Source organism: Phyllostomus discolor, chromosome 2 (genome assembly GCF_004126475.2).
Source record: "Phyllostomus discolor isolate MPI-MPIP mPhyDis1 chromosome 2, mPhyDis1.pri.v3, whole genome shotgun sequence".
Classification (NCBI taxonomy): Eukaryota; Metazoa; Chordata; class Mammalia; order Chiroptera; family Phyllostomidae; genus Phyllostomus; species Phyllostomus discolor.
Window position 1 is genome coordinate 207,935,251 of NC_040904.2, and position 554,138 is coordinate 208,489,388.

At 48.4% G+C, this 554,138-nt stretch overlaps 10 protein-coding genes, 2 long non-coding RNA genes, 1 other non-coding gene and 1 pseudogene across 44 annotated transcripts; 5 read left to right on the forward strand and 9 right to left on the reverse strand.

The window, feature by feature from the left end:
* Window positions 1-368: 368 nt before the first annotated feature.
* MB (myoglobin) lies at window positions 369-9,839 on the reverse strand. Its single transcript, XM_028532761.2, has 3 exons — window positions 9,659-9,839; window positions 4,301-4,523; window positions 369-1,077 (listed from the first exon to the last, which is right to left on the reverse strand). The coding sequence occupies exons 1-3, from the start codon at window positions 9,751-9,753 to the stop codon at window positions 931-933; spliced, it is 465 nt and encodes a 154-aa protein (XP_028388562.1). The 5' UTR covers window positions 9,754-9,839; the 3' UTR covers window positions 369-930.
* Window positions 9,840-20,326: 10,487 nt separating this feature from the next.
* On the forward strand, window positions 20,327-20,429 carry LOC114514193. Its single transcript, XR_003685931.1, has one exon. It is a non-coding gene; the product is annotated as a U6 spliceosomal RNA (small nuclear RNA).
* A 13,544-nt stretch (window positions 20,430-33,973) lies between these two features.
* On the forward strand, window positions 33,974-38,347 carry APOL6 (apolipoprotein L6). The gene is made up of 4 exons (XM_036017023.1): window positions 33,974-34,183; window positions 34,530-34,593; window positions 36,676-37,485; window positions 38,308-38,347. Exons 2-4 carry the CDS (start codon window positions 34,577-34,579, stop codon window positions 38,345-38,347), a joined length of 867 nt encoding a protein of 288 aa, XP_035872916.1. The 5' UTR covers window positions 33,974-34,183; window positions 34,530-34,576.
* A 9,069-nt stretch (window positions 38,348-47,416) lies between these two features.
* On the forward strand, window positions 47,417-61,078 carry APOL5 (apolipoprotein L5). Of its 5 annotated transcripts, XM_036019540.1 has the most exons (5): window positions 47,417-47,650; window positions 47,873-48,052; window positions 52,525-52,636; window positions 56,277-56,394; window positions 59,919-61,078. In XM_036019540.1, the coding sequence occupies exons 3-5, from the start codon at window positions 52,606-52,608 to the stop codon at window positions 60,907-60,909; spliced, it is 1,140 nt and encodes a 379-aa protein (XP_035875433.1). In that variant the 5' UTR covers window positions 47,417-47,650; window positions 47,873-48,052; window positions 52,525-52,605; the 3' UTR covers window positions 60,910-61,078. The 5 variants fall into 5 exon arrangements, with proteins under 5 accessions (XP_035875433.1, XP_035875435.1, XP_035875436.1 ...); XM_036019542.1 differs by lacking the exon at window positions 47,417-47,650 and having other exon boundaries at window positions 47,812-48,052; window positions 52,528-52,636; XM_036019543.1 differs by lacking the exons at window positions 47,417-47,650; window positions 47,873-48,052 and adding an exon at window positions 49,668-49,759 and having other exon boundaries at window positions 52,528-52,636.
* Window positions 61,079-74,297: 13,219 nt separating this feature from the next.
* Window positions 74,298-332,531, reverse strand: RBFOX2 (RNA binding fox-1 homolog 2). 28 transcript variants are annotated; one of them, XM_036019554.1, is made up of 15 exons: window positions 331,939-332,527; window positions 245,388-245,438; window positions 128,664-128,888; window positions 114,034-114,180; window positions 111,317-111,370; window positions 102,148-102,240; window positions 99,259-99,319; window positions 95,647-95,700; window positions 95,430-95,522; window positions 94,213-94,357; window positions 90,513-90,552; window positions 85,534-85,565; window positions 81,793-81,881; window positions 81,343-81,421; window positions 74,298-79,691 (listed from the first exon to the last, which is right to left on the reverse strand). In XM_036019554.1, the coding sequence occupies exons 1-14, from the start codon at window positions 332,128-332,130 to the stop codon at window positions 81,345-81,347; spliced, it is 1,353 nt and encodes a 450-aa protein (XP_035875447.1). In that variant the 5' UTR covers window positions 332,131-332,527; the 3' UTR covers window positions 74,298-79,691; window positions 81,343-81,344. The 28 variants fall into 28 exon arrangements, with proteins under 28 accessions (XP_035875447.1, XP_035875439.1, XP_035875437.1 ...); XM_036019546.1 differs by having other exon boundaries at window positions 81,349-81,421; window positions 94,213-94,345; window positions 331,939-332,516; XM_036019544.1 differs by having other exon boundaries at window positions 81,349-81,421; window positions 331,939-332,514.
* LOC118499181 lies at window positions 84,614-98,770 on the forward strand. The gene is made up of 3 exons (XR_004901707.1): window positions 84,614-84,648; window positions 91,353-91,358; window positions 97,566-98,770. It is a non-coding gene; the product is annotated as an uncharacterized LOC118499181 (long non-coding RNA).
* A 7,484-nt stretch (window positions 332,532-340,015) lies between the features above and the next one.
* Window positions 340,016-340,270, reverse strand: LOC114513925 (annotated as a pseudogene).
* Window positions 340,271-392,013: 51,743 nt separating this feature from the next.
* LOC114513926 (putative uncharacterized protein MYH16) lies at window positions 392,014-402,738 on the reverse strand. Its single transcript, XM_028533255.2, has 7 exons — window positions 402,229-402,738; window positions 399,742-399,862; window positions 395,912-396,791; window positions 395,596-395,808; window positions 395,141-395,302; window positions 393,886-394,014; window positions 392,014-393,207 (listed from the first exon to the last, which is right to left on the reverse strand). The coding sequence occupies exons 1-7, from the start codon at window positions 402,257-402,259 to the stop codon at window positions 392,875-392,877; spliced, it is 1,869 nt and encodes a 622-aa protein (XP_028389056.2). The 5' UTR covers window positions 402,260-402,738; the 3' UTR covers window positions 392,014-392,874.
* Window positions 402,739-427,609: 24,871 nt separating this feature from the next.
* LOC118499182 lies at window positions 427,610-431,678 on the forward strand. The gene is made up of 3 exons (XR_004901708.1): window positions 427,610-427,619; window positions 431,222-431,224; window positions 431,561-431,678. It is a non-coding gene; the product is annotated as an uncharacterized LOC118499182 (long non-coding RNA).
* Window positions 431,679-435,147: 3,469 nt separating this feature from the next.
* On the reverse strand, window positions 435,148-438,228 carry LOC118498580 (apolipoprotein L3-like). Its single transcript, XM_036017038.1, has 3 exons — window positions 438,221-438,228; window positions 435,941-436,820; window positions 435,148-435,246 (listed from the first exon to the last, which is right to left on the reverse strand). Exons 1-3 carry the CDS (start codon window positions 438,226-438,228, stop codon window positions 435,148-435,150), a joined length of 987 nt encoding a protein of 328 aa, XP_035872931.1.
* Window positions 438,229-453,438: 15,210 nt separating this feature from the next.
* On the reverse strand, window positions 453,439-497,450 carry LOC114513927 (myosin-9-like). Its single transcript, XM_028533256.2, is given in 24 exon segments — window positions 453,439-453,493; window positions 454,364-454,397; window positions 454,400-454,520; window positions 454,617-454,725; window positions 455,282-455,493; window positions 455,729-455,852; window positions 455,926-456,014; window positions 456,853-456,938; window positions 456,941-456,995; window positions 458,083-458,246; window positions 458,527-458,574; window positions 458,577-458,742; window positions 458,864-459,076; window positions 471,773-472,018; window positions 473,137-473,265; window positions 473,553-473,657; window positions 473,903-474,088; window positions 474,751-474,879; window positions 475,621-475,791; window positions 475,913-476,843; window positions 480,029-480,149; window positions 489,069-489,129; window positions 493,416-493,568; window positions 497,445-497,450. Coding segments are annotated over 24 exon segments (3,714 nt in total).
* A 2,081-nt stretch (window positions 497,451-499,531) lies between these two features.
* Window positions 499,532-523,183, reverse strand: LOC118498581 (apolipoprotein L2-like). The gene is made up of 3 exons (XM_036017059.1): window positions 522,984-523,183; window positions 521,530-521,568; window positions 499,532-501,426 (listed from the first exon to the last, which is right to left on the reverse strand). Exons 1-3 carry the CDS (start codon window positions 523,181-523,183, stop codon window positions 500,499-500,501), a joined length of 1,167 nt encoding a protein of 388 aa, XP_035872952.1. The 3' UTR covers window positions 499,532-500,498.
* A 5,088-nt stretch (window positions 523,184-528,271) lies between these two features.
* Window positions 528,272-529,058, reverse strand: LOC118498582 (myosin-9-like). The gene is made up of 3 exons (XM_036017065.1): window positions 529,048-529,058; window positions 528,545-528,653; window positions 528,272-528,449 (listed from the first exon to the last, which is right to left on the reverse strand). The coding sequence occupies exons 1-3, from the start codon at window positions 529,056-529,058 to the stop codon at window positions 528,273-528,275; spliced, it is 297 nt and encodes a 98-aa protein (XP_035872958.1). The 3' UTR covers window position 528,272.
* A 164-nt stretch (window positions 529,059-529,222) lies between these two features.
* On the reverse strand, window positions 529,223-540,379 carry LOC114513928 (myosin-9-like). Its single transcript, XM_036017071.1, has 14 exons — window positions 540,260-540,379; window positions 539,793-539,954; window positions 539,316-539,444; window positions 538,505-538,690; window positions 538,165-538,269; window positions 537,749-537,880; window positions 536,446-536,661; window positions 532,839-533,049; window positions 532,503-532,786; window positions 532,037-532,198; window positions 530,820-530,948; window positions 529,869-529,957; window positions 529,671-529,794; window positions 529,223-529,435 (listed from the first exon to the last, which is right to left on the reverse strand). The coding sequence occupies exons 1-14, from the start codon at window positions 540,377-540,379 to the stop codon at window positions 529,223-529,225; spliced, it is 2,262 nt and encodes a 753-aa protein (XP_035872964.1).
* Between the last annotated feature and the right edge of the window lie 13,759 nt (window positions 540,380-554,138).

Here is a 554,138-nt window from a genome sequence, read left to right on the forward strand (position 1 = left end):
CCTTGGCATGTTACTTAGGTGTTTGCGACCACCCGACCATCTTCGCCTGGTTCTGTGCCCTGCTCCTGGTGCTGATCACTCCATGTGACAAAGGTCTGTTGGCCTGCCCACTTTCCCCACCAGACGAGGCTCTGTCCCCCATTCCCAGTGCCCAGCATCGTCTCTGCCACCAAGCAGTGGCCTAAGGAAGGCGGTTCCCCGACCTGTCTCCCCTCCTGCCCTCCACACCTCCTCCCTGCTTCCTCCTCTCCCCCCTCCTCCCTACAAGGCCCTTGGCGTCCTGGAGTCCATTGCCTGCCTTCCTGCCATGTCTCCCTTGACGTCCCCTTCACTTGCTCTAGGGGATGAAAAGCTCTGGGCAGAGGCTGTGAGGTTACAGAGTCTTTTATTAAAACCAAGTGAGTCACTCCATCAGCTGAGAAGGCACACTTCTGCTCCAGACACCCCACGTCTCCTTTGGGCTGGGTGTGGTGGCTCCCCGTGCCTCAGACCTCCTTCTCATCACAAACGCACGTTCTGCCATCCTCAAGGGGCAGGGAGGTGGGCCAGAGAATTACGGTGCTGGGACTTAGCTTATAGCTTGGATGTGGGGTTAGAGGTGAGGGTGCAGGTGTGGGTCCATTTGGAGGTTGGGAGGAATTGGGTGGGGATTTAGGTGAGAGGAGATTTAAGTATGACCCACATTCCGCAGGCCACAGTGAGCTGAGGGCCATGCTCCTCCCTGTTCCCAAGGTGACGACCCTCTACAGGGAGCCCCACCCCAGGCCTGTGAAGCCACCTTGACCATCCTGCTCCCCAGCCCCTCCCCTCTCCCGCCACCTCTCACACACAAAGCACTCAGAAGCAAACTCTACACAGCTATGTGAGCTTCAGTCCCCGCCCTCCTCTGCACCTGCGCCCAGGTGGGCGGGGGTGGGAGCTTTGGGGGGCTTAGCCCTGGAACCCCAGCTCCTTGTACTTGGCAGCGATGTCGTTCCGGAAAAGTTCCAAGGCCTTCTTCATGGCTCCCTGGACATCGGCGCCGAAGTCCCCGGGGTGTTTGCTCTGCAGAACCTGGATGATGGCCTCGGAGATGAACTGCAGGGAGGGGCGAGAAGGGGCAGGTCACTGGGCCAGCACCTGCCGGCGGCCTGGCGGGCATTGGCCACCGAGTGCCACCTCCTCTTTCTTCCAGAGCTGTTTATCAAGCACTCACTGTACACCAGGCACTGCTGGGTGGTCTTCATAGTTTAACTCCTCTAATCCCCGTGGCCGAGAGACAGGGACAGGTGGGGAAACTGAGGCCCAACTCGGTACAGATGAGGAAAGGTTAAGCTGCGTGCCCAAGGTCCGGCAGCCAGGCGGGCCAGCTCACCCACTGGCCTCCTCCGCTGGCGCTCAGGACAGGGGCCCTGCCGCAGCCAGGTGGGAGCTGGGGTGCCTCCGCCAGGGGTTCAGGAAGGAAGGGCAATGCTTGCCCCCATGATTTTACCCAGCATGTGCAGTCGGGAAGCCTAGACAGAAACGTGTATTTCTTCCCCTTGGGTGTATGTGATTTTTGCATTGATGGCTTAGTGAGGCCGTCGCTCTAAACAGTCTGCGGCGGTGCGGGGTGCAGGGCATCACGTTTTCTGTGCTCTGCTCCAAGCACAGCCTTGGAGCTCAAAAACATGGGTGGGAGGGAAGGAGCGAGAGGACGGGGAGAGGGACCGGGCGGCGCGGACCCCGGGACGGGAACGTGGCCCGTCGCCCTCACCACTGCCGCGTCTTTACGTCCGCACGTCGCACCCGGAAGTGCAGGTGGGAAACCTGCGGCGCGGGGCTGCTTTAGGCTGGTGGCTCTCTGGCTCTGGACGGAAAATGCTCCTGCGCTTTTTCAGCGGTTCATCAAGATTCGATGCCAGCCGCAGCGCTGGCCAGCGGGCCCAGTGGGGTCATTTGCAGAGGAGAGAGGCCCAGCGGAGGTCACGTGGCAAGGGGACGGCAGAGCCGGAGCTTGCACCCGGGGGTTGTAGGCAGCCGACTACGGAGCCAGGTCAGAGACTGGGCCGCAATGCGGTCGGGTTTTCCCATTTTCTCAGGGCCCCGGGGCTGCAAGTGACTGAAGCAGGGGGAGGGGGACTGTGGGCTGAAGGAGACCCCAAGGGGCACAACTCTCAGTAAAGACCACTCGGCTCAAAAGCCACAAACACCTACCTCCGGCCCTTGATTTGGGTTCATATGTCAAGTTCACCTTGAATGTCACAGATGGGACAAAATGAAGTGGGGGTACAGATGCCGTGGAGCAAACCCTGCCTTGGAGAACTTGGGGGACCCAAGTCCCAGGCTAAGCTCTGCCCTGGCCCACCCCCTGGGGTGTGACTTCACCTGTAAAATGGGGGGCTTCGATGACCCCATCAAGCACCCCAAGTCAGACTTTCCAGAGTCTGTGGCAGAGCCACTGGTGTCTAGAAAACTGTGGGATGGGGGAGCTGGACAAATGAGAAAAGACAGTTGCCCTTAGCCCCCGGCACCCTCGGTGGCCCCCTCACTCCCAGGTGGGAAGGAGCAATTTTGTGTGAAGAGCATGGAGGAGCACCTCAGTGAGGGGGCATGTCTGGTAGCGGGGCTCTGTCCTAACGGTCTGCAGTACATGACGTGTTTCCCTCGGCCGGGCCCTCGTCCACTCGCTGGTGGTGCTGCCCTGCCTACGTCATCGTCTGTCTCAGCCTCGGTTTCCCATTCCCAGAGAGGAGGGCGGTCACCCCAGTCGCACTGTGAGCCCACCCCACACCCCGGGGTTCAGCAGTGGGAGAGAGCTGGGCGCTGCCCTTGAGGAGCCTGGACCCAGCCAGAAGGCAGCTGGGTGAAGAAATAAATCACGGCACAGCCGGACAGACAACGTGGTGGGGTGAGGACCGAGTGCCTCTGCTGGGGGCAGGGCCGGCGGGCTGGGAGCAGCTGCCTGCCTCCTGTAGAGGGGGTGGCCTCTGGGCGGAGCCTTGGGTGGTGGACAGGGATTTGCCCAGAGATGATGGGGAGGGCAGGGGCTGCAGACAGTGCAGACCTCAGCAGCAGGACTGCCGCTCACGCCCGTGGTGCTGGGTGGGTTGGGCAGGCAGGACTGTGTGTGACTGGGTGGCGGGGGCCGGCAGGGGCTCTCAGAGGAGAGGCTGAAGAGGGTGGTGGTGCTCCTGATGGGGGACCTTGTGTCACGGGGATTAGGAGCTTGGGCTCCAGAGCACCACAGGCCAAACTGGACCTCCTGGCTTATGAGTTGCGCGGCCTCAGGCAAGCTGCTTAAGTTCGCCGAGCCCTCAGGTTCCAAATCTGTAACGTGGGGATAAAAAAGGTACCTGCCTGGGGCAGAGACTGCTGATTGCCTGCCTAGCGGCCATTTTTTCCTTCTTCCCTGGTAACAGAAGGTGATTGTACTTGGAACGGCAATAGACTACATTTCCCAGCTTCCCATGCAGATAGATGTGGTCTTATAACCACCGAACAATGCGGTGTATACAAAAGTGTGGGATGAGATTTGGCTCCTTAAACTCCTTAAAAGAGAGCCTTCCTCTCTTCCTCCTGCCCCCTCTTTGGAGTATGGGCTAGATGGCTGGAACTCTAGCAGCTGTCTTGGACTGTGAGTTGACTTTGGAAAGCAGAACAGAAGGAATCCGTATCTCTAGGGCTCCCATTCCAGGCCTGGACTCCCTACCTCTGATCTTCTTTTGTGTCAGAGGAAAAGAAGACACTGAATGCAATTCCTACCCTCTTGGGGTAATTGGGAGAATTCCATGCAGTGAGCTGGGCACATTCTACCACCATTACCCTTATCTCTTCGCTGCCCCAGCCTGCCTGCCGCTGCCTCCCACCCCCACACCTGAGCCCCAGCAGCTACACTCCGGCCACATGAGTCCCGTCTGTCTCAGACCCCCAGTGACACAGGGGCTGGGGTTCTGCAGGAATATAGACCTCATGTGAATCCCAGCTCTCTGCCATTTGCTACCTCTGTGACCCTGCACAAGCTACTCCACCTCTGTGTGCCTCAGTTTCCTCATCTGTCCAGTGGGTATGATAATAGTACCTACCTGTGGGGAGAATGCAGGTTGTGCACCCAGTACCCACTCTCCCCTCCCTCCTTGGTAATAACACACCGACTTGGGAGAGAAATCCATGTGTCATCTCAGTGACTTCAGGAGGGGACAAAGCCCCCTTCACCGGAACACAAAGAGCAGTGACATAGGTCACCCAGGAATTTAGTCACTGAGCTGGGACTTGAACCTCAACCCCCTCCCTTTGAGGCCTCCCCTTCCTCCCTCCCGCCGGCCCCCGGCCCTGCTCCCACCTCCAGGTACTTGACAGGGATCTTGTGCTTGGTGGCGTGCGAGTGGGCCAGGGGCTTCAGCTCGGCCTCGTGCTGCCCCTTCTTCTTGAGGATGCCGCCCAGGGCAGTGAGCACGGTGGCGCCATGCTTCTTCAGGTCCTCGGAGGCCTTCATCTCGTCCTCCGACTTCAGGTTCTTGAACTTGTCAAACTTCTCCAGGGTCTCGGGATGACCCTTAAAGAGACTGTGGGCACAAGGAGGGCTGTGGTCAAGCGTGGGAGCGCGCGGTGGGGTCTGGAGCTGGCCAGACTTGAGTTCGAATCCGGACTCCCTCACTCCCCCGAGCTGTGTGACCTCGGGCCGTTCTCTTCACCTCTCTGAGCCTCTGCTGTCTCGAGCGGGGGATGGGGTCCCTGGTCCCTGCCTATGGAAGTGCTGTGAGGAGTGAGGTCATACCGCTGAGTGCCACACAGTAAGTGTGGCATAAATGCTTGCTATTTTTTAATTACTGTGTTTTAAATTAAATTTATTGGGGTGACATTGGTTTGTAAGACCGGGTAGGTTTCAGGTCTCTTGCTGTTTTTATCATCGCCGTCTTCCTCACCGTTTGCGTGAGAGGCAGGAGGGGAAGGTGTCACAGTGTCGCCCCCTGGCCTCACCCAGGTTTTCTCTAAGTCGTTTGGAGAGTAGATGTCCGAGCAGCACCAAGGGAGGAGCAGAGGTGGGGGCCGGAGGACCCTGGGCTTGTCGAGCACCTGCCCCGTGCCTGGTCCCATGCTAGGCTCTGCATTTCCCTCGGGGCCGTCTTGTCCCCGTGTCACAGCGAGGGAACAGCCACTCGGAGGCGTGAGGTCCTAGTTCAGTATGACAGGGCTGGTGTGCGGAGGAGCCAGACGGGAATCGGGTCTGAGTGAGTGAAAATGCAGTCTGTGCCGGGGACCCACTCTGTGGTGTCCTGCCAAGGATCCCTGTGGGCTGCTTGGATACTCCCAGCTACGGGAGGCTCCCTACCTGCTGTGAGAGCCGTTCCACGCCAGAGCAGCTCTCAGGCTCAGAAAACTCCATGTTATTTGGAGGCCAAGCCTGACTCCCTGCACCTCCCATGCCCCTCACAGTGCAGACGGTGGGAGCCGCCAGCCAAAGGCCAGGCCCTCGCTCCTGCTGGAGCCCTGGGAGCTGGCCCCACAGGGGTTCTGCCGTGATCCCGGGCCGGCACCTCCAGCCAGGGGCCTCAGTCTCCCCTGCTGGTGTCGGTTACAGGGGTCATCGCTGGCTCTGGGTGGGGGTGAATTTCCCCTGTTTCACTCATGGGCCAACGGAAGGCCACAGTGGTGGGCAACTAGCCCAGGGTTGCATGGCCAGTCGGTGGCAGAGCCCAGACCCAAACCCAACAGCAGGCGTGTCCACTACTCTCTCTCTCCCTGGGCTGCACCCTGGATGTTTGCAGGGGCAGCCCCGTCTGTCCAGGCTTTCTCCCCTCCTGTCTGATGGCTTCAGTTCCTTGATAGGTTCCTCTTGTAGCTTCCTGGCTCTGCGACACCCTTGAACCTGACTGTGGACACACTCCAGTGTGCACCGGTATCTTCCAGCACACACCTGTACCCGCGTGCACGCACATGCGGACGTGCACGCACAGCATGCACCACATAGCACGGGCAGGGAGTACGCCTCCCCACCTCCAGGAGCTATTCTGCCCGCAGCACACCCCTGACCTCCCCTTCCCCCCGCCCCTCCCTGCTGTCTTTCCCAGAAAGCTCAGGGCTGTCCACAGCTGTGGCCAATGTCACCACCTCGCCCCGGGGCCCAGGCCAAGCCTTGTGTGTCACTGACAGCTCATCTCTGGCACCTTCACCCAAGGGTCCCTACATAGCTCCTGGCTATTATTATCTGGCGACAGTGATCCTGGAACTCCCGCCTGACAGAAGCGAGGCTGGGCACCCACAGGTGGAAGCCTGACGCCGGGGCAGTGGAAGGAGACTGTCGGGGGCAGAACGGGGCCGAGGACCTGGGGCCCAAAGGGGCCAGAGATCTCAGACATTCCGGGAGCCCCCTCAAAGTCCCGGAGAAGGAACATGGGACTGAGAGTTCTGGAGGCTGAGTTCTGGCCCCAATGCATTATGGGACTTGAAAGAAGCCGCTCAGCCTCTCTGAGTCTTGGTCGACCCACCTGTCAGCCACGGTTGGTCTCGCTGATTTCTCAGCCGGCAAACTCTAAGGCCTGAAGCCCACCTCGCCCTCTACTCTAAGCCCCAGTCGGCCACAGAGGGAGCCCGGGCTTACTTGGAACAGCTCAGGAGCGAGCATCTGACCAGGGCCCACCAGAACGTTCGGGCACCTCGCAGCTGCCTCCCTCCCTCGGCCTCAAGTCCTGCTGCTGCGGGCCCGCCCGGGGCAGACACAGCAGGCCGTGCCCAGACTTGCCTGACAGCAGCACCCCCAAAGTGAGCTGACACAGCCCGTCGCCCTGTGGAAATGGGCGGGGCCACCTTCTCGAGTGTTTCAGAAACGTCCCCTGGCCTGGTGTTTTCCTCTTCACATCCGTCCGTGGCCTGCCTTGTCCATCACAGGCCCGCAGGCAAGTCAGAGAGGAGGGAGGGCCGCTCCCAGCTGCCCGCTGAACTGACCCCGGTCGGACCCCCCCAACCCCGCCAGAAGATGGAGGTCTCTCTCGGGGCTGCAGAACTCCCACTCTGCTCCAGGGCCAAAGGGCCAGAATGGGGATGGGAACTCCTTACTAACGAACCCAGACTGGGGGGCCAGGACAGCAGAGTGGGGCGGGGGCAGACGTGCTGCAGCCACGCTGCCCGGACTGCAGTTCCGGCTGTGTGACTTCGGACAAGTTACTCAGCCTCTCTGTTAAAAACAATATATACCTCAGAAAGTTGTTGTGAGGCTTACGTGGGTCAATATGTGTGAAATACTTAACACAGGGCCCGGCAACCAGTGCGTACCGGTTGAATATTTGCTGTCCCTCCTCCTCCTCATTTCTACCCCCACCACCTCCTCCACCCTTGTCACCATCCTCCTCCTCATCATCACCACCACCACCACCTGCAGCGTCCCCAGCACCGCCTCTGGCACGGCAGCAGTATGAGTGTCAGGGTCAGGAATTTGCGGTTCCGCCCGTGGCCGCCATTGGCTCTCTCGGGCTCTCGGGCCGCGTTTGCTCCCTGCCAGGAGAACTGGGGCCACCGGCCGTGGCTCTCAAATCTTTCATGACCTCAAAATCCTCTGCTCCAGCGCAAAGAGGAACAAAGCAGTGGAAGTGTGGGCCAGAGAAGGGGAGGCAGGGCCCGGTGCCCCCTCAGCAGCCCCCCTCATCCTGAACCCCCACTCCCGGAACCAGAGTCTTCCAACGCCCTTCCAGCTTCTGCGTTCTAGAACTTTACGACCAGCCCTCAGCCCCTTACTAACAGACTCGGCTGGACCGCGGCACCCTCCTTTATGATCAGAGGCACAGGAGAAGTGACCCTTCCAGGTTCGTTGTCTGGGGCAGAACCAAGAGGCTGGGTCACACGGGGACGCTGGCAGGCCTAGGGGTAAGCCTTCTCTCCCCTCCCCCTCCCCCACCCCAAACACTGGGAGGCAGGGCCAGCTGTCATGGTCTCTGCACGTCCTGCAGCCCAAGATGTGATAGGGCATCAGGCCCTCTGGAGCCTTAAGGGGCCACCAGCCTTAGACGTGACATCTTGTCCCTGGCACCTGGCCCATGGTAGGACTCTCTGAGCCACCCTGGGACGGGGGAATGCACTCTCTCAAGTCTCCTTCAAGGCGTCCAGTCACTGCCTTGGGGCTGGCAGCCCCCAGGTCACCTTGAGGGGACTCCTGCTCTGCAGCCTAGCCTCCCACCTGACTACCCTGCCTCCCCTCCAGGAGCAGGGGGACCACGGACATGGAGAAGGCCAGGGCATGCGGGCAGGAAGGATCTCAGGGGCCACAGCGGAATCCCCTTTGCTCAACCAAAAGGGAAATAGGACCCAGGAAGGACTGGTGACTTGTCCAAGGTCACACAGCAAACTGGTGGCTGAAGGGTTGGTGTCAACTTGGCAGGGGGAGCCTTTTGTCCAGGGGGAACCTGCAGACGGGACCTGCCGCAGCCCCAGCAGCCAGACGACAGAGACAGGAGGAGAAGGACGTGAGAAATAACCCTGAGTTGTGTCGGCAGAGAACTCCCTCGCCTGTCCTTCCGCTGGCGCTCCTGGTGCGAGCTGCCAAGGGCGCCAGCTCCCGGTAGCAGAGCTTCCAGGGCTGACCGTTCTCCCCGGCATGGGAGCTGGAGATGGGGAAGCCTGGGCCGGACTGCAAGGGCCCCTGAGTAGAGAGGGGACCCTGCCCTGGCTCAGAAAGAAGGAGACGTTCACCTGTAAATTAAAGCGCAGAGGGCAATCCGTCTGCTCATGGCAACCCCATGGCCCGTTCCCCCCTGTGCAGGAATGTTGATTTACACCACATTGGGTGTTTGACCTGGGCTGTCTCGGAGCAGGGGACAAGGGGCCAGATGACAAGGAGAATGGATCACGGTTTGGAGCGGAGGGCCACAGGAAGATGAGATTCTGTGCACAGGCCACCAGCCACCCTCTGTTACAAAACTGGGCTCCCTCCCCCCTGTGGTTTATTCTGGAACCCCTCGCTGTAGAAGACAAGGTGGGTTTGGAGACCACAGCGTCCTGAGCTCTCGGAAGCAGACATGCTCCTCGTCATTGTCTTCTAATTATAACACTTTAAAGGTCCCCGGGCTGGGCCTCGTCCACAACAGTTCCTAACTTCTTCAGAGCTCTACGTGCCAGGAGCTGAGCCAGGCCCCTGACCTGCACCATCTCATTTCACTCTCCCTTGTACTCTGTCATTAGCAGATGCTAGCATCTCCCCGCCTGCGCAGGGGGAGAGATCGAGGCTCAGAGAGGTCGAGGACCTTCCCGCGGCTCACACAGCTGCTCAGTGCAAAGCCGGGTCTAGAGCTACAGTCTCATCTGGAAGGCCGGACCTTGGCTGTGACACTTTATACACTTTAATGGACTTGTGACTCTGGGGACATCTGTCCCCTCTCAGGTCCCTGCCGTCCTCATCCAATAAGTGAGGCGGCTGGATGAGATCTCTCAGGGCCCTCGTTAACTCTGACTGTCTACAGTTCCCCTTGGGGGGCCTCTAGGCATTCAGGTTTGCCCATTGAACATCTCACGGGTGTGAGAAGCACCCCCTTTCCTTTTCTGATTCTAATCCCTGGCAATTAACAAGAACAAAGGAGAACCAAATGGGCATTTTCACGAGCCCAATAAGAGAGCCAACTGGTCAACCCCAGGACCACTGTTCCGTTTTGCCGTCAAACGCCCTTGGTCTTTGGGAGGCAGGTGACAGGGCAATGGAACCGCTTCCTTTTACCTGATGAGGACCGCTTGCCCGTGGCCCGGGATGTCAGTCTCCACCTTCCCCCAGATATTCAGCACGGCCTGCCACTCCCCGTCGCTGAGCCCCATGGCGTCGTCTGAAGAAGACAGAAAGAGCAGGTGCAGGCTGACTGAGTGTCCCGGCCCTGACAGCTGGGGTCTGAGGCCGCCTGGCCCCGAAGGGCTTTTATACCTTCCCCGATCTGGACACAGATCACTTGACAGCTTGCTTACTGCCCCCCCCACCCCCGCCTTCTCGGAGGGGCCTAATCTTTTTCTTTCTCTAGCCCTTACATGGAAGCTATTTTGGGGCAGGTGCCATTGTGGGGCGGCAGGACAACTCAGGCCACTTGGGGGCGGGGGTGGTTGTGCGTGCGGACGGAGCAGGGAGGAGGCCGGGCCGCTGTCTGGACTCTCGGCAGCCAACAGAAAGGGCACCACCAAGGCCGACGCCAGCAGCCTGAAACCCAACTCTCTCTGTCGTCAGCGACCCCGAGAGGAGCCATCCTGTCTCTAAGCTCGGGCAGCAGGGGCCCGGGCCAGTCCTGGGGCAGTCCTGGCCCATACCGGCCTCCCTGTCCAAATTCTTCCCGCTTTGCCAGAGCGCCCCTCACCCAGCCAGAAGTGGTGGGAAGTGGCCTGGAGGGTTTTACTACGCTCAAGACTGGCAAACCCAGGCAAATCCAGGACCTCTTGGAGTCTGGCTTTTTCTCACTCCACCCAGAAAACTGGCTTCCTGGCCTTGCTCAAATTTTTCCCTCTGAAAAGTTTTGCTTGACGTACTCCCTCTAGGCACTCCGTGTTATCTGTCTGTGGTCCTTTCGTATTGCTCACCCCCCTGCATCGGATTTTTTCGTTTCCATTCGGGCTCCTCCGTTAGTACTCGGAGACTGTGCTGGGTACCCAGACCCTACTCCACGCACTTTACTTCCGGTGACTCGTCCTGATGGATATTGACATCATCCCCGTTTCCCTGAGGGGAAGTTAGCAAAACTTGCCACGGTCACACAGCTCGTCAGTGGAGCTGGAATTTGAACCCGGGAACAGAGCCCCTGAGCACCTTACTTTGATGTTCAAGTGAGCGAGGGCTCTGTTTTATTCATCTGTGTATGTCTTGGACCTCACACGGCGTCTCGTACCACTCTTGGATCGAAAAAGTGTTCATTGAATAAAAAGATGGGTGGCCTTGCAAGGAAGGCCAGCGAAGACGACTGGCTCCTGGGAGTATTCAGTCCATCCATCATCATCCATCATCCGTCCTTCTGTGATCCGTCCTTCCACCTACTCACCCATCCACTCATCCATCCTTCATCCCTCACCTGTCCACCGACCCATCCGTTCATTTATCCGCCCTCTATCTGCCCACCCACTCAGCGGTTACAGGGTAACAACTGTGTGTCAGAAACGGTTCCACGTGCAGAGGACAACAAAATCAAAGAAAGCACACCTCTGTGTTCAAGAAACGCCCAGTGTCCTCGGGGAGACAAGGAAGAGGCATGAAATCACGGTGCAGTTTGTCTAGTGCTACAATCAGGGCGTGCACAAGCCCTTGTGTCCATGGACACAGGCTTTCACCGTTTGCAAAGTGCACCTGTGGGCAGGGGTGCCCCGAATCTCCACCGTGGCCCTGTGAGGTAGCGAGCATCACCCCATTCCACAGCTGCAGACAACGAGGTTCAGGAAGAATGAGCAGGCATATGCCGACTGTCCCGGACCAGTGCCAGACATGTCCGTTATGACTACCCCACGTGTATAGCACTTTCTAAAAGTGACTGTCCTGCCCCAGCCCCTGCCAAGGGGCAGGCATAGCGGTCATGTTCTTCCTGCAACTTCCTGCCTGACTCAGCTGATTGGACCAGAGCTGGCACCTGGCCCGGGGCCACCAAGTCAGGGCTCTGCCCCACAGCCAAGGTCTGTTAGCTGCGTTCATCAGGTCCCCTTTTCAAAATGTGAACAGGGACACCAGGAAAGAGTTGACTGGGCAGTAGGACATGCAGCGTCAAAGAGAGGCAGTTTCGTGCCCAGCACTGAGTTAAGAACCCTGCACCTGGAGCCGCTCCCTGCAACCTTGGGTCTGGAACGCCCTCCGCGCTGGCCTGTTACCTCCACGCCGGGCCCAGTTACCACTGGAGGATTACCGTGTTGCATGACTCCTCCTCACTCCGGTGTATCCTTTCAATGAGCCATTTTGTTTATTGAGTCAGCTGGTTCCTGCGACCAGAAGAGTCAGGTGCCCGACCCTGACGGTGTGCTCAGAGGTCACGCATGAATCTTCTCCCGGGACGCCGAGCCGGGCGGCCTGCAGGAGCTCTCCAGGTTCAGCAATGGAAGTTGCAGTAGCAAAATGAGGAGCTAAAAATGCCATAGGGATTTTCCGGGGAACTATCACTCATTCAGTTGTTTGTTTGTTCATTCATTCATTCATTCATTCAAAAGCCTGGAACTCAGGGCCCGCTCTGTGCCAGGCCCAGGATCAAAAGGAAAGGCGGCTCTGAGGGGGTCTGCTCGGACCCTCCGCAGCTTCAGCCCTTGCTTCTGGTCACTGGCCGGAGCATGAGCCCAGCTGGGTGGCAGGGAAGGACAGGGCAGGGTTGATTAGTACCCCACCTGGCTGTCAGGGGGCAAGATTTGGAGGTTGGTAAGAGGCAGAGCTGAAAACCGAACTTGAATAGACAGCTTTCCTCCTGTCTCCAGCCCCTGAGCTGTCTGGGGACAGCCTGGGCATTTAAAATCTCATCAACTCATTAGCGATGCTAAAGTGTTTAATATGAAGCTGTCAGCCCTTGGCAGGCACCCGCATTAACGGGCACACGCGTGGAAACCTGTGGCTTTGAAGTGGATGAACCCTCTGAGTTTTCCCATTTAAGCTAACAGGCAGGCACCGACATCTGTTTGCACTTACACATCTCTACAACAGAACAGGCGTTGCCCCACGGTTGCCATGGCTACCTGGAGTCGCCAGCTCTGTTTGGGGGCTATAATTATCCCTCTGACAGCCTTCAAGTGGCCAGAGCAGGGAAGCTGGAGGCGGATGAAGTGGGAAAGCCGAGCTGCCTTTGCGTGCACGGCCTTCCGCAGCCTTGCACGCTCATGTCACACACGTACACACACAGGTGGGTTAGTCTGACACCCAGTGGGGCAAATGGATCCCACCAGCTCAGACCCCCCTTCTCTTATTCTGTCTCACGGCACAGACTCCTCCGAATGTGAAACTCTGAGACTGGCAGGATCATCCTCAGGCCTGCAGATTCGGGAGTCTCGAGACCCCGAGTTAGAAGTCGAGAGTGCCACAGTCTTCACCGTTCACCACTCTGGATACTTGGGTTCTAGATTCCAGAACCACAGGAAGGTGGAGCTTGAGAAGTCTGGATTTATAGAGCCACGGTGTTCTGGAGCTTACGGGGGCCTTCCACGGCATCTCGCCCAAGTTCCCACTAAGGGCAGCGTCTTCCTGTACATCGTCATCGAGCAGCGGCTGGAATGCTCCCAGGAGCCGTGAGCTCACTACCCGCAGCTTTGGAGTCTGCTTTAGGCTGAACCGAAATATGCCTTCTTGTCCTGCTCACTCCCTGGTCCCAGCTCTGCTGGCCCCTGGGGATGTGGAGGACCGGCCGGGCCCCTCTCACGAGGGAAGCTGCAGCTTCACCTAAGCCTTCCCTCGTCCAGACTCAACACCCCCGGGACTCCGGCTGAACGCCCGCCCCTGGCTCACGTCGCCAGGGGCCTGCCTGGTGGGCGAAGACCGGTTCTGCGCTCTTCAGTGTCTGGCGCCTCTCGCCACAAACACGCACACACAGAACTTCCCAGCAAGGGGCTTCCACACCTGCCACACAGGCCTGAGTCCCTGGGGGGCTGTGCACCAGGCCCCTCTCTTTCCAGGGACACAGTCCAGCCCACACGGCCTGGGAATGGCTGGCCCTCGGGCCTCCATCAGCTCCCCACAGTGGAGACGATTATGCTTTAAGATACTACTAAGGGGAACCAATGATGGAAAGAATGAGAACACTGGCTCTTCAAAGCCAGAGGTCCCCTCAACCTTGAGCACTTCCTTTCCTCCTCCTCCTCCCCGGGAGCCACCCCTTTGGAGGCAGCCCAGCTCAGCTTGCTCCTTCCTGACAGGGTCTGCCCTCCTGGACCCGTGCCAGGCCAGACTCGGAGCAGGGCTGGGCCTGGAGCCTGCAGCACCCGCCCGAGGCCCTCCGTGGGGCGGCGGGACCCCTGGCTCGCCCCAGACCCCACTGGGGCCCACCACCCACTCCTCCCAGCCCCTGGCAGGCACCATACTGACCAGGTCTCCCCTTCTCCCCAGCTGTCCTCCTGAGCCTCCAGCCGGGCAGCAGGGCTGGGGGTGGGGAGAGGTGTCTTATAGCAGCCGGGAGAGGCACAGGGAACTAAAAATACAGTTCCCCAGCAAGACTCCTCCTCTCCTTGGAGGCCCCGAGGGGCTTATTGGAGGGGGGCTGGTGGGGACACAGGATCCCAATAATATTTTGGTCAACAGGTGTAGCCTGGGGACACTGCCTCCCCCCCCCCCCCTTTTCCTCCCAGCCTTGGAATGGCTCCTCCAGCTCCACCTTGCACCTGTCACCTGGATGGGGCCCAGCCCCACCTCCACAGCGCCCCCATGTCCCCTCTCCCTCCCTTCCTGGCCCATTCCAGCTCCCCTTCCGGGAATCTGCCCCTGCCCCCCCCCCTTCCCAGCAGGTGTGCCCGCTTCCCGCTCTGGGCTCCAACACAGGTGCAATCTTCTGGCCTTTCTCTGCTTTGGGGTGCAGCTCCCCAGTGCCACCCTGTGAGCTTCCTTAGAAGCAGAAATGCAAAGGCCACAGACACCCACGGCATTCACTGCGCCCCAGGGGCACTGCCCTTCCTAGCAGCCCCTTTCGATAGACATTTTTAGAAGCCCCATGGAACACAGGAGGAGAATGAGTCACAGAGAGGGTAAGTAACTTGCCGGATGTCCCACAGCTAGGAAATGCCACGCCTGAAATTCGAACCCAGGCAGAGTTTGTGCTTCACTACTAGAAACTGGTCTAACTTAGGGATCCTTCCTCCTCTCCCTCTCATTTTTATGATCGCAGCCAGCAAAGGGCAGAGTCAGCAAGCTCTCCGAATGCTTATTCTGAACTGAGTGGCCCAGGGCCTTGGCTTCCTGGGGGTAAAGGCAAAGACAATTGGAAGGCTGACAAACGGGAGGCCGTGCTGCCATCTAGTGGAGGCAAAGAGAAACGTTTCTACCTCTGGCTCCGCCCCTTCCTCCCTCCCTCGCTCGCTGGCCCACACCCTCCCAGACAGCCAGGTAGGGGATCGTTTTCGTCTGTAGAGTCATGGTGTCGTCCAGAGACGTTTTTGCAAATTATAAAAAAGTGAACAAGCCATGGTCCTTGCTCTCAAAGGACTCAAAGTCGAGTGGGAACCGCACCCCCCCGCCAAAGCGATTGGGGACACGCCCGAGATTTGAGCCGGAGATTTGAGGACTGTGGGAGGGTGAGCCGGCAACCGAGGTCTATGGGGAGAGGACCTGTTGCAGGGGGGCAATCGGCCGGATCTAAGAGTACGGGGGAGCGTTCGCAGGGCCTTCTAAGCAGAGGTTACAAACGGTGTGTGCAATAGCCGGAAGGGTGCAGGGGACACGTGGGGACAGGGGTGCTATGGGAGGTGAGACCTCCTGGGAAGGTCCTCCTGGACCAGAACCCGTTCTAGGAGCTGTGCTGGGGCCTGGGTCACCAAGGTGAGTGCCACGCAGTCCCTGTGCTTTAGGAGCGATGGAGGGAGGGGTGTGTACGCAGATGCTGGCAGCGCTTTGTGACGGGGTTAAAGGCTCTGGAACCAGACACTGGATTAGATGCCTGGCTCCCCACGTGCTACTTTTGTGATGCAGGGAAAGTACCGCAACTTTCCAGGGCTTGGGTCTTTCTCTCTGGAAAAGGGCAGCCTGGAAAATGATTACCCGTCTATCTCAAATGTGGCGGTGAGGATTAGAAGAGGGGGTGCGTGTGCAGGACCCAGCGTGGTGCCTGGCACAGTGAGTGCTCTGCAGCTGCTCACTGCAGTACAAGGTGCAAAGGAGTCATAAAGGAAGCAGCGATTAGTTCCACCAAGGAACATGTCACCCAGCAGGCACTGCCTGAACAGGAACTTGAGAGATCAATAAGGGTTTGTCAGGAACAAAGGGAGGAAAGGATATTCCAAACACAAGGACCAAAACGTTTAAGAATGTGGAAGTTGGTGTGTTAGGACTAGTTTAGTTGTGGGTGATAGAAAAATCCAAACAACATGACTTCCACAGGAGAATATTTATTTCTCTTCCATATAGAGGTCCAGAGGTAGTGGTCCAGAGCTGGTCCGGTACCCACAAAGTCAGGGACCCAGCCTCAACCGACTTTAGTGCTCTGGCATATTACACACATGGCCTTCAACTCTTGGCCCAAGACAGCTGCTTGAGCTCCAGCCATCGTGCCATTCTTCCAACCAGCAGGAAGGCAAGAAGAGTGAAGAAGGTCGTGCCCTCTGTCTTTAGGGACACTTCGGGCAGTGGTAAGCAATACTTCCTCTCAGGGCACATCTCATGGCCACACCTCTTTCCAAGGGCGGCCGGGAAATGCAGTGTTTATTGCCACACGGCTGTATCTCCAGAGAAAAACTGGGAGTTCTAAACAAAACAGAACAAAAACAGACTCTTAGATCCAGACAGCAGATGGTGGTTACAAGAGTGGAAGAGGGTGGGAGGAGGGTGAAATGGGTAAAGGGTGTCAGTTATATGGTGACGGATGGAAACGAGACTTTTGGTGGTGAGTACGCTGTAGTGTATACAGATATCGGATTAAAATGCTACAGACCTAAAACTTATATAATGTTATTAACCAATGTGACCTTAATAAAAAATAAATTCAAAAAAATGAATTAAAACTGAAAAGAGAGGGAAGCCCCATTACTTAGAAGGAGGGGGGAAGACAGCAGATTGTGTGTAAAGCAGAAATTTCAGCCACTGGAGTTGAGAAAAGCACGATCCACGCAGCTAAAGCACCTGTAGTCCGGCGCTTCCGTGGTGGACGGAGTGGCGGAGGGAGCGGTGGGAGACGCGGCCAGAGAAGCGGGCTGTGGGCGACCACGGAGAGCGGCGGGAACCTCGGGAGGTGAGGTCCCAGGACCCGCGGAGGGGTTTCAAGCAGGGACGCCGCGGTCTGGTTGGCTGTCCTAGATCCACCACCCTAGGTGCAGAGGGGACTGCGTAATGGAGGGGACACGTCTGGAGGCGGGAGAGATCCCCGCCCGATGGTTTATTATACACATTTTCGTGCACGCGGCAATGCTGGGAGTTACGTAACGAACGCCACATACCCGCACCCCTTAAACTCTACCGCGGACATTTTGATAGCATTATCACATTCCTACCCATCCTCCATGCAACCATCGATGTTTCCGTTTCGATGTGGCATTTCACAGGACATTGTGGACTCTGACTGACCAGTTCCCCCTAAATACCTCAGCGTGCATTTTTTATTGAGGTGTCAAGTTTCCATCTGATGCAATGCGCGTACTTGGCCAATTCATGCACCTGCGTAAGCCAAACCTCCTATCAGGATACAGAACATTATCAACCCAGGAAGTTCCCATGTGCCCCTTCTGGCTCAACCCCCGCCCTCACCGCCTCTCAGAGGCAACCTCTGCCCAGGTGTTTTGTTCTGTTGGGGGAAGGGAGACCTCTAAGAGCTGCTGTGGCGCCTACATCTGGGGTGGGGTCAGGGCAGAGGGTGAAGAGGAGAAGGAAGGGGCTCTGCAAGGGGGCTGGGGAGAGGGGAGTGCGCGCTGGCTGAGGATGGTGGCGCCATGTACGAAGGCGAGAGGGGACTCGTCTCCCTTGGGACAGAAGCATCTGGAGTGTGTGCAGGACCTCTGCCTGGCAGACGCAAAGACTTGCATGTGTCCTGGAGGTTTGCACTGTCTTCTGGCAAGGTGGCCAGGGGAGTGGTGACATTTCTCCAGCTTTGACACCCTCCTCAGCCCAGCCCTAGTGCTCACAGGGCCCCTGCCACCAACAGAAGGGCCACGCCCCCGCTGTCCCACGGAAGGCCACACCCCTGCTTTCTCCAAGGTAGCTGCGTGGGTGCCTAGATGGCGCAGGGTGTGGGTACCTCTGGTGCGCAGGGCAGAGCGAAGCCCCACTCCTAGGGGGAGCAGGGAGGGCAGCGTCCACCTGGCCCCCCCGCCCCCTCCCCTCTCCTTGCATCTTCTCTTTCAGCATCTGCAGGTGCATGTCCTTCCCTGTCCCTGCACCACTGCCCCGTCCTCCCTCCCCAGGTCTTGCCTGCCAAAAGCCCCTCCAGGGAGGAGGCCAGCAACTCCTCGCTCCCTGGGAGGGGCCAGCGGGAGCAGAGACACAAGGGGAAGCAGGGACCTGCAGCCAGGTTGCAGCTGGGCTTCCTCTCATCCTCCTCCCGTCGCTGTGGCGCAGAGGAATTTCATCCTCAAAACCCATCTGGTCCACAGGAGAGGCTCCCAGTCTTTGCATTAGTGGGACTGGGAGTTATTCCTCGGAGAGGAGCGTGCTGACCCGATTCTCCCGAGAGAGCACTGGCCCACATGCAGAGTTGAGGCACAGAACACCTGGGTTTTATCTGGCGGTTGGGAGAAGCCTCCATTTACCCCGTCCGCACAGGGCCAGGGGCTGGGTTAGTGTAGAGGGAGCAGCAGAGGTCACCTGGGAGGGGACATCAAGAAGAAGAGAAAGACCCTGGAGAGTGCCCCACCCTGAGAACTGGGGAGGGGAAGAGGAGATGGAGAAGGAAACCCCCGAGGACCTGGGGAACCCCGAGACACCCTCAGGAGCACAGTGACAGTGCTGCTGGCATTTGGAGGTCGGGGGGAGGGAGCCAAGCAGAAGGTGAGGGTAAATGCTAAGGATTCCTTCCTGCGTTCCAGGCATGGGTGAGGGCTGAAGTGCAAACACATGTGTTTGTATACGAGGTAAAGCACTAGCTGCTGTGACAGACAATCCCCCAAATCTCGGGCGGCTCACTAGTCCTTACCAGTGGCTTCGCAGGTTTGGTTCCCCTGTACCTCACAGTTCAATGCAGGCCGGAGGCAGGGCCCTGCTCCGCTCAGTGATTCAGGGACCCAGCTCTGTCCCCAAGGACTTCAAAGACCTTGGGTCTCTGCGTACCCAGCAGGCACACTGAGGCAAGAGGAGAGGGAAATGAGTGTGAATGAAACGTTTTATAATCTCCTGGACAGTTGAGAAAGAGGACCTGGGAATAAAACGTTCACACGTATGATGTCTTTAGATCCCACAGAGCACCTAGTGCACACTCAGCATTGGTTGTATCTCTTCAGGTTGTCATTCCCCAGGTGAGTTCATCTGGGGGCGGGGACAGGAGATCACTCCCGTGGGCCTGGGTCTGTGATGATCAGAAAGGCATTGTCAAAAACAGGCTGTTGGAACTGGGACTTGGAAGACAGTCAGAGAGTTAGGGCCACAAGAATGTACATGGAATATTCACAAAAACCCGTGAAGAGCAGTTTGGCTGTGTCAGAGGTATGTGTGACCCACACTGGTCATGGATGAGGTTGAAACACGGATCAGGAATGGCTCTGAACTTAAGAATTTTGGCAGCTCTCCAGGAAGCCCTGAGGACTGGCTGTGGCTGTGGCTGTGGCTGTGGCCGGGGTGGGGTTGAGGGAGGGGTTTCCTGGCCATCTGGGATGGATCCGCAGGGTCAGTTAAAATTAGTCTCCACAGCCCAGCATTGAGAAGCCAAAGGAAAACAGTTGGGTCAGCTCATGCGGCCACCAGTGTTTGCTTCTCTGGAGACTCCCAGACATCCTCCTTTGGAGCCGGGGGTGGAGGGGTGGGGTGGGGGGGATCTCAGAATGGGAGCCTGGCTGTCCCAGGATTTCTGCTCCCGGCTGTGGGAGCAGCCCTCTAGGTTCTGACTTTGGCAGCTGGAATGGGGTGAGGGCAGTGTGGCCCAACTCCCCCGTCAGCCTCTCCCAGGCCACCTGGGCCTGGAGGGGTCTCCTCTCCACCTTGCCAGATCCTCCTTCATTGGGGGGAGGGGGCCTTCGTCACCAGCAAGACCAGGTCACAGACTCGCTTCATTCACCTCTGAGGCAATAGTCACCATTGTCGTTGCAAACTGAATACTCGGTGCACATTTCAAAGTTACGTGTTGTTTCTCAGTGGGCTCAGTCCAGGGCCCCACCCCCACGTCCTCTCTCCTCCCACATGTGTACCCAGGCCCCGCCTTGTGGAGGTGTCAGCTCGGGGGTATCAGGGGCAGGAAGGGGCACCTGACGTACCGAGCACTGATCAGGAAAGACTGGGATCCTGGGAACTGGCTCCTCTGAGCATCCCCCACCCCCACATAGAGCCGTGGGGATGCTTATTCACAGGGGGCAGTACGGTGGGTTTGAGCTCCGGCTTCGCGGTCAGCGCTGTGACCTCAGGCAGGCCCCCGAACCTCTCCTTTCTCGGTTTCCTCCTCCGTCGCGGGGCAGTTGTAACAGCACCTGCCAAGTAAGGTGTGGTATGTGGGGAGGTTGAAATGAGGCAGCGTACCTGACACCTCGCCTGGCTCTGATTGAGCCCTCCATGCGTGTGTGGGCTCTAGGTTTCGTTATAGCTGAGAAAGAAACCACCTGTTTAAAAAGAAACCACTTAAGTGCTCGCTTGGGCAGCACATACTAAAAGTGGAATGATACAGAGAAGATTCGCATGGCCCCTGTGCAAGGATGACACGCAAATTCGTGAAGTGTTCCATATTTTTTGAATCTCACAGGTATTCTACCACAGAAGTTCACACCGTAATCACAGGGAACCAGAACAGATCAAATTAAGAAACAGAGGCTAACAAGAAGAGTGCCACAAACAACGAGAAGACAAAGAAACAATCCCCAAATGAAGGGAAAGGAGGAAGCCTCAGAAAAAAATGCTAAATGAAATAGAGGCAACTCAACTATCAGATATTGAGTCCAAAATAATGATTATCAGGAAGCTCAATGAACTCACAATGACCTATCAGAAACTACAGGGAAGTTACAACGATCTCACTGAAAACTATATCAACATGAAAAAGGAAATAGAAACTATCAACAAGGGCCAAGAGGAAATGAAGAATGCAATTTCTGAACTGAAGAACACAGTAGAAAGGATGAAAAGCAGGATTGATGAAGCAAAAGACCGGATTAGCGAATTGGAGGACAAAGTAGAAAAGAACACTCAGAAAGAGCAAGAAAAGGAAAACAGGCTCAGAAAGAATGAAGAGGGATTAAGAGAAATGCAAGACAATATGAAATGCAATAATATCCATATAATAGGGATACCAGAAGGAGAAGAAGAAGAGCAAGGGATAGAAAACCTATTTGAAAAAGTAATGATGGAAAACTTCCCTAATTTGATGAGAGAAAAAGTCACACAAATCCAGGAAACACAGAGAGTCCCAATCAAGAGGAACCCAAAGAGGCACACCTCAAGACACATCATAATTAAAATGGCAAAATTCAAGAGAAAGAATATTAAAGGCAGCAAGGGAAAAACAGGAAGTAACATACAAGGGAGCCCCAATAAGGCTAACAGCTGACTTCTCAATGGAAACACTCCAAGCCAGAAGAGAATGGTAAGAAATATTCCAAGTAATGAGAACCAGAGGTCTGCAACCAAGGCTACTTTATCCAGCAAGGCTCTCAATCAAGATAGAAGGCCAAATAAGAAGCTTCCCAGACAAAAGAAGTCTAAAAGAACACACCTCCACCGAACCAGCTCTGCAAGAGATTCTAAAGGGACTGCTTTAAGGAAAGGAAGGAAAAGAGAGAGAGAGAGAGAGAGAGAGAGAGAGAGAGAGAGGAACACACCTACATAAAAGGCAATGAATAAGTACCTATCAATACTAACCTTAAACGCAAATGGAGTAAATGCTCCAATCGAAAGACATAGAATAGCTGAATGGATAAGAAAACATGACCCACACATATGCTACCTACAAGAGACCCACCACAGGATAAAAGACCTGCACAGGCTGAAAGTGAAGGGCTGGAAACAAATATTCCAAGCAAATGGACAGGAAAAAAAAAAAAGCTGGGGTAGCAATACTCATATCAGACAAACTAGACTTCCAAAAAAGGTCCCTAAAGAGAAACCCAGAAGGTCACTTCATAATACTCAAGGGAAGAATCCACCAAGAAGACATAAATATTGTAAATATATATGCACCCAACATAGGAGCACCCAAATACATAAAGAAAATTTTAGAGGACTTCAAGAAAGATATTGACAGCAACACAATTATAGTGGGGGATTTTAACACCCTACTATCAAAAATGGACAGACCTTCCCAACAAAATATCAACAAAGATATTGTGGCATTGAACAATACCCTAGATGAAATGGACTTTACTGATATATACAGAGCCTTCCATCCCAAAGAAGCTTATACACATTCTTTTCAAATGTACACAAAACAGTTTCAAAGATAGACCACATCATAGGACACAAAACAAGCCTCAACAATTTCAAGAAAATTGAGGTCATACCAAGCATTTTCTCGGATCACAAGGGACTGAAGCTAGGAACCAACCCCAGGGAAAAAAAACCCAAAACATTCAAAATCATGGAGATTAGATAGCATGCTATTAAACAATGAATGGGTCAAGAATGAAATTAGGGAAGAAATCAAAAGGTTTCTGGAAACAAATGAAAACAAAGTCACAACAACCCAAAACTTATGGGACACAGCCAAGGCAGTCCTGAGAGGGAAGTTCATAGTGATACAGGCCCACCTAAAAAAGTTAGAAACATTTCAAACAAACAACCTAACCCTACGTCTGCAAGAACTCGAGGGACAACAACAAAGACAGCCCAGAGCAAGCAGAAGGAAGGAAATAACCAAGATCAGAGCAGAATTAAATGACATAGATACTAAAAGCACAATTCTAAGGATCAATGAATCCAAGAGCTGATTCTTTGAAAAGATAAACATAATCAACAAGCCTTTAAGCAGACTCATCAAGGAAAAAAGAGAGAAGACCCAAATAAACACAATCAGAAATGAAAGAGGAGAGATTACAACAGATACCACAAAAATAAAAAGGATTGTAAGAAATTACTATGAAGAACTGTATGCCAAAAAATTTGATAACCTAGGTGAAATGGACAAATTTCTAGAAAAAGATAATCTTCCAAAATTCATTGAAAAAGAAGCAGAAAGCCTGAACAAACCAATAACAGCAAAAGAAATTGAAGCAGTAATCAAAAAACTCCCAACATACAAAAGCCCTGGACCAGATGGTTTCACAGGAGAATTCTACAAAGCATTTAAGGAAGAGCTAACCCCTATCCTTCCCAGACTATTCCAAAAAATCCAAAAGATGGGAGACTCCCAAATTCTTTTTATGAGGCCAACATCATCCTAATTCCAAAACCAGATAAAGACACAACAAAGAAAGAAAACTTCAGGCCAATATCACTGATGAACATTGACACTAAAATGCTCAACAAAATACTGGCAAACCGCACCCAACAATACATTAAAATGACCATACACCATGACCAAGTGGGATTCATTCCAGGGATGCAAGGATGGTACAATATTCGCAAACCAGTAAATGTAATACATCATATAAACAAAAGCAAAGACAAAAACCACTCGATCATATCAATAGATGCAGAAAAAGCATTTGATAAGGTACAGCACCCATTTATGATAAAAACACTCAGCAAAGTGGGAATAGGGGGAGCATTCCTCAACATAATAAAGGCCATATATGAGAGACCTACATCATACTCAATGGGCAAAAATTAAAATCTTTTCCACTAAGATCAGGAACAAGACAAGGCTGTTCACTTTCACCACTTCTATTCAATATAGTAGTGGAAGTTTTAGCCACAGAGATCAGACAAGAAAAAGAAATAAAAGGTATCCAACTTGGAAAGGAGGAAACAAAACTGTCACTGTTTGCAGATGACATGATAGTGTACATAGAAAATCCTATAGACTCCACCAAAAATCTGCTTGACCTAATAAATGAATTTGGCAAAACAACAAGATACAAAGTCAATATCCAGAAATCAAAGGCATTTCTGTACACCAACAATGAAACAGCAGAAACAGAAATCAAGAAAAAAATTCCATTTGAAATAGCAAAAAGAAAAATAAAATATATAGGAATAAACCTAACTGAAGAGGTAAAAGACCTATATTCAGAAAACTACATAACACTGAGGAAAGAAATCAAGGAAGACAAAAACAAATAGAAACATATACCATGTTCATAGATTGGAAGAATTAATATAATCAAAATGTCCATACTACTCAAAGCAATTTACAATTTACAATTTACAAAGCAATTGTAAATTGCAGTTTACAATTTACAATTTACAAAGCAATGCAATACCTATTAAAGTACCAATGGCTTATTTCACAGACATAGAACAAACACTTCAAAAATTTATATGGAATCATAAACGACCCTGAAGCTGCTGCAGTTTTGAGAAAGAAGAGTAAAGTAGGAGGAATCACAATACCTGACACTAAACTATACTACAAGGCCACTGTCATCAAAACAGCCTGGTACTGGCATAAAAACAGGCACACGGACCAATGGAACAGAACAGAGAGCCCAGAAATAAACCCACGTCTCTACGGTCAATTAATATTTGACAAAGGGGGCAGCAACATAAAAGAATAAAAATAGCCTCTTCAACAAATGGTGTTGGGAGGACTGGAGAGCTATGTGCAAAAAAATGAAACTCGAGCACCAACTTACACCTTATACAAAAATAAATTCAAGGTGGATAAAAGACTTAAATATAAACCGTGACACTATTAAAGTCCTAGAGGAGAATGTAGGTAGGAAAATCTCAGACATTTCACGCAGAAACTTTTTTACTGACATGTCCCCTAGAGCAAGGGATATAAAGGAAAGAATAAACAAATGGGACCTCATCACAATAAAAAGCTTTGCACAGCTAAAGAAAACAGTATCAAACTAAAAAGAGAACCAACTGTATGGGAAAACATATTTGCCAATTATACCTCAGACAAGGGTTTAATCTCCAAAATATATAAAGAGCTTACATGACTACACTCTAAGAAGACAAGCAACCCAATTAAAAAATGGGCAAAGGACTTGAACAGACACTTCTCCAAGGAGGACATACAGAAAATCCAATGACACATGAAACGATGTTCAATATTGCTAGCTATCAGAGAGATGCAAATTAAAACCACAATGAGATACCACTTCACACCAGTCAGAATGACCATCATAAACAAAGCAACAAACAACAAGTGTTGGAGAGGTTGTGGAGAAAAGGGGACCCTAGTGCCCTGTTGGTGGGACTGCAGACTGGTACAACCACTATGGAAAGCAGTATGGAACCTCCTCAGAAAACTAAAAATGGATCTGCCTTTTGACCCAGCATTCCATTGCTGGGACTCTATCCTAAGAACACTAAAACACCAATACAAAAGAACCTTTGCACCCCGATGTTCATAGCAGCACAATTTACAATAGCTAGGTGCTGGAAGCAACCTAGATGCCCATCAGTAAATGAATGGGTCAAAAAACTATGGTACATTTACACAATGGAATTCTATGCAGCAGAGAGAAAGAAGGAGCTCCTGCCCTTTGCAATAGCTTGGATGGAGCTGGAAAGCATTATGCTAAGTGAAACAAGCCAGGCAGTGAAAGACAAAGACCATATGATCTCACCTTTAACAGGAGCCTAAACAACAAAACACAGAAACAAGCAAAATATAACCAAAGACACTGAAATAGAAGACAGGCTGACAGTGACCAGAGGGGAGAGAAGAGGAAATTTCAGGGGAGAATGGGAAGGGTTTACAGGAACAAGTTTAAAGGACACATGGACAAAAGCTAGAGGGAGGGTGGTAATGGGAGGGAAGTGGGGAGGGGTGGGTGGGTGGGCTGGATTGGGAGTAAAAGGGAGAAAACTGTACTTGAACAATGGTTGAAAAAAAAAGAAACCACTTGAAAAAAAAACAACTGAGTTGAAATGGCTGGATTTGGACCCTGTCACACAATGACTGTGAAGCTGATGGACTGGGAGGCCCGGGAGAGCGGGGCCCCTGTCTGTCTTGTATTCTCATTGCCTGGGACACGGCCAAGTTCACGCTGACAATAACAGCTGCCCCAGCCCCCTCAGCGCCCCACTGGGAGCGTGCACTGCCGGGCCTGAGCTCCTGTGGTCTCCCAGGCACCTTTGAAGCAGGAGGTGCTTGGTGAATACCTGTCGAACAAGGAACCTTGTCCACTGGCTGGGACCAGGTGGATAATGGATGGAGAAGCGCTTTGGAAACTGCCAAGTGAGCAGCGTACGAGGATGCAACACACTTAGTGCTGCTTCCCGAGGGTCTAGGGTCCCCCGTTCTGTTGCTGGCTGAGCTGCAGGCCTTGGAGGAACATGCCTGGGGCTTGTGGCTGCGCCACTCCCATCTCCGCCTCCGACTTCATGTAGCTGCCGGGTCCCCCACCCCCACCCCGTGAGTCTCTGTGTCTGCTCCTCTGTCTCTACTAAGGACTCTGTCCTTGGGTTTAGGGCCACCCCAAATCCTGGATGACCTTATCTTGAGATCCTTAACGCAATGACATCAGGAAAGAGCCTATTTCCAGATAAGTTCGAGTTCACAGATGCCAGGGGGGAGGATGCGCGTGCTTTATTTTGGGGTCACCAGTCAACCCACTATGGACAGAGAAACACAGGCCCAGGGGAAGAAGGGATTTGCTCAGGACCCCACAGGGCAGCCAAGGGCCAGCCTGGTCTCCCGACACTGGGCGGGAGCTCCTTCCCAGCCCATGCTGCCCGGACCCCCAAGATTCTCTGGGAAAGTCTTCAGTGAAAAACCATCTGGACGCTGTTGGAGCTTGGGGGAGCCCACCCTTCCTGCACTGAATGGCCGAGAATGTGGTGGTGGGAGGGGATCCTTTCCCCGCTGGCTGCGTGCCTGGGGCCTTGGCTGCCTGCACTGGCTCTGGCAGAGTCCCCACGGCTCCTGCCTCGGGGTCCACACTCCCATCTCCTTCCCCCATAGAGACCAGGGGCAGCTCTGTAGACCATGGAGACCACCCTCCTGACCTTGGGGTCCCTGTTTTTCAAGGACACAACCCCTGTCCTCTTTGGAGACAGCCAGAGAACAGTGCATGGGCTTTATTTTTTATTATTTTTAAGAATTTCTGTATTTATTCCTAAAGAGAAGGGAAGGGAGGGAGGAAAACATCAGTCGGTTGCCTCTTGCACGTCCCCCACTGGGGACCTGGCCTGCAACCCAGGCATGTGCCCTGACCAGGAATCGAACAGGCAAGCCTTTGATTTCTAGGGCGACGCCCAACCAGCTGAGCCACATCGGTGAGTGCACAACGCATAGAATTTCAACAGATGAATCCAACCGTAAACCCTGGGGTCCAGAGGCTGCAGAGCATAGCGATCCAGGTTCTGGCCTCCGCACCCAGCTGCCTGGGCTCTGGCCCCAGCTCTGCCCACGGCTGTGCTGTGGCCTCGGGCGTGTCATCTGCTTCTCCCAGTCTCAGTGCTCTGGGTGCTGAAACGGGGCCACAGCAGACTGGCCTCCCGGGGTGGCTGAAGGGTCGACCTACGCACATGAAGCCCTTGTCACTGAGCCCACAGTTAGATCAGGAGAGGTGGCCCTTGTCGTTGCGCTTGGTCCCTGGGGGCCATTGACCACAGCTCAGGCTACAAATAAAGTCAAATGCCTACTGCGACCGAGTTCACATGGCTCTTAGCCCGAGCTCCTCCTTGCCAGAAGACTCCCTCTTCTTACCAGTACCGTTCAGACTCTGGTCTCCACCTTTCTGTGCAAATCACAGCCCAGGTCCCGTATGGAGCAGGAGCAGAGCGGACTTTGCGGACGCCTGTGACCACCCAACGTGGAGCCACTGTTGGCCGTGACAGGCAGCAGCGTGGCAGGACGGAGGTGATGGCGACACCTTGGCAGGGCCCCAAATGCCCCAAGCCACAAGTGTGGACACCTGGATAAGGACTCCATCTGGTCACCAACATGAGTGGGACCTGCGCCCCGTGGGGTGACAAGAACTCAGAGCTCCATTACTTGAGCTCGGCTGCACCTCGGGTCTCAATGGGGGTCCTGCTGGACCACCCCTCCACCGCAGCCACCTGGCTGAGACTGGTGCCTGCCTCTCCGCCTGTGGCTGTCCCCAGCAACCGAGACTTCACACCTGCCCTCCGCACAGCACAGGGTGAAGTGTGAGTCTGGGTGGTTCTCTGTGGAGCCAAACCCTCGCCTTCTTTCCCGGGCAATTGTAGCATCTAGAATGAGAGTCTCGAACCTCACGTGCTAGGTGGTGGGGGCCGTGCAGCAGCCCAGGGAAGCCTTCTCCTTGGGCCTCTCGGCCAGCAGGTGCTCAGAGCCGCACAGGACAATCCTGAAAGGGCCGGAGGCGGCATCCTCACTGACAAGGTGATACCTGGCAGCAATGACCAAACAGCCCCATCTCCTCCGCTCTGCCACAGCCCCACACCAGGCGTTCCTTCCCCTCCGTCCCCTCTGACCTCTGCCCAGCTCCTGCTCCCCCATCCCCAGGTACCACAAGTTTGTCCTCCAGCCTCAAAACGTGCTTCTCCCAAGGGCGGAGCCTGGTGCCCTGTTGGCCTGCTTTGCTCATGGAGAGATGGCCAGTCGGGCCTCCAGGCCCACGGCAGCCTCTCTGAGTTCTGGTGCGTCACCGTTTCTCCATCTCGCGACACCGGAACCATGTGCACTGGGAGCCGTGGGACTTAGGTCGCTTTGGAGCTGGGAGCTGATTGCCAAGGAGGGAAAAGAAGACAAAGATACAGGTGCCTCTGAGCGACGCGTGTAAAAACGGGAGAGCTCACGGTCCCTGCGGGGACCCCATCTCCCCTGAAACCAGTTTCCACACAGAAGCTCACCTCTTAGACGAGGCGGGGGGCAGGGCCACACTTGAGAGCGAACACGGTTCTGTGGGTGGCCTTCTGGGGCACCTGTGGTTGTCTGAACAAACAAGTCCATGGGGCTGGGGAGACAGCAAGGCTGGGATCGCGGCAGCCGTTAAGGGCGCAAAGTGATCCGGGCTTTTCGGTTCCTGGGATCTCCGGTTCACAGAGCCTTAGATCTAGGGATCGAGCACCGCGGGAACCTCGGAAAGGACCCCGGCTCACCGGGTGGATTCCCCTGCTTTGCAGTGTGGCCAGGGCACTGGCGGTGTCAGGGGAGGCCGCCACCTTCCACAGGCATTCCTGAGGCTGGGGCTCCTCCCACCTGAAGACGCCGCTGGGGGTGATGGGGTCGTGGTGGTGGTGGGGCCCTGGCTGGCCGGGAGAGTCCATCTGCCCACCCACCCGTGTCGGGGAGGTCCGGGCCCACAGCCACGGCAGGAAGGGAGGCTCCAGTGGCCTCTGGACTTTCCACCCTGGGCCACCAGAACCCTTCTGGGAGCCTCCCCCAGCCTTTCCTTGGATCCACAAATGAGCCTCTGTGGGGACCACACCACCCCCAGCTGAGCAAGAGGGCAGGTTCTGATGCGGAGGGCCCGACTCCCTGTGGGCAACGTGAAAACGGGCCCAAAGCCCAAGACCTGAGAGCCGGGCAGACACCCCTTAGAGGGATCTTCTGTTGGCGCAGAGGGGGCGGCCCAGCCCGGGCTCTGCAGACCCACAGGCGCCCCCGCCCTGCGCCTCAGAGGGTCAGCCGCAGGGGAAAGAAGCCACTTTGCAAAATGCTGTCCAGATGGCCCTGGGCCGAGCGGGCAGCAGCCTGCTCTCTGGCACCTGGCCCACCACAGAGGATACGTTCATGGGTCGGCCTCTATGGAATGTGCCCCACCCTTGTTACTTGGGCCTCATTTCTTCCTCCCTCCCTCCAGCCTCCTGGTTCCAGTCAGGACTTCCAGCAACAGGGCGCTGCTTTTGCCACAGGAGAGGGAATGTGGCAACCCAGGCTGAGAACCACAGTCCCCTGGCCACAGGCACCCGTGGGGCAGGGCCACAGGCTAGCCCAGAGGGGTCTTCCCAAGGAATCTTCTTCCTGGATCCAGAGGGACAAGTGTTCTTACAGGGAAAATCCAGGAGGCAGAGGATAGGAGTTGGATTGGGCCCGAGACTGTGTTCCCTCTGTTCTGGAAAAAGCTCACCTACACTGAACTGAATGAGGCTGGCACCCCGAGAATAGCACAGAGTTTGGGGGACGGGTGAGAGAGCTTGAGAGGGCCCTATGACCTATGATGGGGTCCCTAACCCCGCACACCCTGTGGATTTCCCCTTGCTCCACAAGCTAGATCAGGAGCCCCAAACATCCTGTTGACAACCTACTTCACACTGCAGTCCACACACACACACACACACACACGTGCACATGTTATGGCCATATGGGTGTAGTTTTCATGAAACTGTGCTATACCCTTATTAGTATGATGCATTGTGATACTTTCCGTTGTGTCCCTCAACACCTCCTTTCCTAAGTGCCGGGACCCACGAAGTTGATTTTATGACACAATGACCTGCAGGATGAAAACGACTGAACTGGAAACAGGTTTCAGGTCGATGTCTGTTTTCGCCCACTCTGGCTCCTGCTGGGCTTGTCACTTGTGGCCCAGCAGGGCTCCCGGTGCCTGGCCAGGCTGCCACCGGAGCGGGTTGGCTAGCTCACTCGTTCGTGCATCGTGGACGTGCACTGAGGGCTCCCGAGACGTGCTCTTGTGGCGGGAGAGCTGGGAGCTGCACAGACCGAGCTTCTAACCCGACCCCAGCACCTAGCGGGGGTGTCAGGCGCGGCCCCCCGGGGAGGTGCTCAAGCCCACGGGCCCCGGTCTTGGTGACTCTAAGCTGGCCTTGTGCTCCCCGCCTCTAGAAGGACCCAGTGGACGAGATGAGACCGTGCGGGAAACATTCCGTGATGCTGTGGTTGAGAAAAGGAAATACCTATATTTGTCCTTGAACCCTCGGACTTTCCTCAGCGGTGAGAGCAGTAAAGGCGTCTTGTGTTCATAAGAGGACTTTGGGACTGTTCCTGCCTCACCCGAGGGTGGGGGCTGGTTGCCGGGGGGGAGCCAACCAGGTGATTAGAGGCTGGATATTTCAGTCCCGCACCAGCCTCACCACCTCCGGGGAGGGGCGACGGGCTGGAGGTTTGAGTTCAGGTGCTAGGGGTCATTGACGTCATCAGCCATGCCTGTGGGAAGGACGGGGTTCGGAGAGCTTCCGGTTGGTGAACGGGGGTGGGGGGGGTGGGGGGTGGGTGCTGGGAGAACGGGGCCCCTGGAGAGGGCGTGGGGGCTCCGGGCCCCTCCCCATGCCTGGCCTGGCGCATCTCTGCCATCTACTGTTCCGAGTCACGTCCTTTATAATGAGCGGGCCACCCAGGGAGTAGGACATTTCCCGGAGTTCTGTGCGCTGTTTGAGCTACTCGAGCAAATTCACCGAACCCGAGGACGAGGTCACCGGAACCTCACAGGTGGTGACACCAGGACTTGAGACCTGTGTCTGAGGTTCGGGCATCTTGCAGGACTGAGCCCTTCGCCAGCGGTGTCTGACACCATCGCAGCGTTGAGTGAAATGGCAGGGCCCCCCATGGCGCCAGAGACTTGCTTGGTCGTGTGGGGAAAGGAACCGAACAGTGGAATCGGGCGCAGAATCGTCTGTTCCCAGACGCCCCGTGGCCCGCCCGTGGCAGTTCCCATCCCCCGACCCCACGTCACAAAAGCATTTCTTTCTAAATGCAGGCAGGAGAAGGGAGGGGAACATGCCATCAAGAGTCTCTCAAATCGCCCATGAAAGGTGCGTCTGGTGTGTATAAAAATGAGAAGGATGGCAAGAGTGGGTGACGGTCTTTACCACTAGAAGATAAGCTCATGCAGCCCCTCCAGACCACTGGGAGTGGGTGCAGTGGTGCGGCAGGGTTGTTAAGACAAAGAGCCAGGGACCCGAGACCCAGTGGCCAAGGAGCCAAGTTTAGTGCTCTCTCTCCTGTTCCACTCCGCCTGCAGAATTCCAGCTGCCAAATGCCGGGGCAGAGGGCACCTGTGTCCCATTTGGCCAGTCATGCTCTCTGGGCAGCACAGCCCTATCCCTAACTGACCTGGGCAGGGAAAAGCAAAGAGACGCCGGAATCCACAGATGTCAGGGTGTGAACATTACTCCAGGCCCCTTCTCCACCCCTCGTGACCCGAACTGCCTGAGCCCGTTTCTGCGAGGGAGCTGCCAGGGTCGCAGCACTTCCTGGCCGGCCAACTCCACCGAGAGGACAGTCTCTGTTCAGAGGGTCCCCAAGTGTGGGAGGCCCGATGCCAGGGCTGGAAAGGCCCCTGTGAATCCTAGCTCCGTGGCCCAGCCTGTCATTCCTGCTCACAGTGCGGGGCGGGGGGGGGGGGGGGGGAGGGGGGATGCCAGTCAGGCCCCGCCCTCTGTAGAGCCAAGACCGGCTGAGCAGGCCACACCTCCTGCAAAGCAGCAGCCCCCCGTGTGGCCTCAGGTTGGGCCAGAGAGAACACGGGGACTTGCAGGCCTGTAACTCTGAGTGAACCCCATGGCGTGTGGTCTCTGCTTGCACACACACAAAAGTGTCAGCCCCCGGCTGCGAGATTGGCTCTCCCCCACAGACCTGGAGTCCAGAGCTGGCTCTGCCGCTCCACAGTTGCAGGAACACCAGCAAGCCACCAACCATCCTGAGGTCTCAGATTCCTCCTCTGCAAAATGGGCACACTGGGACCACAGTGGTGTCTCTCAAATCATGGGGACCAGATGTGATGCGGACACTGGCCTGCAGTGTCCGTGGCATTATAGATGAGACGAAATTCACACACACGGACTACCGAGTCCTGTGGAACAAAAGGGGATGACACGGCTACTCTCTCAAGGGGAGAGTGCCTGGGAGTGGCCTGGCCACACTCTCAAGAGGAGAAAGCCCTGACTCTTGCCTTGACAAGCTTTTATAGGGTTCAGTGTGCACAGGAATACAGCGTGCATACGTAAAGCTCATTAATCTTTGTCAGGCAGTAAGGATCAAACAATAAATAACATACAAAGAACTACGAAGGCTTATTCTGAGTCAGGGACTGTTAGCTAAAGGGCTACAAAACTTTGGGAAAAGAACTCATTTCCTGCTCAGACCCTTATCATTTAACTGAGTGCATTCTTAGCAAAGCAGTTCTCACAGGAGTTTATGTATTCTTTCTCAGGCCTGATCACCCGGGGAACTTGCCCTTTCCAGCACAGGGCTGCACCGCCCTCTGTCATGGTTTCAGGCTTAAGTCAGGCAGGGGAAGTAAGGCAGCCAAGAGATGAGGAGACTTCTTGCACACAGAATGAGGACTCAGGCTATGTCAAAGCTGAGGGGCAAGGGTCCATCACCCCCTTTTTCTATAGCCCCTCAAGTCCTTCCCTGGGGGCCCCTGTGATCGTGCCTGTCTTAGATCGTCCCTCCCTTGAGGAATCTTACCCATCATTGGCTAACTGATCAAGCACTGGGGGACAGGCAGGGTGAAGTAAAAGGGGCAGAGGCGGCCCCCCTGCTAGGGAGATAAGCTTTGTCTCCTTAGTGGCTTATGGTCCCAAGGTCCTTTACTCAGCCTTAGCCATGTAGGGTTACAGCTTTTGAAACCAGGCAGGGCGGTTCCCAACACAGATGTGTTTTGGAGGCTCCGACTTCAGGGATTTTTGGGCTGGTGCAGACACTATACACTACGGGACATCTGAGCGGCCCTCCTTAGTCAAGCACAGTTAATATTTCTGCAGTGAAACAATGAATATTCGAATTAAGTGGGATACATCAAAATTGAAATCACACCCATTCAGGTCAAGTTTTACCACTCAATAAAGTATGAAAAAAAGTTTCTGTTTTCAGAGTGTTTTGCATTTCACAATTCAGACAAGAGGCATCTGAGCTTTAGTGTCGCCACCTGGGAGGGTAGGACAGCGGTGGGAGGACAGTCCATACAGCTGCCCACGGCGGGATTGCCGAGTGCCGTGCAGCTGGCTCTCGGCTCCTCGCCACAACTCTCTGCCACCGGAGCTGCTTTAATACCCATTTCACAGATGGGGAACCGAGGCTGAGGCTCCACATGTTGTGCTCACCCTCAGCGTCCTTGCGTGACCAGTGGCCACCTGTCCCCCAGAGCCCTCTGAGTGGTCCTGCTTTCCCACTCCCTCTGACACCTGCTAGAAAAAGAAGCAAAAAGGAAAGTAAAAGTAGAAGGCCTTTCTCGGAAAGCCCTGTTTTCCCAGAACAGGTGGTGCTGCAGGCATTGGTGTTTACGGGCCTGCATTGTGTGACCGGAACCTGGTTTCAGTCCCTCGCAGTATATATTGCTGCTCAGAGCAGAGCAGAGCTGCAGTGCTCGGGACTAGGCCCTGGCCAGCCACACCAGCTGGAGACTCCGCACTTTTCTTTGTCCTCTGCAGCCGGCTGCTCACGGTCTCCTTCCTGCCGAACCAGAGGCCCCCAGAGAGGCGAGGACAGACGACGTGGACGGGAGCCTTCCCCTAGCTCCAGACCTGAGGCTGCAGTTAGAACAGGTAGGACACAGCAGAGGAGGGGAGGCTGCTTTGGGGCCCCCAACGGATGACGTGCCCTAGAGGTCCGCTACAGAATGGGAGCTGTTGTCAGGGCTGGCCAGGGGTTCAAATCCCCATCTTGCCAGTGACTAACTTTGTGAGCCTGGGAAAGGTCTAAAGTTCACATTTTTTACTGACCCATCAGGACAAAAATCTCTGCCTCATAGGCCACTTGAAATTTAAATGAAAACCTGATTAAGAGTATGGCGTGACCCACCAAGTGGCATCTCCCCTGCCCACCATGGCCAGGGAATTTCATAAGGTTTCCTGATTCCTGCAGTGACCTTGTTTTCATGTTTCCAACCAGAAAGTCACTGGACTCCTGAGGACACGTCGGACTCCCCCACGGACAAGATGAGCAAGGGTTCAGGGTAAGAAAGCGAGGCTGGTGTTGGTTTGTAAAGGTCACTCAGAGGGTTTTCTCCCCAGAGAAGCGCTGCTTCCGCAGAAATGCTCCGGTATTATAATGATATGCAACTAATGGGTTCCGAAGTATCAGTTGCAACGCAGGCCTGTCCCCCACGTAGGAAGGCATATTCTCCTGGGGGAAAATATTCCACAAGGCAAACTAAATATTTTGGAGAGCAAGTCAAGATCTAATTAGGTACATGACATTGAGCAACGGGACCCCAAGGGTATAAATTGTTCCACTCGGTGGCGGGTGGGTGGGGGGTATCACCTCTGGGAGGCACATGAAGCAGGAATTCAGTCTTCTTGGCCCGCGAGTTGCCAAGAAAGCCCTGTGGTGTTGCTGGGTTCTTGAATGAAGCCCAGTCTCCAAGGGTCAGCAGACGTAATGTCACCAGCCTCCAGCACAATGTGCCAGTCAGGGAAAGTTCGAGGAGTGATTTAGGTGTGTGTTTGCCTTGTGGAATCCGACTGCCACCTGACACTATGTCAGAGGGCGTGGCTGCCTGATGCGGGATGGACCAGGGCCCGAGCATCTGTACTGGAGGCCTTTGCTTTAATTAAGAAACACAAGAAGCCAAGCTGGCCTTTGCTGTTGACCATGTTAAAGACAAAACCCTAGAATTCATGCAAAGTGGTGTTGTGCATATCTATAAATACGTATCAGTTGTTTTTCGGTCCCTATACACCTGGGAAAGGCTGAGGTGAGGGGGTGGGCTGGATCCACCTGCCAAGGTCCTGTTCCAAAGCAGGATCTTCCTCCTCGCCCTCATGCCCGCCTCCTTCCCCACTGCTGTCCCCAGTGACCTTCTGCTCGGTAAATCAATTTACAGCAGCTGATTAACTGATTATGGGATTATATTCATTCATTCACTCAACTAAAGGGTTTCTTGGTGGCAGATTTCGTTTTCAACCTCTTCCGCTGAGGAAGTGCAGAGAGAGGTACTAAAGGCTGTGTCTGCATGCATCTGCCCCAGCCAGGGATTCCTGAGCAGTGGACATACTCATGGTCCTGGGGCCGGCGCCCATTCAAAGCCACAACTCTGTGGGCCGTGTTCTGTGGGTGAGACCTCTCTCCCCTCTAGGTTTCCATTCTCTCCCCTGAAAATAAAAGCAGACAGCTCAGACCCCCTTCGGGGTTCATTTCGGCTCTGCCACTCCTCTCTGAGCCAGGGAGCCAGCCCCCACCCGGCCTCCTGATCTCGCCCTGAAGGGAATGTAGGAGGAAAGTGCCCGAAGGCATAGGCGTTGCTCTCTCCTGGTTACTGTTGTCCTGTGAAGGACACACTCTGCCAGGCTGGCCATGGTCCCATCATACTTCCTACAGTGACATAGTGGGGAAGAAGGGCCTGGGCCCCTCGGTCCCTGACTTCTTCCATGAAGACCAATCCCGTCTACTTGAGGGGCCAAGGAAAGCTTGCCAAGTGCCAAGGAGGGCATTCAGAACATTAGTGATCATATTTCTCTGGGCCCTCTGGGGGTACGCCTCCTGACGGAAGCAAAGACTCACCATGGGAGCCAAAGTCAAGGCCATCAAAGTGGAGGATGCACTCTGCAATACGGTGCCTCCCTCCTCTGACTCACCTGGACATACTCAGAACTCCCAACTCTGCCCAGCACCTGGGATCCTCTTTCTCCTGCGTCGTTGCCCAGACCTCTCCCTCCTTTAGTCCCAGGTCCCTGATCCCGACTAGGGTCTCAGCATTTCCCTGCTACCTCTTGTCGGTCCAGTTCCACAGTCTCCCTGAACAGCAAATGTCCATGAGGACTGCCCTCCCTTCTCCATCTCGTTGGCCAAGGCTGTGTGTGTCCCATGTGTCCCTCCGGATGCCCCTCTGATGTGCTTCTCCTCTTCATGGAAGCAGCGGCCCTCAATGACCTCTGGGACTGTTTGGGGTCAGATTGGAGGTACCGGAGGTGTTAGGGAGATGCAGGGGGGGATTCAAAGTTGGGGTGGCAAGAACATCCGGACACCACCTGAGCCTAAGAATCTGGCTTTCTCATATGGGAGATTGAAGTCAACTCCTTATTTTACTCATCTGCAGGGACAAGGATTACATTCTTCTGGGTAAAGATGTGGAGCAAGAAGGTAGAGGTCTGTCTGATGAAGAAAGACAATTTTTGAAAGAGTTTCCCATCTTTAAAGCGGAACTAGAAGCGGCCATCACTAAACTCCATGCTCTTGCGGAAGACATGGATAAAGCCCACAAAACATTCACGAAGGTCAGCATGGTGTCCAACAGTGTCTCTGTCATCTCCAACATAATGGGCATCCTGGGTTTAGTCCTCGCTCCAGCAACAGCTGGAGGGAGCCTGATGCTTTCTGTTGCTGCTACAGGCATTGGGTCGGCAGCTGGGGCCACCGGCACCATCACTGACATTTTGAAATACCTTCACAAAAAAAACATCAAAGCTCAGGCCGACATCCAAGTGCCTGACACTGAGCAACACTTGGCCAAAAATGTTGCAAAATGTGCCATTAATCTTGGAATAAACATCAGGAACATCGAGAAGAATGTCAATGCCTATCAGATAGCCAAGAACTACCCCCGCCTGGCCGCAGCTGCCGAGCGTCTCCTGGCCACTGGCCGAGTCTCGTCCCGAACGAAAAAGCAGGTGCAGATGGCCTTTGAAGGTACAGCGATGGTGATGAGCCACACTACTCGCTTGCAGAAAAGTGGGATGGCCTTCCTTGCCCTTGGCATGGACTTGCAAGCCCTCATGAGGAACATGGCGGACCTGAAGGAGGGAACAACTACAGAGTTGGCAGAAGACCTGAGGGCCAAGGCCCGGGTGATGGAGAGACAGCTGACAGAACTCACCAAGCTCTATGAGCACCTCAAGCAAAAGGTAAGGCTGTGCCTTTCCTCAACTTTGGGGGGGATGGAGGTGGGGCAGGTGGAACTGGGGTGCCTGGGCACCCCAGGAGTTCCGGGAAGGGTGTTAAGGAAGCCAATGTGTGAGTGAAGTTTGCATGGATGGTCCTGACGATGTGGGGCTCTTGGAGATGAGGGGCCGGTCCTGACAGACCTGGTCGTGCCTTCTGTTTCTCCCTGGATGCTCTCTGAGGTGCCTGGGCTGGGGAGAGGGTCTTTCCAGTTGTACAGAAGAGGACACTGAGCCACAGGGAGTGTCAGGGACTGAAATGTGTCCCCATAATATTCATATGTTGAAGCTCTTCCACCCAAGTGTGACTATTTAGAGATGACAGTTAGGGGAGGTAATTGGGGTGGAATGAGGCCATACCAGTCGGCCCTATGGGGCCGGTGTCCTTATGGGAGAAGGGAGAAGCACATGAGGGGTCTCCCTCAGCCCCTGCCGGCCCAAGCTAAAAGCCATGTGAGGCCACAGCGAAAAGGTGGACGTCTGCCAGCCGGGAAGGGAGTCCTGACCAGGAACCAAACTGGCCAGCCCCTTGGTCTGGGCCCTTCAGCCTCTGGAACCATCGGAAAATACCTTCCTGCTATTGAAGCCTCCTAGCCTGTGGTGTTCCATCACGATGTCTGGGATGACCATGACAGGGAGCTTATACGACCTGGCCCATCCCCCCAGCTAGGTGGAGTAGAGTCAGGATGACGAGACCAGGGAGCCTGACTTCAGGGCTGGGCTGGATCTGCCCACCGTGGGGCCCTGGGACCCCGAGAGCTGTCCTTGATGGGTGTTTCTGTTTCTTGCAGGAAAAATGGCGATGGTATTGGGAAGGAGTACTCCCAGTGATAGGTGAGGACAAAGCCAGGCTAAGCCCTGGGGCCTCTGTTGGAATAAAGGGGACAGGGTGGGGGTGGGCAAGGTTGGCAGAGGACAGGCCTGCAGGCTCACTAGCTGGGGAGCCTGCTGGGTCCCCAGGGCACTGTCAGCTAGGGAGTGTGGTGAAGGTCCTTCTGCCCCCTCCATTGCCACTCTGTGACTCACTGCCCATTCCTTCATGATGATGGCCGGGTGGGGCAGGGGTGCTATCTCGGGCACTCGGCTCCTTCAGTCCCCAGTCACTCAGTCCCACAGTCAGTCCGCATCACTTTTCAGTCTGGGCTCTATACTGAGTGCTGATGACAAGACAGTGGGGTCCCTGACGTGGAGGGTGTCACCCGCAAAAAAAAAGGCCTTTCGAAGTGAGAGGGAAACAATTGTCGATTGGAGATCCCTAAGAATACCTATTCTGCCATCAGGGATTCAGGCAGGGGCCCGAATGACATACTGCTCAGAGTCAAAGGCAGGGGTGTGTGTGAGAGGGGGGGCATTTCCATGCACAGAAGGACAGCTCTTCTGTGGGTGCAGATGACCCAACACGGGATGCTGAATGCTTTGAATTTTCAGGCCAGTCATCAGAGTAACTGTTTTCTCGGCATCTCTGTGAACAGTTTTGGGCACACAATTGCTGAGGCCCAGTCCGAGGGTCACTGCAACATCGCCCAGATCTGGGGCCAGAGCCGGGCTGGGCAGTCCCTCTGGGAGCTCAGCTCTGGCTCCGTTTCTGAGTGGCTCCATGGGCGGGACTGTGGTTGATAAGGTGTGGCTCCTTCTTCCACTCATGCTGTGCTTGTCTGCTCTCTTCTTCCTCGGCTGACACAAAAGATTGGTTCTGGGACCTCCTCCACCCCCGTGGACCCCAAGACCCAAGATCTGGGAACTCCTTCGGACGTCGGATCTTAGAAATAGGTGGTTTTTTGGTTTTTGCCTTGCTTTTGTTTAAAGGTTTTAATTATTTTCTATATAATGCGTTTTATTTCCTTTGTTTTGCTTTGTTTTGTGTTGTTGTTTATGTTTTAGCTGCTTCCTTGTCATAATGCACTGATATGAAATACAATTTTTTGAAATTCTGGAAAGGAAATAAAAGAGTGGAAGTCACGCACCTTCTAAGGGAGACAGCAGTTTGTCTTTGGCATCGGATTTCCTTCCTGTGCTTCCCGTGAACACACTGACAGGCGCTACGGGGCTGTGATTGGCTGCCCCTGGGCGCCCCCCGTGGGTCCGCAGCCCCTGGGCTCCCCCACACTCTCTCACTCTCCTTTGTCTGCAGACCCGCTACTTCCCCGCACACTGTGTTCACGCGGAACACCCGCTACCACTCACTGTGCCTCAGGCTGTAAAATATTCTCTTGACTGTACACACAGTCTCTTGACTGTACACATGCATTAGGCCTCCATTCGTCACCGCAATATCAAAATCAAGTCAACCGGCCTATGTAGAAAGAGCGATTTATTGCCTCCTGTGACTAAAAACCTAAGGGGTACATCCGCGCTTCAGCTGTGTCTGGAACCGGAGGGTAAAAATGACGTCACCAGGCCCCTGTCTCTGCATTTCCCAGACAGCATCCCCGCAGGTGCAGGTTGATGGCCCCAGCACTCCCAGGTGTGCCCCTCCCATCTGGAAAGGGGCGGGGCAAAACCCCAGACTCACTCTGATTGGTTAGGGCTGGGTCACGTGCCTTTGTGTGCCCTGGTTGCTGGGATCCCTGTGGTCTGTGGGCTGAGCGCGAAGCTGGAAGTTGAACCCGGACAGAGGGTGCACTGCACGTCCCTCCCCTGCAGGAACTCTTCGGTCGTTGAAAATTTCTCATCGTCCATGGGAGTAAAACGAGTATCTGTGCACCCAAAGCGTGTTGCATTTCCCCCAGAATGCTTCCCTAAAAACGGAGTCCCTGAACTGGGATACCTAAAATAAAAAAAATGACCTCATGAAGGAAAAGGAGGGCTCTCCCCCATCCTTCCACATTCATTTGTTACATGCATTATAGGGAATTTGGGGAAGATTTTAAAAGCGCAGGAAAGAGCCCCACTCTCATCGTCACGGGGCACAGCCAGCCGGTCTTCCTCCGGCCCAGAGCTTGCGGAGGCCACTGATCCCACGCGCAGGCCGTCGGTCGTGTTTTCCGCTTCCGTCGCTCTCACGTCTTTGTTGGAATTGGTCACGAATGCCACTCGCTGTAAGGAAAGAGCTCCCTGCACTTGTCACAGCGTTCTCTCCGTGTCTGCGAGTGCTCGGAGTCCCGGATAAGCATCACCAGTAAAAATCCACGGCTCGAACCAGAGAGTCGGCAAGCTTGAGTCGTGTTTCTTTTGTGGCATGTCCGGGAGGGAACCACAGGGAAGAATGAGCTAGGGAATGGAGATCTGAGACTCATCTCTGACGCTTCTGTGCCTGGTGCTATTTCCGAGCTCTGGTTTGTTCAGCCATGAGGTCAGCGTAAATGGAACGTAGCCCGCAGCTCCACCCGGGTGCGGACGAGCGGCGCCCCACTCAGAGTAATGGGGGTCTGGCAGGAAATCCCCTTGCCAGAAATGCAAGAAATGCAAGTCTTTAGCAAAGCGTGGAACCCCAATCAGAGGAGGCGGGGGAGTTCATTGTCCCTGCTTCTCCCCTTCTCAGACTCTCCCCCATGGGGGCAGCAGCTCTTGAACTAACTGCTCCTCCCCCAGCTCTGGCCCCTCGGCCTTCCTGACTCCCTGCCCAGGCAGCGCCTCTGCCAGCTCCCTCCCTGCCAGCCTCCAAGCCCACGCTGCTCCCTGTGCCAGGGCCTCCTTCTCCGAAGCATCATCTCCGACAGCACCTGCAATTCTGGTGGACCGATGCCCTCCCCTCGTCATACCTCCCCACTACGATAATCTACTCCCAGCCAGGGGAAGCCCAGGAACTCTCCAAGCTACTCAGGGTGCCGGAACCCCTGGCTCTGTTCTCCTCTCCCTCTGGGTGCAGCGGGGTTCTTCCTGGGTGCCCCTGAGGGGTGCAGACCCCCTCCACCACGGTCCGTCGGAAGAGAGTTCTGGGAAAACAATCCCTTCTCCCAGACGTCACGTATACCTCACCGAGATGAGGGAGATGCACGTATTCCAATGAAAACGGCCCCATCTATTCCCCGATGCCCCTCGATGCCACAAGCACCACAGAGTGAGGTTTTTCCAGAGTGTTAGACTTTCCAAAGTGGCCAGCGAGTTTGTCCTGCCCATGAGGACTCCTGTGACCTCAGGCAGTCAACAGTCCTGCCCATGACCTGCCCCCGCCCCACACTAAAAGCTAACTAGGGATCCCCGTCACCACGCTGCACACCCGAGTGGCTGGCGAAGGGGGGTGGGCCCCGATGGAGGTTGAGAAACCTGGCTATCAGGTTCATTAGCACCTGAGGAGCTGGGGTGTCTCAGGGGACCTCCATGTGTCATTCTGCTGTGTCCCGGTCCACCCCCGCCAACCATGAGCTTCGAGTGGCCCTGAATTGGTGATGAAATGCACATTGTTTTCACCTGGAAGTCACACTCCCTTGGGTCTAAAATCTTGCTTTCAACTGAATGGAAAAGGCTGCTGTGTTCCCACCAGTGCTTAGTGCTACATTCCAAGAACAGGCGTTGCAAAGCCGCCTGCGTCCTTTCTCGGTCTCCCAACAAAATAAAACATGAGTACGTTAGTGTGATGGGCAGGAAGGCAGAGATATTCTTAATTCGTGGTTACGATCCAGCTGCACAAAATCACAGACAAAACAAGGCTTCCTCTCTCTGATGGCCAAGGTCACATAGAGCAGGGCTGTTCAGTATGCTGGCCAGTAGGCAAGTGGCCACAGAGAATTCGAAATGTGGCAAGTCCAGTTTAAGATGTGGGGTAAGTATAAAGGATCCACTAGACTATAAAGGCTTAGTATGAAAACATACATAAAGTGCCTCACTAATAATTTTTATAATCATTTATTTTTTAATATATTTTATTGATTATGCTATTAGTTATCCCATCCCCCTCTTTAGTCCCCTCTGCCCTGCACACCCCCTCCCACCCACATTCCCCCCCTTTAGTTCATGTCCATGGGTCATACGTATAAATTAGTTGGCTTCTACATTTTCTATACTATTCTTACCCTCCCTCTATTTTCTACCTACCATTTATGCTTCTTATTCTCTGTACCTTTTTCCCCTTTCTCCTCCTCCCACTCCCCCCGCTGATAACCTTCAGCCCACCCTGCCTGGTCTCAGGAAGCTGTAACCCCCCGTGACTTAGGTTGAGTGAGAGACCTCTGAACCAGGAGCCACTAAGGAGACAAAACTTATTTCCCTGGCATGAATGCTGCCTGTTCTGTGCCTGGCCTCCTAGGCTTGATCAGTTAGCCAATGATGGGTAAGATTTCCCATGGGGTGGGGGAATCGCCTAAGACAGGCATGATCACGAGGAGGCCTCTGGGAGGAGACTCAGGACTGTGGAAATAAAGAGGTGATGGACATCAACCCCTGCCCCTTCGGCTTTGTCAAAGCCTGAGTCCTTGCTCTTAGTTGTGAGAATTCCAAATCTCCTGGCTGCCTTTGTCTCCTCTGTTGACTCAGGCCTGCGGAAATAACAGGGGTGGTGCAGCCCAGACCAGAGCTGGCGGACCCCCGGGGTAATCAGGCCTGGGACATAGAATGTGTAAGATCTTGTGAGATCTGCTTGCTGGAGGATGCTATTGAATTAGAATTTGAAGGCACAAGCAGGAAACGAGACTAGCCTTTTAGGTCCTGTAGTGATAAAACCCCAAACTTTGCCCAGAATCCCAGTGGGAGTTCTGTCAGACCCTTTGAAAATTACCTATTCCTTTTGATCTCCCCTGCCAGACTGTTAATCCACAAACTGTGTCTGTATTCTTAATAAAAACCTGCTTGGGCAGGAAAATGGGGTGCTCTCCACTTGAGAGAGTGGCCATTTCAGCCTTATTTCCCCACAGGACTCGGTTGTCTCTGTGTATGTTTTTCTCGTGTTTCAACGAGCATCTGCAGCAGGGATGGATACTGCTGGCCAGTATCCGCCACACTCCATGTGATCTCCACTTCTGTGATACTGTTCCTGTTCTAGTTGTTTGTTTAGTTTGTTTTTGTTTTTAGGTTTAGTCATTGATAGTTGTGAGTTTGCTGTCATTTTACTATACATGTTCTTTACCTTCTTTCTTAGATAAGTCCCTTTAACATTTCATATAATAAGGGCTTGGTGATGATGAACTCCTTTAACTTGACCTTATCTGGAAGCACTTTATCTGCCCTTCCGTTCTAAATGAAAGCTCTGATGGATAGAGCAGTCTTGGATGTAGGTCCTTGCCTTTCATGACTTGGAATACTTCTTCCCAGCCCCTTCTTGCCTGAAAGGTGTCTTCTGAGAAATCAGCTGGAAGTCTTATAGGCACTCCTTTGTAGGTAATGCTCTTGTCTTCTCTTGCTGCTTTTAGGATTCTCTCCTTATCTTTAATCTTGGCTAATGTCATTATGATGTAATTATGTGTTCCTCCTTGGTTCCAACTTCTTTGGGACTCTCTGAGCTTCCTGGACTTCCTGGAAGTCTATTTCCTTTGCCAGATTGGGGAAGTTCTCCTTCATTATTTCTTCAATAAGTTTTATTTTTTGCTCATCTTCTCCTTCTGGCACCCCTATGATTTGGATGTTGGAATGTTTAAAGATGTCCTGGAGGTTCCTAAGCCTCTCCTCATTTTTTTTTGTATTCTCATTTCTTCATTCTGTTCTGATTGAATATCTATTTCTTCCTTGTGGTGCACACCGTTGATTTGAGTCCCAGTTTCCTTCCCGTCACTGTTGGTTCCCTGTACATTCTTCTTTATTTTACTTAGCACAGCTTTCATTTTTCCTCTATTTTGCAACTGTATTCAACCAGTTCTGTGAGCATCCTGATTACCAGTGTTTTGAACTATGCATCTGACAGGTTGGCTATCTCTTCGTCACTTAGTTGTATTTTTTCTGGAGCTTTGATCTGTTCTTTCATTTCAGCCATTTTTTTTTTTACTCACTACACCTGTTATGTAGTAAGGGGTGGAGTCTTATGTACTCACCAAGGCAGGGTAACCCATGTGGCTGTGCTGTGATGCTGTATGTGGGGGAGGGGTCTGAGAGGGAACAATGGTGCTTGCTCTACTCTCTGCTGGATTTCAGTCACTTCCCCTGCTTCCCACAAGCAAATTAGGTTCTTCTGGTACTGATTCCCAGGTGGGTGGTCTTGTGCACATTCTAGGACCCTGTGGGTCTCTCCAACGAACTCTCCTGTGAGGCTGGGAGTCTCTCCTGGCACCTCAACTCCCACAGGTGTTTTCAGTCAGAAGCTTTGAGGCTTTATTTCCCTGCACTTTATTTCCCTGGAACCCAGGGTTGTGCAGTCTGTCTTGCTCCCCAGTTGTTCCTCCAGGTTTATCTGCATGTGAATGTAGAATCAACCAGTCCACAAGCCGCTGCCTTGCCGAGAGTCCTCTCTGCCCAGCTGCCCATCTCTGCTCTTCCTACAGGTCTGGATAAATGTTTCTTCTTTAACTCCTTGGTTGTCCGACTCCCATACAGTTCAATTTTCTGTCAATTCTGTTTTTTAATTTAATTTGTTGTTGTCCTTCTTTGGGTAGTGTGAGGAGGCACAGTGTGTCTACCTACACCTCCATCTTGGCTGATGATTTTCACAATCATTTAAATCCTAAGTTGAAATGATGACATACTGCTTTAAGTAAAATATAATGTGACTACAGAAAATGTATCCAATGTATACTTACACATGTGGCTTGCATTATGATGCTATTGGACAGCACTAATGTGGACAAGAGAATTCAGAAGAGGAAGATAATTTGAATGGTGCGTTGGGGTGTGGGGGGCTAATAAGGAGCACATCTTGCTCTCCCATCCAGGTTTAGAACCAGTGAAGAAGGAGGTCAGGAGGCAGGCAGGCGGAGATCAGAGCGCCAGCCCGAGTAGAGGTGTGGAAGGAAGTAGCTTCGGGCGGGCTGAGCGGGTCGGCTGGCTAATACCCCCTCCTGAATTAGATGGTCCTAGCTGCAGGGCACGTGTGCTTTGGACGGTGTCAGCCAGGCCTGCCCAGCTTAGGACCACAGCGTGCTATGTGCTCTCAGGCCAGCGGACCCCAAATCAGTGTCAGCTCCCTCCGGCCAACTTCCCACCATGGAACCCACTCATGCTTCCTTGGAGTTGGTGAGCGAGAGAAGGGGAGAGGCTGGGAGTGTTGCTTGGATGGAATTCTTCCACATGGACACAGGAGTGGGGAGTAAGTATCCTTCCAATCCTTCCCAGCCTTCGTTTGATGATGCATTGAACTTACCCGTTACGCCTGCGGTCTGCAGGTGGCCATCAGCCATCCTGCAGAGCATCCCTGCTCTCTGCTTCACCCAGCTGCTCGTGGGTGCCGGGCACTTCTGCTGTGTGAATCGTGCTGGGTCGGCTGCTGGCCAGTGTAAAGTGTGCCACCAAGAGCTTTCAAGATGGGTCAGATCGGAACATGAACGAGCCCCAAGGTCTCTCTTCTCCCATCTCCCATCCCAGATGCTGTCAAGCCACATCCAGCAGAGCTCTTCAGAGGCTTTGCAATGAGATTGAGGTTTAGCATAAACATGTAAACATGTCAACATAGTCCAATGGTAAAGGGCCAATGAGAAGGAAGCCCGCATTGCACATGAACTCCTTTCCATTGCACACGGCCCAGGGAGAAATACTGAAAGTCAATTTTCTTGCAAATTAAAGTTTAAGGAAATCAGTCAGAAATCAGATTGTCCTTGTGAGTCTAAAGTTCAAAGAAATCAAATTGTTTTCAAGTCCAAAAGCATCAAAGTCCAAAATCGATTGCTCTTTTAGAATCCAATGCAAATCATAATGTAAAAAAAAAATCTTTTTCTCCAAAGTCTTATTTTGTCCAGTTTCAGTGAAGTTCTTAAACTTAGGAGTAATTCCAAACACAGAGAAGAGTTCGGGAATGGTACCACAAACTCCCTGACTCACGGCTGTGAGGACCCTGTCCCCACACCAAGTGTCCACTCACCGCGCCTCCTCGGCCTCAAACCCACCCTCGAGTGCAGGGCGCCCTGAGCGCAGGGCATGTGGCCTTGGAGCTGGATGGGCCTCCCTGACTTTTCCTTTGCCCCTGGCTCCAGGTTGAGCTTCCTCATCAGAGGACACACTGCAGAAGGAGGAGGTTCCGATGTGAACTCCCTCCCTCTTCCTCAGAGTGCTCAGCCCTGGGGTGCAACAGCATGGAGCGTCACCTCTGGGGAGTTCAACGTCACCCCCAGAGGCAATTTCCTGGTGAGTGCCTTGTGAACTCTGAACTCTGTGGAACCTTCCAGATGAGGCTTTCCCAGAAGGTGGCTTCTGTCCACTGGGCCCCTGGGGAAGTCACCAGCAGCTCCCTCCACTTTGTAAGTTTTGCTGGCCCCGCCACAGGGGACAGGTTCCTTCGACAGTGTTGGTCTGCAGCAGCTCAGCAAAACACTGTGACTCCATTCCCTTTTTAAAAAAAAGTATTATTTATAACATCTACCGCCGTCATCTGGGCGAAGAGGCCACAGTGTGGGCATCTGAATTCTCAAATCCGGGAGAGCTCATGGGCTGAGCTCAGGGAAGCAAGCCTTAGAACCCCTGGACAGGCCTGAGGATCCAGACTTGTGCCCTCTCTTGGTCCAGAAGGTAGAGCAAAATAACATTTTAAGAAAGAGGAACAGAATTTGGGGCAGCATAGGCTGAATGACCACAGCCTATGCATGTATGGCACAAGCAATGTTTTTAAAATTGGGTAAATGCAATTCTCCTTCTCTTTTTAAAGACTGCTGCAAAATATACATGACATAAAATTTACCATTTGAACCACGTCTGAGCATCACAGCTCAGTGATTGACAGTCCATTCGTCCTTGTGCAGCCCTCCCCTACGTCCATTGCAGCACCTTCCTGTCTTGCAAAACTGACACTGCACTCACTAAACACATGGTGGTGGCAGTAGTGCTGCAGGTCAGGGGTCATCCAGCAAGGCAAACAGAGGCCAAGGCTGGACATGGTCTGGGGTCAAGTCACGAGGGCCACAAAGCCACAGTGAAAGTCTGGACTGGAACTTGGGAGCCGGGGAAGGGTTTCTTGCCTAAGAACTACTCCAAGTTTGGTCTGGGACTGGCAGGCAGCGTGAGCGCTTCCCGGGAGCATAGTTAGAAATGCAGAATTTCAGGCCTTTTCCAAGACCTATGAAGCCAAATCAGCAATCTGACAAGATCCCTGGGCACTTGTGGACCCAGAAAATGTGAGAGGTGCTGGTACGTGAGGAGCCTCAAGGTCATGGTTGTGCCTCATAAATATCACCATGATTGCAAAGGAGGAAGGAAGGGGTGGGAGGTCCCCAGTCAAGGTTCTGTCCCAAAGGTCTATGCTCTACATTCTGAGCCTAATTGGGATGGGATGGCCAAAACGTTTATGTGCCCTCACCTACCCGGTGATTAGTGGTTACTTACTTAGCAAGCTCTTTGTCCTCTGTCCAGGTGGCGCAGAAGACAGTGGTCTGGAAGCCCTACTCAAAGCTGCCTCATCTCATCTGCCTGAAATTCTGAACTTAGAGAGCTGTGCCTTTAATTTGGGGACACCCAGTGCGGAAGCGAAAAGAGGACCAACTAAGGAGTGGTTCCCCATGTCCGCATACCATGAGCACAGGGAGAAACTGAGTACGCACTTGGCCTGGACAAACTGTATTTTGCTTGGCTGTACAACGCAAGAGACACATACGCACTCACCTTACAAGGTTGTTTGGACCAATGTGGGTGTGAAGTCCTTTATTAAATAATACCCCCGTCAAAATAGTAGTCTGCACGGTGATTATCCCAGGTAGTGGGGTCAAAGGGACTTGTGTCTGCTTCCTAAGTGTGCATCCGTTAGCATGAACGTACAAAAGCTATGTAGTTTTGAATAAAAAGCCAAAAGGTAGAAGCGTTATCAATTTCTAGATACAGTCTGAAAAGTATACCCAAGTTATTATGAATCAAAACGCCTCTTTATCCCAAGGTCCCAAGATGTTCTGGGGCGTGAACGTGACAGAACTGCCGTATGCGCATGCGCACGCTCACGGACCCTCTGCGGTCAATGCTCCCGCCGCTGTCATGGGTGCTGCTCCAGTATCTGTGCTGCCGCGCCGTATCCTTCGGGTTCCTTCTGCAGGCACCCAGCCGGCGTGCGTTGGAGCCTCGGTGCTGTGCATGCCTGCCGGACCTTTTTAGTATTTTGCTTTCACTTCATTTTGCTCCATTTCTTCCTCTCTGCCTTTAGCGTTGCTTTGTTTTGTTTTTCATAGGGTCTCTCTTCCCTTGTGTGGATTCCAGTAAGCGTTTGCTCTTTGATGGCTTTATTTTTCCTGCGTCTTCCTTCCTACGCTTCCCCCGTGTCTGTTCCATTCTCCCAGTTGTCTGGCCACGTCTTCCTGGCGCCCGCGGAGCTGCTGGGCCTCCCTGCAGTGTCCAGGAAACCGCCTCCCAGACGGACGAAAAAGGATTCCTGGCCAAGTGAGTGCTCGCAATTTTCTTGTTTTCGTTTTGATTTTTGAAAAGAATATTTTTTCTTCCTGCTGCTCTGCTTGGGTGTCTTTTCTACCTTGTCTTCCAAGTTGCTAATCTGACCCTCTGCTTCATTCATCACACTTACTATTACTCCTTCCAGTGTATTATTTATTCCACATATTGCATTCCTTGTTTCTGCCTGGGCCCTTTGCACGCTTTCTGTGTCTGTTTTCATGCTGTTGAGTGTCCTTCTAATCACAGCTCCAAACTATACATGATGAATTACTTGCCTCCATTTCATCTGGTTCTTCCGAGGAGGTCTCTTGTTCTTTCATTTGGGCCTGTTCCCTTGTCTCCCCCCCATTACTGCCTCTTTGTGTTTGTTTCCCTGTATTAGACAAATCCCCAAAGATTCTGCTGCAGAAGTCAGACTTGGCCTGCGAGTGGCCCTAGGCAATTAGTTTGGAGCTCTCAGGGATCCGCAGCTCCCGGCTCCGCTGACGGGCCCTCGTGCGTGCAGAGAGAACCAGGCTGCACACCAAGGGCGGCTTTATCAGCACCCAGCTGGGCGGGGGTCAGCTAAAGCCTCCAAGCACCCAGCTACCCTTTTGGCCTGCAGGCTTCCTGTTAGTGCTCATCAGTGAAATTGTTTCCAGCTCTGCTCCCCGGGAGCTGGAGGGACTCCTGTGGGTGGGGCTATTGCTTCCTCCCAGGCCGAAGCCCCATGGAGGGGAGGGCCCTGCCCAAGAAAGATGGCTTCGGCTGTGTGGGCAATGACTCAGCTCAGGGATCCTGGTCACTGATCGTCCAGCACTCTCCCCAGAGCCACCCAACCAGACGGGTGGCTCTAGTCTGCTCTGCCCTCCCTCTGCTGGAGCCCAGGTAAGTGGCTGCAAATGAAATTTTAAGCGTGGGCCCTTTAAGAGGCCCTCTGCATCTGGAGCCTTCGCTTCCTGGCAGACAGACACTCTGCTTGCTGCTTCTCATCCGCTCTGGTGCTGTCAGCTGGGGAGTCCAGCTTGGGGTTTAGACCCCACATTGTTCAGGGGGTACCGCCCTGCCCTGCCCCCCCCCAGCCACGGAAATAACCCTCCAGAACCTCAGGGGCTGCCCCTTGGAGCCCCGCCAGCCCCCTGGCGCCTCCCTGGGGTTGCCTATCACTTCCGTTGTGGTGAAGCGGTTTCTTCCGTCTGCCTTGATTTTCAGGCTTCTCCCCAGCTGAAGCTCCGTCGGTCACTCAGGATGAGTTTCCTGTAGTTCGGTTGTCGTTCCAGTTTGGTCCTGGGAGGAGGTGAGCGTCGCTCCCATGCTTGGCGCCACCACCTCGGGGATCAGTGTCCCCAACTCCCGCGGGGCTGTTGCCTGTGACTCTCAGGTGAGTGTTCTCGGCTGCCCTTTCCCGAATTCTGCCGTGGTTACTGTCTTCGTCTGTGTTTGGTAGGATGTACGAACAGAACCGACCTCTTCAGCTGTTTCTGAGTGTGCAGTTCAGTGGCTGTGGGCAAATTCGTACTGTTGGGCAAGCACCCCTGCCACTGTTCTCCAGAACCTTCCATCTTCCCACACTGGTTCTGTGCCCATCCAACACTGACTGCCTGGGCCCCTCAGCTCCTGGTGCCTACCACCCTCCTACTTCCTGTCTCGGTGAATTCGACTTTTCTAGGTGCCTCATAGAAATGAAACCATACTCTATGTGTCCTTCGTGACCGGCTTAGCTCACTTAGTTATTATGTTAAAAGAACTTTTTAGGCCCAAGACAGAGCTGCTCCTGACTGGGGTGCTGTGTCAGCAAAGCTCATAGCGTTTGTCTCCCTTGTAAATGCTGCACTTGACCAGGAATGCAGCGTATCTCGTCAGCTGGTCCCCCCAAAGGGAAAGCCAACCCTGGGCCTTTTCAGGCCAGACAACCTCGGCTCTGTGGGTCCACCAACCAGGTCTTCTCTCTCTCTCTCTCTTTTCATCTCTGTAAAAACTGCCTGCCTGCCCCCTCATTTGGCGTTCCTACAAATGGGGAGCACCTGCTTCATGAAATGCTATCCCTATTTCTTTGTATCACCTAAATTCTTTACTCTTTCAAAAACACAGTTGGCATAGTGTCTGCAAAGTTCACCCAGGCTGCACTGTAGCATTAGCAGGATTCCATTCCTTCCAAAGGCGGAACAGTGCTCGGTGGCACGGACGGATCCCATTTACCTAGCCGCTCATCCATTCACGGACATTCAGCTGTTGTGGATGATGCTCACTGACATGGACGCACATGCATCTGCTCTGGACCCTGCTTTCGACCCCTGAGGGTGTGTAGCCAGAAATGAGACCTCGGGGTCGTAGGGCGATGCTGCCTTTCGTTTTTATTCGTAACCGCCCACTATCGGCAGTCCCACAAGCAGTGAACAAGGGTTTCCATTTCCCCACAACCTGGCCAACCCTTGGTACTGACCGTGTTTTTTCTGTTCTGGCAACAGCCCCCCTAACAGGCGTGAGGGGTAGCCCACTGTGGTTTTGATGCCTATCACCCTCCATGATGAGTGATGTTGAGCCTCTTTCGTGCACTTTCTTTGGAGAAGTATCCGCTCCAGTCCTTTGCCCACTTTTTCAGCTGGGTGGTTTGTTTTTTGCAGTTGTTACCATTTTTTTGAGTGGGCCTTGCGTTGGCCGCCTTTTCGCTTGGGCCAGCTGTTTGTGGGCGATGGAAATAAGGAAGAACCCTGGGCGGCTGCCTTCTAGGCTAGCGGCACCGTTCTTTCGGATGCAGGGCCTTCTGCTTGAGCCGTCGGTCCATATCTCCCCCCAGGCAAGGAACCGGTCAGCGTGCAGACGGGTCACCGTGCAGGGTCTCGTCTCCCGTTGGTCTCAAGGACAGACTGCGTCCCACAGATACGGCTGTTCTCACGCTGCTCCTCACTCAGTCCTGCACCCCTGTGTCTTGGAGCCAATCCAGATTTAGCGCCAACCCGCACAGCTTATTCGTCTCAGTTTAAAAAGGGATTTTAGTTTTGCACTTTTCGAAAGTCCCTTCCTGTGAAGAGGGGCTTCCCCACTGCAATCAGTAGTCATGGTCCACTGTTTCCGAAAAGGGCCGTTGTCCGCACTCCTGACCCCTTTCCTCCCAAAGCCTGGCCCGTTCCCATCGCATTTGGCCTCCTGTTCAACTAGGTCCTAATTATTTTATTTTAATTTCTTTTTAGCTTCTAGTAGAAGGTGCTTGTATCATTTTGTGTTACTTTTGGGTAATTGCTTGAAGAAGAGAAACAGAAAATTTGCTGCACTCGCCGTCCCCCCGAGGGTTCATACAACGCGATCTGGGCGTCGCCACGTTCTCACACGGACAGGAGTGAGAGGAGTGAGACGTGACGTGAGAAGAAATGGGCTTTGGTTTCCTCCCTCCACCTCCCCTGCATTTCAGACAGCTCCCCCTGGCAGTCTTTAAAGGCTGCCTTTTATTCCTCGTCTCTCGTTCCCTATTCACTGGTACCAAAATCCGGCATTTCCCAGGGTTCCCTTGTCAGCTCCCTGTCTCCCTGTCCCCCTGCGCTGGCCGCCTTCCATGGACTTGACCTCCTGATGAATTCCCAGGTCTGAGTCCCCAGGTGTCAGCTCTCTAGGAAACCACTGCTCTCTGGATGACTGTGGGGTCTTCTCTTCTTGAGCAGGTGAAGCTCCATCCCTTTGGGCCCAGAACCCACTGTCACCGGTACAGAGAGAAGCACCAAGGAGCCCCGAGAGGCACCATGGCCAAGGCAGCAGCTGGACACTACTCAGGTGACCCTCCCCTTTCCTCGGCAAAGTGTTTTGACCCCGGTTCACTGTCTTGGCGTATAACAGATGACACTGGAGATTCGGAAGTGATTCGAGACCCCGCATGTGGGTGACCCCCATTCCTGCAGGGAAGGTGGCATCTAGGTCCCTATTTCCCACAAGACGCTCTCACACTGCCCCTACAATTAGAGGCGTAAGCTGGGGCTCCCTTAGTAACAGAGACTGTATTTTAGGAGCCCCAGATCAGTATTTCTTCATGTCAGATACAGCATCTGCCTTGCCCTCCTGGCCCCTGGGACTCTCAAGCGGCAGGCTTTTGTGGTCAGTTTGGAGGTCAGCATCTGTTTGTGCAGCCAGGGCCCCCAGAACTCCCGGAACTTGGTTTTGGTCCAGCCAAACCCCCTCACTCAGTGTCCTTGACAGAGACCATGGCAGTGGGAAGACAGGACAGCTTATGTGGTTCAATCCAGAGAGCCTCTTCCTCCCTCTACACCCAAACCCACAGCTCGGGAGACTAGCCTTTCAGTTCTGAGAGGGCCCAAGTGAGAGGTGGGTGTGGGTGAGGGGGGACAGTGGCAGGGTGGACAAGATGGGGCCCGCTCATCCCTCCTCGTGGGAGCAGAGCAGACAAAGGAGAGAGGGCTGTGAGCATCCCTCTGCAGTCCCGGACAGAGGAGGACCAGCCTGTACCAGATGCACCCCTTGGTAGCAGGGAGTCTCGACCAATCAGAGAGGGATGATGCTGTCTGTGGGAGGAGCCAGGCAAGAAGAGGCCAGAAGGAAGCCTTCTTCCAGATAGTGGGGTATTCTGCCCTTTCCCAGCAGAAGACACACTTTTAACTATGGAAATGTGATGCGATATGAAACATGACGATTTGTGAAACCAGCCAGAAAGCCATGAAACACAAGCCAGGGTTCTGTTTCCCCCGTGATCCTAGGTATAAATATCTCAAAGGCTCAGAGAACCTTTACTAAACCTGGAAGGAAACCGTGACTTCCTGTCCGGGAGACCCAGCCCCAGCACGTGTGGGATGGGCCGCCCATGCCCGCCGCGATTTCACTCTGCTTCCCAGAGCTTGGACCGCGCTCACTCTCCCTCCCCGCCTCCCCAGGGCAGAGAGTGACTCCGGGCCAGGACAGGGAGGGCAGTCGGCTACAGTGTGAGGCTTAGTGTCATGAACTCTAGAGTCATGCCTTTGTTCTAACGTGTCACCAGGCTCCGTGCCGACAAGAAAGCGTCCCAAGGAGATGCAGCAAACAGAGAGAAGTCTGCAAGTCCTTTTAAACGTTCGGAAAATCGGCATTTTTTTGTCATAGAAGTTGTTCCAAAAACAGAAATGGGTTATTACCTATACTCAGTGAAGCAAATATAATCCTACTAATAAATCTTGATTATAAGGAAATAAAACTATAGCTCAATATCCTTTATGACTCTAAGATGAACATACTAAGTATAATACTAGAACATATAAATCTGTAACATACTGATACAAAAAGCTGTAATGATCAAGTGTGGCTTTCACAGAATATAAGTATAATTCAATATATGGAAATTTATGAACATAATACTCTATACCCGTGGGATAAATTTTAAAAAAGGAAAACTATGATAATTTCATTAGAGTCTGAAAATTCAGTGTCTGACCCTAATAAAAATATGTCAATATGGGAATAAAACACACTGCCTTATGAGAAAGAGTGGTTTGTGTAGACCAAATGCCAACAGTGAAATACTGGAGTCAATTTCATAAAATTAAGTCATTTAAGCATTCAGGCGAACCTAGTAAGGCACGGAGCCCCAAGGAGAGAAATAAGCATCGAAAGACCAGGGAGGGAAACAAGCATTATGTATTTATGAGTTATTCATTCAATCACTATTGCGATTAGTAAAAATTCAGTGAAGCACAGAGGAGTATTAAAAATGAACACTATTTTTGTAGAATAAACAACAAACTGGAGAACACAATATTAAAAGATAGCAGGAAACGATGTGAGCGTGAACTCTGGAGAAGCAACAAATCTTACTTAAAAGGAAAAGGACACACGGAGTCCCTGAGACGCCCGGTCGCACGGCCAGGCGGGAATACCGCAGACCCGGCACTCAGCCAGGCTGTGTCCTGAGACCCGCACTCGTCCACACTGGAACGGCGAAGAAGGTCCTCCTTCCGGCGCGACGAGGCACCTACGCTGTTCCCAGGTCTTGCCTGCAGAGCCACGAGCAGCCAGTCGCTGGCCACGGCGGAGACAGCACCCAGGGCAGGGTCAGTCTGTTCCAGGAAGGACTCACGTGGGGGGCGCAGACGTGAGGACCCCAGTGTGTCACAGGAAGGGAGTGTTTCTGCAGATGTGAAGGCAGGTCCCCTCTGCCGGAACAGCAGTCGTCAGAAAGGACCCTATGACGACTGCGTAGCAACAAGGAAAAGACTTGCCCTGTAATGTCACATTTTAAAACCAGCAGACACGGGGAGAGTACGTGATAGAAGCCACGAGGAAGAGAACATGCATTTGACAAGGACACTGAAGTAAAGGAGTAAAATCAACAGTGCTGGGGGTGATCTTGTCGAATTGTATTGAAAAGATGTTTAAAGTGATTTTTGAGCAACAAGAGAGTCTCTAAGCGTGGGTAGCTGCGCAGCAGTATCTGTGTAGGGGAGAAAAAATAATTTTCCCTCTAGCCTTCTGAGTTCTTATCTGAGACCCAGCGATAGAAGACAGATGAACTGGAGAGAAAGAAAGGTTCATGCACCCATGTTCCTCACGTACAACTGGGAGAGATCCAGGGAAAAACTCGGAACTGCCCGAGGTGGCTTAGAATTCTGCCTTCAACACCATTTCATAGAAGAAGGGGAGGGGATGTAGTAGGACTCTGAAGGGGGAGTAGATATTTTTATTTTTTTAGGAGATAGGAGTGGACCCTTGGAAGAATAGAGGGGAGGTATGATAACGTGTGACAGAGTCTGCCCGGGTGTGATGTCCACTTCTAGTCTCCTCTCCTGGGCCGAGAGCCAGTCTCCCCTGTTGACGAGACCCCGGGGAGGGGCCGTGTGGCCCCTGAGTTCCTTCCGGGGGCTCAGGTGTCCGCAGGCGGAGGAGGGCTGTTCAAACAGGGCCGGCCTCCGCGCGTTGCTGTTTTTCAAGGGCCCACAGCCCCAAGGGATCCACATACCAGAGTGACATCTTTGTGGTGGCATAGCCCACCGCCTGTCTCCTACCTGGTTGAACAAACACCTGACCGGCCCACGGACTCCTCGTCTCCAGGAAGGCTTGCGCAGAGACGGGCAACCCTGTCGGGAGTGCAGGTTGTAGCAGGCTGCACAGCATGAGCGCTCACCTGCTTTCGAGCTTGCAGTATTCTCAGTGAAGCGGCCCTGATCGTCTCTGTGTCTGTCGTTGGGCTATTGGACCATTACCAGAAGATTCTTGCGACTGTAACATCAAAATTTCCGAAGCCCTTCACCAGCCTGCTTTGCTATCAGAAACCGAAGAGATGACCAGTTTGGCTATACAGCAGCATTAGCACTGGGTACTGGTGATCACAGCTTGTTTGATTACAACCATTAGGCAGAAACGTGCCATTTTTGAAACGTTACGATTTTTCACGTACCCTAACCTAGTCTGTGTTATTCCCCAATATCACGATTAGGTGACCTGCACCAGAGCATCATCCAACGTCTGGCCGAGCTGACCACGGAGGACATACGCTGGCTCCTCTATAACCCGTGGACTTTGGACACGGTGGTGGAGAGACTCGGGCTGGAAAGGTAATCCCGAGCAGGGAGGTTCGGGGGGGAGTCAGCAGGATGCGAGTTCTGGGAGCCAGGGATTTGGGCTGATGTGCTGCTCGTCGCCCCGAGTCCGGCGTCCAGAGCCGGCGCCTGGCACAGACCTGGTGCTCCGTGTTGGAATGAAGGAAGGAGACCTGACTGTTGATGTTCAGACTGGGTTCTGGGCCGGCACTATCTGCACAGTAGGAGACCTGTGTGTTCCCACGGAGGTGGCCAGAGTCGGCCGTGCTGTCTCGGGTACCTGCACTGGCAACTGGAGATGTGCAGAAGAAACTAAGAGGATGTACACATCTTAGCAAAGGAAATTAAAAACCTCCAGTAAGCACTTTCAGAGGTGCCCAGACACCCGGCCCGCTGGGTGATGGATTCTTAGCAGCAGAACTTGCTCCCTTTTGCCCAGTCCGGGAGCACTGCTTCCCCGGCCTTTCTCTGCCCGCGCCCTTGAGACCCAAATGCCTGGGCTTTGACTTCCCACAGCCTGCCCCTGGCCACCCCGGCTCTCCGGCAGAGCTCAGCCAGAGTGTTCTTCCCAGAACAGATTCCGCTGCCTGACCTAGGTCGTACTTCCTCTTGCTGAAGTATCTAGAAGTTTTGTAAAATGAGGTGCAGTGCTAGCCCAAGCTCTTAAATGATAAAACCTGCTTTAGTGACGCAGACCAGAGTTCCCTGCCCTTTTAGGACTGGAAATAAGCCATTCTACGGAGCCAGATCCTTAGCCCAGCCTCCCTCCACTATTACCGGGCCCTCTTCCACCCTTCATATCCCTCCGCATAGCTCCCGTTAACCCCCGAGACAACGCACAGCAACATCCATGCCTTCCACCGCTGGCTGACCAATTGACTTGGATCAAGTCAGGAGGCTTCCAGCAAGCCTATGCACACGCCTCTCTTCCCTCCTCTGCTGAAGGCAGGGAGGTGGTGTTTCCTTTCTCAGCAGTGGTGGGGCAGACTAGAGGGTTCTGGAAAGGTGAAGTCCTAGGTTCTGTCAATCAATGGCTGTGGGCGCCAATGCAGCACCAACAGGAATCCCCAATTTGAGGTGCAGTGAAGAAGGGAACTTCATTGCCTTTGAAACAGCTCAACTGTGGTACCTGCTCCTGGGAGGTGGACCCGGGGCAGGCCCCTCTCTGGCTAGACAGCTCTGCTCTGCGCAGGTCTGTTCTGCTCTGTAGCAAGATCAGTGTTTCAGCTACGAAAGTGGTGCAAAGGGAAAAGTGCACGCTCAGAGCCAGAGGAGAGCTGACCCACATAAACAGAAGTCCCCTCCCCTGATCTCTGATTGGTATGTTCCCATGCAAATGAGATCACATCTGTGTAGTTTGATTGGACCAAAACACACTGTCTTGATTGGTCAGAGTAGATCTGCTCTGACTGGTCAGAGCTGTGCAGATCCAATTGGGTGGGGAGAGCCTCAGTACTATTGGCTGAAACAGGATCCCAGGACCTCCTTTATAAGGGCTGGCTCAGCCTGCAGAAACACAGTGCAGGCCTTCCCCTGCGGTGCAGTTTGCCGGGGTGGGGGCGGGGCATGTAGAAATGGCTGCTAGGCTCTTGTTTTTTGTTTGTTTGAGTCCAGTTGGCCACCAGGAACCCACTCATCTTAGTAAGTACCTTCTTCCTTAGGATCCGCATCCTGTCCGTAATTCCACCACTAACTGGACTGTATGTGAATCACTGTTCTTGGGGCCAGCTCTGTCCTCTGTGAAAAGGGGGTTGGGCCTCACTCGTGGTGGAAACGTGGCAGATGGCTGTTCTCCGTGGTGCCGGGAAGCAGCACAGCCCGAACCTAGTATTCTTTCCCCAAGAGCCTCACAATCCTTCTCGGCTCAGTGATCTCGACCCCTTTCTACCAACATGGCAGGGGGGGTTTGCACCTCTTCCCACCTGTGTAGCAGATGGTCGTGGTGAGCCTCTGGGTCTAATGTCCCACAGCTCCGTCTAAGGTTTGGATTGGCGGGGGGCTGCACTCCTGTGTGTACAAAGACCCCCGAAGACAACTCTGGCTAAGTTTTTCTTTTTATAAGTGACTTGATGGGGACGAATGTCAGTTGGCTGGTCTACCTGAGGCTGCGGATGGCCTTGCCCGGTGTGCAGAGGGCTCTAGAGCCATTGTCCACAGTTCCTTCGGCACCTTGGGGCCGCGTGGGCTCGGTTGGGTGGCCCCATGAGCCCGCCTCCTTTCCCGCAGACACGCCCTCCCGTAGCCTTAAGCCCAGGCCCCGCCCATCGCGGATGCTCCGTTCGAAGGGAGACAGGAATGGACCCGAGGGACCCGTCACTCCAGTCAGACTCTCGAGGGTCACAGGAAGTGGACGGCAGCATCCTGCACAGTCCAGTGGTGTCCATTTGGGGAGCCCCAGACCCTCCCAGACAGATTTACTTAGAACGGTGATCCTCAAAGACGCTGCGGAACTGCTGTTCCAGGAGCTGGACCAACCTAGTTCCACAGGAAGATTAAACGATGGCGGCCTTCTCTCCAGAAAGACGGGGGAAATGTCAGTTAAATGGAGAGAATTTTCTCAGCCGTGCGTTTCTTCTTCGTCGTCACTTTTTCTTAAAAGACAAGGCGCTTCTCCTACTGGCCTGGTAACGCGTGAAGAGAGCGGAACCTGCGGTGTCCGAGCACAGCCACCCCTCTGTGAGGTCCTCTTTGGGTCCCCAAAGTGCACAGCGGTGGCAGGTGCATAGCAAACCAGGAGCTCTCCGGGTGGGAGAGGTGATAGTTGGGTGTCTCCTCAACGTCCCCCCGCCTTTTCCTTTAGAAGTGTTGGTTGTTGTACTAACTTGTTTGGAGCAAGTCGACTATGTGCACAAGATACAACACTTAAAAGGAACAAAAGGAGGGACGGTAAAGAGTAAAGTCCCTCAAGGCTTTGTCCCCAGCTCCCCGGCTCCCCTCCCTGGAAGCAACCACCATATCCAGGTAGATCTCCTTTAAACATTTTTTAAAAAACAGACTCTATAGGCTCTTAGCACTCTACTTCCCAGGACGGAAGTGCTCACGCTGTTACAGATGTATACATTATGTACGTGTGCACACAGGAGTATTTATTAAGAAAAGGCTGGGTGTCACACAAGAAAGAAAAAGGACTCACGGGCACAGACAGCGGTGTGGGTACTTGGGCCGGGGTGGGGGTGCATGTGGGGGTGGAAGAGGGCAGAAGGGGGATAGACAATAATGGAAAAAACACAGTAAAAAATCAGAGACAAAGGTTTGGTGACAAAAGTCAGCCATGCTTTTCCGTCATGTTCCACTCATCACATCAGTGACCACCTGGTGAGCCAGTCTCGACGCGCAGTGGGGGTGGCACGAACCGTGCTCTTCTGAGAAAACTCGGCCCCCGGGGGGAGGGGGCCTGGCCGGGAGAGTGCTGTCCCCGCATTCCCGGGCCCTGCTCCCTGAAGGTGTTCGAGGGCGCAGGTGGCCCAGGGGTCTTTAGTCCCCCTGGGGAGCCCGTCCCAGGGCTGGGAAAGTAACCGTGCGATGTGGCCTCCCCGCAGCGACGAAGCCGGCATGCTGCACTACATCCTGGGACAGGAGCTGACGCGCCGTGAGGAAGGGGACGGGCCGTGGGGACATCTGCCGCGGGAGGAAAGAATGTTTCTCTGGGCTTTCCCCTGGCGGAAGCACAAGCTGGAAAAGACCATCAGGGAACTGAGAGCCATCGCAGACGAAGCTGACTCGGCCCATAAGACACTCACCCAGACCAACCTGGTAGCCAGCTCTGCAGGTGCCGTGTCCGCGGCCACGACCATCCTGGGTGTGGCCCTGTCGCCCGTGACAGCAGGGGGCAGTCTGTTACTCTCAGTGGCTGGGCAGGGCCTGGGGGCAGCAGCTTTTGTCGCCAACGTTGTGACAAACGTCTTAGAAGACAGGAGCAAGTCGTCAGCAAGAGCCAGAGCCAGCAGACTGGTGACTTTTCCACCGCCACCAGAGCCTGAGGCTGGTGGAGGAGTGAGTCTTTCTCCTGTCGAGACTACAAGGGAGGCTGCTCGGAGGTGTTGTGAAATCCTCGGGAGCGTCAGGAAACTTCGCGCCTACTGGGAGGCCCCGGCCAACCCTGGCTTCATGGCGAGGGTCAGGAATTTTGTGACCACACGCCGTGTGCCCTTCTGGAGGGCAACAGGGGTGCAGAGACCCGCAAGCGGGGGCTCCGCGCTCGCCGTGACCCGCGGTGCGAGGATGCTGAGCGCAGCTGGGGCCGGCATCTCACTCGTGCAGGATGTGAAGAGCGTCCTGCGGGACTGGCAGCACCTGAGGGAGGGGGCGAGGACGGAGGTGGCTGAGAACCTGAGGACACAGGCCGAGGAGCTGGAGTGCGAGCTGAGCCAGCTGTCCAGGCGCTACCGGCAGATCATTCTGAGGCAGAGCAGGAGCCTGGAGGCAGGAGGTAGGAACAGAACCGGGAGGTGGGAAGGAGAGCAAGGCTGCTGGGGTTGTGGGGACGGAGGGGGGGCGGTTTGCCAAACAGGCTGGCACACAGATATGTAATCACATCTGCCCTTTCTCAGGGAGGGCCTTCCCACACCCCTCACGTCAGTTAGGTCCGGGTGTTCTTCCCTCCCAGAGCACCGAGCAGACGTTTCTGAAATCAGGGGGTGTCGGCTGGGTGCTCGCTGTCTGTCCTCATACAGAGAGCGCCCCCTCCAGGCAGGTGGGCGGGCGGGTGTGCCCAGATGGATACCGAACTTCCCCATCGAGGCGATCATTTCGAATGAGTTAGGAAAGGGCTTTTATTTGAAAATGAGTTTGTATTTCTAGGCTCTCTTACTCAGAGACATTAACTACATCTATTTGTTAAAAAAAAAAAAAAAAAAGAAAACTCCCACCAGGAAAATGAAGCAGAATGTCAAAATTCCTCTTTAAATCCACAGAGAGGGCAGAACGGGACTGGGTAGCAAGGCCACTGCCTGCGACGCCCGGAAGTGGCACAGAAGACTGGGGCTCACGGATCCATTCACCCGTCTACTCATCAGACAGATTTTAATTAGCGGGGCCAGAGGCGGGGCCGAGGATCAAGGAAGTGGACCCAACCTGGTCTGCACGCCGCAGTCGCCTGGGAAACCTCAGAGCACACTGGCGAGCGGGCGGGCCCCACGCCAGGAGCGGCCGACTGGTCTGCGGTAAGGCCCGGGCTCTGGAAGTTCTAAAGCGTCTCCCAGTAAGTCTGCTGGGGGTGGAGCCTGGGAGCCCCTGCTTCAGGGTGTGAGTGCTTGCTTCCCTTTCTCATCAGTATCCGTTCACCCCGAGGGCTCCCTTTCTGACTGCAGAGTACCCAGGGGCAGGTTTGGGGGGGAAGTGTGAGACACTCGGGCTCCTGTGCTGAAGGGTCTGGCCCGCCTCTTCCTTGCCTGTCTTGGAGCAGCAGCTTAGCCTGGGTGCGGGCGGGGCCCCGAGGGCCTCCTGAGGAAACACAGTCTCTGCCCTGATGGTACTTGGGACAGACCCCAGAGACGCCATTAATGAGGAGGAAGGGTAGGTGGTGTGAGGGAGACGGGGCACTGGGGGAGCCTCTAACAGGTGCTCTTACACCTGAGGTGGGGGGCTGCGTGGGGAGGGAAGCTGGTGTCTTCCATCTCTGCTCTGTGGACATTCATTCTGGGCTGGTGTCCTCGCTGGTCACCTCACCGGTCCTTCTGCACGCTGACCGTGTGCCTTTCCAGCCGGAGGGGCCATCCATTCAGCTCTTCAGAGCACAAGTGTAGCGGCACTGAGCACAGCGGCACCGGGCAGCCCACCAGGTCCTGCCGTGGGCCGGCCCGGCAGGTGGGAGGGTCACCTCGCTCCGCCCCGCCCTGCCCCACGGGAGCTGGGAACCTGCCGCCGGCCGACAGCTCTGCTGTGGAAGCGACTGCCTCCTTGTCCTTCTCACCCCCGTTGGTGGGGTTGTCTCCATGGACCCTGGTTCAGCAGAGGCAAACTGACACCTTCAGCTACAAAAACCCCAGGTGGGATTGCTTCTGCTTGTCACCAGGCACCGAGCCAGGGGGCCAGGAGACCCGCCGCCGTTTGTCACCACCCCCGGGGACTCCAGAGGTGCCAGGGACCCGGCCGGATGTGCAAGAGATCAGGTTCTCTGTGTGGGCACATAGGGTTAGATTCCAAGACCTAAATATTGGTGTAAATTTCCACTGGGGCTGAGAGACATGGAGAATGTGTGTATTTTCCAACTTGTATATAATTACATAGTACAATGATAAGTAAGTGGGAAAACCCCCTTTATTTCATGACACATGATGCTCCACGCCCCCCCCCACTCCCCTTCTCACCTGGCCCCCACCCCATCCGTCGTGGCGGTCACACCGTGCACGGGGTCGTTGTCATGGAGTCTGCCGCCCGAGCCTGGACCCGGTCTATGTCCCCAGTGCGCAGTGCTGGGAAATGGCAGCGATGTGAGAAAACGTGTCCCTCCCTGAGAGAAAGCAGTCCCCTTTATCGCAGGAGAACGTGAACCTGAAGAACGGGACACTGGGAAAACGCCGCAGCACCAGGAGACTGGTTAAACACACTGTTCACCTGCTTAAGAGACTGTTAGGTAGCTATCTAAATGACGCTCGCAGAGTCCATAGCTGGATTAACATGCAAAATGCTGTTTTGTCCCGTTAAACGAGAAGAACAGGATGAAACTTGTATATACACTTTCTTACCTTTTACCTGACAAGGGGAAGTGAAACCTGTGTGTGGTAGAGACACACACACACACACACACACACACACACAGAGGACCCCCCCCCGCTAGGAAACAGCAGCAGGGCCGCCCAGCGGCTGCCTTTACTTAGAGGGAATTTTGGTTACTTCCTTCTTTCTGCCTTTCTGTATTTTTCAAGTTTTCTAGTATGTGAATTACTGTTTTATAAAATGGAAAGAATACATAATAAATGTTTACATCGAAATTAAAGAATTTTTACCCTGGCTGGTGTGGCTCAGTGGATTAAGTGCCAGCCTGCGAACCAAAAGGTTGCCAGTTTGATTCCTGGTTAGGGCACATGCCTGGGTGGTGGGGCAGGTCCCCAGTAGGAGGCTCTCAAGAGGCAACCACACATCGATGTTTCTCTCCCTCTTTTTCTCCCTTCCTAAAAGAAATTTTAAGGCTTTAAAAATAAACAAAAGAATTTTTTCCATTCTAAAGAGGACCAACTTGCCCTTGCTGGTATGGCTTGAGTGTTGTCCCGTAACTGAAAGGCTGCAGGTTCGATCCCTGGTCAGGTGCATACAGAAGGCAGCCAATCAGTGCTTCTCTCTCTCCCGTCCTCTGTCCTTTCCCCTGCTTCTAAAAGCAATGAAAAAATGTCCTTGGGTGAGAATGAAAAATAATAAATAAGTAGATAGATAAATACCAACTTATAGTCTGCTGGTGTTCATTTACTTCTTTAAAATTTTTTTGATTGGTTCTAGAGAGAGGAGAAGGGAGGGAAAAACAGAGGGAGAGAAACATCCGTCAGTTGCCTCTGCACACACTCCAACTGGGGACCAAACCTGCAACTCAGGCCTGTGCCCTGACCAGGGATCGAACTGCGAGACCCTTGGTTTTGTGGGACAACACCCAGCCCATGGGGCCACGCCGGCCAGGGCCTGGTTCACTTCTTAGATCACTGGGATGAACAATCTCCTTACCACCGCATGAAGCCACAGGGAGAGAAGAACGGGTGTTCTCCTTGAAGACCATTCCCGTGACGTGAGCAACAGCTGACGGCCAGGGGAGCCTAGTCTTCTGGGTTCCTGCACTCAGCCCTTACGTGTGTGTTTGAGTGCATGCTGCGCGTGTTTGCATGTGAACGCGCATGTGCGTGTGCAGGAGTCCCACACCAACAAGCTGCCTGAGAACCCAATCCAGCGCAGGCACTATCTACCCAGAAACCCCCAGGCTCCGGGCTCCGTCCCACGAGGCCACGCCCACTTCCGGCACCGTCGCCATCAGGGTTTTCACCTGTGCTTCTGACCCGCTGGCTACAAACACAAAACAGCTGACTTCAATACACTCCTTCAATTGAACTGATCTGCCAGAACGGCTCACAGAACTCAGGAAAGCCATTCACTCACCACATTGCCGCCTGGTCACAAAGGGTACTGAAGGACACCAATCGCCAGAAGAAGAGATGCATGGGGGGAGGGAGGTCCTGAGCAAAGGGGCTTGGTCCTCGTGGAGCTGGGGTCTGACAGGGCTGCACACGCCCGCGTTCTGGGTCCCAACGCGGAAGCTCTCTGAACCCCTTCCTTCTGAGGTTTGACAGAGGCCTTGTTACACAGGTGTGGCTGATGAACTCATTGGCCACCGGCAGTTGATCCAACCCCTAGCCCCTCCTCCCTTCCTGGAGGTAAGGAGGTAAACCCTAATCACGTGGTTAGTACTCCTGGCAAGTACCCCCAACACCTCAGGTGGTTTGAAAAGTCACCTCATTAACATCAACCACCATCCATCCACCCACCCATCCAGACACTTGAACACCTACCATGTGAAAGGCACAGTTCTAGGCATCGAGGGTAACGCAGTAAACAAACTAATCCCTGCCTTCGTGGGGTCTATGCTCTCATGGTGATGGTGGGAGACACAGACAAGAAACATCATCATTAAACGAGGAAACATAATTGGATTATGCTTACTAATTAGAAACACACATTAGTAAATTAGAAACATAGTAAGTAAATTATACAATAGAACACAGGTGGCAAACATAAGGCCTGAGGGTGGAATCCGGCCCTCCACCTGTTTGTACCCGGCAGCAGCGCTGAGCTCCTTGCCCCTAGTTAAGGAGGAGTTACATTTATCCAGTCCTCCAATTACACTCTGCCCTTAGGAGGCAACCCCGAGGCTGCTGTGGCCCCCGGTGAAAATGAGTCTGACACCCCTGCAATAGAATGTAAACTGATGGGTGTTAGGGAGAAAAATACATCTGGGAAGGAAAATACTAAGCATCAGGTGGGCAAGAACGCAATTTAAAATAGGACCGTCAGGGGCCCTGGCCGGCTGATGTGGCTCAACTGGAGCGCTGTCCCGTACACCAAAAGGTTGTGGGTTCGATTCCAGAGCAGGGCACATACCTGGATCAGAGAATCCATCCCCCAGTAGGGGCGTGTATGAGAAGCAATCAATCGATGTTTCTCTCTCACATTGATGTTTCTCTCTCTCCCCCCTCTCTAAAAACAATGAAAAAATGTCCTCATGTGAGGACTAATTAAAAACAAAACAAAACACGACCACCAGGAAAACCTAGGTGAGAGGCTCATATCTGAACAAAGGCCTGGAGGCGGGGAGGGAGCCAGCCAGGTACCCGGGAGAAGAGCACTCTGGGCTTGGTGAGCTTGGGGGCTGCCGCGAGGCCGGCACACGGGGAGCAGAGCGAGGGCTCCGGCAGCACAGAGGGAGGGTGGGAGACGAGGCCGGGCAATGGGAGGCCCAGAGGGGCGGGATCTCACAGGCCTCGGGAGGATCTGGGCTTTCACTCTGTGTGAGACGGGAAAGCGTGGGGAGATTTCTAGCAGAGGAGTGACGTCATCCAACGCACATGCTGACAGCTTCACTCCAGCGGCTGGGCTGAGGAGAGACTACAGGGAGGAAGCCATCACGGGGCTACCAGCTGGCGGGCCACTGAAATCACCGCTGGAGAGAGGGTGGGGGCTTGCACCAGTGTGGTGTGACAGTAGAGGGGGTGCGAAGTGGCCAGATTCTGGACAGGGTCTGGAGGCAGAGCCGACAGGACTCGCTCCTGCACTGGACGAGGGGTGCGGCCCCGAGAGAGGGGCCAGGATGACTCCGGGGTTCTCTGTCCCCTGCTGTGCCCCCAGGATGGCTCTTGTCTGGCCCGCCCACGGCCTCCACGCTGCCGAGTCAGACCAGTGCTCAAACCCCATTGTCCTGGACCTCACATCCTTGCGGCCTCCTCCACCGGGCTCCCATCAAGGGGCCAGTGCTGAACCGGGCAGGTGTGAGGTGCGTGTGTTGGTGGGTGGGGGCTGTAGGGCGAGGTCAAGCTCAGTTTGGAGGTGAAGTTTGAGAGGCCCACTAGACGGGCGTGCAGAGACGCCGAGGGGATGATGAAATAGGAATCTACATTCAAGATGTGGGGTCTCCAACCACAAACTGGTCAGAGGTGCAAATTTGTAAATAAGTGATATTTGAAATTATGAGCGTGACCAGGATCCTCAAAGCAGTGAACTTGGGTTCCAAAGGGGAAATGCATGAGGTCGGTGGGTGCCCTGGGGCACCCCAGCTTGAAGAGGATGGGGGTGTCGAGGGACCCTCCAAGGAGACCAGAGGGATCAGCCCCTGAGGTCAGAGGGGAGCAGCAGCGGGGGTTCCAGAAGCCCAGTGGAGGAGGCCTCCAGGATGTGGGGTTCAGGACAACGGGGCTGGAGCCCTGGTCGGACTCAGCAACAGTGAGGCCGTGGGCGGCTGACAGGAGTGGACATGGTGGGACAGTAGAGGAGGAAGAGCTTGACTAGAGAGAGGAAAGACACTGGAGACTTGGGACAGACACAGCTTTTAAGGAGTTTTGCTGAAGAGTCTTCCAGAAAATAGGTGACAGCTGGGTGAGGCAGAAAGTGAGGCCCCGGAAGGGGGGGGACGGTAGGATGAAGGTGCACCAACCTGTGACGAGGAAGAGGTGGCGGCGGCAATGCCCAGGCCTGCCCCCCACTCCTCCAGCCCCTGGTGCCCACGTTGGGCTGCAAGCTGGACTGGGCCCCTCCCGTCTCTGGATTTCACCCACCTGCCTGTGCCTCTGGGCCGGCACCAGCCCCTTTCCCCACACCCCTGGCAACGTGGGTTTTAGAAATACCTATCACCTTAGCAACCAAATCTGATGTATGACGTTCTATAGGTAAGTTCTCACTTTTCGCACGCATATTTGAAGAGAGTCTGGTACTGGGGAACCTTCTGTACGCTATTCCCTATCAACGATAAGGTTCCTGCCAACCTTCCCAGCGCGAGGTATCCTTGTCCACATCCAGCAACTCCTCGACCCCTGTTCCCACCTCCAAAGAAGGGAAGGAACAGTCACCGACGGTGGCTGTGCACTAGCAGCTCTGCTGAATGCGTCACTGATTTTATTGAATAATAATGGCACGTAGTCATTAAATGCTCAGCACTTTCTAGACACTCTGCAAAGTTCTCTATGTCTATCGTCCAATGTGATCCTTGCAACTCGCCATGATTCTGCTTTATAGGTGAGGTGTCTGAGGCACCAAGACATTAATTGTTCAGGGTCAACCAGTTAGCAGATGGACAGGGACTGAACTCAGACCCCTCCACCTCTTGATTCCTTGCTCTTAAACACCGCCCAACTGCCCACCCAATCAGGAAGGGCGGGCTCTGAGGGGCTGAGTACCTTCCTCCAGGTCACACAGTCCAGGAGAGGTAGGCCTGGAATTTGTGTGTGTCCCTGTTTGTACGCCTAAGGCAGACATCAAGTTTGTATAAGTGAGCCAATTCTGGCCTCGCTTACTTTGAAAACTTATTTGGAGATTTAGTATTTTTCACATGCGCACAGGCACACCAAAATTGGTAGTCACGTTTGGTCTGTATCTGATGGCAGATTTTTTTTTTTTCCCCACAAGCATCGATCTAAACTCTTCCAGAGATTTCTGGAACCTTGTGATTTGTCTCAGGCAGGAATCAGCAAATCACAGCCCACAGGCCAAATCTGGCCCGCCACCTGTGTTTGCAAATAAAGTTTTACTGGAACACAGCCACGCCCATTTATCTACTATCCCCTCTGGTTGCTTTTCTGCGACAATGGCAGAGAGTTGCGGCCGAAACTGTGTGGCCTGCAAACCTTAAAGTATTCACCCTCTGGCACTTGACAAAGTTTGCCGAGTCCTGGTGTTAACTGTTTCAAGAGAAGTGACTTTTGAGTACCTAGAATTCTGGCTTTCAAAAGGAGACGTTGCCATCCGTGAACCAGGAAACCAATTTCAGAAACCAGGCGGGGCTAAAGGGGCCGTGGTGACCCGGACAGCGCTTCTCACCTCTGCCCCCTTCTGGCTGCAGGGCCAGACAGCACCCCCTCCTGGGAGCTCACGGGAGGGCCAGGTGGGTGTGCAGCTGCGCCTGGAGCAGCCTCTCCCCGCCCTCCCTCTCAGAGCTCTCCACCCCATCTCGGTCCCTGGGCGCCTCCCCCTCCTGGGCACCAGCCCACTCTGCGTCACTCCTCCGTGGATCCGGGCTCCACGTGATGCTCAGCCTCCTCTGCCACTTTCCACCTGGGCGCGCGGTGCACCAGGCTGGCATCGCTGCCTCTCCGTGTTCTCTCTGCCGTGGAGATTGTAATGAGTGCTCAAGGACATGGTGGAAATTAAGTACGATCTCGTGCGAGAAGACGCCTGCCACCATCCCCGGGATGTGACACACACTCAGGGGGCGCGCTGCTCGCAGAAGATGCAGCAGGACACTCAGGAAGCAGTTACTGAATGTCCCCGTGAGTGGCGCCCGGCATCAGGACCTGAGAGCTGGCACCAGCAACAACAAAGCCCAAGTCCCCGGCTTTGGAGAACTTACCGTCCCTCTGGAAAGGCCATTTCGTGCTTCTGGTTTTTGCATCTAGCAAAGACATGCGAACACCAGCAAGGCAGCACCTGGACAAGAGAGACTCCTCGGGTCAGGAACTGCCTGTATCGGGCTGTGTGGTCCTGTCCTTAGCCTCGCTGGGCCCGTGTTCTCATTGGTGAAACGGAAGGCGGGACTACTGGATCTCAAGGCACATGCACAACTCTACAACTCGATGACTTTGACTCTGAGGACAGATGTAGGGAAAGCCCTGGGGACAAAGGCCGATGGCTCCCCCACGGCCACCGGGTGCCCGGCTCTGTGTGAGGCCTGGGGGCGCGGCGTGAGCAAAGCCGACAGGGAAGAAAGGAATTGATCAGTTACTATTGAGTGGTCAAGAGCATGTCAAGAATTCAAGACCCCACACCCAGGTCACGGCCCTGTCGGCAGAGCCCGGGAGGACTGTCCCCAGTTCTGGACTCTTCCCAGTGGATGGGTGGATGGCACTGTTCATAACAACAGCTGCTATAAAAATGATAAAACATAAATTGAGCAAATACTATCTACCCTATATTTCTAAGCACTTGATATACATTAACTTTTAAAATCCGTACCTCAACTCTATGAAATAGGGACTGTTAACATCCCCATTTTACAACTGAAAATACTGAGGCATGCTAAGCAATTTGCCCCAGGAAATGGTGGGCCAGATTTCAAACCCAGAGAAGTTTTTTTGGCTCTAGAGCCCAGGCTCTTAAATACTTCCAGGAAGACCGCTGCTTCTCAGGGCAGAGGTGGGGCCCCATGGAAGGGGGTGGACTCTCAGGCACAGCCCTCCCCTGTCTCTGGGCGCAGGAGCGCCATCTTCTGTAGAACAAGCAGCGCTACACTCAGGTCAGTGTGCTGGGAGAACCCCACAGGGCTCCGCGGGCAGGAACGTCAGTCCTCCGCCAGTGCAACGTCAGTCCTACGCCAGTCTACGCCAGCCCGACGTCAGTGCAATGTCAGTGCAACGTCAGTCCTACGTCAGTCCTGTGCTGGCGCTGGGCCTGGAGGCGCCCGCGGACCCCAAGGGGTGCGGGCAACTTCAGGCAGGGCTGTGTCTGGTCTGCAGGGAGAGCCGCACAAAGCACAGTCCCGGCCCCGCGGAAGCCACAGTGCTGTAGCCCAGAGCTGAGGACGGTGGGAATCAAGGGCCAGAGTGCTCCCCGGTGACAGATGGCAGGGCTGAAGCACGCTGAACATGTCCACAGAGAAATGGCCTTGAGGGGAAACGGGGAGTGGGGGCGGCATGAAAAGGGGGGAGGGTGTGAAACGACAGGGGAGGAGGTGAGGGGATCGTGTGCACCTACCTTGAGTCAGACCCCGTTCTGGGCCCCTGATCTCGGGGATCTCAGTCATGTTCTAGGTCACAGTGGTGGACAAGACGAAATCCCTGCCCCTGGCGGAGCTTGCAGTCCAGCAGGGATGACCTGTTTGGGCTTCTTGTTACTGATTCTAAGCCTGGAGCGATGGTTTGAGGCCAGAACTGTCTGGTGCCTTCAGTGCCTGGCTAGGAGTTTAGAATTTTGCTCAGTGACGAGAGGAAGTTTCCATGGAGATTGAGCAGGAGATACTGAACGTGTCAGGAAGTGCGATCTGGCCGAGCTGCACGGAACCATGGCCCTTGAATGCAGCCTGTCACCAACCCGGCAATAGCCAGGCTGTCCCCTCCCCTGCGTTTTCTTGTAAGTCTTCATTTTACAGCAGCTTTAAGGCAACGTGGGGCGGGAAGCACAGAGTCCCCCCATGCTCGCCACCCCTCAACCCACACCGGTGAGCCAGCGCTGAGACAGCAGCACCACTCTCTTCCAATGAGCACTTCCGTCCTCTCGGGGGCCCTCTGGGAGCTCCTGGCCTTTGAGAAGAGAGCAGGACCCAGGACAGGGAGTGTGGCGGCTTCCACATGCCCGGCCTCACCAGGCCAGCCGCGTGGAACCTCTGGGCCTGCAGCCAGGCTTTGTGAACGGTGGCCTGGATTCGTCCTTTGGGTGAGCATCTCCAACGTGTGGCCGAGACCCAGAACAGGCAGTTTCCAAACGGATGCGTCCTTTTCTTGGGTGGCGTCAGCCTCCAGCACCACTGGGTCCACGCGTTGGCCTCACCACCCGCCGGGGCTTCTCCCAGGTGCAGAGGCCTTGTATTCACAGTGAAGGAGAAGGAGCTTTGCTCCAAGGGGCAGGCGGGCACTCGGGCGGGGATGTGTGGCCAGGCTGTCCCCATTGCCGGGCGGAGCGTTCGTCTGGGCCTCGTTTTCAGCCGGAGATAAGTTCCTCCTCCGCCAACAACATGGGGTCAGCACTTCCGCACGGGGAGGGCCCCACAGACTGGCCGCTCTGAGCGCCCTCCATCCGGGGAAGCTGGGGGGCGGGCAGGCAGGCAGAGACCTCACCAAGAGCACAGTTAGCCAGGGCTCGGCAGCAGAAGCCAGTGCGGTTCCTCTCACCATCCAGGGCCCCCTCATCAGAACGAGAGGCATGTCGGGGGCCGCCATGCAGCAGCTTGGGAGCATGGACACTGCGGGCACAGGCCAGGCACCCTCGGTGGAGCTGACCTTCTGACTGCCTCCAAGTCATCCCGTTTTACATAGAATTGGGGGGGGGGGGGCAGTTAAGTGTGGCTCCACCCTCAGCACAGCTCTGTCCTGTGGCCCCTCCAGCCTGGAGGACCCGATCGGCACTGTGGCAGGGGCCGCGGCGGAGTGTTAGGATGCGGGTCATGGTTAATGGGGTCCTTTGACCTCCGGAAGCTCAGCTGGGTGTGTGTGTGTGTGTGTGTGTGTGTGTGTGTAGGTGCGGCGGGGGGGCAGGTCTGCCTCCCCTCACAGAAACGCCGGCTGCTCCAGGTCCCGCTGCTGAGTGGTGCCGAGTGGTGCCGACACACGGCCACCGGCCAGCGTTCGGGGAGGAAGGGACGCTGCAGGTCTGGGCTGAGCCCGGTTCAAGGACAAGACTCAGGGACAGCCTGTTGAACAGGAAGTGTTTTGTGAGTGGAAGGAGTTCAAGCCAACCAAATAAAACGTATAAAGAGCATACTGTGTGCTGAAGACAGCGGACTTGGGATGCCTTCAGGCTGCTGATGGTGGAGCTGGGCTTGGCAGGAGCCCTGGTGGTGTGGAAGCTGAGCAGCAGGGGTGGGAGGTGCAGGCGACACCTGAGTGGAGCCTGAAGGGTGAGGGCGACTTCACAGGGCGGGGCGGGGGGAGGTTGTAGGAGCAAAGACAAGGGGTGAGGAGGCACGGCTCGTCTGGGGGGACAGGCTCCGGCGACAGGGCAGAGGCCACACAGAAACTGGGGGCTGAGGTGGCTGGAGACCATCGTGTGGAGGTCTTCAGTGCCGTCCTAAGGAATTTGTAAGTTGAATGCAGAAAAATGGGAATTTCGCAAGGATTCTGAGAGGGATGATACGGGCATATTTATGTTAGGAGAATCCAGATGAAAGTGCAGAAGGTGGACTGACTAGAGGAAGAGTCTGGAAGTAGAGGTCAGGCTGTCCTCCGTCAGCGATCCTGAGCGCTTCCGACACATTAGGGCTCACGTTACTGTTGCGTGGATTCCGGCAGAAGACACAGGACTGGGTCAGGGACGAAGGGCTGGATTGCTCGTGGCAGGGGGGGACAGCGCGGGTGTTGGCATGGGTGACAGTGTGCCCAGGTACCCAGCCCCAAGGGGTGCGGGGAAGGTGACACGGGCCCGGTGGGGGGGGTGGGGGGGAGGTGCCGGCATGCAGCTCAGTTACAGCACAAGATCCACCTTTCTTAGCAGGTACAACAGTGAACAAGCTCATGCTCCGTGCCAGAGGGATGGGCACCTCATCCCTCGAGGTTACCTGCTGTAGACATGAGCCCTGAAAAGGCTGGGAAGGAGCAGCCAGGGCCTCGATGGCGGCATGCACGCCTAGCGAGGGGATTCGCCCCACGCCGTGCCTCAGGGCTGCGGGGACAGCTGGGTGGGGGGGAGTGGGAAGGGGCCTCAGCAGTGCTCCGGAAGAGCCAGGACGACCAGGGGTGCCAATACGGAGGAAAGCAGTAGGCCGGAAACTGTGTCGCTTTAAAAAATTGAAAAAAGTAATTCAACTAACGTTTATGGAATGCTTACACGTGCTAGGCGCTGGAGACAGCAGTGACCAGAACGAAGCCACTGACCCCCAGGGCCTTCCGTCCTGGTGCAGGCAGCAGGCAAGCCAGTGGGGAGCACGCCGCCTGGGGCCTTGCCGACCCCACTAAGCTCCTGGGGCTGATGGGGTGTGTTCCGTGCAGAAGCACAGCATGATCGAGAGTTTACGCTATCCAAACAGTGCTGTTTGGAGACCCGACGGAGGAGGAGGGTGCCGCTGGCGAAACCAGTGAAGGAGACAAGGCCAGCCGGGCCGGCTCGTCTCAGGCAGCAGCGGGGGGGGCACTCACGCTCCTCGGCCTGCCGCGGCCCAGCACGCCAGTGGAAGGTCCCGGAACACTGGGCAGTGCTGAAGGCCACCGGCCACGGAAGCGCACTGGCTGTCATCCCACGGGCTGCTCGGGGTCTGGAGGGAGAAGCCGGACGGCAGCAGGGGGAGAGCAAGCGCACTCAGTGAGTGGCAGACTCGCTGCGGAAGTGTGCCCTGGAGGAGAGGGCTTGGGACCTTGCAACAGTACTTGTTCAAACGCGCTAGGAGTTAAGCCTGTTCAAATGCCACAGGGACTAGAAGGAAGGGGTTAGCCATGCAGGGGATGGCGAAGCAAGGTCCCGAGAGGGTGGGGAAGGCGGGTGAGCAGTGAGAGTGCCTCTCTCAGGAGGAGAGAAGGCTAAGAACTGCAGTAGGCATGTGGATCTACTGGCCACAACATCTCCCCAGGGGCTCGGGAGGGGTGGCCCCCATCTTCTCCTTGAAACGGGAAGATGATCCGAGAGAGTGATGTTAGGAACTGACGATTCATGGAGGTGGTCAGAGATTTGGGAATTTCTGGCAGGGAGGATGGCTGGGAAAGCACAGGTGGGGAAGAAAAGGGTCAGGTGGGACCTTCGGAGGAATGGTCCCCACCACAGGTAAGGAGAAGGCTCAGGAGCCTGGTGGTGGCCGGCAGCTGGGGGGGCGAGGGGGGGGAGCGGTGACAGAGGCGGTGAGGCAGAAAGGTGCCAAGGCTCAGAAGGTCAAGTGGGTGGGCCGGGCCCCAGGAGGTCCTGGGGAGGCCGGAGGCCGGGCAGAGAGGTGGAAAGCAGCCCGCGGAAACAGCACAGGAACGGCCAAGCCTGAGGCTCCCGAGGGGGCGGGAGCCAGAGGGCTTCGCACTCAGGAAGAGCTACCACTTGCCGTCGCCTTTTTTCATCTTAAGTCAAACGTGGAGCCACCGGGGGGACGGATCAACACACACAGGCCAAGGGACGGTGTTTCTCTCTTTTATTTAAAAACAGTGCTTCATTACCATTGGCAAAGGCAGAGGCGGAGCCCTCCCTTTGCTTAGAGTTTATAAAAGCCAGCAACATGATCAATAATTTATACACATGGATAGTAATACAAAAAAATAAGGAATAAAAGCTAAAGATCTAACTACTCCGACCTTCACAATTCCAGCTACTTGATAATAATAGGAGTAACCCAATGAATACTGTACGGTCTGAAAGCTACTATACAATATGATTCTTAACGAGGGGGTGGGGTGGGGACCGGAGACTGTTGCAAAGCCCTGGGGTGCTTCTCTGGAGCTGGCAGGGAAACAGGACCCTGGGCAAGCAGCTCGGGGGTCCTAGAAAGTGGTTCCGGGGAGCGGGGAGGGAGAGAAGGCGAGGCGGTCAATTATACAAGCATCCCATGTGATGCCCCCACGCCCCGAAGGTACCTGTGTCTGCCATGGCAATGGGAGGGGCCGGAGAGACTGCCTGCTGCATGTAGGGGTGGTTCAGTCCCTGCCATGTGGGGGGAGGTGGCGGGGTGGGGGGGAAGGAGGAGAAGTTCTGTGGCGTTTTCAGCCTTGCAAAGGTTTGGGCCGAAGGGCCCGAGACGCAGGCGGGGGGGCCTGTCGGGGGCAGTGTGCGCCCCGGCTCTTGCGCTCCCCAGGCCTCGCTCCCGTGGGCCGGCCCCAGGCTTGCTCCAGCCTTTCACAAGCAGAATCATAACACAAGAAAAACAACTCATATCCCTTAGGGGGAAAAGTGGATCAATTCATCACTCGATATATAATACAGCCAAAACGAGCTGCCAAAACAAGCACACACACACACACAAATACTGTGAACAGAAAAATACAAGGAAACAACCGCGCTCAGGGTCTTGGTGGGGTCTAGGCAGTGCTTAAAGCACGCAGGCCCCGGGGAAAACCAAACCAAAAAACAGCTTAAAAAAACCCAGAAACTCATGGCCCCCTGGGAGTCTGGTGTCGGTAACGGGGGCACGGGTGGGGAGAGGAAAGAGAACCGGCGTTCCCCTTCCTGCCTGCCGGCGTGAGCGGAGCCCTTCCTGCCACACCGGCACGCACGCACGTGGCCGCCAGCCGGAGGCCCGCGCCCCTCGCTGGCGGTCTCCTTAAAGGCAAGGTGTGAGTGTTGGCTGATGAGCAGTCCTCTCCGTTACCAATCCCTGCCAACCAGCACTACCATGGCTGAAGTGATCGACCGTTTTCCTGAGTAAACTGTAACTGGCTACAGTGCCGGCAACGTGGACGAGAACTCAGCCGCTACAGCCAACCGCCACACTCCAGGACTGCCCCCCGCCCCGGCTCCTCGTGCGGTTCAGGGATTTGGGGACCCGCTGCAGTCAGGCCCCAGGGACTCCACCACACTCACTGGGCCAGAGGGCGTGCGCCGGCTCGGGACACCCAGAGCCGACCGGCGGGGGCCCTGCTTCGTGCTCTAGCTCTTGGATGGCTATTGCCTGGTTGATCAGTGAAGCAAGTATGAAGGAAGTACAGAGGAGAGGGCGAAGGGAGGGAAGAGGCTTTTAGATAGTAACATTTAAAAAAACGTGTTTTATGCAACAGAGAATCAGGTCTCACGGGTGGGTATGCACTACGGATGGTCAGACATGTTCAAGAGCATGACAAAGCAAAAACACAAATTCACGCTTGATGGTCGCCTTGCCCACTATATTCTTCCTACCTTAAAACAGTGCAAACAGGTGACGTATGCCTTTAAAACCCCACTAACCCTTGCCCACCCCCCGAAGTCCCTTTCCTCCTGGTACCTGGGGTGGGGGTGGGGGGTCTGCCATTCTGCACATGCTGCTGTGCCGGAGGGTTGCAAGCAGCAGAGAAGCGGCTGGACTTGGGAAAGGGGAGGGTCTGGTGTCGTTTCCCTCCTCACACATCTAGTGCCTTCCAGACTGCCGCTCCCTCGCCCCGTTCTCCTGCCGGAGGGAAGAGGGAGGGATGGAGCTCTTCCCCTGCAGACCCTTGGAGATGCTTCCGTCCCAAGCCTCCACCTCCCTCCCGTCTGGAAGCTACGTGCCTAGTCTCAGGGTGATGGCGATTCACGGACTCATCTGCTGTATCTCTAGGAAAGTGTAACCTAAACTAAGAGCAGTTTCAGCCCCTGAGGAGTTGCACTTTTGAGCAAAAGCTAGCGCTATCACTCATTTCTAAGAAAGAGATCTCCACTAGCTCCCCTCAGACTAAGAGTTCAGCCCCAGCCCCCTTCTTTTTCAAGGAAAAGTGAGAGCAGCCCGATTCTGATCGTGGCTGTGGACGGGTCGTGGCGAGGGCGGGTCCTGTACAACCCGAGTGCCTGAAGAACCAGGGGTCACCGTGGCCGCACTGTGTAACACCAGGGATTCTGGGAGAGACCTAAGGGCAGCTGTCTGGACTGAAAGAGGCAAATTCGGATACAGGTTCCCTCCCACTCCAGCCTCCTTGAAGGAGCCCAGCTTCTATCTACGAGTGAGGTTCTCAGTACAGAGAGTTCGCACGAGGAGCTACAGGAGCTGCTGGAATCACCCCTGCGCTGCGGTTGGCCACCGGTAGGTGTTTCGGAATTCTCGCCCAGCGCCCTCTGACAAACTCACGAGATGCCCGACTCTCTCCTGACCGTGGCTTAGTCCAGTGGGACCCCGAGTCCGGAACCCACGAGCACTGACGCTCTGAGGAACCTGCCCCTGACGGAGCCTCAACGCTCAAGGTAGAGGGGAGGTCGACACCGTCAATCCAGGGCCTTCCGAGAGCCCCGGTTCTCAGTGCCGACACGGGAAACCGAAGGCCCTTCAGGGAGACGTGGAACTCTGTTTCGTCCTTCCCGGGAAAGGGGGCCGGAGGACGCAGTCCTCCCAGCACCCGCCAGTGCAGCCGAAGCCCACCGGGACGCACGGCGTTTGCCCCCGGACCCTCGGCCAGAACCAGCTGAATGGAAATGCACAAGAGATACCTCAAGCTCAAGCTTCTGCCTCCTCGAAAGGGGTGTGGAAGCCGCCTTCTCCCCCTTCCCATCACCCTCGTCGCTTCCTGCAGAGAAGAAGGGAAGGCTCGAACTCACCGCCTCGCTCTCCTCCCCACTGCGGGCACGACGGTCTAGAACAGGGCCCTGTCCCCACCCAGGAGTGCCTTGCCATTTGGTGAGAATGGCCCCTCTTTGAACACGACACAAAATTTCCATCAGTTTTTTTAGTCAGTGAAAGCTCTCCCTCAAAACAAAAACAAAAACAAAAGAAAAAAAAATTCTTCCCTGCCCCCATTCTGAACTGTGAAAGCCCCACTCCCCCACCCCCAACTAAAATATTTATATACATACAACAAAAATTGTCTTAACAGCAACAAACCAAACTTTGGCTTGGGGAGGGGAACCCTTAAAACGTGGCCAGTGGGCTGGGCAGTGGGGTGCCCTCGTCTTACGCATTCCTCTCCACAATCAGTGAGAACTGCACCGCGGCCTCCAGCGCCCTCCCGTTCCCAGCCTCAGGGCCGGCACCTCCCGTTACTAGCAGAGGCAGCGCTGTGCTGACAAAGAGAGCTCGGTGCTGCCGCACGCCAGCCGCCTGAACTCAGAGACATGCATGCATCAGGAGCCCGTCGAGAACGTGCGGAGGCAGGAGTGGAAAAACAGACCCAGACCAAACCCACGGCACAGCCAAAGATCCGTGTCTCTCAACTGCTCCCTTGACCAGCTCTCCCTTGGGTGAAAGGTCACCCGAGTGCCAGTGTGAACAGACCAGGGAGCCAAACAGACCGTGCTTTTCCTATTTCCTAACGCCCTCACTTTGGAACTGCTACAGGACCCTGGCCTTTATCATCAACAGCCAAGAGCTGGGAGAGAAACGCCTCCTCCCCTACCTTGGTCACACACGCAAAGCTGAAGCCAGGGAGCAAGAGCAGTGACTCGCTGCCCCGGCTGCCTCCGCCCCTCCGCACTTCACGCACTTCATGTCCTGCAGTGTTCGTGCGCACCAAGCGGTCCAGGAGCTCAGCGGGGTGTCTTTGGAGGAGATGAGAAGCTGGGTGGGGTGGCCACGAGGGCTCAAGACCGGAGAGAGAAGTGACTCACAAAGGCTCGGGGGGGGGGGGGGGGGGGACGACGATGAGAATTCCTATGGCTTTGGAGCTGGTACAAAGTGCCTCTGCCTGCCCTCGCACGCCCGGGCGACCGCGCGGCCAGGGACAGCTGCCCAGGACTCGGCGCTTTATCTTGTGCCAAGAGTCTTTATTAATATGTCTTACGCTTTGTACTGACTTTCTGGTGAGAGAGAGAGAGAGCGGGGAGATCAGAGTGCCTAACAGCCTTTTTCTTTCCTTTACCCTCTGCGCTGGCTCTCGACAATTTGTCCTTCATCCTCAAGCCACGCGCGGGAGGACATCTGTCTGGCCACTGGCTCTGTGGCTATTCTTCTGTCCCTGGGCCCTAAATTCCTGAATCTTGAGGACATGGGAGCAGGGTGTCAATAAAATGATAGATGGGCTAAGCTGTGGTTCAATTAGAAGGGAAGAAGCCCGGCAGGAATGCTAGGATGGCAAGAAAGAAAAGAATCTTTTTCATACTCCAGAGTTCATTCTGAGACTGGTTTCCTAACGAGGTGTTTATTATCCAGTCTGAGAGCACGTTTGGAAATATGAGTACTATAATTCCAAAAACTACGCCAACTCTCTCAGGCTGTGCGTTTTAAGATGATTGTAAAAAGAATGGAGAAGACAGGAGGGAAGAGGAGAGGAAAGTGTCTTTTTAATTCTCCTGCTTTGCAAGCACACATTCCTATCACCTTGTCGGCGTGTGGATTCCAGCCACAGCCGATCAGAACTGCCTGCCAAAGACCGGAAACTCAGAAGACTAGAAGAACATCCCGTCGCAGAAAGATCTCTTCCACTTCTGCCCGTGCCCCCGCCGTGCAGCGCCAGACGCACTTTGGTAATTCTGTCTGCTGATTTCTGATCAGATGCGCTCCTCAGCTCCTACCGTCTCTCCTCCGTCATTAACTGCCTCTTCCGTGATTGACAGAATAAGCTAAGCACGGACATACAGACATGGAAATGCATTTTTTTTTACCACAGTTAAAAAAAAAAAAGAAAAAAAAAAAGAAAAAATGCACAATCTTTGGAACAAAAGAATTAAAGGCAGAAATTTAAAGGAAAAATACATATTCAAAGAACATAGTGAGGTATAAAAAAGTATTCTCTCTTTTTTTGTTTTTTTTTTTTGTTTTGTTTTGTTTGTTTGTTTTTCCTCTTCATCTTGCTATAGAGTTCCTCTACTAGTAAATATTGCAATAGCCAGGCCTCATGAACTGGGGGCTGTCCCATTTGCAGGGGTCTCACGTCACTTCAGTAGGGGGCAAATCGGCTGTAGCCACCTCGGTATAAACTCGCCTGCAGTGATTAAAGACAAAAACAATTAAACGGTCGATGAGAGAAGCATTGAGAATGAAGAAAAATGTCCTGGGAAGGGGTTCGGCACAGCAGCCTCCTTAGAAGCTTCAGAGCATCTGGCCGGAGGCCGCCCGGGGCAGTGAGGGCAGGACGCCCAGTTTTTGCTTCTGAGATGCTCAGACTACAGCCCCGGACATTCTTGCTAACCTGATCCTCTCAAGGGGAGGGTACGCTGCTGGTTCATACCACTGTTACGTGAATTACCGCAGAAGGGGAAGTCGATACAGTTCGAAATTAGGCCTGTGAATACTCTGATTTTTAAAACCACGGGTCTTTTCACCTTGATTGCATCAGTGCAGTCGCGACCCACTTACACATTACTGCCGACAGAGAACATGTTACTTCTGACGGCTCTCTCTGTCGTACCCCACGTCTGAGAGCGCTGGACTTAAACCTGAATCCATCTTTCAACTAAGAAAGCCTCTCTCCTCTATAATCTATAAGATACACCAATAAGTTGTTTCTTGACATACCCCATACCTGTGTTTATATGTACATGTAACTGGGGCCTTCACTGGGCTTTACTCCTGCCTTTTACCCTTACCTAACAGCTTCTCTTTTTCATAAAATATGAAACTAGGAACACAGTGCTCTTTGGTTTATTCTTTTTAGTACAAGACTTGAATCATGTTGGCCCTAAATAATACCCTAGGAACTTCATCACTTTCTTTATATTGTATGTTTCTACCTCAATTCTGAACACACCCCCCTCCCCCCTCCACGCAGGACCTGTCACTTCCTGCCACAAATCCTCGCCAGTGGAAACCGGGTGTGAGGCAACGACAGGCTCTCTCCTGCTCTTTAAGTCTTACATCTGACCCATCACTCCGCCTCCCCCTCAAAAGCCTCTGCCCATGTGCCCAGGCAGCGCCCAGCTGCCTTTCGGACTGCAGCGTCTTTCTGGCAATAAAACGTGTCACTGCAGAAAGGCCTGGTCTTCGCTGGAGCCAGTGAGCCGGGTCGCTGGACCCAGAGTGTCCAGGCCGACACGGAAACACTGTGTTGGGGACTGGGGTTCAGTTTGTGGGGGCGGGGGGCCTTCGGGAAGAGCTCTGTATGTCTACGAAAAGACCCTGCTTTCCCACAGGCGCCCCTAATAAAACGTCTCTGTGAGCCGGTTGATCGCTAGGTGGTCTGTAGGACTATCCACCAGAAGACTTAAGAACAGCAGGGTCGACCTTTGGCACCTGCATTTCAAAGTCATACAAAACCAGTTTCTCCAAAGACTATCTGTGAAAACTGCAGAGCCTCATGCCTTTGCTAACATCTATCAATAGAACTATGCCACAGGGACGCACCCAACATTCGAGCCAATGGGAAACATCAACCTGCCCCTGCTTTCTCTCCCAAACAATGCTGTGACTCAGGGCAGACTGTCACTACACAGCCCTTTCCGCCGTCCTTGACTGGCATGTGTGGCTCGCACTAGGGAACCCAGGGAACGAAGGTGATATGAACTTTCCAGACAGTCCTATGTGGTTTCATACTGTGGCAATGGGAGAAGGGCTAAAGGTACTACCTCCCTAGATCTTTTTTAGTCTGCAGGTAAAAGTTAGAAGGAGTAAAATGTTTTTACAGAAATTGTACATATACTCACCACAGCGCCAACTCCATAGCTAGCGGCAGGGGCCAGGGCATGATAGGGGTCAGCTGTGTACACCCTGCCATAACTGGAAAGAAGAGGTACAGTCAGGGAGGGGAGGGAGAGGCAGTGACCCCCCGAAACCAAAGGGCTCACTGTACTAATAAGGGCTTGTGAGTGACTCGGTCTCGAGTGTTATCAGGAAACTGGCAGAATGGAAAAAACCTTTCGATTTCTACTTCTAAATGCAGTTCTCTGAGATTCTGAAGTACTTCTCAGAAATGGAGAAGATGGGAGCTGGAGGTGACAAGGAGGGGGACTGGGGTCAAAGGAGCCAGGGCCACACGCTTTTGGCGTGACAGAGGCCACGAGGGGAAGGCCGGGTCTTCGGGCAGCCCCAGGCGCCGGTCGCAGTTTTCAAGGGGGGAAGGGCGGTGACACTCCGGGCGGCGTACGTACCCGTCGCTGTAGGCGGCGGCGGCGGCCGCAGCAGCGGTGGCTGCGGTTGCAGTGGCAGGCTGTGCATACCTGTAGGCTGCGTATCCGCCCTACAGGAGAGAAGAGAACTGACTTTACAGCTACCTCTCCCCCGCAGCACAGGTGAACACACACCCACCCACACGCAGACAGACAGACGCAGGGGGCACGAACACAGACACACACGTGGGGAGAGGGTGTTTCAAACTGCATCCGTCTGCATGTTATTCCTCCGGTGCGAGAGCGTGAGCCCCGCGCAGCGCAGGGCCTGGCTGTCCAATTTGTGACGGTGACAGAAATAAGCCGTCTTGGTAGTACCTGTTCTCCAATTTGAGAGATGAAGACATGGGTTTCTGTCTGTCTTCAGTCTCTGCTGGGGCTTTCCACAGGGAAAATATTTACGGGAAGTTGGGAGAACTTTGACTGACTGACAGGAAGCATGAACTGCAGAATGAGAATATATTAGGCTTGTATGTGTTACCTGCAGCCTCCCCGATGCGCACTCAGATCGCCTCACTGCTGAGACTATGGCAGGTGACACAGGCCCCGCCCAGAGCTGTGCTGCATCAACCTTGCGTGTCTGTCAAGGGGCCAAGATAGCCAGTGTTTAGAAGGGAAAACCAGGCTAGACCAGGGGCTGGCAAACTTCCGCCTGCGAGCCCATGTAACTCGGCGCCTGTTTCTGAGACTGTATGGCCTACAGAACTGAAAATATTTACTGCTCGGCCCTCAATGAGCCAAACGCTGCCCAGGTTCTCCCTGCTGGCGGACCACGGGTCCTCCAGAAAGCAGTGCACAGGAGAACCACCACACAGATGCCACGAGACAGGCTGCTGCCAAGTGGCAAGCCCTACCTTTTGTTTCTTCTTCACCCTTCTAGAATTCATCTGTTCTATCCAAACGTGATTCGGGTGTGAATCACTGCTGTTCCCCATCAGACAAGGCTACGCTCAGCTGGCCCGCCCGACAGTGTTCCCCACTGTCTCCCCTGGCCTAGTGTGTCCACTGCTGCGGACACCTGCAGCTTCCTGCCCCGCGCTCGCCACTTTCTAGCCCTTCCAACGCTCAAGTCTGGCTAAATTTACGCGAGGAATTCCACCTTTCCTTCCGTATGTCTTAGGAACAGTAACAAGCCTTTTCTGGTGGGACCCTTGCTCTTCCTAGCCATCTGATGTGGCAGCTTCCAGCCTGTTGCTTTTATTTCTGAAATCTTACTTTGGAAATACCTGTAATCTCTTGCTGGCTTCTAAAGCTTTTTGCTTCCTTCTTATATAATTTATGCTTTCTCTAACCAAAGAAACTGCACTGTGGAAGGAAATTTACTCTCGCTTTTTAAATGCATCCGCCTAAAGTCATCGACAGTAGCCTCACGTGAGCATTAAAAAATCCCTGGTTAGCTTTCAGTGGTTATATGTTATTCCTTCGTTGTTCTTCAAGGGAAAGGCTTGGAAAAGTAAACATATACTTCTCAACCACCAGTTCTTTTGTGGGCACTCATGTGAGCAGGGCCACTCTCACTCGTAGCACCACACTCGCGGTGATGGGGTAACGACAGGGCCGTGGCAGCCAGCGCCGCGGGAACGGGCAGGCCGCACCGACCTGGGCAAAGCCGCGTGTACATCCCGGCTGCAGCACGTGCACATACGTGTTACGTAGGGTTCTCTTTATTTCTTTTTTGAATGTTGAAAGAGGAAATAAAGCAATAAAAGCATTTGTTAAAGCAACAAGCTAATAATTGTAGTTGGAATTTTAAGCTTTAAGCGAACCATAAAGGCTCCGTTTTTCATTGTAACAAGAGATGGCTCCATAAATCTCGAGTTACAGTTTGCTACCTTGAAGTCTACAGCAGGGTGATCTTTAGTAAACCGTCTCCTTTGTAAACCAGGAGAGCGTGGTAAACCAGCCTCACGTGGTTTGTCGCTCACATTCCCTCAAACAGCAAGATGATCTTTAAAAATGTAAAAAGTTGAGGTAATAAAAGCAATTGAAGCCCGACTTCTGTTTTCTTGAGGAAGACACTCACGGACCGAAGATCTGGGCCGTGGGGCTCACAGGCGCGGTTGGCCTCCCTGCCATGGAGACCCTGGGGGGCGCGGCACCCCAGCGCGGCCCCAAGCTGCACTGCACCATCTCTGGGAAAAAGCTTCTGAGTGAGGCCCCCACAGACCACTGCCCCTCAGGCTGTGGGAAAGAAGCTTCTTCCCAAGCCAGAAGGAAGCGGACGGAATCTGTCTACAGAGTCTCCCTCGATTATACGTGAACTCTGAACTTGGGGGTTGGATTTGATGGCATTCTCTGCTGTTCGATTTCAGGAAAACAGAGCAGGGGCACAGATATTTTACAGACGAGAAAAGGCTCATGAAGAACATCAGCTTTGAGAAAAACCACATTAATGTTTTTTTTTTTTTAAAAAAAGTAGTATTTCAACATGAGTGCTTTCCTAATTACTTTATGATAACGGTGTTACTGAGAGGCCTTTCAAAAGGGGGTCTCTGTGTGTGGGATGGGCAGGTCATAATCCTAATAAATGAATTTGGTAACTCAATGATGGTTAACCCTAAGTTAGGAAAACTAAGTTGTATGTCACGGATTTACTTTTCTTAGTAGTCTTACTGCAAAGTATTTCTGCTCCTGCTTTTTAAAAAAAGATTTTATTTATTTATTTTTAGATAAGAGAAGGGAGGGAGAAAGAGAGAAATATCAATGTGTGGCTGCCCCTCATGTGCCCCCTACTGGGGACCTGGCCCACAACCCAGGCATGTGCTCTGACTGGGAATCGAACCAGCGACCCTTTGGTTTGCAGGCCGGCACTCAATCCACTGAGCCACACCAGCCAGGGTTCTGCTTCTGCTTTAAACTGGTTATTCAATAAACTGCATCACATAATATAACAAAGAAAATTCAGATGTACTTATTTCTATTCCGAATTAGGAGTGACTAAAGATTCCAGGCTGAGACACTTTTCTCAATTTCACTTCTGGCAAATCTGAAGTCTTTTTGTAGAACATGAGAACAAAGTGCAGTTTGAAACACCACGGTTTTCATTACTGTTTCTTAAGTTTTTCAAAAAGAACAAGGGTGGGGAAGGGGCTAGGAGAGACAGGGTTCAGGCGTGGGGAGGGGACATGGCGCCACATTTATTAATCACATTAAAAACTAAGCATGCCAACATCTGGAGCTAAAACAACCAGCAAAACCACCACGTTCAGACTCGTACTGGCTAACTCTATCTATCCCAGCATTCTCTTGGGACAGCGGTTCGCCCTAGGCTCTACCACAAGCTCGGTGAAGTACACAGCCTCGATTACTAGAGCGTGCAGCCACAACGACCTGGCATTACGGAGACAGTCAGTCACCACTGGAGTTAACATTCCATACCCTAACGACGGGCCCCTCCCCAGCCCGGAGAAATAGGAAATCTTGCCCACCCGAGCCCTGGCCCACACCACAATGTTAATAATTATAACAAGCAGTAACCCATCTGTTATATCAGAGAAGGGAACAGAGACTCCACTGAGAGATTTAGAGTGAGATGTTAACATTTCTTCAGCTGACTGCACAAACAAACAAACAAAAAAAAAAAGAGGAGAAATAATTCATCGGGAGATATGAAGTCATGAAGTAGCCGATGTGTACTGCTTTGAACCATGCACCGATGCAGAACTGAAGCAACCATTAATAATAAAAAGTAAAAAGGACATATGTATTTACACACAATCAGACCTGTTGGATCTGAAGCAGTTTGCAGATTCTATCTGTGTGTGATTTGAAATAAGACAAAAAATGGGGATTAGCATGGCCACAGCACACCCTAATGTAGGAGGGCACACGCGGACAGCTTTCTGGGACCCCGACTGCCGGGTGAATTTGGCGTGGCTAAGCCTGATCCAAACATACACGTGCCCCTTTAAAAATAATTACTTTCTCGTTCCTTTGAACTCCTTCTGAAGGACTCCTCATCCCCCACGCTACGCTGCTCCCTGGCTCCACCTGCTGGACCCTGCCGGGACTCAGTCCCGCGGCCCCTGTACACTGGCCTCCTGTGAGGCCACAGGCGCCTGTCAACACCCTACGTTCTGCGCACAACGCTCTTCTCAAATGTTTCCTGTTGGAGCATTGTGTCTTTTCACACAGCCACAGCCTATCTCTGCCTTCAAACTCCAGGTTTTTCAGAGGAGAACGCTGTCACCTTTAAGATCCTTTCATTGTTGTTAAAGTCTCTGTTTTCCATGGCTCAGTGTCACCTCCCACGGACTTTCTACCACCCTCGGCCCCACCTGCCATCTGACTGGCTCGGCAGCGCTGCCACGCTGCCCAAGGGCTGTTGGGCCCAGGTCTGCAGCTGTGTCTCACGCGAGAACAAGTGGAGGGGCTCCACAGACTGCCCCTCCTGCACCTGACCTGTGCCTGCCACTCTATTAGCTTAACGTCACACTGGCAGACTTCCCCTTGTCTTGATTTTAGCCTAGCCGCTAATGTTCTATTTTTGTTTCTGGTTTACATTAAAATGGGACTTCGGTGAGCATGTGATGTCAAGACACCTCCATTCTACCCGGGAGACAACGACATCACGTGACGTTGAGGAGCAGCGTGGACTTGATGAGCAGCAGACAAAGTGAGAGCTCCCCCCCGCCCCCCGTGGTGCAGACTACAGAGCCGGAGGAGGGGGGCGGGTGTGTGGGGGCACGGCAGGTGCGGCGCTGGGCGTCGCTGCGGCAGAGAGCCTGCCAGCGGCCGTGGACTGCACGTGGGGCCTCTGCAGCTCACGCGCTCGTCCCGACCCGGTCCCAACCCCTCCGCTCCCTCGCCTCCTCCCCACCCCGCTGAGGAGCGCTGCTCTCCATTGTTCTCCTGTGAGCGGCTCCTGAGGAGAGTTCTTGCATGGCAACATGGCACCTTGGCTTCAAGGTGAGTAAGGCAGATGCACAAAAACTTATGAGAGTAGTACTTATGAAGCAAATTAAATTTAAAGTACTTAAATTTTCTCTTATTACTATTTAAAATTGGGGTTAAGAGAAGAAATTGCTACAATCAAAATGTTCTCTCTCACTCATTACTTCTAAGATGGAAGAGAGATCATCGTTAATGAGCTGGACCTCTCCGACACTCCACTCTTCCACGCTTCCCCATGGCCCTTCATTTCCAGAGTCTCTCTGGATAGCTACATAAACAAACGAACTGAATTATGGAAAGCTGTCCCGGCATCCAGCTATCCGCAGCAGCAAACCTTCTAGTAGTGCATTATTACCCAAATGAACTCACTGATCCTGTTCAAGGTCAAAGGAAAGTGGAAGGGAAAGACGTGTTTCCATTTGGAGTCCCAGCATGTCTAGGTTTTGAAGGCAACTTCAACCTACGTAGCAGCACAGTCCAATTACTACTGGGATCCCGCTCCAGGGCCCGGTCTGGGATCCAGGAGTCCTCTTTGGACAGGGCCTACTTCCTCCCTTTTCTCACTCCTTTCACAGTAAGAGAACGCCCCCACCTGCGAAGGTCTCCAAATATAAAAGACCAGTTTACACCCCATTGTTCAACGTAATTGACAGACTAGAAGAGGTGGCAGTGATGGGACAGTACATTAACACGCCCGGTGCGGGTATGTGGCAATGGGACGGGGGCACTCAGTTTTGGAGGCAGTGCCATCATGTGTGAACTTGACTGTGTGCACTGCTTAGGCAGCAGGGCTTAGATCACACGCTCACAAGCCTTGATTGTCCAAAAAGCCTCTGTTCCCATCTCTAACGTGGAGCTGGAATGGTTAGTATAATTCAATTTTTTTCACTGCAATCCACAATCTGATTGATTGGCAGGTCACACTGGCACTCCTACCTGAGGTATTTTAGCGCTAATGATTGGTTCCTGTAAGACTATTCTATAACAGAACACAGGAAGAGCAGTTCAAAAACACAGCTGTGGAAGGAAAACAATCATACAAAAGCCCACTAAGGGGCCCACCAGCCTTTTCTTTCCTTTGGATGCAAGCATGCTTTTCAAGGATGAGCATTAGGAGCAGTTTGTTACCCACTGGAAAAAAAAATGAGGGGAGGGTGGACGCACGCTCTACCTGCTATGCTCCCAACCCTTCTGGGGGGGGGGGGTCACTTTACAAAGTCCAGGCACAACTGCTAGATCAGTTCTGCAGAGGAGAACGCGCCACAGAAGAGACAGACAGGGGGAAAATGGCAGCAGGGGTTATGGCCTAAGAACAGACAGGGAAAAGAAATTTTAAAAACCTCCACAATGGCCTACATTAGTACAACAAAACCAAACCAGCAACTCAAACCCTTTCCCTTCACATCCTCTGTCAGGTTCAGCAGGTGTTCTATCCTAGATAAACCTCCACCGTCTCCACGGCTAACCTGCCCTTCTGAGAACACAGGAGCTAGACGTACCTCTGTGGGGTTCTGTGGATGGGAACATGGACACAGAGAAGCAGAACAAACTCAAGGTAAAACAACAGTCTCCGTGTGTGTGTGTTTTCAAGACACATCTTTGCTCCCTCACATGTGGAAGAGGGCGTATGAAGTTCTGAGAGATACAGCCATGTCAGGCCTCACCCAACAGTCACCTCCCAATGTATTCTCACTTTTCATTAGTGGGTACGGAGATTATCGCGGCCCTAGTGGCCAACATTTTCCTGCAAGTAACTGCTTTAAGATGGGAACTAAAAGAATAACAACATTATTATTAATTCTTTTCATCAACAAGGGGCCATGGGTCAAAAATATATTTTGGTAAGGTCACTGAATTACTGTTGTTTAGTTTGGTATTGTAATCCAGTAAGTAGATAAAAAACAAAATTCAAGAGTATTTTCTCAGCAAGTACAGAAAAGTCATCTCTCTTAATGAAACCACATACTGTGAACTAAGGAAATGAGAGAACTGTCAACAAATATTTGGTTGGTTGACTTATTGACTTAACAAGGTATAAGTAGGCCAACCCTATGAGGCAGAAGTAAGCCATACTTAAAAAATCCCCAAATATGGAACATATGAGAGAGAGAGAAAAAAAAAACTTGATATAAGAAATAATTCACCTGGGAAAGTGTGCTCTAACAGACCAGATTCCAAGACAACAGCTTTAATAACATGAAGATGAGTTTCATGAGCATATGGATACTAATGTATGTGGGAGAATGTACATGCTAAGATCATATGTAAATATGTACATTTAGAGAAGTGTAATCTAGTGTAAGACTAGGATGTATTTATCTCCCTAGTCCTCAAGTTCCACTGTGAGCGTGCAAAAGAACACACTTTGAAAATCATCTGAGGAAAGATGTGAATTTTAATTCAATGCTAAGAGCGGTAATGGATTGTGGATTGGCTGGGTCCTGTGCTTGGCTACACAGCTAACTGACGTAACCCAGGGTAAGTCACAATCCCTCTAAGAAACGTATCTGTGGAGCGACAGGGCTGGGGCCAAGCCACGGCTCAGGTTCCTTGCAGCATGCGCTAAACTGAAGGACACTTGGAGGTCCGTCCGCTCTGGAGGGGCAGGTGTGTACTGCTGCTTACCTCAGGGTCACTGCATCCTCTCTCTCCCTGCGGCCACACAGCCTCTGCGTGCACGCAGGGAGTGCACAGACGTTTCTGACTGCCAGGGCGCTTCGGGCAGAGTGCGAAAAATGGTTCACTAACAACGTGCCCTTACTGATTTGGGGAGGTAAGGGTGGAGAAAGCATTTCTAGAAAACTGTAGCCGAGGCCCAAGAAGTAATTTCATGGTGAAGAACTTATCTCACAAATTGTTGCTTAATGACTGGTGAGCAGACCAGCCTTGCATTCAGGTAAAAGATCACTTGGAGAGGCCCCAATAAAAGACTTCAAAACTCACGAACTTTAACTCTGCTGTTAGATCACTTGTCCATATTTTAAATAATGCGGGACAAACTAATCACAGAAGCTGAGCTACGGCTAGACAGGTTAAGTCACGGACTACACGTCAGGGTGGCTGGGAGAACCAACAGACCGTGTCCGACAGCCCACTCACTGTCTGTAAGGAAAGTCTAGCTTGGCGGCTGTGCCACTCACTCCCCTCTGGATGGCTCTTAGAAAGGAGGCACGCCCGCTGCGAACCTTCTGATGGAGGCCTCAGGCAACGAGGGTCTGGTGTCCTCTCCTGACTACCCCTCCGCCCTGGCGTCAGGTCCTGCTCTCCCTCGCACGGGCTAGTGCGCTCTCACAGCACGTCAGGGAGGAAGACATGGCCCACAAAGCTTACTGCCCTCTACGTCAGTCCAAGCTGTGATGACCTGAAGAGGGATGTGAAATGAGAAGAAAAGCAGAAAAGGGAAGAGCTGGCGTAGGGCTGAGCTGTCCTATCATTTGTGTACGCACACTGCACGGCAGTGATGGAAGCCTTGAAACCCTCTGATCATCTCGCAGATGGATCAGCGACCCACAGGCTGTCTGCCTGCGGGGAGAGGGAAGGGAAAAGAATATGTCCAGTAGACTGACTCTAGCAGTGGTCAGGAAACCCGAAGGCTTAGTTGTTGCACCCAGGGGCAAGCGCAGTGGCAGAGAAGCATGCTTGCATTCTTAAATATATAAATATATATATATATATCCACAAGGAAAAAGAAAACAAAAATTAAATAAATTATATTTATAAAAAAAAACCAAACCAAACCAAAGAAACAGAAAAAAAAAGGCTGGCTTGTCAGGGGGTGGGGTCGAGAAGGCCCCAGTGTGTGTACTTACATAGAGGTCAGCACCGTAAAATCCGTCCTGGTAAACCACACTGCAGAAAATTCACACAAAAACAAAAACAAAAAAACAAAAGAACAGAAACACATTCCGGTTATTGAGGACGGCAGCATGCACATGCGCTCTACACGGGCAGGTGATGTATGAATACGCGCCCTGGGCTCGGGGCGTGGCCGGCGGTGAGGACAGGGGAGGGGCGTGCACGCTGAGCTCGCTCAGCTCCAGGAGGAGCGAGGAGGGAAAGGAACGCACACCTGGAATGAACCAACTGCAGGTCGGGTCGTTCAAGTGAGAAGGAGCCAACAAAGAGCCTTCCCAGAGGGCCTAAGGCAGGGACTGAAAATCTGCTGGGCTGGAAGCATCAACTTTTCATATCTGGACCATTGTTAAAATGAAGCTTGCCCTAGGAGGAAGGTTCTCTTTAAAGAGTCTGAAAAGGTATGTGTATGGTGGGTGGGGGCGTGGGGGCATGAGGGCTGAATGGAACCCAAAGAACTCCATTAAGGCAGGATCCAGTAAAAGTATACTGTATTCAAAATTATGTTTAGTGTTTTACTTTTCACAGTAATATGTGAATTTTTTCTGATATCCATACATCACCTGCTTTTTACCCTGCACATTAGACATGCGATAAGATTTGGCTGATCACACAAGCATGCAAAGTATTATTATTCAGCATTTTAAGAACCAATGCAACACCTCAGAAAACAAGTCAATCAATTCTGACCAAAGTAAACAGAGAAATGTAATTAAAAAAAAAAAAAAAAGAAAAAACACAACCAAAAATACCCACAATGCATTGCTTTCACAAGCAGAGATAATGAGCTAATAAAGGTTAAGGTGATTGGTCCAAGGTCCAAGAATTGAAAGGTGCAGTGGGGATCCCAGATAGTAACAATATAATCCAGAGTGGGAAGGAGTAACTAGATGATTTTAAGGGTTCTTTTTTGACCATAAGAATATTCATGGAATTCTGAAAAATACAATTGTTAACTGAGGTTCTGGGCATGACCTGTTCTATTTAAAAGAATAAAATGGAAAAGGTGGCTGGTTAGAAGTAGAAGGGTTTATTTTCCTGTTTAGAAAATTAATTTGTATCAAACAAACAAAGTACATGACTTTTTGTTTTAATCCTTAGCAACACTGAACTATTAAAATATAGATTTCGAACGTTTTAAGGTATTTTGTGCACTTCTGCATGTAACTTCCCCAAAACATTACTTTGGGACCAAGAGACACAGAACAGTGGCAGAGATAAAAGATAAGACTTTCTTCTTCCTATTTGTTAAATCAAAATTTGGTTATTTTAAATGAGAAGATCTGTTTATTATTTATTCAACTAAACAAATGGTAAAATTTCACCACTACCTTCTGTTACGATAAAAAAGCTAGCAAGCGGAATCATCAAATCTGTATTTAACCTGAACATGAAATCATTTCCTTCTTATAGGTAGCGGGAAAGTCTCTGAATTGTACTTCCAATGACATTTTGCTGTGTTTGCAGGACAGCAGGGTCACATTCTGCATTGCCTCGAATATGCTGTGTCTGAATTACACAGCAGGCAAACTAAACTCATCTGTGATGTTCATTTAGCTAAGAAGTTCTATCCATTTTCAGGGTCTGCAGTCACAGTTAAAGAATGGTATTAGGGAGTAATCTGCCTCTCAACCGCATTTTTGTAAAAAAAGAGACTTGTTTACGATGAGAAGGCTGATAAAATGCAAAGCACTGATGCCACGTGGTGGTTAGTTCGCCTTTGACTAGTTCAGTACGGGGACAGAGGCAAAGATTAAAAACATGTTTCTTCTACAGAGAAAAGTGGTGGCATTACAAACACGAGTAAATGTCACACTAAGCTGTGTCACTTACTGGGAATATCCACCTAAGGTCTAAAAGAATTCCCATTAGCCCTGTATCAAACGCCACAGGAGGCTAGAACACAATGAGTAATGATGGAATTAGTGTACTCAGCCGAGAAGCAATTTTAGGCCATTCCCCATAAAATACTGGACTTATTCCTTGCCATCTTCCATGTAAACAGGCAGTTTAGTTAATAAAAAAGAAAAACATGGGCAATTAGTGTTCAATGTAATGCGCAGAAATTGATGTGATTAGACACAGATAAAATATCTTTGAGCAAATATATACCTGACACAGACTTGGTAGTGAATGGGTTTTCAAGTTTGCCCAATATACTGAAATGACCTGCATTTAACAGGAACGAATTCAACCCCTTCACACGGTAACTCAGGAATATTACAGACAGAGAAGTCCCACGTTCCTGGTGAGCAGCATCTCTTTGCAAATGGGATGGTAAACTCTTGGATCGAAATGGAAGACACTTCATGAATAATTTTCCTAATGTAGCAAAAGGTTTGTTTTTATGTTTTACTTGAGTATTTCTTGAGGAAACTATGCTGCATCTTTAGTAACTTCTTTAAAAAGAGATGTCAGAGGTTGAAGGTCAAAGGTCAGGTTAAGAAGAAGAAAAAGGATAAATTAAAAGTAATGGCGGAAGATGGAGATGATGGAATGCATGGGATTTAAACATCTATACACTGCAAATGGAAGTTTATCTCTAAAGCAGTTCCCTTCCAGTGGCTTTTAGAGCCTGCCCACTTCAACATGCATCCTTGCCTTATATAATAAAAATGCTTTAACTCTGTGTAATGGGGGGCCCCTAATGGCATGTCCATTCGGTCTATGAACGAATGCTAAATTAGCACACCTGAAAGCCAATTTTGCTGCCAGAAAAGGACCTACAAAGGAGGCTCTTTCCTCTGCCACTATGTTTATTCCTCCGTAAGAACATGGAAAAAAAACCTGTCGTAGGCAGAGAAAAGATGAAGAACACAAATGTCACATTTTTGAGGAAGGAAAGTCCTTGACACAGCTAATTTATAAAAAGTCCACTACAAAAATATACATTTTAGGCTGACACTGAGAAACAAGTGAAAACAAACCCTGCCTCCTTCACTCCTTCTCCCCGTTCAATAACCAAGGATTCATTTGTTGCTATGGAATCATTCCACTGCGTGAGACACCCTCCACACAAAAATCAAAGGGTGAAGGATGCTCGGCCGCGTTACTTGTTTTACCATCATTCAGAAGCCAACTGCAGTTTAATTCTTCCTACTGCTCCCTTTCTCCCTTGATTCAATTGGACTTGGGTCATCTTTGAATTAACCTCTTTTAATCCGTTTCCTACAAAGAAAGCAAATCCATTGTGGGTAACCGGCTCTGCTGCTCACCACCCGGGCAGTGAAGCCAAGAGGGAGGGCGCAGGTGGCCGCCTCAGCCCCGGTCCAGGGTGGTGACGGGGGCGGGCCCAGCAGAGGCCGTCTGGCACTACAGTCTCGAGCTCTGCTCTCGGTTCCCTGCAGCAGTGTTAATCCACGTCCGTGCGGTGCCGAGTGAGCTCCATGCCAACGCATCGCTAGTCAACACAAGGCAGCTCTGGCTATTGCCTTAAGCCGCTCCCGGGAGGGCTTAAGGTGGCCGAAATGAAGATTTATATAATGAATTTATATTTGTTATATTCTGACAATGGTATATTTTGGTTCTTGCCATCTAATCTGTTAATTTGCAAATATTCACAGAATCTTTACTATGTGGCACAGCAACGTCCCCGAAGTTCTAAGAGGGCCATGGTATTTCCTCGTCCAGGTGCTTATTTTGGAATCTAACACTTACCCTGGATAGGCGGGAATGGCTGTTGGAGGTACCGCTCGGACTGCACCATACACCGTCCGCCCCCTGCCCCTCAGGTGGGCTCCTCTGAAAGCGGCCGCCGTGGTGGCTGCAGTTGGGTAAGGAAAGCCAGGAACTAAAGGGAGACCCAAAATAGGACGGAAATGTCAACCTGCATTCAACAGTAGGCGTACAGTCACAACGTGCTTTGAACCAGTTACAGGAAGGATGGAAAAGTATGCACGGCACATCTCTTCTGGGAAAGAATGGCAAGAGACCCAACAGGCAAAAGCTAAGGGTGCCATGCCTCACTGGTCCCAAATCCTGAGTGAGTTTCCTCCGCTCCTGCCCGATTCTGCCATCACAGTGCACGCTGGTGAGGAGCAGCTCAAGGAGCTCTAAGAACTACTGTCACAGTAAGGAAGGGGACTTAATTTCTGGGTGCAGTTTAAATGGATTGATATAAACTCCTTAACTGGCCAAGTATTCATCTTGTTTGTAAACATTATTATGTACATATCAAACTTACTCATCACAGAAATATTATTTTGTGGTTTTACAAGGTGCAAAACTTTAAGGCACACAATAAATAGTCTTCAGACATTTCATCTCATTAGCCAGCTTTAGTCTTTTATCTAAAATGTTGCACTCCAGAAACGTTAAGGGGAGAGGAAACCACCTCTCCCCTGTGTCCCTGTGTCCTGTGAAGAGGCAGGCATTGTCTAGGGTCTGTTCTAAGTGTGCTCTCGGGAAGCCGTGCAGAGACGCTGGTTCCAGTCCCCAGGACTCTGTTTAATGATACATTTTTCTCGAGCAAAATGGCTCAGGTCAACAGAGCTGGGAATGCTCAATAATCCTGGAGGTGCTTTTAAGTGACACTCAACCAGAGGGCCCCAGACTGACTTAGAACATGTGTAATATATTCCACAAATACTTAACTTCTTTTGCATTATTATCAAAAACATACTAAAATGTTCTTTACATGCCCTCACCCCCCTCTGCCTTTTCCAACTATCTGTGCTTTGTGGCAATCTTCCTATCTGGTCAGAAAGACCTTGGGCACAGGCTAAAAGCAGGACAGGGCACAGCGGCAGCACTCTCTCTCCCGACAATGCCTCCTTTCCAGTTAGGCGTTATCACGCTTGGGGGAAGGGAAGACCTCTCGCCCATCATCGCTTCCAACAGTCAAATTCCATGCCAGGCCAACATAGGCTACTTACTGATTAAGGGAATGTAAGTGTTAATGCCCCCTCTTCCCGACAGGGGCACCGCTGCATCATTGCCTAGGGACACATCTGCTTGGAAGCTGGATGCTGATCGCATTTAAAAAAAAAAAATTAAAAAATGCAAAAAGATTACAAAGGAATAGTTAATTGCAAAACAACAGATGTTGTTACAATTACGCAGCACACGTGGAAAAATCAACTTAAATGCTACCTGCATATAACTCGGGCCCATAAACAGCTCCAACTACTGGGCTCAATTTCCAACCTGCAAAACAAGAGAGGGCAGTGAACGGTTAAGATGACCTGAGGGATTCAGGGCAGAGGAGCGATGTACGAGCTGGCCACAGACATCTATCTCTGGGCTCATTTTTGTCCATTCCCATCTTTTCTTTAGAGTGTGGCTGGGGTTGATGAGAAGGCGACGACACTTCCAGACCCAATTATCTTTAAGCAGGTCCAGCACAGTGAAGGGACACTGAGGGGCGGGGCAGAGGGGGGAAGGGGCGGAGAGAAAAACATTTGAGAGGGAGATAGGAAAATGGAAAGGGAATGAGAAGAGGAAAAAGAAGAATCTTGGGGTTTGGTAGAGTCTCTCACAGAACTGCCTAATGACTCACTCTTTGTTTAGGAAAAGGAAAAACGCGGACTACAGTACATGAGGGGAAAACCCCCAAACCCTGGAATTTATTTATTAAAAACTGTGCTTTTATTCTTAAATGTTTAAACTTCAGTTACCTTCAGAGTACTCTCCATTTGATGCAATACACCTATCAAAACATTTTTCCACTGTTCAAAAAAGTTTTTAAACTTACTGATTTTGATGCCTTTTAATGCTTCTGCTATTTTTTGGTTTCACCTCTTCCACATCCATGAAATGTTTACCTTTGAGGACTTTTTTCATTGGGGAAAACAAAAAAAAAGTCACTCGGGGCAAGATCAGGTGAATAGGGAAGGTGGGGCACGGGGGTCTTTGGTCAAAAATGGCTAAATATTCAGGTGCAGCATGGGTAGGTGCACTCCTAAACCACCCGTCATGAAATGGGCAAAAGTGTGGAAAGAGCTTAAAAAAAAAAAAAATCAAACTCAGTGAAGCCGAATGCATCCCCTCACAACACCACCAGCTGGTACACTGCTACAGGTGGGTTCCTACAACACTCACCTAGCGGGGAAAGAATGTACTACAAGGGGCCTGCCCTCCAGAAGATAATTCCAGTTTTTTGGGGGGGTCCTCCCTCGTATGTCATTCTATACCACACTGTGATAAACTTTCTTATAAGCTCATCTTAACACTATTTACTACTCTCGTTGTTTTATATAGCTATCCTTTCACTAAACTCAAATTTGACCCGGATCTTAGAACTCCATGTTTGATTACACCATTCTGATGGTATTCTGGGTAAATGGAAACCTCCTTTCATTGAGATTTCATTGTCAACCAGAAGAAACATGCAATAATAAAATGCAGGCTACATTTCCAACTTCAGTGCATGTCCTCTGAGATTTTAATTTGTAATGAACACATCTGAGTTAATCAGACCTTTTAGCTGAAGGATATTAGACTACAGTTGAACATTTACTTAAACATTTATAAATTTTAATTATTTCCAAACATTAGGTTTGGTGTCAAGAGTATTTCATCATTTCCTTTTTATATTCATAGGAATATACCAAGTGTTAAAAAATGTACTACTGCCCACTGTTAATGATTAGAATTACATGTAAAAATTTTAATCAATAGATATTTATTACATATTGTACATAAATAAGCAAGCATGCCCATTATGTTTCTGAAAGACTGTCTCTTTGGCTTATTTCTTTTATATTAGCTTAAGGGCCTAACGTTGCATCACTGCTACTCTATAAAATTATAAATGGAAAGAAGAAAAGGTCAATCATCAGGTTTTAATGGCTACATTATTCAAGAGAAAACCCATTCATTCTGAACCAATCCAAACCCCATTCATTATTTTATGTGCTCACAGGCATGCCTCCTCATTATTCTACCAAAAAATCTGGGTTCAAATCCTACTGGAGTTGTAAGAGCCCAAATGTTCTGCAAGATCAGACAAATCAAGGGATTCCAACTAACATAAAGTAAGTGCTCAGGACTCACCAAGGGTGGGCATCTAGCGCACTCTCGTCAGAACCTTTGATACCGCAGATGCGGTTTCCTAAAATGTGGCTCCCTTAGACTTAGAGATTGATTTAGGATAATATTCACGATGACCCTTTTCTTTCCCACCAAGGGCACTATGACTTAAGCACTTCCTGTGGAGGCATGCAGTGGATGCACACTATAATAATGGTATGCAATGGTGTGCTGTCTATCATATGTTTAACATGTTCAGTTGTGTACAATTTACAATGTATTTTCAGATGTTTGTGCTGTTTTGACCTTCACAGAACCCAAGACAGGGACCACTGCTGGGACAAGGAGTACTATACTTCCGCCGGCCCCTTTCCTAAAGAGCAGTCAGCGAGGAGGGCTAGGCTCTGGCGGCGTCTAAAGAGTGGTCTGTCTGACGCCCCGACTCTGTGACTGCCACCTCACAGACACGAAAACAGTCCGACAGGCCAGGGAACCTGCTCCCTGCCCCGGAGTGGAGCGGAGAGTCAAATCTGGAAGGAGGATGCCTGTCTTCTGGACTCCAGCGGCTCTTTCTGCCACACCCTTCTCCCTGGATCTAAAGGGAATCTGATGTTCTTTGCCTCTCCCTCCTTCTATTTTCTTTATGGTCTACGTTGGTTTTTTGTCAAAATTGCAGAGACTTCCATTTTTGTGGTAGCAGTGAAGAGAAAACAAGAGGTGGGGTGGGAGGTGGTGATATCACATGACATATCACTGATGAAATATGTAGGGAAAATGCAAATTGTGCTGATTTGTATCTTTGGAAAAGCTGGGTCACACGCAATACTAACACATTTCTGTTTAAGACATTACCCAGCACACAGTGCCACTCAGCAGTTAGATTCAAACTTTCACAAAACGCTAAGAAGGGAGAAACTCCCTCTTTTATTCTAGGTAAGCGTTGTAGAACTCTAAAATACACAACAGGGAATGGGCTGCTCAGGCCAAAGCAGAGCCGGAGGCCTCGGGACCCAATCCATTCAATTCCCTTTTCCCACAAGACGGTCTCGTAGAACACAACCTGCAACATCGCTACTGCGCAGCAGATTGAAACGACATCCCCTCTCATTTAGAGAGCACGAGTCTAGATTAAATTGGACAAATGACGTAACATTTTGTCTCTGTTACACAGAATAGTGAACACAAAATTTTCTTCTCGATGAAAAATATTTAAAACACTCACATGTAATCATGGAACAGAAAATAGAAGACAGACAGAGACAGAGACACACACACACACACACACACACCCCATGGCTGTTACCTCTACAAAAAAGCAGGGCCAGGGGCCAACAGCTATCCCACTCATGCTCAGATGGACAGGAGTCCGCAGGAGCGGGACGAGCTGGTGGGCACCGGGGGTACGAAGGGCAAGTCTGATGATGCGTTACAAAGAACTACGGCAGCCCCGAGGGGGCCCTGACGGGGTCAGTGGTAGGTACCCTCACATGGCTCGTGCACACTGTGTATCGGATGAGCTTTACTGACACCATAACTACTAAAAAATGAGCTTAATTCTAAGAAAAAAGTTCATTTCTAAAAATAAAGCACCCTCCTCGGTTAAGAAAATACTTCCATGTAAATGAGACAAACTGTCATGAGACTAAAATCAAGAGAGATTCTTTGATGTTTACGGAAAGCTCATACACATACACAAGAATAAATGGCATCATTCTGAAGATGACTTGTAGTTACCATTTGCATACGGTGTGACCATCTTCTTGTTGGTCATTACACGTGCTGTAGCATTATTCACCTGAAAACAGAAAGAGGGGTGGGGGGAAGTAGACCACATTAAGGAACATGGAGGTGCTCACCCAATTACATACTCAATTTAAAATGCAAATTTCAGAGCACTGATTTAAATAATTAATATAGCGATATAAAATATTAATATATAGTATTTTAATTAAAGCGTTTATTAAATGAGGCCAACAAGAGTAAAATGTAGTTTCTTACTCTCCAAATGGAAAACTAGGGCCACTTTACCACCCAGTCCTCCAAAGACAAACGGCATTTGCAAACTCTTTGGAGATCTTAAACAGAGAAGTCTCTGTGTTAAGGAAAAGATGAGAGAACAGTAAATTAGAAACAACTCTGTTTTCCCATGAACTCTGAAGTTCATTAGTAAAATAGACGCTTGCCACATGGGTGGGAAAACAGATTTACAGGAAGGTAAGAAAATAAATCTGTGGATTCCACCTATTCTGATGGCCAGCATTTTGATATACTTGTCTCGGATTTTCCTGTTTGAAGTTAGACGACCAACACAGGAACTTAGACTTCCACACTGACAGTCTTGAGAAGCACTGTGGATTTTCTAGACTACGCGGTCTATCCGTTTATAAAGGAAGTTTTCAGGAGGCCTTTCAATTAGGCACTTAAAAGAACTGAAGACAGAACTGTTTCACGGTGCTGTGCACCCTCAGCAGAGAACAGCACCGTGTACCGCATTCTCCGTGTGAGGGGGAGGGGGTGCACAGGCAGTGCTGGGGAAGGAAAGGGGGAGCGGCCTGAGGTCAGGGCACGGCCGCCCAGCGCCCAGCGGCAGAACCAGCCTCGGCGCTCTGGCGGGACGGGGCGCCTCACCAGAGTCTTATTACACACGGTGCTGTCAGGTCATAAAACTGGTCAGTTTTGGAAAAAAAAAATGATCAAACACACAAAATATAAATGTCTTACTTTGCCTCTGGAAAACTGACATTATTTTAAATTTGTATAACAACGATAAATTTATGTTACAAAAAGACCAATTTTTAGGTAAAACTGGAACTAAAAATGCTTTAGTATGTCTTTCAGGATTTGTAGAGTAGCCGTATGCCCATGTGAGGAAAAGAGCTTGAAACTCCATTTACTCTAGTTTGACCCACCGAATACCATAAACATTTCACATTTAAAAAGAAAGAATGAGATACAACAATGATGAGACTGAGAGCATGCTGTTAAAAAACACACACACACAAATAAAAAAAAGGAAAAAACAATCACTTCTGGAAAGAAGGGAGAAGTGAAGAGCGAGGCTCTCAGGGACAGGAGTGAAAATGGGGCAAGAGCTTACAGTAGCCGCTAGAGCAGAATGCACCCAAGCACTTAAAAGAAAAAATGGCCAGAACCAATCAGAGGCCATCAGTCAGCAAAAGAGACCAATAGCTGCATGTAACAGAGAAAGGGCGGGAAAGGAATAGGGGGAGGGACGGCAGCAGAACTCGGGTGGACTGACAAAAAGGCAGGGAAAAGAGGAAGTGGAGGAGGGTGTCACGGGCAGGAAGGAGAGTCATCAAGGGCAAAGAAGGAACAGTCGCAGCTCTAAATGGAGGTTTTGGAAAGAGGAAAAGTAGGAAAGGAAGCAGGGGCAGGAAATGCATTAATAAAACCAGCCAAATTGGAGTTCAGTAACTCTGAGTAAGATGTGCAAGGGGAAAAAATCACCATGACGTCAGTATCAAACAGCTCAGAAGGCTACAGAACAATGTACATACAAAGTCCAGGCGGCATTACTCAACAGCATTGAAAATAAAAGGGGGGAAGGGAAAGGAAGAGGAGCAACAAGTCAAATCACATTTTGTCGTGTTAATGTGAGATGGCAGATGGACTTTTTCTTTCTTATTTAATTGTTTTGTAATTACGTTTTATAAAGCTTCTTCTCTAGTGCTTTGGTTTCACTTACCGCCAACGGGCACCATCGCCAGCATTGTGTATAGTTACCATGGAAAGAGTGAGTCAAGTGGAGGGCCCTAAATGCTAAACCATTGGAAAGGGAGGGGGGAAGAAAAGCAAAATATGCAGACATCTTACTCAAAATGGTGGCTTTCATATTTCATACTTTTCAAAACTGGGAGAGGGGAAAGGAGCCAGTTAACCTTCACTGCCTTTTTAAGAAGGGCTGGTGAGCGCCAGGTGGCCAACACAGTTACATCGAGAGTACGCTCACCAGGCAACCATCAAACCCTCTGTTTGAGGATTTCTTGACATTAAATATATTTGATGAGCTTTGGATTCTTTCCTTCCTCCCCACAACCTCTATGATCTTCTATTCCTTGCTTATCACACACATGGAGGCGAACTGGCCTCCCGAGAGAGAAAGAGAGAGAAAGAGAGAGATAGAGAGAGAGACAGGGAGAGAGGGAGAGAGAGGGAGAGAGAGGGCATTGGCTGGCCCCTTGATTTATTACAGGATACAATGTTATAAATTGGAGAGTGATAGACATTTTTAAAGTTTGTTTTATTTTGGCCTGATCACAGGAATTTGGAGTCTCGCAAACTGAAGCAAAGGAAAAAAATCAAGAGAGCAGAAAGACGAGCACTTCGGAAGAAAAAGGTAAATGAAAAGTGCACACACACACACGCACACAAGGAAACCAAGACTTAAAACCCCCAAATAACAAAAAAGGCAGGGGAGGGGGGTAGAAGTGTTACTTTTATACATTTTAGTGCAAGGAGGTGAAGGACACAGAGACACAAACACAGATACATGTGCCACACACACACACGACAGACAGGGTTCCAAATGTGAAATCAGTGAGGCAATACACAAAAAGAGAAACAAAAATATAAACCAGAAATTGAATTATTGAAGACATGCACCTCGATTTTACGGCCCTCTACCACGGTGCCGTGTAATTTCTCCCTGGCCCTGTCTGCATCAGCACTATTCTCGAAAGTTACGAACCCGAATCCCTGCATGCAGCGGGAGAAGGGGGGGAAAACATGCACATCGTTATATTGAAATACTGATCTCTTGGTAAACAGAGAAAAAATATCATAGTATGAAACTGACATCAGCAACAACTCAGCAATATGCTCCTGAAGTCACGTTTGTGGACCATGCATATTTTGTAAAGGGAAATTAAATCCACTAAAAGAATAAAGAACTGTAGTGGTAGTAATAATAATAATGTAATTAACAACAACAATAATAATAACAATAATAAAAAATAAAACATAAAGCATGTGAGGCCAGACCAAAATTAAGGTATAGAGTTACTCGGGTCAAATTATTCATCCAAAAATTTGAGTATTTTTTAAAAAACATTCTACCTTTCTCTCCCAACTCATGCTGTTAATATTTGTGTCCTTTTATGTAATATTAAAAACTACTTAATTAAATCAATTATTCCCTAGTAACTGCTACATGAAACCTGATATTTAAGTATAATCATTATATAATGGAGATTTTTTGGGGAGGTCTAATCATTTTAGCCCCACTTTGCCTCTTGCTCATACCCCTATTAATTACTTTGGGAATAAGATAATTTAAGACAAAATCTTAATATACAGTTCTGTAGGTGCCACATGCGGTGAAGGAAAGCACGCATGTTCATCCAAGCAAATGTAACTATCGCCAAGCAAGGGTCAGTCACATAAGACCTTCTTCAGTGCCAACTGCAAATGACCAGACTGGCACAGAGTGAAAATGCAGGGGTAGGCAAAAGTAGGCTTAAGGTTCTGAGTGCACAGACTACTTATTAATTATTGTATTATTTTCCATACAAACAACTCTGAGCCTACCTTTGCCCACCCCTGTAGGTTCAGCTGAATTTCAAAACATTGCTTGTCCAAATTTACGGAAGTTGCACGTTTGTTGACATCTGCATCTATTACTAAAAGTATCAGCAATTTTCCACACGTAGAGAAAAAAGGAAGTCAAAAAGGCAGTGGAAATGAGATCTACATTAGTGGCATCAGTTGCACACTATTCGACAGGAAAAGAACACCATAGAACAGCAATACAGTTGCTACTCGAGTTAGGACTAGTTAATTTGTATACTGTAGATACTGCCAAAAACCAAACAAAACAGAAAACCCCCACGTGGCTTTAGTTCATTACAGGGACAAAGCAGGAGACCAGGGAGTTAACCCACTTTATTGCTCACATTATATTCGAAAAGACTGTCTGGGTTACAGTACTACTGGTTAACTTCAACATCAGCGGGACTTACTGTATTCTTTTTTTTTTAAAAAAGGATTTACTATATTCTTATACAACTATTTCACAAAGCATTATATCAGTTTCATTTTAGGTGCTTTGTCCTTATCTTTCCACTTTGCAACTAAAATTTTCTCAAGCTATTTACATCTGTAGAGTGGTTAATTCTTAGGGTTTTCTGGGAAACGCCTCATTTCTCAATAGCTTCATTGTCCCTCTAGCATTCTTTGAACATTTTGTTGCAGGATAAGGATAATCTGGATTCCTTATGTTTACTCATACACAAAACCTGTTCTTCACTGAGATGGTAAACTGTGCCTTGCTTAGTCAAGTTTTATAACAGCAACTCCATGATTTTGAAGGACCTGGCTACACAGAATTCGGAACGCTTATATGATTGGGAGGAGAACCATGGAGGATTCCAGTGGATTGTCTCTACCACCGTAAATACTCTAGAACGTGCAATGCTAAAATTTTAAACGTATGTTGCTTGGGATAGAACATCACGGGTAACTTTAGTTAATATCTCCCTTAAAAATGGAAATGTGTTGAAAATTTCAATGGGAACACATTTGGAAAGTTAAATTTTGATGTCGGCACTTTGACAACTCCAGGTATACAAGGGCAAGTTACTAATTACGCCATTTGTTGTTTACACTGGATCTGCTGAAGACAGGGAACCAGGTCTCAAATTCTGGCGAATCCTCCAAAAAGTGAAACCTTTTAGGAGAGGTCACAGATAGCGATGAATTTTTATATCACATTTTAGGAGTATTATTAGCTCTAATCCAACTGACTGTCATGGCCTCACACATTGTATGCCTTGGGTTAAGTTACTAACACATTAGTACCTGTATAACGGATTATGTGCAGACTAAAGCTAGATTTTTAAGTAGAGCATGATGACTACATCTACGTACATACATATACACATATATACATGTTTGTCTTTTAAATACAACCATGGGGCAGAAAGGATACACCTGCTGGGTCCACTTAGAAGGTAAAGAAATGGAGTCAGACCGAGGTTAAGTACTCAGTCGCCAACAAGGCTCCAAGCATCAACGAGGCCTTCTTCCTTCCCTGTGGCTTCCTCCTGCAGCTAATGGTGGGGAAACTGGACAGAAGTTCAGCTTGAAATCCAAGTATTCTATTTACTAAACTACATCAGTCCCAAAGTCCTTACAATTTTCTTGCTCAAATCGCATCGCTGACTGTGCTCTATGACCTTCCTTGCTGGAGTGCGGGCAGGACACCTGTGGCACACAGACTGCACGCCCTGCACGGTGTCGGTGTCACAAACACCGGCAATGGTGGGTCGGCAATGGCCAAGTTTAACATTCAAGTTTGCTTGTGTAAGATTTTTGCCAATAATGACCTTAATATTCTGGAAAAGGAAAGGTGCTTATCCGTCCAAGGAAATGCTAATCAAGACACCAAAGAGAGGAGAATAAAGCCATCTCTACAGGCATCTTCACCCGGGGAAGAGGAGGAAGGACTGGCTGGCTGACACTTTGGGAGACCTGAGGGGAAACAGAGGTAAGAGGATTTCTTCTTTCCTTTGAAGATACTCGGACCCTGTGGCAGGCAGAAGAACGACCCCCACCCATGTCCTAGTCCCCGGAACCTGTGACTATGTTGCCTTCCGTGGCAAAAGGGATTGTGCAGGTGTGATTAAATCAGTGATCTCTAGATAGGGAGGTCACCCTGGATTACCCAGGAGAGCCCAGTGAGATCACCAGGGCACCCAGCTGTGAAAGAGGGAAGCAGGAGAGTCAGCGTTGGAGTGTGGCGGCCTGAGCAAGTCTGGCTGGCCTCCTGGCCATTGCTGATGGATTTGGAAAGGGGCTGAGGCCAAGGAACAGGGCTGCAAAAAGCGAGGAAGTGGATGACCCCTGAAAACCCAGTGTCCAGGGACACTTGGACCGTAGCCCAGAGAGACCCATTTTGGACGCTTGTCCTCCAGAGACGCACGGTAATGAACCCGGGCGGCACTAAGCCGCCACATCTGCGTAAGTTGTTCAGAGGCAACAGGCCATTATATATACCTCACAGAACTCCAGTCTGATCAGGACGGTGAGAAGCACAAGCAGCATTTTAAACATAGCGGTCTTAAAATACTCTTTTCTCACGCTGAAACTTCAAACAGGTCGTTTTCTACCAACCCAACTAATACTTCCTTATCTGTCACATTCACAGTTTGGTTTCATGAATATGAATTCAAATAAAGCCTGAAAACTTGTTTTAATGGACGGTGTTCTTCAATAAAATTTCACATTTTTGAAAAGGTGCCAGAAACTCAGTTAAGGATATTCACAGATTACCCAGGCTTAAAAAGTTACTAATAGGAAAATATGCTTACATAAAATTATGTTTTAATATCCCTTCATTCTCAAAAATCTAATTCATATTATGTTTGGCCATTAACATCTCTTGCTTTAAAAAAATTAATAAAATTATGTCTAATCCTAACACATTTTCCCACGAAGAGCTTCAAAATGAGCATTCAGTGTGTCAAATGGGAACTAATAACCAGTCTGAATAGCTTCAAAGTCAAACGAAGATTTAATCTCAAACTCTTAACAAGGGTAAATATATCATGTATATATATAGATAAAAAGATAAAAAACAGCTAAAAAGTGAACTTTCATTTTTAATTAAAAAATGATGTAAGCAGTGTCCGCCAACACCAGCAGCTATCAGACAGAAATGTAACACGATCCACACACGGAATTTAAAATTTTCTCCTGGCCACATTAAAAAAATAAAACTAGGTGACATTAACTTCAAGAACTTACTTTACTTAACCCAACATATACAACATATTATCATTTCAAACGGGCATCAACACACAACCATTACTAGTGAGATATCTGACATTCTTTGTTGAATCGGTGTGCGCTTCACACCAAAAGCACACCTCAGTTCAGATTCACCACCTCTCACGGGCCCGACACGGCCCCTGGATGGACAGTGCAGGCCTGATGCTCTACACTTTCACCTGAGGTTCCCAGTCCCCAAAGTCCTTCTGTGGTGACAACGGAAACACACCAGTATCACATCAGTGGTTACCAGCTCCCTAAGCTGTCTTTTGTGAAATCGAGGAATGGTGTGTTTATTGGTTGTGGTTAAAGCTTCTTGTGAGCGACAAAAATTTCATCACCTGACTTGACATCATCAAGGGCACACAGGAACCGAATAACTGTCACCTTTTTAGTCTGGCCTCAGACTGCAATAAATAACAAGCAATAGGATGAGCAATGTAAAAGTATTTTTTAATTGGTATAATCTTTGAATTTTTCCATCTCAGAAGAATGAGAAAGAAAATTTACCATGTAACTTTTTAGGGAGAAATCAAAAGCAGACGGTTCTCCTGGGTATGGCCAGAACACAGAAATTAAAAAATAAATAAAAGAAAAATAAAACTAAAACCCATAAAATGGTAACAAAAGAAAATAAACTAAGCCCTTTGGAAATACATGCATTGTTAATTCAGTTTTAAGTACGATAAAAAACATTTCACTTCAGCATTATCTATCAAATTTTACTGAGAATCACAAAAGTCGATTTAGTGCAATTTCAAAGACAGTCTTTTGACCATATTTTGAAAGAAATAAATACTCTTCTTTTCATGAAATTGAAAGCCAGGGAAACAGGCAAGAAGTTGGAGTACATCCCTTGTGTCTGAGGAGCGGAAGTGGAGGTTCTGTCTTCTCTAACTTGTAGCTTAAACTTAAGTCCAGCCCCAAACCACATCTCCATCATCCCAGAAATCCACCCGAGAGGAGGAAGAACATAGTGACTAAAATTTGCTAGAAATCTCGATAATTGTTGCTGTGCTCTACTTTGTAGTCTTTTAGTCAACTTAGTAATTGGCACTGTCTGAAGAAGTAAAGAGCTTCTGTCTGAAGAAGTAAAGATACTCCACAGTCAGTATTTATAATACATACACACCCCTTCAAGTGACAACACCAGAAGTATACTGAAAAAACTTTGTGGAAAATATGATTAGAATACGTGTATTTCTTAATTTAATAAGCGTGATAATTATCGTGAATTGTTATGGAGCTGGGTGATGATGAACAGGATGGTGGAAAATCTGAATTTCAACAATGGAATAAACTTTGAAAAACAACAAGTTCTTGGGCACTAAAAGTGTCCAGCAGAGAATTCAAGGTCAAGAGCACTGGGTCAAACTAGGTGACCCTTACTCAGAGTTCTGTTTAAGAGTCTATGTGAGAAAAGACTGGGAGGAAATACATGAGAATATTCGTGAATATTCTCTTTAATGAGCTATGTATGCTTTCTTTATTCATTCCACTTCACTAAATACCATGTTTTCCTTTTATAATCATTTTTAAAAGGGCGCTTTTAAAAAAGCTGTTCCTCAAAGAATCTATATAAAGAGCGACAATATAATTTACTGTCCAAACATGCACTTTAAGGGGGAAAAGGTACATCATTAATAATTACGCTAAGATGATAGGTATAAACTGGGACTATCCTTGATAAACCAGGACATACGGCTGTTCCACCTGTACCTCCTTGTTTACTCTATCATGACTGGTGAAATGTGGAGAATCGACAAAGCTACACATGTCCGAATAATTCTTTTCTAGAATTCCGTTTGAGTACAATTAATTAGTTTTTTGGCAGGGGTACCATTTTTTCATCCTATATCCTTACTGCACATTTTCAAAAGCATAATCTATCTCTGTTTCAGTTAATCACAGAAAATTAAATACAGCTGACTTCATGTTTATACAAAGGAATAGGGAATAAAAGGATTTTTTAAAAATGACAGGAAACAATTTATAGTGTGCATGTGTATGCATGTAAATGATATATATTCATTCCATAGTCTAGGTAAACCAAATCCAGAATATGAAGGTCAAAGAAGAAAAAAGGAAAATAGCAACAAAGAAACAATTACTTCCTGAAAGCACAGAAATTCTACTCTGCAGGCAGGCTGTAGAGGTAGGAGACGGGCAGGCAGGGAGGGGCATGGAAGCGTAACAATGTCCACTTATAATTTTAAGTGGGTATATTCTAAACCCCTGGGCTGAAAGTCTCATTATTAAAACAAAACAAAACAAAACAAAAGACATGGTAAAGAGTTGTTGTTGTTTTTTTGTTTTGGAGCCGTTCAGTTAAATACTGCCTTACATGTAAGTACAACTTATCTAAAAATTAATTTGTGACTAGTTTTTCCATTACTGCTCCAAAAAAATTCAATAAAGGTAATTTCTATACAGAAAAGCACTCTTAAAAGACTGAACAACTCTTTTCTTTTTAAAACAAGACTCTATTTATTTTTTTAGAGAGAAGGGGTGAGAGGGAGATAAATGTCAATGTGTGGTTGCCTCTTGTGTGCCCCCAACTGGGGATCTGTCCCGCAGTCCAGGCCTGTGCCCTGACTGGGAATTGAACCTGTGACCCTTTGGTTCGCAGGCCTACACTGAATCCACTGAGCCACACCAGCCAAGGCTGACTGAACAACTCAACAAAAGGACCACATAAGTTTTCTTTTCTCGGGCTCCTTTTAAGACATGTTGTGATTTTATAGTCAACCCCAAACATATTAGACGTGAGAAATGAAACTTAATTTACAAAAAGAAAAGCACTGGTTCATTTTATCTAAGGTGGATTCCAGAAGAGGAATCGAGGCATTTATGTTGGCTTAACTCCAACATAAATCTCTATTACCAAGCCTCAAAGCAGCCCCAGAGGAGCCCACTCCAGCAAAGAACTCTGGGTGACAACAGTTAAGAAGTACGAGGATGAAGACAGGTTTTGTGCCAGTCCTTGAAGGCAGACTGAAGACAATCCGAATTCCGTGCTTCGTTTTAAAACGTGTACCAATCAGTAACGGTCTGTCTGTCCTTCAGCGGCCCAAAGAAAAAGGGGCAGTGAGGCCACAGCACCTGGCTGAGAGAGGCAGCATGTGCTTCTAGATTCCCCAAACAGAAAAGGAAGGCTTGTGTCATTTAAAAATGAAAGTTACAAGGGAGAAGCAATCGAATCGGGTAAATTTAAAAATCCTTGAAGTCAATGAAAGAACCCTCCAGAAAGATCAATTTCCTTTGCTTCAAAGAATTCAATCAAATTACTTTGTTGGTGAGGAGCAAGTCCTCAATGCCTGATGAAATTATACTGGGCTTTTCAGTTGTTCGAGTCTCGTTAAGGACATTGTAAGTGCATATACTTAAAAACCGAAAACATTTAAATCGCTACTTTAGATAAACAGTGTAGTCAACAATCTTCACATATTCATTTTATATTCATGTGCTTCTCATCTCTAAACCAGTCATTTTTTTCACTTTGTATCTAAAAAGGTCACAAAAACAAAAGCAAACTATATGACAAAGAAACAGATATCCACTGTGAGTAAATCACAAGCATACATAGTTTTACTGGTTACAGTCTGAATCTATTTCACTTTAAAAATACTTACCAAGTAAGTGCTGGAGAAAGTTCTGTATAGGCATAGTAATCGTTTTTTGTTTTAACTGAAAACTGGAAGCTTAGAGTATAATTACCTCTTTAATATTAAAGAATAGTTATTATGGTCAGAATTAAACACTTTTAGTGTTGATGGAGTCTATAAAGGAAGGGAATAATGATCAGGAGCATGAGAATAGTACATACATTTGTATCAGTGCAGACGGGGGCAGCCAGCATATATAACTCTGTAGATACGTGTTATTAATTACCAAAGATTGGTGAATTTGGAATAAGAAATTAGATAGCAATAAACACTACATTAAATAAAGCAAATAATTGAGATTTAATCATAGCCAAGGGCTATCTTTAAAGTTCAGTAGGGCCGATCAAATGAAAATTAATTAAAAAACTGGTTTTACCTAAAAATGCAAGTGGAACTGAACAAGCAAGGTAAAAATTTCTGAGCTTGGCCACAGCTGACTGTGTCTGAGGGGTGTATTTAATTTGTTGAGGAGGAAGAAAACTTTCAAATAAAACCTTCCAAAATTGATTTCATCAAATCTTTTCTTATAATGCCATTATAAAACTTTACCATTTGCTCATTCCTAAAAACACCACTGCTTATAAAAAATTCTAAATCATACAGATTGTGAAATTAACAGTAAATTATTAAGGAAAAATAAGTTTTAATCAAAAATTCCAGTTCTTATGTAGAACACATTTAGGAGAGAATACACATATCAAACGGCACACTGTTACTTCTTTCATTTTTATGCAACCCCCCCCCCAACAACAACAAAACAACCAACAAAAAACCACCCACTGTCCTCGTGATTGAAGTGACTACAAGGCTGCAGCTTGCCTACCTGGGAGTCACTTAAAGGAGGAAATCAGTTCACAGCGAAGTCCTGAGTCACTATATCCCCTGTATTTAAGCCGTGTTAAAATTCATTCAAAAGAGAGAGCGAGTCAACTGAAGGACTGGAGCAGTCAAGTTGCTCCTAAGCACGTCATTTCAAAGTTCAGTTCTTAAAAGCTGAACTGAATTTCACTTTCTCCAGTCTTCTCTCTTCTCCGTTCGTGCAAGAAGCTTAGGGCAGGAAGTCCAGTGAAGGACGGGCGTCTCCCGGGCCCTGTCTTCCTGATGGCCACACCGGCCCCTCAAACCTCTCTGTGTCTTCCCCATCACTCTCCCCGTTTAAGTATTAAGATAAGGTTTGGCCATGTGGCAGCTTATTTTTAGAGATCATCTAATCCATGCTGATAGCTGGGAATACTTTCTGCAGGCTTGAAAAACAGCTTAAGTTTTCTGGTTACTTACTGTTTAAAATACAACAAAACTAAAAAGAAACCAAGCACACTTAATACTGAAATGGAGCTTACCTTAGAGCCGCGTTCATTAAAGATTATTTCTACATCTAGGATTTTGCCAAACTGCTGCAGAGACAAAAACGAAATATTTGTCTATCGTCAGCTTTTTATCCGCATACTTTACTGTCTTCTGAAAGAGAGACAGGGGCTCTCTCCCTGCTTTAAATGGCCCATTCAATGCCCACGTTTCTATTCGCTGGTCGGGTCCCAGTGCCAGTGTCTGAGTTCTCCTTACCACTGAGCGGATCATTTCCCCGCTTCCACTCCTTCCCCACCTCACTTGCTCCTGCGCTGCCCACCTCTTTGCGGTGGGAGCTGTCTTCAGGACACATGCAGACAGTCGCCCTACTGTGTGCTTCTTCACAGAACCAGGGATGTTCCCCACTATGTCTCTACTATTTTAAATGTGTCAGTTTTAAGAAGTAAATCCTAAATGGAAAGATTTGAATGCTGTACTGCTTCCCCTTTTTTCCTTTAATTTATGAAAGTAGGTCGTGTTCACTGTACAATTAGAAAATACGGATAAATAAAAAGGCAGGGGGAAGCAGAAAGCGAGTACCACCTGCAATCCCACCACCTCAGTTCTGGTCCACGGCCTTCCGGGCTTCCCCTCAGGCATGTATTGGTACGGAATATTTCCACATATCACCCTTATTTTTTTAACTCAATATACTATGAACAACTTTCCAAGTCAATAAATACTTGTCTATTATTTCTATAGGTTACATGTTATTTTCCATTATACTTAAACACTCATGGACATTATGTATCATCCCATTTATCTGCCACTTTAATTTTTCTGCAGTGAACATCATCAAGAATATCTTAAATAGAAACTTTGTTTTGTAATTAGTTAAATATTTTCACATTTGGAAAAATCAAACAACGCTAAAACCACAACCTATAAGTAACTCTACAGTTGGGTAGCTGGCAGCTGATGGGAGGGGCCCACACAAAACCATGACCATGTGGAGAAGGTGTGTACATGTGACAAGGCTGTCTCAGTGGACACTTGACAGACTGCGCTGAAGGGGTGCGTGGTAACTCTCCCGATACTGTCTAGCTCACACTTCTCCCTGAGTACCACACTCATACACGCTGTACCCAGGTATTCGTTTCGCTTGGATTTCAAAGCAGACTTTGGGGAATGTGCAGAAACTGAAAAATGAGAAGAGCAAAACAGAAACTGTGCTCTCTCTCTGGGCTGAAACATCACTATCTTTATTAAACACATGTATTAAGAGCCCAAGTTTTCTAGAATAAGGCTTCTGGGCTTGCTTCCTGTTTCATCCCTTAATGGAAAATAGTAAAAGTCAAGGAAAGAGGAAAATGTCTTATTTTAGGTAGAAGGCCATTTTATTTTTTTCCTATACCTTTCCTATAAAATTATGATTTGTATGGTATTCTAGAGTGTGTATCCTTTTATGTTTTCTAGTGCCTCCTTCTAGAGTACAGACTGCTTTCCTTCTATGGTTAAAATAATTGTGGCTGAAAGAAGCTACTCATCATTTACGGAGCTAAGAAATCGAGTGCGGGATCCCTGCTCTTTACTCATGCAGCTGTCCTTCTCAGGAACAGGGACCAATCACACGGAAGAAGAAAGAGCAACCAGGAGCCCCTTGCAAGGAGATTTAATTTCTTGTAGTCACTGCCTTATGGGAAGGTATAATAACACTCCACGAGATTGCTGGTAAGTGGCCCAGGCCGGGTTTCAGTGGACAGCACACTTCTGACCTGAGAACGCACTGCATTTTCATAGCGCTCCAGAGACTGAGATGCCGTATTATCTCTGGTAACTCAGTAAAGAACCTAATAACTCCTACTTCCAGGAAGCTGCTTCTTAAATGTGACCTAAATTCTCTATGCCACTCTTTGTATCTTCTGTTGCTCTCTTTTCTGGAGAGAGGAGACCAGCTGGTTGCCATTTTCTGTGTAAAAGCTCTCTTCAAGTTCTTCAAGAATATCCCAAATCCCCACCCTGGCCTTGCCTTCAGCGTGCAGCACACACCCAGGCAACAGCTGAGTGACAGCTTTGCTCCAGGGTTTTGTCACCAGGAAGTGGCCAACCAAGACTTAAGGAACGGGATTTGCTTTTCTGATGAAGCATCAGGCTGTGATATGAATAAAATTTGTTAAAAGCCCAATTATCTCTTTGTCCTAGTTCCAGGTAAGAGCTTGCTCAAATTGTAACAGGCAACAACACACGGCCCAGGAGAAAATTAGGTTCTTGGCCGTCACTCCCTTTCCAACAACGGAAATCTCTGCTGTTGCACTTTGTCTTTCACAGCAGCGACTCCAGGAAGAACTACACGGCTGGAAGAGCACAGCAGAGGCCACACACCGACCCCCTGTACCCAATTGCAGATACTGGTCTTGACATTGTTGCATTGTAAGCAAGGAGGCAAAAACAAAACACAGGTACTATCTGCTGTCACAGATATTTCCTTTAATGTGTAGCACTCTGAAAGGCAGGGGTTACTCCTCACCCTGATTTTAGCACTGAACGTCTCACGTTCCAAGCAAACGGTCACCTTATTTATAGAGAATCTGCAAGGCTGGTGGCTAGTAGACAGGTGGCAGGAAAAGTTTCCAGTAAAAATATTGCTTTACCCCAGGATCTTTCTCAATGTATTTGTAGTTTTGTCCTAAAGTACCAATGACTAATAATGCTCCTGGTGGACTAAATTATACTTTAGTTGTAAAGTTACAAAAGGACTTCAGAGACTCACCCCAAACATCTGCCGGAGGTCGGGGTCCCGGAAGCGGAAAGGAATATTGGAGACGTGCAGCCGTTTGGGGGTGGATTTACTCTCTGAATTTTCACTACTTTGCGTCTGTGACTGCTGGCCATCTGTCTGTGCTCCTCCTTCCGTCTGCTAAGAAAAGAAATAAACAGTAGACAAAAAATAAATACAATTACTTCACAAGAATTAATGTAAAATGAAGTCCTACCCACTCCAATGGTTCTCAAATAGTGTTTTTAAGCAAAATTACAGTTGTCCCTTCTCTGAGGGGGAAAAAAAAGATGCTGTGTTCAAAATGCTATAGTTTGAAAATAAAACTTAGGTCTTTTGAGTATCCACAGTACACTAGTAAAATGGGAGAAACTCTAAATGACTCGCCCGAGATCACGTGGGGATACATCAGTATCACTGAAGAGACAAAACCAGCACCATCACTCTTACATTCCTAGCAGACCTTTCTATTTCTGAGATGTTCCCATTTTGAAAATGAAGAGTCTGTTGTATCAGTTATGAAGATCAATGCAATCTTGGTCTACCATTTCAGGAAATAGGGGAATATTTTTATATTTTATTCCCTCTATTAGTTCCAGAGTTTATGATTACTGGGTTCCCAAAGTATTATGATTTAGGAAGAGGAGACACTTGGTGACAATGGCCACTTTACTTACAAACCGAGGCGGCTTCTTACTCGGAAAGCAGCCTGCACTCGCCTCCCAAACTCACACAAGCCCAGGTACCGCGAGCACCGGGGCCGACCTTCCGCAGCCCCGAGCACAGCTTCGTTGAGAAAATCTGCAAAGGCTTTTACGGGGGCCCGACTAACCCACTTCTCATATAAACGACAGGTCTGTGTACGTCTACAGTGAAAGTGTGAGAGTGGGCGCGCACTTTTAACCGTAAATCTCTTTTGCAGCATCCCAGGCTTGCGTTCATCCATTCTCTTTCCCAATAAATCCTCAACAAAGTTGCTGTGTTGAGAAAAACTTTTGACAAATAACTTACAGGTATGGCACATTCTAAGCATTCAAAAATCATTTATTTTGAAGCATTTGCCTGACAATTTCAGAACCTTATGTTTGTGTTATTTATTGTAGTGTGCCTGCCAAACCCGATGGCTTGCTGAGCTAATTAAAACCAACCACCTTTTAAAACGGGAGTGGAACCTGCTGTTCTTATTATCTCAGTCGGCTTGGAACTGAGTCCCCGACAGTCTTCCTGGTGACACAGAACAAACCCCCTCCTGGTGACCCAATGTGCAACTAAAGGAAACTGCGAATCAGAGATACTTTTGGTTCTGAAGATATTAACAATCATCATAAAGTCTGAGACTTTAAAATACAGAGGATAATCAGGAATAAACTCCGAACGTGCACCAGCTTTTCAAATGTCAAGCCGAGTGACAGCAGCTTTTCTGTCATTCCATTCAGGCCCTGCAGGTGGCTTCAATGTGCGATGATTCATGTGACTCAAAAATAGCAGAACAGACAAGAGCCATGAAACCATGTTCTGCGAAAGTGTAAGGCTTTCTATCATCCATCTGGGCACAGTGCAGACTAAACAAAACAATTCCACCCAAAGAAGAAACTCACTAAGTTACTGAAACAGCATAGAGACACCAAAGCAATGATAAACATGAGCACTAGTTGTGGTGAATGCCTATCAGTCACTGGCCCACGGGCCTCTGACACCTCACAGCCGGGTCGCCTAAACCTTGCCTCACTCAGACTTGAAAAGCAGCAGCTCAGGTCTGCAGGAGGCCAGGGTATCACTGTAGAGGAGTTAAAAAGGCTGATTCTAGCGCCAAGCCAGTTTCATATATTATTTATAATGGGTGAGCAAAAGGAGGCGTACAGTTGTTAAGGGAGGATAATAACACAAGAGTTAATAAATAATAATTCAAGAATAAACTGTTTTGCGAACTCACAACTGTCAACCCTCGTTTGCCCACCCTGTATCTAGTCCCTGCAGCCTGCACTGTACGTGAAAAGGCAGGATGAATGAAAGCCAATGATCACTGTGAAGTAGGTTGCCCAAGCTCCTTATTTGTTGCTACTGAGCGATTTTTTACAATCCTGATGACACAATTTAAGAAAAGGTTAGACACTAGACTGGTTAATTTTCCGGCACTGTAGTGAACACCTACATTTTTAAAAAGTAGGAAATCTTCAGTTCTAGGAAGACTGGCAAGTGGAAAAAATGAACTATCATTTCCAAAATTCTCAAGCTTTCTGATTTAGTAAATTTTTTTCAATTGAAGTTTAACATACATAATGGATACAAACGCACAAATCATAAGCATACAGATGAATGAATTTTCACAAAGAAAGTACATCCACATAACCATCAAATTAGACCAAGCGACGCTACCCCAGAAGCACCTTTGAGCTCTACTCCAGTCACCAAGCCCTGCCAAAGGGTCACCACTATCCCGACTCCTGACTCCATAAATGAGTGTTGCCACTTCTGAACTTAGAAAAGGGGGGAGGGACCCATACCACATGTACCCTTTTCTGTCTGCCTTCTTGTATACATTATATTTGTTTAATATACATGCATTGTTATAGCTCATCTATTCTTTTTCCATTTTATAAACCTACAGAATTTACACAACTGCTTCCAGATCTGGCTTTGAAGTTCTTTGTTACATGTCTTTGGGTGCACATAAGCACACAGTTTGCTGGGTGTGCATGGGTCTAGGAGTGGATTATGTGTAAGTTCAGCCTTAATAGACACTGTCAGTTTTTCAAAGTGGCTGTACTAACTTATACTCAACTGTGTATGCGAGTTCTAGTTGCTCTTAGTATTACCATTTTCATTTTTTACAAAAGATTTACTTATTTATTCTTAGAGAAAGGTGAAGACAGGGAGAGAGGGGGGGTGAAAGAAAGACCGATTGGTTGCCCCTTGTATGTGCCCGTCCAGGGACCAGACCCGCAGCCCAGCCTGTGCCCTGACTGGGAACTGAAATGCTGACCTTCTGCTTTGTGGGGCACCGCCCAAGCACCTGAGCCACACAGGTCAGGGCACCGTCTCCATTTTAACTATTCTGGTGGAAGGTTGTGGCATCGTATTGTGGCTTTAACATGCTTTCTTCTCTTTAAAACTATGATTCTTTCTTCTTTCCACTTACCGAATTTTGTTGAAAAATGGGAATTCTCGGTAAAATAGTAACTATTTCTTGAGTATACACTATAGGACACACCCTTATCTAAGCCTTTTAATAACATTAATATTTAAATAGAGTTTACTATTTGCAGACAATGGCCTACATTTTATATATTTTAATTAATGTAATTCTTTCAGCAGCCCTAACAGTAGGTCCTTTTTTTTTAAACTTGAGAACATAGTAGGTACTATTTTTTACCCTACTTTTCAGATGAGGAGTCTGAGGAATAGAAAAACTGCCTAAGTGGTTACAGGAGCAGGCATTCGAACACAGGCAGCCTGGCCCCAGAGCACATGTACTTAACCACTACATCATACTGCACTTTAAATGTATTCCAGTTTGAAACTCTCACGATTCCCTACGAGGCAGGTACTATTATTATCCCCAGATGACAGAGGCACAGAGAAGTTAAGTCAGTTGCCCACCCAAGGTCACCTGTGAAGTGGCAGAGCAGGAATTCTGAACCAGGCGGCCCAGCGTCACGTGCTAACCCACCTCCTTCTCACACGTTCTCGGGACACTCACCAGGAGGGACAAGACCTCTCCCCGGTGGAGCAGGCATGGGAGCAGGGGACAAGAAAAGCTCCCCAAGAGAAGACATGTACTCTATACCTCGAGAGAAGAGGAGCAGGCCAGGCCACAAAGGGGAGGAAAAGCGAGAGGCGGGACAGCCCGCCAGGCACGCGATGCCAGAGGGCTGCGGAACACGCATCAGGATGAAACGCAGATTTCTGTGCTGAGTGCGCTCAGGAACAGGAAATACACACTGAATACTGAATGGGATTAAATGACATGTTTCCCATTTGACATTCTCAGCTTTAACTTTACCTTAATATGGACTAATTACTGAAACAGACAAATCACCAAGAAAAATAAAAAGGTTTTAGGCTCTGTATTTGTGAAAAGCGGAGAGGTAAGCTGTTCTGAGAAAAATCTCACTCAGCACAGTGTTGGTTTGCTTTGTTTTCTATTGTCAGCGGCTGAGCAACTTGACCGACTGTATAAACCACCTCTGAAGGTTCTGTTCTTCCCTTCTGTGGTCATTTTCCGACCCAGTTTATCCTCTGGGCAGGGGATGAGACAGAAGAGGCTGGAGTCTGTGGACTGAGCGTTTACGGTGAGGCCTGGCAGCCGCAATGCAGGACGCAGCCCGGTGACTGGAGTCCGCACGTCCACGCTTCCAACAGCGCAGCCTCCCCAGCGAGGCGCAGCTCGCTGCCAGCACCGCGGAGCGGCCCAGGGCTTTTCACACTGCACAGCACAGCCGAGTTTTCAGGCTCAGCACCTCGCCCTAGAAATGAGGGCTACACATGTTCTGTTTGGATAAACTCAAACTTTAAAAACCCTTATAACTGGGAAATGGATAAATTTTTTCTGACTTTTCTACAAAACATAAAAATATTTTAACTATTTGTGCACTGTGAATAAATGTCCCGTTATGGACTAAAAGAGAACTCTGGGCAATACAAGTGAGGTACCGCTTTCCAAGTCGCTGTCATAAAACCTCACGCATAATCTGAGATACTAAGGGATATCCTGGCTAATTCAGAAACAATGTTTTGACTCATGAATGATCCATTTTCTTCAATGTTTAATTTTCCTGTTTTCTGGGATGCTGTCATTCCTTATTTTCACCTCTGTCAGGCTAAAGGGAAAAAGAGGAAATTTAACTTAGCACAGTAAATTTCTAGAGGATCTGATTTGTGCCTGAAACATCTACTGACCCAACCCATTTTAATGAGAGTTTGGGTATAGAATCTAGGTTTAAACAGTTCCTCTAGAATTCCGAAGGCAGCTTCCACCGGTTGCCCAGCCCCCGGCACTGCTCTTGAGAAGCCCAGAGGCACTGCCGGGACTTCCGTCTTCTTGTGTGACTCCCCATCCTCTCCGGTGCAGACTACCCAGACCCGCCCAGTGGGAGAAAATTCCAGTGATATGCCTCACTGTGGGTTTCTTCCACTCTGATCTATTTTGCTGGGAATTCTGTGGTCTCATAAATTGGAAATTAACGTCTTTTAGTCCAGGGAAGTTTTCTTCAATGATTTCACTGATGATTCATTCCCACCCTATATATTTTGTTGTTCTCTCTTTTTGGAACTTGTATTATTAAATGTTGGGTATTTTGGAATGGTCCTCTAATTTTCTTACTTCTTTTTTCCTGTTTTTCCATCTCTCTGCCCTTTGGCTCTATTTTCTGGGATACTTTATCTGAAAACTTTAGGGGCCAAATGTGTATCAGAGTTCAGAATGTTTAGGATTTGGAAGGCAATGTGGTGTATACCGTATTTTGCTGTGTACAATGCACACATTTTCACCCAATTTTGGAGGGAAAAATAAGGATGCACATTATACATGGGTAGTGCCTGAAATACCTTGTATCTGTGGTGTTTTGTAATTATTTGTCATGTAAAATTTCTTGTACTGTAATATGTTTAAAAATAAATGGTAAAATTCCTTTCTAATACAACAAATAAGTATCTAGATATAAATAAATAATTGAATTAAAAAATTAAAACAAAAGATTTTTTTTCCTGAAAGTTTTGGCCAAAAACATGGGTGTGCACTATACACGGGAGCACAGTATGCATGGCGAAACACGGCATCTATAATGTAAAGCCCCCAGTGAGACCAGTGGGACAGTGATGGGCCTTTAGCAAAATGTATGAATCTTCACACATATAGGATAAAGGCTATATATAGGTTGTGGGTTTTTGCTGTGAACTTAGGAAAAATCATTTTATTTTCAGAACTTTTGGGTTTTAGAATTGTGTATAAGGGACTGTAGACTGCTGGTTGGATTAAATTTCTTTTAGATGGAGGTTGGTCTTTGTTTTTCAAACATTATTTTTTAAAATATTTTATTCATTTTTAGAAAGAGGGAAAGGGAGGGAGAAAGAGAGGGAGAGAAACACTGATGTGCGAGAGAAACACCGATCAGCTGCCCCTCGCACACCCCCAACCAGGCACCCAGCCCACAATCCAGGCACATGCCCAGACGGGGAATCAAACTGGCAGCCTTTTGATTTGCAGGATGATGCCCAGCCCACTGAGCCACACCAGTGAGGGCTGCATGGGTGTTGGTCTTTAGTCAAGGGTTAAGTGATTCCTCCTCATCAGAGGAATGAGATATTTCCAGTGTTACAAAGTCAGTCACATAGAGTATAAGGGAGACAGTTCCGAAAATTGCCAGATTCAAGACTAAACTAACCAGAGGAGAGAAGATATTTCTATTAACTGCTAAGGGTAGAGCTGCCTGAGTTGTCATACAACTCATAAGCTTTGAAATCAGGCAATTATTAACAGAAGTTTCATTTAGAAGATTCACATCAGTTCTGTGAATCACTGGTTAAATGAACCAGATTGGGCTCAAAATGGAGTCACCCATGCTAAAGGCCACTTCTACAAATCAAAACCTAACCCAGTTTCTATTCTTGGCCCTCTCAGAAAAGGCAGGCCTCAGTCAACCAACCAGCACTTGCCTGCTGGGCACAAGTTACCGGACCCAGCCCCAAGGTTTCCCTTTAAGGAAGGTAGCCCTACTCTGACCACCAGCAAACACCCAGAACAACTTCCTTGATCCCTCTCCCTTCTGCCTATTGAATCTCCTGCTTTGTACAGCTCTCCAGAGCTCCTTTCTCTCTGCTAGACTGGATGCTACTCAGTTCATGAATTAATGAATAAAGCCAAGATCTGTAGAATTCTCTTAGAGGAATTTTGTTCTTTAATAGTTAGTTTAAAAGTTAGACAAAAGTAAAATTTCATTAGTTTTACTCAATCACACCATTTCAATTCTGAACACTTCAGATGTGCATACAATAAGACTGATGCATTTTATACCCAAGAAAAGCCAAGGGAAAGTTCACTGCTCAAAGCTGCTTTAAGTGTGCCTGCGGGATATGTGTTGGTGTGCATCTCTCACGGAGCGGCCGTTTCCTGAAGGGCGGACTGCCAGCTCTGCAGGCTGCTAGCTGGTATTCTGCAGAAAGTGAGTTTCATGGTCAAGTAGGTTTGGGAAATAAAATACTGGACTAAACAAAGTTAATAGTGGTCTTGTGAATTATGAAGAGGGAAAACTCACTTTCTCCCCAAACATGCATTACATAGATCCTTCCTTCCTTCCTTCCTTTTTGTAGAGCAGGATATAAAATTCACTTTAAAAAATACTGCTGTTATCAGAACAAGCTCTTAGGGCGCTAGCTCCCCAAAGGCATGAGGAAAGAAAATGGCAAGAGAGAAAAGTGATATAATTCAGTGGCCTGATATATAAAATTTGTATCATTTTATACATCAAGACCTGGCTGTAACACTTTCTTTAAAATAAATTACTGTATACTAGTAAGTGTCATACCTAATATTTATTGAACATCCACTGTGTGCCAGGTATTACATACTAAGTATTTACTAATTCATTTTCCTCATTTAAACCTAAAAACAACCCTATGAGGTAGAAACTATTATCACCATTCTGTAGGTGAGGGAAATGAGCATTAGAGTTATAATTCTCACGTTTAGCAAATGGAAAGAGCCGGGGGCTAAACCCAACTCAATCTGATTTCTAGCGCTCAACCTCCCTAACCACATATTATATAATAAAGGTATGTATTTTTTCAAAAGCAATTTCCCCCTCCAATTCAGTTTTTCCTGGTATTTTAGAAAGTGGATTGGGGTACTTTTCCTTAAGTCACTTTACAGTTAAAACTTGGTGGAATTAAACCAAATAAACTCCTTCTTAAAGAGTAAAAATGTCCTAACATTACAGAATATTTTTTAAAAAGTAAAATCTTGGCCCATATGTTTATTTTCTGAAAATAAGGGTATTTACATTTCATGGTACTAAAATAATATACTAATAAAGACACCTGTGATATATTAAATATAAAATTACTTTACCAAACAATTTTGGACATAGAAAATTGAATTTATACCTATATAGAGCAATTCCCTATTGGGGAAAATTATCTTTAGATACAATTATTTTGAAGAGAAATGCCTAATCATTTCTTCTGTATATCTGAATACTGCTATGATAGCCAAATTCTGAGAATCTCGCCCTATTTGGGCATTTAAATATAAACTAACAGTTTTTTCAATAAACTAGCAATTTAATTTTCTTTAGAAAATGCCTAGTATCATTTTGTCATTGGGTCAAAGTGCTACAAAAAAGAATGATAAAAGGCACCATTTGTATATGCAATATCATATACGGATTATCAGCATTGTACTATGAAACAAAAGCCAACATCACATGTTAAAAAAAATCATAGCAAGTCACTTATTTTTTTAAACCAGGAGTAAAAATTATAAAAATTATAAAACATACATAGAAGGTCACCTCAAATTTTAAGAACTTTATACCTAAATGAATGATTCTTTAATATTTTAATGTACATTTTAAGTTCAGAATGAAAGAAATCAGTATGTTCTAGCTGTAGTTCTTGGGTTTAAAGTTGAAGAATAAATAGAAGCTAAGAATCTAAGACTTACAGATATCTTTCATTTTTTATAATTTGCAGGAGGAAGCTGAAAAAGACCTTGACTGAGAGCAAATTCCCCAGTCCCAGTCCTCTTCTGAGCGGACCTCTGCTCGGGAGAAGGAAGGCAGAAGGTGATCTCTGAAAGCCATTTTAGTTTTCAAGCCCAGTGGTTCTAACCAGGGTTTTCTGACTTCAAAGGACAGGCCGCAGCGCACAACTCCTGGGGACAGGCCGTGCCCCCATCAGCCAGGACCTTTCGCTCAGGCTCGCCCCAGTGCCGCAGGGCAGCACCACTGTGCCGGGCACTTCTCCGTCTGGCGTCTCCCGGCGAGGGTGAGGGAGCAAGCGAAGGCAAGCAGAGGAGGAGAAGCGATCGTCACCAAGCTAACAGTATTAACGATGTGCTGTAAGGGAGTTTTGAGTCTTATGGGAACCCAAGGGCAAGCTTCTCTACTCAAAACTGCCCATGCCCAGCTCTGAGTGGTGTTTCCCGTAGGAACCGCTGCATTTTCAGACCAGGATATAGTTTCCTCGGGGATCCAGCTTTGAAACTGCCACGCTACTTATAGGCATCAAAATTGCAGGGCTGGAAGGTACAAGCAATTATTTTTTAGGGTGAACTGATAATGACTGTAGACAGTGTGAGTAGAATCAAGTCCTCTACTTTTACTACTTTGGGGGAAAAGGAGGGTCTCTCTTGGAAAAGCAGATGGCAGATGACGGAATTCCCTACAGTCCCAGACCTCTAACTCTAGCCTGAAGGAGAACGTGCTGACGATAATCCCTATGTCACAGGCTGAAGGTAATTACAGCCCAATAATACATAATGTCATCAAAATATTTGGGCCCCACTTTTACTACTACGTTCCAGAGTCTTCATTTGTGCAAACGGGCCCACGGTTAAGGGGTATAACTTCTTGGCTATGTTTTAATAGGTCACCAAACCACAAGGGAGTCCGTGGGTAATTCCAAGGGAGCATGATTAAATGGATCTTCTGACAGTAGAGGAATGTAGGAAAATCTGGCTTCAATTCCAAGTTAGGGGTGTAGCCAAGAAACTGAGGCTGGTGTACAACATGGGGTCTGAGCTGGCTTCCGTCAGCGGTGTACTCAAACGGCCAAGAACAAACACCCATTACACGCCAATGGGAGAACTGAGGAGAGGGCGGTGGTCCCTGCCCTCATGGAATGGATAATCTAGTGAGTGGCAGAGTGTACAAATATAAACCTCACGTCAGAAAATTATTCACCAAAGCTTGTTGACTTCAAACACTTTGGTTATTTATGCCTGCTGGTGCTTGGAAAGACATCTACACACAGATGAACTGATGTCCTTTCTTCTCCGCAGGCAGGCTCAGCGATAATCAAGGCCCTGCGGACCCAGGGGGGGGCCCCTAGCTGCTCTCCCTTGCTAACGCACAGTGTGAGGCCAAATGACTATCAAAACAAGCTCTCATCTTAGAGCACAATGCTAAAATCAATGTCTAAAACACATTTCAGGAATGAAATGCCAGATTTCATTGCTTACATTCTGTAGGAGAAGCCCTTCCGTTGTTCTCCCCGTCAACAAGATGGGACTACCCAACAAAAACGAGATCTGCATCAAAATGCCGCTGTAGCTCACACTGATAAAAAGCACACACAAGCGCCATCAATCTGGACAACTGATTTTTAAAAGATGGTTCAAAGCAATTACCGTAAAGAACTATTTACACAGGCAATTTCCAAAGCATTCACAATTTATTCTCACTACAATCCTGTCAGATAGGCATCCACTTCATTTGATGAGGAAACTGAAATTTCAGAGGTAAAATAATTTGCTCAAGATACAGTTATTGTCTGAGGATCATACAATCTTGTGGTCTTAAGTCATTCAATCAATTGGCTGTACACTCCTGTGTACTCTGTCATCATGATGTCTCTTTAATTAAGCCCTCCTCTGCATAACCAACCACTGTAGCCCCTAGCCCGGAACCACCAGCCTTCCGGATTTTCTACTCGTCTTGTGTACACGAGCGATGGATACCCTGGGAGCGAGGCTCTGCTCACTTCCACCTCCTGGCTCAGAAACCTTCACTGAAGCCGTTTCTCAGCCAGGTGTCCAAACACCCTTCCCAGACTGTATTCCAGCAGCCTCCCCGCCCCCGCAGCTTGGTTCCCATTAGCACGCACTGATGCCCAAAGCTTTGAGACAAACGAAAAGCCAGGCTTTTAGTCAAAGACATTTGAACAATGTCTTTACCGTCACTCCAGCTTTGCTTTGGGAAGTGAGTTTCCTGTTCGCCTCACCACCATCTGTCCGTGCTCGCATCCTGGTCACTTAGCACAAGGCCCAGGTCTGTGCCACCCCCACCAAGAAGCCCCGCTTCTCTCTCCTCAGGCAGCCCCTGGCTCTCCTCTCATTTCTTCCCTCAAGAAATAGGTGCCGAGTAACTGTGAAGTGTCGGGCACCGTTATAAGTCAGGAAATGCAAAGGTGAACAAAAGGAACTTTTTCTCTAAAAGCTTACAGTTTAGTTAGGGAGCCAAAAGTACTAAATGATAACACCTTTTATGTTCCACAGAGAGTGGTCGACTTAGGACTCTCCCTGAGCCTGAGCGGAGGACACACGGACCTGGCTGGCTTCACGTGGGTGCACGGGGACAGGCTTCCAGCAGAGCTGCCGCTGGGACCGAGCAGGAGAGGCGGCTCGGGGCCGAGGCAGAGCTGCCTTTGGTCGTGGGGCTGGGGCTTTGGGGTCAGAGTTTGGGAGAGGAAAGGAAGAACTCTGAATTCCTTAACTGTGAAAACCCTGACATGCCACACGGGGCTATCTGATGACCCACAATAAAATACTGTTTTAAACTGAACTAAAAAGTGTTACACAAATTCAAGGTATCATTTGTTTATAAATAACAATGCTTCCTAGCCATCTTTTGAATTTAACTGGCTATGAAAAACAGACAATCAGATAGGAAAAGTTTACCAGAGTAACCTGCGATGTTGTCAAATCTCGATTTTATGAGACAATGCTCAACCTCTCTGCGTACACACATATCCCAAGGAAACATACATACACGGCTTCCCAAGGTAAACTCACACTCACGTTTAAAATGAACACTTAAAAATATAAGCAGCATTTTCAACAGACTCCCTAATAATTTACCATTTTATTGTTAGCAACTTCCTAAAAGTGTACAACCTGTGCTGTCTCCGTTTGCAGAAACAACTCCAAGGGGACTTTCCACTTTCTCCTCAGCACCAGTAAGTTCACAAGCTGTACACACGTGGATTCCTAATATCACTGCAGTATTTCTCTAGGAACTCAAACTGCTCGGCATTACGCCAAACTGTAGAGTAAATGGCTGTCTTAACTGTACAGATTTGTACTAAGGAACAGAGCTCGCCCTAATACTGTCGTTAGAAACATACAATTTGGGAGCCGGGATCAAGGGGAACGGCAGCAATGAGGAGGGAGAGAGGGAGAAATGGGCAACGGCGAGGAGGTGCAGCGGTTAATCCCAAACCACCACGAACAACAGTCTGGAGAGGGGGCTTCTGGCTGCGGTGATGGGAGCGGGTCACTGAGTCCTCTCCTCAGCACAAGACAACAAAAAGGAAACTGGACAAAACTGTCCAACGGCCATTTCAGGGTCCTAGAAACCAATGAAAGGCAAATAATGAACACAAAAAAATTCCTGAAAATCTGCTAGAGCTTGGGGTAGGACCAAGAGGAGGCTACAAACTTGCTGCCTGGGCTCTTCAGACCCACTAACCCCACCCCGGACCCTTCCACTGTGCTGGAGAGAACTTGGTTTTACCAGCACAAGGCTGGGGCCACGAAAACCAGTGGACTCCACCTGGGGCCTCTGGAGGAGCCAGACAGTAGGAAACCCACAGCTCTGTCAGCTGAAAGTGGCAAACTTAATAAAACCTACTGGGAAGCACAGCCTGTTCTAGCTTGAGGCTGTGGTGTAATTGGGGTGAGTGGAGGGCCAGCCAGAAATCTGAAGGGGAGACCCTGGAAACAAGACAGTCACAGAAGAGCTAGGCCCGCTCTCCTCACTTCCCTTACGGACTACAAGTCTACATGGATGAAGGGGGACATGTGAGGGCCCCAGGGAAAGAAAAACCCAAGGGAAACCCGAGCGCTGGCTGAACTCCGAATGTGCTTCCCAACCCTCAAACAGATGGTGGAAGCTTCCCAAACTCGAGACGCGTCAGCACAACCTCTGCCCAAATGACTGGTGGGCCACTGAGCTATGGAGACACAGGGGTGACTTCTGGCTGGGCTTCCAAGTAAAAATGAGAGTGCAAATCACTAAGCAAAAACATCAGTGGTTGCACACCATAGAGTAGCTTAAGGAAAATTGCTTAAGCCCATTCTACAGGTTAAATCCAAGCAAATTACTTAAAACACATATATTCAAATCTTATCATATGGCTTAAAGGCTGGATACAGCTCTTCTGATAATCTGACAGAGGAAAGGCAAAAAGAATCTAAAAACTAGAGAGATCTTTCTCTGTGGAGTACAGAACATTCTTACCTTTGGGAATATACTACACAGTCTCACAGACAATATGATTTCCTATAGGATAATACATGTGTGATTCACACCTATGGCTAATTTAAGACGTTTCCTTTACTTTAGCACGTTAGCGGTCAGCAGTGAAGTCAGAGGGGTTTGGGTTAGGGAACAGTACAGGTACAGAGACGGATTTCATTCTGAGCATGCTGAGGACCTACTAGAGTGAAGCGGGAACATGGCATTATTGGCACTAAAAAGCCCCAGTCTTGGCTGCTGTGTGGAGAATGGCAGCAGCCACACAGGAAATAAATCATGAGGTCTGAACTGGAGGACTGATGATGACGATAAGCACCTGACATGAATCCAGCTCCTCTGCATCTCCTAACAGCTCCTTGAGGTAGGTGCTGCCGTTTTCATTTTAAAGTGAGCAAGCCAAGGCAGAGGGAGAGTAAATAACTGGCCCAAGGTCATACTGCTGAGTAGGGGCCACATCAGGACCCACACCCAAGAAATCTGGCAGAAGAGCTGAGCTCTTAGTCATGTACACTATTCGGCTGTATTCTTAAGAAGAGGCTGAAGTAAGAAAACATTTTAAAGTTACAGTTGCCAAAACCCTGGCCAGGTAGCTCAGCTGGTTAGAGTGTTGTTCCAATACACCAAGGTTACAGGTTTGATTCCCTGTCGGGGCACTTATAAAAACCAACCCATGAGTGCATAAATAAGTGGAAAAACAAAATTGATGTTTCTCTCTCACTCTCCCATCCCTTCCTTTCTCTATAAAAATCAATAAATATAATTTTTCAAAAAGTTATGGTTGCTAAGACTTGCTAATGGAAGAAATGTAGAGGTGAAGGCAATAAAGAATGACCCACAGGTTCTGCTTGAGCAACTAGATATAGTTAGTAGTATAATTATATAGAGAGAGGATGTAAAATAAGAAAAGGGGTCCTAGAACCTAGGCCCAAAGGAATGCAATATCTGAAAGCTGAACAGAGAAAGAGGAACCGGCAAAAGAGACTAACAAAGAACTCCAGGTGCTGAGGAGGAAAACCAGCGGTGTCCCAAAAGCCCAGAGACTAGAATTCGAGGAGGAGGAGGCAGGCAGTGTGTGCGGTGCTGCTGAGGGATGCTGTATGAGAACACAGGAGGGGTCGGGAGACTTTGTAGAGGGAAGCTGAGGAGGGCCACGCCCCCCTGAGTCTGGTCTCGCCAGTGCACTCACCGTGTGAAACTGCCTGCTCCCCCCTCCAGACGGTAAGCTCCTGGGCAGGGACTGTGAATTCGCATGCTAAACCCTTATCTTCTAATTACAATGTTTGGAGTAGAATTGAAATGACACAAATGCTATGTAGTGTGACGTAAATGCTAAGTTAATTCAAAGGGTTTATGGTATGGCGATTAAGGTGCCGATTTCAAAGATGACACACGCCCTCCGCTGTGCCCCTCGCCACGCATGCAAGCATGTACCGTGAGAGATCCGTTCTGTGTGCTGGGCGAGTTGCTGCTCTGCTCCCCGTGGGCCTGCGTGCTTCCGTAGAGGGTCAGGTTATGCTCACTGGTCTGGCCGGCGTAGTCCTGAGTGTGTGGCACGCCGTACTCTGCGGGAATTCCGTTCTGCGGGGGCGGTGGGAACGGGATGGTGGTGAAAGGCTGGACCATTGCGTCAGGAGTTGTTGTTGGCTCCTGGTTACCCTGTAAGAAACGGTCAGAGAGAAGATAAGGAGAAAGGGTGACTTTAAGTTCTCATTATGTAATTGTTTTTCAAGGTGAGTATATAAAATTCTCTGCATGCTCCCTCACTGCTCAGGTAAAATACAACGCTGATTCCCTCAGGATGGGGGAAAATACTGCCACACACACACACACACACACACACACACACACATATACACACACACTTGTACACCTACAGATGGAGGTAGACACACAAACACCAGCCTAACTTCGGTTAATTCGTGGTAATCAGACAAGTCTACGACCATATTACAGTTGACTAGTTACCAAAGGGTCAAAAATTTTCCTTCAAGTTTTAAAAAACACCAGCAAAGTTCTCACACAAAGTAAGTTACACGAGTTGAAATTAATTGACGCCACTAGTGTTTTCTTCAGGGCACTCTCTATTCCTTTAGTGATTCTTAGGGGGAAACAAATCAAATTCATTAAATCACCACTCACAGCAGTAAGTAGAATGACATTATTAAATTAAAGTCTCAAAACCAGACAACAGAGACCTCCCAATTTTGAGAGCATGGACTATAGGAGAAAGTAAATTATTAAAAAAATCTTTGAATTTGAAAGCATGGAGTTAAGTCTTGTTTACTAGATTAATGTTAATACTAATACTAAAACCCTTTCCTTAAATTAGAAAACAAACAAACAAACACCCAGACAAAAAGAGTGAAGACTCTTCCGTCACCACTGCCAGCACGGTCAGGGTAACGGCACGGCAGGACTCTGCCGCACACGGAACCCATCTCCGGGCACCTGCCTGAGATCCAGCGTGATGTTTGAGTGCCAATAAAGAACATGCGGTAACTACCGAAAATTAGACGCCATTTTGGTTTCATAGTCCTTCTCTTACTTGTTTTTTAAGTTCACACACGAAAGACAAGTTTAATGCTCGTGTAACAGATTTGGCAAAGCCTTCTCTCCTCAACAGCTCACCTCCCGACTCCCCATCTTATCCTATATATAAAGCAAAGCCACTGTTTTGCTGAGGATACGCAAGTCTGCCTGCCGTCGGCAGCCACCGTCCTTCCTGGAGGTGGCTGGCAGAGATGGCTTCAGAACGCCAGCACTCGGATCAACGCCCCCCGCCCCGCATTTTACACATCAAGTCACTGGGTTCGTGTCACTTGGCTTTCTCCTACTCATAAGCGTCACGTCCTTCAGCCAAGATAGTGTCCCCTTCTCTCTCAGTACCAATTATCCTTCCTCCCCCTCAATTCAAGGAACTCTCTAGCCACCGAGAGCTGCAGGAAATGAAACTTTCAGCGGCATTTTCTAAACTTCACGCCAGGCTTTCAATATTAACTTAATAGCTATTAAAACTCGTACTACCCAAAAACAAAATGCATTCAAAGCTACAGAAAGATCTCACACTATTTTTAAAGAAGAGTCAACCATCATTACCACAATCAGTTATTCTCCATAAAATAAAACAGAAAAATCTACAAAGGCTATTATTATAAATGGAGAAATATGTGATCAGGGATTGGAAACCTTGATATTCTTAAGATGACTATGCACCTAAAACTCCACAAACCCAGTCAAACCCTCAGCATGTATTTTTGCAGAAACTGACAAGCCATTAGATAACTTTATATAAAAATACAAAGGGCCTAGGATAGCCAAGATCATTTTGGGCATCAGGATGATGCTCTAACCAACTCAACTACCCGGCCAGGGAGCCAGAACAATTTTGAAGAATAACAAATATTGGAGGACTTACACCACCTGATTTCAAGACCTACTGTAAAGCTACGGCAACCGAAACAGTGTGGTGCCGGCTTACAGACAGACAGATCACCCAGACAGAAAACAAACCAGAGACGGACACGTGCACATGCAGTTATTAAAGCACTGGGTCAGTTCATGGGGGAAACAAGAACTTTTTTTGAAAAAATGAAAAACTGAATACTCAATGGAAATAAAATAAACCTCAACTCTTACCCCATCTATGCAAAAGTAATATAAGAGCTGAAACTATAAACCTTATAGGGAAAAAAAGGAAAACTGCCGCAACTTCATAATAAAGAATCCTTGGGACATAAACAAAACTATTAAAGAAAAAGTTAATAAACTGGGCTTCATAAAAATTAAACAACTGCTCCCTGAAAGATACCACCACAACAACAGACAAGACAGAGACTGGGAGATGTATGTATTCATAATACATACATCTGACAAAGGACACACATCCAGAACCTATAAAGAACTGGTACAAATCACAATAAAGACAAAATATTTTTTTAAAAAAGATTTCATTTATTTTTCTTTAGAAAGAGGGGCAGAGAGGGAGAAAGAGAGGAAGAGAAACACTGATGTGCGGGAGATTCATTGATCAGTTGCCTTTCCCACACCCCCATCTGGGGACCTGGCCCGCAACCCAGGCATGTGCCCTGACTGGGAATCGAACTGGTGACCTTCCAGCATTCAATCCACTGAGCCACATCAGTCAGGGCAAAATATTTCTTTAAAAACGGGCTAACGACTTTTTAAAAATGGGCAATAACTCCAACTTGTAGTCATTTAATCAACAAAAAATGTAAAACTTTTATTGAGGTGTAATTGGCACACAACAAACTGCATCTATTCGTAGAGTACAATTTGGTCAGACTGACAAATTATGTACACATATGAAATCATCACCATAATCAAAATAGCAAACACCTCTACCCCAAACCCCCAAGTTCCCTTGTGCTCCAAATAATATGCATATATTACTTTTGAAATAAAGCCTACAATGTATTTTTACGATGCATAAGAGAATGAAAAAATAATCAATAAGAGGAAGTCAGTATGCTAAAGCACTGAACTGCTGTGCTATTCTTAAGGAAGTGACCATGACATTGCCTACGGATAAATAGTCAACCCCCCTTTCATTTCAGAGTTACACAGCATCAAATTCAGCTGTCTCCCATGTCCAAGGGTCATTTCCACATGGGACTAAGGTCTGCTTTACATTAAAATATTCCTTTTGTTTAGTTCTTAGAAATTATACTATGAAAACCTTAAATTTTTACCCATAATTCTTTAGGGAAAGTCTATCTTTGTCACTCATCCCTGTATTCATTCTTTTCATTATCTTAAGGTTGGGGTCGGGGTGTCCAATCTTTTGGCATCTCTGGGCCACAATGGAAGAAGAGCTGTCTTGGGCCACACATTAAAATACCTTGTGACATGTAATCACAAATAAACCTCACAAAGTTTTAAGTAAATTTATGACTTTGTGTTGGGCTGCATCCACAGCCATCCTGGGCCGCAGGTTGGACACTCTTGTATGTGTCTTGTATGTAGATGAGTTCTCTGTAGCTGTTCTGGGCACCCTAAGAGGAAAACAAAATAGTTCTCTCCCTCTCCTTCAAACTGTTCGGTGCTTTCTCTCTATTGATCTCCCCACCCACCTAGTACCCACCTACCCGCCTGCCTCCTACAGGAAGCAGGGTGCTTCAGAAGCCCTCGCAGGATTTACTGGCCTGAGAACAAAGATGAAAGAAAACTTTCAAATTCACGTGGATGGACTGGTGAATGAAAGAAAGTGGGAGTACCATAGGTCTCCACAGTCCTACGCTTCCACTCCAGGCAAAAACATCATCTCACAGGACACGAGGAGTGTCCACTAAACAACCGGTAAAGGCCAGAAGACGCCCCTTCCCAGTTACGAACGCCATGGCCAAGGGGACTGGGAACGCTCCGCCCGGGCTCCTCTCAGTCCCGCTAGCCTCCCTCCACTCCCGCCCGGGCCTGCTGGGATCACCGCTCTGGCACGCCGGCACACAGTATTCGGGCTCCCACAGGGGCAGTCCTGACAGAGCTGGCTCAGCCAACTGAATAAACATGGCAATCAGCAGTGGGAGATGAGGGAAGAGAGGTAAAAACATTCTGTAGGATCCACTTGTAGCCTCAGCACCATGTTTCAAAGAGACGCAAGACAGAAAAGAAGGGAGGTCAAGAAGCAATGCTTGGTGGGTAATTCTGTTATTTACAGGAACGCGTTTTTATTTTTGCTGAACAAAACCACCACTGCACTTACACGCCGAGGGAATGAAACTGGGAAAGGAGTGACTTCGTATCTTATCTCATACACTCCGCAATGCCTGAAAACTTCCCCAAGTATTTATTTATTTATTATTCTAAAAACGTTAAGTAGCTGCTGATTTCTATTAAATTCCAGGTCATATTTCAGAGTTGTCAGTTCAGAAGAGAAGTACTAGAGTCCCTAGCAAACTATGAGATAGCAGTTCACATGATTATTTCTAGGCAAAAATTTACCTCTGGATTTATATGAAAGTGTTTTTAATACTAAAGGCCAATAATAAGCAGCTTAAGTGTCCCTTATCTGAGAAAATGAATTATTAACTGAATACCTCCTATGCGGCTACAGCCGCGGTAGGCACTGAAGACACCGTAACGAGAGTTAGAAATATGGTTCTCAGGGAGCTAAGGGTCACATCAGGGAGATTTTCCAAATATGCAAAACTTCAATACAAATCAGAGCAGTAGGTGTGAGGACTGAACTGGTGACACAGAGGCCCACTGCTCCCTACGAAACACATTCTGAACCCCTCTAGGCCCTCCCTCGCCTGGATGAGCAGCTTACTTGTAATGAATGCTTACCAGTATCCAGCAATACACTAAGCACTTTATATATCCCTTAACTCACTAAATTCTCACAACCCTATAAAGTAGCATTCCCATTATTCTCCTTTTACAGATAAGGAAACTGACATTTTAAAAGGTTAAGTATCTTTAAAAAACCACTCACTCAGCCAGTAACTGGCATGAGCAGACTCAAATCTAAATCCAAGCCAGTTCTGAAGCCAGTGGTCCTGTGGCATCTCCGGTGGGGTCTTGAACCAATCTCCCCCAGTCCCACCATACATAACCGCTAACTAATTCTGTGTTGCGATGAATCCAGACCATTCGATACTCCCAAAGACGGTGCTTTCCCAAACACAGCTGGACTGCTCCAGCAGGGACTGTGCGGCAGGCACCCTCTGTCAAGCATATTCATGGATAATGAAAAACTTAGCTGGCCACGGAGGACCGACTCAGACAATCCCTTCTCCCCAAGACTGGTCCTGGCAAGGAAGGGCAGTAGAAAGCGGGAGTCGGCATTTCTTCTGTAAGGGCCGGAGAGCACATCTTAGGCCTTGTGGGCTGTGGTCTCTGCTGCAACTACTCAGCTCTGCGGTTACAACACAAAGGCAGCCACAGATGTCTTTTTCCTTTAAATCACACGTAGTAACCAGCCACGGTGGCACACGACCACACATACAGTCTTTCGGTGCACAATGTGAAACACGCTAGCTGTTTTAATCCTGCATTCAGATACCCTACTGCAGCACAGAACTGCCATCTGACAGGAAAAGCGCATAACCAAGGACCAGCCTCAACCCCTTTATGGGTCTACTCCCTCAGCCACAGCAGCCTCAGAACTTCAACCATGGGTGACTTCCACGTAGTTCTGGGGTCTAACTACGTCCTTCCTCCCAAGGTTTCACAGGAGCTACAGCACAAGGACGAAAGGGCACGAGCCTGAAACACACGCCCGAGTTCAAACCCTAGACACATGTCTTCCCAGACATGGACGTGCTGCTCACTTAACCCCTTTCAGCCCGTTTCTCCACCTGCAAAGTGGGCTGTTTACTTCGGAGAGGACTGCCGTGAGGACCGAGTGAGAGCAGGTGACACTCACCAACACGGCACACGCCATCCTGAGTAATCAGGTGTCCCCCCTTGCTTCCAGTTCCTCCAGGTGCTCATTCCCAGCTCAGACTGGATCCTTCCACCCTCGGTGCCCCACTAACATTACAAACTCTGCTATGTCCACAAAGTAAATGTATTACCTTCTTACTGCTGCTGATTGAACCAACCACTTTTCCCAGTCGACTAAGACTTACCTGAAACCTCTCCCTTTCCTTTATGATATTTTACTCTATGTACTGCTTGCCGTAAATGAGTCTGCTTTGTTATTGTTTCTTAAGTACAGTCTCTGTACTTAATTATTCTGAGTGTAAGTAATAGTTAAAGTGATTATTGGCTGACATTTAAGCATCTACAACTAGTTGTAGGAGAGACGGGGAGACCCAGGGGCAACAAAATAAGGCTTTGCTTTTGTGAGGCCAAGTTTAAAAGGTGAGAAATGCATGCAAACTAGTAATTACATCAATGTTACTTAGTAAAGCTAAGCATGAAGTGCCATAGGACATAGAAAGAATGGCCCAAAATTAACTGTCTTTCTTCTTCTATAGTACTTAAAAAGTCTATGTAACTTGGAGAGATGGGCATTTTTGTTTATGTCTTCCCATTTCTTTTTCAACTTCATTCTAACACTTTTAGTTTGATGACCCTGCACCCCACCTATGTGTCGGATCAGCTCTTGTGCTGCTTCCCAGTAACAGGCCCCAGTCCCATCTTAAGAGAAAAGTTTCCCAACTCCCGTATCACATCTGATCAGAATGGATCATCAGCAGAAATAAATAGTAATTTATTCACGCTGTCATAAAAAGAATCACTCTGTTATTTAGGGAGAGCACCTTCTCACCAGTTCACCGCCACTGCCAATGTCACTAACCATTAACCGTTTCCTACAGCTGTAGATAAATGGAAATTAATTCTCTAAGTTTGTAACAGGGAAGAAAAGTTTTTGCCTTTAAGAATTTTATAAATTATATCATTTTTATCCGTTAGGATTTGCTTAGATAGGCTCAGATTTCAAATTCCACCTGCCTGTTTAAAAGTCTACAAGCCGCTCTAGGTGGACAGCACCTCAGGAAGAGCCCATCTCTCTCAGCTCTCGTACTAAAAGCAGTGAAGCCCATCACTCTTCTCAATTCTTGTACTCACAGCAGCGACTTCCGCCCAGCTTATCTGTGCGCAAAGGGAACAAAGAGCTATATAACTGTTACCGCGGAGAGGTGAGAACAAAACGCTGGATTTAAGATGGTCTAGAATCAATTAATTTTTAAAAACTACATAGAAGACCCAGAGAAATAAAGTGGGTGAACAGACACGGGCAAAGACAAAACAATCCCCCAACCAGACACAAAGTGAAATTCATTCCAGAGTTTTAGTTTGCCTACATACTTAAATTTAACAGCAGCAAAAGTCAGTCAGATAAATAAATACACTTTCTCTCTCACGGTGAATATCAATTACCCCCACGAGATGTTGGACAATCTGTAGGTCACTTAGAAACTGGGAGAAAAGCCTCTGCATGAATTTTCCCATAGTCTCTAATTTGTCTGTTCAGGTCGAATTCCTACAGTTTTCTCATTTTGTTGTCTGTAATTTAGTGGTTCACTGGGATCTCAAGGAAGCTCACAAAAATAGATCTAATGATTATAGTAATAAAAACCCACCCCCGCACTGAACTGTTAACTTTAAGGGAAAGCACTGTCTGACTCCGGGAAGAGGCCAGAGCCACGTCTATTCCCGCTGCAGTGTGAACGATGAGACCACTAACGGCACGCAGTGAGGACCGACTTCCAGATGTCCACTCCCCCAACTCCTCTTTCACCTGGTTCTCTGAGCGCAGAGATTCCTACGATTTATATTATGCATGTATATATTTATATATACACACATTCCCAGAGTGCTTGTTATGAATATACGTAAATATATATATATATATATATATATATATATATGTATATATACATTTAAATCAAGGTCCTTTCTCCATTGATTATGACTCGGTGAGTGGGAGTAGGGTCCCGGTCCTCTAGATACAGGTGGTGTGGGTACCACAGGTGAGAAAGACTGCTTTTAGGCTTTTGGCAGGGCAGAAGGGGAGAGAATTAGGGTGGAGGCAGGTGCCTCTGGAAAACGGCCCGAGGCATCTGCACTTCTAGAAGGACGACAGAGATAGGGGAGGAACAGGTTATGAGAGGAAGGTAACAGTGGCGATAAATGTAAATTACCTGAGAGAAGGGAACAGCCTTCTTCCATGGAACACACAGATGAAATGCGAGCCTAACAATGGGCCCTTCTTTTAGCGTGGGTGGGACCGAAAAACTAGGACCCAAGCAGGAGTGTGCTACAGCCTCGTGAAGGGGAGAGGCAGTGCAGGAGAGAACTAAGTGCAGTCTTGAGCTCTTTCAAGCAGATAATAAATACAAATAAACAAGGAAATACGATATACTTTGAATAAAAATAACCACAGGATCTGATACAAGCAAGTCTAAGGACGGGCCTAGGCTCGGTCAACAATACCACAGACTTGCCAGCAATCATTTGTGTTACACGCACACACGTGTGCGCGCACACCCCCCCCCCCCCCCCCCGACCTCTTTCATACTGTTCAGAGAAAAGCCAGCCTGATCTCTCCCCTGGGGCTGAGTTTTGTCATCTCAAAGCAATGAATATTTAAACAGAAAAATAAATATTTCAGAACAAAGTCATTCAGACCAATAGTCTAGTAGGTTAAAAATGATGAACCCTATAATAGTTTTAATGTCTCCAACCTCTTAAAAGCTTTCATCCATATCTCCTTAAAGCAGTCTTTAGAGCCGCAAACACCCATGAATCCTGCCTTCCACTGGCAATAGGAGACAAGAGATACTCTGGGTCGGCTACCTGCTTCCTCCAAAACAAAAGACCCTGCACACAAGTAACGACTGGTTGTCTAATCTGTTCAGTTTAATTGTTGATTTATACAATGCAGAAATGATTATCCTTTTCTTCAACCAAACTTTTTACTACAATTTCATTTATTCTTTATTTTGCCTTCATGAACAATTAAGTTTGCATTTTCTCTATGTTAAACTGAGATATCCTTGAACATAGCCAATGCTCAGAATAAAACATTCGCAAGATTTTTATAGTGCCTCCTGAATCATAAAATAATTTAATTATGCTTCACAGAATTTTACACTGGGTGTCCTATTATAGTCCACTTCTTTAAAATGAGTGATTCAGACTGTTCCCTGACAGGGGCCTGGCCCTGAGTGGGTCTGCCCTGCGTCAGCTGTAGTGCGTGGATTCGTGACTTCGTGCAGGAAATACTCCACAACACGAGTCCAGGGGACTATGAGGACACGTTTATTAAAGCTGGGGACAGTGACACAAAGAAGGGTTTAAGCACAGAAGCAGCAACAGGAGAGCCGGGGCCGGGCTGCTTTAGCTCAGTGGGAAGTCAGAGAAAAGGGGGCTTTGGGGACATGTTCAGGGACGAGCTGCCAGCTGCCCACTGCCTTGAGTTTAGGAGACAAGTGCCTGTGAAGAAAGAGGTGGGAGAGGAAGAAGAGAATGGCCTGGGCTGCTCCCTCTGGGTCTGGGTCCTTAGTCTTAAGGCTTTCATCTTTCTCTTGCAGGCGGGGACTCTAGGGGAGGTCTCAGGAGAGGGTTTCAGTAGAACATTCATCAGTTCTCCAGGTTCATGGTCTCCTCTGATGGGTCAGTGACAGGATCTTTAGTCCCTGCAGTTGGTTCTGGCCACCGCCCACCTAGTTTTGTTCCTTTCCTCGGCTTGGAGATGAAATGCAACTGAAGCCTGAGGCCCAGCTGCAGGGAGGAAAAGCCAGGGGAGAAGAGGTTACCATGGGGACAAGGTCCTTATTTTCCCAGTTTGCCCCACCAGACACTCTGGGGCCTTCTACTCTGGCGACCATCTGGGCCTGGCTGTAAATTGCTTGGCCATTGTGTTCTGCTGCCTCAGTTTACCCACTCCACAAAACTCTTCCCTGTACATGCCCCAGAACACAACTGCATTTTGTCTGAACTACAGTTACATGATGACTGATTTCACAAGTAAAGCCCCAGGGTCTGAATCGTGTACTTCCGTACCAAATGATATGACGTCACAGCTGCTCTTTAGAAAACTGAATTAACCAGGCAGTAGAATATCTGCTGCTGAAGTGGAAAATCTGTAAAAAGACAGAAACCTTTCTGAACTCAACAGTTTTAGGAACTCTGCAGAAAGTCTACCACAATATAATCATTCACAGATCTTTACCACAGAAAATGAGTTATTACAGTTCTATTAAATACATCTATTAATTGAAAGGCTGCATGTAAGAGCTCACATTATATACTATGAAAAGTGGAAAATAAATGAGTCCTTGCTTTCATCAACTCTCATCCAAAAGAATTTTTCTTTTAATAGTTCTCCTTTCCCCTAACTTAACCTCAACATAATCAATTTTCTAGGAAGCTGCTAGAATGATATTTCAAAATAAAATATAATTCAGATACTAATTAATTCTCTTCTTAAAATCCCAGGATCCTCTTCCGGCTAGGATGGAGGCGTAGGCAGATATACTTAGCATCCTAGCACAACCAAAAGAAGGACCACAACCAATTTAAAAACAAAAAATACCCAGGACTGCCAGAAAAATGAACTGTGTGGAAGTCCAATGACCAAGGAGTTAAAGAAGAAACATTCATCCAGACTGGTAGGAGGGGCGGAGATGGGCAGCTGTGGCAGAGAGGATGCGTGGCAAGGCGGTGGCTGGAGGACTGGGGTGGGCAAGGAAGTGACTGGTGGTCTCACATCTGTGTGCAGATAATCCAGGAGGAATAACTGGGGATCGAGACAGATGCACAACCCAGGGTTCCAGCGTGGGGAAATAAAGCCTCAAAACCTCTGACTGTAAAGACCACTGCGAGTTACAGCTAAGGGTTACAGCAGTGGGAGAAACTCCCAGCCTCACAGGAGTTTGTTGGAGAGACCCATGGGATCCTAGAACGTAAACAATCCCACCCACCTTGGAATCAGCACCAGAATGGCCCAATTTGCTTGTGGGTAGTGGAGGAAGTGACTGAAAGCCAGTCAAGAGCCGAGCACGACTCCTCCCCTACATATAGCGTCACAATGCAGAGATGTGGGTTGCCCTGTTGAATAACTAAGGCTCCATCCCTTACAATGTAACAGGTACGCCAAGACAAAGAAATATGGCCTGAATAAAAGAACAGATCCAAGCTCCAACAATAGAACTAAGAGATGAAGAGATAGCCAACCTATCAGATGCACAATTCAAAACACTGGTAATCAGGATGCTCATAGAAATGGTTGAGTATGGTTGCAAAATAGGAAAGAGTGAAAGCTATGAAAAGTGAAATAAAAGAAAATGCACAGGGAACCAACAGTGATGGGAAGGAAATTGGGATTCAAATCAATGGTTAGGACCAGAAGGAAGAAATAAACAATCAACCAGAATAGAATGAAGAAACAAGAATACAAAAAAATGAGGAAAGGCTTAGGAACCTCCAGGACAACTCTGAATGTTCCAACATCTGAATCATAGGGGTGCCAGAAGGAGAAGGGGAAGAGCAAGAAATGGAAAACTTATTTGAAAACATAATGAAGGAGAATTTCCCTAATCTAGCAAAGGAAATAAGGAAGCCCACAAAGATCAGAGAGTACCAAAGAAGCTGGACCCAAGGAAATACACACCAAGGCACATTATAACTATATTACCCAAGATTAAAAATAAGGAGAGAATCTTAAAAGTAGCAAGAGAAAAGAAGACAGTTATCTATGAAGGAATTCCCATAAGACTATCAGCTGATTTCTCCAAAGAAACCTTGCAGCCAAGAAGGGGCTGGAAAGAAGTATTCCAAATCATGAAAAGCAAGGACCTACATCCAAGATGACTCTATCCAGCAAAGCTATCATTTAGAATGGAAGGGCAGATAAAGTGCTTCCCAGATAAGGTCAAGGTAAAGGAGTTCATCATCAGCAAGTCCTTATTTTATGAAATGTTGAAGGGACTTATCTAAGAAAAAGAAGATCAAAAATATGAACAGTAAGATGACAACAAACTCACAACTATCAACAACTGAACCTAAAAAACAAAAACAAATACTGAGCAAACAAGCAGAACAGGACAGAATCACAGAAACAGAGATCACATGGAAGATTACCACTGGGGAGGGGGAGGGAGGAGAATGGGGGAAAAGGTACAGGGAATAAGAAGCATAAACAGTAGGTACAAAATAGATAGGAAGAGGTTGTGAACAGTATGGGGAATGGAGAAGCCAAAGAACGTATATGTGCGACCCATGGACATGAACCAAGGGGTGAGCGGAAGCTGGTATGAGGTAGGGGTGCAGGGCGGAGGGTAATGAAGGGGAGAAAGAAAAGGGACAACTGTAATAGCATAATCAATAAAATATATATTTTTAAAAAATCACAGGCTTCCCAATGCCCATAGTCTCAAGTCCAAACACCTGTGTGTAGACGTCGTTCGACACTTTGTTCTAGGTGTTATGGAAACAACAATGATTAGAAAGACAAAGTTCCCGTCCTTCGGGAGTTTGCATTCTAGCAGGATGAGGCAGGCAAGCAGAACAAGAAACGGATGGTGTGCTGTGGAAAAAAATAAAAGAAAGAGGACCCATGAGCACAGGGCTGGAGGGATATAGGACCACTATTTGATACAGGGTGGTCTTGGCAGGTAATATTTGAGCAGACGCCTAAGGAAATTCAGGGAGCAAGCCATGTGTCTGTCTACCTGGGGGAAGAGCACCTCCGACAAAGGCGAATGTGAAGACTCAGAGGTGAAAGCACACTCAGCTTGTTGTAGAGACAAGGAAGCCCGCGTGACTAAACTGGATTAAGCAAGGAACAGAGTGGTGGGGGATGGGGAAAGGTGGTGGTGGGGAAAGAGCCAGTTGGGCAGAACTCTTGTGAAGCTTAAGCCACTGCAGGGATTTGGGCTGTTGCTCCCGAATGAGAGTTTTGAGCAGAGAAGCGTAGTGGTCAGATTCAGGTTCTAGTGAATCACTCGGCAAAGGCAGGTAGACCAGTCAGGAGGGTATCGTGATCACCCGCCTGAGAGATGACAATGGCTCGGCCCGGCCGGCACTCTTACGTGCATCAAACCCTGGAAGACGCCTTGTGCAGTCTCGCCTACAGCTTTTTTGCACCTGCTATTCTTTTTGCTTAGAGGGCCTTTCTCCTTTCTGCTCAGCTGGCTAACCTGTACACACTCTTTCATGTTTAGTGTGATCATCTACTGCTCCCTGAGGTTTCTCCTGTCAACGTAGAACTGTCCAAACCTGGAAGAGTTTTTATGAGTTTATCTGAGCCAAACTGACAATAATTGCCAGGAAGCAAAACCTCAATAGACTAAAAAAAATGCTCTGGAAAATGGCAGCTTTGCCTCTTATTTTATACATTACAGTCAAAAGAGGAGTGTAAGGAGTCCATGAAATCCACTGGTGACAGATTAAGGATGCAGGAGAAAGCAAAGAGGGGAAGCCTCTGTATTGGATGAAAAATAAAATTGTAGAAACACATGCTTCTTCCACACAGGAGGTACAGACAGTTAACAATCAACAGTTAAGACGGCAACAACAACAGCGGGGAGATCTGTGGTGTCCCTTTGGGTGTGCTGGTTGTGCCTGAGGGGTCTGAAAACAGGGTTATCTCGACATTCCAAAGGTCCGTTATCACAGATGCAAAAGGACAACTGGCTGGCTCAGTTCAGGGAAAGGCTGACTTTCATCAGGGAAGTTTCTAGCCCAGGACGTGACTACCAGCCACAAACTGCTTTCAGTTAAAAAGGTTTTCATTTCAGACCATCCTAGGTGGTTACTTTCAGTCTTTGAATTTGTAAGGACTGCTCTACGAGCCTCCGCCTGAGTTAGGAAGGATTAGTATCCGGTTGGCCAAAGAGTTTGTGTTTTCAGTAGGATGGCTCTAGTAGTGTTTAGTTGTCTTTAAGTTCATTTGAAACAATTTTGACAGATTGCACTGTGACAGCTGTCATATAAGGATGCATTTTTAAAAAATTATCAAAATTGGTGAATTTTTGTGTAGCCATTTTAATATTGAAGATGGAAGACAATAAACATCTTCAGCATACTATGCTTTATTATTTTGAGAAAGGTACAAATGCAACTGAAACACAAAAAAGATCTGTGCAGTGTGTGGAGAAGATGCTGTGACTGACTGGACATGTCAAAAGTAGTTTGCAAAGTTTCACGGTGGAGGTTTCTTGCTACACGATGCTACACTGCTGAGTAGACCAGTTGAAGCTGATGCGATCAGATCGAGACAGTAATTGAGAACAACAACATTCTATCACTTGGAAGACAGCTGACATACTCAAAACATCCAAATCAATAAAGTTATTAGTGAAAATGAAAAAATGTATCTTTTATTTTACAGAAAAAAAACGTGACGGATTTTGTGGCCAACCCTTGGGGCCCCTTTTTATCCACACAGGACATGAGGAAGGGAAGACAGAGAGAGACCTGTTAGAAGGATACTGTGAACTCTACAAGGGGACCTACATAAGACTCTGGACTATATGGCAGGGGCAGAGGGAAGTAATCAGGGGATCGGTATTAGAGACACTCCTTAGGCAGAGCCAGTGGGGCCTGGCAATGGGCACGGGGGAGGTGTAGATGGACCACTACTGGATTTCAGCCCTAAGGGATGGTATGACGATGGGGAATGAGACAAGAATGGGTGGGAAAGGTAAAAGGATCAATTGTGGAAGTCCCATTTCCCATTTCCTCACAAAAGATCATCCTGGCATAAACTGCTAATTAGATTTTATCTCTCAGTATTTGAAGTTCATTTTTTTAAAAATGCATTCTAAAAATACTTTGATATTTCTAGGGTGTTTTTGGTAACTAATTTTCCCTTTATGATTTCATTTTTATATTTATTAAATTTAATACATGTAAATGAGAGTAAATCAAATGAATAAAGAAGAGCTTATAATAGAAAACAGCCTCCTACCCTTCCCTTAGTCCACTCTCTTAGGAGTGATGCTCTTTTAATAGTTTCTTAAAAGGCAGAGATTCTGAGGCCAGAGGCTGCCATTAAGGGTTACTGACTGCTCCGTGCAATGCCCAGTAGTTGAATTATCCCCCAGATATCAGGGGCCCCAATCTCCAGTGGAGGCCTGTTAGGAACCAGGCCACACAGCAGGAGGTAACCTTGAATGTAATGGGCTTGAATCATCCCTAACCACCCACCCCACCACCACCACTGACATCCCTGTGGTGGTGGTGGGGTGGGTGGTTAGGGATGAAAAACACTGTCTTCCAAGAAACCGGTCCCTGGTGCTAAAAAGGTTGGGGACCGCTGCTCTACGTAACGCACACAGAAATCCTGTTTTCTATGCCTTCTTCGCTCCTGCTCTGAACGCAGGGCCTCCGCGGGGGTCTTGCTGGACACACTGGTTCCCATGCCCTGGGCAGCCTCCTCGGACCGTCAGGCTTCAGCTTCTCCATTTCATTCATCAGTTGGTTCCCACTGGCTTTTTCCAAAAATTTATTTAGCTGTCTTGTTTGTTAGTAATATTGCCCTTTACCCTCTTCTATTTCCTGTTACAGGTTTATTTCTTCTTGTACTTCTTTATGGTCATTTCAGTGCATCTCTCACAAGTGACAGGCAAAAATCTCTACCATCTTGACCCAGAAGTCATGATTTTCTGCAAAACATTTCAACCTTAAGCAAGCTCCAGAATTCCAGGTTCCTTTTTATTTCTGAGAAAAGATATGAGTTAATAAATGTCTGTTTTCTTTAAAATAACCCTTTAACATCACTAAGATTTATTAAAAGCAAATTAGAGAAGTTTAGAGGAAGATGAAATGTGTTTACTACAGTTCTTGAAACAGCCCTTGTACTTCACAGTTGAATACATGAAAAACGTTTTGATTACGGGAAGCAAAGCGAAGCAGCCGAGTATCAGAAGTAAATGCATACAGTAAACCTCAGGCCAAGTGCCACCTACAAGCACGTCCTGCACGGTGTGGGACACATCATTCTAAGTCCTGACAAATACAAAAGACTCTCTAGGGTCTAATCATGAGCAGAAAATATAGAACAAAACAAAAACCAAGTACTTACCAATCAGAATGCCTAACTCTTCACTTCCCTCCTTCACGAACGCAACTGCGTCAAAATCAGAATGCAGTCCAAAGGGAGGAGAACATCTCTCGTCACCCCACGGATCGCTAACGCATGGGTCAAACAAGGCCTGCCATGGACCCTGACCCTTCAGTGAGGAAGGGCCGTGAAATAAATGCAAACTAGCAACTGCAGTATGCAATCCTTTATCACAATGAGACAGACAAACCTAGTAAAGAAATCAGAGTCCTGTGTTCACAGAACTCATCGAGAAGCTATCACGAAGAAGCCGTTATTGTGGACCAGGAAAACCTGGATTGAGAAGAGGATATTCAACTGGAGAGGGGTGGCATACAGAAAGGCTAAGAATCGAGCTCTAAAATCAGCTCCTAGAGCATCAAAAGAAGCCGTCTATACTTTAATGGTTGCTTGGTAACGAAGCATTCCCCAATTGCACTCCACATTTCCTATCTTTCCGTGTGAGGTCAAATTCTCAAAAGCAGACAAAAAAACTTTAAGCATACTGAAAAAATAAAAATCAAAAGGCATATCTGTTTCTTCTTTTCATTTAAAATCTCTCATACCTAGAACTCTATCATTATCATATCATATCAACTAAACTAGCTTCATTCAAGAATAATTTTCCAGCAAAGAATGACCAAGATACATGATTTTTACTCATTTGAAGATTTTCCCTGTCAGGAATGGACTTGATATTTAAACATATCTTATTCAAAGCCTGAACTTCCTAGGAGGATCTTCTGAAGGTAGAAATAGCACCAGACAGCACTTGCGGGAAAGTGAGTGCTAGCTCCAGTTCCACCAAGGCTTTGCCCCGTGACCTTGGACAACTTCACTTTCCCTCAGGTTCCATACCCTGGTCTGTAGAATAAAGACCACCCTAGCTTTAAGAATCTACAAGCCTGTGAGGAGCAGAATAAATACAGTGATAAAGAAGAAACATCAGGTATGTTACCACGTGAAACTAGGTATTTCCTTCCGTAACAGAAAGAGCCCACCAGTGCAGTGCCATTAATATCTGTTCCCCGCCCTAAAGCGGCTAAGAGCTACTCCAACAGCCAATGCCTTGACTGCTCTCTAACTCTGCACAAATGTTCCCACACGAAATACTAAGCCACCAGAACGTAAAACCTCTGTGCTGAGATACAGTTTCAGGAAACTAAAGTGGTGTACACAATAGTCAAATTGATCAACTCTACACTTATCCCAGAAGCTCCAGGGAAATTCGTAGACATTTCTTAAGGTCCTGGCTACAGGTGAGTTACAGAGACTTTTCTTATGTAAAAAAGAAAAGTTAAGTAAGTATTATGGCCTGTAACCTTCACATTATACTTAATGTAATGGTTATCATTCCCAGCCCCCTCCCCCAAAGGGTAGAAAGGGCATAAACTTGGGAATAAGACAATCACAGGTTCAAACCCAGGATTTGCCATGTACAGTTATGTGACTCTGGATGAGTCACTTACCTTCTCACTGCCTTGTTTTTTAAAATCTGTATGATGATGAGGATAGCTATCTAATGGGCTATCTAGAAGAAAACAAAATCGTTTGCCTCTGGGTTAAAAAAAGTGATAGAGATAATAATCTTCGTTATTGTGAAGAAAAAAGGGCAAGATATATACACACGCGTGTATATATAGTTTCAGCAGTGCGAGACCTAACAGCTGAGTTACAACCTTAAAGTCCTTCATGTTCTTTTTCATATAGATGGTCACATCAACACAAACACAGGGGGGAAAATGACATTCTTCTTTCTAAAGGCTTTATATAAAACATAGGCTAAGTGAAATTAAACCAAACAAAACACACACTCCCAGTTTCTAAAATATGTCTCCTGGTTCCACAGGAGAGAAAAGTTTACTGCGTGTACTTGGACAAACTTTTGATGACAGCTGCTATGCTGGGAAATGACCGCCTGGCAACCCACTTTACCTGGAGTCACGAAAGCTCTGAACAGTACCATCCACAGTCTTGAATAGTTCTGTATGATCATCACCTTTACAGTCTACAGTGTCTCTAACTTCTTCAAGTGTCCCTACAACTTTAAGTGAGCAAGTAGTACTTTGGTTTTTCTCCTTCCTTCTCTGTTAGAATTGCAATGATACAAAATTCATAGGAGAAAAGGATCTTTCTCCTTTCCACAGCAGGCCACAAATTAAGCTTAACTACAAAAACATGAAAACTTTATTTCCCCTGTCATTTTGTTCACGCATTTTTATTAAAGAATTATTTTCACCCTTATTGATCAGTCCTAGACTCTCTGAAACTATTCCACCACTGAATCTTCTTTAATACTCAAGAACCTGGTTCTGAGCCCTGGCTAGCGTAGGTCAGTGGATTGAGCGCGGGCTGGGAACCAAGGTGTCCCAGGTTCGATTCCCAGCCAGGGTACATGCCTGGGTTACAGGCCATAACCCTCAGCAACCGCACATTGCTGTTTCTCTCTCTCTCTCTGTCTCCCTCCCTTCCCTCTCTAAAAATAAATAAATAAAATCTTAAAAAAAAAAAAAAAAAAAAGAACCTGGTTCCAGACTCAGGTAGTGTCTTCTTGTGTCACTCACACACAGAACATGCCATAGCCTTTTCTCTCCCCCTTTCCGCCCTCAGCCAAACTTCCCAAACTAATTCTTTCCTCATCTGAACTTCTAATGGTACTTTACTGACATTATATTCATGTAATTTACCATATTCCACCTTATACTTTATTTTTTAAATTTTATTTTAATTGTTACAGTACAATTTTCTATCTTTTACTCCCATCCCAACCCACCCACCCAGCCCTCCCCTCCTCCCTCCCATTTCCACCCTCCCCTAGTTTTTATCCATGTGCCCTTTATACCTGTTCCTGTAAACCCTTCCCTGTTTCCCCTGAAATTCCCCTGAAATTCCCTCTCCTCTCCCCTCTGAACTGTCAGTCTGTTCTTTATTTCAGTGTCTTTGGTTATATTTTGCTTGTTTCTCTGTTTTGTTGTTTAGGTTCCTGTTAAAGGTGAGATCATATGGTATTTGTCTTTCACTGCCTGGCTTATTTCGCTTAGCATATTGCTTTTCAGTTCCATCCACGCTGTTGCAAAGGGTAGGAGCTCCTTCTTTCTTTCTGCTGCATAGAATTCCATTGTGTAAATGTACCATAGATTTTTGATCCATTCATTTACTGATGGGCATCTAGGTTGCTTCCAACACTTGGCTATTGTAAATTGTGCTGCTATGAACATTGGGGTGCATAGGGGTTCTTTTGGATTGGTGTTTCAGGGTTCTTAAGATATAATCCTAGCAGTGGAATTGCTGAGTCAAAAGGCAGATCCATTTTTAGTTTTCTGAGAAAATTCCATACTGTTTTCCATAGTGGTTGTATCTCCATCTTGTGCTTTAAAGTTTAATGCATCTTATGCATTCTACTCCTTGAAAGTACTGTTCAACTGACTTTTCATTCTTAAAGTAGAAATACAGTAAATGAGACACCACTTAGTTTTCATTTAAAAATAAGTGGTCTCAATTCTGTTTCCAATCCAGATAAAGTAACAAGGACCATTTATTTTATCTTGCTATCTCAAACAACTAAAAATCAGGGGAAAAAATACACACAACAACAGCACTATTGCACAGCAGGCAAAGAACAACAGTTATCCCCCCAGACAGCAAACAGCCAAGGTGAGCTTTACAACTGCCTGGCTGGCTGAGTGCCTAGAGAAGGTTTCTGGGCTGTGATGCAGAGAGGGAAAAGCCAGGCAGGGCCTGCTGGTCCCCACGAGTTGAGGAGATGAAGCTAGGAGTCTAGAGCAGCCATAGACAGCACCAGTTCACAGGAAGAGCGCTGCAGAAGAGAAAGCTGACCGAGAGGGCTCCAAAGACCTCCAAGTCCTTGAAGGCCTGCCCTCAAGTGCTCAGTTAAGTAATGACCATGTGCACACGAGGAACGGCTGAGGCTGGACCACCTGACAGAGTTGGGGGGCACAGTGCTGGGAGCTCAGTGCCAGAAACAGAGCCTATTCTCAACAACGAGGGTGGAATATTTAAGGAGCATCAGTTCATGTGCTAAGAAGAATCTTGTCTCACCAGTGAGGAAAAATTAACCAGAGACCAAACAGAGCTCTGTTCCTATCTAACAAAACTTAAAAACAAGGCCTAAAAGGATCGAACTATTTCTATGAAAATCAGCTTAAGAATATTTAGAAATTAGAAAATACCTAGCATCTTACAAGGTAATATTCACAATGATTGGCATCCAATCAAAAATTATCAGGCATACGTGCCCTGGCGGGTGTGGCTCAGTTGGTTGGAGCTTCCCCTTACTGAAGGGTCTCGGGTTCATTCCCTGGCCTGGGTGCACACCATCCCATACACATTCGGTCCAGACACACACAGGACAGAATCAATTGATGCTTCTCTCTCCATCAATGTTTCTCTCTCCCTTCCTCTCTCTCTAAAAACAGTGAAAAAAAATATTCTCGGATGGGGATTAAAAAAATTATAGCATACAAAGCAGTAGAAAAACGCAATCTATGATCACCATTTTGATTAATTTTTTTTCCGTATAGACGACTGTAAACCTGCTTCTGCCCACCCCATGCTAGGACACCACGGTTTGCCAAACCCTCAGACTTCATTGTCGCCGTTCCACTTTCCCTTTGCCCTGTACTCACTTATTGGGGTCCTACTCTTTCCCCCCTTTCCCTGACTTCCCAGGAGGCTAGAGATCCCATGCCACTTACCCACTGGTGTCTTCTGGATACACACACAGCCTTCCACTGCACATCTGCAGGAGATCTGTGTTTCCCCCTAAATAGCTATTAGCTCCAAAGTCCTTCTTACAAATACAGAGTGCACCTCCCCCAAAATCACCTTATATTTTAAGTATTAAGTGACTGAGTAATAAGCACTTAGAATGTGTGATTACTGAAATGAACTCTTCTGGCCGGCCTTTCAGGAGGACCCTGTCAATGCATTAACATGCATTTACACTGAACCTTTAATGTAAGAAATTAATCATGTGGAGAAAGAGGTATTCTGGCCCAAAGTAATAATACATGAAAAATAACATACAAAAAATACATGAAAAGCAGCAAGGTATAAATTTGGCATATTTGGGAAATTGTAAATGATCCAGATTTGGGGGGTGGGTGGAGGGAGAAAGCGAGGAAAAGGGAAGAATCTCTCTGCTTCCCGGGAGGCAGGGCATGAGAGAGCAGGCTGGGGTTTTCACACTGATCCAGGGATCCAAGACAAGCTGTCCAACTGTGTTCCTATCATCGAGCCACACAGAAAACTTTTCCTATGGTATAAAAGCAGGGCGGACCTGTATTCCTCTAAGTGAGAGGTTAGCAAACTATGGCTTTCATCCAAAACTGGTCAACCTCCTATTTCTGTACAACCTGAAAGCTAAGCATGGTTTTAAATTTTTAAATAGTTGAAGAATATTTGAAAAATACATGAAATTCAAATTTCAGTGTCCATAAATAGTTTTACTGAAACACAGCCGACACCCTTCACTTATGCATCAGCTCACTCCTTCATGCCAAAAGCAGAGCTGCCCAGTTGGGACGGAGACAGCATGACCCTCAAAGCCAAAAACATTCATATTTGTGGATAACCTCTTTAAGTTAAGAGTCTTTCAAAATCTAATCCTCTTCACTTAAGTGTCAGTTTGCTTCTTCTGAACTCCTTACAAGGATCTAAAAATCAGTATTAGTTAAAAGAATACAGCTATATTATTTGTGGATAATAAAGTATCCTTTTATAATTTCATAAAATAATTATTTACATTACCATATTTGCTGCTTAAATATTCCTTTATACTAGAAATATTAAATTTTGGTTGCAGAACTTTATCCTGTAATTTTGAATGAATTAAGTCTCTCCAGTTACGTGATTTCAAGTTACAATTTTAAAATATAAAACTGTATCTCTTTTTGTTAGTATCAGTCTAACTCAACCTATCTTCTGAGCCATTAAATAAGAAATGTTATTCTAATATTCTGAAACTGATAACCCTTTGAAAAATTCAAGAGGCATAATGAACAATAAATATGCCAAAGTAAGCTAATCTAACACTTTCTATGGCATTTGATTTATAATAAGTATTATTAAATCAGTAGTTTTCAAGGGCTTTATTAATTTTTAATAGTTTATTTCTATTTTTAATAATCATGTTTTACTGTTGCTACTGATTAAAAGACTCTATTAATTCCCAATTTTTATTTTTTAACTCTTTTGATACAGTTTTAAGATCTCAAGGGAAGTGATTAAATTTACTTTTTGCTGATTTTCAGTATGTCATTTGTTGGTCCAATTGGCATCTTCAAAACAGCATTTCTATAAAATAAGTTTTAAAACGGAAAGTTCAGTATTAGTGACCTTTGGTGGGTCTAAGCAGGACCTGAATGTTGGAAGGCAGGTGGATTGTGCCCATCAGCAACAACACGGTTCATAATGAAATAGAAAAAGAACATTCTACTTAAGAATTGAGGGAAACAGCCCTTATTTTTGAAGTTATAAATTGTTGACAACACTGTATCATCGGTAAGCTTCGAAAACTGAGTGAAGTCAAACATACGGTCAAAAACCCCCCTTACAATAAAAATACAATACTTAATAATACTTGTGATTAGTGCTTTACTTAGTAATTAGATATAAATGATAAATCATCCACATTAATTGACCCAATTAATCCAGGACAGTAAAGACTCTGGAAACCATATGTTTTCCTATCTGTGAAGAATAATTCAAGGAAGCAGATGAGCCAAGAGAACAGAAGATTAAAGGGACCCTTAGCCATTATCTACAAATATTTGTTTTTTATGAAGAAATTAAACTACTGTGTGACTCCGGATGACAGAACCAAGAAGAGTAAGAAGACAATAATGAAAACAGATTTCAACTTACCATATGGAAAACTTTTGTCTTTTCAATGGCCCAAAATAGAACCACTTATCTTATGAGGCTGGTAGAATAACAGACATGTGTGCAAATCTGGAATTAAGTAGATCTCAAGTTTGAAGCCCCTCTCTCTCTGTATCCAGAGTTATCAGGCTGCTTGACCTCTGGAATCTCCAAGTCTAATAATATTCGGAGAAAAATAGGAAAAACACCACTGACCTCAAAAGGTGATTGACAAGTGATATATGATACAAGTATAGTAACTGTTATGTATGTAAGTGTGATCTGTATGTAAAATAGGTGCAAAGCAGACATGCAAAAATCACGTTACTTCAATGACAGTCATTACACCTAGTGGTTAAAAAGCGGGGAAGCCAGAGCTGACCCCCTGGGCTGAAACCCTGTACTGCCTCCTTAGGTAGGCCGCTCAACTTCCCCGTGCCCCATTTCCTGATTTCCGCACTATGGACGTTAATGCTTACAAGGCTGCTGAAAGGAATGAATGACAGAATGTGTAAGGCACTGACTCTGTAATGTTACCTATTATTATTTTTATAATTATAATTTTATTCAATAGTGAATTCCCTGCTATTTTAAGTATTCTCTCAAAGCCTTGACTAAGTCAGAGATGGAAACTTCCGAGGTGAATCAGAGAGTTTCAACTAAATTCATTTACATATTCAACAAATATTTACTGACTATGTAATATCTACAAGCAGCATTCGAGTACAGTAGTTAAGAGTATGGATTCCCTAGCTCTAACATCCCCCCACCAAAAACAAAGAGTACAGACTCTCAAGCCAGTCTGTGGATGTGGGTCCCCACGCCTCTTAGTAGCTGTATACACCTGGGCGAGTTACCCAACCATTATGCTTCAGATTCCTCTTTCGTACTGTGGGCATAATTGTACAGGTGTCGGAGGACTCAGTGAGTTAATGTAGGTAAAGTGCTTAGAACAGTACCTGGTAACTACACATATGCGTTAGCTAGCAAGCTATTATTATGGCCATGTTCTGGGCATAGTTCTAGACAGCAGGAGCGTAACAGACTGCTGACAAGGTCCCTGATCCTTCTGGCAGGGAAGGGGGACAAACAAACAAACAAACAGAGTGATGATAAACGCTGAAATCAGTGGTAAGTGAAGAAGGCAAAGCAGGGCGAGGACACAGGGAGTGACAGGAGAGTTCAAGCTGGGACAGGAAGGTCGATGGAGAGGTCTCCCTTGAGAAGCCCTGTGCAGATCTGAGGCAAGAGTCTTTCTGGCTGAGAAAAACCTAAGGAAAGGCCCTGAGGAGGATGAGGGGTGAAGGGAAAAGCAAAAAGGCCAGTGTCATTGGTGGGAAATATGGGAAGAGAGGGACAGCAGGAGATAAGGTTATAGAGACACGGCCAGGTTCCTGATCAGACAGGGGCTTAGGGACTGGAGTAGGAACACGGGTTTTGTTCTGGGCCTGAAAGGAAACGAATGGAAGGTTTATGAGCACGAGAGAGACAAAATCAGACCTGCATTTGAAATGGTTCACTCTGGCAATGACCTCTAATTAACTATCTGCTGCCAAGGTTTCCTGAATTTAATCATTCCAACAGCAAGAGAGGGACATGGAAGCATCCGGAGAACAGGAGCAACACAGCATGCCGGCAGACTGCAGCATTTCTGACTGCTTCGAAGAGCGGGTCTGGAGCCCAGCGATAGAGTCGCTACATTCAAAACTGCAGACCACTTACTGCAGAAGAGCATCCCACGTGTTCGTTGGATTTAACAAGTGCAGTGTTGTGATGAAATGTTTAAGATCTGACAGTAGTCTGGGAATGTTGGGGGAAGAAGAGTGAAAGAATTATGACCCCAGAAGGGTATGCTGGGGACACCAACAAAGTCAGATTCCAGCGGACTAGTCCACCAGAAGGACACTGGCGGGCGCAGGGGCCGCACCATTGCTGTGAAGGGCCCCTCCGGGGAAGGCCCGTCTGAAGAGCACACGCAGACGTCCGGGACACTGGGGAGGGTGGAGCGGTGTCATCACCTCTCAGCTGGGAGATGCCCTCTGTGGCAAGGCAAGCTAGAACGGCAGAAGGGCAAACAAACCCTAAGCTTACCTAGTATCAATGGCAAAACTAAGGAGAAAGATGAGGGAAAAAATAATAAAGGGAAGGGACATAAGTGGTGTGTGGGGTTGGTGTGTGGGGTTGGGAAGAAAGAGTATTTAATGAGTCAAATTTAATCATATTGATAGAATTCTAGGTATCTTTTCAGAAAAGCTAAATCATTTTTAGAAGCGCAGTATTTTTTAAGAGCCAGTCTTGGTCTTGGCAAGGAAATGGTTATAACTGAAGATTTGGAGTTGCCCAGAAGAATTCAGAAAGAAACCAAGTTTCTGGAAAAAGTGAGGTTTTTTTTTGATCTACTGTAAAGGAACATAAATTAGTCTCCAACCCACAGTCTCCGCCTACCCCCAACTTCCCAGAGTCCTGTGCAGCCGTAGAGAGTGGAATGGGTGCCAAAACAAACAGTGTGGGCTGAAGCTCTGTGGATGAAGGGTGGGATGAGGTTCGGGTGGAACTGGCAAGCAACCGAATGGAATCACTTTAAAGCAAATGCCACAAAATGGAGACTAAAAATCACTGAGGACTCTCAAAATTCACAGAAAATGGGATATGCTTAGCAAAACCATAGAATAGATTCCTTACTCCAATTGATTAAAAAAAAAAACCCACCCCAGAAAGGATAGGAAAAACAGAAACAAAGCGAAACATACCTGTTCTCTTATCTGTCTTTAATTAAAGCATTAAATACCCTCCCTCTCCTCTTCTCCCAGCTCCCCTGGACCAGAATAGCTAACTGGCAGCAGCTCAGGTGAAAGACTTCAGCCTCCCAGCTACAAAGAGGGGAGATAGCAGACAATGGAACTGGTGATTCATTACAAAAGAATACACTCAAGAGGGGCCTGCTGCCACATGGGCTCACTGCACTATTTAAAGGAACAGTAACTCTCTTTCCAACCTCCCTTATTCTTAACACCTTCCCTCCTCTTGGTCCTGATGGAAAACAGATTTTGAAGAAAATGCCAGCAAAGCACTGAGCTGTCCAAGAAAGGGAGGGCTTTGTGTTCCACAGAAACTGGCAGTCTCACACTAGAGCAGAGCACCAAAATCTCCCCTCACATCCATACTACAGAACCTTTCCCTCTCTGCCTAGTACATTTTCCCTTTCAACAATAATACAACTGAGTCTGAATCTGACTAAACATTTTGTTAATTAATAGGAGTCGGAGTCATATGCAATTTTGTTTTCCCAATTTCACATGTATTATGAGAATGACTGATTTTTCCTTTTCCTTGTTTTATTCTGCACTGTTATTTTCACAGATGTGAGAAGATATAATAATTTGGTTCAAATGCTCAGAAATGAGTTATCTCAGTGAAATACACCAACAACATATACATGAACAAGAGAAAAACCTAAAGTTATAAAAAAAGTAAGTCATATGAGCATTCTACCATATTAGGGTTTTGCGACTGAATTCCTATTTGTTTGTTTAAGGCAGAGCATGGATTACTTATTGTAAATCACAAAGCAGTTTGCGAGGGGCACCGAAAAGAGGCCGTATAAAACGATGGCACGGGTACTAGTAGAGCACACACCGGGCAACCACCAACACTGATCTAATCCTGCACCATCCAAACGTCCGCCACTGAGCGCCCTTCTCCCTCCTCCACCAAGCAAGTGATGGGAACTAAGGCACACAGGAATGTTAGCATCTGAGAGGCAAGAACTTGGGTGACAAATGGTAAAATCACCTTTAAATAACTTTCTTAATATATGAATCGACACTAAATACAGTACACAACTATTTAACTTTGAAAACCAAACCCTAAACAGTGTGGACATTTTCTATTCAGACACTTATGTGACAGATCATTATTATATATTCAGATTAGACGTCTGGCTTAACAAACAAACAAACAAAAAAAGAAACCAAAAACCCCCATACGACAAGTAAACACCTGGCCCATTTGCTTATTTCCTTTGACTTTTTTTCCCCTAGATTACCAATAACTATGTACGTTACATTAACATAGAAAGTGTACACTCAGACAAGTACGCTGGAATAGTGAAAACTGACAAATTCAATATCCTACACTTTGCAGGTGTACACATTTAGGGTGGAAACAGTTACTTGTTTCCTCCGGCATTCAGCACATGCTGATAAAAATCATAATGCTTTCAATTTATTTATTAGGCTTCTTCACTACCAAGAAATCCCTTTTTCCTTTTTCTATTTATCTCTTCTGTTGCATTCCTACAATCATAGTTTCCTTAAGTACCAATTGGTAAGATCACGAAGTGTGAAGTGTTCACATGCATGTGCGTTCTCACTTGTGCTTACACATGTTTAACCAGCTCCTCTGGACACTAAGGGGGCATGTTCCAAGAGGTCTAAAAAGTCTTAGTTTAAATAACTCTTTCACTGATTTAAATATATATATAATGAAAAGTCAAGTAGTCGAAAGCCTTCAGTAATAGCTAAGAAAGAGGAGAGCTGATACCCTCTAATATTGCCAGTTAATGAAAATTGAATGAGAGCTCCAAGGTTAAAAAGTATCACCTTCCAAGCAACAAAGAGAATACAGAAATAGGTATTCTCTCTTATGGGAATTTTTAAAAAGTAAAGCAATATTTCAAAGGAGTTAATTAGGCTAATGATGAAGAGATAAAAGGTGAAAGAGAAAATATTTCAAGGGTTTCTCTACTTTCCAAGAGGGAAAGGTTTCTTGATAATCTCCACACGCAGATCTGGCAAAGAATTACTTTGGGAAGAGATATTCTTTGAAAGTTCCCTTTCCTCCAGGTCCCGCTGGGAAAATCTCCCTAATGCTATCCCTCCTTCCAAACAGCACTGCGGGGCATTATATAACATTTAACGGAACAGGGTTCCAGCTCCTAGACTCATGCCTCTATCTGGATGGCCAGCCAACTCTCTCGCCCTCCGGTGGTGAGCTGGAGAGGCAGAGGGGAAAGAATAAAAAAAAAAAAAAAAAAAAAAAGAAGAAGAAGAAGAATAAAAAAAAAAGCCAACCTCCTTAAAAGGAAAGCACTGTCCAGTGATGAAATTTCCCTACAGAGCATAAAAGCCTGGAGTGAAAATGATCCTAAGCCGGAGACTAAAGGACATGAAAGTTCTACAATGCAAATGATTTCTCATTGATAAATCACAGCTTCACCATTCCCTCTCTTGCTACATATAAAGGAAAAGGGCTAAAGGAACACACAGAAGGTTGCCAGCAAGAAATGAGCGCTGCCAGGGGAAACCACAGAAGAGTATTCATTCACCTTTCCATTTGTCAGGAATGACTTGCTAAAATGCAGATTAGATATTGCCTGGCACAACCAAAGACAACCAGAGAGAGAGAGAGAGAGAGAGAGAGAGAGAGAGAGAGAGAGACAGGGAGGGAGAGAGATCTCCCACTTCCCACTCGCTCTCCTTCAAATGCCTTTTAATGCCCCCGTGATTGTCAGTTACACACTCGGATCTGTTCCCCTGTCAGGGAGGGCTCTACCTGCCTCTGCTGCACCTGCATGCTCCTATGGTTCCTGCTGAGAACATTCTTTCCCAGTAGCAAAGCCAGGAAAAATGGGACATTTTCCTAGTCTTCATTTTTAATAAGCCATTTAAAACGAAGGTAGCAAAACTGAAATTCCATAGCTAATTCTGAGAAACTGAAGTGAATTGGGAATCGGATCTCCCTGTAACACAAATTCTTCTGCAATTCTTAAAAGGAAGTCAATCCCTCTCCCCTCTTTTTGGCAGTCTACAAGAATCTCTTCCTACCTCTGCAGTCTCTCTCTCCCTCCCTCTTCTCAGAACCAAGACAAAGAGGTAGACAAATCCCCACAGGGTCTTTCCTGAGCTACAGCTGCAGAGTACAGGAAACAGGAATCTGCTACGAAGCTTGGAGGGGGGGGCGGGGAGAAGGATACGATACCTCCCTCCCTCCCTCCCTCCCCTGCGCACCCCCACCTCAACACACAGACTTTTCAGCTGATAACAACAAATCTGGTCTATTCTAAGGAGGCAATAATAATTAAAACTCTGAAGGCTATATCCCAACCCCGTATCTTTATTCTGATCCCAGAAATGATAAAAGAAACACACGGAGGAAACACAAACCTTACCTGAGTTACCATTTTCTTTTTCTCCATAAACCAACCGGAATAATAGGTGATGAGCGCTTCGAAGCGGTCGTGCTGGGGCACACCTTCCACGCTTTCTTTTCCACCCCCCTCCCCCCCCAACCTAGCGTATTAAGCGTAGATAATTGTTCTCCCTTTATCCTCTCTTCCTTCCTTTTTCTTTCTAGTGTTTCTTCCTTTCTTTTCTCTTCCTCTCTGGTAGCCTCTCCCCCTCCTTCCTTCTCCAGCTCCCTCCCATATCTCAGGCAGATGGCTGAAGGAAGCCCCACCCCTGAATGCCTAAGGCAATTAATCAGAGTAGAGAGCCCCACCTCTTCCTCCTCCTCCCACCCCCTCCCAGCAGGCTGACATCTCCCAAGTCCAGAAACAGCCCTGCTGAAGAATGGCAGTTTGGTGTGTGCTTTGCGCACGCGTGCGAGTGTGTGTGCATGCGTGTGTGTCTGTGTATGAGGGAAGGAGGGGGAGAGAGAGGGAGGGGCAGGCGCCATGTGCAGGCATATTTTAAGGAGTGAATATCTCCGACGGTGGCATTAACTGTACAGCACTAGAAGCATTCATAGCTTACCACAGTCAATGCAGATTTAAAACATTCCATCCACGAATATATGACAATAAATAAGATATGAAACAAAAACCACGAAAAAAACATTTCCACTGATGGACAGTTTGCAGATGTAGGGGATCTAATAAAACACGTGAAAAGCTGCTGGGTGACCACGGACCGGAAAGGTTTTCAAGGAATGGGAATATGCAAGAACCTGCTTGCCCCAACCCAGTCCGATGGCTGCCAAGGACTAACACAGAGGAGGAGGGGACTGAAGTGCTTTTTCTACTGTAAAAACCTGGGGGCTCTGAAAAGGTGTCTACAAACATGGCTGCTTAAGGCTTCCAGCTTCATTAAAAACTGTGGTTAATGGGAATTCACCCTTTGTGTTCCTCAGGCTGCTGTATGTTAGCCTCTGTGGAAACACATAAACCTTTTCTTGCAGGTACACTGGACATCGGTGTCATCGCTGTAAACAGTAGCTGTCACTACAGAGCGCTACAGATACACGCGGTTCGGGGGAATGCCCACTGGGAGGGAGTACGAGCATCTTTAAAGTTTTCTTATTAAAAGGAAATCACGGAAAACTGCATCAAAAGCGTGACTCGGCCCAGAAGTCCTGGCCTAAGTCCTACTTGGGCCCTTTACAACCAAATGACCTTGGAAAACTCTTAATCTCTGAAAATAAATTTTATAATCTCTCCACTTTATATTATTAAATATTCAAATAAAACAACCTATATGAATGTTTAATGAGTTTATGATGTTTATCATTTGTCTTATGAAATAGGTTTTCTAATTTTTTTAGTATTCTAATAAGATCCTAAAGGATTTTTTCATGTATTTTAGTTGTGCTATATTTATTATGTTATAATCTAGTAAATTACCCAAGGAGAAAAGAGATTAATTCCAAAATTAAGCTTCTTTTTAAAATAAACACAAAGAAATCAAAATGAAAAATCACAAATCACACTGAGAATACAGTCCTTCACTGTCTCTGTAAGAAATGTTTCGCAAAACGTATAACCATGCTTTTGAAAAACCTCCTGTAGAGTGATGTTGGTTGGTGACATAATGTCATCATGCTCCCACTCAAATGAACAAACATACAAACAACTGTGAAACACACACAGGACTACCAAACAATCGCAGAACCTGGCACTCTCACAACTATGTGCTGAGTACCTACAATACGTCGGGCACCATCCTGGGCAGTTACAGACATGGGTATACTTTTGCTATAACCCATAATATGTTAAGAACGATGTACCACAGAATGGGATCTTTAAACATTAGAAAAAATCATGATGAGAAAAGGAACAGACCAGTGCTAGGCTTGTTTCTATTCAACATTTTGGAACTGATCTGGAAGACAGAACATATTGCATTCTCTGAATTTGCAACTGAAAAGACAATTAGAAGGAGATAAAATGCAGTCAAATTTTTTAAAAGAGAAGGTGAGTTAAGCAGAAAACAGGTGAGTTTCACTGGGAGCGGGGGCTACCCTGTACACCTCTGGAAAAACCTAAATCTTATTTACAAGGTACTTACATTTCCAGTTCTAGTAGAAGAAATAAGCCTGAGAATCACTGTATACCATTCTCCAAATCCACTGGTCCATTACAGTGCAAAGGACAAAACCCTGAGGACCAAGACCAGAGATGCCCCGATTCCCTGCCACACACGCCACCCCTATGAAAGCCACAGCTATCTTGAAGCAGCCTCCACACATACAAAGATGACAAGGCCCCAAGAAGAGAATTGTTTTTAAAAATAAAAAAGCAAAGGAGAGATTCCCACATGTAAAAAATCTAGGATTAGGACTAGGATAAAGGTTTCCTTAGGCCTGATACTTGTGCCTCTTTTCCGCACTTGGGGCCAACATTTAACATCACAAATAATAAGCTTATACAAGTCATTACCGCAAGAGTAAGTGTGAGCTAAAGTAAAGAAAAGGATAAATGTTAAAGTGAATTTTATAAACTCACTGAATAACAGGATCGTTGCGAGCACTGGACAGACTCAAGGATACTTTGAAGTGTGTCCCTGACTTTGAAGACTGACACCGGAGAGGACAGTTTGCTCCCTGGAGCCCAGGAGAGAGAGAAGAGCAACTGAACAGCCTGGCTCTGACCCAGCAGAACCACCTGCGCCCCCTGGTAGCTTCCTGTACCCAGTGGTTTTCAGGGAGTTCTCTGGGTGGAGGCACGGTTTCGGGAAGTGCTAGCTAAGTGCGGAGACCACATCCACCTTCGCGGGTCAATCCCCAGCTGCCGGCACAGGGCCTGGTAGGCACTCCATAAACGTTGGTTAAATACAGGAATTTCTCCTAGCTGTCTCAGTTTCTCCATGGCTTCCTCAACGTTTCACGCAACCCCAGAACTCCAGCTTCCTTTTCCCTGTACCGTTCAATGGAAATTCTTCTTACTGAAGATACCAAAGACCTCTGGAGGGTCCAATTCAACGGACATTTTATACCTTCTTTGACTTATTACCTGTGACATTTGGCATTCTCATCTTCAGGAAATTCTCATTCTTGGCTTCAAATGATACCGGTCTTTCTCACTTCCCCATCCCACTTTTCTCAGACCTCTATTTAACTGCATACCACAGATTCTTAACCTCAGAGGCAGAGCCCCTCACACAGGCACCCCAGTGGAAATTTGTTTTCTGGCATATGCTTCTGTGCAGAGAGGATCCATACGACTGACCAGAGTCCCCAGGAGGTACAAAGCTCAGAAAAGTTCAACACTGCCGAGCTCCAGGTGATGCCACCCATCCGCCGCTTCAGTCGCCACCCATTTACCTCTATGGCCCCCCACGTGTCGATGTCCGGTCCACACATCCCTTCCGAACTCCACCTGCCAACTAATGGCCAACTCCATGTACATATCCTACCAATTTCTCTAACTTAAAAGTCCAAAACTAAATTCTCAAAATTGAATCATCAATTCATTGAACAAATGTTTGAGTGCCTTCTATATGCTGGGCACTGTTCTGGGCGCTGGGGGAAACCAGCACCGGACAAAGGAGATAAAAATCCCTCTCTGAGTGAAGCTTGGATTCTAGCACCCATCCTACCATATTTGTTTTCTTGGCAAATGGTTCAGTTTCATGACCAGTAAAACAGCTACCATTTCTTGGGAATTTATTTACTTTGTGGTGGCTTATCGTCAGGCAATTCCTTATGTTACTAGCTCACTTAGTCCTCAGGGTGGCGAGATACTCTAATCTCCTTCTTAGAGATGAAATACTGTCCTTCCCTCGGCCTCCAGCTCACCCCTCTTCCCATCCCAGCTTCTCCCTACTGCCAGAGCGATCTTTCTAAATGCAAAGTTCATCACCTCATCACGCCACTCCCCTGGTTAAAATCCTCAGCTACTCCCCACAGCCTGAAAGCGGGGAATCCTAACTCTTAAGCAGGCACCTAACACAGAATCTGGCTTCGGCACTCTGGTCCGAGTCACAGCCCACCCCTCGCTCTCCTCTGCCCCCACCACACGGAATGACAGGTAGTCATTCCGCCGCAGTTCTGTTCTTTCTGTTTTTACTTTCTGTTCTCACTCCTCTGAACGTGGGCTTCTAGCTGGCTAGTCCATCCTTCAAGGCTTACTTCAGGGACACCCTGCTTCAGAAAGTCTTTCTCACCCCTACTTCTCCCTTTCTGGGCTTGCCACCCCGTATGCTTGTGCCTCAGCACCGAACCCACAGTTCGTGACCGCCGGAGTTCCTGTTTCGGTGTCACCATGACTAGACTGTGAGCAATCTGAGGAGAGGAATTGTGTTTCACACCCCCAGTTCTTAACGCAATTCCTGAATGCAGAGTAGATGAATAACTAACTGTTTGCTGAAATCACACAACAATGCCTTGATTTCTATCACTAGCCATTTATTTATCCATATGTGGGTACCTAAGGATAAAGAGTATCTATGAGTTTATCAAAATATTATGAAGGCATTCTCCCCACCCCACCCCGCCCAAGAGTACTTGGAAATAGTTTCAAGTTTATAAATTTACTTCAATATCTTTTAGAAATCTGAAGCTTAGAAAAGATGTACAAAAAAGAGTGAGAGAAATACCTATTTTCAACTTTATTATAATTGTTCAGATTGTAGACAAAATAACTCACTGATTTAAAAACTCACAACTTTAGGTGCTCTTGCTCTTTACAGTTTTACACAGATGTGGCTCGACCTCCCTCCCTCCCCGCCCATACACCAGCAATCCCATACACGCAGACCCAAGGGCCACTGACCAGAAGGCAGGTTTCGCTCATACTTTCCCAGGCTGCCCCTAACACCCAAGTGAAAGGCAACATTAAAGGGATGGCACTTCCTGCCACAATAAAAACCTGTTAATATAAAAGCTCTTCACAGCATGCGCCCACACAATAATCCTAAGTATCAATAACAATTTACACCTGATAGATATTAAATGCCTTCTCAAAAGCATGTCTACAACAATACCACTTTAATATCCTTTGCCCCAACATTCCCTTTAATATAAATGCAGTCAAATTATAGCTAAATCTATTATTTCCTAGTTTCTTTCCTCTAGTTTAAGCAGGGTTCACTTATATAGAACCCATTCTGGAAAATAAGGTGAGAGCAGAATTTGAAATCAACTGCTTTCAACCATATATATTTATAAAACCAACTAACCCTCGTATTTATTTCTTGTCCTTCAAAATCAAACCGTTAGAAAAAGACCACAAATAAGACCACAGGTGAGACCACAGAAATTAAAAAAAAAAACATCACTTCATATATTAGTTTGGGGTAATACACTCTCACATCTTTAAAATATCCCAAACTCTAGACAACTAGTCATACATATAATTGAAAGTATGTATACAGTCTCTGTGTTCTGCAAGAGATTAAGGAAAAGGTTCTTAGACAAATATTAAAAAGGGATGATATGTGCACAGATGTATCAATAACAAGATTATAAAAAAGTAATACCTGACTAACCTGTGAAAATTGAAGTGAGCTGTTCCCCCACTGCTAAACTATGCTGTGTCTCTCTTACTGGAGATCCTGCTGTCTTCTTCGCCACGGAACCCTGCGCCTGGCACACAGTTAGGTACTCAGCGCCTCCGGGCTCAGTCGCTACAGGGCATCCTGCAGACCAGAGCACCAGCCAGGCAAGCGTGTCTTCTAGACAGGTGCTGTTCTCTCGGTCTTCCGGGTGCCTGGTATCCTTAAACTGTACTTGGCTACCCTAAACCTTAGGACCCTTAGCTATGCCCCAGTAATGTAGACTCTGCTTCTTCTTCCTCCAAATGCCCCATTTTTACTTCAAAATGAAAATCAGTGCCAGTGTGTTCAACGAGTGGCATGTTAAGTAAAACTGCTTCACGAAAACCGTGGTAACAGGCGAACCCCTGACTTGCAAGAAGTTACATTTTTTCCCGTTTTTTTTTTATTTGGCAAATTATACACACTATAAAATTTACTATCCCAGCAGTTCTTAAGTATACAGTTCAGTGACTATTATATATAAGGTCTGTCCAGAAAGTATCCAGCCGCATAAGATCGAAAACTAGAGACATTTATTGAAGAAGAAATAAGAAACATTGTACATAGGACCTCAGTCCCCTACAAAGTAGGTACCTTGGGACCTTACACAGTTCTCCCAATCACCATCAGCTGCCCCATCGTATTTTCCTGAATCTCATCAATGGTCTGAAATCTCTTCCCTTTCTAAGGTGATTTTGGTTTTGGGAAGTCACAAGTTGCAGGGCATTAAATCTGGCCTGTGGAGGGGCTAAGCCACCTGGGTGATTCTATGTTTCATCAAAAAACTCTGCATGAGATGTGACGCATGAGCAGGAACACTGTGATGATGATGCTGCCACTCATAGCTGCCCACAGTTGTGGCCTTCTGAATCATCTGAATAGTTACCACAGAGGAATGTTCAAGCTTAATGCAAAATTTGATGCAGGTTTGCTGCTCTACTCAGTCATTTTGAATGCGGTGACCACACAGTACACATGCTCACTCCACAGTGTCTACCGCCCCCACTGACTAGTACAGTAAAGTTGTCACTGTTCACACATGCACATGCCAGTCCACTCTCCTTGGCTGCCAAGTGGCATCAATGTCATGCAAATCATTCTCATCATACTAACAATGGCTGGACTTTTTCCAGACCGACCTCACCATCAACACCATCCATCTCCAAAACTCTTCATTTTTTAAAGCCAAAACTCTACACCCATCGAACAGTAACTCTCCATTCTCCTTGTCCCCAGAGTTCTTGAAAAGCACTATTCTTTCTGTCTCCACGATTGTGACTATTTTAGGAAGCTCATCTAAATGGAATCACGCTGTGTTTGTCTTTTTGTGGCTGGCTTATGACAGCATAACATCCTCAACGTTTTTCCATGCTGCAGCTTATTTCAGAATCTCCTTCCTTTTTTAAGGCTGAGTAATATTCTCTTATATGTATATGCCATATTTTCATTACCCATTCACCCACTGACGGCCTTCTGGCTATTGTGAACAATGCTGCTATGAACATGGGTGTGCAAATGCCTCTTCAAGACCCTACTTTCAATTCTCTGGGGCATATACCTGGAAGGAGATCTGCTGGGTCATTCAGTAATTCTACTTTTAAGTTGCTGAGGACCTCCCATACCGTTTTCCATAGCAGCTGCACCATTTCAGTCCCATCAACACTGCATAAAGGTTCCAGTTTCTCCGTTTCCTTGCCAACACTTGTTTTCTGTTTTTGCAACAGTGGCCACCCTAACAATGTATATTTCAACCATCCAGTCAGAGGCAATAAATGTTTAACAGAAAAGAATAGTTTCAGAAACGGTTTCTCAAATAGCTTTCTTTCTGGGCAGAGATACTATACTATACTCATTATCCTTTAGTCATATCTAGCAAGCTCCTAGCTTCTTATTCTGCCTGTATTTTAAAATGACTTGGCCCAGGTTTGCTCCTGCAAGAATTCTAACGAATAAAATAACCAATTTCAATTGCACACTCTTAAGACAGACATGATTTTATTAACAATAAGAGCAATGAATGGTTAAATACCTAAAATACTTTATTGGCTTATGTTGAGGAGACTCACTCTGCCTCATGGTTTCAACAGCAGCAATTCTACAAGCAGAATGACTCTTAAAGAACACAGGAGTCAGGGGCATAGACCCCAACCGCCACCCCCCGACCCCAAATGTCAGTGTAATTTTTGACTCTACAGTGGGGCCTTCGCATCTGAGGATTCAACCAACTGTGGACAGAAAACAGTATTTTCGATCTGTGAGCAGGACCCCGAAATTCGGTTGCAAAAATACTGCTTTCCACCAGGGGTTGGTGAATGCATACTCAGATGAGAAACCCACAGGTACAAAGGGGCTGACTGTATTTACTGAAGAAACCATATGTAAGCGGACTGGCACAGTTCAAACCCAGGTTGCTCATGAGTCAATCGTACTTACCTTTAGAAACAGACACAAAACCTTTCATTGAAAAATTACTTTTCCACTAATATTATAATAATTGTGTACAGTATCAGGTGGGTACTGGAAATATTGGGGGAAACACTTCGTAAAGTATGTGACTATCTAACCCCTAAGCTGTACACCTAAAACTAATACAAAACAAAATAAAAAACTTTTCTAGTCTTTAAAAAATGCTATTCAGTCATGTCTTCAATAATTTTCAGTTGTATAATGCACTGGTATCGAAGCACAACTGTTATGCAGTGAGGAACTTTGACTTCAGTATAAGAATATAACAAGAGCTAAAAAGAAAATTTTGTAACCCGTTAAGAGTCTGCGTAGCAAACAGACATCTATCACCCATTTGTAAAGGTACTAAAAGGAAACCATTACCTTAACAGAATTAGTAAATAAGATTATAAAACAGTTTCGAATCCTTCCACATAAGATTGTTTTTTTCAATCCCAGTAATTTCCCTAATGTGGTGGAATGAAAGGCATACACTTAAATTTTAACATCCCATTACCCTCCTTCCTGAGCTTCCTTAACCTCAGAGAGAATAAACCTACCGAACGCAGTGGAGCCCAGAGAAGTGCTGTCTCAAACGCTGGGCACTGCACGTACCAGTACTGTGTCTTAGTGACCAGGAAGATTTCTGGTGGCAAATTCATTTTACCAAAAATGAATAAAATTTTACTGCAAAAGACTTTATTAAACATGCCATAATTTCTAAACAGGAACTCTTTAATACACCCCACAACTTTTATTTGGGTGTGGGGGGGGTGTACAATTTTATACCTTCAAAAATTTATTTACATATTAAAATTATCTTTTTCATATATTTCCAATTACTTCCATCTTCTATGGAAATACATTTACATTTTCAGTTCTTTTCCTCAGATAATTTTGCTTATATTAGTTATTACAAGTCTTTACTTTGCTAAATGGGTCTCAGGAAGTTACTGTTCACAGATGTTTTTCTTCAAAAACAAATCAATATTTACTTGTGAAAAGCTTTGCTTCTAATCTGGCCTCATGACATTACTAGCTTTAAGCTCTCCTGTAGCCTGATCTATTGTTTTATGCCAGCAGAGAAATAGTCCATACATAAATAAGACCCACAAACATATCAAAACTTCATTATGGTAAATAATATACTCTTAATTTGAATAACTCAAAAAATGGAAGCCATTCTGTGGTGAACAGAACACATGCAGTGCAGACCAACGGGTGAGAACGTAGTTAAAGGGACAGTGGCTTCACCACTGGGCGCCTGACTTGAGTGAGGGCTATGTACACGTTTACTCCGCAGAGCTCCCCCAACAGGTCCAACCGAAAATAGCTCCGTTTATCCTTTCGGCCCGAAATACCTAATAAAAACGTACTGGTTAGTCACTATCTTCGACCCTGTCCAAGCTATGTATTTCTGTCCAACCTAAAATTTAAGAGCTAATTATTAGAAAAGTGGCCAAAGGAAAAAAAAAATAACTGCCATGAAAACACAAATAAACTAAAACAAACTGAGAAACCAAGTCATAACTATAATTCAGAATTGGCCGTGTTAACCATTTTCACCTTCCTGTTCTAGATTTCCAGCACAATTAATATTCCGAAGAATCCGTGACAAACGAAAGGTCATCTGGCCCAGCCCCTGCATTTCGGATACAAGCAAAGTGAGGCGAAGGAAAACAGAGCTGTTGGAGCGTGAACACAGGGGTGGTTAACATCACAGCTACAGTCAGAATCCAGAATGCATGTCTGGGGTACGCTTGATAACGGCCTAAAATTTTCTAATTCTAGCTTTCAACAGGTTAATTAATAACTAAGATGCCACTAATCACATCACAAAACAGTCTAAAATGTTAAGCGTGGAGAGTGTCCTCTACTGCATATTACCCTTCTTAAAAATATAGCAACGACATTTGGAAACTTCCATCTAGGCTTCTCACCTCCTCAAAACAATGCCTGAAGTTTACTGTCATAGGGGGGTTATGTTATTTATAAAGCCAAGCCCATTCTGTTTAAATCACTCAAGTGCATGCATACACCCATGAACAAACACACAAAAATCTCCCTCAAGTTGCAGAACTTCTAGAGTTGAAAGCAACCACCTCTGCTCAGCCTTTGACACTATGCAAAACTCAAGCTTCCTGTTATAGCCAACAAATTAGCAAAAAACTTTGGGAAATCCACACCCTGAGTAGTAAGAGGTCCAAAGACACAAAGCTTATAAACATTTCATTCCACTATAAAACCTTCACATCAATCAAAAAGTACCTGGAAAACAAGTTAGAACCCTTAGCTTACCTGGACAACAGGATATTGATAATCCATACAATATACACCATACATAGCAATGGGGGTAAAAATCTTCAGGTAAAGACAGTACAAAAAAGGCCCTAAGCTTTCGCCTCGTCTGAACTGACTGTCCTGTCCAAGGGAACTAGGTAGCACCGAGAAATCCTTGGCTGACTTCCAGTCTGCGCGGATAGGTATGCTGGCTCCGATGCCGAAGCCGGGGCTTGGTTCAGCCCACGCTTCCACTCCAGTAAGATTCAACACTACACAGGAGAAATGTTCAGAGAATGCAAAAAGCTGCAACTGAGTCACTGCAGACTGAAAACTGCACTAGAGGTTTGCTGGCACTGTTGGTTTCACTGACAACTCCACCAGAAACTCAGGAGGCACAGGATGACAGCCAAGAAAGGGAACAGGGGCTCCTTAAAGTGGTACACAGAAACGGTAGGAAGCACAAGGTGTCCGGGGTCCAAAATGATATATATGTTCCAGGCTTTAGGTGCGTCAGAGGGAACACTCCCAATCCAGGACATGGAAAGGCGGATGGAGCTGGTATTATTTCTCTATTCCTTCTTGGGCAGTACCTCGCGCATGCTCAGACACACACACACACACACACCCATACCATACCACACCCCCCTTCTCAATGTCTCCGGCAGGGACAGGTGTTAGGATTAACAGTATAAAACCCTTGTGTCGTGGAAAGGAATGGAAGAAAAAAGAAGTCACACTGCTACATGCAGTAAAGGGATCCCTTTCATGACACTGTATGTTTGTGTATCATTTAACACCTCCTTCATTCGGCTTCCACAGAGGCCAGGACAGCTGGCAGGATCAGCACTAGAAAAGAGGAAGGTGGCCCCAACTCGGAGGCAACATGAGTCCACTGGAGACCTTCAGATATGCAAGACACTCTCTCAGCTGTTCCAGTCAAACATGTACGGATTAACTCTGGCTGCCTGCAAAAAAGGTGGGGGTGGAAAGGTCTTTTCAGAAAAGCCAGTTGCTTTTCCCGTTTTAGGAAGCTGCTGCACCCAACCTACCATTATATACAAACACACATGTGCGCACATATTTCTGTAACAGTTATTAAAAGCACTAACAAACGTGGACAGGTGTTAAGTCAGTTTGACAAAGCTCAGCAGGTTAAATTAAAGAGTGGGCTTTTAGAGCCTAAATGGCCAGTCTAAAAACCAGAGCACTGCTAAGTAATTTTTAGAAAACAAGACATAGTGTGAGCAGAAAGTGAAAACAAATCTTAGGAAGAGACACACCATTTAGAACTGTTGCTCCTAAGAAATCCCCTACTTGAGCGATCATTCAACAGTTCAAAATGATAAGTAATTCCAAATTAGTTTCAGGAGTTACACGCTCCCTACTCTTGGAGCGCTAGTAACTTTGTAACATGTTTCGGTGAGACTAAACCATGGGGAGTAACCTAACTGTGGGGCATTTGTGAGAGCTTCCGTGTCAGCGTGTCCCCCGCCAGCACAATTCTTCTCCTTTTACCATCACTGCAATTTATTTCAGGGTTGTTCAGAAAACTGGTTTTTAAGAGTCAAAATGCTTTAGTACACCTAAGGTAGTCCTCTTGGTTCAACATTTACCTAAACTGGTTCTAGGACATTAGGAGGACCAATATGACACATTAAATTATACACAAGTCTACGTGTATTACACACGAGGGGCAATTATAAATCAATGCACTTTCTCCCTTCCCTTCCCTCTAAAAACAAATACATAAAATCTTTAAAAAAGCCCTGGCTGGCGTAGCTCAGTGGATTGAGCATGGGCTGGGAACCAAAGTGTCCCAGGTTCAATTCCCAGCCAGGGTACATTCCTGGATTGCAGTTGCAGGCCATAACCCCCAGCAACCGCACATTGATGTTTCTCTCTCTCTCTCTCTCTCTCTCTCTGTCTCTCTCTCTCTCTCCCCGCCTTCCCTCCCTAAAAATAAATAAATAAAATCTTTAAAAAAATCTTAAAAAAAACATTTACTAAACATCTACTACACAAAAAGTATTGTGCGAATAATAATAAGCGCTGGAGAAAGGAACGGGCACAGCCCTGTTGCCAAGGACATCACATGGGAGACATAAATGAGCGCGCAGGTAAAACCACAGGCAAAATGATGCCACAGCACAAAATTAAACACAGTAAGCAACTCCTCATACAGGAAGTAACATTTTTCAAAAGCTGCTCTTCATGAACACTTCCATGACATCACCTTCTCATCACTAAAACCATGAGACTCTGCCTTGGATGAGTCACAGCGCCGCCCCACAGAAGAAAACGCTTCATTGTTTGGTGCTCGTCAGGTGTCAGCACTTGCCACAAGTTCTGGAATGAATGAACGGTGAGTACCGTGTGCCACTGTAATTTAAACCCGCAAGTGGTCCCCAAATGAGTTTTTGAGGGCCTAGTCAATTTCTGGAGCTTTAAATTCTCCTTGAGGATAGATCTATACATATAAGGTGAAGAGATGTGACTGATGCCTTATTAAGTGGAAGAAGTTATACTGTTGAATGATGTGAAGTGTAATCACATATTTGTAATGCACATATATACCTATGTCAATCAATAAATTATGCGTGTCATTTATAATCTTCATATGTCTTCTGTGTCATATATGGGGTGGGCAAAAGTAGGTTTATAGTTGTTCGTATGGAAAATAATATAATAATAAATAACAATACAAGGACAAATGGTTTCGAGTACTCACAGGTGTAAACCTACTTTTGCTCACCATGTTTATGTATGCACACAGAACTTACTGGTTGACATACTAGTCATATGCAGCACATATGTATTCTATATAGCACACATTATATTTACACAAACACACTTATAGTATAGGCATAAGACAAAACCAACACCTCCAGGGAGTGAAATGGTGGGGAGGTAGCTGGTTTTCATTGATTACTTTAGAGATAAACTCAGGTGTTCTGATATATTTAAATTAGCATTATCACTCCTATAATTTATAAGTTTAAGGGAATCCAAACAAACTTTGAGTATAAGTACTGCAAAAATTAGTAATACTCTCCCAGTCTCTAACTTACATTATCACCTTTGCTTTATTAGCATGATGGCATAGCCATAAACTCTCATTTAAGGAGGATCTGGACAATAAACAATTTTAGTCATGTCCTACCTACATTCTGCCCAGGTCTGGCTCAAATAATTAGCCCTTCAGAAAAGTGGCAAAATAATCCAATATTTGAGTTATAACGTCTTGTCTTTTTACCTACCTCTTTCTGTGATGTTTTCAACTCATATATTATTACTGATCCCCTCCCTCAGAGCAGAATGGATAGTTCCTTTAAATTTTAAATACAATCATATTCACTCAAAAATTCCAGAAATAGAATAGAATGGACCGATTCTCCACAACAGGCCGAGTTACTTGCTGATAATGCCAATTTATACCATCTGAAAAAGTACACATTCTGCAATATTATAAATGCCTTATGTATTAAAGTTTTTGTGTGCTGGTCGATTAGAAACGTGAACACAGAAGATGTCCTTTCATAGGTATTGCTGTGTATCTTAGCAGAAACCTGCAGATCGTAAGTTTCAACACTTGGCACACCTAGGACACGTCTTTGAGACAGAATGTAACGATACCACAGAGAAGCAGACCTCTGACGCTTCAGAGTGAGGCATCTGGGAATGGTCTGGAGATTTATCCAACGTAAGTGTTGCTAAGGACACAGCAGATAACTTACTGCATCGGTCCGGTGCCAGAGGACATGACTGGTGGCCAAATCTGCACCATCTACAACCCTAGGGAACTCACGACTTACCAAGTACTGGATAAATAGAAAATATGTAAGATTCTCCTCTTTTCTACTCTCTCATTCTTGTTTTCTTATCTCCCGTTCCTTCCCTTTGGCCTACGACACAATCCTGCTAAGGGTTCAAAGGTACCAGTTAGGGTTCAGGGTAGAATGCCTTAGCAAAGGTTGCAAAGACCACTGGTCTAAGGTATAAAATTGGCTTTAGTTGCAATAATCTTAGAAGGTTCCAAAGAGTCCTGTGTACTAGGATAATAAAAAAGATGGGTGAGTTTGGAGGGGATAGGGGAAATAAAGATATACATACAGGCTGAATACGCAGTCAGAAATACGCAGGACTTACTTAGGGTCAGTTTGACCCATCTACAGGGCTGTGGATGAAGAGTGGAAAATGGCAAAAAAAGCAGGTTGGAACAACTGTGCTGGGCTTAGGACATCAATCATGCTATGCACTTCAGACCTGATCTTCAAAGAGTGTTTGAGAGAAGAGTGATACAAAATCAAATTTGTGGAAACGGTTCTGGTGGTTGCAGAAAGAATGCTGGTGGAAAGGGGAACAGCCTGCAAGCAGGGAACTGGTTTGAAGTCACAGCAGGACACCCAGTAGGAAATGGCTAACAAGTACTCAGAGATGTAGGTGGCAGGCCCAGAAGAGAGAAGCCAGGGTTAGAAAGGAAGATTCAACAGGAGTAAGGAAGGAACGGCCAAGGCCATAATGTGGTTGAGATTTTCTCCCGCATTACCACTGCACAACATTTACTGAACATCAACTAGGTATTACAAAAAAGATAAATAGAGAAGAAAGCATAAGAAAAAAAGAAAGGAGGAAAGAGAGGGAGGATGGAAGGGAGGAAAGAAGGAAAAGCAAGGAAGGGAGGGGAAGGGAGGAAGAGAGAAAGGAAGGAAAAGAAAAGAAAAGAGAAGAGAAGAAAAGAAAAGAGAAGAGAAGAAAAACCGTAGATACCAGGCGAAGGACTAAAAATAGAACCTTAAGGAATACTTACCTCTAGAAGGCAGAAATAGCAACAGTGGATAAAAAGATTAAGCAGGATCGCACACTATTCACAAAAGCCAGGACACAGAGGACACCTGCTACTTTTCCTCAATCCTGCGTCCTTTACACTAGGAAAGGTATTTCATAAATTGGTAACAGAGATGAGTATACAACAATGTCGAGCAGAAATACAGAAAGGTTTAAAAGGCATGAGAATTTAGAAAAGATGACTGAATTTGGCAAATGGGAAAGCAAGGTAAGTTTTGGGAGACAGGTCTTTTAGTACTATCAGTGAAAGTATGGCAGCAAAATTGATAAATTCATGATCAGAATGAAAATAGACATAATGCTTCTTTGTCTTCCAAGTGGCAATAAAGTACAAAAATAATTATAGATACCCCACCGGTGCCCCTATTAAGGTGGATTTTTCTCTTTAATTTTGCCTCTTTGACTTTGATAATATTGTTTCTTAGCCATTTGAATGTCCAAATCTTAAAGTGGACCCTTTTGAGGCCCACCTTAAATGGCACTATGCTCCATGAAGCTCTTCTTGATTGCATCAAAAATATTCACGAGAGTCCTGCTGGTTCGAAGGTACTGTGAAAATGGAATTTTCTACCCCAGTAAAGATGCTGTAAATTATACCTACCGGAGAACAGCAAATCACAGCTAACTACATAAACACCCCTCCGTACGACACACGGCACAAAGGGAAGCACGCATAAGCAATGCTCTGGCTGAAATGCATCATTCTAATTAAAGCGAGAGACACAGCATGCAAACTGTGAGGCCAGAAATTAGTACTTTTGTTATTAACAAAGCATCTCTCATTACTCATTCATTCTAAATAAGTATGCCTAAGAAGTAAAATGGCCCTGGCTGGGCAGTTTAGTTGGTATGAGCATCATCCCAGTACGTCAAGGCTGTTGATTTGATCCCCAGGCACATCCAAGAGGCAACTAATAAATGCATAAATAAGTGAAACAACAAATCCGTATCTCTCCCTTGCCTTTCCTCTCCCCCCTTCCGCTCTCTCTCTCTAAAGAAAAAAAAAATCAATCAATAAAAATTTTTTAAAAAGTAAAATGTATCCATAAATAATAGAGCAAGAGACATTCACTTTAAATTCAGAAAGACTATAAAGGATGAGGGTAAAGAGGTAACTTTTAAGCAGAAAATAATTGTAACTATTTTAATACTGTTAGGAAAATATGTCTACAAATGATTCCACATACATTATCTTATACAATAGAGCCTTTTTACCCACCAGAAACTTTTATCCCAACTCACTCAAAATATCTGTGAGGTAGATCACAAAAGTGGTCGCAAGAGTTCACAGACCCTCCAGTAAGAGGTGGAATCTTCCCTCCACCCTTTGGCTCTGCTCTTGGTCTTGTGACTTACATTGGCCTTTGACTATTCGCGAATGTGATGCAAGCAGAGACTCGACGGATACTTGTCACTGGGGCTGGCCCTCCATGCTGCTCTCTGGACCTGAGACTACTGCGTGAAGAATCATTAAGGATGGATGAGAGACCAAGTGGAATGGAGATAAACTATTTAAGTTGAGCCCCCAAGACCAATTAGTTTGCCAACTGCCAGACACAAAAGTGAGGTCATCCAACACCACCCAGGCCCAGTGGACCCAAACTAGAAGGACCTTCCTCATTCCGGACCCACAGAATTGTGGGCAGGTAAATGATTAACATTGTTTTAAGTCATCAAGTTTCAGAGAGGTTCATTACGCAGCAAAACCTGACTAACACAAACTCATTGGCTAATATTAAGAGGTACGTATACCTCACTGTGACTCCAATACCATACAGTCTTAATAACTGTTATCTTGAAATAAAGCTGTTTAGGTCTCCAATTTTGTTTTCCTTTTTAAAAGTTGTTTTGGCTAATCTAGGTCCTTGGCATTTCTATATGAATTTTAGAATCAGCTTGTTAATTTCTATAAAAATCTTACTTGGATTTTGATTACACTGAATCTAAAGGTTAGTTTGGAAAGAATTAAAATCCTAAGAATATTGAGTCTCTCAGCTGATTAACACAGTGTATCTCTCCACTTTGTTCCATTATTCAAAAATAGGTTTTTAAAGATTATAACTATCTTTTCCCCAGGCATTACAGAAGTCAAATACTGCACCCAAAGTTTGTGACTCGTGCTACCACGTTCTGAAGTCTACTAGACCCTATAATGCTCACAGGTCTGTAAGACAGTGTGGTGTTGGTGTCAAGATACAAAAATAGACCAGCAGAACAGACTAAAAAGTGCGCAAATAGAGCCACAGGTGCAAAGGCGACTCAGTGGAAAAAGAATAGTCTTTTCAACAAATGGTGTGAGAACAACTGGATATCCACATGCAATAAAAATAAACCTCAATCCATATCTTATACACATACAACATTTAACTCAAAACTGACCGTAGACCAAATAAGGTAAAACATGAAACTATAACACTTCTAGAAGTACACATTTGTGACCTTGAATTAGGCAAAGATTTCTAAGCTATGACACCAAAAGCACAATGGTAAAAAACAAAGTAATAAAGTGAACTTCATTAAAAGCTTCTACTGTACAAAAGACACTAAGAGAATAAAAAGAAAAGCCACAATTGAGAAAATATTTGCAAAGCACATATCCGATAAAGGACTTGTACCCAGAATACAAAGGAACTCACCAACTCAACCATTTCAAAAACTCACTTGTCCAAAATAATTGGGCAAAAGATTTGGATATTAGACCAAAGAAGGCACAGGGATGGTAAATAAACACTTCAAAAGGTGCTCAATGTCATTATTCATTTGGAAATTAAAACCACAATGATATCACTACATACCTGTTAGAATGACTAAAATTTAAAAACTGACAACGCCAACTGCTGACAAAGCTATGGAGGAACACAGTCTTAGATGCTGCTCGTGGGAATATAGAATGGTACAGTTAATGTGGAAGCAACTTAGCAATTTCTTGAACAGTTACATATACACCTACCATCTGATCCATCCATTTCACTTCTAAGTATTTACACAAGAGAAATAAAAACACATATCCACATAAAGACCTGCACATGAATACTCCTATCAGCTTTATTTGTCATAGTCTCAAAATGAAAACAACAAAAACGTCCATCAACAGATGAATGATATTAATAAGTTATGGTATATTCACAATTGAGTATTCCTTAGCAATAAAATGAACAAACCACTGGTATATGCAATAACACAGATGAATCTAAAGTAATTATGCTGGGTAAAAGATGCCAGGGGGAAAAAGAAAGAGTATTTATTGTACGATTCCATTTTTTCGAAATATTGGAAAACGCAGACTACTCTACAGTGACGGAAAGCGATGAGTGGTTGCACGCAGACGTGCGGGGTAAGAGGAGAGGTGGAAGGATTACATGAGAGCACAAGGAAACTCTTGGAGATGACTAACATGACCTCTGTCTGGGAAAAGTCCAGCCATTGTTAATGTAACAAGAACAGTTTGCACGACATCAGTGTAACCTGGTGGCCAAGGGGAGTGGACTGGAAAACGCATGTGTGAACAATGACGACTTCACTGCACTGGTCAGCGGGGGCAGTAGGTGCAGTTGAATGAGCACATGTACAGTGTGGCCATCGCATCCAAAATGACTAAGTGAGTAGAACCATGAATCTGTGGCAATTTTTGTGTTAACACTGAACTTTCCTCCGTGGAAACTATTCAGATGATTCAGAGGCCACAACCGGTGCCTGGCAGCTTCAACACCACAATACACCTGCTCATCCATCATGTCTCGTGCAGAATTTTTTGGTAAAATATCAGATCACCCAGATGACTTAGCACCTGCTCTACAGCCCAACATGGTGGCCAGCACCTTCTGGCTTTTCCCAAAATTAAAATCATCTTTGAAAGGGAAGGGAGTTCATACCATTGATGAGATTCAGGGAAATACGATGGGGCAGCTGATGGAGAATGGGAGAACTGTGTGAGGTCCCAAGGTGTCTACTTTGAAAGGAACTAAGGCATCATTGTCCTATGTACAATGTTTCTTGTATCTCCTTCAATAAATGTCTCTATTTTTCATGTTACATGGCTGGATACCTTCTAGATGGACCTTGTACATTTATTATCTTGGTTGTATTGATGATTTTATGGATGAATACATGTTAAAACTTAACCAAGTTATAAACTTTACATATCTGCTATTTACTATATACCAATTGTACTTCAATAGCACTGCTAAAAACTGAAAACAAATGAATTCCAGCCCCACTGACTGCAATGAGTTTGTGGAGGACTAGTTACCTTCTTTGGGGAGGTGAGTGGTCTGATAAAAGTAGATGGGGGAAGTCACCAGCATGCCCTAAAACATTATAGAGAAAAATCTCATAAAAGGGAGGATTATGGGTATGGTAGCAAGTTAGATAGGAAATATGAGCCAAAATAAAAAAGGCAGATTTTCTGAAAAGTACTTCTGGTTAGTCTAGGTTAGATCTTGGCTGCATGCCCCCCGCCCCCAAGCATTTGCACACAGCCTTTTCAACTTGTCACACAGTGATTTCTGCCTCTCCCACTCCGGGAGGGCAGGGACCAGACAGTCTCTCTTCCTCAAAGCATCTGTAACAGCTGGCAGGACGCCTGACTCGTGAACATAAGCAATACTGTGTGGTTACGGGGTCAGGGTTCTGAAGCCAGACTACCTGGATTCAAATCACAGGCCCGTTACTTAGCTGTGTAACTTTGGGAAGGTTCTTTAGCATCTCTCCGTCTCAGCTGCTTCATCTGGAAAAAGAAGATGGTGATACCTACCTCACAGGGCTGATGTGATGACTGAATCAGCCAAGACATGAACAGGCCTGCCCTACAGTGCACGGGAGATCACAGCTGCTGTTGTCATCGCTGCCGTCCCCACTGTAGCCAATAATTTAAGGAAAGAAGGGTATTCAAAGGAAACTCAGGGTTATCTGATTAGTGAGGCCAGATCTAATTCTGAGGAATAAGCAGACTCAAAAGGAAGTAGATAGTATAAAGAGCTCTGTGGCTGTGTTAGAAGGAGGAAAGGCCGGAGTGGGCGGGGGGAAGGGAAGAGGAAACTCCTACACTTACCCAGTGTCAGGGCAATACACTTCACTGCCGAGCGGTCAACTCAAGTGAGAAGAGCGTGCCTGACCGAGAAGGGAGCATTAGTATGTAAAGGAGCAGAGAAAGTACGAGTGATTTTTATCCCAAAGCAAATCTCCACAAGTGCAAAGCAGGTAACATGTACAAGGATAAGCCATCCCCTTGTGTTCAAACGTAAAAGCTAACTAACAGGCGAGGCCAAGGGGTCTTGAACGTGTAACTGCCTCTCTTCGTGGATTGTGTTCGCCACGCTGCGCCTTACAGATCAGCTGTCAGGCAGCATGTGACTCTCATCTCTGCTGGGGACAGGGACAGGGCCGCCTGACAGCAGCAGTGCAGCAGTGCAGCAGTGTGGGAATCCTTGGGTTGGCGCCAGCCCCGTGCTCAGTCCAGACCTATAATCTCTTCTGACTTTGATTTAATGCAGCAATTACCGGTAATGTGGTTTGAAGACGATAAATGCCCAATGTAGCCGGCTGTTGCTTACTCTACTCACGATGCAAGAACATTTTTTAATTAAAATTCTCTGTATGATAAAGGAGCTGCTTCACTGACTATTTCTGTGCAGCCCTGATATGGAGCTTCCCTCAAAGAGGATTAGAAATCAAAGCTGCCTCTCCTTACTTCTGGCAAAGCGTGCACAGGCACAATCACTCCATCACCTGGAGTGAGTTCCTTAACCCCAAACACTTCCCATCTGTCTAACTAGATCCTGGTAGCAATGTCTTTCCAGTTCTCACCACTACAGCAATGTCAGCATCACAGCAGTGCCAACAATGAAGGCATCTCTCATTTTTTGCAAAGAAGTTCCTTTACTTTCCATTTAAATAAATATGCAAAGTGAACTTCCACCAACATTCATGCATAAAAAGACTCCACCCATTTCATTTGGAAAAAATAAAGGATAGCTGAATATAAAACATCTATAGTTCTAAACCAGTTTGATTTTAATTCATAATACAATGGTTTACTATACCTTTTATATTTAGGAATCCGTGAGTAACTGTCATAAGTGAAGTAAGCATAGAAAAATAATATAGGAGTCTATTAGGGTTGTTTTCCCAAGACATAAAACCACCACATTCTAGCAGTTTAAAGAATCTCCATTACTCATTCTAATTGCTAGTTAAAAACAACAACAGCCATGACCAGCGAAAGAAGTCATTACACGGGGCCTCGAGAGGGGTCATTTGGTGTAGTTTTACTGGTTCCTGAATCAATCAGCAAAAACTTTGGACTCAATTACAAAACTTCACACACCTAAAAGTAGAAATAAGGAAAAAAATATAAACACACACACACGGTTAGTTACAACCCATTATTCCGATTGCTGGGAAAGGACAGTCACTAACATTATCCTTTTAAAATAAGAAAGAAAATGGTACAAGGTTCACACCAGTTGCAGTCCACAAAGTGGAAGCAGAGAGATCCCAGACCAAACGTGCACTCTTTTCTGAATGTGCACAGCGCAATCTCAGCGTGAGGGTCAGAGCTAGGAACTGATACTCTGGTTCCACTACTACAAGAGAGTGGTGTTTCAATGATAATCAATTCAACTACTTTTGATTTTTTATTTATTTTCTACTAAAAGCCTCTACACTCAACAAAATCCCTCTTCGAGAAAGGCACCGTACGCCTTCTCAGGAAATCCAAGGGGAAGACCAGATTCCCTCTCAGGAAGACTTGCCAAGACCTTCTTTAACCTTGGGTGTGGGAACACGAACTGATGTGTTCCTTGCAGTGCCAGTGCTGCTCTGGAGAAGTGCATGTTAGCTCTTATGGTTCTCTGTGAGAAAAGTGATTTTCTTTTACAGAGAGAAAGGTATCTTTGGAAAAGCAATTGTATGAACATACACCACACACACACACACACACACACACACACCCCGGTCCTTGGGAAGTTGGTCTGGCATAATTAACAAGATTAAAGACAGATTTAGGATAAATAAGATGAAAGTTAGTTCTGATCCTTATAGGATTAAACCAAAAATCCTAATATGAATCCAATGATTTTTAAGATCAACACCATATAACAGGATTAAACCAACAGCTGATTTTGTTTTGATCCTGGAAACAATCACAGCTGGCGAATCCAGGCCCAGAGCACCACCTCAGCAGTTCGACTGTGTGGGGGGTGGGGGGGCGGGGGCTCAGGGCTAAAAATAGAGGCTCTTACTCCAACTCAGCTTGCTGACTACCCTGTTTCCACCAGACCCAAATCCAAAAAGGTTAGAAAACTCTTTCTTCCTTCCTCCTCCCCAACTCTGTGCGCGCGCACATGCGTGTGTGTGTGTGTGTTGGAAGAGGAACTCATCTGGTGATACAACATGACCTAAACACCAACACCGGTGTGACTATTCAAGAACACTCAGCTGCCAATACGTGAGGGAGTATGACTACAAGGTGTTATCTTAATGCAAAGTAATGTACTTCATTTCCTTTCTAAAATTCTAAAGACTCCACATCACAATAGATTATCTGGCCTCAAGGTTTCAGATAAAGAACTGTGGAATTTTATTAACTTTCCCAAAGTGCAGTGCAGTTCTTCCGCTTAGAGAAGGTAAGTAGCCAGGACACGGATGACGGCGAGTCAGGGAATCAAGCTAAAACTGCTGGCACGGCGAGCAGCGACACGCCGAACAACAGTGGCCGAGCTGCAGCCGGGTGTGTGAGACGGGCACACGCCGAGGGCACCTCAGAGGAGACAGAGGCCCGCTGGAACTATGCATATGTTGCAGATTGCCTGTTACAGTTTAATAGTGGCCAGGAAAGCAATGTATTTTGAGGGAAATTTCCCAAAAGTCTGGTTGAGGGATATTTTAAAACTTGCCATCAATCAAAGGCCAACAAAAACTTCTGGGCAGTATGCCAAAAAAGATGCCATGAAGGTTCTCTTCAAATAGCACAATTAGATAAATATCCATTTCCTGAAACCCTTTAGAGATCTGTGATTCTCAGAATTCTAATTCCTAAAAACAAAATTCTACACAGAAAGCAATTTGGAAGATAGCACGCATACCATTTATTTCTCTTGGAACATTCGTATTAATAAATTAACGTTCAAACTCACATTTATAAGGGCAAATTAATTTTTAAACACCATTTATTTCTCTTGGAACATTTACATTTATGCATTAATTTATACAGGTTTCTCTCTGCCAGAAATACTATCAATCAACACACACGCACAAAAAACCCCTAGTGACTTCTGCTTCCAGGAAGAAGGAGCGCACATACTCAGCCCTGTTCCTCCCACTAAGGGCAATTTAAAACCCTGGACATTTTATATATTAAACAAACATAAGAAGACTCTTAAAGGTGGAGAGAAGAAAGCAAACAGGATCGGGACCTCAGGACATGGTGGTGAGTTCCCTAGATTTTCTTTCTGACTTACATGGAGCCTAGACTTGGAGCTCAAGAAAGAACCTGCGAACGCCAAAGGTCGCAGACAAACGCCTGCTCTCGGCAACCGCAGGGGTAGTCCGCCAGGACGGGTTGTTTTAGACTACTCTTATCCAGCCAAACCCAACCTCACTCCCACCCGTGTCAGCAAGGGCCGAGTGCGGAGCCAGACGTCCACCTTTACTGGGCTATGACCAGCCACACCAACAGCGCTGCCCAAGTAATATTAGGCAGGAAGAAGAGAGCCAATATGTTCATCCCAACAAAACTATAAACTTTTAGATAAAACACAGAAGGAAATCTTTAGGACTCACACACGCCCTAACCGAGGACCAGGCCGGGCTAGGAATCGAACAGGTGACCTTTTGCTTTGCAGGATGATGCCCAACCCCACTGAACCACACTGGTCAGGGCAGCAGCTTTATATTTTGACATCACCACAAATGATTATACCTAATGCTTGTAATTATTATACCATGGGTTTCTTCTTATAAAGTTACCAAAACATTTCATGGACTTTACAATGTACTTTCTAAAAAAAATTTTTTTTAAATCCTCACCTGAGGACTTCTTTTTTCATTGCTTTTAGAGAGAGAGGAAGGGAGAGAAACATCGATGTGAGAAAGAAGCATCGATTGGCTGCCCCTTGCACACGCCCAGATCAGGGACTGGTGGCCAGCCTGGGGACCATTAAGTGTCCAGATCAGGGAGTTACGCCTGCTTGCGTCCAGAGCAGAACCCATAACCTAGGTATGTGTGCTGACTGGGAATCAAACCTGCAACCGTTCAGTTACAGGAGGAAGCTCTAACCAACTGAACCACACCAACCAGGGCTACAATGTACTATTTGTGTTCACTAAACACACAGCTGCCCATATCACAGGACAAAATCAATATGCAGACTCCTCCTCATAAGAGCCTTTTATTTATTACTCATGTTTCTTAAATACATTAACTAAAGGTTGTTGCTTTGGTAAGGGCTATTAGAACTTAAGAGATGTTTCCTCTTATTAACGTTTGATTAGTTTTTAAAATTAGCATTCTTTGAAATTATTTTATAATGAAAAAAATGGCTCACACCATACATTTGGGTCATCAATTTCAGAGTTAAATTTTTCTTCTTTATTAGCTCCAGAGTAAGTTCCCATCATTCACTTTAGCCAAAAACAAAAAATGAATATCAAGCAAAGAACACAATTACTTTTAGATAATTATTTTACCAATGGAATACTCAACATTGTCTATCACATCACTTTTTAAAAACTAGTTTTTATATTACCTACATAAACTATTAAAACTGATCGGAAGGAAAGGCAGAAAGAAGGGAGGGAGGGGAGGGAGGGAGGGAGCGAGGGAGGGAGGGAAGGAGAGGAGGGAGGTGCTCACTCCCATCTTCACTGAAAACATACAAAGTGGCTTGTGACAAGGGAATGGACTGAATCAGGATCAAAGCCCATGACCTAGCACCCATGACAGTGCTTGGCCCAGTGTATTTGCTAAATAAAAGAAAAATAAAGAAATAAATGGTATCCAAAACCTATTTACTAGAGAGGCCTTGAATCCTAGTGCTCAGGCACCTCATCCAAGAATCTCGTCCCTGAAACACTGCCTGGGCTGCTGGCCTCAGCATCAGCATTCACCTGCTGGACCAGTATCCTTGGATTCTGGACTCAGACCCACGGATCTTCAGCGTCGCCTGACCTTGCGGTTCTGCCTCGGCACCACTGAGTGAGCCCACTCGGACCCCAGTGTTCCTATACATGCACGCCCTCTGCCCTCGTGCCAGACACATCGCCTAGAACCAGCCTGCCATTCCGCACACGTCACCTAGCTACAATAGGACATGCACGGGAACAGCCAATCTCACATTTGCCTCTGTGATCTTGATTCCTCACCTGTAGCTCTGCCCTCCCTGTGGTTTTAGTGTGGAAGTTATGTGACTTGGAACAATTCTATGTTCGCTGCTTTTCAGTACCCTACAATTTTAGTTGCCTAACAGTATCTTTTTATGATGTATCCTTTTATACAACAGGGTAAATGGCCTGTTCAGAGTCACAGTGGATGACAACACCTGGACTGCAGCTGAGTTTCCAGCATCTTCTGTCTGGCCCATTAAATAGAATACCTTTTATCTTAGATGCATCAATTATGTTCAATTTTTAACATAGAATAATGTTATTAATTCTAAGCAGAAGAAAACTCATTTGCTTCATCTCATAAGGATACTTGAAACATATTTACTAATAAAGACAACCAACATTCTGCTTTTACTTTTATTAGCATTAATTTTACACTGAATTTACTCCCGGGCCATATGTTTTTGTTTCTTCATTTTCTCCTGGGATATCTCTTCCGCTTCCGGCTTAGCAACAATCTGGTCCTTCTCAGTGAGGGTCACCTCAGTGTGGCAGGGAGAGCTCGCACGCGGGCTGACAGCCCCATGAGCTCTGTAAGTTCAGTGTTGCATCTTGGGAGCCTTGTTCACCTGTACATGCTCAGTGACCGGGGAATCTACATCTGAACCCTTAAGTTCAGCAGCACTCTCTGCAGTTGTAAGCATGTGCGGCGAAAACTCAGCACTGTTTTTCGGGCTGTCAACCTTGTGTCCAGCCCCACTGTTTGGCCTCACCACGCCCACCAACCACCCCCACCACTGAATCCACGGAATGGCCCACGGTGCTTCCGTCAAGTGACATCCTTCAGATACTTGGTGGCTTTTCGCATATGCATACCCTCGATGGCCTGGGCAGTTTTATGAGTGTTTTTAGAGTGAACACAAAAAGTTGAACCCCTTGATTTGCATGATTTTGTGGGGTTTTCTGGGTCAAGTGGATAGTGGACCATTTCCAGAGGTGAGTCACCTCTGGCCACTTACAGGAAGAGAAGGCACGTTCAATTTTTTTTTTTTAAGTACTAAGAGACATGAAAAGAAATCAAGTTTTTTAAAATTCAAATACTATTACTGTCTGGTACAAGAGTGCATGCCTAATGCACACATATATTTTTACCTTGAATGTAATCCACTCTTTACCCACATGCCAAACTTAATCATCTTCTATTGTCCAAGTACTTCCTGTGGCACCAAGTTCACTGTATTTTGGCTAAGTCTGGGAAGTAGCAGATAACAGAAGGGTTAATGTATTCTTAATGTGGTTTGGCTTCACAGGGCCCATGATCCTCTCAAAACTGTGCAAAATGTTGTAAATATGTACATTGTTCCGGGGACCCAGTCCAGTGCTTTCATTAAATTGTCAACGAGGTTCGAGACTCACAATAAAGATTAAGAACCAACAAGCCAGAAAATTAACAAAGTTTTGAGGTAATCCCTCTTTAAGGAGTTATTCCATGCAAACACTCCTATTATTCCTCGGTGAACAACTAATATTTCTAATTTAGGTACTTCCCCCAAGCTCGTGTCCTAATCTCACCTCTTTTGAATGTTTCCCTTTGATTAAAGGACTTTCCTTTCATTTCCAACCCTCATCATCTTTCACAAAGACCCCAGTTCCCTCCTCTTCCAAAGGCTGGGCAGACCCAAACCCTGGCCCGCTGCAATTCCTTCAGGTCAGGGACCCACTGACAAGGACACCCTCCAGCTGCAACAGTCCACTGTCTTCCTAGGGGGCTGCCCACTAAGACAGGTCTTCGTTTGTGTTGTACGTGTTTTTGTTTTTCATTGAACAGTTGTTTAAGCCAACCTGGCTTTAAATCCTCAAGGGAAACCTGGAGTCAGGCGTCTATTGGCTCTTTTTGGTCATGCCTGCATCTTCAAGTCACCCCACACCTTTTAGTCTGAAGAAGCTCTGATGACTGCAGACTGTCCACAGTGAAAGTTCTTCCAGTCACTCAGAAAGTTAGAGGCTCTAAATCGGTATTTCTTAACCATTTAATCCCTTGTTCTATAATATTTAAAAATCCCTGTTCTGTAATATTTACTCACTTTTATCTTCTCAATCTTCCGCCAGCTCAGAATGCTACAGTCTGGCTTTCTAAAATGTTCATCATGACTTACAGGCGTGAATATTCCTTCCTGAACTGCACAGTCTCTCTCCGCCCAGCCCAGAGATTCTGATCTGCGCCTCCTCATCCCTGACCGAGATCGTGGGTCTAAACACACAGAGTGTAAACATGGACTTCTGTGGCAAGGTCTGTTTAAAAGGTTCAAAAAAATAACCTATATACAAAATGATAAGGGTAATAGAAAAGGGCTTTTCAATAACTTCTGTGTCATGAGAGAAACAACAAAACCAAATAAAATACAATAGGATTTTCTGGTTAACTGAGAACTGTCATATGTAAGAATCAACAAAGCAATACAGAACTATGCTGGAAATACCTAGGTCACGTTATGAACATCAATTATAATGCAGCACATCGGCAGACAGTGTGGGAGACCTGGCTGGATTTATACAGAACGTGTGCTTTTCTGGATAAATGGCTGTTAAAAGCAGGTCTCAGTTTCCCCTCAAAATCATAGGTTATGTTTTAGGCACTGAGTTCCAGTTTCTTGAACTTTTAGGATTTGTTTGGATGCAACGAGGAACTTAATGAGCTACATTCTTTTGACCTTTTATTTTGAGATGTATTAAAAAACACGATTTAGTCCACTTACCAATGCAATGAGACATGGCTACAGAGAATATGAAATTTACAGAAAACAACTCCCTGGGGATTTCAATGCATTCTGAATGGCCTCTGTAATTATTATTTTTCAACCTTTTCCACGTCAGAGCCAGCAGCACTTCCCCTTCCCCTTGCTGGCCGTGCTTTCATTAGCTCCCCAGTTCTGAAACTGTCCGCTTTACAGGCTCACTTTTCTTCTTCACGTCTGCATGCCAGCTGGCTTCCACTCAGCGGCATCCTGGGGGAGTTGGTGTGTTGCTGCCTCCCTTGCAAGCTATTCTAAAAGGTCACTATTTTCATTTGTGTTAATTATCTGGGAGAGATAGATGAAGGGAAACTGAACTTGGACAGTATATAAACATGTTTCCAAGACCCACGCTCTGAAATATAACTGCGTTTCCCTAAGGAATGTGTCGTATGGCTCGAGGAGAAGGGAACAAAGGAAACGTGAAGATAAGAGAAGATACGTTTTTTAAAAGATTTTATTTATTTTTAGAGAGAGGGGAAGGGACAGAGAGAGACAGGAAGAGAAACATCGATGTGTGAGAGAAACATTGATCAGGTGTCTTTCATATGTACCTCAACCAGGGACTGAACCCGCAGCCAGGCATGTGCTCTGACTGGGAATCCAACAAGCCGAGTAACCGTTTGCTTTGTGGGATGATGACCAACCAACTGAGCCACACTGGTCAGGGCAAATTTTTTTTAAATCATCACCTGAGGACGTTTTTCATTGCTCTCACAGAGAGGGAGCCAGAGGGGGCGGGAGAGGGAGAAACACTGATATAAGACAGAACATCAACTGGTCGCCTATCATTTGTGCCCTGACCAGGGGTGGGGGATCAAACCTACAACCTTTCCGTTTATGGGGTGATGCTCCCACCAACTGAGCCACACTGGCCACAGCAAAGGGACAGAAATTTGTTTTACAGTTGGAGGCTGTGAATACCCAGTGCAGAAGAAAGGGCATTCTAAACAATAGTTACGAGGGGCTTCAGACTGAATGCAACATCAGCACACAATGGAAATATAGGGAAATGATGAAGTCCTGGGAGCAAGGAGTTATTAAACTGAAAAAAAGACATGTCCAGGTGGAAGCTAGGAAATGATGGGTGGCCTGCAGACAGGGGTCACGACCCAAATGACCAAGTCTTGGGGGCATATTAAACTAGCCCAGCCTGAGCTGTGCTCGTTCCAGGGGTCCCGTGTGAGAGGACGAGGCCGAGTCTCACTGTTTCTAGTCACACAGGGAGGACACCAGCAAACTCAAAGCTAGAACAAGGGAAGCAGGACCCAATAAATGCTTAAAAGGCACCAGCAACACATGGATGAGGGAACCCTTTGTTAGCTGAACTGGGGGGTCAGTGTGGGGCTCAGGTCCCAAGAAAAACTAGAGTGCCACCAGGCAGCAGGCAAAGGAGACTAGCGAAGCTACGAAAGGTAATGTTTAAACCCTGGCACATGGGTAATGAGGCATCAAATTATTTAAAGACCATGCAGACTGGTGGGAGGGTAGCTCTTTAACATAAGGGCAGGCTAAACTCTCTAATTTAAAGTAGAGAATGGAACTTGCAAGCCTTCTGGATCCACAGCTGGGCAGGGCAAGGGCAAGCAAAGACTGACTCCTATAGATAAGATGGTATGCCAGAGCTCACATCAGTGGACCAGCTACTCCCTGATGCATGTTCAGCACTACACTAAGTGCCGGAACACAGGGAATCCATCCCTGACTTTAGGGTTTACAGGAGAAACCAGAGGGGCGAATCCATGGCCCACTACCATGGATGGGGTTGCTGTTAGAATGCGATGTGTTAATGACCTTAAAACATTTCGTATGAAGCCTGGTAAATGGTAGGCATTCAAAAATCAGTAGCTGCTAATCAGCATCCTTGTAATTATTATCATCCTCGCTACAATATCTATTACCATGTAGGAACAACATTTAAATTCTAGAAGAAACGGCCAAGTTTGTTTCTAAATGGTCTGTTTGCTTAACGCTGCGCCCATCTGACTAAGGAGGGATTTATACGAAACGAGCTAGCTCTCTCCCCACTCCCCACTCTTGATCTTAGTCTTGGTGCCGCCGCTCCTGGCAAGCCTTCTCAGTCTGTCGTGGAAACGTGGACACCTACACAGACTGGCACCCGTGCTGCCGCTCGTTTTACAACCCGTGTGGGTGACTTCGTAGTTCGGTGCTGATCTTCACAAAAGGAGAAAAGCTACTGAGACTTCAGAAGACCTGCTTTCAAATGTCACAGATCAAAAGGGAGAAATTAGAAGGGAAAGCACAAGGTCTTTCCTTCCTTTCCTCAAGAGTAAAAAATATATATTATTGTCACCATCGATTCATACCCGCTGATCTCCCACAGTGGATCAGCGGCTGCAGCACAAGCACGCTGCACACACAAACCGGTGTCCCTGGCCGCCTCGGGCTAACCTCCGAGACAGGACGCTGTGAGGACACCTGCCTAGCAGAGGGCAGGGGACTATAGGAATACAAACCAAGCACGTCCTCAAGCGGCTAAAGGTAAATCTAATTTAGAGCAAATTCTGTTTAAAGGTTTGCAGAATATCTAACAGAAAGGAATAGAAAACATTCTATCTGCTGGCTAAACTTTAAAGACTTAATAAATATAGTAAATTTATAAGTTCTTAGAAAATGTCCCATTTAGGGAAGGGGTAGATGCAGAGAAGGCAGAACATGAGACATTAAAAAATACGAAGAAACACAAGGAGAGAAAAGTAAGAGTAAAGAACTGAGGGAAACTTGACAAAAAATGACCCTAAACGTATCAGGGAAAGAGAAGAACAAGAGAGGAGAGTGGAAATGGAACTCCCATTGAATGAGGTAGATGAACCACAGCTACTGACTGGTTTGACACCTTCGTTGCACTGGTAAAGAAACGGCAGCCTACTGAGGTTGAGTAATTTCTTTGCGCTTACGCAGCTATTAGTGGTGGGTCTATAAAGGTGGTCAGTGCGCAGTAAATAACCAAATTTTTGATGAGTTAGAAAGACAAGCATGATGGTCGGAACGTCTGTATCCCTCTCCCCCAGGTTCACAGAGTGAAGTCTGAATGCCCAGTGTGGCACTGGTAGGCCACAGGGCCGCTGAAGAAGTACGTGAGGTTAAGGGGGTTACAAGGGAGTCCCTGACCTGACAGGATTAGTGTCCTTACAAGAAGAGACTTGGGAGGGCTGGCCCGCACGTGCACCAGTGCATTCTCGCTCTTGCTCTCTCTCCCCCAGCGCATGCACCAAGAAGACACGTGAGCACAGAGGGAGGTGGTGGCAGCCTAGGAGCCAACAGGAGAGGCCTCAGAATGAAACCTACCTTGCAGGCACCTTGATCTTGGACTTCTTAGCCTCCAGACTGTGGAAGAGAAATTTCTGTTGTTTAAGCCACTCGTTACGTGGTAATGTTACAGCCACCCCAGCAGACTAGGACAACGAGCACTGAAGTCCGTTGGCAAGTACTCAAAAGGAAAAGTCTTAACTTATTTACTAAATCTGAAATATAAATCTACTTTACCCCCCTTTTTTTGTTCTTTTTCTTTTGTTAGAGAATGAAAATGAGGACACTAGCTAGGTTTTAGTTTAAGAAAAAACCAGATAATGCTTCTAAAGGCAAAACTCTCCTGCAAGATACCTACAAATGATAAAGATTCAATAAATGTTCAATCAAATAATGAGTGGGTGGCCCTGGCTGGCGTAGCTCAGTGGATTGAGCGCAGGCTGGGAACCAAAGTGTCCCAGGTTCGATTCCCAGCCAGGGTACATTCCTGGGTTGCAGGCCATGACCCCCAGCAACTGCACATTGATGTTTCTCTCTCTCTCTCTCTCTCTCTCTATCTCCTTCCCTTCCCTCTCTAAAATAAATAAATAAATAAATAAAAATAATGAGTGGTCAAAACTTAATTCTGCACTAAGGAAAATGCAAACTACCAATACATAAAAGTAGAAATTTAGCACTTTTTATTACGCCTTACAGTACTGTCCCTTCCCAAAACAGTCACTGGCAATGAGCATGGACTCACAACTGATGAATGAATGGATTAAGTATATAACTGAAAAAAGAAGATCCAGGTGTTTATAAATATGAAGGGAAGATGCTTTTAATTAGCATTTCAACTGTCTTCAATTTGCTAATGAAATGGGCCCAGAAAAAAGATCACATCAAGAACAGAAAGCATGCTGTTCTCTTTGCAACATTTACGAGGTAACACCATAGCACACCTTACAGATGGAAACCCCTGAGAGCCTCAAAATAAAATCTGTTTAAATGGATGCCTACTGGGGTCCACCTCGTCTGCTCTGAAAAGAATGTTATAGTCAACATAAAATCGGTCTAAAGTTCACAAAATGTGTCATATTCTTAAAAAAATCACTTTTATTTCAGTTGTCTGGAGCTCTGACCACACGCCCCCATGGAAGAAACACACACAGACCGACGGTGGCTGAGTCTGCCGACCAGGCCCTGAGAGCCCGCAGTGCAGCGAGGGGCGCGAGCGGACGCTTGGGTCCACTGGACAGGTCATCGCTACCTGAGCTAACGTACATCCAAAATGAAAGTGAAAAGAAAACCAATGAAAATAGCTGCAAACTGCAAACAATGTAATGTTTTTCAAATCATCTTTCATACTGGTTAGTAGAAGACACACTTAAAGCACTAAGAAGGCAGGGACATCTGGGGAGAGCTGGAGGGAGGAGCACGAGTACTTTCCAGGTTTTAGTGACTGGTGCAATATTTGGGGGGGCTGCAACTTTTTAAAATATCATTTCAATTTTATTTCAACATCTATAGCATTTCCATTTCCCCTGATTCAAATGTAATTCTAGTCAATTAGCCGGAAGGAATGTATTTTTTTTTTTAATTTCTTAAGAGAATAAAGAGATAGAGCAGAGACTTTCAACTAGTGTGCTGTGGCATTTTTAAAACATGCAGTACCTGGCTATTCAGTCAGAGGCACTGACCTCTTTTCCTTTACATTGTCAAATAAAAAAAATGAGGAGAACTGACACAATAGCCATCTGGTGTGAATAAATCAAAATTATACCCATTTTTGTCAGATCAGCAAAAAATATATTTTTGGGTGTGCTGAGATTTTGGTAATCGTGTGATGAAAAAAGATGAAACACTGAGACACACAAGGAAAGGGAAACCACAGATTTAAAACAGAATGGGAAGGGAAACGCAAATGCTTAATAAATATGTGACAGGAGAGGAGGGGAGGAAAGGAGAGAAGAGGGAAGGATGTGACTACCTTAGACTGCTGGAAGTAGAAATGACTGAAGTTTCAACACGAGAAGAGAAAGATGGAGGCAAGAGGTAGAAAGCAGGACCAACACACCCACAACGCTTTTTAAAGGAGAGCCTGAACCGGACAGTTCTCGGGACCGCTGCTCGGGAATGTAGCTGACCCCTGACTCCGAACAGCTAGGCCAGGTCTGGAAAGGTTAACAATCATAATCACTAACACATACTGAACATTTCCTATGTACCAGGAACTGTTCTGAGAGCTTTAAACAACTGTTGTTTAAAACACGGCTTAAAACAACCGTTGGAGACACTACTGTTGCTCTAACTGTATAGATGAGCAAGCACAGTGACATGCCTGGCGTCATCAAGACCGAGTGCAGCAGAGCCAGGTCTGAAACCTCGGCAGTTGGGCTCCGAAGCCTGCACCGTGCAGCACTACTGCCCCTACCGCGTAAACCACCGTCGCTAGGGACAAGGGGCCCCTAGTAAATGAGAAAAAACGACTGGTGACAAACACAGGGAGTTCCACACACTGAATTCCTACAGCTACTGAGTGTTCCCTTGTTAAAGAAAGAGTAGCAAGTAGAAAACCTCGGGAATGTAGCACCCATTTGACAAATACTTGCTGAACATCATCCACGATTCCAGACACCACTGGGGATACAGCAACCACCAAAACCAGTAAAAAAAAAAAATCTCTACAGGAGAAGAGTCAAGTAGGGGAAAAAAAGATGTTTTTAGAACATCCTGGAAGATGGTAAGGGCTAAGGAGGATTTAAAACAGAATGACTACAGAACTGACTGAAAAGTTAGCACTTGAACAAAAATGGGAAGGAGATGAAGACGACAGCCCGGAGGATGTCTCCAGGAGAGCATCACAAGGGGAAGAATCAAGTGCAAAGCACCTGGCGAGGCTGAGGACCAGCAGGAGGATGAGAACGGCTGCAGGAGGGTGGGAAAGGGGAAGAACGGGACATGGACGTCAAGGAGGGACCCGGGCCGTGCAGGACTCCAGCGCTTCCTGCGTGAAACACAACAGTGGGTTTGGGGCATGACCAGATTTACATTTTTAAAGGATTGTGTCAGATGTTGTGTTCAAAACAAATCATTTCAGTCCATGGTGGGAGCAGGGAGACCAGGCAGAAGACTGTCACAACAATCCAGGAAAGAGAGGACGGCGTGCTGACCCCGGACAGAAGTAGTAGTTTCGTGAAGATGGGTCAGCTTTCAGGTTATTTTTGAAAAGGCAGAGCGTAACGGATTTGCTGATTTATAAGACTGGAATGAGGAAGAAAGGAGAATCCGGGATGACACCAATTTTTTTCTGGTCCAAGCAACAGAAAGATGTCATTATCTGAGAAGGGGAAAACTGTAGGTTTTCCCACAGGTTTGGGAGTGAAGACCAGTTCAGCTTGGAGGAGTCTGAAGTAACCACTACACGTGGAAATGTGCATTAGGCAGCTGGGTGTAAACTTCCAGGGAGCGTTCGGGCCTGTAGTTACATATTTGAGAGTCACTAACATGCAGATGGTGTCGACTGCTTGGTATACCTGCAGAGTGTCTTCTGGGGCTGACTTGTCTTTCTTGAGTATTTCTGTAAGTAAGGATTTGTATTTTATGGCTTACTCTTTCTTAGCAGCATTTCTTTAGAAGTTACTTTGAGAGAATAATAAATTCATTCTCTCTTGCAATTAGCATATGGGTTCCTTGGACCCTTTTATAATAATTTAAGGCACATTATGAGATTTTTAGGGATCTTATTTTTCCTGTAACTTGAAACATTCTGACATTCACCAACCTGTGTTCATTAATTATTCCTAACCACCTTTTAAGAATGGCTCCAAAGACAGCATAACAAATGACATACTCAGAAGAACGATGCAAAAGTGAAATAAATCACCGCTAACACATCACCCTTCACTTTTCTCACTGCATTGTACAAAGTACCGGGTCACCTTTCAGGCAGCACTAAAGAACACTGGAGACACCATCTCTCTAGTTTGCTTAGTTTTCACTGAGTTCAGTTGAGAATTCAGTTTTTCACTTCCCACCCATAATTACAAAGAAAAGAAAAACTAACACAGAAAAATGTTTCACAACCGTTAGATGAGTACAAACATGGATAGCGGTACTCTGAACTCTAAAGATGATGGTGAAATTTGGTATGTAAGTGAAATTTGGAGACTTCTTTAGATGATTATATCCTAACCTAGGGTGGAGGGCGGATATAGGATTATATCCTAACTTAGGATATAATCTTGACCAAAGTAAAAAATCAATATTGAACATGTATTTCTAAGAACTAAAAAGAACTATACCTCCCTCAGCTCAACAGAAAGAATTTCTTCATGAGTATTCTGCAACAAAAACCGAGACTATCTAGTTTTGCTGCAACGACATGTGATGGTATTCTTTCATCTCTTAGAATGCGACAAAATGTACAGTTTGTAAGTGGTTCCGGGCTGAAAGTAGGCGGATACAGATAAAGGTAACGGGGGCCCTGGCCGGTGTGGCTCAGTGGGCTGAGTGCCGGCCTGCAAACCGAAGGGCTGCCCGTTGGATTGCCGGCAGGGCACAGGCCTGGGTCAGGACACGGGCCAGGTCTCCAGGTGGAGGTATGCGAGAGGCAACTAATTGCTGTATCTCTCACACATTGCTGTTTCTCTCTCTCTTTCTCCCTCTCTTCCCCTCTCTCTAAAAATAAAGAAATAAAATCTTTTTTTAAAGTAACTGGAAAGAAACACATGAAATAGAAATGAAAAAAAATTCTTTGATCACTCCAAACTGTTTATAAATCTAAAAGTAAAAACATTTTATAATTATGGAGCAAAGACAGTCACCCTCTCTTCAACAAAATTATATATTGTCAAAAATTTAAAAAATCCTTTATGTACTGTGTTCAGACTATGTAAGTGCAAAGAGAATCAGAGGTATAAAAGGTGGGCGCCTATAACAGATGTATTTGGAATCTGGAATCAGAATTTACAAAACACGTGTGTTCCAAGTTGATGCACTACAGCTCATAAGCAATTAAATTCCATGCAAAGAAAGTTGCCTTTTCAGGTATACATGCATCCAAAAGCAGGAAAAGAAGGAATGACACTTTGGAGAGTGTGTCAGTGAGATGTCACTTATTCGGACAGTTCAGACCTGCACGGGTGGAGGGCGGCAAAAGCAGCAGGAGCGAGGCAGAGGGCCGCAGCAGTGCGGGCACCGACACAGAACCTGCAGCCCTGGGCGGGCGGGCACACGCGGAATCGTGACAGCTCCAGATCAAGTCTGGGACCGCTGGGAGTACTGCCCAGCAAAACACCACTGTGGTTTGCGCTGTGAGGAAGAACAGGGTTGAGTTTTAATGGATCTCCATGTCCACAGATGGAAAAGGAAGAGAAATTCAGAGCCCATTATTTAGATTTCGAAGAGATTCAATGCTTCTTTCAGTCCTAAGAAAAACTGTTAATGCTCTTCTCAGCTCAGTATTTTCTCAACTATTAACAAATTCAAAAAACCCCATTTAAAAAAACAATACAGCTGAAGCGATCCTGTACTATTAACAAGGGTAAAGGAGGGCAGGCAGCTGATGGAGTTAGACGGAAAGACTTGGAAGAGGGGTGCAGGAGAGCTTGTGTCCGTGTCCTCCAGGATGGCCGACGTCCACACAGTGCATGCCTTCATTTAGCAGGAAAAGCTCCAGTTATAAGATTGCAAATTAATAATGCCTCACACAGGTAGGAAAAAAATTCGCTGGAATAGATTCAGAACTAGCATGGACTCATACAACAGAAGAAAGAGGATACAAAAAGGAAAGAAAAACAGGAAGCACTGCCCTTCTCCACTTCTCTGTGTGACTTCTAAGGTACCATCTCCGATTCTTCCCAGGCCTTAACAAGAGGTTTTACAGCCACACCCCCGGATTCACCTTTGGACTGTCCTTTTCCTGGCCATGACTGAAACTCCTGAACTGATCTTTGCAAAGGACCCATGTCTTAGTATCACCATCATTTGCCAGGCAGAAAGGCTGATCATTTTCAAAACCATCAAGTCCAGGCTACTTTTCTGTTTAACAGTCCCTCGCTCGATTTGTGAATCAACTCTCACACCTCACTATAAGCAGCAAGAAGAAACGAGGGGGCACCTTCCACGTTTTGCTTGGAGATTTACGTAGCTAGATCTCCTGGTTCATCAGACGCACCTCCTGCTTTGGTGACTGCAAACAGCAGCGCTGCTCCAACTCTCTGCCCTCTCTTCCCGTGTCCTTTTCTTTAAGGCCTTATGGCAATCTCTTCAAAGCTCCAAATTTACAAACGACGTGTTCCAGGTACTCTAAGACTCTCCTCAAAGTCCACTGCCCAGTTCCAAAGTCACTCCCACATTTCAGATTTTTGCTACAGAAGCAACTCACTTTTGGCACCAAAATCTTCAGAGGGTTAGAGGGCGCAAGCACCTAAGATGAAAGCCACAGTCTCTTTGTAACCAAACCTTGGACGTGACATCCCATCACTGTTACCATATTCTGCTACTTCAGAGTGAGTACACTCACAGGCAAGAGGCTGCACAAGAGCGTGCACGCCAAGAACGGGGGCCACTGGGGGCCATCTCGGAGGCTGTCCGTCACAGAGGAGTGGCAGGCGTAACAGAAGACTGGCTGTGAGCGCTGGCTGAAGCAAGACTACGGGCTTGACTCCTGCTTCCACGTTGTAACATCACTTCCAGCAATAAAGTGACAGTTGTGACAGGGCCGGACCCAGTGCCTCATACATGGGTGGTGCCCAGGAATCTCTGTTCCTTCTCCTTTCCGGTTCCAATTGCTTTTTAACAATCTTGAAAATTTCTCTGGTATAGGATGAAATCTGCAAACATCTAGTACTACAGCAACGTGGTATAGAGCAACATGCAAAAACACAACTTTGACTTTCAGTAAGTAGAGGAAGCTTATATTTGATAAGTTTAGTTTAATAAAATTAAACAAGAAAACAAAAGGATAAAAATAATCACCTAAAATTAATGAATGTAGCAGAGGGGAACACACACGCAGTAGCAACTGCTCTCCCCTAACCATGTCTCCTGCCCACGCTGCCATCTGTTTTTAAATGGGAATGTTTAGTGAGACTTTCAAACTAATCTTGGCAAAAAATATTACACCGTAATTTTTTATCTAATTGGCAACTATAAGCACAATAAGCAGAATAAATAAACCATTAAGAATCTTTTTACTTAGAAGTCAGTTTATCTGAGGAGTAACATTCGGCGGTGTGGCTGCGCAGTACCGTCACCTCCATCCCACAGACGAGACGCACGGCGCAGAGACCTCGCGACTTGTCCGTGACTGGGCCGTGAACAGAGCTGCAACCGCAGACAAGGTAATACACAGCGAGGCCCCTGGCGAGTCATTTCTGATCTTCAAAAATATGGCAATCTGGCCAAAACAGCCAATAATTAAAGGGTTCATCTTATACTCAGGAAAAATAATTTGACAGTTACATAAAAAAAAATTAAAAATAGACTTCGATTTATTTTACCTCTGATTTAATGGTCTAGATTCAAATAAGAAAGAAATACAACATATGAGTTACTACACAAATAAGATAGTACAGAACCTACAGATTTAAGTGGAAGCAAAACACTGGGGTATTTCATTTGGACACTTTGCTACATACAGTTCTTACTTAACCTTTCAACCTTTCAGAATTTGTGGAGTGCCTGTTCTACGCCAGCCTTTTATTAAAAGTACTGTATGTTATCTCATTTCATAACAGTGAAGGATACAAAAAAGCATTTATGAAGAGGAGCAGCAAGCTCACGTTCAGAGGAAGAGGTTAACTACAGACAAGAAGGCAATGCTTAAAACCAAATCACAAGTTTTAAAGGCAGCACGTAGTTCCGGAGCGAAGGAGGGAAAAGGGCAGTAGTGGGGGGAGCCCGTGCGTCCCAACGTCTCCCTGACTCACTGCAGGGAGAGACGGGAGGCCTGGGCGCCGGGCAGGGGCTCCCTCAGGACGGCTGGGTCAGGCACCTCTTCGACTCCGGCACTTAAGGAGGAAGGAAGCATATGATCGTTTCTTTGGGGGACGGCAGTTTCTAAGTGACTCATTTTGACCATCGGCAGACGTCTATTAAATGTCTACTCTGGACTGCACACGAGGACACCAAGTAGCCGGCCCCGTGTCCTCGCCCTTCGCCGACGAGTGTGCTCTGACCGGGCTGGTTTTCAACCTCTCCCAAATGTACAATTTACAGTCCACAAAAGTGAGTATTTGTTTAATTGGGTAAAAATTTATTCCCTAATCTGTAAATTTTCAAACAAAGAAATTCCATATTCTGGTTTGAAATATGAAAATTACACTTGGTTACAGTTAAATATCCTATTAAAACACACCGTATTCAAACAGACATACCAAAATAAGACAGCTTTCTGGTACAACTGGAACCTTATCACCTTTTCACATTCATGAAGGCTTTCAACTCCACGTAAAAACTGTACCCACTTACCAACCCTGATATCCCAAGGCCCTTTAACCACATACCTGAACAACCACAGTAGCACCTGCTATCGCTGCTTCTAGTCCCTCCCTGAACCATGCCATCCACGGGACCCAATTACAAAGCACTACACTTCAAGGAGGTTAAATATCGGCATGCTAAGAACTGAATTCCTATTTTCTACAGAATAATAACCCAGCATTCAATGTCTTCCAGTTTATCCACCAAACCACTGCTTCCATTCCTATCTCTTCCAGTAAGACGGGCCTCTTTACTATTCCCCAGAGTTTCCTGCTTTCCTTCTGCTCACCCCGCAAATGTCCAACCAGTGCCCACTACGTGCCAAGCACCTTTCTATGCACAGAGGATCCACCAGCGCCTTCACAGAGCTTACGTTCCAGTTGAAGGGGAACGACATGAGGCACACAAACACACACCAAGTCCAATGGTGGTGGCTGCTATGGAAAAGTAAAGATGGGGAAGGGGGTGGAAAATGCTGCACAAAGGGGCAGGGAACTACCGCCTGCATTGGGTGCTCGTGATAACGTGACACCTGAGCAGAGGTATGTGGAGAAAGAGCAGGACAGTACAGGCACGTGCTAGGGCCCCGAGGCAAGGGAGTGTCTGATATGTTCACAGAATGGCTGGGAGTGTAGCAGAATATGAGCTCAAAGACTTAGCCAGGGAAGCAAGTCATAGAGGACCTTACGGGCCAGGAGAGGGCATTTGATTTTTACTGTGAGTAGCGTATGAAGCCCCTAGAGAGTTTTGGACTAAGGAGCGATGTAATGAGACATTTGAAAGGAGCACTCCGGCTGCTGTGTTGAGGACAGACTTTGGGGAGGGGGTTGCGGAAGAAGAACAGAAGCAGAGAAGCTAGTCAGAAAATTATTATAATAATACAGGCAAGAGATAATGGTGGCTTGGGCCAAGATGAAAGCAATGGGACTCTTGAGTAGTCAAGTTTCATGTTTATTCTTGACACCACACCTTTTGCTTGTCTGTCTTTAATCCTGCCAGAATCTAGCTTAAATTATACCTCCTACAAGAGATCTTCCCCAGCCAATCCTATCTTCAGCGAGTGCCCCTTTTTCTGAACCCCTGTTAACTGCCCTTTACTATCTGCTGATTGGCATGTAGTCTTTCCTATGGTGCATTGTTTTTCATCTACTTAACTTCTGTGTCTGCCCTTTTACCCTATTATTCTTGAGGAAAAAGGGAAAAAAATGTTACAACTCTTGGTATCCTAATCGCACTGCATAAAATAAGTATTCAATAATGTTTGATGATAATCAAACTGAATTACTTAGAACTTGTTGTATCTCAAAAGAAATGGTTGTATACTCACTTCCTCCTTAAACTGCCAAAGTCAGAAAGATGCCAGACACAGATGTCCCGAGGAAACCTCTGACCGTCACCCAGGCCACACGTCACCTTGAGCTACAGGTCACCATAGCCGCTGACCTAGCTGCACCAGTCTCTCCAGACCAGTGGTTTCTGAAGTGTGGTCTCTGGACCAGCAGCATCAGCATCACCTGGGCATTCATTAGAGATGTAAGTACCCAGGTCCACCCAGATCTGATGGATCTAAAACTCTGGAGGTGGGGCTTGTAATCTGTGCATTCTGAGAGACAAAGTGAAGTTTGAGAACCATTGCTCTGGCTTAAAGGTTTAACTAATGACCCTGTTTTTCCAAGGGACTTTCGGAACGATTCCATCCTGGCTTACGTTCTCATTCACCTCAATCAGCATCAGGAGTCGGTCCCCCCTTCCAGATGGCTCACCCCCTGCAGCTCTGCGCATCCACTGGTCGGATCCCCTCTCCCGCTCTCCCTTGCCCTCCTGAGCCCCAGGAGCCATGAGCGATCCCGGAGCAAGCTCTTCCATACACTCACTCTCTCCCCTGAGATGTGCCCCTCACCTTTTTGTTCTCAAGCAAACCTGGCTGGCCCTGAGAACACTGCATCTTGTGCAGTGAAAGCTTTACTCCCGCCCGTCACACGCCTCAGCAGGGGCAAGCATCCTCCTTGTTCCCCCTTAACATTGAGTGTCGGACCTCACAAGTATCCGCCCTGTTTTCCAACACCACTTCCAAACCACTTCTCTTCCCGCCACCTAAACTTTAGGTCCTTTGAAACAGGTTTCACCTGCTGCCCTGCTCAAGTCTGAGGACAGGGCGCCCTGTCTTCATCATCCTCATCAGCCTTCTCATTCTTGATGACTTCAACATCCACCAGATGACTCATCTGAAGTTGTTGTCGTTTTAGCATCTTCAGCACCAACTGTATTTTTTAGCACTTCACCTGAACTGCCCTTCTAGCATCTTACCCCGGCGTGTCATCACCAATAACCACGCCGTCTCCAAAAATGTGGAGCATTTCAAGCATTCTGCTCTCACATCATCGAGCTGGCTTGCTCTAGTAGTCTCCATGCCAGCATTTCTCCAACAGTCTACAAGCTGATCCTACCACGTTTTCAGTCCTCCTCATGTTCTGACTTCTCTCCTCAGCCAGCTTGGATTCCAGGGTGAAATACTCTCAGGGGTGTGCAACCTGCAGCCCGCGGGCCGCATGCAGCCCCGGCTGGCTGCGAGTGCTGCCCCACACAAAATCCTAATTTTATTTAAAACACTATGAGATTTTTTCGTGAATACCTGTCACCGTGTATTTAATGTGTGGCCCATACACTCCCCTTCTTCTAGTGCAGCGCAGAGGTGCCAAAGGGCTGGGCACCACTGCTCATAGTCCTTTTCAAACACCTTGTTTCCCTTGTCCCCTTTTCTCTTAGTCTAACTTATTTGGAAAAACCTCAGTTCTTGGCTAAATCCAATTATCTACTTACTCCTGTCTTGCATCTAAACGGAAGACTGCTAGATAAAAATCACTTAACTGACTTGCCATGCCACTCACATCAAGTTTATAAGCACAGATCTTAAGCCTATTCCATCTCTCTAGTAAGTCCACTCCCGTTTTCTGAGATGACCACTCTTTCACACCTGTCCTCTCCCCTCAAATGGGCAAGCTTCCTTCTCTACTCCCTACCCGTCTAATGTCAGCTTTGTTCATCTATAGGACACAAAGAAAGCAGTCAGAATCAGAAGACTCACTGTTCTGCCTAAAGCCAATGCAGCCAGCCTACCTGGCTCTAACCCCACTATGCCCTCCTTCCTATTAAAAAGAAAAGAAATGCTTCCGGCCCTATCTAAGGCCAATCCCTCTTCTGTGTGCTGGATATAACACACTGCTCCACCAATTAGTCTCCTTCTTTTCAGAATCCTCGATTTCTTCCCCTCTACTGGATCTTTCCTACTGATATAAAACTCGCCTAAACACCACCTAAGTTTTAAAAATCCTCCCTTGAACCCACATACCCATCCAGTTACTACCCCAATCCTTCGCTCCACTCCACAACTAAACAATATTCACTGTCTCATCCTCACCTACCAATTAACAACTCAAGCCATTCTGATTGGCTATTCATCCCCATCATTCCAAGTGAAATGGCTTTTAACAAGTTCACCAGTGACCAACATCCTCCCAAGGCCAATGGCCCATTACTTGGTCTTCAATTACGCAAACCCAGCACGTTCTTCTCCAGTCTCTGATATCACACACTTGTCCTGCTCCCCTCCTACCCTACCCAATTCCAAGTATTCTCCAGACCCCCCACTGAAATGCCCCAGCCCTATTCTCTTGCCACATTTCCTCTCCAGGCTTTAAACATGTGCCGACGCATCTCAGCCTTACACCCTCAGCTCACATCTCTCTTCCGAACTTGACTTGTATCAAATGGTCACTGAGCCCCTCCACCTGGATGTCTAACAGACATTTCGAACTTTAACAAGTCCACACCGCAAACACTGTTTTCTCTGCACTCTGTTCTGCTGTAAGGAGATGGCCCCTCCGCTCTAATTCCTCAGGCCAAAGGCTGAATAACCCAGGCCCTCTTCCACCTCCCCGCACATGCTCGCCCTCTTCAGTCCTACCCGACTGCCCTCCACAGTCCAGGCCACCGCCTCTTGCTCAGATACAGTAATAGCTTCCTGACCGGGAGGAAGAGAGCTCTCTATTCCTACCTTTCCTAAAGAATATCACTCTCTTGCTTAAATCTCCCCAAACCTTCCCATTTTAACTAAAACAAAACTCAAATTGCTACCACAGGGAATGGTCTGGCTCTCATTGCATCTCCAGTCTTATTTTCTATTCTCTGCACTCTAACCGCACCACCCCTCTTTTTGAATATCCCCAATGTGTCCCCATCTGGAGACTGTATTTGTTACTCCTCCGGTCTGGAATGCTTTCCTTCCCTGTTTTGACAAGACAGTGTTTCTTATCATTCAGGCCTTTTTCGCCCCAGCCAAAGCACTCAGGTTTATCTACCTTGTCTTCTCTATAGCACTTAATAGTTCCTGAAAGTGTCCTGTTTGCTTAGGTGCTTACAGTTTTCTTTTTCCAGTTAAAAAAATACAAACTATGGGAAAGAACTCTGTCTTACTCATGGTCTTTCCCAACCCCTTAGGAGGTGATCAACACACAGCAGTCATCAATAAGTGTGCTGTTTGAATTTCATATAACATAATGAGTTGTTTCGCCCCTTACTGTTTTCTGAGCTTTTAAAATATGCATCAAACCAGTTTCACCCAAACTATAAATATAAATTCTGCAATAACAGAAGCCTCTTGTTATCTTTCTAATATATAAATCTGATTATATTTGATCCTGCTTAAAAATCTATCTATGCCTCCTTACTTGAATAAATAAACACCTTAAACTGTTCAAATAATGTGGCCTCTGAATTTTAAATCTTTATCCACCACTATTTCACTTGTCCCACACATACAAGCCACATGGAATTATATATGGTTCCCAAACATATATACCGTATGTATATATATGGTATATACATAGGAAATTTTTTTTCCTAGTTTCCTTCTCTAAAACCTAGCTGCATCTCATGGTCCAAAAAATAGACGCACCTAGGTTTTAGAGGAGGAAAATAGGAAAAAAATATTTTGAAGCAAAAGATGTGGTAAAAAGGTGCATAATCCAAAGAATATGGGTCCTTTTCCACCAAATCAGTGACCCTCTCTACACCTCACCCACCCTGCTTGTCCCCAACTTTTGAATCCTAAATGCTGTTAGCTCTTCTGTCCTCTCTCTGCTTTGCTTCCTGTTGAATGGGAGAGTTCTCTCTACTCCTAGAGCCAATCCTACTTTCTCAAAGTGTAAGAGCAATTATCCCTTCCCTCATATAGACTACTTCTTCTCAGGTGAATTTATTCTATTAGCTTTGAAACATGATCAAATCTCTTTTATTTAAAATAAAGCAAATAAATTTGTCTCCATTCCTCCTCATATTCTTCCAGCCACTCTCCGCATTCCTCTAGAGCCAGACGTTTCCAACAACTGTTCATACCCACTGATTCAATCTCTCCACTTCCTTGCCTCCCCGCCAACTACACTCTGGGGCTTCTGACCTCCTCAGTCCACAGAAACAACCCTCGCCAAGGTCATCAGTGACCTCTGCGTTGCTAAAACCCGTTATTTCACATCTCTCTTCCTGCCACTCTTTTATCTTTATTTCCTAGTGTCCTAGTTTTCCTCCTGAAGAACAAGTTCTCTGGGACCTTGCTCCCTGCTGCCTTTGAGGGCTCAACTCCTCCACCAGGCATTAACCTCTCTTCTTGCTCTACATTTTCTCCCTACAGGCCATTCTCCTCTTAAGCCGTGATCATGCCTGCCTACAGCTTCAATTACTATTGCCTGCATGTGTCTTGCAAATTTATAGCTGAAGCCTCTATCTTTCCTTATGTTTCCAGACCTAGCTAGCCAACTATCTAAACAGTATTTCCCCTTAATGTCTCCAAGTTACCCCCCAAAAACCTGAATCCAAAATCAAACTCATGACCCCTTCATCTTTATTCCCATGAATGCATGCACGCATGCACGCACGCACGCACGCACACAACCCCTGTCCCCCTCCAGATCATGGCAACACCTCGTCAGTTGTACCTTCTGAATCTCTCTCCTCTTCCAAATCACGGCCATGTCCTGCCACTTTCTATGAAGATCTGTCACACAGTTCTAGTTCTCTCTAGCGCGTGTTGTCATTTTCATTCTCTGTCACTTTGACTGTTACCCAACAGTCACCTAACTACTCTCTGCATTCTTACCCGCCTCTAATCTGTGTAGATAGCATTTTAAAAAACAAATCTAATTATAAACTCCACTTCAGCCTACTCCAATCTTACTTAAAATCTTTTAATGGCTTTTCACTGCCAAGTATCTAGTCACAGTATCTGGCCTCCAATGTTATCTGAACTAAACTGTTCCTACATTTTGGGATAACTCAATTTGCCATTAAGCCTAGTTCTCTAACTGTGCAGAACAATTAAAATGGCAATACAGCAATAAACAGTGAGCATCAAAAGATCAGCCCGGCTGAGACCTAAATAATAGCTGTTGTTACTATCACTCCCTTATATTTTGCTTAGTAGGAGAATCCCAAAACCCTTTAACATGATCTCAGAAACCTGTTAGGTGTCAACAGTCCCATCATAAAGAGTAGAAAACCGACGCTAAAAAAGTCATACCTGAACAAAGGGCACCACCGAGACCAACAACTACCATATTGCATACCCACATTTTTGGCCCAAACTTTCAGGAAAAAAATCTTTTGCTTTAATTTTTTTTTAAATTCAATTATTTATTTATATTTAGATACTTGTTTTTTGTACTACAAAGGAATTTTAGCATTTACTTTTGAACATATTATGGTGCAAGGAATTTTATGTAACAAATAATTACAAAACACAAGAACGGATACACTTTTAACACATAGCATAAATAAAAGAATTAAAAATAGCCGGCTGGCATAGCTCAGTGGATTGAGTGCGGGCTGCGAACCAAAGTGTCGCAGGTTCGATTCCCAGTCAGGGCACATGCCTGGGTTGCAGGCCACGACCCCCAGCAACCACACATTGATGTTTCTCTCTCTCTCTACCTCCCTCCCTTCCCTCTCTAAAAATAAATAAATAAAATCTTAAAAAAAAAAAAAAGAGTTTAGGTGCTGCTGTTCCCGTTTCCTTACTTAAAAAAAAAAGAATTAAAAATAGTTATATGGAAATGGAATTAGGACTACCCATGTATAATACACATCCTTATTTTCCTTCGAAAATTTGAGCAAAAAAGTGTGCCTTATACATGGCAAAATACAGTATTGGGCAAAATACAGTCTTTTGACTCACAGTTCATGATTTACATGTTTTGTGATAAAGCCACCAGTTACTACTTTATTTCTAAAATGGCCGACATACATTTTTCTAAATTTACTTCATTCATGTTCTCCTAAGAACTATCATATCCTTTTTACAACCTGGAAAATCAAGGTACATAGTTTAGCAACTTGTCTGAAGTAATTATTGGGTATGGAAACAGAATTCAGGTTACCTTAATTTTCACTTCTCTACTCTGCCTGTATCATGCTAAATGGTAGCAATGATAAATCTGACACCAGTGAACAAAAAAAAAAAAAGAAAGAAAGAAAGAAAGAGTGGTGTAATAAGCTCTGAGGCCAGACAGACCAGGGTTTAAATCCTACTTCTGTCAATCCTAGACCGTGTGAGTATAGCACATTACTGAAATTTCTCCTTTCTCACCTGTAAAAATGAAGATAATCGCTAAGCCCCAGGTGTGTTGAAGACCAAGTAAGGTACAGGCCTGATACGTAGGTTATCGCTCAATAAATGGTTTAAAGTAAACACAACAAAACACTGGCTTCTGCCCAAAGAGGAGGACACTGTGGGAAGAAGTAAGAGCCACAGAGGTTTGGTTTGGTTTGGTTTGGTGTTTCAGATGACGTGAATTTCCAGCTCTGCCAGTTACCCACTAACTGTCACGCACTCCGGGTCTCCTCATTTATACAACAGAGGTAATGGCAGCCCTCGGCACTGCTGCGAGGAGGAAATAAGATAACGTATTAAAGCACTTTCTTAACTGAATAGCACCATACAAAAGTCATTATCATCTGGCTACATACACTCTCTATCACTGTATTATAAACTCTTGAGGACGTGAGATATCGTAAATCATTTTCGTGTGTATAACAGCTGGTAGCACAGTCTTCTACCCATTATAGGCATTCATCAAATGTTGGCTGAATGGACTTATTAAGAAGACAGGATTAAACGATGATTTAAAAAAAAAAAAGCAATTCAAAATGAAACCCAGAAGTTCATCCATACAGAATAGAAGGAAAGAGAGCCTGGTACCAGGCTAGCTGAGATCAGCCCAGACGAGGAGAACATGACGTGCCTTCTGGGAATTTCAGGAAGCGGTCTGTAATTTCGTTTGCTGGGTATCAATTATATAATCATCAAATAAGTAAGTTCCTCAGTACAGGAGTCGTGTGTGTGTGTGTGTGTGTGTGTGTGTGTGTCCCTCCCCCCTCCCACCCTCCCTGCCGTGGACAGTGGAGAGGAGAGAATAAATGCCCTAATGAATGCCGCACAGTACTGCCCCCTCCAAAACACAGTTTAGACAACAGCGACAGGGAGGTTCTCCACCAGGAAACACTTTAATGAGGCTTCTCTAGCGACAAGGACGTAAAATACTGATTAAAGGGAGCCATGTTTCGCAGAAAACTAGTTTGTGTTTATCGAAGTCCCCCTTACAGGAATTCAAAGACACCCTCACACTAAGAAAACGCTCTGGGGCGGCGAGCGGTCTGTCTACGCGAACGTCCGGAGCCCAGTGCTGGCCTGCACTGGTCACTGACTGAGCATCGCGTGCCACCCACTCCGGGAGGCGTGTTTCACGGAATTATCTTAGATGCTCACAATAATCCTGCGTGATAAATGAAGAATTTGAGGTTCAGAGGGGCTGCATAATTTGTTCAAAGCCACACAACTGGACATGGCAAGGTGGGGTTTAGATCTAGAAAAGTGTCTCAGAGCCACATTCTTTGCACCGTACCATGCTGTCCGCTGACGCTACCAAAGTCACTGAAAAGGGGGGCGAGGCACGCAACAGGGGACTGGGGAGGCCTGGCACAGGGACGCATGCAGAGCCCGGACAGCCTTCTAGCTCCGCGTTCTGGACCTGCACGAGCAAATTATGAGCTACACACACCTAACTACACGAACTAAAATGCTAGGATGAGCTGTAACTTTTACTCTTCAGTTCTACAGGGTCTAAAAATATCCACACCACTCACAGGTATTGACACCTGAGCGTAGTTCAGTGCTTTTTCTAGAATACTTGGAAAAAGAATCTTTAACTCACACTGCTGGTACCAAAACAAGCAGGCAATAGAGGTAATAATACATGTCCCACAACTTGCTCACGTTTTCCAGGACCCAAACATTCTTGCACAACTGAGTGTTGTTCTGGCATGCATACTACCATACAAAATTCACTTTACAGAATTTCAGAGTGAGGAGAGGTTCTCTTAGCTTATGGATGAAGGAACTGAGGCTCAGAACAGCTGAATGACTGCTCACTGTCACATGGCTGGGTACTGGCCTAGACAAACTCCGGTCCCCTATTCCTGGTCCATGAGTTTCTCCACAGCACCTCCTCAATGCCTCCCACTTAATGCGTGAGAGTCCCTTCTCTATATCTGGGTGTGATGCAGCTCTGGCTCCTTTTGGACATTTTCACTGAATCCAACAAATGGCTGGGGCACTGGGCTAGACGATGCAGATAATGAAGAGCTAACACACTTTTTACCTGCTAGACAGTGCTACCCAAACGTTCAGTTGTCTCAGCACACACCGAAAATGGTAACATGTACGTGGCACAAAGTGGCAAACAAACTAGAGGACACGTGGCCCAAGTGACCAGGGGAACCCTAGGCCCCACGAGGCTGCTCCGAGGGCTGAGGGGAACAGTTATCTTGGCACACATGTGTCTCAGTAAACATGTGGCCCTCTGGCTGGGAGACTGCTCTAGGGCGAGTAAGTGAAGGGGACTGAAACAAATTTACAAGTAACTGTAACATAAGCACAAGGAAAATAACTGAGGAGGACTGCCACTGTCTACTTTCATTAAACATAAGTGAGTGAAAATGAAATTAATTCAACTTGCTTTCTCTCGTAAGTCATCTTCCAAACAAAACCAAAGACAGTGGACCCCCTCCGTGCTCTGGCCAGCAGGGAGCTGGACAGTCCCACTGAGGCTGCAAGGGCCCTAGACCCAGATGCCTCGTTCACGGGGAGACCAAAGTACTTAGAGCACACAAGTGTGCCAGAGAAGTCCTTTGACCTCTTACAAATACTACAAAAATAAATCAATAGAGGGGAGGAAGTTACATTTCAAGATAATATTCAAATACGAAGGGAGAAACAGGAAAAGCCCCTCCCAACATACACACCCCCCACCAACCCTCTGTGAACAAGCTCTACAAACCTAGTTAAAATTCGGCCTTCTGGTATTTATAAATTTAGCCTGCCTGAGCCAAGTAGGTTTCTGCAATTCCAGACATCTAGGCTGAGGGGCAAAGGGCACAGTGAAACTTTCAAAAGCTGGCTAGTAGCCAAGGGCATCACATCTAGGAGGCTCCCTTAGCAACACACAACAGCTGTCTGCTTAAGAAAGGATACCGCCATCTTTGCAAGAAACTATAGATGCTCTCGTATGGCAAACTAAAAGCAGGGTTTATTTTCTCCCCTGCCTATCTTTCTCCTAAAAGTTATCACATTTCACAATTGAAAAACATCTCCAATCCCAGTTGTTTCCCTCCATTCCAAAGCACAATGCCATAGTTAACAATAAATTAAAATCATGTAAAATATAAAGCTCTTGGCAAATATAAAATGTTTAAAACTGTCTGGTTATTAATTACTATTCTAGCTGCTACAGACTTGGTTTCTAACTATGAGCAAGTTACTCTTTGTGACTTAATTACTTCCCTCATAAAATTTTGATAACAAATAGTGACCTACTTCACAAGACTATTGTGGACAATAAAAATGATTAGATAAAAACTTATTAAAGTTTATTCCTTATTAAGAATCATGCTTTCAGTATATAAAGAGCTGGTCTGCTTATCAAAGTCAGCGCCCCCAAAAACACAGGTGAATCCTGACCAACCAGGAAGACGGCAGCTGCTCAGGGGACCGGCTCGTCTCACCTGCCCAGTCGGCCCTCTCCGAACCGCCCAGCCAGCCCAGAGGATAGCACCGCGCCAGGAGCTTGCCCTTGTGCCTAAGTCTAACCAGATAAACAACATTTAAAAAAACAAACCATGTCACAATCACTGCTGGGCTTTAAACCCTAGCGTCTGTGAGCAGAGGGGACGTGGCAGCCTGTGCTCTGCGGTGAGGGCCGTTTGTGTGAGAGCAGAACCTCGCAGCTTTCCACTCCTTATATGAGCAAGTGCAAACCCTCGCCCACAGCACTGTGTACTCACCCAGAGGTACATCATGTCAGACCCGGCTGCTCAGACTCAGCGGTCAGTTGATCCTGGACTGCAAAAAGGCACTTTGAGTAGGAAAGAAGGTGCCAGAATGGGGGACTAGGGTTCGGGGTGGGGAGAAACCCCCCCAAAAATCACTGGAGTTTAAAAAACGTCTGATCTCCTCCCCCCTCCTCTCTACTCTGCAGCTGACTGTTCTGTTGTTCTCTCTCCTCCCTCTCACCCTCTCTCTCTCTCCCTCTCTCTCTCTCTCTCTGGGAGTTCCCAGCCCCGTGTGTCTGCACTGGAGTGTACAGCACACTCTCTTTGTATTTGCCTTCAGGGAATCTCTCTCTCTCTCTCTCTCTCTCTCTCTGTCATTTTACTTCTAGAAACACAATCATCACTCACAGAGATTATTGCAAAAGGCAGGGATGGGTGGGGTTAGTAATAAACCACCAGCACCAGTTTCTAGAGCTACAGATAAACTAGTTTAAGATGGGTTCTTTAAACATAAATGAAGCAATCAAAAAACTCTGACCTCCAAGATCAAGGGGAGTGAGCCAAGCTTGCTCTCTGCCCCAGTTCTTCTGGAGCCCCTTGCAAAAGCCAGACACGAACACAGAAGCTGCTCGAGGCCTACAACCCCCTCCCCAAAACATCAGCCTTGTACCACTATTTTTCATAAAGTTTCGCCACTGATAATGCTGAATCTTAGAAGAGTTCCAAACACAGAAATATAAATATACACACACACAGAGGAATAGGTTTTTGACTTTTTTATTACTACTCCCCTCACTCAGATTAAGAGTCTCCCTTCTGCAAGGAGAAAGAACAAGGTTTGAGTCAAGTGGATTGTGAGCCCCTCCACGGTGCCAATTCTTCACTAGGAATGGTGACAGCTCCAGGACACAAAGCCTGGGTTTGCAACCCGGGTCTCCAGTTACTATCCTCGGGGTCTGGGGGACGTTATTTAACCTGCCCAAGCCTCTGCTTCCTCAACCAAATCCTGGGCACAACACTCCTTTTGAAGTTGCTATAATTACATCAAATGATATAGCTATGTAACCTCACCGCCATGTTCCTAGTGACCACATTTTCTAATTCAGTTCAGTTCAAACATTTATTAAGTGCCTCCTATATGCCAGGCATATATTTACCCATTATGTTCAATGCTGAACTTCAAATCATCTGTTCTAGTGGTTTTTAGTCAGAAAATAGCTAACTTTTCCATATGCCGATGCTCATGTGTGTTCCTTACTTGCCCACCATTTCTCCATGTTCCAGTCCAAAAGCCCAGCCCCTCTGCAGCTGATCTGTCCCTCCGCTGGGCTCCCGGTACCTGTAACAAGAGTCAGCACCTCTGCCCATTTCTGCTACAGGTATTCCTGTGCCTACCAATCTTGTCTCCTCTGTCCAGGTCTCTCAGGGTACAGGTCATTGATTTTTGGCCGTGGGGTCTTTCACACAGTGCCAAGCACACAGTAGGTGTACGGTAAGTTCTCAAAGGGGTCTGTGTTTTGAGGAATATTTCATTCCTTTAACTCATTAATCTGCAACAAAAACAAGAGCCCCACCACCTTCCAGCTGCCCCAGGGTTCCGTCTCCCTCGGACGTGTCGGGACAGCTCTCTCAGGTGTGTAGCATCTCCAAGTAAGGTCTGAGGCTCAGCGGCAAGGTCGGCCCTGGGCAGGTGGCGCATTCGCTCTCCGGTCTGTTACCTGCTACGTGAAGTTTCTTCTTCTCTTAAGGTAGAAGTCAAGTCACCTTCCCTCTCCTTCTGCACAAAGATGTGCCTTCTCTCTCCTTCCACCTTCAACTTGCAGCTCATTTAAACTTGGCAGGGTGGGACAAATATCCCCAGCCTCACCCAAACCTTTTCTCTTTCCTTCTGCACAAGCTCTCTGCTTCCTCCGAAGGCAGGATTACCTCATCTCCAGCACAAAAGAACTTATGAGACAGCCTTTTAAATGCAGAAACAAATCTTGAATTTCGATAAACTGTAAGAGTCTTTTATACGTCCGTAATCAATTTTTATATGCAACTTTGCTGTTCAGTCTCCTGGCCCATGCCCTAAATCTAACCTCACCAGACCCCCTGACACTACACTCAAATTACTGTATTAAAACCGTACTAAGAGATTATGGTCCTTTCACGCTCCCTGGAGACACAAAATTGTTAATGTTCATTCTTAAGCACATGTCAAACACAAACACAATAGAATTTCACATACTGTCACTTTATGGTCTGATCTTTTAATCAAGTTCAGGCTAAGATAAAGATACCCCTGCTCTCCTGCAGCAAAGTAGGGGAAAAAGACATAGAGAAAGGGGAGCCTCAAAATGAAAGAAGAAAAACTAAAATATGTCACAAAAACTCTGACAACTGCCTCCAAAACTCCCATGAGTGCCACCACCACAGACTTCTTTAGAGTCACAGGGAGAGTTCATAAATCCCTACTCTAAATGTCTCTCTTCCTTTTCTGGACATAATTTTATGAAGTGGGTGGATAGTCTAGTCAAAAATCAAATGCTTCTGAGTGTTTTCTTCATATACACACCAAAAAAACTCCAGAAACCCACAGGCAAGTTAAATGAATCTTTTTATTCATGCTCCTGCATGTCCACATTTCCCTACCTTAAAAAAAGAAAAGGAAAGATGAAAGGAAACAAAGAGGTAAGAGAAAAAAAAACAAACCTGCCTCAAATCCTCAAAGTCAAATAAGGAAACCTACGCTTTATAGCTACTCAGGAGTCAGATTAAGAGACACAAAAATGGAATAATCCCACACTAGGAAGACCCCTGAAAAGGATCACAGTGTTATACACACCGGATTAAGATGCACACAAACTTAATTCTATCAGAACATTTTATCAGACCGCGTGACTGTACTTGGAAGCTTATCGGCCTTTACGTGAGTTCAAAGGGGAAAACTGTGTGAAGGTGAGCGCCGGAGAAGGACCTCTTCCAGGGAAGGCCCACACGGGAAGTCTGGTGTGCTCGGTCCTGAGAACGAGGAGTCGACTCCCTGGGGCAGCAGTGAGGGTGCTGCCAGCGATGCTAACCCCCCGCTGTGTCCGGGATCCCTGCTTCCCCAAGAGCTGGACTCCATGATGTGAAGGGCAGGGTGGGCAGAAGGGGTGCGAAGCCGCATTTCAGACTCCCTGCCTCCAAGTCTAATGATTCAAGAGACTCAAGTTTTATGCCAGTTTTGTTTGTAGGTGTAAAAGGCTGGTGGGGGAAGTATGGACATCTGGGGAACCGACACAAATTATCAAAAATATAAAACCTGAGAAGTCAGGCACTGAATATTTTTCAAAAGAAATCTGAGGCAATCCTCTGTACGTAATTTATACCCCTCTCACTTTCAGGAGGGGTCGAGACAACACAGACTGACCGCAAACACTGAGTTACAGAACTGGGCCAGGTGAGGTCCAAATGAATTTAACTTGTAAAAAAGGTTGAACGGATGGGGCTCTTTTAATGTTGTTTCCTCTCAGCTTAAAGTAGTGATTCCCACAGGGCAGTTCTATTAGAATCTCGCTACTCAAAATGCAGCCCACAAGGCAAGCATCAGGAGAGGAGCATCAGCCGGGGGCTTCTTAGATACGAAGACTCTCGGGCCCCATCCAAGACCTACAGAATCAAAATCAGCTCAGTACCAAAAGGCCCAGGTGATTTACCCGCACATTAAAGTCTGGGGAGCCGGTGAAGACAGTGCAGTACGCTCACGCAGCAGCACGCTCACGCAGCAGCAGCAACTCGGGGAAGAAGGGGGCAGATGTGGTGCCACTTTCCAGTTAGGGGATCTGCAGCTACCTAAGCACCCTGCCTGCTGATTTCAACGCAACAATACCAACTACCGTTGACTCAGAACACACGCGCCAGAAGGCTGTATGCATGCGTTATCCCACCACCTGTCGCCGTTATCTCTGTGCGCTCTATTTTACCTCTTTCACACAGAAAAGGAAACAAGGGCTTAAAATGGTAAAAAAAAAACCTTGCCCATGGTCTCACGGCAAGTGAGGAGTCGAAAGCTGATCACAAGTTTGTAAGACCCCAAGACCATTTCAACTACAACACACTTATTGATAAAATCAAATCAAGACGGCCCAAACCAAGGGCAGTTTCACCCTGGGCAGAACCTGCAGTCTGCCCCGGCCCGTTACTGAGACTGCACGCACTGGTGGCAGGGAGACGTTCGGGCTCCGTGCACACACACTGTGCGTGAGTTTCCAGAGGCCGGGCTCCGGCCAAGCACAGCTGCTGTGGCTGACGTCAGCAAGAGAATGATTCCGGACACTCTGGTGGTTCCCGTGTATGGTGTCTAAACGGAGCTCTAGAGACACGCATGCAGGAAAAGGTACACATCTCGAAGCTCACCTCTCAGCAAAGCCACAGGCAAATAGATGATTTGTTAGAGCCCATACCCCCACTTCTAGGGAACCCGGAGCGACCACCCTTAAAAGAGGAAAATGTTTTATCTTAAATGCTCTGTTTTTCTTTAGTATGTTCCAATCATACTCTCAAATAACCTCCCGTGTTTCTGACTAACTTGCCCTGGCATCCCTTCCACTACGATTTTTGACGCCACGAAGTGCCCTGTCCCAACCGCACTTCCATTTATCCACCCACTCCAGCCCTGTCTTCCCTCCACTCCGTGGTCGGTGGCTGCAATCCCTCCCTCGTGAACACCCACAATCGTCTGTCCTCTGCAGCACTGCCACGCGCCAAAACTCCAGGCCTGGTCAGATGCAACTCTCTGCCTCCTCTGTGCCTGGGCACAATCAGCTGAAGGCTGCTCGAGATAAGTCATGTAACCTAGCTGACGGACTTCATTACATAACCATGAGACAAACCTCAACTGGGCACTTGACAGTGAATGCCAAGCCATCCTACCAAAGCTGCCCTTGTAAGCTTTCAGGCATGCCCAAACTACTATTTCTTACCTTCTCCTCAAACCATCCTCTCCCTACTCCATCCTCTCCCTACCCCCAACTCGGAGCTGTTGCTCTATTAAATATTTCATTTTAAAAGACAAGCATCCAGACAGTCTCTTCTGCCCACAAAACCGACAGTCCTGCCTGGAAATGCACGCATCTCCTCCTCCTCGCATCCTGTGAGAATTACAGACACCTCCCTCGCACCCAAGGCCCATTTCACTACTAGCACTCACACCCACCCCGCGGAGCCTATGTAAGGGCGTGCTGCATTGACCACCGTGTCCCCTCTCTACTCATTACTGTCACGCCAGCAAATAAACACATGTCCATCTTCAGAAAGCCTTCGCTCTGTTCTCACGCGCTGACGAGGAAAGCGGACACTGGAACCCGCTCTGGAAGTCAGGCTGGCAGTATCTGTCCAGTCCCGACATGTGCAGAGCTCATGGCCCGGCAATTCCACCTCCAAGGAGCCGATCTTAGAAAATCCCCACTGGAGTAGAATAAAGCACACTGTAACAATTCTAAGAGAAAAAAAACTTCAAAAATGTCAATGTCCAATAATAGGTAAGTGACTAAATGAACCATGGTTTAAAAAAAAACTCTTCTTCAACCCCCCACCTCCTTCTAGCTACCTACCACTTCTCCGCTCACCACTCCACAGGAAAACTGCTTTAAAAAGTTGTTTCCATTTTTTCACCTCCATTCCTCCTGCAGTCTACTCAGAGTTTTCAAGCTCTCTCCTCCACTGAACTAACTGACCAATGTCAACCACTTCCACATGACTTAATCTGATGGATACTGTGCGGTCCTCAACTTATCTGCCCTCACAGCAGGATTCAGTAAAGTTGGCAGTCTTAAAACATTCTCTTCTCCTAGCTTCTGAGACACCACACTCCTGTTTTTTCCCCTGCATCACTGATTACTTCTCAGTATCTTTTTCTGGCTTCTCCCTCAAAAGACTTCCAAAACAGGAAGTGTTCCTTGGGGCTCAACCCTGGGTCAACCTCATCTCTCCCTTTCAGGTGTCTCATCCGTTCCCATTGCTTCCAATACCACCAATAGGCCGGTAATCACCAGGTAAACCCCTGGCTTAGGGACCTCTTCTCACGCTCCAATAGGACTATGTAGCTGCCTCACAGGCAAGGCAAACACGTGTGCACAAAATTGGGCTCTTCAATCTCCACCGGTCCCACCCCTGAAATCTGGTTTATCCTTGACATTCTCCGCCTGGGTAAGCAGTGCTGCCCTGCAATTATGAAAGACAGAGACCCTCCCCTCTTCCCTCACCCCTCACACCACACCCATTAGCAAGGCCTGTGTGTCTGACTTCTCCTGAGCTCCACTGCCACCACCTTACCTCAAGCTACCATCACCCTCGCCTGGAGCAACAGTTCCTCCACTCCCGCCCTTGCTCGCCTTCGAAACATTCCTGACAGCAGCCAGAGGGACTTCTTAAAACAAAAATGAGATCAGATCACTTCTCTCATGCCATAGCTTCACACTGCACTTAACTTTTTTTTCTATCCAAAGTTCTTATAAGGGTCTTTAAGGTCCTTTACGACCTGCCAAGTGCCTGCTCTCCAGCCGCATTTCTTATCATTATCTCCTTTTCAATCACTGTGTTCTAAATACACCGATCTGTGTCAGTTCCTGCTCTAGAGCAAGGGCGTCCCTCTCTCCGGCACCTCTGTAACCCTTTCACCCTCTTCTTGAAATCTCTCCTTATCCTGCCTTCATTCTTTGCAAGGCTGGCTCCTGCTTATCTTTCAGGCCTCGGATTAAATAACACCTCAAATAAAACTCTCCAGGCCACCCTATCTAGTTGGAGATCCTCCCCTGCAAGTCCATATCCCCTATTGTTGTGCTCTGTTTACTTCTTCCTAGCAGTTATAAAAATCTATAATTCATCTATTTTCTTATTTGTTATGGATTCCTCCATTAGAAAGTAACATCCCGTGTATCATATATGACTAAGATTTACTACGGAACATTTTATCCCTTGACTTTTGTTAGGGAAGGTCAAAGTTATTTGTGGGAGTTTCTGGCACTCAGGCAAGTGTCTAACCAAGTCCTATAAATAAAGTTAGAGCGCTACTAATTTTTCCCTAGTTACCAAAAGCAAAAGGACAAAAGGACGCAAAGTTTTACCCTAGCCACAAACCATAAATACACGCCAGCACCAATGACTTGAGAATGCTAGTTTGAAATAATCATAATATTAATATCAAAAAGCAGTCCCAATCTAATCATTTACTTAAGCTAATCTGAACACAAACATTCCAAATTGTCTCCCTCCCAAGACTATAAATTTGCGCAGCACAATAAAACAATAGTATCCCAATCCAAGCTCCACTATAATCAAGCTTGCAGTAGAGAAGTTAATTATCTAAGGCCTCGACCCATGTATCCCTGGCCCCTGGTTACATGTAGCTATTTGACTTTCATTTCCTCAGTCCTAAGAGTAAAATTTCAGTTCCTCAGCCACACTTGGCCGCATTTCAGATGCTCAAGCACCACGTGCAGCTGTGGCCATCATCATGGGCAGTGCAAAAATAACGCATTTCTGTGCACACAGAAAGCTCTATCGGACAGAGCTGGTCTAGAACATGGTGATGACCAGGAAGCAAAGGCCCTCTAAGTACCCAGAATATCAAAATGTTCATGCGCTTTCATCAGCAGAAAACCTGTGCCAGGCTTTCTCTCTGAATCTATTTATTTTTGTTTTAGAAATATTTCTGTCCCAGTTATCTGGCTACTTGCCCACCAAATATTAAAGCAAATTAGGAAAGAGAGCTAGAAAGTAGTAGGGAATAAGTACCAGAGGAAAGAAGAATATTATATTAGAGACAGCCACATCAGAAACAAGAGAGACCAAAAGAAAATAATCTAAAAAGCAGATAAGGATCAAAAGGCAGACATATGTCAAAATGAGGCCATACTGTAATGCAAAACCAACAAAATCTCCTGAAATATGACCCTTTCACCGTCCTAAATAATAACTGATGTTGACAACTGTGTTAAACCTTTAAGAAAAATGTCTACTATTACACTACTGAGAACACATAAATTATATAGTTATATAGCACATTTTAGAAGGCTTTACCATCCAGAGAGTGGAACACTATATAGCCCTTGGGGGAGGGGATGCGGATGCTCTTCAAATACTAATCAGAATACTCTACTACACGTCTTTAAGCGATTGTTTAAAAAGCTCCAGGACAACGTATAGCACAGTACCATTAAGTTTTTTTAAAGGATTAATTATAGTCAAAAAGGTAAAATAACCCTTGCCTCTAGGGGAAAGACACTGGGGAACTCAAAACAGGAATGGGGGAGCAATTTTCATTATGTGACCATTTTGTATCTTTTGAATGCTGAGCCATATAAATATATTATTTATTTGAAAATAGTAATAACTTTAAGGGAAAAAAAAGCAAGTGCTCTATCCCCAAGAATTATATTTTCTAATGACTTAGCCAGGCTTCCAAAAAACTAAAGGAAAAAATGTATACTTTTTTCCCTTACCAATGACTAATCACCAAAATATTTTATGTATTTTATTCTTAATAAAGGCTAACTATACTATTCGAAGTCCCAATAAACTGATTCTGAAAACCACAAAGTTGAACTTAAAACAGAAGCTGCAACAATCCTTATCATTACCTATTAACCTCTTTTTTTAAAATGTTTGCATGAAGATGTACACATTTCAAGTAAAAAATAACTCATCTTACCGGGCAACACAACAGAGGCGGGTGGAAAAGCTCCCAGGAAGCTAACAGAACCTGTTCTGTGCCACATGGGAAGGAAACACGGTCAGGCCACTCTGACAGGCCCTGAGGTTGAGAATGCTTGTGGTTTCCCAATAGCCTTTCTTTCCTTCCTCCTTAGCAACAAAACCCCAGTTTTCATTCTAGGACATTATCATAAATACCCTCCGAAAAAAGACTGTCTCTCCTAACTTCTGGTGCTGTTAGGTGTGACCATTAGACTAAGTCCCGGACAGTGAGATTAGCAGAAATATCATGTGGGACTTCCTAGAAGTCTTCTTAAGTAGAAACTGCTTTGTGGAAACGCAGGAATGATGGCGGAGCTGCAGCAACCAAGCGGGCCACGCCCTACAGGCAGAGAAGCGCAGAGCGGCAAGTAAGGATCCTGGGTCCTGGATAACCACGAAGTGCACGGCAGCCCTGGGCTGCCTGCGTCCAGATTTCTTTTTCCTGGGAGACAAGAAAACCTCTCTTGTTTAAGCCCTTTGGGGTTTCTTCTGCTTTATGCAGTTGAACATAATGCTAAGTGATGCTTTCAACAGTGATACGCAACTTACAAATCAAAATTCAATTTCATTTGAAACAGAAAGCTCTGTATATAATAATAGCATACGGACCTGATGACTAGGCCGAAAAGCAAACTAAACCTATCCCCCTAATCTTCTGTCCTTAACCATTCCACCAAAATGATAGAAATAAAATTTTAACTTAACAATTCCTGGTCAGGAGTAATGAAAAAAGTCAAACACACACACACACACACACCCACCCCCCCCACACACTGTCATTTTCGTCATCTGTAAAATGGGGCAGTGGTGCCTACATCGCAGGGCTGCTGTCAGCTCACAACGAAACAGAGTGTGTTATCTATTCAGTGAACAGAGCATGATGTACCGTTATTACACCACTCTAACAGCCAATGGGTGAGTCACAAAACAATTAGATGACAGCAATTAAAGAGATACAAACTTGGGTTGGGGCTCAAAGAATGCTGTGAAGTTGTCAAACCTCTTGTACCAACTTTACCTCTTTATCTTACAGAAAATAATCCACCAGGAACTTCAGTTTCCTTCTCTTAAAGCACTGGGGAAAAGATGGGAGCTGAGTGACTGTCAGAACAAGCATGGTAAAAGGGTTAACGCAATTAGTGAAATGATGTACATAACCTGTTTTAGAATTTCACAAGTTGTCGACAGTGTAAGATGGTCCAACAAATTTTAAATTGATGCTAGCAGCATTTCTCTTCTACAATTTATTTACTCAAAATAAAAATACAAAACACATGTACATAACTTCTACTAGGTACACAACAATCCATCGCTTAAACGTGGAATGCCATTTTGAGGAATAAATATAACACATGAGGTCCTCTGATGCAGGGAGACGGTTCTTAACCAGTGCACTAAGGCACAGGCAGTATATTTAAAGCAAAAGTCTTAATCTCCTTTATTTTGCACTTAAAAATGATTTAACTTTTCCCAAACATGCTTTGAAGTCTGAAGAAAAGCAAATGAATTCACTTCTCGCAGCCACTGACTCATCTCTGAACCCACTCCTGGTGACTACTTTAGTCCACACCCACATCTGGGCATGAGTCACACTGCACCGTGTCCTTCAGTGCATTTTATTTTAAAAGTATTCATTCCATGGTTAAGTAACTTCGAGAAACATGCGTTGAGTGATTTTACTATCTGTTGAATTTCAGCTTTCATAATCTTCTAACAGGATACTAAAATTAATAGATGCTTTTTACTGATTTCAAATATATGCACAGGAAAAAAAGACAGGCTATCCAGGGCCGTCCGAGATTAGCTGACAGGAAGACAGATGCCAAGAATTTGCTGCACAATTTAAAAGGCGACAACCAGGATAACGGGAGTGTGAGAAACAGACAGCTTGAAGGCTTCTGTCCCCCAAAACGGACACTAAAGGTACTGCTGGTTTGCATACCCCTCTGCTCTGAATGGCCGTATTCAAGCAGCCTGAAGTTCGCAGCAAGATTTCTGGAGGATCAGAACTCTGCCTTTCCTAGACGATAAACTTCCAATACCTATTTAGGACTCTAAGGTCAGTACTGGGGGTTGAGGGTCTTTAGGACTGGCAGGGAAACACTGCAATCACATTATCTTCTGAGGAGGTAATCTATCTAATCCATGCTAGACTGGGCCAGACCATTCCATCACAGACTTGATGGCTATAATACCGGAGTTTTCCCAACAGCTGGTACATAATAAAACTCTAGACACTTATTTTCAGACTATGACCACACTTTTAATAACATAAATGAGTTTAGTGAGACTTACTTTAATCATTTCAGAAACATAGTTTATTTTTAGTAAATAAAATAGTCCCCCACATGGGAAGATCTGACCATGCCAAAAATTTTCTGTGGGGAGATAAAATCCTATTTATAGACCTATCAGTTGTTCCTTGCTTAGGTTGTAACATAGTTTCCACTTTAATCCTGATATGACCTCCCCTGACTTCTTGGGTCTCTGATGTTCTTTTCATCCTGAAATTGTTCACATTTATCTTTATCTCCACAGGGTACTTAAGTTAAGCTACTATGGAATGGGGGAAGGGAAAAGGAAACAATCTCCTTTCCCCAAGCCCTCTCCCACTGAAGACTTTTCATAAGGTTCAAGGAAAAGGAGAAGAGTTCTTCATCTGGAGAGCTTTTTGGGAAGGAGCCTCATAAACGTTCAGCAATCATCAAGAATACTGCCACGCAGGTGAGCCATGCACATGGCAGATGGGACTACTGATGTCTTTATATGTGTATGATTCAGCTTCGCATTTTCCATCTTTAAAAAACCCAGCAAGAGTAAATGTCAAGGGGTTTCTAATGTGGAGAGCACTGTGCTCAGAAGTTAACCAGGGCCCTGCCCGGTGTGGCTGCGCTGGTTGGGCATCGTTCCGGCAAAGGGAAAGGTTGCCGGTCGATTCCTGGTCAGGGCACATGCCTGGGTTGCGGGTTCAGTCCTGGTCAGGGTGTAACGGGTAGATGCTTCTCTCTCGCATCGATGTTTCTTTCCCTCCCTTCCCATCTCTCTGAAATAACTCAATAAAATCTTAAAAAAAAAAAAAAAAGCTAATCAGAGAACCAAAAGATAAATACGAGATTTATTAGATTTTTCTTAAAAATTGTGATCTCAGAAATTAAGCTTTTGTTGTTTTAACACCAGCCGCTGGCATCTTCACATGCCCCACTCAAATGGTAATTAACGGGAGCCATCTCTCACACCCCAGTTCCTGTCTGTGACTCCCTCCATCTGTGAGTCTGTAACGGCATCTGCCTCCAAACCGGTGAAAGAACTTCACCGTTTCCTCTCACTAGTAGGGCATGCCCCACATCCCTACCACCCCAGCCCTGCCCCGCTCCACTCTGGAGGAAGCTGTAAATAAACCCTGTCTTTACAGCTCCAGCAAACCCTAACTCCCTTCATCTCTGAACCCCAATAATTCTCTGTCCCTGGCTCACTTAATTTCTTTTACAATCTTAAGCCTATACTGCCTTTTGTTACTAATTCCTTGTTGGTAGGTCTTCCACCCTGAATGAGACTGCAAATTCCACTCAGTTGCGAGCTCCTGAATGGCAATGACCATGTCTTCTTCGTCTCAGTATCATGGGTAGCATGCCAAGTCACTGGCATGTGCCAGGGACACAGTACACACTGCTGAATATCTGTTAGGTTGACCTGGAGGGCAAAGACAGTATAGTCAGTATACTTCTCTTATGTGGATCTCTCACTGCACACAACTGGGAAAGCCCAGCAGAATTGCAGAATTGAATCCCAAGCAATTCCTGAAAGGAGGGAGGAACTTGGGGCCATTAAGTAACACTAACCCACCTTTCACTGGATTCTCGTCATCTTCCTCAGGTGAGCAAAGAGACGGAGAAGACAGGCTGTACCAAATAAGGGGCAAATGATAACATTTCCTTACCTCGAGAAAACTCCATCTGCTTTTTAAAAAGGTTTCTTAATTGATTTTAGAGCAAGGGGAAGGGGGGGGGGGGAGAAAGAAACATTCACTTGTTGTTCCACTTATTTATACATTCATTGCTTGATTCTTGCATGTGCCTTGACTGGGGATCGAACCTGCAACCTCAGTGCATTGAGGCAACACTCCAACCAACTATGAGCCATGCAACCAGGGCTCAACCTGCTTTTCTCCCCGTAAATTATTTACTCGTCCTCTACAGTGGACCTCTTCCTGCCCGCCCTAATCCACACTTCAGTGAATCCCAAACCCGCCAGTACCTGACGATGAGTGGTTGCTTAACATTTTCACTTGTAACAAGAAAGGATGGCTTTAAGTTTCAGTAAAAGAAACCAATACTGGTATATGCACTTGATTATAAAAGTTAGCAATCACCAGAAAATACTTCTCTAAAGTATATTTTTCATCTGTGAAGTTTCCCCTATAAAACAGCGCTTCCCTTTTTAAAAGAAGACATACGGCTTTCCTGGGGTGATCAGGGTTGAGGCATGGGCATAGATGATTACATGAACTCTCAAGATCATTTTCCAGAGGCAGCATGGGGAGTACTGAAGAAAGAACTTAGATTGGGAAGTGAACTAGACTAGGAATCAAATTGTGAAATCTCTACTCACTAGCTGTGACCTTGAGCAAGTACTTTATTTAACCTCTCTTAACCCCTATCTCCAACTAAATCTGTTCATCTATAAATGCAGGGTTATTATGAAAATAAAAAATAATATGCATAAAACACCTAGGTCAGCACCTAGCTTAATAAATTACAACTGTTAATAGATTTGCTTGTTGTCATTTTTCTCAGCCCACAACCAAAGGCAGAAAATGATTCCTTGGAAAACCTGACATTTCAGGGCTACTATGATCATTTATTTTAAATTGGCAGCAACAGAATATCAGCAAAACCCACCTAAGGGAAGCTGTCTTCTCTGTGAATTTAAAAACAAAACCTGCAGAAAGAGAAACACAAAACGCCCCATTGGGCAAGATGTCCCTACTAAACCAGACCCAATGTGGAGACAGCTACCATAGAGATTTGGGTAGGGGTGAACCAATATTGTGGAAAACTTTGAGTAAAGGAGATTTTCAATCTCCTCAATATTCTATTCCTTACCTTACTATCATACACACAAGGCAAAAAGGAAAGGGAGAGCCTGCAGCTGTGTGAGAAAGGGGGCTGCGGAGGAGGGAGGTGGGAGAGGCCGGCTACCCAGACTGAGACCTTTTCCACGGAGGAAAGAGAGCCCTGACGCCATGTTCGTTTGCCGCTTGCGGGGGACGGCAGGATTGCTAAGTCCCTCACCTGCTCTGGCAACAGGGCTGTGAGCGGGGAGACTGCCGTGTTTGGTCTTTCTAACAGGGCAGGATGGAGAAACTATTAAGGAGTTAAAGCTTTCAGCTTTAGAATGAAAGTGCTGGAAGAACTTCAGGTCTTTTCCAGCCAGCCCAGTGGAATGGAAGAAAGTCCGCGCATCAGAGCCAGATGGGCCTTCCTAGGTATTTGACCTTGGGCAAATTGGACAGCTTCTCTAGCCTTCTCTCTTCTCGTCTACAAAATTGGATGAACAGCATTTGCCCTGCAGAGGACAAACTGTAAAAAGCAAACTGTTTCAGAACAGGCACTCGATACAGGTTAAAAGCTTTCCCCAAACCTCAGGCTAGCCATACAGTAAATGCTGGTGGCTGGCATATATAGTGATATCATAAACTAACTTGGCACAAAGGGAATCAAATCAAGCCCAAGTAGAGAAAGTAACTTTCCCAAGGTTACAATGCTGGTTGTTGGGAGAAATTAGGCTTAAAATCAGTTTCTTCAAGCTCAATGCATTGCACCTTGCCCCGTTTGTAACATTCCCACGTGGGGCCACAGCAAGCTTAGCTTAGTACTGTATGTCCTCACAGCGTCAAGGCAAACAATAGAACAAACTAACTGCCATGTCAGCAGCTCCCTGTGATTCAGATACCCAAGAGTTAAACACTCCGCTTCAGCCAAGGCTCAGGAGAGCTGCGGTTGGGCAGACTCCTTATGGGAGGAGGCCAGGGAGGCACTGAAATGCATTCCTCAGTGCGATTGGTTGGTTCCCAAAGAGGGGGAGGGGGGAGAGGAAAAGGGAGAAGAATGTCACCCGATCCTGGCGGGTAAACAACAGCAGGAGCATCTGCTCAGGTTTTCAACTAAAGCTGTAAAATATTTCTGAACACTTGACCACCAAACTCTAATACTGTAACCTCTGACCTTCACAAACAAAAGAGCCCTTGTTCTGCAATGACCAGATTCTTAGTAACCCAATCTGGACGAGCAAATGCAAAAGGACAGTTTAATATTTCTCCAGCACGAAATTAGTACCCAAGGCTCCCGTTCCAGGTGCTCGAAACCAACAGGGCCACCGCCCCTCCTAAACCCGCTGCAGAGAGCAGCCGCCTGCTCGCTCCCACTCTGCCACGTTTCCCAAGCCCTGCCATCGCAGAAGCATGCCAGGACTGCACGGAGCAGCCCCTCCTCTGAAGGTCTCTCCATCCTCTACGAGGAGCCCCCTCCTTTTTAAAAAGGGTATCTTATTGCAAGATGCAACCTCTCTGTAATTATGTTAGCACACATGTGCAAGGCAGAAAGAAGGGAGGGTTTGTGGAGACAGAAACCCAATACCTTGCCAAATCCGTGGGGAAGTCTGCCCAAGTTTTTAATCCAGGCCAGGGCCACTTAACTGAATTGGTTGAGGCAATGCCCTTCACTCCTGGCTACATTCTTTCCCCCAGGGAGGAGGAGAATGCAGGAAGGGCCTGTCCCAAAATCTTATTATCCCCAACAACACTCTTCCGTAGAAGTTCCTCTCTCCCACTTACCATCCAGTCCAGGGACCAACTGACGCCCACCTTAGTGTGGCTCCAGAGGCCAGGACGAGGCCCACTCTGAACAGCCTGAAATTGCAGGGCAGACCCCCCTCTCAGGACTGTGTAGAGCAGGAATGCCCCCAAACCATGGTGGACTCAGAGAGCAGGGACTGGTTGGCACTGGGCCACACAGAGCAAACCGGCTTCAGGAAGTGGCAGAGGCTCCTCGCCTCTCCCCTTTGTTTCTGCTCTATAATCCCAACACCAGATTTAATCTAAACTATGCTACTAATGCCCTTTGCTAACACAGACGTCTCATTTATAAATCTCAGGGAACAGAAGTGACTCAGCTCTCTCTCGCAGGAATGTTCAGCAAATAACTGCTCAAGGAGGCTCCACGTGGTCATTACGCACAGGCTTCAGTGACAGGCAGGCCTGGGTTTAACTACCTGCTCCACCACTTTCTGGCTCTGACCCACACCTCTCCAAAGCGCAGTCCCTTCATCTGTCAAATATGGCTTCTACTGTCTCCCTCGCAGGGAGAGCTGTTAGGAATAACAAGGGGCTGAGGATGTGTGTGTACTTGTGTACTTAATGCAGTACTTGATGCATAGTATGCATTCAATAAATAGGAGCTGTCACTATAAATTACCACTGAAGATTATAGAACAACTCCTACAGAGAAACAACACTGCGAACCAACAACTGTACTTGCATTCCTGCACCTCAGCCACTCCATCAGAGGGGCAAACGGCAGAAGAATGCCACAGGCTATTTAACGACTCTCTACTGGGCAATAAGCTAGGTGCTGGGGAAGAGCGGGGCGGACACGTCTCCCTGCAGCGCAGCTCACACTGAGAACGGACACAACAGAAAGGAAGTCACCGACCGAGGGGGTGGGGGTCTCAGCTGGGAAGCACTGCTCGGTGCATGCTCTGCTATGGAAGGGCTGCTTCTAAGTCCAGTCCCAGCAGTTGGGTCCTGCTGACCAGATCTACAGGGTTACGGCACAGGGAGGTGCTGGGAAGCAAGGCCCTTTCTGGGGTTCCACACACCAGGAGTGAGAGGAGGGAGGGTGGGATTGTGGACAGTGGGAGGGTTTGGGTCTTCTCACATTACACCAGGCAAAAAACGATACCAAACACGGAGTGGGTGACCTGACAAACACTTTCAGGCAGGCACTACACGCTCACTGCTTGTTGGCTTAGTGCAGCAGCACGTACATGTTTTAGCACACGGATGCGTGCCTCTCCAGGAATCACAATCGTGTAATCAAAAACACGAGTACCGGGAAGGCCAGGAGGGCTGGGTTCTACTGCCAGTGGCGCCCAAACTCAGTGGGTGCTCTTGCTCTCCTCCTCTTCCACATTTTCCTCATCACGACCCCAACCTGGCAAACCCTCACCCTCTCCCCCTGGGGCCTGAACTGTTGACGGAGTGGGGCAGGGCCAGGCCCCATCTGCCCGGTGACAGTGCAACACTGGGGGGAGCACTGAACGGAGAATGAAGGCTCGGCCTCACAGACCCCGCTCCGCCACTACCGAGGGCGCTAAGAACAGAAGGCAGCAGCCTTGGGGAAGGACTCCGACCTCTCCGGGACTCAGTCCCCACCTGCAGAACCGGGACAGTGTGAGGAAGCCCAGCGCTGACATTCCATGCATGCATGACTCGGGGCCTGAGGGCCACGCCGATGCGCCCTGCCCTGATCTTGTTCCAGTGTTAGGACAGACGTGCTACAGAGGGGCCAGAGCACTGAGACAGGAGTTCCAGTTCACTCTCCGAACCAGAGGGAAGTTCAGGAACAGCACAAAGCCAGCCACAGCATTTCTGGAATACAAACTAAAAGGCTTTTTTTGGGCTTTCAGGCTGGGTGCAGACCATTCTTTTTACGAAGGTCAGAACTCTCTGTTCTTTGGATAGTAAACCAAAAAAGCAAGCACCAGAAAGCAATGGGGACAACAGTAAAGAGCCGAGCACCTGGAAGGGCACATCATCTGCTTGCTGAAGGAGCCCTCCCAACACTATACTGAGAAGGACATACTGGGGCCTTAGAGTAAGCATCGTTCCAAAAATACGGGAATGACAGTGGCTATTTCTGGCCAATGGGTCAGGACCTGAAAGGTGGGTGTAACCTCCACCGAACAAATCGTAGAGTCAGAAATAATCTTGCAACTGCCAGCACTCAACAAATTGGCAGCTCTTTAGAGAGAACGCTCTGGGGACCCAGAGCTGCAGTAACCAAGGGAAATGTACCCAGATTAGATCAGCAAAGGCCTCTCTGGTTCCACACAAGGAATCGCAGGGGCACCGGCACTGGCCAACACACCAGGCTCACACAATGGGCTCCCTGAGCGCCGCACGCGTTCAGGTCAGCAGAGCCGCCGCTTTCCTACACACGCCCCACGAGCGGCAGATGCCGGCGTCCCATCTACCTGTCTGTGCCTTTAGTTACAATTCCTCGAAGGGCCCGATAGGCGTGCTTTTCACAACAGGTGCCCATTCCGTCCATTATAAGTCAGGAAGGGTAATTCTTATTTATTGTCTCATTCATTCCGTTTACCTTTGTCTAACCAAAATAAAAACCTAAATAAGATGTGGTGAGTCCATGTAATGGAATATTATTTAGCAACAAAAAAGAACGGCGTATAGATATGTGCCACAACACTGAGGAACCCTGAGAACATTAATTCAATGAAAGAGTCCCGACATAAAGGACCACGGATTATATTGTGTCCACTTATATGAAATATCCAAAAAGGCAAATCTACAGAGACAAAAAGCAGATCAGAGGCTGCCTAGGGCTCGGGGGGCAGGGAGGGGAGAGGAATGGGAACACGATGACTAAGGGGTAGGTGGTTTCTGTTGGCAGTGATCACGATGTTCTACAGTTGGTTGTGGTGACGGCGAACAACTGCAAACGTAACAACTGTGAGTGCACTGAGACGCCAGGGACTGTGTACTTCAAATGAGTGAACTGCACACTTTAAAAGGGTATATTATATAGTATCAACTAATATCTCAATAAAGCTATAAAAAATGCCTCAGAGGGATTACAACCTCCTCTAGAGAGGGAAATTTCATGAGAGAGAGTCGACTCTCTGGGCAGTCCTGAAGCCGGATTTGCTTCCAAAGGCCTGCCCTCGCTCCTTCCTACCAACTGCTCATCCTGCTATTTCCGTCCCCTGCTCCGCCGCAGTAGCCAGCTCATGCTCGCACTCTTCCTGAGATAACCGGGCTGGACGGCAACTCCGCTTGGGTCTTAAAGTCTGCCCCTGCTCCATCTTTACTGTGGTGTCCTTCTTCCACTCCAGTTTCCCTCGGTGCCTGAACAGACAGCAACATCACCTCCCACCCCCAGCGGTAACTAACAACATGTGATAAAAACAGAATGAGGGTAAATGATACCACGGAAGCACAGGTTTGGCAGCTGCCACAAACCTGGGTTCCAATCAAAGCACGTGAACAAGTTACTTTAGGTCTCACCCCCAGTTTCCACTTCTGGAAGATGGGGAACACACTACCTAATGCACCTCACGCACGTGGTTATTATAAAATTTAAATGGGAAAATCTACGTAAATGATCACCATGATGCCTGGCACACAGAAGGTCCTCAATAAATAATCATCATTATTTATAAAAGCCTCGTGCCCAGTCTTTTCACACGGCCATCCGGCAGATCAGCCTCTACATCAGAAGACAGCCATAAAAGCAGGCCGTCGGCACCATCAAATTGCTCATAGTCATTCTCCTATTTGTTTCAGCCCATCTCACTCACACATCCCTCGTCTACTCCTAATACTTTCGGAGTTTTGACTTCAATTATTTTTCTTGTTTCTAGACTCACTGTAACCTCAAACATTAGGCTTAGGGCTGTCTCACCAGCTGCACATTCCCTCCTCAACCATTACCTGTACATAGCACTTTAATTATAATACTTAAGGCCACGTGGGCACACTGTTTATCTAGAGGAGCACAGCACTCAGTGCCCTATTCCTCTTAAAAGCCTACCATGGAGTCAAAACAACCTAAGATGGACTTAGGAAGAATTATGACAGGATCTTACAGTGGAACACTAGGCAGCCATGGAAATGATGCTGTATCAATAGCTAATGGCAGGAAAAGATGTTTACAATGCAATGGGAAAGAGCCAGAAGCATGTTATGAGTTGTACAATGTGATGACATTTTATAAGAAATTTTAAAATGCATGTATGTGCAGACACAGATGCAGAGAAATAAGATAAATACGTTTTTACTTTATTCTTTTGGTCTGTGTATTTTCTAAATTTTCTTTCGTGAATGTATATTGCTTTTAAGAAAAAGAGTTTAAGTATGTGTTCAAAATGAATTTAAGCCCCAGCTGGTGTGGCTCAGTGGACTGAGGGCTGGCATGAGAACCAAAGGGTCGCTGGTTCAATTCCCAGTAGGAGCACATGCCTGGGTTGCGGGCCAGGTCCCCAGTAGGGGACACACAAGAGGCAACCACACACTGATGTTTCTCTTTCTCTTCCCCTTCCCTTCTCTCTCAAAATAAATAAATAAACCTTTAAAAATTAAAAAAATAATAATAAAAATAAAAATTAATTTAGCCCTGGCTAAATTCACATGCCTGGGTTATGGGCAGGTCCCCATGTGGGTGTGTGAGAGGCAAACACACATTGATGTTTCCCTCTCTCTCTTTCTCCCTCCCTTTCACTCTATCTAAAAATAAATAAACAAAATCTTAAAAAAAAAATGAATTTAGCCCCGACCAGCATGGCTCAGTTGGTTGGGTGTCATCCCGCAAAGCAAAGGGTAGCTGGTTTGATGCCCGGTCAGGGAACACGCCTGGGCTGCAGGTTCCGTCCCCAGCTGGGGCGTTTACGAGAGGCAACCAATAGATGTTCCTCTCTCACATCAGTATTCCTCTCTCTTTCTTTCTCCCTCCATTCCCCCCTCTCTAAAAATAAATAAAATCTTTTACAAAAATGAATGTAATTAATACAATGCCTCTCATCATTTTCTTAAGAGACAATGTAGCATGGCTCTGGAGTCAGAAAGACCAGGGTTCCGATCGCTACGTTACCACTTCCTACAGGAGAGACTGCGGCAGCCACTGAAACCTTCAGGTGTGGGGCTCTCCTCTGGGAGATGCAGGTGGAGATGGACATCCTAGGGGAACACCTGACACAGTGTCTCCAGTAGGTCTCAGTGTCCTGCTCTCCGGCAGTGTTCTCCACTCGATGGTGCATCGGAATCACCTGGAAAGCCTGCTGCAGCAGATGGCTGGGCCCCCTCCCCAGTGCTCCTGATTCACTAGGTCTGTGGGGAAGAGGTGGCCATGAATCTGCATAAGTTCCAGGGTGATGCTGATGCTGCTGGTCTGGAGATTACACTTCGAAGACGACTGCTCTAGGTAGTAAAGCCAAGTCTTCCTGTAACATGCTATGCGGACATTAAGTGCTCTTTCAGAACAAGAACATTTCAGAAACATTTACTTAGTGGACACCGAATTAAACTGGAGCCTAACACTGATCATTCACCCCAAATCCCAGACTTTACAATATGGGATAATTCCTCCAAGACACTGAAAGAATTGATTTGCACTCACGCTGGAAACAAACGGTAATTATTAGGACTGAATTCAGAATACCTGACTCGAGCATGGGACAAATACCTTAGCATGTGGAGGTGGATAACATAAAAGGCGAGAGACAGACACACAGCAGGTCCACTGCACAGAGCCCTGTCTCGGGAGCAAAGCATCTCCAGGCACCACGCAGCACTGGCTGCACTCTGGTGCCCTCTGTCGACGAAAACAGACACGGCCGCTCGCACCACCTCTCCCTCCCCTTTCTCCTTCTGTCCCAGGAGAGCCGACAGCCCTTCGGAGTGTGACTCAGGCTTGAGGAAAGGGTTCCAGTTACGAAATTTTCCTAAAGCCCATACACAGTCAGGACAGACCTTTTCTTCCTCCAGTTTTCCTAGTCCCCTTCTCTTTGTATCACAGCCTATCTCCAAACGGTTCAACTGCCTCAGGATGGCAGGAGAAGTGAGCAGCACTTACAGCAAAGGTGTGTGGAACGTAAATCACAATTGCATTTCACTTCAGAAATAGCTATCCTTTGTAGACAGGCTCCAAAGCAATGTGAAACCCTGTTGGCATTAAACACGCACACGCACACACACAAAACTACCTGGTGAAATACTTACAGTTTCTATAAATGAAAACTGTTTAATAGATCGTTCCAGACAAGTAAAAGCACACTGAGAAAATTTTGGAGCTGGCAAAGACTTCTTATATTTTCATCCCCAACTTCCTCACTTGTATGAGGAAACTGAAGAACCCAGAGAGGAGAGGTGACATATACGAAGTCACAGAATCTGTGACAAAGCCAAGTTTCCTGACTCCCACATGACTCATGGTCTTTCCATGAGTCTCCATTATACAGTCTTTATTTAGAAACCGCTTTTACTTAATCACTACCAAGGCAAGGATAACTGCACTTTAACCACTTCGTAGAGGGCAATGAAACTCACAAACGTGTAACTACTCCTGAGAGGAGAGGGAGAAAAACAATCCTACCGTGTTCCACTGTGAAAAGCAAGCCTTTCCTACTATCCATACTTCCTTCAGAGCAATCATTTTTAAATTAAGTTCCTCTTCACAGGGTCAAAAACTGCACTGGTGATCAACAAGCAATGTTTACATTAGGCGCTGGCACACCAGTCATGGCCAAATCTAGCCTGTGGCTCCTTTTTATACAACCCGTGTACAGACCATAAGCAAAGGGTTTTTTAATGGTTGGGAAAGGAAATCAAAAGAAACACAGTATTTCCTGACATGTGAAATTTTTGTGAAATTTTTGTGAAATTCAAATTTCAGTGCCCACAAGTAGTTTTATTAGAACACAGCCATGCTCATTCCTTTATATATTCCTTTACACAGCAGCAAATTGAGAGACTGTATAGCCCAAAAAGTCTAAGATATTTTCTCTCTGATCCTTTACAGAGAATGTTTGCCCACCCTCATTCTGAACCATTGACAGTGTGACGTGTGAACCTTCGGTCAAGTCACAGTGCTGGGTGTGAGTTCCACGGAGGCCCAGGCTCAGCAGTGAGCTCCCCGCACCACTTAGCAGGAGTCCTGACAGCCTACTCCCTCCTCCGGAGAGGCAGAGGGCACTGTGCTCGGCTTGGACATGTGTTTTAGCTACTATGTATCAGCAATCCTATAAAAGCATTCCCATTTTATAAATGAGGAATCAAGGCCTACAAGATAAGAGAGGTTAACCATCAGGCCCAAGCTAGAGCCAGAGCTCCCTGATCATCCCCCAGCAGTGCTCCAGTCGGCTGAGCGGCCTCACGGGGGGTGGGGCTGCAGGCCTCCCACATCTTTTCCATGAGGACCACTCCACTTATATTTTTAACATACTGTGTCCATACGATTCATTGGGAAAAGAGAATTTGCCATTAAAAGATGTACTGACAGTCAGTGTACCTTTTCAAAACAAAAGCTAAGCTCTAGCTAGCCCTGGCTGGTGTGGCTCTGTGGATTCAGCCCCTGCCTGCGAAGGGAAAGGTCACAGGGTTCGATTCCCAGTAAGGGTACGTGCCTGGGTTGTAAGCCAGCTCCCAGCTCGGGGCATCCAAGAGGCAACTGATCTACGTATCTCTCATGCATGTGCATTGATGTTTCTCTCCCTCAAGTTTCCCTCCTTTCCCCATCTCTAAAAGTAAATAAAATCTTAAAAACCAAAAAAGCAAGCTAAGCTCTAGCCACTGATTACCCACCTTTGGAAAATCTCTCACAAAACTGGAAACTCTCATAAAAACTGCCTGATACCTTCAACTACCAATGGAGATTGAAACTCTGACCCCTGCATACAGTCCACACTGCTGTCTCACTGAGATCAAATGAGAATGAATGTGAAAGAGTTACATAAACTATACAGGATCACAGAAATCTAACACAGAATTATCATCTCAGGGAAGCACTGGGGAGTGGAGCAGACAGGGAAATAATATTTGTTGTTGACCGACCAAAGAAAAATCAAACATGCAAGTAAAATGTGAAAACAAAATGAACATTCAAGTAAAAGTAAGTAAGTAAAAGACACGTGCACAGAAGAAATATTATCAACTTTGAAATCTCAATGGTTGCAGATGGGAGGACAGTTGGGGGGACGGTAGAAAACAGGAAGTGATTAAAATACAAATTAACAGTTGTAAACACAGTCATAGGGATGTAAAGTACAGCACAGGAATTACAGTCAATAATATTGTAGTAATATACATACACCATACATACAATATAATAACTGTAAAAATATTGCATGTATAGTATTAGGGTGATGACTTTGTAAATTATATAAATGCCTAATCATTACATAGTACACCTGAAACTAATATAATATAGTATATGTCAACTGTAAATGAAAAATTAAAAAATTATTTTTAAAAGATTTTATTTGATTATTTTTTGAGAGAGGGGAAGGGAGAAATAGTGCAACATCTATCGGTTGCCTCTTGCACATCCCCAACTGGGAACCTGGCCCCCAACCCAGGCATGTGCCCTGGCCCGGAATTGAACTGGTGAGCCACACCAGTCATGGTGAAAAACTTTTTAATTATTGAAAAGATAGTAATAAACTTTGAAATCCAACACATTTAGACTTAAAACCCAGCTCCCCCAATTAACAGCTACGCAGCCTTGGGCAATGACTTAAGTCTCCATGAGCGGGTCTCCCCGCCTGCAGACGGGGTGAGATTAAGCGATACTGGCTGGATGCTGCACACGGGGCCTGGCATGTGCTCAGTGTTCAGTTCACGTTAGCGGCTTTTTTCATGGGGATGCCCCCACTTGTTTCGCTGAAATTAAGACACACCTGCTAGAATTAATGCATGAGTTCCCTGTACCAATAACAAAATAATAAAATTAAGAAGCTAGAAGCATTTTCAGCTGAAATGATTCTGTGAGCCACATGTCACCAAAAAGCTTGTGGTAACATAGGCTAATAGCACTCTAAAGAAACAATGAAAGATCCTAATAATAGGAGATACACAGGCCCCTGCTGAGAAATTCTACTAATTCAATAAGGATATTTATTGAGTGTTTCAAGAGCCTTTTTTGGCTCCGTAAAATGACAGATTTACATTTACTATCCACTTGACCAAACCCATTAAACTTGTAAGAGGCCCTCTCCTGTTGAAGATCAGATATCTAGCTTCTTAAGTTTTAATTTTTCATATCACTCTGGAAAAGCAAAGGCAATAAAAACCCAGCAAAAGTCAGAACAAAGTTAATTTTCCTTTGTCCACAGGAAAAAAATCCCAACAGAGTAGGCTCTCTATTTCAAGAAGGCTGACGGTAAGTTTACTTTTTAATTTATCCCTTTACCAGATTCCTACTAGGCATTTGGTTTGTGCGAAGTGCAGAAGAGTATGAAGCACAACGGGGTCCTTGGTCCCCGAGAACCTCGCGGGTCCTCAGACCTGCTCACCACAACCTGACAGGCGGTGATAAAGTGTCAGTGCAGAGAGGGAAGAATGCGCTTGGGGGTTCAGCAGACATTGAGTCTATTCCCAAATAAGTGCATCAGGCAAAGCTCCATGGAGGAAGTAGCATTTAAAAGGGGATTCTGCCCTGGATGGTGTGGCTCAGTGGATTGAGTGCCATGAACCAAAAGGTCACCAGTTCGATTCCTGGCCAGGTCATGTGCCTGGGTTGCGGGCCAGGTCCCTACTGAGGACGTGCAAGAGGCAACCTATCCATGTTTCTCTCCCTCTCTCTCCCCTTTCCCTCTCTCTAAATATAAGTAAGTAAAATCCTTTTAAAAATTGTTTGAAAATGGGATTCAAAGGATGGAGTGTGTTTAAACATGGAAAATACCACAAGTAAAGAAATTGGGATTGAAACCCCTATCTGATTTCAAAGCTAAACTGCCCTGCCCCACACTGTGTCTAGAACACTGAATACCTTATATGATACAAAAGGAGAAAGACTGGGGTCAGACTGCGGAAGGCCTAGAATATCCATTAAAGGGTTTTCAGCGGATAAAAGCTAAGCAGAGTAATGGGACCCCAGTGCGATCAGAGCTGTGCCTGTGTTTAAATGCGTGCTATCGCGGAACTTGCTGAAATTATTCTCTGGTGGCACCAAATTTCCTAAGAAAAACTTAAGTCATCTGTTGTAGCCCTCTGCCTCTCTAAGCCAACCCTCCATCGCCTCATTACAATGGTGTACGGCTAATGCGACTAACACAAATATCTAATCTACAGCTGAAACACAAAACTATATTGCCTGCCAACTATGAGACCCTTTGCCTTCTCTTTTACTTAACTAGTTGGTTTCATTCCAAATCATCTGTTGAACGACTTAGGTTTATGTTGAGTGATTTAGATGGTCGTCTGTTGAGAAGCAAAGGGTCAAGGAGACGTATGGAGCTTCTTAAAAGCAAACACAAGACAGCGGTTAGGGCTGCTGCATGAAGCCCACCTGCTGTCTGCTGGACCTATGCGCTGCAGCGAGAATGCCGCCTACCAACTACTTGCTGCCCGAAGCAATTCTAGACAGACAAAGCTCCTAACTTTGAAAACTGCTAGTAAAGGAAATCCTCATTTTCTGTTGTAAATAGTCCCAGTGATTAACAAACTCTGGTCAGATAACTCTTTTTGATGGCCACAGTAAAAACCCGTCATTATAATATAAATCAATTGCCTACATAAAAAGTTTTAGGTCAATCTACTAGCAAGCTCAACAGTGAAGTTATGATCCACCCATTTACAAAACACTTCAGCAACTGGATCCAGAGCTGAACACAGACTGTTCTGACAGCCAAAGCCACGGCAACCCTGAACTGAGCAAAATGAGGCAAAGACAGGGGAAGAAGGCAAACTGTGACGTGAGAGACAGGACGCGTCCAGGAAGCCAGGTACTGAGAAGGGAGGTGAGAGGAAGAGCCAAACGGACTTCTGTGCTCCCCGCTCAAGTCACCCATCTACCCACAGATCCCCAGCAGTCCTGCTAGCTAGGTCCAGAGGTAAGAGGTAGAGTGATACAAGTGCCTTTCGCTTCCACAAGGAAGCATGACACTCCCAAGAACCACAAAATCAAACCCATTAGAGCCCAAAGGAGCTTTCAAAGTAAAAAGAAGAAACTTGAGCACAAAGGTTAGAGACTTTCTAGATTACATGGAAAGCTAAAGGCAGAGATTAGTACACAACACTATCAACCAATAACAAGTCACTCTTGACCTATTAAATTTTTAAAGATTTAATCTTTACAACCACCTTACAAAAGTACACACTATTATCCTCACTTTCACAGATGAGAAAACAGTGTCTTAGAGAAATTAAGTAATTTGCTCACGGTCTTAACCATATATCCCAAACTCACTTGGCCTGACCTTTATGGAAATGCCCATGCTATAGACAACGTGTTAATGAGTTTGAATGACTGGAGGAATTAGGAAATATTTCACAAAGGAGGTTAAGTTGTGGCCAGGGATGCTGAGAATTCTGCTGGGAAAAGGAGAAACATTTCAAGCAAAAGGCACTAGGAAGGAATAAATATCCAAGACAGACATTTGAAGGACTGTGAGGAGACACACAGAACAGAAGAAATATGCAAATAGGGTAACAATGAGCCAGATAAATTTGGAGACACCTGACTGTCCGCAGTTTGGACTGGACTGTGTTCAAGTCGTAGAGCCAGCAACAGAACTGACACCGCCAAGACCTGTAATGAGTTAGGCAAATAAACTTACACATATTTCATTTACCCAACAGACAGATTTTTTCAAAGGTTTCATTTATTTTTAGAGAGAGGGGAAGGGAAGGGGAAAGAGAGGAAGAGAAACATCAATGTGTGGTTGACTCCTGTGCGCCCCCTACTGGGGACCTGGCCTGCAACCCAGGCATGTGCCATGACAGGGAATTGAATCGATGACCCTTTGGTTTGCAGGCCGGCACTCAATACACTGAGCCACAGCAGCCAGGGCAGATTTTTCTTGAAAGTATGGCAAAGCTATGTTCCTGAGCTAGAAATTTCAAATCTAGAGACAAGTTATTTCAGGTGGTGAATAACTAAGAATCAAAAAGAGAATGAGGAAATAGATACACTCTGTGACAGCTAATTGTTTCCTTATAAAGCTCCCCAAAGGGCTCCTTTCCGTAAAATAAATGAGAAAAGAGATTTGTGGACCCTATCACATGCCCAGAAATTCCATATGTTACCCCTAACCCTACAACAACCTTTCAGAGTAGGTACTATTCCTACTTTACAGATGAAGGGACGAAGGCTGAGAGAAGAAAAAACTTGTCTGGAGTCAGGTAGCCTGCAATGGCAGAGCTGACATTCAAACCCGAAGGCCAGGGGTGGGGGGGTGGGTATGCGAGTGTGGTGTGGTTGCGTCTACAGAGGTATTTCCATGAAACAGCCTTCAATAGAACCCACAGTGTCTTAAAGCCAATGAACCTGGCTGATCCTCTCCCATACCTCATCCCTCAGGACTTGCGGAAAGAGGCATAATTTGTCTTGACTACGTGACGAGCTGTCTTGCCCAGGCATGCCTGTCACTAGCTGTCTGGAGACGGCTGTGGCAGCCAAGGACAAAGTCACTGTAAACCCGCCCACCTTCCTTGAGCAGCCGCTAGGCCTGAACAGAGAGAGTTGGATGCCTGTGTCCAGTCTCCTTCATACGACAGTCATGCAGAGTTTACCCAAACTTAGCAAACAGTTTGTTTTCCTTTACTGGGGCAAGGAAGGAAGATTAGTCTTACAAAATCTGGTTACTGAGAAAAAGTATTTACAAACTGCAAATCTGACAAAGAACCTGTATCTAAAAAACACTTACAACTCAGTAATTACAGGACAAACCAAAAAACAGTGGACAAAAGACTTGAACATATATCTCAACAAAGAAGGTATCTAAATGACTATTAATAAGCACGTGAAAAGGTACTCCAAATGGTTAATCATTAGGAAAATGTAAAATTAATACCACAGTGAGACACCACTACACACTCACTACAATCAAAAAGGTCGATAAAACCAAGCGACTTTGGAAAACAGTTTGGCAATTTCTTAAAGAGTTAAGCATGAGCTGCCCTAGCCAAGTGGCTCAGTTGGCTGGGAGTTGTGCTGTACGCCGAAAAAGGCAACCAATTAATGTTCCTCTCTCTCTCTCTCCTCTCTTTCTCTCCAGCCCCTTCCTTCCCTCCCTTTCCTCTCTCTCTAAAATCACTGGAAATATGCTCAGGTGAGGATAAAGAAAAAGTTAAGCATGAACTTATCACAAACCCAGCAATTCTACTTCTAGAAATCTACCCAAGAGAAACGAGAACATGTCCACACAAGACTGTATGCAAATGTTCATAACAGTAGCATTCGTAACGGCCAAACTGGAGACAGCCCATGGATCTGTCAGCTGGTAAACAGGCTGACGGAAGGGGGTAATCCACACAATGCAACACTACTCGGCAGTAAAGGGTGATGATATCATGACACCTATACAGCAACATGGACAAACCTCAAAAACACACTAAATGAAAGAAGTCGCACACAAGACTACATACGTATCGTATGATTCCCTTTACACGAAATGTCCAGAAAAGACGATTTTATGGAGTCGGAAAGCAGGTCGGTGGTTGCCTAGGGCAGAAGTGAAAGTAGAGACTGGCTGCAAAAAAGTCAGGAGGGTTTGGGGGGAACACAGAAATGTTCTAAAGCTGGGCTGCAGCAATGGTGGCACAGCTCTATCAACTTAATAAAATCACTGAAAAAGTACACTGACGAGAGGGAATCTTAGGATGTGAAATTCATATAGTGCCTTTTGAAGAAGTAATTGCTAAATATATATATACTTTTCCTATATATTTATATATATATCTAATAACTCTGGGGAAACAAAAAAGTATATAAGGAAGGGAATGTAATACTATTATTTTATGATTCAACTATAAAAATATTTACACAGTCATCAAATATAATTATTATGCAATCATAAATCAATAATGAACCCTAATCTAACAAAAAAAAGATGTCTTTATTTGAAAGGAGGGATTATCTATAAAACTTCATTTCTCACCATCAACAGCAGGAATCCAAAGGACAGTGTCTTAAATCGATACATCAAGAAATAGCAGAATAAGCATGTTATTTAATACACAGCAGGAAGCACCAGAAGACACAGAATGGTCTTTCCCAGGAGGGAAAAGCTCCTAAACTTCCCGCAGAACGCACCCTTAAGCCTGAGCCGATGGCGTGGTCTGAGAGCACGGACGTGCACACGGCACATCTACCGCCCCTCATCCACTAGAGGGCGGAAGGCAACACCGCAGAAGGACATCAACCACTGTGGTGGGCACGGGAGAGAGGCGATTTTCGGGTAAGTGTGGCACGAAGCCTGAAAGTGGGGTTCTAGACAACTTAGTAGGAAAAATACAGAGTGGTTTCATACTTCCTGTAATTTAAAAGCAAAGCAAAAGCTTTTTTAGTTAGGAGGAGGAACAGTAAGAAAATTATTATAGATTGTAAGATACAAAAGGGGCATGAAACATTTTGCTTCTGAACCAGTCATCTGAATCCAGTGTCCACCTGGGAGAGGGGGGTGAAATAAAATTTCTCATTCAACAAATAAGTTCTAGCTGGAATCGATATTAAATGTGGCAAACGGTAAGTTCATTGCTAGACAGTCTAAGGTTGCATTTGGGGGGCGGAGCTCCTAAGATTCATTCTTCACAGCGACCAGAATGTTGTTTTTAAAAACGTAAAATAGATCATGTCACTTCCCTGCTTAAAACCTTCAAAGGCTTATTAGCAGTAAATTGGGGACAATATTCATTTATTCATTCAACAAATAATTACTGATCTCGTCCTACATGCCAGGCTCTGCTCTAAGGCAGGTCACGGCTCATGCAGAATTTCTGCTGGTGGGAGAGACAGACAATAAAGTACCCACATCAGGTAATTTCAGATAATAAATAGAAATCTGAAGGAGACACAACTGAACAGTTGGGTCATGTACGTGGACAAGTGTAGTCTGGTGCAGTCAGAGAGGGCTTCCCCTGAGGAGTAATCTTTGTACCTGGGGCCCGAATAAGGTGGAGGTAAGGATGTGGGTGAAGGTCACTGCAAATCTGAAGGTGGGGGAGACCGTGATTCCACTGGCCTGACGCTGGGGATCAAGTCTGATGAGTTCAAGATCGAAAAGAATGGCCAGTGAGGCTGAAGCCAACTATAAGAGCTGGAGGAGCTGGAGGAGCTGGAATTACAGAGGTGGGCAGTCGGCCTCACTAAGAATGCTCCTGTACCAATCCATGTGATGGGATCATGTTCTGGGGTTAAAAAAAAAAAGGAATGAAGTACTGACTCATGCTACAACATGATGGATCTTGAAAACACTACGAGGAGTGGAAGAAGCCAGTCACAAAAAGACCATATGCTGTATGATTCCATGTATATGAAATATCCAGAATAGGCAAATTCACAGAGAAAGAAAGATTAGTGGTTGCTTAGGGCTGGGATGAAGGACAGGAAGTAGGGAAGCGACTGCTAAAGGGTATGAGGCTTCTTTAAGGCTACATTTTTAAGGACAACAATGTTAGACTTTTGTTTGCAAAACTACACATTGCAACGAAGAGAATCAATTTTGGTCAATCGATTGTTGGTCACACCAACAATTTTTTTTAATGGAATGAAATAGAATGGAAAATATCACAGTGCTTAGAGCATAATAAAAATAAGTACTACTTGGTAAAACTAATTTTAAGTTATGTTCACACAGATGTGCGTGTGCACAATGAATCACAATGGTGTTGCTTACTAGTGGACGCCGTCTTGTTTTAGGTTAAAAAACAACTTGAACATCCTGTGTCTTTCATTCTAACTCTCCCCAAGGGAAGAAAAGGAGCCATTATTTCTTTGCCATCAAACCAAATGAGTATAAAAGAAAATGCATTTGCTATTGTCCATGGCTCTCAATCGAAAGAACTAAAATCCCTGAAAGTTCATTTACAAAAAATTGGACTAAAATAAAGTCCTTTCCAGGGATAAAGTGGAGAACTGGTTAGAAAAAGAAGTAAAAAATTCTTGAGAGGAAAATATTTTGGAAAAAATATACCCCTTGTCATTTTAAGTCTGTCCTCTAAGTTCAAGGCTGCCGCTCCGAACCCGAGTCTCCAGGGGTCTGAGGAGCATCTGTCAGCTGGAACAGCTCCGGGCCCTCCAGCTCTGTCGCCGTGAATCATCCGAACAAGCCCATACTGTGCCTTCTCGACGGAATTTTGGAATACTGAAGGGAAAAAACTTTAGGGAGCCACTGACTTAGCATTTAAAAGATCAGCTAAGAGCTTGACACCATGACATTAATTTTCCTTTATATTTAAAATACAAAAAGATAAGTTGTAGACCATAAGCTATTCTACAAGTAAGAAAGAAAACTTGACAGAAATAAGTCGTGTCAGGGGCCTCCAGGTCATACGAAAACTTTTTAGACTGCCATCTTCTCCAAAGATTCCATAATGTCTCGACACACTAGCAAGAGAACGTCCCCAGTTCATAGGGTGAACACGGACAGAAGAACACAAAAGGGGAACACCAGACATGGAGGCCGAAAGTCTGAGGTTCAAGTCCAATTTTGCCACTTACTATCTACGTGACTTTGGAAATTCATTTAAAAATCTCTGCTTTGGTTCCCATACCTACAAATATGGGTAAAAAAGCCCAACTTACCTGGCAGAGCTACTGTGAAGATCAAAACTGATTATACATGGAAGGAAGCACATATTACAAACAATGAAGCACTTTACAAACATTCATTTTTATTAAATATAATTTACTAACATTCCTATTTCCACAGCTGACTCAACACCTGAACCCAACGAAGAGCCTGTGCTATCACCTCTCCCCTTGGACCTGAGCGGCAACGTGGCATTCCCACAGTGGCAGGCACCGCGCCACACTCCCACGTGCCGACTCCCTCGGTCCACAGGAGGTTCGCTCGTTGCTTTGTTTCCAGCTAGAGTGACCGCACATCCCACTCGTCCAGGTTTGCCTAGGGCTGTTTTAACAGCATCGTCCCTTTTCACTCTCAAAAGTGTCCCAACTTAAATGATAAATTATAAGGTCACCCTAATAACATCAGACATAATGTTGTGGCACCAAGAGGTGGCAAGGGGCTGGCTTTAGGACCCCCACTTTACAATCCGGGAGCCCCCTGAAAGCCATCACAAATAAACACACAACTCACGCGAAAACAGTGTGCTTGCTATGCCGAACTAAGCCTAATCAGATTGCTGCTCCTAAACTCCTCCCACATAAAAATTCTGGAGCTGATGCACACAAATATTCTCTCATTTAAAACATATTACAAACCCACAGAACATTCCAGCCTTAATCAACACTTGAGAACTCACATACACATAAATCACAAAGAAAGTCAAGTAACAATCTAAAGCACTACATCGTGCCATCAGCCTAAAGCCCTGCACAGCCTGAGATACAACACTCCACCTCCTGGGCTGACTGTCACCTCTGCCAGTCTGGAACGATGCCCGTCTCCACGACTTCCACAGAGAGACCACATCAGCATGCACAGCGAAGTGCTGAGAGTGCTTCATAAAAGCAACAAACGGACTGCCATCCCATAAAGCCTGTTCACTGGTCGGGAAAGAAGGCTAAGGTGACCTTGCCTAACAAAGCAAAACCTCCGCAAGGCTGCGGGTACCTTTTTTCCCTCCAGTCTATCCTTCATGGTTTTTTAATTCAAATGCGTTGCCAGGGACTTCATTACAGGATGAAAAGGGTCGCTAAAACAGTGAAATGTTCGTCTTCTTCGTTCGTCTTCACGCTGAGGAGCTTGGTCATGATCATCCTTAACCAAGGGTCACAGACTCCTGGATCTACGGTGGAACGTCAAAGGGTCTATGAAGCCCCCAAATGGTGAATCGGGTACAACGGAGTGAGCAGGCACCCATGCACACGAGCCCCTTTTTCCCTGGGTGAGTCACTCATTCCCAGGATAGAAGAAAGGGCCCTCACAAACTGAAGGCACATTTTAGTTCTTGCTCAGCTACTAATTTGTATTGTTACCTTTGATAAATCACTGTAATCCCTGTGCGCCTCAGTTTCCTTATCTTTCCAAAGGGAATATTTGCGCACCCTCCACTTCAAAAGAGGGATGGAGGGTGAGATGAGAAAACACTGATGTGAGTGCTCTGCACAATCAAAAAAACCTGTAATTTTTATCTCTCTTAAAATCACCGGTAGGTGCTGATAAGAATCCTGCCTGAGGATGGCCCCTATCTATTTAGAAAGGAACACCAAAAGAACGTTTAAAACTCAAATAATGACACGATTAAAACTCACCCTTACTCCACTCCCCAGTTGCTGGGTTCGCCAGGCCACACCGCTCTGGGGTGAGGTGAAGATCACAGGCTCTGTGTCTGCCCAGCCCAGAGCGCTCAGCGACCGGTGTCCCACACTGATAAATCCCTCCCCAATCTCAGAGCACAGAGTGAGAGTTCACAAGGTCAGGTGCATGAACTAGCGGCACTCACGTGGACTCCGTATTCCTCAAACACAACAAGCAGCTATTCAATGTCTGCCTGTTTGCACTACTCTATGATCGGGAATTCAAAGAGTCAGACACAGAAGAAAATAAAGCCCAGGAAAATAAAGTAAGATAAACCTGTCACCCTCAGAATGTGCCCCAAAGTAACGGGCAGCTTTAAACTGTGGCTAAGGGTCCGCACGGGCCTACAGGGGAGACGGTGTGGGGAGTGAGTGCGCAGGTCACAGGGCGGCTCCCTGCTGCAAACGAAGGGAAAGCCAAATAGTCCCACGCAGACGCTCTGCTTTTTGTGCTTTAACAAATTCCTCTTAATTCCCTGTGCTGGGCTCCTTATCGATCAGTAATCCCCACGGAACAGCCCAGCATTACACCATACAGTGCCCTTTTAGAGTCTCTGAAACTCAGTAAGTCTGTTCCCATCCTTCAGTTAGTTCTACCTTCCTATATTGAAAATCAGCCTATATGCAAAATAAGCAACACTTCATAAATAACTTAATATTTGTACTAGTGTGCAAAACTAGGTGAAGAGACTGGCCCTGACCCCTAACACTTCAAGGGTCACGGGTGAGAAGCACAGAGCCAGGAAACATGGCTCCTGTAAAGCGGCCCACGGACCCTGGCCACGGTACCTGGGTGAGCAAGCCCGCCCTCGGACCTCACTCCTCCAGAGCCCCGAGGCCCGGGTCTCCCGGCAGCAATGCTCTTCCGATGCGCGCACAGGACGCAGAACCACTATCAAAAGGCATAAACCTCACGGCTCACAGAAGCTCTAAGGCAAACCCACGCCAGAATGAAAAAACCCTAGATATCTGCTTCAGATTTGGGGTGAATGGCCATACCTTTCACCCAAAACTCCCAGACACGATCCTAAGTTCCAGTGGTGATGATCCCACAGGGAGATGACACAGAGATGAACAACATACTTTCTCTCCCCTCTTCTCCTCATCCGACCTAGGGCCATTCTGATGCCAACCCAGCACCAAAAGTGCGAGAACTGGGCAAATCCTGTCAAGTGGGGAGGCCCCCCAATGAAGTGACTGTTGGTTATGGGGCCACCCTAGTTTTAAAAATCAGCTTCAGGGGCTTTGAGGGGATTCGAGTAACTTCTGGAAAAGGGAACTATGTCGGCTTTGGTTTAGCGCTCACAAGTCCCTTGGACAAGCCTAACAATGGCAGCGCTTTCCCCACAACTCTGCAAGGGATGGCAGACAAGCATTCAAAGGTATTCCTAGGAACTACACTCTCAACTCTCCTGAAGAATATCGATATCCCCAAACAGCAAAAGGTCAATTCGGAGGCTTGGTGTCTTAAGCCACATCCCTCTGAAGCAGCTTTCCCATTCTCCTACCCGAGCTCTGCTCCAGCCTCGTCTGCTCAAAGCTTCAGCAGCAGAAGACAGGGAAGGCATTTTACACACTCACCTAAACCACACGGGCGATGTCTCGCAGGATGCAGTTCTGCCCTAAGCCACAGCAGGGCCTGGGCTTTTTCCAGCCGCCCTTCCTATCTAACAAAGAAAGACAGCAGAAACTTCCCCCTCTCAAGCACGCCTTCCCTGATTAAAACCATAAGGCTGAATTCCCCCAGGGAGGAGAATGGAATTTTCTTGTTGCAGATTATTGCAGGACTCAAAAAAATCTGTGCAAGCAGGGGCGAAGGGACAGAGAACAAAGAGACAAGTCCGGTATTTAGAATTGTGAGGCACCAAGAAAACCTGGTTTAAAATGACTACACAGCCCGGAGAAGAAAAAACAAAAGCAATTATGATAGCACGTGAGTGGTTTTCCCCTATAATACCCACCATTTCAATACGGTGATTACACTACTGCTAAGATTAAGAAATACAGGGTGGGGCAAAAGTAGGTTTACAGCTGTTCATATGGAAAATAATATAATAATAATAATAAAAGAATAAACCTTTTCACATACGACTGTAAACCTACTTTTGCCCTACCCTATATACTTTTTCTACCTCTAAATATAATTCGTTGCTGAAATTCACCATACCACTTTCTAAAATAAACAATTCCAGTAAATGCTATCAGAGTATCCTTAGATAAACACACACACAGATACACAAACATCATCTGAGTTGTGAACAGCAGACACTGACCTGGCTGTCCCGTGCTGGGAATCCATGATAGCCTGGGGTCAGAGGCTCGTTCTAAGAGAAAGAAAAGAAAACTGTAAGACAAAAGAAATTTTAACGATAACCCAAATCATCCAAATTGGTCAAATATAAATTCCTGCACTAGATCCTAAGCTGTTCCGTTGCTCTATTCCACTCCACCTCACTACATATATTTTCCCCAGTTCACCCGCTACAATGGCATAAAACAAACAAGGAAACCAGTGATTGCTTACGAACACTATTTTCCTCTGTGCACAGCTAAATCTATTTCCTTCCCAAGTATATATTAACAAGGGAGTCCCTGGGATTTGGGGCGGAACCATTCCTAAGCTCATACTGCGGGACTTTAGCATCCCCAGCCCCTAACCACGAAAAGCCAGTAGCTGTCCTGAACACCAGGTCAATGCAAAATGTCCACATATTCCCCAAAGTCCCCTGGTTGGAAGTGGGACAGTACCACCCCGACTGAGAACTACTTCTTGGCCTGGAGAAGTTTTAGCCCCTCCACTCTACCAAACTGCTGTCCTTCTGTTCTTTTGAAGTTTTAAAAATCGATTTTAGAGACAGACAGGATAAGAGAGAGAGACCAATTTGCTGTTCACTGAGTTATGCATTCATTGGTTGAGCCTTCAGTGGTTTTAAACCTAGATGAAATTCTACCTCTGCCCCAGACTTCCTCTACCACTCTATCATCTTATAGACTCAAGTAACTCCTAACACACACATAAACACACACACACATATACATATATGAGGCCTGCCCAGAAAGTATCCAGCCATGTAATATGAAAAACAGACATTTATTGAAGATACACGAAACAAGAAACATTGTACATAGGACAATGACGCCTCAGTCCCCTTCAAAGTGGGAACCTTGGGACCTCACACAGTTCTCCCAATTACCATCAGCCACCGTCATATTTTTCTGAATCTCACTGATGGTCTGAAATCTCTTCCCTTTCAATGGTGATTTTAGTTTTGGGAAAAGCCAGAAGTCACAGGGCACCAAATCTGGGCTGTAGCGGGGCTGAGTCACCTGGGCCATTTGATGTTTCACCAAAATCTCAGCACAAGATGGGATATACGGGCAGCACAAGACGTGTTGTGGTAATGAAGCTGCCAATCACCAGTTGCCCATAGTTGCTGCCTTCTGAATCATCTGAATAGTTTCCACGGAGGAATGTTCATTTGATGCAAATTCATGGCTCTACTCACTCAGTTATCTTGAATGTGATGGCCACACAGTACACACGCTCACTCAACAGCATCTACCGCCCCCACTGACCAGTACAGTGAAGTCACTCTTGTTCACGCATGTGCCTTACAGTCCATTATCTTTGGCTGCTAGGTTACATCAATGTCACACAAACCATTCTTGTTATATTAACAATGGTTGGATTTTTTCTAGACGGACCTCCCATGTTAAAATTTGTTTAGGTTACTTGTACAATTTACTTTTCATATTAATTATGACTCTATAAATCTTATCTTTGTAAAGATGTATCATATTCACATTAATCATTAAATCTAGATCTTTGAGGGCAAAAATGATAGCTAATAAACGTTATACAGCCCTAGCCAGGTGGCTTAGTTGATAGAGCACTGTCCCATACACCAAAAGGTTGCAGGTTCAATCCCTAGTCAGAGCACATACCTAGGTTGTAGGTTTACTACATGGTTGGGGAGCATGCGGGAGGCAAGCAATTGATGTTTCTCTCTCCCTCCCCCCATTTCTTTTTCTCCCTCCCTCCCTCCCTCTCTCTCTAAAATCAATGGACATATCCTAGGGTGAGAATTTAAAAAAGAAAATGTATAGGTGACAAAACAATCTTGAGAAAGACGAACAAAGTTTGAAGGAATCATACTTCCGGATTTCAAAGTTTACCACAAAGTTCAGTTAATGAAGGTACTGTAATATTGGCATAAGGACAGACATACGGACCAATGAAACACTACTGAAAGTCCCAAAGTAAACCCCTGCAGTTATAATAAACTGATTTTTGAAAAGGTGCCAAAAAACCAAAATGAATGAAGGAAGAAAGTAGTATTTTCAATAAGTGGTGCTGGGACAACTGAATATCCACAGGTACAATAATAGAAGTTGGAACTCTATCTCACACCATATACAAAATTAACTCAAAATACACCACAGACTTTAAGCCATAAAACCCTGGGTATTTGTATGAAATACCCAGAATGGGCAAATCCATGGAGAAAGAAACTAAATTAGTAGTTCTAGAAGCTAAAGGCAAAGAATGGGGAGTGACTGCTAACAGGCAGTAGGTTCATTTTTGGTGATGAAAATATTCTGGAATTAGACAGTGGTGATGGATGCATGACTCTATGATTATATACTAAAAACCACCAAAACGCTTAAAACCACTACAAATACTTTAAAAGGGTGAGATTTATGGTCAGTACATCATATGTCAATAAACCTATTATTTAAAAACAATGATTACAGGCAACGTCGGCTATTTTCACACTAATTTCTACAGCGGAGACGTACACAGCTTAGACTGTAGCCAAAGAACAGGGTTTCTTCGGAAATCCACAAGTGCCTTGTTTTTTCTGGATTCTACAAATTTATCGCAACACCATCCCCTACAGATGTTTGACAATAATGATGACAGAGATGATAATACTAGATACTGGACAACTGGTCGGGTATAGCTTCAGGATGGAGGGAAGGGGAAGAGAAAGGAGCACAAGGGAGATGATAAGGTAGGGCTGTTAAGGGGGAAAGTCAAACTTTCAGCCCAGGTCTGCTGGACTCCAGAGCCCCTGTTCTTTCCATTTTATCAAGTTCTCTTCTCTGACAACCATTCCGCATTATTCCTTTACAGTGACTATTTCAAGGCTGTCTGAGAACAAAGAAAATAATCAAAAACATCCAAAAGCATAATTAACAGAGATTCATCAATCCCAGAGAACATCCATGTTTAAAACATATTCTTTGGTTCAACAATGCAGAAAACATTTTATAAGGAAAAAAATCACATTCCTACAAGCCAGCATTGTCAAAAACTTTCAGAGCAAAGACAGATATGACAGGCCGCACAGAGGTGACCCAGGGAAATGGGTTTATTTACTCCTTCCTTGCCTTAGCACGGCAGCACTCTCCTGTATCTCCATCTCTCCAACAGGCCATGTGGAACTCTCCAGCTCTCAGGAAACGCCCCGACTCTCTGAAAGTGGCCTACACTTAATGCCCAAGGCTTGCTTTCCTTTCCTTCCCCTCTCTTCTTATTTATTTCTAGAGAGAGAGGATGGGAGGAAGAGAGGGAGAGAAACATGAATGTGTGGCTGCCTCTCGCATGCCCACAACTCAGGCATGTGCTCCGACTTGGAATCGAACTGGCAACCCTTCGGTTCACAGGCCGGCACTCAATCCACTGAGCCACACCAGCCATGTTTGCTTGCTTTCCTTTTCAACTTGACTACGCATATCTCTCTCCTCTCAACATGTTTTAACGCTGCATGTTTTTGAAATTTATAAAACTGTATCCTATTTAATGTATTCTTTAGCAATTTCCTTTTTTAACTCAATACTGCTCACTAATTTTGACTACTGTTTAGTATTCTAGTTGATGAACATGTTACAGTTTATTTACTTGTCTTATTTTTCTGTTAATATATTTAAATTGTTTCCAGTTCTCTTTGTTTGCACTCAACAATCCACACTATGAACATTCTTTCTTATTTGAGATATTTTATTCATGAGACTGGTGAAAATAGTATCACAAATTGAATAAAAAAATAATAAATAGGTATCTTCCCATCTAATAGTAGAAATTTAAGTATATTAGGACCACTGTGTTTTGGAAAGCAATTTGACAATAATTATTAAAATATTAAATGCACATACCTTGTAACTGCACATCTCTGATCTCTATCTAAAGAATCACTTGCACATGCCCAAAAAGCATGTACAAGAATTTTCAATAGTTTGTAACCGTAAGAAAGTAGAAAGAACCTCAAGTCTCCATTAATAATAGGAAAACAGTATTATCAACTATTACATTATTTCAACATCCTCTGTGTAAGTTTTTAAAAAGGTAAAATCTCTGAATTATCCAAGTCATAGTAAATGATAGCACAACAGTGGATTTTTGTAATTACAGTGTGAGAAGAGGCATGTCTACACCACGTAAGTAAGTAAGTGCACAGACAGGGAGGGCAGACAACAAACCTGTGACTTCTAACAGGGTCTCCTCCGGGGAGAAGAATGCGACCTGCGGGAGGTCGGGAGGGCCGCTTCACCCGAGCCGGCTGAGCTGTGCAAACCGTAAAAGCCATGCACTACTTAGCAGGAGAGCCAAGAGTCACTACTATCAGTGTTTCACAATGTCTTAAAACTTACAAAAACACCTTCATGTCATCTTATTTAAACTTCACAATGCAGAAACTAGGTTTTATAACCCTCATTTCACAGATGAGAAAACTAAATTTCGGGAAGATTAAGTGACTTACTCAAGGACAAATAGCTAATGACAGTGGCTAAGCTGCCCTCACAGTTAGGTGTTAACTCTACACCCAGCACTTCTGCGGCTTCACGACAACTAGTAAAGTAAAACATTCCCCTAGTGCATGTACGGACGATCATGACTGTCTAAACACAGGCAGATCTGAGTTTTTAATCAGTGTCAAAATAATAACTGACATTTAAAGCTGAGATGGACTCACAGACAAGCTAATGGAACCGACGGGCAGAAATCCAACGTGTTAAGCTCTCAAGAGGAAAGCCAGCCTTTAGCAACTGCATGCCCATAAGCAACAACCACTGGCCTGGTAAGGCTGAGAGAGTTAGAAACTGACTCTGCCTGGGCACAGAGACAACTCAAAAGTAAAGTGAATACATAAGAAATAAAATACCCCCAGGCTGGTGTGGCTCAGTGGACTGAGTGCCACGTCCGAACCAAAGGGTCACCAGTTCGATTCCCAGTCAGGGCACATGCCTGGGTTGCGGGCCAGGTCCCCAGCATGCGGCAAGCAAGAGGTAACCACACATTAATGTTTCTCTCCCTCTCTCCTTCCCTTCCTCTCTCTGGCTAAAAATAAATAAATAGATAGATAGATAGATAAATAAATAAACCTTTAAACATGTTTTTTTTAAATACCAACCACAAGAGTCCTGGCTGACTGCAGAGGACAGCGATTAAACCAGTTTATAAGCGTCCGGTTAGTGAACATGTGACAGAGTAACAGAAGGATCCTTAAGTAACTGCCCCAAATGACGGCTGCGATGGACTGTGCATATACAGTGGACACAGGAGTGAGGGGAAGTATCACCTGACTTTCGTCTTCTTCATCGGCTGCTTAGAGGCTCCCATATGCACCTGTGTTTGAAAGATTCACTTAACAAGAAGAACCCTGCATTTATTCAGTAAGAGTGGACTGAACATTTGTTTTATTACAAGCACTGTGCTGGTATACTTGCCCTTGAGGAGTCAGAGTCATAATAATTACAAGATAATGTGACTTATGCCATAAGTAAAGTCTATAAAAAGAACTACAGGACTCCAGAAAATACCAGAAGGTCTTTTTAAAAAGTGTGTATTGGGGGACGGGGGTAATAACCTCTAACCTCTTATTGGAGGACAAGATCTCCAATACTGTGATGGATTGATGCATGCTGAAAAGATAATTTCAAAGCCATTCATAAATGCATTCTGAAAATCATTTCTAAACAATTATCCAATATATTTGCCCATTCCAAATTAAAATTACCCAGAATACTGTACCTGACAAGAAAAACAAAAGTACTGTTTCCTTAAGCATTTTTAAAAATCAGTTAAGAGAAAGTTGCTAAGACGGACTTAACAACACCGAAGATCAGAAAAAAGCCCTGCTTCTGTTACAAGACAATTTCTTACTGGCTTGTATCTCTAGGAGCAGGGGGGACAAGCACAGTGAAGTTACATACCACACAATTAACAAATGCTTTTAAACCCACTCCGTCATCTTTTGTATCTAACAAAATCAAAGCCATTTCACAAAATGGAAGAGGAAAAAACATTGAGCAATGGAACAAAATAAATTCTTGCCACCATGCACTGTAGGGAGAGGAAAGGTAGAGGAAGCAGAGGAAAGTAAGAAATAAAGCTGCCCTTTATAAACAAACCTTGGGCAGTGGCACAAGCCCAGATTTTTCACTGACTTAATCCCGGTTGGAAGTGGATTTCACATTACCTTATACACATTTAACAATGGAAGGCAAGACTGATTTAGACCATACTGGCTGGAAAAAAAGCAAATCAAGTTTCCCAGGATATTTCACTACCTTGTTTTGTAGCCAAAGTTACTGGTTTTCAAGTAGTGAACTTATTTTTGAATTGAGACATGGAAGGAAACACAATGGAAACTTAAGCTGTACCTAAATTCCATGTGCTATTTATTACAAGCAAATACCAATTCCAGGTCTGGCCAGGATGGCTCAGTTGGTTGGCGTGTCATCCTGTACACCAAAAGGGTGCAGTCTCCATCCCCAGCCTAAGCACATACACCTAGGTTGTGGGTTCAATCCCCAGTTGGGGCATGTACAGGAGGCAAGTGATCAAAGTTTCTCACACCAATGTCTCTCCCTGCCTTCTCTCTCAAATCAATCAACAGATCCTCAGGTGAGGATTAGAGGAAAAAAAATCCCGGCAAGTGCCTTTGGCTCAGGAAAAAAGATTGCTAAAAGGCCAGAGCATCACTGCTTCCCAACCATACAGGGTTCAAGGTACCTGCAGATGAGATAAAGGCTTATAGGGGATACGGATCTGGCAGTATTTAACAACACAGTCCCAGTGCAAGGTCCACGTGGCAGCTGGCAGACTGAGCTTTCATGCTCACTCACTCCACCTCCCCATCAAGACAACTGATGGCAGCTCTCGGTGCCGCTCACCACTCCCTCCCCAACTCCCTCCCACCTTTTCTTTTTTAAGTTAAAAATGCCCTAGTACAAACACTATTTTTTACATCTGACACAGGAATGTATTGGGTCTTCAAAGCCCACCTTTGGAACACACTAAAATTCTCCTTTTCAGTAACAGTCACGGATTTCTAAGAGAAAGCCATTAAACCCCTTGTCTATGTAAGTGAGGAAACTGAGACTTAGAGGAGTGCCCTGCCGACGTCAGTCAACTAAGCAGGGGCAAACAAGGACCGAGAATTTAGAAGTCTTGACTCTGAGGTGATGTAAGCCACTCATGCCCCAGACTCTGCTAACTGCAGACATAACCAGCTCCTTTTATGATGCAATAGAGAAAGCATGGACTTAGGAGTCAAAGGGATGTAGATTCAAATACTGCTGTATCACTTCTAACTACCTGACTCTGGTCAAATTACTTAATCTCTCTGACCCTCAATTTTGTCAGCTGTGTATGAGATAACAAGTACCTCATGGAGCTGTGCTAATGAAATGAGAGTGCAGGCGATGTTTATCCGGCACAGTCTTCAACATGCAGAAGCTCCACAAGAATTCCTTCTGCGCCCCTAGGTCTATCCGTCTCCAATGACTTCAGAAACTGAATCAATCTAAGGACTCACTCCCCAAAAATACCTCATTTCCAAATAACCAACCTTCAATTTTTCTTAGCTTATTCTGAAGTCTGTTCTTTAGGAATACGTGCCAGAACGGCCATCCAGCCTCACTGAAGGCGTTCAGACCCTAGGTAAAAATCAGTGGTGTTGGAAATGGATTCCAGCATTCAGCGAGAGAATGAACGAGGCTGCCTCCGAGGTGACCAAAGCAACTTCGCCATTTGTGACGTGTGTGCTGCACGCAGCGAGGCAGTCCTCTCCGCGGGACCCAGTCCCACCGGCGAGCGCTCTCAGCTCCCTCACTCTCCTCTACAAGTCCATTCTCTTACTATTTTTTAATTAAAATTCAATTGTGATAAAATTATATTTTGAAGTACATAAATAATAAAACCCTCCTTCAATATATCCCATCCCATACCAAGGTTTGAGATATCATAAATAGCCTTCAACAGTTTCCTTTTTTAAAAATCGTGATTATACATAAATAACATAAAATTTACCATATCAACAATTTTTAAGTGTGCAGTTCTGTGGCATCAAGTACATTCACATTATTGTGCATCCACTCTAGAACTTTCTCCAACTGGAACTCCAACACCAGTTTAACTCCCCAGTGTCCCTTCCCCCCAGCCCTTGGCGACCAGCACTCCACTCTCTGTCTCTACGAGTCTGACTACTCTAGGGGCCTCAGGTAAGTGGAGTCATACCGTGCTCGTCCTGTTGTGACTGGCTTATTTCACTTACCATGCTTTCATGGCTCATCCACATTTAGCATGAGTCAGAGCTTCCTTCTTTTTAAGGCTGAAGAATAATATTCCACTGTGTGTATATAGTGCATTTTTTTATCTGCTCATCTGTTCATGGACACATGGGTTGCTTTCGCCTTTTGGTTATTGTGAATGACGCTGCTTTGAACGTGGGTATCTGTTAGAATCCCTGCTTTCAACTCGTCCAGGTGTATGCCCAGAAGCAGGACTGCTGGGCTGTGGGTAACCAAGCTGTCGAATACCACGAGGAATCGCCACGCCCCTTCCCGCAGCAGTGGCACCATTTCACATTCTCATACGCAACGCACGAGAGTTCCAGGATCTCCACACCCTCGCCAACACTTGTTATTTTGGTTTTTGCTTGTTGGTTTTTTTAATCATAGCTATTTTAATGAGTGTCAAGTGCTTTTGCACTGTGGTCTTGATTTGCATTACCATGATAACTGACATTAAGCATCATTTCATGTGTTTATTGGTCGTGTCTATCTTCCTTAGAGAAATGTCTATTCAAGTCCTACACCCATTTTTTAAAATGGGCTGTGTTGTTGTTCAGTTGTAGGAGTCTGTTATATTTTGATTATTAATCTCTTATCAGGTATATAATTTGCAATGATTCATAAATATTTTCTCCCATACATGGGCTACTTTTTCACCCTGTTGATAATTTCCTTTTGTGCATAAAAGCTTTTAATTTCATGAAATTCGGCTTATCTATACTTTTGTTATGTGTGCTTTTGGTGCCATATCAAAATGATCCATTGCTAAATTCAGTCATTTTTTAAAAATTTTATTTATTTTTGGAGAGAGGGGAAGGGAGGGAGAAAGAGAGGGAGAGACACATCAATGCATGGTAGCCTTTCGCACGGCCCCCACCAGGGACCTGGCCCACAACCCAGGCTTGTGCCCTGACTGGGAATCTAACAGACGGCCCTTTTCTTTGCAGTCAGGCACCCCACCCACTGGGCCACAGCAGCCAGGGCTCGAAGTCATCTTCTAAGCCTCCATTTTCTTCTAAGAGCTTTAGAGTTTTAGGTTTTAGGTTTGGGCCTTTGATCTATTCTAAATTGATTCTGTATATGGTGTAGGATCCAACTTCTTTTTTTTTTTTTTTTTTTGGCATGTGTCTTACTTATATTTGAAGTTTCTTAGATTTCCATTTGCCATTTTCTTCCTGGTTTCTGAGCGTTGAGAATTAAATAGCCATTCTATCCATACACTGGTTTATCTATTAATTGACTCAGCTCCAAATTCACCCTTTCTGCCAGCCCTGTGAAAGTGAATCTGGACCTTTTAAAAATACTTTTCCTTTGACAGCAGCCATGATGTCAAGCTTTGTCAGTAGAGAGCACAGGAAAAACGCCCGAGGAGAGAAGTGTTTGCTTCCCAGTCCCAGTGTGCTCTTCTCGGCAGCCTCCTCCCTCCCAGCCCCTGCAGTGCAGAGCAGCCGGCAGCGGCCAGCGGCCAGCTTCCCCAGAAACCCTCTTCGGGCAGTTGTACAGCAGAGTGCCTCTGGTAAGGCAACTCCCTATGAACGGCTTTCCCCAGCACCCTAGGTAGATATCTGGCAACTTTTAAAAGGCAGATTTCCAACAAGTTCTTCCAGTCTGGTATCACAGGGACTCATTTCTCTGCTACTCGGAGAGCCACAGCCATGCCCTCCCCTAAAAGGTCTAGGTTTCAGGCCCTGGTGCAGAGGATGCGAAACAGGAGAGATGCCTCTCTTTCGAGCGCTCTCAGTCCTGGGGTAATAAATAATTCTATACTAATTATATTATTGGTATTTTATCACCTATCAACCACATTATAGTACATTTGCTATTCTTTAGCGTTCTCTCTATTTCTTACAAGCCGACCCCTCACTACTTCAATTTGCTGTTGTAGTAAGTAGTTCTCTGTATTACATTCTGGGTCCAGGTTACTTGTAGGTTCTCTCTCCTGACTGAACCCAGACTGATGCAGGTGAGCTGAAACAAAACATTAACAGCCACTTACTACATACAGGACACATATTAGTATGCTTAAGTGTTTTCTACATGTTATCACTCTGCACTCTCTGTGATATACCTCCGTATAGGAAGAAAACCGAGGCTCAGAAAACTATGCAACTGACTGCAAGAATACAAATCCAGGTCTGTCTGATGCCCAAGTCCCTGCCGGTTCTCTGCTATGGCATTTACTTTTCTTCAAAGAACCAAGCAATTCTTTTTAAGGAATTAAACATCGATGTAGAGGGGAAGAATGAACACAGCAGGCCTGCCCGCTATCCTGAGGAAGGGCAGCTTGCGAGGCTGGCATGGCAGGTGTCTGGAAACTTAGATCTCAGGATGATCTATTCCCAGAACAGTAAGAGTAGCTCACCATGCCGAAACTGTGCAAACAGTACGGTTTGTGCTGAACACCTGCTTTCCTCCTAGGAGCCTGGGCTTTGGTGTGTGCCAGGCGGAGGGTGGCTCTGAGAACAAACCCTCTCACCCACCCCCAACAAAGAAAAACCTGAGCACTGAGTCTAATGACTTCCCTGGTGGACAACACATGTCACAAGTCGCTGCTGAAGGAAATAAGCGCATCCTGTGTGACTCCACCAAGAGGGGACTCTTGGAAGCTTGACCCTGATTTCTCCTAGACCTCACCCAAACCCACTTTCTCCTCCAGATTTTCCTCTTCGCCCATTCACCATTACAAATCATAGCCGTGAGTATGACTATACACCGAGTTCTGTACATCCTACCGAACTACTGGTCCGAGGGCAGTCTTGGGGAGCCCCAATACGACCCATGACATGCCAAGCATTTTATTAAATGTGGAGGACACACAGGCGAATAGGGCCTTTGCCCTCAAGGAATCTGACAGTCTATTTAAATATGCCTTCGTTCACTTCTCTGATCTTCACCTCTTAGTCTGTTCACCGCTTAAAATAGATTAGATACATTTCCCTGAGCTAAATTTCATTCTTAGTGCTGAAGTGATGCTAAATATTTAATAAGTCCATCAGGCAACAGCTGAGATACAGAGCTCTAATAAACTCAAAGGCCACACATTATTTTCTCTTTACTTTCCCCATTTTATTCTGTTCCTCATTAAAAATGGATAGACAAACCCTTGCACATTGCTGGTGGGAATATAAAATGACGCAGCTGCTATAGAAAAGTTTGGCAGTCCCTCAAAGTTAAATATAAAGCTACCATATGGCCCAGTAATTCCACTCCTAGATACATTCCCAAGAGAGTGAAAAACAAATACTTGTGCACACATGTTCAACGCAGCACTGTGCACGACGGCGACAGGATGAAAACAAACGTCTATCAACACGTGGACTGGCGCACAAACCGCAGTGCACACACGCCAAGGAGTGTGATCTAGTTACCAAAAGGGACCGTGCACGGACATCTGCTGCAGCGGGTGAACCTGGAAAACATCACGCCGAGTGACAGAAGCCAGATACACCAGGTCACATACTGTATGATTCCCTTTATGCGACGTGTTCAGAACAGGGAGATTCAGAGACAGAAAGCAAACCGGTGGTTGGCGGGGTCCAGAGAAAAGAGGAAAGGGAGGGTGACTGCCTAGAGGGTGGAGGTGATTGTTCTGGGGTGATAAAATGTTTCAAATTAGATGGGGTGGTAGCTGCAGAACACTGTAAATATACTAAAAACCTTGTAAAAAAGGCTAATTTTATGTTATGTAAATTTCACCTTAATAAAAAACTTTTTTTGAAAATCAATGCAGTGTACACTATAATGTAAATGAAGAAAACTAAACCTTCCTGATGTTATATGAATTGGAGCTTGTAGCTTGACTTGACTAAAATAGATAAATAGTCAAAAAAGTGCTGCGTCTCAGTATATACCCTGTAAAACTGTTTAAAGACTCAAAGTGGTTCTTAGCAACACAGATTTGATGCAACAGAATTATGTGTATATGCTCTTCCAACACTACAGAAGAAAACCTGCTTCTAAATTATTATATACTTTTGTATGTGGTCTTAAATACACAAGCATAAATAAACAAAATCAATATTTTAACCACATTTACCTATTTCATAACATCCCTAAAAGTTTGTACATTTAGGTTGGCCTAACCTTTCGATCGACAAACAGCCTAAAGCCTTACAGCCAGGGTTCCTCATCCCTAGATGTACACAGCACGTGTACATGCCCTTTTTTGTTTTTGTTTCTAAGGCTAGAAGAATACATCCCAAAATGTTTCGTGCTTATATGTTCCTGGTGTTGAGTGTGGGTATATGAGTAAGACACACTTCTTTATTTTCCCTATCTGAGTTTTCTAATTTTTCAACAATGAACGTGCATTATCTTTATTTAACCATCAAAAACGTGGAGCCGATAACAGCACCTCCTCACGGATGCTGTGAAGAGTGCACATAAGCCCTTAACACAGTATTGGGGATGTCACATGCACACGGTAAATGTCAGCCAGCACGTTTATTACCATGTTTATGTTCTGTAACTGATCCTCAGGATCCGTGCCTTTCATTCTCTATGGCAGACGCACTCGCCTGAATCCGGGCCTGTGTCGCCCAAGTCAAGCCTAAAGTGGTGTAACAATTCCTTAGCTGGTCCAGGAGCGTCCATCCACCTCTCCACAATTTTCTTACCAGGACCAGGGTTAACGTCGTAAAACACCACTCACATCTCTCCCATTCTAATGGCCCTCCACTGCTTATATGATCAAGCTACAAATGTCCTAAACAGGACCTCACCTTGTCATTCATTCCCTTCCTCTCCCCATTTATTGATGCCTTCAACAAACATTTGCTGAGGACTTTCCTGTGTCTGGTACTATGGTAGAAATAGGCAAATGGGGTATTAGTTCTTCTCTCACGAAGCTCAGAGTCTATCAAGAGACTCAAGTTCAGTATTTTTTCCACACTGTGGGTCAAGACCCATCCATGACTTAAGAGGTCTCAACTGTTATTAAAAAAAAAAAATAGAGCAGCAGTTGTCAAACATTTTGGTCTTGGAATTCCCTTCACCCTAAAAATCATTAAAGACTCCCTGAAACTTTTGCTTATGTGGGTATAAGTATTGATATTTGGTCATTAGAAACTTTAGAAACTCAAATTGAGTAAGCTTTTAAAATATTTGTTAATTCATTTTAACATACCAATATAAACCATTATGCTAACAAAAATATTTTATGAAACTTAACTATATTTTATAAAACAAACACAAATTTAGTAAAAGTAGTTTTATTGTCTTGTATTTTTATAAATATCTTTCATATCCAACTTAATAGAAGATGGCTTGATTTTATCAGCTTCTGCATTCAATCTGTTGTGATATTATTTTGGTTGAAATAAATGAGGAATATTTGGCCTTTAGAGACACATATTTAGAAAATGGTTTTATAGTCTTTTCAAGTACCTATGGATAATACTTTTAATACTGCACAAAACTTGTAAAGTGAGTTTCTTTTTTTTTGTTTTGATTAATGCAATTTATCTTGCAAACCAGCAGCAGAGAGCTGAATCCCTGCGAAGGGTGTGAGTATTAGACGCATTTACACGCACTACGTACATGCAGCCTCCGCTCCGAGAACCGCATGTCTCCCCTCTCCGCCTGCCTGGGCGCCTGTCCCGGAGAGCCTGCATGGTCCTCCTGTCCCGGGCCTCCCACCCAGGTTTCTTTTCTTTTCTTCTTTTTTATTGTATCTTTTCCATTACCATTTCATCCCCTTCCCCCTGCAATCACCACACTACTGTCCATGTCCATGAGTCCTTTCACCTTTTTGCCCATCTCGCCACTCCCTAACTGCCCCTCCATGCCTGTCGTTCTGCTCTCTCGGAGTCTGTCTCTATTTTGCTTATTAGTTCAGTTTGTTCATTAGACTCCACATGTTAAGTTAGTTGCGACATGACATCTGAAACAATATCAATGAATTTTTCATAGGCCCTGTTAAATTAAAATTAGTCTGTCTTGCATTTTGAAGAAATTTTTACCTATCATGATTACGTAACATTAAGCATTGTTCATTTATAAAATACTGGTTCACTAAGCTGTTAAGATCTAAATTTTGACATATTTCATTATATAGTAGTAAAAAATCCCATAAATCACCATCAATCTCACCAGAAAAGTCTTTTCATACTGGAGCTGTCAAGTCCACTAGCCAGAACACACACACGTTTTCCAAAATTCTAAGTGTGCTTGAAAGCTCAAATTTTATCATTGGGAACAAGTATCGTCCTTGTTTTCCTTGAAGTAATTGGCTCACTTTATTCATTTTTAATAAAATGTCTGCCAAACAGCCAAGTGTGACTAACCACAGTAAAAGGGTGCTCCCTGAAAAGAGTGGCCAGCCCGGCTCGAAACAAATACTCGGAAGCGCTTTTCCTCGAGGCAACCGCCACGTTCAGTGCGCAGAAGCGCCTCTGTGAGTCACCCACCTGTCACACAGAACACTGAAAAGATGAGTAATCAGAGTAAGGAGTTAACAATACTGATAGTTTGTACTGCTTCATCAACAACATTCTCAAGTGAAACTTTTTCCTTTTTTTACTGCAAGCATAAACATTTAGCACACCGTCTAGACTCTGGCTAGGGGGTTGGCAGCTTCTACCCCATCACTGCTTATGTGACTTCGGTGCAAAGGCCACCACAGTGGGAAAGGCAAATGATAGCTTCATGTTACGAAATTAGTTTTGACCTTGAAGACCCCCTAAATGGGTCTTAGATACCTTGAGGAGTACACTTTAAGAATCACTGTACTAAACTACAATGGAATTTTTTAAAACAGAAAGAATCAAGTACCTCACATTTAGTGAGAGTATTATTTCTCTCACTAAGCTTGTTTTAGTCATATATGCACAGATAAATATTTAACTGTATACTAGGCTGTCACACAAAATACATCTCTTATCATGAATCCAAAAAGCTTACAAAACACTCCTCTCGCCCACAGCAATCACTCCCTTCTTAAAACTGCTACAGCCTTTACTGAGTGTTTGAGCTTATTCCACTACAGACTAACTTCTGGATGTATTCTGCATATGCCTATGCCTCCCATTTCCAAAGAGATCATAAGTTCCCAAACTACATCTTGTATCTGCCCCAGTGATACTACATATATCACAGTTTCCAAACAAAATTTGTACTGCAGTTCCTCATTAGTGTATAAGGAGCCTAAGAAGTACTTTGTCTATGGCATACTCAGCCCTCAAAAACTTCTAGTTCTACCATGTCACGCATAATGCACACACAGTGAGGTGCAGAGTGGACAGGACAGTCATTGGTGTCACACTGATCCAAGACATGCCCTTGACACGTACTAGCTCCACGAATGTTACTTCTTCTCTGAGCCTCAAGTTCTTCACCTCCTAAATGAGACCACCACCTTCCTCCTTGGGTTGTTACGGCGATTAAGTGAGACAATACGGGCAAAGTCACCTGTCCCTTCATGGGAGAGCACTGCTAAAGAATAATAATGATAATAAGAAACAATGACTTCTTCATACCAGATACTTCCCCACATACAAAACAGAGGCAGGTCCAACGACGACAGGATCACAGATTCTGAGGGGACCACGGAGGTCATCTCACTCAAACCCAGCTCCTTCACCAGCATCCTCCTCGCCTTGCCCCACACAGGCCTACCCCCCCCCCCCCCACGCCCGCCAGACAGACCTCACGGACAAGAAAACCAAAGAAGCGCAAGGTTTTAAATGTCTTTCTCATAGTTAGAGAGCCAGTGAGGAGCAGGACTTGGTGCCTCACACATCCTCTTATTCATAACAATTGGCCAAACAGATAGCATTATTCCTTTCTGATTGGTGAGAGAAACTCCGGGTCAGACTTACTGAGGTTAAGTGCCCTCCCTGTCCAAGGCCTCATAAGCAGCGAATAACAAAAGGGACATGGAGCCCTAGTCTAACTGCCAGTTTGGGATTCTTCCAACTGTAACTTAGAAAGCTATCAGAGAATGTACAATTCACTTTGTGTAATCATTGATAATTACCTGCGTTTCAACCTAGACAGAATAACTGACACGATTCTGTGAATATTTCGTATGACTAAGTATGACAATGGAAGACCACCACCAAGTTAGTTTTGTGCTGTGATATTCAATTCAAACTGGTGTTTCACTGAACTTCACAGGCTTTGGCATTAAAACAAACAAACAAACAAACAACTTTCACTAGCCTCAGAGTATAAAGAAAATACATATCCCAAAAAGATAAAAGAAAAAGCAACATGCAAAAGGAGCCCTCTGAGACAGACTAACACATTGGATACCAATCTTAATTTAAATCAACACTTGTGCCAAAAAGGTCAATACAGACAATACAAATTTTACTTTAACAGCATATATTAGCTATTTCAGTTAGCTTTGGTAATAGCTCCATCACTCACATTGCTATTCAACATGACATCAAACCAGGTCTGTTGCTTCTTAGCTGAGTGACTTAAGGCAAGTTACTCAACCTTTCTGATCTGTAAAACATGTGATTATGCCCGTACCTGTCAAGGATGTTAAGATTAGGCATAAAGTATACAAAGCACCTCAGAGTTCTAAAGCACCCTAAAGAAGAAAGCTATTATGACAGTTGTTATTTTATGCTTTGAGTTTACAATCCTGTCTTACCCCTCAGTTCCAAGTGAAATGGACCTTTCCTTTTCCCACTGTTACTTCCAACGCCCGACTGGCTACAATTGCCAAACCTCTGACCCAAACTCTGCCATCTACTTCTGGGTCTCCACAGCAAGTCCCCGGACTTGTTTTTATTGTATTAATTCTCTGCTCAGAAAAAAAATAATACTTATCAATCCAGTGACAATGCTATGCTAGTTCCTACTTGGGACTAGTTTAAAAGGCTTCAGATGAAACCATTTGAATTTATGGTTCTTTTTTTCTAATACCAATTTTTTAAAAAAACACAAACTTGTCTTAAATATATGGTTAACTATGGAGAATTCCTAACACAGCTGCCTCTATCAGATCTCATCATACCTTGATGCTGTGCCAGCTCAACCATTCAACTCCTATATTCTCCTCCCAGCCTCCTCGGGTAATAGTCTCCATTAAGTAAAAGGCACTTTATAGAAAAAGATGGCAAAGAAAACTATATATACAGTTATGTGTATTGTAAGTGGATACTCAAGATAGCTAGAAGGGCAAGAGGCAAGGAACCTACGCAGACAGGATGGTGATGGGTGTCCACTGGCTGCCCTCTGAGGGCACAGAACTACCTACTGTACAGGGTATCACTCAAAGGTTAAAAGGGGGGCGCAGGCACTAATGTACACAGCGAGTACAGTGTGCTAGATACCTTACACATTACTTCATGGTCTAGGTGTTACTTCCATTGTCAGGTGGGGAGACTGAGATTGAAGAGATGAAGTGACTGAACCAAGGCCAAAGGGCTAGGAAGTGGTGGAGCCAAAGCCACAATTTTAGCTCTGCTCCCTCCATTCCACGGTACACAGTGACTTGGTCCAGAGGAGCGTTTGCGCCTGGGCCAAGCAGCAGGGAAGGTAGGTACATGCTCATCTGTATACCAGCTCAGCCAAACTGTTTCTCTTCCACCAGTGGGAATGATTTTGAGAGAGAATTCATTTTTAACCTGCAGTTATTGCCCAGTTATTCCTACTGTTAGAAGAAAAGTAGTATTTCTGAAATTTTAACAGGCATACAGGTCACTGCAGGGTATCTTCTTAAAAGTGCAGATTCTGTCCTGGCTGATGTTGCTCAGTGGATTGAGCGCAGGCTGCGAACCAAAGGGCTGCAGGTTCAATACCCAGTCAGGGCACATGCCTGGGTTGTGAGCCAGGTCCCTAGTGGGGGCCATGTGAGAAGCAACCACACATTGATGTTTCTCTCTTTCTCCCTCCCTTCCCCTCTCTAAAAAATAAATAAAATCTTTTTTTAAAAATGCAGATTCTGATTCAGTGGGTTTGGGGGTGGCACCTAGGATTCTGCATTTCTAACAAGCACCCAAGAGATGATGAAGTTTCCAGGACTTGGGCCATAGCCAAAGTAGATTACACTCAGTGGCACCCAAACCTGGCTGATCATCACAATCATCTGGGAATCACTTAAAAACTGCAGATTCCTGAGCCCCTTCTTCCAGGACCTCCAGTGAGGTCTGAGACCTACTATCTTGTAATTCTGTAATTCAAAGAAATGTGTAATTATTAATGACAATCACCAAAGCAGGCAGTGACTGAGAACATACCGAATGTCTAGGTACTTGCCACACTAGCTTACGTACCCCTCACCACCCCACTCCACAGCTGGTCCTCACAGCACCATCATTCCTCCTTTACACACAAGGAAACCAAAGCACCGAAGGACAGTTACTTGTCCAAGGTCAGTCGGAGAGCAGCAGAACAGGGGTTCAGACCTGAGCCAAATTAAACCCAAAGAGTCTGTGCTCCCACGCATACCACTAACACCGCCTCCCGCGTCACCCAGTGGTAATGTCGCCGATTTTAACAGACATCCTTGAACAAATACATCCAAATGGGTCACCTCAGAAGATGCCGCCCTGGGAAGGCTATGTTCTCATTCCTCAGAGGCTGCCATCACTGTTCAAAACATCGCCGCTGCCAAACCAAATCATCTACGAGCCCCTGATCTGAAAGTGAAAATGCCTTCAGAATCCAAACCTAGGACTTTAGACGGGATAAAAGCTCATCATTGGAGCAGAGATTTGATTTCTGACAACCTCAAATTAGCAAAAGCCAATTCAAAGAAACCTAGTGTCTGATCAAGCTAGGTGCTTTTTAAATTAAAAAAAAAAATCCGTGGTGGGCACTGAGAATGTTTTCCTCATCATTCATCTGGGAAGCTGATTGCAAAGGAGAAGAAGTCTTTGTGTTTTTGCGCAATGGCTGTATCACCGGAGCCAAAGTGACTATTTTGAAGGGTAGTGCTCATTTGGATGCACGGAACTGTTATATCTGTTTAAAAAGAAATTTAGCCTCTTGGCCATTCTAAAAGAACTACGTTTGCCCTTCATGATCAGTACAAACACACACGCATATGTTCAGAACAACTGTCTTGAAGCATGCAGCTTTCCTGTCTGCCGCAAAAGCAACTGCTTTTTCTTTCAGGTTTTTCTAACAAAAAGTTGTATTTCATTTATACACGTCCATCCACAGAAAAGTAAATACGAGAATCAGGCATTAATGAAGCATTTAACTGCATGCAGCACCATAAAAGGCATCACACAAAGGCAACTATACATCCAAAATGTATGCACAAATGCCCTCACATACAAGGGATAAAGGCACACGCAAATATTACAGGGAGTAGAGCTATAAAAAGATATTGTAGTCTTCATCTAGATTAGCGTCTTTGTTAAATGAATACATCCTTTTTCAACAAAGAAGACATTCTGCAAATTCAGAATGATGTACAGATTTTAAAAGGCAGGCATTAATGCAGATCAGCACAATTGCACACAACCAACCTCTGCTTGAACTGGACTCTCCACACCTTACTGAAGCCACAAATTCCCCTGCACAAACTCCCACTCCACCACCCCCCACGCACACCCAACTCCCCACCAACCTCACAGGGGTTCCTGGGCTGGTCCATGGAATCTGATGACATCACTCTCTCTTCCTTCCTGGAATTCTAAACCCTGCTGCTCTCCCCTCGCACACAGCTACCATCTCCATGGCAACCTCACCTCCTCCTGCTTCCCTATTGGCTTCATAGAGCAGGATACACAAAAAGGTTTTCCGTCCCCCCCCACCACCCGCCCCCCAAAAATGATGCTTTCAACAGGAACCTGAGCTAAATTTAGCTGCTTGGGATTCAGAGTCCTGTGACTAGGAAAACACAGAGAAATGTCCTTCTGACATTCCACCTTCCTTTCAACGCCACCCAAAGTAGCTGCTTACCCACCTTCTCTATGGCCCCCAACCCAAAAGCAAGTGACAATATCTGCTGAGAGTTAAAACAGCTGGACTGCCCCCGTAGAGGACTGGCACACAAGAAACCCCACAGCACCTCTCCTCCTAACGAGAGAGGAAAAAGAGAGCAAAAATAAAAGTATGCACTGGTCAGAAAAACATTTCATGTGCTGAGCATCAGTCTTCTGCTACTTCCTTCCATCCCAAGCCAAAAGGATTGGGAACTCCATGCCTGAAGACTCAATAGTCTCTAACCTCTTCGAAGACCAGATTCTCTTGTTATTTACTTGATATTATTTCTTCTACCACAGGGGAAAAAGGAGGAGGAAAAGGGGAAGGAAGTGTGGAAGAAATAGAGCATACTTCAATGACCAAACCCGCTAAGCCTAGAACCACAAATCCTGTGTCCAATATCCACCCCAGGGACTGACCTGATATATAACTGGAGCAACCTCTCACATCCCTTATCAAAAAAGAAGTTCCCACACAGAGATGGTGTAAGAAGTACTACTAGTGCCCTGGTTGCTGTGGCTCAGTGGATTGAGTGCTGGCCTGTGAACCAAAGCGTCGCTGGTTGGATTCCCAGTCAGGGCACATGCCTGGGTTGTGGGCCAGGTATCCAGTAGGGGGTGCCCAAAAGGCAACCACACATTGATGTGGCTCTCTCTTTCTCCCTACCTTCTTCTCTCTCTAAAAATAAATAAATAAAATATTTTAAAAAAGAGAGAGAGAAAAAGAATTACTACTGGCAAATTAATGTAAAGTAGTTTAAGTCCCTGGGCCAAAGAGACTGAATAGAGTAAGTTGCCATCATTAGTAGTGAAACTGCACAGTATACTAACAGAAATGAATAATCCTCAAAGAATGAACAGAACTTACAGGAAATTATCCTTTCATAAAAACAGATACACACCATAAAATATGGATAATTTTTTGAACCCTAGATATCTCCTGAAAAGGTGTCTGCTTCCAGTAAACCCAGCTATGTATGTACCTCATACACCAGCCAATTTTTGACCAGTCCTCAATTTTGGAGCTGGCTCTATTTTTTCTTTGCTTAGTTCTGACTCTAATTTGAAACTGCTACTCACTCCCCCTGCATGATGACTGAATATGAACCAGGGCTTCGTTTTCTGGCTAACCTGCCCACTTCCCATTCTGGCGAAGGAATTTTTTTTTCTTAGAACCATATGTGATAGTTCAACACTGAATCAACCCAGTGGCTGTGTCCTATATGACTCTAAAGGACAAAGCATCAATTGTAGCCAAGCAGGAAAGGCCCCAAGGAGGTCAGAGCTTTATAGTGTGAAAGAGAGTAGATTAAAATAAGGCACACCCACAGAAACTGTATTTTTGGTTCGCAGGGCAAAGACTCAACTCCAGGGCACCAACTCCCCAGTGAAAAATACAGACATGAAAAGAAAATGACTTAGTATAATAAATGACAGTCATTTACCCCAAACAGAATTTGAACAATTTGAAACATTCGGCAAAGACAAAATGTCCCCCTAGTTGACACACACACACCCAAGACTAAGCGCCACAACTGCTGTGGAAAGCAGCAAAGAGCACAGTATTTATCTGCTAATAAACAGATGAAACATTCCAGGGGGAAGGAGGAGAGGAAGGAACTCAGTCTGGGATACATTCTTCTTATCTCGCCCCTGTGAACTCTTCACAAGCCGTTTCTTGTATGGAACCTTCCCTGTGCGCAGCGCTGGTCACAGTTCCACGGCGCGCCACGATGAGCGCTCTTCTAAAAGACCTCCCTAAAACTCTTAAAAACGATGACATCAGTCACCTAATTCCACAATGGGAAGGCTGAAACACAGTTTCCAGGACCGCCCATCAAATCAACCACCGAGGGGGAAGTCTGTTAGTTGTCATTGTGACATCTATCAGCAATGACCTGGACTAGTGGACTGCTGCAAATAAAGCTCAACTTACCCAGTCCTTTCATTCAAATGTGTGTTAGGGACACTCACTACGTGCCAGGGGTTTTACTGATATATGGGCTGTCATTACTTCTTGAAAATAAAACCAAAGACTGCAAGTTGTGTGTATTCTTACCTCATTTCACTAATGAAGAAACAAGAGTTCCAGAGATGTCAATGTGACCAAGGTTATATAACTCATTTAATATTTTAAAAGCCAAGATTCTTACCCAGATCTGTTTGGACTCCAAACCCTGCTTGTTCCACTTAGCCTTCCATTTACAGACTGCTGGGGTTGGAAAGAATTACTTAGAAATCACTTTTTATCTGTGTTTGCTATGTCATCAATAAAATGTAAGTTGCTTGACATCAAGGTCGAAGTCATACTTATTACATATTACTAACAGTATCAAACCCTAAGCAGGCACTCAATACTTGTTAATTACTCTAATCCTATTATTCTAACTTTCTGGATACATGACAATGATTCTACTCATCTTTTTAAATTAAAGCTGGCTTGAGAAGTTACATGCTGGAGTGGAATGACAGAACTTCAGATAACACATTCTGGAATTTAATTTTATACTTTTGGAGACGAACAAAATCACCACTGTCACAACATCCACAACGGCCCGGTCATAACGCCCTAATACCCGCTCAGGCTCATCTGCTGGTTTAATCCATAGATCCTAATGCAGTCAGGATCTATATATTAGATTTATGATTTCTAAATTCTGCATAAAGAACCAGAGCATTTCAAAGTATTTCTCCAGGGATTCCACTAAAATTAAATCAGCTGATTAGAGGACAATGCTAAAGAGGCCAAGGTCACGTGTCTGATACCCATATGAACCAGTTAGCATTACTCTCTCCTGCTGCCACAATATGTACCCTGCTATAAAACTACACACTGGTTTCACTGAGAAATTAATGCAAAGTATAATTTTTTTCAAAAAAAAATTTTTAACATGTATCTTCTCATGTCAAATATAATAGCTGGCTTCCATTCTTTTTTTTTTTTTTTAGATTTTATTTATTTTTAGAGAAAAGGGAAGGGAAGAAGAAAGAGAAAGAGAGAAACATCAATGTGTGGTTGCGTCTCGCATGCCTCCTACTGGGGACCTGGCCCGCAACCCAGGCATGTGCCCTGGACTGGGAATCAGACCGGCGACCCTTTTTGATTCACAGGCCGGCACTCAATCCACTGAGCCACATCAGCCAGGGTATTTTTTAAAAATAGCTATTGTCATTCAGAAAATATGCCCATCATTAATCCTTTCAGTGTTAATCTGAAAACCTTCCACGTGCCAGCTGATAGTCTCAAAAGGCTAGCACTGGAGGACACACACATTTCCGTGTGGTATGTGACACCCCAGAGGCAAGTGCAAGTCTGGTGCAGGTACACAAAGGGAAATGGCTGGCCCTGAAGGTGACTTGGAGAATGAGCTCCAGGAGTTCACTTACTGTATTTTTCGGACTATAAGATGCACTTCCCCACCCCCCACATTTGGGAGGAAAAGGGAGGTGAGTCTTACAATCCAAATGTCGCTTACCTGGCTCACTGTGGGGGTTGCAGGGGGTGGCAATGGAGCTGGGTCACAGGTTATTAAATATTTTACCACATTTTTTGCTTCAAAAATTTTTTTCCTATTTTCCTCCTCTAAAACCTAGGTACATCTTATGGTCCAGTGCATCTTATAGTCCTAAAAATACAGTAGGTAAATGAGGCAGGTAAGGGGCTTCCAGAGAAAGAACAAAAGTTTCGAAGCTATGCTCATCAGACAACATGGCAAATTTAAGAGAACTTTCAAGTGTTTGACTGAGGCCAGGCTCAGATTTGATGGATATGGCCGGTTGAGAGAAGGCAAGCCAACATCTTTTAGACTTTCTGGCTCAAACAGGTTAACTTTTCCTAATATGCCTTACTGTGAGTTAAGAGTTCCACAGAGTAAGAGGGAAAATATTAATACCATGTAGAAATTTCTTCTCTTTATACTTTCCATGATAAGAATAAATGTCAATAAAAAGCTTCTGCACAGCAAAAGAAATCATCAACAATATGAAAAGGCCAACGGCAAAACGACGATCTGACTATAAAGTAGGCAGACGCTGTGAACAGACGTGTTTCCAGAGAAGACACACATGATCAACAGGCACATGGAAAGGTGCTCAACATTGCTGATCAGCAATGAAATGCAAATCAAAACCACAAGGAGATTACTACCTCACGCCTATCAGAATGGCCATTATCAAGAAGAAAAAACAAGCATTAGACAGGATATGGAGAGAAAGGAACCCTAGTGCAACTATTGGTAGGAATATAAATTGGTACAGCCACTATGGAAAACAGTATGGAGGTTCCCTGAAAAACTAAAAACAGAACCACCATATGACCCAACATTTATACATCCTGTTATTTATCTGAAGGGGGAAAAGCACTAATTCAAAATGGTATCTGTGCCCCCATGTTCATTGTAGCATTATTGACAATAGCCAAAAGTCCATCAGTAGATGAATGGGTAAAGAAAATGTAACATATATATAAAATATTTATATATACATATATATATACATATATATATTATCCAGCCATAAAAAGGAAAGAAATACTACCATTTGCAACAATATGGATAAACCTTGGGAGCATTATGCTAAGTGAATTCAGAGAAAGAAAGATCTCACCTACATGTAGAATCTAAAAATAAAAAATAAAAATGAACTCACAGATACAGGGAACAGACTGGTGGCTGCCAGAGGAACAGGGGCGAGAGAAATGGTTGAAGAGGGTCAACAGGTACAAACTTCCAGTTAAAAAATAAGTAAGAGATGGAGATACAATATACAGCATGGTGACGACAGTTAACAATACTGGCCTGTATATTTGAAAGTTGCTAAGAAAGTAGATCTTTAAAGAATTTTTATAAGTTGGGGATAAAGAGGGAGAGAAACATCAATGTGTGAGAGAAACATCGATCAGTAGTTACCTCTTACACACGCCCCAATTGGGGACCAGACCAACAACCTGGACATATCCCCTGACCTGGAATCGAACCAGCAACCTTTCACTTTGTGGGATGATGTCCAACCGAGTGACACCGGCCAGGGCAGAAAGTAGATGTTAAAAGTTCTCACCACAAGGAAAAATCTGTAACTATGTGAGGCGATGGATGTGAACTAGACATAGTATGGTGGTCATTTCATATATATGATCTGCCAGAAACTATCTAGCCATGTACTATGAAAAACAGAGAAAGTTATTGAAGAAGATACAAGAAACATTGTACATAAGGACAATGACGACTCAGTCCCCTTCAAAGCAGGCACCTTGGGACCTCACACAGTTCTCCCAGTGTCTCTTCCACTGTTCAAAACACTCTGCAAAATCTTTTGTGGGAAGTACCACCAGCTGCCCCATCATTATTTTCTGAATCTCACTGATGGTCTGAAATCTCATCCCTTTCAAAGGTGATTTTAGTTTTGGGAAAAGCCGGAAGTCACAGGGTACCAAATCTGGGCTGAAGGGGGCTGAGTCGCCTGGGTGATTTGATGTTTCACAAAAAAAATTCTGCACAAAACATGATGCATGAGCAGGCATGTTGTCATTATGAAGCCACCAATCACCAGTTGCCCATAGCTGCGTCTATCAAAATCTCAGACACAGCAGTTTTTGGAATCCCCAGATCAGCTTCCAGTTCTTGCACTGTCAGTTGCCAATCTTTGCTGATTGCAGCCCATACATGTGCAACATTCTCAGGTGTTCTGCTTGTTGCAGACCTTCCAGAACATGGATCACTTTCAACAGAGTCTTGACCATCTTTAAGGCATTTGTGCCATACATTTATTTGAGTTGCACTCATTGCGTCATCCCTGAAACCCTTCTGAATGAATCATCTGAATAGTTTTCGCAGAGGAATGTTCAAGCTTAATGCAAAATTTGATGCAGATTCATTGCTCTAGTCACTCAGTCATTCTGCATGCAATGGCCACACAGTACACACTCTCACTCAAAGGCGTCTACCGTCCCCACTGACCAGTACAGTGACGTCATCATTGTTCACACGTGTGCATTCCCGTCCACTCTCCTTGGCTGCCAAGTTACATCGATGTTGCACAAACCTTTCTCCTTATATTAACAATGGCTCGACTTCTCCGGACAGACTTTGTGGGTGCATGCATGTGCGTGTGTGTATAAAATCTTTACCCTTGAAACTAATATATTGCTATATTTCAGTTATATTTTAATTTTTTTAAAAAGAATAAAGAATAAATAAGGTGCACTCCTTTGAAAATGAAGGCTTCAGTGGCTGAGAACCCTTAATTGAGAGGTTCTTCTGTCTGTAGAGCAAAATCCAAGTTTGCTGCTCTGTGAGGTAGAATTAAAGTTTCCTTATTCTACTCAGAGAACTGGTTTAAAAGGTGATAGTGGAGTTTATTCATCAATTTTTCTTTCCTAGAGCTGTCTTATATGTGTTGACTACTTGAAAAGCAATTTTATATTAATAAAAGAAGCACCTTCATGTCTACACAACAATCCTAACAGATAAACACACAAAGTATGTGCATACCCACATTCTACCAGCTTTGACAGGTAAAGGGGTTACCACCTGTATGAACTGTAGCAATCACAGTACAAAAGAAGAATCAAATTTTTAAGTAAACTTTTTAATGAAGTGACTAAATATGTAGAAATGAGAAAAATCATAAGTGTACAAAACAATAAATTTCTGTGGTCAATTTCCACGAAGTGACCCACCCGTGTAACTAGCACCTGGCAGGAAATAAACACATACATGCATGCGTGCACACACACATACATACATGCCAGAACTCCGAAAGCCTGTCTCAGGCCTCTGCAAAGTCATTCTCCTACCAGGCCACAACAATGACCTTAACACCACAGGTCCATTCCGCCCATTTTGAACTTTATATAAATGTGGAATCACACATTATACATTCTTTTGTACTAGCTTTATTCCCTCCAGGTTGTACTTGTGAGATTGATCCATTCACTGAGTATAGCAAATAGTTCATTCATCATCATTACTGTACAGTATTTCATTTTATAAATATATCAATTTATTTAAAAACATTTGAGTAACCTGACAGTCATTTTGTGTTATTTCCAGCCTGGGTCTGGAAATAAAAAAGCTGCTACATGCATTCTTGTACTTGCCTTTTGGGGCACGTACGTGCACTTCTTTGTTGGACACACCCAGGAGCAGAGCTGCTGGTTACAGTGTACCCGCTGGTTTCAGTGCACCCTGATGATCAGCCTTGTGAATTACCATCTCACTTTGGGAGTTACTATCAAGTGCCAGTTTTCCAAAACCTGTACAAATTTCCATCCCCACCAGCAGTGCCCCAGGGGTCCTGGTGCTGCACGAGCTCGGTAACACTTACAAGTGTCTGCCTTTCTCATTTGAGCCTAGAGTTAGGGCAGCAACATCTCACTGTGCTGATTTGCTTTACCCTGACAATTAATAATGTTGACTACTTTGTGGCCATTTGGAGATCATCTTTTGTGAAGTACCTATTAAATCTTTTGCCTATTTTTTTTTAACTGGGTTGCTCAAAGGTTGATTTATAGGACTTCTTTTATATATTGATTTGTAGGAGTTATTTTTATATATTCTGGATACCAGCCAAATACCTATATTGCCAGTATCCTCTCCCACTCTGTGGCATGCCTTTTACTTACTTAGTGGTGTCTTTTAATGAACAGATATTCCTAATTTTAATGTAGTCAATCTATCATTTTCTCCTTTGTAGTTAGTATTTATGTCCTTGTTCAAGTAAAGGCTTATCATGAAGATACTCTCATATGTATTCTTCTGGAAACTTTAATAAAGTATCATTTAAAATGTACTGTTTTTATAATTTCCAGGTATATCATGTATGTATATACAAAACGTAGAGATGACGTTTTCATCTACCAAACAGATCAACCAACTCAAACAATCTGTGAACTGAGCAAGATCACACTAAACTAAATTGTCTTTGATGTGCCCAGGACTGTGTTAGGTACTACAAGAGATAAAGGGTGATCCCTGGGTCATCTAAGGATCATCTAAGAGGTTATCCCTGACCTAAGTAAATATTAACCTCACCTGATAGTATGACACAAATATTAGTTGTGTCTAGTGTTTAAGTAAAACCTCAGAGGTCAAAAATCATAAACAATCTTCCACTATCCTCAGCTCTCTCAGCAAATTTCTACTTCACTGAGGAACAGCAAGACAAATGCATTACTTGTTACTGTTTCTGCTTCAATACACACATCTAAGAAGCGTACCATTTACCAATTTTCATAAGAGTACATCAAAGATTCAGAATAAGGTAACAACTAAAAATTTAGTATAGCCCAACAACCTAAAAGAGATAGCTGAATCTGAAAATTATGCACTTTTTCCCAGAAGAGAAAAAAAAAGTGTGTAGACACACACACACACACACACACACACACTCTCTCTCTCTCTCACACACCCCTACATTTTTTTCCATGTTTCCCAATTTTGGGGCCCATAATTATTTATCCTTTCCTTCCTGGTCTTGGAGACAAAGATTAGCTAAAGAAAAAAAGAGAGAGAGAAGAAAAGCTTAAGAAAGCCTCAGTGAGTTAGGGCTCAAATATATACATGACTTCTCTATAAAAGATAAATCTAGGGAAGGTCAATTCTGGGATGAGAGGTTAAAAGGGGTTAAAGGACAGAATACTCATTAAACCAATTTAGATGAGCAGAGCTTTTAAACCAAACGCTCACAGAGTTTTCTTTATTCTACTATTTTGTAACAAGCCTCAAAATAGAACTGTGCTACTCTTCCAAACATGTACAATGGGAGGGAAGAGAATAAGTCTATTTTTAGAGGTCAAGGTGGACCAGACGCTTCACAGGCTGGGCTTCTAGGCCTCAAGCATGTTGTCTGAAATAAAGCAAGAATCCATTAGCAGAGCTTAAGGAATGACCTCACACTAGGGTAGTTTATTACCTTATTACAAAAAGAAAAGGAGCCTATGGAATTAAAACTCTTTAATCAGGAAAATGTTCAAAGTCAGTACTCTGACCCCAAATAACAGGCAAAAGCGTGACCAGTCAAGAATTAAGCTCTTCAACAGGAACCATAAATCCCACGGATTGCACTTATTCAACGAACTTTTATGATTATGTATACCTACTATGGTCACACAGTCTAGACGCCATGTATACAGTGTGGAGAAAAAGACATAGTACCTGCCCTAATGAAGTTCAGTCAAATCGGAGAGAAGACATTACTCCAAGTAAATAGGCAAATATTTAGTTACAAATCATGATAAATATTAAAGAAAATGTGGGTAAATGTACTTTAGGTTAAAAAGGCCTTTTTAGGCCCCAGCTGGTGTGTGGCTCAGTGGATTGAGTGCCAGCCTCCAAAATGAAAGGTCACCAGTTCAATTCCCAGTCAGGGCACATGCCTGGGTCCCCAGGAGGGGGCATGCAAGAGGCAACCATACGTTGATATTTCTCTCCCTCTCCTTCTCCCTCCCTTCCCCTCCCCTCTCTCTAAAAATAAATAAATAAAATCTCTAAAAAAAAAATCCTTCTTAGGAAGATGACATCTAAGCCCCTGGGAAAACAATGAAAGGAGTCTTCCGAGTGATCACAACCAAAGATGTCTGGTTGATTCGCCTCTACCAATTCAAACTCATGTCTTCCAAGGTCCGCTAACGTCTCCGCCCCCAAGCTCACCCGACATTCTGAATGCTGTGTCTGCTCAAGCAGGTCAAGATTCCGTGGCCGGGCCTGCCTGAACTGCAACCCGGGTCTCTTGTGGCGTAGCACTTAAGAGTGTTGGGTGAGTGCACATCCCACAGACAGCAGAGAGCTGCAAAGGTTAAGCAAGGTCTCAAGAGCCCCTCAAACGACCCCCTCCCACACTGCCTTAGAGGAGGCAAGGTGTCTGTCTGCCTCTAAATCAGGGCTTCTGCCTTCCTGACATTTGAAAAGCATCTTTTGTGGCCTGAAACCCTCCTTATAAACAGCAACTAAATGGTTCACTTCCCTTCTCCAGAATCAGCTTTTTGTACATCAGAGGCATGAAGTAGGCATACCTAAAAGGAGAAGAGGATGACAACAAAAATACATTTAGAATGACCTTTAAGCAAAATTTTAATCACTAAACTCCTCTTACAAAAGAATTTCCTCCTGAGAAGAGTTTAGGACGAATCTATGACCAAGGGTGTGGAAGAGCATATACCGTACCTTTGGGCCCAGAACATAATAATGGGTCGAACCTGTCTCTCTGACCCTTACCAGTCGTGTGACACTGGACAGGTGCAATTTCCTCATCTGCAAATGGGAGTGGGGCCACCTCACATTAAGTGAGATAATTAGGAGTCCGAAACTTAGCAAATAATAGCCACTCAAAAACAAGCAAACAAGCAAGCAAGCAACCAAACACACACCTTAGTTGCCTTCTCTTCTTCACATCTAAAGGCAGTGGGGTGGGCGGGAGTATAGGGGGGCAGGGAAGTACCTTAAAAAATAAAGGTAAGAAAGAAGATCCTACTAGTAAATTATCACGAGCAGCTGATGATTAAAAATATCAGCTAATTCTGCCTTAGCTTCAATGCTATATTGCTACGAATCACTCCTAGGAAGGGTGACTATATGACCTGTCTTAAGAAATCCCTATTTCAACCCTGGCTGGTGTGGCTCAGTGGAGTGAGTGCCAGCTTGTGAACTGAAAGGTCACCAGTTCAATTCCCAGATAGGGCACATGTAATCAATGTTTCTCTCCCTCCCTTCCCCCGTCTCTAAAAATAAATAATTAAAAAAAAAGAAAAGAAAGAAATCCTTATTTCAAATACTCTGACCCATTATTCCCACTAACATCAAAATATCCCAGAAATTCAAATGTTCCCACTTCCAAATTGTATCTCCCAGACAACCTTGTTACCTAGAAACAGCATAGAAGTTTTTCATCAGACAGCATATTCCACATTTGGCTCAAGAACTGTGTGGTCACGAGGATAAGAGGGGTACCACAAGTAGACAGGTCAGGAGAGCAAACCAGTGTTGCTGAGAACTTTATGAATACACAGCACATTTTTCTGCAGTGTATCCTAATAAATTCACATGTATGCACCACCATGAATACAATGCCCAAATGGACCGGAATGAAATTGCAAAGACCCAGACGAACCCGAGACTGCAGTTTCTACCACCATCAGCTAGCTCAAGAAGACTGAGAACTGAATACCAGGCATACCCTCAGTTTAACAGCATCTGGATCAAACAGAAAATAAAGCTGATACATTAAGTATACCCCTGGAAGCATCAGGAAGGCCCGAGAACAAGTCATGGTCCCTGCAGTTGAGCACGACCACGAAATGCTCCTGTAACCTGGGCAGAGCGCCTGAGATGTCGTGTAACAGTTGAGAAGTGTGCCAAGTTCAAGCCTACATCAGAGCACAGAAGGTATGCTCCCTTAGCAACAGTGCCAGATGAAATCTGATTGCAAAACACCCTCCTACCTCTACTGGGTTTAAAGTCACTGTCAAACTTGCCCTTTGACACACAGCCATAAACAGCCCGTGAGACTCAATTTATAATATAAACAAACCATCCCCCATGCAACCTTCTGAACAATTTAGAAAGGGTGCCAGGGTTGAAAAAAAAAAAAAGTGGCTCGGTTTTCCAAATTCACTTCACATTCTCATGTTCCCAATACCCGCTTCCAGCAAACATCTGCCGGGTTCAGGGAAAAAAAAGTCTTTCAGCATCTGCCTTTAATTTGGCCATTCCTCCCTCTCCTTCCTCCTCCCTGCTCCCATCCCCACAAGGAATAGGGAAATATATATTCATATTCATATTCATATTTTTAAGGTTCCCTGAAAACAAATGGAGAAGAGATTAGAGAGGAAAGGAGACTGAAATGGGGAGGAAAACCGGGCAGTCCCCGAACGAAAGGGGCTGCTGGCTGCTCCGGCGCTGCGGCAGTGAGGGCTGTTTCTGATTAGGTGACACCATCGCGGGGCTGCACAGGAAGTGCTGAGGGGCCCTCGGTCAGCCCCCACCCCAAACACACTGCAAACCTTTGTACTACAGCAGGCCCATCTGGAATCAGTTAGGACAGGCTCCTAGCAGGCCTCTCCTTTAGGGGGGGAATAAAAACCTCTAAAAGCACGAGGCTGAGCTCTCCCCCTTGCGACTGTCCCATCCCTTCCCCCTAAATCACCCTTCAGAGCGCATTTTTCCACCTCCTGTTCTAGGGTCACCACAAACAGGAATCACATATAAAAACACGAAGCATTCCGAGAGCTAGCCTCCAGGCCCAGAAACCCACAGAAAATTACAGCATTCGTGAAACTGAAATCCCTTTTTACACAATTCTGGGATGTTTTAAATCTTATTTTTAGAAATTCAAAGTGGCCTACTTTGTTCGTTAAGCATTTAAATGAAGCAGATCCTTCATGAAACTTTTTTTTGTTGTCGCTCTGTCTTCTAAATCATGAAAAAAGTAGAGAAAGAGACACTTTGGAATAGTTCTCCTAGCATCCAAGAGGAAAAAATCTTTTCCACTCACATTCCTCAGTTAAATTGCCAATATTGGTTTCTGCAGGAAATAAATTTTTACTGACGCTTTCTATAAAAACAGAACTACTCTGGTAGCGTGGCGAATGCCTAGAACCAGGACTCCGGAAACCTCGAGAACAGTCTCGATGGTCGTTAATTAGCCACGTGGCCAGGGATAACTGCTTCATCCTTCCGGGTCTCTGTGTTTTTCATGAGCAGAATGCGGGGGTGAGAGAGACTCTCTAAGGTTACTTCCAGCACCACTACCCCACCCCCCCGCGCCCACGCACCTAACAAAGCAAGAGGACATACACAACTAGCCTCCAGCATCACCCAGGAATCGCCATTTTAAGGCAATTTTCTTATTGCCCCCCAAACCTCACAGAAAGGAGCCGGTGCTGTACGGCAGGGAAGACTGAGCAGAGCCTGTCACCTAGTACGACTCTTCTGTGCCCTGTCTTCACACTGTTCAGTGGCATCGTAACCAAGGCAGGGGGTGAAATGCTCATAGACAAGCACCGGGCTGGTCATCCGGGCCCAGCCACAGGATCGGAGAAGACCTAGAGCAGGGGCCCCAACCCCCGGCCCAACGGTCCAGGCTGTCAGGACCCCGGACACGCAGCAGGAGGTGAGCCTGAATGTAAAGCACTTGAATCATTCTGAAACCATCCCACCCTCCACCTCACACCCCCATGGAAAATCGGTCTTCCACAAAACCAGTCCCTGGTGCCACAAAGGTTGGGGGCCACTGACCTAGAAAAGTAAATTCACAAATAAACTACTTAAATATGACTCTGTCCTTTGTGCTCAGTTTATTAGAAGCTTCTAATTTATGTAATTGATCTCAACAAATACTGATTGAATCTACTAAGAAAGCCAGATTCTCTGGAGAATATAAAAAAAGAAACAGAAACTGCTCTATCCTCAGGAAGTCTATAATCTCCAGGAGAGACACAGAGATGAAGTTCAACTGTAATCTCAGTTCAAGGCTTGATAACAGCGAGGTCATTGTGAAGTGCTGCTGTGGAAGTCTCCTGACTGCTAATTCGCCCAAGCCTACCCTGAGGGCCTAAACCTTTTCAGAGCTCCTTCTCTTATCTTCTTCCTTCTGTTACACTGTCAGGGTTCTAACCAGTCTAAAAATTATGTTTCACCACGAAATGTAAAGGCTGGCATTATAAACACTCAAAACTAATCACAGAGTTCAACAAATGTTAAATAAGCAGTTTATATCCACAGACAGAGGCGTGGACCTACACAAACCGTCCCCCAGCCCACAGCTGCCTCAGTGCAGGAGCCCTTGAGAACTGTCGCCACAGTTACCCTAGGGCCACGGGAGCTGATTCTTGGCCCTAGGCTGGGTTCTAGGGACTAAGAACCAGTCGAGCAAGCTGATTAGAACGGGATCAGAACTGCCCTTAGTGTGCAGCCTTGCCCTCGGCCACAGCCAGAATGTCAGGAATTCCTGTAGGCACTAGTAGGGTTTGGGGCAAGTGGCATGCACCACAAAACATCTGCCTTTATCTCAGGGCTGTGATCTGTGCTTCCCTCATAAGTAAAATGGTCAAACAAGGGTCTAGTTCTTAAAGGTCCTGTTTCGCCATTTCATATCTGGAAGTAGAGAGAAAAATGATCCTATGTAACTGACACCTGCTTTCTTAATCTCCTAACCTAGGTAACCTGAAGCTTGAGTGGGCCCCTTTTCCTGGACCACTGCATAGGCCACAGGGTACCCCCTTCTGGGTAAGCTCCCTAAAAACATCTTCCCTCCAGTGAGGTAAGCTCCCCCTCCCTAACACGGCAAGGCTTCAAACAGAGAAGTAAGACTCTGTAACATACAGTTCCAGGAATAGCAGGGTCACATTTCCTGCTAGAACATGGAAAGCTGAACTGTAGGGGGCGCACCTGAGGGATCTGGCCCCTCCCTAAACGTGAACACATTTCAGATTAGGTACGTTGAACTTGGCAGTTCAGCTGACTCCCAAACCAGCTCTGAACAAAACTGGACCGGTCAGGAGTCCTCGTGGTAAACAGCAGTAGAGGGGCCAATCAAAACTTTTGGCCCTGCCAAAGAATTGCAGCCTTTTCCTTAAAGGGAAAACGCTTCAAGGTGAATGTTCCGTGTAGTTGTGAGGAGAATTTTCAGACTTTCTGAATTCCAACCTTTAGGTAACTTTGCTTCCATACATTCCTTTTCTTGTATTGGCTCTCCTCTGCAACACCACCAGGACTGCCCGCAGAGGGTAGCAATGGCAGGACAGGAATCCACGGAAAGGCCACCACAATCCAAACACCACATGTGACCAAAGGGGGCAGGGCGTCTGCCCCTCCTGGTCTCAGGAGAGAACCGGGACTCACCCTACTGCTACACTGCCACTTGAGGGCAGTTTGGAGACTTCTCCCAAAGAGCTTCCCTCACCCAGCCAGCCGCACCTCTCCCGGATGGCCTCTCTGGAATTCTCTGACTCGGTCTCCCTGCCATTCAAACCCAGGCTCAGCGGGCAGGCTGGAAGAAGCTGCACACTGATGATGCAGGCAGCAACGCGGCGGAGAGGCAGCACGGCTGAGCACAGGGCGGCTCCCACTAACTGTGGCAGCCCTCTCCTTTAAATTCCCAGCTCATCACAGAATGATACTTTCGTAAAATAATTTGGGGGGGGGGGGTTCTTTTATTTTATTTTTTTATTATTCCAGAGAGAAAGAAAGGGAGTGAGAGAAACATCGATCAGTTGCCTCCCATATGTGCACTGACCAGCGACCAAACCTGCAACCCAGGCAGGTAACCTGACTGGGAACCAAATTCAAGATCTTTAGGTTTATGATATGATGCTCCGACCAACTGTGTGCCACATCAACTAGGGCAAAAATTAAAAATGAAAAATTTTAAAGGCACATAGTATATAGATTCAACACTCATAAAATTACTCCATCATTTTGCTGTGACCTCTCCATTTCTATGCCTATGTTACAGCCAACAGTCAGGGAGCCAACACGGGCCCCTCAATGACAGCCACTACGATTGTCATCAGCCACGATTATCACCAGTGTGGCGAGAGAGCCAGCTCTGACACCGCCCGCTCCTAGGGCAAGCCCAGCTTAATCATTTACTAGTTATCGACATTGGCCATATCATTCACGTTTTTCTTTTTTGTTGAATTTACTGGTGGCCGCATCACTTAATTTTTCAGAATCTCAACTTCTGCACTTATAAACTAGAAACATGCTACCACCAAATACTCTGCAGGGTTATGGAAGGATGAGAAAAACAATGGCAAGGAGCCTAGCATAGTGCCTGGATGAGACAAAGGATCAATAAAAGAATAACTATTACTATCAGTTTTTTCCAGATATTTCATCATTCTCTTTTAATCAAAGGCAATTCCAATTCCAATAAACCCTAACCTTAGGAGTTAGTATTTTCAGAGCTAATGATAATTAGGCAAAAGCCAGATCTAGGATCTCTTACTGTCTTTAGTACCCTTTCTCGTTTTGGCTCAGGAAGAACCAAACATTGTTCTTGTACCAAAATGCATTCCCTTTGACTTCTAGTGTTTTCTGTTTAACCCAAAGTATATTTCACTTCAATTTACAGTCAAACTCCTACCAGTTAAGCCACCAATTCTGCTGTCATTCCAGCTTGTTGTTTTGTTTTACTAAATATTGAAGAGATACAAGAAAACTATTTACAAATTTTGTAAAGGATATAAAAAATAACCAAAACATGTATCACCCCAACTCAGAATTCTCCTTTTCCCCCTCGTCTTCTCCCCCTGCCCCTGTCGACTCTCTCATATTTTGCCGAGGCCCTTCCTCACAGCTGTTCTTAAAGATCTTAATTTAAGCCCCAGCTCTGCCACTTTGTGGCCCATATAATTTTCAGTAAGCCGTGCCCTGACCAGTGTGGCTCAGGTGGCTGGGCGGTGCCCCACAAAGCAGAAGGCTGCCAGTTTGATTCCTGGCCAGGGCACATGCCTGCCTGGGTTGCGGGTTAAGTCCCCAGTTGAGGCACGTGCAAGAGGCAACTGACCAATGTTTCTCCCTCACATCAATGTCCCTCTCCTTCTCTTTCTCCCTCGCTTCCCTTCTCTCCAAAACTAAATGTTACAAATAAAATATTTTCAGTAAGTTGCACCCCCTTTCTTACATACCGACTGAAGCTCCCTGTTTGCACCCACATTTAACACACTACATGGTAAACTCCCCGCACCAGCTCCTCTCGTGCTCCTTACCTTTCCACTGCAGACAATCCTGGCAGCCACTCTCCCACCCCAGAACTGGCTAGATTACATTCTCCCACCAAAGACTAGCTAGCTACTACTGTCACGCCTCTTATTTTTCCCTCAGTCCTTCCTTCCTTTTCTCAGTAAGCGCCCTTCTGCTGCGGCAAAGAGGCAGTTCCACCTGATCCTCCACAGGTCACCTCCTCCCCTCCAGCCTAAGTTCACCTTCCTACACACACTTCTCTTGGGCAGTCACGGCATACAGGCTATATGGAAAGCCCGAAAGAATCCAACCCAACATCCTTATATACTAAAGAAGCTATGTGCATAATTTAGAATAACAGAATGGGAGAAAATATCTGTAAACACATATCTGATAGTAACAAGAATATATACAGAACTCTCAAAACTCATTAAGAAAACAGGTCAATTTTTAAAGAGGAAAAGACATAACAGACCCATCATCAAAAATCAATGACAAATAGGCAAATAAAAAGCTGCTCAACATCATTCGGATTTAGAAAAATATGCATGAAAATCACAAAGAGATACCACTACATACCTACTGGAATGACTCCATTTAAGAAAAGAAAAAACTGACACCACCAGACAGTGAGAGGATGTGGAACAACTGCAACCCCCTCGCACGTTCACTGCTGACGGGAGTGCAAAAATGGTGAGCCACTTTGGAAAACAGCTGGGCAGTTTCTGATGAAGTTAAATACATGCTTACGGTATGACCCCGCAATTCCACCCCCCGGTATTTATCCAAGAGAAATGAAGACATATGACCACACAAAACCTATATGCAAATATTTATCGCAGCCTTATTCATAGTTGTCAAAAGCTGGAAACAATGCAAGCGTTCATCGAGTAACCGGTGAATGGAAAATTAAATTGTGGTACGGGCATCACTAAACAACTACTCAACAATAAAAAACAACAAATTATTAATACATACAAATAGCGTGTATGAGTCTCAAAAGAACACAAAGTGAAAAGATGCCAGACTCAAAAAACTACATACTATGTGATTGAATTTATGTGACATTTTAGAAAAGGAAAAACCATAGGAACAGAAATCACATCAGCGACTGCAGGCAGCGACTGACTGGCAGAAGGGCAGACCAGAAAGGGACTCGGAGAACTCTGTGTGGTAATGAAAGTGTTCTGTATCTTCACTGTGGTAGTGGTTACATGACTGTTACATTTGTCAAAATGGACAGAAATGTATACCTTAAAAGGATGAATTTTACTGCATATAAATCATACCTCAGTAAACAAACAAAAATAACCTCCCTCAAAAAAATGATGATAGCCTCCTTCCCTTCCTATCAGAGAGGAGGTCTGCACAACAGCTCAGGGCACTGGGCGGGGGGTGTGGGGGGTGGGGAGCTGAGGGGCTGCAGGGAGACACAGGCCAGCAGGCCCAGAGGCCAAGCACACAGAGTGGCTGGGGAGTTGGGGCTATGAGGAAGGCTAGGGGGCCTATGGAAGAACGGAACAGAGGGCCCATTGGCTGACTCCAGGCCATAAGGAGCTGGGTACAGAGCGGGGACACTGCGGTTCGGAACCTGGTTATATTAAGCAAATACATAAAATAAGTAAATATACTGAGGGTAAGAGGAGCCAAGTTTCTCCCTACTTGAGAATGCTCATGTATTTACAAAAATGGAAAGAGACTGGCTGAATTTAAGGTGGGGTCATTCACATGAACTCTGGTTTATAATATAAAATTCAATGTTTTCTCATATAAATATGTAACCTACCCACACACATACATACACATGCAAACACTACACATATATTTGTACACATATATACATACACACATCTACACACATACAGAAATACATAAAGTCATAGATGTACATGTTGATATACGTATGTATGTGCGTGTGTGTGTGTGCTGTGTGTACATACATACGTACATTTTCTAGCTCTGTCTCCTGACGGAGCCCACAGGCAATGACACCCCAAGAGCAACATGTGCACCCGGCACTCAGACTTGGGTTTCCAATTACTACCCTCCATTAAAAAGAACTGGGGCTCTTTGGAAATGGCTGCTTCCAGGGCTTCGGCAGGAAAAGAACAAAACTGCTTTGGAAATCTTCTGTGCCAGAGAGTCAAGAAACATCCCACGAAGAACAGGGATGCCAGTATAAAGTAGGTCCCACTGGCCAAACTGGGGAAAGCTTGGGGATCAGAATAATTCTAGAAATTAATTATACAAACCACTGACTACAACAGAATTCATGAGTCCCTGCTGACAGAAACAAAGGAGAAGGGAAAGCTCTTGATCACAGCAGATGAGCAGCTGACAAACACAGACAGACGGACGGACTCGCCATGTGGCAGCTACCATAGAAGGGGCTGGTTCAGAGGAGGCTGCCAGTGGATGCCGGGCGGGGCTCTGGGGAGGGACAGGCCGGTGGCATCATCTCAGAGCACCTTCCCACAAGACAACAGTAATTACAGAAGGGAACAGTAAACGTGCTGTGGAGAAAGTGGCAAACCCCAAATGAAGCAGGGGATGAAGGCTGACGTCACCGACAGTGGGGCAGACAGGCGTCATCTGCCATCACGCCAACACTGAGAAGAGGGCGGCACCCTCTCTGTGACGCTCCTGTCACAGTGCTGTGACTGCTGTCGTGAAGGAGCAGGCAGACACAGACCTCGACACTCCAGAAATGCCAAGGTCAGGAAAGAAAGGCAAAGACTAAGGAACTGTTTCCGACGGGAGGAGTCTGAGGAGACATGCAACTGAACAGTAGCGCATATTCCTAGGAAGGACCCTGGACCAAAAGAAGGACAAAAGAGACAGCACAGGGACAGCTGGTAGTGTCACAGGCTCCGCGGATGGACCGTGATGTCGTCCCAACACTGATTTCCTGATCTGGAGAGTGGTTGCTGGTTATCAAGGAAAAGACCTGTTTGGGGGAATACACGCGAGAGGGCTTGCTCTCAAACAAGTTCAGGGGGAAATCATAAAGGGTATGTATGTGTGTGCGCGTGAACACACACACACACACACACACACAGAGTGGGCGTGGAGGAAATGCAATAAAAGATTAACAACTGGGGAATTTGAATGAAGAGAATATAGGATTTTAAGGGGGGGTTCTGTTTGTTTTTAGTTGTTCTGGCAGCTTTTCTCTAATTGTGAAATTATTTCAAAATACATTATTCGGAAAAATAACAGCCACCTACTGCCAGGAACTATGCAGGCCACAGCATCTTTTATCCTCACAACGAAAGCTCAGGTTAGTGCTCAGAAAGATAAAACCCTGGCCAGGCTAAAGGTCCTCCAGCTCCCAAGAGCGGAACCCATCAGAACTGAGGTCTGTCGACTCCAGAACTTTCCGTCTCCTACCACACCCTGCTGCCTCGCTCAACAGACAGACAGTCATCGTTAACTGAAGGACACGTCAACATCTGTACTGATCGCTGAGGAGGTAAAATGAACCAGAACGTCTCGTCCCTCACGGAATTCAGTCTAGCAGAGATAAACAGGCTTGGAAAGTCGCAAGAAGTTGCAGGTGTTATGGTCTGCCTTCACTTCACAGGGAGTGCTGGCCCTCGCACTACACTTCAGTACAACCCACGAGCAGGCGGGAGGTCACTTCTGAGATGCGTGGGACAAACAGACCAACGGCCACGGCGGAGCGCGCTCAGGTCGTGGAAGTGAAAGGTCTTCGTCTCTCTCTCAAACACACCCACCCGCCAAGGTCTCGACAGCCCTAAAGCAAATGAGAGGAGAGAGGACTAGGAACACACACGTATTTGAATATTTGAGGAGTCTCAAAACTATTCTTCCCCTGAGGTTTTCATCACTCCCAGAGGTATTCTGTATTTTGTTTAAATGGGGCCTTTTCTAAAATGTAGTGGATACGATGGGATTAGAACTGTTTGACCCAATTACTAAACTGGATTATTGCCAGAAGTCATATCCTTGTTTTCTAGTGGTTTTTCTACGCCAAGCAGGAAAAAAAAAACAACAAAAAAAACTCGTATATGAAAGAGAGCAGAAGTCTGAATCTCAGCTCTGGTTGGCATAGCTCAGTGGATTGAGCGTGGGCTGCAAACCAAAGCATCGCAGGTTTGATTCCCAGTCAGGGCACATGCCTGGGTTGCAGGCCACGGCCCCCAGCAACTGCACATTGATGTTTCTCTCTCTCTCTCTTTCTCCCTCCCTTCTCTCTCTAAAAATAAATAAATAAAATCTTTTTTAAAAAAGGGAGAAGGTGGATGTATTTTCTGTACAAACATATTTTTTAAAAAGTAATTTAAAAAAAAACTCTGAATCTCTACCGCTCGGGCTTACTTGGTTCCCTGCTTCAATGACTCTGAGAGCTAAATTTACCCTCAGAGGAAGTGGGTTTTACCACCAATTATGTGCAGATTCAGTGGTTTTCTTCTGGTTATAAATCAACTAGGGACAGATGGGGTGCTGAACCTCTAGGGACTGTCCTGAGCTTTGCAAGCAGGTTGGTTCAGTCCACACACCATATACATCATTTAAGTGAAGGAGGAAGACCCAGGCTACACACACCGGTAACAAATAGTGCACGACAGTCACTGCTCACCAAAAACTGATAGTGCAGCCCTGGCTGGTGTGGCTGAGTGGACTGAGCACCGGCCTGTGAACTGAAAGGTCGCTGGTTCGGTCGATCCCCGGTCAGGGCACAGGCCTGGGTTGCAGGCCAGGCCCCCAGCTGGTGGTGTGTGAGAGGCAACCAACCGACTGATGTTTCTCTCACACATCCCATATTTCCTTCCCTCTCTTTCTCCCTACTGTCCTCTCTCTCAATAAATAAATGATTTTTTTAAACTTATCGTTTAGCAGGAGAGACATAAATAAAAAGAGTGCTAGGGGACATCTAGTAAGGACACCTTCCACACTGGGGTGGAACCGGGCTCAGGAGAGGCGTCCTTGGGAAGGGGCCACCATCTAGCTGAGGTCTAAAGAACAAGAGAACATAAGCCTAAAAGCGCCAGGTTTGTGTGTTCTATTTGGTGGAGAATGTTCCGGGGGCGCAGGTAAGAGGCAATACAAGAAAAAAGATATACAAACGCAAAGGGGAGAGAAACAGCAAGTGATTTCATCTTGCTGAGACATGAACAGTAAGAAAAGCCTGTCAAAGGTTTTACGTAGTGGAAAATAAACGTTTGAGCATTACAACAATTCTACGGCAGAATGAAAAAAACCGAGGCCGGAGAAAAGTTAAGGCAAATGGACGAGGTCATGACAAAGAAATGGCAGGTCGACTACAAAGCCCATCCCTTCACTCTTCCTCGCCCCTTGAGTTCTACCCAGAACGTGACCAGCTCCTTGGATTCCCAGACAAATCACCTTTTTCCTGGATATTCAATTCTTAGTGTTTAACACTTTCAAAATCTAAGCAGTCACCAAAGTTAATTTTAGCTCCATTAAAGGGTCAATCCCTCAGTAAAATCCAGTATACTCAGTTTTGTGTTTTCACCAATGCGAATTTCAATACAAAAACAAACCAACCTTTTTCAGTGTGCTACAGAGGCCCTGGCCCTAAAAGCTTAAGCCAAGGTAAGAAGACAGCCCACACAGAATTCACTGTACGCTCAGTAATGCCCAGCACGCCACCTTCTATTTCATCTGGCAGCCGGAAGAGGAAGTCAGGACCCCACAATTATCCCTGCAGAGAGGCACACCAAAGGGAATGCAGGCATAACAGCCACAATAATGGACGCACAAATAGCCATCTGTGCTTATAGCCAGTCACGCCAAGAGCTTTCAAACACCCACATCCCTAATGCCTCCCTCTCCCCCCATGCAGGTGGGCCAACTCCTTTCCATTCTTCTCCAGCCCACACAATTCCAGAGGAACAGAAAATCTGCTGCCGGGAGTGGGAAGCAGAGAAAGCTGCTGTATTTTCAACACAAAAGACCAAAAAGGAAGGGTCCTAACTCTCCCCAATCTGTGTTCCATCCATTAAACCAGCGTTTCCCTATTTTTTGTCTAAAACTCAAGAAATGCAGCTCCCGTCACTGCCCCCAGCTCCCATTCCCTGACGCCCAGCCGGCCCAGCTGTATCAGGTGCCCTCTCCGCCGTCTCCACATCGCCTCCCCCTCTCATGGCACGTACACATCTACCTGCGTGGCATCAATCAGTCTCCCCCTCTACTGACAGCTCCTGAGGGCAGAAGCAATCTCGCACTTTGCCTCCCTCCACACCCTCAGAGCCAGCGTGGTGCTGGGCCTGCAGGTGCTGAATTAAGGTTCGCTGGGTGAATGCGAGAACTGCCGGGCGAGAAGGGAAGCGAGCAGTGGAAAAGCAAATGGTTGCATAGTAATTTCAGGTCTGACGGTTCAGGATATAGGAAGAGAAATCAAAGCACAGTCTGTACAGTGAAATAATATGCTGAATGCAACATTTACCTAAGAATATCATCCTTTAATAGTCACTAATAAATTTAGAACAAAAGATAAAGAGTACCATCTTTTTTAAAAAAGCTAGCCATAATCTTTTGTATTATATCCCCCAAAGCAAAACAGCAACGAAAGAGCAGCCTACAAAAAGCGGTTACAGCCTTACCACCCATTCCCAGTCCCCAACACAAACAGCTTTTCAGGGTTCCTTGCAGTGGGGGGCGGGGGTGGGTAGGGAGGGTAGTTTTTTTGCCCACCACTTCCCCTACCTCCTGCGCTCTCCCCTCCCCCTACAACCTGCCAAAGAAAACAATGTGCATACTGAAATATCCAAGAATTCTGAGAAAGACAGGTCTCCCCAGTTCTCCCAAGTTTACCTTGAGAGCTGCGAGGAAGATAAGCCATTTGTTCCCAGTTATAGCAAACTTCCTCTGAATGATGAACGCAGTCAACAGCTCCTTGACATGGTGCTGGGAACCATAAGAGATCTCAACACGGATCTCCGGGAGCGCCATTTCCCAACCTGCCTGCAACTCTCTGACCACGAGGCTTTTACCAGGCTCCTCTTTTGCTCCAATCCATCATTGTCTGCTTCCTCCTTCAGGGAGCTCTGCTCTCGGATCCTCTTTACCAATTCTATCAGCACATGTCAAAACTGCTACGCGTCCAAATTAAACAGAACCTGATAGAAGGGTAAGAAAGGAAGGTCCTGGGATTGTTGCAATTTAAACCCCTTTGGTCGCACTTTTTCTCAGACTTTTTTTCTGAAGAAAACTACAATAATTATTTTGGAAAGGTGCTGATTTTTACTAGATTTTACTTGGAATCATTATAATAAAGATGTCAGAGCCAAAAATAACCTCAAAATAACCTCGTCACATCCCCACATTTATTTCACAGATGGGAAAAGACCCAAAGACGTTAAGAACTGCCTAACTACCGTTCCAGAAAGGAATTCCTTAGAATGTCAGATCCTGAGCGGCAAGCGTCCTATCTAATGCGTCCCCAGGGTCCAGTACCGTGTTCAGCACTTGATAAATGGCTGGAGAACTGAACTCAATGAGCATCGCTGATTAGACAGAGGGAGATGTAGGACTACGACCCACGGTGCTTCACTGCAAGTACAGCATTTTTTCACCACATGTGACTGCAAGGCTGGGCTCTGTGGATGGTGGGTGATTCGTGTGCAAAGTAGACCATGTGGAATTTAGGCTGTCTCCCTCATCAACTAAGAACACTCCCTTTCTCTTTCATGTCATCCATAAGATTTCCAACCTCTGTGTTCCAACTGCTCTAAAAGTCATACAACACTCCTAGACTTTTTCCCTAAAATATCCCTCCTCTTCCACCCAGATACTATTTTAGTAATTCTCTTCAATCCCTTCATCTTCTTAATGTCTTTGGGGCTCCCTCCTCATACCTCAACTTACAACAACCTGTCTCCCTTCCATGTCTGCACTGCCCTAAGCCAACGGTTCCCAACCCTGGCTGGATACGGAAATCACCTGGGCACGCTACGTTATCAAAAAATACCGATTCCTCAGTCTTACCCCCAGAGTGCATGATTTAATTCTGGTCTGGATGGGGTACGGCCAAGGAATGAAGCTTTTTGAAACTCCCTAATGTACAGCTAGCTAACATTGAGAACCTTTGCCCTACACCCTCAGGAATTCACCACTCAATCCATCACATATACTCTAAAAATAACTTCTGCCATTTGTTCTGGACTTGCAAAGTATTAGGCTGCTCTGCACCAAAGCACGAGTGTTGCCAGACTACAGGCACACTGCAACCACACCCTTGCTCCGCACCTGTCAGTTAATAACAACACCCTGGCAAGTGCATCAGTCAGCTGTATGAAAATGAGTGATCATGAATGGCAGCAGCCTGCTAGAAGACTGCAGAGGGAGCAAAAGGCTGAACTGGAGTTTTCTGTCTCAGAAACATATTTATAGTTTCTGGTTTGTTTGTTTTTTTTTTTACCAAGGATCTAGAGTCCTTCAAATCCAGATGGTCTTTCTGTAATAAAAATAGCTTTTTGTGACCAACCCCAAATAAGCGCAAAAATAAGCAATGTATTTTCATGCCTCCATGCCTCTGCACATACCAACATCTCTGTCTGGATGGAAAACTCCCATTTATCCTTCAAAGCCCAGTTCAAATGCCTCCTTTAGTCATTCTTAGAATGTCAGATCCTGAGCGGCAAGCATCCTATCTAATGCGTCCCCATTGAGACTGTACTACGTGACACTGAGAATGTACCACGTGACAGGTATTGATTGGTCTAGGCCATGGAGATACGCCAGTGAGTGAGGCACAGTCACTGGTCTCACAGTGCTTACATTCTACTTGGGAGGCTAGAGAGTAAACGAGGAGACGAATCAAAATTATTCCAGATGGTGATTAAGCGACACAAAGAAAGGAAACAACACAACACGACACAGCAGTGGTGGGTGGTAACTGTCCCCAAAGGCAGGCTCATTAGTTCCCTCAAGACCAAATCAAGAACAGGAGGCTTTACCATACTCTACACTCTTAGTACTTACACTTCCTTTCTCCACTCCCAGTCCGTACTCCTAGTACACACACAATGAATATTCTGAATGAATTAAAGAACAAGGGTAAAGCCCTGGCCAGGCGGCTCAGTTGGTTGGAGCATCGTCCTGTAAACCGAAGGTAGCACGCCTGACTCCCGGTCAGGGCGCGCGCCTAGGTCGTGGGAGCGCGCAGGAGGCAACTGATGTTTCTCTCACGTCGATGTTCATCTCTCTTTTTTTCTCTCTCCCCCCATCCCTTCTTCTCTAATAATCAGTAAAAACATATCCTCGGGTGAGGATTCAAAAAAAATTTTTAAGGGGTAAGAAAAAAGGTAGCAGTAAAAAAAATAAAATAAAAAGAAAGAATCGTCATAATTAAGAGCCAAGAGACATGAATCCTCACAGAGGGTTTCCCACTGCCCACAAGATTTTGGCCTGACCCCCTCCCCCTTCTGCAAAGTAAGAACATGCACTGGATGAGAATGAGATTGTCCTGTCAGCAGAAGTAACACCACAGCGAAGTGCGCAGGGAGAGACTGTGCAGTACTGAAGCAACAGGCCACTCCTGCCGGGGACAGGCACTACTCAGCTCCCCCACAGCACCGTGCAGGAACGCGGGCCCAGGGCTGCTGGGAGGAGCCCAGAAGCTGGATTTCGTGTGCGTTCTCCCAGTGCTTCAATATTAAATCCAAATGTCTTTAAAATGCTGTGTTAGCCAAACAAAACCCCCTGTATAAGAGTCAGACCACAGGCCTACAGTGTGCAACCTCTGGACTAGATCATCTCCAAGTCCTTCCGAGTTTTAATAGTCCAGGGCTCTAAAGTGAAATCTTCTCGAAGAAAAGTACTGGAGAAGACACAACAGAATTCAAGAACAAAAAAAGAAAAGAACAGTGTCCTCCAGCATTCCAACCAGACCACGGTAGAGTCTTCTTCGTAACTCACCAGCCAGTAAATTCTTGTTACCTAACAAGGAAATTATGTATCCTAGACAATAAAAAGACCCATCCACTAACTCCTTTAAATTATAAAAGCAGCAGTCAGCTATATTTTCAGTGATTTGACACTGAACTATGTTTCTCTGGCCCAAATGCACTCAGTAAACGCTCCTATCCCAGACCGTCAGGCACGCTCACAGAGGCACAGCTCACGGGCAGACACGCACAGACCCCACATGCACCCTACCTGCTAAGCAAGGAAATCAATTATGCTGAAGGCTGGCGAGATGCCCCAAAGACACAGCAGGAATTTGATATGAACAGCAGGATGAGGAAGAAGAATGAATAATTCAGTCTCCCTGATTCACTTAACAAAGTTCTGTCAGGCACAAGCTGAGACCCGTGGTTTGCGGGCTGAGCTCTCTCCGCTGAAAGGCAACACCGGCTCCCTGTTGAATGGAAAACCAACTGTGCCCGCTCTGAAGGTGGGAGACGGAAAAATGACAAACCTGCACCTCGAATAAGTGTGACAGCCAATTCATCATAAAAGACCAGACTTGAAAGGAGACAATGTTTTCATACTGTCATTAGCAAAGGAGGAAAGAACATGCACATTTTATTGACGCTCACCCTCTTTAAGGAGGCCTGAGTCAGACGTTAAAGGCAAAGCCAACGAGATAATGGGGGAGGCCAAAGAAAACAGTACCAGCCAGAAGTGCTGGAAGTGTGCAGACGGCTTCGCAGCCCCGAGCGTCCTGCTCCCAAAGCCGAAGGGAGGATCAACAGTGATTATCGATAAACAGTTAGCAGCGGTGGCCAATGTATAAACTTTTCGCCAGCTGCTTAACCTAAGTTCCACAGGATTTCTAGACACAGGCAATTCTGAACACAGATCCGCATCCACGCCAAGCATTAGTCATCACAAACTCTTGCTTTGCTGGAAATCTGAGTTTCTTATAAAGATTTTCTTTAAAGCTGCTCCATAAATGACCTGGGGGAGAAAAAGAAAAGCAGACAGCCCCACCTGTTTTCCTGTTTGTCCCTGCTAGGTTTGGTGTTTTATCTTCCATTTTTGTATCTTTTTAATGACAAGAGTAAAATACTTGTAATCATTCAGCATTTAAATCTGTCGAATCTATGATACTTAACTGATGCAAGTAATTCCTTCAGTCTTGGATTTGTGAAGCACAGCTGCAAACAAAAAACCAAGAAAGTGTCACCTTCTGAACACCACAGCACTCCAACTGGGTTGGCACAAAAAGCAAGGGAAGAGAGCAAATTCGAGGAGCTCCTGAGATCTTCCTAAGGCTGTGAAGAGACTGTCTCCGCGCAACGATCAGACCCTAAACATCACACCAGGCAGGCAGCAGGAAACGGACTCCACCAAGCCATGACTGCCACATGTGCGTGCACTCAAGAATGAGCTCATACTTTTAAAAAACCATTTCAAAAACTAACCTGATTCCTCAAAGTTAGCAAAAGCAACAAATAACTTCTCCAAAATTCAAATGGCTGAACAGGGGATATTTCAGGCCTAAAAGCAAAGAAGAAATAGCATTTTTTAAAAAGTAATTAGATAACAACCAGCTCCTTCTGGTGAAAATAACCACATTTTCTTATTTACACAGAGTTGGCCCATAGGAAATTAGTCTGTCTGCCCATCATAAACAGGCTTGTGATGCAACAGCACCGGCTCAAACCAGAGACACCATTAGAGAGAGAGACAGCGACCACACCAGCTGGAAACGTTGCTCACGTCTCTATTGCAGATCAGGACCCAAGCGTCCGTAAGGCATGTTCCCAAGGGCCACAGACAGAAGAGGGCCCCTAACTTCCAAATCCGTAACGCATGATGCTTCTAGAAATTAGATAACACAAACTCTCAACTGCCATCTCTTTTGTCAAAGAGCAACAAGGTTGCCGTGGATCAATTTTAACAAGCTGGAAATGGGTAACTTCCCAGAATAAGAATGAACCTTATTCTCTTATTTGGGGAGGCTGGGCAATGGGATTTTTTTTTAAGCTCCCCAGATGACACTAATTGGCAGCCAGGATTGAGAAACCTTAGTCTAAGTAAGTCTTGAAACAAATTAGCTAGGGTTATTTAACTAGTGAAATCAAGGGCAATACATTAAAAGGAGGTTCTGGCCTTTGAATATGACTGTGTTTGCAATGATTATCGCTAACAAAAGAACCAAATGCCGCTGCGTAATCATTCACCTGGAAACTGTGGGACCTCTACTCTACAGATAAGGTTCTTTCGGTTCTAAAATCCCATAATCTGTCAGGCCATTACACACCCAGTAAGTACTGGCCTACTATATGTGTCAGGCACTGTGCTAGACAATAGGAATCTTAAAAGAAAAAAGATGAAAGCATGGTCCCTTCCCTCTGGGAACTCACAGTTTTGAAGAGCAAAGTAAATACACACTTAAAATTCAATGAGGTAACATGCTAGAAGGGACAAGTACAAAATGTACCACAGCACTTAGGCGAGTTCCTAACTCCATCTCAGATGTCCCAATAGGTTCCCAAGGAAAAGCGACCTCTAAACTGAAATCTCAAAGGAAAAGGTGTGGGGAGAAATACTATCACGGTAACTTCAGGGTGAACGGCATGTCTGGTGGAGGAGAGGGTCCGGGGCTGGGAGAGGAAGTAGGAGCCGGATCACCGCTGTGTGTTCACGGGACTAGCGGGCAATGGTGTGATCGGTTTCGGAGGGCTCACTCTAAGAAGGATCACCGCAGTGCAGCACTGTGGAACAGGAGTGACAGAACTGAAGGCGGATGCTCACTAAGCAGATGGACACAGGCATCTGAAGTGCAGAGGACAGATCTAGGCTAGAGATAGCAATCTGGAAACTGTTAGCATACAGATGATAAATAAAGCCTTAGCAATGGGCGAGCTTGCCCAAGAAGAGCACATACAATAAAGAGAGAAAAAGAACTACAGCGGAGTGCTGAATAACAGCAACTTTTAAGTGGTGGACTGGGAAAGGCACTAAGAATGGACACGGGCAGAGAAAGGGGAAATTTTTTTAAAGGATGGCACCTTTAAAACATGAGAAGAGAGGTGCTTTAAGATCACAGAAGACAGAAAAGGAAATTCGTTGTCTTTAGCCACAGGGGGGTTACTGGTGACTCTGGGGCAGGTTTCCGTGTTGTAGTTGAGGACGAAACCAGACTGCAACGGGTTCAAATGGTACAATTATTTCCAAAAGTTGGTTTGTAGAAGGGAGAGGAGTGAAAAAGAGCTGGAGGGTGAAGGAGGCTAAAAGACTAAATGGGCTAGACTTTATTTATTTTTAATGAGATAAGCATGTATAAAGTTGGTAACAAAAGATACAGAGTGGCAGATTTAAAAATCTAGGAAAGACACACTGCAGAAGACACAGAAGAGTGGGAGCATATACCTTGTTCCTGGAGAGAGGAATTAACATTGTTAAAATGTCCTCGCTACACAAAACAATCCACAGAGGCCACAGACTTCCTATCGAGATACCAATGGCATATTTCACAGAACTAGGACAAATATTCAAAAAATGTATATGAAAACACAAAAGACCCTGAATAGCTACAGCAATCTTAAGAAAGAAAAACAAGGTTGGAGAAATCACACTACCTGACATCAAACTATGCTACCAGGCCACAGTAATCAAAACAGCATGGTACAGTATACACACAGATGAATAGATCAGTGGAACAGAATAGAGAGCCCAGAAATAAATCCAGACCTTTATGGACAATTAATATTTGATAAAGGAGGCAAGAACATACAATGAGGTAAAGATAAGTCTATTCAATAAGTGCTGCTGGGAAAACTGGACAGATATGTTCCAAAAAAAATGAAACTAGACCACCTTCTTAGACCATACACAAGAATAAACTCAAAATGGATTAAATACTTAAATATTAGATTCAAAACCATAAAAATCCTAGAAGGAAACATACTTAGTAAAATCTCAGACACTTCTTATAGCAGTATTTTTTCCGATATGTCTCTCGGGCAAGGAAAACCAAGAAAGATAAACAAATGGGACTACATCAAACTAAAATGTTTTTACACAGCAAAGGAAACCATCAACAAAGTGAAAAGACAACCCACTGAATGGGAGGATATATTCACCAATGATACATCTGATAAGGGGTTCATAACCAAAATTTATAAAAAAAACTTATATAACACCACCAAAAAAAAAAACAAACAAAAAAAACAATTAGAAAATTGGTGCCCTGGCTGGTTTGGCTCAGTGGATTAAGTGCCTGACTGCAAAGCAAAGGGTCGTTGGTTTGATTCCCAGTCAGAGCACATGCCTGGGTTGTGGGCCAGGTCCCTGGTGGGGGGTGTGCAAGAGGCAGCCACACATTGATGTTTCTCTCCCTCTCTTTCTCCTCCCCTTCCCCTCTCTCTAAAAATAAATAAAATCTTAAAGAAAAAATGGCAAAGGACCTGAATAGACACTTCTCCAAAGAGAACACACAGATGGCCAACAGACATATAAAAAGATGCTCAGCATCACTAATCATCAGAGATATGCAAATTAAAACCACAAAGAGATATTGGCCCAAACCTGTCAGAATGCTATCATGAATAAATCAACCAACAGTAAGTGCTGGCGAGGATGTGGAGAAAAGGGAACCCTCGTGCACTGTTGGTGGTAACACAGGTTGGTGTAGCCACTGTGAAAAGTGGTATGGAGTTACCTCAAATAATAAAAATGGAACTGCCTTACGACCCAGAGACTCCCCTTCTGGGTATATATTCAAAGAAGTCCAAAACACTAACTCGAAGGAATATATAGATCCTTATGTTCACTGAAGCATTATTTACAATCACCAAGACTTGGAAGCAGCCCAAGTGCCCACTGGCAGATGAGTGGATAAAAAAGCTGTGGTACGTTTACACAATGGAATACCGCTTGGCCACAAAAAAAGAAGTAAATCTTACCCTTTACAACAGCACGGATGGACCTGGAAAGTATTAAGCAAAGTGAAATAAGCCAGTCAGAAGAAGACAAGTACCATATCATTTCACTTATGTATTGAACCTAGTGAACAAAATAAACTAATGAACAAAATAGAAACAGACTCACAGACAGAGAACAGACTGCCAGCTGTCAGAGGGAAGGGGGTTGTGGGGCTGGGTAAAAAGGGGAAGGAGTTAAACAGACAAACAAACAAGCAACAAAAACTCACAGACAGACAGCAGCACGGTGACTGCCAGAGGGGAAGGAGGAGTGTGGGGGGAATCAATGGTGATGGGAGGAGGCTCGACATGGGGTGGTGAACACAGGTGAACACACAATACAATATACAGATGATGTGTTACAGATTTGTACACCTGAAACCTACATAACTTGAAATAAATAAAAATAAATAAAAACAAAAATCCAGGAAAGAGATACAAGTAGGATTCACCACTGGAAGGAAGACACAACTTCCACTGTAACAGATGATGTTTGTAGGTTTGGTGGCAGGGAGTTAAAAGAGTTCCAGTCTGGTGGCTTCTGTCCTGTCCATAAATTAAGAGGCAAGGCTTATGGCTGTAACTGAAGGGAAAGTGAAGTCGGACAATGAGAAAGGTCTGACCAGCCACTGTGGCAGCTCCCCAAGGCAAAGGGTCCGGGAAGGCAGGAAACCACGAAGGCAGACAGCGGTACTGAGTGGGCCTGGGGTTTTGCTAAGTGGGTAAAACACATGAAAAGACAGGATGTTGGCCAGAGGTCCGGTGAGGCAGAGAACCATGAGGTCTAAACAAGGCAGGGAGGGAAGCAAAGCCAGGGAGTCAACCAAAGGGAGAAAGCGCAGAGAGAGCCACTGCGGAGGGTTTCTCGACGACACTGGAGAAAAGATGCATGGGGGGCGGGGGGTTGGGGGGGGCGGGTGGAGAAAATGAATGAGAGCACCGGACGAGTCTTCAGGAGCAGACAAGATGCTAGTCTGTGAATCTTCAGAAGAGAAGAGTCCCCGACTCTCAAGACCCAGGCAGTGTCCTCAGAACACAGGGTGAAAGAGTGACCGGGGCCAGGGCAGCAGGCGGGGGAAAGAACTCAGAGGCGGAACCAGTCGAGGCGCTGGGCCGGCCACAGGCACCGGTCTCCCACGGTGGTGGCCACGCTCAAGGGAGGAGGAGACCCATGACCCAAGTGCCGACACTCACTGTTGTCCTCAACGAGGAAGAGGGGCACAGCAGTAAACACGTGACCGCACTGAGTGAGGGAAGAGGGCAGACAAGCCAGACTGTAAGAGCTTTGAAAGAGCAGGGAATTCTGTCCAAGGGCAGGAGGTCGGATGGAAGTACTGGAGAAGGGAGAGAGAGGTTAGAATACTGAACTCCCCAACGCAGGGGAACAAATAACACCCACTGGGAGGGGAATGTGATGTCCTCAGAAAGAAACCCAATTTAGTTAAGAGAAAGGGGGAGAGAGGATAGATAGTCCGTGAGGGAAGGAGTCGCTGGCAGATCAAGTCAGGAGAGAAAAAGCCCCCAGTCAGGCCTCAGATCACAGGAATATCAGATGGCTGTGGGTGCTTACATCCTGGATGCTCCAAGGAGCACAGAGCTGAATGGAGTGATCTGTTTGGCTGCTGCTACATTTCTTTTAAAAGAAGGAGGAGGAGGAGAAGGAAGGGGAGGAGGTAGAGAAGAGGGAGAGGGAGGGGGAAGTGGGGGAGAGGGAGTAGAAAAAGAAGAGGAGGAAGAGAAGGAGAAAAGGAGGAGGAGAAGGAAGAAGAGGAGGAGGAGAAATAATGAGTTCCAACAATTCCTTAACAGAAAATGGGATGGATGCCCTTGATGTGAGACAGCACTAGCCAGGTTTAATTGAGCTTCTGGAAGAGTCAAAGTCCAAGCTGAAAACCAAAACAGGATAATTTAAATCCCATGGGACCTACCATACAGTAAAAACAACGGTGGCCTCTGTCACTGGAGACAGGGGCACCCTCAGGCTCTGCAAGGAAGAAGCCATGGCCCAAGATACCCATTTTGTCACAGCACACAAGAAAACTCTCTGGGCGGAGTTGGTTTTAATCTGTACCCCTTTGGGCTGATGAGATCAGACCCCAGATTCAGGCTCCAAGCACCTCCAACAACAATGACTGATCAACTATAAAATAATGTAAAATAAACAATGAGACGTTCAAGAGTCAAGAATGGTGATGCCTCTAATAAAAAGCTAAACAATTTTTTACAAACCTAACATATGTAACTGCTCCTGTGTAAAGTGCTTTACTTGCAATATCTCATGAGTTTTTACAACTCTGAGATGAAAACTATTATTACTTCACAGATGAAAGAACTAAGCCTCAGAGAAATTAAGAAACTTGCCCAACGGCATAAATTTATTAAGCAGTAGAGCCAGCTTAATCATTGAGCCCGATGCCTGACTCGCCGCACCGGTAGCTACTGCCAAAATGTCCAAGTACACACCCTCTGGACTATACAACTCAAAATACAGTCATTATTAGGTAGAACACAAAGAAACAAAAGGCGTGGAGGTCCTTAAGAAAATTAAATCTGGCGAGAGACGAGAGATAACCACACACACACACACACACACACACACACAAAAGCAACAATTCGAAATACACTCAACTGCAGCAGGCCCCAGAATGACGTCATCTTGCTCGACGTCGTTTCCTTGTAACACTGACGGCACGCAGGAGGAACTCAGCTCACTCTTACCTAATAACCTGCGGTAAAACTGGTCTCATTACACATCCTTTCAACTCACGGTCGCAGAACCACCAACGACATTAAGTGAGGACATACTGTACAGAGATTATAATGATAATAAAACTGTAAAAGATAAAAATTTTAAAGATAGTTAGATTCAATAGATTTTTAATTCTCTGTCCAGTGCAACCAACTCTCTTAACGACCCGTTCGGCCAAGCTTTCAGACTTCTCAAATGGAAGAATACTGTAAATTCCTCAGGAAATACCTGAGTAAATCATACCAAGACACTAGAAAAGAATGAAGTGCTCTGAAATGAGTATCAGTTCTGCTGACTCTTGAACCATATCCTAACCCAACCACTTGCCCCTATTACACCTAGTGAGTGTATCTAGTTTACTTGTACTGAAGCTCCATTTTGACCCAGAGCAAACAAAAATTGACCCTTAGTAATTTGTCTACTGGGCCATTCACCCTAGAGGTATTGCCTCTTGCCTCAAGTTAAATTTCAGAAGTCTTAGGCTGAGCCAAAAACAAAACAGCTCCAGAGGTAGGCAAGGATGAACCCTTGCTTTACATACACCGGTTCACATAGAATCTTAGCTCCCATACCACACTTTACGCTACCTTAAGGTGGCATCTATATGTCTCTGCCTGGTACACCATCGCTCAGCCTCCCGCATAAATAAATTCACCTCCAGTTCCCTACTCGTACAGTAGAAACAAAATGATTATCTTGCTTTACTTTCGAACTTCTCTGAGGTAGAATAAGATACAGAATACTTCTTAAGTACACTGAATCGTAGTTAAGAAGACTGGAAACAACAATACATAATAACACATTTACCATGCAAGGTCCAAACAGCCCTGTTCCACTAGTAAAAACCAACTAAGGCGCAGACACAACACACATAAACAAACGTATACACCGGTGTTTTGAGCTCGAGCAAAGCTGAACTCACCTTTGCCAGCCCGCCACCAAAGGGCCATTCTGATCTCAGCAGTCCCCCTCATCAGCAGTTTCGCGTCCTGCTGTCTCAGTGACCCACGGTCAACTGTGGTCCAGGAATAACAAATGAAAAATTCCAGTAACAGACAATTCATATGTTCTCTGAACTGCACACCGTTCTGAGCAGCGTGATGAAACCCCACGGTACCCCACTCCGTCCACCCAGGACGTGAGTCACCCCTCTGCCCAGTGCGCCCACACGGCACAGCCCCCCTGCTCGCTAGTCCCTTAGCCACCTTCCTGGTTATCAGGTCTGCTGCTGCGGTGCGTCTCGGTGCCCGAGTTCCAGCCACCCTGACTCTACCTACTCACGTCTCCTTCACCTCGCCTCACCTCGTCACACAGGCCTCATGTCATCCCACGTCATCACGAGGAGGGGACAATGACAATCAGATACTGAGAAAAACAATACTCACATACTTTCTTTAAAGTGACTTTAGAGAGGGAGGAAGGGTCAGATGGACAGACGGACACTGATCGGTTGTTCCACCTGTTTATGCCTTCGGCGGCTGCTTCCCGTGCGGGCTCTGACCGGAGACCGGACCCACAGCCTCGGCGTATTGAGGTGACGCTCTAATCAACTGAGCTCCTTGGCCAGAGCCTCGCATACTCTCATTACAGTGTGTTGTTATAATTGATCTACTATTAGTTGTTATTGTTAATCTCACTGTGCCCGATTTACATGTGTGCACAGGAAAAAACAGTATGCACAGATACAGGGTACAAACTACCCGTGGTGTCAGGCATCCGCTGGGGGTCTTGTGATGCCTCCCCCGTGGATAAGGGGGGACTACTGTACAGGTCAGAGTCTGCATCCTGAACATGACCATAACTGTTCCAAGTGACACTGCTGCCGTGGCAGGCGAGGGTGACGTGGGCTTCAGCCACTAGACGCTGACCACCGTCAGAGGCGGTCAGTGACATGTGGACATGCAAATGGGGAAAGAGCAGGGAAATGGGTAGGTGTGGTGGTTTTGAAATGTGTCCACGATTCTTTGTGACCACTCCCTTCCAGAGGTGAAACCTAATCCTCCTCCCCGTGAGAGGAACCAGACTTAGGACACTTGCTTCTAACCAACGTAATAAGGTAGAAATGACAGTGTACACTTCAGGGACGAGATCGTAAAAAGCACTACCCCTTCCTCTTCACTTTCTATCGCGCACGGAAGTCACTCAAGGAGCCTAAGGAAAGGTCCACGTGGGAAAGAGCGCCGGCCTCCGGCCAACAGCCGGTGGATACTGACGACAAGCTGACAGCCATGAAATGAGCCGCCCTGGAAGCGGATGCTCTGGCCCCTGTGCGGCCGCGGCTGAGAGCTTGACTGAAACCTTACGAGAGATCCTGAGTGTTCACCACCCTGCTGAGGTGCTCCCGAATTTCTGACCCAAGGAAACTGCGAAACAATAAGCGTTTGTTGTTTTAAATCAGTAAGTATAGGGGTAACGTGTTACACGGCAATAGATACACAGGACATGCCGTAGTACACTGGGCTGTGAATTCCACACCACCCGAAAGGTCCCGCGAGGTTCTGGAAACGGATACTACCAGAGAGGAGCACGCCGGTGCTGCAGTAGCTTCCTCTTCCGCTTACAGCAGCGTTGAACAGAAATATCATGAGAGCCAGAACTACAAGCCATTTATGTACTTTCAGATTTTCTAGTAGCCACAAAAAAAAGTCAAAAGAAACAGATGAGACTAATTTTAATAATATTCTTCACTGAATCGAACACATCCAAAATATTAGTATATCAACATGTCATATAAAAACATAGCCGATATTTTACAAATTTCAAAGAAGTGTGTTTTGTCCTAAGGCTTTGAAATCTAGAGTGTATCTAACCCTTCGGGCCCCTCGCTCGGACTAGCCGTACTTCAGGCCCTCGGCACCGCGTCGTGGCTCATGGCTGCCGCATCAGAGCAGGTCTAGGGGATTTCTTCTGCAGCTTGTTACCCTTTCAGAAACCCAGGAGTAGAGCCCAAAGAGATAAAAGTAAAGAGGGTTTTTAATACCTAAAGGATGCTTTTTATTTTCTTCACTGAGATGCCTCATGTGCATAGGTTGTCAAGATGGGAAGGAGTGGCCCTCGTGGGAGGAAAGAGGGAAAGGGCGGTGCTTCTAGTTGGGAAGAGGGACCGGTTTGAAGAAACTGGGGAAAACAAACACAAACAAACAAACAAACAACAGGTTCTACCTACAGAACACCGACACCGAGCATCAGAGTGGGCACAAAGAACATGACCCCCTTTTAACTGAAGTCTCCCTCAGCACGCACTCACCTACCCATTGCACACACAACTCCACACCATGTGAAAAGCAAAGAGGCAGCTTGTTCTGAAGTGGAAGGTTTGGAAGGAAATGAAGAGGGAAAAAAAGCAAAAGAACATTTGCTTTCTCCGAATAACACTTCTTCCAGCTAACACATCTGCCTAGCCTCACCCAGCGATGTCATCTTCTAGGATCGCAGTTTTCAAGGACAACAAATCAAACCCAGAGCCCTCAGCAGACAGAAATCTCAACACCAAAATCCACTCCAGTGCCACCAGGGTCACCCTTTTCCTCCTCCCAGTCCTACATCTTGAGAAGCCAGATTCAGACCAAAATGGAAAAAAGCCCAGCTGTGTGAGTCACTGCACCGCCCCAAGGGGCCTGGGCCGGGGCCAGAGGACAGCTGGAAACAGCTGCTGTGAATCCACCGCAATGGCGGGGGCCGGGGGGGGGGGGAACTCATCGTTCATTACACAGGGTCCCATTCTCGCCTCAGAAAAGCTGGTTTTCATTTTCTGTCCCAAACAAAAAGTTTCTTTCCCTTTTTAAGATTCTTCTCCTAATGAGGGTTGCAACACGGATTCGCCACTGAAACTCCACTTCAGACCGGTGCCCAGTGGGGGTGTACCACTCCCACCTGCGTCTCTTACAACAGGAGACAAACAAGATCCACCAGGCAAGGAAGAGTTCTTTCAAGTAGTCTTAAAGGCACGACATCTTTGACTTGAACGAAACTCTTTTTTAAAAAATCACTGGGAAATATGAGACTGCTGAAATCTAGCAAAAAAGCAGCCCCAGGGAAAGCAGGGTTCCACTCTCCTTCCTCCCACGATGATGCTGCCATCATCACCGCTGATCAAGGAAACGGGAACAAACGCCAGAAGAGCACTTCTCTGCACAACCAGAAGGCCCCCGGCCTCCGCACTCTCCGCCCACTTTCCCACTAGCAAAAAGGATACAGAGCTTCGTACATCAGTCCCTGAGGCCCTGAAAAAAAGGTGGCTGACCCTGGTTCAGTGAGCATACTAAAATAAGCAGCATGCCAATGGGTACCCACCTACCTATCCCACCTGTCCTAAACAAGAACCTCTCAGAGTGTGATAGGGAAGGGAAGGAACGGGATTTCCTGGCATCTGGCACAAACTAGTATCGGGGGTTCTGGTAACCCGAGTCACGCGGCACGCACGAGCATCCTCCTCCACCGGGCCTCGGTCTACCCAGACGGCCGTCCCTCAAACCCCTGTGCCTGCAGCTCAAAGGGCTTTGAGCAGCACATACTCCTGGGTGGTCGGTCTTGGATTCTCCTGTCACTGTAGACATTCACATGCTGGAAGTCCACATCCTTCAAACTCACCAGCCAGACCACCCCTGTGACCAGAAGAACCACTGCCTTCAGGAGAGCTCTGGAGAGGTAGATCTTTCCAGCCAACGAAAACGCCCGTCAACTCTCCCAAGTTCCCACCCAACATGAGTAACGCTATTCCGAAAGTAAGGTGCAAAGATTCAAAGTATCCCTATACATTCCCTTCTTTTTCACTACAGAACTTTAGTTATTTCTCCTGCCAAAAAAAAAAAATAAATAGGTATTTACTCTATTACATCATGTATCTTGCAACTAATTTCCAAAGCCAGCTGTTGGAGATCCTGGAAGGAACTGAGGTGGGGAGGAGTATGAAGGAAAGTCTGAGTCAGCTTCCAGAGCCAGAGGAAAGTGTCCCCTGGCCCCCAGGTTCAAGATAAAAATAATGTCACCTTCATCAAGAGGAGGAAAAACTTTCTCAGTTGCTGCAGCTTACATTCTGGATCCCCTCCACCCCACCTTTTTTCTCCCTTATGTTGTACCTTTCCAAGAACAAGAAAATCTAGAAAAACAACTGTGGTGCACTTTTGTAGTAAATATAGTCTTTCTCACCAACAAATCAGGGTGAGAGAGCAGGGTATATAATCCTTTCCCATGTTTTACACCATCAACTTCAGTTAGTGAATTCTGGCCAAGTTTATATATCACCACTCAACTACACCAAAAGCCTTTACAGACCATCCCCTGGTTCTCACCTTCCTGCCCACACCACCTCACACGGAGTGGGACCTCAAACACCACCTCTTGACGTTTTATTTCATATAAAATGAGTGCAGAGGTGAGATGGAGAGACCAGGTACAAAACGCACAAAATGAGGGAGTAGGAAAGGTGAGTCTTTCGAGAAGAAGCCATCCCCCAGAACTGGAGAAGAAGAAAGCTTTAATCAAATCTCAGGAGAGGACACCACCCGAGGCCTCTGCACCTCCTAACGAGGAGTGAGCGCGGCTGAGCAGTCCCAGCCACGTACACCCTCATTTCCTTCCCTTTCGGTACTTCTGATAACCACAGTAACTTCCTCTCCGGTCACCCACAGTGACAGCCACGGCGTGGTAACCGCCAACGATTTTAATAAGTTTCGCAATCTGGTTTAAAGGGCAACCGGAGGAAACCAACATATAAGAATCTCCCAGGCCAGCTGTGGCGGTCCGTGAGGCTGAAAAGGTAAGTTTGAGCGAGGAAATTATTGGGCTGGCCAAAAACTCCATTTAGTTTTTTCTATACGATGGCTCTAGTAGTGCTTAGTTGTCTTTAACCTCATACGAAACAATTTTGTTAGATTGTATTGTGACAGCTGTCATATCAGCATGCATTTTTTATAAAAAATACTTATCAAAACTGGTGATTTTTTGTGCAGTTATTTTAGTATTGAAGATAGAAGACACAACATTTTCAGTATATTATATTTTATTATTTCAAGAAAGGTAAAAACATAACTGAAATGCAAATAAAGATTTGTGCAGCGTGTGGAGAAGGTGCAGTGACTGATCGAATGTGTCAAAAGCAGTTTGCAAGCTTTCTTGGTGCTACTGACATTCTGGACAAATAACCCTTTGCTGTGAGGCTGCCTTATGCATCGGAAGGTGTTTAGCAGCACCCCTGGCCTCTGCACACTGGAAGCCAATAGCAGGAGACAGCTGACATACTCAGAATATCCAAATCAATAAAGTTATTGGTGAAAATGAAAAATGTGCCCTTTATTTTATAGAAAAAACCATATGGACTTTTAGGCCAACCCAATAGCATCAGTTAAAAGATCAGAGGGTATTCAACTCAAATGTATGTATGATAAAAGCCCCAGGAATTTTTTTTAAAGATTCCCCCCAATTCCCTCAACCAAGACAATAAGAAAAAAGCATCACAATCAGGGTCTAGGGGCAAAGTACAAATTAATTTTTAAAAAATAACTGAACATTATACTTTAGTGGGATTTGTCATATAAAAACTCTGGTTGACTATACAACATTGTAGGATGGATACTATTATCCATGCTTAGCAAACAGGGAAACGGAAGAAATTCAATATCTCAGCTCAAGGTTTCATAGAAGAAAACAGGGATCCAAAGAGAGAAACTGGATTTCTAAAGACCTAATATATGGCAATAACATCTGTCTTACACATGAAATACAAAACATACTATTATTTTATGCAGTTAATTTTACACATTTAGTATCTAGAAACAGGAAGTTGAGTCTATATAGTTCTTATAACAATGCTGGAACGTATACATTGTATTTAAACAGAGTTTGAGAGCTGGAAGGGATGGCTAGACAAGTCAATGTAATTACAATTCCAACCACAGTTGGCTTTAGGTACTGTATATGCAACGTGATTAAGACTTTAACGCTTTAACTTTTGCACTTTATGATTTGTGCCAATCCACAATCTTTCTATTACACTTAACTTTATTCTAAGAAAAGAAAGGAAGGAAGGAAGGAAAGCAGGGAATGATGGGAGGAAGACAGGAACACAGGGAAGGAGAGTGAACCTTTCTAAGTACCCGAAAAGCTGCTTACCTCCTGTGATTTGAAAAAATGCCTCCCACTCAGGTTATCTACCTTCCTTGTGCCTGCTTTCCTGTTTTCCTCCACCCTCTCTGGGTTTTTGCTTGTTTTTTGCTTTTTCTTCACAGTCCTGGTTTTGCTCCCCATCGTCCTTTGTGCTTTTGCCGGTCTTCCTTCTGCGTCCGCCTGTCTGACCCTTCTCGTCTTTCCCGTCGCCTGCCTCCAACACCACAGCTCCACACAACACAAACCCCCACCCTCTTGAACCCTGTGCACTGAAGGTCTCTGCTCCTTCTCAGCCCCATCCTGCCTCCGCACCAGATCATCAGCTGCACCCTTGGGTCCCCTTTCTACACTTCTACCGCTTTGAATTTTTCTTTACTCTTTTAAGACTTCTGTATCCTGACATCAACTCATGTTTCCATAAACATACCTCACAGCCTTCCAAGGCCAAGGCCATCACAAGGAGCTGGCGTTCTTTTGCTCCCACTGCCGCTTTTCCATCAATTCATGTCATTCGTTATTCAGCCAACGTTTATTGGGAGACGACGATATAACACATATAATAGTTAAGTCAAAAAGAGAAACTGAACCTGGCCCCTGTTTTAAGAAACTAGCAACCTAGGACAAATTTTCAAAACTAAACCTCTTAGCATAGCGTACAAGAGAGGGCAAGAAACCAGAGGCAGGGACGGCTCCTGTCTGTCCACCGCTCAGCCGCACACACCAACCCGATGGCCCTGGGGACCGCCAGGGAAGGAACACCGAGACGGAGGTGGGAATCCAAGGGGTCACGGGCTGTGTGTGTCTGAGGTGCCGGCTCTGTATTAATCAGAATATACTGAATATTAGCACATAATTTATTATGCAGTTAATTTTAATGCTGTTTTTTAATTAACGTAACTTAAACATAAACTTCAAGAAGATACTGGTTAACGAATCTTTATATTCCTAATGCGATTTGCACAGTGCCTGGCACACAAACGCAGCTCCAGGAACGAAGTGAGGATCGCTGAGTGAAGACCAAAGGCATGTGTGTGCGGCGTTCCGGAGAGCAGGGTGAAAGCGGGAGAAACAGTCGTTTTGCTGCCTTTACTTGACAGCTATTCTTTTCAAGTGAATGAAGAGATTTAAAAAGACAAAGAAAGAGAGGGAGGGAGGGAAGGAGGAGACAGAGGGAGGGGAAGGGAAGGGAAGGAAGGAAAGGAAAGAAAATCAATGCAGGGTTTCTCACCCTCAGCACTACTGACCTATTGGGCTGGACGACTCTTCATCGCAGGGGCTGCCCTCTACGTTTTAGGGTGTTCAAGTCTAAAGCCTCCCCGAGATGCCAGCAGCACCTCTACAGTTACGAGGGTCAGAAATGCCTCCAAACACTGCCAAGTGTCCTTTGGAGGGCAAAAGCTCCCCCAGTTGCAAGTCACCGAGTTACTGCTTACATACATCATCCTCTCCATGTGCTCAACCACCGAGATGATCTCGATACTTAGTCCTCAATTATTTCAACACTCCAGTTAATGACCCTTCCAAAGCCTCCAAGCTCTTCAACTCACTGATTTCCAGGGGGCTTTACCTCCACCACAATCATCCATCAAATAGCCACTCTTGAGGAATCATCACTACCCAACTCTTCTAAATGTCCAAATCTCAAAATCGCATCGCGAGAGCCTGTGCTCTGCCTCCGTCCACCGCCCTGACCCACCGGAGCTGTCCGTCCCAGCCTACCACTGCTCAGCCCAGCACACTGCGCGCTTGGCCACACTCGGGGGCTTCTGGGTGCCATTGGACAGAGGCAGGTCTACCCCAGCCCAAGCTGGCCCTTCGGGGAGTCAGCAACCCTTTATTCCACGCTCTGATGAGTCCTCATTACAGTGAAACTGCCCCTGCTTCCGAAGCCCTGCTCCCCTCCGAGCGTCAACACCGCCCCTGCCTGCAGGCCGCGAGTCTCCCTCTCCAAAGGAGGGAAAACGGAGGTGCTCACCAGGTCCTCTGACACGAGCTCCGTCTACTTCCCTGCTCGTCACCTCGGACACACTGGGTGCTCGACACACAGGTTTCACATTTACTAAGGAATAACACCATGGCTGTATGTTGGCCACGTTTTAAAGAGTGACTTTTAGGAGGAAAATTTAAAGGCTCTAAATTTTATTCTAATTCAAACGTTATTCTACAATACTAAGCAACCCTACGGGAACATCAACATGCCTCTCCAGTTTCTCAGGGGAGCCACCCCGAACAGTGGCCCACGTGGCTGCTGCGGAGGACCCTCTGGGTGACCACTGAAGCACGGGGTGGAGGGGGGGTTGAGAATGACGTGTAAAATATAAACTCCACTGATAACTGGCCATGTCGCGCAGAAAAAGCGCTCCCCACAACTGTGAGGGGCTCCTCAATCCACAACTCAGTGCAGCGCAGAGGGGTGCCATGGCGGGCTGACGGTCTCACTGGCAACCCCACGTGCTGCAGACCGGCCCCTGGCTCTCAGAGGAGCCCGACGATCTTCCCCGGGAGCAAAATCTGCTCTGTGGCAGGAGAGAGGGGTTATACGTAATTAACGAGCAGAGGCAACGGCGCGATATCTGGAGAATTAAATGTCCCCTGTTCACCTAACCCTACTGCCTCCCGCAGGGAAACAGGCAGCATCTGTATGTGTTCTGCTTAAAGAAGCTCGGGGTCCCCACTAAATCCGAGGCAGAACACTTGCACCAGCTTCTGTCTCACAAGGTAATTATGGAATGAGCAGCTGGGCAAAAGCTTTGGCAAAATAGAGCCAATCGTTTCTCAAAAGTGTTCTCAACTTTTTCTTGACCTTCAGCTAATGGTAGCTCAGACAAGTATCTTAAAAGCATCTGTAGTCAGCCATTTTTGGTAACTTGTGAGCAAAATTATTTTTAGCTGAAAATGTATTCCAATCCTTCTCTCATAGCTCAGAAGCATCTGATCAGGCTTGGTTCAAGCCTTCTAGAATAATTTATCTTTGAGTGGATTTAAAGCATAGAATATTTCAGCTTCAAAGGAGAAACTTTCTCCTTAAAAGCAAAAAACAAAAAAAAAAACAAAAAAAAACAAAACGTGCCACTACACAAGACCCGTGAAGAAACAGCGCTTGTATACAGGCTGCCTGCCCTGGTCTACTGTGCGGATTAAGCACTTAAACATTCAGAACATGTTCTGAAAGCCTTTGATGGACAAACACTGGTACAGCACTTCTGCTATGAAGAGCAAAACGTATGCCTGTGTGGTACGAAGGGGCTTCACATAAATTTAAATATAAAGAAATGGAACATGAGGTTTAAGTTATTTCCATGCAGCACTGAAATGGTGATTCCAAATGCGGGGAAAAGACAGCTGAAAAAAATAAGTAATTCTGCTAGAAGGCTGAACAACTAGATATATACAACATAATCAAACACAGGTTCTCTCTCTCTCTCTGTTGTTTTTGTGTGTTTTCGTGGGGCGCAGGGGGTGGTAGTTTTTGATGAACAAAGACAGTGTCACCAAACCACCTAACACTATGAGGCTGTGCTCCCTGAGTGGCAGGACAACCCAATCACCATCCACCAGTCAGCTTCCAGAGGCAGGGAACATGGCTGCAAGGGGACGGCAGCCAGTGGGCGAACAAGCTACCAAAGACACTGGGAAAACCCCCTGCCTTCGTGCGCTCCATTCGGAGCCTGCGGACCCACCGGCGCCTCCTCTCACGCCTTGTCCTCGGACAGACTGCTCCTCCCTCCTGACACGGCAGGCCCCCCCCCCCTTTGCCCGCCTCACCCCTACTCATTCAGCAACACCTCCCGCAGAATGTCCTCCCTGTGCCATCCCGCCCCAGCTGGTGAAGAACCCTTCTATTATTATGCTCCCACAGAAACGCTATCCTCACTCCTCTCGGGGCACCGAAGCTCCTCCATTTACCATCAGGTTGGGTCTAGAATGAAAGCTCCTAATCTCATTAGTTCAAAGAATGCCAATGTGAAAAAAATCCAAGGAACCCATGGGTGCACATCTAGTGAGGAACACTGACGACAACTGCAGAGGCTTATGGGAGTGGTTCTGACTTGTCTTGTTTCTTCTCAACTCACTTCATGATTTGCACTGGCCTCTCTATAATCACCTAGGCTGCTGAATCATTCATCCCACACACATATTCAGCACTGCCTCCATTTTTAATCATCTCTACATTTATCCACCCCTTTGTATCAGCATTTTCATTACAGAGTTCTTTTCCTTACTGAATATGACAGTAGTGTATATAAGACACAGTTAATAATAAATACAAGCAACGAAATGCCCTATATACCAGTAAACAATGTGAGAGCCAAAATTAAATAACCTATGCCACCACTAGCACCATTTTCTCCTTTGTCTGTGGTATACAGATGGCAAACCTTTCCTCCAGCACATAACTCTATTCATTATTCTATGAAAATCAGCAAGTTCAAAGATCGTAATAGTTCCTGTATTTATTCCTATGTAGTTTTAATAGATTATTTTTAAAACAACACATGCATGTAATACAAAACTCAGAGGCACAAAAGGTCTAGCAGCATGAAAGTCAAGTCTTCACCTGCACCCCCATTCCTGACACCAGCTCCTCTCCCCAGAGGCGACGACTGTGACCAAGTCCTGTGTTTCCTGCGGAGGGTTTGCATGCATGTTGATACATACTCTTTCCATTCCACAAACACTAGCAACCTATACACTATTCCATGTCTTGACTTTTTACAGGGTGTATTTTAGAATCATCTGTGTCCATTCACACAAAGCTAATTCTTTTCGATGGCTGCATGGTATTCCATTATATGAGTGTCACCTATTTTGGTTCATAGATTTCCTGTCAAAGAGCATTTTGGTGTTTCAATTTTTTGCTGTTTCCAATAGTGCTGTAATATATATCACATTACACACAGATACAAGAGTATCTGCAGGATAAATTCCTAGAGATAGAACTGCTGAGTGGAAAGTACATATTCATATTACATTTTTAACAGATATTACTAAGTAGCTCTCTCTTCGTGGAGGTTATAGGACTTTTTACCCCACCAACAATATGAGTACCTTCTTCTCTACCTACACCCTTATCAGAATCTTTTTTCTTTTACTGATTCTACAGAGAGGGCAAGGGAGAAAGGGAGAGGGAGAAAGACAGGGAGAGAAACATCTATCAGTTGCCTCTTGCACGCGTCCAACTGGGGACCAAACGCACAACCCAGGCACGTGCCCTGACCGGGAATCCCACTGGTGACTTTTTGGTATGCAGGATGACACCCAACTGACTGAGCATCACCAGCTGGGGCATGTAATGAAATTTTTATTCTAATGTATAAAACCACCCCAAGAGACCTCTTAAGTTCCGTAAAAACACACCTTTAACTCTATAACTCTGGAGTCTAACATGTCCTAAGCATTCAAATGCTGTTGAAAAAAATGAAAAACCAAGCAAAAGGGTAAGGGATTTTGTACAACATGAGAAGTTTACTTCTTTTTTAAAGATTTTATTTATTTACTTTTAGAGAGAGGGGAAGGGAGGGACAAAGAGAGGGAGAGAAACAGGGATGTACCAGAGAAACATCCATCAGTTGCCTCTTGCACACCCTCAACCACAACCCAGGCATGTGCCCTGACCACGAATCAAACTTGTGACCTTTCAGTTTGGTTTCGGGATGACGCTCAACCCACTGAACCACACTAGTCAAGGCGAGAAGTTTACTTTTAATATAAAGAACAATGAAACTGATTTAAATATTAGCATTTTGGGGGTAGATGGATGGATTGATACTGATCTAAAGTGGTTCTCCTAGAGATTTTAAAAAATCAGGAAAGAGACTGCCGGCCAAGATGGAGGAGTAGGTAGACACACTGTGCCTCCTCGCACAAACAAAAGGAGGACAACAACAATTTAAAAACAAAAAACAACCAGAACTGACAGGAAATCGTACTGTATGGAAGTCCGACAACTAAGGAGTTGAAGAAGAAACATTTATTCAAGCCGGTAGAAAGGGCGGAGACGGGCAGCCAGGCGGAGAGGACTCACGGCAAGGCGGCGGCTAAAGGACTGGGGCGGGCAGGACGGCAGCTGGTGGACCGGGGCTGGCGGACCCACATTTGCAGGCAGATAAACCAGGAGCAACAACTAGGGAGTGAGGCAGACTGCACAGCCCAGGGTTCCAGCACGGGGAAAATAAAGCCTCAAAGCCTCTGATTGAAAACACCTGTGGGGGTTGAGACGGCAGCAGGAGAAACTTCCAGCCTCACGGGGAAAGTTTGTTGGAGAGACTCACAAGGTCCTAGAACATACACAAACCCACCCACCTGGGAATCAGGACCAGAAGGGCCCAGTTTGCTTGGGGGAAGCAGGGGAAGTGACTAAAATCCGGCAGAGAGCTGAGCAAGCAGCACTGTTCCCTCTCGGACCCCTCCCCCACATACAGCGTCACAACGCAGGTACCTGAGTTGCCCCGCCCTAGTGAACACCTAAGGCTCCACCCCTTACTACGTAACAGGTGCACTAGACAAAAAAAAAAAAAAAAATGGCCCAAATTAAATAACAGATCAAAGCTCCAGAACAAATACAACTAAGTGACAAAGAGGTAGCCAACCTATCAGATGCACAGTTCAAAACACTGGTAATCAAGATGCTCACATAATTGCTTAAATATGGTCACAAATTAGATGAAAAAATGAAGGCTATGCTAAGTGAAATAAAAGAAAATGCACAAGGAACCAACAGTGACAGGAAGGAAACCAGGACTCAAATCAATGGTGTAGACCAGAAGGAAGAAAGAAACATTCAACCGGAAAAGAAACAAGAATTCAAAAAAATGAGAGGCTTAGGAACCTCCAGGACATCTTTAAACGTTCCCACATCCTCCTTTCAGAAGGAAAAGAGGAAGAGCAACAAATTGAAAACTTATCGCAACAAATAATGAAGGAGAACTTCTCCAATCTGGCAAAGGAAACAGACTTCAAGGAAATCCAGGAAGCTCAGAGAGTCCCAAAGAAGTTGGACCCAAGGAGGAACACACCAAAGCACATCATCATTACATTAGCCAAGATTAAAATAAGGAGAGAATCTTACAAGCAGCAGGAAAAGACAGTTACCTATAAAGGAGTTCCCATAAGACTGTCAGTGGATTTCTCAAGAGACCTTACAGGCAAGGAGGGGCTGGAAAAAATTATTCCAAGTCATGAAAGGCAAGGACCTACATCCAAGATTACTTTATCCAGCAAAGCTTGCACTTAGAATGGAAGGGCAGAGAAAGTGCTTCTCAGATAAAGTCAAGTTAAAGGAGTTCATCATCACCAAGCCCTTATTGTATGAAATGTTAAAGGGAATTATCTAAGAAAAAGATTACAAAATATGAGCAGTAAAATGATAGCAAACTCATAGTTATTAACAACCACACCTAAAACAAAAACAATAACTAAGCAAACAACTAGAACAGGAATAGAATCACAGAAATGGAGATCACATGGAGGGTTATCAGCAGGGGAGTAGGAGGGAGAGAGAGCAGGGAAAGGTACAGAGACTAAGTAGCATAAATGGTAGGGAGAAAATAGACTAGGGGGAGGGCAAGAATAGTATAGGAAATGTAGAAGCCAAAGATCTTATATGTATGACCCATGGACATGAGCTAAAGGTGGGGAATGTGGGTGGGAGGGGGTGTACAGGGCGGAGGGGAATAAAGGGGAGGGAAATGGGACAACTGTAATAGCATTATCAATAAAATATATTTTTAAAAAATCAGGAAAGAGCCCTGGCTGGTGTGGCTCAGTGGCCTGAGTGCCAGCCTGTGAACTGAAAGGATACTGGTTTGATCCCCCTGTCAGGGCACAGGCCTGGGTTGGGGATGTGCAGGAGGCAACTGATCAATTCTTTTCTCATGCATCAATGTTTCCCTCCCTCTCTTTCCTTCTCTCTAGAAATAAATAAATAAAATCTTTTAAAAATAAAAATAAAAAAATCAGGAAAGATTCATACCTTTGAAATAGGTAAACACCTTAAAGTAAGGTATATAGCCTTTCTTCAAAACGTCATGAGATCTTAAGGGAATACAATGCAGCCCCCAAAGGAGCAGCAAGATTCCTTCTCTGAAACTGCCATGGGTGCCAAAGTTTCTCACATCAATGTTCTTTTTAGACAACTTTCCAAGAAACCAGTTCTTATGTGTTTCGTATACAGTCACATAGCTGGCTAACATTTTGTTGGTTTGCTTCCGCGGAGTGCCTGGCATAATCAACACTGAAAATCCCTCTGTGAACACAACAAACACGGCCCCCCGCACGGCCCCCGGTTGGCACGTGCCTGCCGCAGTCTCTGGTGCGCCTCCTCGGTGCTGTGACAACCATCGTAACGGCAGACGGGACTTCCACAGTGCCCACGATGGAGCAGGCACTCTTCCAGGCACACTGTACTTATTATATTAACGCACTTAATACTCCCAATAATCTAGTGAGGCAGAACTACTATTATCCCCATTTTACAGATGAAAAGGTGAAGCACAGAGGCGGTAACTCACACAAAGGACACAAAGTTACATAGGTATAGATACAGTACTTGAATTGAATCTAGGCAGTCTGATACCAGAATGGGTCCTCTTCACCCAGTATTTTAGTGCAGTGTGCTAACTACTCTGATAAAGTTGTACTCAAAAGGTGCGTTACCAAAACACTAGGCCTGGACATATACTATGTATACACCTCCATGAGAGTAATTACCACATTGTATTAAAAGTACCTGTGTGTACATGCACTTCCCCACTGCAAGTTTAAGTCTTAGTCACCACTGTTCCTAGCACTACCCAATTTATGAATTCTTCAACTGGGTTTTAGGTTAAGAGAATACCATGTCTATTTCTTGGGTTTGCTTTTCACGTTTTCAGTGTGATGATGCTTCTGCTGTTGTGTGCTACCATCTCCTGAGACCCATCCCCTGTAAGACAAGATCTGCTTCTCAAATTGTGTGGCTTCCCTAGCAATGCTGGCCAGACCTCTCAACTGCCTTGGGTACATTCTTGGAGGCCTGGAACACCACATGGACCCACACCATCATTCCTGCTGGGTAGGGTGCTGGCAGTGCAGGTCCCACCCCCCGCAGCCAGGATCAGAGGCTCTTATCAGGAAGATGGGAGTAATTTGAGCCACCTGCCAACCCATCTCTCAACTGCTAAGACAGGCGCTTTCTGCTATCAGGTTGCGCAAATGCCTGGAAACCTTATACCCAGTGTGAAGGAAGAAGCAATAGGGGAAACAGCACAGCATCTGGTGCCCTGCCTGCTTCCATTCACTTGTTGAGATCAAGTAGACCCAATTCACTCTGGTGAGGCCTTGGGACCATAAAGATTGCATGGTGGGTGAGATTAATGTTACCATACAACAGAGGTCAGCATCCGCCTAGAGTGCACATCCCTGCCAGTGTAATTCTCCAGAGCTGGAATGCTACCTCCTCTTTAATATTTGTGTAGACAAAGGTCCATTGCAGAAGTCAGCTCTGAAAAGCACAATTTTACTTCACAGCTTTAATTGTGGAAGTTGGTAAAGGATAACCAAGCTAGAGACAAGCCTAAGCTCGAAATCTTCAATTCTATGTCTAAATCAGAATCTACAACTGTTCAGTAAGCACAGAAGAAAGCTCCCTGTTTGTTGAGCTGTGTCTATTTACTTCCCATTAGCCTCAGTGGCAGAGTGAGCATATCGCAGGGATGAAATACACCCATTCGATCCTGGGACTCTCTGCAAACACAGGGGCTAAGTGAAACTAACCGCAATCATGGCTGCCAGATGCAAACCCCTATTACTAAACCTTCCTTTCTCACAACTCAACACAAAACCTGGCTCAATGAACAGCCTCCTGACAGCACTGACGTTCAATCAGGACACACCTTGGCATTCTGGGTATGTCTGGTGTCAAAGGTGTCACACTGACCACAATCGCACTGCGGTCCGAGTCTGTGTGCAATGACTCAAGGCAGATTCTGACGGTCATTACTAACTCAACAACAAACGAGGTGTCTGACCCAAAATGGGCCCCACTGGGGCAAAAGACAGGACCAAGAGCAGCTGGCTGAGGCAGGGAGAGCTGAGGAAGCCTATATTCTACTCAAACATCTTTAAAAGTTATCATCATCAGTCAGGGATTTGTAAGTTATTCATGTGAACGAATGAAGATGCAAATTAGGTCTCCTGCCCTGTGATTCCATGATTCAAAAAAACAAACCAACAAAACACGTAGACTCAAACCTCGTGAGATCCTGTACTAACCATAGTCATCATGCCAGCAATCTTTAGATCTAATTATTTCACTAGACCAAAACAGGATAATCCCAAGTCCAGAAACTTAACATATCTAAACTGATAAAAAAAAAAGTGATCTCCAAATACACTGAAAAGCAAAGCAAAGAACAGTATGCATATTACTATGAACCATTTAAGGTTTTAAAAGGGGACAGAAAAATATTATTGCAGGTACTATCTGTGGAAGGACACCCAGGTAGTTAAGCACACTGGTCACCTGCAAGGAGAGACACTAAGCAGCGGGCAGAAGACAGAAACTTTTTACTCTTCAATCTTTTGTATATTTTGAATCATATCCATGTGAATATGTATGTTTTGAAAAATAAATGTAAAAAAAGGAATAAAACTCCACACACAGAACTCTCAGAGAAATCATACCAGAAGAGTAAAAAAAAAAGAAAGCTAAGAAATGAAAGATTCTATTTAGCCGTAAGGCCAACCGTTCACTCTCACGTCCTCTCCCTGAGCCTGAGATGACCCGTCCCGTAAAATGAGCACATGATCCACTTTACCTGACCGAGGCAGAGAGATGGTCCAGATAACTCCCAGCTGCCTTCAGCTCTTACGATTTCATACTACTCACCATTACCAATCTGTTCATTTATCTACTGTGAATCTATAATTTGCTCAAATCAGAGAAGGAATAAATTTGAGGCAAAAATACAAATATACAACAACAGGCCACCCATATATACAATTATCCCTTTCAAATTCCCCTGAACATGAACAACAAAAAAGTGAGATAAACACATAATGCCCCTAATACAATGCTTGGCGCAAACAAGTACATAATAAATTTTAGCAAAATCCCAATTTGAAACACTGGCTAGATCCAAATTACTGAAGAAAGTGGGGTTCGATGTTGACTTCAGTTCTACACAAATCAGCCTTCAGGTAATGGGTAAAATGTTTTCAAAATTAAATATATGGCAAGCGAAGACAAGAGAGTACTTGTTCATTCCATTCCTCAGCAATCATACTCTTCGGTCTGAGGGGCCTGAGGCCCCAGGAAAAAGCACTGGGTAAAGAGCCCCAAGATCTGGATAGAGCCATCAGCTTTGCACTCCCCAGTCGCGAAATGTAGAAAGGTATAGTTTCCCTATTTGAAGAATCACTTTTCTTTTGGGGTTGTTGTAGGGAATAAAGACCTGCATCAAAGCATTTTATAAACTGTAAAATATAATATGAATTTAATAACTGAGTAGTATGTGCAATTTAGTCACCATGCTTCAAATCCAGAGATGGTGACTAAGGAAAAAGCAACAAAAATTATTGAGACTTTTAAAAATAGATTATATAAACGTTGATTTTTTTTTTCAACATTTACTGAGTTCTTTTTATCATATATCCTTGGCACTGAAGGAGGAGCCAAAGATACAAGGATTAAGAGACTGTTCCTGCCCTGGCCAGTGTGGCACGGTTGGTTGAAGCATCATCTCATACACCCAGTTCGAGAGTTCAATTCCCTGTGAGGGCACATACCTAGGTTGTGGGTTCGATCCCTAGTCAAGGAGTGTACAGGAGGCAACCAATCAACGTTTCTCTCTCACGTTCATGTTTCTCCCTTCTCACTCTCTCCATCCTGCTCCCTCCCTATCTCTCTAAAGCACAATGAAAAAAATGTCCTCAGGCGAGGATAAAAAAAAGAGAGAGAGGGAAAGATAGACCGTTTCTGCCTTTAAGGAATTTAAAAAGCACTAAGGCACAAAATATATAGCAGTGGTCAATAATAATAAAACAGCTATTATATAGGGAAGGGCAAAAGTAAGTTTACAGTTGTGAGTACATGACTTTATTCTTGTATTATTGTTTATTAATTATTGTATTATTTTTCCATACAAACAACAGTAAACCTACTTTTGCCCCGCCCTGATTATTAAACAGCTACTAGGTGTCAGTCCATGAATTAAACACATTACGTGCCTTATCTCTTTTTATTCTTACACTAATCCTCTTTTAAAGTTTATTTACTGATTTTAGAGAAAGAGGAAGGAAGCAAAAGAGAGAGGGGGAGAGAAAACACTGATTCGCTGTTCCACTCATTTATGCATTCCTGACTGCTTCTTGTACGTGCCTTGGCATACTGGGCTGACACTCCCAGACAGGGCTACACTAGTCCTGTAACACGCTTTACAAAGTAGGAACCTGAGACTTGGTCACTTAACCAAGATCACACAGCTATGAAGTGCTGAAGCTGGGACTCCAAGCCAGGTCTGTCTGTTTGCAAGCCCATTCTATTTTTTATAACCTTGGAGTGGGAAAAGCTTTTCTAAGCACAGCACAAAGGGACAGTAAAAAAATAATGAAAATGTTAATAGACCCAGTTACGCTTAAAAAAGTGAACCTCTAATACAGTAGATGAAAAAGGACAAGAGAAGTGGCAAGTATGTGACTGTTTGTGTAAAGAGAGTGGAGAAGTAGCACAAGAAACAACGACAATGGTGCTTGTTCTGTGAATGGGACAGGGGTGGCGGGGGGGAGGTGGTACAGGGCAGAAAGGGAACAAGGATAAAAGGGAGACCCTTCACTAAATACCTTTTCATTAATTTTGAGTCACAACATCTGCTTATGAAAAGTCAACTGCAATAGTTAAGAAAATTTTGCTTAACTTTAATGCCCACAGTTATTTGACTTTTGTGTGTGTATGTGCAGAATGACAACTATTATTTCTCAAAGAGTAATCCATGGAAAACAGGTCAGGATAACCTGATTTGACAATTTCCTTGCTTAAAACAAAACGCTGGACCAGTCAAATTTTTCATGTTTCTTCAAACTCTGAGATACTGGTAAACCAAACAAGCATTTACTATTATCCTAAAACTAACAGCAGAAAACAATTCATGGTGAAGAAAAAATCCAGAAAGGGTAAATGACCCCTACACCAAGCTCAAGAAAGTCAAATATAAAGGCTTCTTGAAACAGGTTTCCCAGGATTACAAAGCCAAATCCACAGGGTAATACTTACTCCTAACTACTCAGGGAGAAATGCACAGGAAGCATAAAGGAAAACTGCATGGACAGACACATGGGTGTCTGCTAACCACATTATTATACGGTTGACAAAAATCACTCATGGTCCCTAAAGAGCACCTATCTGAAAGGCTTTGTAACATGCCGACAATAACCAACTGCTCTCCAAACACTGTAAAACAGCCAGTTCAAGGTCAAAATGTTGCTGCAGAAAGTGATGTCTAGTATGACATCCAGCAGCTAAAGACCTACAATAGAGTAGGGAGACAAAAGATGTGTCTATAATGCATAATGAGCAGCAGCTGAGGGTGGGGAGGGGGTAGCCAACAGAAATATTAACCTCTAAGCCCAGCACAGGCCTTTTAAATAGGACCAGCATCACTTCAAAGTCAAAGATGACATCAAAATTAGCCAAATTGGCTTACTGAAAGTCATGAGCCAAACCAGCAATACAATATACAAATCACGCAATAAAATCTGGGAGGACAGCAAACACAGACGTCTATGCAATGGACCGCCTAAGTGACAGCTGTACAGTGCTACCCTCCATCCTTTAAACAAATCTGCCTCTGCCTCTCTCGCAGAGATGTCCAGCATGAGACCACAGTTACACTTTCAAAACAAGTACTACCAACTCCCTGTAAGCTCTGCCAAAGCTCCCACTGTGAGAGGCAGCCATTGTGCAGACTTCCTGAAGTTCAAACAGAGTCCTCCAACCCATTGTGCCAGCCTCTGACAGTGACAGTGTTCCTGGAAGCTCATATGAGGTGCAAACCAATGAGTTAAGCTTTGTGGGTGCTGGGAGCCGCCACAAAACCTCTTCCACTTTTGCCAGTTCTTGCTTTGGAATCACACAGTCCTACTATCCCATCCCCTAGAAACCAAGAACTAGCAGGTGAAAACTGTCAAAGCCACATTCATATTCAGACTGATTAGGGGACAAGCTAGTGAGAATAAGCAACCTCATTTGCCAGATTCTTTTTGCAAAGAACTGGGGGAAGGGGTAGAGGGAACTCAGTAAGAAAGTGGTAGGGAGAGCAAAACAATTCCTGCTTTCTACCAAAATTATTACCTACTTGCCTCAGAATTTTTGTGGCACATGGAACTACAGAAAAGAAGAAAAAAAAGGAAAAAGAAATTACTGAAGGCTGTAACTGTGACTGTATAAAAATCCCCAAGGCAGGATGACCTATGAAGCTAAGCTCCATGCAACAAGGGCTAACTATGCAGCTGCTTCTCTACTTGCCCAACAGTCCAAGATAAACAGAGCAGGCTCGTAGAAGCCCACCAACTTCCAGGAAAAGGGAACCAAAGTCCTCTTGACTCAGGACAAGCCACATACCCCTGAAATAAATCCCTAAATGAAATCCATATAGGTCTGCTGTGGAAATCATCTGGCTGACAGCACTTAACACCCCCTCCTCCACGGCTCCAACTGGCAGAGGAAAAAGCTGCTCAAATAAAGCATTTGGAAGAATTTCCCATGAGCCTCTGTTCCAGAAGTGTTCCAACCCAAGCAGTAGCTGGAGCTCGCTCACATCCAGACCCCACAGCAGCCCCGACAATGCCCGCAGTTCCTCTAGCTCCGCCAGGGCAGGTTCTGCCCCACCCTGAGCCCCAGAGCTGAGACGGTCCCACACTGCTGCCCTGCCCATTCCACCCAATAAATCATGCTGTGCTTGTGATAGTCCCAATTAGGATCCAACAAAACTGATGTGGCCAAAAAGAAAAACAAACAGTATGCCTCCTCAAAAACCTCATGCCGGGAATAAGACATCCAATACTCAGTGCAAAATCTCTTTTCCTCAGCAAAGGAGAAACCAAGGAGCCAGCCTCTACATGGGAAAAATCCCACATACCAGGGCATTATCTAGGGACTTGGGTCCCTAAAAAACCCAAGTATTATGGTTGAACACACCCATGTGGAAGTCTAAACTTCAAAGGCTCTGTTCCCACCCTTGGGAAAATACGTTTTTAGGCAGTTACTCAACCATTATCATTTGGCAATTCAAAACTGTCATCTACTTCAAAGGTGCTATTTATCATGTGTCCTGAGCCTTGGATCCTCAGCCGAAATGTCTAGATGCCATGTTACAGGCAGGACACGACGGAAGGAAGTAGTATTACAGGACTCTCTCATTCCCTTCTCAGAACTGCCTTATTCATTCAGAATCCAAAAAGCCAGAGGCAATACAAAGTGTACCCGTTTGCCTTTAACGAGGCCCCAACTAAGCTAGCAAGGGCAGTCTTGAGGCTGGAGAACAGGTTGAGAATTATATAGGAACGCAGATCAGAAGCCGAAAGGCAGGGAAGCGGGGAGAACAAGGGCCAGTGAGAGGTGGCTCCTGTAAAATTCTTTTATGAGCCTATCTCCAAAGGCAAGATTTGAAAGAACTGTATCAAGCTCCCTCCTCTTCAAGAATATCCAATGAGTAACCTGAAAAAAATAGCATGTATTTTGTGAGGCATCTCAGTTTAGTATTGTTCCCACATCCATAAAAACCAGCTCTAAGAGCTTAAGAAATTCACGATTGAGAAGGGAAAGGTTAAAGTCCACAGTCGATCACATGGGCTTGGTCTCCCATGGCGGCAGCACGGCCGACTGCAACACTCCAGCATCTCTCGGCAGCGCTGCAGCAGGTAGATCAACAGCCCGCGCTAATGAACTGGAACAGTTTAGCTCTAATTGCCCCTGACTTGTGTGGGTCCTCTATTTTCCTTAACCACACCATCACAAAGGCACTTTTCACACATACACACGTGCACACCATTAATATCTGAGCACAGGAAACTAAACATCAGGTTGCCATGCCCACCCAGCACACTCAGCAGTTAAATTCCACCCCAGCTTCTGTTTTCAAAGACCTTCTCTCTCACCTTTAACCCGAAATCAAAGAAAAGATCGGTTCCTATTCACAGATGCCACAACACCCAGACTTCTCTTGAGCTGGACAGCAGCGCACAGGCCAGACCCCCCAGGAAAAACTGGGGGAAAGAGCAAAGCCATCTGCAGGCCCCAACTGAGGGGCAGGAAGACAAAGTTCAATTCAACAAGAACCACAGTCCCCAGCACTGGGAGAGCGCTCAGTCCTTCAGACCCCAAAGGATCCCTTGACCTCACCGTCTGGGTAGGGGTGGAAGGGCAGACATTTGAGCAAATGTTAATCTTAAAAGTCCTCAAACAAAGCTATGGACATTACTATGTTTTAGAAACCAGCAAAACTGTGGGAGGGACAGGAGCCGACACAAAAGACATCCAGGAGGAATCAACATTCCAACCGATTCCGGAAGGCTGAGCCTTACGAGCAAGAGAGAGGTGAGGCCGGAACAGCAGGCTGGAAGAACAGCAACAAGAGGTATCGGTGGGCCGGGCGCCAGCGTGCCGGGAAACCACAAGCCTCTGAACATGGACTCAGAGGTGGATGTAGAAAGAAGCAAGGCCAGGAAGTCAGGCAGAAGTGAGGACAGATGGACCAGGTAGGCCTCATGAGAGAACAGACTTTATCCTGAAGTCAAACAAAGACAAGCAAGCTATCAAATGACTTGAAGCTCTTTTAGATGGACGACTGTCTTAACAGTTTGGAGGGGGTGTTTAAAGAGACCCTACGAGACAAAGGCATCCTAGGTCAATTTCCACAAACCAAAATGAGAACAAAGAGTACCGTCTATTTTGTGAAACATATTTAACCAACAAACCTTATAAAATGTGAAGCACAAACATTTTCACGACTCCTGCAACCACGCAGCACCAAAACAGCCAGTGTACATCTGGCACCCACACTCCCCATGAAAGGCCCGCATGCCTGATGCAGGTCCTGTGATTCTTCAGTAGTCCTGCCAGTCCATGGCTGATGTCTCCTCTTCCTCTAACTAGAGAGACCACATGACCAGATCCACTTTCCTTCTCCATCCCGATGACCAGAAATTAGGTTTCCCAGGTCCACACACTGTTCCTCTCTAGTGCTGAATAGTTCCAACTCTGGCACTGAATCGGAAGCGCATTACCCACTCCATGCTAATTTAGGAATAAGCAGGAACTCACAGAGTGCTGTACTGCAGGTTATAAGGGAGGCAAGATATAAACATTCACTGCTGGGTTCCAGGGACTTTAAATAGTCTCAGTGATTCATTATAGCAGCTCATTGGGGCACGTATTAGTTCTCCCAGTTCACAGGTATGTACCTAGGAGTACAGATGTTAAGTACCTTGCCAAAGATCATCCAGGTGGTAGGTGGAGGAGCCAGAATTCAAACCCGAACATGAGAGATTCGAAAGGGTTTCCTTCACTACACCAAACTTCAAGTCTATATGTATAACAAATGTAACCATACATTAAGGTTAGTAATAATAATAGTAATAACAGTATCTCCCCTTTAAAAGTTGAGGGGAAACCCACATCACATCATCTTGGATTAAAGGACCACTCAAAGGAGTCACAACAGAGTGATCACAACTGGAATCTCCAAATGCTACTAAAAAAGGTCATTCCTGAGCATGAGTGACCAAAAAACATTCAGACTCCAATAATAAGAGTAACTTGGCTCTACCCCAAAGAAATACAGCAAACCCTCCAGGCACTTTCGCCTCCAAGTCCCTAAGCCAACGTTTGAAAAAATGTGTGGCTGATAGCTCACTTGTTCTCCCTCTCTCCCCCGCCCCCAAGCTATTTCCCAAAGTACTTTCTCCACCCAAATTACAGAAATATGTCCAGGATTCACTTGGCAGTTCTGATCCGATTTGCCCCAATCCTGGCTCAAGCAGCTTTGCATTACCCTCCTAACTAGATCAGCGCCAGCCAATGGGTTTAGTCAAGCTGATCTGTGATGGATTAGATAATGAAACCTTAGCCCTGTAAGCCGCCTGCTTGTATTGGGGCTGAAGGGGAGAAGAAGAAGAAACCCAATACTCCTAGGGGCCACCTAAAACACCAAATGCAGCCGCCATCCCTCACTCCATCTGTTTGCTCCTGCTCCAATTACTGCCCTTTCCTTTCCATCATCCCTGATGCTCTTCCCTCTCCTCTTTGAAGGAAGTGCACATCTGCCCTGGAACAAAGACGTTTGCTATGCTTTACAAATGGGTATCAACAAAAATTCAAACAAATCCACCCACTAAAATGACCGTCTTTATTGTTTCTACAATTAAACCCTGACATCAAACTGACAGCCTGAAAGATGTCAAACCAGTAATTCACCAGAGCAACATTCTTGTTTATACTAAGTAGTACAGTGAATTTCGTTCTCCACAGTCCTGTAATCTTGAGGCCTGTCTGCACCAGTCTGCTTTGTATCAAAATGAAAGTTAAATCTCTAGTTAGTGTCTGCCGTGTTCACATGTCAGTGTGAGAGAGAAAAATATGACAAGGTGGCTAGAAAATGGGAGAGTTGAGCAACAAATGCAACTCGAGCTCATTTCTTGAGTCACTCTGAATTCAGATCGATCTGAATTTCTCCTTCTCAAAGACATTCCCAGTTTTACATTCACAGTCTTCTTTGTGAGGTTTTAAAAAATAATCAGTCATTCTATGTGACTATGCCTCAGTTTCTGCATCTGCAATACTATTTACCACTCTGGTACTGTTATGGACTGAATGTCTGTGTTCCCCCAAAATTAATATACTGAAGCCCTAGCCCATAATGTAATGGTATTTGGAGGTGAGGCCTTTGGGAGGTAATAAGCTTTAGATTACATTACAAGGATAGGACCCTCATGATGGGGTTAGTGCCCTTATAAGAAGAGGAAGAGATATATCTTTCTCTCCCCCTCCCCAGGATCTCACACCAAGGAAAAGCCCTGTGAGCACACAGCAAGAAGGCAGCTGTCTATAAGCCAGGAAGACAGACAACCCTCAGCAGACAATGAGCTTACAGCACCTTGATCTTGGACTTCCAGCTTCCAGAACTGTGAGAAATAAATGTCTATGTTTAAGCCACCCAGTCTATGGTGTTTTGTTATGGCAGCCCACATGGACTAAGACAAGTAGAGATGAAACAATTTCAGTGAGATTGTTTGTGATTATTACTTGGAAGAAAAGCACATTACTTTTATAACTTTACTCAAATGGTAGCACCATGCTTAGTTTTAGCATCAAATACCCAAATGAGAATCCAAAGTGGTATTCACCGAGGAGAGAAAACCAGAAACAAGCAAATGGGAAACAAACTATTGCAAGAAATACAGCATCTACATAGCAATTACAGGCTACCTGGAGCCCCTTCCCTGAGACCAGGTAAAAGTTCTCCTACTACTAGAATCAACAACTAATATGAACTGCTGAACCCACTCAGCTAAATTGGATTTATGAGTCTCTGCTCAGAAGCAGTTAGTGGGCCATACAATAATCACATACCAACATTTCATCGCTATAAAGAATTTTGCTGGGCCCTGACCAGTGTGGCTCACTTGACTGGGCATCATCCTGCAAAGTGGAAGGTAGCTGCTTCAATTCCCAGTCAGGGCACATGCCTGGGTTGTGGGTTCAGTACCTGGTCGGGGCATATGTGAGAGGCAACTAATAGATATTTCTCTCTCACATCTATATTTCTCTGACTCTCTTTCTCCCTCCCTTCCCCCCTCTAAAAATAAATAAATAAAATTTAATTTTGCCAAATGTTATAAGTAATAATTCAGATGCACCTGGCCTTATACAGCAGCTAAGTTCCTGGAAAGATGCACAAAGATTGAATTTTTGTTAAATTGTTCTTATCCACTAGAACAGATAACCAAAAGAATTCACTCATCAGTATGTTTTCAGAAAGCCCAATTTTCATACATATGAGACTTGCGGCAAGTGAAATGAACCTCTGAAATCTATACAGTTAACCTTCTGCCAGGTGAGAGTACAATATTGCCAGGTACCCTCTTTAATAACTAACTTCATTTCTCCAACAGTATTCCAGCTTACAAGTTGATCCGCCTCCTCCCTCCTGCTCCATGGTTCAGGGCTCTCTGTCTCTATACCACTTCCAGGGTAGCGCTGACTCCTCTGCCACCCACATGAAGGTTCTGGGTCCTGCCCTTGAAAGGACCGACCCTTCCTCTCTGTCCATGTGAACCCAAGGATCACAACGTGAGTACCACAGACTCCCTCGAGTTCACTACGGTCCACTTCGGGAAACTGATTTACTCCAAAAGCTTAGTGGCTGTAACTCGACAGGATTCAGCTTTGGAATCTGCACCTTACAGGTACAGCTCCGTTTCATAAGCAATCTTGGGAAATTAACCCCAGGAAATAACTGTAAAAAAGAGTTAATCTTTTTCTTTTAAAACAAAAAGATTTTTTTATTTATTTAGTTTTACAGAGAGAGGAAGGGAGGGAGAAAGAGAGAGAGAGAAACATCAAGTTGTTTCTCGGTTGCCTCTTGAATGCCCCCAACCGGGGACCTGGCCTACAACCCAGGCAGGCGTGTGCCCCAACCAGGAATCAAACTGGCAACCTTTCGGTTCACAGGCTGGCACTCAATCCACTGAGCCACACTAGCCAGAGCAAAAAAAAGGTTAATCTTTTCACACTCAAAAGACTGGGGAATTTCATGAAGGTGCTCTCACCCCTGAATTTCATTCTTTTCTATCCTTTAATTATTTTGTAAGAAAGGTAAATTTCAACTTCAACTTAAGAGGCGTTAAGCACATACCATGTACCCAAAAGTATTAGGTATCAAGAATAAATACAAAGAATCCCAGTCCGTGTGACTCAGCTGGTTGGGCGTTACCCTGCAAACCAAAAGGTCGTCAGGTTGATTCCCAGTCAGGGCACGTGCCCAGGTTTCCGGTTCAGTCCCCAGCTGGGGCGTGTGCAAAAGGCAACCGATCAATGCTTCTCTCTCACGTCAATGTTTCTCTCCGCCTTTTCTCCCTCCCTTCCCTTCTCTCTAGAACCGATTTTTTCAAAAAGAATAAATACAAAGAAAGTATCGTTCCCATCTTCTAGAGGCTTACAGTCTCACTAAGGGAACAAGAATAACGACACAATTAAGGGACAATACATGAGATGCATAGTTAAACATCGAGGTAAAGCAGCCAAGGGAAGGCTGTGGCTGTTGTGAACTAAATTGTCAGGAGGCTTCCCAGAAGGAGCTATGACCTCAGAAAAACTCTATTTGTGTTAAGTTGCAAGGAAAAAAAAAACACATACTTTAAGACAAACTCATATAGAGAGAAGGCCACGTAACAACGGAAGCAGAGACTGGCGTGACACAGTCACAAGCCAAGGAGCCAAGGGATGCGGGCAGCCTGCAGGCGCTGGAAGCAGCAACAAATGGATTCTCCCCCGGAGTCCCTAGGAGCAACCAGCCTGCTGACATCTTAACTTTAGATCAGTGAGATTGATTTTGGACTTTTTTTTTAATGATTAGGAAGCGATGAGGTGTTTTTCTTTTTCTTCAGGATTTTATTTATTTATTTTTAGAGCGAGGGGAAGGGAAAAGAGAAAGAGAGAGAGAGAAGCATCAATGTGTGGCTGCCTCTCCCACACCCCCTACTGAGGACTTGGCCCACAACTCAGGCCTGTGCCCCGACTGGGAATCAAACCAGTGACCCTTTGGTTTGCAGGCTGGTGCTCAACCCCTGAGCCACACCAGCCAGGGCTGATTTTGGACTTCTGATCTCCAGATTTGTTAGGTAATAAATTTTTGTTTTCCTAAAAACAAAAATAAATAAGTAAAAATAAAGTAAGCCATACATCAAAAAGGTCAGCTACACTACTAAGATTTTTAAAGTGTATATTTACAAATAGCCCATAGACATTTCTACACCACTGGTATCCTCTCCTAAGGCTCCAAACCCCTGCTCTTTCTGCTCCAGCTACAGGGGTCTCTACCCCACAACATGAAAGAGGCAGTTGGTGTCCTAGCTTCAGAAGCTGCAACTGCCTCAGTACCCACAGTTCCTCTCCTGAGCCCTCTTCCCTCAAATATCTGAAAGGCCCATGCCCTCACTCCATTCAAAGGTCACCCGTCAAAGAAGCCTTCCCTGACCATCTTCTTCATCACTCTCTATCTGCTTTATTTTGCTTCTTAGCACTTACCACTGCCTAACAGCTGTTGATTTCTTTACTGTGTATCTCTTTCAATTGGAATATGCATTCCGTAAGGGCAGGGTCCTTAATTCACTACCATATCTCCGAGGCTCTAGAACGGAGGCTGGCACATAGCAGTTGTGCAATAAGCATTAGTTAAATAAATATTAAACACTCTATAATTATTCTCAGAATGATACAAGAACATCCTAGAGGTCACCTAGGCTTAAATTTTATCTTTTCATGAACATTATTTCTCTTTTACTCCCAATTACACCTCAGATTTCAACTCCCCATAAAGCCTTCCTTGACCATTCCAGCAGGAATGACCATCTCCATCTCCTGGACCCAGAGGCACAAATAACCAGCATACTTTGCCTCTAAATTATGCAATGCCGTTGATATGCATCTACCCTGCAGTATCTCTAGTCCTATTCCTCTGAACTTAATTTATATATAAATCATTTATATATAAACTTTTTAAAACTTTCACCCATGTTGCCCCCCTACCTAAATTGTAAACACCAAGTACCTTACGATCAGAGAACTTGATGTATTTCTTAGAAGGTAACTTAGAAATCACCTTGTATAAACACTTTATTTTACAACTAAGGAAATACAGACCCCAAAAGAAGGGATTTTCTCACAACCATACAGCCAGTCCGGGGACTAAATCACTGATGATATGAATACCTGTAACAAGGTGTGTTGGAACTACGACAATGAAACTGCATATAGTGAAAAATAGACATACACAAATACACAGAATTAAAAAAGCATTCTCTGTAGGATAATTCTAAGTTGCCCATTTGTACCCAAAGGACCTAATCCACTCATTCCTCTGAATACCCCAAAGTCCCTATGCACTGCTCCGCTTCCAAAAACGACTGCCCTTAGCCAATTTGAAGGCAACCAGCAAATAATGGGCCCCAGGAGTAACGGGAGGAGTCTGTTAACTATGACTGACAGAGACAACAAATGAATACAGACATACACAGGTATATGCACACACCAAGCAGAACACGCTCACCAGCACCAACATCCGGTCTTCCCTCCTTACCATCTGATATCAACCCACCTCACCTGAAGTCTCCCCATATTTTTCTATATTTTTTCCACGGCCCCAAGCTTTTACTTCTCACAATCCCTCTGCCCGAGAGTTCTAATGGAGGACAAAATCAGGCACAAAAAAGAATTCAGAAATAAACACGAAGAGGACCCCTTTCCCCAAATCAACAGAAATAACCAAGTGGTCTCGGCGAAGGAGACGGAGGAGCACACAGCCAACGTGCCAGGCTGAGCCAGGGCTCCATCGCTAACACAGGAAGTCAGACAGAGCCTTGGAAAGCAGGAGCGGAGCACAGGAAGTCTTTCAGCACCGCAGAGATTTCCAAGAGTGGTGTAATGGAGAGAGCACAGACAGCGGTAGGAATTCGAGGACCGGGCTTTCAGCTCTGGTTCCCCTACCAGCTAACTGGCTGGCCTTAGGCGAGTTACCAGACTTCTTGGGACTTTTGAGTCCTCATCTATAACATGAGGTGGTTAAAAAACATTTAGGGACTTGAATCCACTCCAAAAAAGAAAAATAAATAAATAACTATCAACTCTTCCCCCCCCCCCCCCCCAAAAAAAAGGGGCACGTAAACTACTATTCTGCATAAGAATCTTCCAAGTCTATCCGGGTTAAGAACCCCTGGAAAATGTCTCTGGCCCCTTCTAACATTCTATGATTCTAAGAGAATGAGACAGATGTCTGAACAACTGCTAGTTAGTGAACCCCTCACCACTCCACAGCGACTCTTCACTGCACAGAGACCCAATCCTACAACCTACGAAGATTTCACGTTCTCCCTCAAATTACAAAGTCAACCAACTGACATCATAACTACAATTCCCCATTCCCTGCCCAACTCAGAATCCAGTCTTCTAATAGCCCTGTACATTTTCTTTTATATCCGAGAACATTAAAGAGCTAGTCGATGCTTTAGCTAGGTGAGATGCAACTGGCAAAGTCCAGGAGGGACATGTCCTGCTCTCTCTTCAGACCCATTAGCTAGCTCCACAAACTTAATGCGACTGAGCACCACGCTGTCCCCAGGCTCTACCAAACTCCTTGCACTTCTCACACTCCTTGTGTATGTGACTGAGTTAACCCACAAACTAAGCCACATCCCCTTTGGGCTCTCGAGGAGTTTTCTCGCTTTTCATTCCTCTCCTTTATATGCCACACCCCTTCCACATCTCAGTGTGTGTCGAGGACCGCCAAAAAGGTATTCCTTCATTAAGGGGGTTCCCACCACTGTCCCCTCGTCCTCGACTCAGTCCAGTGGCTCTCTTGGGCAGGACCTCCTGGCTTCCATTCCGCCTTAGGGAACTATGGAAGGGTTTGAAGAAATGGAACCCATCTCAACCACGTTCGATTTCCCCCCAAAACCTATCCACGCGTTGTGTCCCCTCAGAAATCGGGATCCTCGTGGGCACACCAGGGTCCTCCTGCACCCTTCGCCTCCAAGCCGGAGCTCGCGCTACCTTTCAACCAGGCCCCGAACGGCCCCCTCCCACTTCCAAGCCAGGATCCCTGGAGTCCACCCCGCTCCAAGCCCCGAGAGCCCAGGGAGCCCCGGGCCGCCCTCCCAGCCCCGCGCCGCACCCCCGCCGACACGGGGCGCCCGTCCCGCGCGGTCACCTGCATCCCGCCGCCGTCGTCGTCGGCGGCCTCCGCCTCCTCGGTGCGCGGCCGCTTGCTCAGGCCGGGCTCGGCTCCGTCTCCCCCGCCTCCGGGCACCGGCAGCTCCAGCTCCGACTCCCGCTTCATCCCCCGGGCAGCGGCGCCGGGCCCGAGCTGAAGCGGCTGCTGCGGCTGGGCGCCTTCCGCCATCCGCCCGCGCCCCCCTCGCCTCCGGGAGCCGGGCGACCCGCGACAGGCCACCTCCCCCTGGGCCTCGGCCCCGACAGTCGCGACAGGCGGGCGCGCGCCTGCCCCCGCCCCCGCGTGCGTGCGTGCGTGCGCGCGCGCCGGCCCAGTGCCCCTCGGCGACTGGCGGTCGTCGCTCCCCAGGTCGTGGGCTCGAGACGGCTGGCGGGTCGCGACGCGCACTCGTTCGCACCGCCACGCGCACACGCAACCCCCGGCCCGGCCGCCGCGGGCCCCGCCTCTCGCACTCACGGAGCTCGCCCGCCGGCTCGCGCCCTCTCCCTCACACTGTCCCTCACAACACGCCGGGCCAAGGGAGGAAGGGGGCGGTCCGGGCTCCCGAAGCGTGGGGAGGGGTGTTTATTTGGGGGGAGGAGGGGCTCGAAGCAGGAACGAGCTGACTGGCCGCGATCCTCCGACCCGCCACAGTGGCAGCACCGGGAAGGCGGGGAGAGAGAAAGAAGGAGGGAGGGACCGGGATCTGGGACTCCTGCCCGCGCGGGAGGCTGTGGAGGGGGTGGGGCGGAGAGGGCGGGGCGGTGGTGGCGACCGAGCCGGCGGAGGGGGCGGGGCCAGCGCCCCTCGGCAATCTCCGTCTCCTCCGTTCCGGGAGCCCGAGGGAGGCCGGGAAGAGATCGGGAAAGTTCGGGAATCTCCGGTGCTGGGGAGGGATAGTGCTGGAGGACCGGCGCTGCTGGAATTCCAGCCAGGGCGGAGGGGGCGGGGTCTTCCCCTTTAAGGGCGGGGCCACAGCCTAGGACAGGCGGAGCTTGAGAGGCCCAAGGACGTGGTTGGTTTCAAAAGAGGGAAGGGCACTGTGTGGGAGGGTGTGCCGTAGCAGTCTCCCGGTCCGGCAAAAGAATGGGAGTGTACAGTTGGAAGATCCAGGAATAAAGTCACCACTCCATGGCTCTCTCCCATTCTGAAAAGCTTTCACTCTGATCATCATGATAATTATTATCACATTCCTGGTCATCTTAATAATACCTGATGTTTGTAAGAGCTTCATAGTTTGTACAATGCGTTCCCAGCACCGTTTTGAAACTGGCGGTGTAGGCAGAGCGCATACCAGGAACTAAACACTGATGATGAATGTGAAGCTTGCTCAAGTCCTGCAACTAAAAAGAGGCAAATCCAGATCTCGGGACATTAAGTCATATTCTCTTTCTGTACACCTTGCTGCAGTGTAGCACTTCATCCATTATCAACTCCATACAGTTAGAGATATTTCTGCAAAACCTTCTTTCTCCTAAGAGATTGTGAGGACCAAGAGGGCATCTATTTTCTTTGGCTTCCATATCGTGCCCTGTACATTATAGGGGATACAATGATGTTGCATGAACGACCTGAATTCTACTTAAACAAGTTAGTTCATCTCTTTGGACGCTTGATTCATCATTTGTAAAAATGAAGAGATGGTTTACATCCATGGTTTGCAAGCAAGGGCAATTTTTGCCCCTTCCCTTCTCCCCAAGGACATTTGTCAACATCTGGAGACATATTTGGTTGTTACGACAGGGCATCTAGTGGACAGAGGCCAGGTATATTGTTCACCATCCTGTGATGAACAGGACAGTCCTCACAACAGTTGTCCAGCCAAAAATGTCAATAGTGCTGAGGTTGAGAACCCCTGAATTAGATGATCTCTAAGATCATTTTCAGGTGGGTCAATGATTTGACCTTTGAACTTGGATTTAACCTGGCTAGGGCTGGAACAGTACAACAGTAAAGATCCTTGCTTTGGAGTCAGACCAACCCAGGTTTGAATCCAGGCTTTAGCAACTGTTGCTCATGTGATGTTGAACCAGTGATTACTTAAGAATTTCTATATAGGAGTTTAGGGCCTGCAGACAAACGGAAAGAGAGGACTGAAGGATTTGTCTTCAAGCCTGGTCTTAATAGCAAGCACCTTTTTTTTAACCTGAGCTGTGTCATAGATCAATAAAAATAGCCAAGTTTTAGCTCTGCCACTTACAAGTCATGATACCTCGTGAAAACTCCTTAGCCTCTCTATGCCTGTTTCTTCATCTGATAATTAGGACGGTATTATCTTCCCGAAAGGATTATTGTGAGGATTTAACAAGTTACCACACATTAAGGATTCAAACAGATTGGCCTATTGTAACCACTCGATAAAAGTTACTTATTACCATTATCATTTTATTCACATTTTAAATGAGTGAGAAAATGTTCATTGTCAAGATAAAAGAATAACATTATCACTACTGTGGGATTTTTTAAAAATTATATACGGTTGCTTGGGTGGGGCCACTGGAGATTAAGATGGCCAGAGTTCCCCAAGTCACCGTTTGGTGCGGCCACTGTGTTGACCCAGTCCTTTATTTTCACTAAGCCTCACATTCCTTGCTTGTAAGGTGACAATAGTCACAGTGTTGTTCTAAAAATTAGATGAGACAAAACAAAGCGCTAAGCATAGAGTCCAACATATAGTAACTGTTTAGTAAGTGAGTAAGTAAATATGTATCATCTAATGTTGCTACTTGGGCTATCAAGTTGGAAGTCCAAGTGCCTGCACACTTGTTCTTGAGCTAAATTAGACAGTCTCAACCTAGGTTAGGGGTCTCCAGGTGGCAGTACCCCATAGCAGATGGGGCTTAATCCTGTGCAAGTGAGCACAGATATTACAGCTTTGAAGAAAAAATCAGAATGTCTCCTGCTGGCCCTATGGAACAACAATGATTTTGTTTGTTTTTGTTTTTGTTTTTGTTTTTTAATCAAATACTGGGATCTAAATAATGCTAGGTCCTTCCTGAGCTGCTCCACGACCCAGCAAGAAATGAGATTTGGGATCAGTCTACTTGTGACTCAAATTATTGTTATTCAGGTATTTCCCTAAGAAATAGAGCAATGTGGTGTAGGAATGTTTGAATGACCAGGCAGAACAAAGAGAAACTGGACCCTGCCCTATAAATGAACAGTAAGCATTGGGCGAGGGGGTGGAACAGAAACTCTAAACAGTTGCAGAAGCCGAACTGCACCCACCGTGGTACAAAGGCCAGGACCACTTCTTTCACGTACTTCTGCAGCTACCCCTGTGGGGGCCGGTGCTTATAAAATACTACAGAGAAAGAAGAAATTAAGGAGTATTTTCCTAGAAAGAATTTTAGCTGCAGAAACTACTGAAGTCCTAACATTTATTCATTTATCCATTCGACAAACTATGAACAAGAGTCTGGAATACCAAGAAGAATACAATTGGTTCCTGGTACCAAAGAGTTCTCAGTCTGGGGAAGAAAGGAGGAACAAATTTTAAAAAACAGTTATAATCAATCAGGATAAGGAGGTCATCTCTCCTAGCAGTCAAGAGCATGGACTCATATCAAACAGGCATGGGTTTGAATCTGACTTGGCCACACATTCGACCTTGAACGAGATCCTGAGCATCTCTAAGGCCCAGTTTCTTCATTCGTGTGGCAGGCACTGGTAGTTCCCAACCCAATATCCATTCTCCTCTTATTCCTCACTAGCAGAACCCCAATTTTGTTCGTGGCAGAAATCTTCCTAGCTTTAAATAAAGGGAGGAAACTCTCTCAGGCTCCCCGACAGTTAAGGGTGACCACATAACACAGCCCTGGCCATCAAGATGTAGATAGGAAATAGCATCACTTCCCAATAATAAGACAAAACCACAAGAAGAAAAGGCTCTTTGCCCTTCGTCCTTTACCCTTTCACCTTTACCCTTCCTCCTGCTCAGAACACAGATCGGAGGAACAGCAGACGCCTTGTCTCCACTGTAACAAAAGCTACACGCTGAGAAAGGTATTGTGGAGCCACGCCACCAGGCCTGGCCCCTCTACCTTTAATTTATTGTTATTTGAGCAAATTAAGTTCCATTTGGTTAAGCCACCATGGACACGTTTTTACAAGCTGCCAAACTCAACTCTTAACCGATACAATCTGTAAACAGAGGACAATAAATTATCTCTCCCCCCAGGGTTCTTTTGAGCATTAAATAACGCATGCACAGCACTTAGCATGATATCTGGCTCTAGACACACTCGATAATGGTAACTTAGACCTTTTTACTACTATTATTACTCCTGTTATCCTTATTAATATAACTATTATATGTGCCAAAAGCCATAGGAGCATATAGCTCCCCCTGCCTGGGGAAGAGAAGACAAGCTATACTGAGAATGATGTGTTTGATCTGGGTCTTTAAAAAAGAGGAGTTTCCCAGGATATGGTTTCTACTAAAAAGTGAGCAGATTCTTGTGTGCCTGCAAGGGCTTTCAGGGGGTTCAGCACTGTTCACCAGGAGGAAACTCTGATAGGATACAGCACTGGCCTTGGGGTCACAGGACCAGGATGGAGTTGGGCCCAGCTGTGGTCCTCATGCTGAGACTGAGAAAGGGAAGTGGGTGTCCAAACACCTAGCCACAGGGCTATGGTGGACCCACAGGGAAGAACAGATCTTATGGAAGATCTATCCAGGCACCATTTATTGCTAACCCAGTTACCTGTACTCTAGTTACTTGACAGCTGTCAGACAACCTGGTGATGTACTCTCTCTATTTTATAAGCTCTTTCGGACCATGAATGCTTTCTTAGTCCCTTCCTTGATTTTTGTGTCCCTAGCAGCAAGCAGAGAGCTTGACACAAAAGATGTGGCTATTCCAACAACCCTAAAAAATATTCAAAAACACAGTCTGAGACCTCACACTCCCGCTGGAAGAACAGATAGAGACCCAGAGCAGAGCAGATGACCTTAGCTTGCTGTCTTGACCATGCACTCTTCTAAATAAAGACAGAGTTCTCGGGGCCAGGCTCCTTCCCCCAAATTTATCATCTCTCTAATCAGAGAGAGAAGGCTAGATATAAATAGAAGACAGCACTTTCTACTCCAAAGCCTTCTTTCCCCAAAAAAGAAAGGCAGAGAATACCCTTGATAATTCACAGGCCAGAGGAAGTAGAAGCGACTCCTGCCCTGTGGCTGGCGGATCCAGGAGCCAATACAAAGCCTAATGAGAAACCGAGTTCAGCAGAAGAGGAATGTGCGGTGTTTAAGCCTCATTAGTACTATAAAACCACCCTTTCCACACAAGCCCCGCTATTAACTTTGACCTCACTTCCCTACCTCCCTCTGCTCGTGGCATTATTGAACCTGGGTTTTTCCTATGGGCCAGAACCTTGCCAACCCTTTTGCCCTTCACATAATGTGTTTGTCTGGTTTCTATTTCTGTAGTTTGATGAAGGATGATAGCAGGGTATTGAGTTGTTTTTCATTTAGTGCCGTCGCCGCCCTCACCCTGGCCCCTACCCCCACCCTGTTCTCAAGTCCAGTTTTCATTGTCTGTTTTGTGCCTCCTCCTAGGTTTTTATTGCTTCCTTACAGAGGAGGGAAGGCATTTTTAAAAAAAATTTTCCAGGCCCTGGCATATATAAGCGCATGTATCCATTTTTTCCACAAAGAATGACAGGGTTTTGAAATTGGAAGTGGTCTCAGAGGAAAAGGCAGGGGAGGTTCAGATGGTCACCGGGCCCCTAATAGGAACCAGGCCCAGAAACAGACCCTTTTTCCTGCACTTACACCCACAGCACATCCGCGAGGTAGGCAGTGTTACGTCTCCTTTTCCGGATGAGACGATTGAGCCCCAGAGAGACGAAACGACAGTCTCAAGGTCCCACGGAACGGTTACGGACCACAGAACGTCCCCTACTCCAAGTCCACTGCCCCTTCCATGCTTCCCCATGCTATGTGGACCTTTTTAGGGTGTTTTATTTCAGGTGGGCACAAATCTCCTAAGGAAGAGGGAACAAAAAAAATTCTAACTTCTTATTCTCTGAAACAACTTAACTCTCCTGATCCTGCGTTCCCTCTGAGGCAGCAGCTCCTAGACCTTGGCTGAATCGAGGCATTGGGTCTTCGTTATCCTTGCCAGCACCTGCTCAGGGGTCATTCTCCAGGTCCCAGTCTGGCTGTCATATTGACCCTAACTGACCTCCATCCACTAAGCTGTCCCATCTGCTCCTAAGTCATTGATTTACCCAGAGTACACCTCACCCGGGACCACTGCAGGAAAGGCTCTGTCTTACGGGTCTCACAACTCTGTGAAGGGCGTGGGAAAACCCTGGCTGCTCCCACACTGCTCCGGGGCCTTAGGAATCTCTGAGAGGCTGTCTCTGAACCCTGCTGTGTAAACACACTGAGGCATCCCTATCGCTCAAGCTCTTAGTAGAGGGGAACACTGCAAATGTGCTCCCCAAGGCTTCTCATGGGGGACAAGGCACAGATCTCTTCCCCTCCTAGAGCTTTGTTCCTCCCTCTCCCCGCCCCCCGGGCTCCATCTACAAGGAGGCAGCGGGCAGGGGTCCTCCAGAGCCCCCCACAAGGCTCCAGCTCTTATTCACTCTCTCTCTCTCTTCAGCCCTTGCCACGTTACCCCACATTTGCTGGGGTGGGGGGAACGCAAGGCTGGTCCTGACTGATCGTGATTCTGGCAAAAATCTCTAAATTCTGTAGGGCATGGGTACGATGACCAGGGTCATGCAGGATCGAGACGGGTAGTTAAAAAGACCAGGCTTTTGAAACACAGAGACTTTCCTCTCAACCCATGTGTTTCAGAGACTATTTGGTAATTCAGAAGCTCAATCCCACCCTGGCTGGGTACTCAGTTACAGCGCCGTCCCCATATGCCAAGGTCGCTCAGGCTGAGATCCCGGTCACGGCACATACAAGGGCAAGCAATGAACGCATGACTAGGTGGAGTGACACAAGTCAATGTTCCTCTCTTTCTCCCTCTCTAAAGTCAATTTTTTAAGAGCTCAACCTCTTTGCATTTCCACTGTTACAGCTTTAATCCTGAAAGGGAGGACAGGGATAGTGGAAGACACCTGGAAGAGAGACTATGCATTAATATTTCTGGGGCAAAGAGCATCTCTGCCCTGTTTCCTCCTCCTGCAAACACGGGGAGACAGTTCTCAGCCTTGCTGGCAGTTAAAATGGGGATGAGGTGACAACACTGTGGCCAATGGGACGTGGGTGAAGTAACAGAGATGACTTACAGGCCCAGCCCCTGAAACATTCCTGCCCATCCTCCAGCCCTCTCGTCCCGCCTCCCCACAACAGCAGCTGGGGGATCATGAGCTGCAAATGAGAGGAAAGGAGGCCGGGTGCCTGAGTCACCCCGTGGAGGAGAGCCACAGCAGAAGCTGCATTAAACGCTGCCCTGCTGGCAACAGACCACGATGTGAGCAGGAAATGAAACTTAACTGTGTTAAACCACTGAGGTTTAGGGTTGTGTGTGCGTGTGTAACAGCAGTTTATGTTACTTTCTCTGACTAATACCTAAATATAGTTCTGCCTCGTCATCAATGCACAAAACATCAGGGATTTGGACTCAGAAGTTTGACCATTTCGATAAAAATTCATGAAATTGAAGGTGTATAACGTGACACCAATTCTAAGAAAATACTAAGGATTCTCTTTGGACAATATTCAATGCTTGATGTTGAAGGAGAGTCATGGGGGCAAAGCTAGAGAGACACGTCAAATCCTTCTGTCGGCCCGCCTGGCATAATCCCTGGTGTACTGAGAGGCTTAACAAGCAATGACCGACTGAACGAGAAATCCAGTAGCCTATCACCTCTAGTTCAATCCGAGACATTTACCTTTTTTTTAAATTCTACTTTCAAATATTTGTTATTTATAATCCCCTATAATCTGCACCCACTGTTACAGCCTTGCTCCCAGAAATTACAATGACTACTTTCAATAACTTTTAAAAATTTCTAATGTATTTTAATTTTTTAAATTATGCTATATTTAAATGAGCAGCAGAGTGCTTAAATGAGAAGCTGACTTTGAAACAACTCTGTATTACAGCAACTATGATGGTTGCTCATCATTCCACCCTTTTGGGGTGAGTCGGCCAACAGCAGATGGGGTCTACTCTGTTCCAATCTGTGCGGTTGCAAATATCCATGCAATAACACAGAAAGTGGTTCCACTGGCCAGGACAACATTACCATATTTGTCATGAAAATCTGGGGAGTGTTTTCTATGGCTCTGTCTTGCCCTAATTTGCTGAATGCTTCAGATCTTGAGGCTACTTAATATATTTCTGGCCAAGGGAAACACCATGAAGGTGCGACAGGACTGCATGCAGTGGCTGGTCTATTTCCTTGTAAAGAGACAGTACTTGAGGCTGGAAAGTCTAAGAACTAAGTACTGGCTGATTTGGTTCCTGGCGAGAGCCCTATTCCCGGCTTGCAGACTACTGCCTGTGTCCTCACATGTCAGAGAGAAAGAGGGAGGGAGAAAAGAGAAAGGAAGGGAAGGGGACAAAGGAAGAGGATGGGAGGGGAGGGGAGGGGAGAGAAGAGCAAGACAGCTCTCAGGACCTTTACTATTTTAGGTTTTATGGGGAGGAGCAAAGGAGATAGAGATAAGGGAAGAGGGAGGGAGAGAGAGAGAGAGAGAGTAGGGAAAACTGAGAGTCAAGGTGAAAATAATTCTCCAGAAGGCATGTACCTTTACCCATTCCCACTTTTGTGACTTAAAACAGTGCTTATCAGCTAGAACCCTCTGTGATTTTGCCTGCCCTCTACATGCTCACAAACATACAAAAGTAAGGTTATAACTCCTGTTTATTATTGATGTTAACATACAAAATGAAGCTGGGCATGGAAAATGAGAGGCAGGCAGAAGCTAATAAACTGGAACAAGCCAATCAATCCCTCAGACGTGGAATCATGCAGGAAGACTTCTGGGGTTTGAAGGGGCTCAATAAATACCACCTCTCTTCCCTATCAAGTCAGGAACCAATTTTGAAACAGACACCAGAGACACAGAGAGGAAATCAAAATGTTTAATGTATTATTGCTGATCACTAGATTTGAGTGTGCAACCAAAAGGATCCGCTATGAGCCTCCACCCTTGAATTAGAACAACTCAACTACCGAGCCACTAACATAGCTGGAAAACTGCAGATTGCCCCCAGTGGGGATCAGGGCCTTCCTGCATGGCAGAGAGTTCACCAGAAATGCCCCTCTCAGAGTCAGGCAGAGTTGGAGGAAGAGTAAGGAAGGAGCTGAGCCAAGCCATGTCTGGGTCTTCTTCCCAAATGACCGATCAGATAAGCCACCCCTTCTGTTAATCAGCTAAGGTATGTAGCAAGATCAAACACCTGCAAGTTCTCAGCTGCCTACAGCCACAAAGATTTCTTGTTTACTATCTGGTGTGTGCCATCTTCTCACTCTGGTACTCAGGCTGGTAGGCTGGTCCATAACTTAGTCATTACAACCATATCTCGTTTTTTTTGTTTGTTTGTTTTTGGGGTTTTTTTTTTGTTTTGCTTTATTGTGCTTCACAGATACATTTTTTCTTAATTATTATTATAAATAGAAGGTTTGTGGCAATGCTGCTTTGAGCAAAACTATTGGTGCTGTTTCTCCAACAGCATTTGCTTACTTCATGTCTCTGCCACATTTTGGTACTTCTTGCAACATTTCAAACTTTCTCCTCGCTATTACATGTGTTACGGTGATCTGTGACCAGTGATCCCTGATATTACTATTGTAATTGTGTTGGGGCACCATGAATCCTCTCCACACGAGGCAATGAACTTAATCCATAAATGCTGCGTGTACCGACTGCTGATGACCAGCCATTTTCCTGTCTCTGTCACTCTGATTCCCTGAGACACAATAATATTGATATTGTAATAACCCTACAGGGTTCAAGGGTGTCTAGGGGTTCAAGGGAAAGGAAGAATTGCACATCTCTGACTCTAAATCAAAAGCTAGAAAGAATTAAGTTTAATGAGGGAGGTATGCTGAAAACCAAAACTAGGCCACTTGAGCCAAGCAGTTAGACAAGTTGTGAATGCAAAGGAACACCTCTTAAACGAAATGAAAAATGCTACTCCAGTGAACACACAAATGATAAGAAAGCAAAACAGCCTTATTGCTGATATGGAGAAAATTTTTAATGACCTGGATAAAAGATCAATCAGCCTCAACATTCTCTTAAACTAAAGCCTAATCCAGAGCAAGGCCTTAACTTTTCCATTCTATGAAGACTGTGGGAAACTGCAAAAGAAAAGTTTGAGGCTAACAGGGGTTTAAGGAAAGAAGCTATCTCCGTACCATAAAAGTACAAGGTGAAGAAGCAGCAAGTGCTGATGTAAAAGCTGCATCAAGTATCCAGGAGATCTAGCTGAGATAATAAGTAAGGTGGCTACACTAAACAACAGATTTTTAAATTGTAGGTGAAGCAACCTTATATTGGAAGACGATGCCATCTGGAACTCTCACAGTTGGAGAGGAGAAGTCAATGCCTAGCTTTAAAGCTTCAAAGGACAGGTCGACTCTCTTTTTAGAGGCTAATGCAGCTAGTGACTTGAAATTGAAGCCAACATTCATTGATCTTTCTGAAAATCCGTAAGAACAATGCTAAAGCTACTCTTCCTGTCCTCTATGACTGGAACAACAAAGCCTGGATGACAGCTCCTCATGGTCTACTAAATATATTAAGCCCACTGTTGAGAACTACCACTCAGAAGAAAAGATTCCTTTCAGAGTATTACTGCTCACTGCCACATCAGTATTAATGCACCTGGTCACCCAAGAGCTCTGAAGGAGACATACAATGAGATTAATGTTGTCCTCAGGCTGCGGACACAGCATTCATTCTGCAGCCCATGCATGGATCGGGGAGTGATTTCAACTTTTAAGTCTTGGTATTAAGTAAATATATTTCATAAAGTTATAAATACCAAAGATGGATCTGGGCAAAGTAAACCGACAACTCTGGAAAGGATTCACCATCTAAATGCCATTAAGAACATTTGTAATTCATGGAAAGAGTTCAAAATATCAATGCCAACACTTTGAAAGAAGTTGATTCCAGCTCTCGTGAATGACTTCAGGGAGGAAGTAACTGCAGATGTGGTGGAAATAGCAAAAGAACGAGAAGTATAAGTGGGGCCTGAATATGTGACTGAGTTGCCGCAGTCTTATGATGAAACTTTAATGGACAAGGAGTTGCTCCTCATGGATGAGCAAAGTGTTTCCCTGAGATGAAATCTACCCCTGGTAAAGATGCTGTGAAGACTGTTGAAATGACAACAAAGAATTAGGAATATTACATAAACTTAGTTGGTAAAGCAGTAACAGGGTTTGAGAGAACTGACTCCAATTTTGAAAGAAGTTCTCCTGTGGGTAAACGCTATCAGACAGCATTGCATACCACAGAGAAGCTGTTCAAGAAAGGAAGAGTCCGTCGGTGCACCACACTTCATTGCTGTCTTGTGTAAGAACCAGCCAGAGCCACCCCAGCCTTCAGCAGCCACCACCCTGATCCGTCAGCAGCCACCAACACGGAGGCAACACCCGGTGCCCCCAGGCTCAGATGATGGTTACAATGTTTTAGCAGAAAAACATTTTTAGGTTAAGATATATACATTTTTAGGTGCAATGCTTTTACACACCTAACAGACTTCAGTACAGTGCAAACATAACTTTTATATGCACTGGGAAACCAAAAAATGTGCGTGACTCGCTTTATCGCGACATTCACTTCATTGCAGTGGTGCACGATGAACCCACATCGTCTCCGAGGTGTGTCTGTGCCGGTCTGTGGCAGAGGGAAAGGAGAGAGGGTAGACACACCTGTATTCCCTCACTCCCTGGGCCAAAGCAAGCTCCATGGCCAAGCCTGCCCTCAACGGGGCGGAGGTGTTTAAACCTCCTGAAGAGAGAGGCAACGAATATTTTTAAATAATAACACAACAATCTACGACATTCTTACCTCCAGAAGGAAAATAAAAATATGGGATTCACTCTTCCCAATCTGTACCCACAGGCCCAAAGGGTAGCAGCAGCAGGTGCTGCTGTCGCCACATGAACATTGCCTTGGCCTGTTGCGGAAGTCATCCATGCGTTCTGCAGACAGTTCCCACACGTTCCACACGTGCCATCTGTTTCCTAACCTGGGCACCAGCCAGAGGGCTTTCTTTGGCTGCAGGAGCATGCTTGGCCACAGAGCGAACGATTCCAGGAGCACCCCCAGGGACACCCCTTGACCAAGGAGGGAGAGAAGTTGGCGCTCGGTAGAACAACTTTCAGGTATCTCTACACAGCCAGAGGACCCACAATGGGAGTGAGCCAAGGTTACCCACAATGATAACTGGCTCATATGAATGTGCCTTTTCCCCCTTCCCCACAAGGCTTCCGGGGATCACAACCCAAATAAAACACTGCACTCAAATCCCTGGGTCAGGGACTGTTTTGAAGAAATGCAACTGCAATAGGGTGGAAGCTTCTCCTATCAAAGATCTACTTCCTCATCTCCCATCATTCTCCATCAGTTCTTCTTCTGCCTGCTCGGACCCACAGCAGAGAACAGACGGCATGGGTGCAAAATTCATCTTAAATAATAACTAACACTTTCCTTTTGGCTGGAACTGGCATCTTCTAGTAATTCACCCAAATGACCAACACAAATGGGAAAAGAAGAGGTACTGCTCTGGGCTCTCTAGGCCTTTTAGGAAACATGGAGTTGTTCCTTTGGCCCACATACATGCAAACCCACAAGACAGGTGATGTTCTCAACATCAAGGCAATGGGCCTCAATCAAAAGGAGTGTCCCCCAAGTACTCCCATGGCAAGCTGGGAGGAGTCCCCACGGTTGCCCAATACACCATTGGCATTGTCATAAACAAACAAGTTAAGGGCAAGATTCTTGCCGAGAGAATTGAGGTATGCATTGGGCACGTTTAAGCACCACACTGTGTGAGAACCAATGGGGAGGCCCCCGAGTCACTGGGACCCATTCCCTATGAAGGTCACGGCATCATAGGTATAAAAATAATTCAACAGATAGATAGACAACCTCTGGCTCTAAAAAAGAAAAGTAAATAAAATAGCTAATATTTATATACTAAACACCTTCCCATACTGAACCTCATTATTTAATTCTTGAAATAACCATGTGAGGTTGGTATCATCATCATCCCTGTTTTATGGATGAGGAAACTGAGGCTCAGAGAGGAGTCTCCTCCAGGCACTGACTCTGGCCCTCCAGTGCCAGCTCCCCTACACTCGTGGGAGGTCTCTGGCTTCTTGTCAAACCCCCTCGACTTTGCGGCCATCTCAGCCAGTATTAGCCGGTCTCCACCTTAGACATCTTGGTGCCTCCTTCTTTCCAGCCTGTAATTTAGGGATTTTAAACTGTCCCCTTGTATCCACTGTCATGCCTTATACACAGCTCGGTCATACTCAACAAATGTACCGTGACTACTAAGTAGCAGGATTGTTGTAGGCACAATTGTTGCAGGCAGTGGGAATACAACAGTGAAGGAGACAGACCAGCCCTGGCTGGTGTGGCTCAGTGGACTGAGTGCTAGCCTGTGAACCAAAAGGTCACTGGTTCGATTCCCAGTCAGGGCACATGTCTGGGTTGTGAGCCAGGTCCCCAGTTGGGGGGATGCGAGAGGCAACCAATTGATTCTCCTCTCTCTAAAAACAATAAATTAATTAAATCTTAAAAAAAAAAAGAAAAGAAGACAGACCAGCTGCCTGTCCTCGTAGAGTTTGCTTCCTGCTGAGGAGACAGGGGAGATAAACATTTGACAGTCGTAAGTGCTTCTCAGAGAATCAGAAGACAGTGATGGGACTGAGGAGTGGGTGGCTATTTTTATTTTGAATCTTTCTTTTGTTTTTCCTTCTTTTTTGCTTTGTTGCCATTGTTTGTTGGGGGGGGGGGTGTTATCTTTCATTGGGAAGGCAGGGAAGGCTGCTTCTCTGAGAGGGTTACTTCTTTTTGTCCTCACCCAAGGACATGCTTATTGATTCTGAGAGCGGGGAAGGGAGGGAGGGAGAGCAGGAGAGCAACGTCAATGCTACAGAGAAACATCAGTTGGTTGCCTCCTGCATGTGCCCCATCCAGGCACCAAAATGTCAACCTAGGAATGTGCCCTGACAGGGAACTGAACCCATGACCTTTTGTTTTACTGAATGGAGCTCCAGCCAACTGCGCCACACTGGCCAGGGCTGAGATAAGACCTGAATAACAAGATCATGCCAGCCATGGAAAGATATGGGGAAAGAACATTCTCCCCGAAGAGAGCAGCACATGGGAAGGGCCTCAAGGGAGTGCTGGCTTGGACAGGCGAAACCACAGGGTGTTAACAATAACGCTGGCCTTCAGGTGGTGTGCCTCTATTAAAGGCCAGCCACACCTGAGTCCCGTGGCCTCCTAAAGGTGGTCTCTCTCCCAGTCTGATCTTTGTCATAGGCCCTCCTCACCCCCTCACCCATTTTAGTTTATTCTTTCTCAACACTGCTTGGAATCTGGAATCTGCTCTGACTCCCAACCTCAGTGAAATGAACTGCTTCTTCAAGACTCCACTGCAGCACACCCCTCCGCATGGCCCCGGAGTTCTGCGTTAGCTCTCTGCCCGCCTCCTGGACCGGGAGCTCCTTGGGGGCTGGAATCTCTCTCTCTCTACCCACCTACCTATCTTTATATCTGTCTCTGTCTCTCTGTCTCCCCTTCACCCCCTCCCCCCACTCCAGGCTGTAGGAAGGCACACGACACACAGCAGGCATGTCACCTAAGGCTGAGGGAAGACCTCCCCCGGGGTCCCCTTGGTACCCAGAGCAAGTTAACCTTGCTCTGTGAAGTCTTTCCTGATGCCTGCTTCTGCCCACTCTCATCTGCTCCTGGAGCACCCTGGGACAGTTCCAGTTACATACGCCACACAGTTACTTATTAACCTTTCTTCTTCCCCTCCAAATCTACAGCAAGGATGGCCAACCCGAAGGGCCACAGGTGCAGGCAGGGGACATGGCTGCTTAACAAGTGAAGGCAACAAGGAAGCCAATGGCAACCTCATTTGCATGTAATGCTGGAACATTGGGTTTTTATGTGAAATCTTCGGATTTTTCACTGTTAGCACTTAACTTGTTTGGAAAAGTTCAATCAGCCTTCAAGGGTAGGGACCTCATTTTGGTCTTCTCAGTATCCCACACCAGAAATGACAAACCCTTGCTCAACAGCACTTGGTGAACGAATGAAGCAAACTTTGTGTAATTAATTAGATCCCTCTTCTCACCGCAGTCCACCTGAGACTTAAATTGTCATCATTTGGCTTGGCCAAAACCGGGGTCCCCGTGAAAAGTAGGGGTACTCGGTTTTCTTTGTCACATCATGCCGTGACACTCTGGTTTGTCGTCTTCATTGCTCCTCCATCCCAAACGACCCCAGGGGCCCTGGGGTTTCTGGGCAGGAGATCGGATGTCTCCAGAGCAGGCTGATTTCCCCAGGGGGCCCAGCCGGGTTCACACACCGCTCAGACAGGCCGCTCTGCCTGACTGCTTCGAGTCCAGAAATCTTGCACTGAAGCTAGCAGAACAGTAGCCTGGCCCGGGGAAGTGCTCAGCCCCTACCAGCACAGCCCTGACTAGCAGAGGAAACTAGAAAAGGGGTTTGGAAAGCGACCCACCCAGGGTCACGTGATTCGTGGGCCCGAGTCATTTCTCCTCTCACTGCTTTCTTTGGCTCGGCTCAGAAGGAAGCCACGCGTCCTCATCTCTCCTGTCTGAGGCCGAGCCCAGCGTCTGCGGCACACGCCCAACATGTCACACAGCCCTCCAGACTGCTTCGCGGAGCGGGCTGGCTGCGCTCTCCTCTTGGACTAACACCAGGGCAGCTGCCGCGACAGGGTTTCTCGAGAAACAGGGAATGAGGCTGAACACAAACAGGCCACAGCCGGAAGCGCGGAGGGGCGCCTGGGAGGCGTGTGAGTCAAGGGGAGGGGCGGGGTTTTTTTTTTTCTACTTTTGTAGCACCACCACCAGCTGCTAGCAGAGGGCCTTCTGGCTGAGTCCATACTGGTCGAGCAGTCCCGCTGTGTGCTGGGCATGGTTCTAAACAGCGGATCTCAGAGTAGAACCCTGGGTACTGCCGGCGGCCACCCGAGGCCCTCTCAGGGGCTCAAAAACATGTTCACAGCAACACTGAATGTTATTTCCCGTTTTCACTCCCATTCTCTTACGAGTACACAGCGGAGTTTTCCAGAGACTACATGGTGTCTGATCACTTATAGTATGGGTGCTTGGAATTTTTGTGTTTTGAAAATTTCTCAGTTTTCATTTCAAATATGGTCGATATCAATAGGTATCTCAATACAACCCACATTACCAGAGGGGTTTTTGGGAAGTCTTTAAGAATATTTAAAAGTATGGAGGGGGTCCTGAAACAAAAAAAAAATTTTGAGAACCACTGTTCTGGAGGATGTGAGGAGCTAATAAATATTATAGCGGGGAGGGGGAGCAGAGCAGGGTAAGGGGAGTTCAAAGGGCCTGAGGGGGGGGGCAGGTGATGGAGGCAGGGGAGGGTGAGGGGCAGGCAGCTTGCAGGGTTACACAGGCCAATACAAGTGGGCCTGACCGAGAAAGAAACTGACACATCACACAGATCTCTGACTTGCCATTTAAAATGCCCTCATTTATCCTCAATTTAAATCTTTTATTGTGAACCGAATCCTAAATATGTAAAAATCTATGGTTATGTGTGTACCATTTTTAAAGAGTTGGCTAAGAAAAAAGGCTATTTCTGGCAGCGTCAGAATCCCCCTGTGAGCCGCCCGGAGAGAGCGCCGCCCTGCTCACGGGGAGAAGCCGGTTCCGAGTTTGCAGTGACACATTCCGGGGCACCTCTTGGCAGTTTACCACGGGCACACAGATACGTGTGTGTCCACGAATGACGTGTTATTTAGTTCTGAATAACCAAGAAGCAAACCCAAGCCACTGTAACAAAGGGACAATATTGCTGCTAACGGAGTTTCCCTCCCAGGAGAAAATGAACTGGACAGACTGGGGGGATCCCGGAGTGGCCCCCACTGTTTATAAGGGTTGTTTCCAGGGAAGTCAGTGGGTGCCGTCAGGGCATCTAAAAAGGCTATAGGGTGAGCCCCACACAGCCCTCTGGGAGAAATACCTTCTTGGGGAGAGGGCTACTCTGTACTGTCTCTGTGTTGGGGTCCTGTTCTGCCTTTCAGCACCATGACCTGTCTCTGGGTTGTGGGAGTGGGTCGAAGCTGAACGCGTTTAGAGCTGGAGCAATGTAGGGCACCCTTGGGAGAGCAGGACTCCGCGAGCACCTGGTCAAGGCGAGTCAGACCTAGAAAAGAATCAGGGCTCTGCCTCTCCAGGCATCCTCTTCCCTGAGCTGGGATCCCAGCAATAAGGCCCAGAAACACGTCTGTCTGCATGCTGAGGCCCAGGACGCCCTCTGAGCTGGCTGAGCTGGCCACCCTGAGTGTGGGGCACGGCTGTCCCTCTCTCCGGGGCAGTGATTGACGCTCTTTGTTTAGGTGGAACTTCACTGTCCCCCAGCAGCTGGCTAAGAAAGGCTGGGCAGGAAAGTATTTGGGGATTTTGGCTATCTAAAAATGTTTTTATCAAACTTTCATAGCCATTTACTCCCTTCACGGAGAGAATTCTAGATTAAAGATTATCTTCTTTCAGACTTTTGAGAGCACGGGGCATCTTCTAGTCCTCAGTGTTGCTATGGGAAGTCTGGAGCTGTTCTGATTCATCCCCCCCCCACCCCTTTCTCTCCCCCCCCCCCCGGAATATTGTAGAATCTTCCTTCTTTCCCTCAGTGCTCTAAGATTTCAGTGAGGTGACTTGCTTTGGGTCTATTTTTATGCATCACACCAGGTACTCAGCTCTTTCAGCTTGGGGGCTTGCATTCTGCAGAATTTCTTGTGTGTTTCATTGGTGATTTCTTCCCCTCTGTCTTCTCTGTTCTCGTCCTCTGGAACCTCTATTATCCTGATGTTGGGCCTCCTGCTCTGGACTTCCATTTATCTTTTTTTTCCTATATGCAACTTCTTCGTCTTTTTGTGATTTTTAAGATGTCTTATCAACTGGATCTTCCAACTTTTTGACTGGTTATTTTTATTTCAACTATCATATCTTTCCTTTCTAAATCTCTGGATGTTTTCTGTTGCTATTCTTTTTTTTTTTTTTCAGTTTAGAGATGCAATGATCTTTTCTTATCTCTCGGAAGAGAATGCTTTTTAAAAAAACGTCCTGCATGGCCTCTGTGTCCTCCAGGTGGCTTTTATCTTGTTTGTTTTGGTCTCTCTTCCATGTTCAAGGTTTTCCCCAGATGTGTGGTATTCCTTAGGCTCTACGGTCAATGAAAAACTAAAAAGCTAAATGGAAGCTTTTGGTACATGGAGGACTGTCCACTTGGAGCTTCCAAGTAGGATTCTCTGGGGACCTATTTGTTAGAAAACCCAGGATGTCAGTGTTTTAAAATATTTCCTTTAAGCTAGATATCTGCCACCCCATCCCTGGAAGGTAAGGGTTTGGTTGCCAGAGTTCCAGGAACCAGGCGGCAGGGTGAGGGCTGGAGGAGTGGGGGTGTCGTGTTTCCGCACTCAGTACTAAAACACATATGGTTTCTTTTTTCTTTTTTAAGATTTTATTTATTTATTTTTAGAGAGGGAAGAGTGGGAGAAAGAGAGAGAGAGAGAAACATCAATGTGCGGTTGCTGGGGGCCGTGGCCTGCAACCCAGGCATGTGCCCTGACTGGACATCGAACCTGCGATGCTTTGGTTCACAGCCCACGCTCAATCCACTGGGCTACGCCAGCCAGGGTTTCTTTATCCCTGTTGTCTGGGCCATACCCAGGTCCTCAACTATACCCAGAGAAGCTCTGCTTCACCCCCTCCTGAGAACAATCTCCCAGACTTCTCCCCGTCGGGGGCAGGACCAGCTTCAGGGGAGCTTGGGGAGTATAAAGGGGGATTGCAGATTTGCATCCGATTGCTCCCTAAATAGCTCATCTAGTTCTTCATGTTGTAGCACCGCCCCCCCCATCCCCACCCTCCCACCCATGCCCTCCGCTCACAGAGGCCTTGGGCTGCCAGGCTCCTTGCTGTATACATTCCGGTTGTGCTCAGCCCCTCCCACCGCTGCTCTGGACTCAGCTTTCCCAGGCCTGCCAGATTAGTCACCCTGTCATTCTCCTCTCGCGGCTGTGGTTTCCCATCCTGTTTTCTCAACGCTGCGGGTTTCTGTCTTTCAAAAACCCCTCTTCCAGAAGTTTTAGGGTTCAGGAAGGAGCAAAATTAGATACGTACGCTCAGTCTGTTACTGTAACCTGAACACTACCCGAAAGTTCTGAGACCCGATCTGCTCCTTAAATGCCCGGCACTCTGCTGGAATGGGGGAAGACAGATGTGTTTGGGACATGGTGCCCATCCTCACGGGTACCGGTTAAGCAGAAGAGGCGGACATACTCAAGGGAACCAAATACGAGCCCACAATCCTTGAGGGTCAACCGGACCTTGGATTTTAGAAAGATAACATGAGGCATACACCATTATTTTCAGAGCACGCCACTGGGGCCTGCTGCAGCACATGGGAATGAAAGATATTTATATTGCTGCGGTGAAACTTATGAGTATTCACAGTAAGTAGGCTTAAAAAAAAAACACTATAAATAGCCTCATATCCATCCAGGGAAGGTTTTAAAACCAAAGGATTTAACAAACCAAGTCCAGTTTTCAACTTGGGGATTCTGAGTTGTTGATCAGGCCCTGTAAAGCTCTATAATACATTAAGTTTATAAACGAAGTTTGTACAAAGTACTGTGGGTGTAGACTGGAAGGCTTCACAGAGGAGGTGACATTTGAGCTGGGAGAAAGGAAAGGAAAGGAAAAGGAGTTGTAGGGAGTCCTCAAGGTCAAAAATATGCTCAGAGTGAGCAGCTCCAGCAAAGGCCCAGAGGTGTGAAGCAGGAAAAAAGGTCACTTTCTTTCCTGCTCCTGGAAAATGGGAGCAACTAGGCAGCCTGGTTTGGGTTCTAGAGCCAGGTCTCTTCCCATAGGATGAGTCTGCTTTTTCCAGCTAAAACTTGAACTTTAGTAGGGGCGGAATGGTGTGAGATCTGGGTCTGGGGAGGTTGGCGGGGGCAGGTTGTAGAGAGCTGTCTGGGCTACAGCAAGAAGTTTGGGCCTCACCCTGTAGGACAGCATTTCTCTGAGTGTTGTCCCCAAACCCTTTCAAGGAGGTCAAGAGGTCAAAAGAAATATCACATTAAGTATTTGCATTTTAAAAACTCTGTTGAGCCCTGGCTGATGTAGCTCAGAGCGCGGGCTGCGAACCAAAACATCGCAGGTTCGATGTCCAGTCAGGGCACATGCCTGGGTTGCAGGCCACAGCCCCCAGCAACCGCACATTGATGTCTCTCTCTCTCTCTCTCTTTCTCCCTCCCTTCCCTCTCTAAAAATAAAATCTTAAAAATAAATCCTTAAAAAATATTTCATTTAAAAAAATAAATAAAAATAAAAACTCTGTTGACATGTGCAATAACACAAAAGCAAGGTTGAGTAAAGCTGCTGGCACCTAAGCAGAAATCAACCTGGAGAGGTAGGCGGTCATTTATGCTTAACCTCCAGGCACTTGCAATTTTTTTTAAAAGCTAGCTGTAGTTAACACCCTCGAAGATCTCCCCATGTTCACTGCAGTGTTATTTACCATCACCAAGATGTGGAAGCAACCCAAGTGCCCATCAGTAGACGAGTGGATAGAAAAGTGGTGGTACACATATCCAAAGGAATATTACTCGGCCATAAAAAGAATGAAATCTTACCATTTGCTACAGTGTGGATGGACCCAGAGTGTATTATGCTAAGTGAAATAAGACAGAGAAAGACAGATACTGTACCATTTCACTTGTATGTGGAATCTAATGAAAAAAGTTAATGAACAAACAAACGGGAACAGACTCATAGACACAGAAAAGACTGATGGTCGCCAGAGGGGAGGGAGGTTGGAGGACTGTCGGAGAAAGGTGAAGGGTTAAGAAGTACAGACTGATAGTTACAGAACAGTCACAGGGATGTGAAGTATAGCACAGGGAATATCGTCAATAAAGTTGTGATCACTGTGTGTGGTGCCAGGTGGGTACTGGAAATACCAGGGGTTCACTGTATAACGTATATGATTCTCTAACCACTACGCTGGACACCTGAAACTGATTCAAAATAATACTGAATGTCAACTATCATTGAAAATAAAAATTTTTAAATACTGTTAAATAAATGTTATCAATGAAAAAAGTATGTCCTTGATGAAACAGTAAACCTATTATATTTATTAACCCTTGACCCTGGAGCCCATGACTTTCTAATGTTCTGTGTGAATGAATGGGAAAGGTGCATAAAGCAATTCTGCTCAGTCCTAAAGTGCCTGGCGATCACCAGGAAAAGCATTTTTGCAACTGTTTGAGTTACAGGTGAACCCAGCTATTTTTCATGGAACATGAAAGAACATTTTTTTAACAAACATGTGTTTTTTAATATCATTTATTTATTTTTAGAGAGGGAAGGGAGGGAGAAAGAGAGAGAGAAACATCAATGTGCGGTTGCTGGGGGCCGTGGCCTGCAACCCAGGCATGTGCCCTGACTGGGAATCAAACCTGCGATGTTTTGGTTCACAGCCTGCGCTCGATCCACTGAGCTATGCCAGCGAGGGCGAAAGAACATTTTCACTTGAAAGAACAACTGCTAAAAAATATATGGTTACTCAGATTTGGGCATTTTCTTAAAAAACGAATGCAGTGAGCCTGTCACTTCAAGGAAACCTGCTCACAGTTATCTGTTGCCAATAAAATGTGAGTTTTTGAGCAAAAATTGAAATGTTGGAAATTTCACACCATGGGTTTGACAGCTTCCCAATACTGAACGAATTTTTCTGTTGAGATCAATGATAATATCAGTAGTGATATTAACTGATGAGATGTGTCATTATGGTAAGGAAATAGGTCAACATTTCAAAGATCTGCGTAAGCTGGGGGCTTGACATCTTTTAACGAGACTAATGAGTGACGCTCCAAAATCACGCATGGATAAAAGATCTACTAAGATGCAAGACAGATCGATGGATTTGTAATGTAACAGAATAAGAAAAAATCAGTGATATGGTTTTGAACTACCATTTGTTGAGTTTGGGTATAGTATTGAAGAATATTCAGTGATCTGAAAGGACTATTGAAATACTCTTATTTTACCAAGTGGATGTTTGTGAGGCCCGATTTGCTTCATAAACCTCCACTGAGCCACTATATTACGGCAGGCTGACTGTAGACGCAAAGATGAGAATCGAGCTGTTTTCTACTTAAGCCAAACAATAAAAAGATTTGCAAAGCTGCACAATGATGCTACATCGGTCGTTGATTGTTTTTGTTTTGGAAAATTTAGCTATTTTTCATAAACATATGCACATGCAATAGGTTTCCTAGTTCTATTTTTTAATTAATAAATAAAATTTAAAGTACGCATATTCTCACTTTCAATTTCTAATGTGGGAAATGTTGATAGATACAACCCACATACACAAAAAGTCTTTGGGGTTCTCAATAACTTTTAAGACGGCAAAGAAGTCCTCAGACCAAAAAGTTTGAGAAGCATTGCTTCAGGCAAGGATCAGTCAGTGGCAGATTTGAACAGGAGAGATTTTGCTCTAGAAAGATTCTTCTCAAAGCAGTGCGGAAGCCAGACTAGAGTGGATCCAGGGTGCAGGCAGGTGTTCCCGTCAGGGAGTGAGAAGTGATGAGGGAAGATTAGAAGTGTAACAGAACCAGATAGGACTGTTGCAAGGAACATTCTAGAAGTAGGAGAGAGAAGACTATTGGCTATTGCCCCCCCACCCCACCCATTGCTCCTACCACAGAAAGCATTTCGTCTACATCCCTCTTATGCTTAGCTGACCTGTCTAACCCACATCAAGTGTGTCCCAACACAGACCCATGATTTCCCCCAACACAAACCCCTCCTTAAAGCCTTTTCCACTTAATAAATAACAAGTCCATTCTTCCAGTTGCCTAGGCTAAACACCTTGGGACCCTTAAATCATCTCAGCAAAATGTTAAAAATATTTTCATCATCCAACCACTTCTGATCACCCTTGGCTACATCTCTGACCTCCCAGTCCACCTCCCTCTCCCTTGCTCTTTCTCTTCCAGTGAGGCTGGCCTCCATGCTGGCCATGGACCATGCCCAGCACACTCGTACCTCTGGGCCATCGCACTGGCTATTCCCTCTGTCTGGACTGCTCTTCCCCCAGGTAGCCACACGACTCACTCCTCTACTTGCTTCAAATCTCAGCACCAGTGTCTCCTTATCAGAGAGACCTTCCCATAGACAAATCCCCCCACCACATCTCTCTGTACCCCCCTCATCCAGGCTTACTCCTCTGTTTAGCCCTTATCACCACCCGTGTTATGGATTTGTTTTTGGTTTTTGTGTATTTTATGCTTCCCTTCAGTAGCATATATGCTTCCTGATAGCAGAGATGCTCGAGGTCTGTATCCCCAGGACCTAGATGAGACCTGGCCCAAGTAGACACTCAGTATTTATTTTCTGAACAAATGAATAAATGCATGATTTGACATCTATGTAAGTTTTTGTTTAAAAAAGAAAAAAAAAATTGAGCGCGGGCTGGGAACCAAAGTGTCCCAGGTTCGATTCCCAGCCAGGGTACATTCCTGGGTTGCAGGCTATAACCCCCAGCAACCGCACATTGATATCTCTCTCTCCCTCTCTCTCTCCCTCTCTCTCTCTCTCTCTCTCTCCCTCCCTTCCCTCCCTAAAAATAATAAATAAATAAAATCTTTAAAAAAAAAAAGAAAAAAAAAAAGAAAAAAAAAAAACCTTTGGAAACCACTCATCTCTAGATGAGATCATCTGTGTGGGACAGAGTCCCTGATGTTACCTGACACAGCAGCGAACGTTTGTTGAGCCCTTGCTATAAACTGCCCCAAATGTTTTCCAGGTATTCTTTCATTTAATCTTTTCGGCAACGGGTGAAGTAGACACCATTATGCCTATTTTATAGATGAGGAAACTGAGGCAAAGAGATTAAGTAACTTGTCCAAGATCACACATCTAGTTAGTGTCTCAGCAGGAGTTCGAACCAAGCAATTTGGCCCTATTGTTGGGAATCCCCCTGCCTGGTTTCAGGAGCTATAACCCCGCCATGGCTAAGGCTGAGTGAGCGACCTTCAGACCATAAGCCACTAAGGAGACAAAGCTTATCTCCCTGGCAGGGGCGTTGCCTCTACTCCTTTTACTTCACCCTGCCTGGCCCCCAATGCTTGATCAGTCAGCCAATGACGGGTAAGATTCCTCAAGGGAGGGATGACCTAAGACAGGCACGATCACAGGGCCCCCCAGGGAAGGACTTGGGGGCTATAGAAAAGTGGTGATGGACCCTCACCCCTTGGCTTTAACGTAGCCTGAGTCCTCATTCTGTGTTCGAGGAGTCTCCCAATCTCCTGGCTGCCTTACTTCCCCTGCCTGACTTAAGCCTGAAACCATGCTGGTGGTGGGTGCCACCCTGTGCTAGAAAGAGTGGGTTCCCTAGGGTGGTCAGGCCTAAGAAAGAATACATAAAATCCTGTGAAACCTGCTTTGTTTAGAATGCTCTCAATTAAATGACAAGGGTCTAAGCAGGAAGTGAGTTTGTTTCCCAAAATTGTACGGCCCTTTAGCTATCTGACCCTGACTCAGAATTCCTGACTCAGAGTTCTTTGTATGTTATCTATTGTTTGATCCTTACTGCCTGGTAATGATTAATGAGCTTTACATAAACACCTTGTATTTCTATGCAAATTGAATCCAATAAAAGTCTCTCAAGGCAAGGGTCAGGGTGCTCTCCTCTTGAGAGGGTGGCTGAGGCACTCTGAGGCTTGCTCTCCCCTTCAGAGAGAAGTCATACCATCCCTTTTCCTCCACAGGACTCGGTAGTCAGTGTGAACTTGTCTTGTATCTCATCCACAATGCTGCGGACACTGCGGACCAGTGTCCGAGTCACCTGGTAGTCCACATCTTACCCACCCCACCACGGAGAGAACCTGGGAGGGTCCCAAACATCTAGTGCAAAGGGGATGGGCCAGGGTCCCTGGGGTGCTCCCAGTTCTTTGGGTCTCTGATGTTTAGATTCTACTTACCTACAGTATTAATTGGTTACTTAATTTATACATAAATAAATGAATATTCTAAGTTAAAGCTATATTCTAACTTAAATATCTAGATAGATAAGTAAATTATTCATTCATGCAACAAATACTTACTGACTGCGTGCTACATGGCAGGCTCTGCACTGGACGTTTCACATACATCTGTGATCCTTTATAAAAGGTAGGCATTATGATGTGCAGCTAATAGCGGGGGAAAGTGAGGCTTATAGAACTTATGAACTAACCAGGGTCATGATGTTATTAGCAGAAACAGGATTCCAGCCCTGGTCCCAGGTCTGTTTGTTTTCAAAACGCAAGCTCCTTCCGTGTCCCCAACCTGCCCCTCTTCAAGCGCGGAGGGGGCCGGTGGGGCCTGACTTGCAGGAGGTCCTGGTGAGCTCACTGAGAGGCCTGGAGGGGCAGGGGATAGGAACTGTGTCTTGACCTCCCCCGCAGGGCTGGAGTCTGGGGCACCAGCTTGGTCCAGAAACTCCAGCTGGAAAGTTAGGGAAGGCAGGTGGGGAAAAGCATTTTAACAAAGCCCCACGAGGTGTCACCTTTTACCCTCGTGTTCTCCTTTCCCTCCAGCTTGCTCTGGCCAGTGTCAGTCATCTGGACATAAACGAAGCCTCATTAGCAGAGAGAGTAAGCCCGTCATCTCCGGGTCGTTTAACCACAGGTCCTTTAACCATGGGCCTCTGCGTCCTCACAAGGGCTGCCTTCCACTGAGCAGTCTGCAGAGGCTAATTAAATCTCCCTCAGCTACATCAGGGAAAAGCGAGACAGGCACAATCAAATCTAAAGCCCTGCTCATTCAGGGACTAAAGTGACAGGGCGGGGGTTGGAGGTGGGGGTGGGCAGAGGTAACACAAGCCTGGCTCCTACTCACTGCTCTCCCCGGAAACGAGACAGGGTCACATGACTGTTGTCCCCAAGGCAGGTAGAGCAAACGAAGTCACAGCCAGACAAACTCTCGAGATTCCCCACCCATTGCATTACAGGAAGTGCAGTGTTTTCCTCTGGTTTTCCAAGAACGCGCAGGGTTGCGGACACGCGCCTGAGTCCAGGGCCGTGCACTGCCTGCGAACGCAGCAGCTGAAGCTCAGCTACGCCCCCTAGAGGCGAGTCCAGCTGTGGGCGCCTTTCTGTTGTGTGAAGGCCTGCTGGGCCTTCACCTCCGTTTAGAGCGTGTTGGGGGCCCAGGAAATACCTTCAAAAACATCTTTGGGAGTGAGAGGAAGAAGAAAACTTCCCTTCGTGTTACCCTCTGTTCCTTAGAAAATCTGCCAAGGTCCTAAACAATATTTTCCTATTTCCCCCTATTTCCTCTGGAGGGCGCGCGTGAGCACTGTGCCCGTGAGCACTGCCGGACCAGTTTGGGGTAGGCTGCACCACGTGCTTAGCTGTCTTTTCTCCCTGCCACTCCGCTTGCCTTGTGATGCGCTCAGCAGAGGGAAATAATACACACCTGCCCCTTAAGGCTGGAGATCTGAGAGCAGCTGTCTCAACGACGCTGGAAGACCCCCTGCAGGGTGCCTGCATCCCAGCGTGGCGCGGGGGCAGGATGAGAGAATATTTCTGTCACCCGTTGTTCTAAGAACTTTTTACATGTTCTAAGAACTTATTATGTGTTCTTGCGCATTTGATCCTCCAACAACCATAGGAGGTAGATACTATTATTATCCCCATTTCATCACCTGGTTTAGGGAGGTTAGGTAATCTGTCCAATGTCCCACTAATAACAGGGCAGGATTCGAATCCAGGCAACCTGGCCCCCTATGCCATGCTCCTTTGGACCACACTGCTGGACTGTAAGGACCTGACTGGCCTGAGATAGCCCAGGGACAGCCCAGGAGGCTGGCTGTGAGGACAACAGAGACTGGGGCTGATGACAGCGACAGTGCATTTGTGTCATTTGGGTAGGCGTCCCCAGGTACTCAATCAAAAGTTAGGTGTTGCTGTGAAGGTATTTTCTGTGATTGGTCTACATAATCAGTTTAAGTAAAAGAGAGTATCCTAGATCCTCTGGGTTAGTCTGATTGGATCAGTTGAAAGGCTTTAGGAACAGACCTGCAGCCCCCCTGAAGGAGACATGCCACCCGTGGACCACAGTTTTGACCCCTGACCACTTGCCCTACAGATTTCAGACTTGCCCAGCCAGATCCCACAACTGCATAAACCAACTCCTTGCAATAAGTCTCTTACAATACCCTACTGATTCTATTTCTTCGGCTGGACCCTGACTGATACAATGATCAAGACCAGGCAGATGCCTGTGGGGGGTGGGGGGAGATGACCCCACTCCCTAGGGCTTGGCTCAATATGGGTCCCCTCCAATGGCTAGCTGGCCCCCTGGGGAGAGATGGAAAGTCCCAGATGGAGCGAGGCAAGTTCCCATCATCAAAGGGAATGAAGAATAAATAAATTTAATTCAGATATCAAAAAAACAAAGACAGATGTTTTTGCAGTCCCAAGTTTATGGGCTGAGTAGAGTCACATCTACTACCTCATGTTAACACCCTATACCCACTTCAGGGGCTGACAGAACAGAGATACAAGAGCACTAACCAAACCACAATAATACGAGTAATACCATTGTATTGTAAGAGATTATCAGGTGTCCGTTACTGTGCTTCGCTTACACTGTCTACCAACAGCCTTGTGATGGACCAGCCAGTGGTCATTGTCCCCTTACAAAAGAGGACCTGAGACCTGCGAAGACAAAATAATTGGCCCAGCGTTCCACGGCTGGTGAGGGAGAGTTGGGGTTCAGAGCCTGCCCCGTTTGCCTCCAAAGCTGTACTGTAATGACTACGCTATACGGATCTCTGTCAAAACAACTAAAATTCCCCCTTCAGACCCACCACTTCTCCCCCAAAGTTCCCAGCGAATCTCACATGTGCCCCCCAGCCACCACCAGAGACCCTCCCGGCATTTATCTCGTGTCCTTTGGTCACCCCAGGATTCACTAGGAAGCTCCCAGGTTCTGTCAGTGTCTCTGCTCCAGGCTGAAGATGTTGTTAGTAACAGTGCATCAGGGCTGGGTCACTGATGCTGGGCCACTAGACTCCAAGAGTCCTACCCTGCTTTTCCTGGCTAGCAGCGCTATTCACAATAGCCGGGAGGTGAAGACAGTTCAAATGCCCATTAACCAATGAATGGGTGAACAAAACTGTGGTATGTCCATACAATGGACTATTATTCAACCATAAAAAAGGAAATATCGATACATGCTATAACACGGACAGACCTCAAAACCATTATGCTAGATGAAAGAAGCCAGATGCAAAGGTTCCCATATTATATGATTCCATTTATATGAAATAAGCAGAATAGGTCAATCCACAGAGAAAGAAAGGATACTCATGGTTGCTAGGGACTAGGGGGAGGGGGAGTGGGGAAAGGCTGCTTAATGGTTATAGGATCTCCTTCAGGAGCATGGTGAAGATGTTTGGAACTAGACAGAGATGATGGTGGCACAACATTGTGAATACACTAAATGCCACTGAGTTGTACCGTTTAAAATGGCTAATTTGGGTTATGTGAACTTGCCTCAGTTACAATCAATACATGCATAAATAAATACCAGTAGGTCATCCGTGTGCATCCGCTCACACTGCTTTTTCATCTGACTTAGTTTTGTCTTCCTGTCAGTCACCCTCTCCCTAGGAAGTCGGTACAGGATCCTGGGCTGGCTGGGATTGGCAGGCGATCTGACAGCATTGCCCTGTTCTGCCCCAAGTTCCCCTGCCTCCCTGGTCTGCACTGGGTCTTCCCTGGCAAGTGGGGAACACTGGCCCTCCAGGGGACCCCTCCCATCAGTGCTTGCTGGGGAGGATTAGAATATCTACCACTAAATCAGGGCTTTTCGTTACAAGTATCAGAAACACACTCAGGCGATTAAGCAGCAAAGGAGCTTATCAAAAGGATATGCACTCACGGAACTGGTTGAGAGACTGATGGGCTCGGCTGGAGCCTGAGCTTCCAGGATCGATGCCCCGAAACGGCCACAGAAGCAGCCGCATGAGCAAAATGCCACCACTACTGAGGCTTCGCCAGGACATTTCTGCACCGAGAATTTCACCCTAAACCGGGCGCCCCGCAGCCACCCTGGCTGCACAGAGCTTCTGTGCTCATGTTCTCACTTCCTTATCCCAGTCTCCCCTGGGCGAGCCTGATTGGTGGATCGGGGGTCACCTGCTCATGCCTTCGCTGCAAGGAAGGCTGGGAAAGCAAGGTTTCTGTGTCCATTCTGTCGGGAGAATGGGGCTCGTGAGGCTGGAAATTTCTCAGCTATTGCAAGGTGCTGAAAAGGCGGTGGCATGCAGAAAACACGACAAACTGCAGAGGCAGCAGTTCCTACTCCTCTGCGTGTGAAGGGCCACATGCAGCCCCAGCTCCTTCGACATTGTCTCTCGTGAGGCAACACGGGCCTTCTGCAAACCCAGACCCAGCCTGGCCAGCTCTGGTTTCTGACTGTCCAGAACTTTTACTCCCGCCCCTCCCCGAGACATGTAGGTCTCCTGGGGCTGTCAGTCATAAAGCCCATCCACCCTACCCACCCCTCGTTAGGGAGTAGGTAAATAACTCAGACTGGATCCCTCCCTGTCAGCAGTGATGAGGACCCACAATCCAAACAGTGCATTTAGAATTTTTCCGGGATTGATGTGATGATGCATGGGGTGGGGGCCGGGAGGCTCCCTTTTGCCCTGGAGTTGATAAGCGAGCAAGAAATGTATTTATTGCAGTTGGTGGCCACCTTCCCTGGCCACATGGGAGAAACTATATGTAGTAGGAGAAAATTGGTTCAGCCTAGATGAAGCAGCTGTGAGAAATGGTGAGACAGTCCAAAAAATATGGTTTCATCTCCTGGATCCAGCTAAGCCTGAAGCCACTTCGTCTCAGATTTTTAATTACATGAACCAATAAAGTCTTTTATATAGCTTCGGGTAGTTGGATTTCTCTCATAACTCTCTAGTGGCACATTTATTAGGAAGCACATTTCTGTCCATTATCTCATTTGATAGTGGATTTTAAAGTAAGGAGGGAGCCTTAATAATAAAAATTAATGAGCATTATTATCTCAATTTTACACAGAAGAAAATTTGGGCTCAAAGGGGTTAAGCATTTTGGCCAAGGTCACACAGCAAAGTGTGGTCTGGCTTGAAGTTGAACTCAGCGCTGTCCACCTTCAAGTTCAGCACTGTTCTAGAATTCTATAGTAAAATTTTATTTCCAGGACTCATTCACAGTTTTTCTCAACTGTTGGTATATTCAAGACTTTCAAAGCCAGCTCCTGTTTCAAAGCTTCAATTCCTGGTGATGTAATAAATAACCGAAACGGCTGATGGAGTTATTCCTCCTGGCACATTTTCATTTTCCAGCTGTGTCAAGGCCGAGGGATAAAACTCTGAAGAAGAAACTTCAGCTGCTGGCTTCGGATGTGAGGGACTCAAGAGCTCCTGGAACCTCAGTCCTCAATGTGATACTTATGGGAACCCCTGGCCTCTGGGGGGGCCTTTCTTTGACGACATTGCTTTTTCTGGGAAACACAAGAATGCCTAGACGGCAGGGGGTACAGCGTCAACACGGCTTTGGAGCCCTCTACAACGCGTGGGGCCCTGCAACTCGGGCCCAGCCTCTTCTAAGTGGAACACTCTCCAAACCAGTTCGGCACCTGCAGGTTAGTTATTTGGGAAGGAAAGGTGATTGAAAGGGGCCACGGGAATGAACACGCGCTGAGCATGTGCCAAGGATGGAACACAGAGTTCATCTCCACCCTCAGCCGCACTCATGCATCGACAGGCATGCGGAGGCGGCCTCCACAATCCCCTGGTGATGTCTGCCCTGGGCGTGGGGAGAGCCAGGAGCCAGAGGGTTCACATCATCGGTCCCACGTTTGAAGTGGGAGTGACTCATCTTGCCTCCCAGAGAAGGAAATGGAGGTTTAGAGGGGATGTGACTTGCCTCTTGCGAAAGCTGCCAAGTGGGTGAGTCTTTTTAAAAAAAATATATTTTATTTACTTATGTATTTTTGTGAGAGAGGGAAAGGGAGGGAGAAAGAAAGGGAGAGAAACACAACTGCCCCCCCGCCTCCAACTGAGGGGCCTGGCCTGCAACCCAGGCATGTGCCCTGACTGGGACTCGAACCAGCCACCTTTTGGTTCCTGGGAGAACCCCCAACTCACTGAGCTACACCAGTCAAGGCAGAGTCTTTAAGAATTAATTAGTAAAATAAACAACACAGGACCACACCAAAACAGCAACATTACTTACCATTCACTGTGTTTCTACATGCAAGATGCTGTATTAAGCCCATTGTATATCTCAGCTCATTGGCCACGTGCCCGGTGAGGTGCGTCACCATTTTGCGGGTGAGAAAACCGAGGAGCTGAGAATCCAAGTTCGTGTCCGATGTCACCAGCTAACAGGAAGCAGAGCGGAGGTGGGAGCCAGGTGTGCCCAGGATTCCAGTGCGGCAGCTCTGTCACTTCACCCTCCTTTGACTTCATCACAAGTGGCCGCTTGGTGGGGGAGGGGGATTCTGACACCGTGATGAGCTAATGTGTGACAATATGACAAAACTGACCTAGGCACAGCTGGGGAGGATCTCTAAGAACTACGTTTGCAAGGAACACTCGATGAGGGTTTCCACCGTCAGGCTTGTCCAGAGGCGGCTAGCTCTCGGAGTGCCCCTCTGCCCACAGGGGTCCACCCACCTTGGCCTTTCCCCACCCGGGTGAGTCAGGGACTCACCTGTCTGCACGAGGAGGATGCCCTGGGAAAAGTCCTCCGTTGTTGCCTATCTAAAACATCAGGTAGCTTGGTGACAGGAGCATGGCCACTCCTCCTGACTGGGTGACCTTGAACCAACAGAGGTTCCCTCACCAGGAAAGCAAGAAGAACGGTCTACGTGACATCCAAGTGGCTTTGTTGCCCTCAATTGTGTGAAATTCCTGGGTCTCTGTAATGTTTGTTAGACCCTGTCCATCCTCATTCCATCTCTCTCCCCCTTGTTCACCTTCCTCCCTCTCTCTCTCTCTCTCTCTCTCTCTCTCTCTCCCTCCCTCTCTCTCCCTCTCTCTCTCCCTCTCTCTCTCTCTCTTTTTGGTTCTTTCTCTCTCATTCTTGTTCCACCTGCTTTTATTCTCATTCTATCTCCCCAGGCTAATAGTTTGTGGTGAATATTTGCAAACAAGCAGCACAACTGAATCAATTTCACAGTGAGCACCCATATACCCACCTGCCAGCTTCCACCTGGGTCTCTTCAGCTGGTGTCCCTGGTGGCCACTGGGGCAAAGAGCCCCCAGACACCACCCCCCTCAGGACACCAGGGTGGGATTCAGTGAGAAGCTCCTTCTCCCCCCCACCGGTTAGCTCCCTCATGCCATCCCCCGACATCCAACTCCTTTCTGACATTAGCCGTCTTTCCGGCCACACCAATGTACACGTCCTGCTGCGGTGACCCCGGGTCAGACCCTCTGTGTCTTTCTCACAGGACGTCAGAGAAGGGAGGGGCTTGCCTGGGGGGGTGGTGCAGGGCACCCACAGTTCTCAAGCGGTCACTCTGTGCCAGGCGCCTGCTGCATGTTGTTTGTATGAACGTCTCCCCCAGAGATGTGGAAGTAATGCAGGAGCGATGCAGAAACTTTGGGAAATGCACGAGTGCCTGAAAGTCAGCCTGCCCGCTGCCCACGGACAGCAGTAGCTGGCACCGCTGAGTGCGTTGAGTGCCTACTACGTGTCGGGCATCGTGCGTGTAGCACGTGTCTCTTCGCAGGCTACGATGGTCAGTGGGTAGGTGTTTATTGTCATCATCTCCAATCTCTAGATGAGGAAGCTGAGGTACAGAGCAGCTGGGTGATTTACTCCGGTACACACAGGGCGGGGTGGGGCGGGGCGGAGCGGGGCGGGGCTTTACGCCCCATCTGGTTCTGGTGCCCGCCTTTCGCCACAGCCAGCGGCTGCGCTGTCGGCCTGCACCCTGTTATCAGTGGGTTAGGCCTTTTCTGTGCTGTAACATTTGAGCATGCACACAGATACTTACTTTAATAAAACTGAGATCATGGTAGTTGGTAGTTACTTCTTTCACTTAAAATATTTAACCATTTCTATTCACGTATGAATCCTCAAAATAACCTTATCAAACAGATATTGTTATTTGTACTTATTTATTTATTAGATTTGATTTATTTATTTTTAGAGAGAGGGGGAAGGGAGGGGGAAAGAGAGCGAGAGGAACATTGATCGGTTGCCTCTCCCATGCCCCTACCTGGGCACCCGGTGACTCAAAACCCAGGCACGTGCCCTGACCAGGGATCAAACTGGCAACGTTTGGGTTTGTGGACCAGTGCTCAGTCCACTGAGCCACACACACCAGCCAGGGCATTAGTGGGAAAACTAAAGGCTATGGAATTAAAGATGGAAAATGGAAGCTCAGAAATGACTCGACCAAGGTAATGGTAAGTGGTGAGGCTGGGACTGAACCTTTGACTAAAACAGGTGTGTCCCTCCATGCCACCCCCCCCCCACCCCGCCTCCCACACCCGAGGAGTGAGGCTGCCGTGTGCGTGGGGTAGAGGAAGGAAGCAGCAAAGCACTTTCTCCAAACCTCTCTAGAGCAGATCACATTTGGTTGGCAACTGAGGCCTGGCTGCTTGCTTTTTCCTCCTCCCCGGGAGCCGGGGCTGCTTCACACTGGACCTGCACGTGTCCCTCCAGTGGGGACACTTGGCTTGTCTTTGGACATGGGAGGCTGGTCATTTCCCAGCAGAGACCCTGTGGAGGGCCCGAGGAAGCCCAGAGGGGGCAGGGCAGGGACCCAGAGCTCTCTGGAGCTACCCCAGAGCTTGGGGTAGAGCCCACGTTCCCAGAGCCGGAAGCAGCACACCTGTTGAGTGCACAGCAGAGCCAGACCTCGAGGGTTGAGTCTGGCAGTGGAGAGGGCGCCAGGCCAGGAGAACAGGCGACGACTGCTGAAACCCCGAACGCCCCCACGTGAAGTTGTTAATCAGGGTTTTTAAAGGCAAAGATGGAGGGTTAGGGGCCAGGTTGCGGCCGAAGCTGACTGGTTAGTGCTCGTGCATGCTTCCGTGGTTTTCTTCAGCCTGATTACCTTAGTTCCTGATGTCATCTTGTCTGGAGCCTTCCTCGCTGTGGTCGGGTGATCTCAGTGGCTCATGACTGTGTTACCTTTGAGGCAAAAGGCAGGAACTAAACATCTTGGGACCATTGCTGTCGTTTAAGCTACCATTGCTTTGTGCTTAACTAGCTACACTTCTTTATTGTTTCAAAAGCCAAGTGGACTTTTAAAGGTTTTTATGTATTTTATTTTTTTTTTAGAGAGAGAGGGGAAGGGAGGGCAAAGGAGGCGGAGAGAAACATCAATCTGTAGCCTCTCATACGTGCCCTGACTGGGGACCAAACCCACAAGCAAGGCATGAGCCCTGATTGGGAATTGAACCAGCACCCTTTGGCTCTGCAGGACAATGACCAACCAACTGAGCCACACTGGTCAGGGCAAGCCGAGTGTACTTTCAAACATTTCTCCTGGAACTTGCCTTACAGGCAGGCCTATAAGCCATGCCTAACACACGTTCTTAGACTCTGACAGTAACTACATGACAACCGAAGCAGAGGAAACCTTGAGTTGCAGCCCACGCCTGCACCGCTAGACTCTACGATCTAACACCTGAACCTGTTTACCTTTACCTTTCTGGTTCACCAGGCCGGGCGCCACTGACTTGCACATGACCTTGGGCAAGTCCTTCTCTTTCTGTCATTCTGTTGCTGCTCTGAAGTTGGCCACGGTCCCTGCTGCTCCCCAGAGCACCCTCCAGGTGACATCATCTCTGGGTCTAGAGGAAGCAGCAGAGAATCAATATCAACTCTGGGGAGAATCCCAGTGACCTTGACCTCTTTCCCATGTCTTACTCAGTGTCCAAAACACAACAGACGAGCCCCCCAAAATATCGATAGCTAAATTTAGTGAGTGTGTGTCAGGCATGGCCCCAGGTGTTTTCTGTCAACAACTTTATGGGGCAGGTATTTTGCCCATTTTACAGATGAGGAAACTGAGGCACAGGGAGGTGAATTAATTTGCCTGAAGTCACGCAGCTAGTTCATGACAGTGCCAGGACCCAAACCCAAGCCTTTGGCATTGGTGCTCATGTGCTTAACCACCACCACCACCACCCTGCCTCTTGGACCACAGGGTGATCGTCCAGCTACCTCTTCTGCCAGAATTGGAGCCTGCGGGCCAGGGAGAGGGGGTGACGTGCCCACTGTGGCTCAGGGAGTAGGAACTGAGCCTAGTTCTCCAAAGCGCAGGCCCCTGGAGCCGCTGGCTCAGCCGCCAGTTAGGACCTTCCTCAAGAGATGTGACCACTCACATTGGGTTTCTTCACCCCCTGGCTCAGAGAGCGGGTGAGGGAGGGATGTCCCCTCTCCGTGACAATCCATCTGAGTCTGCAGGGGACCTTCCATCTGCGTCAGACGTTTGCACAGTCTGTCCCAGCCTGTGGGGGAAAGCAGACCTGTCTCCCTCTTCCAGGTGTCTGCGTTCGGTGTATCTGCTATGTGCCAGGCAAGGGACAGGTTGTCCTTGGGAGCTCCCTTGTCTTGGTGGTTTGGGGTTGCGGGGGATCTAATGCAACAGGGAACCCAACCAGGCAAATGACCTTGGGGACCAGTGCACATGCGTAGACACAGAATTAAGTAAGAAGCACCTACCACGGCAACAGCTGTGGATAGCCGCTTCTGCCCGGCTCCCATGGTTTTGATACTTACCGAAACGATGAGACCCTTTACTAGCAGTAAGAATCAGCACAGGATCGTAAAGAACTACGTGCCAGGCGCTGTTCTAAGTGCTTTACAAGGAATTATAACCCTCACAGCGATCTGCTAAGGAAGGTACCTGTTACCTCTGTTTCACAGAGGACTCTGAAGCACAGAGAGGGGGAGTGACTTGCCCAGAGTCACACAGCCAGGAAGCGGCAGAGCCTGTAAACACGCCCAGGCAGCCTGGCTCCAAAGTTCGGGCTCTAAATCTCGGGACGACACTGCCTCTTTGTCAGTCTTTGTCCCTCTGTCCCACCCCATTTCCGTGCACCTTTGTAAACTCCGTGTAATTGGACTCACCAGATGTATGAGGAGGACACACTGAGATCAGTGTGTTAGCTCTCTCCCCCAAAGCAACAAGCATCACGGTTTCTGCGGGTCAGGAAGCTGGGGCAGCTTCGCCGGAACTCTGGCTCAGGGTCTCAGTCGGTGTGATGGCTGGGACCACCCCTCTGCTAGGGCAGGGCCCCCCTTCCAGCCCACTCAGTGGGAGGATTCAGTTGGACGGAGGCCTCAGCTCCTTGCCATGTGGGCTTCTCCGTGGGGCAGCTTACAATGTGGCCGCTGCTTCATCCCCGAGGGGGTGGGAGAGAGAGAGATGACACAGGTTTCTAAAAAACTGTTACTAATTTTTATGATTGTGCTAAAATATACATAAAACAAAAGGTACCATTGAACCACGTTAAGTGTACTATCCAGTGGCATCAGGCGTGATCTCAATGTACAACCACCACCATCCTCCATCTCCAAACTTTTTCATCATCCTGAGCAGAGACTCGGTCCCCACGAAACAGTGACTTTCCGTTCCCGCCTCCCCGGAGCCCCTGGCAACCTCTGTTCTTTCTGTCTCCATGAACTTGACCCTCCCAGGCACGTCATACAAGTGGACTCATACCGTGTTTGTCCTTTTGTGACTGGCTTACTACATTAGCACAATGCTTTCAAGGTTCATTGATATCGTGGCTTATGTCAGAATTTCCTTCCTTTTTAAGGCTGGATAATATTCTATTGTGTGTATATGCCGCATTTTGACGATAAACACAGGATTGTTTCCACCTTTCGGTGCTTGTGACAATGCCACTATGGCTGTTGGTACACAAAGGCGTGTTTGGGTCTCTGCTTCCCACCCCTGCCAACACCCAGACGTGCAGTCGCTGGACTGTGTGGCAGTCCGGTATCTGAGTGTCTGAGAAACTCTCGTGCTGTTATCCACGGTGGCGGTACCGTGTCACCTTCTCACCGGCAGTGCCCAAGGGTTCCCGTCTCTGCATGTCCTCATCAGCACATATTATTCTCCGTTTTTCTTTTTTTTTAAGACTTTATTTATTTATTTATTTTTTAGGGAGGGAAAGGGGGGAGAGAGAGAGAGAGTGAGAGAGAGAGAGAGAGAGAGAGAGAGAGAGAGAGAGAGAAACATCAATGTGCGGTTGCTGGGGGTTACGGCCTGCAACCCAGGAATGTACCCTGGCTGGGAATCGAACCTGGGATACTTTGGTTCCCAGTCCGCGCTCAATCCACTGAGCTATGCCAGCCAGGGCTCATATTTCTTTTTTTTAATAGCCATCCCAATGGCTGTGAAGGGGTATCTCAAGAACGGGATCTCTTTTATAGCCTGACCTCAGAAATAACATCACATCGGTTTTGCTGTATTCTATTTATAAGAAAGTCACGAAGTCTGGCCCATGTTCAAGGGCAGGGAGCCATACAAGGGCCCAAAGTCCATGAGGTGGGGTCAGTGGGAGCCATTTGAGAGGGCTGCCCATCACAAATCCTATTACCATCCTGTTTATATATATATATTAGTACATATTTATATTATTTTAAATGTAAGGCAGCATATTAGTGGGGTTGGCACCATTTCATAGTGGCAAGTATATGAGCTGTGTGGCCAAAAAGATCTGGGCTCTTGTGCACCCTTGTGTTCCCAGCTACGTGACCGTGAGCAAGTCACTCGCCTTCCCCTTGGCTTGGCTTTCTCATCTGTTCACTGGGAACAAAAATACCCGTCTTGAAAGATGATTGCAAGGATCACAGGAAGCAATGCTGTAATGTATCCCCCACGTTGTAGGAGCTCAGTAAATGACGTCTGATCACCATCGCCACCGCAGTGGGAAGAGAGGAAGGTAGGCCTAGGTGGTTTTCCCTGAGGGTGTCTTTATGAATGTCACCACAAGGTGGCAGCTGCTATTACATTGAGGATTTACCTCTCCTTGATACAAGATAAGGATGTGTGCACGGTAATCTCTAAAGCTTATTTTGTGAATGGGGAGCATATGAAGAAATAATCCCATTTCCTCTGTGTTGGGATTAAGCTACTACTTCATCCTTCTCTGCTCCAACTTCCACGAGCCCTCTGGGGCTCCCACCTCCTACCAGGACCTCCCTTCCCCACATCCCCAGGGCCTGACTGGCTCCTGCCAGCCCCTTTACACACAGCTCCCCAGCTTTCTCAGGCCTCCCTGCTACGCCACTGCTTAAGGGGACCTCTGCTCCTAGTCCACCCGTGTCAGGCCCCACCTCATTCTAGAAGCCTTTCCTGACCCTCCACCCAGAATCGAGGTGGCGTGGCTCTCCCCGGTCCCAGCCCTTGGCTCCACCCCCCAGCAGACTCTGATCTCCTGCAGGCACAGGGCCTGGCCCCCAGTGGACCATGAGGGTCATCCTACAAATAGTTCCCGTTTCCCCCTCTGGGCCAGGTGTTAGGTGCTGGGAACCTGCTGGCGATCTTTCTTGAATAAAAACAAACCAGAATCCTGAAAGGGGGGGCCTCTGCCAAGGAGATCGCCGGCTCTAGCGCAATCAGAACAACTGGTGCCTCTTTTCACTTTTTAAAACAAGATTTTATTAATTTATTTTTAGAGACAGGGGAAGGGAGGAAGAAAGAGAGGGAGAGAAACGTTGATGTGAGAGAGAAGCATCCATCGGTTGCCACCCACATGCCCCCAACTGGAGACCCTGCCGGTAACCCAGGCACATGCCTAGATTGGGAATCGAACTGGCAACACTTCCCTTTGCAGGCTGACACCCAATCCACTGAGCCACACTAGTCGGGACCTCTTTTCACTTCTTAATAGGCTGCCTGGTAAAATACAGAATGCCCAGTTTGCTTTGAATTTCAGATAAACAGCAAAGAATTTTTTAGTACAAATATGCCCAGCTTAGTTCAAATTGCAGATAAACAACAAAATTGTATTATTACTATATTCGATGTAATATGTGAGACATATTAAATAATTAAGTGAATAATCAAATAATATGTCCTAAATATCGCATCAGATGTATTCATACTGAAAAGTTATGTGTTGCTTATTGGAATATCAAATCTAAGTGGGCATCGTGGGTTTTGCTGTCTCCTTTTGGTTCGGTTTAGTTTTTGGTAAGTCTGGCCCATGGTCTTGCTTAGCGCCGAAGAAGTTCAACGTGGCTGTGGGGTCGAGTCTCCACGAAGGGCCCAGATGGCACGAGCCCACTCCTGCTGGGAACCAAATGCATTTTGATGTTTAACCAGAAATCTCTCTTTCCAGCTGACTGCATGTGTTCTGACCTTCCTGGTGGACCCCTCCTTAGAATTTAGATTCTCCTCCTAGAAACAGTTGGTGTGATTTATGAACTCTGCTTTAAGACTTTGGTCCGAAGTCATGGAGTCATGGTAGGGGGTGAGGGCAGGGTGGGAGGTGGGAGACAGTGGCCTTCCGTTCATTCCCTTTAGACAGGGTTGAATTCCAGTCGGTCCTGATGGTCTTCAGTGATGGAGGCTGGTACTCAATGCTCCTCTCTGGCCTCGATGGCAGCATCCCAGGCGGGCCACCCCTGGCCCTGATTTGATGGATGAATGGAGCCAATCAGAAGCTGCACATGAACCATCTCAGCCAGGTGGGCTGTCAGGTGGTCCCGGCCTCTCCTGGGGCACAGCAGTGGAAAGCGCTCTGGGTCCAGAGTCCAAGACATGGATCTTAGTCTGGCTCTGCCACCTGCCAGCCGAGTGACACTCGCACAACTCACTAATCTATTAATCCGCTATTAGAACATTAAAAACGTTATGCCGAGTGGAAGAAACTAGTCACGGGAGATTATTATATATTGTGTAATTCTATTTATATGAATTGGCCTGAATAGGCGAATCCACAGAAACAGAAAACAGATTACAGGTTACCACGGGTTGGGGGAGAGGGGGGAGGGGACCGGGGAGGGACTGCTCTTGGGTGCAGGGTTGCTTTGGGCTGATGACAATGTTCTGGAGTTAGTGGTGCTGGTTGCACAGCTCTGTGACTAGACTGAAACCTACCGAACTGTACACTTTAAAGGGACACATTTTAGTCCTGACTGGCATAGCTCAGTGGGATGGGTGTTGTCCTGCAAGCCAAAGGGATGCTAGTTCGATCCCTGATCAGGGCACATGCCTGGGTTGCAGATTTGGTCCCCAGCTGGGGCACTTACAAGAGGCAAACAATTGATGTTTCTCTCACACACTGGTGTTTATCTCCTTCTTTTTCTCCCTCCCTCCCCCTTCTCTAAAAATAAATATATATAAAAGTAATAAAAGGACAACTTTTAGGGTTATGTGAATTATATCTCAATAAAGCTGTTAAAAAATTTATAGCCTACCTTAACTTGCTTGATATCACTTAAAACCAAAGCAACCTATTTACAGGAAGTCAGGAAGATGGGTAGGTAATGAAAGGATTGGTAGAAGCCTAGAAAGACATCCCCAGTCCAATGTCTTCTTAAATTATAAAAGTAGAATATGTTAGTCAAAAATGATAAATAACATTGACATAGAACTTAAAAGTCTCTTAACCCTCACTCCTCAGAGTTAACCACTGTTAAAATATTGTGAGCCTCCCTGGCTGGCGTAGCTCAGTGGATTGAGCGCGGACTGGGAACCAAAGTGTCCCAGGTTCGATTCCCAGCCAAGGTACATTCCTGGGTTGTAGGCCATAACCCCCAGCAACCACACATTGATGTTTCTCTCTCTTTCTCCCCCTCTCCCTCCCTCCCTTCCCTCTCTAAAAATAAATAAATAAAATCTTAAAAAAAATATCATGAGCTTCTGTATCTATTACGGGGGTTTGCTTTCAATCAAAGATACCAGCCCTGGGGAATGTGAGCGGCAATGGAACTCATTGGAAGTGTGTGAGTTTGCTCAATTCTGACATCCCTGAAGTCCAAGGTCAGAGGCTGATCTGCAGCTTCCCAAGGCACTGCTGTTGGAAGAGGCAGCACTAATCCTCTCTCCTCAATCACTGAGGCACTGTACCCCAGATTTGGAGCTCCCCAAGGCAATCAGAGACTTTTTTGTAATGCCTACTTGAGGCCTGACTTCTGATTGGACAAGCGTTGTTGTCCAGAACCAATCGCTGTGACTGAGAAAAGTTGGAGCTGAGACCCATGCTCCAGCCCTCGGGGTGGTGGGAGGAGTAGAGTCTTACCAAACCACAAGGACAGAATGTGGGAAGAAATAGCTCCCCAAAGGAGATCTGGGTGGGTACGGTTTCTGGGAGAAGACAGAATGAATACTGCTGGACAAGCAGAAATAATCAACGTCCGCCATAGTATCCTTCCAGATAGACAGATGCTAGATGGATGGTAGGTAGAGCTGAAACTGGAGCTGGAATCAGATGCAAATGTATAGAGATAAATACATCTGTATATATACACAGAGATCTTTATTTTGCAACCATATACCATCCATAATAAAGCTGGAAAACTGAGCGGTATTGGAGGACCACTAATTGTGAGGCGTCTCAGGACAGAAAGCATATAGAATAGATTTGCTGGAGGAACCACAGCTCAAAACATGTGCAGAAGGGGAAGGCTATGTATGATGGGGGTTTGGGGGGAGTTTTCTGAATCCGAGGCAATGGACCTGAAGGTCTTGGGGTCATCATCAGGGTGGTTGGTTGACTGGCATCTAGAACAACAAGCAGGCTGTCCCTTTCCTTCGCCTGCTTTGTCCAGCAGCAGGCAGCAAAGGCCCTGGGCCCCAGACCAGAGCCAAGTGTCTGGGACTTGGGTGGGAAAAGCAAGAGACAGGACAGCACCCCCGGCAGCTGGTAGAACCCAGGCATAATCTGGGGCCCCCTGCTCCCGTAAGACAACTTCTAGCACATACTCCCTCAGCTTTTTACTTCCCCATCATTGACCCTAGTCATGGGGCAAATTTCCCTCAAATCAATAAAAGCAAAAGCACGGAAGAGAAGCACCCAGCTCTACAGAAGACGGACCACATTAGGAAAGAGAAGGAAGTCTAATAAAAGTTGTTCACTGTCCTCAGAGGGATATGAGACAAATAACGCGACCACGAAACAAGACACAGTAGATGTTTGGCTCATGTCCCCTCACCCTTCACACTTTGGCTCATGGGGAACTGGTCACAGCTGCATTTCTTTGCCTAACATTTGGTTTGTTTTTGTTCCTGGCTTCCAGCATCTTCTTTGTCAACTGTGTGGCCTGCTTGACGTGCTGAGGGATTATACTGGAAGAGCCCTCAACCAATGACCAACAGGAATTGTTGGTGTAAACGCCGCAGGTCCCTCACCCCTCAGGGCACACAGCTCTGAGACGTGTTTGGCACTGGCTTCCAGGGCCCACAACACGATGACCTGTGGCAACTGGCTGATGATGCGCCCTTCGCTGGCTGCCCCCCTCCCCCCTCCCTTCCCCAAATAAGCGCCTGGCATCATGTTCCAAATAAGTCACTTGAACTCAAATTGCTTTTTAAGGATTTGCTTATTAGAAAACCCAAACTAAGCCTGAGAAACAGGCAGTTGTGAAAAAGAAAATGGGTAGATGGACTGGGCAACGTCATGAGCATAGATGGACAAAGAATTAGGAGAATATAGAAAATGCGAAGGAAAAGTTAAGTGACGTGAATGATAGATTCAGAGATCCCCGTACCTGTTGAATAGAAGTAATCCAAAGGAAGAAATAACCCAAGAAATAGTAGAAGAAAATCTGCCCTGCCTGAAACCCCCCCTCCCCCCACAAATCTTCAGGGCGAACCAGCTACGAAGGAAGAACAACTCATCCTGGTGGAATCTGTGACCACCGAGGGTAGGAGGAGGCCCGAAAAGCGTCTAAAAATTAAAAAGCAGGTTCCTAGCAACCTGCACGAATGTCTATCCTCTGTGCTGTACACCTGAAACTAGTACAGAGCAGGGCTGAATGCAAACTACAATCCACAACTAAAACAATGGTTTAAAAGAACAGGTTACCTACGAAGACGTGAGTTTTGATGGGACCAGAAATTGCACTGGACCCCTATGTGGAGCCAAAAGCCATTTATAAGACAGGGGAAATGAAGACATTTCTAAACATGCCAGAGCCGTGATCCGCCATCATTTTCTACAAAATGGACATGAACCCAAGAGCAAAATGTGTGGTATATAAAGCAGAAACCCGAGTCCTGACTGTTCCCCAGACTCTGTAGTTCCCTGTTCAGGTGGCTACGGCTGTGCCCACAGAGGGCTCGCCCTCCTCTGAGTTCTTTTTCTACTTCCCGTATCCCCGATCTGACCTTCAGTCACGGCTACCTTGAGAGATGGCGTCATGTCACAGCAGCTATTTCCTGCTAGCATTGTGGCTTCGCTATTCATGCGTTGGCTTTGCCTTCTTGCCCAGATTATAAACTTTTCCATAACAAGGACCATGCCCCATACATAATCAATAAATATTCGCTGAGCTTTAACAAAATCAGTCTCTCACTTCACATAGTCTAGCATCCCGTGGCTCCCAGACCCTTCCTCTAAATCGCTCTACATCCCCTCCCAAAAGGCAGTCAGCTGGTTTTTCTCCTCCCTTCTCGCCACAGTACTCTCCCTTTCTAGCCCCATTGTTTCCTCTCCACCCCCCCCCCCACCCCTGCCTCCAGCCCTTTTCCCAGGCCCTTGTGCGTCATCTCTGTGCTTAGCCCGGTGTTCTGTACTCATTCTCCCGATAAAAACAATCAAAGTCAAGAGCCTCCCCTCACCCCTCCATGTTCAGGTGCTGTTCTCAGCCCTTTGTGTGGATTGGTGAATGAGTTTCTCGAAGCTGTGCTACGGGGTAAGCACTATTGCTGGTCCATTTCTCAGATGGGAAAACCAAGCCACAGAAAGGGGAAGTAACCTGCCCAAGGAGTGAGAGCAGTTGATTGGCAGAGCTGGGATTCTCTCTCTGGCAGTCCTGCACCTGCTCTTAACTGTAATGAACTTCTGAGGCATTGCTACCGCCCACCCCTTGTCAACCAGTCAAGGCCCAGGGCCTGGAAACCCAGTAGGACGCATCTCGGGCGGGGTGGGGGTGGGGGGAACAACAGCGCAGAATTAGAGAACAGGGACCGGAGTTCATGGGAGACAACAAGTGCAGATTAGTTTGGAGGGTGGGTGACGCGCCAGAGTGGCGGGGTGAGCTGAGTATAAAGTCATAGGCTCTACAAAGCCCATTCCTTGCTCTTTTCACGGGTCACTCGATCCGGATGGCAATGCTTAGAGACAGGACTGAAAGAAGTCGTTGCTCCTGACATTTTACAGGTGAGGAGTCTGATGCTCAGAGAGGTTAAGTGACTTGCTCAGGGCCACACAACCAGGAAGTGGCAGAGCAGTGGCCCTTGAACACCAGAGCCACCTGGCCCCGGGCATGAAGGACGAGCGCACGGGCGCTGAGTGAAGGCCCAGAAGGCCAGGCACTGCTGAGGCTCGATCTGCTGCCGCAGAGCGTGACGTTTCTATTAATACACCCACTCTTCGTCTTCTGGAGACAGACCAGCAGTAGTTTTGGTTAGGGTTCCCAGGGAGAGAGCTCCCTCCTCCACCCATTTAAGTCAAGTCGCTGCTGCCCATGCAGCCGCCCTCCTTCCTGCACACAGCCCCCATCAGGGGCAGAGACCGGGCGGGAGGGGCGTGGCGATGGACAGGAAAACAGGGGCAGTCTTCGGGGAACTTGTATTTTCCATGACACAGGAGTGACTTCCACCCCACTTCATTGGATATTTTTACGATGCTCTGCATCTTTTTCCGGGGGTGAGGAGAGGGCGCCGGCGGGGTGGGGATGAAGGCAAGGGCCCACCTCGACATGGCTAACTAAACATGCTGCTGGAGGCGTATATGTTTCACAGAAACCTCGCTGGGGACGGACCCTGTCCTTTCATTGCCCTCTGGGTCCACAGGGCGGGCTTGGGCCTCAGTGCTTCCTGAGACAGCCCCCCAGGGTGCCAAGCAGTGTTCCTGCCCCGTGTCCCTTCAGATAGCGTTTTCTGAGTGCCCAGGCCTTGCCTGGCCCCGGGGAGGGGAGGATGGGTAATGCCTGGCCCTCTTCTCGAGGACTTTCCCACTGACAAGGGAGCTACACGTGTGCCTCCTGCGTCTAATCTGGCCACACTCGTGCAGCAGGGCCTCCCAGGGGCCCTCGGGGCGCAGGGAGCTAGGGCCCTGCTTCAGGACAGAGACTTCCGCTGTTGGCCGGGGCTGGGCTCTTGGCTCGACAGCTTCCTAGCCCTGTGGCCCCAGACAAGTGACTTCTTTAGATCACGGTTCCCTCAGTCGTGAAGTGGGAAACGCAGTAACACTCACCTTGCAGGGCTGTTGAGAGGGGAAGCGGCACCACAGGGACAGGGCAGCTGTTCACTGACAGGTCCAGACCATCATTGTCACTACTCAGAGCGGAATGCTGGAGCTTGTGGGGAGGCCAGTGCAGAGAGGTGGGCTGCCCTCCGGAAGAGGCGGGAGGGAAGGGTTAAGCCAACAGGAGCACCCCGCCCCCTAGTGGTCAGGAGCTATGAAAAGGTTTGGAAGGGGGATAGGGAGGTGGGACTAGCCCACAGGGAGGGGGATCGGGTCAGGGCCCATCGTGTGTTGGAAAGACTGTGGATCTATCTCTGGGCTCCAACTGCCTTCCATCTCTGCCCGGGAGGCAGCTTCCTGCCAAGCTGGGAAATTGCTTTGGCCTGGAATTTTTCTGCTTGGCGTGTTGTTGGAGCCAGGTTCAATGTTAAGAATTGTCCAGTTAGCAACGTTCTTGAAACAGATGCAGAGGAGGCAGACACAGACTGCACAGGGTCCAGTGGGAAAGCAGGGGGTGTTGCAGAGGAGATGGAGATGCCAAACACCCCTGCCCAGCTTGGAGCCACCCCTGGAGGCCTGCTCTGGGGGCTGCTGCCTCCCCTCTCACTGGGCGTGCTGGTGAGGAGAACGCTGGGGCAGAGAGGAGTTGCTCCCATGTGAAGACTCAGCTGAGAAGGGCCCTGAATCCTGGTTGGGAGGGACCCGAGAGCACCCTGCGCAGCCATGCACTGTACTGATTGGGAAGAGGGAAAGGACTGTCTTAGGCCACGCATTCACCAGTCCCCATGAAGAGCTGACCTCCCCATTGTGCCCTGCAGTGGAACGGAGAGAGCCAGCCACCAGCCAACCCCCTCAGCAAGCTGGCTGCAGATCCCAAGCGCTTCCTGCAATCTGACACCTCTGGGGGGTTTGCTAGACTCACTGCTGACCCATAGGTTAGGGAATATTAGCTTCCCCATTTTCCCCGAGGAAGGAGTCAAGGCTCAGAGACGCTGAGTGACCTCTTCAAGGTCTCGGCCGGCCGGCCGTAGTTTACAGGGACCTAGATCCTTTTGCCCCAGGGACTGAGCTCCTCCCACTAGCTCAGGGTGTCTCTGTGAGGTGTGTCACCGTGCTCCAGCCTCAGAGGCCTTGCTGCCTTTGGAAAGCAGCTCAACTCTCAGCAGGCCCCGCAGCCTGTCCTTTCCGAGACGCTGCAGGCGCCGGCGTCTGTGCCCTCCCTTGGATTTAAGCCACTTTTTTACGTCCCAGCAGCGCGCAAGGGGATCGATTTAGGTTAAAATGGTGGATTTATGTAACCTCTTCGAGCTCAGGCTCATGGTTGCGGATCTGGATTTGAGCCCTGTCTCTGCCTCCTGGTCCCGAGAGACCTTGGTTAGGCCAACTCTAATCTATATATTGTTGAGCAGGTAGTCAAAATCCATGCATAAAACATTGAATAAATGTCTCTCCCAACCTTGCTCACTAGCCCCCCCAATTTCCCTTTCCAGAGGCAATGCCTCACCCAATTCTTGTGTCTTTCAACAGATTCTCAATGAATATGCAGGTTTTGTGTGGCTCACCTGTACGATGAGAGACAAAGCTGGTTTAAGGTGAAAGGACCCAGTGAGCATCCAGTTTCCATGTGTAATGGGAAGGAGGGAACCTCGCAACCCCTTGGGTCTGTGTCCTGGTTCCCTTCCTTGCCTTTTGCTTCCTGAGATGTCTGGGCGGGAAGGTCTGGTGAGGTCTCCAAAGATGCCTGCCAATGATTCGCCCCTCCCCGTATGTAAAGTGGCTCCTCCCATCACAGTCTATTTCCGGGTCTGGCTTAAGAGCGACCCAAGACCTAAACACAATCCTGGACTGGAGAAAGTTGCTTGAATGTCATTATTTGGGTCGAATAGCAAAACTCAGACATGGACTGTGCACTAGATAATAATACAGGGCTGTCAGATAAAATACAGGATGCTCAGTTAAATGTGGATCTTAGACAAGTAACAAATAATTTTTTAATATAATACATCCAATGTAATATTTGGGACTTACACTAAAAATTTATTTGTTGTTTATCTGAAATCTACATTGAACTGGTTGTCCTGTATTTTAATTTACTAAGTCAAGCAACCTTATCATATTATCGCATTGAAGTAAAATCTTTAATAATCGTACTGAAATTATCCAAGGGAAGGACCGTCACCCTAGGAGACCCACATAGAAGCACTCATGCGTATAGGGTCAAAATGCCTATGATTTACTCTTAAATAGTTCAGCAAAAATGTCCATGGCAATAATAAAATTAATAATAAGGAGCAGCAAAGCCAATGTGGCAAAACGGTGACCGATGACAATTGTAGAGAAAATGAGGCGAACAGTTGGTACTCAATCCGTTAACAAAAGGCGTCATTTGCAGGAAGCTGCACAGCTGAGAATGAAGCCCATGACAATTGTCCATCAACTGGTTTTTGTGGCCCGACTTTCTATCACTCCACCCATTTCAGCCACGTGGAAGCACTCCCCTGGGCTGAGACCATCTGCTCAGGGGGTCTGGTTAAGTACATTATAGCCCACCCACAGGACCAAATCCCAGATAGCGATTAAAAAGAAGGAGGAGGCCCTGACTGGTGTGGCTCAATGGATTGAGTGCTGGCCTGCAAACTGAGAGGTCACCAGTTCAATTCCCAATCACAACACATGCCTGAGTTTTGGGCCAGGTTCCTGGTTGGGGGGTGTGTGAGAGGCAACCAATTGATGTATCTTTCGCACATTGCTGTTTCTCTCCCTCTTTTTCTCCCTCTCTTCCCGTCTCCCTCTCTAAAAGTAAATAAAGATAATCTTAAAAAGAAGGTGGTGCATTTGAACCAACCGACTAAGAAAGACACCCAGAGCGTTATGAATAGGTTGACACAGGTGCGGAGCCTGTGCAAGTGCTCTGAGGTCATATTGTAAGGACATTGCCCACCACACACAAGGGCACACACACGCACACACACACGTGCTGCTGTCTGCATGGGCGGTCTCCTGTGAGGGTCCGCGGGGACCTGCCCACACAGATTCCCTTGGGGGAGAGGGCCCAGTGGGGCAGGTAGGCTTTTGCTTTTTTTACCTTCCCTGTGCAGTTTACTGACATTCCCAGCTAACACTGATTCAGTGCAGTGCTGCGGGGCCTGGGTCACAGTGCTGTCCGTGGATGAGCTCCACCTTCCCCCATCACCGTGTGGCAGGCTCCAGTGCTATCCCCATGTTACAGGTGAGGCAAGTGAGGCACAGAGAGGTTAAGTAACTTGTTTAAAGACACACAGCAAGTCAGCAGCGGAGCTGGGATTCAAACTCAGGCAGTAGAGCTCCACAGTCCCCACTTATGCTTACTAACTGACCCTGTCTCTTAATGTATTATTTTTTATCTATTTAAAAAGTTCATAGTTTTCTGCTACAGACCATTTTTTACTTTTTTATATGCTTTAAAAAAAGAAAAGGAACAACAAATGGCTTACAATGAATTGTTCCATTGCCTGTGTGATTCTTATTGTCCACTGGTTGCTTCTATCCCTCCCGGACCACAGCCTGAGGGCAGTCACAGGTGAGGGAAGAACATGACTTTGGGAGTCAAGTGATCCTCATTCGTATCTCGGCTCTGCATGAATTGCAGCACGACCTTGGCCAGGCCCCTTCCCCGCCTGGCCTCAGCCTCCATCTGTAGAGCTGGAACAGCCCTGGAGCCAATGACCTCCACGGCCTCTTGTTCAAGGAGTCTTTAGCTCTTTCCGGTCTATTTTTGCCTGACACCTCTCCCAGGGGCCTGTGGGCCTGAGCTAATTTCCCTGGCTGGCCCCAATCCAGGCAGCTCAGGTGGAGAGCACCAAGCTAATGAGGCCAAGGTCATGGGCCAGTTAGCGGCTCTTAGAGGAAATGCGGCTCTGCAGCCGGACTGCAGCTGCCCCGCCAATCGCTGGGCTTAGCACTGGCGGACCCCAGGGAGATGAGGATAGCAAGGCAGCCTCCTGCGAGTCATCACTTCCAGCAGGTGCCGCTCGGGAGCCAGGGCCCCAGTTACCCTTTGTGGCTGCACTGTGTTCCTGCGTCTTGTCAACCAGCAGGGGGACTCCAGGAGTATGTGGGTTGGGAGGGGGGAGAGGACCAGATGGTTTATCAGGTGCATCCCCCTGCCTGCAAGCTGACCCACGCCTGGTCAAGCCAGGGAGACAGGAACCAATTCTATTTCTCTAAAGCTGAAGCAGAGGGCCTGTCCACACTCCCTGGGGTGCCCGCTGCCTAGCTTCCTCCCTCTTTCTGTGTCCGTCACGTGCATGCCCCTACTCAGGGGTGACGTAGAGAAGAGCTTATTTTTCACCGAATTTATCAGCTGTGAGGACGGGGGTTATTTGTTTTGTTCACTGCTGCATCCCTGGCACCTGGATTAGTCCCTGGCATGCACACAGTCGGGGCTCAAATAATACTGTTTGAGTGAATCGATTCACCTTTGTCCCAGAGAGAGACCGTGGACTGAGGTCGAAAGGACATAGCATCGCTGACAGGTTCTACTTGGTTGTTTTCAAACAGTCCAAGGTGAAAAATAAATAAATTAAATAAATGCATTCAGATATTTAAAACCAAACCAAAACGAGGGGTCCAGGGACACTCAACACTGTGTGAAGGCTCCAGGAGGAAAGAATGGCTCCTTTTACAGTGCGTCACCACCCCTACTTTCCGCGTCTTGCAAATTTTAATTTTTTTTGGAGAATTTTTAGAAGATTTTATTTGAGCTAAACTGATGATGTCATGGGAAGCAAGATCTCAACTGCTCTGGAGGACAAATTTCAATGTTCTTACTCTAGAATTTTCAGTTCAGTCAATGTTCACGATGAATTACCATGTCGTCGGTTTTTAACTCAGTTCTTACCCTCAGCCGGGCTTTGAGCTGAGCACATGCCAAGTACTGACTCATTTCGTCTTCATAACAACCATATAAGATGGGCACTAGCATTGCACCCATTGGACAGATGAGGCAACTGAGGCAGGCAGAGGTCACGCGGTTTGCCCACCCGCACATGGATGGAGAGCTCAGAGCTAGGGGTCCACCTCCGGAGCCCACACTCCTCATCACGACTACGGTTGTTCTTCTGGACTGACTCTGTCCTCGAACATCTATCTATAAGGTGCTGGAGAGTGAAAAACGAGTGAGGCCATCCACGGGTACATGGTGATACCCTTGACGGTCCACCCACACCATAGGGAACTGCTCCAGAGCAATGGAAAGGGACAGATGCTCCAGGGAATGATGCCGAGGGCCAAAAGGCCAATGCTCTCGGATTCCATTTGTGGCACACTCTTGAAAAGACAATCATAGAAATCAAGAATAGATGCGTAATGCCTTAGGCTAGGGAGGGGTGGAAGTGGGAGGGAAGGTGTGGCTACGAATGGGCCACCAGAGGGTCCCTGTGGTGACAGCATGCTGTGCCTTGACTAACTACCTCAGAGTTCTGGTTGTGACGTTGAAGAGGAGGCAAAGGAAGCAGCATTTGGTTCAGTAGAACACAGTTGGCAGCCTTGTACCCCCAAAGAAGAAAGCTGGCTGGCTGTGTGCTGAGTCTGTGCGTGTGTGTTTGTATATACAGCATCTGAATGATTCATTTATCGGCCGACACTCAGCTTTTTGCAAAATATTACCATCGAGGGAAACTGGGGAAGAGCAACATGGGATTTCCCTGTATTATTCTGTACAACTGCAAAATAAAAGGTTTAATTAAAAAAAAAAAAAAGAAGAAGATGGAAGTACGTTCCCGTCTTCAACAAGTTCCTGTTTAGGGGATGAAACCCCATCATACATCACAGTGTGGTGACAGAGGACAGACCAGTCTGGTAGGACAGGAAGGTTTCCAACGCAGCGACATCGGAGCTGAGCCACCCCCTCTCCGCGCCCCCATGAGCAGGTCAGAGGTGAGGGGAGGGCGGAGTCCCAGGCAGGCAGGGCAGCCTGTGGGGCGAGTGGGGCAGGCCGTAAGTGAGATCTCAGACCGCTGCACTGTAAAAGCACGTGACGCAGGAAAAAGCTACTGCCCAACTTGCACATAAACATTTCAAGTGATGGATAAAAGTATCCTGTTTTATTTTTTTCCCACCCTTTGATGCCTGCTGTAGCTTCTCCGTAGAGAGCCCAGTCGAAGGGGTAAAAGCACGAAGCATGATGCTCTTGCGAGACATCACGCGGCGGAGAGGGCGCCTGTGCTCAGCCTGCCAAATCATCTTTCACGTTCCGTTTAGTAAAAAGGCAGCTGTTAATGTTTTTCCTGTTGAGATCATTTCTTTTTAAAATTCATGGGTTTCTTTTTCTTCATAGGCGCAGTCCTGCTTTATATATATCAGCAGTCGAGTGGTGGAAAGAGTGAGGATTTGGGGCTCAGAGGACCCTTGCATTTGAATCTCAGTTTTATCACTTAACGAGCTACGGTCTTGACCTTCAGTCTCCCTTAGGCTCGGTCCCTTCATCTCTACTGATGATCCTAATTATACTAAACCGGTCAGTAATACGGAATACACAGCCCTGTGGTGAGGATTAATGAGAAAACATTAGCCAAACAAGCCTGATATGCCTGACGCATGATAAGCACTCAAAAATGATATTCATTATTATAAGTAATAATTCTGGCTTATGTAAGAAAATAAAGATACGCCCCTTTCATAGTGCTCTACAAATAGTGCCAGGTTTCCAGGGGCTTTCCTTGTGTCAGCCAGGATAGTCTAGGTTTTGCTGCAGTAACAAACACCCCCTCCCAAATCTCGGTGGTTCACAGCAACAGAGGTTACCTTCTGGTCACCATGCATGCCCATCAGGGATCAGATGCAGTCTGCTCCTGCAGTCCTCTGTCCAGGACCCAGGACAATGGAGCAGCCAGTCCCTGGTATGTTGTTGGCAGAGGAAAGGGGTTTTATATCAGCATTAAATGTTGTAGCTTAGAATTGACATGTATTATTTCCATTCAACAGTCAGTGGTCAGAGCTCTGGTTACACATTCCCACCCAACCATAAGGACAGAAAGAAGAATCTTACCATGTAGGGTGGGGGAAGAAAAATGTAGCCAACAGCCCTAGTAACTACCACAATGCTTCTGAGAATCACTGACCAGCCCAGGGGGCTGGGGGTAGACGACAGGAGGGAGGCCTGAGGCAGAGGGGCACCTGGAGGCCATGGAGGGGCCACATGGAAATCCTAGGCGTACTTGCAGGGCTGAGGCTGGAGGAGCACTGGGCTCCTTTCTCACGCGGACCTGACACCAAGCTCATCCTGGCCCACTGTGTTCTGCAGGCAAACGGCCAGTCCTGCTAGGAGGTGGGAGTCCCGCTCTCAACATAGACGGCAGAGGTGGATGTGACCTGCTGCCCTGGCCCTCCAGCTGATGGGCAAAGCAGGAACACGCGGAGGCGTCTCTCTGGTTTCACCCCTCCTGCTCTGCTGGTTTCTGGGACCTGCTGGATTCTCAGACTGTTTCAGGAGCCGCCAGAGCAGCGTGCAGCTTGCTGAAGCCCCGGGGCCGTTTCCCGGAGGGAGGTGCAGCCGCAGGCCCCTCCCTCCCTGCTCTGGTCCAGTGGTCTCCTGTTACTGCTGACGTCAACAGCAGCCACAGCAGGGCTGTGGCTTTGTCCTCAAGGTTCCCAGGCTGCCAAGACTCCAACAGCAGCATTGTCTGTGCCCACAGTGCCACCTAGTGTCCCTGCAGAGGCTGCAGGCAAGGTCCAGGGCTCCAAGCCCCAGGTTTCTGACCCACAGTCCTAGCTAGCGGACTCAGCATGAGTCCCAGCAGGGAAGCCTGAGCGGCCCCACCAGGGCGCCATCAGTGTCCCGTCCACCCCTCACCGGCCTCCTTTCAGATCCTGACCTCAGGTCTCCTTGTGTCCCGCCCGGCCCCAGCCTGTGCAGATGCAGGTCCTCTGTCTCTAGAACACTTACCACCACCTGGCTCCCTGTCCTCCTCAACTTTCAGGTGTGACCTCAAATGCCACTTCTTCAGGGAAGCCTTCCTGGACTCCTCAAACTAAGCCAAGCGCCCCAACATATAAGATCTCTCTGCTCAATGTCCTGCTAGAATGGTCTGGGAACCCATGCAGAGCCTAGAAGCTTCAATCTCCCACCCCACCCCCCCATTCCCTGGGGGCATGGCGACACAGCAAGAGAAGTCAGAGGACATTTAAATCCAGGCTCTGCTGCCTTAACTGAGTCACAACTTCTGGTGCCTCAGTGTCTCCATTTGTCAAACGGGGACAACACTCCTGTTTCCAAAGGGCTATTCTGAGCCTGAGGTGAGAGGAAGGCCAGGCTCCTCCTCCCCGTCCCCACACCCCCAGGATCTCTGCTCAGTGAGGCCCGGCTGCTGTCACCTCTGCTGACGCCTGTGGCCACCCCAAGGACCCGTGTTACTGAGTTACAACCACCCCCAACTCCACCAGCTACCATGCACCCCAGAGGGAAATGAAACCACACAGAAGGAAGTTGGCCGGCACCACCCTCCCCCTCCCCCCCCACTCCTTTGCTGGCCCAGCCCAGATGGGCTGGAGTCCCCTGGGGTCATAAGCCTGGCACCAGCAGGCTGTGTGGGCCTGGTCACTCCTCCACTCTGGGCTCTCTTCCTGCCACTCTGTCCAGGCCACCCCACACCCCCAGCTCTGAGCTCCGGCTTGCCATGGGGTAGGTACGCTCTGAGTCCAGCACGTGACTTTTGTTGTTTTCTCTCTGCTTCCCTCGAATACCGCTCCAATAGTGGTGTTGTGTGATGTATGGGTTTCTGTTTGAAACAGACCTGGGGAAAGTTCCCACACAAACAGAACCCCTAATATACGAAGACTCAGCAGAAGCTGACCCTCTGCAGGACCGGCCGGCCCACCTCATTCGCCTTTCATCACTCACAGCCCCGAGCAGCTGCCAGCAGTGGCTTGAGAACCCGTGAGTTCTCCATGCACGTAACCTCTTCCATGGGGCTGTGAGTGCTGATGAGGAAGCTGTGAAGTCATTTCCCGCTGTATTAGAATGATGGGGTTCATTAAGGCCACCCCTCCATCTGCTTTAAGCTTGGATGAAAATAGTCTCTGGGAAAAGCAAAAGCTCGCCAGGACTTACATCTCGAAGGAAGGACCATGGCCCCCTGGGCCTGAGGCTGCAAAGCATTGACTGGCCGAGATGCCAGGTACAAACAGGTGTTGGAAGCAGTTTAAGGGGAGAAGTGTCTGCTAGGAGCACTGGTTTGGGGCAGCACTCTAGCTGTGGGTTACTAGTTGTCTTACTAGTTGTGGTGCCCGGTCCGGAGGAGCGTGAGGCTTCGGGAATATACCTGTGCTGTCAGGTGGGCAACGGCGGGGCTGACTGCCCTTGTTGAATGTCCTGCAGCGACTGTGTGTGCCCAGGTGTTTGTTTATCCTCTTTCCTCTACCCAGGCCGCTAGACTCCACCACCTGGGAAGTTCCAGCACATCCTGCAAAGCCCCATGCAGGGAAAACCTCCTTGGAGAACCCCTCCCCCGAGAGCCCTCCTTGGCAGCGCTGACTGTCCCCAGCTGCCTGCCCTCTTTCGGTCTCTTCCCTCCTACCAGACAACAGTGGCTTGACTGCGGGGTCCCCGAGTGCATCTGTGTCCCCCGTGTCCTGTGCAAGGCCCAGACTCGGTCGAACAGGCAGAGGAGAATGGCTTTTCCAATAAAAGTGGAAGTGCAAAGGCACGAGCTGGTGAGCAGTGATGGACACAGGGGGTTGTGGGAGCCGGTTCACAGAGAACCTGACTCTTCTGCCGCAGCTCATCTCTGCTCGACTGCACATCTCCTGTCTCTCTGTCTCTCTGTCTCTCTCTCTGTCTCTCTGTCTCTCTCGCTCTCTCTCTCTCTCCCTCTTTTACTTATTTATTTTTACAGAGAGGGGAAGGGAGGGAGGAAGAGAGGGAGAAAAACATCAATGTGCGAGAGAAACATTGATCTGTTGCCTCTCCCACACCCCCACCCATCCCCACGGGAGACCTGGCCTGCAACCCAGGCATGTACCCTGACCAGGAATCGAACCAGCAACCTTTTGGTCCATGGAGCAACACCCAAACCACTGAGCCACACCAGTCAGGGCCACATCTTTTCTCTTAAAACAAAGAAGCTGAGGGAGGGGCAGGCATTACTGAAACTCAAAAGCCACTTCGTACTTCTGTGTTCTGTCTGCCGGTGTGGACAGCAGCTGTCAAGGGTTCGAGACTTGTGCGGAGGCTTCACAAGCACTTTCGGGTTCGGTGCTCACAGCCACTCTCAGGGGGAGGCACTCAGTTTACAAACAAAGAAATCAAGTCTCAGAGAGGAAAACAACTCACCTGAAGTCTCAGAGAGACATAGAAACCCAGGTGGGACTCTGAACTTGGTGGTCTTCACGATTCTGATTCAACTACAGAGGGAAGGGGTGGGAGTGGGCCTGGAACACACTGGCCCAGACTCACCCTCCCCGGAAGGGCCTGCTTCACTCGGACAATTGTCACGAAGTTCCCCGGACCTCTGACCCCAGCCCGAGAAGGGGCAAAGATGTGGGTGTTACTGCGTCGGAAGAGCACCCCACAGTTTACGGTTCATTTACTTGCTTATCATGTACTTCTGAGGAGGGACAGAATGCTCGCCTCATGACGTAGGTAGGGAAACGGAGGCCAAGCAGGGACAACAACTCACTCAACATCACACAGCAAGTCGGTGAAGGAACAAAGGCTCAAAAATAATTTCAACGAAGCCCCTAACCCTCGGACTCTCAGATAACAACCACATGCTCTGGACAAAGTTCAGGGCTTGGGATAAGGAGCAAGCAAGAGATTTTGAGGGCAGTCAGAATGTGTATGAAATGATGGGCAAAGAGTGAGGATCTGTTTTTACAGCATGGCCAAAAGTCTGATGAAACGCCACCCCCATCTTTCTGGCCTGAAGAACCAGAGACCAGAGCCCGGGGCAGACTGCTGGGGAGGGCGGGACAGGTAAAGCTCAGGGAGAGAGACAAGTGGGCGGGTCCTGACACATCATTTCAACATTCATCAGAGCTGAGGCCCTGGCCACCTGGACCAACATGAAGAGATTTCAGAAAGGACTCAAGCAACAGACTTGTGAAATTCACTCTTAAGGTGGAGAGAACTTGGCGAGGGTTGTAACTCCGGTTGGGGGACCACAGCTCACCCTTCAGCTGTCTGTTCCCAGGGCCATGTTTCTGTGGCCTCTGAGCTTCCAGGCCCCCGGGCATCTGTGGCTTCCACAGCAGCAGGAATCTTCCTGGTTTCACCTCCTTCCTCGCAGCAATGGGGCAGCCCTCCGATGCCTGATGGCCTCTGTCTCCCCTCGTCTCATTCCATGCCTGCACAGAGGTCGCCTTACCTGTCTTCTCAAGTTGATCCTGCTCCTTCTGAAGCTTGGATCAGGTTCCCCCTGTTCTGTTTGGGCTCCTTCCTTCCTTGTCATTGATTTTTACTTTGGGGTTGAGACCTTGGTTTCCTGAGAGATGCTTCTGGGCTCCATCTTGCTGGCTGACCCTATGGAGAGGGAAGAAACTCTAGGAGACCATTCTGTGTGGCGTGGGCCCAGCTCCCACTCGAGGTGCACAGGACCCACACCCACAGATAGGTTCTCCCATGGGGAATCAGGCCTGCACAGGCCTGCAGTATGCCTAGGCCACTTAGAGTCTTGTTCTTGCTAAAAAACTCCCTCACCCTGAATTGAGGACATTTACTGCAAAGTAACTCCCTAAAATCCGTGTTAAACCTTCCAAGGATGAGTGTAACCAGTTCAACCACTTTTGCCTTTTCATTTGCAAATATCCCTCTTCTGTGATGTGATTAGCAGCATTGGCTCCTTTGTTTTCTGTAAGAGGTAACCACCTAGAGTGAACCTGTGCATAGTAAATGAGGCCCATCATGTAATGTGCTGAGCAACCCAATAAAGGCTGGTCATGGCAAGGGCCAAGGCTTTTGCTCCCCTGGAGACAAAAACCATGCTGTCCCTTTTCCTCCACCAGACTTGGTAGTCCATGTGAATGTCTCATTTCATCCATAATGACTCTGACACTGTGGGCTGGTGCCTGCATCAGAAACCAAGAACTTCGGGATCTGCCAGAGGCTTCCCCTGGGGAAAGAAGTCCAGCCCCACTCACTTCCTAGAGTGGAGTGACTCCATCCAGGAGGTCTTTTCCCACCAACCTGACATTTAACTGACCTGAATGCCACCCCCAGCTCCCATCCCTGTGCCCCTTGGGTGTGTCCCATCAACTTTTACCTCTTTCCCTCCGAGTCCCATCCCACTATCTTCCTGCACATACTTCTCAAAGTCCAGGCTAGTCTTACCTCCTCAGCTGCATCTTTGTCACCATGAACCACACACATTTACTTCTAGAATACTTTATTTTGGTCTCCCTGCTCAGATCTGCTCTGAGCTTAGCCTTCCCTCTGTGGTTCTTATCTACAGCCTTGAGAAAGTGCCTTTTGATCACTTCCTCCATCCCTGCTCTCTTAGTGGAGTTAAATGTCCCCTTCATCCTCTTTGCACTCTGCCCCCTCCAAGATCTGACAGTGAACACCCCGCTGGCAGCAATGGTCAATGGTGGTTGTAGTCTCTACTGCACCTTGTTGTTTCATGTCTACGTGCAAAATATTGGGAAAGGAACCCCCTGGAGCCTGAGAAACACAGACACCAGGCTGAGGCCCTCTGCCACACCACAGAGCTCCCAGATGAAGTGGGTAGAGAGGATGTGAGTGTGTCTCTCGCTGTAGAAGTGGTGAGCACACTTGCTGTTGTAGGTGGAGTCGTTGGATCCGGAACAGGTGACAGAAGGTTGTTTATATTTGTCTGAGAACAGAGCACGTGTGTGTGATAGTCAAGGGGTCACTGTGTGTAGTAAACACAACATCAGGTGGGTTCTTGACCTGAGACTTTCCCCCCAGGGTTTCTGCCCCTACTCCCCATTCTTCTTCCTCATCCCTTTAAGGTGGCTGTGAGTCTGAGAGATGGCTGTCAAATAGCCCACCTTATCACCTGTCCTGATGACCTCTTTGCTGAGATGGCCTGTTACTGGGCTTCAGGTCCTGAGGAGAGGAGAAGCCCAAGTTCCAGCAGCCGGTTCAGTGGTTCCCAGAGTCCCCTGCGGCCCTGGGGGCCTAGGTGTGAGTGTCCTCTCACAGCCCCACGGCATCCAGGTGCAGGGGCCAGGCTGGCTCCCTGGGAGCTGGGCATGGACGCTCCCCTATCACATCCCACCTGCAAAGCCCCTTTGTCTTCCAGATCACCGTGCCTTGGGAACGCTGTGGGATCTCAACTCATCAAACCAAACATCATAATATTGAATATTTTCTAGATATCACTTTTATTAGGTTGCAGTAAAAAGGGTTTTGTAAATTTTGGGCCAAAAATTTATTATAAAGGCTTTTAAAATTCATTTCTTTATTTTAATCGTTGTTCAAGTACAGTTTTCTCTCTTTTACTCCCAATCCAGCCCACCCACCCAACCCTTCCCATTTCCTTCCCTTTCCCACCCTCCTCCTAGTTTTTGTCCATGTGTCCTTTAAGTTTGTTTCTGTAAACCCTTCTCATTCTCCCCTAAAATTCCCTCTTCTCTCCCCTCTGGTCACTGTCAGTCTGTCCCCAGTTTCAGTGTCTTTGACTATATTTTGCTTGTTTCTTTGTTTTCCTGTTTAGGCTCCTGTTAAAGGTGAGATCATATGGTCTTTGTCTTTCACTGCCTGGCTTGTTTCGCTTAGCATAATGCTTTCCAGCTCCATCCAAGCTGTTGCAAAGGGTAGGAGCTCCTTCTTTCTCTCTGCTGCATAGAATTCCATTGTGTAAATGTACCATAGTTTTTTGATCCATTCATTTACTGATGGGCATCGAGGTTGCTTCCAGCACCTAGCTATTGTAAATTGTGCTGCTATGAACATCGGGGTGCAAAGGTTCTTTTGTATTGGTGTAAAATTCATTTTTAAAGAGAGGGGGAGGGAGGGAGAAAGAGAGGGAAAGAAGCATCAGCGTGATTGGTGGCCTCTTGTGCTCACCCTGATCAGGGACCAAACCTGCAACCCAGGCACGAACCCTGGCTTGGAATCTAACCAGTGACCTTACCCTTTGTGGGCTGAACACCAACAAATGGAGCCCCACCAGCCAGCACAAGAACTTTTAAAACATAGTTGCATTCATCTAAGGGTGCATTCTTCCAAAATAAATAAACAGTTTAAACAATTTTTTTTTAAGATTTTATTTATTTATTTTTTTTTTTAGAGAGGGAAGAGAGAGAGATAGAGAGAGAGAGAAAGAAACATCAATATGCGGTTGCTGGGGGTCATGGCCTGCAACCCAGGCATGTGCCCTGACTGGGAATCGAACCTGCGACACTTTGGTTCACAGCCCGCGCTCAATCCACTGAGCTACGCCAGCCAGGGCTTTTTTTTTTTTTTTTTTAAAGATTTTATTTACAGTTTAAACAATTTTTAAAAAGATTTTATTCATTTTTAGAGAGAGGAAAAGGGAGGGAGGACGAGAGGGAGATAAACAGTATGTGGCTACCTCTCACATGCCCCCAAATGGGGTCCTGGCCCACAACTCTAGCATGTGCCCAGACTGGGAATCGAACCTGCAACCCTTTGGTTTGCATGCCCATGCTCAATCCACTGAGCCACACCAGCCAGGGCCAGCTTTTAAAATTGTTTAAACACTTGAAAGAGCCATCTTAGTGCCAACTGGCTTTTATTTTTTGACTTAATCAAGGTAATGTAGGTGATTCATCTTTAAAATTTTAAAAATATTTATCACTAGTCTTGGGACTGTTTAGTCTTTAAGCTGCAGTACTTTTTTTTAGGAAAAGAAAAACAGCATAAAAGGATACCTGTTTTGTAGAGGAAAACGCAGTATTGGAGGGAGGAGACTTAAAAGCTAGAGGGAAAAAGACATTTTAAAATGCTTATTACAAACAGAAACTGCCCTTTTGTGGAAAATTGTTCCTTTTTTAGTTTTTAATGAAAAAGAGTTCTGCCTTTCCATTTCTGAGAAAGTAGGAGTTGAGTTCATAGAAACATCCTGAACTGGGCAGACATTAGCTTTTCCGTGAGCCACAAGCGAGTCTGGGGCGGGTCAGCAGTAAGAACGGCGACTGCATGTATTTCTCCTCTCGGGACAAGGTGGTCTGGCTCTCTCAGGAAGTGAGGTCGTGTTTCTGAGTCTGAGAGTCCCTCTGCTCTCACCTAGAAGAGCGCTGCCATGGGGTGGGGGCTCCGGTTGAGGTGGTTAAAAAAGTAACCTGGTCAATTTTGTGCTTGTCTTCAAGGCTGGCTTAAGTAAAAACTGGTATTTTAAAACACTTTCAGAAGGAAAGGCTTTTTAAAATTGAAAACTGGAAGAAGAAAAAATGGAAAGAAAAAGAAGAGGAAGAAGAAGAAGAAGAAGAAGAAGAAGAAGAAGAAGAAGAACACCCGTCCTGGCAAACTGGGCCAAGACCGAGGAGCAGCTGTGGAGAGCAGCGCCCAGGCCCCAGTGCCTGCACTCTTGCGCTCCCGCCTTGAACTTCACCTGCAGCGCCTGCAGGTGGGCCTCCACTCTCTTCAACCTGTGCTCTGAGTCCACTTTGGCCTGCAGCAGAATTTTCATGTCCTTAGTCAGCTCCCTTCGCTTATGCTCCAGGGTCTGCTTGGCCTTCTGAAGGTTGTCTTTCACCTGGTGGGGAGGAAGCAAAGCTGTGAAGAGGGGCATCTGGGCCCTGCCATGAAGCTGCTCTTGCCAGTGTCCCAGGAGGGACCACAGTGTTTGGATCCAGACACTGCACCCCCCACCCCCCGCCACACTTCTGAGATGAAAGGGATGTTGGGCAAGTTTGGGAGGTGGCCTGCTGGCCAGAGTCCTGCTCTCAGAAGGTGCCCCTCTGATCTGTCCTTATTACTCATCAGGTTGGGACACACAGCGTCTGCCCTCCTCTCTGAGGGTCTCAGAGTCGGTGAGAATGGGCTTGGGTGTCTGGCTAAGTGAGAAGCAGAAGTCAAAGACGTAACTGCACATTGTGGATGACCACCTAGAGCCTGGACACTACTTCCGTACGTGCCTCCTGTGTGACAGGCAAGGGGACACTCAGGGCACAAGCCTCTGGGATGGTGCCCTCCTCTCCAGGCCCCAATGCACAACAGGAGGTGGTGGTGACACAGTCTCCTTCCCCTCCAGGGAGTCCTGCTACTTAATGGAGCCCTACAGGGACTTCTGTCACAGAGAGCCACCCCCACTCCTCCCTGGAGTTCCCCTGGCTTGTTTCCAGTGCTGCCCAAGGCTGGCCCAGGGGAGGCCCTGAGCTGCCCCTGCTGGCCAGAAGACAGAGAACCTGAGTGCCCATTGGCCCCAGACTACCTTCTGCAGCTGAATCATCTTGGCCTCCATGCTCTTCCCCTTCTCCTGGTTCTCCTTGGCTGGCGCCAGCATCGACTCTAGGGAGGTGCACCTGTCCTCCAGCTCGAGCATGTAGTCCTTCACCTGCGGCTGGGGGCCAGAAGGAGACACGTGGCACAATCAGCACAGTGGCCACCCAAGTATCACCTGCCCCACCAGCCACCCCCTCCCACCCCTTCCAGGGACAACCCTGAACAGGAGCTTGTGGCTGCTTTTCACCCTGACACCACCGGTAACCAGCTTAACTAAAGGGGCAAAGTAGTAGCTAAAGCCAAACGTCTCTTTGCTCCCCACCATTTGTGCACTTCGGGGTTGTTAGGATCCACGAGCTCACTCTGGGCGTGGGAGTCTTGGAGAACGTATTGGCCCCAGTTGCGTGGCTTCCACTCCCTGCAGCCCCTGGGCGCGGGGATCCCACACTGGTGCACCTTCCCCAGCGCGCGCCTGCTCCCCTGCCAGGTCGTCCCCACCACAGGGAGGGTGGGACTCCTTTCCTTTATCAGTCTCTTGCTGTGTGTCCTAATTCTAACACCTTTGTCAAGTAGCCTTTGGTTGTTGTAGTTGTTGCTGTTGTTTCACACAAAATCCCACATTGAGACTCCAAGTGTCAAAGGGTGAGATGCTCGTTAGTTTCAGCCAGATGCTAGGAGGAGACTGCCACCAGCCAGCAGGACATCTGTGCCCTGTGCCCTTGCCAAACACGGAGGTTTAAATTTATTCTCATTCCACTGATTAGCTGAGTATGATATGACAACTCACATGTCCTTTAATTTGTCACTCCTTAAGTAAGGGTTAGGGACAACGTCCCAGGTGTGTCCCTGCTCTGGCTGCTCCTCTGAACCTTCAGTCCCAACCTTCCATCATCACCCATTAGGCTGCAGGGTGTCACCAGGGGCCACAGCAGGTTTCTTCTGCACATGTGCCACTAGGTGACCCCTTCCCCTGACCCCACTGCAGCGCCGGGTGTACACACTCCGCTCTCGCACACACTCAAGGCGCAGGCTGTCCTGCAGGTTTGCTCTCAGGCTGTTTTCCCTTCAGCCTCTGGGCCTGAGTCTCCATCTGTGAGATGGGCTAAGGGCACCAAGGCCTTCCCTGGGTGGGGGACAGCAGCACTTCCCTGCATTCACTGGACACCCCACTAGTGTCCCAGCCCCACACTGAGCCCCGGGCCCCTGAGTCCAGCTAGCTCTTGTTTGGGCCAGCCTGAATTTACCTCTAGATTCCGTAGCTGTTTGGTAGCCTTGTAGCAGTTCTTGTCGGCCGACTCGATCTGGGCTTCCAGGTCCTCCAGGTCCATCTCCAGCTTCTTCCAAGTGGCCATTGCCATCAAGCGCTGCTTCCTCTCATCCTCCAGCTCTGCCTCCATCTCCCACACCTGGGGAGACACTAGCAGCTCAAGAGGCCGGACCCACACACACCCCCATCTGCAGCTCTGACCCAGGTGGCTTTGGCTCAGTTCTGGGATCCATGCAGCCTCCAGTGGCCAATTGGAGGACTGAGCAGAAAACCGTGATACAGCCACTGACTCCCCCGCCCTTCCTGAGGAGAGATATGGTCCAGGAGCCCTGGACAATCAGGTGGTAGGACAGAAAAGAAGCCTGCCCAGAACATGGGGGGCAGGCTGGGGGCCATGTCCCTGTCCAGGGGGAGTGGGAGGGACATACAAACCTGTCTGACCAGCTGCTTTCTCTTCTCCTCACTCTGCTCATCCCGGCCCTGCAGGTCCCGCTTGAACCGGGCTTTCATGGCCTGCAGGTTCACTTCCAGACAAAGTTTGGCATCCTCAGTGGCCTGAAGCTGGTCCTCCAGCTCCTCGAGCTGGGTCTTCATTTCTTCCACCAGCTCCTCCAGGGCCTGCTTACAATTTTCCAGCTTGTGTACCTGCACCCAAGGTCCCCAAGGTCCCTGACTCAGTGTCTGCTCACCCTCCTCACTCCTCTGCACCCTCCCATTCAGTCCCCCCCAGTACTCACACTCTACTCACATCATCCTTGCAGCACATGAAATCCTGCAGAATCTTGTGAATCCCCCTGAGTCCCTTCAGCATCCTCTCCAGCCCCTGGGCCTGCTCCCTCAATTGTTCAGCCAGCTCTGCCTTTGGCCCCTCATGCAAGTGCATTGACTCCTTCACAATGGTGTACACATCCACCAGAAGGAAGGCACTTGCAGTGACCAAACCAAACACCCTGGCTCCTTTGGTCATTGCCAGAGCAGTGCCACCAAAAGCTTTCTGTACCTGCCTGCTGCTTCGGATTGACATACTCCCTGCAGTCATGAAATCCTTGGCTTTCACTGCTAAGAGAGGCCTGGCTTTGACCACGTTGAAGGCATGGACGTTCTTCACAATTTTCTGCACGTGCTCGATGCACTTTGATAAGGAAGCAATTCTGGGTGTGCTGTGATGTAAACACTCAATAACCAGCTCATTATTGTCGATGGCATCTGACATTAGGTGACTGGCTGTGGCTTTTGCTGACTTGTTCTTTGAGATTTCCACGATGCTGGTGGATACACCGGTCACAGCAGCTGCTGCCCCCAGTCCTGCCCCAGTTGCTGCAAGCACCAGACTGGCCCCTGCTGTCACAGGTGCCAGGGACAGGCCAGCGATGGTCAGAATGCCAGACACAATGCCAGTGGAACTGGCCACCACGTTAGAGATGGTACAATCCCTGTGCACCTTGTCAACGCTGTCTGCCAGCGCGTGGAGCTTCCTTATGCGCTCCGAGAGCTCCTGTTCCACCTGAGGAAACTCCTTCAGAACCATCTCCCTAAGCAGCTGGTCCTGTGACGGCTTATCTTTGTTCTTCACGGCCATGAGTTCTTTCAGCAGGTTCAAGTCTTCATACAGCGCATCCGCCTCCTCCCTGTAATGACGCAGGTCAAGTGAGTGAGAAAGGCAGTTGACATGTCTGCAAACAGCTCACTAAGATCCATCCTGCACAATTACAGAGCTTTGACTATATACCAATCAGAAAGAATTTTACAAATGTAGAGATTTTTCCTTTCAACATTAAACACATACTTTGTCCCTTGTACATGGCTCCACAGCACTGGTTCCGTCAGGGATAAATAAGGGCAAGTCCTCCTAGAATGCCCCGAAGTGGCCAGTATTTGATGCAGATGGCTTCTCACTCAAGGGCAGGTCGACCCCATTAACACCTAAGTGACTGTGGACCAGGGACTCCGAGGGCGAAGAAGGGAGAGTGTGGCAGGAGCTGAAACACCTTCACTCACAGAATCCTAGACTGGGGTGCAGACGGAACCTGACCACTGAGAGGCCTGCCCTTTGCCTTAGACACTGGGATGTGCTCTCTGGGTCCCTAGAGTGTCCTGACTGATAGGAGCCTGGCACTGTGGCCACTGGGCGGTCTGACAAGGTGACATATGATGGAGGTTTGCGGTCACATAGTATCACTTCTAGCCTAAGAAGGAACTAGGAAAAGAAGGCATTTGTTAGGCCTCCAGAGGCAACTGGACACTACAGGTCAGCCATGCGGGCAGCATGTGATCCACCCCAGGAACCCTCTGTGCACTGAGGCTCGGGGTGAGAAAGACCCTTTTCCACATGCACCTCAGGCTCTTCTGAGCCCTCTTCTCAACTAGGCCTTGACCTTGGCCTTCCATGTTCTATCCTCGACAGCCTGCATCTTCCAGTCCTAGCAAGAATCCTGATGAGTCAGGTCAGGGGAGTCTCCCAACTGTGATGGCAGACGTCCTGTGACATCTGATCAATCCTTCTTCCCCCACTCCGCAGCCTCAGTCCTTGACCTGCCTGTAGCAAGGACCCTGGTAGGTGACCTTAGCAAGAGTCCCCCGACCCTATGACACCCCCTCTCAGTCATGTCCCGCCCACCGTCCCCCCAGTCTGTTCTTTGGCTCTAACCCCCCAGGGGTCTCTGCTGCATTCACAGTGGAGCCCCGTCTCTCCTCTCTGTTGTGGGAGTCGGGACAGGTGCTGCTGTCGGCCTGGGTGAGAGCCTCCTTCCGTCTTAACTAGGGTTGGAAGACATCTGTCTTTTCCAGGGTGAGCTCCCTTGGCTATCAATGCTTCGTGGGCATTGTCACAGCTGAATGCAGGAAAGTGAGGTGTCCTGGGGACAAAGGAGGCTTCACATTTCACACCCTCCCTGACTCTGCCCTAGGCTTCTCTCCTGTGGCTGACTGTGACCTGTGTCCTTCCTTGTCACAAACCTACTGTGGGTGTGATAGTTTTCAGTGGGTGCTCTTGAGTGGGTGTCAAAAGTGAGGGCAGCACTGGGGACTGTGCCCTGACATTTGCATTGTGGCAGTTGTGGACACTTTGACTCAATCAACTTTATGGTCATTCTGGGTGGCATCTGCTGCTCTCTGCCAAGACTGATGCCCTTTGACCTTCCCAACCGTAGGTCACTGGATCCAGGTCCAGCCCCAGTTCACAGGGAAGCAGGGGATCTCCTACAAACCTTGGTTCCATGGACTCTCCAGCCCCCCATCCAGCACCCCCAACTTCTCAGGTGTCAACAGCATAACTCACACATTAGCTGGTGACAGCTTCCCTTGTGTGCACATCAAAGCCATGTCCAAGTTCATGGAACCTTTTAGAGACACGGGCCACTTTGCCAACCATGTGCATGAATTGCTGGGCCTGACACCTGCATCGGGACGAGTGGGGCAGGAAGCACTTTCCTCAGACTCAGAGGGCTGAGGGGGCACATCGGAATCCCCCAAGTCACACAAAAGCCACAGCCACCCATTCTGATGATGGAGTCTGTCATGAGCCATACAACCTGCCTTCTCCCTGGTCAGGGGTTACTCTGCACAGAACAGAAGAGGGACCGAAATGGCAGACAGGACCCCAGCTCCCAGGCAGAGTGTGGAGGACAGGGTCACCCACACCCGCTACTCCCAGCAGTGAGAGGACTGAATCAGGGAAGGAAGAAATGTCCCCTCCCACACACAGGACCACCACTAGGGCCCTGGCCTCTCCAGTTTGTGCCTGACGAGGCTCAGTCCCAGCCCCACTGCCGAGTCTTCCTCCTGGTCCTCCAACCGGGACCCAGCCCTGCTCCATCTTGACCCCTGGCTTTGAGCCTGGTGCGGGCCTGTCTGGGCCTCTGACAAGAAGACTGCATTTTCTCCCTCACCCTTGACCTCACAGTGGACCCTATGCCCTTCACCACCATCCTATCACATGACCTGCTGTTCCCACTGAACAGAGGGATGACAAATCAGAGACTCTGAGACAGAAGCACAGAGCCCCAGAGCTGGGCAGACACAGAGTCAGGATTCAACCAGCTCTGCCCGGCTCCATCCAGCCTCTCTGCCTTCTGGGCCAGCAGGCCCTGCAGGGTGTGTCCGAGTCCTCCCTGAGGGAGGGAGAGGCCCCCAGGCAAGCCCCAGGGACCCCACATGTACCAGGGTGTAGCAGGCTTGTCCCCAAGCAAGTCGTGCTTGCCTCCCATGTCCAGGAGGAAGACCCTTGGCCCCTGTGTTTTCCCAACAATCTTTTGAAAAGTTCATGTAAACTGAGCACCTACTATGTGCCAGTCATTAGGCTAAACAGTTTACATGCATTATCTTCTTTTCCTCCAAATAAAATTGAACAGAGGAATAAGACAGCGAGTCATGAAGAAACCTCCCCCCTGCGGGTTTTGTCTCTTCTCAATCTGAGGTCATTCACTGCCTACGAATGATGAGAAAGGAGTCTTCCTCATGGATTGTTGAGAAGAAACGCATTCAACCCCAACCACAGGGTCCTGCCTGGAGGTGTGCCTGGCAGAGTCAGCTAGATCAGGGGAAGATCTGGCGACAACACAGGTGTCTCCTGGAGGTTACCTGGGCAATTTCGATGCAGCCACAAATCTCTCCCAGGCTTCACCACTCAGCATGTGTTGCAGATTCTCTATGTCCATTGGGTCCTCTAAGAACCCAATGGCAGGAAGAAAGCCTTCACTCTCTGGATGGAAAGAAAAAAGAGTAAGGTAAGAAAAAATTGTGCTGGAATGCGAATGGTATTGAGTATAAATCAGGTGGGTGAATGTTAACTTTTCTGAGCAGCTGTCACTAAGGTCCTTTTGGTGGCTCATGTGGTGTTATGGCCTGAACCAGGTCCCCAAAATCCTTATGTCCATGCCTGGACCTCCCCACCATGTGACTGTGTTTTGAAATTACCTTTGAGGAGACAGTTAAGGTTAAATGAGGTCACATGTGTGGAACCCTAAACCAATGTGACTGGTGAGCTTGCAGGAAGACAGAGAGACACCAGATCCCTCCCTCCCTCTCCCCCTCCGCCCCTGCACCCTGTGCACACAGGGAAGCATGGAGCGTGAGCGGACAGAGCCGAAATGCCGCCATCTGCAAACCAGGAAGAGGGCTCTGCCCAGCAAACAGCCCTGCGAGCCCCGGGATCTGGGACTTCCAGCCTCAGGGATTAAATATCTGATCCTGGGATGTTGGTGTGTTTGGGAATTCAGACTTGTTGGTCTTTCAGAAAGAGAGTGCAGGGCACACGTGCTGTGTGACCTCCCGCCTCCAGCAGGGCCTGGGCAGCACCCAGTAACAACCGCCTTCCTGCTGCGACAGTGAAACAAGTGTATTCACTTTACATGGGGCAGACCCTGTACCATCTGGAAATAGTCTCACGTCAGCACAGAGCAAGATGACTGCCCAGCTGAGCTGCCACAAACGTGTGCCTCTCAGGGAGTTGGAGGCCGTGGAGTGGCCGCTGAGGGGCAGGGGACTAGTGTGTGCATTGTGTGTGCAGAGACGGGAGGGGAAACGTGTTTCCTGCTATATACCCGCTAGACACATTATTCTTGTTCAAGGAAAAGGAAAGTGAAACTCTGACAGGGTAATGACAGCCCAACGCCAGCAGGCAGAGAGCTCAGAGGTTGAGTGGGAGCCCAGTGTCAGACATCATTCTACATTAATTTACTGCCTCCTTATGTTTGAAAATTCATGTGATTTGTTCTTCATTCCATGCTGCAGTCTACCTGTGGGTATTTATTTTTTAATTTAAAAATGTTTTGGACCACACACCACTGATTTCAGTAAAACTGCCCTGCTAACAGGATTCCTCCTGCTGCTCACAGAATCCCCATGATGGGCAGGGGAGGGGGTGTCTTTTTCTTTCTGAGATTTTACTTTTTTATTTTTAGAGAGAATAGAAAGGAGGGAGAAGGAGATTAATGTTTCTCTCAAAAAATAATTGAGAAAAAACGTACCTAACAAATTATTAGATTTTTTAAAATTATAAACTATAGTAACAGCAAAAGCTTTAGGAAGGAACCCTTTATCCCAAACTTCTGAATTTCTTTTTAAAAGAAATTGAACTCCAATATCAGTAAATAACTGTTTGAAATTGGGATCGTTGAGAGTCGATGACTCTATACTCCATCTTTTATTAAATGATTACAAATAAAACATTTATTTGATTAAAAAATAATAATGATTGGATGCCTCTCATTCAAAAGGGTACCATGGACCGATTCCACTACCCACGCATGTGCCCTAACCGGGAATTGAACCTGTGACCTTTCACTTTTGAGATGATTCCCAACCCACTGACCACACGGGTCAGGGCTGGAAGGGTGTCACCAGGGAAGTAGGTGTTTAGACCTCAGCTTTAATGCTGGGATCAATCAATATCACCTCTGTCCCTCCAGGTGGGTCACAGGGGACACACCTCCCCATTGGCACCTGTGACCTCGCCCTTGCTGATTTCTTCAGCAGGAGATCATCTTGTTTATCCTCAGGAATCCACCAGCTCTAGCCCTCCCTCAGGGGTCCCAGAGCTCGCTCAGGAGCTCCTGGCTTCTGATCTGTCCTCCCCTCCCTTGTTCTACACTGTTAACAAGAACATTTTCTCCTGGGACCCTCCTGGGAGGGTGGTTTGGATGCCAAGGCAATGCGGTCCTGATTTGGGTGGGTGGAGGGCTGTTTATTCTTTTGCTTGGTTCATTCGTAGGGAGAAAGGAAACCAGGTCTAGAAGGAGGGAACAAGAACACTCAACTGTGTATGTACTGAGGGGACAGAGGGGACCAGAGACTGCTAACTGCCTGTGAGCTGTGCTGGCCTCTTCTGTGTCATTGCACGGGAGTCGGGGGAAGAGAGACAGTGAGCATCCTGAGGACAGAACCAGGGAGGGGTCTCCCATAGGTTCTGGGTTGAGGGAGCTCCCCTTGGCCCCCACTGGGGGCTCCAGGACCCTCATCAGCCCCCTTGCAGGTTTCTGTTCCTGTGTGGATACACTCAGCCTGGAGGCACCACCCTCAGTTCTGGGTCATGAGTATGAACCATCCAGGGAAGAGGGCGCTGACTACCTGGGTCGACGTTGCCAGCTTCTGAGGCCATGGTGTCAGCAGTGGGATCTCGGGGCTTTTCCCTTCAGCTCGCCCTCCTGTGTCCAGCTAGAAAGAGGTGGCAATTCACCCCTGGGGAAGAGAAAACAAACTGTGGGTGGAATGGGAGCCAGCTGTGGCCACAGAGGGCAGCGAGGGGCCGGGTCTCTGCTGCTGCCCTCTGGGATGGACACAGGGGCCAAGGGGACTGAACCCAACGTGTCTGTCTGTGTGCTGGGCTCTGCCCGCTGCTCTTCCAGAGAAGTCGCTCTCCTCCCTCCAGCGCACTCCTGTTGTCCTGTAGGGTCAGAAGGAGAAGATGACCAGGCAAGGAGACAGACATCTGAGAAGTCAGAAATCCAAATGAGCAATAAAACCAAACACAGAAGAAAAGATGGGAAGGGATGTTTTGGAGATTTCTTGAGGCTGGAACATTTGTGTTACTAATCAATAAAGCCAACACTGACTGTGATCTATGGCAGCATCCCCTCCTAGTTCCCTCACCAAGTGCTCTCACACATTTCGTGGGGTGGGCACCATGGTGGCTCCCATCTGACAGGGGAGGGAACTGGCAGAAAGTCCAGGTTTTCCCCTGAACACGGGCTAGGGCAAGTCTTCACAGCAGTGCAGGGGCCGGCACTGGAACCGCCGTCTCTCTGACCCAGATCCCGTGTCCGTGAGGACCACACTCTACTCTCTCTAACACACTGTGGCGGATACTGGCCAGCAGTATCCATCTCGGCTGTGGATGCTCATCAAAACACAAGAAAAACATACACAGAGACAACCAGGTCCTGTGGGGAAATAGGGACAGAACGGCCACTCTCTCTAGTGGAGAGCACCCCGTATCCATTCCCAAGCAGATTTTTATTGAGATTACAGACTTAGTTTGTGGATTCACAGTCTGGCAGAAAAGATCAAAAGAAGTAGGTGACTTACAAAGGTGCAGACAGAACCCCCACTGTGATTCTGTGCAGAGCTTGGAGTTTTAACATATGGCTCAAAGGGCTAGTTTTGGTTTCCTATTGTGTCTTCATATTCTAATCTAATAACATCCTCCAGCAAACAGATCTCACAGGATCTTGCATATTCTATGTCTCAGGCCTGATTCTCCCGGGGGTCCGCCATTTGTGGTCTGGGCTGCACCACCCCGGTTATTTCCATAGGCCTGAGTTAACAGAGAAGACAAAGGCAGCCAGGAGACTTGGATTTCTCACATCTAAGAACAAGGATTCAGGCTTTGACAAAGCCGAGGGGGCAGGGGTTGATGTCCATCACCCCTTCATTTCTACAGCCCCAATCTCTTCCCAGAGGCCTCCTAATGATCATGCCTGTCTTAAGTGATTCCCTCCATGGGAAATCTTACCAGTCATTGGCTAACTGATCAAGCATAGGAGGTCAGGCACAGAATAGGCAGCGTTCATGCCAGGGAAATAAGTTTTGTCTCCTTAGTGGCTCCTGGTTTGGAGGTCTCTCACTCAGCCTAAGTCACAGGGGGTTACAGCTTCTGAGACCAGGCAGGGTGGTCCCCAACAGCACACCACATGCTCACTAGTGCACATCTGTTCACTTGTCAATGACCCTCCCGTTCCCAAACTGTCTTGTACCGCATGCCCTCTTCTCTGTCTTGATCAATTTCCTGGTGCTGTCGCTTCCCAAAGCCTGTCCCCTCCTTGCTTCTGCAAGATCCTTGTCTCCTAGGGGCCTGGGGTCCTGCTGACCCAGGTCCATCCCTGAGCCCTGCTATCAGGGGCCAGGCCCCCCTGAGGGAACCTGGTCCCCTCAGCTGTCCTCCTACACCTGCTGGGCCTTAGCTTCTTTCCAATTCTTGATGAAAAGAGTGCAAAAAAATTCTTCTTACATAAAGCTTTGCCTGCACTTGAGATTCCGTGCCCTAAGATAATTCTAGAAGTAGAATGACTGGGTCAGAGCATATAAACATTCTTCATACCTCAAGCCACACTTTTATGCAAACAAATTGTACCTATTTACATTTATTCTCGCTGGATGGAGGGCATCTGCCTCTTCTATCTTCTACTTTCCAGTTGTCTTTTTAAAATAAACAGACCTTTTTATTTAAAAGCCTTTCTATATTTTTAATTTTAATTTATTGATTATAGAGAGAGAGAGAAAAAGAGGCAGGAAGCAGGGAGAGGGAGAGAGAAAGGGAGAAAACAATATCATTTGATTGCTCCACTTATTTATGCATTCATTGGTTGTTTCTTGTATTTTGTATGTGCCCTGACCAGGGATCGAACCCACAATCTTGGTGTATCTGGATGATGCTCTAACCAAGTGAGTTAGCCACTCAGGGCTATACATTAGGTGACTAACTCTATAATTTAAGAGATAGTCCTAGGCACTATTACAACTACTTTCCTGTAATTATCATTCATGGGGTAAATCTTACAAACAGATCTGCTGCATCCATAGCTTTTGCTAACACTGGACTTCTTTACATACTAGTATATGTTCTGTTTTGAATGCCAGTGGGGCAGAAATCTGCCTTAAACATGTGATAATGCACTGAGCATCCAAAGTAGTAAAAAGAAATTCTCCTCTTGCAGCCCTATAACATAAAAGCAAACGAAGACGACCAGGTTAAACATATTTGATAAGACTTCTATTCAGAAAAGTCACACTGTTCTTTCCAAACAAGCAAACCGAAGAACTGACTCTATGGTGGAAAGCAGGAAAGGCATAGTCCAGCTTCACCCAATCCAGAGATTTCTTCACAGCATGTCCATCAGCAGCCCTGTGTCCATTCCCGTTACAGTTCCCTGAGACTGGCTGGACCCACTGTTGGCACTCAGCTATTTCCTAGGAGGTCCCCTTCCGTGGCCAACCTCGGACAGAAAAGCCCGACCTTTCCCCAGTACATTGAGACACATCCCCTCCCGATCACGTGCGGTGGGGTGCACTCTTTTCACCAGTGCCCGTGGCCCTAGTAGACACGCAATGTTGGCTTTTGAGACATTAGAACCAATGCTGCCTAAAGAAAGGCAGAGTATGTTTCCTGTGACTTGTTAAGTCAAGGGCTTCCTTTCCTCTCTTCCTTTTGCAGGACTCAAGCACGTCACCCTCTTACTAACCTTCCCCCTCGAGGCTCAGGCACTGCTCCCCTTGGTTTCTCTGCCGCTGCTGAAACAGAAACAGGCAAAGCTCGTTCCCGATCCTTCCTCGTAGCGAATGGTCACACCAGGCTGGAGGTGCCTGGCAGTCATTTCAGGGACTGTGCAGGCCCCCGACCCTCCACTCTGCCAGCCCTTCCCCTTCAGTGTCCCGGGTAATTACCCATCACATGAGGTTCGGAACAGGATTATAGTGAAGTATTATCTAGTTTTTCATGCCCCTTTAAGGCAAGAAGAGCTTCTTTTAGCTTTGATTCTAGCAATAAGATGGAAAATTCCTTCACTCGTCAGTGTGGGTGCGCACACACAAACACACACAGCGCTAGGCTGGGGGTCTCATGGTCAACCTGATGAATAAGGTCTTGTCTCCATGGGCTTCTTAGGACAGAAGGGTACCTAAGCACCCTAGAGAAGGGTTTTCATATGCAAAATAGGAAATAAACAAGGTGATGTCCTTTAACCTTGTCATTCTTCTAACAAGCAATCAGAGCTCTCAAATCAGCATACAAATGGGAAAAACTCTCAAAATCCAAAGCCCCAAAACAGTATATTATAAAGGAAGCCATTCTACCTCTCAATCCACTGTAGGTTTGAGTGAACATCTCACCTAATGAACTTTTCTGTGACCCTTCCAGGGATTGTCCCACTAAAACCATAGAAAAGGTCAGTATTGCTTTGTCCCAGGCTCTCTGGCTGACAGTCTATGGACAGATGATGGGAAGCAGGTCCTAAAGATGTATTTCTCAGGTCCCCACACAATGCCCCAGGCACTGTACCCTCCACATGGCTGCTTGCCTACCTGCCTCTGACTCACCTGGCCACTCTGTGAGTCCCTCCCACTCAGAGGCACAGTCCCTCTGCTGTAGGTCAGCTCCGCCCTTTGCCAGGACCAGGCCTGTGACTTACTGGTCCATTCCCCTCCTACTTGTAAGGTGTAGGAAGCAGCTGGAAGCATGGTGAGCAGAATGAGTTCATTTCTCCCTTTGCCCTGTTTACTTCCTTCATGTTTTTGTTTAATTCTCTCCCAAGGATATGTTTAGAGAGAGGAAGGGAGGAGGGAGAAAGAGAGATAGAGAGAAACATCAATGTGAAAGAGAAACACGGATTGGTTGCTCCCACACACCCTGACTGGGGATCAAACCAGCAACCTGGTTATGTGCCCTACCTGGGAATTGAACCTGAAACCTTTTGGTGTATGGGTAAAAAAATTTCTTATGCTAAAAATGCAGAATATGTAATTTATGTCCTAACATTTATTTGTACTGTTCATAAATGTTAAAAACATTTGCATTGCTGTACACCTGATCACCAGAACTTGTTTCATCTGTCAAACAGAAATTCAGCACCCACTGAACCCTAACTCCTCACTCCCTGCCTCCAAGCCCCTGGAACCTACCACCCTACTTCCTGTTTCCATGAACTGGACCCTTGTAAGTACCTCATGTAAGTGGAATCATAATGTATTTGTCTTTTTGTGATGGCTTGTTTCACTTAGCATAATGTCTTCAAGGTTCATGCATGTTGTAACATGTGCCAGAACTTGTTAAGGCAGTAATATATAGAGAAAGAAAGAAAGAGAGAAAGAAAGAAAGAGAGAGAGAAAGAAAGAAAGAATAAAGAGAGAGAGAAAGAGAGAAAGGAAGGAAGGAGGGAAGGAAGGAAGGAGGGAAGGAAGGAAGGTTGGTTTTGAGAGTACATTTTTTAAAGCTGGGGACTATGAAACAAGGAAGGGCTTAGCATAGAAGAAGCAACAGGAGAGCCCAGGCAACACTGCCTCAGCTCACTGGGACCTCAGAGAAAAGGGAAACTTGGAATGTGGTCAGGGGGTTAACCAGGAGGAGGTGCCATGCCCATTGCTCCCCTGGTAACAAGTCTCACACGGCCCCTTAGGGTTTAGGAGATACTCACCTGTGGGGGAGGAAAGGCATGGGTGGGCTCCCGTAGGGGAGAGCACCAAGGCAGTATTTTTTTTTTAATTTCTAGGAAAGGTTATTTTAGCTAACCTGAGCAAGCTCTCAAATGCTCTGGAGAACAAGCATGCATTTGAAGTTGAGGGGGGACATGAAGAAGGTGGAAGAAAGCAAGGTAGGAACTGGAGTACAGGAGAGTTAACAAGATTATCTGTTCTATCGAGGGTAATTATTTCATAGGTGTGTTAACCTAGATGCACAGAAACAATGCACAGGGCTTGGTTAAGGAAAAGGTAATCCCTTTACTAAAAAGTTACATGTCAGCCCTGGCTGGCATAGTTCAGTGGATTGAGTGCGGGCTGCTAACCAAAGTGTTGCAGGTTCGATTCCCAGTCAGGGTACATGCTGGGTTGCAGGCCATGGCCCCCAGCAATCGCACATTGATGTTTCTCTTTCTCCCTCCCTTCCCTCTTTAAAAATAAATAAATAAAATCTTTAAAAAAAAGCCACATGTCTGTGCTGTGACTATCCACCGTGACATCCCAGAGGAATTTATGATCAGATCATCCTGTGAAGTTACTTTCTGTAGAACCCCGTTTTTACACCCCCAGTTCTTCCTTTTGTCCATGAAGCCATCTGCAGGATACATTGGTGAGTGTGGTCTCAGCTCTAGCAGGCTCATTCTGAGGAAGTGTCAGTGTGGACATGCACTTGACCCTGGGGATGGGGCAATATCATCAGCGTGGGATCTGAGTTGAGGCCAAAATGCCCCCAAACAGGAAGGGGAGGTGAATGGAAGGGCAGTCAGGTCGTAAGGCCTTCACTGCGGAAACCCACACTGGATCATTTCTATTCTATGAACTACCCTGATTGAAACAGAGCTTTGCACAGAGAGGATTTCTCTGAGTTCTGTCTGTGACTATCTTGCTTTGGGAGACAAGGGAAGAAAGCAAAAGTTGATTAAGTTCAGGCATTTACTTAAGAAGGCAAACCGCATTTATCAACCCCTCCTGAGACCTGCCTGACATGCCAGCAAAGGGACTCATAGGTAGAATAATCACTAATGATAAGGGAAACTAACAACATGTATGGTCTTTGCTCCGCTCCCATAATGCTCTAACTTCACAATAATAACTCATATTCGTCCAATACCCTTCGAGGTGTGAGGTGTGCACCATTTGTATCTGTAGACACAGGGGGCCTGTCTACTCCCTGCTGCCCCTCCTGTCCCTGGGCCCACCATCCACCGCCACAGCCGGGCTCAGTCCTCAGGTGGGTCCCATCACCTGGACACACAGCCACCAGATTCACTGGCAATTGAATAATTCCATTTGTTTTTCCTGTTGATATCAATGAAAAGCTCCTTCTGGCAGAAAACAGATAAAACTAGGGCTCAGATTTCACACACATTTCCCCACTGCTTCAATGTACTCTTGACAGTTCCGTCACATTTCTGGGGGTTCCATTTATTTCCCCCGTCTCCTTCCTGCAGCCATGATATTTTTATATGAGGAGGAAGAGGAAGAGAGGAATGTGAATAGACATGGGTCCCCTGTTAAAATGTGACCAAGATGGCCCGGCCTTGGGCAGAATGTTCCAAAGCCTCCCCTCCCCCAGATGGCCAGCCCAGGTCTAGGGCTCTGTCCAGTTCCCTGCAGCCCCTCCCACTGCTGCTCACTGAGGCTTCCAGGTGCCGTGCCTGGGAGGCTCCTGTGAGGGCACATGAAGGGTGCTGCTCCTTTTGACCACTGTGGGCACCTGTTGAGTGTGTCCCACATTAGCCAGAAGATGAAGATGGAGACACAGAAAAGGAGGGGGAGAGGAAGGAGAGGAATCAAAAAGCTCCTACGAAACCAATCCATCAATGGATCCATCAATCCCAAAGGAATCTAAAGGTAACCCAAAAGGTACAAAGTACAGATGTGGGGGAAGAAATGATAAAACCAATGCTGAGTTGCGGAAACATTTCTAATCAAGAAGCAAATCCCAGAAGCCATGAAGGGAGAGTGTGATTGATTGAACCTCTTAAAAATTAAAATGGGAAAGGATACTATAACCCAGCAAAAACCATGGGAGACCACTAGCCACTGAGAGAAACTCATACGAAAACCAAAGGTGACTGTCCCCCATCCCCAAGAGCCTGTAGGTCTATATGAAATGACTCAAAGAAAATTTCTTAAAATGGGTGATAGCCCTGGCCGGTGCCTCAGTTGGTTGGAGTGTCGTCCCACACACCAGAACTGTTGTGGGCATGATCCCTGGTGGGGGGGCGAGGACAGGAGGCAACTAATCTGTGTTTCTCTCTCACATCAATGTTTCCCTCTCTCTCTCCTTCTCTCAAATCAATGAATGTATGCTTGAGTGATAACAAACAAACAAACAAACAAAATGGGTGAGAGATATGAACACATAATTCTTAGGGAAGTGACTTGTCCAGCGTCACGCAGCTCTTGGAGGGCAGGGTAAAGGCCAACACCTTCTCACGCTGGTATTTCGGGAGGAAAAGGTGCTTTTAATAATTCGACAGGTTCCAGGTTAGTCTCTGCCTGTATAAACACAGAGATCTACACTCACACTCCTCTGCTTGTGGTCACTTCTCCAGTTGGTTTGTTAAGATGATAGAGCTGAGGTCGTACAGCATGCCCTCCTCACTCCCTACATCTGAGACCACCTCTTCTTACTTCTTCCTACCATCCCATGGTCCCAAACTTGAGAAAGGATAGGAAGAAACTAGGAAAATTCCTGGACAAGTGGAACGGGACCAGAAAATTAAACAAGGCTGAACAGTTTGAGCAACTTACATCCAGCTAGTTCACAAGACCTTATGTCCCCTTACCAAGGACACTGGAGAGTAAACGGTTTATACCTCTCCTTCCTAAGCAGAGAATACACAGCCTTCCTGGCCATAAACCACAGGTATCAGGGTAAGAGAGGAATGCTAAAGGAAACAGAGAGATTACAAGGGAACAAGGGCAAAGGACACGAGCTTGGGAAGAAGCTGCATGACTCCTCTTTTACTTCCCCTTCCTCCCAAGAGAAGCAGCATATGCACCCTCCCCTCATTCCCCTGTATAAACTAGCTTCTGAAAGCTCAAAGTCAGGTAGACATTAGGGTTTTTCCTCACCACCTTCTCAGACTGCTGGTCTGTCACATTAATAAGGTGCAATTATACTCCAACCTCTGTCTCTGCTTTTTGGCTGAGTGGTGGCAGATAGCATGAGCCTCTAACTTGGTTGCCTGCTCATACAGCTTCAGAACTCTCCAGTCAGGGGGTTTCCAGAGGCTGACTGGACAGGGAAACCCTGACCTGGAGTCCAAAATCTTCACTACCTGCCTAGCCAGTTTGCAAGGGAGATCTTTGGACCTGGGATCCCGGGGTGCTTCCCATCACCTCACCTTTCAGTAAAGGTTGGGTTTGTGCTCAGAAAACCCATCTGGTTTACAGCCTTTGGCCATCTGGTGGTCTCCATATCAAATATGGGTAAGTTGGTGTTGCATTGGGCTTTCGGTAACAAATATCTGATAACCGGGTTCTCTGCGGAGTCAACAGACTCCAAACTGGGCTATTCCCTGGGGCACACAACCAAGAGCCCCTGCTCCATCACTTGGGTTCTTTGAACCACTTGGGATTCTGTAGGAATTCATAGGTGCTGCTCAGTGGTAGGCATGGATGAGTGACAAGAAAAATCCCAGTTATGGGATTTGGTTGGAGCACTCTTCTAGCTTGGTGTATGGATTCTGGGTATTATTTGCTTTTCTCATTGCACACTGCTTTCAAATTGTCTGTTAGTGTAGTCTCTCTGTTCCTCCATGGGAAGAAGTCAGTTTCTGTTTGAGAGCTCCCCTCTGTTTCTCCTGTCTGTCTAAAATGAAAGCTGGTGTGAGATAAGATTCCAAGGCTAGTCCCAGTCCCTCCTTTTATAGGAATACTCATTTGTTTGAACTTTGTCTTTTGCTTAGATTTTGTTTGTTTGTTTGCTTGTTTGTTTCTGAAAAGAGCAGCTTGGTCTCAATCCCATTAGAGTCCATTAGGTCACATTTTAGCTGACTAGTCAAATTACACCTTTAAGTCAATGACTAGTTAGAATTGTTTTGCCAAAAGTCTGGTAAACAGAGTAAGATCTCTTACGTGCAAGCTTTCATGTTGTTTTATGTGGTTACATAATAAGGATTCTACTCAGAAAGGATTTAAATTCATGGTTTAAAGAGGAAGAAGATCTAACTCCCCTCCCAGACTCTGAAACTCAGAAGAGAAATGAGGAGATATGTTTTTTAAAGTCTCTAAATTCTCTCCCGGAGGACTGGGAGCTGCTGAAGTCCTGTAACAATAGGGCAATGGATGTCACTACCCAAACTCTGTGCAGGTTGTGGAAGCAGCAAGGGGGACTCCCTCTCCTCAATGTGGAAAGAAAAAAAAATGGCACTTTTTGCAGATGCTAAACAGGCTGGCCTCTCACCCACATGTGATGGATAAAAGTTTGAGAGGGATATCACAGGAGCAAAGAGTCCTAGCCCCTCATCACAACCCCCAGCCCATGGTTCCAGTGCCTGGAAGATAAGTCCCCACAACTTTTGGGTGCGAAAGCCAGCAGGGATTGAGTCTATGGAAGAAATTTCTGGAGCCCCAACCAGTTCCTCTTAAAGAACCCACACATGGACTCACCTACTCAGACTCACTCTTTCTGAACTCTGGTGCCAGGGTGGCAGCTTGAAGGGCACTAGTGGTATAGTGGGAGAGGCTGAAGTATCTGGCATCAGTGCAAGCAGAGGTCATTGTCCTTTTTCTGAACCCTCTCCCCACGGAGCTGGCAGGTTGGTGCCATATCTGATACTCCATGAACCTGGCTAACACTGTTTGACCTGCCTTGGAGATGCCCAGAGACTCTGCCCCACCCAACTTATGGGCCTTCCTAAGCTGCTTTTCCATGTGAATAACGAGTCTTGGCTCATGCTTCACTGCTTCCTAAACCCTATCACACCCTAAGCAACAGCTGGCCTCAGTGAACCTCAGGCCAGGCACTAGCAGCAGCCAGATTAGTTTCACAGCTTGCCTTCACCTGGCAATCTGCCAGCCCAGCACAAGTAGCAGCCTTCTCAGATTGCGTTATAGCTCCGAAAGGGCAACCCTGGGAAAAATGCAGGTGGGGGCTGATCTTGGCCTGCACCACCTGGAAATCCCAGGGCCAGTGCACCCAGTGGATAGCAACAGACCACCTTGGAGCACTACCACCCTGCCCCTCCACTGCTGATCCTACACAGAGGGCAGAGGTTGGTGGTCAGTGGTCACAGCCAGTCCTTGCAGCTCACTGACCTGGGTCAATCCCTCCAGTTGACCTGCCAACAGCAACCAAGTTTCAACTACAAGAGGAGGCTCAACTACTTAGCCTACATGAAGGACATACCTGGAATACCTAGCTTGGGTGATACCCAGTGGGCTGTCCCACTGGACCCTACAGGACACCTACTGCATTAGGCCACACTACCAAGACATGGAGCCAAAGCAGCTCTACCTAATACATAGAAACAAACATAGGGGGGCTGCCAAAATGAGGAGACAATGAAACAGGGCCCAAATGAAAGAACAGATCAAAACTCCAGAAAAAAAAAAAAGCTAAATGAAATGGAGATAAGCAATCTATCAGATACAGAGTTCAAAACACTGGTTAATAAGGATGTTCAAGGAACTTAGTGAGGACCTCAGCAGGACACAAAAGATCCAGTCAGAAACAAAGAATTCACTACTTGAAATAATGAACAATTTACAGGGAAGCAACAGTAGAGTGGATGAAGCCAAAAATCAAATCAATGATTTGGAACATAAGGAAGCAAAATACAACCAATCAGAACAACAAAAGGAAAAAGAATCCAAAAAATTGAAGGTAGTATAAGCAACCTCTGGAACAACTTCAAGAAATCCAACATTCCCATCACAGGGGTACCGGAAGGAGAAGAGAAAGAGCAAGAAACTGGAAATCTATTTGAAAAAATGAAACAGACTTCTGGCCAAGATGGGGGCATAGGTTGACACTCTGTGCCTCCTCACATAAGCAAAAGAAGGACAATAACAATTTAAAAACAAAAAAACAACCAAAACTGACAGAACATTGAACTGTATGGAAGTCTGACAACCAAGGAGTTAAAGAAGACACATTCATTCAGATTGGTAGGAGGGGTGGAGCCGGGGAGCTGTGTGGAATGGACTCAGAGCAAGGCAGCGGCTGGTGGACCCAGTGAGGCGGCAGCTGCTGGAGCGGGCAGTCCCACATTTGTGTGCAGATAAACTGGGAAGAACAAATGGGGAGTGAGACAGACTGTGCAACACAGGGCTCCAGTGCAGGAAAATAAAGCCTCAAACCACTGACTGAAAACACCTATGGGGGTTAAGGTGGCAGCGGGAGAAACTCCCAGCCTCACAGGAGAGACCCACAGGGTCCTAGAACATACACAAACCTACCAACCCTGGAATCAGCACGATAGGGGCCCACTTTGCTTGTGGGTAGCAGGGGAATTGACTGAAATCCAGCAGAGAGAGGAGCAAGCGTCATTGTTCCCTTCTGGATCCCTGGCCCACACACAGTATCACAACGCAGTGACGTGGGTTGCCCTTCCTAGATGAATACCTGAGTCTCTGCCCCTCACTATGTAACAGGCACACCAAAACAAAAAAAAAAATGGCCCAAATGAAAGAACAGATCAAAGCTGCAGAACAACTACAACTAAGTGATGAAGAGACAGCCAACCTATCAGATGCAAAACACTGATAATCAGGATGCTCACAGAATTGATTGAATTTGGTTGCAAATTAGATGAAAAAGTGAAGGCTATGCTGAGTGAAATAAAGGAAAATATCCAGGGAACCAATAGTGATGGGAAGGGAACTGAGACTCAAATCAATGGTGTGGACCAGAAAGAAGAATGAAACAACCAACCAGAACAGAATGAAGAAACAAGAATTCAGAAAAATGAGGAGAGGCTTAGGAACCTTCAGGACATCTTTAAATGTTACAACATCCAAATTATAGGGGTACCAGAAAGAGAAGAGGAAGAACAACAAATTGAAAACTTATTTAAACAAATAATAAAGGAGAACTTCCCCAATCTGGCCAAGGAAATAGACTCCTAGGAAGTCCAGGAAGCTCAGAGAGTCCTAAAGAAGTTGGATCAAGGCACAAATGTTACAGAACACAACAAGGGGGGTCTGGGACAATATACTATTATTGAAAGAAGGCCCCAGGTCCGTTATGTCCGCCGCCAGAGGAAAGACGTCTCTCAATGCCAGAGATTCGTGAAAAGGAAAGGAAATGTTTATTTAATGCTATACAAACTTAAAGTAGTGACCTAATGTCTTCACCAAAATCCCAAAGTCCCTGAAAACACCCACAAACATAGTCCTTCCTTCCTTTCCCCTTTGCCCAGTCCAGAGTACTGTATCTCAAGAAAGGAAATAGAAGTCCATGGCTTAGGTAGTCTTCTGGTTCTTCTCAGTTAGTACTCCCTCTCGACTGGGAGACCTCCCTGGGTTCCCGGCACCCTCGGCTGAGTCGCCGGGATCTCTACTAAACTCTACTAAAACCAGGTGGTGGTTCCCCCTTCTAAAGCTGTGGGGGTCCCCACTCTGCCAGGCTGCGTGGTTCCCTCTCTCTGGGATGCGCGAGTCTCCACTCTGCTAAAGATGCGTGGTTCTCTCCCTCAGGGCTGCTGCATGGTTCTCCCTCTCTCAGGGCTGCAGGAGTCTACACTCCATCAAGTCCGCATGCTTCCTCTCAATGGCCGCCAAATCTGGGTTTTAAATCCCCGTGGCCAATCCTCCTCTGCAGCCTCATTTCCAACTCCTCCCACACTCGGCTTCACATGCCAGAACTCGTATCCTTCCAGCTTTACTGGGCTGCCATCATGAGTTTGGGCAGGTGTGGCCCCATGTCCTGGAGCCAATCCTCTCTGAGCTCCCACGCAGGCACTATAACTCAGGGGACCCGCCCCCCCCCCCCCCCCAGTTACCTCTGGGTGGGGAAGTTACTTCCATTCCCCTGGCTTAGAGCTGATCACAGCTACTTAACATATCTATGCAACCAGTCAAAGGTTATAGATATGCCAAATGACCACACCAGAGCTTAGCTGCAAGGCTGTTGCTATGCTAAACAGCCCTCAATGGCCTGCTCCATTTGTCCCTTCCCCCAACCCACACCCTGGGGGGGGCGGGATGGAGACATCCCAAAATCTCCTGGACACCTAAAGTTCTGGACCCCATTTCAAATGCCTATTTGGGGTCCCCCCTCTTGGCTGCACCCTGTAACACAAAGGCTCATCATAATTGCATTACCCAAGATTAAAAATAAGAAGAGAATCTTAGAAGCAGCAAGAGAAAAGGAGACAGTTACCTACAAAGGAGTTCTCATAAGACTGATTTCTCAAAAGAAACCTTACAGGTAAGAAGGGGCTGGAAGAAAGTATTCCAAGTCATGAAAGGCAAGGACCTACATCCAAGATGACTCTATCCAGCAAAGCTTTCATTTAGAATGGAAGGTCAGATAAAGTGCTCCTCAGATAAGGTCAAATTAAAGGAGTTCATCATCACCAAGCCCTTATTATATGAAATGTTAAAGGGACTTATCTAAGAAAAAGAAGATAAAAACTATGAACAGTAAAATGACAGCAAACACAGTTATTAACAACCACACCTAAAACAAAAACAAAATCAAACTAAGCAAACAACTAGAGCAGGAACAGAACCACAGAAATGGAGATCACATGGAGGGTTATCAGCAGGGGAGTGGGAAGGGGAGAGAGGGGGAAAAGAGAGGGGAGAGAATAAGTAGCATAGATGGTAGGTTGAAAATAGACAGGGGGAGGGTAAGAATAGTATAGGAAATGTAGAAGCCAAAGAACTTATTAGTATGACCCATGGACATGAACTAAAGGGAGGAATGTGGGTGGCAAGGGGTGTGCAGGGCAGAGGGGAGTGAAGGGGGGAAAATGGGACAACTGTAATAACATAATCAATAAAATATATTTTTAAAAAATGAAAGTAATCTTCCCTAATTGGTGAAGAGAATAGACATGCCAGTTCAGGATGCACAGAGTCTCAAGCTGGGCCCAAAGAGGACCACACCAAGGCATGTCATAATTAAAATACCAAAGGTTAAAGATAAAGGCAGAATCTTAAAAGCAGCCAGAGAAAAGGAGAGAGTTACCTACAAAGCAGTTCCCATAAGACTGGCAGCTGGTTTCTCAAAAAAACTGCAGGCAAGAAGGGGCTTGACAAGAAGTATTCAAAACATGAAAAGCAAGGACCTACACCCTAGATTACTCTATCCAGCAAAGCTCTCATTTAGACAAAGTGCCTCGCTGACAAAGTAAAGCTAAGGAAGTCACCATCATCAAACCATTATTAAATGAAGTGTTAAAGGAATTTATTTAAGAAAAAGATCAAAATATGCACATTAAAATGACAGCAAATTCACAGCTATCAACTACTGAATCTAAAAAATAAAAACAAAGACATGAACAAACTAAGCAAACAACTAGAACAAGAACAAAATTATAGGTATGGGAATCATTTGGAGGGTTATCAGCTGGGAGGGGGAAGAGGGGGAAGGGGGAGAGGGAGAAGGGGTCAAGAACCACAACTGGTAGAAACAAAATAGATGGGGGAGGTTAAGGTAGCATAGGAAAAGGAGGAGCCAAACAACTCACAGGCACAGCCCATGGTTACAAAGTCAGCGGGAGGAGGACTGCTAGAGGGAAATGGCACAATGGACAGAGAGGAGCAAAGGGGAAAAAAAAACAGGGACAACTGTAACAGCATAATTAGTTAAATATACTAAAAAATAATAGCAGGTTAAGCCCTGGTGTAGCTCAGTGGATTGAGTGCGGGCTGCGAACCAAAGTGTCACAGGTTTGATTCCCAGTCAGGGCACATGCCTGGGTTGCAGGCCATGACCCCTAGCCACCACACATTGATCTCTCTCCCTCTCTCTCTCCCTCTCTCTCTCTCCCCCTCTCTTCCCTCTGTAAAAATAAATAAATAAATAAAATCTTTTTTAAAAAGAGTTAAAAAAATAATAGCAGGTTATCCCCTCCCCCCAAATAGTGCAAGAGAAAACTTAAGCTTCCAATATGTTAGGTTTGGTAGATAGTACATGAAAGGGCACAATATATTTTTGTACAATTTCTCAAATGTTTTAAATAAATATTTTCTATATTTTAAAAAGAAAAAATAAAGAACGTTAATTCCTTCTAGCTGTCACTAAAAATCAAGGTTTCTAAGAATTAAGAATTCTGGTTAAGTTGGAAACAAATTGTATGGTTTGGAAACAGAAGGTATAAGGTATAAAAAGGCTTGTTGAAGAAAAAGGAAAAAACAATTTGCCCTAAAGTTAGTTATTTCTGAATGAGTTAAGAAGCAAACTAGAAAAGATTTTAAGTAGCAGTGGGCAGGCCAGGAGCAGGGAGGCAAAGCCTGGCCGTCTTCCTGCTCGGTCTCCCACCATGTCACCCAGGCAAGTCACGCACCCGCCCCTCACACTCAGGGCCGCAGGTTCCCCACACGGCGCAGCACTGAGCCTACAGGGTGTGAGAAATAGCCTCTCAGATTCTGAAATCTCAGAAGAAATCCTTTGTCCGTGTCAGCTCAGCAGCAGCTTAGGGTTGGGTGGGGGTCAGCCAGAACCCCAGGAACAGGATGGGGATCTGACTCACTGGCCCTCCTCCACCTCTGCTTTGTCCAAGTCACCCCAACATCCATCTTCTTTCTGGGGTCCCTGGCCATGTCCCATCTGATCCGTTCCCCCTCCTGCTCCACTGTTTAGGGCCACAGGGGAGGGAGGGAGTGGTGGGACACACCTGGGCTCAGATCCCAGTTCTGCCACTGCTTACATGTGCCCTGGGCCATTTACCTGTCCTCCCTGATCCTTACCTAGCCTTTCCTTTTTCTTTCCCCATCGGTAGAATAGCAACGCAGCCCCTGTCTCAGGGAGTTGTAGGGACGGAGGGTGGGGGGCGGGGCTCCGCCCCTCCCCAGCTTACCAAGGACGCTCCTCTGGCGAAGCTGGAACAAGATCCAGTTGCTCTTAGGCGAGCAGATCCGCTCGCCAGCAGAGTCAGTGCGCAAACCACACACCTCTTCCAAGTCCAGAGGATCTCGGAAACAAAAGTGAAAGTGAAACAGGATAGTACGAAGCCAGAAAATTCCTTTGGCAAGTAGAATAGAAAAACTGAAACAGGTTGCTCAGCAAACCCAGACTGGGCGCTCCTTCTGGGGAGCAGCCCAGGCCATTCCCTTCTTCCTCTCCCACTTCCCTCTTCACAGGCACTTGTCTCCTAAACTGAAGGCAATGGGCAGCTGGCAGCTTGTCCCTGAACTTTTCCCCAGATCCCCCTTTTCTCTGACTTCCCACTGAGCTAAAGCAGCCCAGCCCAGCCTCTCTGATTGTTTCTATGCTGAGCCCTTTCTTGTGTCACTGTCCTTGGCTTTAACAAATGGATCCTCATAGTCACCTAGACTCATGTTGTGAAGTCTTTCCCACATGCTACAGCTGCCCAGGGCAGACCCACTCAGGGCCAGGCCCCTTGTCCAGTGACAAAAGCAAATGTCCCAATTCTGAGAAGCTCAGCACCAAACAACATATCACCCAAAGGGTTCCACCCTACACTGGTCCCACCCTCCTTGCTGACCCCTCTGAGGGGCAACCCCAGACCTGACACCCAAGGCCTTCTTGGCCCAGCCTATTCTGCCCCTGACAGACTGTGGGAACCTGGGCACCTTATGCCCCATCCCCAGGGGCTTGTCCCCAGACCCCTGCCCTCTCATCCTCCCCACAGCCCCCAACATGCCTGCCTTGTTCCCCTCTCTGTCACCAGCTATCAGCACAGTCCCTGACCCTGCAGGTGCTTGTTGCAGACCTGCTGCACTGCATTGTGCTCCTTCCACAATTGAAGGCCACCTGCAGGCAGCGCCAGACCTTTGCTTACATAGGTCCTTCTGCCAGAAGCACCAGCTTCTACCACCCAGGAAATGATGCTCATCTTTCAAAGCCCAAATCTAGCATCACCTCTTGGGTGACCCTAGAGGATGTACTCCACAGGGTCCCCTGTCCCCTGTGGGCTCTGCTTCCATGACACCTGGAGGAGGGGCCTGAGCTCATGGCTTGCACCCTATGGAGGTGTCTCCCCTCCATTTTTGATAAGATCTCTCTCCAGACCTGTCCCTGGGCAGGGACACTGTCCCCTAGCCATGGGGACCTGTCCGAGGAGACCATCCCTGGTGGTCAGTGCTGCCTGGGTGCACACAGAGAATCATGAGAGTGGGCAGATTTCCCTCCTGGTTCACTTCTTTAGGATGACAGATCTTTTCCTCTCCAAACAAAAGGCTTTTACAGGAAGCTCGGTGTCAAGGGGCACAGAAAGGTCTGCAAACAGGAAGCACACCTGGTTTCCTGCTGGCTCTGGAGCAGAGCAATACCAAGCACTGCCATGTCCTCTTCCAACCATGTTGTCTCACAAGGTGCGGTCGTGGAAAGAGGGAATTCAAGGAATCCATCTTCCTGGAAGAGAACGTGGTATACAAAGGTGGGCGGTAATTTTCCTGGGGATTGCTCTTAATAATTTCCTTGCTGATATTAATCATGGTCTTACTTTGTACCCTGATTCGCATAAGAACAGGCTATGAGGGGAAAGAGGCTCAAAGTGAGTCAACAATTAACTTTGAGGGAAATTCTGAAGGGACAACTAGCTCTCCGCAGACTATTGAATCATGCCCAAATTGTTTAAACAAGGTGTTTATAAACCTGAGTAAGAAATTATCCCCAGCTGTTCCCATAAAAGAACTTACTGCGGCTGGATTTCCTGTTTATCTCTCCTTACATGTTTGTTTTGGTGATCAAAAGGTGGTGGGATTGTTAGACCCCTGTATTTCAGGTTTATTGATTTGCATAATTCCAATGAAGTTGTGCAAAATAATTTCTTGACCAGAGAACAAAATCCCCTCTAATGAAATAGCCCCTGAATGTCTAAAAGTTGTTGGAGTAACAGCTCCCCCTTTACCTTGAATAGGAATATATATCAATTAGAATTAGACAGGCAAAGAAATAAGAAAAGCTGGTTAGCTATTATAAATTAAGCATGTAGAAACAATTACCAGGGAGTCAGAGTCCATAGTATATAGAAAAACATTTTCAACAGAAAAGATAGAGAGCTAAGTTAGACATCACAAAGGCCTTATAATACATTTCCTATAAGGGTACGTTACTCAGTCTAGCGTACCCTTATTTTGAGAAAGTTAATAAACAATAAGACATTGAAACTCTGTACATACAGCTATTTCTAAATTGTCTGGTTTAAAAGGTTACTAGATTAATGTGACCTAATATCCAGGGAGAAAATTTCCTGCTTCGCCTAACCGCAAATGTTAATCACTATCAAAAATGAAAATATAAAAACCTGCTTGTGCTTGCAATAAACAGAACAGAGCTTCACCATCCTCTGAGTTGTGTTGTCGTCTGTCTCCCATCGCCGACGCCTTACCCACCTTTCAGGAATCCCTGGACACAGCTGCAGCCAGACCACAGCAATGCAGGAAGGGCCGATGGCACGCTGGGCCCAGTGCAGGTGCACAGCTGGTCAAACTTCTGCTGCTCCTTCTGCTTGTAGACGCTCTGCCGCTGGTGGTCCTAGTCACAAGCAGGCCGACCAGCTCCTGCTGTGGCCATGTCCTCCTGTTCAGCTTGTCGCAGGCGGCCACCTTCTCCTCGTAGAGCTGGCTCAGCCCCTCCAGTCCTTTACAGTATCCTCTGGGTTTCTCAGCAGTCTCCAGGCTTCCCACGCTGCTCACCTGGCCAGAAAGAGGGAATAAGGAGACACCCACCATGGCACCTGCTCAGGGAACACAGCTGAGCCCTTGGCAGCTGGGAGCTGGCCTGTTCCTGGTGAACAGAGACCAGAGAGCAAACCTAGGTGAGGAGGCTTCCCCTCCCACCCAGCAAGAGGGACAGGCTTTGTGCCAAGGGCATCTTCACAGTCCGTGGAGCCGAGTGCAGGCCAGGTCTGGAGGGCCTCTCCACTGTGGCCGGCTCTAGGCTTCTCATTCACGCAGACTAGAGTCTCAGCTGGGAGCGTCCTCTGTTCACCGCGCCCCAGGCAGCAGGGTAGGTGCCCTCCGGGGTATGTTCCTGCTAGGGTCAGGAGGACCTGGGCAGCTGTCCTGCTGCCTCCTCCTTCCATGTGGACAGAAAACCACCACCACACGCACGTGCTGGCTGCTCCTCCCAGACCATGGGGTGGACCGTGAGCCTGTCCTGCATGTAGGGCACATCTGGCCTGGTGCACTTAAGTCCTGACACAGAACCCAGAACGGAGCACTTGGCCCATTTTTGCTGTGGATCCTGTGACAGTGCAGAGCAGACTGCGACTCCTCATCACCCCATGTTGTTACACAAAATACACAGGATGATCAGGAAAGCCAAAGCGGACAAAGGCGGCTGTCAGAGGTTACACTGAACTGGTGAGTGACCCACATACCTCTCCGTGAGCACCACGGAGAGCAGCCTCCTGAAGTACAAGGAGCTCAGTGACTTCCCCAAAGTCCTGTCGGGTCTGGGACAAGGTCACTGGTGGTTTCTAGTGACCAGGACCACAGGCACTGGCACTGCCGTGGTTTGTTATCTACATTCATCAGGAAGAAAATGCTAGGTGTCAGCTGGACAGTGGTGAAAATAAGGATGTTCTGTCACACCTTGGAGAATTGGGTCAGTGTCCTTGAGCCACCCAGCTGCCCAGGGGTCTTCTGGGGCAGCAAGCACCGAACCTGGGTGAGCAGGGTGGCAACCTGCTTCTCCAGGGTGTGCTTGGCCTCCTCCTCCTGCTCTAGCTGCTCCTTCAGGGACTTCTTCTCCTCTTCCACCTGCTGCAGCCTGGTGCTCAGGCTGAGCTCCTGGAGGTCCTGCTCCCACCGCAGCTCCTACTCCGAGGACGAGGGGCCACACCACAAAGTCACGGGGCCCCTTGACCTGAGCCTTTGCCCCAGGGTTTCTGTCCCTGTTCCCCATTCTTCTTCCTAATTCCTTGGCCTGACTGGGTTGGTCTAAGGATCCTGTCACCTGACCCAAGCTATTCTCTCTGCTGACAGCTTGAAACTTGACTCAGAGTCACTAGGGTCTAGGTGTTCAGAACTAAGACACCTAAGAACACTAGGGTCTAGGTGTTTGGACCTAAGACACTTGTCTCAGGGCGCTGACACAAGCTCCTGACGTTGGACCTGCCCGGTCCCGTCCCTCCTGATTTGTAGGTCCTGGGCTCCTCCGCATTCTCTGAGCTGCCCTAGCTCCCTTCCCACGGACACTCTCCTTTGTGTTTGTTAGCCAGACTCAGTCCCTGGGGCTTATAACCAAAGGGATCCCAACTGGCAGGAGGACTGCAGTGGGGCTGCCTCAAATGCACATTTAGCCAAGTGAACTTCCACTGTGAGGGCTAAGGGGGTCAGGGCTGAGGGGCTGCTGAGCGGCACGCTTACCCAGTGCCTGAAACACTCCAGTGAATGCCCAGGTGCATCTTTGCAAACATGTGAGCAGACCAAGAACTGACGAAGAATGGCAGAGGAGGGAAACCCCTTGCTCGCGGCCTGGCCAGTGGGTGGCCAGGACTCCTGACTTCAGGAACAAATGGAAAGATCCACTGAGGGCCTCAGGGCAGCATTGGCTCACAGGGAATCAGAGGGATGAGAGAAGACTCCCATGGGGCGGTACGTCCAGAAGGAAGTTTATGTCACTGCTTGCCCTCTGTGAGTGGCTTAGGAATTCTCGGGGGTCATTGTGCTTGTCCCGTGTCTCTTGCTTCCTCCACCAGACCCCAGTCCTGGAAGCCTGTGTGGCGCTCATGTGCTCCACACGTGGAAATGCAGACTCAGTGCCCATGGGACCAAGTCAGAGGGCGATGGGGGCAGAGGTCAGTTGCTGCCCTTGTTTCTCCCTGCAGAGGGTGCATGTGAGGCCACTCCATGAAGGTTCAGGGAAGGTCTCCAGACTCAGTCACCTACACAGGCGGCCAAAGTAAGGTCATGTCTTATATCAACTTTCCCTCCCTCTCTGCTTCACTTCCCTGGGTCCCTCAGCCCCAAACAAATCCTCTCTCACTGAGCTTTGCCTCCAGCTCCACCCTCAGGGAACCCCAGGCTAACATGGGTTACATTAGGCTGCAAGGAGGCTTCTAGCTGTTGTGCAGAGCAAAGGGAAGCCACTGAGAAGCTGGAAGCAGGTGTTTGCTGAGGTCTGTATTCCTGAGAGCTGTTCTGGCTCAGTGTGGAGAACAGACTCGGGGGTGGGGCCAGGGTGGGCCACCAGGCCCAACACAGAAGACCATTCTGGAAGCTCTTGCAGGAGGTAGCTTGGAGAGGATGTCTGGTGTCTGGCAGTCTCTCTCTGTCCCACTGTTATTCGATGACCCTCCCTCACACTGCAAACAAGCCCTTCCAGTGTCAGTCAGCCTCCTGTGCCACAGTCACTCCTGGGTTCCAGCTGCTGGGGGAGGCACACGCCTGTGCTCAGCCCAAGCCGGATGTCCGCAAGCTTCCTGGAGGTGTCCCAGTGGGGCTTATGGGGCTCCAAGGTCTCAGGAACATGGTGGGATGTGAGTGGGAGCCCAATGAGTGAGCGGGAGGAGCGACGGAAGGTTTGTTGCCTGAGATCGTGGGGGCAGGCTCAGGGGGAGGGAAGTCAGGCCTCCAGAGCCCCGACCAGCCCAGCAGTCAACACAGCAAAGCCTAGGTGTGTCAGTGCACTGGTATGGAACCCAAGTCGACAGGACACAAGACGGGAGATCCAGACTGATCAGAAACATCACCCGGCACAGCCTCCGCACCCCCGCCACTGACGAGAAAGCTGAGGCTCAGAGAGGCCGTGTCTGTGGCCCCATCCCACAGATTCCCCAGACACACTGAGGGGTTCCTTGACCTGCTGCTGGCATTCGGTTTCACTTTTCTTTCTTTTCCTTCCTTTCTTTTTTCTTTTTAAATCAACCACTGGCCCAACACAGCACTTGGAGCTTCATGGGAACTTCACTGGTCTCTCTGAGCACCCTGGCACAAAGAGCGGTGGCAACTTGTTGAATGTTTCACACACTCTGCCGTCATCGCCACCATTGCCATCATCACCATCTTCATCATCTTCATCAACAAGTCACTGCCTACAGTGAACAGTATTGTAATAATGATGTGTGGTGTCCGATGGGTACTAGATTTACCGGGGGATAGTTTTTAAGTTATATAAATGCCTGATCTCTGTCTTGGACTCTTGAAACTAATATAATATTATATTATTGCAGTAATAGAAAAAAATAATAAAACATTATTTAAAAAAGAAGTCACTACCTAGCTAAGATAGACCTGCTGGAAGATAGCAGTGAGTTCATACTGGAAAGCAGGGCTGGAGACCACCCCCAGGGGAAGACCCCATTCCTGCGGGGACCGTAAACCACGGGAGGGTCAAGAGATGATCCTCCATTACTTCCAAATGTCAGCTGTGCACACTCTCCAGCTTTCTTCATTTTAAACCTTCTCATTGCTTGCTCCTCCACTTCTCTCTCTTCACACATGACCCCCTGTCCTTTTTAGTCCAAAATAATGTTTCCCCCCATTCCCTCGCCCTCTTGTCCCTTCTTTCCCCTTATTCCAAGCTCCACATCCCTTTCTTCTCTGTGATCCACCTGCCATCCGCATTAACCCTTCCCTTGGTGTGCTCGGCCATAGCAATACAGAGCTCCTTCACACCCAGTTCCATAAATGTTGTCTCGCCCCCTCCTTCCCTCTAACACGGCACCTCCATGCCTTTGTCCCACACACGTCCTTGCTCCCTACAGTCTGGGCCTCACAGAGTCAGGCCTTCCTGCAGAATCCTGTGAGGCCAGCTGAGTTCCTTCAGCCTCCTCTTCAGGCCCTGGGCCTGTGGCCTCAGCCCCTCAGCTGACTGTGCCTTTGACCCCTCATGCAAGTGCTTCCACTCCTTCACAAGGATGATCACATCCACCAGAAAGGACACACGGGCAGTGATCAATCCAAAGACCCGGTGTCTTTGGTCATTGCTAGGGCAGCGCCCCCAAAGCTTTCTGTAGCTGCTGGCTGCTTTGGGTCGACATCACCCCACTGGTCATGAGAACATGGGCCCGAGCTGCTAGGAGGGGGTTGCTTTGGCCAATTTTCCAGCATGGGCGTTCCCCCCATACCTGGTGGGGATCGGGTGAGCTGGGATGCATTCACCCATGACTTCCCTTTGTTGTTGCCAGTTGACACCACACAGATGGCCCCTGCTTCCACTGATGTGTTCTTTGAGTGTCCCACCATGCTGGTAGACACTCTGGTCATAGCACCTGCTATTCCCAGTCCCCTCCCAGTTGCTATAAGCACCACACAGGCCTCTGCTGTCATGGGTGCCAGGCACAGCACACAATGGCGAGAAAGTCAGACACAGCTCTGGTGGAACTGGCCACCACTTTGGAGATGGGACACTCCCCGTGCACCTTGTCACCCTTGTCTGCCATGGGCAGAGCTTCTCTATGTGCTTCTCGAGCTCCTGTTTCACTGAGGGAACTAACTCCTTCCTAAGCCTCTCCTTATGCAGCTGCTCAGGAAGTGGAGGGTCAGAGCCTCACAGTCCTCACACCACTGTGGGAGGGAGCAGCTGGTCCCTCTGACTCAGGGCACAGCTGGTGAAGACCTGGTTGGAGCCTGGGGGACCCTGAATTCCTGTGGATGCAGGGGAGCACGCGAAATCAGAGGAGCCCTGTTCAGAACTCGCAGAGGTCTGGCAGGGGATGTCACCTGAACATCACATCCTTCCAGGAAAGTCCAGCTGTAGAGCACTGACGCCGCCCTTACCTGCGTGTCCTGCAGCTGGGACCCCAGATTGGAGACGTCCTCGGTGAGCTGGCTGCACTTGCTCTCAGACTGAGTGAGAGACCCATCCCATGTTCTGTTCCACCAGCACAGGGAAGGGAGGGACCAAGGCCCAAGTGTTCCACCATGAAAGCTCCTGCCCCACCTGGGTGCTTATAGGGTAACCTGGGCCTGAGTCACAGGCTGAACCCAGAAGTCTTGCTAAGGAGCCAGTTTGAAGCAAGAAAAATAACAGGAAGTGGACAAGGTCACCGAGGGGGTGGTGGCAGTATGCTCTGGCCATCTAAAGTGCTGGTCAGCTGCCATGGATGGCACCCCGATAAACAGGGGGGCCATACCCTACCATCCCAGCTCCAAGCTGTGTACCGCTCTGGGCCAGGGGAGGGCAGCAATGGTGGTGGCCCTGCGTGAGCCTCCTCCTGAGCAAGGACAAGGTGGGCTGGCTCATCGGCACATGGGTCTGGATGCAGAACATTCTCATTTGAGAAATGACCTTATTAGTCCCTATGCTCTATCCTTTAACCTGTCAGTACACAGTCAGACAAATATCCTGCATGTCACTTGGCATGCCAAGGCCGAGGTTGAGTATAAGCTGGGATTCTGAGCAGACAACGTTGTGGCAATGGATATGCCCCAGGTCAGCACTGCTGGTCAGGCGGAAGGGTTTGGGTAGAGCTGTTCTGGACCAGCTAAGAGTGGATTCTGAGGTTATGATGCCGACACAGTTCAGCGAGACAGGAAATTCTTCAAAAAATTTTACAGTCTTAAATTTTACAATACGGAAAGTACTCTACAAAGAACATGAGGAAGTAAAACAACAGCCTCGGAAAAACATCAGAAGTATTCATGACCCTGTATGTGCAGCTCCAACCTCTTCTAGGCGTGTGGTTTAGCTCAGTCAGCATAGGCACATGCTGAGCAGTGACTTTTCCTACAGAAATAAGAGCAGCTGTTTCACACCCTCCCAGGATGCACAGGGTGACCTGGGAGCCAGCATCTGTGCAGCAGCAGTTCTGGGCGCTGGCTGAGCATGCACCCAGATGACTCACATCTGAGAGCCGACACTCCCAGCAATGCCACCCCAGCTCCCCGTAACCCTTCCTTGTGCACAGAGAACGACCTAAGAAGTTCCGTCTCTGGAGGCCAATGCCTGCAGGACATTGGACATAGCAACTCCCATGTGTTACCAGAGAAACCCTGGTTCTCTCAATGACACAGTGAAGAATGACAGGTCTGTGAGCCTATTAGCATGCAAGCAGAGTTAATTAGTGAGTGGGACAGCAAAAGCAAGGGTGGCTAGAGCTAGGGTGGCAAGAGCAAGGTGGCCAAAGGCCCTGGTAGGCAAATAGGGGTGGCCAGGAGCTCCGTGAACAGAGCCTCCCATGTGGCAAGGAACCTTGAGCCAACAGAAGAGAAGAAGGCCCTTTGTTCTGAGGACTTACATAGTTGGCAGGGTGGGGTAAAGAGGTAACATTTTGATTGCTGGGTACAGGTGGGGCAGCTTTCCCAGAGAGACAGGACTGCCCAAATGTAGGTACGAATCGGGGTCTGTTAGCCCCAAGTCTTATCTTGCTCCAGATTCTATCTGTTCATTTTACACACGTGACAGGGGGCAGGCATTTGACCAAAATTGTTTATGGGCCCCTTTTTAGACACGTCAGACCCCTCCCCTTCTCCCTTCTAGGCCTGGGGTGGGTACACAGCCTTGAGCTTTTCCTTTTCCCACTAGAGGAGATGACACACACAGACTTTCAAGGCCCCCCACACCCACTATCACAGTCTCCTTGTGTTGTTCTGAATGCCTGGCTGCCCAATGGAACCAGGCTCAGGACTGCTAGGTCGGGGGGAGGCATGTCTTCCTCTGCTTCTACCTCCTGTATGAAGTGCTTTTTTAGACTGCAATGGCCAGGGTCCTGACTGTTTCCCTTCTGGCCCCTCATGCCTAGCAGCTACCTAAGTGTTAAAAGGTGTTCCCTGGCAACCAGGACCCTATAGTCCCTGGCTAGGTCTCATGTTCCTTCCAGGGTTACCTCCTGCAACACGAGGAGGGGAGAACTCTAACAACATACTCCAGAAAGGTACTTTGGGGTGTATTTCCAGGGGATTTTGATAGATGAAAAACATCCACATAAAGAAAATCAAAATTTCTAGAAACAGTTAAAGGGTAGCTTCTGGAATTCAGGGGACAATGATACTATCTGAAAGTTGGAAGCTGCGAAGTCTTCTTTTTGTTTTTTTAATATATTTTGATTATGCTATTACAGTAGTCCCATTACCCCCCCTTCATTCCCCTCCACTCTGCACACCCTCTCCCACCCAAATTCTCCCCCTTTAGTTTATGTCCATGTGTCATAAGTTCTTTAGCTTCTACATTTCCCGTACTATTCTTGCGCTCCCCCTGTCTATTTTCTACCTACCATCTCTGCTTGTTCCCTGTACCTTTTCCCCCCCTATGTCCTCCTCCCGCTCCCCTGTTGCTAACCCTCCATGTGATCTTCATTTCTGTGGTTCTGTTCCTGTTCTAGTTGTTTGCTTAGCTTCTTTTTGTTTTTGTTTTAGGTGTGGTTGTTAATAACTGTGAGTTTGCTGTCATTTTACTATACATGTTTTTTATCTTCTTTTTCTTAGATAAGTCCCTTTAACATTTCATAAAATAAGGGCTTGGTGATGATGAACTCCTTTAACTTGACCTTCTCTGGGAAGCACTGTATCTGCCCTTCCATTCTAAATGAAAGCTTCGCTGGATAGAGCAATCTGGGATGTAGGTCCTTGCCTTTCATGACTTGGAATTTTTCTTTCCAGCCCCTTCTTGCCTGTAAGATCTCTTTTGAGAAATCAGCTGACAGTCTGATGGGAACTCCTTTGTAGGTTACTGTCCCCTTATCTCTTGCTGCTTCTAGGATTCTCTCTTTCATTTTTACCTTGGCTAATGTAATGATGATGTGCCTTGGTGTGTTCCTTCTTGGGTCCAACTTCTTTGGGACTCCCTGAGCTTCCTGGACTTCCTGGAAGTCTATGTCCTTTGCCAGATTGGGGAAGTTCTCCTTTCTTATTTGTTCAAATAAGTTTTCCACTTGTTGCTCTTCCTCTTTTTCTTCTGGTACCCCTATAATTCGGATGTTGGAATGTTTAAAGATGTCCTGGAGGTTTCTAAGCCTCTCCTCATTTTCTTGAATTCTTATTTCTTCATTCTTTTCTGATTTTTTTTTATTCCTTCTGGTCCACTCCATTGATGTGAGACCCAGCTTTCATTCCATCACTATTAGTTCCCTGTGCATTTTTCTTTATCTCACTTATGGTAGCCTTCATTTTTTCATCTAATTTGCAACCAAAGTCAACCAATTCTGTGAGCATCCTGATCATCATTGGTTTGAACTGTGCATCTGATAGGTTGGCTATCTCTCAGTCGCCTAAAAATACAGGTTCTGGGGCTTTCACTTCTGTTTGTGCCATCTTTTCTTTTTCGCTTTTGGTCTGGTCATGCCTGTTACATATGAGGGGTGGAGCCTTAGGTGTTCACACAGGGTGGGGCACCCCAGTTGCTGGGTTGTGATGCTGTATGTTGGGGCAGGGCCTGAGAGAAAACAATTGTGCTTGCTCGGCTCTCCATCAGACCTCAGTGCCTTCCACCGCTTCCCCCAAGCAAATCGGGCCCCTCTGGTGCTGATTCCCATCTGGGTGGGCTTGTGCACCCCATGGGACTTTCCAACGACCTCTCCTGTGAGTCTGGGAGTCTCTCCCTGCACCTCAACCCCCACAGGTGTTTTCAATCAGTGTTCCGAGGCTCTATTTCCCAGCGATGGGGTTCTGGGTTGTGCGCAGTGCCTTGCTTCACAATTTCCCCCTTGCTGGGTCTGCCAGCTGCCACCCCTTGGCCGGGGTCTCCCATCTGCCACTTGCGCACTCAGGGTCCACCTGCTGCGGTCTTGCACGCCCTTGATGCCTTACGTGCCTGGTCCCAATGCCCTCTGCTCTCTGTGCCGAGACCCGTGCCTGGCTACCCAACTCCGCCCCTCCTACTGTGCCTCGGCCCGCGAGGCAGTCAACGGGGTCCGCCGATATACCTGTAACGGATGAAAAGGGATGGGACAGGAGGCGCGAAAGAACGGCAGCAAGACAAAGAGTTCTGATCAAGCTGCAAATTTTATTTCAAAATGGAGGGAGTTATATAGAGGAAGGCAGAAAGGGGAAGTAGCTTTGATTGGCGGGCTTGGGGCGTGCTCTTAGCTGGGATTGGTTAAGGGACGAGTGATAGGCGCGTGATCAGGGCGCTGATTGGTCGGGCGTTCGCATGGCTTCTGACCGCAGACATCCTGTCTGTGCAGGTGCAATCCTGCATCAGCCTGTTTCAGGCTTGTCCCGGCCCCCAACATCTCCTCCCTTATTTTTATTTTTAAGGTGAGGAGTGGACATTAACCGACTAGGGGAGGCAGTGGTCTGGCTCCTCCTGAGCTCGTCCCGAGCTCTGAGGCACCCTTTTCGGAGGAGAGGGTTGGGGCACTAACCTCTATGCAAGCCGACTTGCCTCTCAGGAGACTTGGCAGGGCCACCTTCGGGGCAGCTTCTCCTTGCAATGCTTTGCTCTGCACCTAGTGGTATCCATTACAATTTACATGTAAAGTATAATGCCAAGGGTTATACTGTTCTCATAAGAGGTGGGGGTGCACAGGAGAATTTATGCGCGAGGGCATTCTCGGAGAAAATGCTGCGAGTCAGTGCCAGGTTCATTCATTTCTAGCTGATGATAATGTATCTGGATAGGTTTGCCAAGAAGGGAGTTAAGTTGGTCTCGGATGAGGTTTGTGGTGCGCCTGAGAACCCAGGGAGCAAAGGTCAGGAAGAGAATGATAGCTATTAAAGGCCCGAGGAGAGGGAGAAGAAAGGGGAGTAGTCCGTTGAAGGCTGTAAGGAAAGGGCTCTCAGTCAGAGCGTTTCGTCATCTTTCCAGATCTTCTTGAAGGGTTTTAATCTTGTCCCGGATGATGCCTGACTTGTTGGCAAAAAAGCAGCATCGTTCCTGTAAAGCTAAACAAATGCCTCCCTGCTCTGCTGTGAGTAAGTCTAGGCCTCGTCTATTCTGGAGGACTACCTCCGCTAGGGAGTCTAGTTGGTCTTGAATGTCAGTAATAGTACTGGACAAGGCTTGGACATCATCGACAAGTTGTTTGGAAAGTTTTGTATAGGAGTGAACTGCAACTCCTAATCCTGCAGTTCCGGTAGCTACCGCTCCAGAAACTCCTAGACCAACAAGCAGGGGAATAATAACTAAGGCTCTTTTGTGTCGTCCTGTGAAGTGGTCAAAAGCAGGAACGGGGACGGGTTCATCCCCTGGGATAATGTCTATGCCAGGTAGTAAGGCAGCTAGGGCACATAGCCCTGTCCAATTGGTGGGCAGGGCGGTGAAAGCTAGATTATTACCACAAACGAATGCTCGTCCTGGACCAGGGCAGAGGGATGTGCTGTAATTAAGCGTGTGGCTGCAATTGGTAAAGCTAGCGAAACCAACAGAAATATCAAAAGAATTATTTTGTAAGTTCTTATAGATGCAGGGGGAGGAGTAAAAAAGCATAGGCTGAACTCTAAAGGGTATGCTGAGGGTGCAATTTTGTTCGGTGACATTCAGGGCTGATATGTTGGTGGGGACAGCCAGAGGCATGGGGGTGCCTTGGCTTAAGCATAACCAACAATCTTGGGCTAGTGTAGGGTTGGAAATATTTAGTGCCCGATGGGTGGCTGTCAAAATGTCTGTCGTTTGGGTATCTAGATCTATTCCTCGAGACTTGGGAAGAGCCAGAGGGTGATGGGTGAGTTTAGGGAATTGATTTTCAATGAGCTGTTCTATTTGATTCTGGACGGTGAGTTCTCTTATGATATCTTGAGGCCCACCTCCATCAGAAGTGTGAATAGGAGGAGTTTGTTCCCAGCACACTGACTGTCCTACAGTGCCTTGGCAGCCGGCTTGTAAGTATTTGGTGGAACTAAGGCCAATGAGTGATGAGCTATCTCCCCAGTCTCCTACGTTGGCAGCATTTTTTGTTTTCTGGAGTATGGCAGTGAAATATACCTTATTGCCAAGGGTACACTTTTGAACATTATTATAGCAAGAAGAGTGCATTGTTGAATAAAAGGAGGTGCATGGGCATGGTCCTGGTTTCCTTCATTGTCTTCCCATTTAAGGGTTTTAGAGCTTTGTTGTGGATTGGTAGACTGTTCTATGCCACGCAAATGTGTGGCAGCTATGGTTAGGGGCCAATTTCGAGGCCATTGAGACTCAGAAATAACAGTGGCATCGGCTCCTGTGTCAATAATACCTGAAAAGGCTTTACCATTAATTCTGAGTTCGAGTAAGGGATGGCCCTCAGTAACCTGTTGCACCCAATATGCATCTGAAGAGCCGGGGGGGCTCAACCCTCGAAAAGATTTTTGAAAATTGGAATTAAGATGTTGAAGGGGGAGGATGATTATTTGGGCTAACCTAGTTTCTTTGGGGATGGTAATTAAATCTGAAGTGGTGGAAAGGATAATTTGGATTTGTCCTTCAAAATCATTATCTATAATGCCAGGGAGGACTTGTATCCCTAGTAGAGTACAACTGACTCGGCCGAAGATAAACCCAAAAGTATTAGGCGGTAGGGGCCCGAAAACGCCGGTAGGGACTATTAGGGGACTATTGTCTGAAGTTAGTACTGTGTCAGTGGCGGCACAGAGGTCCAATCCTGCGCTGCCTGCTGTGGCCCTCCACAGGTCTGTGACGTAGCAGCGTGATTGATTACTGGGAGGGCAGGGATCTGTGGGTGGAGTGATTGGGGAACGAACTGTGTAGCCCCGGAGTTCACACCCGGTATGGGGCCCTGGGGCTGGGCCCTGTTGGAGTTTCCCTGCTTCGGGGGAATGGGCTGTCCATAAATGTCTGTCTTAGATCTGCATTCTGAAGACCAGTGAAAACCCTTCTTACAGCGAGGGCATTTCATGGCAGGGGCTCCTGGACTATTAGTACTAGGCCTTGTTGGGTTTTGGATCTGAATTTGAGTCTGATTTTGGGTCTTCTGGGGGCAGGCTCAGGAAAAATGTCCAGGTTGGTTACAGTTGTAACAAAGGCTATTGGGGGGGCGCGCCGGCTGTGGGGGCATAAAATTTCGTAAGGCGGCACCAATGGCAAGTCCGAGAGCATGGGCAGAGCTGATGCCGGAGCAGAGGTGAACATAGTCACAGAGCTCTCCTTGGCGATAGGGGCAGATGGCATTTTGGCAAGCGGGGTTGGCATTTTCATAAGCTAGGTGTTTGACGAAAGCGTTTTCACTTTTGCCCGCGCCAAAGAGCCTCTCAGCTAATTCTTGTAAACGACTTATGAAATCACTGTATGGCTCGTCTGGGCCCTGTCTTATTTTTGCAAGAGAGGTGGTTGCGGTGCCCTTTTGTGGAAGGCGCCTCCATGCTTTAAGACCCGCGGACTGGATCTGGGTTAGAAGTCCGGGGGGAAATTGAGCTTGCTTTTCATTGCTATGATAGGGGGTGGAGCCAAGAAACTTAAGAATGGTCCAATTTTTAGAGGAGGATTTTTGCATATTGCGCTGAACAAACTGTTTAGCGGTGTCTTCATATTCGCTTTTCCAAAGAATAAAGTCACCTCCACTTAGCGCTGCCTTCGCTAGAAAGAACCAATCATTGGGCATGAGCCAGCGCTAAGATTTTCAATTAGGGCAAGGGAAAAGGGAGCTGTGGGCCCGTAATGTGTTACAGCAGATTTGACCTTTTCTAATGCTTTAAGGCTAAGTTTCTTGTATGTGTGGGAATAAGTTTGGGGGGCCGCAGTATGTCTTGTACTGGGCTCTGCTTCGTCTATATCAGAAGGGGAGCTGTCCGAGTCCTCGGGGTTGTCGCTATCAGGAAGGGGGGCAGCTGCAGCCGCAGCTGAACTATCTACATTCTCGGTTCTAACTGAGCGAGTCTGGGATCTAGTAACAGGGAATGCTAAAGTCTCGTGGGGAGGGGGACTGATCGTAAGAACAGAGAGCTCATTGGCAATGGTTTTAATATCTCGGATGAAAGTGAGGGTTTCCTGAAGGAAAGGCTTTGGAAACGGAGTGAATACGGCGGTGGCCGCCAGGGGCAAGGTAGTGGGTGCCGTGCACGCCGCGGGTGAAATGGCGGACGCGCCATGCGCTGAAGGCAAAATGGCGGCGGCGGGTGCGTGAGGGGTACTATAAGGAGGCGGTTTGAACGGCGGAAGGACTGCCGCCACGAGTGGTGGCCAGTCAGGGTTCTTGTAGCGAGCGGCCTCATCCTCTAATTCTGCCTGTTCAGAGGGATCTAACTGGTCGCCGGGGTCCTGGGAATTGGGGGGTGGAGCAGAGGAATAGAACTCCTGGAGGGGAGGGTACAGAGAAGGGACTTGAGGGTCTGTATCTATCTGGATGGAGACAGAAGGGCAATTTGAAGGCGCTCGTGAGGGGGGTCGCGAAAGCGAGTCAGCATGAGCGCCGGGGGGTCGTGAACTGAGGGGGCCTTTGAGGGGGCCGGGGAGTGTCTGCGGAGAATTGCTTGCCCTTCTTTACAAAGGCGCTGTGTGTCAGGGGAGTTGTTGTGGTTTTTAAGGATGTCTGTTATGAGGTTATAATAGTTAAAGGCAGTTATAGGGATGGTCTCGGGACCAAAAACTTTATAATAGTCATTTAAACAGTCGCCCACACGGTGCCAGACGCGGGAGTCAATACTACCCTCCTGAGGAAACCATGGGCAGATTTTAAAAACGAAAGTGAAAAAGGAATTTAAGTCTTTTTTACGAACCCTTATCTTACGCACCTTGAGAGATTCTTTCAACTGTCCAGTGAATAAATCACATGTTGTGAGCATGCCTGTCCCATGGTTGGGCCTTACCTCTGAAATGCCGCTGTCGGGGAACGGGGGGACTTGTCTGGAAATGCCGGTGCGCGGGCGGGTAGTCGCGGTGAGCCGGGCGTCTCTCTTCACGGAGCGCTGCGATCAACGGGGACAGCGGTCCGCACAGGCTGTCAGCGAGGCCCCACGTTGGGCGCCACTTGCCTCGGCCCGCGAGGCAGTCAACGGGGTCCGCCGATATACCTGTAACGGATGAAACGGGATGGGACAGGAGGCGCGAAAGAACGGCAGCAAGACAAAGAGTTCTGATCAAGCTGCAAATTTTATTTCAAAATGGAGGGAGTTATATAGAGGAAGGCAGAAAGGGGAAGTAGCTTTGATTGGCGGGCTTGGGGCGTGCTCTTAGCTGGGATTGGTTAAGGGACGCGTGATAGGCGCGTGATCAGGGCGCTGATTGGTCGGGCGCTCGCATGGCTTATGCGTGATAGGCGCGTGATCAGGGCGCTGATTGGTCGGGCGTTCGCATGGCTTCTGACCGCAGACATCCTGTCTGTGCAGGTGCAATCCTGCATCAGCCTGTTTCAGGCTTGTCCCGGCCCCCAACACTACTGGTCTGGATGAACAGGTCTATTTTAACTTCTTCATGTCTAACTTCCATACAGTTCAATTTTCTGTCAGTTCTGGTTCTTATTCTGTTTCTAAATTATTGTTGTCCCTCTCTTGGTTGTGTGAGGAGGCACAGTGTGTCTACCTACACCTCCATCGTGGCTGGAAGTCCACAAGCTGTGAGGTCTTCATCTCAGAAATCTTCTTCCACTTTCTCATGCATGTGTAGAGGGACAAAAGCCCATGGGAATGTTGCCTTACATGCATTGGGGGAATCTACAAGCATTTCTAGAGCCCTGGCTGGTGTAGCTTAGTCACATTCTTTACTCACTACATCCTTGGAGCACATGACATCCTGTAGAATCTTGTGAATCTCTCTGAGTCTCTTCAGCATCCTCTCCAGACTCTGGGCCCGATCCCTCAATTGTTCAGCCAGCTCTGCCTTTGGCCCCTCATACAAGTGCACTGAATCCTTCACAATGCTGTACACATCCACCAGAAGGAAGGCACTTGCAGCGACCAAACGAAGCATCCTGGCTCCTTTGGTCATTGCCAGAGCAGTGCCACCAAAAGCTTTCTGTACCTGACTGCTGCTTCGGGTTGAAATTTTCCCTGTGGTCAAAAGAACCATGGCCTTTGCTGCTAAGACAGGTCTGGCTTTGGCCACTTTAAAGGCACGGACGTTCTTCACAATTTTCTGCACAGATCGGATGCACATTACTAAGGAAAACAATCTGGGCGCTCTGTGACTTAAATCCTCAAAGAGCAGCTTGTCATAGTCGATGGCATCTGACACTAGGTGACTGGCTGCGGCTTTTGCTGACTCATTCTTGATGATTTCCACGATGCTGGTGGACACACCGGTCACGGCAGATGTTACCCCCAGTCCTGCCCCAGTTGCTGTAAACACCAGACTGGCCCCTGCTGTCAGAGGTGCCAGGGACAGGCCAGCAATGGTCAGAATGCCAGACACAATGCCAGTGGAACTAGACACCACGTTAGAGATGGTACAGTCCCTGTGTACCTTGTCAACACTGTCTGCCAGCGCGTGGAGCTTCCCTATGCACTCCTTGAGCTCCTGTTCCACCTGAGGAAACTCCTTCAGAACCATCTCCCTAAACAGCTGGTCCTGTGACGGCTTATCTTTGTCCTTCACGGCCATGAGTTCTTTCAGCAGGTTCAAGTCTTCATACAGCGCATCCGCCTCCTCCCTGTAATGACGGAGGCCAAGTGAGTGAGAAAGGCAGTTGACATGTCTGCAAATGGCTCACTAAGATCCATCCTGCACAATTACAGAGTTTTGACTATATAGCAAACAGAAAGAATTTTACAAATGTAGAGATTTTTCCTTTCAATATTAAACACATACTTTGTCCCTTGTACATGCTCCACAGCACTGGTTCGATGAGGGATAAATAAGGGCAAGTCCTCCTTGGATGCCCTGAAGTGGTCAGTATTTGATGCAGACGGCTTCTCACTCAAGGGCAGGTTGACCCCATCAACACCTAAGTGACTGTGGACCGGGGACTCCGAGGGTAAAGAAGGGAGTGTGGGGCAGGAGCTGAAACATCTTCACTCACAGAATCCTAGACTGGGGTGCAGATGGAACCAGACCACTGAGGGGCCTTCCCTTTGCCTTAGACCCTGGGACATGATCTCTGGGTCCCTAGAGTGTCCTGAGTGATAGGAGCCTGACATTGTGCCCACTAGACAGTCTGACAAGGTGACATATGATGGACGTTTGGGGTCCTGTGGTATCAGGTCTGGTCTAAGAAGGAACTAGAAACTAAAGACATTCATTAGACATCCAGGAAGGGCTGGACACTACAGGTGAGCCATGCGGGCAGCATGTGATGGACCCCAGGAGCCCTCTGTGCACTGAGGCTCAGGGTGAGAAAGACTGTTTGCCAATCAGGTTCTTCTGAGCCCTCTTCTCAACTAGGCCTTGACCTTGGCCTTCCATGTTCTATCCTTGACAGCCTGCATCTTCCAGTCCTAGCAAGAATCCTGATGAGTCAGGTCAGGGAAAGTCTCCCAACTATGATGCCTGATGTCCTGTGATATCTGATCAATTCTTCATTCCCCAACTCTGGTGCCTCAGTCCTTGACCTGCCTGAGTCAAGTACCCTGTTAGGTGAGCTTAGCAACAGTCCCCCAGCCCTGTGACACCCCCTCTCAGTCATGTCCCGCCCACCGTCCCCCCAGTCTGTTCTTTGCCTGTAACCCCCCAGGGGTCTCTGCTTCATTCAGAGTGGAGCCCCGTCTCTCCTCTCTGTTGTGGGAGTCGGGACAGGTGCTTCCGTTGGCCTGGGTGAGAGCCTCCTTCCATCTTAAGGCCGGTGGAGGTTTTTCTTTTCCAGGGTGAGCTCCCCTGGCTGGCAATGCTTCGTGCACATTGTCACAGCTCAAGGTGGGACAGTGAGGTGTTCTGGGGACAATGGAGGCTTCACATTTCACACCCTCCCTGACTCTGCCCCAGGCTTCTCTCCTGTGGCTGACTGTGACCTGTGTCCTTCCCTGTCACAAACTGTAACTGTGGGTGTGGTAGTTTTCAGTGGGTACTCTGAGTGGGTGTCAGAAGTGAGGGCAGCATTGGGGACTGTGCCCTCACATTTGCATTGTGGCAATTGTGGACACTTTCAATTAATGACACTAATGGTCATTTTGGGTGGCATCTGCTCTCTGCCAAAACTGATGCCTTTTGACCTCCCCAAACGAAATTCACTGGATCCAGGCACAGCCCCAGTTCACAGGGAAGCTGGGGATCTCCTACAAACCTTGGTTCCATGGACTCTCCAGCCCCCCATCCAGCACCCCCAACCTCTAAGGTGTCAACAGCTGAACTCATACATTAGCTGGTGACAGCTTCCCTTGTATGCATATCAAGGTCATGTCCAAGTTCATGGAACCTCTTAGAGACACAGGCCACTTTCCCAACCATGTGCATGAATCACTGGGCCTGACACCTGCATTGGGACGAGTGGGGCAGGAAGCACTTTCCTCAGACTCAGAGGGCTGAAGGGGTGCCTGAGAATCCCCCAAGTCACACAAAAGCCACAGCCACCCATTCTGATGTTGGAGTCTGTCATGAGCCACACAACCTGCCTTCTCCCTGGTGAGGGGTTACTCTGCACAAAACAGAAGAGGGACGGAAATGGCAGACAGGACCCCAGCTCCCAGGCAGAGTATGAAGGACAGGGTCACCCATTCTCTCTACTCCCAGCAGTGAGGGGACTGAATCAGGGAAGGAAGAAATGTCCCCACCCCCACACAGGACCACCACTAGGGCCCTGGCCTCTCCAGTTTGTGCCTGACAAGGCTCAGTCCCAGCCCCACTGCCAAGTCTTCCTCCTGGTCCTCCAACTTGGAACCAGCCCTGCTCCATCCTGACCCCTGGCTCTGAGCCTGGTGCAGGCCTGTCTGGGCCCCTGGACAGGATGACCACACTTGCTTCCTCATCCTTCACCCTACAGTGCACCCTATGCCCTTCACCACCACACTATCACATGACCTGCTGTTCCCACTGAACAGAGAGATGACAAATCAGAGACTCTGAGACAGAAGCACAGAGCCCCAGAGCTGGGCAGACACAGAGTCAGGATTCAACCAGCTCGGCCCAGCTCCATCCAGCCTCTCCGCCTTCTGGGCCAGCAGGCCCTGCAGTGTGTGTCTGAGTCCTCCCTGAGGGAGGGAGAGCCCCCCAGGCAAGCCCCAGGGACTCCACATGTACCAGGGTGTAGCAGGCTTGTCCCCAAGCAAGTCCTGCTTGCCTCCCATCTCCAGGAGAAAGACCCTTAGCCCCTGTGTTTTCCCAACAATCTTTTGAAAAGTTCAGGTAAACTGAGCACTTACTATGTACCAGTCATTAGGCTACACAGTTCACATGCATTATCTTCTCCTCAAAATAAAATTGAACAGAGGAATAAGACAGTGAGTCATTAAGAAACCTTCCCCTGTGGGTTTTGTCTCTTCTCATTCTGCGGTCATTCACTGCCTACACATGATGTGAAAGAAGCCTTCCTCATGGATTGTTGAGAAGAAACACATTCAACCCCATCCACAGGGTCCTGCCTGGAGGTGTGTTTGGCAGAGTCAGCTAGATCAGGGGGAGATCTGGTGACAACACAGCTGTCTCCCGGAGGTTACCTGGGCAATTTCGCCGCAGCCACAAATCTCTCCCAGGCTTCATCACTCAGCAGGTGTTGCAGATTCTCTATGTCCATTGGGTCCTCTAAGAACCCAATGGCAGGGAGAAAGCCTTCACTCTCTGGATGGAAAGAAAAAAGAATAAGGTGAGAAGAAATCATTGTTGAATGTAAATGGTATTGAATATAAATCAGGTGGGTGAATGTTAACCTTCCTGAGCAGTTGTCACTAAGCTCCTTTTTGGTGGCTGACGTGGTGTTATGGCCTGAACCAGGTCCCCAAAATCCTAATGTTGAAGCCCGGACCTCCCCACCATGTGACTGTGTTTTGAAATTACCTTTAAGGAGACAGTTAAGGTTAAATGAGGTCACATGTGTGGGACCCTAAACCAATGTGACTGGTGTGCTTACGGGAAGACACCAGATATATCCCTCCCTCTCCCCCTCCGCCCCTGCACCCCGTGCACACAGGGAAGCATGGAGCGTGAGCGGACAGAGCAGGAACGCCGCCATCTGCAAACCAGGAAGAGGGCTCGCCCAGCAAACAGCCCTGCCAGCCCCAGGATCCGGGACTTCCAGCCTCAGGGATTAAATATCTGATCCTGGGATGTCGGTGTGTTTGGGAATTCAGACTTGTTGGTCTTTCAGAAAGAGAGTCCGGGGCACACGTGCTGTGTGACCTCCCGCCTCCAGCAGGGCCTGGGCAGTGTCCAGTAACAACCGCATTCCAGCTGCGACAGTGAAACAAGTGTGTTCACCTGAAATGGGGCAGACCCTGTACCGACTGTAAATAGTCTCACGTCAGCGCAGAGCAAGATGACTGCCCAGCTGAGCTGCCACAAACGTGTGGCTCTCAGGGATTTGGAGGCCGTGGAGTGGCCGCTGAGGGGCGGGGTTCTAGTGTGTGCATTGTGTGTGCAGAGATGGGAGGGGAAACATGTTTCCTGCTATATACCCGCTAGACACATTATTCTTGTTCCAGGAAAAGGAAAGTGAAACTTGGACAGGTTAATGATGGCCCAACGCCAGCAGGCAGAGAGCTCAGAGGCTGAGTGGGAGCCCAGTGTCAGACATCACTCTACATTAATTTACTGCCTCCTTATGTTTGAAAATTCATGTGATTTGTCCTTCATTCCATGCTGTAGCCTACCCCTGGGTGTTTATTTTTTAATTAAAAAATGTTTCAGACCACACACTGCTGATTTCAGTAAAACCGCCCTGCTAACAGGATTCCTCCTGCTGCTCACAGAATCCCCAAGATGGTCAGTGGAGGGGGTGTCTTTTTCTCTCTGAGATTTTATTTTTTTACGTTCAGAGAGAGTAGAAGGGAAGGAGAAGGAGATTAATGTTTCTCTCAGAAAATAATTGGACACCTCTCACTCACAAGGGGACCAAGGACCGATTCCACAACCCACGCAGGTGCCCTGACAGGAAATTCAACCTGTGACCTTTCACTTTTGAGATGACTCTCAACCCACTGACCACACGGGTCAGGGCAGGAAGGGGGTCACCAGGGAAGTAGGTGTTTAGACCTCAGCTGTAATGCTGGGATCAATCAATATCACCTCTGTCCCTCCAGGCGGGTCACAGGGGACACAGCTCCCTGTTGGCAACTCTGACCCCAGGCTCTCCCATTTCCTAAACACGAGGTCTGCTAGTTTATCCTCAGGAGTCTGCCAGCTCTAGCCCTCCCTCAGGGGCCCCAGATCCCGCTCAGGAGCTCCTGGCTTCTAATCTGTGCTCCCCTCCCTTGTCCTGTAGCATCAACCAAATTTTTTTCTCCTGGGACCCTCCAGGGAGGGTGACTCTGTTGCGAAGACAATGCAGCCCTGATTTGGGTGGGTGGAGGGCTGTTTGTTCTTTTCCTTGGTTCATTCATAGGGAGAAAGGAAACCAGGTCTTAGCTATAGGGAGCCCAGTCCACTCCAGCTGTGTATGTATTGATCTGGGGGTGGTGGGAGGAGGATGGCAAAGCTGGCCTCTGGAGGCACATTGAGATCCATATAAACAGTTCCTGCCAGAGACAGTCACACCTGGTGAGTAGGTGTTTATAATTGGGAACGAGGGTCAGCCCTAACACAGCCGTACAGGCTGGGAGTGGTATGGAGGGGTCGGTTTCCACCTACAAATAGCTGATGCCAGGTGGGTAGGACGAGAGACTCCTGTCTCCCCCTGGGCTGTGCTGGCCTCTTCTGAGTCACTGGGTAGGTGGAGGGGAAGGAAGGCAGTGAGCACTGTGAGGAGAGAACCAGAAAGGGGACCCCTCCCATTGACTCTGACATGAGGGAGCTCCCCTTGGCCCCCGTTGGGGGCTCCAGGACCCTCATCAGCCCCCTTGCAGGTTCCTGTTCCTGTGTGGATACACTCAGCCTGGAGGCGCCACCCTCAGTTCTGGGTCATGAGTACAAACCATCCAGGGAAGAGGGCGCTGACTACCTGGGTCAACGGTGCCAGCTTCTGAGGCCATGGTGTCAGCAGTGGGATCTCGGGGCTTTTGCCTTCAGCTCGCCCTCTTGTGTCCAGCTAGAAAGAGGCGGCGCTTCACCCCTGGGGAAGAGAAAACAAACTGTGGGTGGAATGGGAGCCAGCTGTGGCCACAGGAGGCAGCAAGCAGCCGGGTCTGTGCTGCTGCCCTCTGGGATGGACGCAGGGGCCAAGTGGACTGAACCCAACGTGTCTCTCTGTGTGCTGGGCTCTGCCTGCTGCTCTTCCTGAGAAGTTGCTCTCCTCCCTCCAGCGCACTCCTGCTGTCCCGTAGGGTCAGAAGGAGAAGACGACCAGACGAGGAGACAGACATCTGAGAAGTCAGGAATCCAAATGAGCAATAAAACCAAACAGAAGAAAAGACGGGAAGGGATGTTTTGGGGCTGGAACATTTGTGTTACTAATCAATAAAGCCAACACTGACCGTGATCTATGGCAGCGTCCCCTCCTAGTTCCCTCACCAAGTGCTCTCACACATTCCATGGGGTGGGCACCACGGTGGCTCCCGTCTGACAGGGGGGGAGCTGGCAGAAAGTCCAGGTTTTCCCCTGAACACGGGCTAGGGAAAGTCTTCACAGCAGTGCAGGGGCAGCACTGGAACCGCAGTCTCTCTGACCCAGATCCCGTGTCTGTGAGGACCACACTCTACTCTCTCTGACATCCCGCATGTTCACTCATGCCCATCTACTTACTTGTCAGTGACCCTCTCGTTCCCAAACTGTCTTGCACCACATGCCCTCGACTCTGTCTCAAATAATTTCCTGGTGCTGTCACTTCCCAAAGCCTGTCCCCTCCTTGCTTCTGCAAGATCTTTGTCGCCTGGGGGCCTGCGGGCCTGCCACTCTGGCTATATCCCTGCAGTCGCCAAGCTCTCCTGAGGGGGCCCAGTCCTCTCTGCTGTCCTCCCCCACTGCTGGGCAGTAGCTTCTTTCTAATTCTTGATGAAAAGAGTACAAAAACCTTCTTCTTGCATAAAAAGTTGCCTTCATTTACGATCACTTCCTTTAAGATATTTCTAGCAGTAGAATGACTGCATCAGAGCATATCAATATATAAAAATTCTTTCGTACCTAGAGCCTCACATTTATGCAAACAAATCATGTCACTTTACACTTATTCTCACAGGATATGAGGGTGTCTATCTCTACTGTCTTCCTCTTCAATAGTCTTTTCTAAAGAAACAGATCTTCCTCGTTGAAAGATTTCTTATGGTAAACGATGAACAGCAGGAATTTGCCGTCTCCCCCATGGGATAGTGCTGTCCAGGAGCGCTCAGTCCTTTCTGCTCTCGTGAGTCTGGTCTCCAGACCCTGTTCCTTCTGTCCAAAAGAAACTCTGCACCCACTGAACCCTAAGTCCCCACTCCCGCCTCCCGGCCCCTGGAACCTGCCACCCCACTTCCTGTCCCCCTGGACTGGACCCCTGTAGGTACCTCACGCATGAGGGATCCTAAGGTGTTTGTGTTTCTGTGGTGGCTTGTTTCACTTAGCACCGGGCCCTCAAGGTTTGTGAGTGTGGTAGCATGGGCCAGGATTCCCTTCCTTTTTAAGGCAGAGATAGATAGATAGATAGATAGATAGACAGACAAACAGACAGATAGACAGACTTTGAGAGTACATTCATTAAGGCTGGGGACAGTGAAACGAGGAAGGCCTTAGGATAGAAGGAGCAACAGGAGAGCCCAGGCAGGGCTGCTGTCAGCTGACCGGGGCGTCAGAGAACAGATGGCCCTGGAGACAAGGTCAGGGGGTGAGCCCATGAGGAGCGGCCATGCCCATCACTGCCCTGGTCACCAGTCTCAGAGTGACCCTTAGAGTTGAGGAGATGCACGCCTGTTGGGGAAGAATGCGGTGGGTGTGCCCCCTGAGAATATCACCAAGGCAGTGATATTTTTTTGAGAATTTCTAGAGAAGTTTATTTGAGCCCAACTGAGCTCTGGAGAACAACGTTTTGCACTTTCTTTTCTGCTTTGGAAATTCAGGAGGGGACATAGGGGAGATCACATGGAGGTGGGAGAAAGCAAGGTGAGGACTGGATAGCAGGAAGTTAATAACACTTACAATTATTTCAAATGTGTGTTAACCTAGATGCACAGGACAATGGACAGGGCTTGCTTATAGAGAAAATAAATCTTTTACTAAAATGTTAATTGCCAGGGGTCTGCCCATCCACCATGACCTGCCCAGTTAACAATTTATGATGAACTTCTGGCCAAGATGGGGGTGTAGATAGACACACTGCACCTCCTCAAACAACCAAGATAGGGACAACAACAATTTAGAAACAGAATAACAACCAGAACTGACAGAAAATTGAACTGTTTGGAAGTTGGATAACCAAGATGTTAAAGTAGACATGTTCATCCAGACCGGTAGGAGGGGTGGAATCACGCAGCAGGGCACAGGTGGCAGCACAGAGAGCACAAAGTGTTCGGACTGGGTCCTTAAGGCATCTGTGCACGCAAGACCACAGCGGGTGGACCCTGAGCGCACAAGCAGTGGCTGGCAGACCCTGGCCAAGGGGTGGCTACCGGCAGACCCAGCGAGGGGGGACTTGTGAAGCAAGGCTCTGTGCACAACCCAGGATCCCAGAGCTGGGGAAGAGAGCCTCGGGACACTGATTGAAAACACCTGTGGGGGTTGAGGCTCAGGGAGATACTCTTGGACCCACAGGAGAGGTCTTGGAAAGACCCACAGGGTGCACAAGCCCACCCACACAGGAATCAACACCAGAAAGGTCCAGTTTGCTTGGGGGAAGTGGCAGAAAGGATTGAAGTCCACAGAGAGCAGAGCAAGCGCCATTGTTCCCTCTTGGAACCCGCCCCCACATAGAGCATCACAACCCAGCCACTGGGTTGCCTCGCCCTGGTGAACACCTAAGGCTTTGTCCCTCGTATGTAACAGGTGCGACCAGAACACCCCCACCCCCCAAAAAAGATGGCTCAAACAGCAGAAATGAAAGCCCCAGAATCAATCCTTTTAAGCAACCGAGAAATAGGCAACCTATCAGATGCACAGTTCAAAACACTGGTGATCAGCATGCTCACAGATTGGTTGATTTTGGTCGCAAATTAAATGAAAAATGAAGGCTATAATAAGTGAAATGAAGAAAAACGCAGAGGGAACCAATAGTGTTGGAAAGAAAGGTGGGTCTCACATCAATGGAGTGGACCAGAAGGAACAAAAAAATATACAATCAGAAAAGAGTGAAGAAATAAGAATTCAAAAAAATGAGGAGAGGCTTAGGAACCTCCAGGACATCTTTAAATGTTCCAACATCCGAATCATAGTGGAACCAGATGGAGAAGAGGAAGAGCAACAAATAAAAAACTTATTTGAACAAATTATAAAGGAGAACTTCCCCAATCTGGCCAAGGAAATAGACTTCCAGAAAGTCCAGGAAGCTCAGAGTCCCCAAGAAGTTGGACCCAAAGAGGAACACACCAAGGCACATTATAATTACATTAAACAAGGTAAAAATGAAGGAGAGAATCCTAGAAGCAGCAAGAGATAAGGAGACAGTTACCTACAAAAGAGTTCCCATCAGACTGTCAGCTGATTTCTCAAAAGAGACCTTGCAGGCAAGAAGAGGCTGGAAGGAAGTATTCCAAGTCATGAAAGGCAAGGACCTACATCCCAGGTTGCTCTACCCAGCAAAGCTTTCATTTAGAATGGAAGGGCAGATAGAGTGCTTCTCACAGAAGGTCAAGTTAAAGGAGTTCATCATCACCAAGCCCTTATTTTATGAAATGGTAAAGGGACTTATCTAAGAAAAAGAAAATAAAAAACATGTGTAGTAAAATGACAGCAAACTCACAATTATTAAGATCCACGCCTAAAACAAAAACAAACTAAGCAAATAACTAGAACAGGAACAGAACCACAGAAATGGAGATCACATGCAGAGGCAGCAATAGGGGAGTGGGAGGAGGAGAGAGGGGGAACAGGTATGGAGAACAAGTATTATAGATGGTAGGTAGAAAATAGACAGGGGGAGGGTGAGAACAGTATGGGAAATGTAGAAGCTAAAGAGCATATGACACATAGACATGAACTAAAGGCGGGGAATATGTGTGGGAGAGGGTGGGCGGGGTGGAGCTGAATGAAGGGGGGTAATGGGACAACTATAATAGCATAATAAATAAAATATATTTTAAAAAAAGAATTTATGATGAGATCACCCCATGCGGTTATTTTTCCACAGAACCCCCTTTTCACCCACAGACCCCCTTTCAGTCACAAATGCATCGGAAGGAGGCATTGACGCCCAGCCTTTGGGTGGATGCTGTGATCTCAGCACTAGAAGGCTCATCCCTAGGGAGGCTCAGGGTGGACATGGGCTTGACCCCTGGGGATGGGGCCACACTGTCACCATGGGGTCTGAGTTGAGGTTGAATTGACCCCAAACTCGAAGGGGAGGTGAATGGAAGGCAGTCAGGTCGTATGGCCGTCACTGGGGAAAAGAAGTGGATCATTTCCATTCTACGCCCTGTCCACTCCCTGCTGCCCCTCCTGTCCCTCGGCCCTCCGTCCACTGCCACAGCCAGGCTCAGTCCTCAGGTGAGACCCACCACCTGGACACACAGCCACCAGATTCACTGGCAACTGAATAATTCCATTTGTTTTTCCTGTCCATCTCAATGAAAAACTCTTTCTGGCAGAAAACAGATAAAACTAGGGTTCAGATTTCACACACATTTCCCCACTGCTTCAATGTACTCTTGACAGTTCCCTCACATTTCTGGGGGTTCCATCTATTTCCCCCGTCTCCTTCCCGCAGCCATGATGTCTTTATATGAGGAGGGAGAGTAAGTAGAAGGGGAATGTGAATAGACATGGGTCCCCCTGTTAAAATGTGATGACGATGGCAGGGCCTTGAGCAGGACACTCCAAAGCCTCCCCTCCACCAGACGGCCAGCCCAGGTCCGGGGCTCCGCCCAGTTTCCTGCAGCCCCTCCCACTGCTGCTCACTGAGGCTGCCAGGTGCCCTGCTCACTGCCCAGAGGCTTCTGTGAGGGCACATGAAGGGTGCTGCTCCTTCTGACCGCTGTGGGCACCCACTGAGTGAGTTTCTATTAAGAAGAAGATGAAGATGGAGACACAGAAGAGGAGGGGAGAGGAAGGAGAGGAATCAAAAAGCTCCTACAAAACCAATCAATCAATGGATCCATCAATCCCAAGGGAATCTAAAGGTAACCCAGAAGGCACCAAGTACAGATGTGGGGGAAGAAATGATAAAACCAATGCTGAGTTAGAGAAACATTTCCAATCAAGACGCAAACCCCAGAAGCCAGGAGGGGAGAGTGTGAGTGATTAGGCTCTGAAGAGTTAACTCTGCAGCGGCTGCCACCACCCAGTCAGACCCACGGGAGACCACGAGCCGCTGTGAGCAACACGCCCATAGACAAACGGTGATGGTCCCCCTCCCACAGGGGCCTAAGGGTCAATGAGAAATGACTGACACCAAAATTTTATCATGGGTGACAGTGTCATCCCTACACGGAAAATCCTTGCAGGTAGGAATCCAAGTGGGGCACGTACTTATTTTCCGTCCGATACCTGGTGGGGGTGCGGGCAGGAGACAACTGGTCTGTGCTTCCCTCTCACATAGACGTTTGTCTGTCTCCCCCCCACACCACCCTCCCTTTCTCTCTATAATTAATAAGCATATGGTTGGGGGAAGATAATAAATAAGTAAACAAACAAATGAATGAGTGAATAAATAAAATGCGTGAGAGATAGGAACAAATAATTCTTAGGGAAGTGACTTGCCCAGCGTCACGCAGCTCTTGGAGGGCAGGGTCAAGGCCAGCACCTTCTGATGCTGCTATTTCAGGAGGGAAATGTGGTTTGAATAATTCGACAGGTCCCAGGTTAGTCTCTGCCTGTAGAAACACAGAGACCGAAGCTCACACTCCTCCGCTTGTAGTCACTTCTCCAGTTGGTTGGTTAAGATGACAGAGCTGGTGCCTTATGAAGCACCAGCCTTGCTCCCTACTCCTGGGAGCACCTCTCACTTCTCCCCTCACCCCACGGCCACGAACTGAGCTCCAGCCAAAGGCAGGGAAGCAAAGCCAGGCCATCTTCCTGCTCAGTCTGCCGTCACGGTTCCCCAGGCTGGTCACTCCCTGCTCAGGGCCTCCGTGTCCCCACAGGGCACAGGGCCCAACACTGAGCCAACAGGGTGGGAGAAACAACCTCTCAGGTTCCTGAGTTCTCAAAAGCAATCCTTTGCCCCCATCAATCTCAGCAGCAGCCCCGGAGGGCAGCTTCAGGTCGGCCAGAACCCCAGGAAGGGGGGCTCTGACTCATGTGCCCTCATCCTCCTCTGCTTTCCCCCAGTCACCCAAACAGCCACTTAATACCTGGGGTCCCTGGTCATGGCTCAGGGAGCCCAGGACCTGAGCCCAGTTTAGTGAACACACCTCAGCCGTTTCCCCTCCTCTCCAGTGTTCAGGGCCCCAGGGGAGGGAGGAAGCCCTCAGACACAGCTGGGGACAAACCCAGGCTCTGAGCTTCAGTTTCCCTCCTCTGCAGAATAGCGACACAGTCCCTGCCTCAGGGAGTCGTTGTGAGGATGGAAGGTGGGTGGGGGGCTCCTACCCTCCCCAGCTTACCAAGGACCCTGCTCTGGCGGAGCTGGAACAAGACCTGGTTGCTCTTAGCTGTGCAGATCTGCTCGCTAGAAAGTCAGTGCGCAGACCAGAACCTCTGCTCTTCTCGGAAGTTACTGGAACCAAAAACAAAAGCAAAAGCCTCAATTCTGAGAAGCTCACCACCAACCACATCACTCACAGGGCTCCACTCTACACTGATCATGACCTGCTTCCTGAACCCTCTGAGAGGAACCCAGACTTGAAACTCGGGGCCTTCTGGAAGGAAGCCCATCCTGCCTCCTGCTTCTGGAAGGAACACCAGCCACTCACAGACTGGGGGATCCTGAGCACATTACCCTCCTCCCCAGGGGCTTTTTCCCAGACCCCTGCCCTCTCATCCTCCCCACAGCCCCCAAAATGCCTGCCCAGTCCCCCACTCTGTCAGAAGCAGTCGGCAACATCCTGGAACCTGCAGATGCTCCTTGCAGACCAGCTGCACTGCACTGTGCTCCTTCTACTATAGGAGGCCTCCTGCAGGCAGCTTCCAGACTTTTCTACTTGGGCCCTCCTACCAGCAGCAGCAGCTTCCACCACATGGAAAAACATGCTCATCTTTCAAAGCCCAAATCTGGTATCACCTCCTCCAAGCAGCCCTCCAGCATGAACTCCACAGGGTCCCCTGTCCCCTGTTGGCTCTGCTCCAATGGCACCTGCAGGAGGGGCCTGAGCCCTCAGCAGGGCCACTGTGTAGATGTCTCCCCTGACTCCATTTGATCAGGTCCCTCTTTAGGTTGTGCCTGGTGGCAGGGAGAGTGCCTTGGTCTTTGAGCCCGTCCCTGGTGGTAAGTGCAGTTTGGGTGCAGACAGAAGTCTGTGGGAGCGCCCAGAGGGGCTGCTGCTGCGTTCCCTCCTGGCTCGGTTCCTCTCACCCCAGATCCCTTCCTCTCCTGTAAAGGGGACTTGTTTCCTGTCAAACAAGAATTTTACAAGAAGGCCATTGTCAAGGGAGCACAGGAAGGTCTGACAACAGGAAGCAAGCCTGCTTTTCTGTTTGGTCTTACAATGTACTGAGGTGTGGAGGACCTAAGACCCCGCCTGTGCCCGAGCAAAGAAGGGTCCTCACCAGCTGAAGACCTGAAGCAAGTGAGGCACAGCCGCGGGCATCCTGCTGGAAAGGGTTTGCATCCTCACTGCCCCTCCCCTCTCCTGGAGCTTCTCCAAGACTCAAGGCCCATAAATCTCCCAGACTTCCTCTCACTGATGAGCCATCCCTGAGCAGAGGACATTGTCTTGCAAACACCTGTAGCCTGGACACCTGGGGCAGGTGAGCAGGGTGACTTGCCCTCCCCGGGGGTCTGCTACACTCCCTTGAAAACCCTCCCACTTCCCTTGCTGCCGCAGTCGTTTGAGACTCTGCTGCCTGGACCAAAGAGTTCAGCCTCGAATAAAAGCCTGTAATGGGATCTTCTTGGCTTCCATTCCTTTCTTAGCCCCCTGGGCTACCTAGTGCTGGGCTCCTGGTTCCTGAGCAGTGCAGCCACCGTGCCGCAGGACTGAGGGCGAGCCAGGCACCATGCAGGCACCTGCGAGCCTCTCCCACTCAATTCACACCCCAGCCCTGGAGTCATCAACCCCATTTCACAGCTCAGGTGATGGAGGATGATGACCCACAGCATGTACGTCCTGCAGATGCTGGGCTTCTCTGCCTCGCTCCAGGCAGGGCCTGGTGGGGCCTGGAGTGAACCACACAGGCCCACCTGGCCCTTCCATCAGAAACTGTTCATCACGGGGCAAGTGTCCATGGGCCACCACGGCACCCTGTCCCCTGCTCTGTAGGGAGGGGCAGCAGAGGGATGGACAGTGTTGCCTGAGGACACACAGCCCAGTGTTTTTCTCACACTCGCCCCACAGACTGCACCAGGATGTGGCCTGCTTTGCAGAAGAGGAAGCGGGGGTGAGGGGAGAATCCAGGGCTCTCACCAGGCAGCTCAGGGGAGGAGCCAAGTCTCAAACCAAAGGTCCCATTTGACCTTTCACACTTGTTACCAATTACTTTTTGCCATTTTTCCCCCCTGTAACCTCTCTGCTTCCTGGTTCTTCTCCCTTCCTCTAGCATGACGTCAGCTTCACACCAAGACAATCCTGTGTGAGACGCGGAACTCAGCTCAACATCCATCGAAGCTGCGGTCCTGGTACCAAGGATGTCCTCTGGTGACAATGCAGAATGGGCTCCAGAGGGACATCCCTGGCCTCTCGGGGCACAGTCTCCTGGTGGGACGACAAAGGTGGGGGCTCCAAAGCCAAGCTGAGGTGAGAACTAGGCATCTCCTGACTCCAGGGCCATGAGCAGAGATCACCCCACTGAGGGACCAGAAACCCAGTGACGGGGAAATGGGACTCAGCGGGACAACCCACATCACAGAAGGTCACCTGGGATGGCAGAGCCTCAGTGTTGGGGCCTTGGCCAAAAGCTGTGGTTGACAGCTGGCAACGTTCAGCCCACTGTGAACAAAATCCAACTCAGGGAAAAAGTAACCCCAAAGTTGTTTAGAAAGGTGCCTGGCCTGGACCAGCAGCATCGCCTGGTGGAGGCTGGAGGAGGCACCCAGCCAGGGGCACCCAGCATGCACCCTCAGACACCCTGGCCCATCCCAAGCTCTCCCACAGGAGGGGGGGCACTCGTGGCTCAGACACGGTGAGCATGACAAGTGCTGTGCTCCAGAACAGGGGCCCTGTCTCCCGGTCACCCTCCCTGTCATAGGGACGGTGGGGTGGGCAGGAAGCTTCACACTGACATGTGACAAAGGGGTGCCTTCCCCGTGAAGGTCAAACAGGAGCCCAGGGCTCACTGCTTGGGTCCAACCTTCAGTCAAGTGGGTCCACATCCCAACTCTAAGGAGAGACGTTCCTCCCTCCCCCGACCTCTCGCTACTGTGGGGGCATTGGTCCTTCATGGGCCAGGTCTCCTCCTTGTGCCAGCTTGGTGTCAAGCACAGAGTAGGTACGCAGGAAGCAATGAGCCAAGGCTTATGGAGACGCGCTCAGCTTCCCTGATCCTGGCCCCGCCTGCCTTTCTGGCGTCCTCCCCACTCAGGCCTGTGCCCAGCCGCCCCGCACCACCGCAGACTCCCAGGAGGCACAGAGCAGGTGCCCGCTGCCCAGATTAAGTGGCTGCCTTCAGGCCACCCTTTGCAGCACGGACACCACCAGACACGCAGCGCGGGGCACGTGGTACTCTTTATTGTGACGCCCAGTTGGAAACACGGGTAAACCAGCTTCCTGTGGTGGTGACGGCTGCAACACATGCTAAGGCACTTTTATTCCTTGAAACAGGGCGGGGCTGGGAGCGCCATTCGCTCCTTTGTGACAGCAACTGGGACCCAGAGCAGAGCTCTGGAGGCACGTGAACTTGTACGCAGGTTCAGGATTCATTGAGTTTGTGTTCCTTAAAAAGAATGCCTTCTTTGCCATGAGTAAGTCTACATGCAGCATGTACAGAACAGTTGGGAATCCAGGGAAATTCAGCAACCAGCATAGACCAGTGCAGGGCATGCTACTCGCTTCTAAACATCGGTGCAGGTGGCGAGCTCTTCCACGATCCTGAGTTGACGGTGCAGACAAACCACCCGGGCCCCAGTGCTGGAGCAGGTGCGGGTGGTGTGGGCGGGCCTCTGGCCTGTCTGGTGCGCTGGCTGTCGGACTCCGGACAAGTCCCTTAACCATTACGTGTATTTGGTCCCCAAGAGAGTTGGGAGAAGACACTGCTGGCCTTTCCAGCTTGGCCCCTAGGCCCTCCCTGTCTGCTCGGCCCAAGGACCATCTGGTTACAAGACTGGCTGCCCTCGGCAAAGGAGGCACGGGGTCATCATTGCACCTGAGACATCTTAGGATCGGGAAGGGGACAGGGCGCTGCCCAGTGTGATTGGGGAGGAGCTGCCTCCCGGCCCACGCCTGGCATTCTGTGCCCTGCACAGAGGGGGCGCCCCTGGGCCTCCCCTCGTCAGCCACCCAGAGCCCATGTGAGGGGGCTGATGGCGCAGAGGGTGTGAGGTCACTGCGTGTGATTGCCAACAGCAAACACAGGGGTGGGGGAAGGGCCAGTGGTGGAGGCCAGAATGTGACCACACTTCTGGGGTGCTGGGCTCCCAAAACTCCTGAGCGAGAATAAAAATAGACGTGTAGAAAACTCTCTGGCCCGCCATGGTGGCCTTCCTTCTTGCCTCACCAATTGTGCTTTTGGCTAGAGAAGGCCGAAGGTCTGGCAGGCCCCAAGTTCCTGAGCCTAGGAACCAGGACCTTGACTCTTTGGTATCGGATTCTGGGGTGCAGGGAAGAAGGGGAGCAGGAGAGGCTGCAGCAGAGAAGCCAAAGGCCCTCAACAGGGCCTGGTGGGCCGGGGAAGGGAGCGCAGGCCTGAGGTCCCCAGGCCTGGTGGGAGGGCTGAGAGTTTGGTCACAACAGTCCCAAGTAGGTGGGGAGCTGATAGGAAGGGGAGGTGAGGTCATCCCTCGTTGGGTCGTCCTTTGTTGGTTGGTTGGTTGGTCTGTCCTTCTTGGGCAGCAGGTAGAGAGGTTATTTGGCAGCTTTGGCCTCAGGCCCCTTGACTTAGCCATCCACCTCCTCCTCTGAGCTTTCACCAGCCAATGGCAGGTCCCCACGCCTGGGGGCAGAGGTAGAGGTCAGAGGGCTGGCCAGGGTGGCCCACGCACAGCTCACACATTCCACAGCGACCCCTACAGGGAAACTGCTGCCCAGCACCCCATGGGACAAACCACACTGGGCCTCTGGGCCACTGCCTCCAGGCAGGACAGGGCAGCTACCAGAGCAGGCTGGTAAAGCTTTCCCTTCACCCCACGACACAAGCAAACACCTCCAGGAAGTCAGGACAGACGAAAAGGGGGGAAGGAAGAAGAATAGATGGAGTCGCCTCCTACAAAACGCCACCCTTTGTGCAACTAAGTATGAGACGGGGAACCGAGAGCTGCGGACTCAGTGTGCGCACACCGGCGCGTTCTGCCATCACCTGGGGAACATGAACATTAACCACTGCCGAGAACGTCTGCTCGTGCTGACTCGGCTTTGACAGAGGACTGTGGTGAGGAGGAGGCAGAAATGACGGGGGGGGGAGACCCTGCCTCAGCCATTTCCCACCTCCTGGACGTCAACACGCCCTGGAGAAATGAGGCGGCCCCTCTCTGTCCCCAGGCCCAGTGAGGTGACAGCAGCCTCTGCCAGCGAGCGCTCTCCCGGCACCAGGGACGGGCGGGCAGGGGCTGCCTCTGCACAGCAGGGTGGGAGCAGCCCCACCAGCAGACTTCCCAGCAGGATGGGCTGAAAGACCCAAGGTTCATGGTTTATGCCACAGGCTGGGCCAAAGCATAGGAGGCAAGAAGATCCCCAAGGGGCAGTGGCCCCTGAACCCACTTCATGTCCAGTTGAGAAAGAGAACCGCCTTCACGGGGGCTTTACAGTGTGCAAAACAAACCAGAATTTGGAGGGAGAAAGATGTGCCGGGTGGAGGCAGGCTCACCTGAGCTTGTTCTTCAGGAAGGTGATCTCGCGGTCTCGATGGCGTCCTCCAGCTCTCCCTGCAGCTTCCTGCGGGAGGCGTTAGCCCTCTGGGCCTCCTCCTCAGCCTTCTGCAGCTGCCGATTGAGCTACTTCAGGTGGGTGGATGCCTTGTCAGCCTGTGGAGAGCAGTGGCCCAAGCTAGGAGGTCCTGGAGAGTGGGGCCCACCCAGCCCTGCCAGCCCAGGGCCCCACTGCTCTGCCCACAAGCACACCTGGTCCTTGAACTGCTCCGCGTTCCTGTGCTCGTCGTCTACCTGCAGCAAAACATCCTTCAGCTTCTTCTCGGCAGAATGAACCTGCTTGCTCGCCACCTGGCGCTCCCTGCCAGGTACAGAGTGGCTCAGAGAGGCACTGTCCTTCAGAGGCTGTGGCCCACAAACCACAAGCTGGACCGCCCATCCCGGGGCCTCACTGGGATTTGCCGTCTAGGGAAGCCTTGATGCCCAGGCAGCCCCTCCTGACTGAACACCCTCTGTCAGCTTGCTTCTCCCAGAAGAAGGGTAATCGGCCCCATTTCTCAGATGGGGAAGCTGGGGCTCCGGGAAGGGAAGTGACACCTCATAGCACATGTGCAGTTAGGAAAAGGGACAGTGAGACTGGGTTCCTGTGTGGCCTCTGTTACCTACAAACAAGTCTATCTTGCTCAGCACAGTTATCCCCCAGGGGGCTGGGAGCCCCCTACCTCTCTCTCAGAGAGGGTCCCCAAAACCCATCGCTTGGCCATGGGCAGCTACTTCAACTCCAAAGGCCCCAGGGAAACAGAGGACGGCCCCGTCAGGTGGGGGATACAGCCCCTGGGACTTGGGGACAGAGAGCTGCTTCCTGACTGGACTCAGGGACAGGACTGCAGATGGGCTTGGACTCTACCCCAGGCCACAGGACAGGGACACCTACTTGGTCTCCTTGTCCAGCTTGTGCAATCTTGGCCTCCAGGGCAGTGATGGAGGCCTTGTACTTGGACTTGACAGTGCCCTCCATCTCCTGCAGCTTGACCTTGAGCTCCTTGTTCTGGCGCTCCAGCTGCTGCCTGGCCTCGTTCTTCTGAGCATGGCTGTGCTCCAGGTTCAGGTCAGTGTTGATCTGGTCAATCTGTGGGAAGAAGGGCCAATGACTTTGAGGAAAGCTGGGGATCCTGCTGGGGACAGAGGGGACAGCTGGGTCCTGCAGAGCTCCTGATAATAGTGGGTCCCCAAAACCTAATAGCAGCTATGACCTCCTCCCCTAAGCAATCCAGAAGCTGCTGCCTTTGCCCAGGTGGTGTTCAAAATCTGTGGCCCTGAGCCAGGTGCAGAGGAATTGCCCAGGAGGCCCCCGCCCATCCCACCTGCAGGTTGGCCTTCTTCAGCCTGTGGTTCACCAACTCCATGTTGCCCTGCTCCTCCTCCAGCTTCTCCTCCAGCTGGGCGATGCGGGCCTCCAGGCGCCTCTTCTCCTCCAATGTCAGGGCCCTGGGGGAGGCCAGAGGAGTCAGCAGGGCATGTCCCTGAGGAGGGCTCCCCCACAACACTGGCCTCTGCTCACCCTTTGCCACTGCTGTTGGCAATCTCGTCAGCCAGCTTGTCCCACTCCTACCAGGTCTGACACTTGGCACGCTCGGCAGCTGCCAGTTCCTGCCATGAGAACCCGGAGTGTGACCTACAGGGCAGCCCAAACCCTGAAAGGCCACCTCTTCCACACCGGGCCCTCTGCACTGCCATCCTCTTCAAGCCCCTGGCCCTCTCCTCCATGCCTTCCTGGGCCTGCCTCCTCCATGAATGAAGTCCTTTCAAAGGAGCCCTCCTGGCTCACAGGGTTGTTCCTTTCTCTGAGGTCAAACCTGGGGCCCAACGTGTTTACAAAGCCCACTCATCTGAGTGCTAGGAACCAGGCCTGGGGCCAGGGATGTAGAGATAAGTCAGAAACCGTCCTGGCCCAATGGGGCATGCTGGACCCTCTCCACCCCTGTCAGACCAGGCACTGGGAGTGACAAGAAGGAGATGTGGGCCAGGACCTGGCACTGAGGACCCTAACACCCAAGGGAAGGAAAGGGGCCTCACCCCCAGGGCGAGGCCCCATGGACAAACACCCAAATGTGACCAAAGGAGAGCACAGCCAATATGGCAAGGGCAGAAAGGGTCATGCCTGGATGAGGGGACCAGCGAGAAGCAGAATGCTTCCATATGTGCCTCATGTGTGACAGGCAAGGGGGCACTCAGGGCACAGGAGTCTGGGAGGGACCCCTCCTCTCCAGGCCCCATTTCACAGCAGAGGTGGTGATCATACAGTCTCCTTCCCCTCCAGGGAGGCCTGCTACTTAGTGGAGCCCTGCAGGGACTTCTGTCACAGGGAGCCACCCCCACTTGTCCCTGGAACTCCACTACTGTGTTTCCATCCCCACCCAACACTGGCCCAGGGGAGGCCCTGAGCTGTCCCTCCCACCAGAGGGCAGCAACCCAAGGTCTTCCACACTTTGTCCCAAGACCACCTCCTGCGCTGATTCATCTCAGCCTCCATGCTCTTCAGCTTCTTTTCATTCTCCTTGGCCTGCACCAGGTTCCCTTGCGGGACGCATGCATGTCGTCCAGCTCATGCATGTGGCCCTTCCTTTGGGCCTGGGGCGGGGAGAAGACACTTCACACCCCTACCCCGGGGGCCACCGTCCAGCCCCTGCCCCACCATCTGCCCTCCCACCCCCTCCAGGGACAACATGGAGCAGGACCTTCTGGCTGCTTTTCACCCTGACAGAGCCATTAAAAAGGGTGAAGCAGTAGCTAAAGCAAAACATCCCTTTGCCCGCTACCATTTGTGCACTTCGTGGCCATTAGCATCCACCAGCTCACTCTGGGCGTGGGGGTCTCGGCGCACATATTGGCCCCAGTTGCGTGGCTTCCACTCCCTGCAGCCCCTGGGCAAGGGGAACCCTCGATGCTGCACCTTCCCCAGCTCACGCCTGCTCCCCTGCCAGCTTGTCCTGACAGCAGGGAGGATGTGACTCCTTTTTTCTGTCTCATGCTGCTGCTTTCACTCCAAAGATTTTGTGAAGCACCCTTTTTCCTCTTGGGCAGAAAATCTCAAATTGACATTCCCCATGTCAAAGGTTACGTCTCTTAGTAGCATCACCCAGGTGCCAGGAAGAAAATGCCAGCAGCCTGCAGGCACCTGTGTCCTGTGCCCTCACCAGCCATGGATGTTTAAATGTGTTCTGATTGCTGCCAGGGCCTGGGTGTGACGGGGCATCTCAGAACTCTTTTAAATTTGTTGTTTCTTAGCTGGGAGTCAATTGAGAATGTCCCGGTGTGTCCCTGCTCTGGCTGCTCCTGTGAACCTTCAGCCCCAACCTTCCATCATCGCCCATTAGGCTGCAGGGCATCACCCGGGGCCACAGCAGGTTTCTTCTGAACAGGTGCCACTAGGTGACCCCTTCCCCTGACCCCGCTGCAGAGCCGGGTGTACACACTCCGCTTTCTCACACACTCACAGGCGCAGGCCGTCCTGCAGGTTTGCTCTCAGGCTGGTTTCCCTTCAGCCTCTGAGCCTGAGTGTCCATCTGTGAGATGGGCTAAGGGCCTCAAGGCCTTCCCTCCTGGGGGACAGCAGCACTTCCCAACATTCGCTGATCTCCCCACTAGTGCCCAGCCACACGCTGAGCCCAGGGCCACTGAGTCTAGCCAGCTCAGGTTTGGTCCAGCCTGACCTCACCTGCAGCTTCTGTAGCTGTTTGGTGCGGTTCTTGTTGGGAGAGTCGATCTTGGCCTCCAGGTCCTTCAGGTCCATCTCCAGCTGCTTCCGAGCCGCCATGGCCATAGAACTCTGCTTCCTCTCATCTTCCAGCTATGCCTCCATCTCCCGCACCCGGGGAGACACTGGCAGCTATAGAGGACAAACCCACACACACCTCCATCTGCAGCTCTGAGCCCAGGTGGCTTTGGCCCAGTTCTGGGACCCATGCAGCCTCCAGTGGGCAATTGGAGGACTGAGCAGAAAACCCTGATACAGCCACTGACTCCCCCGCCATTTCTCAGGACAGACAAATGGTCCTGAAGCCCTGGACAATCCAGGTGGCAAGACAGAAAAGAAGCCTGCCCGGAACATGGGGGCCAGGCTAGGGGCATGTCCCTGTCCAGGGGAGCAGGAGGGACATACACACCTGTCTGGCCAGCTGCTGCTTCTGCTCCTCACTCTGCTCATCCTGGCCTTCACATCCGACTCGAACTGGGCTCTCATGGCCTGCAGGTTCACTTCCAGCCCAAGCTTGGCATCCTCGGTGGCCTGAAGCTTATCCTCCAGCTCCTCAAGCTGGGTCTTCATCTCTTCGACTTGCTGATCCAGGGCCTACTTCAACTTCTCCAGCTCATGAACCTGTCCCACAAAGGAATCACAGTCATGAGCAGAGGGACAAGAGGCCCCCGAGATCCCTGCCTCAGTGTTTGCTCACCGGGTCACCCTCTGCACTACCCCCTTGGCCCCTCCTGGGACTCACATTCTTTTCCAGGTCATCCTTGGAGCTCCTGAGGTCCTCTACCTCTGTGCGGAACTGTTTCTTGAGCTGCTCCAGCTCTGCCTTCTGCTCCACGGCCTCCTCCAGGGCCTGGGCCAATGACAGCAACTTGGTCTCCCTCTCACGGGCTTCTGCCTTCGCCCGGTCCCGCTCCTCCACATACTGGGCTGAGATGGTCTTCTCCTTGGCCAGGAGCTGGGACACATATGGGCACCATGAGCTCAGGCTACACCCTCCTAGAAAATGCTCAGAACCTACAGACCATCCAGACCCAACTCCTTGAGGAAGGAAGAACGAGGTGCTGGCTCTGAGGGGTAGGGAACAGGGACAATAAGCACCAGGCGGCTCTGACACCTAGCTTTAAAGTCTGTCCTTGTTATCACTTACTAAGGGTTGTTCATGTGACACAGCGCACCTCCCACGAGAACCCATAGGAAACTTTGCAAGTACCCAATATGGAAAGGCTTTGGAAGTTCTTCTGAATAAATGGATGGCATTTACTTTGAAGCCTCTGACTCTGCCTGCTTAGAAGCCTGAAGCCCAAGTGCAGCCACCTCTAAGGATGCAAGATTAAATGACCCTTGTCCACTCTCCGTGCGGCCGCACCTTGTTTGCCCTTGTATGCCAACCTTCCCATTCCCAATGCCCGAAAGTCTTCCTTAAAGGCCCATGGATGAAATGCTGTAGCCCTTGCAGGCCATGTCTGCACAGCAGGCACGTGACTCTGCCCTGATGGCACAACAACAGCCTGAGACGACAAGGGAAGAGCCACCGGGGCCCACCCCAAGACACCTCCTTCCAAAATGATGGGCATCGGGTGCCTGAGGTGGGATCCCAAGCCCCGACTTGTTCTATTTTGCAATCCCAGCCCTGTGTCAGCACATCTGAGCTGCCTAAGATCCTTCAGAGCAGGGGTGTCAAACTCATTCTCCCTAGGGACCTCATCAGACTTGCCATTGCCTTAAAAGGGCTCAAATAATTTCAGGACTATATAACTGTAACTACTCCTTAACTTCTAAGGAAGTGAAATGATATTCAGCCCTTTGAAGGCAACTGCAAGGCTGATGTGGCCTCCAGGGAAGATGAGTTGGACTCCCCTGCTTTAGAGTGAGGATGAGGTATTCACACATGAACCAAAATTCAAAGTATTTAAAATCAGATCATTTAAGAAATATGACAAATATAAAAAGCAGAGAGCAGAAAACTCATTCCTAAATCTGCGGTGTGCAGATGCCCAGTTCCTATCTGTACCTGAGCAGGCCCTACAGCAAGGGGGATGCCCAGCCAGACCTCTGAGGACATGCTGCTGGTGATGGGTTCCCAGTGCCTGAGTCCTGTCCATGGCCTTGGCCTGAGGCCATGGTCTTTGAGGAAGAGAGGAAATGAGGAGCAGTGTGCCCACGACTGCACACCTGGTCAAACTTAACTTGCTTCTTCTCCAGGTCAGAGAGTCTCTGCCACTGGTGGTGCAGCTCCTGCTGCAGCCGCGTCCTGTCCTTCTCCAGCCTGTCGTAGGTGGTCACCTTCTCCTCGCAGCGCTGCCTCAGCCCTTACAGGTCCTTCTCCAGTGTGCCCTTGCCCTCCTTGGCAATCTCGAGGCACCTCACACCATGCTCCATCTTCTTCTTCAAGTCACTCACCTGGCCAGGAGCAAGGAATGAGTACACACCCAGAATGGCACCTGCTCAGGGAACACACCTGTGCCTGAGGCAGCCAGGAGCTGGGCTGCTCCTCAGGAACAGACACCAGAGCCAAACCAGGTGTGGAGGACCCCCTTCCACCAGGCAAAAGAGACAAACTTTGTGGGAAGAGCAGGGAAGCTCTGGAGGGTCTCTCCTGGGTGCCCTGCTCCCAGCTGCTCCCTGACAAACACCAAGGCCAGAGAGGAACATCCTCCAGTTCACTCACAAAGTGAGCCAGGCCAGTGCCCTCTGGGGAATATGTCTGTTGGGGGCACGAGAACCCTGGACTCCTTCCCTGCAACCTCTCCTCTTTGCATGTGAACAGAAAGCTGCCACCGGGACCATGTGCAGGTCGCTCCTACCCAGACCATGGAGCAGACCATGGCCCCATCCTTTGCATAGGGCACATCTGGCCTGGCTCACTACCTCCCAGGACAGGATCTAGAATGGGGGCTCTTGGTCCACTTTAGGCCCTAGATCATGTGACAGCACAGAGCAGACTGGCACTCCTCCTCCTCATCCTGATTCACACAAAATTTATGGGACGATCAGGAAAGCCATTTCAGACAAAGGCAGCTGTCAGAGGTTACACTGAACTGGTGGGTGCCCCACGTGCTTCTCTGTGAGCACCACAGAGAGCAGCCCCCTGAAGTGCAGGGACCACAGTGACACCTCCAAAACCCTGCCATGTCTGGACAGGGTGATTGCTGTTTTCTAGTGATCAGGACAGCAGGCACTGGGACTGCCATGGCTTGTGGTCTACATTCACCCGGGAGGAAATCCTAGGTGTCATCAGACACTGGTGAAAGCAAGGATGTTCAGTCTTGTCTCCCTAGTTCACGGATCCGGGAATTCCACCCTCAGACCCAGGGCTAGGAGCCCATAGCTGGAAAGGAAGGGTGCCCAGCTCAGGTGGACCAGGTCAGACCCAGCCTGCAGAAGTTCCAGCACATCCTGCAAAGCCCCACACAGGGAAAACCTCCTTGGAGAACCCCTCCCCCCAGACCTCCTTGGTAGCGCTAACTGTCCCCAGCTGCCTGCCCTCTTTCGGTCTCTTCCCTCCTACCACACAACAGTGACTTGACTGCGGGGTCCCCGAGTGCATCTGTGTCCCCCGTGTCCCGTGCAAGGCCCAGACTCGGTCAAGCAGGCAGAGGAGAATGGCTTTTCCAATAAAAGTGGAAATGCAAAGGCATGAGCTGGTGAACAGTGATGGACACAGGGGGATGTGGAAGCCGGTTCACAGAGAACCTGACTTTTCTGCCGCAGCTCATCTCTGCTCGACTGCACATCTCCTGTCTCTCTGTCTCTCTGTCTCTCTCTCTGTCTCTCTGTCTCTCTTGCTCTCTCTCTCTCTCCCTCTTTTACTTATTTATTTTTACAGAGAGGGGAACGGAGGGAGGAAGAGAGGGAGAAAAACATCAATGTGTGAGAGAAACATTGATCTGTTGCCTCTCCCACACCCCCACCCACCCCCACGGGAGACCTGACCTGCAACCCAGGCATGTACCCTGACTGGGAATCGAACCAGCACCCTTTTTGTCTGTGGAGCAACACCTAAATCGCTGAACCACACCAGTCAGGACCACACCTTTTCTCTTAAAACAAAGAAGCTGAAAGAAGGGCAGGCACTACAGAAACTCAACAACCACCTGGTACTCCTGTGTTCTGTCTGCCGGTGTGGACAGCAGCTGTCAAGGGTTTGAGACTTGTGCAGAGGGCTTCAAAAGCACCTTCGGGTTCAGTGCTCACAGCCACTCTCAGGGGGAGGCACTCACTTTACAAACAAAGAAATCAAGGCTCGGAGAGGAAAACAACTCACCTGAAGTCTCAGAGAGACATAGAAACCCAGGTGGGACTCCGAACTTGGTGGTCTTCACGATTCTGATTCACCTACAGAGGGAAGGGGTGGGAGTGGGCCTGGAACACACTGGCCCAGACTCACCCTCCCCGGAAGGGCCTGCTTCACTCGGACAATTGTCACGAGCTCCCCGGACCTCTGACCCCAGCCCGAGAAGGGACAAAGACGTGGGTGTTACTGCGTCGGGAGAGCACCCCACAGTTTGCGGTTCATTTACTTGCTTATCATGTACTTCTGAGGAGTGACAGAATGCTCGCCTCATGACGTAGGTAGGGAAACGGAGGCCAAGCAGGGACAACGACTCGCTCAACATCACACAGCAAGTCAGTGAAGGAACAAAGGCTCAAAAATAATTTCAACAAAGCTCCTAACCCTCGGACTCTCAGATAACAACCACATGCTCTGGACAAAGTTCAGGGCTCGGGATAAGGAGCGAGCAAGAGATTTTGAGGGGAGTCAGAATGTGTATGAAATGATGGGCAAAGAGTGAGGCTCCGTTTTTACAGCATGACCAAAAGTCTGATGAAACGCCACCCCCATCTTTCTGGCCTGAAGAACGGAGACGAGAGCCCGGGGCAGACTGCTGGGGAGGACGGGACAGGTAAAGCTCAGGGAGAGAGACAAGGGGGCGGGTCCCGACGCATCATTTCAATATTCATCAGAGCTGAGGCCCTGGCCACCTGGACCAACATGAAGAGAATTCAGAAAGGACTCAAGCAATAGACTTGTGAATTTCACTCTTAAGGTGGAGAGAACTTGGCGAGAGGTGCTACTCCGGTTTGGGGACCACGGCTCTCCTGTCAGCCCATCAGCTGTCTGCTCCTGGGGCCATGTTTCTGTGGCCTCCGAACCTCCAGGCCCCCGGGCATCTGTGGCTTCCACAGCAGCAGGAATCTTCCTGGTTTCACCTCCCTCCTCACAACAATGGGGCAGCCCTCCAATGCCTGATGGCCTCCGTCTCCCCTCATCTCATTCCATGCCTGCACGGAGGTCGCCTTGCCTGTGTCCTCAAGTTGATCCTGCTCCTTCTCAAGCTTGGGTCAGGTTCCCCCTGTACTGTTTGGGCTCCTTCCTTCCTTGTCATTGATTTTTACTTTGGGGTTGAGACCTCGGTTTCCAGAGATATGCTTCTGGGCTCATCTTGCTGGGTGACCCTATGGAGAGAGAAGAAACTCTAGGAGACCATTCTGTGTGGCGTGGGCCCAGCTCCCACTCGAGGTGCACAGGACCCACACCCAGAGATAGGTTCTCCCCTGGGGAATCAGGCCTGCACAGGCCTGCAGTATGCCTAGGCCACTTTGAGTCTTGCTCTTGCTAAAAAACTCCCTCACCCTGAATTGAGGACATTTACTGCAAAGTAACTCCCTAAAATCCATGCTAAACCTTCCAAGGATGAGTGTAACCAGTTCAACCACTTCTGCCTTTTCATTTGCAAATATGCCTCCTCTGTGATGTGATTAGCAGCACTGGCTCCTTTGTTTTCTGTAAGAGGCAACCACCTAGAGCGAACCTGTGCATAGTAAATGAGGCCCATCATGTAATGTGCTGAGAAACCCAATAAAGGCTTGTCATGGCAAGGGCCAAGGCTTTTGCTTCCCTGGAGAGAAAAGCCATGCTGCCCCTTTTCATCCACTGGACTTGGTAGTCCATGTGAATGTCTCATTTCATCTATAATGACATGGACACTGTGGGCTGGTGCCTGCATCAAAAACCAAGAACTTCAGGATCTGCCAGAGGCTTCCCCTGGGGAAAGAAGTCCAGTCCCACTCACTTCCTAGAGTGGAATGATTCCATCCAGGAGGTCTTTTCCCACCAACCTGACATTTAACTGACCTGAACGCCACCCCGGATCCCATTCCTGTGCTTCTTGGGTGTGTCCCATGAACTTTTACCTCTTTCCCTCCGAGTCCCATCCCACTATCCTCCTGCACACACTTTTCAAGGTCCAGGCTAGTCTTACCTCCCCAGCTGCATCTTTGTCACCATGAACCACACACACTTACTTCTAGAATACTTTGTTCTAATCTCCCTACTCAGGTCTTCTCTGAGCTTAACCGTCTCTCTGTGGTTCTCATTAAGCCTCTGTCTACAGCCTTGAGAAAGTGCCTTTTGAACACTTCCTCCATCCCTGCTCCCTTAGTGGAGTTAAATGTCCCCTTCATCCTCTCTGTGTCCTGCCCCCTCCAAGATCTGACAGTGAACACCCCGCTGCCAGCAATGGTCAATGGTGGTTGTAGTCTCTACTGCACCTCCTTGTTTCATGCCCACGAGTGCAAAATATTGGGAAAGGAACCCACTGGAGCATGAGAAAGATAGACACCAGGCTGAGGCCCTCTGCCACACCACAGAGCTCCCAGATGATTGGGTAGAGAGGATGCGAGTGTGTCTCCAGCTGCAGAAGTGGTGAGTGCACTTGCCATTGTAGGTGGGGTCATTGGATCTGGAACAGGTGAAGGAAGGTCGTTTATATTTGTCTGAGAACAGTGCATGTGTGTGTGATAGTCAAGGGGTCACTGTGTGTAGTAAACACAACATCAGGTGGGTTCTTGACCTGAGACTTTCCCCCCAGGGTTTCTGTCCCTACTCCCCATTCTTCTTCCTCATCCCTTTAAGATGGCCGTGAGTCTGAGAGATGGCTGTCAAATAGCCCACCTTATCACCTGGCCTGATGACCTCTTTGCCAAGATGGCCTGTTGCTGGGCTTCAGATCCTGAGGAGAGGAGAGGCCCAAGTTCCAGCAGCCAGTTTCAGTGGCTCCCAGAGTCCCCTGCAGCCCTGGGGGCCTAGGTGTGAGTGTCCTCTCACAGCCCCACAGCAACCAGAGGCAGGGGCTTGCTTGGGTCCCTGGGAGCTGGGCATGGACGCTCCCCCATCATGTCCCACCTGCAAAGTCCATTTGTCCTCCAGATCACCGTGCCTTGGGAATGCTGTAGGATCTGAACTCACCAAACCAAACATGATAATATTGAATATTTTCTAGATATCACTTTTATTAAGTTGAAGTGAAATTATTTTTGAAAATTTTGGGTCAAAAATTTATTATAAAGATTTTTAAAATTCATTTTTAAATAGGGGGAAGGGAGGGAGAATGAGAGGGAAAGAAGCATCAGCTTGATCAGTGGCCTCTTGTGCTCACCCTGATCAGGGACCAAACCTGTAACCCAGTCATGAACCCTGGCTTGGAATCTAACCAGTGACCTTACCCTTTGTGGGATGATGCCCAACAAATGGAGACCCACTGGTCAGCACGAAAACTTTTAAAAACATACTTGCTTTGGTCTAGGGGTGCATTCTTACAAAATAAATAAACAGTTAAAAATTTTTAAAGAGTTTATTTATTTATTTTTAGAGAGAGGAGAAGAGAGGGAGAGAAACATCAATGTGTGGCTGCCTCTTGCATGCCCCCAAATGGGGTCCTGGCCCAACTATGTACCTAGACTGGAAATCGAACCTGTGACCCTTTGGTTTCCATGCCCATGCTCAATGCACTGAGCCACACCAGCCAGGGCCAGCTTTTAAAATTGTTTAAACACTTGAAAGAGCCATCTTAGTGCCATCTGGTTTTTATTTTTGACTTAATCAAGGTAATGTAGGTGATTCATTTTTAAAATTTTAAAATATTTATCACTAGTCTTGGGAATGTTTAGTCTTCAAGCTGCAGTACTTTTTTTTTTTTTAGGAAAAGAAAAAACAGCATGAAAAGATACCTGTTTTGTACAGGAAAAGGCAGTATTGGAGGGAGGAGACTTAAAAGCTAGAGGGAAAAAAAGAAATTTTAAAAATGCTTATTAAAAACAGAAACTGCCCTTTTGTGAAAAATTGTTCCTTTTTTAGTTTTTAATGAAAAAGAGTTCTGCCTTTTCATTTCTGAGAAAATAGGAGTTGAGTTCATGGAAACATCTTGGATTGGGCAGACATTTGTTGGGAACCGCCCTGCCTGGTATCAGAAGCTGTAACCCCCGCCTAGGCTAAGCCTAAGGGAACGCCCTTGGAACCGTAAGCCAGCAAGGAGACAAGCTTATCTCCCTGACTGGAGCACTGCTTCTGCTCCTTCATACCTCACCCTGCCTGGACCCCAATGCTTGGTCGGTTAGCCAATGACGGGTAAGATTCCCCCAGGGGGGAAGGACCTAAGACAGGCATGATCACGTGGGGGGGGGGGGCCCAAAAGAAGGACTCTGGGGGCTACGGCAAAAGCGGGTGATGGACTCTTGCCCTTTGGCTTTGACAAAGCCCGAGTCCTCCTGCTCTGCAAGAAAATCTCTTAATCTCTTGGCTGCATTACTTCCCTTGCTCCACCTAAGCCTGAAACAATGACAGGGTGGTGCTGCCCTGTGCTGGAAAGGGTGGATTCCCCGGGTGATCAGGCCTAAGAAAGAACATGTAAGTTCCTGTGAAACCCTCTTTGTTTAGAATGCTCTCAGTTGAATGAGAAGGGTCCAAGGAAGAAGTTAGTTTGTTCCTTAAAGTCTTACAGCTCTTTGACCCTGACTCAAAATAGACCCTCAGAGTTCCTTGTTACCTATCATTTGATCCTTACTTCCTCGCAATGAGTAATGTGCTTTACCTGAATTCTTATGCAAAATGAACCCAATAAAAGCCAGTTTGGATGGTAAATCGGCATGTTCCCCACTAGAGGGGGTGGCTGTTCCATCCCTACTTCTCCACAGAAACTGGTGTGTCTCTGTGCATGTTTTTTCTCGTGTTTTGATGAGCCATCCACAGCGTTCCATGATCACTGCTGGCCGGTGACCCACACATCAGATATTAGCTTTTCCTTGAGCCAGAAGCAAGTCTGGGGCAGGTCAGCAGTAACAACGGCGACTGCGTGTATTTCTCCTCTCAGGACAAGGTGGCCTGGCTCTCTCAGGAAGTGAAGTCGTGTTTCTGAGTCTGAGAACCCTCCGCTCTCACCTAGAACAGCGCTGCCATGGGGTGGGGGCTCCAGTTGTTGTGGTTAAAAAAGTAACCTGGTCAATTTTGTGCTTGTCTTTAAGGCTGGCTTAAGTAAAAACTGGTATTTTAAAACACTTTCAGAAGGAAGGGCTTTTTAAAATTGAAAACTGGAAGAAGAAGAAAAAATGGAAAGAAGACGAAGAAAAAAAAGAACACCCGTCCTGGCAAACTGGGCCAAGACCGAGGGGCAACTGCGGAGAGCAGCACCCAGGCCCCAGTGCCTGCACTCTCGCTCTCCCTCCTCAAACTTCACCTGCAGCGCCTGCAGCTGGGCCTCCACTCTCTTCCACTTGTGCTCTGAGTCCACTTTAGCCTGCTGCAGAACTTTCATGTCCTTAGTCAGCTCCCCTAGGTCATGCTCCAGGGCCTGCTTGTCCTTCTCAAGGTTGGCTTTCACCTGGTGGGGGTGGAAGCAAAGGAGTGATGAGGGGCATCCAGGCCCTGCCACGAAGCTGCTGTTTCCAGTATCTCAGGAAGGACTGCAGGGTTCATATCCAACACTGCCGCCTCTGTGGTGCAAGTGATGTTGGGCAAGTTTGGGAGGCGGCCTGCTGGTCAGAGTCCTGGACTCAGAAGATTCCCCTCTGATCTGTCCTTATCACTCAACGGATTGGGACACACAGTATCTGCCCTTCTCTCAGAGGGTCTCAGAGTGGATGAGAATGGGCTTGGGTGTGTCTGGCCAAGTGAGAAGCAGAAGTCAAAGACGTAACTGCACATTGCAGACAACCGCCTAGAACCTGGAGACTGTTTCCGTACGTGCCTCCTGTGTGACAGGCAAGGGGACACCCAGGGCACAAGCCTCTGGGATGGTGCCCACCTGTCCAGGCCCCCATTGCATAGCAGGAGGTGGTGGTGACAAACAGTCTCCTTCACCCCAGGGAGCCCTGCTACTCAGTGAAGCCCTCAGGGGACTTCTGTCACAGAGACCACCCCCACTCCTCCCTGGAGTTGCCCGGGTTTGTTTCCAGCCCTGCCCAAGGCTGGCCCAGGGGAGGCCCTGAGCTGACTCTGCTGGCCAGTGGGCCGCAACCCTGAGTGCCCCTTGGCCCCGGACTACCTCCTGCAGCTGAATCATCTTGGCCTCCATGCTCTTCCGCTTCTCCTGGTTCTCTTTGGTCTGTGCCAACATCTCCTCAAGGGAGGCGTGCATCACCTCCAGCTCCCTCGTGCAGTCCTTCATCTTGGCCTGGGAATGTGGAGGAGACCTTGGAACCAGCAGGCCTCCAACCACCCACCTGCCCCTGCCCCACATTCCTCCCGCTCAGCCCCTCCTGGAAAAGCGCCCACTGGAGCTTGGGGTTGCTTTGCACCCTGACGCCACTGGTAACCAGCTTATCTGAAAGGGCTACCTAGTAGCTAGAGCCAAACATCCCTTTGCCCTCTACCATTTGTGCACTTCGGGGCTGTTAGGATCCCCCAGCTCACTCTGGGCGTGGGACTCTCGGTGCACGTATTGGCCCCAGTTGCGTGGCTTCCACTCTCTGCAGCCCCCTGGGCACCAGGACCCCAAGCTACTGCACCTTCCCCAGCACATGCCTGCTCCCCTGCCAGGTCCTCCCGACCACAGGGAGGACGTGACTCCTTCCTTTGTCAGTACCCTGGAACATGTTTTAATTGGAAAGATCCTGGTCAAATAGTGTTTTTTCTCCTGTGGCAGGAAATCCCAAAGAAGGGCTCCCCCTGTCACAGCTTGAGACTTGTTAGGTTCAGCCCGATGCTTCGAGGAGACTGCCACCAGCCAGCGGGACTTCTGCGCCCTGTGACCTCACCAACCTCAGGCATTGAAATGCCTCTTCATTTCCACCGGTTTTCTGGGTATGAGGTGGCAGCGCAGAGATCCTTTAACTTGTCGTATTTTAAGTGCAGCTCAGGGGAGAAGGTCCCAGGCCGTCCCTGCTCTGGCTGCTCCTCTGACCCTTCAGCCCCAACCCTCCATCATGGCTGATGACGTTGAACAGGGTCAACCAGGGCCACATCCCGTTTCTTGTGAAAACGTGCCACTCAGTGACTGTCGTCACCAGGGGCGTTGCACCGCCAGGGTAGGCACTCCACTCGCTAATGCACTCAGAGGCGCACGTTGTCCTGCAGGTTTGCTTTCCCACTGTTTCTCGCACGCGGCCTCTGGGCCTGAGTCTCCCTCTGTGAGACGGGATAGGGGCACCAAAGCCTTGTCCGGCTACGGGAGGGTGGAAATTGACAGCGTTCCCTGGCTGCCCTGCTGGTGCCCCAGCCCCACACTGAGCCCAGAGCCACTGTGTGTGGCCAGCACTGGTCTGGTCTGGCCTGACCTCACCTGCAGCTTCCGGAGCTCTTCCAGGGCCTCGTCGTGGTTCTTGTTGGCCCAGTCGGTCTGGGCCTCCAGGTCCATTGGGTCCATCTCCAGCTTCTTCCCAGCGGCCATGGCCATTGAGCACTGCATCCTGTCCTCCTCCAGCTCTGCCTCCCTCTCCTGCACATGGGGGAGACACCGGCAACTTGGAGGTCATGAGCCACACACAGACCCAACCCTTGCTCTGAGCCCAGGTGGCTTTGGCCCCCTTCTCTAGGACCCACGGGGCCCCAGTTCCCAGTGAGGACTGAACAGAAAACCACTGATAGAGCCACTGGCTCCACTACCCTTCCGGGGACCGAGGACCGGAAGACCTGGTCCAGGAGCTCTCGGCAGTCCAGGTGAAGGAAGGACAGAAAGGAAGTCTGTGGAAATGTGGGACAGGGCTCCCTGTCCAGGGGGAGAGGGAGGGGGAATACGCACATTTGGGACAAGCTGCTTCTTCTTCTCCTCGCTCTGCTCCTGTCGGACCCATCTAAGCTTGGCCTTTACAGCCGGCAATTTCACCTCCAAGCATAGCCTGGTATCCATGGTGGTCCAAAGTTCATCCTCCAGCTCCTTGAGCAGGGTCTTCACCTCTTTCACCTGATGATCCAAAGCTGCTTTGATTCCTGCAGGTCATGGACCTACCACTCAAGGGAACCCGAGTCAGGACTAGACAGACAAGAGATCCCTGTGGTCCCTGCCTTGGTGTCCCCTCACCCACTACTAATCCGTACTGGACCCCTTAGCCCCTCCTGGGACTTACACTCTTGCCAATGTCAACCTTGGAGCTCATGAGGTCCTCCACCAGTGTGCAGAACTTCCTGTTGAGCTGCTCTAGCTCTGCCTTCTGCTCCATGGCCTCCTCCAGGTCCCAGACCAGTGACAGCGCCTTGGCCTCTTTCTCACGGGCTTCTGCCTCAGCCTGGTCCCGCTCCTCTGCATACTTGGCCGAGATGGTCTTCTCCTCAGCCAAGAGCTGTGAGAGATTGGGGTCCCAGGAGTCTCAGGCAATGCACTCCTACAAGGAGCTCCCAAGGTGCAGACCATCCAGACCCAGCTCCTTGAGGAACGAAGGGCCCCATGCCAGGTCTGAGGTGTGGGGACCAGGAAGAGCCGGCAAGCACCAGGTGGCTGCCGGGGAAACCCAGCTGGCTCCCAGGGTGACCTGCACTGCTCACTATGTCCCTGTAACCAGATGAGGGTAGAGATTGTCTCTGCCGCCTTGCTTTAAAGTCTGTGCTTTTTATCCTTTATTAAGGGTTCTTTATGTCACACAGCACCCCTTCCACGAGAACCCACAGTAAACATTGCACGGACCCAACCTGGAAAGGCTTTGGAAGTTCTCCTGAATGAATGGATGGCATTCACCTTGAAGCTTATGACTCTGGCTACCCAGAAGCCTGTAGCCCAAGTGCGGCCGCCTCTAAGGGTGCGAGCTCAAATGTCCCTGGTCCACTGTTTGTGCGGGCCATCCCTCGTTCGGCCTTGTATGCCAACCTTCCTGTTCCCAATGCCTGGAACTCTCCCTTAAAGGCCCAGGGAGGAAACACTGTAGCCCTTACAGGCTGTGTCTGCACAGCAAGCACGTGACTCTGCCCTGACGGCACGACAACAACCAGAGACGACAGGAGATGGCCCACCCCAAGACACCTCCTTCCAAAATGATGGGTGCCGGGTGGTGAGAGCCTGGGTCCTGAGCCCCGACTTGTTCTATTTTGCTATCCCAGCCCTGTGTCAGTGTGACTGCAAGCTTCCTCAGATCCTTTAGTGTGAGGAGGAGGAGGTATTGACACATGAACCACCATTCAAAGTAATTAAAATCAGATCATTATAAAACAATGTGAAAATTGTAAAAAACAGAAAGTCAAACACTCGGTGCTAAACCTGAGGTGTGCAGACAGCCTGTTCCAAGCACTCCTTTGCCAGGCTCCTCGACAAGTGGGACACCCAGCAGGAACTCCAAGCACCTGCAGGTGGTGATGGGATCCCAGGGCCCACTCCCCGTCAGTGGCCTTGACCTGAGGCCATGGTGCTAGAGGAAGATAGGAAATGAGGAGCTTTTTGGTGGCACGCACCTGGTCAAACTTCTTCTGCTTCTTCTCCAGGTTGGAGACGCTCTGCCGCTGGTGGTCCAGGTCCACAAGCAGGTCATCTAGCTCCTGCTGCAGCCGCGTCTTGGTCTTCTCCAGCTTGTCGTAGGCAGCCACCTTCTCCTCGTAGCACTGCCTCAGCCCCTCCAGGTCCTTCTGGAGCTTCCTCTTGGCTTCCTCGGCGCTCTCCAGGTACCCCAGGCCATCCTCCATCTTCTTCATGTCGCTCACCTGGCCAGGGACAAGGAAGAAGGAAACACCCACAAGGGCACCTGTTCAAACAACACAGGTGATCCCCAGGCGGCTTGAAGCTGGAGTGCTTGTCATGCACAGAGACCTGGGAGCCAACCTGGGAGAGGCCGCTTCCCCTTCCATCTCTCTCGAGAGACAAACATTCTGCTGAGAGCAACTGTGCACTCCATGGAGCCAAGGGCAGGCCAGCCTTGGAGGGCCTCTCTGCCGTGACCTGCTCCAGGCTGCTGGTTTAGAAGGACCGAGGCCCAGGCAGAAGTGTCCTCCACTCACTGCGCTCCCACAGCAGGGCTGGTGCCCTCTGGGGAATTTGTCTGCTGGGGGCACGAGGACCCCAGGCACCTGCCCTGCAGCCTCTCCTCTTTGCACATGGACAAAAAACTGCCACCCACTGGCTGCTCCTACCCAGACCATGGAGCGGACTGTGGGCCAGTCCTGTGCATAGGGCACATCTGACCTGGCCTAGGGCACTTAAGTCCCAGGACAGGATCTAGAATGGGGGCTGATGGTCCACTTTAGGCCATGGACACTGTGGCAGCACAGAGCAGACTGGGACTCCTCCTCCTCATCCCAATGTGACACACAAAATACAAGGATGATGAGGAAAGTCAATGTGGACAAAGGCGGCTGTCAGAGGTTCCACTGAACTGGTGCAGTGACCCACGTGCCTCTATGTGAGCACCACGGAGAGGAGCCCCTGAAATGCAGGGAGCACAGTGACACCCCCAAAGCCCTGCTGTGTCTGGACATGGTGACTGCTGGTTTCTAGTGACCAGGATGACAGGCACTGGGACTGGCATGGTTTGTGGTCTGCATTCATCAGAGAGGAAATGCTATGTATCAGCTGGAGACTGGTGAAAGCAAGGATGTTCAGTCTCATCTCCCAAGTTCACAGATTCTGGAACTCTACCTGGGGACCCGGGGCTAGGAGCCTAAGGCTGGAGAGGATGGGGACTTCCTGGAGAAGAAGGGTGCCCAGTTCAGGCCGATGAGGGCTAACCCAGCCTGCAGAATCCAACCAGTGTTCCTGAGCCACCCAGCAACCCAGGGGTTTCAAGGGGGAGCTAGCACCAAATCTGGGCAAGCAGGGTGGCAACCTGATTCTCCAGGTTGTGCTTGGCCTCCTCCTCCTGCTCCAGCTGCTTCTTCAGAGAGCTCTTCTCTTCTACCTGCTGCAGCTGGGTGCACAGGCCCTGCTTCTGCTGGTCCTGCTGCTGCAGCATCTCCTACTCCAAGGACAAGAGGGACACAGGGCTCAGGGGGGGGCAGTGCCAGAGCCTTGCTGTTCCCACTATCTTGGTGGGAGGGGGTGGCTGGGACCTGGAGTCAGGGCCTAGGTGGTAAAGACCCAGTGGGGAGCCAGGGGGACCCAGAGACCCTGTGGATGCAGGGCAGGATGAGGAACGAGAGAAGCCCTGGGACTGGACACCCAGAGGTCTGGCAGGGGCTGCCATGTGGGCACCACATCCTCCCGGGGAAGGTCCAGCTGTAGAATGCTGTTGCCCCTCCTCACCTGTGTATCCTGCAGCTGGGACTTCACAGTGGAGAAGTCCTTGGTGAGCTGGCTACACTTGCTGTCAGACTGCCTCAGAAGGCCTGTCACTCTGTCCAGCTCTGCCTGCTCAGGGTTGGTGGGGGAGACAGACAAAGGCCCAGGGTCTGGAGCATGACTGCTCTGGCCCCACCTGGGTGCCTCTAGGCTAAGGTGGACCTGAGTCCCAGGCCAAACCCAGAAGCCTCGCTGAGGGGCCAGTAGTGTGAAGCATGACACAGGGCAGGAGTCCCAGAGAACTGGAGGCACTCCATGCCCAGGAGCCCCTGAAGGCACCACCGCCCAGCCCCGGGTCCCAGCAGAGGCCTCACCTGCAGCTGTGTGCGCACTCGCTCTTCCTCCTTGAACTTCACCTGCAGCTCCTGCAGCTGGGCCTCTGATTTCTGCCACCTGTGCTCTGAGTCCCATTTTTCCTGCAGCAGGACCTTCACCTCCTTAGCCAGCTCCCCTCTCTCATGCTCCAGGGTCTCCTTGGCCTTCTCAAGGTTGCCTTTCTCCTGGGAGGGGGGAGAAGCAAAGCCGTGAAGAGGGGCATCTGGGCCCTGCCATGAAGCTGCTCTTGCCCATGTCCCAGGAAGGGCTGCAGCATTTGGATCCAGACACTGCACCTCTGTGTCAGAAAGAGATGTTGGGCAAATTTGGGAGGTGGCCTGCTAGCATGTGTCCCAGTCTCAGAAGTCCCAGAACTGGCCTGTCCTTACTCAACTGGAAGATGACACCCAGCCTGCGTCCTCCTCTCTGAGGGTCTCAGAGCAGACGACAATGTGCCTGGGTGTTGGGCGAAGTGATAGGGACATCAGGAGCCCTGACCGCACACTGCGGAAGACTTCCTGGAACCTGGGCACCTCTTCCATGTGTGCCTCACCTGTGCCAGGCAAAGGGGACTCCCAGGCCACAAGCACCTGGGAGACATGCCCACCTGCCCAGGCCCCAATGTACACCAGCAGGTGGTGGTGACACACCGTCTCCTTCACCCCAGGGAGCCCTGCTACTCAGTGAAGCCCTCAGGGGACTTCTGTCACAGAGAGCCACCCCCACTCCTCCCTGGAGGTGCCCTGGTTTGTTTCCAGCCCTGCCCAAGGCTGGCCCAGGGGAGGCCCTGAGCTGCCCCTGCTGGCCAGTGGGCAGCGACCCTGAGTGCCCCCTGACCCCGGACTACCTCCTGCAGCTGAATGATCTTGGCCTCCAAGCTCTTCCTCTTCTTTTCGATCTCCTTGGCCTTTGCCAGGATCTCTTTGGGGGAAGCACGTGTATCCTCTATCTCCCACATGTAGTCCTTCATCTGGGCCTGGGGGAGGGGAGGAGACACTTGACATCCCCACCCCAGAAACCTCCCAATAACCCACCCCTAACACCGTCCCTCACACAACCTCTGGTTACAAACACCAACAGGAGCTTGTGGCTGCTTTTTGCCCTGACACCACCATTAATCAGCTAAACTGAAAGGGCAAAATAGTAGCTAAAGCCAAACGTCCCTTTGCCCCCCACCATTTGTGCACTTCTGTGCGGTTAGGATCCACTAGCTCACTCTGGGCGTGGGAGTCACGGTGCATGTATTGGCCCCAGTTGAGTGGCTTCTACTCCCTGCAGCCCCCCAGGCATGGGGACCCCACGCTGCTGCACCTTCCCCAGCGCGCACCTGCTCCCCTGCCAGGTCATCCCCACCACAGGGAGGGCGCGACTCCTTCCTTTTTCAGTCTCCTCTATGCATCCTAACTCTAAAGATCTTTGTCAAGTACATTTTTTTTTGTCATTTTTGGTGATTTACATAAACTACCAGATTGGGACTCCCCATGTAAAAGCATGACACTCCTATTGGGTTCAGCAGATGGTTCTAGAAGAATACAGCCAACCATCCAGGCTTCTGTACAGTGTACCTCACTAATGACAGACGCTTAATTTTATTTTTGTTGCTGCTGATTTGCTACTTATGTTGTTGCAACATAGATATCTTTTGATTTTTATTCTTTAATTACATCAGGTAAAAATTTCCCATGTTTTCATTCCCGCTCCGGATGCACTTCTGAACCATAAGCCCCAACTTTCCATAATCACGGAGAACCATGATGTCCAAGTTCATCTCTAGTTGCAGGCTGGCATCTTTGGTGGCCTGAAGCCCAGACTCCAGCTTTTCAAGCTGTGTCTTCATCTCTTCCCTCTGGTCCTCCAGGGCTTTTTTATACTTTTCGAGATTCTGGACCTGACAGCCGAGGGGACCCGAGTCAGGAACAGAAGGACAAGAGGTCCCCGAGGTGTGCCTCAGTGTGGGATCACCCTCTGACCCTCTGTGCTATCTGCCTCGGACCCCTCCTGGTACTCACACTCTCATTCATCTCATACTTGGAGCTCAGGAGACCCTTCGTCTTTCTGAATAGTTGCTTTTTGTAGTTCTCCAGCTCTGCCTCCTGCAGAATCTCATGAATCCAGATGAGTTCCTCCAGCTTCCCCTCCAGCTCCTGGGCCTGTTGCCTCAACTCTGCAGCTGAGTCTGACTTTGATCCTTCATTCAAGTGTTTTGTCTCCTTCACAAGGCTGATCGCATCTTCCAGAAGGAATACACCTGCAGTGGCCAAAGCAAAGATCCAGGCTCCTTTGGCCACTTCTCGAGCACTGATCCCAAAAGCTGCCTGTAGTTCCCTGCTGCTTCGCATTGAGATCTTCACTGTGGTCACCAAAAACCGGACCTCCGCTTCTATGAGAGGCTTAGCTTTGGCCACATTGGAGGCACGGACGTTCTTCACAATCTTGTACAGGGATAGGATGCCCTTCGCTAAGGAAGCAATTCCAGGTACGATTTCACTTAGAACCTGCATGGCCACCTCATAGTCGATGGCATCAGACACCAGACGACAGGCTTCAGCTTTTGCTGACGTGTTCCCTACACGTTCTGTGACGCTGGCAGACACACTGGTCACAGTCGCCATTGCTCCCAGTCCGGTTGCTGCAAGCACCAGACTGGCCCTGGCTGTCATGGGTCCCAGGGACAGGCCAACGATGAATAGAGTGCCAGACACAGCACCGGTGGAACTGGCCACCACGTGGGAGATGATACAGCCCCTGTGCATTCTGTCAACAGTGTCAGCCAGTGCATGGAGATGCGCTATGCGCCACTTGAGGTCCTGTTTCAGCCAAGTAAACTGCTTCATAAACATCTCCCTATGCCGCTGCTCATCTGACAGGTTTTGTTTGTCCTCCGTGGCCATGAGTCTTTTCAGCTGGTTCAGTTCTTCATACAGCGTATCTGCCTCCTCCCTGTAATGATGAAGGTCAAGTGAATAAGAAACACAGTTCACATATCTGTAAAATGTCTCAACCAGACCCATCCTGCATAATTACAGAGCTTGGACTATAAATTAAATGGAAAAAATTTCACAAGTGCACAAAATTGTCTTTCAATGTTAAACCCATACTTTGTCCCTTGTACATGCTCCCCAGCACTACTTTGATCAGGGATGAATATGGGAAAGTCCTCCTAGGATGCCCGAAAGTGGTCAGTATTTCATGAACATCGCTCCTCACTCAAGCGCAGGCCACTCTATCACCAGGGAAGTGACTGTGGACTGGGGACTCTGAGGGTGAAGAAGGGAGAGTGGGAAGGAACTGAAACACCTTCCTTCAGAGGGTCCAGGAGAGTGGTGCAAACAGAACCTGACCACCGAGAGACCTGCCCTTTGCCTTAGACACTGGGATGTGCTCTCTGGGTCCCTAGTGTCCTGACTCATAGGAGCCTAGCATAAGGCCACTAGACAGTCTGACAAGGTGACATATGATGGAGATTTGGGGTCACATTGTATCAGTTATGGTCTAAGAAGGAACTAGAAAAAAAAAGGCATTCGTTAGGCCTCCAGAGGCGACTGGACACTATAGGTCAGCCATGCGGACACCATGTGATTCACACCAGGAACCCTCTGCACACTGAGGCTTGGGGTGGGGAAGACTGCCAAATGCACATCAGGCTCTTCTGAGCCCTATTCTCAACTAGGCCTTGACTTTGGCCTTCCATGTTCTATCATTGACAGCCTGTATCTTCCAGTCCTAGCAAGAATCCTGATGAGTCAGGTCAGAAAGAGTCTCCCAACTGTGATGACAGACATCCTGTGATATCTGATCATCCCTCTACCCCCAACTCTGCAGCCTCAGTCCTTGACCTGCCTGTAGCAAGGACCCTGTTAGGGGAGCTTAGCAAGAGTCCCCTGGACCCGTGACACCCCCTCTCAGTCATGTCCCGCCCACCGTCCCCTCAGTCTGTTCTTTGATTCTAAACCCCACAGGTCTCTGCTGCATTCAGAGTGGAGCCCCATCTCTCCTCTCAGTTGTGGGAGTCGGGACAGGTGCTGTGGTCCGCCTGGGTGAGAGCCTCCTTCTGTCTTAACAAGGGTCGGAAGAGTTTTCTTTTCCAGGATGAGCTCCCCTGGATGGCAATGTTTCAAGTGCATTGTCACAGCTGAATGGGGACAGTGAGGTGTCCTGGGGACAATGGAGGCTTCACATTTCACACCCTCCCTGACTCTGCCCCAGGCTTCTCTCCTGTGGCTGACTGTGACCTGTGTCCTTCCCTGTCACAAACTAACTGTGGGTGTGATAGTTTTCAGTGGGTGCTCTGAGTCCTTCTAGGAAACTATCAAACCTGAGGGTGGTGTCAGAGGAAGGGCAGCAATGGGGACTTTACCCTCACATTTACATTGTGGACACTTTCAATTAATGACACTAATGGTCATTTTGGGTGGCATCTGCTCTCTGCCAAGACTGATGCCCTTTGACCTCCCCAAACGAAGGTCACTGGATCCAGGCACAGCCCCAGTTCACAGGGAAGCTGGGGATCTCCTACAAACCTTGGTTCACCTCTGACACTCTAGCCCACCATCCTGTACCTCCAACCTCTCAGGTGTCACCAGCCAAACTCACACCTTGGCTGGTGACAGCTTCCCTTGTGTGCACATCAAGGCTGTGTCCAAGTTCCTGGACCTCTTAGAGACATGGGCCACTTTGCCAACCATGTGCATGAATCGCTGGGCCTGACACATGCATCGGGACAAGTGGGGCAGGAAGCACTTTCCTCAGACTCAGAGGGCTGAGGGGGTGCATCGGAATCCCCCAAGTCACACAAAAGCCACAGCCACCCATTCTGTGTTGGAATCTGTCATGAGCCACACAACCTGCCTTCTCCCTGGTCAGGGGTTACTCTGCACAGAACAGAAGAGGGACCAAAATGGCAGACAGGACCCCAGCTCCCAGGCAGAGTATAGAGGACATTGTCACCGACACCTGCTACTCCCAGCAATGAGGGACCAAATGAGGGAGGAAGGAAATATCCCCTCCCCCACACAGGACCACACTAGGCTCTGGCCTCTCCAGTTTATGCCCTACGTGCCCCAGCTGCCTCCCTCTACTCCCAGCCCAGCTGCCTTGCCGAGTCTTCCTCCTGGTCCTCCAACCGTGACCCAGCCTCACTCCACCCTGACACCTGGCTCTGAGGTTGGTGCAGGCCTGTCTGGTCTCCTGAACAGGATGACCACACTTGCTCCCTCACCCTTGACCTCACAGTGCACCCTATGCCCTTCACCACCATCCTATCACATGACCTGCTGTTCCCACTGAACAGAGAGATGACAAATCAGAGACTATGGAACAGAAGCACAGAGCCCCAGAGCTGGGCAGACACAGTCAGGATTCAACCATCTCAGCACAGCTCCATCCAGCCTCTCCGCCTTCTGGGCCAGCAGGCCCTGCAGTGTGGGTATCTGAGTCCTCCCTGAGGGAGGGAGAGCCCCCCAGCCAAGCCCCAGGGACCCCACATGTACCAGGGTGCAGCAGGCTTGTCCCCAAGCAAGTCCTGCTTGCCTCCCATCTCCAGGAGGAAGACCCTTAGCCCCTGTGTTTTCCCAACAATCTTTTGAAAAGTTCATGTAAACTGAGCGCCTACTATGTGCCAGTCATTAGGCTACACAGTTCACATGCATTATCTTCTTCTCCTCAAAATAAAATTGGCCCTGGCTGGCGTAGCTCAGTGGATTGAGCGTGGGCTGGGAACCAAAGTGTCCCAGGTTCAATTCCCAGCCAGGGTACATTCTTGGGTTGCAGGCCATAACCCCCAGCAACCGCACATTGATATTTCTCTCTCTCTCTCTGTCTCCCTCCCTTCCCTCTCTAAAAATAAATAAATAAAATCTTAAAAAAAAATAAATAAATAAATAAATAAATAAAATTGAACAGGTGAATAAAACACTATGTCATTAAACAACAGTCACCCTGCAGGTTTCATCTCCTCCACCTGAGACTGTTCACTGGCAATGAATGATAGGAAGTCTTTCTCATGGATTTTTGAGAAGAAACACATTCAATCCCAATCACAGGATCCTGCCTGGAGGAGGTGTGGCTGGCAGGGTCCGTTAGATCAGTGGAGTTCTGCGACAACACTGGCATCTCCTGAAGGTTACCTGGGCACACTGGCTGCTGCCACAAATCTCTGCCAGGCTTCGGCACTCAGCAGGCGCCGCAGTTTCTCTATGTTCCGTAGGTCCAGTAAAAACTCAATGGCAGGAACAATGTCTTCACTCTCTAGAAGGAAAGAAAAAAGAATAAGATGAGAAGAAATTGTAGTAGAGGGTAAATGGTATTGACTATAAATCAGGTAGTTGAGATCTAACTGAGGTCATGAGTGTGGGACTCAAATCCAGTGTGACCGGTGTCCTTATGAGAAGAGGGAGAGGCACTGGATCCCTCCCTCCCTCTCCCCCTCTGCCCCTGAACCCTGTGCACACAGGGGAAGCATGGAGTGTGAGCGGACAGAGCAGGAACGCTGCCATCTGCAAACCAGGAAGAAGGGTCTCCGCAGCAAACAGCCCTGCCAGCCCTGGGATCCAGGACATCCAGCTTCAGAAATCAAGTATCTGATCCTGGGATGTCGGTGTGTTTGGGAATTCAGACTTGTTGGTCTTTCAGAAAGAGAGTCCAGGGCTCGCGTGCTGTATGACCTCCTGCCTCCAGCAGGGCCTTGGCAGCGCCCAGTAACAACCGCATTCCTGCTACGACTGTGAAACAAGTGTATTCACTTTAAATGGGGCAAATCCTGTCCCGACTGTAAAGAGTCTCAAGTCAGTGCAGAGCAAGATGAATGCCCAGCTGAGCTGCCACAAACGTGTGGCTCTCAGGGATTTGGAGGCACTCAGGCTGTGGAGTTGCCGCTGAGGGGTGGGGGACTAATGTGTGCATTGTGTGTGCAGAGACGGGAGGGGAAACGTGTTTCCTGCTACACTCACACAAGAGACATTGTCTCACTCCACAGAGACAGAAAGAGAAAGTCAGGATACGTGATGGCCCAACGCCAGCTGGCAGAAAGCTCAGAGGTCGAATCCAAGGTCAATGTCTGACATTCCTTTGAAGCCTCTTATGTTCAAAATTTCATGTAATTTCTACTACTACAAAGAACTGCATGCCATGAAATTTGAAAACCTAGGTGAAATGGACAAATTTCTAGAAAAATATAACCTTCCAAAACTCAATGGAAAAGAAGCAGAAAGCCTGAACAGACCAATAACAACAAAAGAAATTGAAGCAGTAATCAAAAAACTCCCAACACACAAAAGCCCTGGACCAGATGGTTTCACAGGAGAATTCTACAAAGTATTTAAGGAAGAGCTAACCCCTATTCTTCACAGACTATTCCAAAAAATCCAAAAATATGAGAGTCTCCCAAACTCTTTTTATGAGGCCAACATCATCCTAATTCCAAGACCAGATAAAGACACAACAAAGAAAGAAAACTTCAGGCCAATATCGCTGATGAACATTGATGCTAAAATTCTCAACAAAATACTGGCAAACCGCATCCAACAATACATTAAAAAGATCATACACCATGACCAAGTGGGATTCATTCCAGGGATGCAAGGATGGTTCAATATTAGGAAATCAGTAAATGTAATACATCACATAAACAAAAGCAAAGACAAAAACCACATGATCATATCAATTGATGCAGGAAAAGCATTTGATAAGGTACAGCACCCATTCATGATAAAAAACAGTCAGCAAAGTGGGAATAGAGGGAGCATTCCTCAACATAATAAAGGCCATATATGAGAGACCTACAGCCAACATCACACTCAATGGGCAAAAATTAAACTCTTGTCCAGTAAGATCAGGATCAAGACAAGGCTGTCCACTTTCACCACTTCTATTCAATATACTACTGGAAGTTTTAGCCACAGCAATCAGACAAGAAAAGAAATAAAAGGCATCCAAATTGGAAAGGAGGAAACAAAACTGTCACTGTTTGCATATGACATCATAGTATACATAGAAAATCCTATAGACCCCACCAAAAAACTGCTTGACCTAATAAATGAATTTGGCAAAACAGTGGGATACAAAGTCAATAGCCAGAAATCAAAGGCATTTCCATACACCAACAATGAAACAGCAGAAGCAGAGATCAAGGAAAAAGTCCCATTTGAAATAGCAAAAAGAAAAATAAAATATCTAGGAATAAACCTAACCAAAGAGGTAAACGACCTGTATTCAGAAAACTACATAACACTGAGGAAAGAAATCAAGGAAGATACAAATAAATGGAAACATATACCATGTTCATGGACCGGAAGAATTAATATCATCAAAATGTCCATACTACCAAAAGCGATTTACTACCAAAAGCGATTTACACATTCAAGCGATTTACACATTGGTATTAAAGTACCAATGGCTTATTTCACAGACATAGAACAAACACTTCAAAAATTTATATGGAACCATAAACGACCCCCAATAGCTGCTGCAATTTTGAGAAAAAAGAGTAAAGTAGGAGGGATCACAACACCCGACACTAAACTATACCTACAAGGCCACTGTAATCCAAACAGCCTGGTACTGGCATAAAAACAGGTACATAGACCAATGGAACAGAACAGAGAGCCCAGAAATAAACCCAAGTCTCTATGGTCAATTAATATTTGACAAAGGAGGCAGCAACATAAAACAGAATAAAAATAGCCTCTTCAACAAATGGTGTTGGGAGAAGTGGACAGTCACGTGCAAAAAAATGAAACTTGAATACCAACTTACACCTTATACAAAAATAAATTCAAGGTGGATAAAAGACTTAAATATAAACCGTGACACCATTAAAGTCCTAGAAGAGAACGTAGGTAGGAAAATCTCAGATATTTCACGCAGAAACTCTTTTACTGACTTGTCCCCTAGAGCAAGGGACATAAGAAAAGAACAAACAAATGGGACCTCATCAAAATTAAAAGCTTTTGCACAGCTAAAAAAAACACTATCAAAATCAAAAGAGAACCAACTGTATGGAAAAACATATTTGCCAATGATACCTCAGACAAGGGTTTAATCTCCAAAGTATATAAAGAACTTACACGACTGCACTCTAAGAAGACAATGAATCCAATCAAAAAGTGGGCAAAGGACTTGAACAGACACTTCTCCAAGGAGGACATACAGAAGATACAAAGACACATGAAGCAATGTTCAATATCGCTAGCTATCAGAGAGATGCAAATTGAAACCACAGTGAGATACCACGTCACACCAGTCAGAATGACCATCATAAACAAAGCAACAAACAACAAGTGTTGGAGAGGTTGTGGAGAAAAGGGGACCCTAGTGCCCTGTTGGTGGGACTGCAGACTGGTACAACCACTATGGAAAGCAGTATGGAACTTCCTCAGTAAACTAAAAATGGATCTGCCTTTTGACCCTGTGATTCCACTGCTGGGACTATATCCTAAGAACACTAAAACACCAATCCAAAAGAACCTTTACACCCTGATGTTCATAGCAGCACAATTTACAATAGCTAGGTGCTGGAAGCAACCTCGATGCCCATCAGTAAATGAATGGACCAAAAAACTATGGTACATTTACACAATGGAATTCTATGCAGCAGAAAGAAAGAAGGAGCTCCTACCCTTTGCAACAGCGTGGATGGAGCTGGAAAGCATTATGCTAAGCGAAAAAAGCCAGGCAGTGAAAGACAAAGACCATATGATCTCACCTTTAACAGGAACCTAAATAACAAAACAAAGAAACAAGCAAAATATAACCAAAGACACTGAAATAGAGGACAGGCTGACAGTGACCACAGGGGAGAGAAGAGGGAATTTCAGGGGACATTGGGAAGGGTTCACAGGAACAAACTTAAAGGACACATGGTCAAAAACTAGGGGGAGGGTGGTAATGGGAGGGAAGTTGGAGGGGTGGGGGGGACTGGACTGGGAGTAAAAAGGAGAAAACTGTATTTGAACAATGATTAAAATAAAATTTAAAAATAATTTCATGTAATTTCTACATCCTATTGTAAAGTACTTTTGTGGGTGGCCTTTTAATTTAAAAGTGTTTTGGACCACATACCCCTTATTTCTGTAAAACTACCCTGCAAATGGGGTTCCTGTTGCTACTCACAGATGCCCCAAGATGGGCTGTGAAGGGGTGTCATTTTGTTTTAAGATTTTATTTATTCACTTTTAGAGAGAGGAGAAGGAGGGAGAAAAAAAGGGAGAGAAACATCAACCTGAGAAAGAAACATCAATCCGTTGCCTCTTGTGCGTGTTCCAGTGGGGGACCGAACTCGACCCCACACATGTGCCTTGACAGGGACTTTAACCTGTGACCTTTCAGTTTGTTGAGATGACACCCAGCCCACTGAGCTGCCCTGGTCAGGGCTGAGAGTGTGTGTTCAGGTGGGTGTCATATTGGACCTGCAGATCTAATCCTGTGATCAATCAATGCCACCTCTATCCTCTCCAGGCAGGTCCCAAGGGACGCACCTCCCCATTGGCAACTCTAACCCCAGGCTCACCCGTTTCCTAAACAGAAGATCAACTGGTTTATCCTCACGGATCCACCAGCTCTAGCCCTCCCTCAGGGGTCCCAGAGCCCTCTCAGGAGCTCCTGGCTTCTGATCTGTTCTCCCCTCCCTCATCCTGCAGCATCAACACATTTTTTTTGTCCTGGGACCCTCCGGGGAGGGTGACTCTGTTGCGAAGACAATACAGTCCTCATTTGGGTGAATGGAGGGCTGTTTGTTCTTTTTCTTGGTTCGTTCATAGGGAGGAAGGAAACCAGGTCTTAGCTATAGGGAGCCCAGACCACTCCAGCTGTGTATGTATTGATCCAGGGGCGGTGGGAGGAGGGATGGCAAAGCTGGCCTCTGTAGGCACATTGAGATCCAGATAAACAGTTCCTGCCTGAGACAGTCACACCTGGTGAGTAGGTGTTTATAATTGGGAACGAGGGTCGGCCCTAACACAGCTGTGCAGGCTGGAAGTGGTATGGAGGGGTCGGTTTCCACCTACAAATAGCTGATGCCAGGTAGGTAGGACCAGAGACTCCTGTCTCCCCCTGGGCTGTGCTGGCCTCTTCTGAGTCACTGGGTAGGTGTAGGGGAAGGAAGGCAGTGAGCACTGTGAGCAGAGAACCAGGAAGGGGACCCCTCCCATTGACTCTGACATGAGGGAGCTCCCCTTGGCCCCCGTTGGGGGCTCCAGGACCCTCATCAGCCCCCTTGCAGGTTCCTGTTCCTGTGTGGATACACTCAGCCTGGAGGCACCACCCTCAGTTCTGGGTCATGAGTACGAACCATCCAGGGAAGAGGACGCTGACTACCTGGGTCGACGTTGCCAGCTTCTGAGGCCATGGTGTCAGCAGTGGAATCTCGGGGCTTTTGCCTTCAGCTCGCCCTCCTGTGTCCGGCTAGAAAGAGGCGGCGCTTCACCCCTGGAGAAGAAAAAACAAACTTTGGGGGGAATGGGAGCCAGCTGTGGCCACAGAGGGCAGTGAGAGGCCGGGTTTCTGGTGCTGCCGCCTGGGATGGACACAGGTGGCAAGTGGACTGAGCCCAACGTGTCTCTCTGTGTGCTGGGCTCTGCCCGCTGCTCTTCCAGAGAAGTCGCTCTCCTCCCTCCAGCACACTCCTGCTGTCCTGTAGGGTCAGAAGGAGAAGACGACCAGACAAAGAGACAGACATCTGAGAAGTCAGGAACACAAATGAGCAATAAAACCAAACACAGAAGAAAAGACGGGAAGGGATGTTTTAGAGATTTCTTGGGGCTGGAACATTTGTGTTTACTAATCAATAAAGCCAACATTGACCGTGATCTATGGCAGCATCCCCTCCTAGTTCCCTCACCAAGTGCTCTCACACATTTCATGGAGTGGGCACCACGGTGGCTCCCATCTGAAGAGGGGGAACCAGCAGCAAGTCCAGGTTTCCCCCTGAACTCGGGCTAGGGCAAGTGCAGGGGCTGGCACTGGAACCTCAGTCTCTCTGACCCAGATCCCGTGTCTGTGAGGACCACGCTCTACTCTCTCTAACACCCCTCATGCTCACTCGTGCGCATCTGCTTACTTGTCAGTGACCCTCTCGTTCCCAAACTGTCTTGCACTGCATGCCCCCTTCTCTGTCTTGATCAATTTCCTGGTGCTGTCACTTCCCAAAGCCTGTGCCCTCTGTGCTTCTGCAAGATCTTTGTCCCCTAGGGGCCTGTGGTCCTGCCACCCTGGCTATATCCCTGCAGCGGCCAAGCCCTCCTGAGGGTGCCCCGTCCTCTCTGCTGTCCTTCCCCGCTGCTGGGCAGTAGCTCCTTTCTAATTCTTGGTGAAAAGAGTGCAAAAACCTTCTTGCATAAAAATTTGCCGGCATTTACGATCACTTCCTTTGAGATATTTCTAGCAGTAGAACAACTGCATCAGAGCGTATCAACAATGAAAATTCTTTCGTACCTAAAGCCCCACATTTATGCAAACAAATCGTATCACTTTACATTTATTCTCACGTCCACCCTGAGACTGCCTAGGAATGAGCCAGACGGTGGCATTGGGAACGAGAGGGTGAGCATATCCTCAATAGGATATGAGGGTGTGCATGTCTACTATCTTCCTCTTCAATAGTCTTTCCTAAAGAAACAGGTCTTCCTAGTTGAAAGATTTCTTACGGTAAACAATGCACAGCAGGAATTTTCTGTCTCCCCCATGGGATGAGTGCTCTCCAGGAGTGCACAGTCCTTTCCGCTCTCGTGTGTCTGATCTCCAGACCCCATTCCTTCTGTCCAATGGAAACTCTGCACCCACTGAACCCTAAGTCCCTACCCCCGCCTCCCGGCCCCTGGAACCTGCCACCCCACTTCCTGTCTCCCTGGACTGGACCCCTGTAGGTACCTCACGCACGAGGGATCCTAAGGTATCTGTGTTTCTGTGGTGGCTTGTTTCACTTAGCACCGGGTCCTCAAGGTTTGTGAGTGTGGTAGCATGGGCCAGGATTCCCTTCCTTTTTAAGGCATAGATAGATAGATAGATAGATAGACTTTGAGAGTCCATTCATTAAGGCTGGGGACAGTGAAACGAGGAAGGCCTTAGGGCAGAATAAGCAACAGGAGAGCCCAAGCGGGGCTGCTGTCAGCTGACCGGGACGTCAGACAAGAGATGGCCCTGGAGACAGGGTCAGGGGTGAGCCTGGGAGGAGCGGCCATGACCATCGCTGCCCTGGTGACCAGTCTCAGAGTGACCCTTAGAGTTGAGGAGATGCACGCCCACGGGGGAAGAAAGGCCCAGTGTGTCCCCCGAAAGGGAGGGCACCTACATAGTGATATTTTTTTGAGAATTTCTAGAGAAGTTTATTTGAGCCCAACTGAGCTCTGGAGAACGTTTTGCACTTTCTTTTCTGCTTTTGAAATTCAGGAGGGGACACAGGGGAGATCACATGGAGGTGGGAGAAAGCAAGGTGAGGACTGGATAGCAGGAAGTTAATAAAATTTACAATTATTTCAAATGTGTGTTAACCTAGATGCACAGGACAATGGAAAGAGCTTGCTTATGGACAAAATAAATCTTTAACTAGCATGTTAATTGCCTGGGGTCTGCCGATCCACCATGACCGGCCCAGATAAGAATCAATGATGAGATCACCCCGTGCGGTTATTTTTCCATAGACCTCCCCCTTTTCACCCACAGACCCCCTTTCAGTCACAGATGAATCTGAAGCGGGCATCAATGCCCAACCTTTGGGTAGATGCTCTGGTCTCAGCCCTAGAAGGCTCATCCCTAGGGAGTCTCAGGGTGGACGTGGGCTTGACCCCTGGGGATGGGGCCATACTGTCACCATGGGGTCTCAGTTGAGGCCGAATCATCCCCAAACTCGAAGGGGAGGTGAATGGAAGGCAGTCAGGTCGTATGGCCATCACTGAGGAAAAGCAAAGTGGATCCTTTCCATTCTACGCCCTGTCCACTCCCTGCTGCCCCTCCTGTCCCTGGGCCCTCTGTCCACTGCCACAGCTGGGCTCAGTCCTCAGGTGGGTCCCATCACCCAGACAGACAGCCACCAGATTCACTGGCAACTGAGTAATTCTATTTGTTTTTCCTGTCCATCTCAAAGAAAGGCTCTTTCTGGCAGAAAACAGAGAAAACTAGGGCTCAGATTTCACACACATTTCCCCACTGCTTCAATGTACTCTTGACAGTTCTGTCACATTTCTGGGGGTTCCATCTATTTCCCCCATCTCCTTCCCGCAGCCATGATGTCTTTATATGAGGAGGGAGAGGAACAGTGGAACGTAAAAAAACATGGGTCCCCCCTGTTAAAACGTGATGACGATGGCCAGGCCTTGAGCAGGACACTCCAAAGCCTCCCGTCCCCAGAGTGGCCAGCCCAGGGTGGGGCTCCGCCCAGTTCCCTGCAGCCCCTCCCACTGCTGCTCACTGAGGCTGCCAGGTGCCCTGCTCACTGCCCAGAGGCTCCTGTGACGGCACATGAAGAGTGCTGCTCCTTCTGACCGCTGTGGGCACCCACTGAGTGTGTTTGTATTAAGAAGAAGACAAAGATGAAGACACAGAAGAGGAGGGGGAGAGGAAGGAGAGGAATCAAAAAGCTCCTACAAAACCAATCAATCAATGGATCCATCAATCCCAAGGGAATCTAAAGCTAACCCAGAAGGAACCAAGTACAGATGTGGGGGAAGAAATGATAAAACCAATGCTGAGTTGGGGAAACATTTCCAATCAAGACGCAAACCCCAGAAGCCAGGAGGGGAGAGTGTGAGTGATTCGGGTCTGAAGAGTTAACTCTGCAGCGGCTGCCACCACCCAGTCAGCCCCACGGGGGACCACGAGCCACTGTGAGCAACACACCCGTAGACAAATGGTGACGATCCCCCTCCCACAGGAGCCTGCGGGTCAACGTGAAATGACTGACACTGAAATTTTATCATGGGTGACAGTGTTGTCCCTACACCGAAAAAGGTTGCAGGTTTGATCCCTGGTTGAGGGGCATACAGGAGGCAACTGATCCAAGCCTCTCTCTCACACCGGTGTTCCTCTCTCTCTCTGTCTCTCTGTCTCTCTCTTTCCCTCCTTCCACTCTCTCTAAAATTAACAAACATATCCTCGGCTGAGGATGAAAAAAATAAATAAGTAAAAAATACAATGGGTGAGTGATAAGAACGAAAAATTCGTAGGAAAGTGACGTACCCGGCGTCTCACAGCTCTTGGAAGCCAGTATAAAGGCCAACTCCTCCCGATGCTGCTGGTACTTAGGAGGGAAACGTGGCTTCAATAACTCAGAAGGCTCCAGGTTTCCCTCTCCTGCATAAACACCGAGACGGAAGCTCAGACTCTTCCAGTCGCAGCCACATCTTTGGTCGGTGTGTTAAGGTGACAAAGCGGGGGCCGTACAACATGCCCACCTCACTCCCTTCGTCTGGGACTCATAAGGGTGTGGAAAGAGATTCGGAACCGGGCATAGGCTGAGAAGGCACAACCCCCCCCCACCCCCACACACACACAGAGGCCTAGCAGCACAGTGATGGAGAGTCACTTTTCATTTTGATATCAACAGACTAGCTTCGTAATAATGCTGAACAGTTTGTTAGGGCCCGGGAGATGGGTATGACTCTGACCCACGAAGTAGCTGGGAGGAGGCACCCCCAGTTACAGCACCTGCATGAGAGTTTGGAGATGGTTCTCTCACCTCCACAGGGCCACACCTGCCAGGACTAACAATGGCAGCCAGAAAGGCAGAAAATTCCAGAGTGTTAGCAGGTATAGCTGATTGTGAGAAAAGTCGCAAATGGGGTGATGCACAAGGACCCAGGCTGGGATTGAAAGTAAAATGGGGGCAGCCCTGTGCAGCAGGGGGGTGGGAGGGCTATTGCTGGACAGCCATGGGGAGGTGCTGCATGGTCTGGGGTTCAGAACTGGAGATCACGGCTACGGGGCTGGCGGTGCTGGGAACCTTGAGACGCCTGCCCAGCCGAGCACCAGTTACTGGGAGGAACCGGGAGCAGCGAGCCGCGGACTTCTATTCCTTTTGTTCCGGATGCCGGTGCTTCTCACTGGCCTGCGCTGAGATGCACCTGCCTGGGCAAAGGGCGAGGGCAGGGCTCTGTGTGTGTTTGTGTGTGTTTGTGGTTTTTCAAGTGTTCAAAGGGAATGGGACTTTACAGCAAAAATCAGCCATTACTCTAAACCTGTATAACTTGTAATTAAGTACTTCCCTGTTTACTAAATTCTGGCATTGAGAGCCACAATCTTTATTGGTGGTGAGCACAAGAATCCCAGAGCAAAAGACCCACCATGGGTTTCTGTTTCAGGACCACCTCTCCCTTCTCCCCTCACCCCACGGCCCCAGCTCCAGCCAAGGGCAGGGGGCAGAGGCTGGGCCATATTCCTGCTCAGTCTGCTGTCACAGTTCCCCGGGCTGGTCACTCCCCGCTCAGGGCCTCAGTTTCCCCACTCCTCACGGCCCAGCACTGAGCCGACAGGGTGGGAGAAACAATGTCTCAGATTCCTGAAATCTCAAAAGCAATCCTTTGCCCCCACCAGTCTCAGCAGCAGCCCCAGGGAAGGCAGCCTCAGGACGGCTGGAACCCCACAAACAGGGGCGGGGGGAGGGCTGGGTCTGACCTGCCTGTACTCTACCTCCTCTACTTTGGGTAGGGGACCCAAGAGGGGGGAAATTCTAGTCAACAGTTATGAGCCTGGCAAGTGATGCATATGTTACAGCTGCGGTTTCACCAGCTGCAGAAAAGGCCCATCCTGACTCCCAGGAGACACAGTCGGCCTCCTGGGGCACAGTTGGGGACATCCAAGCCATTGTGTCCCAGGGAGACACAGAAGCCTGCCCACCCGCCCAGGGACAGCTCACTGCCCAGGGGGAGAATGCAGCAGTTGTGTTTTTTTTAATCTAATTTTTCCCTGAATTTTAAAATCCCTCACTGCCCACACCTTCTTCTGATGCGTTGTTTTTCTGGTTTCACTTTCTCCCGTGCCCCAACAGCCACCTTCTACCTGGGATCCCTGCTCATGACTCAGGGACCGCAGGACCGGAGCTCAGCTGGGGGGAGTATTGTGAACCCCCCCCCCCAGCCATTTCCCCTCCTCCCCAGTGTTCAGGGCCCCAGGAGAGGGAGGAAGCCCTCAGACACAGCTGGGGGCAAACCCAGGCTCTGAGCTTCAGTTTCCCTCCTCTGCAGAATAGCAACACAGCCCCTGCCTCAGGGAGTCGTTGTGAGGATGGAAGGTGGGTGGGGGGCTCCTACCCTCCCCAGCTTACCAAGGGCCCTCCTCTGGCCGAGCTGGAAAAAGACCTTGGTTCTCTTAGCCGTGCAGATCCACTCACCAAGTGAGTCTGAGCAAAAAGGAAACACCTCCTCTGGCTCCAGAGGTTTCAGAAAGCAAAAGTGAAAGCAAGTGCCCAATGCTGAGAAACTCGTCACCAAACAAACAAATCACCCAAATGGCTCCCAACTACACTGGTCACAACCTCCTTTCTGACTGCTCTGAGGGGAAATACTGAAGCTGACAGCCAAGGCCTTCTGGGTCCAGCCCTTCCTGCCTCCTGCTTCTGGAAGGAAGACCTGCCTCTGTGGGAACCTGGGCACCTTATGCCCCATCCCCAGGGGCTTGTGCCCAGACCCCTGCCCTCTCATCCTCCCCACAGCCCCCAACATGCCTGCCTTGTTCCCCTCTCTGTCACCAGCTATCAGCACAGTCCCTCACCCTGCAGGTGCTCATTGCAGACCTGCTGCACTGCATTGTGCTCCTTCCACAATTGAAGGCCACCTGCAGGCAGCGCCAGGCCTTTGCTTACATAGAACCTTCTTCTAGAAGCACCAGCTTCTACCACCTGGGAAATGATGCTTATCTTTCAAAGCCCAAGTCTAGCATCATCTCTTGGGTGACCCTAGAGGATGTACTCCACAGGGTCCCCTGTCCCCTGTGGGCTCTGCTTCCATGGCACCTGGAGGAGGGGCCTGAGCTCTTGGCTTGGCCCCTATGGAGGTGTCTCCCCTGACCGCTTTTGATAATATCTCTCCAGACCTGTCCCTGGGCAAGGACACTGTCCCCTAGCCATGGGGACCTGTCCAAGGAGACCATCCCTGGTGGTCAGTGCTGACTGGGTGCACACAGAGAATCATGAGAGTGGGCAGATTTCCCTCCTGGTTCACTTCTTTAGGATGACAGATCTTTTCCTCTCCAAACAAAAGGCTTTTACAGGAAGCTCGGTATCAAGGGGGCACAGAAAGGTCTGCAAACAGGAAGTTTTCTGCTGGCTCTGGAGCAGAGCAGCGCCATGAATGGAGGGCCAAGGGTGTGCCCGGCCCAGTGCAGGTGCACAGCTGGTCAACCTTCTGCTGCTCCTTCTGCTTGCAGACGTTCTGCCGCTGGTGGTCCTAGTCACAAGTAGGCCAACCAGCTACTGCTGTGGCCACGTCCCCCTCTTCAGCTTGTGACAGGTGGCCACCTTCTCCTCGTAGAGCTGGCTCAGCCCCTCCAGGTCCTTCTACAGTATCCTCTGGGTTTCTCAGCCGTCTCCAGGCTTCCCATGCCATCCTACATCTTCTTCATGTTGCTCACCTGGCCAGGAAGAAGAACTAAGGAGACACTCAGGATGGCACCTGCTCAGGGAACACACCTGAGCCCTTGGCAGCTGGGAGCTGGCCTGCTCATGGTGAACAGAGACCAGAGAGCAAACCCAGGTGAGGAGGCTTCCCCTCCCACCCAGCAAGAGGGACAGGCTTTGTGCCGAGGGCATCTGCACAGTCTGTGGAGCCAAGCGCAGGTCAGGTCTGGAGGGCCTCTCCACTGTGGCTGGCTCCAGGTTGCTCATTTACACAAACTAGAGTCTCAGCTGGAGCATCCTCCATTCACTTCGCCTCAGGCAGCAGGGTAGGTGCCCTCCGGGCTATTTTCTGCTAGGATCAGGAGGACCCTGGGCAGCTGCCCTGCTGCCTCCTCCTTCCACGTGGACAGAAAACTGCCACCACATGCACATGCTGGCTGCTCCTTCCAGACCATGGGGACCGTGAACCTGTCCTGCATGTAGGGCACATCTGGCCTGGGGCACTTAAGTCTTGACACAGAACCGAGAACGGAGCACTTGGCCCACTTTTGCTGTGGATCCTGTGACAGTCCAGAGCAGACTATGACTCCTCATCACCCCATGTTGATAAACAAAATACACAGGATGATCAGGAAAGTGGACAAAGGCGGCTGTCAGACGTTACACAAAAGTGGTACACTGACCCATGTACCTCTCTGTGAGCACAACAGAGGGAAGACCCCTGAAGCACAAGGAGCTCAGTGACTTCCCCAAAGCCATGCCGTGTCTGGGACATGGTCACTGGGGGTTACTAGTGACCAGGACCACAGGCACTGCGCCTCCCGTGGTTTATCTACATTCATCAGGAAGAAAATGCTAGGTGTCAGCTGGACAGTGGTGAAAATAAGGATGTTCTGTCACACCTTGGAGAATCTGACCAGTGTCCCTGAGCCACCCAGCTGCCCAGGGGTCTTCTGGGGCAGCCAGCACCGAACCTGGGTGAGCAGGGTGGCAACCTGCTTCTCCAGGGTGTGCTTGGCCTCCTCCTCCTGCTCCAGCTGCTCCTTCAGGGACTTCTTCTCCTCTCCCACCTGCTGCAGCCTGGCGCTCAGGCTGAGCTCCTGGAGGTCCTGCTCCCACCGCAGCTCCTACTCCGAGGACGAGGGGCCACACCTCAAAGTCACGGGGCCCCTTGACCTGAGCCTTTGCCCCAGGGTTTCTGTCCCTGTTCCCCATTCTTCTTCCTAATTCCTTGGCCTGACTGGGTTCGTCTAAGGATCCTGTCACCTGACCCAAGCTATTCTCTCTGCTGACAGCTTGAAACTTGACTCAGAGACAGTAGGGTCTAGGTGTTTGGACCTAAGGCACTTGTCTCAGGGCACTGACACAAGCTCATGACTTTGGACCTGCCCGGTCCCGTCCCTCCTGATTTGTAGGTCCTGGGCTCCTCTGCATTCTCTGAGCTGCCCTAGCTCCCTTCCCACGGACACTCTCCTTTGTGTTTGTTAGCCAGACTCAGTCCCTGGGGCTTATAACCAAAGGGATCCCAACTGGCAGGAGGACTGCAGTGGGGCTGCCTCAAATGCACATTTAGCCAAGTGAACTTCCACTGTGAGGGCTCAGGGGGGCAGGGCTGAGGGGCTGCTGAGTGGCACGCTTACCCAGTGCCTGAAACACTCCAGCAAATGCCCAGGTGCATCTTTGCAAACACGTGAGCAGACCAAGAACTGACGAAGAATGGCAGAGGAGGGAAACCCCTTGCTCTCGGCCTGGCCAGTGGGTGGCCAGGACTCCTGACTTCAGGAACAAATGGAAAGATCCACTGAGGGCCTCAGGGCAGCATTGGCTCACAGGGAGTCAGAGGGATGAGAGAAGACTCCCATGGGGCGGTACATCCAGAAGGAAGTTTATGCCACTGCTTGCCCTCTGTGAGTGGCTTAGGAATTGTCGGGGGTCATTGTGCTTGTCCCGTGTCTCTTTCTTCCTCCACCGAACCCCAGTCCTGGAAGCCCATGTGGCGCTCATGTGCTCCACACATGGAAATGCAGACTCAGTGCCCATGGGACCAAGTCAGAGGGCGATGGGGGCAGAGGTCAGATGCTGCCCTCGTTTCTCCCTGCAGAAGGTGCATCTGAGGCCACTCCATGAAGGTTCAGGGAAGGTCTCCAGACTCAGTCACCCACACAGGCGACCAAAGTAAGGCCATGTCTTATATCAACTTTCCCTCCCTCTCTGCTTCACTTCCCTGGGCCCCTCAGTCCCAAATAAATCCTCTTACTGAGCTTTGCCTCCAGCTCCACCCTCAGGGAACCCCAGGCTAACATGGGTTACATTAGGCTGCAAGGAGGCTTCTAGCTGTTGTGCAGAGCAAAGGGCAGCCACTGGGAAGCTGGAGGCAGGTGTCAGCTGAGGTCTGTATTCCTGAGGCTGTTCTAGCTCAGTGTGGAGAATGGGTTCAGGGGCAGGGCCAGGGCGGGCCACCAGGTCCAACACAGAAGACCGTTCTGGAAGCTCTTGCAGGAGGTAGCTTGGAGAGGATGTCTGGTGTCTGGCAGTCTCTCTCTGTTCCACTGTTATTTGATGACCCTCCCTCACACTGCAAACAAGCCCTTCCAGTGTCAGTCAGCCTCCTGTGCCACAGTCACTCCTGGGTTCCAACTGCTGGGTGAGGCACACACCTGTGCTCAGCCCAAGCCAGATGTGGGCAAGCTTCCTGGAGGTGTCCCAGTGGGACTTATGGGGCTCCAAGATCTCATGGACACATGGTGGGATGTGAGTGGGAGCCCAATGAGTGAGCGGGAGGAGCAATGGAAGGTTTGTTGCCTGAGATCCTGGGGGCAGGCTCAGGGGGAGGGAAGTCAGGCCTTCAGAGCCCTGACTAGCCCACCAGTCAACACAGCAAAGGCTGGGTGTGTCAGTGCACGGGTATGGAAGTGAAGTCGACATGACACAAGACGGGAGAGCCAGACGGATCAGAAATATCACCCGACATGGGCCCCCGCATCCCCGCCACTGACGAGAAAGCTGAGGCTCAGAGAGGCTGTGTCCATGGCCCCATCCCACAGATCCACCAAGGCACACTGAGGGGTTCCTTGACCCGTTGCTGGCATCTGGTTTCACTTTTCTTTCTTTTCCTTTCTTTCTTTTTTCTTTTTAAATCAACCACTGGTCGAACACAGCACTTGGAGCTTCATGGGAACTTCACTGGTCTCTCTGAGCACCCTGGCACAAAGAGCGGTGGCAACTTGTTGAATGTTTCACACACTCTGGTGTCATTGCCAGCATCGCCATCATCACCATCTTCATCATCTTCATCAACAAGTCACTGCCTATAGTGAACAGTATTGTAATAATGATGTGTGGTGTCCGATGGGTACTAGATTAACTGGGGGATGGCTTTTTAAGTTATATAAACACCTAATCTCTGTCCTGGACTCTTGAAACTAATATAATATTATATTATTGCAGTAATAGAAAAAATAATAAAACATTATTTTTAAAAAGTCACTACTTAGCTAAGATAGACATGCTGGAAGATAGCAGTGAGTTCATACTGGAAAGCAGGGCTGGAGACCACCCCCAGGGGAAGACCCCATTCCTGCGGGGACCGCAAACCACGGGAGGGTCAAGAGACAATCCCCCGTTACTTCCAAATGCCAGCTGTGCACACTCTCCAGCTTTCTTCATTTTAAACCTTCTCATTGCTTGCTCCTCCACTTCTCTCTCTTCACACATGACTCCCTGTCTTTTTTAGTCCAAAATAATGTTTCTCCCCATTCCCTCGCCCTCTTGTCCCTTCTTTCCCCTTATTCCAAGCTCCACATCCCTTTCTTCTCTGTGATCCACCTGCCATCCTCATTAACCCTTCCCTTGGTGTGCTCAGCCATAGCAATACAGAGCTCCTTCACACCCAGTTCCATAAATGTTGTCTCACCCCCTCCTTCCCTCTAACACGGCACCTACATGCCTTTGTCCCACACACGTCCCTGCTCCCTACAGTCTGGGGCTCACAGAGTCAGGCCTTCCTGCAGAATCCTGTGAGGCCAGCTGAGTTCCTTCAGCCTCCTCTCCAGGCCCTGGGCCTGTGGCCTCAGCCCCTCAGCTGACTGTGCCTTTGAGCCCTCATGCAAGTGTTTCACAAGGATGAATCCTTCCTTCACAAGGATGATCACATCCACCAGAAAGGACACACGGGCAGTGATCAATCCAAAGACCCGGTGTCTTTGGTCATTGCTAGGGCAGCACCCCCAAAGCTTTCTGTAGCTGCTGGCTGCTTTGGGTCGACATCACCCCACTGGTCATAAGAACATGGCCCCGAGCTGCTAGGAAGGGGTTGCTTTGGCCAATTTGCCAGCATGGGCATTCCCCCCATACCTGGCGGGGATCGGGTGAGCTGGGATGCATTCACCCATGACTTCCCATTGTTGTTGCCAGTTGACACCACACAGATGGCCCCTGCTTCCACTGATGTGTTCTTTGAGTGTCCCACCATGCTGGTAGACACTCTGGTCATAGCACCTGCTATTCCCAGTCCCCTCCCAGTTGCCATAAGCACCACACAGGCCTCTGCTGTCATGGGCGCCAGGCACAGCACACAGTGGTGAGAAAGTCAGACACAGCTCTGGTGGACCTGGCCACCACTTTGGAGATGGGACAGGCTGCACTTTGTCACCCTTGTCTGCCATGGGCAGAGCTTCCCTATGTGCTCCTCAAGCTCCTGTTTCACTGAGGGAACTAACTCCTTCCTAAGCCTCTCCCTACGCAGCTGCTCAGGAGGTGGAGGGTCAGAGCCGCATGGTCCCCACACCATTGTGGGGAGGGAGCAGCTGGTCCCTCTGACTCAGGGCACAGTGTGTGAAGACCTAGTGGGAACCTGGGGGACCCTGAATTCCTGTGGATGCTGGGGAGCACGTGAAATCAGAGGATCCCTGCAATGGAACACTCATAGGTCTGGCAGGGGATGTCACCTAGGCACTGCATCCTCCCAAGGAAATCCACCTGTAGAGCCCTGTTGCCGCCCTTACCTGCATGTCCTGCAGCTGGGACTCCAAAGTGGAGACGTCCTCACTGAGCTTCCTGCACTTGTCCTCAGACTGAGTGAGAGACCCATCACATTGTTGAGCTCCACCAGCCCAGGGAGGGGAGACGGGCAGCCAATGGGAGAGGATTCGCAGCACAGTGCGGATGGAGGACTCAGCAAAGCAGCAGATGGTGGAGTGGGGCAGGGAAGGCTGCAGCTGGCCATCAAGGTGGCGGCTAGTGAAGCAGGCAGTCCCACATTCACATGCAGATAAACTGGAAGGAACACCTGGGGAGTGAGACAGACCTTGCAACCCAGAGTCCCAGAGGGAAAATAAAGCCTCAAATCTCTGACTGAAAATACTTGTGGGGGTTGAGGCGGCAGTGGGAGAAACTCCCAGCCTCACAGGAGAGTTCGTTGGAGAGACCCACAGGGTCCTAAAATGTACACAAGCCCACCCACCTGGGAATCAGACCAGCAGGGCCCAATTTGCTTGTAGGTAGTGTGGGAAGTGACTGAAACCCAGCGGAGCGGAGCAAGTGCCATTTGTTCTCTCTCGGACCCCCCCCCCCCAGGTACAGCATCACAACGAAGCAACATGGGTTGCCCCACCCTGGTGAACACCTAAGGCTCTGCCCCTTACTATATAACAGGCACACCAGAACAACAAAAAAAAATGGTCCAAATGAAAACAGATCAAAGCTGCAGAACAAATACAACTAAGTGACGAAGAGATAGCCGGCCTATCAGATACGCAGTTCCAAACACCGGTAATCAGGATGCTCACAGAATTGGTTGAATTTGGTTGCAAATTACATGAAAAAATGAAGGCAATGCTAAATGAAATGAAGGAAGATGTACAAGGAACCAATAGTGATGGGAAGGAAACTGGGACTCAAATCAATGGTGTGGACCAGAAGGAAGAAAAAAACATTTGACCAGAACAGAATGAAGAAACAAGAATTAAGAAAAATGAGGAGAGGCTTAGGAACCTCCAGGACATTTTTAAGTGTTCCAACATCTGAATTATAGGGGTACCAGAAGGAGAAGAGGAAGAGCAACAAGTGGAAAACTTATTTGAACAAATAATGAAGGAGAACTTCCCCAATCTGTCAAAGGAAATAGATTCCAGGAAGTCCAAGAAGCTCAGACAGTCCCAGAGAAGTTGGACCCGAGGAGGAACACACCAAGGCACATCACAATTACATTAGGCAAGGTAAAAATGAAGGACAGAATCTTAGACGCAGCAGGAGAAAAGGAGACAGTTACCGACAAAGGTGTTCTCATAAGACTGTCAGCTGATTTCTCAAAAGAGACCTTGCAGGCAAGAAGGGGCTGGAAAGAAGTCTTCCAAGTCATGAAAGGCAAGGACCTACATCCAAGATTGCTCTATCCAGCAAAGCTTTCATTTAGAATGGAAGAGCAGATAAAGTGCTTTTCAGATAAGGTCAAGTTAAAGGAGTTCATCATCACCAAGCCCTTATTATATGAAATGTTAAAGGGACTTATCTAAGAAAAAGAGGATAAAAATATGAAGAGTAAAATGACAGCAAACTCAGTTATTCACAACCAACCCAAAACAAAAACAAAAGCAAACTAAGCAAACAACTAGAACAGTAACAGAACCACAAAAATGGAGATCACATGGAGGGTTATCAACAGGGAGATGGGAAGGGGAGAGAGGGGGAAAAGGTACGGAGAATAAGTAGCATAGATGGTAGGTAGAAAATAAACAGGGGGAGGGTAAGAATAGCATAGGAAATATAGAAGCCCAAGAGCTTCTATGTATGACCCATGGACATGAACTAAAGGAGGGGCATGTGGGTGGAAGAGGCTGTGCCCGGTGAAGGGGAGTAAAGGGCGGGGGGAATGGGACTACTGTAATAGCATAATCAATGAAATATATTTTTTAGAAAAAGAATGACAGGTCTGTGAGCCTATTAGCATGCAAGCAGAGTTAATTAATGAGTGGGACAGCAAAAGCAAGGGTGGCTAGAGCTAGGGTGGCAAGAGCAAGGTGGCCAAAGGCCCTGGTAGGCAAATAGGGGTGGCCAGGATCTCCGTGAACAGAGCCTCCCATGTGGCAAGGAACCTTGAGCCAACAAAAGAGAAGAAGGCCCTTTGTTCTGAGGACTTACATAGTTGGCAGGGTGGGGTGAAGAGGTAACATTTTGATTGGTGGGTACAGGTGGGGCAGCTTTCCCAGAGAGACAGGACTGCCCAAATGTAGGTACGTATCAGGGTCTGTTAGCCCCAAATCTCATCTTGCTCCAGACTCTATCTGTTCATTTTGCACACATCACAGGGGGCAGGCATTTGACCAAAATTGTTTATGGGCCGTTTTTTAGACACGTCAGACCCCTCCCCTTCTCCCTTCTAGGCCTGGGGTGGGTACACAGCCTCGAGCTTTTCCTTTTCCCACTAGAGGAGATGACACACACAGACTTTCAAGGCCCCCAACACCCACTATCACAGTCTCCTTGTGTTGTTCCGAATGCCTGGCTGCCCAATGGAACCAGGGTCAGGACTGCTAGGTCAGGGGGAGGCATGTCTTCCTTTGCTTCTACCTCCTGTATGAAGTGCTTTGTTAGACTGCAATGGCCAGGGCCCTGACTTTGTTTCCCTTCTGGCCCCTCATGCCTAGTGGCTACCTAAGTGTTAAAAGGTGTTCCCTGGCAATCAGGACCCTATAGTCCCTGGCCAGGTCTCAGGTTCCTTCCTGTGGTATCTCCTGCAACACAAGGAGGGGAGAACTCTAACAACGTACTCCAGAAAGGTACTTTGGGGTGTATTTCCAGGGGATTTTAATAGCTGAAAAACATCCACAGAAGGAAAATGAAAATTTCTAAAAATAGTTAAAGGCCGAGCTTCAGGAAATCAGGGGACAATGATGCTCTCTGAAAGTTGGAAGCTGGGAGGTCTTCATCTCAGAAATCTTCCAGTTTCCCACGCGTGTGCAGACGGACGAAAGCCCATGGGGATGTTGCCTTACATGCATTGGGGGAATCTACAAGTGTTTCTAGAGGCCTGGCTGGTGTAGCTTAGTCACATTCTTTACTCACTCATCCTTGGAGCACATGACATCCTGTAGAATCTTGTGAAACCCTCTGAGTCCCTTCAGCCTCCTCTCCAGCGCCTGGGCCTGCTCCCTCAATTGTTCAGCCAGCTCTGCCTTTGGCCCCTCATACAAGTGCACTGACTCCTTCACAACGGTGTACACATCCACCAGAAGGAAGGCACTTGCAGTGACCAAACCAAACACCTTGGCTCCTTTGGTCATTGCCAGAGTACTGCCACCAAAAGCTTTCTGTACCCGCCTGCTGCTTCGGATTGACATACTCCCTGCAGTCATGAAATCCTTGGCTTTCACTGCTAAGAGAGGCCTGGCTTTGGCCACTTTGAAGGCACGGACGTTCTTCACAATTTTCTGCACGGATTGGATGCACTTTGATAAGGAAGCAATTCTGGGTGCACTGTGACGTAAACACTCAATGACCATGTCATCATTACCCATGGCATCTGACACTAGGTGACTGGCTGTGGCTTTTGCTGACTCGTTCTTTGAGATTTCCACGATACTGGTGGACACACTGGTCACAGCAGATGCTACCCCCAGTCCTGCCCCAGTTGCTGCAAACACCAGACTGGCCCCTGCTGTCAGAGGTGCCAGGGACAGGCCAGCGATGGTCAGAATGCCAGACACAATGCCAGTGGAACTAGACACCACGTTGGAGATGGTACAGCGCCTGTGTACCTTGTCAACGCTGTCTGCCAGCTCATAGAGCTTCCTTATGCGCTCCTCGAGCTCCTGTTCCACCTGAGGAAACTCCTTCAGAACCATCTCCCTAAACAGCTCGTCCTGTGACGGCTTATCTTTGTCTTTCACGGCCATGAGTCCTTTCAGCAGGTTCAAGTCTTCATACAGCGCATCTGCCTCCCCCCTGTAATGACGGAGGCCAAGTGAGTGAGAAAGGCAGTTGACATGTCTGCAAACAGCTCACTAAGATCCATCCTGCACAATTACAGAGCTTTGACTATATAGCAATCAGAAAGAATTTTACAAATGTAGAGATTTTTCCTTTCAACATTAAACACATATTTTGTCCCTTGTACATGCTCCACAGCACTGGTTCGATGAGGGATAAATAAGGGCAAGTCCTCCTTGGATGCCCTGAAGTGGTCAGTATTTGATGCAGACGGCTTCTCACTCAAGGGCAGGTTGACCCCATCAACACCTAAGTGACTGTGGACCGGGGACTCCGAGGGTAAAGAAGGGATTGTGGGGCAGGAGCTGAAACACCTTCACACAGAATCCTAGACTAGGGTGCAGACGGAACCTGACCACTGAGAGGCCTGCCCTTTGCATTAGACACTGGGATGTGCTCTCTGGGTCCCTAGAGTGTCCTGAGTGATAGGAGCCTGACATTGTGCCCACTAGACAGTCTGACAAGGTGACATATGATGGACGTTTGGGGTCCTGTGGTATCAGGTCTGGTCTAAGAAGGAACTAGAAACTAAAGACATTCATTAGACATCCAGGAAGGGCTGGACACTACAGGTGAGCCATGCGGGCAGCATGTGATGGACCCCAGGAGCCCTCTGTGCACTGAGGCTCAGGGTGAGAAAGACTGTTTGCCAATCAGGTTCTTCTGAGCCCTCTTCTCAACTAGGCCTTGACCTTGGCCTTCCATGTTCTATCCTTGACAGCCTGCATCTTCCAGTCCTAGCAAGAATCCTGATGAATCAGGTCAGGGAAAGTCTCCCAACCATGATGCCTGATGTCCTGTGATATCTGATCAATTCTTCATTCCCCAACTCTGGTGCCTCAGTCCTTGACCTGCCTGAGTCAAGGACCCTGTTAGGTGAGCTTAGCAACAGTCCCCCGGCCCCGTGACACCCCCTCTCAGTCATGTCCCACCCACCGTCCCCCCAGTCTGTTCTTTGGCTGTAACCCCCCAGGGGTCTCTGCTACATTCAGAGTGGAGCCCCGTCTCTTCTCTCTGTTGTGGGAGTCGGGACAGGTGCTGCCGTCGGCCTGGGTGACGGCCTCCTTCCATCTTAACTAGGGTCGGTGGAGGTTTTTCTTTTCCAGGGTGAGCTCCCCTGGCTGGCAATGCTTCGTGCACATTGTCACAGCTCAAGGCAGGACAGTGAGGTGTCCTGGGGACAATGGAGGCTTCACATTTCACACCCTCCCTGACTCTGCCCCAGGCTTCTCTCCTGTGGCTGACTGTGACCTGTGTCCTTCCCTGTCACAAACTGTAACTGTGGGTGTGGCAGTTTTCAGTGGGTGCTCTGAGTGGGTGTTGTCAGAAGTGAAGGCAGCATTGGGGACTGTGCCCTCTCATTTGCATTGTGGCAATTGTGGACACTTTCAATTAATCACACTAACAGTCATTTTGGGTGGCATCTGCTCTCTGCCAAAACTGATGCCTTTTGACCTCCCCAAACGAAGTTCACTGGATCCAGGCACAGCCCCAGTTCACAGGGAAGCTAGGGATCTCCTGCTCACCTTGGTTCCATGGACTCTCCAGCCCCCCATCCAGCACCCTGGACATCTCAGGTGTCAACAGCTGAACTCACACATTAGCTGGTGACAGCTTCCCTTGTGTGCACATCAAGGCCATGTCCAAGTTCATGGAACCTCCTAGAGACACAGGCCACTTTCCCAACCATGTGCATGAATCGCTGGGCCTGACACCTGCATCGGGACGAGTGGGGCAGGAAGCACTTTCCTTAGACTCAGAGGGCTGAAGGGGTGCATGAGAATCCCCCAAGTCACACAAAAGCCACAGCCGCCCATTCTGATGTTGGAGTCTATCATGAGCCACACAACCTGCCTTCTCCCTGGTGAGGGGTTACTCTGCACAAAACAGAAGAGGGACGGAAATGGCAGACAGGACCCCAGCTCCCAGGCAGAGTATGAAGGACAGGGTCACCCATTCTCTCTACTCCCAGCAGTGAGGGGACTGAATCAGGGAAGGAAGAAATGTCCCCACCCCCACACAGGACCACCACTAGGGCCCTGGCCTCTCCAGTTTGTGCCTGACGAGGCTCAGTCCCAGCCCCACTGCCGAGTCTTCCTCCTGGTCCTCCAACTGGGACCCAGCCCTGCTCCATCCTGACCCCTGGCTCTGAGCCTGGTGCAGGCCTGTCTGGGCCCCTGGACAGGATGACCGCACTTGCTCCCTCACCCTTGACCTCACAGTGCACCCTTTGCCCTTCACCACCATCCTATCACATGACCTGCTGTTCCCACTGAACAGAGAGATGACAAATCAGAGACTCTGAGACAGAAGCACAGAGCCCCAGAGCTGGGCAGACACAGAGTCAGGATTCAACCAGCTTGGCCCAGCTCCATCCAGCCTCTCCGCCTTCTGGGCCAGCAGGCCCTGCAGTGTGTGTCCGAGTCCTCCCTGAGGGAGGGGAGAGCCCCCCAGCCAAGCCCCAGGGACTCCACATGTACCAGGGTGTAGCAGGCTTGTCCCCAAGCAAGTCCTGCTTGCCTCCCATCTCCAGGAGAAAGACCCTTAGCCCCTGTGTTTTCCCAACAATCTTTTGAAAAGTTCATGTAAACTGAGCACTTACTATGTGTCAGTCATTAGGCTACACAGTTCACATGCTTTATCTTCTTTTCCTCTAAATAAAATTGAACAGAGGAATAAGACAGCAAGTCATTAAGAAACCTTCCCCTGTGGGTTTTGTCTCTTCTCAGTCTGAGGTCATTCATTGCCTACACATGATGTGAAAGAAGCCTTCCTCATGGATTGTTGAGAAGAAACACATTCAACCCCATCCACAGGGTCCTGCCTGGAGGTGTGTTTGGCAGAGTCAGCTAGATCGGGGGAGATCTGGCGACAACACAGGTGTCTCCCGGAGGTTACCTGGGCATGTTTGCTGCAGCCACAAATCTCTCCCAGGCTTCATCACTCAGCAGGTATTGCAGATTCTCTATGTCCATTGGGTCCTCTAAGAACTCAATGGCAGGGAGAAAGCCGTCACTCTCTGGATGGAAAGAAAAAAGAATAAGGTGAGAAGAAATCGTTGTAGAACATGAATGGTATTGAGTATAAATCAGGTGGGAGAATGTTAACCTCTCTGAGCAGCTGTCACTAAGGTTTTTTTGGTGGCTCACGTGGTGTTATGGCCTGAACCAGGTCCCCAAAATCCTTATGTCCATGCCTGGACCTCCCCACCATGTGACTGTATTTTGAACTTACCTTTGAGGAGACAGTTAAGGTTAAATGAGGTCACATGTGTGGCACCCTAAACCAATGTGACTGGTGTGCTTATGGGAAGACACGGGATCCCTCCCTCCCTCTCCCCCTCCTCCCCTGCCCCCCATGCACACAGGGAAGCATGGAGCATGTGCAGACAGAGCAGGAACGCCACCATCTGCAAACCAGGAAGAGGGCTCTGCCTAGCAAACAGCACTGCCAACCCCGGGATCCGGGACTTCCAGCCTTAGGAATTAAATATCTAATCCTGGGATGTCGGTGTGTTTGGGAATTCAGACTTGTTGGTCTCTCAGAAAGAGAGTGCAGGGCACACGTGCTGTGTGACCTCCCGCCTCCAGCAGGGCCTGGGCAGCACCCAGTAACAACCACCTTCCAGCTGCGACAGTGAAACAAGTGTATTCACCTTAAATGGGGCAGACCCTGTACCGTCTGTAAATAGTCTCACGTCAGCACAGAGCAAGATGACTGCCCAGCTGAGCTGCCACAAACGTGTGCCTCTCAGGGAGTTGGAGGCCGTGGAGTGGCCGCTGAGGGGCGGGGGACTAGTGTGTGCATTCTGTGTGCCGAGACGGGAGGGGAAATGTGTTTCCTGCTATATACCCACGAGACACATTATTCTTGTTCCAGGAAAAGGAAAGTGAAACTCTGACAGGGTAATGATGGACCAACGCAGCAGGCAGAAAGCTCAGAGGTTGAGTGGGAGCCCAGTGTCAGACATCACTCTACATTAATTTACTGCCTCCTTATGTTTGAAAATTCATGTGATTTGTCCTTCATTCTATCCTGCAGTCCTACCTGTGGGTGTTTATTTTTTAATTTAAAAATGTTTCGGACCACACACTGCTGATTTCAGTAAAACTTCCCTGCTAACAGGATTCCTCCTGCTGCTCATAGAATCCCTAAGATGGCCAGTGGAGGGGATGTATTTTTCTCTCTGAGATTTTATTTTTTTACAGTTTAGAGAGAGTAGAGGGAAGGAGAAGAAGATTAATGTTTCTCTCAGAAAATAATTGGATGCCTCTCACTCACAAGGGGACCAAGGACCGATTCCACAACCCACAGCATGTGCCCTGACAGGGAATTCAACCTGTGACCTTTCACTTTTGAGATGACTCCCAACCCACTGACCACACGGGTCAGGGCAGGAAGGGGTCACCAGGGAAGTAGGTGTTTAGACCTCAGCTGTAATGCTGGGATCAATCAATATCACCTCTGTCCCTCCAGGTGGGTCACAGGGGACACAGCTCCCTGTTGGCAACGCTGACCCCAGGCTCTCCCATTTCCTAAGCAGGAGGTCAGCTGGTTTATCCTCAGGGATCTGCCAGCTCTAGCCCTCCCTTTGGGGTCCCAGAGCCTGCTCAGGAGCTCCTGGCTTCTGATCTGTGCTCCCCTCCCTCATCCTGCAGCATCAATAATTTTTTTTTTCTCCTGGGACCCTCCAGGGAGGGTGACTCTGTTGCAAAGACAATGCAGCCCTGATTTGGGTGAATGGAGGGCTGTTTGTTCTCTCCCTTGGTTCATTCATAGGGAGGAAGGAACCCAGGTCTTAGCTATAGGGAGCCCAGATCACTCCGGCTGTGTTTATATTGATCCAGGGTTGGTGGGAGGAGGATGGCAAAGCTGGCCTCTGTAGGCACATTGAGATCCAGATAAACAGTTCCTGCCAGAGACAGTCACACCTGGTGAGTAGGTGTTTATAATTGGGAACGAGGGTCGGCCCTAACACAGCCGTGCAGGCTGGGAGTGGTATGGAGGGGTCGGTTTCCACCTACAAATAGCTGATGCCAGGTGGGTAGGACCAGAGACTCCTGTCTCCCCCTGGGCTGTGCTGGCCTCTTCTGAGTCACTGGGTAGGTGGAGGGGAAGGAAGGCAGTGAGCACTGTGAGCAGAGAACCAAGAAGGGGACCCCTCCCATCGACTCTGACATGAGGGAGCTCCCCTTGGCCCCCGATGGGGGCTCCAGGACCCTCATCAGCCCCCTTGCAGGTTCCTGTTCCCGTGTGGATACACTCAGCCTGGAGGCACCACCCTCAGCTCTGGGTCATGAGTACGAACCATCCAGGGAAGAGGGCGCTGACTACCTGGGTCGACGGTGCCAGCTTCTGAGGCCATGGTGTCGGCAGTGAGATCTCGGGGCTTTTGCCTTCAGCTCGCCCTCCTGTGTCCGGCTACAAAGAGGCGGCGCTTCACCCCTGGGGAAGAGAAAACAAACTGTGGGTGGAATGGGAGCCCCCTGTGGCCACAGAGGGCAGCGAGGGGCCGGGTCTCTGCTGCTGCCCCCTGGGATGGACACAGGTGGCAAGTGGACTGAGCCCAACGTGTCTCTCTGTGTGCTGGGCTCTGCCCGCTGCTCTTCCAGAGAAGTCGCTCACCTCCCTCCAGCGCACTCCTGCTGTCCCGTAGGGTCAGAAGGAGAAGACGACCAGACGAGGAGACAGACATCTGAGAAGTCATGAACCCAGATGAGCAATAAAACCAAACACAGAAGAAAAGACGGGAAGGGATGTTTTGGGGCTGGAACATTTGTGTTACTAATCAATAAAGCCAACATAGCTTTAAAGCCAATAAAGCCTACCGTGATCTATGGCAGCATCCCCTCCTAGTTCCCTCACCAAGTGCTCTCACACATTTCGTGAGGTGGGCACCATGGTGGCTCCTGTCTGACACGGGGGGAACCGGCAGAAAGTCCAGGTTTTCCCCTGAACTCGGGCTAGGGCAAGGCTTCACAGCAGTGCAGGGGCTGGCACTGGAACCACAGTCTCTCTGACCCAGACCCTGTGTCCGTGAGGACCACGCTCTACTCTCTCTGACACCCCACATGCTCCCTCGTGCGCATCTGTTCACTTGCCAGTGACCCTCTCGTTCCCAAACTGTATTGTACCGCATGCCCTCTTCTCTGTCTTGATCAACTTCCTGGTGCTGTCACTTTCCAAAGCCAGTGCCCTCCTTGCTTCTGCAAGATCCTTGTCCCCTAGGGGCCTGGGGGCCTGCCGCCCTGGCTATATCCCTGCAGTGGCCAAACCCTCCTGAGGGGGCCCAGTCCTCTCTACTGTCCTCCCCCACTGCTGGGCAGTAGCTTCTTTCTAATTCTTGATGAAGAGTCCAAAAACATTCTTCTTGCATAAAAATTTGCCTGCATTTACGATCGCTTCCTTTAACATATTTCTAGCAGGAGAATGACTGGGTCAGAGCATATCAATATATAAAAATGCTTTCGTACCTAGAGCCCCACATTGATGTAAACAAATCATGTCACTTTACACTTATTCTCACAGGATATGAGGGTGTCTATCTCTACTGTCTTCCTCTTCAATAGTCCTTTCTAAAGAAACAGATCTTCCTAGTTGAAAGATTTCTTACGGTAAACGATGCACAGCAGGAATTTCCCGTCTCCCCCATGGGATGAGTACTGTCCAGGAGTGCACAGTCCTTTCCGCTCTCATGCATCTGGGCTCCAGACCCCGTTCCTTCTGTCCAACGGAAACTCTGCACCCACTGAACCCTAAGTCCCCACCCCCACCTCCCGGCCCCTGGAACCTGCCACCCCACTTCCTGTCCCCCTGGACTGGACCCCTGTAGGTACCTCACGCACGAGGGATCCTAAGGTATCTGTGTTTCTGTGGTGGCTTGTTTCACTTAGCACCGGGTCCTCAAGGTTTGTGCGTGTGGTAGCATGGGCCAGGATTCCCTTCCTTTTTAAGGCAGAGATAGATAGATAGATAGATAGACAGACAAACAGACAGATAGACAGACTTTGAGAGTACATTCATTAAGGCTGGGGACAGTGAAAGGAGGAAGGCCTTAGGATAGAAGGAGCAACAGGAGAGCCCAGGCAGGGCTGCTATCAGCTGATTGGGACATCAGACAAGAGATGGCCCTGGAGACAGGGTCGGGGGTGAGCCTGGGAAGAGCAGCCATGCCCATTGCTCCCCTGGTGACCAGTCTCAGAGTGACCCTTAGAGTTGAGGAGACGCACGCCCATGGGGGAAGAATGTGGTGGGTGTGCCCCCGAAAATATCACCAAGGCAGTGATATTTTTTTGAGAATTTCTAGAGAAGTTTATTTGAGCCCAACTGAGCTCTGGAGAACAACGTTTTGCACTTTCTTTTCTGCTTTTGAAATTCAGGAGGGGATACAGGGGAGATCACATGGAGGTGGGAGAAAGCAAGGTGGAGACTGGATAGCAGGAAGTTAATAACATAATTATTTCAAATGTGTGTTAACCTAGATGCACAGGACAAAGGATAGGGCTTGCTTATAGAAAAAAGTAAATCTTTTACTAAAATGTTAATTGCTTGGGGGCTGTCCATCCACCATGACCAGCTCAGGTAAGAATTTATGATGAACTCCCGGCCAAGATGGAGGCGTAGGTAGACACACTGTGCCTCCTCGCACAACCAAGACAGGAACAACAACAATTTAGAAGCAGAATAACAACCAGAACTGACAGAAAATTGAACTGTTTGGAAGTTGGACAACCAAGAAGTTAAAATAGACACGTTCATCCAGACCGGTAGGAGGGGCGGACTCGGGCACCCCGGGGCAGGTCAAGACGTGGAGAGCAAAGAGTGTTGGGACCAGGCATGTAAGGTACCAGGGTACGCAAGACCACAGTGGGTGGACCCTGAGCGCACAAGCGGTGACAGGCAGGCCTTGGCCGAGGGGTGGCAACCGGCAGACCCAGCGAGGGGGGAATTGTGAAGCAAGGCAGTGCGCGCAACCCAGGATCCCAGAGCTGGGAAACAGAGCTTCGGGACAGATTGAAAACACCTTGGGGGATGAGGTGCAGGGAGATACTCTTGGCCCCACAGGAGAGGTTGTTGGAAAGACCCATGGTATGCACAAGCCCACCCACACGGGAATCAGCACCAGAAGGGCCCAGTGTGCTTGGGGAAAGTGGCAGAAGGGATTGAAGTCCACGGAGAGTGGAGCAAGTGCCATTGTTCCCTCTTGGAACCCTCCCCCGCACAGAGCATCACAACCCAGCCACTGAGTTGCCTTGCCCTGGTGAACAATAAGGCTTTGCCCCTCATATGTAACAGGTGTGACCAGACCACCCCCCAAAAAAACAAGATGGCTCAAACAGAAGAAACGAAAGCCCCATAATCAATCCTTTTAAGCAACCGAGAAATAGCCAACCTATCAGATGCACAGTTCAAAACACTGGTGATCAGGAAGCTCAAAAATTGGTTGATTTTAGTCGCAAATTTGATGAAAAAATGAAGGCTACAATAAGTGAAATGAAGAAAAATTCACAGGGAACCAGTAGTGATGGAAAGAAAGCATGGTCACATGTCAATGGAGTGGACCAGAAAGAAGAAAAAAATATACAATCAGAAAAGAGTGAAGAAATAAGAGTTCAAAAAAATGAGGAGAGGCTTAGGAAACTCCAGGACATCTTTAAACATTCCAACATCCGAATCGTAGGGGTACCAGAAGGAGAAGAGGAAGAGCAACAAATTGAAAACTTATTTGAACAAATTAAAAAGCAGAACTTTTCCAATCTGGCAAAGGAAATACACTTTCAGGAAATCCAGGAAGCTCAGAGAGTCCCAAAGAAGTTGGACCCAAGGATGAACACACCAAGGCACATCATAATTACATTAGCCAAGGTAAAACTGAAGGAGAGAATCCTAGAAGCAGCAAGAGATAAGGAGACAGTTACCTACAAAAGAGTTCCCATCAGACTGTCAGCTGATGTCTCAAAAGAGACCTTGCAGGCAAGAAGGGGCTGGAAAGAAGTATTCCAAGGCATGAAAGGCAAGGACCTACATCCCAAGCTGCTCTATCCAGCAAAGCTTCCACTTAGAATGGAAGGGCAGATACAGTGCTTCCCAGAGAAGGTCAAGGTAAAGGAGTTCATCATCACCAAGCCCTTATTATATGAAATGGTAAAGGGACTTATCTAAGAAAAAGAAGATAAAAAACATGTATGGTAAAATGACAGCAAACTCACAATTATTAACAACCATGCCTAAAACAAAAACAAACTAAGCAAATAACTAGAACAGGAACAGAACCACAGAAATGGAGATCACATGCAGAGGCAGCAATATGGGAGTGGGAGGAGGAGAGAGGGGGAACAGGTATGGAGAATAAGTAGCATAGATTGTAGGTAGAAAATAGACAGGAGTAGGGTGAGAATAGTATGGGAAATGTAGACGCTAAAGAACTTATGACACATGGACATGAACTAAAGGCGGGGGATATGGATGGGAGGGGGTGCAGGGTGGAGGGGAATGAAGGGGGGTAATGGGACAACTATAATAGCATAATAAATAAAATATATCTTTAAAAATAATCAATGATGAGATCACCCCATGCGGTTATTTTCCACAGAACCCCCCTTTTCACCCACAGACCCCCTTTCAGTCACAAATGGATCTGAAGGAGGCATTGACGCCCAACCTTTGGGTGGATGCTGTGGTCTCAGCACTAGAAGGCTCATCCCTAGGGAGGCTCAGGGTGGACGTGGGCTTGACCCCTGGGGATGGGGCCACACTGTCACCATGGGGTCTGAGTTGAGGTCGAATTGACCCCAAACTCGAAGGGGAGGTGAATGGAAGGCAGTCAGGTCGTAAGGCCATCACTGGGGAAAAGCAAAGTGGATCGTTTCCATTCTACACCCTGTCCACTCCCTGCTGCCCCTCCTGTCCCTCGGCCCTCCGTCCACTGCCACAGCCGGGCTCAGTCCTCAGGCGGGTCCCATCACCCAGACACACAGCCACCAGATTCACTGGCAACTGAGTAATTCCATTTGTTTTTCCTGTCCATCTCAAAGAAAGGCTCTTTCTGGCAGAAAACGGATAAAACTAGGGCTCAGATTTCACACACATTTCCCCACTGCTTCAGTGTACTCTTGACAGTTCCCTCACATTTCTGGGGGTTCCATCTATTTCCCCCATCTCCTTCCCGCAGCCATGATGTCTTTATATGAGGAGGGAGAGGAACAGTGGAACGTGAAAAAACACGGGTCCCCCTGTTAAAATGTGATGACAATGGCCAGGCCTTGAGCAGGACACTCCAAAGCCTCCCCTCCCCCAGATGGCCAGCCCAGGTCCGGGGCTCCGCCCAGTTCCCTGCCGCCCCTCCCACTGCTGCTTACTGAGGCTGCCAGGTGCCCTGCTCACTGCCCAGAGGCTCCTGTGAGGGCACATGAAGGGTGCTGCTCCTTCTGACCGCTGTGGGCACCCACTGAGTGTGTTTGTATTAAGAAGAAGACGAAGATGGAGACCCAGGAGAGGAGGGGAGAGGAAGGAGAGGAATCAAAAAGCTCCTACAAAACCAATGAATCGATGGATCCATCAATCCCAAGGGAATCTAAAGCTAACCCAGAAGGCACCAAGTACAGATGTGGGGGAAGAAATGATAAAACCAATGCTGAGTTGCGGAAACATTTCCAATCAAGACACAAACCCCAGAAGCCAGGAGGGGAGAGTGTGAGTGATTGGGCTCTGAAGAGTTAACTCTGCAGCGGCTGCCACCACCCAGTGAGACCCACGGGGGACCACAAGCCACTGTGAGCAACACGCCCGTACACAAACGGTGACGGTCCCCCTCCCACAGGGGCCTGTGGGTCAATGAGAAATGACTGACACTGAAATTTTGTCATGGGTGACAGGTCGTCCCTACACCGAAAAGGTTGTGGGTTCAATCCCTGGTTGAGGTGCATACAGGAGGCAACTGACCCATGCCTCTCTCTCACACCGGTGTGCCTCTCTCTCACACCGGTGTTCCTCTCTCTCTCTCTCTTCCACTCTCTGTCTCTCGCCCTCTCCCCTCCTTCCACTCTCTCTAAAATTAACAAACATCTCCTCGGTTGAGGATGAAACACTACATAAGTAAAAACTAAAATGGGTGAGCGATAAATTCTCAGAGCAGTGACATGCCCGGCGTCTCACAGCTCTCGGAAGCCAGTGTAAAGGCCAACGCCTCCCGTTGCTGCTGGTACTTAAGGAGGGAAACGTGGCTTCAATAACTCAGAAGGCTCCAGGTTTCCCTCTCCTGCATAAACACCGAGACGGAAGCTCAGACTCCTCCAGTCGCAGCCACATCTCCAGTCGGTGTGTTAAGGTGACAAAGCTGGGGCCGTACAACACTCCCACCTCACTCCCTTTGTCTGGGACTGTGAGGGGTGTGGAAAGAGGTTCAGAACCAGGTGTAGGCTGAGAAGGCACAACCTTACACACACACACACACACACACACACACACACACAGAAGCCTAGCAGCACAGTGATGGAGAGTCACTTTGCATGTCACTATCAGCAGACTAGCTTCGTAATAATGCTGAACAGTTTGTTAGGGCCAGGGAGACAGGTGTGACTCTGACCTACAAAGTAGCTGGGAGGCACCCCTCCCGCCCCCCCACAGCACCTGCCTGAGACCTTGGAGACGGGTCTCTCACCTCCACACGGCCACGCCTGCCAGGACTAACAATGGCAGCCAGAAAGGCAGAAAATTCTGGAGTGCTAGCAGGTATAGCTGATTGTGAGAAAAGTCGGAAATGGGGTGATGCACAAGGACCCAGGCTGGGATTGAAAGTAAAATGGGGGCAGCCCTGTGCAGCAGGGGGGTGGGAGGGCTGTTGCTGGGCAGCCATGGGGAGGTGCTGCATGGTCTGGGGCTCAGAACTGGAGATCACGGCTACGGGGCTGGTGGTGCTGGGAACCTTGACACGCCTGCCCAGCCGAGCACCAGTTACTGGAGGAACAGGGAGCAGCCAGCCTCAGATTTCTGTTCCTTTTGTTCTGGACGCCAGTGCTTCTCACTGGCCTGCGCTGAGATGCACCTGCCTGGGCAAAGGGCGAGGGCAGGGCTCTGTGTGTGTTTGTGTGTGTTTGTGGGTTTTCAAGTGTTCAAAGGGAATGGGACTTAACAGCAACAATCAGCCATTACTCTAAACCTGTATAACTTTTAATTAAGCACTTCCCTTTTTAATAAATTCTGGCATTGAGAGCCACTATTTTTATTGGTGGTGAGCACAAGAATCCCAGAGCAAAAGACCCACCATGGGTTTCTGTTTCAGGACCACCTCTCCCTTCTCCCCTCACCCCACGGCCCCAGCTCCAGCCAAGGGCAGGGGGCAGAGGCTGGGCCATATTCCTGCTCAGTCTGCTGTCACAGTTCCCCTGGCTGGTCACTCCCTGCTCAGGGCCTCGGTTTCCCCACAGGGCACAGGGCCCAGCACTGAGCCGACAGGGTGGGAGAAACAACCTCTCAGGTTCCCGAAATCTCAAAAGCAATCCTTTGCCCCCAACCAATCTCAGCAACAGACCTGGGGGGGCAGCCCCTGGGCAGCCAGAACCCCGGGAAGGGGGGCTCTGACTCATGTGCCCTCATCCTCCTCTGCTTTCCCCCAGTCACCCCAAGAGCCACTTAATACCTGGGATCCCTGGTCATGACTCAAGGAGCCCAGGACCTGAGCCAAGTTCTGTGAACCCAACCCAGCCATTTCCCCTCCTCTCCAGTGTTCAGGGCCCCAGGGGAGGGAGGAAGCCCTCAGACACACCTGGGGGCAAACCCAGGCTCTGAGCTTCAGTTTCCCTCCTCTGCAGAATAGCGACAGAGCCCCTGCCTCAGGGAGTCCTTGTGAGGATGGAAGGTGCGAGGGGGGATCCTAACCTCCCCAGCTTACCAAGGACCCTGCTCTGGCCGAGCTGGAAGAAGACTTGGGTGCTCTTAGCTGTGCAGAGCCACTCGCCAAGTGAGTCTCAGCAAAAAGGAAACACCTCTTCTGGCCCCAGAGGTTTCAAAAGCAAAAGGGAAAGCAAGTGCCCAATTGTGAGAAACTCACCACCAAACAAGCACATCACCCAAATGGCGTCACCCCACACAAGCAGCTGGTCACCACCTCCCTGCTGACCCCTCTGAGGGGCAACCCCAGAGCCCCTAGCCAGGGCCTCCTGGGCCCAGCCCCTCCTGCCTCCTGCTTCTGGAAGGAAGACCTGCACCCTGACACACTGGGGGATCCCGGACACATTACGCCCCTGCCCCAGGGGCTTGTCCCCAGACACCCAGGCTGGTCCCCTGAATATGTCCCCAAAGCTTCATCTTCTCTCACTTCTCAGTGAGCTAAGGCAGCCCAGCCTTGGCTCACCTCTTGCTTGTAAACTATCCCCTCTTTGTGTCACTGTCCTCGGCTTTAAAAAAGGGACCCTCATAGCCACCTGGACCCAGATTGTGAAATCTCTCCCCCACAATGTCAGGAACCCACATGCCCCAGCAGGCCCAGGGCAGACACACTCTTGGCCAGGGCCCTTGTCCAGCAACAAAAGCAAGTGCCCCAATTCTGAGAAGCTCAGCCCCAAACAACACAGCACCCTGATGGCACCACCCCACACTCGTCTCCCCTTCCAGGGCCTTCTCCACCCAGCCCCTCCTGCCCCCTGCTTCTGGAAGGAACACCAGCCACTCACAGACTGGGGGATCCTGGGCACAGTACCCTCCTCCCCATGGCTTGTCCCCAGACCCCTGGCCTCTCATGCTCCCCACTGCCCCCAAAAGCCCACTTACAACCCAATCCCTGTCTCTGCTTTCTGGCTGAGCAGTGGCAGCAGGAAGGGAGACTTGGTTGCCCCCTGGATTCACACTGAGCCCAGCCCAGGGCAGGCAGGCAAAGCCCAGCAACCTTCCTGCTCAGCCCCTCTTGGCACCCAGGCAGGAGACTCCCCAGTGGGGCTCCAGAGCCCAGCCCTGAGCTAACACAGTGGGAGAAACAGCCTCTGAGTCCCTGGAATCTCACAAGGAACCCATTTCCCCACCAGCCCCAGCAGTAGTCCCACAGGGACGCCTCAGGGGGGCCAGAACCCCAGGAAGGGGGGCTCTGACTCGTGTGCCTTCATCCTCCTCTGCTCTCTCTCAGTCACCCCAACAGCCACTTAATACCTGGGATCCCTGGTCATAACTCAGGAGCTCAGGAAGCTAGCCCAGTTTACTGAACCCACCCCAGCCTTTTCCCCTGTTCCCCAGTGTTCAGGGCCCCGGGGGAGGGGGGAAGCCCTCAGACACACCTGGGGGCAAACCCAGGCTCTGAGTTTCAGTTTCCCTCCTCTGCAGAATAGCGACACAGCCCCTGTCTCAGGGGTCGTTGTGAGGATGGAAGGAGGGTGGGGGCTCCTACCCTCCCCAGCTTACCAAGGACCCTGCTCTCGCCGAGCTGGAAGAAGACTTGGTTGCTCTTAGCTGTGCAGATCCGCTCGCCAAGTGAGTCTGAGCAAAAAGGAAACACCTCTTCTGGCCCCAGAGGTTTCAAAAGCAAAAGGGAAAGCAAGTGCCCAGTTCTGGGAAACTCACCACCAAACAAGCACATCACCCAAATGGCGACACCCCACACAAGCAGCTGGTTACCACCGCCTGGCTGACCCCTCTGAGGGGTAACCCCAGAGCTGACAGCCAGGGCCACCGGGGCCCAGCCCCTCCTGCCCCCTGCTTCTGGAAGGAAGACCTGTCCCTGACACACTGGGGTTCCTGGGCACAGTACCCTCCTCCCCAGGGGCTTGTCCCCAGACCCCTCCCTCTCATGCTCCCCGCGGCCCCCAAAATGCCTGCCCCGTCCCCCTCTCTGTCAGAAGCAGTCTGCAGCATCCCAGACCCTGCAGGTGCTCCTTGCAGACCTGCTGCACTGCACTGTGCTCCTTCTACTATTGGAGGACTCGTGCAGGCAGCTTCCAGACTTTTCTATGTGGCCCTTCTGCCAGCAGCACCACCTTCCACAACATGTAAATTGATGCTCATCTTTCAAAGCCCAAATCTGGTATCACCTCCTCCAAGCAGTCCTCCAGCATGAACGCCACAGGGTCCCCTGTCCCCTGTTGGCTCTGTCCCCATGGCACCAGGGGGAGGGGCCTGAGCCCTCAGCCGGGCCACTGTGTAGATGTCTCCCTTGACCCCACTTGATCAGGTCCCTCTTTAGATTGTGCCTGGTGGCAGGGACAGTGCCTTGGTCTTTGAGCCCGTCCCTGGTGGTAAGTGCTGTTCGGGTGCAGACAGAAGTCTGTGGGAGCGCCCAGAGGGGCTGCTGCTGCATTCCCTCCTGGCTCGGTTCCTCTCACCCCAGATCCCTTCCTCTCCTGTGAAAGGGACTTGTTTCATGTCAAACAAGACTTTTTCAAGAAGGCCATTGTCAAGGGAGCACAGGAAGGTCTGACAACAGGCAGCATGCCTGCTTTCCTGTTTGTTGTTACAATGTACTGGGGTGTGGAGGACCTAAGCCCCCGCCTGTGCCCGAGCAAAGAAGGGTCCTCACCAGCTGAAGACCTGAAGCAAGTGAGGCACAGCCTCGGGCATCCTGCTGGAAAGGGTTTGCATCCTCACTGCCCCTCCCTTCTCCTAGAGCTTCTCCAAGACGCAACGCCCATAAATCTCCCAGATTTTCTCTCACTGATCAGCCATCCCTGAGCAGAGGACATTGTCTTGCAAACACCTGTAGCCTGGACACCTGGGACAGGTGAGCTGGGTGACTTGCCCTCCCCGGGGGTCTGCTACACTCCCTTGAAAACCCTCCCACCTTCTCCCTTGCTGCTGCAGTCATTTCAGACTCTGCTGCCTGGACCAAAGAGTTCAGCCTTGAATGAAAGCCCGTAATGGGATCTTTTTGGCTCCCGGTCGTTTCTTAGCCCCCTGGGCTACCTAGTGCTCGGCTCCTGGCTCCTGAGCAGAGCAGCCACCGTGCCGCAGGGCTGAGGGCGAGCCGGGCTCTGTGCAGGTTCCTGTGTGCCTCTCCCATTCAATTCGCACCCCAGCTCCAGGAGTCATCAACCCCATTTCACAGCTCAGGTGATGGAGGACAATGACCCACAGCCTGTAGGTTCTGCAGATGCTGGGCTTCTCTGCCCTGCCCCAGGCAGGGGCGGTGGGGCCGGGAGTGAACCATACAGGCCCACCTGGCACTTCCATCAGAAGCTGTTCATCACGGGGCAAGTGTCCCTGGGCCACCACGGCCCCCTGTCCCCTGCTCTCTAGGGAGGGGCAGCAGAGGGATGGACAGTGTTGCGTGAGGACACACAGCCCAGTGTGCTCTCACACTCGCCCCACAGACTGCGGCAGGATGTGGCCTGCTTTGCAGAAGAGGAAGCCATGGTGAGGGGAGAGTCCAGGGCCCCCACCAGGCAGCTCAGGGGAGGAGCCAAGTCTCAAACCAAACATCCTATTTGACCTTTCACACTTGTTACCAATTACTTTTTGCCATTTTCCCCCCCATAACCTCCCTGTTTCCCGGTTCTTCGCCCTTCCTCTAGCATGACGTCAGCTTCACACCCAGACAACCCCGTGTGAGACGTGGAACTCAGCTCAACATCCATCAGAGCTGTGGTCCCGGTACCAAGGGTGTCCTCTGGTGACAATGCAGAATGGGCTCCAGAGGGACATCCCTGGCCTCCCAGGACACAGTCTCCTGGTGGGACGACAAAGGTGGGGGCTCCAAAGCCAAGCTGAGGTGAGAACTAGGCATCTCCTGCCTCTGGGGCCATGAGCGGAGATCACCCCACTGAGGGACCAGAGACCAGTGATGGGGAAATGGGACTCAGCTGGACAACCCACATCACAGAAGGTCACCTGGGATGGCAGAGGCCTCAGAGTCGGGTCTGGGCCAAAAGCTGTGGTTGCCAGCTAGCAACGTTCAGCCCACTGTGAACAAAATCCCAACTCAGTGGAAAAGTAACCCCAAAGCTACTTAGAAAGGCATCCGGGCCCTGGCTGGCGTAGCTCAGTGGATTGAGCATGAGCTGGGAACCAAAGTTTCCCAGGTTCGATTCCCAGCCAGGGTACATGCTTGGGTTGCAGGCCATAACCCCCAGCAACCGCACATTGATGTTTCTCTCTCTCTCTCTCTCTCTATCTCCCTCTCTTCCCTCTCTAAAAATAAGTAAATAAAATCTTAAAAAAAAAAAAAAAAAGAAAGGCATCCGGCCTGTACCAGCAGCATCTCCTCATGGAGGCTGGAGGAGGCACCCAGCCAGGGGCACCCAGCGTGCACCCTCAGCCACCCCGGCCCATCCCAGTCTCTCCCACAGGAGGGGGGGCACACGTGGATCAGACACGGTGGGCATGACAACTGCTGTGCTCCAGAACAGGGGCCCTGTCTCCCGGTCACCCTCCCTGTCATAGGGAGGTGGGCTGGGCAGAGAGCCTCACACTGACATGTGACAAAGGGGTGCCTTCCCCGTGAAGGTCAAACAGGAGCCCAGGGCTCACTGCTTGGGTCCAACCTTCAGTCAAGTGTGTCCACATCCCAACTCTAAGGAGAGATGTTCCTCCCTCCGCCGACCTCTTGCTACTGTGGGGGCATCAGTCTTCCTGGGCCGGGTCTCCTCCTTGTGCCAGCTCGGTGTCAAGCACAGAGTAGGTACGCAGTAAGCAATAAGCCAAGGCTTATGGAGACTCACTCATAGTCCCTGAACCCGGCCCCACCTGCCTTTCTGGCGTCCTCCCCACTCAGGCCTGTGCCCAGCCCCTTCCCCCACCACCGCAGGCTCCCAGGAGGCACAGAGCAGGAGCCTGTTGCCCAGACCAAGCAGCTGCCTTCAGGCCACCCTCTGCGGCACACGGAAACCACGAGACACGTGGCGTGGGGCACCTGGTACTATTTATTGTGACGCCCCGTGGGAAACATGGGTAAACCAGCTTCCTGTGGTGGTGACGGCTGCAACACACGCTAAGGCACTTTTATTCTGTGACACAGGGCGGGGCTGGGAGCACCATTTGCTCCTTTGTGACAGGAACTGGGATCCGGAAAAGAGCTCTGTAGGCACGTGCAGCTTGTACACAGGTTCAGGATTCATTGAGTTTGTGTTCCTTAAAAAGAATGCCTTCTTTGCCATGATTAAGTCTACATGCAGCATGTACAGAACAGTTGGGAATCCAGGGAAATTCAGCAACCAGCATAGACCAGTGCAGGGCACGCTACTCTCTTCTAAACGTCTGTGCAGGTGGCGAGCTCTTCCACGATCCTGAGTTGGTGGTGCAGACAAACCACCAGGGTCCCAGTCCTGGAGCAGGTGCGGGTGGTGTGGGAGGACCTCTGGCCCTGTCTGATGTGTTGTCAGACTTGGGACAAGTGTAAGGTTTTCTTAGACCCTGCCGAGGAAATAAGCAGCCAATTAGCCATGAAATCAGGCAGATGAGCTTTATTTTGGAAGTTTGTGCTCCCAAGCAAGATTTCCTCTGCCCATTCAGAGAAAGGGCCAGGGAAAGTCTGCCTGGAGAACGGAAAGGCTGGGAGTTTTATATGGCTTCACTTGGCATGGCAGCCAAGGATTGGTTCTTGGTGAACAAAGAAGAAACATATCACTGCTGGTTCCTGGTCTGAAGTCGGCCACCACTTCCTGGTCAGAGTTCAGCTGCCATGTTACTTGTAGTCCAAACAGCAGACATATTTGTAGTCCAAACACTATAATTGTAATTAGGTATCCAATTATCCTACCCGCCCATCCTGACATCCCGACATCTTTCTGATAGGATAAGGGGCAAGGGACGAGGTGGTCTAATGTGCCTTTTTTCAGTTGTCAGAATGGGGTAGAGGGGAGGGGTCAGAGGTCAGCCATTTCTGGTCCCTCAGTGATGTGGGGAAGTAGTTTGGGGCCTGAAGCAGCATCTGGTTGAAGGTAACCCGTGAGGCTTCACGAATTTTTTCCTGGAGAAACTTTAGGAAACAGGGGCCAAACGTTAATAGATGCAGATTATTATGACTGGCCCTAGGACCAGGGCCAGGGTGGTAAAGAGTAAAGGATGTTAACATGGGGATATTGTTTCGAAAGAGGCAGGGTCTTGGTGTAATTTGTCCCTGAGGTCCTGTAGGGTATTAATATTTCCCTCTACTAGGCCGCTTTCATTTATATAGAAGCAGCACTGTCCTTTCAGAAAGACATATTCCTCCTTTTTCTGCTGTTAGTAGGTCCAGGGCTCTGCAATTCTGGAGAGAAACCTGGGCTACCGAGGTTATCTGTCTCTGCAAAGATGCTAGAGAGGTGGTGAGGCAGGAGATAGTCAGGAAGGAAGCTCCAGAGGCCCCGCAGGGCTGAGGTAGAAAACACCTATACATGACAGAGACCCCCTAAGACGGGTTGTTCCTGTTTTCTGGGATAAATCTGAATCATGGAATGCACCTGCCTGGGCGCTACCCCTGATTCATTATAATATCATTATAATGAAATAACATTGTGGGACTCCCTTCTCCAGTAGCCAATCAAGAAAATCATGGGAAACCACACATGCGCAGTAGCTTTGAAATCCAACTCCTTGTACCTGCGCAGGAAAAGCCCGCCAAAGACTAGCCAGGGAGCTTCTGCCCTATAAGAATAGAATCCCCCCAGCCCACGTGTGCCTTCTCTGTCCAGAGTTGGCCCACTCCCATGTCCTGTGGAGTGTACTGTCACTTAATAAATCTTCCCTCTTTCTTTATGCCATAAACTTTGTGTCTTTGGTTCAATTCTTTGTCCTCGATCACTACGAATCTGCTTACCTGTGCACACCTGTGACAGTGGCAGAGGCATCAAGGGCCTGCTTCAACTCAGCCTGTAGTTGGCGAGTGGCTTAGAGACTGTGTGCTAACCCAGCGCTGCCTACTCCAGCTGCTGGCAGGGTGGTGAAGGTTATACCTACTAGTATGAGCAGGAAGACTGACCCGTTTTTCTTCATGCCTGGTTAGTTTGTCCCTGAGCTTCCCCTCTCCATATAGCATAAGCTGTGGGGTCAGCACGGTTAGGAAGCAAGGGAAGGCAGAGGCAGAGTTAATTATCCACAACCGCATTCCATTGCAGCAGAAAAAAAAAATACCGGGGGACTGGTGGTGGTGGTTCCTGATGTGGGAATAGTTTCATCACAGGGGGAGGTGCTACCAGTGGCATAACATACCTGTAGCTGGTGTCCAGGATCTTGGAGAAGAGGTACATCCTTTAAGAGGAAAGGTGTGGGGGAGTCAGTGACCTTGAGAGGATTAGGGATGGAGACCGCTGTGATCAGAGAACGGTCGACATAAGCACACAAGAAACAGTCAGTAATATTTCCTATATCAGTAAGGTTTGGGAGGGAACTACCTTGATGTGGGGTTTTAATCCATGGACCTGGAATGAGAGCTTGATATATTTCAGTAGAACTCGGGAGAGGCTTTGGTACAGTTTGCCCTTTACTCCCTGCTCCCAATTGGAGTCCCACAGGTTATTAATAGCAAAGCCCCAAGGCTGGAGAGTACTCCATTCATGGAATTTGCAATAGTAGTAGGGGCAGCCTCCATATGTGTCTGGCCAGAGTTTGCAATTACTACCCATCTGATCATAGAGGAAGCAGAGAGCATGCCATCCATATGGGGCAATCCAGCTGTCAAGCCCTTTAAAGCTACTTTTGGAAGCAGAGAGAAGGGTGGATGTAGAGCAACCGGAGGGAGGGCAATCCACGGAAGCGACTTGGTGAGAAACCACCTGTCCATCTTTGTTACAGGTCTTATGTATGAAGAATCTCCAAATGTATTTGCTTTGTAGTTTAGCAATGGTCTCTGACAGGCATGGGTGACTAAGGAGGAGAAGATGGGTCAGTAAAAACTTAATCAGGAGAACCTGGTGTTCGAGTAAAGCAGACTCGGGTATTTCTTATGAGCTGTGCTGACCACTTCTCTGAGGCAGAGGCTGGTGTGAGGCAGAGGCCAGCTTAAGGCAGATTTGGACTGGTTGGGCAGTGCTGGCCCGGTCAGGAACCCGAGTTCCAAACTAAGGGATGTACTTTTCATAAAATCTGCTTTGGGGTATTATTTTCCTTCTTGTCTTTACAAGCTAGCATAATTATAAGGACCTTATCTGAGACCTCCTGAAACTGTAAAATAGCTTCCAGTCTGGCCAAGAGGTTTTGTCCTAGCAGTGGTATAGGGCACTGTGGAATAATCAGAAAAGAATGCTTTAAAAAGTTGGCTTTAAAACTGACAAGTGATAGGGGGCATGTTGGAGTTCTGTCAACCCCCATGACTGAGATCTGGGAAGGGGTAAGGGGACCAGAATGTGATGGCAAGGCTGACTAGGTAGCTCCCGTGTCCACTAGGAATGAGATGGAGTTGCCTACTATTTGATGCATTACCTTGGGCTTGGCGAGGGTGATGAGTGTCTTTAAGTCTGGGCCATGTCAGTTACCCATGAAGCCAAGTAGCTTTAAGGCCCGAGAGGAGTCCTCACCTTGGCTAGCTGGTCACCCTCATAGAGGCACCAGGAATGAGCCTTTAAGGGAACAGGCATCTCTCCAATGGCCCAGCTGCCAGCAGTCAGAGCCCGGTTTGGCGGGCAGTTGAGGGTTTGGACATTGGCAGGCCCAATGTCCTTCCTTACCACATTTGAAGCAGGCTCCTGGCAGCGTTCCTTTCAATGGCCTGGACTTGGACTTGGCCCCTGGGCTGGTGTCCTGGGTTTTTGGCTAGCCTCAGGGCTGCTACTATAGCCTGGGTCTGCAGGGCTACCTTCTGCTGCAGGCATGCTTGGCGAGCAGCCTCAGCATTTTTGTCCCGGTTGTTAAAAACTTTGAATGCCATGTTTACCAGATCTCGGATGGGGGTTTGCGGACTGTCCTCTGCCTTTTTTTAAGTTTTTTCAAATATCTGGGGCTGACTGAGATATAAAGTATTGACATATTAATACCTGTCTGTTTGGAGATGATGGGTCTATATTAGTGTATTTCTGAAAGGCCTTTACCAGTTTGTTGCGGAAGAGTGCAGGGTTTTCTTCCCAAATTACTTAGAACTATGTAAAGGTCTTTCCAGGCCATATTAAAGGCAAGGGTTAAAATATGGAAGTTACTGATGATTTGCGAGGGATTTTTAGAAAAGTTTCCTAGGCTTTCCTTGTACTGCTGCTAGTCAGCGATTGAGAAAGGCACGTATACCCGAGTAGGGCCCTATTTGAAGGAGGGGGAAAAAACGCCATAATCTGCTGTTTGCCAGCATTACGAAAACTCTGGGTACTGTGGTGCCCCGCCCCCTTCTCTGCTCAGGATAGAGTCTGGAAGAAAAAAAACAACAACAACGCAGAGATGTTAGGCTTAGGACTCAGGCACAGCAAGGGAAAACAAAACAAAAACTGCCTCAGTTTAAAATGTTACCTTCTCCACAGCACTGGAGAGGCAGGTACCCCGCTGTTTTTAGGACCAGTTAATTACTCTATTGTTTTGAGGACCTATGGTAGCCCCCAGGTTTAGAAGTTTATAGTGCTCCAAAGACTTAATTCCTCAGTTTCCTTTCTGAGTTTTATAGTCAAGGATGGAATGAGATTTTCTTTTTTTGTACCCTTGTTTCTAGGCAATGTGGGCATAGTGGGGCCAAGCCCAATAGAAAGCTGAAATCGACTGCAAGGCTTGGTAGGCAGGTAAGGAATATCATCACCTCCTGCTGTGCACGCATTAAGAATGAAAGGCATGGTTTTACAGATTAGATGGCTGCCTGGCTAGAAAATAAACACAGTAGTTACTTGGTCAAGCAGACAAGCATGAGAGTAGTCAGAGATGCAAATGGAGTAGTCAGAGATAGGAGCCTGGAAAAGCCAGAACTTCCACTGCAGGCTAAAATCTCCATCTCTCTTCTCAAAGACTACACCTAAGTGGGGAATGTGCCACAGGGATGAGACCGTGTGTGTGTTTTTAGTGTGCCTCTGGCTGCGTGGACATTCTCTTGCAGTTGGCGGGAAACCTAGTGTTCTTTCCCAGTTCACATTTAACGTAACCTCCCACAGGTGTTTTTGTTGCTGCGAGCGCCCCTGTGGCTTTTAAATGCTTAACCCGTGCCCGCGGGGTGCGGTGATTTCTTGAGAGAGAGAGAAAACAAGACATTTGCCCCGGAGACATAACATTGCCCACCCCCTTCAGTTTTTTTCAAGGGGTATTCAGATGCAAATTGAGTTGTTAGAAGTTACCGGGGGAACTGCTGCAGGTTTACAACAGGCTAATAATTCAAACTGACTTTTTTTTTTTTCTGGTCAGGTCTGGAGGCAGAAAAGGCTAAGAAATGCAAGTAGTGGGTTAGATTGTGGTGCTTGTGTGCAGGGCTTCCAAAAGCCATTATTCCTTTGGTTATCCCTAACTTTTTTTACATGTTTCAGTTTCTCCCCTGACTGTCTAATACAGCCAGGGGGGCTCGGAGTGCTGGGTGACCAGCCCTTAAGTGCACTTTCCCGGATGAGCCAGAGTTTAATTACTGTGACTGGAATTTCCTGAGGCCCCTGCATGTCTCAGGGATTGACCTCAGACACCCCAGTAAGGCCCCCATTTACCTAGGACCACTCAAAGATTTGGGCCCGGGGCATGTGGGGGGCTGCCTCCCTTCTTCGGAGCCCGGGCAGAACCGGAGTACTCATTTCAGGTCTCCGTGGGTTTACTTCCGAACATGGGCTTAGCACTTTGAAATTTCCCACCCCCACAGCACAGCATTTCCTTAACTCCGAAGGTGAGATTATACTCACCGTGTTTCAAATGACTGGAGACAAAGGGTTAAGTTCTGGCACAGCCTTTGCTTTTCTAACCCTGGCACAGGCCTCTTACCAGGCGAAGGAAGGCTGCTGGCTGGCAGGAGCTGATAGGGCAGGGGGAAAGGAGGAGGGAGAAAGGCCCTCAGAGTGAGGAGGAGAATGAGGAGGGAAACCTGATCTTCAAGAGAGGCAGAAAAAGAAGATTGGAACTCAGGAGCATGTAGTTTTGGAGAGAGTGCAGATTCAGAATATTTCCAGGGCAAGAGGGCTTGTGCCATGGAACAAGGGGTGCACAAGTCCGGGCAGGAGCACAAAGTTCCGAAGCTCTGAATGTGGGGGGGCCTTAGACTACTTTTCCAGTCCGTCTGCAAAGATTATTTAGGTAAGGGTAACGAAATTGAAAGTGCCTTAAGGGGGGCCAGGTTTTGCAATTACAGAACTGATATAACGGCCAGGCCGTAGCGGACAGAAAAATCAGTCATTTCTGTTTGAGGCCAAACACCCTAGAGGCGACTTAGGGTCTGGTTTGAACCCCTGCCCTCCCATTCCTGGTCCCAAGGACGGAAGATCAGTGACTGAGAACTGGCGTCCCGCAACTCGAGTCACAGACCAAATCAGACAGAAAGGGGAATCCAAGCCTACAGGACGTCTCCTCCTAGACTTGAATCCCAGGAGAACAGTATCTCCCAGAAGGGGTACCCCCAACGCAGCACCATGATTTTTGGTTAGAAAAGCAGCCTTTCCCATGGACGGGGAGATGGAACGAAATCCAAGGATCAGGAAGTTGAGGGAGGGCGGCACTTCCTCTGACTTGGTGCTCAGACTGGTGGGGTAGCCATAAGGCCTCCTTGAAGAGCCGGGAGAGGGGCAGTCTTCAGCAGACAATGACTCCTCCCGGGTTTCGGCACCAAATATAAGGTTTTCCTAGACCCCACCAAGGAAATAAGCAGCCAATTAGCCATGAAAACAAGTAGATGAGCTTTATTTTGGAAGTTTGTGCTCCCGAGCGAGATTTCCTCTGCCCCTGCAGAGGAAGGGCCCAGGAAAGTCCACACGGGAGAAGGGAAAGAGTGGGTCTTTCATATGGCTAGACTTCATGCAGCAGGCAAGAATTGGCTCTTGGTGAACAAAGAAGCAACATATCATTGGTGGTTTCTGGTCTGACGTCAGCCACCTTTTCTGGGTCAGAGTTCAGTCGCCATATTCCTTGTAGTCCAAACGGTGGCCATATTTGTAGTCCAAACACTATAATTGTAATTAGGTATCCAATTAAGGTATCCAATTATCCTACGCCGCCCATCCTGACAACACATCCCTTAACCATTATGGATATTTGGATCCCAAGAGAGTTGGGAGAACACAGTGCTGGCCTTTCCAGCTTGGCCCCTAGGCCCTCCGTGTCTACTCAGCCCAAGGACCTTCTGGTGACAGGGCTGGCTGCACTAGTCAAAGGAGAAACGGGGTCATCATTGCACTTGAGACATCTTAGGTTCAGGAGGGGGACGTGGCACTGCCCAGTGTGATTAGGGAGGAGCTGCCTCCCTGCCCACGTCTGGCATTCTGTGCCCTGCAGAGAGGGGGTGTCCCTGGGCCTGCCCTCGCCTGGCCACCCAGAGCCCACAGGACGGGGCTCATGGGGCAGAGGGTATGAGGTCACTGCGTGTGATTGGGAAGAGCAAAGACGAGGGTGGGGGAAGAGCCGGCGGTGGAGGCGGTAAGGTGACCACTCTTCTGACGAGCTGGGCTCCCAAAACTCCTGAGGGTGAATAAAAATATACGTGTAGAAAACTCTTTGCCCTGCCCCGGTGGCCTTCATTCTCGCCTCACCACCTTGTGCTTTTGGCAAGAGAAGGCCGAAGGTCCCGCAGGCCCCGAGCTCCGGAGCCCAGGTCCCAGGACCCCAACTCTTTGGTGGCAGATTCTGGGGCGCAGGGAAGGGGAGCAGGAGAGGCTGCAGCAGAGAATCCAAAGGCCCTGAATAGGGCCTGGGCGGCCAGGGAAGGGAGCACAGGCCTGAGGTCCCCAGGCCTAGTGGGCAGGAATGAGTTTAGTCACAGCACTCTCAAGAGGGTAGGGGGCTGGGAAGGAGAGGCAGAGTCATCCCTCCATAGGTCATCCTTTGTTGGTTGGTTGGTCGGTCTGTCTTTCTTGGGCAGCAGGAGGAGAGGTTATTTGGCAGCTTTGGCCTCAGCCATCCATCTCCTCATCGGAGCTTTCACCAGCCAATGGCAGGTCCATACACCTGGAAGCAGAGCCAGAGGTCAGGGGGCTGGCCAGGGTGGCCCAAGCACAGCTCACACATTCCACAGCGACCCCCAGAGGGAAACTGGTGCCTAACATCGCATGGGACAAACCACACAGGGCCTCTGGGCCACTGCCTCCAGGCAGGACAGGGCGGCTACCAGAGCAGGCTGGTAAAGCTTTCCCTTCACCCCACGACACGAGCAAACACCTCCAGGAAGTCAGGACAGACGAAAAGGGGGGAAGGCAGAAGAATAGATGGAGTCGCCTCCCACAAAACGCCACCCTTTGTGCAACTAAGTATGAGACGGGGAACTGAGAGCTGAGGACACACTGTGCGCACACCGGCGCGTTCTTCCATCACCTGGGGAACATGAATATTAACCACTGACGAGAACGTCTGCTCGTGCTGACTCAGCTTTGACAGAGGACTGTCGTGAGAAGCAGGCAGAAATGAGGGTGGGGTGGAGGAGGACCCCTGCCTCAGACATTTCCAGCCTCCTGGACGTCAACACACCCTGGAGAAAGGAGGAGGCCCCTCTCTGTCCCGAGGCCCAGTGAGGTGACAGCATCCTCAGCCAGCGAGCGCTCTCCCGGCACCAGCTCTCCCCGCACCAGCTCTCCCCGCACCAGGGACGGGCGGGGGCTGCCTCTGCACAGCAGGGTGGGAGCAGCCCCACCAGCAGACTTCCCAGCAGGATGGGCTGAAAGACCCAGGGTTCACGGTTTATGCCACAGGCTGGGCCAAAGCCCGGGAGGCAAGAAGATTCCCGAGGGGCAGCGATCCCTAAACCCACTTTCTCCCTTCAAGCGCTGTGCTCCCTGATGCCCAGCTGAGAAAGGGAACCGCCTTCACAGGGGCTCTGCAGTGTGCACAACGAACAAGTGTTTGGAGGGAGAAAGACGTGTGGGGTGGAGGCAGGCTCACCTGAGCTTGTTCTTCAGGGAGCTGATCTCGCGGTTCATGGTGTCTGCAGTCTGGGTGGCGTCCTCCAGCTCTCGCTGCAGCTTCCTGCGGGAGGCGTTGGCCCTCTGGGCCTCTTCCTCAGCCTCCTCCAGCTGCCGCCTGAGCTGCTTCAGTTGTGTGGATGCCTTGTCAGCCTGTGGAGAGCAGTAGCCCAGTTTAGGGGCTCCTGGAGAATGGGTCCCAACCAGCCCCACCAGCCAGGGCCCCACTGCTCTGCCCACAAGCACACCTGGTCCTTGAACTGCTCTACGTTCCTGCGCTCGTTGTCCACCTGCAGCAACACCTCCTTCAGCTTCTTCTCAGCCTGAAACACCTGCTTGCACACTGCCTGGTGCTCCCTGCCAGGTACAGAGTGACTTAGAGGGGCACTGTCATTCATAGGGTCTGCCCACAAACCACAAGCTGGACCGCCCATCCTGGGGCCTCACTAGGATTTGCCCTCTGGGGAGACCTTGATGCCCAGGCGGCCCCTCTTGACTGAACACCCTCTGTCAGCTTGCTTCTCCCAGAAGAAGGGTAATCGGCCCCATTTCTCAGATGGGGAAGCTGGGGCTTCGGGAAGGGAAGTGACACCTCACAGCATATGTGCAGTAAGGAAAAAGGGACAGTGAGACTGGGCTCCTGTGTGGCCTCTGTTACCTACAAACAAGTCTCTGTCTTGCTCAGCACAGTTATCCCCCAGGGGGCTGAGAGCCCCCTTCCTCTCTCTCAGAGAGGGTCCCCAAAACCCACCGCTTGGCCATGGGCAGCTACTTCAACTCCAAAGGACCCAGAGAAATGGAGGAGGGCCTCGTCAGGAGGGGGAAACAGCCCCTGGGACTTGGGGACAGAGAGCTGCTTCCTCACTGGACTCAGGGACAGGACTGCAAATGGGCTTGGACACTGATCCAGGCCACATCGGGGACACCTACTTGATCTCCTTTTCCAGCTGCTCTTCCAGTTGTGCGATCTTGGCCTCCAGGGCAGTGATGGAGGCCTTGTACTTGGACTTGACAGTGCCCTCCATCTCCTGCAGCTTGACCTTGAGCTCCTTGTTCTGGCACTCCAGCTGCTGCCTGGCATCCTCGTTCTTCTGAGCGTGGCTGCGCTCCAGGTTCAGGTCAGTGTTGATCTGATCAATCTGTGGGAAGAAGGGCCAATGACCTTGAAGAAAGCTGGGTATCCTGCTGGGGACAGAGGGGACAGCCGGGTCCTGCAGAGCTCCTGATAATAGTGGGTCCCCAAAATCTAAGAGCAACTAGGACCTCCTCCTCTAAGCAATCCAGAAGCTGCTGACTTTTGCCAGGTGGTACTCAAAATCTGTGGCCCTGAGCCAGGTGCAGAGGGAATGCCCAGGAGGCCCCCACCCTGCTGACCTGCAGGTTGGCCTTCTTTAGCCTGTCGATCACCAGCTCCGTGTTGTCCTTCTCCTCCTCCAGCTCCTCCTCCAGCTGGGTGATGCGAGCCTTCAGGCGCTGCTTCTCCTCCAATGCCAGGGCCCTGGAGGAGAACAGAGGCTTGAGCAGGGGCCCATCCCAGAGGTCCTTTCCCCCACAACACCTGCATCTGCTCACCCTTTGCCACTGCTGTGGGCAATCTCATCGGCCAGCTCGTCCCGCTCCTGCTGGGCCTGACGCTTGGCACGCTCAGCAGATGCCAGTTCCTGCCATGAGAACCCAGAGTGTGACCTGCTGGGCAGCCCACACCCTGAAGGGCCACCTCTTCCACACCGGGTCCTCTACACTGCCATCCTCCCCAACCCCAGGCCCTCTCCTCTATGCCTTCCTGGGCCTGCCTCCTCCATGAATGAAGTCCTTTCAAAGGAGCCCCCCTGGCTCACAGGGTGACTCCACGCTCTGAGGTCAAAGCTGGGGCCCAACATGTTTACAAAGCCTACTCAACTGAGTCCTAGGAACCAGGCCTGGTGCCACAGATGTAGAGATAAGTAAGAAACTGTCCTGGCCCAATGAGGCATGCTGGACCCTCTCCACCTGGGGCAGACCAGGCACTGGGAGTGACCAGAAAGAGACGTGTGCGAGGACCTGGGACTGAGGACCCTGACACCCAAGGAAAGGAAAGGGGCCTCACCCCCATGGCAAGCCCCCATGGGCAAAGACCCAAATGGCACCAAAGGAAAGCACAGCTAATATGGCAAGGGCAGAAAGGGGCATGCGTGGATGTGGGGACTTTGTGGGGACAGCAAGAAGCAGAATGCTTCCATATGTGCCTCATGTGTGACAGGCAAGGGGGCACTCCGAGCACAGGAGTCTGGCAGGGACCCCTCCAATCCAGGTCCCATTTCACAGCAGGAGGTGGTGATCACACAGTCTCCTTCCCCTCCAGGGAGTCCTGCTACTTAATGGAGCCCTGCAGTGACTTCTGTCACACAGAGCCACCCCCACTCCTCCCTGGAGCTCCACTACTGTTTCCATACCCACCCAACACTGGCCCAGGGGAGGCCCTGAGCTGCCCCTCCCACCACAGGTCAGCAACCCCAGGTCTCCCACACTTTGGCCCTGGACCACCTCCTGCAGCTGAATCATCTCAGCCTCCATGCTCTTCAGCTTTTTCTCGTTCTTCTTGGCCTGTGCCAGGATCTCTTCATTGGACGCACACCTGTCGTCCAGCTCACGCATGTAGTCTTTCATCTGGGCCTGGGGGCAAGGAGAAGAAGCTTGACACCCTCACCCCGATGGCCACCATCCAAACCCTGCCCCACCATCTGCCCTCCCACCCTCTCCAGGCACAACACGAAGCAGGACCTTCTGGCTGCTTTTCACCCTGACACAACCATTAAAAAAGGCTGACTAGTAGCTAAAGCAAAACATCCCTTTACCCCTACCATTTGTGCACTTCGTGGCCATTAGCATCCACCAGCTAACTCTGGGTGTGAGGGTCTCAGCACACGTATTGGCCCCAGTTGCATGGCTCCCACTCCCTGCAAATCCTGGGCACGGGGACCCCGCGCTGCTGCACCTTCCCCAGCCCGAGCCTGCTCCCCTGTCAGGTCCTCCCGACTACAGGGAGGGCACAACTCCTTCCTTTTTCAGTCTCATGCTGCTGCTTTCATTCCAAAGATTTTGTGAAACAGCTTTTCTTCTTCTTGGGCAGAAAATCCAAATTCACCCTTCCCATGTCAAATGATACAACTCTTGGTAGCATCACCCAGGAGCCAGGAAGAGAATGCCAGCAGCCGTCGGACATCTGTGCTCTGTGCCCTCACCAGCCACAGACATTTAAATGTGTTCTAGTGCTGCCAGGGGGCTGGGTGTGACAGGGCATCTCAGAATTCTTTTAAATTTGTTGTTTCCTAACTGGGGGTCAGGTGAGAATGTCCCGGAGTGTCCCTGCTCCAGCTGCTCCTCTGAACTTTCAGCCCCAACCTTCCATCATCGCCCATTAGGCTGCAGGGCGTCACCCAGGCCACAGGAGGTTTCTTCTGAACAGGTGCCACTAGGTGACCACCTCCCCTGACCCCATTGGAGCACCAGGTGAACACACTCCGCTCTCTCACCCACTCAAGGTGCAGGCCGTCCTGTAGGTTTGCTCTCAGGATGTTTTGCCTTCACCCTCTGGGCCTGAGTCTCCATCTGTGAGATGGGCTAAAGGCACCAAGGTCTTCCCTGGCTGGGGGAGAGCGGCACTTCCCAGCATTCACTAGACATCCACTAGTGTCCCAGCCCCACACTGAGCCAAGGGCCACCGAGTCTGGCCAGCTCTGGTTGGTCCAGCCTCACCTCACCTGCACCTTCCGTAGCTGTTTGATGGCTTCGTCACGGTCGTTGTTGGCAGTGTCAATCTGGGCCTTCAGGTCCTTCAGGTCCATCTCCAGCTTCTTCCGAGCAGCCATGGCCATAGAGCGCTGCTTCCTCTCATCCTCCAGCTCTGCCTCCATCTCCCGCACCTGGGGAGACACCAGCAGCTCCAGAGGCCAGACCCACACACACCCCCATCTGCAGCTCAGAGCCCAGGTGGGTTCTGCCCAGTTCTGGGATCCATGCAGCCTCCAGTGGCCAATTGGAGGACTGAGCAGAAAACCCTGATACAGCCACTGACTCCTCCACCCTTCTTGAGGACAGACAACTGGAAGAAATGGTCCAGGAGCCCTGGACAATCAGGTGGTAGGACAGAAAAGAAGCCTGCCCGGAATATGGGGAGCAGGCTGGGGGCATGTCCCTGTCCAGGAGGAGCGGGAGGGACATACACACCTGTCTCACCAGCTGCTTCTTCTTCTCCTCACTCTGCTCATCCCGGCCCTGCAGGTCTCTCTCAAACTGGGCTTTCATGGCCTGCAGGTTCACTTCCAGCTGAAGCTTGGCATCCTCGGTGGCCTGAAGGTGGTCCTCCAGCTCCTCGAGCTGGGTCTTCATCTCTTTGACTTGTTGCTCCAGGGCCCGCTTCGACTTCTCCAGCTCATGGACCTGCCACCCGAAGGAACCAGAGTCATGAGCAGAGGGACAAGAGGCCCCCGAGATCCCTGCTTCAGTGTCTGCTCACCTGGGCGACCTCTGCACTACCCCCTTGGCCCATCCTGGGACTCACACTGTTGCCCAGGTCCTCCTTGGAGCTCCTGAGGTCCTCCATCTCCGTGCAGAACTGCTTGTTGAGCTGCTCCAGCTCTGCCTTCTGCTCCATGGCCTCCTCCAGGGCCCGGGCCAGTGACAGCGCCTTGGTCTCCCTCTCACGGGCTTCTGCCTTAGCCCGGTCCCGCTCCTCGGCATACTGGGCTGAGATGGTCTTCTCCTTGGCCAGGAGCTGGGACACATATGGGAATCATGACGTTCAGGCTACAACCTCCTAGTAAAAGCTAAGATCCTGTAGACCATCCAGACCCAATTCCTTGAGGAATGAAGAGCATGGTGCTGGCTCTCAGGGGTGGGGACCAGGAAGAGCAAGAACCAGGTGGCTCTGACACCTAGCTTTGAAGTCTGTCCTTGTTATCACTTAATGAGAGTACTTTATGTCACACAGCACCCCTCCCAGGAGAACCCACAGGAAACATCGCTCGTACCCAATGTGGAAAGGCTTTGGAAGTTCTGAATGAATGGACGGCAATTACCTTGAAGCCTGTGACTCAGGCTGCTTAGAAGCCTGAAGCCCAAGTGTGGCCGCCTCCAAGTACGTGAGTTTAAATCCCTTGGTCCATGTTGTGCATGGGATGCCCTCTGTTTGATCTTGTATTCCAACCTTCCCATGCCCTTTGCACAAACTATTTCTTAAAAGGACCAGGAACTAAATGCTTTAGACTTTAGGGGTCGTGTCTGTGTAGTAACGACGTGACTCTGCCCTGATCACACAACAATGGCCAGAGACGACAGGAGAGGAGGCAGCAGGGCTGAGCCCCAGGCACCTCCATCCACTACGACAAACACCAGGTGGTGGGAGCCTGGGCCCTGAGCCCTGACTTATTCCATTTTGCTGTCCCAGCCCTGGGTTGGTGTGAGTGTAAGGCACCTCAGATCCTCTAGAGTGAGGAGGAGGTATTGACACATGAACCAAAATTCAAAGTACTTAAAATTGCATCATTATAAAAAGTGTGAATAATATAAGAAATAGAAGGCAGAACACTCGGTCCTGAACCTGTGGTGTGAAGACGGCCTGTTTAGAGCACGTTCCTGCCAGACCCCTCAACCAGCAGGAAACCCAGCCAGATCTCCCAGTGCCTGCAGGAGGTGATGGGATCCCAGGGCCTACTCCTGCTCAGTGGCCTTGGCCTCAGGCCATGGAACTAGAGGAAGAGAAGAAATGAGGAGGATCTTGCAGATAGCACACACCTGGTCAAACCTCTTCTGCTTCTTCTCCAGCTTGGAGATGCTCTGGCGCTGTTTTTCCAGGTCCATGACCTTGTCGTCCAGCTCCCGCTGTAGCCGCGTCTTGGTCTTCTCCAGGTTGTCGTAGGAGGCCACCTTCTCCTCATAGCGCTGGTTCAGCCCCTCCAGGTCCTTCTGGAGCTTCCTCTTGGCTTCCTCCACAGTCTCGAGACACCCCACACCATCCTCCATCTTCTTCTTCATGTCAGTCACCTGGCCAGGAACAAGGAATGAGGACACACCCAGGATGGCACCTTCTCAGGGAACAGCCTTTGTCTGAGGCAGCTGGGAGTTGGGCTACTCCTCATGAACACAGACCAGGGAGCCAGCCCAGGTGTAGGGCTTTCCCCCTCCAGCAGGGCAGACACACAAACATTGTGCTGAGGGAGCTTTCTCACTCCATGGAGCTGAGGGCAGGTCAGTTCTGGAGGGCCTCTCTGCTGAGACCTGCTCCAGGCTGCTGGTTTAGAAGGACCGATGCCCACGCAGGAGCATCCTCCACTCACTGTGCTCCAACAGCAAGGCCAGTGCGCACTGGGAAGTGTGACAACAGGGGGTGTGAGGACCATGGGCACCAGCCCTACAGCTGCACCCCTTTCCACATGCACAGAAAACTGCCACCCACAGCTTGTGCTAGCTAATCCTACCCAGACCTTGGAGTAGACCGTGGGCCCGTCCTGTGAATAGGGCACATCTGGCCTGGTGCACTTAAGTCCCAGGACAGGATGTAGAATAGGGAGCTCTTGGTCCACTTTAGGCCGAGGATCCTGTGACAGCATAGAGCAGACTGGGAGTCCTCCTACTCATCCCAATTTGACACACAAAATACACGAGACGATCAGGAAGGTGAATGCGGACAAAGGCGGCTGTCAGAGGTTCTACTGAGCTCGTCAGTGACCCTCGTCCCTCTCCGTGAGCACCATGGACAGCAGCCCCCTGAAGTGCAGGGAGCTCAGTGACACCCCCGAAGCCCTGCCATGTCTTGATGTGGTGACTGCTGCTTCCTAGTGACCAGGACAACAAGCACTGGGACTGCTCATGGTCTACATTCATTGGGAAGCAAATGCTAGATGGTCTTCTCCTCATCCAGGAGCTGGGACAGATATGGGCGCCATGAGGCCAAGACAATGAAGTCTTACAAGGGGCTCTGAAACTGCAGACCATCCAGACCCAACTCCTTGAGGAATGAAGAGCATGGTGCTGGCCCTGAGGGGTGGGGACCAGGAAGAGCAAGCACCAGGCGGCTCTGACACCTAGCTTTAAAGTCTGTCCTGGTTATCACGTAATGAAGGTGCTTTATGTCACAGAGCACCCCTCCCATGAGAACTCAGAGGAAACATTGCATGGACCCAATGTGGAAAAGCTTTGGAAATTCTCCTGAATGAATGGATGGCGCTTACTTGAAGTGTATGATACTCGCTACTTAGAAGCCTATGACTCTGGCAGCTTAGGAGCCTGAAGCCTGAGTGAGGCCATTTCTAAGGATGCAAGATTAAATGTCCCTGGTCCACTCTCTGAGCTAGCCACCCCTCGTTCGGCCTTGTATGCCAACCTTCTTCCTCCCAATGCACGGAGCTCTCCCTTAAAGGTCCAGGGAGGAAATGCTGTAGCCCTTGCAGGCTGGGTCTCCACAGCAAGCAGCAAGCACGTGACTCTGCCCTGACAGCACAACAACAGCCAGAGGCAACAGGAGAGGAGGCACCGGGGCCCACCCCAAGACACCTCCATCTAAAATGATGGGTACTGGGTGGCCAAGGCAGGAACCCGAACCCCAACTTGTTCTATTTTGCTATCCCAGCCCCGTGCCAGCACATCTGAGCTTCCTCAGTTCCTTCAGAGCAGAGGTGTCAAACTCGTTCTCTCTAGGGGCCTCATCTGACTTGCCATTGCCTTAAAAGGGCTCAAATAATTTCAGGACTATGTAACTGTGACTACTCCTTAACTTCTAAGGAACTGAAATGATATTCAGCCCTTTGAAGGCAACTGCAAGGCTGATGTGGCCCCAGGGAAGATGAGTTGGACTCCCCTGCTTTAGAGTGAGGATGAGGTATTGACACATGAACCAAAATTCAAAGTATTTAAAATCAGATCATTTTAAATGTGTGAAAAATATAAAAAGCAGAGAGCAGAAAACTCATTCCTAAACCTCTGGTGTACAGATACCCAGTTCCGGGCTCTACCTGAGCAGGCCCTACAGCAAGTGGGGAGCCCAGCCAGACCTCTGAGGACCTGCTGGTGGTGATAGGTTCCCAGGGCCCGAGTCCTGTCCATGGCCTTGGCCTGAGGCCATGGCCTTTGAGGAAGAGAGGAAATGAGGAGCAGTGTGCCCACGACTGCACACCTGGTCAAACTTTACTTGCTTCTTCTCCAGGTCAGACAGTCTCTGCCGCTCCTGCTGCAGCCGTGTCCTGTCCTTCTCCAGCTTGTCGTAGGCGGCCACCTTCTCCTTGTAGCGCTGTCTCAGCCCCTCCATGTCCTTCTCCAGTGTGCTCTTGTCTTCCTTGGCAATCTCGAGGCACCTTACACCATGCTCCATCTTCTTCTTCAAGTCACTCACCTGGCCAGGAGCAAGCAATGAGGACACACCCACACTGGCACCTGCTCAAGGACCACACCTGTGCCTGCGGCAGCTGGGAGCTGGGCTGCCCCTCAGGAACAGGCACCAGAGCCAAACCAGGTGTGGAGGACCCCCTTCCACCAGGCAAGAGAGACAAACTTTGTGGGAAGGGCAGGGAAGCTCTGGAGGGTCTCTCCTCGGTGCCCTGCTCCCAGCTGCTCTCTGACAAACACCAAGGCCAGAGAGGAACATCCTCCAGTTCACTCACAAAGTGATCCAGGCCAATGTCTCTGGGGAATATGTATTCTGGGAGCACGAGAACCCCAGGCACCTGCCCTGCAGCATCTCCTCTTTGCACATGGACAGAAAACTGCCACCCACCACATGTCCTAGCTGCTCCTACGCAGACCATGGAGCAGACTGTGGTCCCATCCTGTCTATAGGGCACATCTGGCCTGGGCACTACCTCCTGGCATAGGATCTAGAATGGGGGCTCTTGGTCCACTCTAGACCCTGGACTCTTTGGCAGCACAGAGCAGACTGGTACTCCTCCTCCTCATCCCAATTTGACAGAAAATATGCAGGATGATGAGGAAAGTCAATGCGGACAAAGGCTGCTGTCAGAGGTTCCACTGAACTGATGGGTGACCCACGTGCCTCTCTGTGAGCACCATGGAGAGCAGTCCCCTGAAGTTCAGGGAGCACAGTGACACCCACAAGCCCTGCCCTGTCTGGGATATGGTGACCGCTGTTTCCTTGTGACCAGGAAGACAGGCACTGGGACTGCTGTGACTTGTGGTCTACATTCATTAGAGAGGAAATGCTAGGTGTCAGCTGGAGACTGTTGAAGGCAAGGATGTTCAGTCTCGTTTCCGAAATTCACGGATCCCAAAATTCTACCGGGGGACCCAGGGCTAGGAGCCCTGAGCTGGAGAGGATGGGAACTCCCTGGAGACGAAGGGTGCCCGGCTCAGGTGGCCCAGGATGGACCCATCCTGCAGAATCCAACGAGTGTCTCTGAGCCACCTGGCATCCCAGGGATCTCGAGGGGGATCTACCACCAAACCTGTGCAAGTAGAGTAGCAACCTGCTTCTCCAGGTTGTGCTTGGCCTCCTCCTCCTGCTCCAGCTGCTTCTTCAGGGACCTCCTCTCCTCTTCCACCTGCTGCAGTTGGGTGATCAGGCCCTGCTTCTGCCAGTCCACTTGCCACAGCAGCTCCTACTTTAAGGACAAAGGGCATGCAGGGCTCAGGAGGTCAGTGCCAGACCCTCACTGTCCCCACAACCTCGGCGGGAGGGAGCGGCTGATACCTCCAGTCAGGACTGAGATGGTAAAGACCCACTGGGGAGCCGGGGGGACCCAGAGACCCCATGGATGCAGGGGAGGACTCAGAACCAGAGGAGCCCTGGGACGGGAACCCAGAGGATCAGGAGGGCTGCCATGTGGGTACCGAGTCCTTCCAGGGAAGGTCCAGCTATAGAGTGCTGCTGCCCCCCATGCACCTGTGTGTCCTGCAGCTGGGACTCCACAGTGGAGACGTCCTTAGTGAGCTGGCTGCACTTCCTGTCAGACTGCCTCAGAAGGCCCGTCACTCTTTCCAGCTCCACCTGCTCGGGGCAGAACACACAAAGGCCCAGAGTCTGGAGCATGACCCCTCTGACCCCACCTGGGTGCCTCTAGGCTAAGGTGGACCTGAGTCACAGGCTGAACCCAGCATCCTTGCTGAGTGGCCACTGTGAAGCATGACACAGGGCAGGAGTCCTAGAGAACTGGAGGTGCTCCACGCCCTAGGAGCCCCTGAAGGCACCACCGCCCAGCCCCGGGTCCCAGCAGAGGCCTCACCTGCAGCTGTGTGCGCACTTGCTCTTCCTCCTTGAACTTCACCTGCAGCTCCTGCAGCTGGGCCTCTGCTTTCTGCCGCCTGTGCTCTGAGTCCTGTTTTCCCTGCAGGAGGACCTTCACCTCCTTGGCCAGCTCCCCTCGCTCATGCTCCAGGGTCTGCTTGTCCTTCTCAAGGTTGCCTTTCACCTGGCGGGGGAGGAAGCAGAGCTGTGAAGAGGGGCATCTGGGCTCTGCCATGAATCTGCTCTTGCCAGTGTCCCAGGAAGGACCACGGCGTTCACAACCAGACACAGGGGCCTGAGTGGTAACAGGGATGTTGGGCCAGTTTGGGAGGTGGCCAAGGAGGTGGCCACACCATCCTGCTAGCAAGTGTCCTGTCTCAGAAGTCCCACACCTGACCTGTCCTCACCCAACTGGAAGATGACAACCAGCCCTCGTCCTCCTCTCTGGGGGCCTCAGAGTGGACGAGAACATGCTTGGGTATTGGCTGAAGTGACAGGGACGTCAGGAGCCGTCACCGCACACTGCGGAAGACCACCCGGAACGTGGGCACTGCTTCCATGCATGCCCACTTGTCCAGGCCCCAATGCACAGCAGGTGGTGGTGGTGACACACAGTCTCCTTCACCTCAGGGAGCCCTGCTACTCAGTGAAACCCTCAGGGGACTTCTGTCACAGAGAGCCACCCCCACTCCTCCCTGGAGTTGCCCTGGCTTGTTTCCAGCCATACCCAAGGCTGACCCGGGGAGGCCCTGAGCTGCCCCTGCTGGCCAGTGGGCAGCAACACTGAGTGCCCCTTGGGCCCGGACTACCTCCTGCAGATGAATCATCTTGGCCTCCATGCTCTTCCGCTTCTTCCGGTTCTCCTTGGCCTTCGCCAGCATCTCGTCAAGGGAGGATTGCACCCCCGGCAGTTTCCTCATGCAGTCCTTCATCTGGGCCTGGGGACAGGGAGGAGACCTTGGCACCAGCAGTCCGATGGCCACTCACCTGCTGCAGCCCCACACTCTACCCTCTAACTACATGGTATAGTTGGGCATAGACCCTCTGCTCTCTAACGCACTCAAAGGCACACGTCGTCCTGCAGGTTTGCTCTCCGACTCTTATTCCCCCTCAGCCTCTGGGCCTGAGTCTCCCTCTGTAAGACGGCTACAGGCACCCAGACCTTTCCAACCGGGAAAGAGCAGCACTTCCCAGTATCCTCTGGACACCCCACTAGTGTCACGGACCCAAGCTGAGAGAGTGCCACTGTGTGTGACCAGCTCTGGTTTGTTCCAGTCCAACCTCACCTGCAGCTTCTGAACCTCTTCAGTGTCTTCGTCATTGTTCTTGTTGGGTGAGTCAATCTGGGCCTGCAGGTCCTTCAGGTCCATCTCCAGCTTCTTCCTAGCAGCCACAGCCATTGAGCGCTGGGTCCTCTCCTTCTCCAGCTCTGCCCTTAGGTCCTGCACCTGGGAGGAGACGCCAACAGCTCAGGAGGCCAGAGCCCCTCACAGACCCTCCTCCAGCTCTCAGCCCAGGTGGCTTTGGCCCTGCTGGAGCCACTGAGTCTGCGCCCTTCCAGAGGACAGAGGACTGCAAGAATGGTCAGGGCGTCCTGGACAATCCAAGCACAGAAGGACAGAAAGGAAGCCTGCTGAAACGTGCACAGTACCTCTCCAGGGGGACCTGGAGGGACATATATACCTGTCTACCAGGTGCTGATTCTCCTTGTCGCCTTGATCATCCTGACCGGGTCAGACCTGTTTCAATTGACCTTCAAGGCCAGAAGCTTCACCTCTTGCCACAGGTTGGCTACCTCAATGGCATAAAGCTCATCCTCCAGCTCCTGGAGCTGGGCCCTCACCCCTTCCATCTGCTGCTCCAGGGCCTGCATAGAATCCTTCACCTCATGCAGCTGCCACCCAAGGAAATCCAAGTCACACCCAGAGTGACAAGAGGCCCCCCATCCTCTGTCTCAGTGTGTGTTCAACCATTAGTCCCTTGAACTGTCCCCCTCTGCCCCTCCTGGGACTCACACTCTTGCCCATGCCAACCTGGTGGCCCATTGCCACTGGGGGCAGCGAGGAGCCGGGTCTCTGCTGCTGCCCTCTGGGATGGATGCAGGGGGCAAGTGGACTGAGCCCAACGTGTCTCTCTGTGTGCTGGGCTCTGCCACTGCTGTTCCAGGGAAGTGGATCACCTCCCTCCAGGGCACTCCTGTTGCCCTGTAGGGTCAGAAGGAGAAGAGCCCCACATTGATGTAAACAAATCATATCACTTTACATTTATTCTCACAGGATATGAGGGTGTCTATCTCTACTATCTGCCTCTTCAATAGTCTTTTCTAAAGAAACAGATCTTCCTAGTTGAAAGATTTCTTACAGTAAACAATGCACAGCAGGACTTTTCTGTCTCCCCCATGGGATGAGTGCTCTCCAGGAGCGCTCAGTCCTTTCCGCTCTCGTGCGTCTGGTCTCCAGACCCCGTTCCTTCTGTCCAACGGAAACTCTGCACCCACTGAACCCTAAGTCCCCACCACTACCTCCTGGCCCCTGGAACCTGCCACCTCACTTCCTGTCCCCCTGTAAGTACCTCAGGCACAAGGAATCCTAAGGTATTTGTGTTTCTGTGGTGGCTTGTTTTACTTAGCACCAGGTTGTCAAGGTTTGTGCATGTGGTAGTGCAGGAGGGTGCAGCCAGAGAGCCCCCGAAAGAAGGATTTGTAATGGGGTTCAGAACTCAAGGTGTCCAGGAAATATTAGAAAGATATATAGGATGTCCTCACCCTCCACCACAGGTGTGAGTTGGGGGAAGGGACACGTGGAGCAGGGCCATTCAGAGCTGTTTTGCATAGCAACTAACCTTTGCAGCTAACCTCTGGTGTGGTCATTTAACATATCTATAACCTTTAACTGGTTGCATAGATATGTTAAATAGCTGTGGCCATGCTCAGAGTCAGGGGGATGGAAGGAACTTTCCCCCAAGATGTCACTGGGAGGCAACTCCCCCTAGTTACAGCACCTGCGTAGAGCTTGGAAATGATTGGCTCCACAACATGGGGCCACCCCTACGCAGACTCATGGATAACAGCCCAATAAGCTGGAAGGATATTTAAATCCAGACTCGGCAGCCATTGAAGAGAAGCATGCAGCTGCAGCCATGTAAGGAGGACCATGCACTTTTTGCACAGGGGAACCCCCGCCCTCCCACAGCCATGAGAAGAATCACCATGTGGCTTTACCAGACAACCACCACACAGCTTTAGCAGAGAACCACCTTGGGGCTTTAGCAGAGGACCACCACGCAGCTTTAGCTAGAGAACCCGGAAACACAGCCAATGGTGTGAGAACCAAGGAAGGCCTACCAGCTGAGCACAGATTACTGGGAAGAATTGGGAGCTTCCTGAGCCATGGACTTCTATTTCTTTTCCAGAGACACGGTACCCCAGACTGGGCAAAACGGGGAAGGAAGGGCTGTGTGTATTTTGGGGGATTTTAAGGGAGTTTGGGATTCTGACACAGACATTAAGTCATTACTCTTAACTCTGTATAACTTGAATAAATAATTCCTTTCCACCAATCTCTAACGTGGAGAGCTATAATTCTCTGGCGAAGGGAAAGGTGAACTTAGTACAGGGAGACCCCAGGAGAAGGATGGTACGTTTAAAGTAATACAACTACTTGTACATACTCAGTAAAAGCCCACCAAAACTAGCCAGGAAGGATTTGCCCTATAAGAATAGAGTCCCTCCAGCCCATGAGGTCAATCTCTGCTTGGAGTTGGCCTGCTCCCATGTTCTCTTCTATAAACTCTGGGTGTTTGGTACAATTCTTTGTCCCGATCACTAAGAACCTGGTTACCTGTGCCCACCTGTGACAGAAGCATGGGCCAGGATTCCCTTCCATTTTAAGGCAGTAATAGATAGATAGATAGATAGACAGACTTTGAGAGTACATTCATTAAAGCTGAGGACAGTAAAACGAGGAAGGGCTTAGGACAGAAGGAGCAGCAGGAGAGCCTAGGCAGGGCTGCTGTCAGCTGACCAGGACGTCAGACAAGAGATGGCCCTGGAGACAGGGTCTGCAGTGAGCCTGGGAGGAGCTGCCATGCCCATCGTTGCCCTGGTGACCGGTATCAGAGTGACCCTTAGAGTTGAGGAGACACACCCACATGGGGGAAGAAAGGCCCAGTGTGTCCCCCGAAAGGGAGGGCACCAAGGCAGTGATATTTTTTTGAGAATTTCTAGAGAAGTTTATTTGAGCCCAACTGAGCTCTGAAGAACAAAGTTTTGCCCTTTCTTTTCTGCTTTTGAAATTCAGGAGGGGACACAGGGGAGATCACATGGAGGTGGGAGAAAGCAAGGTGCAGACTGGATAGCAGGAAGTTAATAAAACTTACAATTATTTCAAATGTGTGTTAACCTAGATGCACAGGACAATGGACAGGGCTTGCTTATAGAAAAAATAAATCTTTTACTAAAATGCTAATTGCCAGGGGTCTGCCCATCCACCGTGACCTGCCGAGTTAAGAATTTATGATGAACTTCCGGCCAAGATAGAGGCATAGGTAGACACACTGTGCCTCCCTGCACAACCAAGATAGGGACAACCACAATATAGAACCAGAATAACAACCAGAACTGATAGAAAATTGAACTGTTTGACAGTCGGCAAACCAAGAAGTTAAAAAAGACACATACATCCAGACCGGTAGGAGGGGCGGAATCGGGCAGCAGGACTCAGGTCGCAGCACAGAGAGCAGAGAGTGATGGGCCCAGGCATGTAAGGCATCTGGGGCATGCAAGACCACAGCAGGTGGACCTTCACTGCGCAAGCGGTGGCAGGCAGGCCTTGGCCGAGGGTTGCCAACTGGCAGACCCAGCGAGGGAGGAATGGTGAAGCAAGGCTCTGTGTGAAACCCAGGATCCCAGAGCTGGAAAATAGAGCCTCGGAACACTGATGGGAAACACCTATGGGACTTGGGGTGCAGGGAGAGACTCCCAGCCTCACAGGAGAGGTTGTTGGAAAGACCCATGGGGGGCACAAGCCCACCCACATGGGAATCAGCACCAGAAAGGTCCAGTTGCTGAGGAAAGTGGCAGAAGGGATTGAAGTCCACAGAGAGCAGAGCAAATGCCATTGTTCCCTCTTGGAAACCGCCCCCACATAGAGAATCACAACCCAGCCACTGGGTTGCCTCGCCCTAGTGAATACCTATGGCTCCGCCCCTCATACATAACAGGCGTGACCAGACCCCCCCCCAAAAAAGATGTCTCAAACAGAAGAAATGAAATCCCCAGCACCAATCCTTTTAAGCAACCAAGAGATAGCCAACCTATCAGATGCATAGTTCAAAACACTGATAATCAGGATGCTCAAAGAATTGGTGGATTTTAGTTGCATTAGATAAAAAAGTGAAGGCTACAATAAGTGAAATGAAGAAAAATGCACAGGGAACCAATAGTGATGGAAAGAAAGGCGGGTTTCACATCAATGGAGTGAACCAGAAGGAAGAAAAAAAAACATACAATCAGGAAAGAATGAAGAAATAAGAATTAAAAAAAAATGAGGAGAGGCTTAGGAACCTCCAGAACATCTTTAAACTTTTCAACATTTGAATTATAGGGGTACCAGAAGGAAAAGAGAAAGAGCAACAAGTGAAAAACTTATTTGAACAAATAAGAAAGGAGAACTTCCCCAATCTGGCCAAGGAAATAGACTTCAAGAAAGTCCAGGAAGCTCAGAGAGTCCCCAAGAAGTTGGACCCAAGGAGGAACACACCAAGGCACATCATAATTACATTAGCCAAGATTAAAATGAAGGAGAGAATCCTAGAAGCAGCAAGAGATAAGGAGACAATAACCTACAAAGCAGTTCCCATCAGATTGTCAGCTGATTTCTCAAAAGAGACCTTGTAGGCAAGAAGGGGCTGAAAAGAAGAATTCCAAGGCATGAAAGGCAAGGACCTACATCCCAGGTTGCTCTATCCAGCAAAGCTTTCATTTAGAATGGAAGGGCAGATACAGTGCTTCTCAGCGAAGGTCAAGTTAAAGGAGTTCATCATCACCAAGCCCTTATTTTATGAAATGGTAAAGGGACTTATCTAAGAAAAAGAAGATAAAAAACATGTATAGTATAATGACAGCAAACTCACAATTATTAACACCCACACCTAAAACAAAACCAAACTAAGCAAATAACTAGAACAGGAACAGAACCACAGAAATGGAGATCACATGGAGGGTTAGCAACAGGGGAGTGGGAGGAGGAGAGAGGGGAAAAAGGTATGGAGAATAAGTAGCATAGATGGTAGGTAGGAAATAGACAGGAGTAGGGTGAGAATAGTATGGGAAAAGTAGAAGCTAAAGAACTTATGACACATGGACATGAACTAAAGGCAGGGGATGAGGATGGGAGGGGGGGCAGGGTGGAGGGGAATGAAGGGGAAATAATGAGACAACTATAATAGCATAATCAATAAAATATATTTTTAAAAAATAATCAATGATGAGATCACCTCGTGCTGTTATTTTTCCACAGACCCCCCCTTTTCACCCACAGACCCCCTTTCAGTCACAAATGCATCTGAAGGAGGCATTGACGCCAACCTTTTGCGTGGATGCTGTGGTCTCAGCACTAGAAGGCTCATCCCTAGGGAGTCTCAGGGTGGATGTGGGCTTGACCCCTGGGGATGAGGCCACACTGTCACCATGGGGTCTCAGTTGAGGTCGAATTGTCCCCAAACATGAACAGGGGGTGAATGGAAGGCAGTCAGGTCGTATGGCCGTCACGGGGGAAAAGCAAAGTGGATCGTTCCCATTCTACGCCCTGTCCACTCCCTGCTGCCCCTCCTGTCCCTGGGCCCTTTGTCCACCGCCACAGCTGGGCTCAGTCCTCAGGTGGGTCCCATCACCCAGACACACAGCCACCAGATTCACTGACAATAGACAAATTCCATTTCTTTTTCCTGTCCATCTCAAAGAAAGGCTCTTTCTGGCAGAAAACAGAAAAAACTAGGGCTCAGATTTCACACACATTTCCCCACTGCTTCAATGTACTCTTGACAGTTCTGTCACATTTCTGGGGGTTCCATCTATTTCCCCCATGTCCTTCCCGCAGCCATGATGTCTTCATATGAGGAGGGAGAGGAACAGTGGAAAGTAAAAAATCACGGGTCCCCCTGTTAAAATGTGATGACGATGGCCAGGCCTCGAGCAGGACACTCCAAAGCCTCCCCCTCCCCCAGATGGCCAGCCCAGGTGTGGGGCTCCGCCCAGTTCCCTGCAGCCCCTCCCACTGCTGCTCACTGAGGCTGCCAGGTGCGGTGCTGACTGCCCAGAGGCTCCTGTGAGGGCACATGAAGGGTGCTGCTCCTTCTGACCGCTGTGGGCACCCACTGAGTGTGTTTGTATTAAGAAGAAGACGAAGATGGAGACCCAGAAAAAGGGGAGGAGAGGACGGAGAGGAATCAAAAACCTCCTATAAAACCAATCAATCAATGGATCCATCTATCCCAAGGGAATCTAAAGCTAACCCAGAAGGCACCAAGTACAGATGTGGGGGAAGAAATGATAAAACCAATGCTGAGTTGGGGAAACATTTCCAATCAAGACGCAAACCCCAGAAGCCAGGAGGGGAGAGTGTGAGTGATGGGGCTCTGAAGAGTTAACTCTGCAGCGGCTGCCACCAGCCAGTCAGCCCCACGGGAGACCACGAGCCACTGTGAGAAACACGCCCGTAGACAAACGGTGACGGTCCCCCTCCCACAGGAGCCTGCGGGTCAACGTGAAATAACCAATGCCAAAATTTTGTCATGGGTGACAGTGTCATCCCTACATCGAAAAAGGTTGCGGGTTCGATCCCTGGTTGAGGTGCATACAGGAGGCAACTGACCCATGCCTCTCTCTCATACAGGTGTTCCTCTCTCCCTCTCTCTCTCTTCCTCTCTCTCCTCCCTCCTTCCACTCTCTCTAAAATTAACAAACATATCCTCGGCTGAGGATGAGAAAATAAGTAAGTAAAAAATAGAATGGGTGAGCAATAAATTCTCAGAGCAGTGACTTGACGTACCCGGCGTCTCACAGCTCTCGGAAGCCAGTGTAAAGAACAACTCCTCCCGATGCTGCTGGTACTTAGGAGGGAAACGTGGCTTCAATAACTCAGAAGGCTCCAGGTTTCCCTCTCCTGCATAAACACCGAGACGGAAGCTCAGACTCCTCCAGTCGCAGCCACATCTCCAGCCGGTGTGTTAAGGTGACAAAGCGGGGGCCGTACAATGTGCCCACCTCACTCCCTTCATCTGGGACTGTGAAGGGCATAGGCTGAGAAGGCACAACCCGCCCCCCCGCCACACACACACACAGAGGCCTAGCAGCATAGTGATGGAGAGTCACTTTGCATTTCGATATCAGCAGACTAGCTTCGTAATAATGCTGAACAGTTTGTTAGGGCCCAGGAGACAGGTGTGACTCTGACCCACAAAGTAGCTGAGAGGCAGCTCCTCCTGTTACAGCACCTGCCTGAGAGCTTGGAGATGGTTCTCTCACCTCCACAGGGCCATGCCTGCCAGGACTACCAATGGCAGCCAGAAAGGCAGAAAATTCCGGAGTGCCAGCAGGTATAGCCAGTTGTGAGAAAAGTCCGAAATGGGGTGATGCACAAGGACCCAGGCTGGGATTGAAAGTAAACTGGGGGCAGCCCTGTGCAGCAGAGGGGTGGGAGGGCTGTTGCTGGGCGGCCACGGGGAGGTGCTGCGTGGTCTGGGGTTCGGAACTGGAGATCACCGCTACGGGGCTGGTGGTGCTGGGAACCTTGACACGAATGCCCAGACGAGCACCAGTTACTGGGAGGAACCGGGAGCAGCGAGCCGCGGACTTCTATTCCTTTTGTTCCGGATGCCGGTGCTTCTCACTGGCCTGCGCTGAGATGCACCTGCTGGGCAAAGGCTGAGGGCAGGACTCTGTGTGTTTGTGGGTGTTTGTGGGTTTTTGACTGCTCAAAGAGAATGACACTTAACAGCAACAATCAGCCATTACTATAAACCTGTATAACTTTTAATTAAGTACTTCCCTTTTTACTAAATTCTGGCATTGAGAGCCACAATTTTTATTGGTGGCGAGCACAAGAATCCCAGAGCAAAAGACCCACCATGGGTTTCTGTTTCAGGACCACCTCTCCCTTCTCCCCTCACCCCACGGCCCCAGCTCCAGCCAAGGGCAGGGGGCAGAGGCTGGACCATATTCCTGCTCAGTCTGCTGTCACAGTTCCCTGGGCTGGTCACTCCCCTCTCAGGGCCTCAGTTTCCCCACTCCTCACGGACAGCACTGAGCCGACAGGGTGGGAGATACAACCTCTCAGATTCCTGAAATCTCAAAAGCAATCCTTTGCCCCCACCAATCTCAGCAGCAGCCCCAGGGAGGGCAGCCTCAGGATGGCTGGAACCCCACAAACGGGGGCGGGGGGAGGGCTGGGTCTGACCTGCCTGTCCTCCTCTACCTCCTCTACTTTGGGTAGGGGACCCGAGAGTTGGGAAATTCTAGTCAACAGTTATAAGCCTGGCAGGTGACACATATGTTACAGCTGTGGTTTCAGCGGCTGCAGAAAAGGCCCATCCTGACTCCCAAGAGACACAGTCGGCCTCCTGGGGCACAGCTGGGGACGTCCAAGCTATTGTGTCCCAGGGAGACACAGAAGCCTGCCCACCCGCCCAGGGACAGCTCACTGCCCAGGGGGAGAATGCTGCAGTTTCTTTTTTTAATTCAATTTTCCCCTGTATTTTAAATCCCTCACCGCCACACCCTCTTCTCTGGTGCAGAAAGGCTGACTTGGAAGGAAATGTCACACTGTCCAGACCGTGAGGCCCTCAGCCTGATTCTTCTCAGACCACGGTTTCTGGTGTGTGGACAACTGTCTGTTCCTGTGTGCCAGCGGACAGCCCTGGGGACTGTGGTCTCTGGGGAACTGACAGTATTTATGCCCAGAAGCCCCACCTGACACGGGCTCCTCTGAATAAAGCCCCCATAGAGATTCATCCCTGTCCCTGCCTATTGGGTTCCCTGGGTGACAGGCAGCAGGAACATGTTGTTTTCCTGGTTTCACTTTCTCCCAGTCACCCCAACATCCACCTTCTACCTGGGTTCCCTGCTCATGACTCAGGTAGCCCAGGACCACAGGTCAGCTGGGGGGAGGTTTGTGAACCCACCCCCACCGTTTCCCCTCCTCTCCAGTGTTCAGGGCCCCAGGGAAAGGAGGAAGCCCTCAGACACACCTGGGGGCAAACCCAGTCTCTGAGCTTCAGTTTCCCTCCTCTGCAGAACAACGACACAGACCCTGGCTCAGGGAGTCCTTGTGAGGATGGAAGGGGGGGGGTCCTATCCTCCCCAGCTTACCAAGGACCCTCCTCTGGCTGAGCTGGAACAGAATCCGGTTGCTCTTAGCTGTGCAGATCCGCTGGCCAAGTGAGTCTCAGCAAAAAGGAAACACCTCTTCTGGCCCCAGAGGATTCAAAAGCAAAAGGGAAAGCAAGTGCCCAATTCTCGGAAACTCACCACCAAACAATCACATCACCCAAATGGCATCACCCCACACAAGCAGCTGGTCACCACCTCCCTGCTGACCCCTCTGAGGGGCAACCCCAGAGCTGACAGCCAGGGCCACGTGGGCCCAGCCCCTCCTGCCTCCTGCTTCTGGAAGGAAGACCTGCCCCTGACACACTGGGGGAACCCGGACACATTACACCCCCGCCCCAGGGGCTTGTCCCCAGACACCCAGGCTGGTCCCCTGAATATGTCCCCAAAGCTTCATCTTCTCTCGCTTCTCAGTGAGCTAAGGCAGCCCAGCCTTGGTTCTCCTCTTGCTTGTAAACTAACCCCTCCTTGTGTCACTGTCCTCAGCTTTAATGAAGGGACCCTCATAGCCACCTGGACCCAGATTGTGAAATCTCTCCCCCACAATGTCAGGAACCCACATGCCCCAGCAGGCCCAGGGCAGACACACTCTTGGCCAGGGCCCTTGTCCAGCAACAGAAGCAAGTGCCCCAATTCTGAGAAGCTCAGCCCCAAACAACACAGCACCCTGATGGCACCACCCCACACTCGTCTCCCCTTCCAGGGCCTTCTCCACCCAGCCCCTCCTGCCCCCTGCTTCTGGAAGGAACACCAGCCACTCACAGACTGGGGGATCCTGGGCACAGTACCCTCCTCCCCATGGCTTGTCCCCACACCCCTGGCCTCTCCTGCTCCCACTGCCCCCAAAAGCCCACTTACAACCGTATCCCTGTCTCTGCTTTCTGGCTGAGCAGTGGCAGCAGGAAGGGGGACTTGGTTGCCCCCTAGATTCACACTGAGCCCAGCCCAGGGCAGGCAGGCAAAGCCCAGCAACCTTCCTGCTCAGCCCCTCTTGGCACCCGGGCAGGTGACTCCCCAGTGGGCCTCCAGGGCCCAGCCCTGAGCTCACACAGTAGGAGAAACAGCCTCTCAGATTCCTGGAATCTCACAAGGAACCCTATTCCCCACCAGCCCCAGCAGTAGTCCCACAGGGACGCCTCAGGGGGGCCAGAACCCCAGGAAGGAGGGCTCTGACTCGTGTGCCTTCATCCTCCTCCCCATTCTCCCTGTCACCCCAAGAGCCACCTTCTATCTGGGGTCCCTGGTCATGACCCAGGGAGCCCAGGACCTGAGCCCAGCTGGGGAGAGTTTTGTGAACCCACCCCCCCCCCCGACCCCGTTTCCCCTCCTCTCCAGTGTTCAGGGCCCCAGGGGAGGGAGGAAGCCCTCGGACACAGCTGGGGGTCAACCCAGGCTCTGAGCTTCAGTTTCCCTCCTCTGCAGAATAGCGACACAGTCCCTGCCTCAGGAAGTAGTTGTGAGGATGGAAGGTGGGTGGGTCGCTCCTACCCTCTCCAGCTTACCAAGGACCCTCCTTTGGCCAAGCTGGAACAATCCGGTTGCTCTTAGCTGTGCAGATCCGCTCACCAAGTGAGTCTCAGCAAAAAGGAAACACCTCTTCTGGCCCCAGAGGTTTCAAAAGTAAAAGGGAAAGCAAGTGCCCAATTCTGGGAAACTCACCACCAAACAAACACATCACCCAAATGGTGTCACCCCACACAAGCAGCTTGTCACCACCTCCCTGCTGACCCCTCTGAGGGGCAACCCCAGAGCCCCCAGCCATGGCCTCCTGGTCCCAGCTCCTATTCTGGAAGGAACACCAGCCACTCACAAACTGGTGGATCCTGGGCAAAATACCCTCCTTCCCATGGGCTTGTCCCTGGACCCAGCCCTCTCATGCTCCCCACAGCCCCCAAAATGCCTGCCCCGTCCCCCTCTTTCTCACCAGCAGTTGGCACTGTCCCGGACCCTGCAGGTGCTCCTTGCAGACCTGTTGCACTGCACTGTGCTCCTTCTACTATTGGAGGCCTCGTGCAGGCATCTTCTAGACTTCTCTACGTGGGCCCTTCTGCCAGCAGCAGCAGCTGCCACAACATGGAAAAACATGTTCATCTTTCAAAGCCCAAATCTGGTATCACCTCCTCCAAGCAGTCCTCCAGCATGAACTCCACAGGGTCCCCTGTCCCCTGTTGGCTCTGCTCCCATGGCACCTGCAGGAGGGGCCTGAGCCTTCAGCAGGAACACTGTGTAGATGTCTCCCCTGACCCCATTTGATCAGGTCCCTCTCTAGATTGTGCCTGGTGGCAGGGACAGTGCCTTGGTCTTTGAGCCCATCCCTGGTGGCAAATGCTGTTTGGGTGCAGACAGAAGTCTGTGGCAGCGCCCAGAGGGGCTGCTGCTGTGTTCCCTCCTGGCTCGGTTCCTCTCACCCCACATCCCTTCCTCTCCTGTGAAAGGGACTTCTTTCCTGTCAAATAAGACTTTTACAAGAAGGCCATTGTCAAGGGGACACAGGAAGGTCTGACAACAGGCAGCATGCCTGCTTTCCTGTTTGGTCTTACAATGTACTGGTATATGGAGGACCTAAGCCCCCGCCTGTGCCCGAGCAAAGAAGTGTCCTCACCAGCTGAAGACCTGAAGCAACTGAGGCACAGCCGCGGGCATCCTGCTGGAAAGGGTTGGCATCCTCACTGCCCCTCCCCTCTCCCTGGAGCTTCTCCAAGACTCAAGGCCCATAAATCTCCCAGACTTTCTCTCACTGATCAACCATCCCTGAGTAGAGGACATTGTCTTGCAGACACCTGTAGCCTGGACACCTGGGACAGGTGAGCAGGGTGACTCGCCCTCCCTGGGGGTCTGCTACACTCCCTTGAAAACCCTCCCACCTTCTCCCTGGCTGCCACAGTCATTTCAGACTCTGCTCCCTGGACCGCAGAGTTCAGCCTCAAATAAAAGCCTGTAATGGGATCTTCTTGGCTCCCGGTCCTTTCTTAGCCCCATTGATACTTAGTGCTGGGCTCGGTACCTCTCCCACTCAATTCGCACCCCAGCTCTAGCAGTCATCAACCCCATTTCACAGCTCAGGTGATGGAGAACGATGACCCACGGCCTGTACGTCCTGCAGATGCTGGGCTTCTCTGCCTCGCCCCAGCCAGGGGCGGTGGGGCCTGGAGTGGACCACACAGGCCCACCTGGCCCTTCCATCAGAAACTGTTCATCACGAGGCAAGTATCCATGGGCCACCACGGCCCCCTGTCCCCTGCTCTCTAGGGAGGGGCAGCAGAGGGATGGACAGTGTTGCGTGAGGACACACAGCCGAGTGTGCTCTCATACTCACCCCACAGACTGCACCAGGATGCGGCCTGCTTTGCAGAAGAGGAAGCCGCGGTGAGGGGAGAGGCCAGGGCTCCCACCAGGCAGCTCAGGGGAGGAGCCAAGTCTCAAACCAAAGGTCCCATTTGACCTTTCACACTTGTTACCAATTACTTTTTGCCATTTTCGCCCTGTAACCTCCCTGCTTGCCGGTTCTTCTCCCTTTCTCTAGCATGACGTCAGCTTCACACCCAGACAATCCCATGTGAGACGCAGAACTCAGCTCAACATCCATCGGAGCTGCTGTCCCAGTACCTCAGTCGTCCTCTGGTGACAATGCAGAATGGGCTCCAGACAGACATCCCTAGCCTCGCGGGACACAGTCTCCTGGTGGGACGACAAAGGTGGGGGCTCCAAAGCCAAGCTGAGGTGAGAACTAGGCATCTCCTGCCTCCGGGGCCATGAGCGGAGATCACCCCACTGAGGGACCAGAGGCCCAGTGATGGGGAAATGGGACTCAGCTGGACAACCCACATCACAGAAGGTCACCTGGGATGGCAGAGGCCTCAGAGTTGGGGTCTGGACCAAAAGCTGTGGTTGACAGCTGGCAACGTTCAGCCCACTGTGAACAAAATCCAACTCAGGGGAAAAGTAACCACAAAGTTGTTTAGAAAGGCGTCCGGCCTGCACCAGCAGCATCGCCTGGTGGAGGCTGGAGGAGGCACCCAGCCCAAGGCACCCAGTGTGCACCCTCAGACACCCTGGCCCATCCCAGGCTCTCCCACAGGAGGGGAGGCACATGTGGCTCAGACACGGTGGGCATGACAAGTGCTGTGCTCCAGAAAGGGGCCCTGTCTCCCGATCACCCTCCCTCTCATAGGGACGGTGGGGTGGGCAGGAGCCTCACACTGACATGTGACAAAGGGGTGCCTTCCTCATGAAGGTCAAACAGGAGCCCAGGGCTCACTGCTTGCATCCAACCTTCGGTCAGGTGGGTCTACATCCCCACTCTAAGGAGAGATGTTCCTCCCTCCCCCAACCTCTTGCTACTGTGGGGGCATCAGTCTTCCTGGGCCGGGTCTCCATCTTTGCTAGCTCGGTGTCAAGCACAGAGTAGGTACGCAGTAAGCAATGAGCCAAGGCTTATGGAGACGTGCTCAGCGTCCCTGACCCTGGACCTGCCTGCCTTTCTGGCATCCTCCCCACTCAGGCCTGTGCCTAGCTGCCCCGCACCACCGCAGGCTGCCAGGAGGCACAGGGCTGGCGCCCGCTGCCCAGATCAAGCGGCTGCCTTCAGGCCACCCTTTGCAGGACGGACACCATCAGACTTGCAGTGTGGGACTCGTGGTACTCTTTATTGTGACGCCCAGTGGGAAACACGGGTAAACCAGCTTCCTGTGCTGGTGACGGCTGCAACACACGCTAAGGCACTTTTATTCTGTGACACAGGGCGGGGCTGGGAGCGCCATTCGCTCCTTTGTGACAGCAGCTGGGACCTGGATCAGAGTTCTGGAGGCACGTGCAGCTTGTACGCAGCTTCATGATTCGTTGAGTTTGTTTTCCTTAAAAAGAATGCCTTCTGTGCCGTGAGTAAGTCTACATGCAGCATGTACAGAGCAGTTGGGAATACAGGGAAATTCAGCAACCAGCATAGACCAGTGCAGGGCATGCTACTCTCTTCTAAACATCTGTGCAGGTGGCGAGCTCTTCCACAATCCTGAGTTGACGGTGTAGACAAACCACCCGGGCCCCAGTCCTGGAGCAGGTGCGGGTGGTGTGGGCAGGCCTCTGGCCTGTCTGGTGCACTGGCTGTCAGAGGCAGGACAAGCCCCTTAACCATTATGTGTATTTGGTCCCCAAGAGAGTTGGGAGAAGACACTGCTGGCCTTTCCAGCTTGGCCCCTAGGCCCTCCCTGTCTGCTTGGCTCAAGAACCCTCTGGTGACAGGGCTGGATGC

Bases quoted from the DNA above. Each gene is read 5' to 3' on its own strand.
- MB (XM_028532761.2), bottom strand. From the start codon at position 9,753: ATGGGGCTCAGCGACGGGGAGTGGCAGGCCGTGCTGAATATCTGGGGG. The intron at 4,524-9,658 runs GTAAAAGGAAGC...TTGTGCCCACAG, and splicing joins GGGCAAGCGGTCCTCATCAG to TCTCTTTAAGGGTCATCCCG. The intron at 1,078-4,300 runs GTGGGAGCAGGG...CCCTCCCTGCAG, and splicing joins TCCCTGTCAAGTACCTGGAG to TTCATCTCCGAGGCCATCAT.
- APOL6 (XM_036017023.1), top strand. The intron at 37,486-38,307 runs GCTGTGCCTTTC...TGTTTCTTGCAG, and splicing joins CACCTCAAGCAAAAGGTAAG to GAAAAATGGCGATGGTATTG.
- APOL5 (XM_028533254.2), top strand. From the start codon at position 50,184: ATGCTTGGCGCCACCACCTCGGGGATCAGTGTCCCCAACTCCCGCGGG. The intron at 52,637-56,276 runs GTGACCCTCCCC...TATCACGATTAG, and splicing joins AGCAGCTGGACACTACTCAG to GTGACCTGCACCAGAGCATC. The intron at 56,395-59,918 runs GTAATCCCGAGC...GCCTCCCCGCAG, and splicing joins GAGAGACTCGGGCTGGAAAG to CGACGAAGCCGGCATGCTGC.
- RBFOX2 (XM_036019544.1), bottom strand. From the start codon at position 332,130: ATGGCGGAAGGCGCCCAGCCGCAGCAGCCGCTTCAGCTCGGGCCCGGC. The intron at 111,371-114,033 runs GTGAGTCTCTGA...TTGTCTCTGCAG, and splicing joins ACCTCCGGCAGATGTTTGGG to CAGTTTGGCAAAATCCTAGA. The intron at 79,692-81,348 runs GTGAGTATATGT...TAATCACTGCAG, and splicing joins GCTATGGAGTTGGCGCTGTG to GCGAGTTTATACCGAGGTGG.
- LOC114513926 (XM_028533255.2), bottom strand. From the start codon at position 402,259: ATGGCCTCAGAAGCTGGCAACGTCGACCCAG. The intron at 395,809-395,911 runs GTGAGTAGAGTG...CCTTGGGTGCAG, and splicing joins TCATGTGCTGCAAGGATGAT to GTACACAAGCTGGAAAATTG. The intron at 395,303-395,595 runs GTTTGTATGTCC...GTGTCTCCCCAG, and splicing joins GAAAGCAGCTGGTCAGACAG to GTGTGGGAGATGGAGGCAGA.
- LOC118498580 (XM_036017038.1), bottom strand. The intron at 435,247-435,940 runs GTGAGTAAAGAA...CATCCGTTACAG, and splicing joins TCATGTGCTCCAAGGATGTA to GTATATCGGCGGACCCCGTT.
- LOC118498581 (XM_036017059.1), bottom strand. From the start codon at position 523,183: ATGGCATTCAAAGTTTTTAACAACCGGGACAAAAATGCTGAGGCTGCT. The intron at 521,569-522,983 runs GTAAGGAAGGAC...TTCCTCTTAAAG, and splicing joins AGGAGCCTGCTTCAAATGTG to GATGTACCTCTTCTCCAAGA. The intron at 501,427-521,529 runs GTATGTTATGCC...AGCTGTTTGCAG, and splicing joins ATCCTGGACACCAGCTACAG to ACATGTCAACTGCCTTTCTC.
- LOC118498582 (XM_036017065.1), bottom strand. The intron at 528,450-528,544 runs GTGTGCTTGTGG...TGCTCTCCACAG, and splicing joins TAGAGCAGTTCAAGGACCAG to GCTGACAAGGCATCCACACA.
- LOC114513928 (XM_036017071.1), bottom strand. From the start codon at position 540,379: ATGCAGGCCCTGGAGCAGCAGATGGAAGGGGTGAGGGCCCAGCTCCAG. The intron at 538,270-538,504 runs GTGAGGCCTCTG...TGCCCCGAGCAG, and splicing joins AAGTGCGCACACAGCTGCAG to GTGGAGCTGGAAAGAGTGAC. The intron at 536,662-537,748 runs GTTGCTACTCTA...GCTCCTGGCCAG, and splicing joins AGCACAACCTGGAGAAGCAG to GTGAGTGACTTGAAGAAGAA.